Here is a 565310-nt window from a genome sequence, read left to right on the forward strand (position 1 = left end):
GTGAGCTAACGTGGGATTTTGGTTTTACTTTGATGAATGTTTAACATTTGCATGCTGGATGTAGGGGTGGAGGTCATTTATCTGCTTTTCATTTCCTTCTTGGTTATACTTAGTGACTTTCAGGTACGGTGTGGAAAGCCTGGTACAGGGTGAATTGCAGGCTGCAGTGTGGCGCGGTGGACGAGAGGCGTGGGCTGCAGTGTGCACAGTGGATGAGAGTGAAGCTATTTCCATCCTGGAGGGAAACACACAGGAAACAATTTAAAAAACTGATCATCTAGCTTGAATGAGGTCCAACAAATTCAGTTCGCAAAGTTTAACTTCCAAGTTAACTTAGTAACTTTTCCCCTAAGTCATTAATTTAGTAGCTTATGTTTATTGCCTAAAGCATAATAGTCATAAATTCTAAAATGAATGACTAAACATGTAATAATTTAGGCATACAGCACCTGAAGGGAAAACTGCCAGTATGCTAAAATATTGGATACAGATGCTCAAAAAATATAATGTAGCATTCTTACAATGCATGTGCTTTTAGCATGTAACTTGGTGAGTAGTTTTGAGCTATATTTGTAGGAATGTGTATCTTGAATACTTTAGGACACCACTGGAGATGTGTGCTTGAGAGGTATAAATACTGAATGTTCTTCTCCCTTCCTTTAAATGAAAAACATTAGCTCCCTTGATTTTTATTTTTATGTTTTGAAGTGGACTCTCACTCTTGTTGCCCAGGCTGGAGTGCAGTGACGCAGTCTCGGCCCACTGCAACTTCCGCCTCCAGGGTTGAAGTGATTCTCCTGCCTCAGCCTCCCCAGTAGTTGGGATTACAGGTACCCACCACCATGCCCCGCTAATTTTTGTATTTTTATTAGAGATGGGGTTTTGCCATAGTGTCCAGGCTGGTCTCAAACTTCTGACCTCAGGTGATCTGCCCACCTCGACCTCCCAAATTGCTGGGATTACAGGCGTGAGCCACTGCGCCTGGCCAGCTCCCTTCTATAATGATTTATACAGTTGTTTTTGCTTTTTGTTTTTTCGAGACGGTGTCTCACTCTGTCGCCCAAGCTGGAGTGCAGTGATGCAAATCTGGGCTGACTGCAGCCTTCACCTCCTGGGCTCAGGTGATCTTCCCACCTCAGCTTCCTGAGTTGCTGTGACTAGACACACGTCACCATGCCCAGCTTTATTATTATTATTATTATTGGTATTTTTAGTAGAGACAGGGTTTTGCCATGTTTTCCAGGCTGGTCTCGAGCTCCTGGGCTCAAGCAATCTCCTGGCCTCAACCTCCGAAACTGCTGGGATTACAGGCGTGAGCACCACATTTGGCCCATTTTTTTTTTTCTTCCAGGATTAGGAGTCGACTTTCAGAAAATCCTTCAACCTTGCAAGCTTAATTTTCCATAAAAGTATTCCTCTAGGATAAAAACAAGACACAAAGAAGTACGTGTGGACTGCAGTTAAAAATTTTCAAGAAAACTTAGCTTAGGAAAGTTGACATTTACAAAGAGCAGGAGGCCCGTTCAGTGCCTTCTAGGCACTGGGAATGGCGGTCTGTGGGCGACCCTAACATGTGCGGCGTCCTGAGACGTGATCGTGGTGTTCACGCTTTTACCGAGGGCTTCCCGGGAGTACCAGAGGCTGTTCTTCTGCAGTCGGCCAGCCAGGCAGCAGCTGCTGGAGAAGGAACAAATAGCAAAAGACAGATGTACACGGTGTTATTGTGGCAGAGAGGTTAAAACCAGGGTCACTTTGTTCTTACAGTTTTAAAAAACTAATAATGAAGTCCTTAAATATGTTTAGGATTTCAAAGTAGTTGTGGGTGTGTCTGTGTCTCTAGCTCCCGTTCGGGTGCTTCCTGCGAAGAGAGCTCAGAGACGCCACCTTTCCTTGATGAGGTGACAGGGCCTGGAGAGGTGTGAACCCCGTGGTGGGGGGATGACTGACCTGGGGTGAGTCTGGGTCAGTGTGGGGATCCAACCCCACTCCACATTCCTGTAGGGAATCCACAGTTCTAAGTCTTTATGATAGGGGTAAAAATAACCTGGAAGAGGTGTTATTTTTTAAGAAGTAAGTGCCATGCTCTTTTTTCCTCATACTTTTCCGTGTTTAAGCAGCATTGAAGGATAAGGCACTAGTAGCATGTTGTTTTGGAAACAATGTTGTTGGTTATTTTACGTTGAATATGGTACTAAGGTTGCCTGGTAACAGAAGTTTTCCTTAAACAACATGGAACTCTGTTGAATCTGTTGCCCCATTGGCTGAGCCGTCTGAAATCAGTGCAGTAGCAGCTGAAGAGGCCTCTTCCCCTTGGAGGAAGCCGCTGGATTGGCAGGAGGCACCGCTCTTGATTTGAGGGAGTGAGGCGCCTTTGCAGGGACCCCACGTGGCCCCTGCAGCTCTCTCCTGCCCCCTGCTGGTTGGCCAAGCAGCCTTGCGACAGTGTGCTCAGTGTGAATGTTCACTGGGGCAGGCCGAGGCTTTTGTTCCAGAAACACTGACTTCAGAAACGGCCGGCTGTGTGTGTTGAGCATGGCAAGAAAGACTTACGTGTGTCTTAAACCTCTTGAACAAAGCAAGTTGATGTTTCAAATGCATCTCAAAGGCTAATGACTTTGCTATGGTCAATATTCAGGAGAAAAGAGGGTTTGATGAAACAGAAAGACAGGAGTGGCAAGTGACGTGCTTGTGCCCCGTATGACTAAGCGATGTCCTGGCCGTTCCACACCACGGCCTCTGAGCAGCCAGCCTGCAGATACTGGGTCAATTTAGATATCCCTGATCTCTGCGGAGGTTTGATCAGGTAGCCCAAGAGCAGATAAACACAAACGCTGACTGGAAACCCTGGCACACGGAGACACTGGAAACAGCAAGCTGCTATTAACATCATAGTAAGAGACAGTCGCCTGCTCTCAGGGGTGTCAGTTTCTTTTGCTTCTAGACGTTCATCTGCGTTACAATACAGTTTTGCTCAGTTTATCCCCATTACTCCACTGTCTTCGCCGTTAAAGTCTCAGCCAGCACTTAGCTCTGACACTGCAGGAGTTTCACTGTGCGGCTGACCAGGCCTACCTGGCTTGGCTGTAAAGCAGGTGAGATTTTCCGGAAGGCAGTGACGAGAACCCGAGGCAGGAAAGAGCATTGCTGGTCTACATACGGCAGTGCACCTGCAGCAGAGCATGTACGTGCACGTTCAGGCTAAACAGGTGTAGGAGAGAAGAAAACCACCTACAATTAGTCACTTAAAATGCCACACACCCAACCCTTGAGACCCTAGCACATAGAGTAGTAGTGGTCTTGGAGATGGCAGGTGTGCTGAAGTCTGATTTTCTCACTTAGCTTTTCCAGCAGCGTGTTCCTCATCTCTAAGCTGGGCCTAACAACTGCCACGCGTAGATTTGTGCATGGAACCGTGCGTGTAAAGTGGGGTAGCCCCCAGGACCTAGGAAGGACTCGTGGTCAGTGTCGGTGGTCATGCGTGCTGTACGGGTCCCCCAGGAAGATGATTGCTACAGATAACTCCCTCCGTTCAATGTCACTGAATGTAAAAGGTGGGACATTGGCTTCTGATGTGTCTGGTTTGCTGCAGGCCACGCTGCACCCCGTGGTTCCTGAGCCCTGAGCTGAAGTACATCCTGCTGCATCGCCTGTGTCGCTTTTGCTGTGTCACTTAGAGCTCCTGCCCTGGGAAACTTCCTCGCGCCTGACGAGCACCACAGTTTGCAGCAAGACCTGTCCAAAGCGTGGACTGCGAGAGCCCCGCTGTGGTCCTGTCCTCTCCATGTTGGGAGCGACTTTGTGGGGTTTGTCGGCCCTTCTCTCAGGTGTCCTGTGTCTCATGGATCAGCCGAAGAGCCCCGTCTGGAGGAGCACTCTGCAAAACGCTGCCGGTCACCCAGATCTCCTAGCGCAGAGTGAGGCCACATCTGCAGACTTGACCGCACAGAGTCCCGAGGCATTCGGCAAGAAGGGGAGTGGGATGTGTGTGAGATCCCACTGCGGAAGCCGGCTCTGCTCCGTACTCTGCGTGCGGGGTGCCTGATGTTCAGACCTGCTGTGTCTATCGGGGGCCATGGCGGGGTGGTGGGAGTGGGGGCAGGGAGCAGCGCGGATGGATCCAGGAAAGGACTTAGTTGAATCCCAGCTGCCCACATACCTGTTGCTGGTCTTGGACAAGGTCCCTAGTTTCTCTGGGCTTTCGGTTTGATTGTAAGACTAGGACGCCGCCCCAGTCTGAAGATGTCGGTGTGTGCGGGAATGCCTGGCGCAGTCACCATGGGTTTTCCTTCAGCTTCCTCCGTGCCCCTCCCTGGGTCAATCAGTATCCATGCGTGCCACAAGTAAATTACAGTCCCTCCGAAAAACCAGTTGACCCGAGTTTTATGGTCGAGCATGGTGAGTGTCCTTGCCAGGAAATGCCACTAGATGTCTTGGGCCTGCTCCTCTACCTCCACAGCAATCCCCGGAACAGGCTGGTTCAGGACGTGGGAGGTGGGAGTCGGTGTTGTACCTAGGACAGGCTGAAGTCAAAGGCTCATTTGCTCTGTGAGGGGTGATCAGGATGACACATCAAGTGGAGCCCCATGGCTGACCCTGGAGGTGGACGGTCGGGTCGGATTGGCCGCCCTCCAGCACGTGTTTCGAGTGATGCCTTCCCTGGGTTACGCAGCCCTGATCTGTAGCGCACAACTTCCCAGCTCCAGCCAATCTGGACTTGCCGTCTCCTTCCAAGAAGGTAGGTGCGGCGCAGTTGCCTTTAAGCGGCTCCTTCTGGACACCGCAGGGCGGCAGCAAGCAAGTATGGGCGACTTTTTTCTTACGTTGACCAAAATACGCAGGGCCAGCTTTGCACGATCCCATTCAGCATCACACGTGTGCATCGGCCACTCACCTGTCCATCTGATATAGACAGGCTTGGACAGGTCCAATGAGTGGCCTTTACGGCAAAGAGCCTAAAGGGCTCACAGGAAACCTGGACCCAGCGCAATGGTAACAGCGCAGCAATATCTGTCATTGATCAAGGGGTATTCTGGGCCCGACATGGTGTTAAGTGATCCAGTTCGGTTAGCACTCTTAGAATTAACCCCCTTTTGCCTATCAGGAAATCGAAGACGGAGGACATTAACGCCAGGGAGCAGGGAGTAAGGGGACACACAGAGGGCCTGAGGGGCTGGGCACTCTGAGCCCACGGATCTGCCCACAGGCCCCGGCTGCACGGGCACCACAGCTGCTGCTCTGGAGGGGATGAGGAGCTCTGGGGAAAAAATGGAGCCTGACGTGGGTAAGATTTGGATATTTTCAGAAGAGATTTTCAGCCTGGAATGAGGGTGTAAGTGACTGAATTGGAGTGATGAGCCAGATAGCCCGGCTGCGGGAGCTCCCCTGTGGGGTGAGGGAGGAAGGCCTTGGGGGCGCGTGGCTGAGCAGAGGCGCTGGGTTGCCAGGAGCCGCCGCGGGTTTGGAAAGGGGGAGAAACGCAGCGCCCTGCACTGCAAGGGCACCGAGACGTGGTTGTGGTTCTTCCTGACCGTGACAGGCACAAATGGTGCTGATGGTGGAATGCACGGAGTCTGCCTTCAGAGAACTCCTGCTGTCTTTTAAAACCTGGGCCTCTTATTTAAACTTGGTGGCCTCAAGTGAATGGTCAGAAACAGTTTCTGATGAGGTTGCAGAGATTGTGCATGGCCTCTGATTGTGCACAGCCTGTGATTGTGTATAGTCTCTGATTGTGGCCTCTGATTGTGTGGGTCTCTGTGTGTGGTCTCTGTGCAGCCTCTGATTGTGTGTGGTCTCTGATTGTGCTCAGTCTCAGATTGTGCGCGGTCTCTGATTGTGTGCGGCCTCTGATTGTGGGTTGTGTGAGTTTCCCGGGAGTAAGTAGATGAGCCTCGTGCTGGGGCAGGTGTGCCTTGTGTTGGGCATGTGGATAAAGAAGTTTAACCCATCCCCTCTTTGAGAATGGCAGGGCAGTAACAAAGGCGGTTGATTTATACATGGCCATCCTCGTGAGGTGAGGACCTGAAAGGTTTACTGCTTTCCCGGAAAGCTGCTCTGGGCGTCACCATCACTGATCATGGACAGCAGCTCAGAAGCCCCCTTAAGGTGCATAGAGGGACCGGCGCTGGTCCTGTCTGTGCCCAGGCTGCTGGTCACCCTGACGGCCAGGCGATGGCTGCCTGTGCACGAAACTGGGGTCAGAGTGAATTTGGGCAGTGTCGGCTTTGATTTAGGTCAAGACTGATCAGTCTTCCTAAAATACTAGCCATGAAAGCTTTCATAGATTGTAGTTCTTTGGGAGATTTATATGTGGTTTTTAAAGCACAGGGCCCATGGCCAGTGTTGAATTACATTTTGTTCAGTATAACTGACAGGACACTGGACCTGAGTCTCAGGCCTGCCACAGGGTTCAGGGAGCTTCAGAGAGGGAGTTTTCGCAGATGGGATGGGACATGGGCATGGGGCTGGAATGCTCTAACCTTCAATCTTCAGTCATCGGTATCACCTGTGCACACGCATATCGTTTTCAAAGATGGACGAGCTTTTGGGAAATATCTGAAGACTTTTCCAGTTTTGAAAGAAGCCGGGATGACACTGGAAACGGCAGGTGTCTTGGCTGCTGATCAGGTCCATCACCACGCACATGGTCCCTAACCTGGCCCACCTCTGATCATGCACAGCGGGTGACGAGGTCCATAACCTCACACTTCTGTGCACAGCAGGTGACCAGGTCCCTAACCTCAAAAGCTTCTGATTGGGTGCAGCTGGTGACCAGGTCTGCAACTTCGCATGGCTCTGATTGTGCAGAGCTGGTGACCAGGTCACTAACCACCCACACCTCTATTCATACCCAGCGGGTGACCGGGTCCATCACCTCACACCTCTGATTGTGCATAGTGGGTGACCAGGTCTGGAACCTTGCACACCTCTGATCGTGCACAACGGGTGACTAGGTCCATGACCTCACGCCTCTCTGCACAGTTGGTGACCAGGTCCATAACCTCACACCTCTGATCGTGCACAGCTGGTGGGCACAGGACCCACTTCAGTGAGGGGCTGACTTCCCAGGTGTGAAGGGGGAATGCTGTGTGGCTCGCTAAGCCCCTCCATGCTTTGGGGGCTCCAGGCTGTGGCCGGCAAGTAGGACGTTGTCCCAGGAGGCTGCTGTGTGTTGGGGATGGGAGGCAGCTGCAGGGTGGAAGTACGATGTTGTCGTAGGGGGCCACTGTGGGGGGGTGGGACGGGAGGCAACTGCAAGTTGGAAGTAGGATGTTGTCCCAGGAGGCTGCTGTGTGTGGGGGAGGGAGGAGGCAACTGCAGGGTGGTGTGGTGGTCCCCGTGCCACTGATTTCAGTTTAAAATAGAATGTGGACCTCTTTTTACCATAGTTTTTAATGACTCCGCTAGTTTGTGTTGCTGTCTCTTGCTATGAAGTCCACAGTCTGATGTCTCTGTGGTCCCCATGTTTCCCTTCTGCTTGTGTTACCCGATCCTGTGGGTCAGCTGTGAGGAAACCACTCTCCACTCCTCATCTGGAGTGGCCTCGAGCTGGGTGTGCTGGTCTCCTTGTGGGCTAAAGTGTTCCTCTGTTACTGTTTTCTCTGTTTTTTGACCAAATTTAGCAGACTTGTGTATGATGCAAACACTTCAAAAAATGTCTTTTGCCTTTATGAAAAAAACACTTGCATTGCTTTAAAATGAACCTTTCCTGTGTCTCCATCCTTCCTCACAGATTGCTCTGTGTTAGAAACTCGGTGGTGTGTGTGCTTCATGGCCTCATTCCATCAAGCACTGTAACCTCTGATTGCAAAAGTGACTACACTCAAGGCAAAAAACTTTGCAAATGTTGAAAAGAATGAACAAAAACAATATATTGTTCTCTTGTCATCCTGAAATGGCTACTCTTAATATTTTGATGTAGTTCTTTCAATTCTTTTTAAGTAAAGTTGCTTCTAACACAAGCACTTTGATTATATTCATCAAATTATATTCAGGAAATAAGGAGAAAGTAAAAAGAATATCCAGTTTGGGGCAAAAAGGAAGACGACATAGAAAGAGGCTGTAAAACTCCCTGCAACTTGAAAAGCTGGGTTGTGGTGGCTGTGGTTTTGTTTTTACTGTGAGAGACCGCAGGATTCTTCTTGGCACTGAAGGGCGGGCAATAAGATAATACCCTGTGTGTGTGCTGGTGGCTGTATAAACCGAGCCGCATGTCCTCTTTCGAAGCAGAGAAAGCATGAGGTTTGAGGTAGTGGTTTGGTAACTTTTGGAAAGTCTGTTTGTAGGACTGCACTGCAGAGATTAGGTCAGTCTGAATTAGATTCGAATGATCTGTTCAGGCCTTGGGAGCTTTCTACACCGGGTGTACGCCTGTTCTGGATGTGGTGTAGAAGGAACAGGATTGGGAGGGTTTCTTGCTTCCCAGTCATAGAAATGCCTGCAATTATCACTGTTTGTTGTCTCTCGGGAAGCTATTTCAGGAAGGAAGTGTACGTTCCAAGGCTGCTGGTTGGCCTGTCGTCACCCTGGGGGTCTTGGTGTGGGTCACGGGAGCTGTGACTGCTCACGCATGGAGCTCTGTCTGTCTCGCTGCCGTGCCGGTAGACAGCTGGTCACCAACAAAGTGTGTGTCCCAGTGGCCTTTGAGAATAATTCTCTGCATCATTTTTATACAAGGTCCTTTTTCCTTTCAATGTCAACCTCGTGTCTTCTAGCCAAGCGATATGTTCTTGCAGAAACAGGAAGTGTGGCCCAAGTGAGAAATGAGGGAATTGATCTATAACTGCTATCAGTTTTTATACAGTTGAGCCATTGTAATTTATACATAAACATGTTAAATCTTTGGAAGTGAGTCATGGTGCCAGACCCTCACAAATGCCGAATGTCCACGTGGGACCTCTCTTCTGTCGTGTCCACATCACAAGAAGAAAAGTCGCTCAAATGCAGCACGGAGTGGACGTGAATCTCCGAAAACTCCATGAATCAGAGCGACTGCTTTCCCAATTGCCGGTCTCCCCATTTGAGGTTGTGAGATTCCCGTTCTGAAGCTCCTTCAATTTCCCAGCACCCATTTCACTCCTTCGTGGAGATAACAGACTCACACTGTTACCTTGTTCTCAGATTTTCTAATTAGAAAAAGCACATATTTCACAAGAATTGTCCGGCTAACTCACTCCTTAGCCTGGGTAACCCACATACCACTTTTCTCTTTAAAATACTCGCCTTTCAGAACTCTTGGTAAATTATTTAAGAATAGGAAGGTACCATGACTTTGGCCACAAGCAGTATTATGTATAATGTGCAAGTGAGTGCCTTGAGAGCCATGGTTGCTAAAGACAAATTTTCTCAGAAGAGAAAAATGTAAGCGGTTCTTTACATGATCATTAATTTTGTTTTGCCTAAATAACATCTTGTCTTTGTACAGGGATACAGGACGTTGCTGAGTATTGACGGGGGCGAGTGGGTCCCGCTGCCCCACAGTGTGATCCTGAATATCGACAGGGGTGAGTGGGTCCTGCTGCCCCACTGTGTGTGACAAGCCCTTTGTTTCTGGCCTGGAAATGTCCCGGCTCCGTCAGTGCATTGGGCTGGTGCTGGCTCCCTTTGTTAGTTTGCATGCGAGGCAAAATCTCACGTCTTTCACTCTTGTTGACATACAGATGCCAAAGCTTTGAACAAATTCTTACTAAATCAAACCCAGAAATATGTAAAAGGGATATAAGAATACCATGAACACTTAGAGTTTGTTCTCGTGATCTGTAGTTTTGCATTGTACATTTTGGCTTATCATTCAAAAATCAATGTAGTTCACCATATTAACAAAAAATAAAGCAGAAAACCCATTTATTTTATCCTCTCGGTAGACACTGAAAAACATCTGTTGAAATTTAATAGTCCTTATACGAATTTCCTACCACATCAGGAACAGAAGGGAACTTTCTCCATTTGATAAAGGCCACTCCTGAAAAACCAGAGCTGACCCCCCTCCTCGGTGGTGGCAGCCGGGGGAGCTCTGCCCATAGTCAGGGGTGTCGGGAGAATGGCCATTCTCAGTGGTTCAGGTTCGCATGGTGCGCACTGGGGCCCTCGTCCGTGAAGTGAGTCAGGAGAACTAAAAGGCATAAAGACTTGGAAGCAGGGAGATGCTCGATGTACAGAAGACATAGGGCCTTATTTAGAATATTTTAGGAAATGTACAAACAACCAGAAATGGTGTGAATTTTGCAAGCATGCAAGATGGACACTTCGCAACAGATGTATACAGATGCCCAGTGGCCCGTGAAAGGTGCTCACCAGGGAGTCATTGGGTAAGTACAACTTAAACCCACAAGGTTCCCCTTCACAAGACTGGAGAAGGGAGGACAGTAGCAGCTGCTGGTGAAGATAAGACAGACTGGATCTCAGACTGATGGAGACTTAAAATGGCACAGCCACTTCAGCAAACTGTGGCAGTTTCTTTAAAATATGTACACTTACCATATGGCCCAGCAGGTACGCTGTAGACGTTCACCAAGGAGAGCTGAAAATGTGTGTCCTTGTAAAAGAATGCACATTATCTCCAGAGTAAATTGTCAGAGCCAAGAACTGGAAACAACATAAATCTCTCTCATCTGGAGAAACATGAGCAAATTCTGATATATTCATACATTGTCCTAGTTCCCATCAGGAAAAACGTACAAAATACTGAAACCAAAACAGACAACGGGGATGAGTTCCAGGAGCCTTGAATTGAGCAGAGAGTGAACACCACGCCGTGGAGTCCATGTGACGATGGAGAATCTATGCGAGTCTCGGGCGACGGAAGAGCACCAAGAACACTCCTCGAGAATGAACAGTGGCTGTCTCTTGAGGGCTGGGAGGGGACTTGTGGGAACTTTGACGCGAAAGATTTGATTCGGGTAATAAATTTCCATTTATCGTAATGCGCCAAGTGTACTCAAGATCTGAACATTTCACTGTGTATACTTTGTACTCTCTCCCTTCCAAAAAAACAATGAAAAAATAATTACAAATGAGCACTGAACTCGATAGATTTTTCACAGTGGTATTAGATAGCAATTCTGAAAGCATTTCTGTATCTCCAGGCTTAAGCAAATAAGTTTAATAAATCAGTGAATATATTGAGTGTTACAGGACCCAGGTTTCTTTCTTGGTAAGAGGTAGAAATAAGAAAAGGCCAAAGCCTGGAATGGATCACGTGGGATTCGGTTGCAGCAGGAGGTACCAGTATAAGCTGGTGGCTCCCGACAGATGTAGACAGGGATAGAAGTGCCTGTGGATGGGTGTGGGTGCATATGCGTGTACATGCGTGTTGTGTGTTCTACTTGCTGGCAATGCCCAGCAGCACCCGGTGCCCACTCTTAACTTCCAAACACGGTTCTTCACTAGAAGGAGCCCTGGTCTAAGGGCTGGGGAATCCGGTGTCAAATCTGGGACCAGTTGAGCAACAGAACAAACCATTGTAACTATGAATCATCACCCACCAAGCCAGACTCCATGAGTACATATGGACATAGGTAAATGAATGCTGAAAGATAGAATAATTATTTTTCAGTGAATATGGAAGATCTAATGATTTAGAAGGAATGACAGGAAATCAGTGGATGCTAAAACTAGTAGTGAAGAATTGATGGAAAACAGAATATGCACATAGTGTCAGGGTGTCTCCTCCCAAATCTTAATTTCAACGCGAGAAGTAGCATCTTTGCTTTGGAGGCACGTAAGCACCACCTTCACTGAGTTGCCGATGTTAACAGTGCCACACAGGACAGACGTCTGCGGTGTCCCTGCTATAAAATGCATACTCTTGAGTCTAGTCCGGAAGTTACCAAAATAAAGGACAAGCTGTAAAATAACTGACCTGTATCCTTTAACATTTCCAATTTCAAGAAACACAAAAGCTGAGAAACTTGGATTCTGGACGGGTAAAAATCACATGACAAATCAATTCATGATCCTGGATTGGATCTTCAAATAGGAGGACAAAGTAAAAAAATTATGGAGACAGTTGACACCATTTGAAAGTGAACTTTGTATATGACAGTTAAATTTCCCGATCTTGAGGAAAATGAATGTGAGAGCATATCCTTGTGTTGAGGAAATACGTTGAAACATTTAGGTATGGAAGGACATAGTATCTGAAATTTATTTTCATTTGACTTAGAAAATTCATGGGGGAGGGGGGAAAGCAGTGATGTAAGATAGGAGCATTTGGGCCTAAGTTGAGCCTGGTAAGTTATGTGGGAATTCGCTACGCTGTTTCTTGCAGATTTTCTGTGTGTTTGAAATTACATCCAAAAAGTTTAAAAGGGAGAATATGCAAAACAAAAAGCGATTTGTGGAAGTGAGTGGACTGTCACTTCATTGATGCCTTCAGTTTTTGGCCATGAGCCAAGTCAGTCACATAGTGGTTTTTGACCTGGGAATTAGAAATAGTGGCCAGATGACCAGGCTCTTTAGTTAGGGAGAGAAGTGTGCACAAAGGCTGACCAAGACCAAGCAGTGTGATGAGCTGCTTGTGGGCGTGATGCTGAGGGTCTGGGTCCTGTCTCAGGTGGCAGCTTGGGGGGTTTAAGCCAGAAAGCCACGTCCGATTCCCTTTCATGGGATTATTCTCGCAGCTTCAGAGAAAACTGCCCCAACCCGTCTTCACTCACGCTGGCCATTTTTGGTGGTGTTTTTATTCTGCTAACACCGTTCTCACTGACAATTTAGGGCCTTTGAGCGGGTTTTTGCCTGTATCTCAAAGATTCTCATCTTGACAGCCGGTATGTTTCATTCCCGTTGTTCTGATTCTGTGTTAAGAGGGTTCTTCCCTGGCTTCACAGTTTGGAGTTGCCGCTGCATCTGTCTCTGCTTTAATTCTCTAGCCCATGTATCACTTGTCTCGTCCCTTAAGAAGTGGCCTGCGTGAGATGCCATGAGACTGTCTGCCTTATCACCACTGCGTCCCCAGCCCGTAGGGACTTACAGAGAAGGCATTCAGTGAATGTGTGGAATTAATGTAATGGGTTAATAGCCACAAAATGTGTTAATGGTTGTTTTAGTCTCTTTTCACGCTGCTGATAAAGACATGCCCGGGACTGGGAAGAAAAAGATTTAGTTGGCCTTGCAGTTCCGCATAGTGGGGAGGCCTCAGAATCATGGTGGGAAGCGAAAGGCACTTCTTACATGTCAGCAGCAAGAGAAAACGAGGTAGAAGCAAAAGCGGAAACCCCTGATAAACCATGAGATCTCATGAGACTTATTCACTATCACAAGAATAGCACAGGAAAGATGGGCCCCAGTGATTCAATTACCTCTCCCTAGGTCGCTCCCACAACACATGGGAATTCTGGGAGGTACAATTCAAGTTGAAATTTCGGTGGGGACACAGCCATACCTTATCCATAGCCAACACAGTCCTGGCCCATGGCTGGTATTGAGCTGAGCTGCGACTGTGGCTGTGTGAGTTGGGGTGCGAGGCGTGTGCACGCCTCTCAGTGGTACAGTGAAAGGATTTGGAGGCTCACACGTGTGACCTACAAAGAATCTCCAAAGATCAAGGTCCATTCAGCCTAAAAAGAAAAATCTCAGCGCAGTTTACAGCCAGTGTTTGCTTGTGGACATGGATTCTGCAGTAATAAAATGAATAATTAAAAGTCTGTGAATAAATTTTAATGTCTTTACTGGAATTGTAAACACTGATTTTCTTTCCTCACCTACCCATCTGTTGGTGAGTTTGAGAAGGTGGATGAACCGTGCTGCGGGGACAGAGAGGAGGGTACAGCTTGGCCACCGGGACCTCAGCTGAGCCCTGAGTGATTGAGCTCTCTCCGTTTCAGACGTCCACACGGAAGCTGTCCAGGGAGCTCTGGCCAAACACAAAGAGTGGAAGATGGCGGTGCCTATGCCTTCCAAACGCAGGTCCCTGGTCGTGCAGACCTCCATGGATGCCTACACCCCTCCAGGTAAGGGACACGCTCCTTGACACTGCCTCCTGAACATGCTGGGCGCCTCAGAATTGACCACTGGCTCAGCATTCGGGTTTTTGCCTTCAAAATCATGGTGCAGAAATGCAGATTTTGTGAACCAGAATTCCAAAAACAGTGTATGAGTTAAACGTGGAAGGAAAAGTAACATTATGTATCTGTATAAATACACGTTTTTAACTTTTCATCAAGACTCGTGCATATGATACATACCAGTAAAATCTCACACAGTTTTATTTATTTAATTCCTTGTATGGAAAAGGGAAGAGTTTGTTGTAGCCCTCTGGGTGGAATTGGACTTTTCTTCTGATTAGGCTGGTGCATGCGTGTTCTCAAATCTTCAGATAAGTGTGCTGTATTGTTGGATTGTTTTAGAACAAGCGAATTGGACAGTTTAAGCAGCTACCCGAATCAGGTCATAAACTTTGCCTGCAAGGTGCCAGCTGGTATTTTAGTTCCTGCAGGCCATAAGGTCTCTTACAACCACTTAACTCTGGCCTCAGCCATGGGTGATAGCAAGTGCCTATGGCTGAGTACCAATAAAACTATATTTACAAGCACAGTGAACCAGATTTGATGCACAGACCTGCCAACCCCTGATCTAAATTACTAAAGGTAATAGCCAATTTGTATTTCTGCTATATAATACTGCTTTTCTTTAATCTTGAATTTTACATAACTACCCAAATTCTCTATTTTCTCTACCCAAATAATTATAAACTACATTTCATGATCTTCACACCCAAGGAAAGCAGAAAGTTTAGTTATCCGGATACTTGTTAAAGACACAGATTGAACCTACGTTATTTGATGTTTAGTTTCTGTGATTTTTATTCCAACATTATTCATGTCATTGTTACAAGCTTGTCTTCTCAAAGGACTTGAATCACCTTACATCCCACTTTGAAGCTACATATCACTTTAAATGACACCGTGTTTTTCCTCCAATACAAGAGAAACTTAAGGTACAATATGAATAGTTGAAAATGTACAACATTTTGGGGAGTATTTTTACTTTTGAAGTTTAGCTTAGACTTGGGAAGCAGTGAGACAGAAGGATGTGCTTCAGATCAGAGCTGAGATCAAGCATATGTCCACATTACAGCAAGCAGCTCCTGAGTTTCACCTTTATGTACCTTTACAAATGAAGGTAGTGGAATTTATAGGACAGAACTTACAGTACATCATTTTGGGTTTTCGTTGCTTTTTGTTTTGAGACAATGTCTTGCTCTCTCACCAAGGTTGGAATTCAGCATCATGATGGCAGCTCTTGGCTCAATGCAGCTGTGACCACCTGGGCTCAAGCGGTCCTCCCACTTCAGCCTCAAGCAGCTGGGACCACAGGTGCTCACCACCACACCCAGCTAAGTTTTAAGTTTTTGTAGAGACAGGGTGTTCCTATGTTGTTCTTGTTTTTCATTTACACATAAAGTGTTCTTCATCTAAAGAGCGCAATGCCAGCAGGCAAGGGAGTGAATGCCGTGCTAGCAAGGTTGTTGGCAAAGGAGCCCTTTCTGCCTACGTGCTCCCTTGGACTCCTCCCTTTCTTTATTTTAATATTAAGTCACAGCACATGATTAAGGGCTGGGCACAGTAGCTCATGCCTATAACTCCAGCACTTTGGGAGTCCAGTGCAGGTGTATGGCTTGAGCCCAAGGGTTCAAGGCCAGCCTGGAAAACATGGCAAAATGTACAGAAATGCCTTTTGTACATCTTGTCTGCACCAAAAGTACAAAAAATTAGCTGAGCCTGGTGGTGTACACCTGTAGTCCCAGCTACTTGGGAGGCTGAGGTGGGAGAATCACTTGAGCCCGGGAGGCAGAGGTTGCTGTCAGCTGAGATGCCACCACTGCACTCCAGCCGGGGCAACAGAGCAAGACTCCCATCTCAATTAGAAAAATATAACAATAAGGCCGGGCGCGGTGGCTCAAGCCTGTAATCCTAGCACTTCGGGAGGCCGAGACGGGTGGATCACGAGGTCAGGAGATGGAGACCATCCTGGCTAACACGGTAAAACCCCGTCTCTACTAAAAAATACAAAAAACTAGCTGGACAAGGTGGCGGGCGCCTGTAGTTTTAGCTACACAGGAGGCTGAGGCAGGAGAATGGCGTAAACCCGGGAGGCGGAGCTTGCAGTGAGCTGAGATCCGGCCACTGCACTCCAACCCGAGCAACAGAGAGAGACTCCGTCTCAAAAAAAGAAAAGAAAAGAAAAATAAATAGAGACTCTTTAGAAAGGATTAGGCCAGGCGTGGTGGCTCATGCCTGTAACCTCAGCACTTTGGGAAGCCAAGGCAGGCAGATTGCTTGAGTCCTGGCGTTTGAGACTAGCCTGGGCAACATTCCAAAGCTCATCCCTACAAAAAATACAGAAATCAGCCGGGCATGGTGGTATGTGCCTGTGGTCCCAGCTGCTCAGGAGGCTGGGGTGGGAGAATCACCTGGGCCGGGGGAGGTTGAGGCTGCGGTGAGCCATGATCATGCCACTGCACTCCAGTCTGGGCAACAGAGCTAGACCCTATCTCAAAAAATAATATGCTTAATCCTGTTTCTTTAGTTTATGGTTATAATTTGCAAAAACTTATGGTAAAAAAATTGCATTTGTGTGTGTTCTTTGTGTAACTAACAACATGGACGTAAAAGGATAACCCACTTGAAATATTTTAAACCAAATTTTTGGCACTAACCAGTATGTAAGGCAACGGGCATTTTTCTTCACTTTTTATAAGAGAAATGACTTTGAAATGGAAGAAGCAGTGCGGTTATTTGCTTATTTCTCGTATTGAATCCAACCGCTAAGAAATGTTACTGGGTCATGCGTGATGAATAACCTCACTGTACAGATGTCTACAAAATATAAAAGAATATTATTTGAAATGTTATTTTTGTGAAATATTTGGATTTGACTAACATTTTTATATAAACCATAAAGCATCCTTTGTAAATTTCCATCAGGAGTCCTCTTGATATCACATGGGGCAGTTTTGTAAAATCATAAATGTCAATATCATAAAAATTTTTTACTCCCTCCTTATTTTGTGCTTAGCGATAGTTTGCATGTTTATTACCGTACTTACTCGATCAAAATCTTAGCTGCATTTCCTACCTACTTTTCTTAGTTGTTGGTAACAGTGGTAAGATCTTACTGAGTTTCATTGCCCTTCAGAGCATGTTCTTGAAGTTTATCTTCTATGAAATGACGGACTGCTGACCTGGATTATAGTTTCTGGAGAAACACTCATTAGGATTGTTGCAACACTAATATTCTTTGGGTGAAACTTGCCTTTAGTTTTCAAATGTAAAGATATAAGAATCATTTGCCAAAATTTCTAGCCATGATCAGAGAACAGGGACCCAAATCACACATCTGCCGTAAACAACTGTAAAACTGCACAAACCGAATGAGGTGGCTGTTTTTAGTCTGTGACAAGAGCTGTGGCAGCCAGAACCTGAGGGCGAGGGCAGGAGAATGAATGAGACGCACCCACAGTACACTTGCCCTCTGGAGAACACCTGCAGACTGTGGCGCCGAGAGCTCAGGTGTGGGTGGAGCAGGGCCATCCTATCAAGTCCAGAATGCAGAGCTCGGAAGGAGCTCAGGTGTGAGCGGAGCATGGCCACCCTACCACAGCCAGGAGGGGGAGATCGGAGTGGGTGCAGGATTGGAGCTCTCCACAGATCCACACCAGCAGCGAATCAATCCAAGCCTGCCCACGTCACAATGACCCAGCAGTGCCTGTGCTACCTACTAAAACAAGAGCTGGAAAGCTTCAGAGGAAGGTTAGGGATCCTGAGTGTGCTCAACATGTTACCTACAATGTGTAATACTCAGCAAATAATCACTGCATACACAGAGAAACAGGAGGTAGAATCGTGGTCAAGGAAAAGGCAGTAAAAAGTGCACACACATGCAGGATGGTCTCTGTCACTCACCACATGCGGCGGCTGAGCACATGAAGTGCGCCCGGTCTGAAGTGGATTTGCTGCGTGAAAGACATGCCAGTTAATATAAAAAATAGAAAATATTGTATTTGTATTTTTTTTTTTTTTTTTGAGATGGAGTCTCGCTCTGTTGCCCAGGCTAGAGTGCAGTGGCGCGATCTCGGCTCACTGCAATCTCTGCCTCCCGGGTTCATGCCATTCTCCTGCCTCAGCCTCCCAAGTAGCTGCCCGCTGCCACGTCTGGCTAATTTTTTGTATTTTTAGTAGAGACGGGGTTTCACCGTGTTAGCCAGGATGGTCTCGATCTCCTGATCTCGTGATCCACCCGCCTCAGCCTTCCAAAGTGCTGGGATTACAGATGTGAGCCATCTCACCCGGCCTATTTGTATTTCTTATTGAAAGTATAGTATGAGCATTTTGAGTTAAAAATATACTAGTAAAATTAATTGTACCTGTTTATATAATTTATATGAGGCTACAAGGAAGGTTTCAAGTTCTATAACAGGACTCTCATAATTCTGTTGGAAAGTGCCTGTCTAGATCCAGCAGAAGACCGAGTTTTTAAATCTACAATTATAAATATTTAGGGAATCAAATTACAATGTGTCAAAGAACGAAAATATTTTAATTCTTGGGCCAGAGGAAGGGAAGACACTTTTTACTATAATGGAGTTGGGGAATTTCAGGTTCCGTACACGATAATCTTGAGAATTGTCACTCCCTCCTCACAGGTAAAAAGCTGAGCAAACTGAAAAATCAGCTGCTCTTCTTAAACCTGCAAGAGACGTGAGGTCACAGGCAAGCCACTGTCCCCAGATTGGCTGGACAGGTAAAGCGGAGAATTACCATACACTGGAGCACAATGCTCCAAGGAACCCACGCTGGGATTGGAAAACCTGAACTGGAATTGACAAATTGCTGCAGTGAGGTGTGGCCACATCTGAGAGTTAAAACCTCCGGGAGGCCTGTGCATATGGGTCTCATGCTTTTGTGAGTTGTATCATCAGAAGCTCAACCAGGTTCTTGAAGTAAACATCAGAGAAAAATCCCCTCATACTTACTACAGGGGAAAGAGAATAGGAATCATTTTTCAATATGTAGGTGCACTCTTCACTAGGTCTACCTTCCAGAGAAGCTTGTTAACTAGAGACTAACCAGGTGGGATTTTATCAGAGCCTTCTGACCTGGTGGAAAGGGAAATACCCAACTCCAACCTCCAGAACTGAAAAGCAAAAAAGAACAGAGTATCCAAGCACTATGGGACTTCCACAGAGGCATAAAATATGCATAACGGTAATACAAGGGGGAAGAAAGAGGAACAGAAGAACTATTTGTAACAGTAATAGCTGAATTTCCTCAGATTAATGCCAGACACCAAACCATAGATCCAGGAAGCTCAAGAAACACCAAGAAGGATAAATGTAAAAACGACGACGACAAAAACAAAACAAAAATAAACTCTACTTGGGCATAAAATATTCCAACTATGGTGAATCAAAGATTAAAAAGCAAACCGGAGTAATCTCCTTCCCTATGGAAGATCAAAGATAAGAATTATATTCAACTTCCCCTCAAACACCATGAAAGCAAGAAGTGGAGTGAAGTATTTAAACTATTGAGAGGAAAAAAATTCCATTAACCTAGAAGTCTATACTCTGTGAAATTATCTTTCAAAAGTGAAGAAAAAGTAAAGACCTTCTCCGACAAAAATTGCAAAATTTGTTGCCAGTAGACCTGCCTTGCAAAAAATGGTCAAAGTTCTTTAGAGAAAATAGTAGAGGTCAGTAACTCAGCTGTACACAAAGAAAGGAAGGGCACAGTCTGTTTACAGGGCTCACACCTGTCATCCTAACACTCTGGGAGGCCAAGATGGGAGTACAGCTGGAGGCCGCTTAGTTGAGACCAGCCTGGGCAACGTAGTGAGACTCTGTCTCATTAAAAAAAAGCCAAACGTGGTGGCCAACACCTATAGTGCCAGCTACTTTGAGAGGCTGAGATGGGTCACTTCTTGAGCCCAGGATCCCGTTCAAGGCTGTGGTGAGCTATAATGATGCTGCTCCACTCCAGCCTGGGCAACAGAGAAAGACCTTGTCTGTTTAAAAAAAAATAAATAGAAAAACAAAAAGCATTAAAGAAGAAATAGTGAAGGTAGAAGAAAATCTTTCATTTTTCTTAATAGATCTAACATAACAGTTCATTCATAATAGTGACAGTAAATATGTCTTATACACACACTTAAATATAAGTGAAATGAACGAGAGCAGTGATACCCAAGGGATGGGACAGAGCAATTAGGAATTAGGATTATTTTGTTATTATAGTGTGCTTGCATTATCAAGAAACCAGTGTAGTGTCGTTTGAAAGTGGACTTGGGTTACTTGTAAATTTATATTGCAAATTCCAAGGCAGCCACTTTAAAAAAAAAAAGGAAAAAAAAAAAAAAAAGAACTGATATGCTAAGAAAGGAAAGAAAATAAATCATAGAAAATGCTCAATTAAGACCACAAGGAAATAAAAAGAGTGAAACACAAAAACAAAGAACAAGGGCAACAAATAGAAAATAGTAACAAATATGGTAGATGTTAATTCAACTGTATATCATTACTTTCAATGTCAGTCCAAATGCACCGAACTATATATTGTCTATAAGAAATCCACTTTAGATATAAAGACCTACATATAGATCAACAGTAAAGGGATAGAAAAAGATATAAATGTTAACACTAATTTTTTGGTGTGCAATGGCCTGATCTCATCTCACTGCAACCTCTGCCTCCCAGGTTCAAGTGATTCTCCCTCAGCCTCCCGAGTAGCTGGGATTACAGGCATTTGTCGTCATGCCCGGGTAATTTTTTTTTTTCTATTTTTGTACAGATGGGATTTCCCCATGTTGGCCAGGCCGGTCTTGAACTCCTGACCTCAGGTGATCATCCCGCCTTGGCCTCCTAAAGTGCTGGGATTACAGGCATGAGCCACCGTACCCGGCCAACACTCATTTTGAAAAATGGAAGTGGTGATATTAATTTCAGACAGAGTTGGCTTTACATCAAGGAAAGTTACCAGAGATGATTATTACGTAATAAAGGGGTCAATTCTCCAAGAAGATGTAACAATCCTGAAATGTATTTTTGCTAACAAAGCATCAGAATGCCAAAGCAAAAACTGATACACTTCAAGGAGAAGTAATTAACCCACTAGTATAGTTGGAGAGGTTAACACCCCTTTATCAGAAATGGACCAATTCAGTAGCCAGAAAATCAGGACAAAATTGAAATCGGCATCCTCAGTCAACTGTATATAACTGACGTTTATAGACTATTTCCTCCAACAACAACAGAATACAGAACATTCACCAAGACATACCATGTTGTGGTCCATAAAACACACCTTAACAAATTTAAAAGAATAGGAATCAAACAAGTGTGTTCTCAACCACAGTAAAGTAGAAATCAATAATAGATGACTGGAAAATATATTAGGATATTAAACAATACACTTATACATACTACATTGTTCAAGGAAGAAATCTGAAGATTTCTTCGAATTTTTGAAGTAAATGAAAATGAAAACTTGTTAAAATTTGTGAGCTGCAATGACAGTAATGTTTATAGGGAAATTTATAGATTTAAATGCATACGTTAAAAAAAACAAGATCTAAAATCAATCAGCTTCCACCTTCGAAAACGAGAAAAACATCATCAAATTAAATTCTAAGCAGGAGACAAATAATGAAAGAGCAGAAATCAATACATTGAAAACAGAATATCAGTAGAGAAAAATCAATGAAACCAAAAGCTGGTTCTTTGAGAGAAAATCTGTAAGCCTCTAACAAGAAAAAGAAATACAGCAGATAAATTACCAATATCAGAAATGAAATAAGGAACATAACTACAGATCCCATGGACATTAAAAGGACAATAAATATTATGAACAACTCTATGGCCACAAATTTGATAACGTGGATGAAATGAACCAATTTCTTTAAAGACAGAATCTGCCAAAATTTGAACAAGAAGAAACGATCTGTATGCACCTGTATCTGTTAAATTGAATCAGTGGTTAATAACCTTTCAAAACAGGAAGTGCCAGGCCCAGGTGGGTTCACTGGTGAATTCTACCAAACATCTAAGAAGAAATTATACCAATTATCTACAATCTCTTTCAGAACATAGAGGCTGAGGAATACTTCTTAACTCATTCTATAGAGCCAGCATCATTTTAATACCAAATACCATTTTAATAACAAAATATTACAAGAAAACTACAGAACATCTCTCATGAACATAGATGCAGTAATCTTCAATAAAATATTAGCAAATTAAATCTAACAAAAATTGTGCACTAAAACCACATGGAATTTCACATATCCAAAGCTGGTTTAACATTGAAAAGCCAATTAACGTAATTCATCACATTAATGGGTCAAAGACTAACAGATGCCTCATCTAAGAAGATATAGAGATGGCAAATCGATGTATGAAATCATGCTTCACATCATGTGTCATAGAGAAATGCAGATGAAAGCAACAGTAAGATATCACTACACCAGAATCCAGAACACTATCAACACCAAAGCCTGTGAAGATGTGGAGCTGTGGGAATTCTCTCTCATTCATTGCGGGTCTTAATGCAAAATAGAACAGCCTTTAGGAAGACAGATTGGTGGTTTCTTACAAAACTAAATATACTCTTACCATATGATAAAGCAATTACACTCCTTGGCATTTGCTCAAAGGAGTTGAAAACTTATGTCTACACAAAAAGCCTGCAAGTAGATATTTAGAGCAGCCTTATTCATAGTTGTCAAAACTTGGAAGCAACCAAAATGCCCCTCAGCAGGTGAATGTATAAGTGAGCTGTGGTACATCCAGACAATGGGATATTATATGAGGCTGAAAATGAATGAGCTATCCATAAAAAGACACGGAGGAAACTTAAAAGGGCATATTGCTAAGTGAAAGAAGCAATCTGAAAAGGTTGTTGTATGATTCCAGCTTTACAACATCGTAGAAAAGGCAAGACTATGGAGACTGTAAAGAAGATCAGTGGTTGCCAGGGGCCGGGGGGAGGCAGGGATGAATAGGCAGAGCAGGAGAATTTTTAGTATCATGTGATCTCTGTATGATACTGTAATGGTGGATACATGTTATACATTTGTCCAGACCCATATATTGTACAACACCAAGAATGAACCCTGATGTGAATGATGGAGTTGGAGTGGTAATGATGTTTTGCTGTAGAAGTATCAGTTGTGACAAATGTACCAGTCTGGTAGGCAATATCGATGACAGGAGATGCTGTGCATATATAGGGTATACATGAGACATCACTATAAAGCTGGAAAATATGACACTGAGATGAAATTGCGCTGATAGGCTTAACAGGTTGGAGAAGGAAGATGAAGTCTGTGGGCTCGAAGGCAGATGAAAAGGAATTAACCAAAGTGAAGCCCAGAGAAACAAAATGAAAGAAAAGCCAACAGAACCTCAAGATCCTGTGATATGTCAATATACTTGTAATACAAGAAGGAAAAGAGAGAGAAGAGCAGGGACCTTTGAAAAAAGGAGTCAGAGTTTTCTCAGATTGATGTCCAACACCTGTGTCCGGCCCCGAGAAGTTCAGTGAATTCCAAGCAGAACAAGTATGACAAGAATCACATCCAAGTTCATGATAGCCAAAGTACTGAAATCCCAAGATTAAGAGGAGATCCTGAAAGGACTCAGAAGAAAAAGACAAGTTACACACCAGAGAAGCATTTGAACAACGCGTGACTTCTGTGAAGATACAGTGGAGACCAGAAGACCATGGAAAGACATTTTTTAAAGCACTAAAAGCAGGAGAAAGGCCTGTCAACTCATATCCAGGGAAAATCTCCTTTATAAACAGGGGTGAAACAACACATTCCCAAATATGAAAGCTGAGAGAATGTGTTATCAGCAGAAATACACTATAAACGTGCTAAAGAATGTACTTGGCTGATTGCAAAGGATATCAGATGAAAGGTTAGCTCTACGAAAAAGAACCCTAGAAATCATAACAGTGCACTCTAAATTTTCTAGAAAATAATATCATAGAATATTTTACTCTATGATTTTATGGTTTTTGGTTTTTTTATGATCTTATAATTTTATGATATAAAATCATACAATGTACACAATTCTCTATGCCTCCTTTACCTGTTTTGAAGTCCTTGCTGTACCATGTACCAGTAGTTTATTCCTTATTATTTATTTATATTCTATTTGATAGATATGACATTCTGTTTATTCATTTACCAGTTGGTTGTTTCCAGTATTAAGCTGCCGTCGACATTTATGTATATATCTTTGTGTATGCATATAATTTCCTTTATCTTAAGTGGATGCCAAGTAGCATGATTGACTCTTATTGTAAGTTTAGGTTTAGCTTTTTAAAAACTGCCAAATTATTTACAAAATAACTGCACCATTTCACACTTCCACCAGCAGCATATGTGCATTCCAGTTTCTCCACATCACCAGCAATAGTTACTGTTATTTTTATTTCTGCCATTCTAAATGATGTGAAATGGTATATCATTGTGTATTTACTTTGCAACAATGAATGATGCTAAGCATTTTTAACGTGCTTATTAGCCTTTAATGTGCTAATTCCTATTCATAGCCATTTGTATATGTTGGCAAAATGTTCAGATTTTTTGCTCAGGTTTTAAATGGGTTGGTTGTCATCTTATGGGTTACAGGTGCCTTATGTAATCTGAATATAAGAGTTTTACAGATGTAACGTGTCTCAGTGAAAGAACAATCTATTATGTAGCAGACAGAACAAAGCCCTTCCCCCAAGATAACCAGGTCCTATTCCTCAGAACTTATGAACCTGTTGTCTGAAGTGGTTAAAAGGGATTTTGCAGCTGATTAATTAGATTAATTTAAGATCTTGAGATGGGACTTTTATCCTGGTTTAAGTAGGTAGACCCACTGTAATCAAGAAGGTCCTTACAAGAGAAAAGAACTGGAGACTGGAGTGATGCACTTTAAAGATGAAGAGGGGCCAGGAGTCAGGGACACATGTGGCCTCTAGAAGTTGGGAAAGGTAAAGAAATGGATTCTCATTTGAAGCCTCCAGAAGGAATGTAGTTCTGCTGACACTTAGATTTTACACTTCTGACTTCTCCATCAATAGGATAATAGATTCGTGTCTTGTTATAAGCCACTAAGATCAAAGTAATTTGTTACATTAGCTATAGGGAGATAATCATCTTTTAAAACTTACTAGTTTTCTATTTTAATGAAGTCTATTTCACTAATTTCTATGGATTGTGTTTTGGGAAGTTTTAGTAGTCTCATGGTCTTACTGTTCTTTCATTTAGGTCTGTGACTCATTTGGAGTTAATTTTTGTGTGTGCAGTAGGGATCTAAGTGGGATTTTTGTTTGTTTTGGTTTGGTTTGGGGGACTTTTTCCCCCACGGTTTTTCTTTTTGGTGTGTGGGTACTCAGTTGCCACAGCAACATTTGTTGAAAAAACAAACTACCTTTCTCTTACTGAATTGTCTGGAGACCTTTGTCAAAAATAAATTAACCATAAATACAAGGCTTTATTTCTCAATTTAATTCTGTTCCTTTGATGTATGTGTCTATTTTTGTGCTAATACCACTGCCTTAAAAACTATGACTTTATGTAAAGTTTTGAAATCAGATAGTGAAGTCTTCCAACATTGTTTCCCTTTTTTAAATTTATTTTGGCTATTGTAGGTCCTTTGAATTTCCAGATAAAATTGAGAATAAGCTTTCCATTTCACACACAGCCTTCTGGGATTTTATTAGGCAGTGCCTTGAATTAATGGATCCATACAGCAGCACTGTGTGCAACAGGAGCTTAGAAAGTACCACTGCATCAATGCCTCCACAGGTGAGGCCGGGGGCAGAAGCCAACCTCAAGCAGTTACGGTCCTCCGTGGGGCTGGCATCCAGGCAGGAAGGCGGCTCAGCGGCTCTCCTCTCACTGTGGAACTTCCTAGGTCCCCACATGAACAGAACCTAAATAACACGCAACGAACAACAGGAACGAGAACACGACCAACAGCTTCTGAGATGAGCAAGCTGGGCTGATCATGAGACACCTGACGGGGACGGTGCCAGAGCCCCTCCCGGTAACCTGTGAGGACAGCGCTGCCAGCATCTCCCTAAAACCAGCCCAAGTCAAGTTAGACTTGAGGCTTTCCAGGAGTGGGTAGATCCCTTCAATCCCACAGTCTGAACCTTCCAGGCCGTGTCTCATGGACCTCATCTCACATATGGGAACCCGGACGCTGCACCATAGACGTGGCCCCAAGCCCTCGTTCCTTCTTCAACACCACACACCAGTACAGTGAACACTTAGGATCTGGGCATTCACATAAAATACTGCTTAACTAAAACTTCTGATTTAGAACATGTTTAATTCCTACTCACAGAGCTGAAAGTGTTCTGTCCTAGGAGGCGGTAGCTGTAACTAAGCATGAGAGAAGAAGGGATCAGAGTGGTGCCAAGTATTAAATATTCCTCTAAATCTATTCACCAGGTTGCCATGCTATTGTCACCTGCTTCATTTTCTGTCCTTAAAAGACATAATAGTTACTTTTCAAAATAGACAACCTGTTTTACTGATGCTTAGCTATAAAGTAGCGAGCTACGTATCCAAAAGGGAGATATGGGAAAACAGAAAATGTCCACAAGCGATCGGGGTTGGGGGGCAGTTGCAGCAGCACCTGGCTCTGTTGCGTTGTGAGCCAGCCACGTGGGCTGGACAGCTCACTTAGCCACTGAAATTACATCATCTAAGATTTTGTTTCAGTTACTTTGATAAATTCTCCCTCTTGCTATGAAGAGTAAGGTTTGTTTTTTTTGTTTTTGTTTTTTTTTTTGACTTGGAGTCTCACTGTGTCACCCAGTCCAGAGTACAGTATTACAACCATGGCTCATCGCGGCCTTGACCTTATGGCTCAAGCAATCCTCCCGCCTCAACCTTCCAAGTAGTTGGGACCCAAAGGCGAGTTTGATTTCTTTACTAACGAATTCCTAATTCACCTCGCAGTGGGCCTGTCAAGGCCATATGCCCGGACATCCACCTTGCCGACCGTCCATGTGGTCTCTAAGGTGGATGCACTCCGGTTGCCTGGGCTCTGCACGCGATACTGAGTCTCCAAGTCTGCCGCTGTACAAGGGACTGACAGCCCCAAGCGTCTCGACGCGCCACCTTGAGCCGGGCTTTATTCCACAGGGCGACTCTGCTTCCCGTGATGAGATGCAGCACGTGAGCACAGATCAAAGGGTATCAGCAACTAACCCATTCCCCTGGTACTAAGCAGAGGACCAAGAGTTTAGTTCCTTACTTATTTGCTACGGGCTTGACTCAAAACAGCTTTCTGGAATCCTGGGGACAAACATCTCTAACTGCTGAGGATTCTGGCTTTAGTAACGGAAGAATCACCTAAAGCCCATTTTGTAACTGCTGTTCTCATCAGAATTTGAGGCCAAAGGGAAAAATAAAAGGGGGGCTAAGATCGTGACACCCCAGTTTGCACAAGGCCAACCAGCCTGCTTGAGGGGGTAAAAGGAATAGGATTTTTAAACTGCTGAGTTTTAAAAACATGGCTGTAGGCTGGGCGCACTGGCTCACGTCTATAAGCCCAGCACTTTGGGAGGCCGAGGTGGGAAGATTGCTTGAGGCCAGGAGTTCAAGACTGGCTTGAGTAACACAGCAATACCCTATCTCTTTAAAAAGAAAAAAAAAAGGTTATTAAAATAGTAATAAAGGTTAATACAATAAACTACTATGTCAACATGGCACCCCCTGCTGTCAGACGAGGTGCAGTCTCTGTGGCTGTGAGGTCCGGAGAGAAATGTAACCGGCATCATAGGGAAGGTGGACCCCAAAGCCCCACAACATTACTCCTGTACAGTGTGTTAACCAGCATGAAGTCTCCTCCACAATCAGAAGCCTGGTGTAGAGGAACGCTGCCCACTGGACCTGGGTGGACTCCAGATGCCGGTCGACCAGACAGCCCCACCCTGGGACCCTGCCGGCAGCCCCGACTGGACAGAATGGCCTCATGAGTGTCCTTTCCTGCCACAGGCTGCAGACCCTGAGCCAGTCCTGGCTGTGACTGAGGCTGCGCATAAACGTCTGCGCCCAACAGCTCACCTTTGTACATGACACGCCCAGTCCACCTCATTTCAAATGTTACACTTGCCCCAAGGCGAACACGGATGTTACAGGTTAACTCACTGCATGTGTGCTAGACTTTCCCTGTAAGTGTTCAGACATTGCACGAACCGGATGAACAAACCCCACTTTCCCTGTAAACGTTCAGACATTCCTTGAGCCCGATGAACACACACAGCCAACAAACCCCGGAACGTGTAATGCCGCGGCCTCCTCCCCTCCTGAGGGGCGTGTGCTTACAGCTCCCCCAAGACCACATTTCCCAAAGCACAGAGTGTTACTCTGAAAATAAAACCTCCTTTTTCCTTCCTCTGTACATCTCGTGGTCGTGTTAACAACTATTGCTACAAATGCAGAGAAACGGGGTATCATCCGTGCTGGTCACCGAATTCCTAGCACCAAAGCTTCAAGGCCCCCCAGTCTGAAGGAAGCTTCTATCACCCTAAAGCCAACTCTGGAGACGAAGGCCAAGCTGGGGAAACACTGTGTCTCTGCAAATCCACGCCACGGGGCCCTCTGCAGTTGTGTGTAAGGAACTCTTGGTCTGTCCTGGGGTTTGGGGAAATCAGGATGCAAGCAGATACCGTACGCTCTGCCACGGGACCGTGAAGTCTGCGGAACCTCAGAGGAACACGGAGACAAATGGCTGCACGACTCCCACAGGCCGAGCCTCGATGGGCGCCCGTGTCAAGAACACAGACACGCCGGGAGGGGCAGCCGATGCAGGCAACGCCTGCAACTCCAGCAAGCAACAGCGTCTGAGTGTGGGGGTCTCTGGCCAGGCTCCACCACAACTGCCATATTCTGTGACAAAATGTTAAAAATAGGTTTTAACTAGTTATAACTCTAACTTGTTTTACACATAAACAGAACACAGGGTACCAACAGGCTCCAAAATACTTTGCCTAGAACCAAGTCTAGAATGCAGATGGATGCTGCTCCGAGTGTGAGGAGTCCCCTTGTAGTGTCATAAATCCTAGATCTAGGTGACTAAGTGCTCTTCCTAAACCAGACAACACCATGAGGCTCTGAGGGCACCCTCTGTCCCCAGGCCAGTCCATCAGCCCCTGCAGAAGCTTCTAGAGTAAGAGCCTGTGGATTTGTATTGGACGGATGTAAACCAGGCAAAGTCACAGGGGCTCGTCCTGGAAGCCTATCCATTTACCCACTCATGCCATGGAGAGCCCTGCCCCCAACTCCACACCCGCAATCACGCTCAACCACAAGAACTGGCTTCTAGGCCCTCAAGCTACTCCCTCTCGACCCCGGACAGACGCTTCTCAAACCATGAGGCCCAGAGTAGTCTTAACAGGTGGTCCCAGCAGAACTGGCCACTGCATGAATTGATATTTTGTGTGTGGGGGGGTGGTGGTTCTTCTGCCACTCAGGCACAGTGCACCATAAGTACAGTGGTGCTATCATGGTTCACTGCAGCCTCCACCTGCCAGGCTTGGGTCATCCTCCAGCCTTAGCTTCCCGAGTAGCTGGGACCACAGGTGTACATCACCTGTCCTATTTAATTTTTTGTAGAGTCAGGGTCTTGCTATGTTGCCCAGGCTGGTCTTGAATTCCTGGGCTCAAAAGTGAACTGCCCAACTCAGCCTCCCAAGGTGTTGGGATGACAGGTGTGAGCCACTATGCCCAGCCTAGAATTGGTTTTTCTTAAACCTGAGTTTGACACATGAACCCCACTTACATAGATATCAGCACACTCTCACAGCTCGAGAGTTTTCCTGAATCTCGATTCTGTCCGTTCAAGGTCAATATCTAAGAAAGGGTCAGAACTGACCCTCCCTCCGTGAAGCCTAAGAGCAAATGCAGCAGCATCTCAGTGTATGAGGAGACAAAGTAAGATGGGTGGAAAATACACACTGAAATTCTAGTGCTAGAATCATAATCACCAACACTTTAAGAGGGAATCTGCTTTCCAAAATATGTAGCTGCTGGATTAACTTCAAAGTCACCAGATTCCACAGGCAGTAGCTCACAGGGGCACAGCTTTCTTTTTTTTTTTTTTTTTTTTTTTTTTTTTTTTTTTTTTTTGAGACAGAGTCTTGCTCTGTCGCCCAGGCTGGAGTGCAGTGGCCGGATCTCAGCTCACTGCAAGCTCCGCCTCCCGGGTTCCCGCCATTCTCCTGCCTCAGCCTCCCAAGTAGCTGGGACTACAGGCGCCCGCCACCTCGCCCGGCTAGTTTTTTGTATTTTTGTTTTTTAGTAGAGACGGGGTTTCACCGTGTTAGCCAGGATGGTCTCGATCTCCTGACCTCCTGATCCGCCCGTCTCGGCCTCCCAAAGTGCTGGGATTACAGGCTTGAGCCACCGCGCCCGGCCAGGGGCACAGCTTTCTAAGGCCGCACAGCCCGGGACAGCGTAACAGCCTCAGGGCAAAGCAAACTAAACAAAGGCTTGGTTCTCTCAAGGACGAAGGTGCTCAAGTGTTTCCAGATATTCTTCTTCTTCTAAGTAAGTTAGATGCCTCCTACAACACTGTTTAGAGTGCCAGTGTATTCAGAAACATGAAGTTGAAAATACATCTCAGGACCCCAAAATCACTAAGGTAAAGGGACGTCAAGGTGAGGAAGAGCTTAGACCAAACCTGCCTCCCATGCTCTTCCTAACAGAGACAGCTACTGGGGGTGGGGGGAAAAGCCACGTACCTCCCTCACAACCGATCCACAAGGAAATTCCTCATGGACAGAGGACAGAACTCAAAGTCACCATCTGCACACGGAGATAAATGCGGATCTGACTGCTTCCTCTGGAAAGATGCACCAGAAATGCATTTGTCTGATCTACCTGTGACCTGGAAATCCCTCCCCGCTTCGAGCCGTCCATCCTTCCTAGACTGAACCAACGTACGTCTCACATGTATTGATGTCTCACGTCTCCCTAAAATGTGTAAGACCAAGTTGTGCCCCAAACACCTTGGACACATGTCCAGGACCTCCTGAGGCTGCCGCAGTGTGTCCTCAACCCCTCCTAAGGCTGTGTCTATAACCTTGGGAAAATGAACTCTCTATGGATCGAGGACTGTCGCAGAGATCCTTCTGGTTTACAGGAAGCATTCTCTCCTGCGAGTATATCAATGAAATCATGTGGAATTACAAAATGCCACTTTAGTAAAAGCCAAAGGAATTAGGGTTCTATGTGCTTCAAAAAAAAAAAAAAGTAACGTTCTATTTGTCAATGGACCATGAAAGCCCACACCCCCTTTTGCAGTGAAGATGTCAAATGGGATGAGAGGCCCCTCCTGAGGATGCTACCCTCTGACCCCACTTCCCAGAGTCCAGTTTCCTGCTGCTCAGGGAACAGCAACCCCAGCTTCACGGGGCTCAGGCCTCCAAACCCAACTCCCACCCATGCTGGAGAATCACCCCAGGGACTAGCTAAGTGGCAGGTGCAACTCTCACCTCACCCCCTTAAAGGGGAAAAGGCACCTTCCCGCTCCTCTTCCTGCTGGTGGGAACAGGGGCAGGAGCTGGAGGGTCAGGAGTCGGGCGGCAGAACGGAAGCAGCCTGGGTCCCTGCTAGTCAGAGTTGGCAAATGCCAACCATCCCCGACATTCACTTTGCAAATAAATCCTTCTCTTTTGTCAGGTCCCTGGTTATAAGTTTGCACCCATAACTTAAAAAGAAAAAAAAAACTCAGATTAAAAAATCGGTGTTTGGCTGACAATATTTCAATTATCTTGGGGCCTTGGGTCAAATGATGGCAAAACAGGAAACTGAACGCTGTTATTCAGGAAACTACCTTCCAGCGCCGTCTACCCTCCCAGGCTGTCACCTTATGGTTGTTTGTCTGCTAGATGATTAACAAAACTGTTCTGAAAACCTAGGTGTACAGAACAGACAAGAAGTCAGCTTGGGTTGAGGGGAAGCAGGATAAGACCCCCTTCCCCGCAGGATGGTGGAAGAGGAGGAACCTTCAGCACCTGGGTTTTCAGGATGCTGGATCTCTGAGAGCATCTCTCACAGCTCAAGTACAGCCAGACCCTCCTCTGACACAGCCTGTTCAGGCGAAGGTGGGCACCTGCCCTAGAGACCCACAGCCCTGTGCGGGGCTCAGCTGGAGCTGAACTTGCCTCCCTTGGTAAGAGTCAGGGCCAGGGGTGGGGAGAGGAGAGAAGCAGCAGGCCTGAGGGCCACTGTGGAAACTCCATGCCACGCTAACTCTCGTCTGATGTGCTCCGGCCAAAGCCACGCTTCTCGGAGGGAGTTTCCCTTCACACATCCGGAAATCATCAACATCTAGTCTCCCCACAGAACAGATCCTTCCCTAGGAGGCAGACGCTTGGCTGTAACACGGGGTAATGAGGGGCGCGCCTTCGTGCCCACTCTGTAGTGTTTCCTGTTACCTATTTTACCTTAAGCTACAAATGATTCCCGTTTACACGGGACACAGTGACACAGACAGCAAAACACATGAGATTCAGTGTGATCCCACACCCGTCACTGCTGACCTCAAGTGCTTTGTTCGTTTTGCTTCTAGAGTTTGTACTCTCTCCCGGGGTTCCAGGCCTGTGGATTCAACCAACCATAGATCAACATATTTTTTAATGTGTTTGTACTAAGCATTCAGACTTTATTATTCTTTAAACAACTACTCGCATGGAATGTCCATGGTATAGCTGTTACGAGCAACCCTGACATGACTGTCTGCAGGAGGATGTGCATATGTCATATGCAAACACGATGCCATTTTATTGCAGGGACCTCAACGCCCAAAGACTTTGGATTCCATAGGCAGTCCTGCAGCCCACCCCCATGGGCACTGTGGAATGGCTATAATAGAAAATATGGAGGTTTTAAACAGTTATGTACTAAATCTAATCTTTTGTTAAGAAATTAATGTGTATCACTTGTATTATTTGGAAGTCCTTCCTGGCCCAGAGACTTGACATGTTCTTATCTTTTTGTCCACGGATCTAGCCATTCCAGTAAGCTTGTTGAACACAAATCAATTTTACAATGAAATTCTTACAAGAATCACACTCAATCTGTAAGCTGCTTTGGTTTTTAAAGTGAAATAACCAATAGTTTTGCCAACCTGCTATATCATAGAATAACAGGATAAAGCAGCCCCATGGCATGCAAAAACATGGGGTTTCAAAGCTAACCAGTATAAAACACGTTACAAACCCCTAAATATGAAAACGTTTTACACCAAAACAGATATTCCAGAAAAAAACAAGATGTTCAAAAAAGCCCTTTGCAGAACAGCACTTTCCCCTTCATTTTTCACACGGTTTCCTGAAGCTTGTGTTTGGTGATGACCATGAACCAGAAGTAGCGTCCGCTGCAACTACTGTTACAGCAACACAGAATATTAAGGGAAAAAAAAAAAAAAGGCCGGGCGCGGTGGCTCAAACCTGTAATCCCAGCACTTTGGGGGGCCAAGACGGGCGGATCACGAGGTCAGGAGATCGAGACCATCCTGGCTAACACGGTGAAACCCCATCTCTACTAAAAAATACGAAAAAAAAAAAAAAAAAAAAACCTAACCGGGCGAGGTGGCGGGCGCCTGTAGTCCCAGCTACTCGGGAGGCTGAGGCAGGAGAATGGCGTAAATCCAGGAGGCGGAGCTTGCAGTGAGCTGAGATCCGGCCACTGCACCCCAGCCTGGGCGACAGAGCGAGACTCCCTCTCAAAAAAAAAAAAAAAAAAAAGGACACAGCATATTTCCTATTGATGAGAACAGGTAGAGTGTTATAAAATGAGTGTGTCCTAAAGTCAACAATGTTCAAATTCTAGGTCTCCCACAGACACTAGACGGTAACCGCCAAAGCTTATGTACCTGGCAACGTTCAAGGGGACCAAGTTCAGAGCTGTCACAATGCAGCACCATCCTCACGCGATTATCTCAGGCAGGTTTGAGGGCAAGTGCCCCCGTCACAGTGGGAAAGCTGCCCAGCCCAGCACTTCCTGAGATCACAGACCTTCGCCTTCCCACGTCTTCAATAGTTCCTTTACACCGGGAACCACACAACAAAACCTAAAACACTTCCTCAAATCTCAAGACAGTCTTTAGAGCTCTTTTCCTTGCCCCTTCTCTTACTGAAAAAGCTTATTTTGTAAGCAACCTGTAGTGCTTACCAGAGCTGGGGCGGGAGGAGAGCTAGTGTTTGGTAGACCGAGTTTCAAGCGTGGGGAGACCAGAAAGTACTGGAGATGGATGGCGGTGATCGCAGCACGACAGTGTGAACACACTTAATGCCACAAAACCATACACTTAAAAATAGAGTGCTGTGTAACTTTACCACAATCAAAAAACTGAGAAAAGTCATCTATAATTACTGTCTCCAATATCTTCCATCCTGTAAGTTACATTTGCTTTCGGCAATCCTCAGAGCAATCATGAAAAACTAATACCCTGTCGTCTCTGAAACGCAAAGTCGTTCAAGGGCTTTGGTTATAGGAAAGTAGCTGGAAAGCAAAGCGTCCGTTAGGCACAGCAGCCGTGATAGGACAAACACACGGTAGGAAGGTGGTGGTCATGCTACACACAGATGGGAAGGGTGTGGGGAGCCACAACACCTGATGCTTGGGAGGCACCTGGGCAGGAGCTGAGAATGTACCAAACACGTTCGATCATGCAACATTCACGGACCCCGAGTCCAGCCACCACCGCTGACATCCACTGTGGCTGGGGTGTCCTCCCAGCCTGTGATGGCTCGCTCCTTCGGTTAACTGCCTTGAATCTACTGGTTCCTCTCCTCATGGGCCTCTTTCCTGTCGTCTTCCTGTCATTTTTCTGTCAGCAAACACATTTCCTGTCATTTTCCTGAACTGACATGACATTTCCTGTCATTTTCCTGAACTGACATGACATTTCCTGTCATTTTCCTGAACTGACATGTCATTTCCTGTCATTTTCCTGTCAGCAAGCACATGCGTCCAGCCTGACCTTGCTGATGTGCTCCAGCGGCCCTGGACTCGAGCCGCACTGTTCCATCAGTGTGGCATTCGCGAGTTACCTCCTGGGAAATGCCAGGTGATGGTAACATCAACCAGGAGGCACAGCTGAGAAGCAGAACGCATGGTGCAGTGCCCAGAACGTCACGTCCTTGAACAGACGCTCCGTATCTTCTCCTCTCCTGCCAGAGCTTCACTGTAGGAAGGCGGCCATTCTTCCAGTGCTGCTACTTCCAACACCGGGGAAAGCAAGCTTCAGAAATGAACGGTGTCAAAGAGGGAGGACCCACCAGCAGGGCTACCGGCAGCCAGACAACCGCAGCCCCAGCATTCCCCAGCCACCATGACTGACAGCCCAGGCTCCAGAAATGCACGGCTTCAACCTTAGGAGTAAAAACCCTCCCAATCCAACTATTATTTTCAACAATGGGATTGAGGAATGAGGTGTTCTAACCCTGCCTCTCTCGACAGCACAGATCATCAGATCCCAGTTCTTATAGGATTGGGGAGTGGGGTGGGGTGGGGTGGTTCCTAACCCTGCCCGCCTTCATAGAAAAGAACTTGGATATGATGACCTGTGCTAGATTAGCACTTTGCTTCTGCCATATGCAGTCATCCTCAGCACCAGGAAAAGTCAGAATCGTTGAGTGATGACACCAATACCAACACACGCCGTTCTGCGGCTCTGGTAACTGGCTGCACAGATACAACCCGATAGTGGTGAGGTCTAAAGACATCACCAGTCTTCCCAAGGATTGTGTTCCTGAATATTTTGCGTTTGGAATAACGGTCTTCTTTGCCAGGGCTGAGCCATGCTTCCCTCTCGCCTGTCCTCTGCCTTCACCAGCTTCGTGTGCGCTTCCGGACAAGTGTTTGTGCAGGTGCTAGCACTTATTTCCACAGCGAGAATATACACAGACACCACACAGAAATGGGCAACCCCGTTAGGAGCTGTGCAGGGAGATCTAACTCATCCCATGTGCCAAATTCCTGTTGCCATGGAAATTAAACTAACTAAACTAACGTTGCTATGATCTCATCTCTTACTGTACCACTAAAGATCATCCGGGTAAGAGGAATGTGCCTCTGCATAGCATTCAGCTCACATTTACATGTCGGTTTTTCCTGAATATGGTTATGTGAGATAGAAATCAGTAAGATGGGGTGTAACATACAGTATAGGATCGTTGTGTCTCCTAGCCTCAAACACTTCAAGATCCTCAGAAAATGAAGTTTAACTCTGGGGACGTGAGTTACATAGTAACTTGTTTTGGATACTATCATATCAACACCAAATAACTTCTTGAATTCCTTTTTAAATTGAAAAGCAATTTACAAAGCACAAAAAGCCCCAATATTAAAGAATACAATTCAGTCTTTTTAGCATATTCTAAAAGCTGCACATCAACCACTAGTATGTAATTCCGGGACTTTTTCACCACAGGCCAAAGAAACCTTGAACCCATTAAGAGTCAGCACCTGGCTCCTTCCTTCTACCAGCCCCTGGCAATCACCAGCCAACTTCCTTTTCTCTGGATTTGCCCATTCTGGACACCTGTTGTGAGGAGAATCGTACAGTGCATGACCTTTGGTGTGACCTTCGGTGCTGACATCTTTCACGTCTAAGGTGAGTGGAATCTCAGTGAGTGACCGGTTGACAGACACCTGGACTGTTTCTACTACTATGAATAATGCTGCTGTGAAGATTCAGGCATGACATACTTTTTGGAAAAAATGTTTTCAGTTTTCTTGAGCATATGGCTAGGAGTGAAATTGCTGGGTCGTACGGTGATTTCATGCTTTTCTGAGGAACTGTCGGACTTTTCCAAATCAACTGCACCATTTTACTTCCCCTCCCACTAGCAATATATCAAGATTTCAGTTTTCCCCAATTCACCAACATGTCACTGTCCAATACTGGGGTTTTACCCACCCATCACGGTGGTTGTGAAGTGTTATTTCACGGTGGTTTTGATTTCCATTTCTAAGATGACGAATTCTGCTAAACATCTCATGTGCTTTTTAAGGCATTGATATGTCTTTCTTTGGAGAGTGTCTATTCAAATCCTTTGTCCATTTTTAAATTGGATTTTTATTAAGAGTTTTTGAATATATTCTTGATATCAGGTCCTTATCGTGATCATGTATCCTGTTCTGTGGGTTGTCATTTTACTTTAATAGTATCCTCTGAATTGAACATTTTTAATTTTGATACCGTCTTTTTCCCTTCAGTTGCTTGTTATAGCTTTAGACGTCTCAGCCAAGGAAACATTGCCTAATCCAACCTAACAGTTTCTCCAGGATTCTCCCCTAAAGGTGTTATGAGCTGAACTGTCCCCCTCCCCCAAGATTCCATGTTAAAGTCACAACCCCAGAAACCCAAAATGTCACTGTATTTACATACAGGGCCTTTAACTTGGCAATTTAGGTCCCATAAGATCTTAAAAGTAGGGCCTGATCCAGTATGACTGGTGTTCTTTTAAGAGAATTTAGACACAGTCCTCAGTGCTGCATACACGTGAGAGAAACCTGTGAGGACACAGAGAAGAAGCTGTCTACACAGCATGGGGTGAGGCCCCAGAGAATCCAACCCTGCCCCCCTCACCTTGATCCCAGGCTTCCAGTCTCCAGTAAAAAGGAAATAAGATGCTATTGTCTAAGTCGCACGGTCTGTGGTGTCCGTTATGGTACCCAGCAGACTGACAGAATGGGTCTCAGTCAGCTCCTTACATTGGAACCATGTTGAGCTTTGCGTGTAGGGTGAGGAAGGGTCCAGTCCATCCTTTTCTATGTGGATACCCCAGTTGTCCCAGCACCATTGAGTTGTGAAAGGAAAAAAGTAAAGCAACCCTTGCTGTCCTCTCTCCATCAACAGATTAGAAGATACACTGAAGAATCATGGACAATTTTGTCGGTTTAAGCCAGTGGTTTTCAAACTTTTGGGTCTCAGGAACCCTTTGCACTTTATTAAAGAGCACAAAAAAGCTTTCTCATCAGGCCGGGAGTGGTGGCTGCTCATGCCTGTAATCCCAGCACTTTGGGAGGCAGAGACAGGTGGATCACTTGAGGTCAGGAGTTCGAGACCAGCCTGGCCAACATGGTGAAACACCGTCTCTACTAAAATACAAAAATTAGCCTGGCATGGTGCTGAACACCTGTAGTACCGGCTACTAGGGAGGCTGAGGCAGGAGAATCGCTTGAACTCAGGAGGCAGAGGTTGAAGTGAGCTGAGGTCACACCACCGCACTCCGGCCTGCGTGGCAGAGCAAGACTCCGTCTCAAAAAAAAAAAAAAAAAAAAAAGAACATAATTTAGTTTCTTTTACAAGGATAAAGTCATTACATCTTAACACAGTCTTAAAGAAGAAACCATTTTCCAAAATAAGCAGCAGCGTGGCAACAGTTTGTGCTGCTGTGAAAACACCTAACATCTCTGCACCTCAGACAGCAGGATTCTCATGCCTGCATCTGCGTTCAGTGGGCTGCAGAGCCATGGCTGAAGTTTATGAAGAAAGTCCGACCCCATACTGATATACAATTAGGAAGCAGTATTTTCATTGTGTTTTCAGATCATTTTAGGTATTCTCTGCTGCCAAATGTAACAAGTGGCACTTCCGTACAGGCCGTCTGCAACACAGAGTCTGTGTTCTGGTCGACGGGCCTTTCTGCCCCAATTCCTTCTAAGTCGACTGGTCCGTCTTGCACTTGAATGGCTTTTACCAGCACACGATTTTGTAATCACACATTGGTTAGAAAATACTGGTTCAGAGTTATGAGCGGCTTCCACATTTCATTATATGTCCAAAAAAAAAAAAAAAAAAAAACCCCACATCAGTATCACCATTGATCACATGAGAAAGTGGTGGACACAAGATTTTTATGTTTTAATATTCGCTGGAAAGCTCAAATGTCTATCATTGGGAAAAATGTACGGTACTTTCCTTGAGATGAAAGTCATTTTGTTCATTTTTCAGGCCACACCTGCAAATACCTCCATCTGAAGTGGCATCTTTTGTAAGTCATTCTTTATATAAAGGCGGCCGTTAGTGGAAGAAGTGGTTCTGCAGGTTCATAGTTCAGAGGCACCAGTGCTCTCCCAAGATAACCATAAAATCCGCAGAAGACGCACCTGTGCGCACTTCCTGTTTCTCACTCAGAACATTCCAGAAGGAACCCTGAATCCCAATGCCACAGCGGGACTGAAGTTTGCTCTCACCCACACAATAAACCCAGGGAGCTCCCCCAGCCCCCACCCCGAGGCCACAGCCTTGGTCCTCTATCTGGTCTAGGGGGGCTCCTGCAGCTCCAGCCTAACAGGGAACAGAAGGCACCCACATGTCACAAAGCCCTCCCAAGGCCCAGCGAGCACTTCTGCTTATGTGCCAGTCAAGTGCGTTTGACAATTCTACAGCCAGCTGTACGGCAGGTAGCGAGGTACCCAGCAAATACTCAGGGCTCACGTTACTAAGGAAGGTGCACAGCGAGGTACCCAGCAAGTACTCAAGGCTCACGTTATGGAGGAGGAAACCAGGCAGATAGTGAGGTACCCAGCAGGGTTCACGTTACCCAGGAGGAAAGGAGGGTAGAGACAAGGGGGCTGGAACAGTCTATCATCAGCTTTAGCATTTACAAGGCTCGCTGAAGATTATCTGATTTGATCGTCACAACAGCTCACAAGATAGGCAGAGGCAAGACTATTTTCACTTCATAAAAAGAGATCCCGAGAACTGATGACGACCACGTGCTCTTCCCATAGGCTCCCAGAAATCCTCCTCAAATCATCTCTCAGTTGTATACATGTGATAATATCTCAGTCACGTCCCCTCTCTGCAGGGGAATTTTACTGCCGCCCTGCTGTTCCTTCGCACCCCTGCCCTCTCCTGCATTTCAGCCATGCCCACCATCCATGGGGAGTCTGCACCGCACCACCCCACCCCCGCTGCTGCTGATGGCTTGGGTCACGCTTACCTTTCATTTCCACCTACAGGGACCTGTTCTTCCTTCAAATGCAGCTCAAACTCACTCATTGTGTGAAGCCTTTCTGTCATGTGTAAAATCAGTCTGTGGAATGCTTCATTTAGGAGGTGCTTATGTTGCCTCATTGGCTGTGATCAGGACCAAATTCTGAGCAAACCAGGTGGTCCCCTCTCCCCATCTCTGCTCCAGTGCACTTAAAACAAGGATTCCTGGAAGCATCTTTTTAGTCCAATTCATGCATGAGTCTGCCCCACACACTGCAGAAAAGCCCTGGTGGTCGGTGGTCAGGGCTCAGGGCCCCCCAGGTAGGTAAGGAGAGCTTAGTGCCCTCTCTGGAGTTGTCGCTCAGAGACCCACGGCTGGAAGGGAAGAAACTTGCATCCTGTGAAACATCTAGGCCCCGAGACCCACTCAGGAGTGGAAAACGGGGAAGGAGCCTTGAACAGACCCTCGGGAGGGCAGACAGTGGGAGCCATGGAGGCCACCAGGAAGGAGGGAGGCAGGCAGTGAGGCCACAGGTGATGTGGCCGGGAGGGAGGTGTTGTGACCAGAGGTGAGGTGGTGGGCGGATGACACGGCGTGGTGTGGGGAGGAGATGTGGCCAGGGCAATGTGGCCAGGGAAGAAGACACAGCTGGAAGGAAGTGACAAGAGGGGTCTCCAGGCCCCAGACTGTGCCTGATTTATAGATGACATTTTACTTAAGATGTTATATCTAACTTTAAAGAAAAGTAGCAATTTCGACCATTGTGTACATTTAAAGCACGGTACAAATTGAGCACATTTCCCAAACCAAAGAACAGGGCATTGAAGAAAAAATTCATTTAAGATCAGAAATAAAGAGATCCTACAGCTCTTCCAGTCCAATCCCCACCCTAACGTGAATGGGGGGAAAAGGAAGTAGATCCTAGTCAGTCAGAATTAAAGGCAAAACCGATCCACTTTACTTTCTAGACAGAAAACAAGAAGCTCATCAAGGAATCCCTACAAACAGTACCTTTAGTAGTTCCCGAAATGCAAAATTCACCTACAAATTAAATCAACTGCTAAGTGTGTATAGAGTAATTTTTTTCATTATTGCCTTCCTCATCTGCAGGGGTTTTTTAGACCTTGTTTCCCCTTAATTGCCTCCAACACCCAGGAAATTTAAACCCCACAAGTAAACTGTGTCTCGATTCATGCCCAGCGTCCTTTGGAGCAGACAGTCCGTTGCTCTAAGACGTTCTTGTCACCTAAGCACCGAGTACAGCCTGAGAACGCACAACACGCACTCACACAAACTCAGACAGTCAACAGGTGAGATACGGCACATGAGGAGGAAGACAAGATAAATGAGCTTCACTGACACCCCAGATCCGACAAGAAATGACACACGCAGCCTGCTCTGGTGCAGGTGACTCCTGGAAAACAGCCAAGGACAGCATTTGGAGAAGCAGCACCGCAGGCCAGGAGGGTCTGGGGGCTTAAGGGAGGGGCGCCCCAACCAGGTACTGGGGGATTCAGAAGGGAGGGGCTCCCCGACCAGGTGGCTGGGGGATTCAGAAGGGAGGGGTGCCCCGACCAGGTGCTGGGGCTTCAGAGGGGATTGGTGCCCCGATCACTTCCTGGGGGCTTCAGAGGCAAGGGGTACCCTGACCACGTGCTGGGACTTCAGACGAGAAGGCACCCCGACCGGGTCCTGGGGGCAGCAGGACAAGCCCAGGGTTCCGTCGTCACTTTTCACTCCCTACTCCCGAATCTCGCCCTGAAGTTGCAGCCAGTCCAGGTATTCATTTACCCATAAAATTAAGTATCTGTGAGTAACACAAGTCACTAATCCACACAGATCTGAGTCTACAGATACCTCCCAGAGACGCCACCATCCCTTCTGGTAGAAGAACAGCCCAGGGGCCCACGCTGCTAGGAAGGGAGACTGTCTCCAGCCTGACGCTGCAGAGTCCTCAACACAAAGTCTACCTTCTGGAACCATGCCGTCTCCTACAGAGGAAACTAGGGGCATGTAGGGTTTTTTAAAATCTTTTTTTTTTTCTTAAGACAGAGTATCCCTCTGTCACCCAGGCTGGAGTGCAGTGGCTCGATCTCGGCTTGCTGCAACCTCTGCCTCTTGAGTTCAAGTGATTCTTCTGCCTCGGCCTCCCGAGTAGCTGGAATTACAGGCGCCTGTCACCGCGCCTGACTATTTTATTTCTATTTTTAAGTACAGATGGGATTTCACCTTGTTGGCCAGGCTGGTCTTGAACACCTGACCTCACATGATCCACCCGCCTCGACCTCCCAAACTGCTGGGAATACACGCATGAGCCACGGTGTCCGGGCCATATAGTTATTTAAATTTGACTAAAATTAAATAAAATTAGAAGTTCTCATTTACACTTCAAGCATTCAGTTACCCACAGGCGGCCACTGACCAGAGGCTGGTAGAGATGTCACACTCCACACTGCAGAAGGATCTAGGGACGAAATGGCTCTAAGATCATCTCAGAATCTTTATGTTGAAGCTACTGAAGTTTTACTCTGATTATTATGGACATCAGCATTCTCCCACTTAAAAATGTCAGTGCTATTGCAGTGATCAGATCTGTGACTTCCCATCAGCTCTTCTCTTCCTGGATAGATAACTGTAGAGCATCTGCACTCTGCCTCCACACTAAGGGGTAGTAGAAGGCTCCGTGTAAAATCAGGGGGAGAAAAAAAAAATGAATCCCTAGTCTGCCTCCCCCCCTACGATTTTGTGAAACTCCTCTTAATATGCACAATAACTGCCAGAGTTGCAATAAAGAAGCATCCCTTCACCAGGAAGCAGCAGGGAAGCAAGAGGAGGGAGATGCAAAGACCCTCCGTTCCCTCTGGGACCCCAGGCCCAGCCAGGACTGAGAAGGGCCGCACAGCCCGGCAGACCCGCACACCTGATGCGAACCATACACACGGCTTCCCTGGGCCTCGGTCCCCTGCTCTGCCCTCACTGGCCACTGTGGCTCTGGGTAGAGGCAGCTCCCTGAGCCCCAACACCCACAGCCAGTCCCCTCCTTGCAGGTCTCAGCTGCGCTCTCACTGCCTCCCTGACGCTTCTCATCATCCGCGTACCGTGGCCACTCTACCCCACAGCCCTTGCTACCGCCCACCCCACCACGGAGCCTAGCACACAGCAGGTGCCCAAGACGCCCCAGTGGGCGGGCATGCCAGGGTAGGGCTTGGAGTTCCAAGGGCCTCGTCCCGCATCACACCACAAACGCCACGGAGGCTGTGGAAGGGGTCCAGGTTTCAGGCCTGTACTCAGCTTCTCCTGGCCCCCGAGGCCAAGAACCTAGCAAGGGAGCGCAGCCGGAAGCAGGGTCCCAAACCCCCTTCATGCTCCTCAAGAGGAAGGGGGCTTCGGGGCACAACCCCACGAGCGTCTTCCTCCTGCCAGGCTGCCTGTCACAGCCCCGACACCTTCACAGCAGGGAAACCCACTCCTGTGAGGAGAAAACCACCAAGTACAACAGGAGCCACGTCCCCCGCAGCGTCTGCTGAGCCCAATAGCGACAGCAGCAGCCGGGCCCCCACTCAGCACACACCGACTCCGAACCCGCCACGCACACCACAAGGCCGACCATCTTGAAGCTCAGCTTCCACTCGTCAGGGCCCTCTTCCAGGAGAGCTCGGCATGTCTATCTTCCCTGGGCTCACAGAAAGGAGTGGGACCCAACCCCGAGTGTGCACAAAGTTAAGCTCCCACTAGCTGTGCAGACAACCTCCCTAGCCCTGGACTGAGAAGGGGCCAAGCGCAAACAGCCATATTTTGCCCGCACAGGTACGGAATTCAGTCAGCTCTCTCAATGAAGTCGTGACAGGTCAACTCCAGGCTCCTCAGTGCTCTGGGGTTCACCTCGGGCCACTGCACCTTTGAAACGTGGCTGTGGACTCCTCTAGGGTGCTCACTTTCATGGCCCATTTCATTCAGACACTGCAGGCCCCTATCGTGGTGTCAATACCCAGGACACCCCTGCTGGCATCCTCTGAGATGCTGCTGCAGCTGCTGTGATCTGAGAACAGCCATGCACAGGCATCAAAGGGAGGACTTCTCAAGTCTCCTCCAGGGGCAGTGACTACAGCTTTGAAAGACGTTGCACTGAATCCTGGGTGAGCCTGGCTTGGTCCGCAATCTAATCCGGGTTCCTGGGGAGACACACTCTGTTGTAATTGACAGAGGCTGTGGGTGGCAGCTCTACCAAGACTGATAATTGCAACTAGTCTGAGATTTACTATCCATACTTTCTATTTGATGTTTCAAAGGAAAGCATCGTGAAGTTCCAGTAGCAAGGAATTTTCTACAATCTATCACATTAAGATACAGCAGAAATGTAGCTAAAATGTTCATAGGGTCTATGCAGAGGAAGAGATGGGTCTATTTCAGGAAAAGTGCTTGCTGGCTTTTTAGAAACATAGTGAAATCCCTGACAAGTAAAAGGTTGTTTATACTTTTTCTTTGGAACAGAGGGAAAGTTCTTTCTTATTATTTGAATACATTAACTATATTTAAGTGTTCTGGTAGACTGAGTATTAAATATTCAAAAGGAAGTAATTCTGTTCGGTCTATTTCATTCTTTAAATGTAGCTTTCAAAAACTGACAAATACCTGGCCGGGTGCAGTGGCTCACGCCTGTAATCCCAGCACTTTGGGAGGCCGAGGCTAGTGGATCACGAGGTCAGGAGATTGAGACCATCCTGGCTAACACGGTGAAGCCCTGACTCTACTAAAAACGCAAAAAATTAGCCTGGTGTGTTGGCGGACACCTGTGGCCCCAGCTACTCGAGAGACTGAGGCAGGAGAATGGCGTGAACCTGGGAGGTGGAGCTTGCACTGAGCCGAGATCACACCACTGCACTCCAGCCTGGGCGACAGAGCAAGACTCCATCTCAAAAAAGAAAAAATAAATAAAAAGTGGAAAACACCCCATATCTGCCCTGGCTCCAGCCATCTCCATGGAGTGGACAGAGCTTGAGAAAAGCTCACTGTGGAGGCGTAGAAGGCCAGGCCGGGCCGGGCCTTTGCTCAGCAGATGAGCAAGAGTGTCAGCCACCCTAGTGAAGAAGCCCATGTTTGCTATGTTACTGATGATACCCACATAAATTTCTATTTGCCTCCCACACAGACCTGGGATCTTTGTTTGAGCAAGCGACTCATACCAACAGTCCCTCCATGCCATCATTTCCCTGACCTCCCCCAGAAAAGCCAGGCCAGGCAGCGTCCCCACACGGGCACTGGGGCCCAGGAAGATCCTGGTCCTGCCCCTCTTCTCTCTCGTCCCTGCAGCACCCTGGCTTGCTGTGGAAGCCCAGCAGTGCTGGCTGAACCCACGTTCACCTGGGGCATTCAGAAGAAGCCTCCGTGCAGAAATCAACTGGGAAGGAGGGCTGTGTGTGCTGGTGCTGGCAGGTCACTCCAATGGATTTGCAGAACTCCGTTTTCAACACAGGTGCGCCACCAAGTCCCTCAAGCCCTTTGTGAGCCTAGAGCCACAGAGCCATTTGCGGCATTCTCACAATCTCTAACAACCCTGCACAGAGGCCCTGTTTTTCCAAAGGACCATAAAATTTTCCGTGTAGACAAAGTTTGACATAATGAAATAAAGTGAAGTCACCACTTCTATTTTCTATTAATCCATTCATTCAAACAAGTATCTCTTGAGTATGTGCATCGAATACTGTGGAATTAGGATTTAGTCCATGCCTTCAAGAAATATACATCACAGAAGAAAAGGTATAGCTTGTAACTCACAGTGCTGAACAGGCAAGAAATACACATCGCAGAAGAAACGGTATAGCTTGCAACTGTAACAGTGCTGAACAGGCAAGAAATAAACATCATAGAAGGAAAGGTAGAGCTTGTAACTAACGTCATAGAAGGAAAGGTGTAGCTTTTAACTAACAGTGGTGAACAGGACAGAATTTCACAGGCTCATCAGGAGCCACTGAGGAGGAAGCCATGATTCACATCCACCTGCAGTAGATAAATGTTTCCCGGATAAAGTAACTTTTCTACAGTGATATCTGCTCCTTATTGTTTAATCCTCCTCGATAGGGTATTAAATTAGCACTTTATGTGCTGCTTATATAAAATACATCTTTGTCAGGGGAGGTTATAAAATAATACTTCACACAAGCTTGGGCTGTGAATGGTGCGAGGCAATGGGACGATGTGTTCCCGTGTTCTCGAGACGCAGAAGGGGCAAGACCGTGCTTCCCTTCTCCTCCCCACCGCCCTGTTCCCAGATGAGGGGCGGAGGCAAGGCCGCCGGGCAGTCCTAGAGCTGGCTCCAGGGCCAGGACACCACGCCCAGACTCTCTGTGCCCCATGCAAAAAACACAGACTGTGGGACAATCACCAATTTACCTGGCAGTGGGGAGAGTCCTTCGTCAAAAGCCTGTGCTTCCAGGAGCCAGGACAAAGCAGGAGCCCCTAGGAAAACAGTTCCGGGTGCTCCTGAAACCTGGGCAGAGTCACAGTCTGGCAGGAAGCACCAGTGATGCAGGTGTGCCCAAGACTGGGAGGATGGCCAGATGCCTGGAGACCAGACCGGCCTGCAGGAGATGACCACCTCTCTCTGGTTCATTAGAGACAGACAGTCTGGGCTTCACTTTTGTATGTGGAGTCTCACAGTACAGAAATGTCACAAAGGGATTAGACTTCGTATACCCCAATTTTTTTAATTAAAAAAACACAATTATTTCAACTAATTCTAAATCCAACAAAGAAAAATAAATAAGTATATAAACGCATACCTCCAAAATGTAAACCACAATCTCTTTACCCATAGGAGACCCAAAATTTAGTTTACCTTTTCTTCAGTATTATCACTTTTTTTTTAAGCCATTACTGAGGTGTCTCCTCACCGCCCCATGAGGAGGTTCATGGGCTCTTCAGGGCTCTTTGCTGTTTCATCGTTTTTTAGATTTAAGGGCAGGATCATTTTCCCACACTTGCTTGCTTCCCTGATCACCAATTTTTCACAAGGACATCATTGTGCCTCAGAAAACCTAGTAACTGAACTTCATTAAAAGTGAAAACAATAAGGACGTGTTGGCTGCTATGACAGCATCCTCAGTCACCGAATCTCCCTGGGGGACCCGACACACCCCCAATCTCCTTGGAACCCCAGCATGCAGGTATCGCTGCGGCTGACAGGACTGACCTAACCTGGGGGGGCATGAAAGCAAAGAGAAGAGAAAGCAGGTGACTCATTTAGGAAACTTCGGTGATTCTCTCGAGTCACGTTTCTCAAGGTGTCAGGGGACAGCCACATGCAGGGAACCTCCTTGGCCTGGCAGGTGGCAGACTCCTGGGACCCTCCTCAGACACGTTAATCGGAGAATCTAAAGGCGGGTAGACTCTGAAAAGTATCTGTAAAGGAAGGACTTAGCTCTGCTGTGACCCTACTACACATGGGGTCACGCAGGATGCTGCTTCCGGCGTCCAGTCTCCATTTCACTCTCCTGGGAGGAACACCCGTCAAGTCACAGAGCACGGTCTTCAGCGAACACCTTCCTGCGCGAGCTCCACTGTCTCCCAGCCCTGCAGGAGTAGCCGCCGAGTAGGGGAAACAAGTCTTTGCTCCTGACCCGGCCACCTTGATGCTGGGCATAAAGACCAGCACTGCTACGTCTCTGGTGAAAGGAGCGGCCCTGGGCAGGAATGCACTTGGCAGCCCCGGGGAGTGGCCAGGTATGGACAACCAGGCCTCTGCCCGCAGACACGTCAGCACAGCATCCTGGAGCAGAACTTCCAGCCCAGCTGAGCCTACAGATGGCTGCAGCCCTGGACAGCATCTTCACAGTGACCCGGGGGACTGGGCCAGAGCCGCTCAGCAGGGCTGCCCTGAATTTCCAACCTGAAAAAGCTGTACAGTCGTACGGGTATGTTGCCTTAAGCCCCTAGGTTTTGGGGTCACTTGTCACACAGCGACAGACAGTGGATGTGCACGGACTCCCAAGGCCACGATGGCCTCTGCCGGCCTCACCCGGGCTGTCTCATCTGTTCCCGTGACATCACGTTTCTCAGAGCCAAAGGCTGCCAGGGCCCCCTCTTTTCTTCACGACGTCGTTACAAGCTCACGATACAAACTGAAAATACCCAATATGTAAAATACAACGTATGACGCAATACAGGGTGAACGCGCAGGCACATACACAGGCGAAACAGGCGCATGCGCGAAACAGGTGTATGAACACAGGAACAGGTGTACACGCATGAAAGAGGTGAACGTGTGAAGGTGTACACGCGTCAAACACGTGTGCATATACACATGAAAGCACCAGACATGAAGGGCTGTCTTTGGGAGCCTAGTTTTTAGACATCTCCCTCACCCTTTTACATCTGCACGATCACAAACACAGCACACCACAGTACTGAGGGGAAGCCCCAGCTTCTCATGGGGGCACATGAGGCTTTTTATTTATGCCACAGGTTGCATCACTACATCCTAGAACTGCAAGGCCCCCCACTGCCAGGACTGAGTCAGGTCCACCCTGTGCTCCAAGGACCAGGCCGCCTGCCAGCCCATACGGACCTGCCCCTCAGATGGTGCTGCTGCTTCTAAAACAGAGGCTCAGCCCCACCCAGAGACCTGCAGTACCTGTTATTAAATCAAGACTTGGCTGTGGGTAAACGTGAAGATTTTTATTAAACATGACTCTGGAACATTCAAAGGACCATAACTGAATGCTCCTTTCACAGCCACGGCGTGTCCAGACGCTCATGGAGAAGGCCAGGGAGTGGGAACCCACGGAGCCCCGACAAAGCAGACTCGGAGCTGAGTGGCGCAGTTAGCACCGATTTTGTTTGACACTTGCCTTTTATATTCAGATTAAAGTAAAAAACAACACGCAAAAGTAGCTCACATTCTATTTCAATTCTCTATTTTTGTAGTAACTGGGCCCCTTTCCCTCTGCTTTCCCAGCCAAGCGATAAATAGGCCCAGCTGGGATTTGTCAAAGTCTGGACCTCTGTTGTAGAGTAAGTGAGGAGGGTAGGGAGGGGAACAGAAGTGGTGAGGAGGATTGGGGGATAGGGAGGGACAGAGGAAAGGAGGGAGAGAGAGAGAAACCCCCGGAGGACTGGAGGCAGGAGGGATGCTCCCTGGCAGCCTCAGGTTCCCCATTCCAAGGTAACTGAACTGGCATCACGCACGCGGTACCGTCATATGACTTGGCTGACACACACCAGAATGACAACAAAATGCTTGAGGAGAAGACTAAGCACCAGCATCTTCAGATTAAGGTAGTGTCCCGGTTTCACGCTTGCCTTGTATGACATTGTATAAATTGTAAAGATAACACATTTTCTTACCAGCCACGCTGTTCCCCAAATACTAACTATAACAAAGATCAGACAGCATCTGAGTACTGAGCGTGTGTTAAGCCCCGTGAGGAAGGAATCATTTACTTTGCTAGAGAAAGAAACAGGCTCTGAGAGAAACTTCCTGAGGCCAGGCAGCTGTCTCCAAACCCACCTCGTGCCTCCTGACCCTGAAGGTGGAGGACCCAAGTCATTCACGTCAATAATTTACCTACATGCATGTCAGATTGAGATTCAGCCCCCAGATCTAATCATCTCTATGCAGGAATGTGTCAGGAAGGTATACAATTCTATGAGTTCGACCTGGGGGAACAAAGGCAGGCACCCTCGACACAGATGTAGGGCGGAGGTGGGCGCCCAGCACAGGAGCATGTCCAGCCCTGCCCAGTCACACAGCCACCCTGCCATGCCAGTGCAGGAGCCGCCACCGCGTCTCGGGGAAAAGCAGCTTCTCCTGCACAGGAATCTTCCCCTGAAAGTGTGTTCCTGAGAAGGTGTGGACCAACATCTCAGAAATTAGACACCGTGTAACACGCTTATCTATACAGGCTGCCTATGTCAGGGAATCACCAATAATTCCCATCTCGCCATCAATTATTTCTGGTAAATACTGGTTATTCTAAGTTAACTGAGGCAACACAAGAACAATATAATGGAAATGTCAGAGTCAATCAGCTCCATCTGCTGAAGAGCTGGGACTAATGATGAAACCTAAGGAATCCTGGAGAACGCAGCAGGATCCCAGACCCCGCGGACCACCCCAGCCTCCTTCCACAGGAGAGTTAGTCGTGGCGCCAAGGAACGGCTTTCCAAGGAATCTCAGAGGAACTCAAGGTCTTGAAAGTTTAATGGGAATTGAATATTTGCATCTGAGTCACACGAGCACATTAAAAGTAAAATTTCCTCTTTCCACTAGAATTATGAGCTTGCGGCGGCGACACTGGCTGTATCTCATGCTCGTGAGATGTTTGGGCACAGCCGTGCATCTCTGGTGAATCATTTATAATAATATGAAAGAAGTGCTTGGGCCCTCGATCCAGGACCACAGACCCTACCAACGAGGGTCTAAACAGGACAAGCCTCGGCCTGGAGAGGCTGGTGTCCGTGGGGGCTGGGAGGAGCACCAAGGAAACTCAGGGGCAAGCCCCACCCAAGCTCGGCATGTCCTACCCCACGCAGTCGACATCAGCCACAGGGATCTTTTGTTGTTTTTTTGTTCAGGAAGGAACATATTAAAAAGCCCGGGGCCCAGGGCCTGGACTCCTCAAAGCTCTCCACAGAGCCGGGTTAATTGGCACCTTCCGCCATGTTAAAATCAACTATATATGGCTGCTGAGGGCATCTCAGAGCAGGTGTAACGCTGAGCTTTCTTGCTGTCTGGGGAAAGCAGGAATTCCAGGCCTCTGCCTTCCTACCTCCCCAGAGGCTCTAGCCCAGATGAGCTCAACTTCTCCCAGGTAAGGAGCACAGAAAAGCTTCCCACATGCCCCTCAGGTCACACACGAGCGGTGCAGACCCTTGTACCTTGGCACGAGCCCTCCCAGAGGCAGAAGCCCAGCCCTGTGGCCCCGGCCTGGCAGGAGGCAGCTGCTGGGGCCCCTGCTCAGGGTTCAGCACAGCGAGGTCCAGCCACAGCAGGTGAGACATCCACCACCCGGCCATTCATCTTTAACCTAAAACAGACACAGGAATTTGGCAAGGGGTTCCTTCCCCTGACAAACCCATCCTTCCTGTTCTCATCTCTCCCTCCTGCCCCAGTACTGCGCCCAAGGCCACCCAGCACTGCGCCCAAGGCCTGACTCCCAGTTTCACAGGGAATCCAAGACAATTAAGATTTTGAGAAACTGGGAGCTACATAGAAAATGAGTCATTAAAGCCAGTGTCCACTGATCCTCCCCTCCCCACAGCGGAGAACAGTCCTCGGGATAAAACCCACGGGGCAGGGAAGACGCGATCAAGGTGGGCAGGACAGAGGAGCCACAAAGCAGGTGGTTCGGAGAACAAGGCCACGTGAACACAAAGCTAAAGTGCTCAGCGGCTGGAAGACAAAACACAGGAGACAGAAACACTGACCATTTACAAAGAAAAGAAAAAAAAAAGCCTCACTCTTAAGAGTCCATCAAGATTTAAGTTCTCAAGTCACAATGTATCAGCACAGACTTCTCATAATGCCTGAAACTTGGCGCAGTAAACACGTGAATCAGTTCTCCCAAGTCCATCGTTTTCTTTGATGAGCCTCTTGAGTCTCAGGCTGGTTTCAAAGTAAGCCCTTCTCTGTTTGTTGATGACTTAATAATTAACATACTTGAAAACACATTGACTTCCAAATTAATCTGCTAATAAAATATTAATTACCACACTGGCTGTCATCCACAGAAAAAAACACAATCACTTTCTGGTTTTAAAAACATTAGAATTCAAAGCCACTTTGCCCATCAGAACAGCCCCTGATTTTGACAAGGGCATTCCAAAGCTAATCTGAAAAACTAGTCCAGGCCATGATCGCTGGGGGGTCGGACTTGCCTCATCACCCCACCTCCCTTCTGGAATTAGACAGAACTTAGACGCTTAGTCTGATGGGAAACATTTACAATCTATTCTCTCCGAAGCTACCTGGAGGATTTCCTCCACATGACAAAGCCTTGGTCTCCACAACCCCTTATCTGACAACTCTCTTAACCAACTGTCAATCAGGAAATTTTCAAATCTACCTATGACCTGGACACCCCTGCTTCCAGTTGTCCCACCTTTCCAGACCAAACCCATGTACATCTTACATTTATTTGATTGATTGTCTTATGCCTCCCTAAAAGCTATAAAACCAGGCTGGGCTCTGACCACCGTGGGAATACGTTCTTAGGATCTCCTGAGGGCAGTATCAAGGGCCATGGTAACTCATTTGGCTCAGAATAAATCTCCAAATGCTTCACAGAGTTTGACTCTTTGCTGACACGGTACCTTTCATGGGTATTCATCGAGGGGACTCACAATCAACCGGAGGCATCAGTTGCCCACTGTGCAGAAGTCTCTGCAGGACTGAGCCTCTGGCACGGGGACTCCAACCCCTGAAGCAGCAGCTCTCCCACGTCCCACGGCCTGATAGACCTGCACCTCCCGGGCTTCTCATTTCAGAGTCTCAGCAACAAATCTACCAAACGTGATCAACATCACAGAATATTCCTCGGGGCTTTTGGCTGTTGTTTCTCCCCAAGTTTACTCTAGAACCAGAATGGCAACACTCGGAACAGGATGGTTCTCAGTCACCGACCCTCCTGGTAAATACACTGTCTCCAAGGCCCTTTCCCGCCAGTCACAGCTTCCTTCATGTCAGGCTCGAAGGCCACCTCCCCAAGAAGGAAACCTCTTCAATCCAGCAACCACAGCTCCTGTTCCCATCTAGAGCTTGTCTGCCAGGAAGGGAAGACTCTTCATTCCAGAGACAGCAGGTGCCACAAACTCAGGGTATTAGCCATTGCGAAGGCAAACACTCATGAAATTAATAGACTTTTTCCTCCTTGGATACTGACGTTTTCTCTTCTGGAGGTCAGCCAAGGCCATCTGCACGAGTCACGAGCGTGATGGCTCCAGCCCCTCCTTCAGTGTCAGGAGTGTGGCTCCACTCTGAGACCCTCCTACATCAGCCAGGCCATGCACCTGTTCCCACGACTGCTGTCAGCGGACTACAGCGATTCTAAGATAGTCAGCAAGCTGACGTTCCGAAGGAAGCATTTTAAAGAAAAATGTGTAAGTTTTATTGCATGAAATCAGCTACATCTTTTGCTACTCCAGAGGCTTGTTTTGCTTTCCTCAAGGTTCTCTACAATGATCCTGACAGTCAAGGTTCCCAGTTACAGGCAGAGGGTTGGGCAGGCCGCGTCTGATGTGTAACACACAGAGGATCCACGTCAAAGGATTTTCCCTGTTCACCAACATCATCAGGACAAACTTTAAACAGTAATAATCTGCCTGTCTGGAAAACTGAGCTCACTTGAGGACTAATGCAACAAATATATTTGACAAAGTTGCAGGTGGACGTTTTAGTGAATGAATCACTATTTCAAGGAGGATAAAGGCTCACTATTCAAAGGCATGTTTTTGTCAAGTTTTCTAATTTCAGCTTCATGCATTTAAATCATGAAGTGAGACTTGTACCTCATACATTACAGAATCTCTACAAAATAGACAAAATTCCAATTCTGTACCTTCACTCTCATTCTTTTCCATATGTGTACAGATGGTCGTAATTTAAGTTGGCATTCCAACAGGATTTCTAAATTAAACTGTCTTCTACTTTAAACACTACGTGTTAAACATTACACATTCCATTGTTCAACATTTATAGCAGGGTCTGTATGGCCCGTTTTAAAGATTTCTTCCTCACTAAAAACAAGTGTTTAAACAATAAATGGTCTAACTCTAAAATATTCTAGAGACAGAGATACATTTGGAGAGTGGACACACTTAACACAGAAGTCCGCAACATCAAACAGGCACAACCAGCAGTAAGGGTGGAAAGGGCGCCATGTGAGTGCCCCTAAAAACACACACAAGCCTGGCTGCTTAAAAGGAATGAATATAGCTCAACACTCCTATGTGAACATTGATGTGTCTACTGCCTTACAGAATCCTCCTAGCTGAGCTGCAGGAATCTTCTTTGGAACCTTTTCTCACCTACACTGCCTACAGGTGCCCACTGGGCTCCCTGGGCAGTATCATGTCTTTGTTTAGAATATCACACTATTTGGAGGCCTGTTTAATCCCAAGTCAGAGCCTTATCATAACTCAGACACCATCCCTCAGGGCTTGTGGGCCAACTTCGGCTAATGCAGGCTGCTCCACAGTGCCCTGCAGATGGGCTTGGTGCATCCACACGATTTTAAGATTTGGGGCTGCCGTTTTCTGCAGTCACAGATGCGGACTTACATATTCATCATGACTGAAGGCAGCACGTATTTTTATGTTCCTTCTGTAATGGTAATAATCATGGCAACATTTCCTCGATCCTTAGAAAAGCCTCCTAACAGCAGTTGCATTCCACCCCCTTCCTTAAAATTAATAGAATTTACCAAACTAGGTGAAATCAGTGTTCATGAGAAAGTGAGAAATCAGTGTTCACACAATGGCATAGTAGCTGGGCATAGAGTGTACGTCAACATCCCAAACTAAGCCCCCATCACAGTTATTCCCAACTCGCTGGAAAGCTAGAAAATTTAGAAGGCTTAAAACATAATTATAAATGAAAATAACAAGAAATCAAAGTTTTTGAGGAGCATTTGTTAGCCAAACAAGGAAAGCCATTAACCAGTGCTGATTACATTGCATTTGATTACAGCAGCCAAAGACGTGTCAAGAGGAAGAGACTTTTAAAGATTAGTCTTTCGGTAAGAATGGTTGCTTAACAAGTTCAGACTACTGGGGTACACCAATCATCAATTAAAAAGCAAGGTAAACTAGGGTGAGTCATTTTCCTTAATCCTTAATGCGTCAAAAATTACCACATTGGCCAAGCTGGTCTCCAACTCCTGACCTCAGGTGATCTGCCCGCCCCGGCCTCCCAAAGTGCTGGGATTACAGGCGTGAGCCACCACGCCTGGCTGAGAAGTGTTTGACAGAGGCTGAGGGGAGGCTCCTGTCCCTTCCAGGGACATCCACATCCCACCTAGTTTCCCATACCGACTGTGACACTCGAAGCATCACAGCAAGGGCAGCTGCATCCCCGCAGTTCTCTGCACTCATGCCACAGCTGCGTGAGCAGCCACCGCCCTGGAGCTGCCACTCAGCCTTATCGTGCTGGTACAAGCACAGCAGAAACTACCAAGCCCCCAAGAGGGAGGATTGGGGACCCAGGGGAGTGAACCAGGAGGGAGGAGTGGGGGCCCTGGGGAGTGAACTATGAGGGAGGCGTGGGGGCTCAGGGGAGTGAACAAGGAGGGAGGCGTGGGGGCCCAGGGCAGTGAACCAGGAGGGAGGAGGGTGGAGTTCGGCCCAGGGAGTGAACCAGGAGGGAGAAGTGTGGTCCAGGGGAGTGAGTCAGGAGGGAGGAGGGAGGAAAGCGGTCCAGGAAATGAAGCAGAAGGCTCTGGGGGTAGCAAGTTCACACACCACAAATACCTCCCAATCCATCCGCGTGCAGGGAGGGGATGGAAACCACACAGGACCTGCAGCGCTTTCTCCTCGCAGATGAGGAGTGAGGATACCGACTCATGCACAAAATCAGAGCTAAATTTCTACCACGGTGGGGAGACGCTTCATAGACCCAAATGGGTACAAAAAGAAACCAATCATACAAGATCAGTGGATGGAATGGGATCAGAAATTTAAGCCTGTAACGAGTTTTCAGAAAAAACTTCACTTGATCTGCAAGATGACTGCAGCTCTGCTTGATCATTTCTGCAAATGTCTAACTCGCGATGAGCCATCTCAGAGCCGTTCAAGAGGAGTAACAAAATCAAAACGCCACGGCATCCTCCGTATTTTAGATAGCCTGCAACAGTATGGAAATGAGCAGCGGTGCCAGAGCTTTCAAGTTTCTTTGAAGTAAATTCCAGCATCAGGGCAGCATCTTCCTGGCTGAAGCAATGAGGTAGGCTCCTGCTCACCGCATGGGAGACCAGCTTTCAGCTAAGCTGCTGTTAAGGGTCTGCAAACCATGATCCCCGACCGAGCTTTGGCCAGGGATTTTTACACGTTGAAGTTTTCACAAAAGAAATATATGCAGAGACTTCTGTGGCCCTCAAAGCATAACACGTTGCCTACTCTGCCCTTTACAGGAGCTTCTAGCTTTGCTGTCAGTTACAAAGTGTTTCTATAAAATAATGTCACTGATTCTCAAGCATGCCAGCAAAAGTCACACTTCACAACAACCCTCAATGGAGATGCACCATCCTGTGTTTCACACAGATTTTAGATTTTTAAAAGCCAAAATAAGGGAGGTAATTCAGCTAAGTATTATAGTAACACAATTTGAGATACTTAATGATGTGTGACAACAGAATACTTGGCATTCCTGTGAGGCAATAAACTAGCTCAAACACAAAATAGCAAATCAAAGCATGTTTTGGCCTCTCAAAGTGATCAGTGAAATTGGAAATAACATTCAGTTAAATGACACTAAAAAAAAAAAAAAAAAAAAAGCACAAACAAAACAAATACTACTACACCATCACTCCTTAAATTTATTTAACTACTGCTGCCAAATAAAATGGAGAGACTTCTTACTGCAGGGTAATAATCGGCCATTGTCATCATGAAATAGACCGCTGTGCAGGCTCAGGCCCTCCAGCCCACAAAGGCAGGGGGAGGGAGGAGAAACGATGGCCAGAAACAAAGGGACAGGGCAACCATGACCTAGTCAGCAATTGTACCCTCTCACCTTTCTTCTGGACTTACAATTTTGGAGCCATCTGGGTTTACCTTCCTATGTCCATAAGTCAGCAAGTTCTCGAAGCCAGAAATCTACAATGCTTCTGGCAGCCAAGTCCTCTCGGCCTTCCCCCCATGTTTTAGGGCCTCATCAGCTCACCCCTGGATAGTATCAATGGCCTCGGAGCTCCAGTCAACCTTGCACTCCACAGACTCAAGTATGCCAAGAGCCACTCCAGGCTGCCACTGCCATGACCAAAGGCTTTCAGAGACAGTCGCCAGCACTGCACAAATCCATGTGGCTTCACCAGGCGCAAAGCGGCTCCAGCATTCCATCCAGCCTGTCGCTGCTACCATAGCTGTGAGTCTAGGATGTGTCAGGAAGGGAAGGAAGACACCATGTACCTCATCTCATTTAAGCTTCAGTGTCACAAGGTGGATTTTGTCGTGCCCGTTTTATGGATCAGGAAAGTTTTAAGGAGGGCAAGCACAGGGCCCTGCTGACACAAGAGCAAGACCCGCAGAGGCCTGGGCATGACCCCCGTCCCACGCTCCCTGGGTCCTGATATCCACTCCTCCCCCGTGGGAGCCTGATCCTGGGTCTGCCTGAATTGCTACCATTCCTAAGACACGACTCACGTCTGTCCACCTCCTCCTTTATCTGTTTCCCGCAGCCCAGAGGCGTGTGTGCTCTTCCATCCAGACAGACATCACACTTCAGCACCTGCATCTGACATCACTTCAGCCAAAAGCTTCTCTCAAACCTCCCCCCACACCTGCCGGTCACACAGGTCTGCACCCATCACCTTTCTCACACGAATTCTCACATATTCCTGTGTAGCACCATCCAACTGATGATAGTCTGGGAGGAGGAAGCTTTGTAGATAAGTCCACGTTCTACTTTGCTCCCAGCCCTCCGTCTTGCGTCTTGCATGAGGCAACCGATTAACAGCAAATTCATTTCAGCACAACATTTCCATTTGAAGAAACGCAGAGCATAGGGCTCTGGTCATAATTAAAAGCTTGTTTCATTTGTCATTTGAAATTCCATGTACTGCTGCAACAGCAGCACCCCCTCCTCGCCAGGCTCTGCCATAAGGACATCTTTCTTCCAGTGCTCGATTCCCATCAGAATCCTGGCAGTGACAGCCCCGCAGGTTTCCCAGCGCCTCGGGCTGCGGCTTCCACGCTGGGCCGGCACTGACAGGACCGGAATGGTGCCCCCAACAACTACAGGATCGGAAGCTGGTCGACTGCTCTGTAGGATGGAGACATGTTAGTAATCCCCGACATTTCCACTGACAGGCTGCTCAGGTAAACTGGGAAAAATCCACAAACTAGAAAGAATCCATGGGGAGGAGTACTTCTGTCTCCAACCTGGCAGCAAATGGTGGCTGTGCAGACGATCTCTTCAGGAAAACTATCGACTGTATCTCAGGTCAACAACAGCCCCGCTGAGGGCCAAAAAATCAGCTCCCCCTGGCCCTCACTTCCTAAGGGTCAACCCTCCCAGGCCACCTCTCCTGGAAGATCAGCTCTGACGCACCCACGACGGTCAGGAACCGGCTCTGGGACACATTTCCCAGGCTCCTGCCCACCGCCCTCTCTCTTCTTCCTCCTCCATCTCCCTCTTCACTCCCATCCGCCCTCCCCCTTTCGCTTCCCTTCTCTCCTTTCCTCTCCCTCCCTCATTTCCTTTCAGCCCTCACCTTCCTCACTGCACTTCCCTATGCAACTCAGCGGACGCATTCTCAGGTCAGTAGAGTTTTCTTTCACTCTGTTTCTATGGCAATGATCATTCTTAATGAACAGAAACCTGTTTCGGACCATGTGGATGCCACCTCCTGACCAGCTGCTGCCCCGCGGCTCCGTGTCCACTCAGTGACCTCACGGCGCAGGTGCCCAGCAGTATGGCTGTGACCAGGGGTAGCAACATGGGACATGACAGAGGTATCCCAGCCAAGAGGCCCTGCAAAGCCTCCCCAGCAAACCGGAGCAAGGCCCAGGGCGGTAGGGAGAGCGCCGTGCTCACGATGTAGGCAGTTCAGCTTCCGCAAACTGTCCATCGACTGCAACTTACTTTGTTTCCATGGTTACAGAAGAACCATAAGCATTCTGAAATATGTTCTTGGTTTCATGTTTGCGAAATCTAAGCAACATTATAAGAAAAATCACTGAATTCTGCCCGAGGCTCTAGGGGTGTTTTCCTCTCTGAAAGGAGCCCCTTCCAGGACTTGGGATTGAGTGACAGCCTTCAAAATCACGGTTATCCTGGTGGTAACAGGGAACTCCTCAGCCCGCCGGGAGCTGGGGCCCTCGACAGCCCCCACGGTTCCAGACGCCAGTGTTCTAAGGATCACACATGTGCAGATAGCAAAGCTTGCTGCACACACGCCAGGTGCTAACAAGCCCCAAACGTCTCACTCATACTTGCTAACCACATCGCTTCTCTCAGCCTCCACGGCGTTTCACACTCTGCCTTTATATAGAGATGAACCATGCGTCCTGAGCGCTACAAAGATTCAACTCCTTCCGGGCAGAGGGGTGCATCTTTCCATCACGGGGTCCTCACTCCAGCTGGCACAGGATTTGCAGAGTGGGCGAGTCTAATGTTGATGACACTTTCTCAATATTCCCTTCACACCCCTCCAAAAACAAGAGTGCTGCCAGCTTCTTACCGACGTTGTAATGAGCAAAATATTTTTCTCTTATTTGTCACCTTTTAACGTAATACTAGTGAAGAATGTGACTCTGCATGTACACTGTAAGCACCCACACCGTGAACATTCTGCTCTCCTGTGACTGTATTCACAGGTCACAAGGACAAAACTTCTCCATAGTAGCATATATATATATATATATATATATATATATTTATATTTATATTTATATTTATATATATTTTTTTAACATGACTTCCACTCATCTGAAAGTCACAGATGTAGCTTTTCCTTCATAAAAAGATCCAAATGATACACAAACCAGGTTTAATAAACACATTGGTCCAGGTGGGAAAATGACCCCTCAGTCTCCCTCCCCTCAAAGACCAGGGCAGCCAGGAAACTGCGCTCTCCAGTAAATGACAGCCGGCAGGATTCCCTAAATAAGCAGCCGGAAGATTCCCATCTCGCAGAGCACACCTTTCAAGACTCAAGATGCCCCCGCTCCCTGAATATCCGACGAAGAACAGGGCTACCCAACGGAGGACTGAGGCAGTAAACAAACATGTATTTGGCCGGGGGCGGCGGCTTATGCTTGTAATCCCAGAACTTTGGGAGGAGGAGGCAGGCAGATCACAAGGTCAGGCGATCGAGACCATCCTGGCTAACACGATGAAACCCCCGTCTCTACCAAAAATACAAAAAATTAGCCAGGCGTGCTGGCGGGCACCTGTAGTCCCACGTACTCAGGAGGCTGAGGCAGGAGAATGGCGTGAAGCCAGGAGGCGGAGTTTGCAGAGAGCTAAGATCACACCACTGCACTCCAGCCTCGGCGACAGAGCAAGACTCCGTCTGAAAAAAATAAAATAAATAAAATTTTAAAAGTTTTCAGCAAATAGCATCATCGACCCACAAATGAGAGGTACCGTTTTCATTCTAGGAGGGAAACACTACAAAACACGTATACTTTAGCCCTGTAAGTGAATTCTTCGGGCATTCCTGTGTCCGCTATCAAATGCAGCACATCACCTCAAAAGGCAAAGTTCTATAAGTCACATCCAAGGAAGGGAAAAATCATTCTAAGTTTTAGCCATCCAGTAAGAACCTGATCCAGAGAAGCCTACTTGTTCCAGACTCTAAGCGGCAATATATTGCTACAATGTAATGAAAACAAAGGGATAATTAAGAAAATTTCAATGCTAATAAAAGGCAAAAACATAATTAGATTTATTCTACTCTAGACAGAGCAGCCGGGCAGTTCACCCATACGTTATGAACGTTGCTGTTTTTCAGACAGGGTCCCAACTCTGTCAAGGCTTGACAGCAGGGGCGTGATCTCCACTCACTGCAAGGTCCGCCTCCCAGGCTCAAGCGATTCTCTTCAGCCTCTGGAGTAGCCGGGACTACAGGTGTGCAGTCATCATGCCCAGCTAATTTGTGTGTTTTCCGTAGAGATGGGATTTCACCAGGTTGCCCAGGCTGGTTCCCTGGGTCTCGAGTTCCGAGGCTCAAGCAATCCGCCCGCCTCGGCCTCCCAAAGCGCTGGGATTACAGGCGTGAGCCATCACGCCTGGCCCTTTTTTTTTTCTTTCCTTTTTAAGCGATTAATGTGCTTCAGAGTCTTGTAGGCATTTAAAAAAAAAAAAAAGAAAAGAACAAGCAAATTCTGTAAGGGAAAGAAACCATTAACATGTTTTACACACCTCAAAACTCAAAACAGAAATACTAAGAATAAAATGTATTTTATTCACAGAGGCATTCTTAAAGTTCTGTAAAAGTGACACCATGGACACCACCACATCACAGACGAGTGTGGCAGGACTGCTCAGATTCAGAACACATTCTAAACAGTCCTCCTGCCACTTTCCTCAGTGGGAACACTTTATTCTGTCTTTTATTCAAATTAAGTATCTTGCAAGGGAGTTGAAGAAAACTGCAGAGCAGATTTTAAAACTTCAATGCTTTTCTCAATTTTCGTCACATTCTGATGCATTTTTACCTACTACACGGCCAATAAGTTTAAAGCTTTTTGCATCGATAAAGACAATGCTCCTTGTAGCAATAAGCTTTTTCTTTTCTATACAAAGATCTATAACTTAAGCTAGTAAACTGGGCATTTCACAAAGATTTTGCACAATTCCTAGCACAGATTTTAGCAAAATAAAACCATTATCTTTCCGCAATTAAATAACCAAACATAGGAAACTGCACAGTTAAAATAACCATTCCATTATTTTATATAAACACAAATGATAAAGGAGAGTATGCTTTGGAAAACAGTGTTTCCATAAGCTAATGATGAAGCAGAAGACAGTTCCTCAGCCTCATATGACATTTGACAACCGAAGTACTCTGGCCCAAGCCCAGCCCGGTTAAATGGAGGGGAAGTAAACATGTGACTGACCGTGGTGGGGCACTGTGATAGCCACAGTCCAGGAAAGAACAGCTGACATGTTTCTTCTTCATGGGAAAACTGAAACATACTCGAGACACCTTAATTCTTTAAAACACAGTCTGCCCCAGTACTAACCTTAAGCTCCCATTGATAAAGATTGCGATAACCAGAGGTGTTTATCCAGGCCCTCGAAAATCACGGACATGGTACGTACACAACATTTTCAAACACTCAATGCTGCCAGTATGTTAAATGCGCTGTGATACCGGAGGTCTTGTGCAGGACCAGAAACATCGCAGCCTGGTTACCTTCCTGGTGTTCAATGCTTTGTATGTGCAAAGTCTGCTGTTACAATTTACTGGGCTTAATGTCATTCAGTTTGTCACAGAAGAGAGCTATGACATTTACTTAATTCCACACACAGATTCTCAAGTTCATCTTCCACCAATGACTGTTCTGTCCACAAGACAGCGGAGGGAAGACCCAGGAAAGGCCTGGGAGATGCCAGGTGCTCACAAACTGGTATCAGTCTGCTGGTTCTGGCTTAAAGGAAAACAGACATAGAAGAAACTAAAAGGACTCACTACATCTAATATCACAATGTTCTCAACTTTACCTTAGCGAAAAATAAAAGCGGAAAAGCAAAACTACTCCAGGGCATGATTCCAGGGCTAATCTGAAACATGAAATATTTAGAAGACAAAGCTTATTGTGAGTGCAATTAATATACACATAAAACACTGGTTTCGCAAAACCCAGTCTTTGCGATTGCTTTTATAAAAAGTAAAATTCTCATGAGGATCACATACATTAACTGATTTTCAAATGAAGGGACTGGTAAACTTCAGGGCATATGATTTCTGCCACACACGAGGGGAGCAGTGAGAGAGAAGAGCTAGGATGGATGAAGTGTGCTGAAGCTGTCCTAGGACTGAAATTCAGTTTCTGCCAAAATAAAAACACAGGAGGCTGTCAACTTCGATAGCAAGCTCTGCTTGAGAGCGTCAAGATGTTAAAATTGCAAAGGGGATTCTCCCTGCTATAGGCACGCGTGATCCTTGCAAAAACATAGCTCAGCATCATCAAAAATCAGGAAAGAACACAAGCCTTCCAGACACGAAATCCAAGAGCAGAAGGGAGCAGAGTCCAAGCTTGCTCGGTAGAACTGTTCCCGGACAACAGCACAGAGGACGTCACAGGGAGGGCAGGGCAAGCAACAGCAGCTTCCGTGATGCCGCAAGCAGGGCCTGAGCCAGGGGAGCAGTCTCCTCCAACCTGACAAGGAGGCGCGAGGAGCCACAGAGAAGTCAATTCAGGGTCCTTTTCAGAAAGGGGCAACAATGAGAAAATCTGGTCTTACCCAACCACCCCCCACCCACGGTAACAGCTAAACTCGCACGTGCGTCTGTCACCTTCCCCACCCCCTCTTGCAGATGCTCTTCCTGCACCCGGGTGCCTGTCTCCGTGCTGCTCCTGAGGCCACACCTGTTGCCATCCAGTAGTGACCGGGAATTCACCTTTGTCCGGGCGAAGCAAACGCAGAGTTCACACACTCTTGTACAGGTTTGCTGGCCGAGAATCTAACCGAGCTGTCCAATTCCAGATGTGCTGGTACCAAGGAGAACGCTCAATGTCCGGCATTTATAAACGGTATCAGTGGGTTCTCCTGGGACTCCCAGGCAGCCGCACGAGGGAGGGAGCTGTTGCCCTGTTACCCCGAGCCAAAGCAGCGCTGCGAGGCAAACACCACAGGCCACATCACACTCGAGCACCGACTCTTGACAGTTGCTCGTTTGTGTGTTTAGAGTTCAGGGTACAGGCGACAGACAGGCCTGATCTCAGCCATGGGACAGCAGTGAGTGCCCACAAGTCCCGTATCTAAGCCCCGACTTGCCCATCGGCCTTCCTTCAGGAACAATGCCCACCTCACAGTGCTGCCATGAACGCTAAGTCAGCACGTATATACACAACCAGATTCATTGCAATTGTGCTTTCTACCCCAAGTTAATACAACCGGGTGCTATCATCGAGACTGAATAACCAATATTAGAACAGAAGGTCAGGCCAGCGATGGTGGCTCAGACCTGTAATCCCAGCACTTTGGGAAGCTGAGGTGGGTGGATCACTTGAGGTCAGGAGTTGCAGACCAGCCTGGCCAACATGGCAAAACCCCATCTCTACTAACAATAATTTATCCAGACATGGTGGCACACACCCTGTAACCCCAGCTACTAGGGAGGCTGAGGCATAAGAATCGCTTGAACCTGTGATGTAGAGGATGCAGCGAATGGAGATCGTACTCCTGGGCTCCACCCTTCCAGCCTGGGTGACAGAGCAAGATTCTAATAAAACAATAAAAGGTCAAGATGAGAACTGATTGCCAAGGTCCAACAGTCCATATACTTAAAACATAAAATTCATTAGCTAGTACTTGATCAAGTTGCTGCTTTCTTCATTACAATCTTGTATATCCTTCTAACACGGCTCAAAATGTTTACATTGGAACACACCTCGAGTATAACAAAAAATAAAGTGCCTGTATTTCATAAACGAGCAATTTCCAGTAAGGCTGCATCCTGCTGTAGTTAATCCTTTGACAATGTAAAACTGAGCCATCCTGACATAGCACTGACACATGGTACAAGAAGAATGACCTCCAATTAAATCGCTAGATTTAGAGAACACGTAAATACAGTTTATCACTAATTCACTAGCCATTAGCAAGATTTTAAAGGAAGAAAAATTATCAGGACTGTAACTAGGAATAAAGGCAAAAATAAACATGAAGAAATTAGTCATGTTTAAATCAATACCCTTTTTGTGAGGCTGTAACAAAGTATACACAGCACGGGCACAAACTGTCATGCTAAACTGTCACCAAGCTCTCTATGAAGGTGGTAAGAGCGTCCCAAGTCGCAGAGCCTCGTCTATCCTATTTAAACCCTAAACAGCCAACACCACTCAGCATGCAGTGAGAGCTCTGAAAGCTCAGAGGAATGCATGATGGGATGAAGGGCCCTAGCCCTGCCATCACCCTGCTGCTTATTAAAAATATAAAACAAACCCCTGCCTTCAAGGTGCCCAGATCTAACTAGTACAAGGTTTTGCTTTTAAAAAGTTAACTACGAATGATGAAGACTCTCAACAGCTGTGTGAAATGTAAGGCAAACTCATAAGAGGAACTTGGCTGAGACTAAACCCAGAGATGGTTTTTTAACCACAGAAGAGGAAAGAACTGAAGAACCTTACAGAAAGTTGACAGCAATTTCTATTTCTCTATGGTAGAACCTGGAATTTACCTTTGAGACAGACTGCCCTTCTGTTCTGAAAAATCAGATTATTCTTGCAATCCTCCATCAGGACTGAAATTCCCAAAGGCATGGAACACCAAGTACTAATTTTAACCCCCCCCCCAAAATAAAAACTACCTATGATCTTAGATGTGAGATTTAGTATTCTCAAATTTCAAATTTGGAAATATTTTGCACAAAGTCCTTATTTTCCCTGTTTACTTGAAAGCTCTCTATTCTTTTGTCCTAAACATCTTCCTTCTCATCCTTCCAAACAATATCTAAAGATGAACTTACATATCGTTTTCAGTGTTAACAAAGAAGATACTACATTTGTCATGAACTGTTTATATTCACAACTCTAGGAGGGATTTTGCTACATCGTGAGGAATAACACGAGGCAGTTAATACGGCACGAATAAAGAACAGTAGAAAGTGGACACATTTCCTGATGAGTGCCGATTTCTCATTGAGCTGCTGACAAAGTTACAATACAGAAAGCTAGACAGCTGCTATGTTAGTTCTACCTCACTTAAGTGACCGAGTCATTGTTGTTTCGGTTCCCTCTCTCGTCTGAGGATGAGACACACCTCAAAGAGCTGTTTATGATTTCAGGAACACACACATCAATGAAGTGACTGTTCCTAAATCGTTGCGAAGGGTAGAGTAACCTGCCAAATTTCAAATAGGTTGTAACAAACAACTGTTTTCATCCTACACGCTCCGGTGCCAGCGAGATGGTGCGTTCTTGGATCCCTGCGGGAGCCCTATTCCTGGTGCCATAGAGCACACACACATTTACATCCACATAGTGTACGTATATGGCACACTGTAACACGTGTACCTGCATAGAGCGTACACACATCCGAATACGTAGAGTGTACATAAGTGCACTATGTGCGTACAGAGTGCACACACATCCAGATCCATGTAGGGTACATGCATAGAGTGTACACACATCCAAATATATATAGTGTACAAACAAGTTCACTACGTGTGTACAAGCATAGAGCATACACACATCCATATAGCAAATGTACATAGGTATGCTAACATGTATGTACATGCAGAGCATGTACACACGTCTATATGCATACAGTGTACACAGGTATACTATAACCTGTATGTACATGCATATGGCATACACATGCACATCCGTATGTACACAGGTATGCTATTTGCTATATGTATACACATGCATATAACATACATTCTTATCCAATGTACGTAAGTGCACTACAGCATGCATACACATGCGCAGTGTACACATATGCACATGTATACAATGTACATCAGTACACTAACATATAAAACGTATACACATATGCAATAGTGTACATACATATGCAGCATGTATACGTATTATTGTGTACATATCCAGAAGTTTATTCAGTGTGCATAGTGTACATGCATGCTTGTGTGCACATATGTATATATACATCTGCAGAAATAATGTGCACATACCCACATGGTGCACGTACACAGGTATGTATATGGCATTAAATACATGCATGTATGTACACATGTAGAACAGATAGGTGTCCAACTAGTGTGCATATAATCATCCCCATACACACATATACACATGTACATGCATGCCTACAGCATGCACGTGTGTAGGACACAAATGTAGTGTACATACCTATACACTGTAAATACATGCACAGTGGAAATACACGTAGTATGTGTACACCACATACACACATGTACATTTATACAGTACACATATACCGAGACCAAGAACGGGTCATGAGTATTAACACGGCGCAAACGCTTCCAGTTCTACCTAAGTGAATTTTTTTCAAACTATAATAGAACTCATATAAAAAGGGTTTTAAGGAAATCAATACAGCTAGTGACAAAAACAGTGGGAAGGGCACAACCACTTTCCCTCAGAGTTCTGGGCCTGACCGTGGAAGTTCAGAGGTTTCCTAATGCAGTACACGTCAGAACTGACTCACAAGGAAGCACTCCTTAAAAATTAAAAATGTGTCCTCATGTTTTGGCCTTTGAGACAAAGCCTCTTAGTTAATCGATTTCTGACTGAATTTGACTCACAGTACTCTGGCAGATTCTTCATTTTCTGGTGAGACAGACGAATGTCCCAGGGTGAGGACAATGCCAGCCGTTTCAGGGTCAGCTTTTCGAGTAGCGATAACTGGCAGAACACAATCCAACAACATAGGAGGATCCCCCACCCAGCCACTTAGACGCTTTCTGGTACTTACTCTGTCTGCTTGTTTCCCTTTCTTGAATTCAGCTGGGGGGAGAAAAAAAACCAAAAAAATCAAAACCAAAAACAAACAGCCCATGTGTTTGTGTGTCTGAAAAGTTAATACATCCACATCTAACTTTCTAAATGATACACGGCAGGTGTGATGGTCACCAACCAGTGGCCACTGTTGACAAAATACAAAGTCATCTGCAAACTTGAACGAGTTTCTAGGAATACAAAAGTCAAGGGAATTTACTTCACATATTAAAGCTCTCAAGGGTGCTCATCAAAAATATATTTAGAGGTTTTCCTTTAAAGATATTTTTGAAGATTTTTAAGTTGCAATACTTAAAAGCCTCTGGGAAAAGAAAGGATACAGGTATCTGGAAGATTTATACTAAATGATTTTCATGTCTTTTTGATAAATAAGGTCAGCCTTGAAGTAATGGCTTCCACTACTCTGAGGCTGTGAATGGAATCCACACCACCACCAGACAATTGAATAAACAGCAAGGCTGCACACACAGGACACAGGCAGTGAGCCAGCCTGACTAGTTGTCAGCTTCTGGGTCAGTTCTACCCAGTTCTGGCCAGGCCCCACTGGAGATGAAAACCTGCCCTTTAGAAGCCTTCAAACCCCACCTTTCAAAATCTAATCCTCTTCAACTGAGGCCCAAGTCCAAAAATCTACTGACATCTTAGCCCGCGTTAGGCCAGCTGTCCCCCAGCCTTTTTGGCACCAGGGATGGGTTTCATGGAAGACAGTTTTTCTGGGGGGTGGTTTTGAATTGCAACTGTTCCACCTCAGGTCAGGCAGCGGATCCTCATAAGGAGCACCTCCGAGATCTCTCACAAGCAGTTTACGATAGGGTCCCAGCGCCTAGCAGAACACACAGCTAATGAAAGGGTCACAACACCTAGGAGAACATGCAGCTTATGATAGGGCTCCAGCACCTAGGGGAACAGACGGCTTAGGAGAGGGTCCCAGCACCTAGGAGAACAGGTATTAAAGGAGTTGGCAAAGCCAAAATCCACCGGATCTACCACTCCAAAGCAAACATACACCACTGCCCAATATTGATGTGAGCCAAAAACAGGGAAGTCCTGAGGGCCCACACTGACCACAGCCAGACACCACTTCTGCAAGAAGCAAGCACGCACCTAGAGATCACCAGTGATGACCCAGGAGAGCAGCTTTGAGCAGAGACAAAGGTGAAGGAGAGGCACATGGGCCAGGGTGCTGGGTGTTCCCGTCTTTGTGACCTCACTGAGATTGCTGACCTCTGGCCCTTGGTGTCCTTCCTGTGGAGGAGGTAGCCCCCGAATCCCTGCCTCCCTTCAGCACTGACTGAGGCGGCCATGAAATCTCCCCAGAGCTGAGACTGCTTCTAATTCCTGTTAACTGCACACCCACATGAAAAACAAAAAACAAAATATCAAGTATGCAGACAGGAAAATAAAAATACATGAATCCTCCCTTATTCAACAGGCATTTAAAAAGTAACAGGAAAATTGTGATAGTCTTTAAACAACCACCAGCTATCACGTCCTCTTGAAATGTTTTAGCTAATCAGGAACATCTTTACCAAGCACTTGCGTGTTCAGGAAATCAGTTGACAGGTCCCAAATAACCTCGGAGCCTGCGACCTGACCCCCACTCACGCGCATCACCTATCCAGAGAAACGTGTCCTGGACACCTGTCAAATGGTGAGGAACAGGAACAAGGGTAGCTTTCCCTCAACACCACAAAACAAGCTCGACCCCGAGGAGCCCGGAGAACAGCGACGTTTGTTTAGATGCTTTCCCACTGTCCTTGTCAGAGCAAACATTCCCATCCCACACCGCCCAGTGTTTAACTCTCCCTGGGATACCAGCAGCCGTCAACCCTCAACAAGCTGGAAACAGAGGCCAAGCTGATAGGAGGCCTCTCTCCATTCCTTACTGAATTCGCTCAGGACACGGATGTTCCCAAACACATATGGCCCCGAGTATTCCACACCTGGGGAACATTCAAACAGCAGACTCTGCAAAGACGTTCCCCTCAAGAGAAACTCAGTTTCTAACTTCCCTTAGGGAAAAACAGGAGACCCAGAACTTTCCAGAAAATCAAGTGTGAGAGGAAGCCACTCACCTCTGGCACTTCCTAAACCTGCCTTCCCGCGGGTGCTCAGGGATGTCCCCGCGACAGCCCCGTCCACCCAGGACGGCAGCAGGGCTCAGGCAGCCAGCACCTGGGCAGCTGGCGAAGCAACCCCAGGGTGAAAACGCCATCCCAGGCACCACTTCCCGGAGCCCCTCAGCAAGAAAAACAGAGGTGGGACAGAACCGAGGGCTGACTCGAGGCTGGGGAGCCACAGACCCGCACAGCTCAATCATCGGACATGCTCTTCTGTGGACAGAGCCCAGGGAGAGGCCAGCACAGAGACCCTCGTGCCGGCTCCACGAGCCAGCGTCCTCCAGGGCTGCAAGTTTGTGATCACAGCTTCAGAATTTGGTTCCAGAATCTTCCAGAATCAAAGACGCACCAAACTGTAAAGCTGCCAGGACAGCAGGGCCCAGGAGCAGGCTCAGGGGAGGACCACTTAGAAACCCCACACACAGCATACACGTGTGCATGCTTACTCCACACATGCCACCGCTTCACCCAATAGTATACACGCAAACGCATGTATGTACTCCATACACACCCTCAAATACACTCACCAAATATGATGCGTGTACACACTCCACACACACCCTCAAATACATACGACACACATGAACATGCTCACTCCACCCACACCTGCTAAATACACTCAACCACACATGCACAAACGTGACACACGTGCACACTCATTCCGGACGTCACACCCCTCACCAAGTACACAGGTGCACACACCTCCAAGTTCAGAACCTGTAGACTCCACAAGCTTTGGTTTCCCCCACTGTTTCTCTCATCACATGAGATCCACACACAGGTGTCATTTACTGACATCTAACACCCGGGGAGGCCCTTAGACAGAACTGCAGTCACAAGTCGGCTTCATTCAGGCATTCATCACCAGCCTCCTGAAGCCACCTCCTATCCCCACGGGGAGTGGGGGCCGAGACCGGAGACGTCACTGGGCTTACAGATCCCCAGGCTGGCAACCCAGCGAAATGAGGAGGGATGGGCCACGGCCCTGGAGGGAGACGGGTACTGGCTCAAGGATGCGGAACATGAGTCCTCATTTCCAGACAGTGTCACCTACGACAGCGTCAGGTGAAAGCCAGTGGTTTGGTATTCCTGGGATAGACAGTTCTGGAAATACAAGGGAAGCTTTTTACTCCTCCCCTCTGAACACATGAGGTCCATGGTCCCCTCACATCTAACACTGGGAATCAGAATCGGTGACTCCTTGTCCACCTGAGGACCACCCAAGAGGATCCACACACCTGCTACAACAGCAGCACCGCACCTGGTCTGCCGGGGAGCAAAGCAAATCCCACCTTTATGACTAAAACTGGATTACCCTGACACTGGCAGCCTGCAGTGTGTGTATCGTCAAGCCCCCACGTCTGTGCCACCTGCAAGAGGAACACAAGCCCTTAGTCCCAGGTTCTCAGGACGGCCTGTGAGGTAGATGCTGGCACCTTCCCATCTCCCAGGGGAGAGGAGAGAAGGCCACGGTCAGGGCTTGCATATCAGGAGGGTCGGGATTCAAACCCCATCTGCCTCACAAAGCAGCCCTTACCATTCAAGTGACTTCTATCGTCAGCCTTAAAATGTACCACAGTTACCAGCAATTCTGAGTGCTGTTCCTTGGGACATCATAAGCAAACATTTTGTTAGAAAGGTTTTGCCAAATCTGCTTTCAAAATCCTATGGTATGAAATGACTAATGAAAATTTGAGCTATGAAATAAAGCACATAGTTAAATGAATCCCAAAATGACTATCGCGAAGGAAGTTTTAACTTGAAGTGAAAAATATCCTCCAAATGACATCAGCCAGAATTATCTTCAATCATTACTGATCCCATATGCTTCAGGAATTATACAGCATCATCTCAGATATGAACTTAAAACCATTAGCTGAATGCACATTTCAGCACAACCAAAGTTCTGCTATAATAAGCAGCACAGGCGTCTCTGGAGAGGATTTTAATTGGGACTACAAACGATGTGCACGATCGTGGTAAGAGGTTTCATGCTGGCTGTTCTCCAAGGTGCGACACAGAGAAACACCACTAACCTCAAAGACACCTGCTGCTTTGTAATGAGATGAGAGACGATGTGGACGGACTACTGTAAATATTCGAAAAGGAGAAACAATGCAAGGAAAGAATCGTATCAGTTACCCTTTACATTCTTAGAAAAAAACGATTTTTCTTTTGGGATGATTTTAAAAGAAAATGACATTTCTGGATTTTTTTTAACTTTTCTTTCTGAGACAGGGTCTTGGCTCTGTCGCCAAGATTGGAGTACAGTGGAGCAATAGCAGCTCACTGTAGCCTTAAGTGATCTTCCCACCTCAGCCTCCAGAGTACCAGGGACCACAGGCACGCACCACCACACTCAGCTAACTTCTGTTATACAGATGGGGTCTTGCTATGATGTCCAGGCTGGTCTTCAACCCCTTGGCCTCAAGTGATCCTCCTGTCTTGACCTCACAAAGATTTAGCCTAAGCGACCATGTCTTATTGGAAAACAGACATTAGAGCAAATGCATTTCTGTAAGATTTTCTACCTCTTTTCACTGGAGAAAAAGGTAACTTGCCTCCAAGGGTCGGAGACAAAGACGTTACTGCAGACAAGAGCGCTGTGCATCCCGGGAACCGCTACACCACGAGGCACGGCCGTGCACACTGGACGCAGGAGTAACAAACGAGGCTAGCACAGGCCGATGCTGGCCCTCTCCAGAAGCAGGCCTATCCTTCCTCCTCTCCTCAGCCCCCTCTCCCTTCAGGCCTCAGTGGCTGCTGACAGCGGAGAGGTCACAACTAGAGGAGGCTCTCAACTCCACCAGGGACAGGAGTCCCGGATGCTGGGGACTCAACTGCTGTCCTCCGCATCCACCTCCTTCTGGTCCAGCCTTCTCAGGAGCCAGGCGTGGCCACTTTGACCCTCTTTTCCCTTCTGTGGCTCCTACAAAAAACCAGTTCACAGAGCCCAGGCTGCCTTGCACTCCAGGGATACCTGGCACAGGCCCCCTCCATGTCCTTATCCAAGCTCCTGGGGCCAGAAGGGTCTTGCAATATTTCACTTTCCAGTTGACCATCCCCAGCCTGAAATCCAGAGTGCTCTAAAGAGCATTTCCTTCGAGTGTCATGAGGAAGCTCAGAATGTTTCAGGTTTTGGAGCATTTTGGAGTGGGGACTCTCAGCCTTAATTTGAACCTCTTCAAGGAAGCCACACACTGAAGCCCCCGATGTCCACCCTACACAATCCCAGCACACCATCTGAAGTCCTCAACAACAGATTTTCTTTCTTCAAAAATAACCACAAGTCACAAACTCACACGCAATCACAGAAGGGGGTTGTGGACACCCACACAGATGATGAAATTTAACTGTCACATTTTTACCTAGGTAATTTAAAGTCATTCCTCAAAACACACCTGTTTTACTGAGTTGCATTTTAAGGTGAACACACACAAATCATTTCAGGGAAACAAACGTCACTTTGGGCTGCGTGTGGTTTCTTGACTCCCGTGAATAACTCAGCGTTCACCCTCACTTCTGGATAAGGGAGACGATGCAAAGAAAACTGTTAAAACAAAGACATGAAAACAAGTTTAAGAAGGGTTTGAAAGGTTCCTCCTGTCCTCCTGGAGGGGAGACGAGGATGCCTGGAAAGCTCACGGGGGACAGGAGCACAGCCTCCTCGGTGTGTCATGGACGCTGCCTCACCAAGGGGAGAGGATGATGCCTGGAAGGCTCACAGGGGTGGGAGCACAGCCTCCTCAGTGCTTTCTACAGTCAGCAGCTTCAGAAATTCCTGCAGAAGCAGAACACATCATGAGAACTGAGACTGGAACACCCCAAAGAAAGGGATGAGGGGTCAAAAAAAGCATTCAATCATTACCAAGGAGCGCGGGCATGAAGCCGCTTCAAAGACCGTGTGAGAAGTCACTCATAGGCGTTTCAGAAAATAAGGGTAGTGCGAGATTGCTCGATCAGCTCAAACAGGCTGCCGTCCCTCAGGCCATGAAGTCCCTGAGATGAGCCTGTCACTGAGCAGAAGTCACTCGTATCTCTGCCAGAGAAAGTACTACAAGCTGACACATAACCTCATGAAACCTGGGCTTCAGCCGGTCAACAGTGAGTCTGACATGGTACATCCCTCCAGGTAGTTAAAGACCCCAGGGGTTCATCAGACAACCTCGAAGGGCTGTGTCTGTCCAGCTCCTTTTCCGAGTTCTGGATGATTTTTCCTAATGCACTATAAGCAGCATGTTCCAATAGAGATGTAATTAACTGGATGGGTGTCCTCTTAATTTTGAAATTAGAAACACACTTGGCCAGGCACGGTGGCTCATGCCTGTGATCTCAGTACTTTGGGTGGCTGAGACAGCTGGACTGCTTAAGTCCAGGAGTTCAAGTCCAGCCTGGGCAACATTGCAAAACTCCATCTCTACAAAAAATACAAAACTAAGTCAGGCATGGGGACACATGGAACATGTGCCTGTGGGTCCTGGCTACTCAGGAGACTGAGGCAGGAAGATCACTTGAGCCTGGGAGGTTGAGGCTGTAGTAAGCTGTGCTCACACCACTGCCTGGGAAACAAAAAGGTTTTTTTGCCTGTCTCAAAAAAACCAAAGAGAAAAAGAATTATATACCTGACTAGGCCAAAATAAAAGAGGCCTTCGCTGCCTACATAAAGGGCTTTCAGAATTCACTTCCATCCTTAGGAAAGGCGGCCAACACCAGGCTGTGTCCCTTAAGATGCCCTGTCTCATATGGGAAAAAAAATCAAGAGAAATCAAATAAAGGCCATAAAATACATCAGTTTCAACACTAAAATTTGATAGTATGCTTTAAATTGAAGATGAGTTAAGTCACATTTCCAAACCTCTGAAAGCACGGTTACTGGGAGGGAATGGTTTGCAACACACAAACGCAGCTCTGTAAAAGTGCCCAGGCTGGATGAAGGCTCAAACGTCAGTGCAAGGAGAAAGTCTGAACAAACTCTCTCCTGCCCTGCTGCTGTCCTCTTCCAAAACACACTGTTTATCTGTCAGTTTAGAACAAGGCCTAGGGAGGTGGGAGGCAGGCCTGGGAGGGTCACCTAGCATCCAAGCTCCTCACCCACACAACTGCACGAGGCTGAGCTGAGCAGTACACACAAACACAACTGATTCTCCCCAAAAAGAAGACGGAAGGCAGCACACTGCCATGCCAGGCACCCTGCAGATGAGAAGATTGAGGGGAGCCAGAGGTACCTTTAATCTTGCTTGCATGGTGGAGGGAGAGGAATAATGCCACTCACTTGAGTGTTGCACAATTCTTTCTAGCACTGAGTGGCAGAAAACAAAAATTATAGATGCTTCCTCAGATAAATGTTTCTGAAGAACTGAACATAAATTACGTTCAGGAAATAGCATTATGAATGCCTCAAGTGCTTCTGTTTTCAATAATCCCAGAGTAATTCTATAAACCCAGGGAATCAGTCTCACCCAACTCCAGGATCACGGCCCAGGTGACGTGGGCACACATATCCTGAAGCTCCAATACTCAACTAAAGTGGGGCGAGTGAAAATGATCCTGGGTATAATTTACACGGACACAGGAAGGTGGCTGAGCCCCAAACCCCTAAACCAGGAAGACCAGTGTCCTTCAGGGGCCTCACCTCTGTCCTTTCGCAGCCTCTGGGAACCACCACTCTGCTCTCTACTGACACAAAGGCCCCTCCCAAGGTACAACACCAGGAAGATCATCATTCAAAACTGAGGAACGTGGCAGAACAAAGCTGTCAGGAGATTTTAATCACCAACACCACTTGTTACATGACCCAAAGATGATTAAAATCCCAGGCCCTTCAAGACTGAATGCTATCTATACTTAAATGCATTTCATCACCATATTGGGGGGTTATTCCTTTGTTTTGCTGCAAATATATCCAACTGCTGTAAAAGGAAAAGGCAATTTGTTAACGAAGCTTCTTGGAGTGTCTCAACAGGCCTCGAGGTAGCATAAAAGGCAGGACTTCCTGGCAGAAACGCTCAGCTCTGAGGTCAGGTGGAGTTCTTGAGCACCAACCAAGGCAAAATAAGGTCGAAGACCACACCACACTTTCCTCAATCACATCTTCATTCCACCTTTCCTTCTATTTCTCACGACTTCACTGGGAGAAATTGTGCTGAAAGAAAATGGAAACACAGACATACATAGGAGACCCTACAGATGCTGAGAATGGGTGCAGCCATCACAGTCCGAATGTCCTTTCAGGGCCATCTGACCTGTCTGGGATCCAAGTATCCAAGGGCAGGATTGTATGTCAGACCCGTGAAGCCAGGATTACAGCCACTGAACGGCAGTTTTCCATCCCACGGAAACCGGCCTTGCTAGGGGCTTCCTCGGGGACCACCGACCTCAAGCCACCACCCGTCAACTACTTCAACTAACCTACATCATGGCAGAGGCCTCCCTAGGCAGACCAGCCCTGTCCAAGTCCTGCTTCATGGCAAACCCTCCAGACAAACGTCCTTGGCCTCCTCCGGGAGGCTGTGCTCGGAAGGTGCCCTCATTTACTTCTGCGGCTCTGAGACATTTAACTAGAGCCCAACACATTTCTTCCTGTTCACATAGTATTGAGTTAAAAGACTTTTATGAGTAAACTTTCACTGGGAAAAATACCATTTCAGGAGCCCCAGTGACCACAATGAAAATGTTTTTACCTTCCCTTACGTGACATCGGCAACGCCAGGTCCAGGAAACGTTCTGGATCTCAGATAATGGCAAATCCACTCATAGTAAGTCTTGGTCTTGTTTCACAAGCTATCAAATGCTGCCCAGAAACAGGAAAAACCCCACAACGTGGCAAGGAGGGGCGACCAGCGTGAGTTCTAAGGCCAGACCACCCGGGTCTGCTGACAGCGTGGTGAGGGGCAAACAGTGCAGGGTCTAAGGCCAGACCGCCCGAGTCCCGCTGACAGTGTGGCTTCAGGAGTTTCCTAAACCCTCTGCTCTCCAAGTTTCATGTCAGAAAAATGCAGTGATAACCGTGTCCACCTCGTTAAAATATGTATATATATACACACACATATATATATACTCCAAACCTACAGCCCTATAAAGGTCATTAATCCTAGTTATCCTCAAGGCATTGAGCGATCAATAATGAGCCATCCCCCTGCTGCTGACCTGCCACAGCCCCAGCCTCCGGAAACCCCGCATCCACACCAGCCACACAGGATGAGGCCAGGGAAGGAGCAGGACTGTGTCTTGGGAACTTAAACTCTGGAAGCTGAGTTAAATCAGTGCCGCTCAAATCTTGTCACCAACTGTCTTGTTAAACTGGGAGATTCCATCTCTGGGGATCTTGAAGGAACCTGAGGCTCTACATTGAGTGAGGTGAGCACTCGTGCTGGAATGAGCCGGCAGGGAAAGCAACCGAATCTGGGGTCGCAGCTGCCTGAGGCTTGGGTCCCACCGGGAAAGTGGCACCAGGGCCCTCAGGACAGTGGCGGAGGTCCCAGGAGGCAAGTCCCGGTGCAGAGACTCATGGACCCAAAGATTGCTCCACGGCCAGGAGGGGCTGCTGCGCTGACAGCCACCAGGCAGGCAGCCTTCGAGCTCCTCCAGCTGCCATCCTGCAGGCAGGGAGGACAGTGCCCAGACCACCCTGGGGCTCCCCCCAGCCTGCCAGGCTGGTACTCTTACTCCAGCCACTGACAAGAGTCCCCATGTTGCAAGCTAGGTTGAAACAGTGCCTCAGGCCTCGGGGCACATGCACCCCCCTGCAGGGCCGGGATGGCTATTCCCACACATCCCCAACTCACAGCAAAACTTAAAAATGAAAGTCGGAAGATACACAGCCAGGAAACCAATACTCAAGAAGCAACTCCAGGGTGACTCTTCCTAGAGCTATTGCTATTGAACATCTTTAAAAACATTTCCAGGGTGACTTCCTAGAGCTATTGCTGTTGAAAATCTTTAAAATTCTTCATTTCAAAATTAGCTTTTATTACACTGTCTTCCCTATTCTACCAAGACTCTAGAAAACAAAACCATTACAATTTCCAATTCTATCTTATAGGAAGTTAGAAATACACGTTTCCTCAAAGGATTCTACGTGTTTCCTTGGCAATATCCTTTCCATGCCCCGTACTACTGCCCACAACAGAGAAGGCTTTTCCAACCCAACCCAACCCAACCCAACCCAACCCAACCCAACCCAACCCAATGGCCCTGAGACAGGCCCCTAACGAGTCGTCTACAAACTCTTGAGACAGGCTTGCCCTGACAAATCATCTGCAAACTCCATCTTCTATTAAAAACAGTACCGAAAATGAGCATATTACCACTTTTTAAAAATTACTGTAAAGTGGACAGTGTTCAGTTCTGTGAATTTCGGCACAAATATTCCCATAATCATCATCACACAAGCAGAACAGTCCAACAGCCCCAAACCCACTCACGGGGCCTCATAAGCATACCCTCCCATTCTCAGCAACCACCCTCTCCGTGTCCTCCCATGACTCAGGTCTATCTTTTGCGAGCGTTGTGGCAAAACACTCGCAAAATCACAATTTCCTGGGCATTGTGCTTGGAGGTGCACCCAGGGTGTCCTGTGATCAACAGCCAGGCCTCGGGGCTGCTGGGTATTTATTATTCCACATATGGCTGTGGCACATTGTAACCTGTTTTGGACAACTATAGACAGCGCTATTAACATCTGGGCACAGTTTTTCTTAAACATCAGATTCTGTTTCTCTAGGGTAAATACCCAGGATTGGGGTCACTGGGACCCACGTTTGTGTGAGTTCAGTTTTGTAAGAAACCGCCAAGCTGTCTGCACCGTGCTGAACCCCAGCATCGCACAGGAGTCCCGACTGCCTGTCCTCACCAGCACCTGGGGCTGTCGGAAGACCTTAGTCAGGCGCTCCAGCAGGGGTGTGAACAAATTCACTGCGGCTTCGGTGCACATCTCGGTGCAACCAGTCATGCTGAAGGTCATTTCAGATGCTTTCGGGCCATCCTCCCGTCCTTCTCAGCGAAGCATCTGTTCAGGTCTCTTCCGCTTTTAAGTCAGGTGGTTTGTTCTCTGTCATGAGCCGTGGGAGTCCTGTGCATTCTGGATACGAGTCCTTTGCCGGCTGCATGGTTTGTAGACATCTTCTCCCCGTCTATCGAAAATGTGTCTCTTCAATTCCCTAGGGGTGTCTTTTATATTAGAAGTTTAATTTTGATGAGTCTTACCTACTTGTTTTCTTCCTTGATTATGGATCATGGTATGGCTAAGAGCTCTCACCCTAGGTCTCCACAATTTCCCTTTCTTCTGCAGGTTTTGTAGTTTGGTATTTTACATTCAGGGCTATGGTGCACCTTAATTTTCATACAGAAATTTCTCCCTGTTTTCACTCTTTTGCATATGGCTGTCCCATAATTCCAGCACCATTTGTTGAAAAGACTCAAATTCCACTGAACTGCTTTTGCATCTTTGGATCTGTTCTGGACTCCACTCTGTCAGCTGACCCATGTGTGTGCATCCTGAGCATAATTTATGACTTTAGTGGCTGTCTCTGTGAAAAAAAGTAACTCTGTCTGGAAGCAAAAACTACATTAGAAGTGCTCTAAATAAGATTCTTCCTGTTGTCAGGAGAGCAAAGCCACTGCCCTAAGCAGAGGTGAGGCCTCAACAGCTTCCAGGCACAACCTTAACACACAATGGGGAAGGGAATTCATTTCAAGGGCCACAACATGAGACCAGCATAGCCATGAAAACTGCAATAATTTCACAACAGAATGAAATTCATAAAGAATTGCTCAGAAGCGTGTGATAAGTTACATAAATCACTGTTCCTTAAATTCTGACGGTTGACTAGAACAGATACAGCTTCACGGTACAGTTCAAACAGGAGAAAGGTAGGTAGGGGTGGTTTCCACACCACACAGGGCCTGCAGGAAAGGGACACTCTTCCTCTAAACGGGAGATCCCGGGAGTGATGTGATAAGCCATGGTGAGAGTCACAGAACTGTGCAAGCCGGAGTCGCGGCCTTTGCCCCACCACGGAACCTGTGTCCATGAACGACGAGGCTCAAATGTCAGGCCGGGGCAACCGAGGCAGTTATCAGGGGACAAGAAAACGAGCGCACGGTGGAGGCAAAGGTCTGAAATCGCGCGGCAACTTCGAGTCAAGTGGGACAAACTGACTCAAAATACAGGTTCCAAAAACCACCACAGAGAGCTGCTCCTCGGCTCTGGAAAGGCTAAGTGACTAATGCCCACACTGAGCATCTGCTCCCAGAGACGACCCTGGTGACCTAAGGCCCAGCTCCTCCGAACCCGCGCCGAACCTCAGTGAGGAACTTTGTTGGTATCTTACGGCACATTGACATGTTCCCTTAAAATCTGGTATTTCATCAACAATGCAGGCGCCAGCTTTGACTCATACACATTTCGATTAAACAAGATAATTTACACCCTGACTCTGCCAGGTAAGAGGTTTACTACAATCTTTAAACAGAGCCAGAGGCTACAGTCTGCTCCTACACAACACCATGTCTCTACAAGTTCCATGGGTTTTTACTTTCCATGTCTTCACTTGCCTAGTGCTAGAAAGCAGATTAAAAACAGAAGGAACCCAGAAACACTATTGAATGAGACTCAAATATCTTGCAGTCATCATCGTGATGAGATGTTTATTAAACAGAAATGTTCTCCCCTGTAGAAAGCAGCACACATCAACACGCACCGATAACTGTCGCCAGCATTCCAGATCATCTTCCCTTCCATGGCCACAGTGCAGGGCAATGGACCACGCACACCTGCAGACCCACGGACAGCGGGGTGACACGGCCGATTCTTGTAGCAAGCAGGCCAGGGTGCACTCAAAGTGCGTCTCTTTCCAGAGGTCTGCCATGGAAAGTTACACATTTATTCCACGAGTTAATGGCACTGCACCAAACATTTCTGTAAGATTCTCTAAGCAAGCATTTCCTTCTGCCTACAATGGCCCGACACAAACTGAAAAAGCTCTTGGAGCTGCCAAAGACTTCAATATCCCCTTAACTATTGTCATGCACGCCCGTGTGAAGAGACCACCAAACAGGGTTTGTGAGCGCAACATGGCTGTTTATTTCACCTGGGTGCAGGCGGGCTGAGTCCAAAGAGTCAGCGAAGGGAGCTAAGTGTGGGGCCGTTTTATAGGATTTGGATAGGTAAAGGAATATTACAGTCAAATGGGGGTTGTTCTCTGGCGGGCAGGAGTGGGGGTCACAAAGTGCTCAGTGGGGGAGCTTTTTGAGCCAGGATGAGCCAGGAAAAGGAATTTCACACACACACAAAAAATCATCGCTTAAGGCAAGGACCGGCCATTTTCACTTATTTCTGGTAGAATGTTATCAGTTAAGTCCAGGCAAGGCATTTGCACTTTTGTGATTCTTCAGTTACTTCAGGCCATCTGGGCGTATATACGTGCAAGTCACAGGCGACGCAATGGCTTTGCTTGGGCTCAGAGACCTAACAACCATAGTCTTTACTTTTAAGGTGTGGGGTAAGATCATATAATCCCCAACTAAGCTCCTGATGCTGTGTGTGGCATCTAGCAACAGCACGTTCCATTCCTGGATTACATTTCACTCAAGAGTCCACAGTGAGAACGATTTCTGGTGAATGAAACACCAGGCAGGAGGGTGATTCCGCTGGGCAGCTCTTCACACACAGCCCAGGAGCTGAGGGGAGAGGAAGAGTCCCACGAGCGTCCACCGTGCTCACGCCCCCTTGGAATGCGCCCCACTCCTAGAGACCCGGACCCAAGGGAAATCTGACCTGAAAATGGGCAAACCCTCACTTTGGCAGAGGGACAGGGACTCGGGCCACAACTTGACCTCAGAGCAACACAAGTGCAGACACAGCACCCCACGACACCCTCTCTACCCAAATTCAAGGAGGAAAACCAACGCCCCGCCCCCTTGCGGAAACCCCCGGCTGCTGGAGCAGACGCCTGCCGGCGTGTGCAGCCTCTCCTGTCCCACGTTCCGGGCTCAGCACCTGTGCCTCAGCCCTGGCACTGCTCGCCACACCCACAGGTGTGCCAGGAGGGGCAGGTCCTAAGGTCTCCACTGCACCAAAGCCTGCAAGGCAAAGGGGCAGCTCCCTCCAGCAGGAGTCCAGAAGCACACACTGCACCAGCGTCAAGGCGTGAGAATTCTCCCCTCGGTCTCCGAGTCTCCAGTCTGTTGCCCGCCACGGTCTTCTGCCAACGGTGAGGCCCAAGCTGAGCGGCACATTTGGTTCTCACCATTTCCCTTGTCAAATCAATACTGCAAACATATCCAATTCATCCTGTCACTAAAAATGAAATAATCCGCCATCTCCATCACAGATGATGCAATCAGGTTTTCATTACCGGGTTTTTGTTTTGTTTAGTTTTTTGGTTTTTTTTCTATTTTGAGATGGAGTTTCTGCTCTGTCGCCCAGGGTGGAGTGCAGTGGTGCGATCTTGGCTCCCTGCAACCTCTGCCTCCTGGGTACAAGTGATTCTCCTGCCTCAGCCTCCCAAGTAGCTGGGATTACAGGTGCCTGCCACCATGCCCGGCTAATTTTCATATTTTCAGTACAGACGGGGTTTCACCATGTTCACCAGGCTGGTCTCGAACTCCTAACCTCAGGGGATCCACCTGCCTCCTTCTCTCAAAGTGCTGGAATTACAGGCATAAGCCACCACTCCCGACCATTACTGGTGTAATTTCTAAGCCACTCTCTCTCACACCCACTCCCTTTTTTTTTTTTTTTTTTTTTTTTTTTTTTTTTTTTTAAAGAACCAGCTTTATGCCTATATTTTTTCCAAGAGAACCAGTTACCCCATTTCAAGTACAAATAAGACATGGTGTTTAAAAACCAAAAATGCCCATTTGCACAGAAGTCTCCAAATACCCAGTCGATTTAAGCCTTGAGAATAAGATCAAGCTGTTTGGCTGAATACAACTTCCCTTTCCATCTGTCTGCCTGTGAGTTAGACACAAGGACGAAGCCACGAGCTAGGGACATAAAGGCAGGAACCACCAAGGTAGCCGAGACTCCAAATAAAAGCTGGAAGGACCAACACAAATGCACCACACCCTGCATGCCCCTCCTCCTCTCCTTCCTTTTCAGAATTTCCAGAGGATGAAACAGGGACCTTCTCAGACGTCCCACGATGCAGGCGGCCACAGGGGAAGGCGGCGGCAGCCTGAATGAGGCGACCGGGAAATCACATTCCACAAACAAATTCTCCATGTGCTTTACATCCTCTGTCTCTGAAGAACTATGCCAGTCTAACAGTGGCTAGAAAACCGCATTCAAGTGTCATTTCCCATTTCAAGCAAAGAAAACAGTGGTGGGGCATGAGGGAAAAACATAGCCATGTGTTCTGGGCTATTAAATAAGGTTTTTCTGTTATAAACGTATAATTTTACATTCTCAGATTTCTGTATAATTGATATGCTTCCTAATTAGCAGACATAGTAATAAAAAGTGAATTCCAAGTGTAAGATCGGAGGAACCGTTCACATGGCTTCAGGTTCTGCTACTGGGTTTCAACTTAAGAAAATGGTTCTGTGTGTTGGTAACAAGGCCTGAGAGTCTGTGTGAGAGTCAGTGTGGCTGTAATCAGGGTTCGTGTTGGTTCCCTAGCAGAGGATGTTACACTGTTACATTATCTTCTACAAAAAATCCTGAAAAAAATGAAGGCTGAATAGACATACACACCCTCCCAAAATAATCCAAATGTCCACCGATATGAAAAACAGATGAATTACGGCTTCCATCGTGGAATATTCTTCAGCAGTGAAAACAAACTATAGCCACAGGTGCCAACTAGGATAAAGAAAACCTTTTAAACACGCTTAAAGTGAACCGACTAGGCAGAATTCCTCGATTACAGGCATCTGCTCCAAAAGGGTACTGTTATTAGTCCTGTGATGTAGAATGATAGTTAGCAACCCTGTTTCGGGGCACATCTAGAAAAAAGCAAAATAATGACTACACAATTTTAAATTCTTTGTAAATTATAACTATTACTATGAAAATTCTAAAAATGTGAAAATCTTCCCAACTGTTATTGGACACGCTTCAAAATAAATACCCTGGCATTGCTTGCCACACCCACAGTTGTGCCAAAATAAATGAAAATATAGCCCAAGGTAGTAGAATTGAAACCTGAAGATGTACGAGCCGTCCCTGCCTCGCTATCTATACATCGTGTAGAAATTTAAGAGCAGGTAGTGACACTGCAATGCAAGGCTCAAACCAACTGGGTATTTGGAAACTTCTATGCAAAGTGGCATTTTCGGTTTTTAAACACGGTGTTATTTGTACTTCAAACAGGTAACTGTTTGGTTCCCTTGGAAAAAATATAGCCATAAACCTGGTTTTTTTAAAAAAATACGGGAGTGGGTATGAGAGAGAGTAGCTTAGAAATTTTAAAAGTATCAGCAGGGAGCAGTGGCTCATCCCTGTCATTCCAGCACTTTCAGAGACAGGCCCAAGGGGCCTTTGAGGACACCGGTCTCCTCTGCTGCCTGCCTGCTGGACTGACCCCCCAGGACATTCACTGGGTTTCCACCCCTGTCTCATTTAACATCCCAAGGGTGGTCTTCATCCTCGTCTGGGGCTCAGCTCTGCCCCAATTTCCTAAATCTCTGCCTTCAGAGCCTGAAAACACCCACGCCCAGGGTCACCCTAAGTCCACGTTTACCCCAGAGAGTCCCCATTTTATGTTTTCCAGGCATCACCTTAGTGATAATTTATCCTGTAAATTCCAACTGCCTTCACACCTCACCCCTGCTGTCTCCCAGCAGACCCCACTCAGATGCACATGCCCCAGACCCACACCCAGGTCTGTACATGCTGCCCTGCTCTACCCATGTGGGGACCACCTCTCTTTCTTGAGGAATCAGCTGGCGATCATCTCCTTGTGGAGGGCTGCCCTGACTTCCAACTCTCTCCAGCAAAGGCAGAAGCCATCCTCAGTACTTCCCCAAAACTCAGGCCAAGTATGAAGATGGCGCAGATGCTAGCTGTGCCTGGGATGCCAAGGGCAGGGCCCACAGATGCTCTGCACATGGCCCGGGGCACCGCCTGAACACAGCAAGTGCTGAAGAAATAAAACTGACATGCGATGACCTCTGATAGGGCCTCCTTCACCATCCACATCTGTCTCCCCACTGGACAGTAAAATCCACAAGACAGGGAAGGCTTGTCTCACTCATCTTCAAACTCCCAGGGTCACCCTGGCAGGTAAAGGGGACTCAAATGTCTTCTGAAGGAAGCAGCTGGTTAGCTGCCGAGTTAAAGGGCCTCTGAAATTCAGAGCTCTGCATAGGAGTCCAGCACACTTTATTATGAATGACTCCAACCACGGCAGAAGTGGCCGTGGAACCAGTGCTAACCAATTCAGGGTTTGTTCACTGTTTCTCAGTTCATTATCACAACGCATTCTCACAGAGCAGCGGCGCACAGATCCTCAGACGTCTACACAGAGTGGGACGATGGCGCCAAGTCACGTCAACGTCCTGTTGCAGACTGGGAGACACCGGTCAGACACGGACCCAGGCAGAGCACAGACCTCGCGTTAAATCGGCTCCGTGTAAACAGCACTCCCTGCCAGGCCCTTTCCTATCTGCACAGCTTCTACAAATTCAACTCTCGCACCTGACACCTAAGAATACTGCACACCCCCATGTGAATCCCCTACTCACCTCCCAAAATGACCCGGCATGGCCGAGTACAAAAAATTTCAACATAAGGGAACTGGAGGGCATGTGGGGCTTTCTCGAGTCCCTGCTGCCTCCTGATGGGAGGGCCCAATGCTTCACACCCCTAGTGAAGGGCGGGTCTCTTCGGCCCCCAGGCTTTGACCTGGAGCTTAAATCAGCATTAACTAATTTCACTTTCCAGAACCAACTTCAAAGGCCTGCAAAGCCAGAGAAGGGAGAGGAGATGGAACACGCCCTCACCTCAGATCTGCTGCAAGCACACACTTCTCAGATGCGTCCCAAGGTGCACAGCGTGTCCGATGCCTGTTTCACATCCACCGACCTGCAGGTCTTCTATGTGGCATCAGCCTCCTGGGCACTGGGAACAAGAGGTATAATGGCAAGTCCCTTCTGCAGCAAAGCTGAGGCAAAGGGACCCAACACATTGGAACTGACCTTTTTCTGACAGTATCAAAACAGAAGGAAAATACTGTACAGTCAACTCCCCCTCACGCAGGTTTATTTACCTGTGACTCAGAGGCCATGACAGAGAACTTCAGGTTCTTACCGATTCCTATTTTCCCCATCCAGGAAGCCTTTGTTTTTAATATCGTACGAACTTGCCATTTTATAGGCCAAAAACAGCAAATATTGGCAGTTTCCTACAGTTCAACTGAATAAAATATGATCATGGCCTTTTGTGAAACCATGAAGAAAAGGTGGATATCTCAATATGTGTTTCCAGACTGGCTTTGTTCCTGAAGCGGTAACTCTGTTCACTCAGGATATTAGACACTGAAGAATAAACATCAATATCCCACCAAGAAAACCAAAGGAATGAAATAATTTTGCATCCACCTTGGAACCTTTTTAGGACAAGGCAGGACACAAACTTCTAAAAAGCTGCAATTGTCCCTCTGTATACACAAGGACATGGATTCCAGAACATGCCCGAGTTTACCCAAATCTACGTATCCACAGGACCCCACGGCCACCCTATGGAAGCACATGTAGGAAACGTCGGCCCTCCACAAAGCCAGGTTTTTTCAGTAAGGGTTTGGTTGGAAAAAAAATTAACATAAGTGATCCTTCGAAGCTCAAAACCCATGTTGTTCAGGGTCAGCTTCATTTATTACTTGTGTCATATCTGAGGCCTGAAAGCCATCATTCTCGATACCTTAATGTGACGGTTAACAAACTAACTGTTCCGATTAGAAAGAGGAAAAAGCTTATTTTTAAGCTGACAATGAGAGTGGATGCGGCTACGATGAACGGAGAACAGACCTAAGCAAGCACCAAGGCTGGGGTGACTGCCTGTGCTCAGACCCACCAGGGCCTGTTCTTCCATCTCCCTCTGCTGAAAGGGATAACCTCCTTCTCCCCCACGACTAAAGGGCCTTTTTAAAATATTCACACGAGAAGTGCTATGAAAAGCTGAAAGGTCACAGATAACATTTTTAAAAATAAACATTAACGTAAGCATTTAATTTTCGTATAAGGAGTAAGGAAAGGATCCAGTTTCAGCTTTCTACTTATGGCTAGCCAATTTTCCCAGCACCATTTATTAAATAGGGAATCCTTTCCCCATTTCTTGTTTCTCTCAGGTTTGTCAAAGATCAGATGGCTGTAGATGTGTGGTATTATTTCTGAGGACTCTGTTCTGTTCCATTGGTCTATATCTCTGTTTTGGTACCAGTACCATGCTGTTTTGGTTACTGTAGCCTTGTAGTATAGTTTGAAGTCAGGTAGCGTGATGCCTCCAGCTTTGTTCTTTTGACTTAGGATTGTCTTGGAGATGCGGGCTCTTTTTTGGTTCCATATGAACTTTAAAGCAGTTTTTTCATACGAAAATTAATTCAAGATGGATTAGAGACTTAAATGTTAGACCTAGTACCATAAAAATCCTAGAGGAAAACCTAGGTAGTACCATTCAGGACATAGGCATGGGCAAAGATTTCATGTCTAAAACACCAAAAGCAACGGCAGCAAAAGCCAAAATTGACAAATGGGATCTCATTAAACTAAAGAGCTTCTGCACAGCAAAAGAAACTACCATCAGAGTGAACAGGCAACCTACAGAATGGGAGAAAATTTTTGCAATCTACTCATCTGACAAAGGGCTAATATCCAGAACCTACAAAGAACTCAAACAAATTTACAAGAAAAAACAAACAACCCCATCAAAAAGTGGGCAAAGGATATGAACAGACATTTCTCAAAAGAAGACATTCATACAGCCAACAGACACATGAAAAAATGCTCATCATCACTGGCCATCAGAGAAATGCAAATCAAAACCACAATGAGATACCATCTCACACCAGTTAGAATGGCGATCATTAAAAAGTCAGGAAACAACAGGTGCTGGAGAGGATGTGGAGAAATAGGAACACTTTTATACTGTTGGTGGGATTGTAAACCAGTTCAACCATTATGGAAAACAGTATGGCGATTCCTCAAGGATCTAGAACTAGATGTACCATATGACCCAGCCATCCCATTACTGGGTATATACCCAAAGGATTATAAATTATGCTGCTATAAAGACACATGCACACGTATGTTTATTGCAGCACTATTCACAATAGCAAAGACTTGGAATCAACCCAAATGTCCATCAGTGACAGACTGGATTAAGAAAATGTGGCACATATACACCATGGAATACTATGCAGCCATCAAAAAGGATGAGTTTGTGTCCTTTGTAGGGACATGGATGCAGCTGGAAACCATCCTTCTTAGCAAACTATCACAAGAAGAGAAAACCAAACACCGCATGTTCTCACTCATAGGTGGGAACTGAACAATGAGATCACTTGGACTCGGGAAGGGGAACATCACACACCGGGGCCTATCATGGGGAGGGGGGAGGGGGGAGGGATTGCATTGGGAGTTATACCCGATGTAAATGACGAGTTGATGGGTGCTGACGAGTTGATGGGTGCAGCACACCAACAAGGCACACGTATACATATGTAACAAACCTGCACATTATGCACATGTACCCTAGAACTTAAAGTATAATAATAATAAATTTAAAAAAAAAAAAAAAAAAAAACGTAAGCATTTAACAAGCCCATTACGATTTAAAGGAAAAAAAAAAAAAAACGGTATTAAGTTCCTGGGTGCAGGGGCTCATGGCCGTAATCCCAGCACTTTGGGTGGCCGAGGTGGGCGCATCACCTGAGGTCAAGAGTTTAAGACCAGCCTGGCCAACATGGTGAAACCCCTTCTCTAACGAAAATACGAAAATTAGCCAGGCATGGTGGCGGAAGCCTGTAGCCCCAGTTACTTGGGAGGCTGAGGGAGGAGAATCACTTGAACCCGGGAGGGAGAGTTTGCAATGAGCCAAGATCGTGCCATTGCACGTCAGCCTGGGCGTTGAGTGTGAAACTCCATCCCAAAAAGAAAAAAATATATAAAGTTTTCCTTCCAATGAACCTATCATTCAGCCACCGAGGTATCCTATAGCTACTTATTCAGCCATGAGATACACCACAGGCGATATAGGCGAACAGGACACAGTTCTTCCCTGAAAGAAGGCTGCACCCTCAACAGAAGGGAGGCACATACTCCGAATGGAATCGGCATAGGGAACAGATGCTGCTGCAGGTGAAACTGGCTGCACAGAGCACCCACTCAAGTGTCTGAGAAACAAGGAGCCGTTGGTGCCATCACCTTCCATACTTGAGCTGGGGCAGTGGGGAGCCTGTCATCACCAAGGACAAAAAGCCCCAGAACCACACAACGAGCTTACAAACTCACCGAGGCGATGACTGAGCAATGTGTGTGGAGTGATGCGAACACACAGATGTCAGGGCCACGCGCGGCGTTGGTTTTGTGCATCAACCTGAGCGTGCCCGGGGTGCCCAGATGGCTGGTTCTGCATTATTTCTGTGTGAGATGCATGTTTGCCTCTGGACTGAGTGGAGACCCATCCTCGCCGGCGTGGGGGGCACCACCCTATCCACCCAGGGCCCGAGTAAAACAGCAAGGCGGGGAAAACTGGGTTCACTCCACCTGTCTGGCTGATGGGCCAGAGACATCTGTCTTCTGCAGCCCTTGCTTCTGGGTCTCAGCTCCTCAGACCACGGTGGGATCCGCACCCTCCGCTTCTCAAGTCTTCAAGCCACACCCTCCCAGGACTCTAGCTTGCAGCCTGTGGGTCCTGGGGCTTCTTGGACTCTGTAGCCCCTGCAGCAAGCCTCGCCCTGGAGACACACGCACACCCGGCTGGCTGTCTCTCTGGAAGCCCTGACTAAAAGCCGCCCCTAAAAGTGGTCTTCAGAATTTCTTTCTAGCCCTAAGATCCCAGCGCCCCTCCTACAATTCTAGGCGGAAAGGTGAACGGAGACCAATGGACAGAGGTGTGTGCGAGGACACGCCAGGCAGCAGCACTGGGCAGGAGGGCACTAACGCTCACTAAGCAAAGAATCAATATTGCTTGCCACAAAAATGAGAGCAGCAAAGATTTCTTCAAACAGAAATGAGTTTGTATCATGATTTGCTCTTAATACATAAGAAAGCATAAAAGTAGGCCTATTAACAATTACATAAGTCTTTAGAGGCCCTTGAACTACTTCTGCCCCGAGTCCTTCCCTTGCTATTGATGGAAATATGGGAGAAACCAGGAGGTCTGAGCGTGGACCTGGCCGTGCTCCCAGGGGCCGAGGAAAGCACCCATCTGTCCAGTCTTCCCTCCACCCCGCGGGGTTCCCTCTTACCCAGACTCTTGGGCTGACGCGGCTCATGCACTCAACAGCGCCATCATTAAACGTTTAGCTTCGCATCACGAGGGCCTCCTCTGGCCTCTTCTGACCACTCCTGAACCTCCAGTCAGCATTAGTCTGCAGGACACGCGTGGACAAAGTTGATGGATCACGGCCTCCAACGAGGAAGGTGCCAGGCAAGGAGTCGGAGAGCCGGGGATGGAGCAGCCCTCACCCAGGGAGGCGAAGGCCAACAGCGGCCACCACCGAGGACCTTCCTTCCCACCCTGAGGGCAGCTCACCCAGGGAAGCGAAGGCTGACGCTGGCCACCACTGAGGGCCTCGAGGGCTCTCCCCACCCCGAAGGCGGCTGCGATCACATTTTCCCATCGCACCAAGAGACCCCTGTATTGAGCACAAACCTTTCCAACCTTCGAATCAATAAGGAATCACAACACAGACATTCCCTCAATCCAAATGGCCAGCACACAAAACAGACATGCAATCATACACATTTCCTGTGGGAAAATCAGTCAGTCTCTGGGGCCTCGCGCCAGGGGTGGGGGAGCATCATGGGGAGACGCCCCAGCCCCAGCCTGGCTCCTCCCTCTATAGCTCCTTTTCCCTCCTCTTCCCCCCGCCCCTTCCCACCCCCTCCTAGCCTCAGAGGCTCCTTCCTCAAATTCTTTCCCCTTGATGAAGTCATTCATGCCCAAAATACAAGGCAAAGTCATGGGGGCTCAAGAGAAAATCCATACCGTGGCTCGCGTTTTAGATTCTCATAAGTTTGAGAATAACCAAGCAAGAATCTTTGGCATCTGAATGGTCTGAAGGATTCTGAGCTCAATGTCCTGCACTGGCCCGGAGTGGATCATGGGTGTCTCGGACATCTTCACAACTCTACACCAGTTATTTTGAAACACACCAGCAGAATAGAACCATGTGAATAGCTGCTTCTCAGTTAAAAGTAGGAAAAGACTCCAAAAGCTGCCCTCAAGGAACATCCTTCCCATGAGGAGTTTTCTGCATCGGGCCCTTCAGGCACAGGCAAGGCCCCTGGGCCCAACTCCCTCATCCCTGCGTCATCAAGCAGCAAAGACAGTGGGGAATAAAGCAAGTGAAGGAGTCAGTCCCGCACAAAACGGGCTCCAGAAGCCACAGCTACTCTCCCAGTGTGGGAGCCAAGTTCAGAGACCTGGAAACACCAGCATTCCCAGGGAGGAGGACAGAACAATGCCATTTCCCCCTAGTTTAGGGAGACACCACCCCACGTCCTCTGGCCTTAAAAGAGGAGAGACTTCACATACATGATTTCAATGACTCCACCACACACAGAAAGTGGGCTGAGGGCTAACACAACCATATAAATGCCTGGCAAAAACACACTAAATGAACACACAGATAAGCAAGGTTCTCCTGTTATCCACCAAATATTCAGAAACAAATCCAGTAAGCAATCTCTTTGCAATCAAAAGACCAATTCAGAGGTGCAGATTAAAAATAAACATACAACTGAACCCTTAATACACCAAGAACCAAATTCCACGGAAGTGTTATCACATCACCACCTCCCAGCTGAAGGAAGCAGCACTGGCCACTGACCAGCTGTTCACTCGTGGATCAGTGAACGAAAGGCAGTGCTGTCCAGGACAATGATGAGATGTTAACCTGAAAAGGGCAAAATTGCAGAGGCTGGAGGGACCTTCCAGGTAACCCGTCCCCCTCAGTGGACAGAGGACCCCCGTGGGACCACAGAGCCCAGAGCTCCAGTGTGTTCGGGGCAAGGACTCAACTGCAACCCTGATGATGTCCGAACGCCTTCTGCCCTTCTGTGTCTCTGCCCCACTAACAGGGAATCCGTGAATGCTAAGGAAATGTAACGCATTTTACAATACATGTAGATTTTTAGCAAATTAAAGATAAACAGTGACAAACTTTGAGAATTAACTAAAATATAGTTCAGTGAATGCCCAAACTCAAAGCTAGTCTCCAAGAGGTGATAAGCTGTGTGTGGTGGTTAACGCCTGTAAATCCCAGCAGTTGGGGAGGCTGACGCAGGAGAATCACTTGAGCCTAGAACGTTGGGGTTGCAGTGAGCTGTCATTGCACTACTGCACCCAGCCTGAGAAACAGAGTGAGACTGTCAAAAACAAACAAACAAAAACAAATTAAAGGAGTTCAAATGAACTCGCCCATACGCTTTAAATTTTCATTTGGGTACATGGGGTGATCTAGTTCCTTTTTCCCTTGCAATACATGAATAATCTAATAATTAAATATAATCTAACAATTACATGGGAAAATTTAATTATTTTCCCATTTCATTATTCCCTATCTCAGGGAAAAAGTTAAAAGTATTCCCTATTTCAGGGAAAAAGCTAAAAATCATTTTAAACCTTCCTTCCACAAAACAGTGTACTCAGTCATCTCTATCTGCTTGATCATGTGGAATTCAGCTTCATTAAACACATGGCAAGCTCGCCTTGGAGGCATTTTACTTTGCCTATGACAATGAAGCATTCTCATTGCACTGAATAGAGCACGCTTTCTTGTTCAGTGCCTCGTTGAAATAGGCATTTTGTACCTGTCTTACAGATTACATCAAGGCCCTAATACATTTAGACCCTTGTCTCAGGTACACACAAAGCAGCGGCATCTCTAGAACATGTTTTGGACCACGGGAGGAAACCAAATCGCAGCATTATCCATTGATGTTGCTTAAAGTGTATTTCCAAATGTGTCTCCCGAGCCCGGCCTGTGTTCACGGCTTCCGCTGACCACACGCCATCTGCTGGGCACTCTGTGCACTTTCTCTCACACCCGCCACGTCTGTGGTCCTGTGCCTATCCCGCCACACGTCCCCACGTGGCTAAATCTCCCACACTCACCACGCCTGTGGGCCTGTGCCTATCCCTCCAGGCGTCCGCACCTACCACGTGGCTAACGCACACTTCCTACAGGCGGCAAGTGCCTGAACATCCCCACGGCTGGAGGGGCTTTGGGTAGGTTCTACAGAACCCACAGACAGGCATGGCCACCCCGCCCACGGCCACCAGAGGCTTTGCTTTGTCTCTAGAGGTGCCCTTCGATGAGGCGACATGGCAGATGACCCAGTGTTAGGTAATTAAGACTCAGGAAATCACGGCCGTCTTACCTTTAGAACTCACCTCTCTCCCCAGCACTATATCGCGAAGGGTGGGTCGCCAGAGTTGGGGAAGAGATGCCCAAGGCTCCCTCCTGCCCTGACAAGCTGGGACACTGCTCCCCTCTGTTGGTTTCTCACCGCACCTCAATAAACTGAGCTCACAGCAAGAGGCAGGCATGGGCTGAGTAGAAACACACAGCAGACCCCGGGTGGGCAGGACAGAGGACGAGGGTGCTCGCGGAGACGAGGGTGTGCCCCAGGAAGAACGTGCACGCGGGGTAGAGGGTGCGCGCGGGGAAGAGGGTGCACAGGCCCCGAGAACCTGGTGGCAGCAAGGCCGGTCAAGGCTGAACTCCAACAGAGGCAGCAGCAACGGTGTTGGGCAAGTCACAGAGAAAGCACCACCCAGAGGGGCTGCATGAACCAGCAGCGACCCCAACCCAACGTGCTCATCGGACTGGGCACACGCACACGCTGTGGACACGTGTGAATATGTTCCACTTAACGTGATGTTACATAATAATCAACAATGTTAAACCCACGACTTCATTACATGGCATCTGGCACATTGAGACTTTTTATTCTGTCTCTCTTCCTATACAAAGAAGTGGAAAATAGGTCCAAGATCATTCACAACAAATTATTGCTAATTGAAACAAAAAAAAAAATTCCTACCCTCACCTTGGAGGATCTCAAGGCAACACCTCTTTCTTTGAGGTCATGGTTGGGACCCTCTCCGGACCCCTAGATGGGTCTGAAACTGCAAGGAATCCCCAAATGGGCAGTTTTGGGGCCAGCACAGATGCCAGCCACACATCCAGGCAGGTCTTGGCAGGTTGCTCCGTGACTTCGGCTGGGTCACTAACCTTTTCTTGCACTCAGAACCTGCCAGGAACGAGGGCACTGGCCCGCACGTCTCTGCTCCCAAGGATACATCCCCTATGTTCCGCTGCACTCTGGGTTCCATGCCTTAGATCCCAGGCACCTTAAAGTTGACGTTTCCCCACCAGCCCTCATGAAGTTGATACTCAGATAACGTCCTTCCTCTCCCACCTGGTCAGTACCCGGGGAGAAAGGAACCCGGGTCTCAGATTGATTTTCTGCCAGTCCATCGAAAAAACAACTGGCCAGCAGCACTGGTGCACAGCACTGCCAGGTTACCCGTGACGAAAACAAAGCAAAACGAGATATACTCAAGTCAGCTGCGGCAAGTGCTTCTACATCCCTGCTCCAACAAGGAAAGACAGGAGGCCAGGAGTGTGGCTCACGCCTCTTGTCCTTCCTTGTTGGGTCAGGGGTACAGAAGCATTTTGGGAGACTGAGGCAGGACAAATGCTTGAATTTGAGACCACCCTGGGCAACATAGCAAGACTCGTCTCTACAAAAAAAAAAAAAAAAAAATAGCCAGGTATGGTATCGTGCCTGTAGTCCCAGATACTCAGGGGGCTGAGGTGAGACGATCACCTGAGTCCAGGAGGCAGAGGTTGCAGGGAGCCAAGATTGCACCACTGCACTCCAGCCTGGGCATCAGGGTGAGACCCTGTATCAAAATAAAGAAAAAACAAAAAAAAAGATAAGAAATACAGGAGACCACTAATAATTCCAAATAGTGCCTGCTAATTTGAAATCTTTTCCAGATATGGTGAAGGAAATCATTTTTCTTCCTACGCCCATTCTAAGGAAACGTTTCTATTTTTCTGCTATACAATGTGGTAACCTGCCATTTCAGATCCTGGCCTCTTTAAGCAGGACTTGCTGGAGTGCCAACAAAGCAGCGCTCTGAAACCTCAGCATCCTCAGCATCACCCTGGAGGGCAGGTGAAGGATGCTGGGCCTCCATCTCCAAAAGTCACACTGGGGTGGGGCAGATCTGGGGTGAGGCAGGGTTTGCATTTCTAGTCTAGGGCCACACCACCCTAAACACGCCCATCTCATCTAACACATACCAGAGGGAGAAGCCACGTAGGGCAAGTCACAGAGCAAGCGTCCAGGCACCAGGTCACCAGTTGTCTATTTAAATGCAAACCCGTCAAACAGCTTAAGTCAAACAGGTTCACCCTCCTAACACATTGGCCAACACAGCTAGTGATAAATATCACTGCTGTTAGACCTTCTGCTCACTGATGACCAGAGCAATGGCCTGAAACATCAAAGCTGAAGGGTGTGTGCCACGGTCAGGGCTCTGAACACCCCCATCCCAGGCCATCTCACACGGGTGCCTTCACTGGCACCGGGGTCTCACAGACCAGCTCCACGCTCACACTTACTGGGACGCAACCACCCTTTCAGCCTTTCATGCATCTGTACCCTACAGCAGTGTTCAAGGGAGGCTAATTTAAGTAAGAAATGTAATACGGACATCTGTGAACTCTTCCTCCATATCCACTGAGTGGCCGTCCAGAAACAGAAATATTAAAAAGATAAAGAAGATTTAAGAGTCAAACACAGGGCCGGGTGCAGTGGCCCATGCCTGTAATCTCAGCACTTTGGGAGGCCAAGGCGGGTGGATCACATGGGGCCAACAGTTTAAGACCAGCCGACCAACATGGCAAAATCCTGTCTCTACTAAAAATACAAAAATCAGCCAGGCATGGTGGCACATGCCTGTAATCCCAGCTACTAGGGGGGCTGAGGCAAGAGAATTGCTCGAACTGAAAGGCAGAGGTTGCAGTGAGTGGAGGTTGCAGTGAGCCTAGATCATGACACTGCACTTCAATCTGGATGACAGAGCAAGACTCCGTCTCAAAAAAACAAAAACAGGCCAGGCACGGTGGCTCACGCCTGCAATCCCAGCACTTCAGGAGGCCAAGGCGGGTGGATCACAATGTCAGGAGATCGAGACCATCCTGGTTAACACTGTGAAACCTCGTCTCTACTAAAAATACAAAAAATTTAGCAGGGCGTGGTGTGGGCACCTGTAGTCCCAGCTACTCGGGAGGCTGAGGCAGGAGAATGGTGTGAACACGGGAGGTGGAGCTTTCAGTGAGCCTGGATCGCGCCACTGCACTCCAGCCTGAGTGACAGAGAGAGACTCCATCTCAAAAAAAATAACAACAACAACAACAACAAAAACAAAAACACAGAAACTCGTGGAACAAGCCCTTGCCCCACTCCATGTCAGCTGTGCTGTGCCACCCAGGAGCATGCCAAGCTCAAAGAGTCATCCACCTGCCTTGCGTAAACGATGTCAAAACTCAAATCACAGAGACTGAGATTCCCTAGCCCTCGCCATGTGCATGTCACTCACAAGCAGGCATGAGGACCCCCGCAATTCACAGGGAATCCCTCTGGCCATCTGATGACCATCCATTCATAAATAAAAAGCATTAATTCCAGCGGGGTTGCAGAGGTGTATACATCAATACTTGTTAGTGTTCACAAATGTTCCACTTGCGGATAGAGTGACGTTACAGAATTGGGAAGAACTTCACAGACATACGAGGGGTGCATTTAAGGAAAAAGTGTAAGGAAAAGGTGAGAAAATGGAATATGCTAACCTCTGTCTTTTCATCACCCTCTAAATCTTATGATTCCAGTTCTGTTCATTCTGCAGTGAAAAATAACAAGTGATTCACACTCAGACACAAGGTGGCTTAGGAAACTATGGCTGTTTTACAAAGATGAAACAATTTCGAAGATCAGGATTCCATGAACGTACTTACTTAAAGAGAGAAGAGACTGGGAGTTACACATCAACTTACCAAGGCTGTCCCGAAGTCCAGGAGCCCCTTAGGAGAACAGAGAATGTGCAGTCTCCACAGACCAATGCAGGTGGCTGGGCCCAAGAGTGGGGACGGGTAGGCTGCAGGAGGCTTGAAGAGGGAGCTGTACCACCAGCCTCTCGCAGAAATTCCTAATTAAACCCTGACAGCAACTCTGTTTAGTGAATTGTCTCCTGGTAACTAAGAAGAGTGAAGCTGTTGAAAGCCTACAGCCAACCCTCTGGATAACAGTTGAGATGTATTTTAGAGAAGGAAATGATCCTGTCACAATCCCAGTCCTGCCCACAGCTGCAAGCACGTCCTGGGAGTGCGGCTTCTTGCTCTGTCAGCACCAGAGCCCACTGTAGTGCCACACGGGTTCTGCCCGACCTTCCCACTTCAGGGAGTCTGGGCAGGTGCAGCTGAAACACCCAGGGGGCAACCCCCACCCTCACTTCTCAAAAGTACATGCAGAGGCAGACAGAATGAAACACGGCCCCCAAACCTCAGACGTACGGTTCAGCGGCACGGCCCACCATAGAGCCACATGGGATTTGCCCGACGCCCCCAATTCACAGAGTCTGGGCAGGTCCAGCTGAAACAGCACCTGGGGGGCAACCTCCAACCCCACTTCTCAAAAGTACATGCAGAGGCAGACAGAATAAAACACGGCCCTCGAGCCCCAGACATAAAGTTTGGCACGGGCATCTGTGAAACAAGAACAAAAGTCGCATGGGAAAGTGAGCACAAAAATGAAAAAAAATAACAGAATTACAGTGAAGATGGATGAGATGGGGAGGATTGCGAGGAAGTTGAGAAAGGGACTGAGGACCTGAAGGGGGACATAAGGGCTGGACATTCCCGACAAGGTAACAAACACACCTCTGGATGAGGTTGGACATCATCTTCATTATGGAAATAAAGGGGAAAAGCCTGAAAACATCAGTTTCCTACCAAGAAGCAAAAATCAAACTGGCTTCAGATTTCTCCTCTACAACACTGGGTTCCAAAAGATGAGGATGTGGCATCCGTGGGGTCTTGAGGGAGAGCTGGCACAAACGTCCCAGACCTGCCGTCTCCAGAAGCAGCTGAAACAGCCTCAGATCCAGCAAACTCTTGTCTTGAAAAATCTATCAGAGTACACCCCCTTATCAAAGGGACGCGTGGCTGCAGGGGTTGTGGTGTAAGGCAATTTAGAAATCTTACTCCGTGCAGACCCTAAACTTGGGAGGCTGCTGGTCACACCCTGGGAGGACCTCAGCCAGCGGGAAGCCCTGTGCCTCCTCTCTGCTCCATCTCTAATGCCAAGAAACATTTTATGCATAATATTACGTTATTTCCAATTTGTTAAATTGTATCTATTAAGTCCATAAAGAGACCAAGAAAATGTATAAAAACATTGATGACTTCACGGTGGTATTATAATTAATTTTTAAACAAAACATGTTGTCTAAATTTTCCAGACTGAAAAAATACTCTTTTTAGCAAGAAAGGTGCTTTTAAAGTCACCATAAACAATTATATATCCATCCTACGAACGTGGTCTTAAAACAAAAAGTGAAGAGCAAAAACAGCAGAAGGAAGTGCATGAATATGTTGATAACGTTTATCTCTGAATGGGGGCGCTGTTTTGCCTTCCATTTCCCTATGCTTGAAGTGTCACCTCTGTAATGTAATAATAGAGCAAACACCATAGTTGAGGAAACACTGCTGCCCACTAGGACATAAACCAAGTCTCCTCCACAATGCTGCGACCCCAACCTCTGATTTTATCTTTTAAATCAGCTAGGTTCTCTCCCCTAAAAAGAAGCATATTGTATCATTACTTTTTAAAGTTAGGTGACTTAACAGGCATACAGACTTAAACACCTTCTGGAAAGGTGATGTGTCAAGTTTAACTAAGATTTCTTTTGTTCTGAAAAGAGCAGGGGCACGTTCCCAGGTGAGGGGACTCCAGGAAACACTGGCTGTGTCCGATGGGCCCTCACCTGGAGAAACAAGCGCTCGACGCCTCCACTCTCCACCCGGACTCAGCAGGAAAGGGATGCAGAGCTGAAGACAGACTCATCTATAAAAACCCCAACGGCTGTTTCCAGGAGCTACTCACTGTCCCGTGCCGCTGCACCCTGCTCCCCTGTGCAGGTACCGGAGCTGCTGTCCAGGCTTCCCCAGACTCTCCACGCCTCCTTCCACCCCACGTCAACCTGCACCACCCAACTACCCACCGTCTCTTACTGACCACCGGCCTCAATTCCCGCATAGCCTGGAAACTGCAAAGCTGCCTGGCAGCAAGAGGGGACGGGCAGCGAACGCACCAGCCAGGTGGCACCTGCTCCCACCAGACTGCAGGGTCACAGCCCCTGCCTCATGGAGCCGTTGTTATGCACAACTACACTGGGAAATCAATGCAGCTTTAGCTTTCCTTTGGTGCTAAATTAACTTTATAACACTTGGTTATAACATACATTAATTTTTACAGCAATTACTAAAATAACAACTCATAATGCATTCATTTACCATATTCAGAAAAGCAACTGAAAAACCAAACACACAGCAGAATTTTATAGGACTGTAGTAGTTTTTGTTAGGTTGTCAAATTATTTTAAGCTCAAAATTAAAGTAATTAAATCTGTGACTCTCAACTGGGGGAGGTGGGCACACACAGAGAGGGGAAGTTAAAATCCTTTTTTTCTTCCAAACCTCACACAGACCCACTCGGCTGGTCATTCCCATTGCTGGAATTATGTCCTGTTCCTTAGGTTAAAAACAACTGCCTTCATGCCTATTAAAAATAATGTTTCTTCCTTTCCTGAGTGATTGTGAAATGAGCCATGGTGGCAAGGTAGGCACGAACCGAGGGAAACTGAGTCCATGCCCACATTTGATGGTGGGCAAGAACAGAAGGAAATTGGGTCCATACCCACATTTGATGGTGGGTGAGAACAGAAGGTAACTAGGTCCACATCTATATTTGATGGTGGGCAAGAACAGAGGGAAACTGAATCCGTGTCCACATTTGATGGTGGGCAAGAACAGAGGGAAAGTGTGTCCAAGTCCACATTTGATGGTTAGCAAGAACAGGGGGAAGCTGGGTCCACGTCCACATTTGATGGTGGGAAAGAACGGGGGAAACTGGGTCCACGTCCACGTTTGATGATGGGCGAGAACACGGGGAAACTGGGTCAAAGTCCACATTTGATGATGGGCGAGACCAGGGGGAAACTGAGTCCACATCCACATTTGATGGTGGGAGAGAACAGGGGAAAACTCGGTCCACGTCCACATTTGATGGTGGCTTTTAATGCACTGCAGCCTGTGTCCCCTTGACCTTCACGAATTTTCAGGTAGTAAGAAAGCAATTTTTCTTACTGGAAAGGAGAAAACTAAGTGGCTGCAAAGTAATATAATTTCCTTAAAGCAAAACAACAGAGAACCAACTTTGACTTTTTCCACATTACCCAGTAATTCTAAGACTAAGGGTTTTGTCATGTTACAGCAAATGCCGTTCATTAGGGGGAAATTGGAAGTCAGAACAGTGTGTGCTATTCAAATTCTCAATGAATAATTAACTCAAATGGGTTCAGAGTGCTACAAAATGAAATTAATTTGTTTTTAGTTTAACCCCAAATCCCCAATCCCTTGCCAAATGATCCGCTATGTATCCTACATAAAGGACAGGGTCTTTCTGGCAGAAAACCATTAACAGCTTTTATTTGCAGTAAGAGAAGCATGCCTTCTTATCAAACAGGTGCATGGCCCCCTTGCGGGGGGGTCACCCATCACCTGCATCCCCGTGTGTCACGGTGTTGCCGCACACCATTAACGCATCAAAATGGAAAAGGAAATGTAAGCAGTGTTTGCTGTCCAAAGTTCACGTCAACAACTCCTTATTATGAAGGCACTTCTGAGCCTTTCCTCCTGCATCTGGGAGCTGCCAGCAACCCAGTTCCAGGAGAGAAAATAGCTCGACACCTCCTGCAGCCCATGGAGTCCTCTTGTTGGGACAAGGTCCCCCCAGGAGAGAGGAGCCCCCAGCAGGGTCAACACTGGAGGTCCTGGGGGTGGGTGGTGCTGGGGAGGCCATGCGGGGAGGGCTGTTCCCTGTTCCCTTCCCCTCAGGAGACAGCTGGCCCAAGGTGACACAGGACCGGATGGGATTTCAGGGTCAGGGACCACGGAGCCCAGGGCTGTGGACCACACCAGCCCAAAGCCACTGCATGCCCCAGACCGGGGCTGTGGACCACACCAGCCCACGGCCACTGTATGCCCCAGACCAACACGAGAAGAGTGCAGACCAACAACATCTTCGTCTACGGTAGGTGTCACGGTTATCGTTCCTAAGAGAGTCCACGGCCACTTCTACCAGGTGCCCTCCACTCTTCCCCTGCCCCAGCTGGTCCCCCTGTGACAGCCGTGTCTTTGAGAACGGGGTGTGGAGCCAGGGGGAAAACACAAAATAAACCACCTGCTACTAGAAACAGCCTCGCTGTCCTCAGGGAGCCGGTCCTGGGGCCAGCCTCGCTGTCCTCAAGGAGTCGATCCCGGGGCCAGCCTCGCTGGACTCAGGGAGTCGGTTCCAGGACCCCATGGACACCAAATCCAGGCACATTCAAGCCCCACAGGTGGACCTGCCGAACCTGCGTGTACAAAGAGTCGGCCCTCCGACACGCGTTTCACATGGCAGGAACACTGTATTTTCTGCGTGTACAAAGAATCAGCCCTCCGACATGCGTTTCATGTGGCAGAACACTGTATTTTCTCCCTGAGTTTGGTTGAAAAAATCCACCTATAAGTTGACCCGCAAAGCTCAAGCTTGTGTTGGACAATAGTCAACTGTACGCAATTGACACTGATTCCTACCAACAATATCCAAATCTTACCATGACCAGCACGATAAAGAGAATGAGCAAAATTTAAAAACTAAAGCAGAGTTTTTTCCTGCTAGTTGGGGCACTGCGTATCCCCTGTGGGAAAGACAACACTGGCTGCTGACCAAACTCCATCGGCCTCTTCCTCCGTCCTGAGGGCATCTTCCTCCATCCTGACAGCAGCCTGGGCTTACCTCAGTCCCAGGGCGGGGGAGGAGGACGCACTGTGCACCCTCCCAGCTCTCCTCCGCCCCTTCCCTCAGGCTGGCCCAAGAGCAGCCTGAACAGTCAGGTGCTGGGAACACCGAGCTGCCCCTCCTCGGCCCACAACCTCAGGCCACCTGTCTCATTTGTGACGGAGAAACAGAGCTGCAGCTGCAGGCGGGAGGCGGGACACGCTGGGATCTACCCATGGCCAGGCCGAGCTACTCTGATCACTCAAGCTTCACTTTCATCACTTGCTCTACCAAATAAACTAGAATAAAATATGCCACTTCCTCCTTTGCACACACTCCCAAGCCTCCCATCCCACTTCCCGGCGCTGACCCCATAAGAACACTTTCTGTGCCTTTCCAGGTATTTTCTATCCTCCTCAAGCACAGAACCACATTCAGAGTGAATTTTTTTTTTTTTTTTTTTTTTTTTTTTTTTTTTTTTACAGAAATGGCACCAGGGCAGATGATTTTTTTTGTACCATTTCTTTGGTTTCTTGGGCATTTTCCGCACCAGGACAGATGGGCTCTGCTCTCCTTCCTCCCCACCGAAGGCTGCCTCACAGCAGCCACACACAGAGCCGTAAGCCCTCGCAAGACTGTGGGTGTCTCGGGGTGCCCCACGTCCCCAAAGACCAAGGGGTCACAGATCCACACTGTCCAACAACACTTCAGACATGGCCTCGAGCCTGGGAACCCTGCTGGCCAGCCCAGGCCAGCAACAGAATAGAGGTGTGAGAGGTAACATTTGCACTTCTTAAAAAAAAAAAAAAAAAAGGCAGATATTCAGTGCCACATTTAAAATGATCATGGCGGCCAGGCACAGTGGCTCATGTGTGTAATGTAAGCACTTTGGGAGGCCAAGGTTGGCAGATCCCTTGAGGTCAGGAGTTCAAGACCAGCCTGGCCAACACGGTGAGACCCCTGTCTCTACTAAAAATACAAAAATTAGCTGGGCATGGTGGCAGGCACATGTAATCCCAGCTACTTGGGAGGCTGAGACACAAGATTCTCTTGAACCCTGGAAGCAGAGGTTACAGTGAGCTGAGATTATGCCACTGCAATCCAGCCTGGGTGACAGAGCAAGACTCTGTCTCAAAAATAAAAATAATAAATAATAACAAAAGAAAAAATATATATGCATTCCTAGTCCCTTGGAGCTGCAGCAACAAAGCTGGTGATATATTTTGGGTGTTTCTAATCAATGTTTTCCATGAGCTACACTGCAAGTCTCAACCTTGACCCTGCTACAGTAATCATCTATTACAAATTAAAACAAGAGCCATAACTCTGTCTCCTACTAAAATATTCTAACTGAGACATGTTAACAGAATACATTTCTTTGGGTGAGAAAGTATCCACCAGGGTGGGGAACAGACGGCCCACCGATTGTGCTGTGGCCCTAACCACCAAGGACTCATGAATCATCCACAGCAAGGCTGGTGACTCAAAAAGAACACTAAATTGCTCTTTGACATCAATTCTTAAACCTTGAGAAACCAAAGTTCTCTTTGTAACAGACTTTAAAAAGGATGAAGTCAGAAGTAGCTCAGCAGAGATGCACCAACTCTTACCTGGGAGAGACACTCCTTGCTAATCACGTCTGGATTAACGGATGTGCTAAAAGCATCTCTTCCAACAGAGACACAAACTGAAAACAGGAATGCCATGAACACCTTCCCCAGATAACCCAGTCCTCACCCATCCACCCCTCAGGAGGTCCCCAGACAAGTCCAATAAGGAAATGACCCCACAGCAGATTCAGGTGCAGGCAGTGAGGGTAGTGGCGTCAGGGAATTCCGCCGTAAACCTTGGCAGCACGCAGGGAGGTGTACCCAGCTGGACAGGTGAAGTCAGAAGTGCAGGATGATCTGGCCATTCCAAATAAGCAGGGCATAACAATTTTGTTAAAATGAAACCCAGCCTTTGAAAAGGCCCGGACTTCCCACAATGTGTGGTATTTATAGTGTGGAGGGCACTGTAGAGAAGTTATCAGAGGGTTCACGACGGCAAGATCCACGGAGGCTCTGCCATGTGCCAGGCATGAGACAACAATTCACACAAAACACCTCATTTCACCCTACACAGAGTCCACAGACTGCTCCACAGTCTCCCAGGTAAGAGTTGGTGCATCTCTGCTGAGCTACTTCTGACTTCATCCTTTCTCAACTGCTTCATGTTTCACCCTACACAGAGTCCACAGACTGCTCCACATTTCACCCTACACAGAGTCCACAGACTGCTCCACATTTCACCCTACACAGAGTACAGAGACTGCTTCACAGAATACTACCAAAGGGGACCATCAAATGATCCCCAAGAAGTAATGAGCGCCTTAAAAGTAAGAAAGCCAACCTCCTCCCCCTCTATTAACTTCCTCTCCTCATTTCCGCAGAACCAAAGAAATATGAAGGGCCAGTGACGCCCCACTGAAGAACGCTCTCCTGGTGGTTACACTCTGTACATAGGGAGAACAACACTGCTCCGTGCTGCATGAGGCTACTATTCTATACTACACTAGTACGATCTGTTTGTTCTATTCTATACTATTCCATTCTCTATGATAGAATACTACAGCTTCACTCCATACTATAAAACGCTGTACTATCTGTTCTATTCTATTCTATTTTCTTCTATACAGAAAGGAGTTAGCCAGCTTGCTTTAGGCAGACAGTAAGGGAAGGGTCCCAGAGAGCCTCCAGCCCATGTTTTGTGCAGATAGGGGGACTTGCACGGGGGGGCCCTCCTAAACATGCTCACAGCAGACTAAAGGTCCCCATGCACATGAGGGAATGGGGTGGAACCACCAGATATTTGCTCCTTAGACAGCGAGACCAGCCCCATCAGCTTCTATATAAAAGCCCTTGTAGTCAACTGGGAAGGGGGCGACCAGCAATCTGCTCTCAGGACCCCTCTTTTTGCTGAGAGCTTAACTTTTAGCTTAACGAGTTCCACTGCACTCACTCTTCGATGTCCCCGTGCCTGTTTCTTCCTGGTCATTAGACAAGAACCTGGACCCAGCTGAGCTAAAGAGCAAAACTCCTGCATCAGTGCTACAGAACACTATCCTCTCTGTTCTGTGCCATGCGACTCTACTATTCCACACCACACTACGTAATATTAATACTATGCTGTGTGTTCTAATCTAGATTGTATTATGCTATGCAATACTACGTCATTAGTTCAACTGTATACTCTACAATACTATCCCACTTGTTCTATTCTAGACCATGTAATACGATTTTTCCTATTGTATACTATACTACATAATGTTACACTGTTTCTTCTGTTCTATGCTACCCTATATAACATTATGCTATTTGTTCTATTCTGCGCTACTCTATATAATTATATTCTGTTTGTTCCATTCTATACAACACCTTGCATCATTTTACCATGTTCTACGATACAAGAGTAGAGTCAGTTATACTTTCATAATCTTTTCCAAGCTCTTACCCAGTAAGAAATGTGATGTTTTACTATGCCTCACATAAATGCACATTTCATGATAATCAATGCCACTTCCTATGGTTGTAGAATTCTGTCTCTATGATTCTACTGATACGGCTTCTTTGGGCTTTTCTTTAAGTCCTTTGCAGTGTCTGGTTTCCTAGTGAAAAGATGACTAAGGTCCCGATAAGATCCTACAAAACCAGCATTCACACAGGCTCACCTGTGTGCACTCTGCTGGACTCCGTGTTGAAGGAGTGACAGGAAGACAGACGGCTGTCGGTGGATGGAAGGCAACAAGCACAGAGTAGATTCCAGAACTGAGACATGTACCAAGGCTCTGGCACAGCTGAGGGTCGATCCCAATTCTAGCCTCTCACAGAAAGGCAGAGGGGACTTAGCACAAAGAGCACGGAACTTTGCTTTAATAAAGCAAATGCTTACCATCCACTGTGAGGAGCTCAAGGAGAAATGGCAGTAGGCTCTACTAATGATACTGCTTTAAAAAATGGAAGGGAGAGGGTACATTTTCACATGGGCCATGTGGAAAGTTGGCTGGACCTGCCGCTGGACCTGACACTGGACCTGCTGCTGGACCTGCCCCTGGACCTGTCGCTGGACCTGCCGCTGAACCTGTTCCTGGACCTGATGCTGGACCTGCCGCTGGACCTGATGCTGGACCTGACGCTGGACCTGCCCCTGGACCTGCCACTCGGTCTGCTACTGGACTGCTAACAAATGCTGCAGATTTTTATGTAGAAAAAAGTACAATGCGTCTGAGAGCAGCTGTCCCAGCTCTGGATGAAGCCGGCAGAAAAAGGAAGCAGCAGAGACGCTGGTATCATTCAGTGGGCAGAGTCAATGACCCTCCTCTAAGTCCAGCAAAGCTCAACCTGCATGTCTGCAACTAGAAATACCAATCATAAGCCAGACCTCCTGGCAAATACCATTGACCTGCTGTAATTCTGTGTGGTGTATTATGTCCCATGTACAGGAAATCTTTCACAAAGCCTTTAACCAGGAAGTACTAACATGACTTTTAATGCAATATAACAGCTTTGCACCCATTTAACATATATTTAACCCCAGTGGTATATTTAAATATATATTTTATAGAACATCAGGCATGTTTACCTAATGGCTCGAACTTTCACAATGTCTCTCTCCCTGAGAGGACAGCGGAGGATCCCATGCACTGTCTCCAGGAACATGCCCCTCCCAGAGAGGATTCACAAATCAAATGTGCACATGCATGCATGCACAGACACATATCACACACACACACACACACATGGACACGCACACCTATATGCAATACATACATTCACACATGCACACACGTTCACATAATCACATAATACCACCACATAACAGACGCGTACACATACACACAACACTCAAACACACGCACACAAACATACAACACTCAAACACACACGCACAAGCATACACACAACACTCAAACACACATGCATATACATACACATTCTGACACACATACATACGTAAGTGTGTAGACATAACATGCACAAATATACATGTATAACTATATACACATGAGCATCCATGCATGCCTACTTGCACATATGTGCAGTCGTGCCTAAACACGTAACACATGCACACACATACATGCAACACAAATACACATGCACACATATACACATGCATGCACATGTACATTACACACAAAGGCACACATACATGCACAACACATATACATGCAATACACACTTTCATACACATAAATGCAAACACACATACATATATACATCCCTCAAAGACCCCATTATTCAATTCTAAACAAAGTGGTTTATCCCCCAAATGTACCTTCCCGTAATTAATAAGCTCTACTGCACATTTCTTGTTTCAAATAATGAGGTCTCACACACAGCACACACACATTTATACTCCAATACGTGTGAACATATAAATAGAAATAGGCACACGGGCACGAAGACCCTCTTCTGTAAAGGTATTCTCAAACTTGAACTGAACGAATTCTGCTAATTATAGTCAGAGTCAGCAAAGATATATATTTGACCTCGGAATGAATATACTCGTTCTTTTCGTTACCCCTGGCAACAGCAAGAATGTAAAACAGTTGTGCGATATCATGTCACTTATTCAATCCCACTTCCTGGGATCTGACCCACTTGGAATAGCGTTTCTGTCTGAGTGATTTCCTTCTGACTAAAATCATGAGACGATTCCTTCTCTTCCTGCTTTCTCTTTCCCAGGCCTTTTCACTGCCCTTTCATCATCTCAGAAATAAATCATACTTGTCAAAATGGAACGCAAAGAAACAGCCTTAGGAGAGAATCCCACAATGGAATGGACCCAAGAGAGGAAAAAATATTCTTTTTGAAAATGTACAAAAGGAAAAGTCAAGAGGCCTGGGTTCCCTCTCATGACAGAAACAGACGTCAGCATAGCAGGTCGCTCAGCACAGTTCAGCTCTGTGTATGAAACAGAGATTCTAGTCCTTGTCCCTGTTTCAAGCTCTGTGTATGAAATAGATTCTAGCCCTTGTCCCTGTTTCATGATGTTGCAGTGAAGGTAACAAAACAGACAAAGGGCACAGGCTGCAGAAAAGGATTTTAAAAGGATGACTTTTAAAATGTGAGCCTGCTTTTCAAGGGCACAATGAGGACATTTTCAAGTATATTAAAGCTGATTTATAAGAGATAGGTATAAAGACTCTACAAGGTCGTTAGACTTTAGACTTACAAAGAAAACAAATCACATTCTCCTAGCATCACCAGTCAGGTGTTCCACAAATACTAAGAATAGCCACTGCAACGGGGTCCACTATGAGGGGTCAAAACATAACCCATGAAGCATGGCCGAGAGCTCCTATAACCTGATTTCTAGGAATCTAATTTTAAACATCCTCACAGCTAGCACATCACAAAAATACAGAGCTCCAAATGCTGTAACACAAGTGCTAACAACACCTAGCCAAAAATATACGAGGCATTTCAGGCAAAAATCCCAGAATCAGAAGAACACAAGTTTTCTAAGTTCTTCAAAAGCCGGTGCTGGTTGAGGCTCCTCTGCAGACTTCAACAAAAGACACGCTAGAATTAGCCATTGACGGTAACCCTGAGTCAACACGCACAGTGTTCGGAAAAGCACAAGGCCTGCTCCGGCTTGAGACCCCTGGGAACTTTCTCTGGACCGCACCGAGTGGACGACTTTGAGAACTCAAAATAACCAACAACCAGTCCATGAACAGAGAAAGAAGACTGCAGCCTCCCTGGGGACCTGGCTCCATGCCTGCCCCCTTTCTTCCGGATACCTTTGCCCTTCCTGGCTCCCTCCTCCACCTGGAGATGCTCTGGGTTCAGGCCCCTCTCCAGTTGTGTCTCGGTCCACAGCTGGCTACCTGTGTGAAGCACCAGGCCTTGAAGGACCATCTCCACCTGCTTCCTGCACTTCCCACCCACTTCCACCATGACACCCAGGCTCTGGCTGCTCTCAGGGATCAGGGCCGCCAGGCTCCCCCACAGGCTCCAACTGGAGTCCTGCCCCCTGGTTTTCAGCAACACTTGGGACTTTCTCCTGGAAACTCTCGGCTCTGGGCTTTAGTGAACTGCGCCATCCAGCTCTTCTCTGGATTCTAAGCAGGGCCTTCTCTGGGTCTTCCAACCCTTCCTCCATTTCCAAATGTGGGCTTTCCTTTGGCCTCCTCTCTCCAGACATGCACGCCTCACACTCTGGCTACTTGACCTGCACTTCTACCTAAGAGGCTCCCAAATGCTCCCTGCTCCAGATTTTCCCCAAGCCTCCTCCTGTATTTCCAAACTTGCAGCTTGCAGTGGTGTCTCTAAGTATCTCTGAGTCAGGTCCACACTTGCTTCTCCTGATTTCCGGCAAAGCGCAACGGCGACCTCGGGGTGCAGACTCGCAGCTTCATCCGCCTTCCTGTACTCCCTCTTCCCCTCCTGACCGAGGCACCGAATTGCTCAGCTCACTGGCTGCCTTCTCTCCTCCTCCGGCCACGGCGAGTGCCCTGCATGAGCCTGCCCTGTCACCCCCCGGCTCCACGGCATGCCGCACATCAGAGACACGATTCTCTCCGAAACCCTCAGTGGTTCCCTAGTATCCCACAGGTAAGGACTTCCACATTCTGGCCCCAATCTAACTTTCTGGCCTCAGATATGCACATGCATATTTTATCTGTGCAAAGAGAGTACAGGCCTCACACCCGCTCTCATTCCTGGGCTCCTAGTTCCTCTTAAAGGTGCTGTATGAGGTACCTATGCACTTTCCAAACACTAACTGAATATGCGCTTGGAGAACACTTACTTGATAATTTTGTGGCATTGCCGGATAACGTGGACAAAGTGAGAACTACGCAGGTGTGTGGACGCTGCCTTGCCCAGACCTCACTTACCCAGACACTCCCAGATGCTCAAGGTGACCAGCCCTATTGGCGCACAGGCAGGCGCAGGCTGCACCCCCACAGCTGGGCCCCGCGAGCTGAACTATAATTACGAAGCAGTTGTTTGCTCCTAAATCTGTTTATGCTGGTGCATTTGTTACACATTACTGAAACCAACAAAGTATGACTCCAAAGAGAGAATAATTGTATGAAAACTAAGTTGGATGCCTTTCAAAGACTTAATATAGGGGAATTTTTTTTTCATTTTAATCTTTTTAAAATTGCTATCAAATTAGGTATGGGCAAAAAATATATACAATGTTTGAGGAAATAATTTTTAACGGTTTCATATCTAACATACCTTGCTTCTCTTGTGTTGCCTATTCTCTTCTAGAAGAATAAAAACTGTGGCAGGCCTGCGATGGCTGTGGTTGAGGAAAGAGGCCACAGCCACAGCCAGCAGAACCATGCTCAGCAGCAGCCTAGCCCCGCGTGGAAGAGGCGTGAACACTCTCGGGAGAGGTGGATGTGAACTAACGGTTCCCAGCTCTGACCTCTTTATCTGAATGCGGTGATTGGTTTTATCTGAATGTCAGACAAAAGGGTGTCTACGTCCAGGAAAGACTCTAAACACTCTGGACGCTGCTGCGGCAGATGGTGACCGTGACCCAGTGATACCACTCTCCAGTGGGCAGCCAACCCAGTCTCCTAACCGTAAAGGACATTCATAGCAACACTACGAAAAAGAAACACTACTGTTCTGACCCAGAAAAGTGAAATGTAAAACATAAAATACACAGGTTCTAACTAAGAGGCAGACAGACCGGGCACGGTGGCTCACGCCTGTAATCCCAACCCCTTGGAAGGCCAAGGCGGGTGGATCACTTGAGGTCACGAGTTTGAGACCAGCCTGGTCAACATGGTGAAACCCCATCTCTACTAAAAATGCAAAAATTACCCGGATGTGGTGGCGGGCACCTGTAATCCCAGCTACTTAGGAGGCTGAAGCAGGAGAATTGCTTAAACCTGGGAGGTGGAGGTTGCAGTGAGCCGAGATCACGCCACCGCACTCTAGCCTGGGCAACTCCTTCTCAAATAAAATAAAATAAAATAAAATAAAATAAAATAAAATAAAAGGCAGAGAAACAAAGGAGATTTCCTCTGATCTTAAAAACAGAAGTATTTGTTTCACAGCGTGGATAATTGAAGATCTGCATAGAAATCACCTAGGGTCCCGCCCTCCCTCACAACAGACTGGGATAGAGGGAAGGAGGGCAGGAGGTGGGCCCCTTGTCCACGAGAGCCTCCTCCCACCCCATCCCCTTCCTCAGGAGGGCGGCCTGCCCAGTGCAGGCTCCCTTCTCCCCAGGTAAGACCCTGGCGTCTCTACAGGAACACCCACCTCCCTTCCCTGCAATCCACTCCAGCTGCTCACGGCCAGTCAGGGGGGGCGCTCTTCAGAGAGGAGCAAACGGTTTGGAGGACAGCCTGAACTCCAACGTCCCAGGTGTGGCTTGCCAGGAAGCACAGAGGAAGGATGCAGGTCCCCAGAAGGAGGAGGCGCAGGAGGACGATGAGAGAGAAGAGAGAGAGACAAGAGAGGCAGACTGCCCAGCCGGGGGCTGAGCACAGGATCTGGCTGAGGCCCCCTGGGGAGGGGCAGAGGCAAACAGGCTGCTGCTTCTAGGCTGCTCGGGAAGATACAAGCTTGAAGGGGCTGCAAGGCAGGACTCACTGAGGAGCAGTCATGTGGATGCCACGCCTCTCACATGGCACACACTGACAACATGCAACTCACATGCAACACAACACAACACGCATGTACAATGGGCTTATACAACACTGACAACACACACTGCACACAAACACACACAACCTATACAACACATACCCAATACATGTGACTCACAACACAATGTGCATTTATAACACACTCATACGACACATAACCAATACATGCAACTCACAACACAACATGTGCGTACAACACACTCATACACACATACAGCACACGTAACTTACATACAACACAACACGCACGTACAATGCACTCATACAGCACACACAACACACAACTCACATACAACACGCACATGCAACACACTCATACAACACACAACACTCATACAACACACAACACACGTAACTCACAACACAACATGCACACACAACACTCATACAACATACATACAATACATGCAACTCACAACATACACACACAACACACTCATACAGCTCACGTACAACACATGCAACTCACGTTCAACACAACATGCACGTACAACACACACAACACACGCAACTCAACACAACATTCACGTACAACACACTCATGCAACACAACACTCATACAACGTACACACAATACATGCAACTCATAACACAACATACACATACAATACACTCATACAACACATACAACACATGCAACTCACGCATAACACAGCATGCACGTACAACACACTCATACAACATATAACACATACAACATGCACACAACACACGCAACTCAACACAAATACATGTACAATTCACTCACAACACACAACACTCATACAACACACAACACATGCAACCCATAAACACATGTACAACACACTCATACAACACACAACACTCATACATCACACACAATACATGCAACTCATATACGACATACACATACACACATACAACACACAACACTCATACAACATACAAAGCATGCAACTCACAAATACACGCACAACACACTCATACAACACACAACACTCAAACGTACAATAAGTGCAACTCAACACAATATGCACATACAACACACATACAACCCATGCAACTCACATACAACACAACACACTCATACAACACATTCATACAACACACACTATACAGATTCTAAGTATGAAATAGAAAACAGCACACTCACAGTTTCTAAATTTGATGAAAACTTTTTTCAAGAAAGTCGTCCAACATCCAAACTGGTACCATGTCCTCATTTTCAGTTGCTGTTCAGATTCAAGCATTTTTATCATCTACTCTATGAATTATAATAATACAGCATAAACCCATTTTTCATTTTACACCCACTTTGCTGTGGGGTGCTCCAAAACAGGGGCCAGGAGCCTCAGAGTCGTCCCTCGGAACAAAACACAACCGACACTCAGAGGCCAGGAAGGGAACTCGGGGGGTGACACACACTCTCTCATCTGCAGAGCTCTGCTTCAAATACTTTACACGTAACCAGGCTGGAACGGGTTGGTGAGGGTACAGACATGGCAAACTGAGAAGAAACTGGCAGGTGGAGAAAGATCAGTCAAAATCCAAGGAAAAATGCTGAACATTTTCCACAAATAGTTCACACAACAGACGATACTCAGGCTACTGAAAGTTTATTGAGAGGGGTCTTGCTCCAAAGAAAAAGTTCTCTCCCAAAGTTATCAAAGATTCACAGCAGGCACCTGCCCCCAACACACCATCTTCCGAGGGCCTAGGAGTCAAAAAGAAGGTAAGACAGTAGTAAGGGTACAGGGAGAGGAGAGCGGGAGGGGACCGAGAACTCGGAACCAAGAGATGGGCGGACACTGAATGCCTGACTCCAAGGTTATCACCCCAGAAAACAAGTCTGTTTAAGTCCGTAGTAACAGTGTTAGTACTTTCACTGAACCTGCACTCAACACTGGAGAACCTCCCTGTGTTATAAAGACGATCTGAAAAATAACATTAATTCACAATGTAGAGTGATGATTCAGCCACAGAAAATAAAACTGACATAATCCACTACAAGTCACACTATGTCTGTCTTTAAGACTGGTTTATGATGCAGAAAAGAGGCAGTTTGAGATCTAAAATACTTAAACTGGCAAACACCTTGTTTCCCTGAATTCTCACAACCGTGGCACCAGCTAGAGTAAGACAGAGTGGTTTTCAGAGCTTCCAGAACAGCAGAACAGATCAATCATAAATATGCAAAAGTGATCTGAAAACAGAATTAATTAATATTCCACGTTTTGGCTTAAACTAGTCATGTGATTTCCAATAAGTGGGAAACATTCACACCGATTTTTATAAGAAAGTTCAATGTGAACACATAGTACAGAACATTGCCTTTGTTTTGGAATTTATTTATTTAATATGATAATTTCATTTGTATTTAGTTATTCTTGATGTTGAATGCTCATCTTTATTAATGATGAGCTACCCATTTTCTGACTGAGGAAACAGAAAGTTGTCACTGCCTAACAGCAATACTCAAAACAGCCTGTATGAAAGGAAAAGGTATATCTGTGTGCACACAGATGCATACACATGCATACACGTACCTATACATGTACACACGCGTGTACATATGTGCATACACATACACACATACACATGTGTGCATGAGCACACATGCATGCACACATATACACATACATGCATACACACGCATATGCACATACACGTACACTCATATACACACGTACACATGCACACACATACATGCATATACACGTGCACATGGACACGTGGACACGCACATACACACGCATACACACATGCACACACATGCATGCGTACATGCATACGTAAGTATCATCTCAGGTACGTGGATTCAAAATTCTGATGCAAACAAGAATAATTACAAAACAAGGTAGGGTGTCAACAAGTGAGAATTGAGATGAAAGTTCTGATATGTTCCAGAGACGATACGGGAGGTCGTCACATCACATAAATATCTTACCCATTTTAAACGTGACAATTCCTGCCAACATCGGCCTGGATTAAGATGATTTCATTGACATAAGGAACAGAAAATATAGTATTTATTCTAATGAGATTCTGTAATCATTACATTATTTTCACAATTATAAGTAATCACTAAATAACTTCCTCCCAAGGGTCTAAAAATAAAAATAAGATAACAAAAGAAAGTCACAGTCCTGAGAGCTTTATCATGCAAATCACAACTGTGAAAATCAAGCATGTTTTTGAGACTATGCCCTCCTCAAATATCCTTCCTGGAATTTTGTACCAGTAATGGCTGGTAATTAATTGTTATACCAGCTGGAAAGTATATCATTGGGGGTACGTGAAGTAAACATGTAAAGAGAAATGAACACACACACTTGAACCCAGGCCTCATTTCACAACTGTTTCCTACTTTCGATTTGCTTAGTTTACCTCATGAGGTACCTCGAGGAGAGAAAGCAGAGCTGGGATCTGCCCCGAGGCTGCTTCGGGAAGAGCTGGGTGGGCACCAAGACCCTCAGACCGAGGGCTGAGCTGCGTGGCTATGACCCCATCACTGCAGCTCCCCAAGCGTGTGTCCCTGTGTGTCACGCAAACCCCTGCCACACAGGTGACACACGCCACACGCCTGACACAGGCTCAGCACACAGGGAGCGATCAGTAAGTGGTGACTAGAGAGAAGTGACGGCCTTCAGCGTGGATGGAGAAAACAGGCCACAGACTCACAGAGGAAACGCCACAGATCCACAGACGGAGAAAACACCACAGACGCACGGACGGAGGAAACACCACAGACGCATGGAGGGAAGAAAAGTGCCACAGACGCACGGAGGGAGGAAAAGTGCCACAGACGCAGGGACGAAAGAAACGCCACTGACGCACGGATGGAAGAAACGCCACAGACGCATGGACGGAGAAAACGTGCCACAGAGGCACTCACGGAGAAAACAGTCCACAGATGCACGAACAGAGGAAACGCCACAGACGCACGGACGGAGGAAACAGGGCAGAGACGCCTATACACCAGTGTGGAACGTCGGACAGGAACGTCCCGGCCATGCACTGTCCACTCCCCCTAGAGACTTCCCACCCCAGAGCACTCAGGATGGCTGTGGAGCGCCTGCCACGCACCCCAGAGGCGAAGCTGGGGAGCCAGAGATGAGCAGGTTCACGTCCATCAAATGCAGCTGCAATCCCTGTAATAACTGGAGGTCACTATTAAACAGAAGGGCACTTCACTTGGAATAAAAGCACTCTGCATAAAAGAACTAAAGATTGGCTGGAGACAGCTTAGAAACCGTCACCATTATTCTTGTTAGTGACAGCGAAGCTTCAAGAGTGGTCACTTTTCCTGTAGAAATCCCACAGAGGTGATTCCTGGAACTCATTTAGAATATTTCTTTCCCAGAAACCACACAACCAAGAACTTAATAGTGCCGTCTCTTGACCAGAAAGATTCAGATTTCTGATGAAACTAAACCCTGTCCAGCCTCCTGATTCTAGAAGATGCTGTACAGAAAAGCTAACTCAAAGGGGTCTCATTTCTTTTGTCATCCACGACACATAAAAAATTTTTTTAAATATACAAAAAATGTAGGAATCGTACAGTGAATACCCATGTGTCTACCCCCTGGATCACAGACTAGATTTAAATGTAAAGTTCTAAAGGTTCCCAGCTAAGGAAATGTGCAGTGTAAGCCTCTACCTGGTTAGAACCAAGGGGAATGGAATGAGCTTTCCCCAGCCTTGCTGCTCAGCTGGGAGGGGCTGCCACAGCTCAGCCACCCCACCCCAGAGCACCCAGGATGGCTGTGGAGTTCCTGCCACCCACCCCAGAGGTGAGGCTGGATCCCCATTCGCGGTGTTAAGAATGAGCCAGCCTTTAGAGGCCATGTGGTCTATACTTGAATAGAAAATGTTCCAGGAAACTAAAGATTCCAATGCGTGCACTGAATTCCTAACCATTTGAAACCCAGGCTCCTCATCTATACACGAAGAACAACGCTCTCTCCTGGGAAAGCATTTCAGAAGGACGAAAAAGGATCCACATGAGAGCAGCTGAAAACTACAAGGCATCATGCAATTATAAGCCTTTTTCTATATCTTTGTTTCAAGGAATGTCAGCATTCTAAATATTGCAGTTCATCCCACATCACCTTTCAGGAGCAAATCATAACGATCAAAAGTATCAGCAGAATCACTACCAGCTCAGTCGCCATGTGCTTCTTCTTCCTGCATGACAATTCCTGCAGAACGATGGGACCATCCAAGAATGGCTCCCTGCCATCATGTGCCCATTCTCCTTCCCCAGGGGGCTATTCCTGTACTCACGGGGCATGGGAAACCTGTATAACGCCACCAGAAAGTCCTTGTTTGACTTACACACTTCCCAGAAGGGCTGATTTTATCCAGAATCCTAACTGTGTCAAACACTAAACCTAAGAAATCATCAAGAAACCAAGGAAATGTAAGGCCATGTCCTGCCCCGGGTGCAGGGCTACTAGGGGAGAAATAGAAAATGAGACATGAAAGGAAACTTTTAAGATATTCAGACCATCACTGGATGATTCCAGGAACCCATTACAGATCATTGCTGTTCCTAATAACAGGAAAGAAATTCTAAAATCCCAACAGGCATGGTGAGTCCCTCACTTGCATGAAGTCAAAATAATAATCCATCACTCTCTTCAAAAGGACAAAAGAAAAACTCTACTTCCTCTTCATATTAATTTGTGTACAAGCGACTTAAGTGAGAAAATCTTAATGTCTGGACTGTGATATCAATAGCAAAATAATCCCAAGATTCCCAATTAAAAGATAGAGACGGCCTGAATGAATTTAAAACAAGAAAAACCGACTATATGCTGCCTACAAAAAACACAGTTCAGCTGCAAAGACACACATAGACTAAATGTGAAGGGATGGAAAAACACATTCCACATTAATGGAAATCAAAGGTAAGCAAGAGTAGCCATATTTATTTCAGATCAATCACAATTTAAGTCAAAAACTGTAAAAAGGAGAAAAAAAGGTAATTATATAATAAAGAGATCAAAATAGCAAAAGGATATAACAATTACGAGTATATGTGCACCCAACAACAAAGCACTCAGATATATAAAGCAAATATTAGTAGATCTAAATGGAGAGAGAGGTCGGGCGCGGTGCCTCACGCCCATAATCCCAGCATTTTGGGAGGGATGTGGAGGCAGGTGGATCACCTGAGGTCAGGAGTTTAAGACCAGCCTGGCCAATATGGTGAAACCCTGTCTCTACTAATACAAAAAATTAGCCCAGCATGGTGGCACATGCCTGTAATCCCAGCTACTTGGGAGGCTGAGGCAGGAGAATCACTTGAACTCAGGAGGTGGAGGTTGCAATGAGTTGAGATTGCACCTCTGCCCTCCAGCCTAGGCAACAAGAGCAAAACTCTGTCTCAAATAAATTTATATATACATATATATGTATAGAGAGAGACAGGGAGACACCAACACAACAATAGTAGGAGCTTCAAAATCCCACTGTCAGTACTGGAGGTCATCTAGACAAAAAATAACAACAAAACATCAAATTTAAAGTCCAGTGTAGACCAAATGGACCTAACAGACATTTACAGAACATTTCATCCAACAGATACAAAATGCACATTCTTCTCAGCACATGGAATATTCTCTAGAATCCACCACATGTTAGGCTACAAAAGAATTCTCAATACATTTTTTCTAAAATTGAAATAACATCTAGGATATTCTCAGACTCTAACAGAATAAAGCTATAAATCAACAACAAGGAACAGACACTTCTCAAAAGAAGACATTTATGCAGCCAATAGAGACATGAAAAAATGCTCATAATATAGAATGAGACCACCACTTCTCCTGTTGTCTTTCCCAGCTTTTCCCCGTCTCCCCTTTTCCCTAGTTTATAAGACAGGAGAAGGGGGAGAAAACAAAAAGTTAGAAAGAAACAGAAGGAAGATAAATAGCTAGAGGACCTTGGCACCACCACCTGGCCCTGGTGGTTAAAATAATAATAATAATATTAACCCCTGACCAAAACTACTAGTGTTATCTGTAAATTCCAGACATTGTTTGAGAAAGCAGTGTAAAACGTTTTGTTCTGTTAGCTGATACATGTAGCCTCCCATCATGTTTTGTCTGAGGCTAGTCCTGCTACAATAATCACTCGCCATCAGAGAAATGCAAATCAAAACCACAATGAGATACCATCTCACACCAGTTAGAATGGTGATCATTAAAAAGTCAGGAAACAACAGGTGCTGGAGAGGATGTGGAGAAATAGGAACACTTTTACACTGTTGGTGGGACGGTAAACTAGTTCAACCATTGTGGAAGACAGTGTGGTCATTCCTCAAGGATCTAGTACCAGAAATACCATTTGACCCAGCCATCCCAATACTGGGTATATACCCAAAGGATTATAAATCATGCTGCTATAAAGACACATGCACACGTATGTTTATTGCGGCACTATTCACAACAGCAAAGACTTGGAACTAACCCAAATGTCCATCAATGACAGACTGGATTAAGAAAATGTGGCACATATACACCATGGTATACTATGCAGCCATAAAAAAGGATGAGTTCATGTCCTTTGTAGGGACATGGATGCAGCTGGAAACCATCATTCTCAGCAAACTATCGCAAGGACAGAAAACTAAACACCGCATGTTCTCACTCATAGGTGGGAAATGAACAGTGAGATCACTTGGACACAGGAAAGGAAACATCACACACTGGGGCCTGTTGTGGGGAGGGGGGAGGAGGGAGGGGGGAGGGATAACATTAGGAGATATACCTAATGTAAATGATGAGTTAATGCGTGCAGCATACCAACTTGGCACGCGAATACATATGTAATAAACCCGCACATTGTGAACATGTACCCTAGAACACAAAGTTTAATTTTAAAAAAAATCAACAACGAGGAGAACTTTCAAAACTGTATGAATACATAGAAATTAAACAATATGCCCTTGAATAGCCAATGGGTCAATGAAGAAATGAAGAAGGAAATTTAAAAATTTCTGGAAATAAATGAAAACAGAAACACAACATATCAAAGTTTATGGTATACAGCAAAAGCAGTATTAAGAGGAAAGTTTATAACAATAAACTCCTACATTTAAAAAACAGATTTAAAATAAACAACCTAACAACGAACTGCAATGAGCTAGAAGAGCAAGAACAAATCAAATCCAAAAGTGGTAGAAGAAAAGACATAACAAAGATCAAAGAGGAACTAAATAAACTTGAAACTAACAAATATAAAAATGAAGAAAAAAATGTTGGTTTTTTGAAAAGATAAATAAAATAGACAAACCATTAGCTACACTAAGCAAACAAAAAGAAATCCGAAAGAAATAAAATTAGAAACAGAAAAGGAGAATGACAGTTGATACCACAGAAATACAAGGGATCATTACAGACTATTTTGAACAACTATATGTCAACAGATTGGAAAACCTAGAAGAAATGGATAAATTCCCGGACACGTACAACCTACCAAGATGGAACCAAGAAGAAACGGAAATCCTAAAACAGACCAATAATGAGTAACATGTATGACTAAGTAATAATAAAAAGTCTCCCAACAAAGAAAAGCCCAGAACTAGGTGACTTCGCAGCTGAATTCTACACATTTTTGTTTCAATTCTTCTCAAACTATTCCAAAAGTATTGAAGAGGAGGGAATCCTGCCAAGTTCATTCTTCAAGACCAGCATTACCCTGATACCAAAATAAGACAAGGACACAATAAAAAGAGAAAACTATAGGTCAATATCCCTGATGAACACAGATGCAAAAATCCTCAACAAAATACTAACAAACTGAATCCAACAGCAAATCAAAAAGATTATACACCATGATCAAGTGGGATTTATCCCAGGATGCAAGGATTGCTGAACAAACACAAATCAATAATCATGCTACATCACATCAACAGAATTAAGGACAAAAACCATAATATCATTTCGATAGATACAGAAAAAGCATTTGATAAAATTCAACGCTGCTTCATGATAGAAAGTCTCAACAAAAGAGGCACTGAAGGAAAAATACCTCAACACAATAAAGGCCATATGTGACAAACCCACAGCTAACATAATGGGGAATGGGGAAACACTAAGAGCTTTTTCTCTGAGATCTGTAACAAGACAAGGACGCCCACTTGTGCCACGCCTATTCAACACAGCACTGAACGTCCTAGTCAAGAGCAGTCAGGCAAGAGAAAGAAATCAAGGGCACCCAAAGTAGAAAGGAGGCACTCTAATTGTCTGTTTTCAGACAATGTGCTCTTATATATTAAAAAAAAAAAAAAAAAAAGACTCCAGCAAAAATCTCTTTGAACTGATAAACAAATTCAGTAAAGTTACAGAATACAAAATCAACATATAAAAATCAGTAGCATTTCTATAGACCAACAATGAGCCAGTGAAAAAAGAAATCAAGAAAGCAATCCCATTTAACTACAAAAATATAAAATAAAAATAAAAATACCTCAGAAGAAATCTAACCAAGAAGGTTAAAGATCTCTATGAGGAAAACGATATTCTACCCTCGGAAGGTAGAACAGTGGCTTCTAGAGACAGGAAAGGGCGGCGGGAAGGCAGAAAGGGAGAGGTTATCTAATGGATACAAAATTACATCTAGATAGTAAAAATAAGGGTTAGTGTGCTATAGCCTTGTAGGGTGACTATAGTTTACAATTTATTGTATATTTTCAAGCAGCTAGAAGAGAGGATTTTAAATATTCCCAGCATTAAGAAATGACAAATGTTTGAGATGATGGACATGCTAATTACCCTGAGTTGCTAATTACACACGAAAAACATGTATTGAAATATCATACTGTATCCCATGGATATGTACTATAATGTGTCCATTAAAAATAATAATTGTTAAAAACCCAAGGGTCATTTCTCATGTGTCCTATGTCAGTGTTGTGGTCCATTGGTGGAGACCCAGCCATTTGCAAGTAAGACTATAGTCACTTGAGCTGAAAGCAAATGAATCGTCACAAAAATTACCACTGGCACCGAGTCTTCTTTCCAGAATTTCCTGCCCACAGCACTGCCACAGTCACTGTGGGCAGGAAAGACACACTAGCACCCAAGTTTCAACCCCAGTACAGTTGATGCTTTTATTTCTCTGGTTTGGAATAGGTGTGTGTTCATAATTTACGTTTACTCCAACTGTCCCCTTGCTTAAATAGCTTCTTAAGGATAACTTCCTCTTACTAAATCCCAACAGCTTCTGAGCATCCGTTATATTCTCCAAAGTAAATAAAAAGAGAAAACGTGTTGAAAGCCTGATAATGTTCACTTAAGAATCCAGCATGATGTACAGCTTGAAATGGCTACTCCACCTTGTTCCTTTACATGACTTTTAAAGTAGCCCCAGTTATTATACATAATTGAGGTCATAATTTCTGCAATACCATTAGGTCCACGAACGGTAGGGCCAGAGGACTTCAAAGTCTGTCTCCGATTTTTTTTTTTAAAAAAGGGAAAGCTCATGAGAGTAGGTAATGAAAATAAATATTCACACAACTCGGAACAGGGGATGGTGAAACATAAAACTCCAGCCTGGCACAGGTGTCCAGCCAGTGAGGGTGGGGACACAGACTCATAGGGTCCCCACAATCCCTCAAAAATGCCACAGACAGGTGGGTGGCCTGAGACAGAGCCAGGCTCCGAATTCCGGGAGCTGTCTGGCTCATGTGCACCTCATGTGGTCCACACTGCACGAGGATGCCCAACGTCACCAGTCCCGGTGCAGAACACAAGAATGCCCCATGGCATGAGCCCCCGCTGCACAGCATAGCCCGAAGGTGCCAGCTCAGACTCCTACACACGCTGGTCACCAAGGCACTGCCCTCCAGGAAGGAGGACCCCAGAGGTCGTGGCAGGGTGAGGTTCTGCTCTTCATCATCCGCGAGCAGAGGGGAAAGTCCCAGCAGACATTTGGGGAGCCTCTACACGTGGTTCTGGGACTCTGAGTGGAGGTTCAAAGATGTCCCCAGGTACGCCAGACTCAAACCTAAAAAAGACCCATTCTTCCAGATATGCCCAGACTGGAACCTATATAGGCCATCCTTCCTAGCTTTTCTCTGGAAAAGCAGGCTTAAAAGAGTATCGACTAAAAGGGGCCACCAGGAAGACAGAAGTCCTATCTTTAAAAAAAGATTTTTTTTTTTTTTTTTTTTTTTTTTTTTTTAAAAAGAGGCACTGAGGCTCTGACCCATCTGAGCACAGAGTACATGCTCGGCAGCCTCTGTCAGAGCAGAGCAAGTACACACATGCTCTCCATGCCCTGTGCTCCCAGCACCCGTGCTCCCCGCACCCATGCTTCACACGCCCGTGCTCCCCGCACCCGTCCTCTCCACGCCCATGCTCCCTACACCTATCTGTGCTCCCCATGCCTATGCTCCCTGCAGCCGTGCTCCCCGCACTGTGCTCCCTTCGCCCATGTCTGCTCCTCGAGCTCTCTTCCACTGGTTTCCTCTGTACATCCCTCTTGATAGTCACTGTCACTGTCACCTCGAATCACCTGGCTAAATGGAGGTAAAGAAAAAGTCTAGAGTAGCACATTGGAGGACAGAGTGGAAGTGGCTATTTACCAAGCAGGGCTATGAGATGAGCGCATCTGATCCCCATTAATCCTGACGGTCAGTTGATTAGCCCTGTTCAACAGCTGGGGACACTGAGGTGTGGAAGGACGGGCTTGCTTACCCCAGACGATGCTGACAGTGTGGGCCCAGCCCAGTCCCACAGCCACCAGGAGGAGGCTCCTCACTGGGCAGGCGCGGATGTGCAGCCCAGAGAACGCTTGGGACCCTGGCACAGACTCCTCAGGAAGGAAACAGAGAAAGGCCCACAGAGACTCAAGCAGCACAGAAGAAGGTCACCCACAAGTTAAAAATAGATGTTTGTGCTTTACCGTCCCAGAGTGCTAAAAATCCAACCCACTCACACGCACAGCCTGACGTGAGCCTGGCCTCCTGCAGCACTGGGCTAAGCGAGAGACGTACCTGCCTCTCTCCCGACAATAGCAAACTTGGCAGCTATTCTTCAATGTACTTGACACGCTTCTGTGAGGATTAAGCGACACTCTGTCGACACTGGCTAAGGTTAATCCTGACACAGCCAACCATCTAGATCTGCAGTGAACAAACAACTTACTTTGGATGATTCTGCCACTAACAAAGACCCTGAATCTCCCACCAAAGCTTAGTGACACGACTTACCTTTCTGTTTTCATTTCAGGTACACTGGCCCACATGATCTAATTTACCTGCTGATAATGCCTTGGAAAGACCACCAGGGGGCCCCACACCATTTTCAGCTTTAGAGGGATGTGAATTTCCCTTTGATGAGAAAGGTGATGGGGAAATAAAACAAGGATCCAAAACAGATGCCTGTGTGTTTCCTGGGAGTGATAAAGTCAGGAACTGCCTCTGTGTGTCAGGCGAGGGAATAACAGAGACAATGGCACCAACTCCTGAGACAGAAGACCTGATGCATGGTGCAGCCACCGCCTGTGGCCAAGGAAATTCCAGGGAATGTAGACCCCAGTTGTATGGTACAGCCACCATGTGCGACCACAGAAATTCCAGGAATGCAGACCCTCAGTCACATGGTACAGCCACTATCTGCAGCCACAGAAATTCCAGAGAACGCAGACCCTCAGACACATGGTACAGCCACTATCTATGGCCATGGAAATTCCAAGGAATGCAGACCCTCAGTCACATGGTACAGCCACCATATATGGCCACGGAAATTCCGAGGAATGCATACCCCAGTCGCATGGTGCAGCCACAGCCTGCAGCCACAGAAATTCTGGAGAACGCAGACCCCAGTCGCATGGTACAGCCACTACCTATGGCCATGGAAATTCCAGAGAACAGAGACCCTCATTCCCATGGTACAGCCACCACCTATGGCCACGGAAATTCAGGGGAACGCAGACCCTCAGTTACATGGTACAGCTACCACCTGTGGTCACAGAAATCCTGGGGAACACAGACTCCAGTCGCATGGTGCAGCTACCACCTGTGGTCACAGAAATCCTGGGGAACACAGACTCCAGTCGCATGGTGCAGCCACCACCTGCAGTCACGGAAATTCCAGGGAATGCAGACCCCAGTCACATGGTACAGCCACCATCTATGGCCACGGAAATTCCAGGGAACATAGACACCAGTCGCATGGTGCGGCCACCACCTGTGGCCATGGAAATTCTGGGGAATGCAGGCCCCAGTCTCTAAAGTATGAACTTCACTGCAGTGAATGTGGAAGAGTTTCTCTCTGTGCAGAGCTCAGTATCCAGAAGGGGAGATGGCCCCAGGAATGCCTTCCTCCTCTTCAGAGCTCAGGGCCTAGGGCTGACACCCTTGGGAGGGGTCCTTGTTCAGCAATTGTGCCTGTGGAGGGTCCCCCAACACTCACCGTGCACCTCCTAGGAGCGGAGGCTACAAAAGGGAGCCAGAGACCAAGCTCTGCTCAGACAACAGTGAGCTGATGGCCTTCCACTCTAAGTTCAACAGGGACCCAGGGACCAAGCTCTGCTCAGACAACAGTGAGTTGATGGCCTTCCACTCTAAGTTCAACAGGGACCCAGGGACCAAGCTCTGCTCAGACAATAGTGAGCAGATGGCCTTCCACTCTAAGTTCAACAGGGACCCAGGGACAAAGTTCTGCTGAGACAACAGTGAACTGATGGCCTTCCACTCTAAGTTCCAACTGCATGGAATGTGTATTCCATGAATGCTTGTTAAATGAATGATTCATATAAGGTCATCTGTGCTGACCTTTGCTGGTCTGCTGAATGTGAGCTTCAGAGCATAGGCCTCATTCCTGGAGCAGCCAGCTCTTCCCAGAGCGACGGCCGCTGCAGGGCAAAGCCCAGAGCTTGTCCTGCAGCAACACACTCAGGACCCTGCGCTGGGCACGCTGGGGGCCTCTCCAGCAGAAGATCCCCAGCCCGGACCGTGCAATACCAGTGAACCCCAGGGGAGTCCCAAGTGCTCAAAATCATGTAAATGTCCATTGTGATTTAACATATCAATTTTAGAAGAAAGGGCATATTGCCACCTCTCTCCTCAAACTAGGGACTATAAATCGATCCATCACCCTAACTGAGACTCTGCCTTAAATTCTGCTAAAACTACCATCCAAACACTCAAATTTACATTAGCGTTAAGGGAAAAAAAAAAAAACTAAACCAAACACCTGTAAGAAACGGTCAAGTAACCTGTGATACATCAACCCAAAGATTAAACATGAAAACAATGAAGTAGCAAGATATTAAAAGAATATAAACTCTATGTACATCATGGTCCAAGGTTCTAAAATTACACAGAAACAAAGACTGGAATGGAAGGGGGATACGTTTACAGACACATTTTTTATTTTTTAATTTTTAATATTGCTTCTCTAATGTATGATTTGACTAACCAGATAATTCAGCAAAAAATAAAAAAATAAATTGTGCCTATAGATAAATATGTAAAGAATCCTTTTCTTTGATGCCAATGGAATTAGTTTGGGTCTGACCCACAGTCTTCAATCTTTTAATTAAGACACAAAAATCATCTTTCAAGCTGTTAGGAAAAAAAGAAGAAAAAGATTGAAAACCAGGAGCCCAGAAAAAAAGGACTCGCTATGTATCACAGCGTCTCTCCACGCCTCTCCACCAAGGACAGTGCTCCCTCTTTCCCCATTTTCATACCTACTGCACAAAACACTTAGTAAAGAACTATCTCAATTCATGAGTCACACAGCACAAAGGGCCAGTGTCTCTGCCAAACATACCCTGCAGCCCCAAAACGAAGAGGCAACTGGTTCCTTCCTTCCTCAGTGAAGGAAGAATGAGAGGCTGCTGGTTGTCATTTTAAATCTCACACCTCAATGTCTTAGCACTTTCCTGCTTTGTTGGTTTCCAGGGCTTATTAAAATTAACCACCCCCCCCCCCCCCGCGGATATTGAAGAAAGAAAGCAGGAAGGTTGTGCAGGCTTCCAAGAGGCAGAGCCCTGCTTCCGCAGCCACCTCTGTCTTTCTACCCACAGCAGCCGGGTTTACCAATTAGTCTCCCTTAAAGAGCAGTTTATGCTCATCGCGAACAAATGGATGCAATTGCTTCTTTTGAGATGCAGCAAGTTTTGGGCCCTCAGCAAAAAGAAAGAAAGAAAGAAAAGAAAGAAAGAAAAGAAAGAAAGAAAGAAAGAAAGAAAGAAAGAAAGAAAGAAAGAAAGAAAGAAAGAAAGAAAGAAAGAAAGAAAGAGCCGGGCGCGGTGGCTCAAGCCTGTAATCCCAGCACTTTGGGAGGCCGAGATGGGCGGATCACGAGGTCAGGAGATCGAGACCATCCTGGCTAACACGGTGAAACCCCGTCTCTACTAAAAAATACAAAAAATTAGCCGGGCGAGGTGGCGGGCGCCTGTAGTCCCAGCTACTCTGGAGGCTGAGGCCGGAGAATGGCGTGAACCCGGGAGGCGGAGCTTGCAGTGAGCTGAGATCCGGCCACTGCACTCCAGCCTGGGCTACAGAGTGAGACTCCGTCTCAAAAAAAAAAAAAGAAAGAAAGAAAGAAAGAAAGAAAGAAAGAAAGAAAGAAAGAAAGAAAGAAAGAAAGAGAGAAAGAGAGAGAAAGAAAGAGAGGGAAATAAAGAAAGAAAGAAAAAAGAAAAGAAAAGAAAAGAAAAGAAAAGAAAAGAAAGAAAGAAAGAAAGAAAGAAAGAGAGAAAGAGAGAGAAAGAAAGAGAGAGAAAGAAAGAAAGAAAGAAAAAAGAAAAGAAAAGAAAGAAAGAAAGAGAGAGAGAAAGAGAGAGAAAGAAAGAGAAAGAAAAAAGAAAAGAAAAGAAAAGAAAAGAAAGAAAGAAAGAAAGAAAGAAAGAAAGAAAGAAAGAAAGAAAGAAAGAAAGAAAGAAAGAAAGAAAGAAAGAAAGAAAGAAAAAACAGGGCACTGGCACAACAGTCATAACCTCTGCGTGGCACACACACAGAAGGAAAGTTAAAGCCCTGGAGGCGGAGGCGTTCGGAAAGGGAAGGTGGAAGTAGGAAGGACGCCCACGGGATAGAGTGGTCAGAAACAGACCACCTCACCAAAGGGCGCCTTAGACGTTCCAGAGGACAAAATGCTCCTCTTTCCAGGGTAAACACCCATTTGCCAAACTCAGCCAGTGACGGTAAGCAGGAGTTTGCTTTTTTTTTAAGGCGTCTGAGTAACGATGACAAGAGCAAGAAATGAGCTTAATAATGGGACTGACAGGGCCCTGGGCTGGTGACTCTGCTGATGTGCACAGCATCAAAACCCAGGTTCCTCAATGCGCTCCCTCTGCAGTTCAGGACAGCACTACAACTCACCCCATCAATCACTGCTTAAAAAATCAGTTCTAAAAAAAGACGACCCATTTGAAAGCAGCCGGAGGAGGAAGACAGAGAGTGTCTCACAGAATCCAACCGCTTGTAGCCTCGGAACCATAACAAGAATATGAAACTAGCGGGTCCAGTGTGAGGCAGAACAGAGACGCCGTCACGGCTCTCAGGAGGCTGAGCAGGAAGCGCATGGCTCAGGCCCTGCAACGCCCTAAGGGCGCCTGGAGCAGCCCACAGGCCTGTGTCCTTCGTGTGGGTTCACCTTCCTAGTTTCCTGGGTAAATTCAATGTACAGCATTTATTCGCCAAGAAAAGAACATTCAAATCAAACTACTGTCATAACTCTGAAGGGCTCTTAACACTCCAGTCCACACGTTCAAAAGCCCACAAATATCAGTGCTGCCACTGTGCAGGTAACAATGTTTTGGATGCATCATGCACGTAACCAGTAACGACGTTTTCATGTTTTCCGTAGCCATCTCATTCAGGATACTAAAATGATCTGTGACGACTTGATACTTAGTTATCTGTGATTTTCAGATAGATTTAACAAGGCTACCTGGCCAAGAAGGCCTCACCCTCCTGAACCTGGGCACCGGTGCCCCTACGTGCACCTGGGGCCTGGGGAGCGCAGTCTCCACCACCTCTCGCTCTTCAATGTTAAATGTCCTCCCGGAGCGCCTGCGTCGTGGGCCCAGGCTCGGCCCCTCCTGGAGAGCCCTTTCCACATTACAGGACAGGGGAAGCCCAGAGCCCGCGCTGCAGCGCCACTGACGTCCCGGAGTCCCCGATTCCTGCTCCTTCCCGTCCGCGGAGGCTGGCGGGGAGGGCCTGGGACCCATTTTAGTTTTCGGTTTTGTCACGAGCCGGAAGGCGACAGCACATGCGAGCGCAGGAAACCCTTTTTTAAAATCTTCCAACGGAAACGCGAGGGGCTGCCTGACTGCCTCGGAGACGCTAGGCGGGAACCCAGAGCACCCCTGCCGTTTCCCGCATTGCAGCAGCCGGGACCCCGCCCACGCCGCGGGGGGCCCGAGGCGACAGGAGGCCCGCCGGGATCCGGCCCTTTCTTCCTCGACAAGCTGGGGGGTGGCGTGGGGCGGAGTTGGGGGGCGGGGGCAACTTAAGAAGTGATCGCGCTGTACCCAGGATTCGGAGGGGAAGCCCGGCCCCATCCTACAGCTCAGAGGCAGAACGACCCCGGAAGGTGCTCCAGGCGACCCCCTCTACCAGGCTCAATTTAAAACATAAACCGGAGAGGGTGGAAAGCTCACTATTTTCCGAATGGAGGTTCCTATCGCCATGTTCCTTCCTCCTCCGCCCCACCCGGCATGGACCCCGGGGCTGCCTTGCCGGCTCCCGCCGCCCCGCAGGTACCCCTGCCGCTCCCGGGCACGGGCTTCTCCCCAGTTCTTCCCATCGCTTCCCCGCTCTTCTCCCCAGTTCTTCCCATCGCTTCCCCACCTTTCCCCGGGTCCTCCCATCGCTTCCCCCTCTTCTGCCCGGTTCCCCCATCCCCTTCGCCCTGTTCTCCCCTTCTCCCTCTTCTCCCCTTCTCCGTCCGTCCCTCCCTCGCCGCCCGGAGGGGGGCGCGCACCTTGAGCATGTCCCCCGCTGGTCAGCACGCCGATGGCCTTGCCGGCCCCGGAGAGCTGCTCCAGGAACTTCCGCAAGGAGCCCTTGGGGGCCCGGGAGTCTTCCGCGTCCAAGACGAGGAGGCCGAGGGCAGCCGCTAGTCCGGGTGCGCAGCAGGCAATGGAGACCCTGCCCGCGTGCGCCCGACTCGGAAACGCTGCCCCGCCCGCGCCCCCGCCCGGCCCTAGCGTCAAAGGGCCTTGACGGGCGGGGCCCAAGCGCACAGGAGGGGCTGCGGGGGTGGGGCGCGGCTAGGGGCAGGGGCAGGGGCAGGGAAAGGGGCAGAGAAAGGGGCAGGGGCTGGCCGGGGCCGGGTGTGAGCAGGAGGACCTACGCGGGGGTCGTCGTAGGTGGCTGCCGCGCTAGCGGTGGGTGAGGTCGCGGAGGCGGGGGTAACACCACAAGTGGGCGGAGTCCCTGGGGGTGGGGCCGCGTTGCCGGTGTGCTACCCTTGCGGGTGGGTTGGAGGACTCTGGTTGGGGCCTTTAGAGATGCCCGGAGCGCCACAGGTGGGGGCAGGGGCAGCGACCGGGGGAGGGGAGACCGCAAGGGGGCGGGGTCACATCGTTCGCTGGGCGGGCCAAGGCAGGGCGGAATAGAACGCCGGGAGCATCTCCCGGGGCGGGGAGGGGGGGGGGCAAGGGAGACCGTGAGTGGGCGCGAACGCCGGGGCCGGTGGAAACTCCGCACTTGCGGGGAGCGCCGATGGCGGGGTGGGGTGGAATTGGGGCGCGGAGACCCCACCTGGACGCGGAGGCTCGCGGCAGGCCCGGTAGATCCGGCTGTTGTCAGCGCCGAGCCCGGCCGCGCGCACAGCTTCTTGGTGGCGGCAGGATTCCTCCTGGGGCTGCGCTAGGAGCCTCTGCGCGCGGCTTCCTCGATCCCCGCCCCCACGTTTTCTCTGCAGCCTGAGGTCGGGAAGGACGCTCGGAGAGTGGATCCTCCAGGTGGTGGGAAAAGCTGAGCGCGGCGAGCTTAGCTATGACGAAGCAGCGATTTCCCGGGTCCACGGGGTCTGTGGCGCTCCCGGGCCCCCAGCTCGTCCCGTGGGGAGAAGAATCCTTGGGGTGGGGAAGAGTATCGGGGCGCTACACTCAGAGACGCATGGGCGCGCGAAAGTCAGAGTGGGATAGGAGGAGGCGCAACGGGACTGACCTGGCGGGGAGGCGGGACGACACTTCCTCCCTACGGACAGGCGCGCTGCTGTACGCTGTGCCGACCTCGGCTGACTTCACCGGCCAACTCCACGTGCTGAAATACGCACATTCAAAGCGCTGTGCCAGTTGCCCATCCACAGCTTAACAGCCTGGTGCCAGTTACCTGCGATGGGACAGGGAGCAGCCCCTACAAAAGCACGGGCTTATGGGATCCCGGTTCCTTCAGTGCTCACCCCACGAAGAAGGGCTCCCAAACGGCCCCACTCGAGGGCTTTCCGGAGGATGGTCCTGCGCAGTGGGTGTTTGTTGAACAGATAGGAAACAACAAAAGAGACTAAGAAGAGGTTTGTTCTATGAACCCGGGAAAGTGAAGCAATCGCAAAGGAGAGTCTCACCAAAGGGCAATCCTGGGGAAAAGATGGAGAGGCATGGATTTTTCTTGGATGTGTGCCTCATCCTGGGGCTCATCCCGCTGAGCATCAAATATTCATTGCAAAAGAGGAAAAAAAATATATGCTGCAGACAATGCTGGATGGTCTAATCTCTCCCTTGGCCAGAATTAACGGCGAAATTCCTAACCCCTCGTGGTCCTCAGAATCACCTGTCCTATGCACACCCCCATTAAACCACTGAAGTCCAGTTTCTGGGAGCTCAGCCAGGAAATGTGTAGTTTTAAACAAACCACCTAGGTTATCCTGATGAATGCAAAGTCAGAGAGCGCTGCTCTCATGCAGTGAACCTGAGCATTATTCTATTAATTAAAAGGGAGAGGCGAATCCTGGCTGTCTTAAGGTGGCAGTTGAGTGGCCTTTGCCTTCTGGCGGGCAGAAGAGCAGACCGAGGCTCTAAGCACCTGCACCCACAGTTGGGCTCAGGATCTGTGCTGGAGAATAGAAGGGCTAATTTAATTATTCATGCCTTTTTAGAGCACGTTACATGTGGAGAAGGTGGGCCACACTGAATTTTATTTTAGCCAAATACCCGTTATCTCCTTATACAATTGATATTTTTATATTGAACATTAGGGGATTGGTCATTTGTCATCAAATTGTCTGTAATACAGAAAATGATAGATACAACCTAACAGTTCAAACATGATGAGTTAAATAAATGATGGTAAAAATATGCGCTGCAATAATATTTAGTTGCTGTTACCGCTACAAAGATATGTGTCTACTGACATGGAAATATGTTCAGGACATACAAATAAGTGAAAAGGCAGGCCTAGACGCAGTGCGAGCCTGTGTGTGAGTGCGTGCGTGCGTGTGTGTGTGTGTGTGTGTGTGTGTGTGAGTCTGCATACATCTGTAAATGTTTCTGAGCATTTTATTTCCTTTCTTTTGCTTAGTATAGGCAATGCCATTTTTCTCTGCGATGAACAGGTATTGTTTAGGGAATAGAAATAGCTAATGAAAAACAATAAAATTTAGAGTGTCAAGACCCCCAAGGTTACGGATTATGTTCAAAAGTTTGTCTGTGTATAAGGGCTGGGGTCAGGGTGGTCACTGACGGTCCTCACACATCTGTTCTTATGAGTTTGGCCCCTTGCTCAGTCAGTCAGGGAATTAACATATATTAATATATACCTGTAGCAAAGATGGAAAAGAATAGCTATGGCTTTTTTTTTTTTTTTTTTGAAAGTCATGTATTTCAATGTTGCTACAACTAGAGGTTTTTTTTTTTTTTTTTTTTTTAACTTTGGCCTTAGCAATGAATCTTCTAATTCAAGAGGAAGATATTACATGCCGTGCTGACCGTACAGCTTCCACCCAGTAGGACCTGAGGTGTGTGCTTGTTCTTTATTGTCCCTTGACAGATTACTCCAAAGGCCCACACCAGCACACACTTATACCCCAGGAATGATTACTCCTTGGGCCAGGAGTTCAGGCAGGCTTCACTGGGCCCTCTGCCCCAGGGGCTCTCCAGGGCTGCAGCAGGTGTCTGCCTAGGGCTGCTGTGTCTTCTGAAGGCTCAGGCTCATCAGGGGAGGAGCTGCTTCCATGCTCACTTCTGTGTTGCTGGCAGGATTCTGTTGCTTGCAGGCTGTTGGACTGAAGGCCCCAGTCTCTCTGTGGCATCAGCTTCAGGTTGCCCTCTGCCCTGGGCGGGTGACTGGCTTTGCCAGAACTAGCACCTACCAAGAGCCAGGGGGAGAGTTCCAGTGGACAGAACCTCAGCTCCTCCCAATCCAATCTCAGGAGAGACCACCATCTCTTTTGCCTGGTTCTATTCATCAGAAGTGAGCCGCTGAGTCCAGCCCTCTTCTAGGGTCTGGCTGTGAACACTAGAGACAGCGGCCAAGGGGAGCCACTTGGGAGGGTGGTGCTGCCTGGGACCTGCCTAGGACAAGGTGAAGGAGAACATGCATAGGGACAGCTGCCCTTCCCACTTCCCCTCAGTGGTGAGCGCAGGAGTTGCCGATGTGCCCTAAAGGAGTTCTGGCATCCCAGGAGGGAAGCAGCTCCCAGCCATGAGGACACCATGACCCAGTGCCCCAGCATGTGGGGCTGCACATCCCAGGGCTACCTGAGCTGCAGCCTCTTCCCCTTCTCTGCTGTCTCGGCCTGTGCATGGAGTGGGCATCTCAAATCTGCAGGGGCCAAACTGAGCTCAGGCCTCTGCACCCCCCACACAACCCCCCATCGCTCAGTCTTCCTTACCTCAGCTCCTGGTGACTCCATCCTCCCAGGGGCTCAGGCTGAAGCCTTGCAGTGCTCTTCCACCCTGGCATCTAAGTCCCTCAGGAAAGTCCCCATTGGCTCTTCATTGCATCTGGAGCCACTAGGGCCAGGCCACCACCTTTGACCTGGACCGGAACAGGCTCCCTCCTCATCCCCTGCTCTGCCCCAACCTCCACCCCACCTCCATGTCTCGGGTGTCCTCAGCTTCAAAGTCAGGGTGCACCTATCAGGATGTAATTCAGGCATCTTCTCTGCTGACTCGGAGTCACAGACCCCACACAAGCCACACTGGCCTGTCCTCTGGTCCCTTCAGATCCTGGTGCTGCCCAGAGGCCCATGCAGGCACCCGACAACCTCAGGCCTAGCCTGCTCTTTCCTCAACCCAGGCCCTCCTCTCCGTACCGACTCTGCCCACTTTCCACAGGTCTGTCCTGCAAGGTCTCCTGCACGGTGAGGCCTCCCCAGATCACCCTCTTAGAAATTTTGGGCTCCATGCACACTCCTGTTCCCTCCCTGCTGCTCTTAAAACATCCTCGTCAGTGTCACACATGGGGCATTTCACCTATCTGCTGGGCTTCTCGAAAGGTCCCCTGGCTGAACTCTGAATGCCGTGGATTCAGAGATCTTTGACTCTTCCCTGCTGCAGTCCCAGGGCAACAGCAGAGCCCAGGACAGAGTGAACCTGTCATGGGTGCTGCTGAATGAATGAATGAAGGAGGGAGGGAGGGAGTGAGTGAGTGAGTGAAGGAGTAAATGAGTGAGTAAATGAGTGAATGGGTGAGTGAGTGTCAGTCAGTGAATGAGTGAGTGAGTGGATGAGGGAAGGAGAAATGAGTGAGTGAGTGGGTAAATGACTGAATGAGTGACCGTGAGTGAGTGAATGAATTGCCAAGGGAGTCAATGAGTGAATGAGTGAGTGAGTGAATGGGTGAGTGAATAAGTGAGTAAGTGAATGAATGAGCGTCTTAGTGAATGAGTGAGTGAATAAGCAAGTGAATAAGTGAGTGAATGAGTGAGTGACCGAGGGAATAAATGAGTGATGAGTGAGTGAGTGAGTGAATGAATGAGTGACTTAGTGAATGGGTGAGTGGGTGAATGAGTGAGTGAACAGATGAGTGGGTGAGTGAGTGAATGGGTGAGGGAAAGAGTGAGTGAATGAGTCAGTGAGCGAACAAGTGAATGAGGGAGTGAAGAATTGAGTGAGTGAATGAACGAGTGAGTGAATGAGTCAATAAATGAGTGAGTGTGTGAGTAAAGGATGAGTGAATGAGTGAGTGAAGAGGTGAATGAGTGAGTGAATGAGTGAATGATTTGAGTGAGTGAATGATTGAGTGAATGAATGAGGAAATGAGTGAGTGAGTGAATAAGTGAGTGAATGAGTGAGTGAATGAGTGAATGGGTGAGTGAGTGAAAGGGTGAGTTAGGGAATGACTGAGTGAGTGAATGGGTGAGTGAATGAGTGAGTGCGTGAGTGAATGGGTCAGTGAATGAGTGAGTGAATGAGTAAATGAATGAGCAAGTGAGTAAAAGGGTGAGTGAATGAGTGAGTGAGCGAGTGAAGGAGTGAATGAGTGAATGAGTGAGTGAGTGAATGAGTTAACGAGTGAATGAATGAGTGAGTGAATGAGTGAGTGGGTCGCTCAGAGGAGATGAGGACAGGAGTTGCCCTCTGACTGCTACAGTAGACAGGAGCTGAAGGAGTCTGAAGGGTGGGATGTGCTCACTCGGTACATACACCCTGCTCCACACATCCCCAGAGAAACCTAGTCTCACCAGAGTGGTCGCTTGAGAATTATTAGTAACAACCTTTTTCCCAATATTTCATATATGCAGGATGATTTCTTACTTTCCTTGAAAATGCCAATCGTTTTTTGGACTTGGAATTCTCCACTGCTGGTCCACGCCACTGTATTCTCCCATAGGGGTATCCCCCGAGTTGGAGAAAGAGTCATTCCCAGGAATGGATAAAAGCCAGAAGGGCATCATCAGGTGGGGCACCTTCTCCTATCATCCTCCCCTTCCTGTCTGGGTTACCCTGAGTGACTTGGTTTGGAGGTCTACAAAATGCGGACATATCAAATTTAGATAAAAGCCTAAGCAGTTTAAGAGGTTGCAGTGCTAGCAGGAAGGTCTTTGGCTCCCGGCACCCTCCTCCTGTCCAGTCTCTGCTGGACCCAGGACTCTGACTCCACCTTCGGCCTTGGGGGTTTCCTCCCTTCCTTCCCAGCCACTGAGCCGGCTTGGGCTAATCTGCAACCGCAGAGGTGCAGCCCTCCTCCTTTCCTCCTGCCTCTTCCTCTCTTCTCACTTTCCTTCTGCTTCTTTCAGGACTTTGGAAAGTCCAAGAATAAGCAAAACTGTAGACCAGAAAACGCTGCCTTGAGCCCATTCCCCTCCCAGCAGCTTCCCTTCAGACTCCTTGATCTTGAAAACTTATTTTGCTTCGTATCTAGATGCTAAACTTTATATAGAAAACAGGTGGGGTTGGTTTCTTGGCCGGGTACAGTGACTCACACCTATAACCCCAGTGCTTTAGAGGCCAAGGGGGAACGATTGCTTGAGGTCACATGTTTGAGACTAGCCTGGGCAACACAGGGAGACCTCGTCTCTACAAAAATTCAAAAAAAAAAAAAAATTACCTGGAGCGATGGCACATCTGTAGTCCCAGGTACTTGGGAGGTCGAGGCAGGAGGATCACTTGAACTCAGGAGTTTGAGATAACAGTGAGCTATGATTATATCACTGCACTCCAGCTTGAGTAAGAGAGTGAGACACTATCTCCTAAAAAAATAAAAATAAAAAGTGCTGGAGTCCAAGCCCACAGCCAATTGCGACATGTAGATCTTTCATTTTTACAATCCGCCTCTCTTGTCTAAGTGCCAAATGACACTTTCATTGTGTGCAACTACTTCCACTTTTGACTGGCTTCTCTTTCCTTATGTATTAAGAATCAGGTTGCATAGAGTTCTGAGAAAATAAACTAATAAATCAGCTGCGTGCCATGGCTCATGTCTATAATCTCAGCACTTTAGGAGGCTGACACAAGGATTGCTTGAGACCAGGAGTTTGAGACCCGCTTTGGCCACATAACGAGATCCTGTCTCTACAAAAAATAAAAAAATAAAAATAAAACGTTAGCAGGACATGGTGGCACACCTGCAGTCCCAGCTACTCAGGTGGTGGAGGCCTGAGGATTGGCTCGAGCCTGGGAGGTTGAGACTGCAGTGAGCCGTGATCATACCACTACACTTTGGCCTGAGTGACACAGTGAGACTCTATTTCTAAATAATATAATATAATATAATATAATATAATATAATATAATATAAAAACAGATGGAAGCTTCCCAAGACTTTGATGCAGAAACAGGTCGCCCTGAACCAATTAAAATTCATGTCCAAAAACCGGAGAGAGATGAAAGAAAGAAGTTGGATTATTTCTGTAAAGTATGAGGCCACTACAAGTTTTACTTTCTCTAGGACGTTTTCTCAGTGGTGTCAACTGAAGTCCACTTCACAGAATGACTTCATCTCCTGAGCACGTTGGAGAACGATGATTAAAGAGACTTCCTGGCACTCCCGATATTTTTAGTGTCACATGGAAGCAGCAAGAGTCATATGTGTGAAATAGGTGGTATTAAAGCGGAAGACACTGGTTTGTTCTTTCATGAACATCATCGGAACATTTCTCTAACGACTAGCGTTATGTCAGAAAATGGGGAGAGAGAGATGGTTGTTTATTGGCAAATAAGTTACATAAATTTCCCAGTTAGAAAAACAATCATGATTTTAGCCTTGTCAGATGAAGTCAGATATGCCCTATGCTTCAGTTATGGAATGCTACCTCTGTATATTGATTGACCAGTATCTTCCACAGACCTGTGATCTGTCGCTGTGTATAAGCTTGAATTCATAACTACCAGTCCTTGAAGCTCCCTTGCTTCCTGCGCTGAACTGAAGTGGCTCCCAACTGAGGCATTCAAGGGAAAACTCACTGAAATATTTGAAACCACCGCCATGAACAAGAATGCTCTTCCTGTATGCTAGGATGTACACCCAGAGCGTTATCTCATTAGTTGTATATGCCAGCATCCCGCAGGATCTTTTACCTTTTTTGGGTGTCAACTTCGAGATTCTGATGTAAGCTGCAGACCTCTTCCTCTTCCAGGCGGGCTGGAGGAGAAGGCTGGGCTGGAGAGGAAGGCTGGGCTGGAGGAAAAGAGTGGGCAGGAGGGAAGGATGGGCTGGAGGGGAAGGGTGGGCTGGAGGAAAATGGTGGGCAGGAGGGGAGAGAGGGAACCTGTGGTCTTCCTCAGGTTGCAAGAGAAAGAGAGCAGATGGGGAAGGATCAGTTACGTCTTCATCTCACATGCGGTAAATCAGTCCTCTACATAAGCCTTTATATAAGATAAGGTGAACATAGACCAGCTTCCTGTGGAGATGTAGCTATCTGTAACTATCTGCTTAGGAACAAAAGGAAAGGCAGTTTCTTGCATGATTCAGCTTCCAACTTAATGATTTTTTTCCGTTTTGGCTGTGAGTTGGGGTCTCAAGGCTTTATTTTTCCCTGTACACTATATTGTATGTGAAAATTGTTGTTTGGGACCTAAAGTTGTTTACTTACTCCACCTGCATCCGTTAGCTCCATTTCCATTTGGAGTGGCTTCTGGAAGGCTGGAATTGAAATCCACCAGTGCCCATTTCAAGGTATTCCCAACATTGCCTGGGAAAAAGGAGCCCGGATACGCTTCCCTGTGGATGCAGGTCAGTCATCATAACGCACAGAAACAGCGTTGACCTCAGCCTGGAGCCATCGTCCTGAAAGGGGATTCTTCTCAGCTCGGGCCCAAGACTGATCCCTGAGAAGCGGCCGCTCCATCCCTGAACCCTTCCTGCTTATGTCTCCTTACTTCCTAGTGATCACGACATTCAGGCTCAGAATGCCGCAGGCCTATCCCACTGGAAGCTGCCGAGGTGCCTCCTGCCACTCAGGACGCCCGGCACAGCAGCAGGATCAAGGGACCAGCAGGGAAGAGGCTGCAGTGATTTGGGGGAACAGCCCGAAAATCACCTGGAGCCTGGTGGCAGGTGGTCCCACCTCCTCCCCAATATTAGGTCCCAGAGAAAATGACAATATGAGCAGCTCACGTCACCATTATTAGCAGAGTCTTTTTATTCTTTCCTTAATTTTTTGCCATTAAATGGAGCTCTATAGGCCCATTTTCTTTTTTCTTTTTTTTTTTTTTTTTTTTAGACAGAGTCTTGTTCTGTTGCCCAGGCTGGAGTGCAGTGAAGCGATATCGGCTCACTACAAGCTCGGCCTCCCGGGTTCACGCCATTCTCCTGCCTCAGCCTCCCGAGTAGCTGGGACTACAGGGCCCCATCACCATGTATGGCTAATTTTTTGTATTTTTAGTAGAGACGGTGTTTCACTGTGTTAGCCAGGATGGTCTCGATCTCCTGACCTCGTGATCCACCTGCCTCAGACTCCCAAAGTGCTGGGATTACAGGCATGAGCCACCCCGCCAGGCCTATAGGCCCATTTTATGCTTTTAATGCCACCAATACATGAAATTCCAGAGCTGCTTCTGTGAAACATACTTTCATTTTCATTATTTTATTATTCATTACATTAATTCTAGTATTTTATTCTCTTTGTTTTTTTAAGAAGAACTTCAGCGAGAGAGGGGCTATCCCTGCTGCCTTGTGGCTGCAGAAGGAGAGAGAAGGAGCCTCTCCTAAAAAGGGTTTCATGAAAGCCCTGAGGCGAGATACTCACTTCAGAGGGTTCAGGACAAGGACACTCACTTTGTTCTGTGCGGTGTGGAGACACGGGTGAGCGTTCCTCAGTGACACCAACTGGTTCCCTCTTGTCCTCAGCTGCCAGTGCCCTGGGACGTGTCATTTGGACAAAACCATTTTCCATGTCCTGCCATCCATTCCACGGAGGCAGGAGAAAAGGGTCTGGAGGCAGGAACATAAGGCCGATTCACCTTGACTTCCGAGAACGAAATCAAATGGAAACTCTTGCGGTATGACAAGAAATATCCTCTCCATTTACACAGGGCTTACACCGAGTACATGACTTTGTAATTTTACTTCATCCTCTTCATTTACGTAGGGTACACACCAAGTAACCAATGGAAACCTCGAGAGGGGATTTAAGCCCTAGAAACTTCAGTAACGGGCCCCCTGTGCTCAGGCGCTCTCACCCTGTGGAGCGTGCTTTCATTTTCCGTAAATGTCTGCTTTGCTGCTTCATTCTTTCCTTGCTCCATTTTTGCATTGCGTCCAATTCTTGGTTCAAGGCACCAACAACCTGGACACTTTCAACCAGTAACATTATCTTAATATCTTGTTTTAAAACTGAATTCTGTTTTTCATCTGTTCACCTAGTTTTTAGAAAATAACAATGAAATACCAATTGGAGCTTACCACAGCTTAATAGGAGGGTCACTATGAGCTATACAACAGGTTTGATGTTTAAAAGTTTGCAACAATTTTTATTGCTCTTTCATTTACAAACTACAGTAAACATTTAGTTTTTTATGTTTAATTATGAAATATATGACACCTAAGAGTCTATAAAATTTGACTGGGCATGGTGGCTCATGTCTGTAAGCCCAGCACTTTCGGAGGCTGAGGCGGGTGGATCATTTGAGGTCAGGTGTTTAAGACCAGCCTGGCCAATGTGGTGAAACCCGTCTCTACTAAAAAAATACAAAAAGTTAGCTGAGCATCATGGCAGGCACCTGTGATCCCAGCTACTCGGGAGGCTGAGGTGGGAGAGTTGTTTGAACCCAGGAGATAGAAGTTGCAGCGAGCCGAGATCGTGCCATTACACTCTAGCCTGGGCTACATGAGCAAAACTCCGCCTCAAAAGCAAACAAACAAACAAACAAAACTGAATGCATAATCTGATAGATTAATAATTGCGCTGTTGTCATCATGCATTAGCATCGAGTGTCTTGAAAGGCTACAATGCGCCCTTCTTTCATCACCTGGGTCTCCCTTCTTCACCCAGACATAGGACTAATGTGTTAATGTTTGTCTTGCTTTTCATAAGTTATATCATTTCTCTGTATATTATTCAGCCATGTCATATGTTATAGTTTGTGAACTGTATGTGGAATAGCAGTGTATTTTTCAGTAATTTCCTTTGTTCACTGTAATTTTTCATTGCTGATGCTTCTAACGGCAGTTCATTTTCACAGCTGTATCATATTCCACAATGTGACTATGCCAGCTTTTTTCCTTGATAGAGATGTATTTGGGTGGCTTTCAAGTGTTTTCTATGTCTACAATCACTGCCTAAATATTCTTGCCCCGTATGTGTCTCTTGGAGAAGGCAGTGCAAAGGCATTTCTGGGGCAGACATGCCTGAGAAGGCAAGTGTGAGGCCACAGAGGGGCGTGTCTAGCTTTTTATGAAATACAGTCTCTTAACGGGAGCAACAGCAGTGGATACTTTGCCAGCAGTTGATCTTTTCCACATTTTGGATTTTTGTGACTCTGCTCAATTTGTTTCTTGAATTATTGGATGTATCCACAGTACTTTGTTTACTTATGTTTTGTAACTTTTTGCACGGGGACTTATCTTTCTTGGAATTTTAAGTGGGGAGATATTTTGAGGACAGGGTTGCATTGTTTCAGCAAAGATGTTCACTCACATGGGGTAGAGGTGAAGTTAGCAGCCGCCTGGTGCCACGTCGATTTGACCCATGCTCTCGAGGTCTTCCAGCATGAACTCCTGGAGGACTGTTTCTCATCGGTTCTCAGGGTCAGTGGTTTTCCCTCCACCCAGCACCAATGCAGGGACAGCTGCTCTCCTTGCTGCTCCTGCTCTGAGGTGGGCTTTTATTTTAAGTCTAAGATGTCAGATTTCTGACCTCATTTTGGAGAGACATCCGGTTTTGTTTCTGATGCCCCATCCTCTGTGCAACTGTCTAAACAGAAAAATAAATTCCACTTTGGTTCCCGCCAATTCCTTATCGACTGCTGTGGATTCCATCCTTCAATGCCAGCCCAGTAATGCACTTACAAAGATGCATTTTTGTAGGTTTTACCCAACATCTCAGTTGTTTTCGTTGGGAAAGCTATTTAGTGTCCCTTATGTTGAAAGTTGGAAGCGCCTGGCAGCACTATAGGTGAGAGAGCTGCTCTTCCCCCTTTTCATCATCTTCACGCTGGGTCCAGGCCTTCTTCACTCTGTGATTAAGATGCCACAATGGGCCGGGCATGGTGGCTCATGCCTGTAATCTTAGCACTTTAGGAGGCCAAGGTGGGTGAATCACCCGAGGCCAGGGGTTCAAGACCAACCTTGCCAACATGGTGAAACTCCGTCTCTACTAAGAGTACCAAAAATTAGCCCGGCATGGTGGTGGGTGCCTGTAATCCCAGCTACTCTGGAAGCTGAGGCAGGAGAATCGCTTGAACCAAGGAGGTGGAGGTTGCAGTGAGCTGAGATCACGCCATTGCACTCCAGCCTGGGCAACAGAGTGAGACTCCATCTCAAAATAAATAAATAAATAAACAAAAAAATAAATAGCTGCTATGGCCTCTGAGCTGCTTGCTCTGCCTCTGGCATCCATTCTCATGCCCCACATTAGCAGAGATGCACTCACACCCAGTGGGAAGGCAGGGCGACTGAAGGACTGTTATTATTAACAAGAAAGATAAAATAATTCTGAGGATAATGTATAATTCTGTTTCCTAGAAATATAAAAATGCTCTGATAAATTATTAGAATTAACAAAATTCAGTTTAGCACTCATGTTCCAAATGATCACCAACTTTAATATGCCAACAGTAGCAAGACTAAATAATAAGAGGGAGTGAGGGGGTTCACTCACAAGGGCCAGGCCTCTGCAGAGAGGGCAAGAAGGTCGACTCACTCTGCAGCTTCCTGGCCCATCATCGTTTTCCATGGTGAGAGGCTTATGGGGCCTGGCCCTCCCTCTCCTGCCTGGGGACTCCAGCTTATTCTCAGGGCTGGGCAAGGAATAAGCCCCATTTAGCTCATTTCCTCACTTGACCTTCTTCTGGACTGAAACGCATTTGCTTTCCGAGTGCTCATCAGGGAGCCGCACATAGAAGCCCTTGTTTTCTCCCCACTGCTGACTGATTCTGGGTTCGAAGATGCCCCCATTCCCCTGACTCCTTGGACACTGCATCTTTGGCTTTCACTCCAAGATTTTGACCTCAGTTAAGGGTTCAGAAACTCTCTTTTTAAACTTTATTCTCAGATTGGTTTTCTAAAAGTCAGGCCAAAAAAAAAAAAAAAAAAAAAGACACGTAAAGTGGGCAAGTCAAGTGTGAGTGTAAAGTTCCGCGGATGAAGCCGAGCATACACGAACCTCTGTGAGGGCGGCGTCTGTGCTCAGGAGTCATGTTCATCCCAGAGCTTCCCAGGACACAGACCTAAACAAAAGAAAAAAAAGGAGGATAACAGAAGTAAATGCTAAGATTCAACATAAAATCCCATTTTTTTGGTGAATGCCTTTTCCCCTTAATTTCTAGGCATTTGGCATCATGGAAATAGAACAGCAGCATCTTCTACCTGCATGGCCGAGCTTTTTCAGGTGGGCAGAATAAACCAGGACAGTATACAGATCAGAGGGCAGGTTGGCAGGTGTGGATGGCCACAGAGGATGTGGGATGATCCTAAGGGGCCTTTCTACCATGATGTGTATGGGATGCAGGGAGGAGACAGAGAAGCACGCAGGGAGACAGGGGGCGGGGGAGAGTGGGAGAGAGAGAGAGAGAGAAAGGGGGAGATAGAGAGGGAGAAAGGGAGGGAGGGAGAGACAGAGAGAGGGAGAGAGAGAGAAAGGGATGGATAGAGGGATGGAGGGAAGGACATAGAGAGGGAGAAAGAGAGAGAGGGAGAGAGAGAGGGAGAGAGGACCAATTCACCACTTTTGTCCAAAAAACCAGGCCAAATGTCTGGAGCCCAAGCATACCTCCTCTAAAGGGTTTTGGAGCATATTGTTTTTAATTCCCTTATTCCTGCAGCTCTTCTAGAATATGACCATCTTCTGACTGTTCTATTCTTTTCTTTCTTTTTTTCTTTTATTAAATACACTCCTATAATTTGAGCTTGTTTTCCTATCTTGTAAGCTATATCCTGGCAACATTCCAAGAATGAGTCTCATTTTATTGTTTTATTTATTTATTTAAACATTTTTCTTCTTCTTTAAGAATGATTCTAGAAGTGGAATTTCTTGCCCATGGATGCAATTGTGAGGACATTTGTAAAGCTCTTGTCCAATGCCAGTCCGGAAGACTGGTCCCAAGAAGGCTCCTTGAGCAAGAGGGGGTCTGCTGCACAGCTCCCGGTAGGCACCTGTGCCACTGATCTGGGTTGGCAGGATGCCAAGCACCACAGGTAGCCTCACAGCCTGGGACGTGGGTGTCCCAGAACAGCCCTGAGGTCCTATTTTGCCCCTCCTGCCATTGTTCCTTCTTCCCTGATGTCATTCTGCTTCTAGGAGGACTTCCTTTAGGTTCCTGTGACCTGGCCTTCTGTTTGATTCATACTGAGCTGTCTTAGTTCATTCAGGCTGCTATGACAAAGTGCCATAGACTGGGACGTTTATTTTAATTATTTATTATTTATTTATTTATTTATTTATTTATTTATTTATTTATTTTGAAATGGAGCCTTGCTCTGTTGCTCAGGCTGGAGAGCATGGTGCGATCTCGGTTCACTGCAAGCTCCACCTCCCGAGTTCAAGTGATTTTCCTGCCTCAGCCTCCTGAGTAGCTGGGACTACAGGTGCCCACCACCATACCTGGCATTTTCTTTTTTTTTTTTGTATTTTTAGTAGAGATTTGGTTTCATCATGTTGGCCAGGATGGTCTCGATTTTTTGACCTCTTGATCCACTTGGCTTAGCCTTCCAAAGTGCTGTGATTACAGGCGTGAGCCACTGTGCCTGACCTAGACTGAGTGATTTATGAACAACGGATACTAATTTCTCACAGTCTGGAGGCTGAGAGTCCAAGGTCAATGGAGAGGCAGACTTAGTGTCTGGCGAGGGCTGCTTTCTGCTTCATCAAAGGAACCATCTCACACCACCCTCCCACGGTTCAGGAGCAAGTCAGCTTTCCATGGTCCCTTTTACTAATCTCATTCTGGCTCCCAGAAGCCAGGGGGGCGGGCCAGGGGTGGCTGCCAAGGGCTCGAACGCAGGGGGTGCCTCACCCGCCGGTGATGGGGCTCCCAGAAGTAAGGGGGGCGGGCCGGAAGTGGCGGCGGAGAGCCCGATCGGGGGGCGTGCCTGCAACCCCAGCGATGGGGCTCCCAGAAGCCACGGCGGCGAGCCGGGGGTGGCGGCTGGGAGCTCGATCGCGGGGGGTGCCTGCACCCCTGGCGATGGGACTCCCAGAAGCCAGGGGGGGCCGGACGGGTTGGGAGCGGGGAACATCATCTGGATATTTGGAAGAGTATCACAAGGGGTTGTACAGTGTCTGTGATACGGAGAGTAATATCAGTCTCTCGGTGTTGGAATATTGAGAAGGATGAAACAGGGTGGATGTCCACCATGTGCCACATTGCGAGTAATATCAGTCTGTCCCCTCCATGGACATTAGGAACAATATCCCAGACTGGGTGTATGCCTCCAGCTGTACAGAGTGCAATATCATCCTTTCCTTTCCAGGATAGTAATAACAATATCACCGGGCGGGAGCACACAACCTGCGTATCATTATCATCCTCTCCCCTTCCGTATACTAGGAACAATATCTCAGAAGAGCTGTACCCTCTGTGCTATATTGGGATTAATAGCAGGCATCTCCCACGATCGGGCATGCAGTCGACACCCCTGGCCCGCCCCCCGGGCTCCTGGGAGCACCATCGCCGGGGGTGCAGGCACCCCCCGCGATCGGGCTCCCAGCTGCAACCCCCGGCCCGCCCCCCTGGCTTCTGGGAGCCCCATCGCCGGGGGTGCAGGCACCCCGCGCGATCGGGCTCCCAGCCGCCACCCCCGGCCCGCCCCCCTGGCTTCTGGGAGCCTTGTGGACCCCTAGCCTCTTTCTCATATTCTGAGTAATATCATCTCCCCATCGGAAAATTTTCAACTCCTTCTCAGACGATTGTACACCCCCAGTGTGCACACCCTCAGAGGGAGTAACCCCCTCTGTATTAGGAGTCACATCAGCCTCTTCCTCCCTGAATATTCAGAACAGTATCCCACCGTTGTTTCTACTTCCAGTGAAACTGATTGTCATATCCTCCTCTCCCAAGCAGAACTTGGAAACTCTGTCACGGGGGGTGTACACCGTTGTGATATCGAAATTAACATCGTCCTCTCCCGGGTTTACATCAGGAGCAAGTCTATTAATCATTAATATTAATAATTATATTAATATTAATAATAATTATTGATATTAATGATCACAATAAAGAGAGTAAAAATGAATACTGGTTTAAAAGGTTAACCATTTGTAATCATAATTATTACTAATATCACTATTAATAATAATATTATGATATTAGCAATTAATGTGACTTAAATCAATACCCAGTGATGCTGGGAATACAATAATGATTAGTATTAGGAACTAATAATATTATTTGATGACATTAATATTAATAATTAATTGAAAGCAGGCCTAATCATGTATTGAAAATCATTATCCATAATTAATAATGGTATCTTATGAATTTTTAGTATCATTGATAATTATTAAAATCGATCATTGATGATTAATAATCATATTATTATTCCTCATTCCACAGGAAGTGTAAACCTACTTGTGATGCTGTTCTTAATAACCAGGGTCGGAAAGCAGGACTTTAGTTTTAATATTGCAGCAGGTGTACACTCACCACGTGACACTGATCCTAATATGAACGGGGGTAGAGTATCACATGACTCCAATTATAGCAATGGATGGATAGCTACGCGGTAATATTGCTCCTAATATTCCCGGAAGAAGCCTTTGCTATTAGTCCGAATATGGCACTGAGGGGACAGTTTTTCTGAGATATACTTCCTAGTATACGGAGTTGGAGAGGATGATAATAATTCACTGGCTGTGTGCTCCCGCCCAGTGATATTGTAATTACTATCCTGGGAGGGAGAGGATGATATTGCACTCTGTACAGCAGGAGGCGTACACCCAGTCTGGGATATTGTTCCTAATATCCATGGAGGGGACAGGCTGATATTACTCGCAATGTGGCACAGGGTGGACATTCACCCTGTTTCATCCTTCTCAATATTCCAAGGCCGAGAGACAGATATTAATCTCAGTATCACAGACACTGGACAACCCCTTGTGATACTCTTCCAAATATCCAGATCAGGTTGCCAGGAGCCACCCCCGGACGGCCCCCCAGGCTTCTGGGAGCCCCATCGCGGGGGGGTCAGGCACCCCCCGCGATCGGGCTCCCAGCCGCCACCCCCGGCCCGCGCCCCTGGCTTCTGGGAGCCCCATCGCCGGGGGGTCAGGCACGCCCCCCGATCGGCCCGCCCCCCTGGCTTCTGGGAGCCCCATCGCCGGGGGTGCAGGCACCCCCCGCGATCGGGCTCCCAGCCGCCACCCCCGGCCCGCCCCCCTGGCTTCTGGGAGCCCCATCGCCGGGGGTGCAGGCACCCCCCGCGATCGGGCTCCCAGCCGCCACCCCCGGCCCGCCCCCCTGGCTTCTGGGAGCCCCATCGCCGGGGGTGCAGGCACCCCCCGCGATCGGGCTCCCAGCCGCCACCCCCGGCCCGCCCCCCTGGCTTCTGGGAGCCCCATCGCCGGGGGTGCAGGCATCCCCCGCGATCGGGCTCCCAGCCGCCACCCCCGGCCCGCCCCCCTGGCTTCTGGGAGCCCCATCGCCGGGGGTGCAGGCACCCCCCGCGATCGGGCTCCCAGCCGCCACCCCCGGCCCGCCCCCCTGGCTTCTGGGAGCCCCATCGCCGGGGGTGCAGGCACCCCCCGCGATCGGGCTCCCAGCCGCCACCCCCGGCCCGCCCCCCTGGCTTCTGGGAGCCCCATCGCCGGGGGTGCAGGCACCCCCCGCGATCGGGCTCCCAGCCGCCACCCCCGGCCCGCCCCCCTGGCTTCTGGGAGCCCCATCGCCGGGGGTGCAGGCACCCCCCGCGATCGGGCTCCCAGCCGCCACCCCCGGCCCGCCCCCCTGGCTTCTGGGAGCCCCATCGCCGGGGGTGCAGGCACCCCCCGCGATCGGGCTCCCAGCCGCCACCCCCGGCCCGCCCCCCTGGCTTCTGGGAGCCCCATCGCCGGGGGTGCAGGCACCCCCCGCGATCGGGCTCCCAGCCGCCACCCCCCGGCCCGCCCCCCTGGCTTCTGGGAGCCTTGTGGACCCCCTGCCTCTTTCTCATATTCTGAGTAATATCATCTCCCCATCGGAAAATTTTCAACTCCTTCTCAGACGATTGTACACCCCCAGTGTGCACTCCCTCAGAGGGAGTAACCCCCTGTGTATTAGGAGTCACATCAGCCTCTTCCTCCCTGAATATTCAGAACAGTATCCCACCGTTGTTTCTACTTCCAGTGAAACTGATTGTCATATCCTCCTCTCCCAAGCAGAACTTGGAAACTCTGTCACGGGGGGTGTACACCGTTGTGATATAGAAATTAACATCGTCCTCTCCCGGGTTTACATCAGGAGCAAGTCTATTAATCATTAATATTAATAATTATATTAATATTAATAATAATTATTGATATTAATGATCACAATAAAGAGAGTAAAAATGAATACTGGTTTAAAAGGTTAACCATTTGTAATCATAATTATTAGTAATATCACTATTAATAATAATATTATGATATTAGCAATTAATGTGACTTAAATCAATACCCAGTGATGCTGGGAATACAATAATGATTAGTATTAGGAACTAATAATATTATTTGATGACATTAATATTAATAATTAATTGAAAGCAGGCCTAATCATGTATTGAAAATCATTATCCATAATTAATAATGGTATCTTATGAATTTTTAGTATCATTGATAATTATTAAAATCGATCATTGATGATTAATAATCATATTATTATTCCTCATTCCACAGGAAGTGTAAACCTACTTGTGATGCTGTTCTTAATAACCAGGGTCGGAAAGCAGGACTTTAGTTTTAATATCGCAGCAGGTGTACACTCACCACGTGACACTGATCCTAATATGAACGGGGGTAAAGTATCACATGACTCCAATTATAGCAATGGATGGATAGCTACGCGGTAATATTGCTCCTAATATTCCCGGAAGAAGCCTTTGCTATTAGTCCGAATATGGCACTGAGGGGACAGTTTTTCTGAGATATAGTTCCTAGTATACGGAGTTGGAGAGGATGATAATAATTCACAGGCTGTGTGCTCCCGCCCAGTGATATTGTAATTACTATCCTGGGAGGGAGAGGATGATATTGCACTCTGTACAGCAGGAGGCGTACACCCAGTCTGGGATATTGTTCCTAATATCCATGGAGGGGACAGGCTGATATTACTCGCAATGTGGCACAGGGTGGACATTCACCCAGTTTCATCCTTCTCGTTATTCCAAGGCCGAGACAGATATTAATCTCAGTATCACAGACACTGGACAACCCCTTGTGATACTCTTCCAAATATCCAGATCAGGTTGCCAGGAGCCACCCCCGGACGGCACCCCTGGCTTCTGGGAGCCCCATCGCCGGGGGTGCAGGCACCCCCCGCGATCGGGCTCCCAGCCGCCACCCCCGGCCCGCCCCCCTGGCTTCTGGGAGCCCCATCGCCGGGGGTGCAGGCACCCCCCGCGATCGGGCTCCCAGCCGCCACCCCCGGCCCGCCCCCCTGGCTTCTGGGAGCCCCATCGCCGGGGGTGCAGGCACCCCCCGCGATCGGGCTCCCAGCCGCCACCCCCGGCCCGCCCCCCTGGCTTCTGGGAGCCTTGTGGACCCCCTGCCTCTTTCTCATATTCTGAGTAATATCATCTCCCCATCGGAAAATTTTCAACTCCTTCTCAGACGATTGTACACCCCCAGTGTGCACTCCCTCAGAGGGAGTAACCCCCTGTGTATTAGGAGTCACATCAGCCTCTTCCTCCCTGAATATTCAGAACAGTATCCCACCGTTGTTTCTACTTCCAGTGAAACTGATTGTCATATCCTCCTCTCCCAAGCAGAACTTGGAAACTCTGTCACGGGGGGTGTACACCGTTGTGATATAGAAATTAACATCGTCCTCTCCCGGGTTTACATCAGGAGCAAGTCTATTAATCATTAATATTAATAATTATATTAATATTAATAATAATTATTGATATGAATGATCACAATAAAGAGAGTAAAAATGAATACTGGTTTAAAAGGTTAACCATTTGTAATCATAATTATTAGTAATATCACTATTAATAATAATATTATGATATTAGCAATTAATGTGACTTAATACCCAGTGATGCTGGGAATACAATAATGATTAGTATTAGGAACTAATAATATTATTTGATGACATTAATATTAATAATTAATTGAAAGCAGGCCTAATCATGTATTGAAAATCATTATCCATAATTAATAATGGTATCTTATGAATTTTTAGTATCATTGATAATTATTAAAATCGATCATTGATGATTAATAATCATATTATTATTCCTCATTCCACAGGAAGTGTAAACCTACTTGTGATGCTGTTCTTAATAACCAGGGTCGGAAAGCAGGACTTTAGTTTTAATATCGCAGCAGGTGTACACTCACCACGTGACACTGATCCTAATATGAACGGGGGTAAAGTATCACATGACTCCAATTATAGCAATGGATGGATAGCTACGCGGTAATATTGCTCCTAATATTCCCGGAAGAAGCCTTTGCTATTAGTCCGAATATGGCACTGAGGGGACAGTTTTTCTGAGATATAGTTCCTAGTATACGGAGTTGGAGAGGATGATAATAATTCACAGGCTGTGTGCTCCCGCCCAGTGATATTGTAATTACTATCCTGGGAGGGAGAGGATGATATTGCACTCTGTACAGCAGGAGGCGTACACCCAGTCTGGGATATTGTTCCTAATATCCATGGAGGGGACAGGCTGATATTACTCGCAATGTGGCACAGGGTGGACATTCACCCAGTTTCATCCTTCTCGTTATTCCAAGGCCGAGACAGATATTAATCTCAGTATCACAGACACTGGACAACCCCTTGTGATACTCTTCCAAATATCCAGATCAGGTTGCCAGGAGCCACCCCCGGACGGCACCCCTGGCTTCTGGGAGTCCCATCGCGGGGGGGTCAGGCACCCCCCGCGATCGGGCTCCCAGCCGCCACCCCCGGCCCGCCCCCCTGGCTTCTGGGAGCCCCATCGCCGGGGGTGCAGGCACCCCCCGCGATCGGGCTCCCAGCCGCCACCCCCGGCCCGCCCCCCTGGCTTCTGGGAGCCCCATCGCCGGGGGGTCAGGCACGCCCCCCCGATCGGGCTCCCAGCCGCCACCCCCGGCCCGCCCCCCTGGCTTCTGGGAGCCCCATCGCCGGGGTGCAGGCACCCCCCGCGATCGGGCTCCCAGCCGCCACCCCCGGCCCGCCCCCCTGGCTTCTGGGAGCCCCATCGCCGGGGGTGCAGGCACCCCCCGCGATCGGGCTCCCAGCCGCCACCCCCGGCCCGCCCCCCTGGCTTCTGGGAGCCCCATCGCCGGGGGTGCAGGCACCCCCCGCGATCGGGCTCCCAGCCGCCACCCCCGGCCCGCCCCCCTGGCTTCTGGGAGCCCCATCGCCGGGGGTGCAGGCACCCCCCGCGATCGGGCTCCCAGCCGCCACCCCCGGCCCGCCCCCCTGGCTTCTGGGAGCCCCATCGCCGGGGGTGCAGGCACCCCCCGCGATCGGGCTCCCAGCCGCCACCCCCCCGGCCCGCCCCCCTGGCTTCTGGGAGCCCCATCGCCGGGGGTGCAGGCACCCCCCGCGATCGGGCTCCCAGCCGCCACCCCCGGCCGCCCCCCTGGCTTCTGGGAGCCCCATCGCCGGGGGTGCAGGCACCCCCCGCGATCGGGCTCCCAGCCGCCACCCCCGGCCCGCCCCCCTGGCTTCTGGGAGCCCCATCGCCGGGGGTGCAGGCACCCCCCGCGATCGGGCTCCCAGCCGCCACCCCCCGGCCCGCCCCCCTGGCTTCTGGGAGCCCCATCGCCGGGGGTGCAGGCACCCCCCGCGATCGGGCTCCCAGCCGCCACCCCCGGCCCGCCCCCCCTGGCTTCTGGGAGCCCCATCGCCGGGGGTGCAGGCACCCCCCCCGCGATCGGGCTCCCAGCCGCCACCCCCCGGCCCGCCCCCCTGGCTTCTGGGAGCCCCATCGCCGGGGGTGCAGGCACCCCCCGCGATCGGGCTCCCAGCCGCCACCCCCGGCCCGCCCCCCTGGCTTCTGGGAGCCCCATCGCCGGGGGTGCAGGCACCCCCCGCGATCGGGCTCCCAGCCGCCACCCCCCGGCCCGCCCCCCTGGCTTCTGGGAGCCCCATCGCCGGGGGTGCAGGCACCCCCCGCGATCGGGCTCCCAGCCGCCACCCCCCGGCCCGCCCCCCTGGCTTCTGGGAGCCCCATCGCCGGGGGTGCAGGCACCCCCCGCGATCGGGCTCCCAGCCGCCACCCCCGGCCCGCCCCCCTGGCTTCTGGGAGCCCCATCGCCGGGGGGTGCAGGCACCCCCCGCGATCGGGCTCCCAGCCGCCACCCCCGGCCCGCCCCCCTGGCTTCTGGGAGCCCCATCGCCGGGGGTGCAGGCACCCCCCGCGATCGGGCTCCCAGCCGCCACCCCCCGGCCCGCCCCCCTGGCTTCTGGGAGCCCCATCGCCGGGGGTGCAGGCACCCCCCGCGATCGGGCTCCCAGCCGCCACCCCCGGCCCGCCCCCCTGGCTTCTGGGAGCCCCATCGCCGGGGGTGCAGGCACCCCCCGCGATCGGGCTCCCAGCCGCCACCCCCCGGCCCGCCCCCCTGGCTTCTGGGAGCCCCATCGCCGGGGGTGCAGGCACCCCCCGCGATCGGGCTCCCAGCCGCCACCCCCGGCCCGCCCCCCTGGCTTCTGGGAGCCCCATCGCCGGGGGTGCAGGCACCCCCCGCGATCGGGCTCCCAGCCGCCACCCCCGGCCCGCCCCCCTGGCTTCTGGGAGCCCCATCGCCGGGGGTGCAGGCACCCCCCGCGATCGGGCTCCCAGCCGCCACCCCCGGCCCGCCCCCCTGGCTTCTGGGAGCCCCATCGCCGGGGGTGCAGGCACCCCCCGCGATCGGGCTCCCAGCCGCCACCCCCCGGCCCGCCCCCCTGGCTTCTGGGAGCCCCATCGCCGGGGGTGCAGGCACCCCCCGCGATCGGGCTCCCAGCCGCCACCCCCCGGCCCGCCCCCCCTGGCTTCTGGAGCCCCATCGCCGGGGGTGCAGGCACCCCCCGCGATCGGGCTCCCAGCCGCCACCACCCGGCCCGCCCCCCTGGCTTCTGGGAGCCCCATCGCCGGGGGTGCAGGCACCCCCCGCGATCGGGCTCCCAGCCGCCACCCCCGGCCCGCCCCCCTGGCTTCTGGGAGCCCCATCGCCGGGGGTGCAGGCACCCCCCCGCGATCGGGCTCCCAGCCGCCACCCCCGGCCCGCCCCCCTGGCTTCTGGGAGCCCCATCGCCGGGGGTGCAGGCACCCCCCGCGATCGGGCTCCCAGCCGCCACCCCCCGGCCCGCCCCCCTGGCTTCTGGGAGCCCCATCGCCGGGGGTGCAGGCACCCCCCCGCGATCGGGCTCCCAGCCGCCACCCCCGGCCCGCCCCCCTGGCTTCTGGGAGCCCCATCGCCGGGGGTGCAGGCACCCCCCGCGATCGGGCTCCCAGCCGCCACCCCCGGCCCCGCCCCCCTGGCTTCTGGGAGCCCCATCGCCGGGGGTGCAGGCACCCCCCGCGATCGGGCTCCCAGCCGCCACCCCCGGCCCGCCCCCCTGGCTTCTGGGAGCCCCATCGCCGGGGGTGCAGGCACCCCCCCGCGATCGGGCTCCCAGCCGCCACCCCCGGCCCGCCCCCCTGGCTTCTGGGAGCCCCATCGCCGGGGGTGCAGGCACCCCCCCGCGATCGGGCTCCCAGCCGCCACCCCCGGCCCGCCCCCCTGGCTTCTGGGAGCCCCATCGCCGGGGGTGCAGGCACCCCCCGCGATCGGGCTCCCAGCCGCCACCCCCGGCCCGCCCCCCTGGCTTCTGCGGAGCCCCCATCGCCGGGGGTGCAGGCACCCCCCGCGATCGGGCTCCCAGCCGCCACCCCCGGCCCGCCCCCCTGGCTTCTGGGAGCCCCATCGCCGGGGGTGCAGGCACCCCCCGCGATCGGGCTCCCAGCCGCCACCCCCGGCCCCGCCCCCCTGGCTTCTGGGAGCCCCATCGCCGGGGGTGCAGGCACCCCCCGCGATCGGGCTCCCAGCCGCCACCCCCGGCCCGCCCCCCTGGCTTCTGGGAGCCCCATCGCCGGGGGTGCAGGCACCCCCCGCGATCGGGCTCCCAGCCGCCACCCCCGGCCCGCCCCCCTGGCTTCTGGGAGCCCCATCGCCGGGGGTGCAGGCACCCCCCGCGATCGGGCTCCCAGCCGCCACCCCCGGCCCGCCCCCCTGGCTTCTGGGAGCCCCATCGCCGGGGGTGCAGGCACCCCCCGCGATCGGGCTCCCAGCCGCCACCCCCCGGCCCGCCCCCCTGGCTTCTGGGAGCCCCATCGCCGGGGGTGCAGGCACCCCCCGCGATCGGGCTCCCAGCCGCCACCCCCGGCCCGCCCCCCTGGCTTCTGGGAGCCCCATCGCCGGGGGTGCAGGCACCCCCCGCGATCGGGCTCCCAGCCGCCACCCCCGGCCCGCCCCCCTGGCTTCTGGGAGCCCCATCGCCGGGGGTGCAGGCACCCCCCGCGATCGGGCTCCCAGCCGCCACCCCCCGGCCCGCCCCCCTGGCTTCTGGGAGCCCCATCGCCGGGGGTGCAGGCACCCCCCGCGATCGGGCTCCCAGCCGCCACCCCCGGCCCGCCCCCCTGGCTTCTGGGAGCCCCATCGCCGGGGGTGCAGGCACCCCCCGCGATCGGGCTCCCAGCCGCCACCCCCGGCCCGCCCCCCTGGCTTCTGGGAGCCCCATCGCCGGGGGTGCAGGCACCCCCCGCGATCGGGCTCCCAGCCGCCCCCCCGGCCCGCCCCCCTGGCTTCTGGGAGCCCCATCGCCGGGGGTGCAGGCACCCCCCGCGATCGGGCTCCCAGCCGCCACCCCCCGGCCCGCCCCCCTGGCTTCTGGGAGCCTTGTGGACCCCCTGCCTCTTTCTCATATTCTGAGTAATATCATCTCCCCATCGGAAAATTTTCAACTCCTTCTCAGACGATTGTACACCCCCAGTGTGCACTCCCTCAGAGGGAGTAACCCCCTGTGTATTAGGAGTCACATCAGCCTCTTCCTCCCTGAATATTCAGAACAGTATCCCACCGTTGTTTCTACTTCCAGTGAAACTGATTGTCATATCCTCCTCTCCCAAGCAGAACTTGGAAACTCTGTCACGGGGGGTGTACACCGTTGTGATATAGAAATTAACATCGTCCTCTCCCGGGTTTACATCAGGAGCAAGTCTATTAATCATTAATATTAATAATTATATTAATATTAATAATAATTATTGATATGAATGATCACAATAAAGAGAGTAAAAATGAATACTGGTTTAAAAGGTTAACCATTTGTAATCATAATTATTAGTAATATCACTATTAATAATAATATTATGATATTAGCAATTAATGTGACTTAAATCAATACCCAGTGATGCTGGGAATACAATAATGATTAGTATTAGGAACTAATAATATTATTTGATGACATTAATATTAATAATTAATTGAAAGCAGGCATAATCATGTATTGAAAATCATTATCCATAATTAATAATGGTATCTTATGAATTTTTAGTATCATTGATAATTATTAAAATCGATCATTGATGATTAATAATCATATTATTATTCCTCATTCCACAGGAAGTGTAAACCTACTTGTGATGCTGTTCTTAATAACCAGGGTCGGAAAGCAGGACTTTAGTTTTAATATCGCAGCAGGTGTACACTCACCACGTGACACTGATCCTAATATGAACGGGGGTAAAGTATCACATGACTCCAATTATAGCAATGGATGGATAGCTACGCGGTAATATTGCTCCTAATATTCCCGGAAGAAGCCTTTGCTATTAGTCCGAATATGGCACTGAGGGGACAGTTTTTCTGAGATATAGTTCCTAGTATACGGAGTTGGAGAGGATGATAATAATTCACAGGCTGTGTGCTCCCGCCCAGTGATATTATAATTACTATCCTGGGAGGGAGAGGATGATATTGCACTCTGTACAGCAGGAGGCGTACACCCAGTCTGGGATATTGTTCCTAATATCCATGGAGGGGACAGGCTGATATTACTCGCAATGTGGCACAGGGTGGACATTCACCCAGTTTCATCCTTCTCGTTATTCCAAGGCCGAGACAGATATTAATCTCAGTATCACAGACACTGGACAACCCCTTGTGATACTCTTCCAAATATCCAGATCAGGTTGCCAGGAGCCACCCCCGGACGGCACCCCTGGCTTCTGGGAGTCCCATCGCGGGGGGGTCAGGCACCCCCCGCGAATCGGGCTCCCAGCCGCCACCCCCCGGCCCGCCCCCCTGGCTTCTGGGAGCCCCATCGCCGGGGGTGCAGGCACCCCCCGCGATCGGGCTCCCAGCCGCCACCCCCGGCCCGCCCCCCTGGCTTCTGGGAGCCCCATCGCCGGGGGTGCAGGCACCCCCCGCGATCGGGCTCCCAGCCGCCACCCCCGGCCCGCCCCCCTGGCTTCTGGGAGCCCCATCGCCGGGGGGTCAGGCACGCCCCCCGATCGGGCTCCCAGCCGCCACCCCCGGCCCGCCCCCCTGGCTTCTGGGAGCCCCATCGCCGGGGGGTCAGGCACGCCCCCCGATCGGGCTCCCAGCCGCCACCCCCGGCCCGCCCCCCTGGCTTCTGGGAGCCCCATCGCCGGGGGTGCAGGCACCCCCCGCGATCGGGCTCCCAGCCGCCACCCCCGGCCCGCCCCCCTGGCTTCTGGGAGCCCCATCGCCGGGGGTGCAGGCACCCCCCGCGATCGGGCTCCCAGCCGCCACCCCCGGCCCGCCCCCCTGGCTTCTGGGAGCCCCATCGCCGGGGGTGCAGGCACCCCCCCGCGATCGGGCTCCCAGCCGCCACCCCCGGCCCGCCCCCCTGGCTTCTGGGAGCCCCATCGCCGGGGGTGCAGGCACCCCCGGCGATCGGGCTCCCAGCCGCCACCCCCGGCCCGCCCCCCTGGCTTCTGGGAGCCCCATCGCCGGGGGTGCAGGCACCCCCCGCGATCGGGCTCCCAGCCGCCACCCCCCGGCCCGCCCCCCTGGCTTCTGGGAGCCCCATCGCCGGGGGTGCAGGCACCCCCCGCGATCGGGCTCCCAGCCGCCACCCCCGGCCCGCCCCCCTGGCTTCTGGGAGCCCCATCGCCGGGGGTGCAGGCACCCCCCGCGATCGGGCTCCCAGCCGCCACCCCCGGCCCGCCCCCCTGGCTTCTGGGAGCCCCATCGCCGGGGGTGCAGGCACCCCCCGCGATCGGGCTCCCAGCCGCCACCCCCGGCCCGCCCCCCTGGCTTCTGGGAGCCCCATCGCCGGGGGTGCAGGCACCCCCCGCGATCGGGCTCCCAGCCGCCACCCCCGGCCCGCCCCCCTGGCTTCTGGGAGCCCCATCGCCGGGGGTGCAGGCACCCCCCGCGATCGGGCTCCCAGCCGCCACCCCCGGCCCGCCCCCCTGGCTTCTGGGAGCCCCATCGCCGGGGGTGCAGGCACCCCCCGCGATCGGGCTCCCAGCCGCCACCCCCGGCCCGCCCCCCTGGCTTCTGGGAGCCCCATCGCCGGGGGTGCAGGCACCCCCCGCGATCGGGCTCCCAGCCGCCACCCCCCGGCCCGCCCCCCTGGCTTCTGGGAGCCCCATCGCCGGGGGTGCAGGCACCCCCCGCGATCGGGCTCCCAGCCGCCACCCCCGGCCCGCCCCCCTGGCTTCTGGGAGCCCCATCGCCGGGGGTGCAGGCACCCCCCGCGATCGGGCTCCCAGCCGCCACCCCCGGCCCGCCCCCCTGGCTTCTGGGAGCCCCATCGCCGGGGGTGCAGGCACCCCCCGCGATCGGGCTCCCAGCCGCCACCCCCCGGCCCGCCCCCCTGGCTTCTGGGAGCCCCATCGCCGGGGGTGCAGGCACCCCCCGCGATCGGGCTCCCAGCCGCCACCCCCGGCCCGCCCCCCCTGGCTTCTGGGAGCCCCATCGCCGGGGGTGCAGGCACCCCCCGCGATCGGGCTCCCAGCCGCCACCCCCGGCCCGCCCCCCTGGCTTCTGGGAGCCCCATCGCCGGGGGTGCAGGCACCCCCCGCGATCGGGCTCCCAGCCGCCACCCCCGGCCCGCCCCCCTGGCTTCTGGGAGCCCCATCGCCGGGGGTGCAGGCACCCCCCGCGATCGGGCTCCCAGCCGCCACCCCCGGCCCGCCCCCCTGGCTTCTGGGAGCCCCATCGCCGGGGGTGCAGGCACCCCCCGCGATCGGGCTCCCAGCCGCCACCCCCGGCCCGCCCCCCTGGCTTCTGGGAGCCCCATCGCCGGGGGTGCAGGCACCCCCCGCGATCGGGCTCCCAGCCGCCACCCCCGGCCCGCCCCCCTGGCTTCTGGGAGCCCCATCGCCGGGGGTGCAGGCACCCCCCGCGATCGGGCTCCCAGCCGCCACCCCCGGCCCGCCCCCCTGGCTTCTGGGAGCCCCATCGCCGGGGGTGCAGGCACCCCCCGCGATCGGGCTCCCAGCCGCCACCCTCGGCCCGCCCCCCTGGCTTCTGGGAGCCCCATCGCCGGGGGTGCAGGCACCCCCCGCGATCGGGCTCCCAGCCGCCACCCCCGGCCCGCCCCCCTGGCTTCTGGGAGCCCCATCGCCGGGGGTGCAGGCACCCCCCGCGATCGGGCTCCCAGCCGCCACCCCCGGCCCGCCCCCCTGGCTTCTGGGAGCCCCATCGCCGGGGGTGCAGGCACCCCCCGCGATCGGGCTCCCAGCCGCCACCCCCGGCCCGCCCCCCTGGCTTCTGGGAGCCCCATCGCCGGGGGTGCAGGCACCCCCCGCGATCGGGCTCCCAGCCGCCACCCCCGGCCCGCCCCCCTGGCTTCTGGGAGCCCCATCGCCGGGGGTGCAGGCACCCCCCGCGATCGGGCTCCCAGCCGCCACCCCCGGCCCGCCCCCCTGGCTTCTGGGAGCCCCATCGCCGGGGGTGCAGGCACCCCCCGCGATCGGGCTCCCAGCCGCCACCCCCGGCCCGCCCCCCTGGCTTCTGGGAGCCTTGTGGACCCCCTGCCTCTTTCTCATATTCTGAGTAATATCATCTCCCCATCGGAAAATTTTCAACTCCTTCTCAGACGATTGTACACCCCCAGTGTGCACTCCCTCAGAGGGAGTAACCCCCTGTGTATTAGGAGTCACATCAGCCTCTTCCTCCCTGAATATTCAGAACAGTATCCCACCGTTGTTTCTACTTCCAGTGAAACTGATTGTCATATCCTCCTCTCCCAAGCAGAACTTGGAAACTCTGTCACGGGGGGTGTACACCGTTGTGATATAGAAATTAACATCGTCCTCTCCCGGGTTTACATCAGGAGCAAGTCTATTAATCATTAATATTAATAATTATATTAATATTAATAATAATTATTGATATTAATGATCACAATAAAGAGAGTAAAAATGAATACTGGTTTAAAAGGTTAACCATTTGTAATCATAATTATTAGTAATATCACTATTAATAATAATATTATGATATTAGCAATTAATGTGACTTAAATCAATACCCAGTGATGCTGGGAATACAATAATGATTAGTATTAGGAACTAATAATATTATTTGATGACATTAATATTAATAATTAATTGAAAGCAGGCCTAATCATGTATTGAAAATCATTATCCATAATTAATAATGGTATCTTATGAATTTTTAGTATCATTGATAATTATTAAAATCGATCATTGATGATTAATAATCATATTATTATTCCTCATTCCACAGGAAGTGTAAACCTACTTGTGATGCTGTTCTTAATAACCAGGGTCGGAAAGCAGGACTTTAGTTTTAATATCGCAGCAGGTGTACACTCACCACGTGACACTGATCCTAATATGAACGGGGGTAAAGTATCACATGACTCCAATTATAGCAATGGATGGATAGCTACGCGGTAATATTGCTCCTAATATTCCCGGAAGAAGCCTTTGCTATTAGTCCGAATATGGCACTGAGGGGACAGTTTTTCTGAGATATAGTTCCTAGTATACGGAGTTGGAGAGGATGATAATAATTCACAGGCTGTGTGCTCCCGCCCAGTGATATTGTAATTACTATCCTGGGAGGGAGAGGATGATATTGCACTCTGTACAGCAGGAGGCGTACACCCAGTCTGGGATATTGTTCCTAATATCCATGGAGGGGACAGGCTGATATTACTCCCAATGTGGCACAGGGTGGACATTCACCCAGTTTCATCCTTCTCGTTATTCCAAGGCCGAGACAGATATTAATCTCAGTATCACAGACACTGGACAACCCCTTGTGATACTCTTCCAAATATCCAGATCAGGTTGCCAGGAGCCACCCCCGGACGGCACCCCTGGCTTCTGGGAGTCCCATCGCGGGGGGGTCAGGCACCCCCCGCGATCGGGCTCCCAGCCGCCACCCCCGGCCCGCCCCCCAGGCTTCTGGGAGCCCCATCGCCGGGGGGTCAGGCACCCCCCGCGATCGGGCTCCCAGCCGCCACCCCCGGCCCGCCCCCCTGGCTTCTGGGAGCCCCATCGCCGGGGGGTCAGGCACGCCCCCCGATCGGGCTCCCAGCCGCCACCCCCGGCCCGCCCCCCTGGCTTCTGGGAGCCCCATCGCCGGGGGGTCAGGCACGCCCCCCGATCGGGCTCCCAGCCGCCACCCCCCGGCCCGCCCCCCTGGCTTCTGGGAGCCCCATCGCCGGGGGGTCAGGCACGCCCCCCGATCGGGCTCCCAGCCGCCACCCCCGGCCCGCCCCCCTGGCTTCTGGGAGCCCCATCGCCGGGGGGTCAGGCACCCCCCCCGATCGGGCTCCCAGCCGCCACCCCCGGCCCGCCCCCCCTGGCTTCTGGGAGCCCCATCGCCGGGGGTGCAGGCACCCCCCGCGATCGGGCTCCCAGCCGCCACCCCCGGCCCGCCCCCCTGGCTTCTGGGAGCCCCATCGCCGGGGGTGCAGGCACCCCCCGCGATCGGGCTCCCAGCCGCCACCCCCGGCCCGCCCCCCTGGCTTCTGGGAGCCCCATCGCCGGGGGTGCAGGCACCCCCCGCGATCGGGCTCCCAGCCGCCACCCCCGGCCCGCCCCCCTGGCTTCTGGGAGCCCCATCGCCGGGGGTGCAGGCACCCCCCGCGATCGGGCTCCCAGCCGCCACCCCCGGCCCGCCCCCCTGGCTTCTGGGAGCCCCATCGCCGGGGGTGCAGGCACCCCCCCGCGATCGGGCTCCCAGCCGCCACCCCCGGCCCGCCCCCCTGGCTTCTGGGAGCCCCATCGCCGTGGGTGCAGGCACCCCCCGCGATCGGGCTCCCAGCCGCCACCCCCGGCCCGCCCCCCTGGCTTCTGGGAGCCCCATCGCCGGGGGTGCAGGCACCCCCCGCGATCGGGCTCCCAGCCGCCACCCCCCGGCCCGCCCCCCTGGCTTCTGGGAGCCCCATCGCCGGGGGTGCAGGCACCCCCCGCGATCGGGCTCCCAGCCGCCACCCCCGGCCCGCCCCCCTGGCTTCTGGGAGCCCCATCGCCGGGGGTGCAGGCACCCCCCGCGATCGGGCTCCCAGCCGCCTCCCCCGCCCCGCCCCCCTGGCCCCTGGGAGCCCCATCGCCCCGAAATGTCTACTAAAAATACAAAAAAAGAGAGAAAATGCCAGGTATGGTTGTGGGCACCTGTAGTCGCAGCTCCTCGGGAGGCTGAGGCAGGAAAATCACTTGAACTCGGGAGTTGGAACTTGCAGTGAACTGAGATCACAGCACTGCTCTCCTGCCTGGGCAACAGAGCAAGGCTCCATTTCAAAATAAATAAATAAATAAATAAATAAATAAATAATAAATAAAATAAACCTCCCAGTCTATGGCACTTTGTCATAGCAGCCTGAATGAACTAAGACTGCTCAGTAACGAATCAAACCGAAGGCCAGGTCACAGGAACCAAAAGGAAGTCCTCCTAGAAGCAGAATGACATCAGGGAAGAAGAAACAGTGGCAGGAGGGGCAAAGTAGGACCTCAGGGCTGTTCTAGGACACCCAGGTCCCAGGCTGTGAGGCCACCTGTGGAGCTTGGCATCCTGCCAACCCAGATCAATGGCACAGGTGCCTACCGGGAGCTGTGCAGCAGACCCCCTCTTTCTCAAGGAGCCTTCTCGGGACCAGCCTTCTGGACTGGCATTGGACAAGAGCTTCACAAATGTCCTCACAATTGCATCCATGGGCAAGAAATTCCACTTCTTGAATCTTTCTTAAAGAAAAAGCAAAATGTTTAAATAAATAAATAAAACAATAAAATTAGACTCATTCCTGGAATGTTGCCAGGATATAGCTTACAAGATAGGACAACAAGCTCAAATTATAGGAGTGTATTTACTAAAAGAAAAAAAGAAAGAAAAGAATAGAACAGTCAGAAGATGGTCATATTCTAGAAGAGCTGTAGGAATAAGGGAATTAAAAACAATATGCTCCAAAACCCTTTAGAGAAGGTACGCTCGGGCTCCAGACCTTTGGCCTGGTTTTTTGGACAAAAGTGGTGAATTGGTCCTCTCTCCCTCTCTCTCTCCCTCTCTCTTTTTCCCTCTCTATGTCCTTCCCTCCATCCCTCTATCCATCCCTTTCTCTCTCTCTCCCTCTCTCTGTCTCTCCCTCCCTCCCTTTCTCCCTCTCTATCTCCCCCTTTCTCTCTCTCTCTCTCTCTCTCTCTCCCACTCTCCCCCGCCCCCTGTCTCCCTGCCTGCTTCTCTGTCCCCTCCCTGCATCCCATACACATCATGGTAGAAAGGCCCCTTAGGATCATCCCACATCCTCTGTGGCCATCCACACCTGCCAACCTGCCCTCTGATCTGTATACTGTCCTGGTTTATTCTGCCCACCTGAAAAAGCTCGGCCATGCAGGTAGAAGATGCTGCTGTTCTATTTCCATGATGCCAAATGCCTAGAAATTAAGAGGAAAACCCATTCACCAAAAAAATGGGATTTTATGGAGAATCTTAGCATTTACTTCTGTTATCCTCCTTTTTTTTCTTTTGTTTAGGTCTGTGTCCTGGGAAGCTCTGGGATGAACATGACTCCTGAGCACAGACGCCACCCTCACAGAGGTTCGTGTATGCTCGGCTTCATCCGCGGAACTTTACACTCACACTTGACTCACCCACTTTATGTGTCTTTTTTTTTTTTTTTTTTGGCCTGACTTTTAGAAAACCAATCTGAGAATAAAGTTTAAAAAGAGAGTTTCTGAACCCTTAACTGAGGTCAAAATCTTGGAGTGAAAGCCAAAGATGCAGTGTCCAAGGAGTCAGGGGAATGGGGGCATCTTCGAACCCAGAATCAGTCAGCAGTGGGGAGAAAACAAGGGCTTCTATGTGCGGCTCCCTGATGAGCACTCGGAAAGCAAATGCGTTTCAGTCCAGAAGAAGGTCAAGTGAGGAAATGACCTAAATGGGGCTTATTCCTTGCCCAGCCCTGAGAATAAGCTGGAGTCCCCAGGCAGGAGAGGGAGGGCCAGGCCCCATAAGCCTCTCACCATGGAAAACGATGATGGGCCAGGAAGCTGCAGAGTGAGTCGACCTTCTTGCCCTCTCTGCAGAGGCCTGGCCCTTGTGAGTGAACCCCCTCACTCCCTCTTATTATTTAGTCTTGCTACTGTTGGCATATTAAAGTTGGTGATCATTTGGAACATGAGTGCTAAACTGAATTTTGTTAATTCTAATAATTTATCAGAGCATTTTTATATTTCTAGGAAACAGAATTATACATTATCCTCAGAATTATTTTATCTTTCTTGTTAATAATAACAGTCCTTCAGTCGCCCTGCCTTCCCACTGGGTGTGAGTGCATCTCTGCTAATGTGGGGCATGAGAATGGATGCCAGAGGCAGAGCAAGCAGCTCAGAGGCCATAGCAGCTATTTATTTTTTTGTTTATTTATTTATTTATTTTGAGATGGAGTCTCACTCTGTTGCCCAGGCTGGAGTGCAATGGCGTGATCTCAGCTCACTGCAACCTCCACCTCCTTGGTTCAAGCGATTCTCCTGCCTCAGCTTCCAGAGTAGCTGGGATTACAGGCACCCACCACCATGCCGGGCTAATTTTTGGTACTCTTAGTAGAGACGGAGTTTCACCATGTTGGCAAGGTTGGTCTTGAACCCCTGGCCTCGGGTGATTCACCCACCTTGGCCTCCTAAAGTGCTAAGATTACAGGCATGAGCCACCATGCCCGGCCCATTGTGGCATCTTAATCACAGAGTGAAGAAGGCCTGGACCCAGCGTGAAGATGATGAAAAGGGGGAAGAGCAGCTCTCTCACCTATAGTGCTGCCAGGCGCTTCCAACTTTCAACATAAGGGACACTAAATAGCTTTCCCAACGAAAACAACTGAGATGTTGGGTAAAACCTACAAAAATGCATCTTTGTAAGTGCATTACTGGGCTGGCATTGAAGGATGGAATCCACAGCAGTCGATAAGGAATTGGCGGGAACCAAAGTGGAATTTATTTTTCTGTTTAGACAGTTGCACAGAGGATGGGGCATCAGAAACAAAACCGGATGTCTCTCCAAAATGAGGTCAGAAATCTGACATCTTAGACTTAAAATAAAAGCCCACCTCAGAGCAGGAGCAGCAAGGAGAGCAGCTGTCCCTGCATTGGTGCTGGGTGGAGGGAAAACCACTGACCCTGAGAACCGATGAGAAACAGTCCTCCAGGAGTTCATGCTGGAAGACCTCGAGAGCATGGGTCAAATCGACGTGGCACCAGGCGGCTGCTAACTTCACCTCTACCCCATGTGAGTGAACATCTTTGCTGAAACAATGCAACCCTGTCCTCAAAATATCTCCCCACTTAAAATTCCAAGAAAGATAAGTCCCCGTGCAAAAAGTTACAAAACATAAGTAAACAAAGTACTGTGGATACATCCAATAATTCAAGAAACAAATTGAGCAGAGTCACAAAAATCCAAAATGTGGAAAAGATCAACTGCTGGCAAAGTATCCACTGCTGTTGCTCCCGTTAAGAGACTGTATTTCATAAAAAGCTAGACACGCCCCTCTGTGGCCTCACACTTGCCTTCTCAGGCATGTCTGCCCCAGAAATGCCTTTGCACTGCCTTCTCCAAGAGACACATACGGGGCAAGAATATTTAGGCAGTGATTGTAGACATAGAAAACACTTGAAAGCCACCCAAATACATCTCTATCAAGGAAAAAAGCTGGCATAGTCACATTGTGGAATATGATACAGCTGTGAAAATGAACTGCCGTTAGAAGCATCAGCAATGAAAAATTACAGTGAACAAAGGAAATTACTGAAAAATACACTGCTATTCCACATACAGTTCACAAACTATAACATATGACATGGCTGAATAATATACAGAGAAATGATATAACTTATGAAAAGCAAGACAAACATTAACACATTAGTCCTATGTCTGGGTGAAGAAGGGAGACCCAGGTGATGAAAGAAGGGCGCATTGTAGCCTTTCAAGACACTCGATGCTAATGCATGATGACAACAGCGCAATTATTAATCTATCAGATTATGCATTCAGTTTTGTTTGTTTGTTTGTTTGCTTTTGAGGCGGAGTTTTGCTCATGTAGCCCAGGCTAGAGTGTAATGGCACGATCTCGGCTCGCTGCAACTTCTATCTCCTGGGTTCAAACAACTCTCCCACCTCAGCCTCCCGAGTAGCTGGGATCACAGGTGCCTGCCATGATGCTCAGCTAACTTTTTGTATTTTTTTAGTAGAGACGGGTTTCACCACATTGGCCAGGCTGGTCTTAAACACCTGACCTCAAATGATCCACCCGCCTCAGCCTCCGAAAGTGCTGGGCTTACAGACATGAGCCACCATGCCCAGCCAAATTTTATAGACTCTTAGGTGTCATATATTTCATAATTAAACATAAAAAACTAAATGTTTACTGTAGTTTGTAAATGAAAGAGCAATAAAAATTGTTGCAAACTTTTAAACATCAAACCTGTTGTATAGCTCATAGTGACCCTCCTATTAAGCTGTGGTAAGCTCCAATTGGTATTTCATTGTTATTTTCTAAAAACTAGGTGAACAGATGAAAAACAGAATTCAGTTTTAAAACAAGATATTAAGATAATGTTACTGGTTGAAAGTGTCCAGGTTGTTGGTGCCTTGAACCAAGAATTGGACGCAATGCAAAAATGGAGCAAGGAAAGAATGAAGCAGCAAAGCAGACATTTACGGAAAATGAAAGCACGCTCCACAGGGTGAGAGCGCCTGAGCACAGGGGGCCCGTTACTGAAGTTTCTAGGGCTTAAATCCCCTCTCGAGGTTTCCATTGGTTACTTGGTGTGTACCCTACGTAAATGAAGAGGATGAAGTAAAATTACAAAGTCATGTACTCGGTGTAAGCCCTGTGTAAATGGAGAGGATATTTCTTGTCATACCGCAAGAGTTTCCATTTGATTTCGTTCTCGGAAGTCAAGGTGAATCGGCCTTATGTTCCTGCCTCCAGACCCTTTTCTCCTGCCTCCGTGGAATGGATGGCAGGACATGGAAAATGGTTTTGTCCAAATGACACGTCCCAGGGCACTGGCAGCTGAGGACAAGAGGGAACCAGTTGGTGTCACTGAGGAACGCTCACCCGTGTCTCCACACCGCACAGAACAAAGTGAGTGTCCTTGTCCTGAACCCTCTGAAGTGAGTATCTCGCCTCAGGGCTTTCATGAAACCCTTTTTAGGAGAGGCTCCTTCTCTCTCCTTCTGCAGCCACAAGGCAGCAGGGATAGCCCCTCTCTCGCTGAAGTTCTTCTTAAAAAAACAAAGAGAATAAAATACTAGAATTAATGTAATGAATAATAAAATAATGAAAATGAAAGTATGTTTCACAGAAGCAGCTCTGGAATTTCATGTATTGGTGGCATTAAAAGCATAAAATGGGCCTATAGGCCTGGTGGGGTGGCTCATGCCTGTAATCCCAGCACTTTGGGAGTCTGAGGCAGGTGGATCACGAGGTCAGGAGATCGAGACCATCCTGGCTAACACAGTGAAACACCGTCTCTACTAAAAATACAAAAAATTCGCCATACATGGTGATGGGGCCCTGTAGTCCCAGCTACTCGGGAGGCTGAGGCAGGAGAATGGCGTGAACCCGGGAGGCCGAGCTTGTAGTGAGCCGATATCGCTTCACTGCACTCCAGCCTGGGCAACAGAACAAGACTCTGTCTAAAAAAAAAAAAAAAAGAAAGAAAAAAGAAAATGGGCCTATAGAGCTCCATTTAATGGCAAAAAATTAAGGAAAGAATAAAAAGACTCTGCTAATAATGGTGACGTGAGCTGCTCATATTGTCATTTTCTCTGGGACCTAATATTGGGGAGGAGGTGGGACCACCTGCCACCAGGCTCCAGGTGATTTTCGGGCTGTTCCCCCAAATCACTGCAGCCTCTTCCCTGCTGGTCCCTTGATCCTGCTGCTGTGCCGGGCGTCCTGAGTGGCAGGAGGCACCTCGGCAGCTTCCAGTGGGATAGGCCTGCGGCATTCTGAGCCTGAATGTCGTGATCACTAGGAAGTAAGGAGACATAAGCAGGAAGGATTCAGGGATGGAGCGGCCGCTTCTCAGGGATCAGTCTCGGGCCCGAGCTGAGAAGAATCCCCTTTCAGGACGATGGCTCCAGGCTGAGGTCAACGCTGTTTCTGTGCGTTATGATGACTGACCTGCATCCACAGGGAAGCGTATCCGGGCTCCTTTTTCCCAGGCAATGTTGGGAATACCTTGAAATGGGCACTGGTGGATTTCAATTCCAGCCTTCCAGAAGCCACTCCAAATGGAAATGGAGCTAACGGATGCAGGTGGAGTAAGTAAACAACTTTAGGTCCCAAACAACAATTTTCACATACAATATAGTGTACAGGGAAAAATAAAGCCTTGGGACCCCAACTCACAGCCAAAACGGAAAAAAATCATTAAGTTGGAAGCTGAATCATGCAAGAAACTGCCTTTCCTTTTGTTCCTAAGCAGATAGTTACAGATAGCTACATCTCCACAGGAAGCTGGTCTATGTTCACCTTATCTTATATAAAGGCTTATGTAGAGGACTGATTTACCGCATGTGAGATGAAGACGTAACTGATCCTTCCCCATCTGCTCTCTTTCTCTTGCAACCTGAGGAAGACCACAGGTTCCCTCTCTCCCCTCCTGCCCACCATTTTCCTCCAGCCCACCCTTCCCCTCCAGCCCACCCTTCCCTCCTGCCCACTCTTTTCCTCCAGCCCAGCCTTCCTCTCCAGCCCAGCCTTCTCCTCCAGCCCGCCTGGAAGAGGAAGAGGTCTGCAGCTTACATCAGAATCTCGAAGTTGACACCCAAAAAAGGTAAAAGATCCTGCGGGATGCTGGCATATACAACTAATGAGATAACGCTCTGGGTGTACATCCTAGCATACAGGAAGAGCATTCTTGTTCATGGCGGTGGTTTCAAATATTTCAGTGAGTTTTCCCTTGAATGCCTCAGTTGGGAGCCACTTCAGTTCAGCGCAGGAAGCAAGGGAGCTTCAAGGACTGGTAGTTATGAATTCAAGCTTATACACAGCGACAGATCACAGGTCTGTGGAAGATACTGGTCAATCAATATACAGAGGTAGCATTCCATAACTGAAGCATAGGGCATATCTGACTTCATCTGACAAGGCTAAAATCATGATTGTTTTTCTAACTGGGAAATTTATGTAACTTATTTGCCAATAAACAACCATCTCTCTCTCCCCATTTTCTGACATAACGCTAGTCGTTAGAGAAATGTTCCGATGATGTTCATGAAAGAACAAACCAGTGTCTTCCGCTTTAATACCACCTATTTCACACATATGACTCTTGCTGCTTCCATGTGACACTAAAAATATCGGGAGTGCCAGGAAGTCTCTTTAATCATCGTTCTCCAACGTGCTCAGGAGATGAAGTCATTCTGTGAAGTGGACTTCAGTTGACACCACTGAGAAAACGTCCTAGAGAAAGTAAAACTTGTAGTGGCCTCATACTTTACAGAAATAATCCAACTTCTTTCTTTCATTTCTCTCCGGTTTTTGGACATGAATTTTAATTGGTTCAGGGCGACCTGTTTCTGCATCAAAGTCTTGGGAAGCTTCCATCTGTTTTTATATTATATTATATTATATTATATTATATTATATTATATTATTTAGAAATAGAGTCTCACTGTGTCACTCAGGCCAAAGTGTAGTGGTATGATCACGGCTCACTGCAGTCTCAACCTCCCAGGCTCGAGCCAATCCTCAGGCCTCCACCACCTGAGTAGCTGGGACTGCAGGTGTGCCACCATGTCCTGCTAACGTTTTATTTTTATTTTTTTATTTTTTGTAGAGACAGGATCTCGTTATGTGGCCAAAGCGGGTCTCAAACTCCTGGTCTCAAGCAATCCTTGTGTCAGCCTCCTAAAGTGCTGAGATTATAGACATGAGCCATGGCACGCAGCTGATTTATTAGTTTATTTTCTCAGAACTCTATGCAACCTGATTCTTAATACATAAGGAAAGAGAAGCCAGTCAAAAGTGGAAGTAGTTGCACACAATGAAAGTGTCATTTGGCACTTAGACAAGAGAGGCGGATTGTAAAAATGAAAGATCTACATGTCGCAATTGGCTGTGGGCTTGGACTCCAGCACTTTTTATTTTTATTTTTTTAGGAGATAGTGTCTCACTCTCTTACTCAAGCTGGAGTGCAGTGATATAATCATAGCTCACTGTTATCTCAAACTCCTGAGTTCAAGTGATCCTCCTGCCTCGACCTCCCAAGTACCTGGGACTACAGATGTGCCATCGCTCCAGGTAATTTTTTTTTTTTTTTGAATTTTTGTAGAGACGAGGTCTCCCTGTGTTGCCCAGGCTAGTCTCAAACATGTGACCTCAAGCAATCGTTCCCCCTTGGCCTCTAAAGCACTGGGGTTATAGGTGTGAGTCACTGTACCCGGCCAAGAAACCAACCCCACCTGTTTTCTATATAAAGTTTAGCATCTAGATACGAAGCAAAATAAGTTTTCAAGATCAAGGAGTCTGAAGGGAAGCTGCTGGGAGGGGAATGGGCTCAAGGCAGCGTTTTCTGGTCTACAGTTTTGCTTATTCTTGGACTTTCCAAAGTCCTGAAAGAAGCAGAAGGAAAGTGAGAAGAGAGGAAGAGGCAGGAGGAAAGGAGGAGGGCTGCACCTCTGCGGTTGCAGATTAGCCCAAGCCGGCTCAGTGGCTGGGAAGGAAGGGAGGAAACCCCCAAGGCCGAAGGTGGAGTCAGAGTCCTGGGTCCAGCAGAGACTGGACAGGAGGAGGGTGCCGGGAGCCAAAGACCTTCCTGCTAGCACTGCAACCTCTTAAACTGCTTAGGCTTTTATCTAAATTTGATATGTCCGCATTTTGTAGACCTCCAAACCAAGTCACTCAGGGTAACCCAGACAGGAAGGGGAGGATGATAGGAGAAGGTGCCCCACCTGATGATGCCCTTCTGGCTTTTATCCATTCCTGGGAATGACTCTTTCTCCAACTCGGGGGATACCCCTATGGGAGAATACAGTGGCGTGGACCAGCAGTGGAGAATTCCAAGTCCAAAAAACGATTGGCATTTTCAAGGAAAGTAAGAAATCATCCTGCATATATGAAATATTGGGAAAAAGGTTGTTACTAATAATTCTCAAGCGACCACTCTGGTGAGACTAGGTTTCTCTGGGGATGTGTGGAGCAGGGTGTATGTACCGAGTGAGCACATCCCACCCTTCAGACTCCTTCAGCTCCTGTCTACTGTAGCAGTCAGAGGGCAACTCCTGTCCTCATCTCCTCTGAGCGACCCACTCACTCATTCACTCACTCATTCATTCACTCGTTAACTCATTCACTCACTCACTCATTCACTCATTCACTCCTTCACTCGCTCACTCACTCATTCACTCACCCTTCTACTCACTTGCTCATTCATTTACTCATTCACTCACTCATTCACTGACCCATTCACTCACGCACTCACTCATTCACTCACCCATTCACTCACTCAGTCATTCCCTAACTCACCCTTTCACTCACTCACCCATTCACTCATTCACTCACTCATTCACTCACTTATTCACTCACTCACTCATTTCCTCATTCATTCACTCAATCATTCACTCACTCAAATCATTCACTCATTCACTCACTCATTCACCTCTTCACTCACTCATTCACTCATCCTTTACTCACACACTCACTCATTTATTGACTCATTCACTCACTCGTTCATTCACTCACTCAATTCTTCACTCCCTCATTCACTTGTTCGCTCACTGACTCATTCACTCACTCTTTCCCTCACCCATTCACTCACTCACCCACTCATCTGTTCACTCACTCATTCACCCACTCACCCATTCACTAAGTCACTCATTCATTCACTCACTCACTCACTCATCACTCATTTATTCCCTCGGTCACTCACTCATTCACTCACTTATTCACTTGCTTATTCACTCACTCATTCACTAAGACGCTCATTCATTCACTTACTCACTTATTCACTCACCCATTCACTCACTCACTCATTCACTCATTGACTCCCTTGGCAATTCATTCACTCACTCACGGTCACTCATTCAGTCATTTACCCACTCACTCACTCATTTCTCCTTCCCTCATCCACTCACTCACTCATTCACTGACTGACACTCACTCACCCATTCACTCATTTACTCACTCATTTACTCCTTCACTCACTCACTCACTCACTCCCTCCCTCCCTCCTTCATTCATTCATTCAGCAGCACCCATGACAGGTTCACTCTGTCCTGGGCTCTGCTGTTGCCCTGGGACTGCAGCAGGGAAGAGTCAAAGATCTCTGAATCCACGGCATTCAGAGTTCAGCCAGGGGACCTTTCGAGAAGCCCAGCAGATAGGTGAAATGCCCCATGTGTGACACTGACGAGGATGTTTTAAGAGCAGCAGGGAGGGAACAGGAGTGTGCATGGAGCCCAAAATTTCTAAGAGGGTGATCTGGGGAGGCCTCACCGTGCAGGAGACCTTGCAGGACAGACCTGTGGAAAGTGGGCAGAGTCGGTAGGGAGAGGAGGGCCTGGGTTGAGGAAAGAGCAGGCTAGGCCTGAGGTTGTCGGGTGCCTGCATGGGCCTCTGGGCAGCACCAGGATCTGAAGGGACCAGAGGACAGGCCAGTGTGGCTTGTGTGGGGTCTGTGACTCCGAGTCAGCAGAGAAGATGCCTGAATTACATCCTGATAGGTGCACCCTGACTTTGAAGCTGAGGACACCCGAGACATGGAGGTGGGGTGGAGGTTGGGGCAGAGCAGGGGATGAGGAGGGAGCCTGTTCCGGTCCAGGTCAAAGGTGGTGGCCTGGCCCTAGTGGCTCCAGATGCAATGAAGAGCCAATGGGGACTTTCCTGAGGGACTTAGATGCCAGGGTGGAAGAGCACTGCAAGGCTTCAGCCTGAGCCCCTGGGAGGATGGAGTCACCAGGAGCTGAGGTAAGGAAGACTGAGCGATGGGGGGTTGTGTGGGGGGTGCAGAGGCCTGAGCTCAGTTTGGCCCCTGCAGATTTGAGATGCCCACTCCATGCACAGGCCGAGACAGCAGAGAAGGGGAAGAGGCTGCAGCTCAGGTAGCCCTGGGATGTGCAGCCCCACATGCTGGGGCACTGGGTCATGGTGTCCTCATGGCTGGGAGCTGCTTCCCTCCTGGGATGCCAGAACTCCTTTAGGGCACATCGGCAACTCCTGCGCTCACCACTGAGGGGAAGTGGGAAGGGCAGCTGTCCCTATGCATGTTCTCCTTCACCTTGTCCTAGGCAGGTCCCAGGCAGCACCACCCTCCCAAGTGGCTCCCCTTGGCTGCTGTCTCTAGTGTTCACAGCCAGACCCTAGAAGAGGGCTGGACTCAGCGGCTCACTTCTGATGAATAGAACCAGGCAAAAGAGATGGTGGTCTCTCCTGAGATTGGATTGGGAGGAGCTGAGGTTCTGTCCACTGAAACTCTCCCCCTGGCTCTTGGTAGGTGCTAGTTCTGGCAAAGCCAGTCACCCGCCCAGGGCAGAGGGCAACCTGAAGCTGATGCCACAGAGAGACTGGGGCCTTCAGTCCAACAGCCTGCAAGCAACAGAATCCTGCCAGCAACACAGAAGTGAGCATGGAAGCAGCTCCTCCCCTGATGAGCCTGAGCCTTCAGAAGACACAGCAGCCCTAGGCAGACACCTGCTGCAGCCCTGGAGAGCCCCTGGGGCAGAGGGCCCAGTGAAGCCTGCCTGAACTCCTGGCCCAAGGAGTAATCATTCCTGGGGTATAAGTGTGTGCTGGTGTGGGCCTTTGGAGTAATCTGTCAAGGGACAATAAAGAACAAGCACACACCTCAGGTCCTACTGGGTGGAAGCTGTACGGTCAGCACGGCATGTAATATCTTCCTCTTGAATTAGAAGATTCATTGCTAAGGCCAAAGTTAAAAAAAAAAAAAAAAAAAAACCTCTAGTTGTAGCAACATTGAAATACATGACTTTCAAAAAAAAAAAAAAAAAGCCATAGCTATTCTTTTCCATCTTTGCTACAGGTATATATTAATATATGTTAATTCCCTGACTGACTGAGCAAGGGGCCAAACTCATAAGAACAGATGTGTGAGGACCGTCAGTGACCACCCTGACCCCAGCCCTTATACACAGACAAACTTTTGAACATAATCCGTAACCTTGGGGGTCTTGACACTCTAAATTTTATTGTTTTTCATTAGCTATTTCTATTCCCTAAACAATACCTGTTCATCGCAGAGAAAAATGGCATTGCCTATACTAAGCAAAAGAAAGGAAATAAAATGCTCAGAAACATTTACAGATGTATGCAGACTCACACACACACACACACACACACACACACGCACGCACGCACTCACACACAGGCTCGCACTGCGTCTAGGCCTGCCTTTTCACTTATTTGTATGTCCTGAACATATTTCCATGTCAGTAGACACATATCTTTGTAGCGGTAACAGCAACTAAATATTATTGCAGCGCATATTTTTACCATCATTTATTTAACTCATCATGTTTGAACTGTTAGGTTGTATCTATCATTTTCTGTATTACAGACAATTTGATGACAAATGACCAATCCCCTAATGTTCAATATAAAAATATCAATTGTATAAGGAGATAACGGGTATTTGGCTAAAATAAAATTCAGTGTGGCCCACCTTCTCCACATGTAACGTGCTCTAAAAAGGCATGAATAATTAAATTAGCCCTTCTATTCTCCAGCACAGATCCTGAGCCCAACTGTGGGTGCAGGTGCTTAGAGCCTCGGTCTGCTCTTCTGCCCGCCAGAAGGCAAAGGCCACTCAACTGCCACCTTAAGACAGCCAGGATTCGCCTCTCCCTTTTAATTAATAGAATAATGCTCAGGTTCACTGCATGAGAGCAGCGCTCTCTGACTTTGCATTCATCAGGATAACCTAGGTGGTTTGTTTAAAACTACACATTTCCTGGCTGAGCTCCCAGAAACTGGACTTCAGTGGTTTAATGGGGGTGTGCATAGGACAGGTGATTCTGAGGACCACGAGGGGTTAGGAATTTCGCCGTTAATTCTGGCCAAGGGAGAGATTAGACCATCCAGCATTGTCTGCAGCATATATTTTTTTTCCTCTTTTGCAATGAATATTTGATGCTCAGCGGGATGAGCCCCAGGATGAGGCACACATCCAAGAAAAATCCATGCCTCTCCATCTTTTCCCCAGGATTGCCCTTTGGTGAGACTCTCCTTTGCGATTGCTTCACTTTCCCGGGTTCATAGAACAAACCTCTTCTTAGTCTCTTTTGTTGTTTCCTATCTGTTCAACAAACACCCACTGCGCAGGACCATCCTCCGGAAAGCCCTCGAGTGGGGCCGTTTGGGAGCCCTTCTTCGTGGGGTGAGCACTGAAGGAACCGGGATCCCATAAGCCCGTGCTTTTGTAGGGGCTGCTCCCTGTCCCATCGCAGGTAACTGGCACCAGGCTGTTAAGCTGTGGATGGGCAACTGGCACAGCGCTTTGAATGTGCGTATTTCAGCACGTGGAGTTGGCCGGTGAAGTCAGCCGAGGTCGGCACAGCGTACAGCAGCGCGCCTGTCCGTAGGGAGGAAGTGTCGTCCCGCCTCCCCGCCAGGTCAGTCCCGTTGCGCCTCCTCCTATCCCACTCTGACTTTCGCGCGCCCATGCGTCTCTGAGTGTAGCGCCCCGATACTCTTCCCCACCCCAAGGATTCTTCTCCCCACGGGACGAGCTGGGGGCCCGGGAGCGCCACAGACCCCGTGGACCCAGGAAATCGCTGCTTCGTCATAGCTAAGCTCGCCGCGCTCAGCTTTTCCCACCACCTGGAGGATCCACTCTCCGTGCGTCCTTCCCGACCTCAGGCTGCAGAGAAAACGTGGGGGCGGGGATCGAGGAAGCCGCGCGCAGAGGCTCCTAGCGCAGCCCCAGGAGGAATCCTGCTGCCACCAAGAAGCTGTGCGCGCGGCCGGGCTCGGCGCTGACAACAGCCGGATCTACCGGGCCTGCCGCGAGCCTCCGCGTCCAGGTGGGGTCTCCGCGCCCCAATTCCACCCCACCCCGCCATCGGCGCTCCCCGCAAGTGCGGAGTTTCCACCGGCCCCGGCGTTCGCGCCCACTCACGGTCTCCCTTGCCCCCCCCCTCCCCGCCCCGGGAGATGCTCCCGGCGTTCTATTCCGCCCTGCCTTGGCCCGCCCAGCGAACGATGTGACCCCGCCCCCTTGCGGTCTCCCCTCCCCCGGTCGCTGCCCCTGCCCCCACCTGTGGCGCTCCGGGCATCTCTAAAGGCCCCAACCAGAGTCCTCCAACCCACCCGCAAGGGTAGCACACCGGCAACGCGGCCCCACCCCCAGGGACTCCGCCCACTTGTGGTGTTACCCCCGCCTCCGCGACCTCACCCACCGCTAGCGCGGCAGCCACCTACGACGACCCCCGCGTAGGTCCTCCTGCTCACACCCGGCCCCGGCCAGCCCCTGCCCCTTTCTCTGCCCCTTTCCCTGCCCCTGCCCCTGCCCCTAGCCGCGCCCCACCCCCGCAGCCCCTCCTGTGCGCTTGGGCCCCGCCCGTCAAGGCCCTTTGACGCTAGGGCCGGGCGGGGGCGCGGGCGGGGCAGCGTTTCCGAGTCGGGCGCACGCGGGCAGGGTCTCCATTGCCTGCTGCGCACCCGGACTAGCGGCTGCCCTCGGCCTCCTCGTCTTGGACGCGGAAGACTCCCGGGCCCCCAAGGGCTCCTTGCGGAAGTTCCTGGAGCAGCTCTCCGGGGCCGGCAAGGCCATCGGCGTGCTGACCAGCGGGGGACATGCTCAAGGTGCGCGCCCCCCTCCGGGCGGCGAGGGAGGGACGGACGGAGAAGGGGAGAAGAGGGAGAAGGGGAGAACAGGGCGAAGGGGATGGGGGAACCGGGCAGAAGAGGGGGAAGCGATGGGAGGACCCGGGGAAAGGTGGGGAAGCGATGGGAAGAACTGGGGAGAAGAGCGGGGAAGCGATGGGAAGAACTGGGGAGAAGCCCGTGCCCGGGAGCGGCAGGGGTACCTGCGGGGCGGCGGGAGCCGGCAAGGCAGCCCCGGGGTCCATGCCGGGTGGGGCGGAGGAGGAAGGAACATGGCGATAGGAACCTCCATTCGGAAAATAGTGAGCTTTCCACCCTCTCCGGTTTATGTTTTAAATTGAGCCTGGTAGAGGGGGTCGCCTGGAGCACCTTCCGGGGTCGTTCTGCCTCTGAGCTGTAGGATGGGGCCGGGCTTCCCCTCCGAATCCTGGGTACAGCGCGATCACTTCTTAAGTTGCCCCCGCCCCCCAACTCCGCCCCACGCCACCCCCCAGCTTGTCGAGGAAGAAAGGGCCGGATCCCGGCGGGCCTCCTGTCGCCTCGGGCCCCCCGCGGCGTGGGCGGGGTCCCGGCTGCTGCAATGCGGGAAACGGCAGGGGTGCTCTGGGTTCCCGCCTAGCGTCTCCGAGGCAGTCAGGCAGCCCCTCGCGTTTCCGTTGGAAGATTTTAAAAAAGGGTTTCCTGCGCTCGCATGTGCTGTCGCCTTCCGGCTCGTGACAAAACCGAAAACTAAAATGGGTCCCAGGCCCTCCCCGCCAGCCTCCGCGGACGGGAAGGAGCAGGAATCGGGGACTCCGGGACGTCAGTGGCGCTGCAGCGCGGGCTCTGGGCTTCCCCTGTCCTGTAATGTGGAAAGGGCTCTCCAGGAGGGGCCGAGCCTGGGCCCACGACGCAGGCGCTCCGGGAGGACATTTAACATTGAAGAGCGAGAGGTGGTGGAGACTGCGCTCCCCAGGCCCCAGGTGCACGTAGGGGCACCGGTGCCCAGGTTCAGGAGGGTGAGGCCTTCTTGGCCAGGTAGCCTTGTTAAATCTATCTGAAAATCACAGATAACTAAGTATCAAGTCGTCACAGATCATTTTAGTATCCTGAATGAGATGGCTACGGAAAACATGAAAACGTCGTTACTGGTTACGTGCATGATGCATCCAAAACATTGTTACCTGCACAGTGGCAGCACTGATATTTGTGGGCTTTTGAACGTGTGGACTGGAGTGTTAAGAGCCCTTCAGAGTTATGACAGTAGTTTGATTTGAATGTTCTTTTCTTGGCGAATAAATGCTGTACATTGAATTTACCCAGGAAACTAGGAAGGTGAACCCACACGAAGGACACAGGCCTGTGGGCTGCTCCAGGCGCCCTTAGGGCGTTGCAGGGCCTGAGCCATGCGCTTCCTGCTCAGCCTCCTGAGAGCCGTGACGGCGTCTCTGTTCTGCCTCACACTGGACCCGCTAGTTTCATATTCTTGTTATGGTTCCGAGGCTACAAGCGGTTGGATTCTGTGAGACACTCTCTGTCTTCCTCCTCCGGCTGCTTTCAAATGGGTCGTCTTTTTTTAGAACTGATTTTTTAAGCAGTGATTGATGGGGTGAGTTGTAGTGCTGTCCTGAACTGCAGAGGGAGCGCATTGAGGAACCTGGGTTTTGATGCTGTGCACATCAGCAGAGTCACCAGCCCAGGGCCCTGTCAGTCCCATTATTAAGCTCATTTCTTGCTCTTGTCATCGTTACTCAGACGCCTTAAAAAAAAAGCAAACTCCTGCTTACCGTCACTGGCTGAGTTTGGCAAATGGGTGTTTACCCTGGAAAGAGGAGCATTTTGTCCTCTGGAACGTCTAAGGCGCCCTTTGGTGAGGTGGTCTGTTTCTGACCACTCTATCCCGTGGGCGTCCTTCCTACTTCCACCTTCCCTTTCCGAACGCCTCCGCCTCCAGGGCTTTAACTTTCCTTCTGTGTGTGTGCCACGCAGAGGTTATGACTGTTGTGCCAGTGCCCTGTTTTTTCTTTCTTTCTTTCTTTCTTTCTTTCTTTCTTTCTTTCTTTCTTTCTTTCTTTCTTTTTTCTTTTCTTTTCTTTTTTCTTTCTTTCTTTCTTTCTCTCTCTTTCTTTCTCTCTCTTTCTCTCTTTCTTTCTTTCTTTCTTTTCTTTTCTTTTCTTTTCTTTTTTCTTTCTTTCTTTATTTCCCTCTCTTTCTTTCTCTCTCTTTCTCTCTTTCTCTCTTTCTTTCTTTCTTTCTTTCTTTCTTTCTTTCTTTCTTTTTTTTTTTTTTTTTTGAGACGGAGTCTCGCTCTGTAGCCCAGGCTGGAGTGCAGTGGCCGGATCTCAGCTCACTGCAAGCTCCGCCTCCCGGGTTCACGCCATTCTCCGGCCTCAGCCTCCAGAGTAGCTGGGACTACAGGCGCCCGCCACCTCGCCCGGCTAATTTTTTGTATTTTTTAGTAGAGACGGGGTTTCACCGTGTTAGCCAGGATGGTCTCGATCTCCTGACCTCGTGATCCGCCCATCTCGGCCTCCCAAAGTGCTGGGATTACAGGCTTGAGCCACCGCGCCCGGCCCTTTCTTTCTTTCTTTCTTTCTTTCTTTCTTTCTTTCTTTCTTTCTTTCTTTCTTTCTTTCTTTCTTTTCTTTCTTTTCTTTTCTTTTCTTTTCTTTTCTTTTCTTTTCTTTTCTTTTCTTTTCTTTTTGCTGAGGGCCCAAAACTTGCTGCATCTCAAAAGAAGCAATTGCATCCATTTGTTCGCGATGAGCATAAACTGCTCTTTAAGGGAGACTAATTGGTAAACCCGGCTGCTGTGGGTAGAAAGACAGAGGTGGCTGCGGAAGCAGGGCTCTGCCTCTTGGAAGCCTGCACAACCTTCCTGCTTTCTTTCTTCAATATCCGCGGGGGGGGGGGGGGTGGTGGTTAATTTTAATAAGCCCTGGAAACCAACAAAGCAGGAAAGTGCTAAGACATTGAGGTGTGAGATTTAAAATGACAACCAGCAGCCTCTCATTCTTCCTTCACTGAGGAAGGAAGGAACCAGTTGCCTCTTCGTTTTGGGGCTGCAGGGTATGTTTGGCAGAGACACTGGCCCTTTGTGCTGTGTGACTCATGAATTGAGATAGTTCTTTACTAAGTGTTTTGTGCAGTAGGTATGAAAATGGGGAAAGAGGGAGCACTGTCCTTGGTGGAGAGGCGTGGAGAGACGCTGTGATACATAGCGAGTCCTTTTTTTCTGGGCTCCTGGTTTTCAATCTTTTTCTTCTTTTTTTCCTAACAGCTTGAAAGATGATTTTTGTGTCTTAATTAAAAGATTGAAGACTGTGGGTCAGACCCAAACTAATTCCATTGGCATCAAAGAAAAGGATTCTTTACATATTTATCTATAGGCACAATTTATTTTTTTATTTTTTGCTGAATTATCTGGTTAGTCAAATCATACATTAGAGAAGCAATATTAAAAATTAAAAAATAAAAAATGTGTCTGTAAACGTATCCCCCTTCCATTCCAGTCTTTGTTTCTGTGTAATTTTAGAACCTTGGACCATGATGTACATAGAGTTTATATTCTTTTAATATCTTGCTACTTCATTGTTTTCATGTTTAATCTTTGGGTTGATGTATCACAGGTTACTTGACCGTTTCTTACAGGTGTTTGGTTTAGTTTTTTTTTTCCCTTAACGCTAATGTAAATTTGAGTGTTTGGATGGTAGTTTTAGCAGAATTTAAGGCAGAGTCTCAGTTAGGGTGATGGATCGATTTATAGTCCCTAGTTTGAGGAGAGAGGTGGCAATATGCCCTTTCTTCTAAAATTGATATGTTAAATCACAATGGACATTTACATGATTTTGAGCACTTGGGACTCCCCTGGGGTTCACTGGTATTGCACGGTCCGGGCTGGGGATCTTCTGCTGGAGAGGCCCCCAGCGTGCCCAGCGCAGGGTCCTGAGTGTGTTGCTGCAGGACAAGCTCTGGGCTTTGCCCTGCAGCGGCCGTCGCTCTGGGAAGAGCTGGCTGCTCCAGGAATGAGGCCTATGCTCTGAAGCTCACATTCAGCAGACCAGCAAAGGTCAGCACAGATGACCTTATATGAATCATTCATTTAACAAGCATTCATGGAATACACATTCCATGCAGTTGGAACTTAGAGTGGAAGGCCATCAGTTCACTGTTGTCTCAGCAGAACTTTGTCCCTGGGTCCCTGTTGAACTTAGAGTGGAAGGCCATCTGCTCACTATTGTCTGAGCAGAGCTTGGTCCCTGGGTCCCTGTTGAACTTAGAGTGGAAGGCCATCAACTCACTGTTGTCTGAGCAGAGCTTGGTCCCTGGGTCCCTGTTGAACTTAGAGTGGAAGGCCATCAGCTCACTGTTGTCTGAGCAGAGCTTGGTCTCTGGCTCCCTTTTGTAGCCTCCGCTCCTAGGAGGTGCACGGTGAGTGTTGGGGGACCCTCCACAGGCACAATTGCTGAACAAGGACCCCTCCCAAGGGTGTCAGCCCTAGGCCCTGAGCTCTGAAGAGGAGGAAGGCATTCCTGGGGCCATCTCCCCTTCTGGATACTGAGCTCTGCACAGAGAGAAACTCTTCCACATTCACTGCAGTGAAGTTCATACTTTAGAGACTGGGGCCTGCATTCCCCAGAATTTCCATGGCCACAGGTGGTGGCCGCACCATGCGACTGGTGTCTATGTTCCCTGGAATTTCCGTGGCCATAGATGGTGGCTGTACCATGTGACTGGGGTCTGCATTCCCTGGAATTTCCGTGACTGCAGGTGGTGGCTGCACCATGCGACTGGAGTCTGTGTTCCCCAGGATTTCTGTGACCACAGGTGGTAGCTGCACCATGCGACTGGAGTCTGTGTTCCCCAGGATTTCTGTGACCACAGGTGGTAGCTGTACCATGTAACTGAGGGTCTGCGTTCCCCTGAATTTCCGTGGCCATAGGTGGTGGCTGTACCATGGGAATGAGGGTCTCTGTTCTCTGGAATTTCCATGGCCATAGGTAGTGGCTGTACCATGCGACTGGGGTCTGCGTTCTCCAGAATTTCTGTGGCTGCAGGCTGTGGCTGCACCATGCGACTGGGGTATGCATTCCTCGGAATTTCCGTGGCCATATATGGTGGCTGTACCATGTGACTGAGGGTCTGCATTCCTTGGAATTTCCATGGCCATAGATAGTGGCTGTACCATGTGTCTGAGGGTCTGCGTTCTCTGGAATTTCTGTGGCTGCAGATAGTGGCTGTACCATGTGACTGAGGGTCTGCATTCCTGGAATTTCTGTGGTCGCACATGGTGGCTGTACCATACAACTGGGGTCTACATTCCCTGGAATTTCCTTGGCCACAGGCGGTGGCTGCACCATGCATCAGGTCTTCTGTCTCAGGAGTTGGTGCCATTGTCTCTGTTATTCCCTCGCCTGACACACAGAGGCAGTTCCTGACTTTATCACTCCCAGGAAACACACAGGCATCTGTTTTGGATCCTTGTTTTATTTCCCCATCACCTTTCTCATCAAAGGGAAATTCACATCCCTCTAAAGCTGAAAATGGTGTGGGGCCCCCTGGTGGTCTTTCCAAGGCATTATCAGCAGGTAAATTAGATCATGTGGGCCAGTGTACCTGAAATGAAAACAGAAAGGTAAGTCGTGTCACTAAGCTTTGGTGGGAGATTCAGGGTCTTTGTTAGTGGCAGAATCATCCAAAGTAAGTTGTTTGTTCACTGCAGATCTAGATGGTTGGCTGTGTCAGGATTAACCTTAGCCAGTGTCGACAGAGTGTCGCTTAATCCTCACAGAAGCGTGTCAAGTACATTGAAGAATAGCTGCCAAGTTTGCTATTGTCGGGAGAGAGGCAGGTACGTCTCTCGCTTAGCCCAGTGCTGCAGGAGGCCAGGCTCACGTCAGGCTGTGCGTGTGAGTGGGTTGGATTTTTAGCACTCTGGGACGGTAAAGCACAAACATCTATTTTTAACTTGTGGGTGACCTTCTTCTGTGCTGCTTGAGTCTCTGTGGGCCTTTCTCTGTTTCCTTCCTGAGGAGTCTGTGCCAGGGTCCCAAGCGTTCTCTGGGCTGCACATCCGCGCCTGCCCAGTGAGGAGCCTCCTCCTGGTGGCTGTGGGACTGGGCTGGGCCCACACTGTCAGCATCGTCTGGGGTAAGCAAGCCCGTCCTTCCACACCTCAGTGTCCCCAGCTGTTGAACAGGGCTAATCAACTGACCGTCAGGATTAATGGGGATCAGATGCGCTCATCTCATAGCCCTGCTTGGTAAATAGCCACTTCCACTCTGTCCTCCAATGTGCTACTCTAGACTTTTTCTTTACCTCCATTTAGCCAGGTGATTCGAGGTGACAGTGACAGTGACTATCAAGAGGGATGTACAGAGGAAACCAGTGGAAGAGAGCTCGAGGAGCAGACATGGGCGCAGGGAGCACAGTGCGGGGAGCACGGCTGCAGGGAGCATAGGCATGGGGAGCACAGATAGGTGTAGGGAGCATGGGCGTGGAGAGGACGGGTGCGGGGAGCACGGGCGTGTGAAGCATGGGTGCGGGGAGCACGGGTGCTGGGAGCACAGGGCATGGAGAGCATGTGTGTACTTGCTCTGCTCTGACAGAGGCTGCCGAGCACGTACTCTGTGCTCAGATGGGTCAGAGCCTCAGTGCCTCTTTTTAAAAAAAAAAAAAAAAAAAAAAAAATCTTTTTTTAAAGATAGGACTTCTGTCTTCCTGGTGGCCCCTTTTAGTCGATACTCTTTTAAGCCTGGTTTTCCAGAGAAAAGCTAGGAAGGATGGCCTATATAGGTTCCAGTCTGGGCATATCTGGAAGAATGGGTCTTTTTTAGGTTTGAGTCTGGCGTACCTGGGGACATCTTTGAACCTCCACTCAGAGTCCCAGAACCACGTGTAGAGGCTCCCCAAATGTCTGCTGGGACTTTCCCCTCTGCTCGCGGATGATGAAGAGCAGAACCTCACCCTGCCACGACCTCTGGGGTCCTCCTTCCTGGAGGGCAGTGCCTTGGTGACCAGCGTGTGTAGGAGTCTGAGCTGGCACCTTCGGGCTATGCTGTGCAGCGGGGGCTCATGCCATGGGGCATTCTTGTGTTCTGCACCGGGACTGGTGACGTTGGGCATCCTCGTGCAGTGTGGACCACATGAGGTGCACATGAGCCAGACAGCTCCCGGAATTCGGAGCCTGGCTCTGTCTCAGGCCACCCACCTGTCTGTGGCATTTTTGAGGGATTGTGGGGACCCTATGAGTCTGTGTCCCCACCCTCACTGGCTGGACACCTGTGCCAGGCTGGAGTTTTATGTTTCACCATCCCCTGTTCCGAGTTGTGTGAATATTTATTTTCATTACCTACTCTCATGAGCTTTCCCTTTTTTAAAAAAAAAAATCGGAGACAGACTTTGAAGTCCTCTGGCCCTACCGTTCGTGGACCTAATGGTATTGCAGAAATTATGACCTCAATTATGTATAATAACTGGGGCTACTTTAAAAGTCATGTAAAGGAACAAGGTGGAGTAGTCATTTCAAGCTGTACATCATGCTGGATTCTTAAGTGAACATTATCAGGCTTTCAACACGTTTTCTCTTTTTATTTACTTTGGAGAATATAACGGATGCTCAGAAGCTGTTGGGATTTAGTAAGAGGAAGTTATCCTTAAGAAGCTATTTAAGCAAGGGGACAGTTGGAGTAAACGTAAATTATGAACACACACCTATTCCAAACCAGAGAAATAAAAGCATCAACTGTACTGGGGTTGAAACTTGGGTGCTAGTGTGTCTTTCCTGCCCACAGTGACTGTGGCAGTGCTGTGGGCAGGAAATTCTGGAAAGAAGACTCGGTGCCAGTGGTAATTTTTGTGACGATTCATTTGCTTTCAGCTCAAGTGACTATAGTCTTACTTGCAAATGGCTGGGTCTCCACCAATGGACCACAACACTGACATAGGACACATGAGAAATGACCCTTGGGTTTTTAACAATTATTATTTTTAATGGACACATTATAGTACATATCCATGGGATACAGTATGATATTTCAATACATGTTTTTCGTGTGTAATTAGCAACTCAGGATAATTAGCATGTCCATCATCTCAAACATTTGTCATTTCTTAATGCTGGGAATATTTAAAATCCTCTCTTCTAGCTGCTTGAAAATATACAATAAATTGTAAACTATAGTCACCCTACAAGGCTATAGCACACTAACCCTTATTTTTACTATCTAGATGTAATTTTGTATCCATTAGATAACCTCTCCCTTTCTGCCTTCCCGCCGCCCTTTCCTGTCTCTAGAAGCCACTGTTCTACCTTCCGAGGGTAGAATATCGTTTTCCTCATAGAGATCTTTAACCTTCTTGGTTAGATTTCTTCTGAGGTATTTTTATTTTTATTTTATATTTTTGTAGTTAAATGGGATTGCTTTCTTGATTTCTTTTTTCACTGGCTCATTGTTGGTCTATAGAAATGCTACTGATTTTTATATGTTGATTTTGTATTCTGTAACTTTACTGAATTTGTTTATCAGTTCAAAGAGATTTTTGCTGGAGTCTTTTTTTTTTTTTTTTTTTTTTAATATATAAGAGCACATTGTCTGAAAACAGACAATTAGAGTGCCTCCTTTCTACTTTGGGTGCCCTTGATTTCTTTCTCTTGCCTGACTGCTCTTGACTAGGACGTTCAGTGCTGTGTTGAATAGGCGTGGCACAAGTGGGCGTCCTTGTCTTGTTACAGATCTCAGAGAAAAAGCTCTTAGTGTTTCCCCATTCCCCATTATGTTAGCTGTGGGTTTGTCACATATGGCCTTTATTGTGTTGAGGTATTTTTCCTTCAGTGCCTCTTTTGTTGAGACTTTCTATCATGAAGCAGCGTTGAATTTTATCAAATGCTTTTTCTGTATCTATCGAAATGATATTATGGTTTTTGTCCTTAATTCTGTTGATGTGATGTAGCATGATTATTGATTTGTGTTTGTTCAGCAATCCTTGCATCCTGGGATAAATCCCACTTGATCATGGTGTATAATCTTTTTGATTTGCTGTTGGATTCAGTTTGTTAGTATTTTGTTGAGGATTTTTGCATCTGTGTTCATCAGGGATATTGACCTATAGTTTTCTCTTTTTATTGTGTCCTTGTCTTATTTTGGTATCAGGGTAATGCTGGTCTTGAAGAATGAACTTGGCAGGATTCCCTCCTCTTCAATACTTTTGGAATAGTTTGAGAAGAATTGAAACAAAAATGTGTAGAATTCAGCTGCGAAGTCACCTAGTTCTGGGCTTTTCTTTGTTGGGAGACTTTTTATTATTACTTAGTCATACATGTTACTCATTATTGGTCTGTTTTAGGATTTCCGTTTCTTCTTGGTTCCATCTTGGTAGGTTGTACGTGTCCGGGAATTTATCCATTTCTTCTAGGTTTTCCAATCTGTTGACATATAGTTGTTCAAAATAGTCTGTAATGATCCCTTGTATTTCTGTGGTATCAACTGTCATTCTCCTTTTCTGTTTCTAATTTTATTTCTTTCGGATTTCTTTTTGTTTGCTTAGTGTAGCTAATGGTTTGTCTATTTTATTTATCTTTTCAAAAAACCAACATTTTTTTCTTCATTTTTATATTTGTTAGTTTCAAGTTTATTTAGTTCCTCTTTGATCTTTGTTATGTCTTTTCTTCTACCACTTTTGGATTTGATTTGTTCTTGCTCTTCTAGCTCATTGCAGTTCGTTGTTAGGTTGTTTATTTTAAATCTGTTTTTTAAATGTAGGAGTTTATTGTTATAAACTTTCCTCTTAATACTGCTTTTGCTGTATACCATAAACTTTGATATGTTGTGTTTCTGTTTTCATTTATTTCCAGAAATTTTTAAATTTCCTTCTTCATTTCTTCATTGACCCATTGGCTATTCAAGGGCATATTGTTTAATTTCTATGTATTCATACAGTTTTGAAAGTTCTCCTCGTTGTTGATTTTTTTTAAAATTAAACTTTGTGTTCTAGGGTACATGTTCACAATGTGCGGGTTTATTACATATGTATTCGCGTGCCAAGTTGGTATGCTGCACGCATTAACTCATCATTTACATTAGGTATATCTCCTAATGTTATCCCTCCCCCCTCCCTCCTCCCCCCTCCCCACAACAGGCCCCAGTGTGTGATGTTTCCTTTCCTGTGTCCAAGTGATCTCACTGTTCATTTCCCACCTATGAGTGAGAACATGCGGTGTTTAGTTTTCTGTCCTTGCGATAGTTTGCTGAGAATGATGGTTTCCAGCTGCATCCATGTCCCTACAAAGGACATGAACTCATCCTTTTTTATGGCTGCATAGTATACCATGGTGTATATGTGCCACATTTTCTTAATCCAGTCTGTCATTGATGGACATTTGGGTTAGTTCCAAGTCTTTGCTGTTGTGAATAGTGCCGCAATAAACATACGTGTGCATGTGTCTTTATAGCAGCATGATTTATAATCCTTTGGGTATATACCCAGTATTGGGATGGCTGGGTCAAATGGTATTTCTAGTACTAGATCCTTGAGGAATGACCACACTGTCTTCCACAATGGTTGAACTAGTTTACCGTCCCACCAACAGTGTAAAAGTGTTCCTATTTCTCCACATCCTCTCCAGCACCTGTTGTTTCCTGACTTTTTAATGATCACCATTCTAACTGGTGTGAGATGGTATCTCATTGTGGTTTTGATTTGCATTTCTCTGATGGCGAGTGATTATTGTAGCAGGACTAGCCTCAGACAAAACATGATGGGAGGCTACATGTATCAGCTAACAGAACAAAACGTTTTACACTGCTTTCTCAAACAATGTCTGGAATTTACAGATAACACTAGTAGTTTTGGTCAGGGGTTAATATTAGTATTATTATTTTAACCACCAGGGCCAGGTGGTGGTGCCAAGGTCCTCTAGCTATTTATCTTCCTTCTGTTTCTTTCTAACTTTTTGTTTTCTCCCCCTTCTCCTGTCTTATAAACTAGGGAAAAGGGGAGACGGGGAAAAGCTGGGAAAGACAACAGGAGAAGTGGTGGTCTCATTCTATATTATGAGCATTTTTTCATGTCTCTATTGGCTGCATAAATGTCTTCTTTTGAGAAGTGTCTGTTCCTTGTTGTTGATTTATAGCTTTATTCTGTTAGAGTCTGAGAATATCCTAGATGTTATTTCAATTTTAGAAAAAATGTATTGAGAATTCTTTTGTAGCCTAACATGTGGTGGATTCTAGAGAATATTCCATGTGCTGAGAAGAATGTGCATTTTGTATCTGTTGGATGAAATGTTCTGTAAATGTCTGTTAGGTCCATTTGGTCTACACTGGACTTTAAATTTGATGTTTTGTTGTTATTTTTTGTCTAGATGACCTCCAGTACTGACAGTGGGATTTTGAAGCTCCTACTATTGTTGTGTTGGTGTCTCCCTGTCTCTCTCTATACATATATATGTATATATAAATTTATTTGAGACAGAGTTTTGCTCTTGTTGCCTAGGCTGGAGGGCAGAGGTGCAATCTCAACTCATTGCAACCTCCACCTCCTGAGTTCAGGTGATTCTCCTGCCTCAGCCTCCCAAGTAGCTGGGATTACAGGCATGTGCCACCATGCTGGGCTAATTTTTTGTATTAGTAGAGACAGGGTTTCACCATATTGGCCAGGCTGGTCTTAAACTCCTGACCTCAGGTGATCCACCTGCCTCCACATCCCTCCCAAAATGCTGGGATTATGGGCGTGAGGCACCGCGCCCGACCTCTCTCTCCATTTAGATCTACTAATATTTGCTTTATATATCTGAGTGCTTTGTTGTTGGGTGCACATATACTCGTAATTGTTATATCCTTTTGCTATTTTGATCTCTTTATTATATAATTACCTTTTTTTCTCCTTTTTACAGTTTTTGACTTAAATTGTGATTGATCTGAAATAAATATGGCTACTCTTGCTTACCTTTGATTTCCATTAATGTGGAATGTGTTTTTCCATCCCTTCACATTTAGTCTATGTGTGTCTTTGCAGCTGAACTGTGTTTTTTGTAGGCAGCATATAGTCGGTTTTTCTTGTTTTAAATTCATTCAGGCCGTCTCTATCTTTTAATTGGGAATCTTGGGATTATTTTGCTATTGATATCACAGTCCAGACATTAAGATTTTCTCACTTAAGTCGCTTGTACACAAATTAATATGAAGAGGAAGTAGAGTTTTTCTTTTGTCCTTTTGAAGAGAGTGATGGATTATTATTTTGACTTCATGCAAGTGAGGGACTCACCATGCCTGTTGGGATTTTAGAATTTCTTTCCTGTTATTAGGAACAGCAATGATCTGTAATGGGTTCCTGGAATCATCCAGTGATGGTCTGAATATCTTAAAAGTTTCCTTTCATGTCTCATTTTCTATTTCTCCCCTAGTAGCCATGCACCCGGGGCAGGACATGGCCTTACATTTCCTTGGTTTCTTGATGATTTCTTAGGTTTAGTGTTTGACACAGTTAGGATTCTGGATAAAATCAGCCCTTCTGGGAAGTGTGTAAGTCAAACAAGGACTTTCTGGTGGCGTTATACAGGTTTCCCATGCCCCGTGAGTACAGGAATAGCCCCCTGGGGAAGGAGAATGGGCACATGATGGCAGGGAGCCATTCTTGGATGGTCCCATCGTTCTGCAGGAATTGTCATGCAGGAAGAAGAAGCACATGGCGACTGAGCTGGTAGTGATTCTGCTGATACTTTTGATCGTTATGATTTGCTCCTGAAAGGTGATGTGGGATGAACTGCAATATTTAGAATGCTGACATTCCTTGAAACAAAGATATAGAAAAAGGCTTATAATTGCATGATGCCTTGTAGTTTTCAGCTGCTCTCATGTGGATCCTTTTTCGTCCTTCTGAAATGCTTTCCCAGGAGAGAGCGTTGTTCTTCGTGTATAGATGAGGAGCCTGGGTTTCAAATGGTTAGGAATTCAGTGCACGCATTGGAATCTTTAGTTTCCTGGAACATTTTCTATTCAAGTATAGACCACATGGCCTCTAAAGGCTGGCTCATTCTTAACACCGCGAATGGGGATCCAGCCTCACCTCTGGGGTGGGTGGCAGGAACTCCACAGCCATCCTGGGTGCTCTGGGGTGGGGTGGCTGAGCTGTGGCAGCCCCTCCCAGCTGAGCAGCAAGGCTGGGGAAAGCTCATTCCATTCCCCTTGGTTCTAACCAGGTAGAGGCTTACACTGCACATTTCCTTAGCTGGGAACCTTTAGAACTTTACATTTAAATCTAGTCTGTGATCCAGGGGGTAGACACATGGGTATTCACTGTACGATTCCTACATTTTTTGTATATTTAAAAAAATTTTTTATGTGTCGTGGATGACAAAAGAAATGAGACCCCTTTGAGTTAGCTTTTCTGTACAGCATCTTCTAGAATCAGGAGGCTGGACAGGTTTTAGTTTCATCAGAAATCTGAATCTTTCTGGTCAAGAGACGGCACTATTAAGTTCTTGGTTGTGTGGTTTCTGGGAAAGAAATATTCTAAATGAGTTCCAGGAATCACCTCTGTGGGATTTCTACAGGAAAAGTGACCACTCTTGAAGCTTCGCTGTCACTAACAAGAATAATGGTGACGGTTTCTAAGCTGTCTCCAGCCAATCTTTAGTTCTTTTATGCAGAGTGCTTTTATTCCAAGTGAAGTGCCCTTCTGTTTAATAGTGACCTCCAGTTATTACAGGGATTGCAGCTGCATTTGATGGACGTGAACCTGCTCATCTCTGGCTCCCCAGCTTCGCCTCTGGGGTGCGTGGCAGGCGCTCCACAGCCATCCTGAGTGCTCTGGGGTGGGAAGTCTCTAGGGGGAGTGGACAGTGCATGGCCGGGACGTTCCTGTCCGACGTTCCACACTGGTGTATAGGCGTCTCTGCCCTGTTTCCTCCGTCCGTGCGTCTGTGGCGTTTCCTCTGTTCGTGCATCTGTGGACTGTTTTCTCCGTGAGTGCCTCTGTGGCACGTTTTCTCCGTCCATGCGTCTGTGGCGTTTCTTCCATCCGTGCGTCAGTGGCGTTTCTTTCGTCCCTGCGTCTGTGGCACTTTTCCTCCCTCCGTGCGTCTGTGGCACTTTTCTTCCCTCCATGCGTCTGTGGTGTTTCCTCCGTCCGTGCGTCTGTGGTGTTTTCTCCGTCTGTGGATCTGTGGCGTTTCCTCTGTGAGTCTGTGGCCTGTTTTCTCCATCCACGCTGAAGGCCGTCACTTCTCTCTAGTCACCACTTACTGATCGCTCCCTGTGTGCTGAGCCTGTGTCAGGCGTGTGGCGTGTGTCACCTGTGTGGCAGGGGTTTGCGTGACACACAGGGACACACGCTTGGGGAGCTGCAGTGATGGGGTCATAGCCACGCAGCTCAGCCCTCGGTCTGAGGGTCTTGGTGCCCACCCAGCTCTTCCCGAAGCAGCCTCGGGGCAGATCCCAGCTCTGCTTTCTCTCCTCGAGGTACCTCATGAGGTAAACTAAGCAAATCGAAAGTAGGAAACAGTTGTGAAATGAGGCCTGGGTTCAAGTGTGTGTGTTCATTTCTCTTTACATGTTTACTTCACGTACCCCCAATGATATACTTTCCAGCTGGTATAACAATTAATTACCAGCCATTACTGGTACAAAATTCCAGGAAGGATATTTGAGGAGGGCATAGTCTCAAAAACATGCTTGATTTTCACAGTTGTGATTTGCATGATAAAGCTCTCAGGACTGTGACTTTCTTTTGTTATCTTATTTTTATTTTTAGACCCTTGGGAGGAAGTTATTTAGTGATTACTTATAATTGTGAAAATAATGTAATGATTACAGAATCTCATTAGAATAAATACTATATTTTCTGTTCCTTATGTCAATGAAATCATCTTAATCCAGGCCGATGTTGGCAGGAATTGTCACGTTTAAAATGGGTAAGATATTTATGTGATGTGACGACCTCCCGTATCGTCTCTGGAACATATCAGAACTTTCATCTCAATTCTCACTTGTTGACACCCTACCTTGTTTTGTAATTATTCTTGTTTGCATCAGAATTTTGAATCCACGTACCTGAGATGATACTTACGTATGCATGTACGCATGCATGTGTGTGCATGTGTGTATGCGTGTGTATGTGCGTGTCCACGTGTCCATGTGCACGTGTATATGCATGTATGTGTGTGCATGTGTACGTGTGTATATGAGTGTACGTGTATGTGCATATGCGTGTGTATGCATGTATGTGTATATGTGTGCATGCATGTGTGCTCATGCACACATGTGTATGTGTGTATGTGTATGCACATATGTACACGCGTGTGTACATGTATAGGTACGTGTATGCATGTGTATGCATCTGTGTGCACACAGATATACCTTTTCCTTTCATACAGGCTGTTTTGAGTATTGCTGTTAGGCAGTGACAACTTTCTGTTTCCTCAGTCAGAAAATGGGTAGCTCATCATTAATAAAGATGAGCATTCAACATCAAGAATAACTAAATACAAATGAAATTATCATATTAAATAAATAAATTCCAAAACAAAGGCAATGTTCTGTACTATGTGTTCACATTGAACTTTCTTATAAAAATCGGTGTGAATGTTTCCCACTTATTGGAAATCACATGACTAGTTTAAGCCAAAACGTGGAATATTAATTAATTCTGTTTTCAGATCACTTTTGCATATTTATGATTGATCTGTTCTGCTGTTCTGGAAGCTCTGAAAACCACTCTGTCTTACTCTAGCTGGTGCCACGGTTGTGAGAATTCAGGGAAACAAGGTGTTTGCCAGTTTAAGTATTTTAGATCTCAAACTGCCTCTTTTCTGCATCATAAACCAGTCTTAAAGACAGACATAGTGTGACTTGTAGTGGATTATGTCAGTTTTATTTTCTGTGGCTGAATCATCACTCTACATTGTGAATTAATGTTATTTTTCAGATCGTCTTTATAACACAGGGAGGTTCTCCAGTGTTGAGTGCAGGTTCAGTGAAAGTACTAACACTGTTACTACGGACTTAAACAGACTTGTTTTCTGGGGTGATAACCTTGGAGTCAGGCATTCAGTGTCCGCCCATCTCTTGGTTCCGAGTTCTCGGTCCCCTCCCGCTCTCCTCTCCCTGTACCCTTACTACTGTCTTACCTTCTTTTTGACTCCTAGGCCCTCGGAAGATGGTGTGTTGGGGGCAGGTGCCTGCTGTGAATCTTTGATAACTTTGGGAGAGAACTTTTTCTTTGGAGCAAGACCCCTCTCAATAAACTTTCAGTAGCCTGAGTATCATCTGTTGTGTGAACTATTTGTGGAAAATGTTCAGCATTTTTCCTTGGATTTTGACTGATCTTTCTCCACCTGCCAGTTTCTTCTCAGTTTGCCATGTCTGTACCCTCACCAACCCGTTCCAGCCTGGTTACGTGTAAAGTATTTGAAGCAGAGCTCTGCAGATGAGAGAGTGTGTGTCACCCCCCGAGTTCCCTTCCTGGCCTCTGAGTGTCGGTTGTGTTTTGTTCCGAGGGACGACTCTGAGGCTCCTGGCCCCTGTTTTGGAGCACCCCACAGCAAAGTGGGTGTAAAATGAAAAATGGGTTTATGCTGTATTATTATAATTCATAGAGTAGATGATAAAAATGCTTGAATCTGAACAGCAACTGAAAATGAGGACATGGTACCAGTTTGGATGTTGGACGACTTTCTTGAAAAAAGTTTTCATCAAATTTAGAAACTGTGAGTGTGCTGTTTTCTATTTCATACTTAGAATCTGTATAGTGTGTGTTGTATGAATGTGTTGTATGAGTGTGTTGTGTTGTATGTGAGTTGCATGGGTTGTATGTGTGTTGTATGTGCATATTGTGTTGAGTTGCACTTATTGTACATTTGAGTGTTGTGTGTTGTATGAGTGTGTTGTGCGTGTATTTGTGAGTTGCATGCTTTGTATGTTGTATGAGTGTTGTGTGTTGTATGTGTGTATGTGTATGTCGTATATGAGTTGCATGTATTGTGTGTGATGTATGAGTGTTGTGTGTTGTATGAGTGTGTTGTACATGTGTTTATGGGTTGCATGTGTTGTGTGTTGTATGAGTGTTGTGTGTTGTGAGTGAATTGTACATGTATTTGTGTTGAGTTGCGTGTGTTGTGTGCATGTTGTATGTGTTATATGTTGTATGAGTGTGTTGTACGTGCATGCTGTGTTATGCGTGAGTTGCATGTGTTGTATGTGTTGTATGAGTGTATTGTATGTGTATGTTGTGTTATGAGTTGCATGTATTGTGTGTACGTTGTATGAGTGTTGTGTTGCATGAGTGTGTTGTACGTGAATGTTGTGTTGAGTTGCGTGTGTTGTGTGTGTTGTACGTGCATGTTGTGTTGAACGTGAGTTGCATGTGTTGTACGTGAGCTGTATGAGTGTGTTGTGTGTGTATGTTGTGAGTTGCATGTATTGTATGTATGTTGTATGAGTGTTGTGTGTGCATGTTGTGTTGTGAGTTACGTGTGTTGTGTGTTGTATGAGTGTTGTGTGTTGTATGAGTGTGTTGCATGTGCGTGTTGTATGTGAGTTGTGTGTTGTGTGTGCTGTATGAGTGCATTGTACGTGCGTGTTGTGTTGTATGTAAGTTACGTGTGCTGTATGTGTGTATGAGTGTGTTGTACGCACATGTTGTGTTGTGAGTTGCATGTATTGGTTATGTGTCGTATGAGTGTGTTATAAATGCACATTGTGTTGTGAGTCACATGTATTGGGTATGTGTTGTATAGGTTGTGTGTGTTTGTGTGCAGTGTGTGTTGTCAGTGTTGTATAAGCCCATTGTACATGCGTGTTGTGTTGTGTTGCATGTGAGTTGCATGTTGTCAGTGTGTGCCATGTGAGAGGCGTGGCATCCACATGACTGCTCCTCAGTGAGTCCTGCCTTGCAGCCCCTTCAAGCTTGTATCTTCCCGAGCAGCCTAGAAGCAGCAGCCTGTTTGCCTCTGCCCCTCCCCAGGGGGCCTCAGCCAGATCCTGTGCTCAGCCCCCGGCTGGGCAGTCTGCCTCTCTTGTCTCTCTCTCTTCTCTCTCATCGTCCTCCTGCGCCTCCTCCTTCTGGGGACCTGCATCCTTCCTCTGTGCTTCCTGGCAAGCCACACCTGGGACGTTGGAGTTCAGGCTGTCCTCCAAACCGTTTGCTCCTCTCTGAAGAGCGCCCCCCCTGACTGGCCGTGAGCAGCTGGAGTGGATTGCAGGGAAGGGAGGTGGGTGTTCCTGTAGAGACGCCAGGGTCTTACCTGGGGAGAAGGGAGCCTGCACTGGGCAGGCCGCCCTCCTGAGGAAGGGGATGGGGTGGGAGGAGGCTCTCGTGGACAAGGGGCCCACCTCCTGCCCTCCTTCCCTCTATCCCAGTCTGTTGTGAGGGAGGGCGGGACCCTAGGTGATTTCTATGCAGATCTTCAATTATCCACGCTGTGAAACAAATACTTCTGTTTTTAAGATCAGAGGAAATCTCCTTTTTTTCTCTGCCTTTTATTTTATTTTATTTTATTTTATTTTATTTTATTTTATTTTATTTTATTTGAGAAGGAGTTGCCCAGGCTAGAGTGCGGTGGCGTGATCTCGGCTCACTGCAACCTCCACCTCCCAGGTTTAAGCAATTCTCCTGCTTCAGCCTCCTAAGTAGCTGGGATTACAGGTGCCCGCCACCACATCCGGGTAATTTTTGCATTTTTAGTAGAGATGGGGTTTCACCATGTTGACCAGGCTGGTCTCAAACTCGTGACCTCAAGTGATCCACCCGCCTTGGCCTTCCAAGGGGTTGGGATTACAGGCGTGAGCCACCGTGCCCGGTCTGTCTGCCTCTTAGTTAGAACCTGTGTATTTTATGTTTTACATTTCACTTTTCTGGGTCAGAACAGTAGTGTTTCTTTTTCGTAGTGTTGCTATGAATGTCCTTTACGGTTAGGAGACTGGGTTGGCTGCCCACTGGAGAGTGGTATCACTGGGTCACGGTCACCATCTGCCGCAGCAGCGTCCAGAGTGTTTAGAGTCTTTCCTGGACGTAGACACCCTTTTGTCTGACATTCAGATAAAACCAATCACCGCATTCAGATAAAGAGGTCAGAGCTGGGAACCGTTAGTTCACATCCACCTCTCCCGAGAGTGTTCACGCCTCTTCCACGCGGGGCTAGGCTGCTGCTGAGCATGGTTCTGCTGGCTGTGGCTGTGGCCTCTTTCCTCAACCACAGCCATCGCAGGCCTGCCACAGTTTTTATTCTTCTAGAAGAGAATAGGCAACACAAGAGAAGCAAGGTATGTTAGATATGAAACCGTTAAAAATTATTTCCTCAAACATTGTATATATTTTTTGCCCATACCTAATTTGATAGCAATTTTAAAAAGATTAAAATGAAAAAAAAATTCCCCTATATTAAGTCTTTGAAAGGCATCCAACTTAGTTTTCATACAATTATTCTCTCTTTGGAGTCATACTTTGTTGGTTTCAGTAATGTGTAACAAATGCACCAGCATAAACAGATTTAGGAGCAAACAACTGCTTCGTAATTATAGTTCAGCTCGCGGGGCCCAGCTGTGGGGGTGCAGCCTGCGCCTGCCTGTGCGCCAATAGGGCTGGTCACCTTGAGCATCTGGGAGTGTCTGGGTAAGTGAGGTCTGGGCAAGGCAGCGTCCACACACCTGCGTAGTTCTCACTTTGTCCACGTTATCCGGCAATGCCACAAAATTATCAAGTAAGTGTTCTCCAAGCGCATATTCAGTTAGTGTTTGGAAAGTGCATAGGTACCTCATACAGCACCTTTAAGAGGAACTAGGAGCCCAGGAATGAGAGCGGGTGTGAGGCCTGTACTCTCTTTGCACAGATAAAATATGCATGTGCATATCTGAGGCCAGAAAGTTAGATTGGGGCCAGAATGTGGAAGTCCTTACCTGTGGGATACTAGGGAACCACTGAGGGTTTCGGAGAGAATCGTGTCTCTGATGTGCGGCATGCCGTGGAGCCGGGGGGTGACAGGGCAGGCTCATGCAGGGCACTCGCCGTGGCCGGAGGAGGAGAGAAGGCAGCCAGTGAGCTGAGCAATTCGGTGCCTCGGTCAGGAGGGGAAGAGGGAGTACAGGAAGGCGGATGAAGCTGCGAGTCTGCACCCCGAGGTCGCCGTTGCGCTTTGCCGGAAATCAGGAGAAGCAAGTGTGGACCTGACTCAGAGATACTTAGAGACACCACTGCAAGCTGCAAGTTTGGAAATACAGGAGGAGGCTTGGGGAAAATCTGGAGCAGGGAGCATTTGGGAGCCTCTTAGGTAGAAGTGCAGGTCAAGTAGCCAGAGTGTGAGGCGTGCATGTCTGGAGAGAGGAGGCCAAAGGAAAGCCCACATTTGGAAATGGAGGAAGGGTTGGAAGACCCAGAGAAGGCCCTGCTTAGAATCCAGAGAAGAGCTGGATGGCGCAGTTCACTAAAGCCCAGAGCCGAGAGTTTCCAGGAGAAAGTCCCAAGTGTTGCTGAAAACCAGGGGGCAGGACTCCAGTTGGAGCCTGTGGGGGAGCCTGGCGGCCCTGATCCCTGAGAGCAGCCAGAGCCTGGGTGTCATGGTGGAAGTGGGTGGGAAGTGCAGGAAGCAGGTGGAGATGGTCCTTCAAGGCCTGGTGCTTCACACAGGTAGCCAGCTGTGGACCGAGACACAACTGGAGAGGGGCCTGAACCCAGAGCATCTCCAGGTGGAGGAGGGAGCCAGGAAGGGCAAAGGTATCCGGAAGAAAGGGGGCAGGCATGGAGCCAGGTCCCCAGGGAGGCTGCAGTCTTCTTTCTCTGTTCATGGACTGGTTGTTGGTTATTTTGAGTTCTCAAAGTCGTCCACTCGGTGCGGTCCAGAGAAAGTTCCCAGGGGTCTCAAGCCGGAGCAGGCCTTGTGCTTTTCCGAACACTGTGCGTGTTGACTCAGGGTTACCGTCAATGGCTAATTCTAGCGTGTCTTTTGTTGAAGTCTGCAGAGGAGCCTCAACCAGCACCGGCTTTTGAAGAACTTAGAAAACTTGTGTTCTTCTGATTCTGGGATTTTTGCCTGAAATGCCTCGTATATTTTTGGCTAGGTGTTGTTAGCACTTGTGTTACAGCATTTGGAGCTCTGTATTTTTGTGATGTGCTAGCTGTGAGGATGTTTAAAATTAGATTCCTAGAAATCAGGTTATAGGAGCTCTCGGCCATGCTTCATGGGTTATGTTTTGACCCCTCACAGTGGACCCCGTTGCAGTGGCTATTCTTAGTATTTGTGGAACACCTGACTGGTGATGCTAGGAGAATGTGATTTGTTTTCTTTGTAAGTCTAAAGTCTAACGACCTTGTAGAGTCTTTATACCTATCTCTTATAAATCAGCTTTAATATACTTGAAAATGTCCTCATTGTGCCCTTGAAAAGCAGGCTCACATTTTAAAAGTCATCCTTTTAAAATCCTTTTCTGCAGCCTGTGCCCTTTGTCTGTTTTGTTACCTTCACTGCAACATCATGAAACAGGGACAAGGGCTAGAATCTATTTCATACACAGAGCTTGAAACAGGGACAAGGACTAGAATCTCTGTTTCATACACAGAGCTGAACTGTGCTGAGCGACCTGCTATGCTGACGTCTGTTTCTGTCATGAGAGGGAACCCAGGCCTCTTGACTTTTCCTTTTGTACATTTTCAAAAAGAATATTTTTTCCTCTCTTGGGTCCATTCCATTGTGGGATTCTCTCCTAAGGCTGTTTCTTTGCGTTCCATTTTGACAAGTATGATTTATTTCTGAGATGATGAAAGGGCAGTGAAAAGGCCTGGGAAAGAGAAAGCAGGAAGAGAAGGAATCGTCTCATGATTTTAGTCAGAAGGAAATCACTCAGACAGAAACGCTATTCCAAGTGGGTCAGATCCCAGGAAGTGGGATTGAATAAGTGACATGATATCGCACAAGTGTTTTACATTCTTGCTGTTGCCAGGGGTAACGAAAAGAACGAGTATATTCATTCCGAGGTCAAATATATATCTTTGCTGACTCTGACTATAATTAGCAGAATTCGTTCAGTTCAAGTTTGAGAATACCTTTACAGAAGAGGGTCTTCGTGCCCGTGTGCCTATTTCTATTTATATGTTCACACGTATTGGAGTATAAATGTGTGTGTGCTGTGTGTGAGACCTCATTATTTGAAACAAGAAATGTGCAGTAGAGCTTATTAATTACGGGAAGGTACATTTGGGGGATAAACCACTTTGTTTAGAATTGAATAATGGGGTCTTTGAGGGATGTATATATGTATGTGTGTTTGCATTTATGTGTATGAAAGTGTGTATTGCATGTATATGTGTTGTGCATGTATGTGTGCCTTTGTGTGTAATGTACATGTGCATGCATGTGTATATGTGTGCATGTGTATTTGTGTTGCATGTATGTGTGTGCATGTGTTACGTGTTTAGGCACGACTGCACATATGTGCAAGTAGGCATGCATGGATGCTCATGTGTATATAGTTATACATGTATATTTGTGCATGTTATGTCTACACACTTACGTATGTATGTGTGTCAGAATGTGTATGTATATGCATGTGTGTTTGAGTGTTGTGTGTATGCTTGTGCGTGTGTGTTTGAGTGTTGTATGTTTGTGTGCGTGTGTTTGAGTGTTGTGTGTATGTGTACGCGTCTGTTATGTGGTGGTATTATGTGATTATGTGAACGTGTGTGCATGTGTGAATGTATGTATTGCATATAGGTGTGCGTGTCCATGTGTGTGTGTGTGTGTGTGATATGTGTCTGTGCATGCATGCATGTGCACATTTGATTTGTGAATCCTCTCTGGGAGGGGCATGTTCCTGGAGACAGTGCATGGGATCCTCCGCTGTCCTCTCAGGGAGAGAGACATTGTGAAAGTTCGAGCCATTAGGTAAACATGCCTGATGTTCTATAAAATATATATTTAAATATACCACTGGGGTTAAATATATGTTAAATGGGTGCAAAGCTGTTATATTGCATTAAAAGTCATGTTAGTACTTCCTGGTTAAAGGCTTTGTGAAAGATTTCCTGTACATGGGACATAATACACCACACAGAATTACAGCAGGTCAATGGTATTTGCCAGGAGGTCTGGCTTATGATTGGTATTTCTAGTTGCAGACATGCAGGTTGAGCTTTGCTGGACTTAGAGGAGGGTCATTGACTCTGCCCACTGAATGATACCAGCGTCTCTGCTGCTTCCTTTTTCTGCCGGCTTCATCCAGAGCTGGGACAGCTGCTCTCAGACGCATTGTACTTTTTTCTACATAAAAATCTGCAGCATTTGTTAGCAGTCCAGTAGCAGACCGAGTGGCAGGTCCAGGGGCAGGTCCAGCGTCAGGTCCAGCATCAGGTCCAGCGGCAGGTCCAGCATCAGGTCCAGGAACAGGTTCAGCGGCAGGTCCAGCGACAGGTCCAGGGGCAGGTCCAGCAGCAGGTCCAGTGTCAGGTCCAGCGGCAGGTCCAGCCAACTTTCCACATGGCCCATGTGAAAATGTACCCTCTCCCTTCCATTTTTTAAAGCAGTATCATTAGTAGAGCCTACTGCCATTTCTCCTTGAGCTCCTCACAGTGGATGGTAAGCATTTGCTTTATTAAAGCAAAGTTCCGTGCTCTTTGTGCTAAGTCCCCTCTGCCTTTCTGTGAGAGGCTAGAATTGGGATCGACCCTCAGCTGTGCCAGAGCCTTGGTACATGTCTCAGTTCTGGAATCTACTCTGTGCTTGTTGCCTTCCATCCACCGACAGCCGTCTGTCTTCCTGTCACTCCTTCAACACGGAGTCCAGCAGAGTGCACACAGGTGAGCCTGTGTGAATGCTGGTTTTGTAGGATCTTATCGGGACCTTAGTCATCTTTTCACTAGGAAACCAGACACTGCAAAGGACTTAAAGAAAAGCCCAAAGAAGCCGTATCAGTAGAATCATAGAGACAGAATTCTACAACCATAGGAAGTGGCATTGATTATCATGAAATGTGCATTTATGTGAGGCATAGTAAAACATCACATTTCTTACTGGGTAAGAGCTTGGAAAAGATTATGAAAGTATAACTGACTCTACTCTTGTATCGTAGAACATGGTAAAATGATGCAAGGTGTTGTATAGAATGGAACAAACAGAATATAATTATATAGAGTAGCGCAGAATAGAACAAATAGCATAATGTTATATAGGGTAGCATAGAACAGAAGAAACAGTGTAACATTATGTAGTATAGTATACAATAGGAAAAATCGTATTACATGGTCTAGAATAGAACAAGTGGGATAGTATTGTAGAGTATACAGTTGAACTAATGACGTAGTATTGCATAGCATAATACAATCTAGATTAGAACACACAGCATAGTATTAATATTACGTAGTGTGGTGTGGAATAGTAGAGTCGCATGGCACAGAACAGAGAGGATAGTGTTCTGTAGCACTGATGCAGGAGTTTTGCTCTTTAGCTCAGCTGGGTCCAGGTTCTTGTCTAATGACCAGGAAGAAACAGGCACGGGGACATCGAAGAGTGAGTGCAGTGGAACTCGTTAAGCTAAAAGTTAAGCTCTCAGCGAAAAGAGGGGTCCTGAGAGCAGATTGCTGGTCGCCCCCTTCCCAGTTGACTACAAGGGCTTTTATATAGAAGCTGATGGGGCTGGTCTCGCTGTCTAAGGAGCAAATATCTGGTGGTTCCACCCCATTCCCTCGTGTGCATGGGGACCTTTAGTCTGCTGTGAGCATGTTTAGGAGGGCCCCCCCGTGCAAGTCCCCCTATCTGCACAAAACATGGGCTGGAGGCTCTCTGGGACCCTTCCCTTACTGTCTGCCTAAAGCAAGCTGGCTAACTCCTTTCTGTATAGAAGAAAATAGAATAGAATAGAACAGATAGTACAGCGTTTTATAGTATGGAGTGAAGCTGTAGTATTCTATCATAGAGAATGGAATAGTATAGAATAGAACAAACAGATCGTACTAGTGTAGTATAGAATAGTAGCCTCATGCAGCACGGAGCAGTGTTGTTCTCCCTATGTACAGAGTGTAACCACCAGGAGAGCGTTCTTCAGTGGGGCGTCACTGGCCCTTCATATTTCTTTGGTTCTGCGGAAATGAGGAGAGGAAGTTAATAGAGGGGGAGGAGGTTGGCTTTCTTACTTTTAAGGCGCTCATTACTTCTTGGGGATCATTTGATGGTCCCCTTTGGTAGTATTCTGTGAAGCAGTCTCTGTACTCTGTGTAGGGTGAAATGTGGAGCAGTCTGTGGACTCTGTGTAGGGTGAAATGTGGAGCAGTCTGTGGACTCTGTGTAGGGTGAAACATGAAGCAGTTGAGAAAGGATGAAGTCAGAAGTAGCTCAGCAGAGATGCACCAACTCTTACCTGGGAGACTGTGGAGCAGTCTGTGGACTCTGTGTAGGGTGAAATGAGGTGTTTTGTGTGAATTGTTGTCTCATGCCTGGCACATGGCAGAGCCTCCGTGGATCTTGCCGTCGTGAACCCTCTGATAACTTCTCTACAGTGCCCTCCACACTATAAATACCACACATTGTGGGAAGTCCGGGCCTTTTCAAAGGCTGGGTTTCATTTTAACAAAATTGTTATGCCCTGCTTATTTGGAATGGCCAGATCATCCTGCACTTCTGACTTCACCTGTCCAGCTGGGTACACCTCCCTGCGTGCTGCCAAGGTTTACGGCGGAATTCCCTGACGCCACTACCCTCACTGCCTGCACCTGAATCTGCTGTGGGGTCATTTCCTTATTGGACTTGTCTGGGGACCTCCTGAGGGGTGGATGGGTGAGGACTGGGTTATCTGGGGAAGGTGTTCATGGCATTCCTGTTTTCAGTTTGTGTCTCTGTTGGAAGAGATGCTTTTAGCACATCCGTTAATCCAGACGTGATTAGCAAGGAGTGTCTCTCCCAGGTAAGAGTTGGTGCATCTCTGCTGAGCTACTTCTGACTTCATCCTTTTTAAAGTCTGTTACAAAGAGAACTTTGGTTTCTCAAGGTTTAAGAATTGATGTCAAAGAGCAATTTAGTGTTCTTTTTGAGTCACCAGCCTTGCTGTGGATGATTCATGAGTCCTTGGTGGTTAGGGCCACAGCACAATCGGTGGGCCGTCTGTTCCCCACCCTGGTGGATACTTTCTCACCCAAAGAAATGTATTCTGTTAACATGTCTCAGTTAGAATATTTTAGTAGGAGACAGAGTTATGGCTCTTGTTTTAATTTGTAATAGATGATTACTGTAGCAGGGTCAAGGTTGAGACTTGCAGTGTAGCTCATGGAAAACATTGATTAGAAACACCCAAAATATATCACCAGCTTTGTTGCTGCAGCTCCAAGGGACTAGGAATGCATATATATTTTTTCTTTTGTTATTATTTATTATTTTTATTTTTGAGACAGAGTCTTGCTCTGTCACCCAGGCTGGATTGCAGTGGCATAATCTCAGCTCACTGTAACCTCTGCTTCCAGGGTTCAAGAGAATCTTGTGTCTCAGCCTCCCAAGTAGCTGGGATTACATGTGCCTGCCACCATGCCCAGCTAATTTTTGTATTTTTAGTAGAGACAGGGGTCTCACCGTGTTGGCCAGGCTGGTCTTGAACTCCTGACCTCAAGGGATCTGCCAACCTTGGCCTCCCAAAGTGCTTACATTACACACATGAGCCACTGTGCCTGGCCGCCATGATCATTTTAAATGTGGCACTGAATATCTGCCTTTTTTTTTTTTTTTAAGAAGTGCAAATGTTACCTCTCACACCTCTATTCTGTTGCTGGCCTGGGCTGGCCAGCAGGGTTCCCAGGCTCGAGGCCATGTCTGAAGTGTTGTTGGACAGTGTGGATCTGTGACCCCTTGGTCTTTGGGGACGTGGGGCACCCCGAGACACCCACAGTCTTGCGAGGGCTTACGGCTCTGTGTGTGGCTGCTGTGAGGCAGCCTTCGGTGGGGAGGAAGGAGAGCAGAACCCATCTGTCCTGGTGCGGAAAATGCCCAAGAAACCAAAGAAATGGTACAAAAAAAATCATCTGCCCTGGTGCCATTTCTGTAAAAAAAAAAAAAAAAAAAAAAAAAAAAAAAAAAAAAAATTCACTCTGAATGTGGTTCTGTGCTTGAGGAGGATAGAAAATACCTGGAAAGGCACAGAAAGTGTTCTTATGGGGTCAGCGCCGGGAAGTGGGATGGGAGGCTTGGGAGTGTGTGCAAAGGAGGAAGTGGCATATTTTATTCTAGTTTATTTGGTAGAGCAAGTGATGAAAGTGAAGCTTGAGTGATCAGAGTAGCTCGGCCTGGCCATGGGTAGATCCCAGCGTGTCCCGCCTCCCGCCTGCAGCTGCAGCTCTGTTTCTCCGTCACAAATGAGACAGGTGGCCTGAGGTTGTGGGCCGAGGAGGGGCAGCTCGGTGTTCCCAGCACCTGACTGTTCAGGCTGCTCTTGGGCCAGCCTGAGGGAAGGGGCGGAGGAGAGCTGGGAGGGTGCACAGTGCGTCCTCCTCCCCCGCCCTGGGACTGAGGTAAGCCCAGGCTGCTGTCAGGATGGAGGAAGATGCCCTCAGGACGGAGGAAGAGGCCGATGGAGTTTGGTCAGCGGCCAGTGTTGTCTTTCCCACAGGGGATACGCAGTGCCCCAACTAGCAGGAAAAAACTCTGCTTTAGTTTTTAAATTTTGCTCATTCTCTTTATCGTGCTGGTCATGGTAAGATTTGGATATTGTTGGTAGGAATCAGTGTCAATTGCGTACAGTTGACTATTGTCCAACACAAGCTTGAGCTTTGCGGGTCAACTTATAGGTGGATTTTTTCAACCAAACTCAGGGAGAAAATACAGTGTTCTGCCACGTGAAACGCATGTCGGAGGGCTGATTCTTTGTACACGCAGAAAATACAGTGTTCCTGCCATGTGAAACGCGTGTCGGAGGGCCGACTCTTTGTACACGCAGGTTCGGCAGGTCCACCTGTGGGGCTTGAATGTGCCTGGATTTGGTGTCCATGGGGTCCTGGAACCGACTCCCTGAGTCCAGCGAGGCTGGCCCCGGGATCGACTCCTTGAGGACAGCGAGGCTGGCCCCAGGACCGGCTCCCTGAGGACAGCGAGGCTGTTTCTAGTAGCAGGTGGTTTATTTTGTGTTTTCCCCCTGGCTCCACACCCCGTTCTCAAAGACACGGCTGTCACAGGGGGACCAGCTGGGGCAGGGGAAGAGTGGAGGGCACCTGGTAGAAGTGGCCGTGGACTCTCTTAGGAACGATAACCGTGACACCTACCGTAGACGAAGATGTTGTTGGTCTGCACTCTTCTCGTGTTGGTCTGGGGCATACAGTGGCCGTGGGCTGGTGTGGTCCACAGCCCCGGTCTGGGGCATGCAGTGGCTTTGGGCTGGTGTGGTCCACAGCCCCGGGCTCCGTGGTCCCTGACCCTGAAATCCCATCCGGTCCTGTGTCACCTTGGGCCAGCTGTCTCCTGAGGGGAAGGGAACAGGGAACAGCCCTCCCCGCATGGCCTCCCCAGCACCACCCACCCCCAGGACCTCCAGTGTTGACCCTGCTGGGGGCTCCTCTCTCCTGGGGGGACCTTGTCCCAACAAGAGGACTCCATGGGCTGCAGGAGGTGTCGAGCTATTTTCTCTCCTGGAACTGGGTTGCTGGCAGCTCCCAGATGCAGGAGGAAAGGCTCAGAAGTGCCTTCATAATAAGGAGTTGTTGACGTGAACTTTGGACAGCAAACACTGCTTACATTTCCTTTTCCATTTTGATGCGTTAATGGTGTGCGGCAACACCGTGACACACGGGGATGCAGGTGATGGGTGACCCCCCCGCAAGGGGGCCATGCACCTGTTTGATAAGAAGGCATGCTTCTCTTACTGCAAATAAAAGCTGTTAATGGTTTTCTGCCAGAAAGACCCTGTCCTTTATGTAGGATACATAGCGGATCATTTGGCAAGGGATTGGGGATTTGGGGTTAAACTAAAAACAAATTAATTTCATTTTGTAGCACTCTGAACCCATTTGAGTTAATTATTCATTGAGAATTTGAATAGCACACACTGTTCTGACTTCCAATTTCCCCCTAATGAACGGCATTTGCTGTAACATGACAAAACCCTTAGTCTTAGAATTACTGGGTAATGTGGAAAAAGTCAAAGTTGGTTCTCTGTTGTTTTGCTTTAAGGAAATTATATTACTTTGCAGCCACTTAGTTTTCTCCTTTCCAGTAAGAAAAATTGCTTTCTTACTACCTGAAAATTCGTGAAGGTCAAGGGGACACAGGCTGCAGTGCATTAAAAGCCACCATCAAATGTGGACGTGGACCGAGTTTTCCCCTGTTCTCTCCCACCATCAAATGTGGATGTGGACTCAGTTTCCCCCTGGTCTCGCCCATCATCAAATGTGGACTTTGACCCAGTTTCCCCGTGTTCTCGCCCATCATCAAACGTGGACGTGGACCCAGTTTCCCCCGTTCTTTCCCACCATCAAATGTGGACGTGGACCCAGCTTCCCCCTGTTCTTGCTAACCATCAAATGTGGACTTGGACACACTTTCCCTCTGTTCTTGCCCACCATCAAATGTGGACACGGATTCAGTTTCCCTCTGTTCTTGCCCACCATCAAATATAGATGTGGACCTAGTTACCTTCTGTTCTCACCCACCATCAAATGTGGGTATGGACCCAATTTCCTTCTGTTCTTGCCCACCATCAAATGTGGGCATGGACTCAGTTTCCCTCGGTTCGTGCCTACCTTGCCACCATGGCTCATTTCACAATCACTCAGGAAAGGAAGAAACATTATTTTTAATAGGCATGAAGGCAGTTGTTTTTAACCTAAGGAACAGGACATAATTCCAGCAATGGGAATGACCAGCCGAGTGGGTCTGTGTGAGGTTTGGAAGAAAAAAAGGATTTTAACTTCCCCTCTCTGTGTGTGCCCACCTCCCCCAGTTGAGAGTCACAGATTTAATTACTTTAATTTTGAGCTTAAAATAATTTGACAACCTAACAAAAACTACTACAGTCCTATAAAATTCTGCTGTGTGTTTGGTTTTTCAGTTGCTTTTCTGAATATGGTAAATGAATGCATTATGAGTTGTTATTTTAGTAATTGCTGTAAAAATTAATGTATGTTATAACCAAGTGTTATAAAGTTAATTTAGCACCAAAGGAAAGCTAAAGCTGCATTGATTTCCCAGTGTAGTTGTGCATAACAACGGCTCCATGAGGCAGGGGCTGTGACCCTGCAGTCTGGTGGGAGCAGGTGCCACCTGGCTGGTGCGTTCGCTGCCCGTCCCCTCTTGCTGCCAGGCAGCTTTGCAGTTTCCAGGCTATGCGGGAATTGAGGCCGGTGGTCAGTAAGAGACGGTGGGTAGTTGGGTGGTGCAGGTTGACGTGGGGTGGAAGGAGGCGTGGAGAGTCTGGGGAAGCCTGGACAGCAGCTCCGGTACCTGCACAGGGGAGCAGGGTGCAGCGGCACGGGACAGTGAGTAGCTCCTGGAAACAGCCGTTGGGGTTTTTATAGATGAGTCTGTCTTCAGCTCTGCATCCCTTTCCTGCTGAGTCCGGGTGGAGAGTGGAGGCGTCGAGCGCTTGTTTCTCCAGGTGAGGGCCCATCGGACACAGCCAGTGTTTCCTGGAGTCCCCTCACCTGGGAACGTGCCCCTGCTCTTTTCAGAACAAAAGAAATCTTAGTTAAACTTGACACATCACCTTTCCAGAAGGTGTTTAAGTCTGTATGCCTGTTAAGTCACCTAACTTTAAAAAGTAATGATACAATATGCTTCTTTTTAGGGGAGAGAACCTAGCTGATTTAAAAGATAAAATCAGAGGTTGGGGTCGCAGCATTGTGGAGGAGACTTGGTTTATGTCCTAGTGGGCAGCAGTGTTTCCTCAACTATGGTGTTTGCTCTATTATTACATTACAGAGGTGACACTTCAAGCATAGGGAAATGGAAGGCAAAACAGCGCCCCCATTCAGAGATAAACGTTATCAACATATTCATGCACTTCCTTCTGCTGTTTTTGCTCTTCACTTTTTGTTTTAAGACCACGTTCGTAGGATGGATATATAATTGTTTATGGTGACTTTAAAAGCACCTTTCTTGCTAAAAAGAGTATTTTTTCAGTCTGGAAAATTTAGACAACATGTTTTGTTTAAAAATTAATTATAATACCACCGTGAAGTCATCAATGTTTTTATACATTTTCTTGGTCTCTTTATGGACTTAATAGATACAATTTAACAAATTGGAAATAACGTAATATTATGCATAAAATGTTTCTTGGCATTAGAGATGGAGCAGAGAGGAGGCACAGGGCTTCCCGCTGGCTGAGGTCCTCCCAGGGTGTGACCAGCAGCCTCCCAAGTTTAGGGTCTGCACGGAGTAAGATTTCTAAATTGCCTTACACCACAACCCCTGCAGCCACGCGTCCCTTTGATAAGGGGGTGTACTCTGATAGATTTTTCAAGACAAGAGTTTGCTGGATCTGAGGCTGTTTCAGCTGCTTCTGGAGACGGCAGGTCTGGGACGTTTGTGCCAGCTCTCCCTCAAGACCCCACGGATGCCACATCCTCATCTTTTGGAACCCAGTGTTGTAGAGGAGAAATCTGAAGCCAGTTTGATTTTTGCTTCTTGGTAGGAAACTGATGTTTTCAGGCTTTTCCCCTTTATTTCCATAATGAAGATGATGTCCAACCTCATCCAGAGGTGTGTTTGTTACCTTGTCGGGAATGTCCAGCCCTTATGTCCCCCTTCAGGTCCTCAGTCCCTTTCTCAACTTCCTCGCAATCCTCCCCATCTCATCCATCTTCACTGTAATTCTGTTATTTTTTTTCATTTTTGTGCTCACTTTCCCATGCGACTTTTGTTCTTGTTTCACAGATGCCCGTGCCAAACTTTATGTCTGGGGCTCGAGGGCCGTGTTTTATTCTGTCTGCCTCTGCATGTACTTTTGAGAAGTGGGGTTGGAGGTTGCCCCCCAGGTGCTGTTTCAGCTGGACCTGCCCAGACTCTGTGAATTGGGGGCGTCGGGCAAATCCCATGTGGCTCTATGGTGGGCCGTGCCGCTGAACCGTACGTCTGAGGTTTGGGGGCCGTGTTTCATTCTGTCTGCCTCTGCATGTACTTTTGAGAAGTGAGGGTGGGGGTTGCCCCCTGGGTGTTTCAGCTGCACCTGCCCAGACTCCCTGAAGTGGGAAGGTCGGGCAGAACCCGTGTGGCACTACAGTGGGCTCTGGTGCTGACAGAGCAAGAAGCCGCACTCCCAGGACGTGCTTGCAGCTGTGGGCAGGACTGGGATTGTGACAGGATCATTTCCTTCTCTAAAATACATCTCAACTGTTATCCAGAGGGTTGGCTGTAGGCTTTCAACAGCTTCACTCTTCTTAGTTACCAGGAGACAATTCACTAAACAGAGTTGCTGTCAGGGTTTAATTAGGAATTTCTGCGAGAGGCTGGTGGTACAGCTCCCTCTTCAAGCCTCCTGCAGCCTACCCGTCCCCACTCTTGGGCCCAGCCACCTGCATTGGTCTGTGGAGACTGCACATTCTCTGTTCTCCTAAGGGGCTCCTGGACTTCGGGACAGCCTTGGTAAGTTGATGTGTAACTCCCAGTCTCTTCTCTCTTTAAGTAAGTACGTTCATGGAATCCTGATCTTCGAAATTGTTTCATCTTTGTAAAACAGCCATAGTTTCCTAAGCCACCTTGTGTCTGAGTGTGAATCACTTGTTATTTTTCACTGCAGAATGAACAGAACTGGAATCATAAGATTTAGAGGGTGATGAAAAGACAGAGGTTAGCATATTCCATTTTCTCACCTTTTCCTTACACTTTTTCCTTAAATGCACCCCTCGTATGTCTGTGAAGTTCTTCCCAATTCTGTAACGTCACTCTATCCGCAAGTGGAACATTTGTGAACACTAACAAGTATTGATGTATACACCTCTGCAACCCCGCTGGAATTAATGCTTTTTATTTATGAATGGATGGTCATCAGATGGCCAGAGGGATTCCCTGTGAATTGCGGGGGTCCTCATGCCTGCTTGTGAGTGACATGCACATGGCGAGGGCTAGGGAATCTCAGTCTCTGTGATTTGAGTTTTGACATCGTTTACGCAAGGCAGGTGGATGACTCTTTGAGCTTGGCATGCTCCTGGGTGGCACAGCACAGCTGACATGGAGTGGGGCAAGGGCTTGTTCCACGAGTTTCTGTGTTTTTGTTTTTGTTGTTGTTGTTGTTGTTATTTTTTTTGAGATGGAGTCTCTCTCTGTCACTCAGGCTGGAGTGCAGTGGCGCGATCCAGGCTCACTGAAAGCTCCACCTCCCGTGTTCACACCATTCTCCTGCCTCAGCCTCCCGAGTAGCTGGGACTACAGGTGCCCACACCACGCCCTGCTAAATTTTTTGTATTTTTAGTAGAGACGAGGTTTCACAGTGTTAACCAGGATGGTCTCGATCTCCTGACATTGTGATCCACCCGCCTTGGCCTCCTGAAGTGCTGGGATTGCAGGCGTGAGCCACCGTGCCTGGCCTGTTTTTGTTTTTTTGAGACGGAGTCTTGCTCTGTCATCCAGATTGAAGTGCAGTGTCATGATCTAGGCTCACTGCAACCTCCACTCACTGCAACCTCTGCCTTTCAGTTCGAGCAATTCTCTTGCCTCAGCCCCCCTAGTAGCTGGGATTACAGGCATGTGCCACCATGCCTGGCTGATTTTTGTATTTTTAGTAGAGACAGGATTTTGCCATGTTGGTCGGCTGGTCTTAAACTGTTGGCCCCATGTGATCCACCCGCCTTGGCCTCCCAAAGTGCTGAGATTACAGGCATGGGCCACTGCACCCGGCCCTGTGTTTGACTCTTAAATCTTCTTTTTCTTTTTAATATTTCTGTTTCTGGACGGCCACTCAGTGGATATGGAGGAAGAGTTCACAGATGTCCGTATTACATTTCTTACTTAAATTAGCCTCCCTTGAACACTGCTGTAGGGTACAGATGCATGAAAGGCTGAAAGGGTGGTTGCGTCCCAGTAAGTGTGAGCGTGGAGCTGGTCTGTGAGACCCCGGTGCCAGTGAAGGCACCCGTGTGAGATGGCCTGGGATGGGGGTGTTCAGAGCCCTGACCGTGGCACACACCCTTCAGCTTTGATGTTTCAGGCCATTGCTCTGGTCATCAGTGAGCAGAAGGTCTAACAGCAGTGATATTTATCACTAGCTGTGTTGGCCAATGTGTTAGGAGGGTGAACCTGTTTGACTTAAGCTGTTTGACGGGTTTGCATTTAAATAGACAACTGGTGACCTGGTGCCTGGACGCTTGCTCTGTGACTTGCCCTACGTGGCTTCTCCCTCTGGTATGCGTTAGATGAGATGGGCGTGTTTAGGGTGGTGTGGCCCTAGACTAGAAATGCAAACCCTGCCTCACCCCAGATCTGCCCCACCCCAGTGTGACTTTTGGAGATGGAGGCCCAGCATCCTTCACCTGCCCTCCAGGGTGATGCTGAGGATGCTGAGGTTTCAGAGCGCTGCTTTGTTGGCACTCCAGCAAGTCCTGCTTAAAGAGGCCAGGATCTGAAATGGCAGGTTACCACATTGTATAGCAGAAAAATAGAAACGTTTCCTTAGAATGGGCGTAGGAAGAAAAATGATTTCCTTCACCATATCTGGAAAAGATTTCAAATTAGCAGGCACTATTTGGAATTATTAGTGGTCTCCTGTATTTCTTATCTTTTTTTTTGTTTTTTCTTTATTTTGATACAGGGTCTCACCCTGATGCCCAGGCTGGAGTGCAGTGGTGCAATCTTGGCTCCCTGCAACCTCTGCCTCCTGGACTCAGGTGATCGTCTCACCTCAGCCCCCTGAGTATCTGGGACTACAGGCACGATACCATACCTGGCTATTTTTTTTTTTTTTTTTTTTTTTGTAGAGACGAGTCTTGCTATGTTGCCCAGGGTGGTCTCAAATTCAAGCATTTGTCCTGCCTCAGTCTCCCAAAATGCTTCTGTACCCCTGACCCAACAAGGAAGGACAAGAGGCGTGAGCCACACTCCTGGCCTCCTGTCTTTCCTTGTTGGAGCAGGGATGTAGAAGCACTTGCCGCAGCTGACTTGAGTATATCTCGTTTTGCTTTGTTTTCGTCACGGGTAACCTGGCAGTGCTGTGCACCAGTGCTGCTGGCCAGTTGTTTTTTCGATGGACTGGCAGAAAATCAATCTGAGACCCGGGTTCCTTTCTCCCCGGGTACTGACCAGGTGGGAGAGGAAGGACGTTATCTGAGTATCAACTTCATGAGGGCTGGTGGGGAAACGTCAACTTTAAGGTGCCTGGGATCTAAGGCATGGAACCCAGAGTGCAGCGGAACATAGGGGATGTATCCTTGGGAGCAGAGACGTGCGGGCCAGTGCCCTCGTTCCTGGCAGGTTCTGAGTGCAAGAAAAGGTTAGTGACCCAGCCGAAGTCACGGAGCAACCTGCCAAGACCTGCCTGGATGTGTGGCTGGCATCTGTGCTGGCCCCAAAACTGCCCATTTGGGGATTCCTTGCAGTTTCAGACCCATCTAGGGGTCCGGAGAGGGTCCCAACCATGACCTCAAAGAAAGAGGTGTTGCCTTGAGATCCTCCAAGGTGAGGGTAGGAATTTTTTTTTTGTTTCAATTAGCAATAATTTGTTGTGAATGATCTTGGACCTATTTTCCACTTCTTTGTATAGGAAGAGAGACAGAATAAAAAGTCTCAATGTGCCAGATGCCATGTAATGAAGTCGTGGGTTTAACATTGTTGATTATTATGTAACATCACGTTAAGTGGAACATATTCACACGTGTCCACAGCGTGTGCGTGTGCCCAGTCCGATGAGCACGTTGGGTTGGGGTCGCTGCTGGTTCATGCAGCCCCTCTGGGTGGTGCTTTCTCTGTGACTTGCCCAACACCGTTGCTGCTGCCTCTGTTGGAGTTCAGCCTTGACCGGCCTTGCTGCCACCAGGTTCTCGGGGCCTGTGCACCCTCTTCCCCGCGCGCACCCTCTACCCCGCGTGCACGTTCTTCCTGGGGCACACCCTCGTCTCCGCGAGCACCCTCGTCCTCTGTCCTGCCCACCCGGGGTCTGCTGTGTGTTTCTACTCAGCCCATGCCTGCCTCTTGCTGTGAGCTCAGTTTATTGAGGTGCGGTGAGAAACCAACAGAGGGGAGCAGTGTCCCAGCTTGTCAGGGCAGGAGGGAGCCTTGGGCATCTCTTCCCCAACTCTGGCGACCCACCCTTCGCGATATAGTGCTGGGGAGAGAGGTGAGTTCTAAAGGTAAGACGGCCGTGATTTCCTGAGTCTTAATTACCTAACACTGGGTCATCTGCCATGTCGCCTCATCGAAGGGCACCTCTAGAGACAAAGCAAAGCCTCTGGTGGCCGTGGGCGGGGTGGCCATGCCTGTCTGTGGGTTCTGTAGAACCTACCCAAAGCCCCTCCAGCCGTGGGGATGTTCAGGCACTTGCCGCCTGTAGGAAGTGTGCGTTAGCCACGTGGTAGGTGCGGACGCCTGGAGGGATAGGCACAGGCCCACAGGCGTGGTGAGTGTGGGAGATTTAGCCACGTGGGGACGTGTGGCGGGATAGGCACAGGACCACAGACGTGGCGGGTGTGAGAGAAAGTGCACAGAGTGCCCAGCAGATGGCGTGTGGTCAGCGGAAGCCGTGAACACAGGCCGGGCTCGGGAGACACATTTGGAAATACACTTTAAGCAACATCAATGGATAATGCTGCGATTTGGTTTCCTCCCGTGGTCCAAAACATGTTCTAGAGATGCCGCTGCTTTGTGTGTACCTGAGACAAGGGTCTAAATGTATTAGGGCCTTGATGTAATCTGTAAGACAGGTACAAAATGCCTATTTCAACGAGGCACTGAACAAGAAAGCGTGCTCTATTCAGTGCAATGAGAATGCTTCATTGTCATAGGCAAAGTAAAATGCCTCCAAGGCGAGCTTGCCATGTGTTTAATGACCTTGGACACGAGCCTCCTAAACCTGCCAGAAAGTGCTTCCAGCGTGGCTTCATGCAGTGGTTTCATGCAGTGGCTTCAGTGGAGAATGTGCATATGTGGCTGATACTGAGAGCTGCGCAGCACCCTCCTGACCTGACGCATGCCCATGTGTGGACCGTGAGCCGGGCAGCACCCTCCCGACCTGACGCATCCCCACGTGTGGGCCATGAGCCGGGCATCCTGACCTGACAGGTCCGCATGTGTGGACCATGAGCCGGGCAGCACCCTCTTGACCTGACGGGTCTCCTTGTGCCCATTGTGGGACCTCCGTCAGTCAAACAAGTGACACATGTCAAACTGAATGCAGGGAGGAGGGTCCAGGATTGCACGCAGGCTCCATGTCTCATCCTTCTGAGGCCTTCTGGGAAGCCAGGAGGGCAGTGGGGTCTTTTGCGTGTTTCCTCCTGGTGGCTATGAATTTGTACCAATGGCTTTTTGCAAAAGGGCCCGGAGGCGGAATCAGACCCTGTCTTAGAAAGGATGACGTCTTCACGGGCACCTCTTTCCGCCACTCTAGTGCTCCTGTGATTTTTCAATATGTGCACCCTGCAGACTTCAGCCTGTTGGTGTCTTGGGGGAATAGATACCAGGATTGTTCCAATGTGTGCAAACCTGAAACAGGAATTTCTCTGCGTTAAGTTGGTCACCAAAATGGGAGGTAAGGGGAGAGGGGAAGGAACTTCTTGGCCTCATCAGCCCTTTTCTTGAAACTCACAGTCAAACTTTGTCAAATTCTAGATGATGGTGCTTTAGTCGATGCATTTATGTATGTTATGTCTTGTTTTCTGAGTATGGTGCTTCGAGAATTTAAATATTAAGGTGAAATTGCCATGCACGGTTGAATTGGCACCATAATTTGACTCTCTGTAAAGCCTTTTGGTTTTCTGTTAGAGTGACTTACCATTTTTTGAGTTAACTGAAACAAACTCTGCTGTCAGCACGAAGGAACCACTGTCTAGTTAGGACATCCAATTAAATAGAATTCTCCTAAATAGAGCGTGCTCTTTTCATAAATTTTAAAAATTCATCTATTCATCAAACACATATTGAGTACTTATCACCCTGGTTGCTAGTCACTGTTCATATATATTTTTAAGGAATTACTTCCACCTAGCTCTGAAATAACATTGTATTTAGAATTTAGCCCAGAGGTGATTAAGCATGAACTTTTCTCAGCAGTCTTGTTTTCATTTTTACTTGATAACATGTTCTCAGACTCGGTGCCCAGCTGACGTTACTGTGCATTGCCCCAGGCACACACCTGGCCGGCGCTGTGTCTCTGGGGCTTTAGAGCAGGAAGGAAGGGCTGCCAGGTGTCTGGCCCTTCCATGTTTCCCTGGGGGAAGGATTAGGCCTTGGGCAGGAGTCTTGGCTTGTCTTACTGGATTAGCTGGTGTCATTCAGTCAGCTCTGCCTTGGTGTTAAGCTCTGGACTGACTCTGACCTCTGAGTGGCAGAGGAGAGGATGGCGTTTTAGAATCAGTCATGCAGACCGGGGCACCCAGCAGGTCTCGGATAAAAAGTGGTGGCAATTGATCACTTCCCTTTTTGGGAGAACTGTGTGGATTGACTCAGACCTCTTTCTTTTGATTTTATCTTGAGACTTTGCAGAAGCAAAAATGCCTTTAAAAAAAATTAAATGATGGGCTTTTGTAATGTTTGTGTCTCCCCAAGATTCACAAGTTGGAATCCTCACCCGCGAGGAGATAGTGCTAGGAGGGGGAGCTTTGGGCGGTGAGGAGGTCGTGAGGGTCTCATAAATGGGATTTGTGCCCTCAGAAAAGGGACTACAGAGAGCTCCCTCGCTCCTTCCATGGTGTGCGGACCCAGTGAGAAGCGCCGTCTATGAACCAGGAAGCCCTCACCAGGCAAACCTGTCAGGCCTTGACTATGGACTTCCCAGCCTGAGACTGAGACTGAGAGCTGTGAGAAATGAACTTGTGTCATTTGCCAGCCCCTGCCCAGCCTGTGGTGTGTTGTTAGAGCAGCCTGGGTGAACGAAGGCAGGTCGTGAATTTTCTGTCATGCTTTCTGGCTTCAGATACTTGCTAGGGAGATGTCACCATCTTACCCAGGTGGAAGTATCTGGAATCAGACGTTCCGTTATGATTTGACCTTGTTCTTGCCCCACGCCTGTGCCGTTCGCACCTCCAGGTGTCTCGGCTGCCCGCGGCCCCTCCAGACGTTTCTGATTCGGGGTGTGGTGCTGGTCGCGGCCGTGCCGTCAGTGACCAGGAGTAGGAGCTCGCGCCCCTCGTGAAGCAGCAGCCTCACCCGGAAGCTGCCGAGAAGCATTTGACAGAAGGTGATCGCGCCTCGAGACTGAAACTTCCTGTTTACAGGGAATGGAGGTGCATAGTAGGGAATTTCATGATGGCCCTAGAAACAGATGCCTCTGGGGTAGGGGATATTCTGCAGGACAATGCAATGATCTTCTCGAAAAGTGAAGATCACAGATAAAAGGGGTGCGAGGCTGTCCCTGACTAAGACGGGGAAGGAGAGTCACTCAGCACAGTGTGTGGCCCGGATAGAAAAGACGTTTTCGGAACGATTGTGCTACCTGAACATAACCTGGACAACGATGCTCTGAAATCATTCTTGTCTGCTGATGATGGTACTGCGGCTGCAGAGGGGCCTTTATTCCTAGGGAACGTGTGCCTGAGGACTCGGTGAGGCAGCAGGAGCCTCTCACCTTCAAGTGGCTCCAGAGAAGAAACAAATCTGTCTCTCTGTCTGATCTACAGAGAGAGTGAGAAAGCAAATCTAACGAAATGTTAGCAGTTGTTGGAGCTCCACGTGGAGAAAACTTGACCACTCGTTGTACTGTTCTTCCACTTTTTAAATATGTTTGAACATTTTCATAATGAAAATGTGGGAAAGTAAAAATAAATCTGGAAATTAGAACGGAAGTGAGCCCAGCCAAGTGCTCTTGGGTTCAGCCGGGAAGAGCCAACGGTCCGTTGGTGTTCTCTCGACTCGTCGTGGGGATTTCCTCCTCCTGGGTTCACCACCTAGTTTTCCTTGTGGTAGTTATTTTATACATAGCTATGAGCATAGGTGATACTGAAAACACACGTTTAGTGTGGTTTGTCATTAAGAATTTGGAGAACTGGCTAAATAAACCACTTGTACAGAGTTGAGATGAGCACTACCTGCCTCAGCGTCTGTGGTAACAGCTTCATTTGGGTGCAGAGCTTGGCAGAGGTTTGAGTGACTCTGTCTCGATGGTCCTCTGTCAGAGGACAAGGTTAAGCATCACCACCGAGGGCCCTGTTGAGCCTCTGGGCTGGAAGTAACCTCCCCCTGGCTGGTGAGGCAGCCTCTGAGGGCCTTTCCTGACAAAGCCCTTCACTGAGCTGCAGTTTGGCCATCTCTGCCCTCACCTCCCCGACTGCAGGGCCTCGAGGTCTCACCACCTCCAGCCTGAGCACCCAGTGCCCAGGGGCAATTTCCCACCTTCCCTGGGGGCTCAGGATTCTGGCTCCCGGGGCAGTGCCCGCAGCTGGGCCCCTCCTCCTGGGCTGGGGGTAAGGCTGGCCACGGCCTCCTGCTATGTCCCACTGGCCACTTCACCGCAGCTGCAGCCCTCACTGGGTGGCCCCTCCTGCTTCTGTTGGATGAGGAGATGCAGGCCTTCACCGAGGCTTCCTGGCCTCGCCCCTGCTGGCCCCAAGGCTGTGCCGCTTCCCCCTTCCCAGCCCCTGGTCTCTGTACAGTGTCTGTCCAGGATGTCTGTCCATCTGTCCTTGACATTCTGTCCAGAAGCAGCCACTGTCATCTTAGTTTGTGAGGGGCGAGCAGAGCCCAGGTGCGGTCGATGTGGAGATGCTCATGCACTTCAGTGTGCAGGGAAGTGAGTTCCTTCATATCTACAGCCTCTGCACAGCCAGCTGGGAGCTCACCCCATTCACAGGTGGATGTGCCTTGTTTTTTGGCCCAATCACCTGCATTAACTCAGAAGAATCACAGTTCCCTGCTTTTCTGTCTTTCGTGACCGTCCACCTCCCTCCTCTGCCTGGGGCTGAATGGTGGGGTCTGTCATGGGTTCGTGGGACCCTCTGTTCTTGTGCGGCCACCAGGAACTGTTATCCGGGCTGATTCCACAGGAGGAGTTTGGGGTGAGCTCCTGAGCGAGAGTTGGGAAGACTGACGTCTGTGTAAACCTTGCTTGTTCATGGTTATTCCTCTCAGTCTTCTTAAATTGTGAAAAATTGAGGACCATTTTGAAATATGGATTTAGGTATGGATTGGTGAGGAGAGAACGTTGATCTAATTGGGTTTACGTTTTGTGTGATAATTTTACACTATCCTTGGGAAAAACTGAAGATGTTGACAGGGTCATGAGAATCGTTTCTTTCTTTCTTTCTTTCTTTTCTTTTTTTTTTTTTTTTTTTTTTTTTTTTTTTTGAGATGGAGTCTCACTCTTGTTGCCCAGGCTGGAGTGCAATGGTGCAATCTCGGCTCACTGCAAACTCTGCCTCCTGGGTTCAAACAATTCTCCTGCCTCAGTCCCCCAGTAGCTGAGATTATAGGCGCTCACCACCACGTCCAGCTAATTTTTTGTATTTTTGGCAGAGATGGGGTTTTGCTCTTAAGGGCATTGTTCATTAAGTATTAATTGGTGGCCTGCCGTTGAAGTAATGTTAGTGTAGTGCTGACATCATCAGCCATGGCAGAAACTTACTTGGCATCCCTGGAAAAGAGGGCAGGGAAGCATAGTGCCCTGACACCACCTCATTCTCCAGTGCTACTTCCAACTCTGAGCTGATGGTCATTATGAGTGGATCTGCCCTGGACAATTAGTTTAGTGCAGCTGCCTTGGACAGTCAGGTTAAAAGTAACAAACCGTCACAAAACTCAGCTAATAAAATGTGAGGAGAGACATGGGACACCAGGAAGGGGTGAGGCCTGTCTCCCTGTGTGCCATCTGTGTGGAGCCTCAGTACCTAGGGGACAGCGTTTACACAGAGCCCCAGGTTTTTATTAGCATTTCCCTGAATAAAATGTCACTTGTGAGCTGCGGACTGGGAGGCTTTTTCTGATTATTAGGTTTCGTAATGTGGGATCATCAGTAGGCAAGGTGGGCCTGAGGGCCATAGGATCTGGAGACTGTCCAGGGCTGCTTTCTGGGGATGACAGGCTTGTCCCTTCAGCAGTCAAGACACCAAAGAGAGTCTTTCTGAGAATAAAAGAGAGAAGCTTTTAAGGAAAAAGGCAGTTTCTCTCTCTGTTTGGGAGTTGAGTGCATTTTCCTACATTTACTCGGAGATGTTCCTTGGTTCCCACCATGTGCCATCGCCCCGCTATGGGGTAGGGTCACCCCACCGCGTACCTAACCCAGGAAAACTCCTCTGCAGTTATTTCAGAGGCTGTGTGCATTTCTCTTGCCTCAACGGGTAGAGTGAGTTTTTCTTCCTACTGTTTTTAGTCAGTTTTCTTAATCTAGCCTGTTACTGGGATAAGTTCCAGAGACGAGCAGTTTTAAAAACAATCTTTGTACGTTGCGTAGAGAGCAGTCCACCTGTAACCAGTTTGTTCCTGGAGGTACCGCAGTGGCCTTGGTTACGCGAGGGCCCCGTGGCTCAGGATGGGCCGAGGAAGGAGTGCGTGAGCAGTGGGCACTGGCCGGAGGCAGGGGAGGCGTGGCCACCTGTGGCTCGAACTCCCCCCATCCACTCTACCGCACCGCTGGGACGTGAACATTCTCGCCCTGGACGTTTTGTCTGAATGTTCAGTGCCCAGGCTCTTGGGTACACAGGCGGCCCCGGGTTTTATTTCAAAAGGGTGTCGCGAACAGTGAAGTAACCCACGTGCCTAAGCTTTGATTGACATGAAGGAATGTAGAGGCTGCTGAAATCCTGGTCATTTTAGAACAAAGTATTTTATTAACAGTTTTCTAAAAGAAAGAAATCATTAAAAAATTGATCCCTGTTGAGGTAGAAGGATCTCGTCCTCATGCTCCTCAGTTCCTTCCAGAATCAGCTTCCAGTTCAGCTGCAGAACAGGTTCTGGTGGTGGCTGGAGCAGCCCAGGCACGTGCCGTCGGGTCTAAGTTCACACTGGTGCCCGTGTGGTCTCCAGTTACGGTGCGGGCCGTGGGGTCTGAGTTCACACCATTGCCCATGTGGTCTCCAGTTACGGTGCTGGCCATGGAGTCTGAGTTCACACTGGTGCCTGCGTGGTCTTCAGTTACAGTGCTGGCCATTTGTGCCTTTCTGGGAAGTTAGAAGGAGGATCATTTCATCACGTCTCTGTCCTCCCACACCTGATCTATGCTGGGCCACCGTGAATTCTTCCTTTTAACTGTTTCTCTCATCACGGGCAACACTGGTGTTCTGTGGTCAATGTTTGCCATTTCTGAAAACGGATTCTGTGTTTCTTTATATAATCACCTGGTCTCTTTTACGAATTTCGCTTTTCTTTAAGAAAATCATCGTGCTTTTATCTCTTCAATCTCAACTCTGTTCCCTGACACAGGCTCTTACCAGCTCGAAAATTAAAAGTAATCTTTGATTATACTTAATACTTTCTAAAGTTTTCAAAAGTTTATCAGCATGTGGGTTACTGAACATTGACTGTTTATTTAATGGAAAATTAGATTCTAAGTAGAGTATTAGAGTGAAAATGATCTTTTGATTTTATTAAAATATTCAGGTAAAAATATTAAAATGCCTTCGCCAAACTTCATGCCTGTGTAGCGTGAAAACATTAAGCTGCTCTCTGCTCCCGGGAATGCATGAGTAGAGTATGTGTTTGAAAGCGTCATTCCAGTCTTAAGTTTTAGGTATTCTTAAAGGGGTTGGCTGGAGAAGTGACATTTAGCATTGAGTGAACGTTTGACAAAGATTTGTCTCGATATAAAAATAGTTAAAAACAATCTTTAGTGTTTCCTTTCAGGGTTCACCCATTAAAGAATGGTCTTGTAAAAAACTCATCGAGAGTGTCGGCGCCCAGAGGTGCTACCTTGCCCACAGTTGTGTCATCTGCTGTCACCAGGCGACACGCCCAGCGTTTAGCTGCACGTCAGATGTGGCCACGGGGCCACAGGACATCCCTGCGGACGGATGTTCTTATGCAGATTAATGAGGATGGAGACCGCTGCAGAACTGTAAGCCCCCCAGGGGCTGACGGAAGCCTGGGAATACCCGAGACACCAGAGTCGCTGCTGCCCTGGGTGGAAGGAAACCTGCCCTGGAAGATGGGAAATGCAATAAGGAGAAAGTACCAGGGTACATGATGCTGTGAAAACGGAGATGTTTTAATTAAATTAACAATTAAAATCATTTTAATTATGTGAATTATTTGAATTCATGTTAGTTCTTTTTAGGAAATTAATACTTAAAGCAAGTTTGTTTTCTGAATTGTTTGATTTAATTGAGTCAGCACAAGAGTTAGCATTGATATCTGACCCTCTTCCAGGGTTGGGGCAGAGGAGATGGGGGCAGAGGAGACAGGCCTCCCACCCGCTTTCCCCTGGAGCTCAGCCAGAATTTCCCATTGAGGAGCCCTCAGCTCCCTGAGAGCCAGGAGCTCTTGCGGAGAAGCCGCTGTCGGCATGCCACCCGCTTTGATGGCCCTGCTCTGCCATCCCTGCGCTCCAAGGGCCGGACCCTGCCGCTGCCTGTGCCAGACGGGTCTCAGGGAGGTGCCAGCCAGGGGTTATGCATGGCGGGGCCTGGGCATCGCTGTCCAGATTCCGTGGCTGCCGGTTTCATTCTCTCGCTGTTTGTCCCCCTAGCAAGACTCATGAGGTTCCTTGAGGACAAGACCCCCTCCTGCCACCTGGTCTGTTTCCTGAACGTTCTCTGCACGAGTACAGCCCCGGGATGCAGCCCTCGGGAATCAGGGTGTCGGCCATAGTAGGGCGGGTCGCTCTGCTGGGCACCATGATGGATGTTAACCGCTGTGCTTCACTTCGGGGACGTGTTTAAGTACAAAAGTAATTTTAAAATTTCACCATTATTTCAAGACAGCTAAGAGCCTATTAGCACAGAATCCCTGGTCTGAATGAAATCAAACGGTTCTTATTAATTATTCATGATGCCACGAATATGTAGCCTTATTTTTTATAATTGCCAGTCTGTATAATTAACCTTTCATTTGGTTAAAGTACTTAACACTAAGTAGAGCTGTACTTTCAACTGTTTATAAAGCATATGGAAGAATGTTTAAATGTTTAATTAGAACCACTTTTTTTAGTTTCATAGAGAATTTTTTTTCTTGTCAACGAGGGTCTTTAATTATTTAAACCAAAAGAGAAAAACAGGCCAGAAAAGAAAAACAACTAGTAAAGCTCGGAACTGCGAAGGTGGCATCATTCCGTTAGTCTCGGATTTTGCTTCCTGGGTTTGTGACGTGGTCAGAGTCCTTGTCTTTGATTTCCTAACACAAGTTGTTAAAGTTGGAAGTGAGTGTGAAATTGAGTTAGTCTAGCTTTATTCTTTCACGGATGAGAAGTGAATTATCTTCAGCAAGGTGGGTGCAGGCGTGGTCCCCGGGGGTCACTGTGGTGAACAGGCCGCCCTTGTGGGGAGCCAAGTTCGTCATCACTGGGACAGAGCCCAGGACACTTCCCCAGCTGGCCAGCCTCTTCCTAGAACCTCACACATTGCAAAGGATGGAGTCCAGATCTATACCGTGAAGAAACGAGGGTGGTTACAGAAAGCACCACGATCTCAGCTGAGTGGCTCTGAGCACCCCAACGTTGGGGCACCTCAGCATCCTGTGTGGCTCAGGCTGTGCCCAGCAGGGAGGCCGGCCCGATGGAGCTGCGGTCTCCACCCTGAGAGTGAGGGCTCCTTCCCCCAGCGCGAGTTAAAGCATCATGTGTCCACCTGTGCAGTGGCTGGTCCCAGTGGCCCTGGAGGGCTGAAACCCTGGGTCCCGCCACTGGTCCGGGGCATCCGTTTCCCCTTCCTGCAGTTCCTGTGTCTGTGTGTCCAGGGGGCTCCGATCCCTGTCTTAGGACCATGGCTGAGGGGTCAAGTTCACCCGCTTTGGAGCTGGCCCGGATCTTGGTTCTGTGGATCCTCGCTGTGTGGCTCTGGAGCAGTTCTGTCCTCAGGAGATGGATCCTCACAGCCGCCTCTTGGGGCCATGAGGAGAATTAACAGGACAACCCCCGGGTAGCTGCTCAAAGCCCTGTGCGGGGCCAGCCCTGTGTCTCCACCAGTTCCTTTGCTCTGTGCTCCCCCCCCCACTGTCACATCGCCAGCCTTTATTTCCTTTTCCTTAGACCCAGACAGCGAATGCTCCGCTGGTCTTGGCAGCCCCTTCTCTAGTCTATCCTCAAATCACTTCCTGACGGACAGCCATGACTAGCCATCGGCGTGACCAAAACCCCACAAAATAGAACCCAACTTTCCTATTAAGCTGTACAGAGCTGTCCCAGCCCACTTCCCACAGGCTGGCCTCATTCACCATGGGATCCGTGGTTCTCACCTGGGGCTGGGGGTGCCCCTGGCATCTGGTGGGGAGTGTCAGGGATGTCCCTCCAGGCCCAGTACAGTCCCCCAGCCAGTGGCCGGCAGACAGCAGCACCCAACCTGATGTCCCTGTGGCTTCTGGTTCCCCGAGGCTGGCTGTGCTTTGCTGCCTCTACATGCTCTCAGACGTGTGCCCTCTCTCCACCTTCACTGGTTAGCAGTGTTCCATCCATTAGAGCTCAAAGCACTGCCTCCCGGCATTGCAGCCCCTTCTCCTGGCCTGCCGTCTGCCTGTGCCCCACGGTCTGTACCGTGTCCTCACGGACCGATCAGAGCGAGGCTTCCAGGGATGGAAAGGTTCCTGCTTGTGTCTGCTTGTGTCTCTGTCCCGCCTTCTCTGGACCTGGCACCGTGGCCTTTGCCGACAGAGGTCTTGGGTTGATTGTCAGCGAAGCAGACAATCTATATGGCTCTAAATGGCTGTGAACATGCTTGATTGGGTTATTTTAAAAATAGTTGTATATGTAAACATTTGAGTGTGACACAGGTGGATTTTTGGGCTAATGGTCTTGTTCTTCAGGGAGTAACCACAGGCCCATCCACAAGGACCATTTCCAGCTGATTTATGGAACGCTGTTCTACCTGGTTAATTTTCAACGTTATCTCAGCCTGAGAGGTAGGTCAGCATGTGACGAAGTTCACCGGTTTGAATCCTAATCTGCTCCTTAGGAGCTGCACCTTCCATGCCTTCGTTTCTTCCTTGGTTAGGTAGGGAAGGTATGAGCTACCTCAGAGTTGTGAGTGAGGCCTGCATCGAGTGACCGCATTAAAGTGACAAGGACTGCACCCGGAGTGTTGATATTTAAAGACCTTTAAACATCGCGATGCCGCATTTTGGTACCCAGGTAAAACAGCAAAGTTCTTTCAGATGCAGACACAGACCCTCGGTGAGGTGGGGGGCTGATGGCAGGAGGTGGACCACCGACCCTGTAACGAGGGCGTGGTCTGTTCGAGGCTGAACGAAGTGCACATCATTGCATGTACCACGGAAGTCCCTCTCGTGAAGTCCTGGAAGGGTCCATGTGGCTGAGCCGTGTGGTCTGTCCATGACGTCCGGCAGAAGCAGAGCTTTCAGGTGCAGCCTTGCTCTTGTGCGCACAGCCCTCAACGGTCTCAAAAGTCTGAGGCTTAAAGCAGGCTTGGGGTTTCCTTACACCTCCTGGACATCTAATTTGCCTGGCAAACATGTTTTTCTTGGGTGTAAAGGTGAAGGAATGGGTGATTCTGGTGAAAGTGTACTAATTACTGCACTTCTGGGTCAGTGGCGCTTGGTTGAAGACACTATCTGCCCTGGATGGACATCTCTGGGATGGTGAGAACCGGTGGCTGGATGTCGCAGGGTTGCCAAGAAGATGCCAATTTTTTCCTTTTTCCTGAGTAACAACACCCTACTTTGTTTAGGGAAGCAGCACACCCAGCTGAAAATCCAATTCTCTTGTACGGCGGAGCGGCTGGTGACACAGGTCCAGATGCTGGGATGCTGATGGGGGGTCCTGGAGTGGGAGGTGTCAGGAGGCTTTCCTGACCCACAGCAGCCCTGGGCCCTTGTCCGGCCTTCTTGCCCGGGGCATGACACCTGGAGGGAAAGCAGCTTCGGGGGCCCGAGGGCCAGAAGGCAGAGTCCTGGCGTGTGAGGCAGGCCTGGGCCAGGCTCCTCGGAGGATGTCACAGACCTGCTGCCCATGCAGGGACCACCCACCTCTGAGCCCCACGCAGATTTTCCTCCATAGCCGAGTGAAATCCTGGTACAGCCAGTGAGGCAGTCAGAGGCACCTTTTGTGGAAGGAGGACAAAGCTGGAGAGAAAGAGGTTTTCCTAAAGGCACAAGGCGCTGATTCTGCGTTAGGGATAATTCCTAGGAGTGTGGTTGCTGGTGGGTGGAAAACTAGCCAGAGAATAAGTGGGAGTGGCACTTGCTGGTATTTAACTGATTCGTTCACGAATGGTCCGAACAGTTCCAGTGAAAAGAACATTTCGGACACAGAAGTTTTCATCCTGCCTGACAATGAGCATGACCGTGGGCTGTTCCATCCTTCCTGGGCGACAGTGAGAGGGTCTCAGGCCCTTCCGGCCCTGTGCTGTGCCCCATCCCAGGGTGTGTGCCCCATCCCGAATAGGCTGGAATGCCTCTGGGTGCAGCTGAGCCTCTTGAAAAGGGAAGAGACATGTGATGTGCTCTGGCTGAACAGGAAAACGAGGGAGGACAGGGAGAGGGGCCTGGAGGTGAGGAGGATGGTGAGCAACACTGGGGACAGAGGAAGTAGGGTAACACCAGGGACAGGGGGACGGAGGGTAAGGCCGGGGACAGGGGCATGGAGGGTAACGCCGGGGACAGGGGATGGAGGGTAACACCACTTCTCCAGGTGCCTTTGGGGGATGCTGCCGCCTCTCGCACCCCAGAGTGAAGTCAACAGGTTTCTGTCCCGAGGAGCCCCAGAGCCTGGCAGCTGGGATTGTCGCAGTATGAACCACTGTTCACTAGCTCTGCACCCTGGGACAGGCTCCCTGGTGTTTCCACCCTGGTTTCCCATCTGGACAGTGGGACCCTGAGTGTCCCCGTCCCAGCTGCGCCCAGAGCCCTGGACTCCAGCGTGTCGTCGGCACTCATTAGCGTTTCTTTTGTTGTGGTCCGTGGACGAAGTGGCTCTCTCTTTGTGTGTTCACAGCCCTCCTGCTCACTTTACCTTCTGGCAACACTTTTTACATAGCTTCGTATGTGGGGAGGACTCGAGTGATTAATGGAATGTTTCATCAGGTGCAGTTCTTCTGTTTCCCAGTTTTGACACAACATTTGGTGAAATTTCCAGGGACTCCTGTGGTCAGCCTCACGGTTTCACTCTGTCACTTTCTAATGCAGTAGTCTTTGGGAGTCTTTTCAATTAAGCGCCATCATTTAAAAATAAGTTTTATAATATGCAGTTTCAGGTTAATTCTTTACCTTTGTGTCTCAGGCAGTACTACCTACCTGTGAGTAGTCACAAAGGTTCACGCAGTTTTCTCTAGCTGTCCCTAGCTCGTAGCTCAGCAGGTCCCTTCAGATGAGTCAGCCAGCTGTGTACCTGCATGTTCAGGATACTTGTCAGGGGCCTTCCTCAGAGCAAGACCGACGCTCACCTCTTCCTTGGGACTTTGGAGCCCGCCCTGGAGAGACTCCAGCCACGTCCAAAGGGGCCGTCCGGGTCCCACAGGCTGGTGGGAGTGACTTCTGAGCCACTCCAGACCACACTTTGTGTTCCTACACCCCACAAAGCCACTTAAAGTGCCATGTTCTGGTGCTGTGTGCCTCACCAGTGTGCCACACAAGCCTGCACGGGGATCTGAGCGGGCGCTGCCTTCCTCAGGCTATGCTGGAGTTTTGGGGCAACTGGAGCACTCGTGGCTGTCATTCTCGCCACTGTCTGGGCTTCCCTAGAGGGTCTCACCTGCAGCCTGAGGACCACATCGGCAGCCACTGAGGAGCCGCCAGGTGCAGCGTTGGTCCCACTCAGTCCTTCTCGACTTTGGTGAGAGAGTAGACAGCAAAACTTCAGCTGGGAGCCCCAGGCCTTCTCTGCTTGGGGCCCTGGGACTGACATAGCACAGATCCTGCCATCCACGTGCTGGGGGCCCCGCCGTGCGGCTCCCTCCTCTGGTCAGGGGCTGCACCCTTGGGCTGTGCAGCTCCTGGTTCTCACACTCAGGGGCCCAGGGAGGGTGGTGGATGAAGACAGAAGGAGAAGGGTGGCAGTTTGATCCCAATTGTGTTGGCTTCATCTTCCGCCTCTTGTCCCTAAGTACATTGGCAAAGTTTTCCAGGTGAAAACTCAGAAGGGATTTTTAATGACTGGAATCTGTGAATTCCATGGAAGCCAAGTCTGTCCACCTCTTTCACCCACCTCATTTCTCCCCGTTGGGGCTGATTTTGGCAGCGTTCATAGGGGCAGGGACGGAAGGGGTGGGGGCCAGCCGTCGGCCCTGTGTCCCTCCCTTCCTCCCCTCAGCGCCACAGCATTTCGGTGTCATCCCCTTCCGTGCACGCGTCCTCATGAAAACCAAGTGCGGCTGGAGGGAGATGCCTGCGCCCACTCCCGTGACCTTCCCGGCCGGCCTGGCTGCAGCGGCCCCTCGGCAGGCATCTTTCTGGTGCTGCCTCCGTGCCCCTCCCATCACCTGATGCTCGTGTTCCTGAATCTTCACGCGTGTGCTCTGTGCAGCCACCTCACGGGCTCCCTGGGAAGGAAGACAGTGTCTCACACCGGTCAGAATGCTCTTCTCTGTCCACTGAATAGTCCAACACAGAATCATTCCTCTGTGATTATTTGTGCTTTGTTATGTAGAACTGGAATAAAGAAAAAGTGAATTTAGACATTACAGCCATCAGGTTGAAGCTTAGTAATTGCACTAGGGAATTAAATGGAAGCATTTGAGCTTCTCGAGTTCTAATTCCACATCTTCGTATCCCCATCACCCCCCATACCCAGTGTCTAACAGAGCTCTTGGTCTAGGAGTTTCTTGATAAATGCTTACTGAATTGAACTGGACTGAGCTTAACATTCCCACCCAGAGTTAGAAGCCAGTCCCTGAATAAATTGCATTTAGAATATGAGTTTGATGTTACTGTGGTAAGGGGTATCCTACACGTCATAATTCCTAGTCAATATCGGGTATTTAGTCAAATAGACTCAAGTATAGAGAAGCATAGGCCCATCTGGCAAAAGGGCAAGGCACGCTGCTTTAGGTCCAGGTCCCCAATATCAACTATGAAAATAAAACGTCAACTCCAATGACAGCCCTGTCCTCAGCTGGTCACTGTTTATGCTAACAATTACAAACAGCTTGAACTTGCTGTCCTGAGAGGCAACACACCCTCCATTCTCTCTGCAGTGTAGCTGCCTTGGTGGATGGAACATGCCCCTCCTCCCTCCCTCTCCCTATCCCTCCCTCCCCCCTCCTCTCTCCCTCCCTCTCCCCTCCTCTCTCCCTCCTTCCCCTCTCCTTCTTCCTATCTTCTCTCACCTTTCTCCCCCCACCTTCTCTCCTGGACAAGGGGCAGAAGAGAGGAGATCTCCGGAATCTTCTGCTTCATCCAAGCAGCTTGGGGGCAGCATCAACAGCTGCAATTTGGCTGCCCCAGCAGGTGCCTCAGGGCAGCCTTTCTAATGGGAATCCTGGAATCATGTCTTTCCTTAATGTGTCCTAAAGGCTGGAGGACATGAAGTGAAACAATGCTCCATGCTCAGTCCTGTGATTTTGTGTAATTATTGGACTTACTTTGAAATTAAACTAAATGATACCCAAGGTAGAGCATGAAAAAAAAGAAAAAACAGGCTATGGTGTTTGAAAAACAAACAAAACCATTTGGTTTGTTGGTTTGTTCTTAGACCTTCACAGGCTCCTAGGTCACACGTTTCAGTTTCTTAGCAAGTGGCATTCTCTGCAGAAGCTGTGTCAGTCTCTGTTTGATGATGTCAGCCACAGCAGAAAGAAGCACTCCGTAGGCCCCGTGCTCAGCACCTTGGCGTGAGCTCCTGCCATCTTCTGTTCATGCTCATCACAGCTCTGTGCAGTGGGCATCCTCCTGATCCCTGTGGGAGGATGGAGGATGGAGGCGGAAGGGTGAGTAATGGCAGGATCACATGAGGGGTCTCTCCCGAGGTAGGGAGGGGAACTGGCCCAGGACCTTAGTGCCCATCGCATCCTTCTTCCTCCTCCTCTGCCTCTCTGTGACTGTTTGACTCAGGCTGCAGGGACAGACATGAGTATGTGCAGAGCCTGTGTGCACCCCTGGGAATGTGTGCTCATATTGGCAGGGAGGGATGTGAGTGTGTACAGAGCGTGTGTGCACACCTTGATGTGAGCGCGTATGGAATGTGTGTGCACACCTTGGGGATGTGTGCTGGCATTGGCAGGGACAGATGTGTACAGAGCGTGTGTGCACACCTCGGGGTGTATGTTGTCGTTGGCATGGACAGACGTGAGCGTGTACAGAGCGTGTGTGCACACCTGGGGGTGTGTGCTGGTGTTGATAGGGACAGATGTGTACAGAGCGTGTGTGCACACCTGGGGGTGTGTGCTTATGATGTTTTGTAACCGGCAAATACGTGGCCTGTTGCATCGGGCGGCCCTGCGCCCATGCTGAGCCCGTCAGTGGCCCTCGGGTTGGGGTCTCCATCTGCCCAGACAGCACTCGAGTGGCTTGAGGTTTCAGATTCTTCCTCTACGGATACTTGGGCTTCCTCAGGACCAAACATCAGAACCAGCCAACTGCAAACTACAAGAACGTTCAAATGCATCTTCAGTAGGAAAAACAAAAGCAATTGGAAAAATTTTCCAACGTGACCCCGTGGTTAAGCCGTTAGATACTCCAGCCAACAGATTGAGTCACTTTAAAATTCACACCAATTAAAATGGTTGTGAGAGTTGCAGAGCTTTACCGCTAAACCTTGAAATAATTGAAGCATTCTGCTCCACTTGCTTACAAACTAGAGTTGGGGATACCTTTCAGTCCAAAGTAGCAACCTTCTAAATCCAGTTTAGATGCGAGGCTCCCACTGACACAGGAAGAGACAGTGGCCCTTGATTATTCTCCTGTGTTCAGATACTGTGTCATTTCTTTTTTTTTTTTTTTTTTTTTTTTTTGTATCCTGATCATCACTTCTGCTTTTCCAATTCAAACTAAAGGAAGGGAGTTTAGTTCTGTTTTGGAGAAGCTGTGGTTAGTAGTTTCTTTTCATGGTTTGCTTAATCTCTTAAGTCTGGTGCTTACATTACCCAAACAGACTTTTCTTTAGTACGACAGTGCCATAACCCAGGGCTTCTCCCTCCATATCTGCTCCCCAGGGGGCTCCCTAGGAATGGGCGCTGGAGATCCAGCCCCCCTCCATGTGCCATTTTCTTTGAGTCCAAGGTAGCTTTGGCTCAGAGAAGAAAAGAGGCCTCCGGGTTAGGTGCCTCTGACTGCTTGCTTGTGAAATGTTTAATGATAAGGCGACTTCCAAACTAATTTACACATTGATAGTTGTAGCTTGAAGTATCACCGCAGTCATAAGAACAAGAAACACTCCCATAAAGTAGATAAGCAGAAAAAAGCCATAGAAGTTTAATAAAGCGCAAATAAAATGGTGTTGTAAGAATGTCCAGTGGGAAATGCTCTCAGTCCAGCCAGATCCAGCTGTGGCGTCAGTCCAGCTGTGGTGTCCTCCTGTAAAAACATTCAGCCACATGTGGCCCTGATCGCAATCACTACTCTGAATTGTGATCCAGAATGTTCTTGGGGGCCGATGCTGGGACTGTTCCAGCAGTTCAATCTGATTGGGCGTCACGGTGGTGATGTGCTTAGCGCGGCCAGCTGGGCTGAGTGGTGGCCACCCGTGCACTCGCCACGTGCAGCCGTTATTCTGGTGATGGGGTTGCATGCGCCCCGGCTTGTCCACCTGGGCTATTAAAGTACTGGGAACCCAACCGCGGGCGGTGCCTCCCGATATGGGAGCTGTCTTTTTTATCCAGGGCCCTGTGGCGCTGCAGAACCCTGCTGCCAGTCTGAGCTCACAAGGAGGTACCGGAGGGCTCTGCTGGGGCATGGAGGTCCCTGAGCAGGTGGTCACTTATTGCTTGTGGAGTGGTCCATGGCCTGTGAGTTTATTCTCGGGGTTTGTGTGGGCGAGGTTAACCAGTTCACAGCTGGGCACTTACCCCTTACACAGGTGACACTAGTTAAAGTGGAATCTATATTAGCTCACACGGGAGTGTGTGAGGAGCTGGGAGGGTGGGGAGGCTTGGCCTTAGCACTAGATTCCCGGGCTCCTGACATTTCTGCGTCTTCCAGTTGAGGGGCCGTCAGAGCCACTGTGGGTCCTGAAGACAGTGGGTGCCATATGGACCAGGGGATGCAGAAGCCTCTAGAGGCTGCGGGAGGCAAGGAGACGGTGGCTTCCCCAGAGCCAGCCCTGCCGCCACTTCGACGTTAGATGGTGGGACCTGTTTTGGACTCCAGCTTCCAGAAATGTGAGAAAATAAGTCAGAGTTTAGGGCGCTAAATTTGGGGTGATTTAGTGGAGAAATAGAAAACTAGCCCACAAATGTGCACGCATTGAAATGTGCTCTGTCCAGGTGTTCACAGTGGTGTGAGGGAGATGGCATCAGGGTTCTGGGAACTGTGCAGTTTTACTGAAGGAAGGGGGCTCGCCACGCCTTTCCTCATATAACTGAAGGTATGTATGCCTGCCACACTGCCCAGGAGACAGGGACTAGAATTCTGACTTTATTTCTTATGGGAACCAAGCCACAGTCAGAACACGGTGAGGGCCGAGACGAGCTTCCTACAGCCTGAACTGGGAAGAGGAATCGCAAGTAGTTTGTGTTTTTCTACACAGACCTGTCCTTTTCAAGTTTTGTTAAGTTTTGGAAAAAGGGAGAAGCCAGGCACACCTCGGCGAGGGACAGTGTTTCTGGAGGTGGTGCGGCTTCAGCCTGAACGTGGCCGTGTGGTTGGGAGGCTCAGAAACTGCCCTCCAAGGGCACTCATCTATTCCTTATTGCAGTAATACCTCGTTTACAGAAATCCACAGAAATTACAGTGCGGGAGGCTTCTGGTCTGGATGGGTTTGTGTGGACCGAGGTCACGGGGTGTTTTCCCAAGTGCTAATCCTGATCTGGCAGAGGCTCTGTTCCCAAATAATTATTCCACAGTTTCAGAGCCTATATCTGAGTGATAGTCTTTTAACTTTGTTGCATAAAAGGAAACAAAGTATGTCTCGAGGGTCTAAAAATCCATGTGGTAATCATGGCTGTAAACTCATACCTGGGGCTTTGGGATGGAGTGAAAACCACCGTCACCTGGCGTGGACGCTGCGTGGTATTTTTAGCATGGTGGCCTGCTCGTGCCTTGAACTCTATCTGCAGTGTGAGCAACAGCTGTGCATTTGAGAAATGTGGACAGGTCAGCTTGCTCCTCCAGGGGCCTGCAGGCATCCGGGTGAGGGGCCTGGGATGAGGCCACATCAGTGGGAAGGAGCTTGGTTGTGTCAGCAGATATGTCTGTCTCTACAGGCCCGCAAGCCAGCCAGAACCCAGTTTTCCTTAGGTCATCTAATGCCAGAAAAAACCTGTTTCTTAGAGATTCTCATAATTTATATTAATGAACCATTCGACCGTACATAAAATGTTATAAATGCATGAGGCTTTACAACTTGGCAGATGTGTAACTCACATGTCGTTGTACCAAACTGTTGAAGATATTTGTTTCACTTGAAGGTTGTTAGCATTTTATGTGCAAAGCAAATGCCAGTAGCATTTTGAAGGAGTATTTTGGAATTTTAAACACAGTGGGATAGTGCTGGGTCTCTGGGATACTGGTGAGGTGGACGTGACCTCAAGCTCTTGTAGCTTGCAAGCAGGATTGCTAAATTGTCACAACTGCAGTGCTGGAAAGTCAAAGTGGATTTCTGTAAATGAGGTATTAGTGCAATAAGGAACAGGTGAGTGCCCGTGGAGGGCAGTTTCTGAGCCTCCCAGACACCCCAGGAGGAAGCGGGGGACGGGGGCAGTTACCCACCAGAACCTGGACGGTGAAGCTGGGTTTGCTGGTGGCCCTGCTTGGCAGGTCATTACATGCAATAAGAAACAGGTGAGTGCCCTTGAGAGCGGTTTCTCGGCCCCCTTCAGAACCGCAAGTGGAAGACGCTCCAAGGTGGGGGGTGGGGGTTCGGTTAATCCACAGGGGCCTGGATGGTGGAGCTGGGTTTGCTGGTGGTCCTGCGTGGCAGGTCATTACATGCACTAAGGAACAGGTGACTGCCCTTGAGGGCGGTTTCTCGGCCTGCTTCGGAACTGCAAGTGGAAGACGCCCCAAAGTGAGGGGGGGCTGGTGGTCGGTTATCCAGTGGGGCCGGATTTGCTGGTGGCCGCTGCGTGGCAGGTCACGGCGTGGAGCGATGGGAGGTGAGTGGAGTGGGAATAGAGGATGCACCCTCCACAGCTACTGCTGGGAGTTGGCTCTGGTAGCAGAAGGGGCATAGATAGAGGGATTCCCATCAGGGGCAACACGACTGGGGTCCCACGTGTGGTGGATGCCGAGGTGTGGCTATATGTAATCTCAGTCTGCACAGCCGTCCTGGTGAGTGGGTTCAGTTAGCTTCCCATCTCACATTTGAGAAATCTCGGGGGCTCACATCACAGCTAGGTGGGTTGGAACTAATGTCTCAGGCAGGACGTTGGCCCCAGAGCCCAGATCTTACCCGCCCCCTCTCTTTTCAGTCCACCAAGCTTGTAGAGAGGGTTGTGTGGTGGTGGGTGGCGGCTGAGAAACCAACACAGTAGAAGGCGGGGAGGAACTAAACCAGGCAGGAGACACAGGCAGTGCTTGGGAGGTCTGCACGGGGTGTGGGTGTGGGAGACACCTCTGGGCCAGTGAACCCCGTTCTGTGCTCCTGGCTTGCCCAACCTTGGCCCTCAGCCACATGCTGCGTGCTTTAGGTGAAATCTCAGTCGCTCGTGTGGTGCGGGCATCTTTTCTCCCTGGCTTTGCCTCTCTTTAAATCACGGAGTCTCAGTGGGGATGGCGGGGCGGATGGTGGTCCATGGAATTTGCCCTCCACCTCCCCATCCTTGTCCTGTCCTGTCTGGCCTGTTACCTGAATCTGTGTCTCTTCAGAGCCTGCAAATGAGTGGAGGCCACGACAGCCTCTCGCTGACCGACCTCTCAAACTTTAATTCATCAGAATAGTGTTAAATGCCGATTCCTAGGCACCCCCATCGGACTCTACGCCTGCCTAGCATGGGTACTTTGGGGGAAGGTACAGAGGATTGCTGGGCTGTTCCAGGGGGGAATTTGCATTGTTGAATGTCTATTGTGTTCCTTCCAGCACTCTACTTTCCACGCACACGTGGCATTAAACCTGGAAGACCTCTGGGTGCTGTGCTGGTGAGGAAGCCCCGGCTGGACGAGGGGCTGCTGGGGCTCGGACTTGATTCCTGGGCTGGGGGCTGCGGGCTTATTCTCTTCAGTGGGTCTGCTGATGGGATGCCCTGAGAAGTCCTGCTGTGCACTCAGGGGAAGGTGCAGAGACAGGCTCAGAAAAGACAGACCATGGATTTAAAAATTCCTACTGGAAAATCTTTTATGAGCAAAGTAATTTGCATCTAACTGAAGACAATCATTGCTTGAATAATTGGTTTGTTTACAAAGTTGGTCCTATGAACAGATTAAAGTTTTCCTTCATGCCTTATCTACAATGTGAATAGGAGCTATTACCGCAACTTAAATTAGCTTTAAATTTCGTATCAGATTGCAGTCCAGATTACAAACGGCTGCTTGATAATCTAATTGATAAAACGGAGGAATTTAGTGCTTGGAACTCGGAGTGAAGGGAACAGAATTGCTTTGGTTTCTCAAAAGGGTGTTGACTGAGTGGTGACCTGGGGTGAAGAGAAGTGGCTAGAGTCATTACACTCGAGGAGATGATCTGCCCCCGCCTTTCTCAGCTGTCTTCTGGACAAAACAAAGGGTGATAAATGGAAAAAATTCAGCACTGAGTTCGTCTATGCCCTGAGCTTCTCATACAGTCATTAATGGGCTGTATCTGTGAAGCCTCCATACAGGCACAAAGGAATTAGGCTAGAGTAAGGCGGCCGGCGACCTCTGGCGTCTGGACCGCGTGTCACTTCCTAAAGCCCTTTTGGGTGAAATGACAGTGGCAATGTCGTTGTTCGGAGGAGTGTAATCTCACGTATGAGATGCAGATTTTAAATGATGCAGATTTTAAACACCAAAGTCAGGAAGCTTGGTGGGAGTGGCTGTCTTCCAAGTGGTTTTCTGTGCTGCCATGGATGAGGCGTGGATGTGTCATCTGTTGGTGAGATCCACTGGTGAAGGGGCTAAGGAAACCATGGAGGTCAGGGGTGTGAAGCTGCATCTCTTCTGGCATCCCAAGGAAATACATCTTGTAAAACGTGTGAATTTGACCCTGACCCTAACCCCAACCCTGAGTGTTGAAGTCTGGTGCAGTGTCTTGAGCCCTCTTCTGCATTGAGGGTGAGTGACTGTAAATGACCGATTCCTCAGTGGTGAAAGTTCAAATGTAGCTTCCCTGAGGAAGCCAGACCTCGGTCACCCGTATCTCCATTGTAAACACTGCGGCCCCTACGCGGGTGGCTGCAAGTTTCCAGGCCTTCCTTGGAGAAGCAGCCGTGAGGTGCTTGATGATTTGATAACATCAGCCACCTTCTGTCTTCTGTCTAATCACGGTACAAATGATTCTCCTACAAGGAAATGGATCTGGTTTCTTCCTGATCGTTGGAAGAAGCAGCCTGCCTAGGGACTCCACCGTCCTCTGCACTTTCACAGCGAAGCCTGTGTCTGTCTCCAAGGAGTGTCACGTGTGTCGTGGGAATCGCTTCCTTAATTCTTCCTGCTTTTGAGGGCTCCGGTAGCTCTGCCTGTTTCACCCGGGATGAGCAGCAGGTGGTCTCTGGCTACTGTGGGACTAGGGCTTGGGGGTGCATCATCACATCCGGTGGCCTGTCCAGGTGGGCATCATTGTCTTTTGCCTGTTGCCTGAGGCAGCTGTGATGCCATGGGGGTCATGCTTGTCAGGGCCAACCCAGTTCTTCCCGTGTACACCTCTCCTGCTGGAGTGCCTTTCCTTATGATGACTTGTTGAATTAACGTGGAGAATGCAGAGAGGCTCTGGGCCTCTCTCTCTCCCATTCTTACTCCCTGGAGCTGTGAAGCCCGACAAGGGAGCCCATAGCCAGAGGCTCCTTTAAATTGAATTAGAATAAAGATTTGATTACATAGCTAAACACATTTGAAAAGAACTTCACAGATTAAATTCCAGATTCAACCCTTCAGGCCCAGTGGCCACGTTTTGGGGCTCAGCAGCTGTAGGTGGCTGTTGTCTTTCTGTGTTGGCTGAGCAGATTGGGGCGTTTCCAGTTCAGCAGGCAACTCTCTTGCATGGCTCTGCCTGTGGTGAGGGCACCTAGGCTGGAGAGCCTCGTGGGGATCCCTTAGGCCTCCGGCTGCAGCCAGGCTGCACGGTTCCTGTGCCCCGGGTCCTCTGCAGGCCCAGATGGATCCCACCACAGAGCCAGCACTGCTAGACTTGGGTACTGTGTGCAGACAGCAGAGGGTCACGTCCGGGCCTTGCAGGGGCTGGGGTGACTGGCCTCCTTGGCCAGGCTTCTGTTTCCGAGTCTTCAGGGGAAATGCATCCACCATCCACCATCCACACCGTGCACCAGAGGAAAACTGCAGGCTTCTCTGTGGATGGTGAATTGAGATCATGCAGAGTGACTAGGTTTGGGCTCCTGAGCAGCGTGGAACCTGATACCTTTAGGTGGAACCTGACATGCCTCCATGTGTACATGGCAAAGAGAATGCAGCATTGTCAGCTTGAATCCAGATGTGCTCCCGTTTTGAGGTGGAAGGTTCTGGGAGTATTGGCCATTGGTGATTGTGCTGCCGTGGAGGACTTTGAATGCAGGCACTGGTTTGGGATAACCCTGGTTTCCTGGTCCTGTATGTGGGCATCCCTGAATATCCCGGACTGGAGGAAGGCAGGGCAGATGGGAGGGTGACAAGAGGTGTCAGGTGTTTCCAGCTTTGGGGACTGATGCCATCAGATGGCCGAGATCAGGATGGTGGTGGCCAGGGACCAAAGCAGGGGTGCGTGGAAATGCCATGTTCCTCGGAGCATGGGGAGGACCTCTTGAACTCTATTCCTGGGCAACAGTTCTTCCATTCTCAGGAATCTGTGCCATTGTAATTGAGTAGCAAATTCTGTAATTACTCTAATTACTTACTGTTAAGTCCCCATGCCAATTACCATAAATTAGCAACAGTGATAACAGTTTGCCTGGTCAAACCTTACCAAGAAAAACCAGTGGACCTAGTTTTAGTTGCCTCCAGTTCCCTCCAAATCAGATTCCTTAGCGGCTTGTGTCCCCACACTTGCTGCAGTTCCTCCTGGGCCTGGCAGGCACATTCCAGACATTCACATCTCAGCTCAGATGCAGGCGTGCACATTATTTATAGAAAATCGCACTGCGCTGTGATCGGCTTGAGCTGACGTTCTCTAGGTGGGAGGTGGAGGTTCAAAAGTTCTAATGGGATGAAATTAGAAATATGAATTTTAAAAATTCACGTGTTATGAACTCTGTTCAGTGATTTTCTCTGAAATGAGAGACTATTTGCAGATGAGGCAGTCAGCCTGCAGCTCTCCTTAAATCTGTCCTAGACCTCGATGCCGTCCTTCGGCCTCTTCCTGGGTGTGGGGTGCTCTGCTTGAAGCAAAACCAAAGGAAAGAACGTGGTCTGCATCACTACTGCAGCCAGCTCAACGCGCACACCCACTAGGAGGGGCGTTTGATCACTTAACATTTTAAATGCATTTAACATTCAACCAGCAAGTCAGCCAGTGCTTTCTGTAAGCAAGCTGCCTGGCTCATGGGAACCTGACACTTGACTTTTTGGAAGAGAGTACTTGCTTCTGTGGAGTCTCAATATTTGTCTCATTTCTTGAGACTCTGCTCAAAGTGATGAACGTGAGTAAATTAGGACTTTTTTTTTTTTTTTTTTTTTGTAAATTGGGCCACAGAGCTCTCTAGGCAGAGTCAGGGGAGTAAACGGCTGTGAAAGATGCCGCCTGATGTGAGCCACGGCCAGGCACTTTGGAACCTGGGATCCCATCTCCAGCCTTTCAAAGGACACAGACGAATATAAAATGCAGATGGGAGAGTTCATAATTTGGGCATCTCTGTTCTTTTGAAATCAAAGTGCAAAGAAAAAGTTTTGCCTTGAGGTCTTAACCCATACTTGTTTTTCTCCTGAGGTTTTAAGATTTTCTTAACTGCTTTTCTCTCCCCCAATCCTTGAGGAAGTTCTATCTTCATATCTTCTTAAAAGATATGGTTAAATTCAACACTGAAATATGAAAACATGCTTTCATGTTTTTCTTTAAACTGAGGTATCTGACATTGGTGAAGAACTAACTGGGAGTATTGGTTTATTTTTATTTTTTTGAGACAGTCTTGCTGTGTTGCCCAGGCTGGAATGCAGTGGCACGATCTTGGCTCACTGCAGCCTCACCTCTTGGTTCACGCCATTCTCCTGCCTCAGCCTCCTGAGTAGCTGGGATTATAAGTGCCTGCCACCATGGCTGGTTCATTTTTGTATTAGTAGAGACGGGGTTTCAACATGTTGGCCAGGCTGGTCTTGAACTCCTGACCTCAGGTGATTCGCTCACCTTGGCCTCCCAAAGTGCTGGGATTACAGGCACGAGCCACCACACTCGGCCTGGGATATTCTTGATTATAATTGTAACATATCCCTTTAATAAAAACAAAACAGAACAACAACAACAAAACAGCTGTCTGAAAAGTCTCGAAATTAAAGAGCTCACTTGGACAGGGATTTGGACACCAGTTGAATGGCCCAGCACACCATAGTTACATGGGCCACTCGGCCTGTTAGGTCCTTAGGGTATTTGAAGTCATATGGATATTTGCATTTCTGCCTCTGGATATCGTGTTAGTATTCGGCTAGTGTTTGAGGGCCAGGCTCAGATCCGGGAAAACAAGAGCCCCTGCCCTCACGGCACTTCTCTTCCATGTGTGTGTGTCAGGAAAATAGAAAGCATAAGATATTTTTTTCAATGAGCTGGGAAGATGGAAAAACAAGCTTAAGATGTTGACTTGTTCAGAAGAAGGGAAGTGCAAGGAACACTCAGCTTTGTTGCTGCTGAAGGAGGCCCCTGGTGGAGGCTGTTTCAGAGGTGGGGTTTCTCTGAGAAAGGTGGTAAGAGGCAAATAGGATGCCCCATCTGGTTTGCCAGAGATGGGGAAAGTTAGTATCCCCAAAACAGCTTCAGCATTCTGGCAAAGCTTTGGAAAACCAGCTACGGTGTAGGACCTTGTTGGCCGCTGGGTAGAAGGAAAACATTGCTGGTCCTGAGGACTGTACTGTTGTTCCACTGCTATAAAGAACTATCTGAGGCTGGGTAATAAGGAAAAAAAATGTTTAATCGGCATACAGTTCTGTGGGTTGTACAGGCTTCTACATCTGGGGAAACTGACAATCAGAGTGGAAGGTGAAGGGGAGGCCGGCATGTCTTCACATGGCTGGAAGGGGAGAGAGAGTGAAGGGGAAGGTGCCATGCACTTCCAAACAACCAGATCTCAGGAGAACGATCATGAGGACAGCACTTGGGGGATTGTGCTAAACCATTAGAAACCACCCCCATGAGTCAATCACCTCCCACCAGGGCTCACCTCCAACATAGGGTTAGAGTTCAGCATGAGATTTGGGTGGGGACACACAGCCACACCATGTCAGGCTTCCCATTCTTCTCCTGCACGTGCTTCGCAAATGGTTCTGTCATTGGTTTTTGTTTCTGTTGATACATAATATACGTACATATTTTCAGAGTGCATGTGATACCTTGATTCACCCCTATATTGATGAAATCTGTGTACTTGGGATGTCTTTCACTTTAAATAGTTTCTTTTCCTTGTGCTGGTTATGTTAAGTTATTCTCTCCTAGCTGTTTTGAAATACACAGTAGATGACCCACTGCCATCCCCCTGCTGATTTATCAATAGTAGGTCTCGTGTTCCCATTAGGCTGTGTGTTTGTGCACATTACCAGCCTCTGCCCATCCTGCTTATGAGTGGGCTCTGCTGGGCCCTGTTGACCACCTACTTTTGGCCTCCATGAGATCTGCTCTCAGCTCCTGCTTATGAGTGAGAACATGAGCCGTTTCCTTGCTTGACTCGTTTGCTTAACGTAATGTCCTCCAACTCCATCCATGCTGCCGCGGATGACAGGGCTCTCCGCTGTGTGGTGGAGTATTGCTCCTGTGTGTGTTCGGGCCACGTTCCCTTCATCCCCTGTTGACGGGCACTCAGGTGATTCCAGACCTTGGCTACTGTGGATGGAAGCTGAGAGCAGTCACTGGCTTTATACTCGGGGGACGTGAGCCACTTTGATGTTCTCAAGCAGCCTATCCCCAAAGCCCTCCGTAGAATGCCGCATTCGTTTGTACTCATGGCTTCTTCCACTAGGATGAACAGCTGGGAAGGGGCTTTGAGTGAATGCTTGGGTTTCTGTCTTTAATTGGTACCCAGCTACACTGGCCAAGTAGGGGTCCCAGTGACCCTGGACACTACCTCACATAAGGTCCAAAGATGCAGTTAGGTTCTTTTTTTAACTTAAAAAAAAAAATGCTTTTGACCTGGGTAAGCTATGGCATTATCAGTTAGAGTTTTTCATATTGGAAAGGTGTATATTTTATTTTCTAAGAAGGAAAGAAATCCTGTTAAATACTCTAACCACAGATTAAATCATGTCAAGGAAAGAGGTACTATTTTGGGGGAAAATTACCCCTTCATGTCAAAGATCAAGGAGATGACTTACATTGTTTAATTGAGTTAATTATGAAATCTTAAGTGGTTTTAAGAAGATGAGCTGTGGATCCTACAAGACATGAGACTGATACTGATTTAATGTTAGTCAGCCCTGACAGAATGTGGCTAATATTTAAAGCTTGCTCCAGTATTGCTTGATAGATTGTAAGTTAATGTAAAGATCTGTTTGACGCTTTTATTTTACAAAATATTATTGAGAAAAAGTTTGACAGCCAAGGAACGGCCTTCAACCAATTTCTTCCTAATTTCTGTCACCAGAAAATTTTGTCCTGTTAATTCCAGAATTTACTTTTGGAAAGTTCCCGTAAGGAGAGCAGAGGTATTGGTGGTTGAATGGTGACTTGAATTTAGGTGAAGATCGTTAAATATTTCATAGTCATGTTTGTCTTGGTGGTTTTAGCAATTTTATATTAAACTTAGAACTGTGAGTCAAACCAAATGTGTTCTTTTGCTTTTGTGATACTCCTTTGTATGACTATACTGGTAAAGAATGATAAAATGTGTATTGGGTATTTTTTCTGTGTAGATATTAGGATTTTTAGGGGAACAAATTAATCATTCTTCTAATATACACTGTGTGTTGGGTCCTTTGTATATTAGTTGAATCACTCTAATGAGGACCACTTGAAAGTCTGTTTCTATAGCAGATCTTTTATATGTTGACTTGTGTTATGCAAAATCCTTCATCCTCTAAGAAGACTAAGCAATGGGTTGGAGGAAAGATTTAATCACCCATTAGGTCTATTCCGAATGCCCAGAATTGAATGCAAGTACTAATTATGTTTTTGAAGTGGTGTGTGTGTGTATGGGTGTGTGTAGTGGACTCCTTTTTAGGTCATGGGAGGGAGGTAAAGCGAAGATGAGATTTGCTGATGAACATTTGTGCACATGCTAGTGGAGAAGTCATATGACTTGACTGCACCTGCGTACTCTGATTTTGGTTTCGTTAGTGTCCGTAGCCACAAGCCTCAACTGCCTCTGGGACCCACCCTGAGGGGCTGTGGTGAGGGTTATTATAGAGTCGTGCGTCTTAGTGAAGGGCACAAACGGCCTTGTGGGCCTACTTTGGCTTTGTTTGAACGTCTAGATTGTTAAACTAAGTTTAACATTTTGAGGATTATAAATTGTGATTCTTGTCTAAGAAGAGGTTTCTGTTGTCTCTGAAGACAGGAGCCCCAATACAGAGGGTCCCTGGCTCCCAATTGTTACATATCTGATTTTTTTTTTCAACCTTGTGATGGTGTGAACTAGTCACACTCAGTGCATTGTTTGGCCCAAGATGGGCTGCCTCTGGATGAACCCGTTGTAAGTTGAAACTATGATGTCAAATGCACTTTCTATTTAGGATATTTTCAGCTTACGCTGGGTTTATTGGAACAGTTTCATCCCATGGTAAGTCAGGGAGCATATGTGCTCATAAAAGTGGAGACGATCTCATAGATACCGTGAGATATAATGTCTCTGATGTTATAGAGATACGATGAAAACAATCAAGTGGGACTTGGAAGCCTTGGAGGGACTCACATGGGCGGCTCCTGGAATGCAATCTTGAGCGCCACTGGCTTCTGGATGTGACATCTGTACCTTCTGCTTAGCCCAGTGTGTTATCGGCTGCTCTCGAGGGCAGAGAGGTCCAGCGTTCCTGTGTTTAGGTATTTGAGCTGCCTTAAGAGGCTAGGTCAATTCTCACTGGTGTCTTCAGGGCTTTAGGCCTTCTGAACAAGCAGGAGGAAGCACGACTTTGTAGAGCTTTGGAAATCTCAACGGACTTCAGGGCCATCCCCTTTGGCAGGAGAGAGCCCCACTGGAGGCGAGCAGGGTGCCGTGCGGGCCTCTGCTGGGCCCAGGCATGTACGGACGTTGTGAGGGCCACAGGACACAGATCGGTCTTGGTTCACAACTGGCGTCGATGGCCACGCAGCATTTCTGCCAGGTACATGAGTGCGGGGACTTGGGTTTTGGGGTGTGCGTCCTGGTTGCCTAGTTGCTTGGAAGACCCCCATTCAGACCCCAGCCTGAGTCACCGTGACAGGCCTCCTGCTTCACACGCCACACGGAAGCCGTGGCGTCGGTCACTGACGTCCACCGGGTGTCAGATGTGCGTGTGTATCTTCCTTGGTCTCGGGATGTGTCTTGTTTTGAGGTTATAGTAAACGTTCTTTACAAGGGGTTTTGGATTTTTTATGTTGTTTGCAAGGAGGCAGCAGGGAGTGCTTGAGCAATGAGATCCCCTTTCCAACCAATACAATTTCAGATCCCAGCAGGTAATTAAGGCAGCGGAGCTGTGGGATCACCTTTGCAACCAATGAGAATTCAGATCCCAGGAGGTAATGACGGCAGCGGGGCGGGTGGCAGAACCCTGAACTGTGGCTGTTTCTGGTGTCTTGCCCCGCGGACAGAGCGTGCTGGGGCCTCCGTGGTCCTCTGTGGGGTGAGTGGAGCGCATGAGCTGGGTGCTGCTGGGCCCTGGCTGGCTCCCCAGCCCGGGGTTTATGCAGGACTCGTTAGACAACTTGGAACCCAGAAAGCAGCACGAGGAGAACGGGATTGTGCCTTTCTGGATCCTTGGTGCTTCCCAGTCTCAGACACTGAGTAGGCTCTGAGGGGTCTCTGCCGAGAAGACTTGCACAGTCGGCCCCCAGGATGGAGTGGGGCTGCAGCGGGTCTTGCAGGAGCTGGAAGTGGGGGTGAGTGTCTCGCAAGCGGGACCTTTCAAGTGGGCCCAGCAGGATGCATCTGTGGAAATGGTGCCACGTAACGCAGGGCTGCGGCCAGCAGGACCTGAAAGGCTACAGCGGGCTGTGTTTCTGCTCTCTCTCGAGTCTCTGCACGGTTTTCCTTGGTTTTTGTCTGTTTGGAGGACGCTTCCCCCTTTCTTGCGCTTACCTAGCCTTCTGAGCTTCTTTGTTGAGTATGACAAAGCCCTGAGAAGGCATTTTTATCGCATAATTGTGTTATCCTGGTGGCTGGATAAATGACCTGCAAATGTGGGTGACTCAGTAGCTCTGAGGGTGTTCAATATCCAAGACAGAGGTGGGAAGGAAATGTTCAGGCAGGCATCAGAGGATCTGTTCTCTGCTTTACACTGGGGCCCTGGTTTGCTGACAGTCTTCACACTCGATCCAAAATGGGGGATAATGAAGTCTCACGGATTCGGCTTCAGCTGAGAGCTGCCTCCAGCACAGTCTTGTGTGAGTAACAGTTTCTATGTTTGGTGCGAAGGGCGGGCGTCAGTCAGTTGATCTTATTTGTGGTGGTGCTTATGGTGGGTTTTCCGTAAGGAATGTAGACTTTATTAGCTTTGGCAAGGGAATCCTGAGTGATAAATTGGAAGAATGTCTCAGGAAATTCTGGAACCTGCAGTGAATCTGGAATCTGTATGAAATTGAGATTTGGATTCTCACGATTTCCTAATGCTACCCCGAAACCCAGTAGTTGAGACAGTCGTAGAGCTTCAGTTGTGCTGCCCCGGTTCCCCATTTTAAAAGGAACACGTTGCTTTCCTCTAGAATGTTCTGAGCTCTGAGTGCTGCCGGCAGAGTGACCAGCTCTCTGCATCAGAGGGGAAGCCAGGGCTGCGTTCACGGCGTCGCGGCAGCCGGGAGCTGACCCTGGACCTCAGGCACGTGTGATGCTGACCATTTTCTGTAAACTCCAAGGGTGTAGTGGTCTCCTTGGCCCTTTACAGTCTTCTGAAGCTTTTGATGTGTCTGCACTTTGTAGATTTTTCAGAAGTAGACAGCCTTTTCCCACACCCTTGGGCTGAGTTTCGTCAGAGGCTGGTGTGTGGGAAGCACCACACCCACATTCTGACAGGGAAGACTCTGGTGCCCAACTGAGGTCAGAGTGGAAATTTGTTCTTCCTTCCCTCCAGTCTGGTCCAGCTGCTCCCTGCTTGGCCAGAAGAAAATCATGCTTATTCAAGTCGTAGGCAAACCCCCAAAGTCAAACATTTGTCTTTTTTCTTTTTTTTTTTTGAGACGGAGTCTCGCTCTGTCACCCAGGCTGGAGTGCAGTGGCCGGATCTCAGCTCACTGCAAGCTCCGCCTCCCGGGTTTACGCCATTCTCCGGCCTCAGCCTCCCGAGTAGCTGGGACTACAGGCGCCCGCCACCTCGCCGGGCTAGTTTTTTGTATTTTTAATACAGACGGGGTTTCACCGTGTTAGCCAGGATGGTCTCGATCTCCTGACCTCGTGATCCGCCCGTCTCGGCCTCCCAAAGTGCTGGGATTACAGGCTTGAGCCACCGCGCCCGGCCTTGTCTTTTTTCTTTAATATGCCCATTTAGTTTATATGGAATGATAGCTAGAGAAATGCCTTTTAGGGGAAAATTAATTTCCTTAATTACAGAGAACTTTTTGGATAAAAATCAGGAGGCTATTTTGTAATAAGATCTAGTTAAATACTACAGTGGAAAGCTCCTTATATTTGATCTTACACTTGGGCCCTGTGTGCGTGTCCGCATGCTCGTGCTCATGACGCCAGGCGCAGATGTGAACTACGGGCACAGTACATACTTTCTGGTTGCTTCTTTGAACGTCTTATTGCTTGACCTCTCCGACTCAAATGTTGAGTTATGTTGATTCTGTTCAGAATGTTTATCCCTCCGTCTAGGGTCCAGTCGTCTTTCAGGGAGGAACCGTCTTCCTCATCTCTGTCTCCTACAGTATTGTATATTTAATAGTCAAATATTTATAGGTTACATGGGTGACTGATCTGTTCATTAGGAGGAAAACAATGCCAATTTTCACATCATTAGAATGGACTTGTTAAATGATTGTTAGTCTAATGAAGTTTCCATGGCAAAAGAGGCTTTGCAGATGTGAGTGTAACGGACAGTGAGATGGGAGAGGACCCTGGGTTGTCCAGGTGGGTCCAGTGTCTTCACATGTGCCTTTTGAGAAGGCAGTACGAGGGTCTGCCTCAGAGGAGGAGACCTGAGGACGAGATAGAGGCCAGAGGGCTGTGGGGGTGAGGGCGAGTGTGGGGCAGGGGCAGGGTCCGGAGGGGTGCAGGGCTGAGGCCGGGGCAGTGGTAGGAGGGGTGTGGGGCTGTGAGTCAAGCTGCATGGTGGCTTCTATGAATTGGGAGACTCCAGGCAGGAATACAAGCTACTGACCCCTTGACTTCAGCCCTGGGACTCCTGACTTCCAGGGCTGAGAGGAGGTTTGCATTTGTGGTAATTTGTTGCAGCAGCAATAGGAAGCTAATGCATTGTATCTGTTCTTCACCTCCAAACCTTTGAAAAGTGACCCTGTTGTATCGGCCTTTTGTGTGCCCTAAATTCTAATGAGATGGTTTGTAGGAAATAATGGACACAAACGATGGCAGAACACAAAGTTGGACAGAAGCAGTGTCTTCTGTGGTTCTGTAGTTTGGGTCTGGGAAGTTAGATTTCGGTCAGAGTGTGTGGTCTTGTTCAGCGTATACCTGGAGTACTTGTTCAGAGCTCCTGGGGGAGTGGTCTTTAACACTGTTAGGATTAAAACTCCAAGCACATCAGGGCCAGAGTTCCTGAGTCAGTGTTAGGCGACCTTTGAATAAGAGTTGGCATGTAGAGTCTGCCCACTTTACTAGTATGAAGCAGCAAAATCTTTTTTTTTTTATTTTTTGAGATGGAGTCTCGTTCTGTCACCCAGACTGGAGTACAGTGGCGAGGCCTCGGCTCACTGCAACCTCCGCCGCCTGTGCTCAAGTGAGTCTCCTGCTTCAGCCTCCAAATTGCATGATTTATTTTCCTGTTTTATATACTTAGTATGTGAAAACTCTGCAAACTTTATTAATACAAATGACATGCCAGAACTTAGGAGAATCTGGTATTTTCCCATGCAAATTAGTAGTGATGTGGAATTCCTGGGCTGATTTGGTTTTATAAGACATGGGGCAGATTCTTTGCCTTATTTCTGTGGAACTAACAATTGTTAATCACCCAGCACTCTTACCTCCCCCAACAGCTCAGGTGAGGGGGGTGTTACCCCCACTGTCGTGATGAGAGGCAGGAGACTGAGGCTTAGATGAGCAGGTGACACATTACTGTCCAGCCCCACCCACCCTGTAGTTTCCTGCCATGGCTCAGCTGTCTTCCTGCAAGAAAGGACAGACACCCTGGTGCTGGGTAGAATTCCTTGTGAACCCCTTTCCATCCTCCAGGGAGTTCTTGCTTTACGGTGGTGGCTCATGGGGAGTCCTCTGGCCCACTGAGAAAGTGACTCATGTTGTGACATTACTGTCTCTGTCCGGCTGCTGTCGATTGGGTGATTTGTAAAGAGACATTTATTGCTCACAGCTCTGGAAGCTGGAAAGTCCAAGGTCAAGGCAGTCCAAGGTCAAGGCACCTGCACATCTGGTGCCCCAGGGCCTGTGGCTCACAGACGGCAGCATCTCAACAGGTGTTGCGTGGCAGCGGTCGTCTCGTCAGAACTCACGTGGTGGAGGAGCAGGAGGGCTCCTCTAGGCCTCCCAACAAGGACACCAACCCCAGTCCTGAGAGCAGGACTTCCCAAAGGCCCCACCTCTTAATGTATCCCTTCGGAGATGGTTTCAGCATGAGGTTTTGGGGACATTCAGGCCAGAGCCATTGCTCTGCTGTGGTGTTAGGGCTGCATGGCATCATTACTGCAGCAGAGCCACAGCTTCTTATCTGCATTTGCTGCAGGAGGAAGACGCAGGTGCCTGTGCAAGTTGGGGTTCGGTGCAAGAAGTGGAGACTCTGGGAATCTTAGCAGGAGGAACTTAAGGGCTTTGAGAACTGACACTTTAGGACTGTAGTTTTCTTCAGACTGTAAAAACCTTGGTGTGTGACAATACTGAACATTGCCTGAGCCCTGTGATCCTGTAAAACAGTGATTGTTAAGACATTCCCCCTCCCCACAACTGCGCCCCCACTTTTACTGCAAGAAGCCCCTTCCCATGTGGCTTAGGCTGACTGGCGGATGACCGTTTACCGAGGACAAGACCAGATACAGGCCTTCAAACCCCCCTTCTCTGCCTTATAAGTGATTAGCTAAACTGCCTGTTCCCACTGATCAATCACTTCCCACCTTGAAATGGTTCTTCGTGGTGCAGTTGCGACTAGGGGGGTGGACTTGTCTTTGACTGTTGCCTTCCACAGAGGACAGTTAGGGTGGGCAGGAAAGAATTCTCTGCTACAGGTCTGCATTCCTGGCTGTTTCCAGAAGTGGGAATTCTGGTGCCGTGGAGTCTGCGAATGGATTTCTAGTGTCCCAGCTTCAGGTGGAGTTGAAATTGAGTGAGGCAACCCACCACACCCATCTGGAGCCAGGAACTAGAGCCATTTTTAAAGTGGCAGTTTCTCCATAAGATTACCCAAAAAATGCGCTCAGCACGTTTCTTTCTTTCTCATATGCATTTGGCCATCTAAAATGGGAATGGTGGTTTTTTGGAGCATGGATGTAGTTTTAAATTTTGAGTATTGTAAACCTTAATGTAGCTTCTTAAAATGTTTGCCTGATTATCTGGAGATTTACTAAACCTTTGGAGTGGTAATAATGAGTTGATCTATATGACTTTGCTTTCTATGATGCAATGAAAGTACTCTAATTAAAACCTCTGCAGTTGGGTCAGCAGGCGATTGGCCAAAACAAATTCTGCTTTTTGGGTTTCTTTAACCAAACAAGGGAGTAGAGTGTAGGCTGAAGTGGCAAATTCATTTCAGAGCACGCCAGAGCCCTCAATGATTCAGCAGCCTTCTCAGGTGAACGTGTAACGTGCCGTGAGTCTTGGCAAGCCTGGCTACTGAAGTGTGCACGTGACACCACAGAGCCACACCTAGGAAGATGTGGTTTCTGTAACAAGCTTTGGAAAACCAAAGTTCAACTAAATTATCCAACTTTGTTACAGAAAAAGCTTAGACCAGATGGCCAAAGACCTGATTGTTTCATGGTTGAGACATGGTTATAAAATCGCCCTTACTTGGTGCCAATCAGTGTTGGTCCACAGTGATACTCCTCCAACCTCACTGAATAGTTTGGAGACTGATATGAGACTGTGAAAATCTCCTTAAGGTGAAAAGGGCTCTGGGGCACCCGGGAATATCCGCACACCCGTGGCCATTCCCCTATAAGGTGGAGAGGACGGCTGGGTCACGCGGGAGCATCAGCACACCCGTGGCCATCCTCTTTAAGACGGAAAGGGCTGCTGGGGTGCCCCGCAATATCTGCACACCCGCGGCCATTGTGGCTGTCCCCCTTTCTGCTCAGTCACCTCTGTGTTCCCGCATTCAGGCTTTGGGACACTCATGAACAGCTCATCCCCTGGGCTGGTGAGGAAGGAGTGGGAGGTTGTTCTGAGGCTCTGTCACTGTCTGCCCTGTCATGAGCTGGGCAAGGCAGTGGCAGTGACCCTGGAGGAGTCTGGTCAGTGAGGGCTCCGGCAGGAAGTGCTGAGGCTTGAGGTGACTCTGCCAGTCGTAACCAAATGTCTTCCCTCTTATTTCCATGATTCCTTCTAGTTCTGCACCTTGCACTGCAGAGTCTCTGTGTATCTATAAATACACATGAGTTACGATACAGGTGTCTCTTTCCCCTCTGTCTGCGGCTGGGCCCAGGGAGTGAAGTGCAAGACCCCCTTACTGCTGGATGCCCACCAGCACGAGGCACTGCCTGCCCTGCTGACGAATGCCTACAGCGAGTCCTGGAAGCCGCCTCCTGAGCACCTGGCCTGTTGACGGTGTATACGGGAGACAACGGAGCTCCCCTTGCCCCACCCTGAGCAGAGACTGGGGAGGCGGCGGCAGCACTGCCCCCATGGTGCATCCTTGGTGCATGGAGGAAAGTCTGTTCATGCTTAAAACACAGCCCATCCTCTCAAAAGCAGGATGACAACCACATTTACTTCTGGAATCTTAAAAAAAGGGCCCGTCTCTTTGAGAGAAGAACATGGCATGTATGTGTGTACCTCCTTTGTTTTTTTTTTTTGAGACAGTTTCCCTCTGTCACCCAGGCTGGAGTGCGGTGGTGAGATCTCAGCTCACTGCAAGCTCTGGCTCCCGGGTTCATGCAATTCTCCAGCCTCAGCCTCCCAAGTAGCTGGGACTACAGGCCCCCGCCACCACGCCTGGCTAATTGTTTGTATTTTTAGTAGAGACGGGGTTTCACCGTGTTAGCCAGGATGGTCTCGGTTTCCTGACCTCGTGATCTGCCAACCTCGGCCTCCCAAAGTGCTGGGATTATAGGTGTGAGCCACCACGCCGGGCCGTATGTGTGTACCTCTTTACAAGTCTTGCCTGACCTTCGCATTTAAAAATTACTGGAAAACTTAAGGATGTAACTGACAAGAACTTTATAGGTTTCTCCAAGTAAAAATTTGGAAAAGTTAAGTGAACCCATAATGTGTTTTATTTCTATGAGTCCCACACTTGGATTTTTAAATGTGGGCAAAACATCTGTATGTTCTTCAGCCTGATTTCCGTGGAATCGTGAATGAAACGTGCTGAAGTTGCCGTGCGGATTTTGTTATGTGGCGGTGACAAGTGGGGCTGGTCATTAAACAACTGGAGGAACCCTGTCCTTTCTGTGCTCCTGTTGGACACTAGGCACGTGCTTGGGTGTTTTCTGTGTGTGTGGACAAGACGACGACAGAATTTCCAGATTCACACGGTGGTATCTTCTCCCTTTTCTGTTAAAACGTGTCTTCTGCTGCTTCTACATAGACCAAGTGTTTCTTTCTCTCGCCTGTCTACATAAACGCTGTTTAACAAAAACCGTATTGTAGACATGTGAAGCTGAATTCCACATGATCAAGCAGATAGAGATGACTGAGTACACTGTTTTGTGGAAGGAAGGTTTAAAATGATTTTTAGCTTTTTCCCTGAAATAGGGAATACTTTTAACTTTTTCCCTGAGATAGGGAATAATGAAATGGGAAAATAATTAAATTTTCCCATGTAATTGTTAGATTATATTTAATTATTAGATTATTCATGTATTGCAAGGGAAAAAGGAACTAGATCACCCCATGTACCCAAATGAAAATTTAAAGCGTATGGGCGAGTTCATTTGAACTCCTTTAATTTGTTTTTGTTTGTTTGTTTTTGACAGTCTCACTCTGTTTCTCAGGCTGGGTGCAGTAGTGCAATGACAGCTCACTGCAACCCCAACGTTCTAGGCTCAAGTGATTCTCCTGCGTCAGCCTCCCCAACTGCTGGGATTTACAGGCGTTAACCACCACACACAGCTTATCACCTCTTGGAGACTAGCTTTGAGTTTGGGCATTCACTGAACTATATTTTAGTTAATTCTCAAAGTTTGTCACTGTTTATCTTTAATTTGCTAAAAATCTACATGTATTGTAAAATGCGTTACATTTCCTTAGCATTCACGGATTCCCTGTTAGTGGGGCAGAGACACAGAAGGGCAGAAGGCGTTCGGACATCATCAGGGTTGCAGTTGAGTCCTTGCCCCGAACACACTGGAGCTCTGGGCTCTGTGGTCCCACGGGGGTCCTCTGTCCACTGAGGGGGACGGGTTACCTGGAAGGTCCCTCCAGCCTCTGCAATTTTGCCCTTTTCAGGTTAACATCTCATCATTGTCCTGGACAGCACTGCCTTTCGTTCACTGATCCACGAGTGAACAGCTGGTCAGTGGCCAGTGCTGCTTCCTTCAGCTGGGAGGTGGTGATGTGATAACACTTCCGTGGAATTTGGTTCTTGGTGTATTAAGGGTTCAGTTGTATGTTTATTTTTAATCTGCACCTCTGAATTGGTCTTTTGATTGCAAAGAGATTGCTTACTGGATTTGTTTCTGAATATTTGGTGGATAACAGGAGAACCTTGCTTATCTGTGTGTTCATTTAGTGTGTTTTTGCCAGGCATTTATATGGTTGTGTTAGCCCTCAGCCCACTTTCTGTGTGTGGTGGAGTCATTGAAATCATGTATGTGAAGTCTCTCCTCTTTTAAGGCCAGAGGACGTGGGGTGGTGTCTCCCTAAACTAGGGGGAAATGGCATTGTTCTGTCCTCCTCCCTGGGAATGCTGGTGTTTCCAGGTCTCTGAACTTGGCTCCCACACTGGGAGAGTAGCTGTGGCTTCTGGAGCCCGTTTTGTGCGGGACTGACTCCTTCACTTGCTTTATTCCCCACTGTCTTTGCTGCTTGATGACGCAGGGATGAGGGAGTTGGGCCCAGGGGCCTTGCCTGTGCCTGAAGGGCCCGATGCAGAAAACTCCTCATGGGAAGGATGTTCCTTGAGGGCAGCTTTTGGAGTCTTTTCCTACTTTTAACTGAGAAGCAGCTATTCACATGGTTCTATTCTGCTGGTGTGTTTCAAAATAACTGGTGTAGAGTTGTGAAGATGTCCGAGACACCCATGATCCACTCCGGGCCAGTGCAGGACATTGAGCTCAGAATCCTTCAGACCATTCAGATGCCAAAGATTCTTGCTTGGTTATTCTCAAACTTATGAGAATCTAAAACGCGAGCCACGGTATGGATTTTCTCTTGAGCCCCCATGACTTTGCCTTGTATTTTGGGCATGAATGACTTCATCAAGGGGAAAGAATTTGAGGAAGGAGCCTCTGAGGCTAGGAGGGGGTGGGAAGGGGCGGGGGGAAGAGGAGGGAAAAGGAGCTATAGAGGGAGGAGCCAGGCTGGGGCTGGGGCGTCTCCCCATGATGCTCCCCCACCCCTGGCGCGAGGCCCCAGAGACTGACTGATTTTCCCACAGGAAATGTGTATGATTGCATGTCTGTTTTGTGTGCTGGCCATTTGGATTGAGGGAATGTCTGTGTTGTGATTCCTTATTGATTCGAAGGTTGGAAAGGTTTGTGCTCAATACAGGGGTCTCTTGGTGCGATGGGAAAATGTGATCGCAGCCGCCTTCGGGGTGGGGAGAGCCCTCGAGGCCCTCAGTGGTGGCCAGCGTCAGCCTTCGCTTCCCTGGGTGAGCTGCCCTCAGGGTGGGAAGGAAGGTCCTCGGTGGTGGCCGCTGTTGGCCTTCGCCTCCCTGGGTGAGGGCTGCTCCATCCCCGGCTCTCCGACTCCTTGCCTGGCACCTTCCTCGTTGGAGGCCGTGATCCATCAACTTTGTCCACGCGTGTCCTGCAGACTAATGCTGACTGGAGGTTCAGGAGTGGTCAGAAGAGGCCAGAGGAGGCCCTCGTGATGCGAAGCTAAACGTTTAATGATGGCGCTGTTGAGTGCATGAGCCGCGTCAGCCCAAGAGTCTGGGTAAGAGGGAACCCCGCGGGGTGGAGGGAAGACTGGACAGATGGGTGCTTTCCTCGGCCCCTGGGAGCACGGCCAGGTCCACGCTCAGACCTCCTGGTTTCTCCCATATTTCCATCAATAGCAAGGGAAGGACTCGGGGCAGAAGTAGTTCAAGGGCCTCTAAAGACTTATGTAATTGTTAATAGGCCTACTTTTATGCTTTCTTATGTATTAAGAGCAAATCATGATACAAACTCATTTCTGTTTGAAGAAATCTTTGCTGCTCTCATTTTTGTGGCAAGCAACATTGATTCTTTGCTTAGTGAGCGTTAGTGCCCTCCTGCCCAGTGCTGCTGCCTGGCGTGTCCTCGCACACACCTCTGTCCATTGGTCTCCGTTCACCTTTCCGCCTAGAATTGTAGGAGGGGCGCTGGGATCTTAGGGCTAGAAAGAAATTCTGAAGACCACTTTTAGGGGCGGCTTTTAGTCAGGGCTTCCAGAGAGACAGCCAGCCGGGTGTGCGTGTGTCTCCAGGGCGAGGCTTGCTGCAGGGGCTACAGAGTCCAAGAAGCCCCAGGACCCACAGGCTGCAAGCTAGAGTCCTGGGAGGGTGTGGCTTGAAGACTTGAGAAGCGGAGGGTGCGGATCCCACCGTGGTCTGAGGAGCTGAGACCCAGAAGCACGGGCTGCAGAAGACAGATGTCACTGGCCCATCAGCCAGACAGGTGGAGTGAACCCAGTTTTCCCCGCCTTGCTGTTTTACTCGGGCCCTGGGTGGATAGGGTGGTGCCCCCCACGCCGGCGAGGATGGGTCTCCACTCAGTCCAGAGGCAAACATGCATCTCACACAGAAATAATGCAGAACCAGCCATCTGGGCACCCCGGGCACGCTCAGGTTGATGCACAAAACCAACGCCGCGCGTGGCCCTGACATCTGTGTGTTCGCATCACTCCACACACATTGCTCAGTCATCGCCTTGGTGAGTTTGTAAGCTCGTTGTGTGGTTCTGGGGCTTTTTGTCCTTGGTGATGACAGGCTCCCCACTGCCCCAGCTCAAGTATGGAAGGTGATGGCACCAACGGCTCCTTGTTTCTCAGACACTTGAGTGGGTGCTCTGTGCAGCCAGTTTCACCTGCAGCAGCATCTGTTCCCTATGCCGATTCCATTCGGAGTATGTGCCTCCCTTCTGTTGAGGGTGCAGCCTTCTTTCAGGGAAGAACTGTGTCCTGTTCGCCTATATCGCCTGTGGTGTATCTCATGGCTGAATAAGTAGCTATAGGATACCTCGGTGGCTGAATGATAGGTTCATTGGAAGGAAAACTTTATATATTTTTTTCTTTTTGGGATGGAGTTTCACACTCAACGCCCAGGCTGACGTGCAATGGCACGATCTTGGCTCATTGCAAACTCTCCCTCCCGGGTTCAAGTGATTCTCCTCCCTCAGCCTCCCAAGTAACTGGGGCTACAGGCTTCCGCCACCATGCCTGGCTAATTTTCGTATTTTCGTTAGAGAAGGGGTTTCACCATGTTGGCCAGGCTGGTCTTAAACTCTTGACCTCAGGTGATGCGCCCACCTCGGCCACCCAAAGTGCTGGGATTACGGCCATGAGCCCCTGCACCCAGGAACTTAATACCGTTTTTTTTTTTTTTCCTTTAAATCGTAATGGGCTTGTTAAATGCTTACGTTTTTTTTTTTTTTTTTTTTTAAATTTATTATTATTATACTTTAAGTTCTAGGGTACATGTGCATAATGTGCAGGTTTGTTACATATGTATACGTGTGCCTTGTTGGTGTGCTGCACCCATCAACTCGTCAGCACCCATCAACTCGTCATTTACATCGGGTATAACTCCCAATGCAATCCCTCCCCCCTCCCCCCTCCCCATGATAGGCCCCGGTGTGTGATGTTCCCCTTCCCGAGTCCAAGTGATCTCATTGTTCAGTTCCCACCTATGAGTGAGAACATGCGGTGTTTGGTTTTCTCTTCTTGTGATAGTTTGCTAAGAAGGATGGTTTCCAGCTGCATCCATGTCCCTACAAAGGACACAAACTCATCCTTTTTGATGGCTGCATAGTATTCCATGGTGTATATGTGCCACATTTTCTTAATCCAGTCTGTCACTGATGGACATTTGGGTTGATTCCAAGTCTTTGCTATTGTGAATAGTGCTGCAATAAACATACGTGTGCATGTGTCTTTATAGCAGCATAATTTATAATCCTTTGGGTATATACCCAGTAATGGGATGGCTGGGTCATATGGTACATCTAGTTCTAGATCCTTGAGGAATCGCCATACTGTTTTCCATAATGGTTGAACTGGTTTACAATCCCACCAACAGTATAAAAGTGTTCCTATTTCTCCACATCCTCTCCAGCACCTGTTGTTTCCTGACTTTTTAATGATCGCCATTCTAACTGGTGTGAGATGGTATCTCATTGTGGTTTTGATTTGCATTTCTCTGATGGCCAGTGATGATGAGCATTTTTTCATGTGTCTGTTGGCTGTATGAATGTCTTCTTTTGAGAAATGTCTGTTCATATCCTTTGCCCACTTTTTGATGGGGTTGTTTGTTTTTTTCTTGTAAATTTGTTTGAGTTCTTTGTAGGTTCTGGATATTAGCCCTTTGTCAGATGAGTAGATTGCAAAAATTTTCTCCCATTCTGTAGGTTGCCTGTTCACTCTGATGGTAGTTTCTTTTGCTGTGCAGAAGCTCTTTAGTTTAATGAGATCCCATTTGTCAATTTTGGCTTTTGCTGCCGTTGCTTTTGGTGTTTTAGACATGAAATCTTTGCCCATGCCTATGTCCTGAATGGTACTACCTAGGTTTTCCTCTAGGATTTTTATGGTACTAGGTCTAACATTTAAGTCTCTAATCCATCTTGAATTAATTTTCGTATGAAAAAACTGCTTTAAAGTTCATATGGAACCAAAAAAGAGCCCGCATCTCCAAGACAATCCTAAGTCAAAAGAACAAAGCTGGAGGCATCACGCTACCTGACTTCAAACTATACTACAAGGCTACAGTAACCAAAACAGCATGGTACTGGTACCAAAACAGAGATATAGACCAATGGAACAGAACAGAGTCCTCAGAAATAATACCACACATCTACAGCCATCTGATCTTTGACAAACCTGAGAGAAACAAGAAATGGGGAAAGGATTCCCTATTTAATAAATGGTGCTGGGAAAATTGGCTAGCCATAAGTAGAAAGCTGAAACTGGATCCTTTCCTTACTCCTTATACGAAAATTAAATGCTTACGTTAATGTTTATTTTTAAAAATGTTATCTGTGACCTTTCAGCTTTTCATAGCACTTCTCGTGTGAATATTTTAAAAAGGCCCTTTAGTCGTGGGGGAGAAGGAGGTTATCCCTTTCAGCAGAGGGAGATGGAAGAACAGGCCCTGGTGGGTCTGAGCACAGGCAGTCACCCCAGCCTTGGTGCTTGCTTAGGTCTGTTCTCCGTTCATCGTAGCCGCATCCACTCTCATTGTCAGCTTAAAAATAAGCTTTTTCCTCTTTCTAATCGGAACAGTTAGTTTGTTAACCGTCACATTAAGGTATCGAGAATGATGGCTTTCAGGCCTCAGATATGACACAAGTAATAAATGCAGCTGACCCTGAACAACATGGGTTTTGAGCTTCGAAGGATCACTTATGTTAATTTTTTTTCCAACCAAACCCTTACTGAAAAAACCTGGCTTTGTGGAGGGCCGACGTTTCCTACATGTGCTTCCATAGGGTGGCCGTGGGGTCCTGTGGATACGTAGATTTGGGTAAACTCGGGCATGTTCTGGAATCCATGTCCTTGTGTATACAGAGGGACAATTGCAGCTTTTTAGAAGTTTGTGTCCTGCCTTGTCCTAAAAAGGTTCCAAGGTGGATGCAAAATTATTTCATTCCTTTGGTTTTCTTGGTGGGATATTGATGTTTATTCTTCAGTGTCTAATATCCTGAGTGAACAGAGTTACCGCTTCAGGAACAAAGCCAGTCTGGAAACACATATTGAGATATCCACCTTTTCTTCATGGTTTCACAAAAGGCCATGATCATATTTTATTCAGTTGAACTGTAGGAAACTGCCAATATTTGCTGTTTTTGGCCTATAAAATGGCAAGTTCGTACGATATTAAAAACAAAGGCTTCCTGGATGGGGAAAATAGGAATCGGTAAGAACCTGAAGGTTCTCTGTCATGGCCTCTGAGTCACAGGTAAATAAACCTGCGTGAGGGGGAGTTGACTGTACAGTATTTTCCTTCTGTTTTGATACTGTCAGAAAAAGGTCAGTTCCAATGTGTTGGGTCCCTTTGCCTCAGCTTTGCTGCAGAAGGGACTTGCCATTATACCTCTTGTTCCCAGTGCCCAGGAGGCTGATGCCACATAGAAGACCTGCAGGTCGGTGGATGTGAAACAGGCATCGGACACGCTGTGCACCTTGGGACGCATCTGAGAAGTGTGTGCTTGCAGCAGATCTGAGGTGAGGGCGTGTTCCATCTCCTCTCCCTTCTCTGGCTTTGCAGGCCTTTGAAGTTGGTTCTGGAAAGTGAAATTAGTTAATGCTGATTTAAGCTCCAGGTCAAAGCCTGGGGGCCGAAGAGACCCGCCCTTCACTAGGGGTGTGAAGCATTGGGCCCTCCCATCAGGAGGCAGCAGGGACTCGAGAAAGCCCCACATGCCCTCCAGTTCCCTTATGTTGAAATTTTTTGTACTCGGCCATGCCGGGTCATTTTGGGAGGTGAGTAGGGGATTCACATGGGGGTGTGCAGTATTCTTAGGTGTCAGGTGCGAGAGTTGAATTTGTAGAAGCTGTGCAGATAGGAAAGGGCCTGGCAGGGAGTGCTGTTTACACGGAGCCGATTTAACGCGAGGTCTGTGCTCTGCCTGGGTCCGTGTCTGACCGGTGTCTCCCAGTCTGCAACAGGACGTTGACGTGACTTGGCGCCATCGTCCCACTCTGTGTAGACGTCTGAGGATCTGTGCGCCGCTGCTCTGTGAGAATGCGTTGTGATAATGAACTGAGAAACAGTGAACAAACCCTGAATTGGTTAGCACTGGTTCCACGGCCACTTCTGCCGTGGTTGGAGTCATTCATAATAAAGTGTGCTGGACTCCTATGCAGAGCTCTGAATTTCAGAGGCCCTTTAACTCGGCAGCTAACCAGCTGCTTCCTTCAGAAGACATTTGAGTCCTCTTTACCTGCCAGGGTGACCCTGGGAGTTTGAAGATGAGTGAGACAAGCCTTCCCTGTCTTGTGGATTTTACTGTCCAGTGGGGAGACAGATGTGGATGGTGAAGGAGGCCCTATCAGAGGTCATCGCATGTCAGTTTTATTTCTTCAGCACTTGCTGTGTTCAGGCGGTGCCCCGGGCCATGTGCAGAGCATCTGTGGGCCCTGCCCTTGGCATCCCAGGCACAGCTAGCATCTGCGCCATCTTCATACTTGGCCTGAGTTTTGGGGAAGTACTGAGGATGGCTTCTGCCTTTGCTGGAGAGAGTTGGAAGTCAGGGCAGCCCTCCACAAGGAGATGATCGCCAGCTGATTCCTCAAGAAAGAGAGGTGGTCCCCACATGGGTAGAGCAGGGCAGCATGTACAGACCTGGGTGTGGGTCTGGGGCATGTGCATCTGAGTGGGGTCTGCTGGGAGACAGCAGGGGTGAGGTGTGAAGGCAGTTGGAATTTACAGGATAAATTATCACTAAGGTGATGCCTGGAAAACATAAAATGGGGACTCTCTGGGGTAAACGTGGACTTAGGGTGACCCTGGGCGTGGGTGTTTTCAGGCTCTGAAGGCAGAGATTTAGGAAATTGGGGCAGAGCTGAGCCCCAGACGAGGATGAAGACCACCCTTGGGATGTTAAATGAGACAGGGGTGGAAACCCAGTGAATGTCCTGGGGGGTCAGTCCAGCAGGCAGGCAGCAGAGGAGACCGGTGTCCTCAAAGGCCCCTTGGGCCTGTCTCTGAAAGTGCTGGAATGACAGGCATGAGCCACTGCTCCCTGCTGATACTTTTAAAATTTCTAAGCTACTCTCTCTCATACCCACTCCCGTATTTTTTTAAAAAAACCAGGTTTATGGCTATATTTTTTCCAAGGGAACCAAACAGTTACCTGTTTGAAGTACAAATAACACCGTGTTTAAAAACCGAAAATGCCACTTTGCATAGAAGTTTCCAAATACCCAGTTGGTTTGAGCCTTGCATTGCAGTGTCACTACCTGCTCTTAAATTTCTACACGATGTATAGATAGCGAGGCAGGGACGGCTCGTACATCTTCAGGTTTCAATTCTACTACCTTGGGCTATATTTTCATTTATTTTGGCACAACTGTGGGTGTGGCAAGCAATGCCAGGGTATTTATTTTGAAGCGTGTCCAATAACAGTTGGGAAGATTTTCACATTTTTAGAATTTTCATAGTAATAGTTATAATTTACAAAGAATTTAAAATTGTGTAGTCATTATTTTGCTTTTTTCTAGATGTGCCCCGAAACAGGGTTGCTAACTATCATTCTACATCACAGGACTAATAACAGTACCCTTTTGGAGCAGATGCCTGTAATCGAGGAATTCTGCCTAGTCGGTTCACTTTAAGCGTGTTTAAAAGGTTTTCTTTATCCTAGTTGGCACCTGTGGCTATAGTTTGTTTTCACTGCTGAAGAATATTCCACGATGGAAGCCGTAATTCATCTGTTTTTCATATCGGTGGACATTTGGATTATTTTGGGAGGGTGTGTATGTCTATTCAGCCTTCATTTTTTTCAGGATTTTTTGTAGAAGATAATGTAACAGTGTAACATCCTCTGCTAGGGAACCAACACGAACCCTGATTACAGCCACACTGACTCTCACACATACTCTCAGGCCTTGTTACCAACACACAGAACCATTTTGTTAAGTTGAAACCCAGTAGCAGAACCTGAAGCCATGTGAACGGTTCCTCCGATCTTACACTTCGAATTCACTTTTTATTACTATGTCTGCTAATTAGGAAGCATATCAATTATACAGAAATCTGAGAATGTAAAATTATACGTTTATAACAGAAAAACCTTATTTAATAGCCCAGAACACATGGCTATGTTTTTCCCTCATGCCCCACCACTGTTTTCTTTGCTTGAAATGGGAAATGACACTTGAATGCGGTTTTCTAGCCACTGTTAGACTGGCATAGTTCTTCAGAGACAGAGGATGTAAAGCACATGGAGAATTTGTTTGTGGAATGTGATTTCCCGGTCGCCTCATTCAGGCTGCCGCCGCCTTCCCCTGTGGCCGCCTGCATCGTGGGACGTCTGAGAAGGTCCCTGTTTCATCCTCTGGAAATTCTGAAAAGGAAGGAGAGGAGGAGGGGCATGCAGGGTGTGGTGCATTTGTGTTGGTCCTTCCAGCTTTTATTTGGAGTCTCGGCTACCTTGGTGGTTCCTGCCTTTATGTCCCTAGCTCGTGGCTTCGTCCTTGTGTCTAACTCACAGGCAGACAGATGGAAAGGGAAGTTGTATTCAGCCAAACAGCTTGATCTTATTCTCAAGGCTTAAATCGACTGGGTATTTGGAGACTTCTGTGCAAATGGGCATTTTTGGTTTTTAAACACCATGTCTTATTTGTACTTGAAATGGGGTAACTGGTTCTCTTGGAAAAAATATAGGCATAAAGCTGGTTCTTTAAAAAAAAAAAAAAAAAAAAAAAAAAAAAAAAGGGAGTGGGTGTGAGAGAGAGTGGCTTAGAAATTACACCAGTAATGGTCGGGAGTGGTGGCTTATGCCTGTAATTCCAGCACTTTGAGAGAAGGAGGCAGGTGGATCCCCTGAGGTTAGGAGTTCGAGACCAGCCTGGTGAACATGGTGAAACCCCGTCTGTACTGAAAATATGAAAATTAGCCGGGCATGGTGGCAGGCACCTGTAATCCCAGCTACTTGGGAGGCTGAGGCAGGAGAATCACTTGTACCCAGGAGGCAGAGGTTGCAGGGAGCCAAGATCGCACCACTGCACTCCACCCTGGGCGACAGAGCAGAAACTCCATCTCAAAATAGAAAAACAAAAAACTAAACAAAACAAAAACCCGGTAATGAAAACCTGATTGCATCATCTGTGATGGAGATGGCGGATTATTTCATTTTTAGTGACAGGATGAATTGGATATGTTTGCAGTATTGATTTGACAAGGGAAATGGTGAGAACCAAATGTGCCGCTCAGCTTGGGCCTCACCGTTGGCAGAAGACCGTGGCGGGCAACAGACTGGAGACTCGGAGACCGAGGGGAGAATTCTCACGCCTTGACGCTGGTGCAGTGTGTGCTTCTGGACTCCTGCTGGAGGGAGCTGCCCCTTTGCCTTGCAGGCTTTGGTGCAGTGGAGACCTTAGGACCTGCCCCTCCTGGCACACCTGTGGGTGTGGCGAGCAGTGCCAGGGCTGAGGCACAGGTGCTGAGCCCGGAACGTGGGACAGGAGAGGCTGCACACGCCGGCAGGCGTCTGCTCCAGCAGCCGGGGGTTTCCGCAAGGGGGCGGGGCGTTGGTTTTCCTCCTTGAATTTGGGTAGAGAGGGTGTCGTGGGGTGCTGTGTCTGCACTTGTGTTGCTCTGAGGTCAAGTTGTGGCCCGAGTCCCTGTCCCTCTGCCAAAGTGAGGGTTTGCCCATTTTCAGGTCAGATTTCCCTTGGGTCCGGGTCTCTAGGAGTGGGGCGCATTCCAAGGGGGCGTGAGCACGGTGGACGCTCGTGGGACTCTTCCTCTCCCCTCAGCTCCTGGGCTGTGTGTGAAGAGCTGCCCAGCGGAATCACCCTCCTGCCTGGTGTTTCATTCACCAGAAATCGTTCTCACTGTGGACTCTTGAGTGAAATGTAATCCAGGAATGGAACGTGCTGTTGCTAGATGCCACACACAGCATCAGGAGCTTAGTTGGGGATTATATGATCTTACCCCACACCTTAAAAGTAAAGACTATGGTTGTTAGGTCTCTGAGCCCAAGCAAAGCCATTGCGTCGCCTGTGACTTGCACGTATATACGCCCAGATGGCCTGAAGTAACTGAAGAATCACAAAAGTGCAAATGCCTTGCCTGGACTTAACTGATAACATTCTACCAGAAATAAGTGAAAATGGCCGGTCCTTGCCTTAAGCGATGATTTTTTTTGTGTGTGTGAAATTCCTTTTCCTGGCTCATCCTGGCTCAAAAAGCTCCCCCACTGAGCACTTTGTGACCCCCACTCCTGCCCGCCAGAGAACAACCCCCATTTGACTGTAATATTCCTTTACCTATCCAAATCCTATAAAACGGCCCCACACTTAGCTCCCTTCGCTGACTCTTTGGACTCAGCCCGCCTGCACCCAGGTGAAATAAACAGCCATGTTGCGCTCACAAACCCTGTTTGGTGGTCTCTTCACACGGGCGTGCATGACAATAGTTAAGGGGATATTGAAGTCTTTGGCAGCTCCAAGAGCTTTTTCAGTTTGTGTCGGGCCATTGTAGGCAGAAGGAAATGCTTGCTTAGAGAATCTTACAGAAATGTTTGGTGCAGTGCCATTAACTCGTGGAATAAATGTGTAACTTTCCATGGCAGACCTCTGGAAAGAGACGCACTTTGAGTGCACCCTGGCCTGCTTGCTACAAGAATCGGCCGTGTCACCCCGCTGTCCGTGGGTCTGCAGGTGTGCGTGGTCCATTGCCCTGCACTGTGGCCATGGAAGGGAAGATGATCTGGAATGCTGGCGACAGTTATCGGTGCGTGTTGATGTGTGCTGCTTTCTACAGGGGAGAACATTTCTGTTTAATAAACATCTCATCACGATGATGACTGCAAGATATTTGAGTCTCATTCAATAGTGTTTCTGGGTTCCTTCTGTTTTTAATCTGCTTTCTAGCACTAGGCAAGTGAAGACATGGAAAGTAAAAACCCATGGAACTTGTAGAGACATGGTGTTGTGTAGGAGCAGACTGTAGCCTCTGGCTCTGTTTAAAGATTGTAGTAAACCTCTTACCTGGCAGAGTCAGGGTGTAAATTATCTTGTTTAATCGAAATGTGTATGAGTCAAAGCTGGCGCCTGCATTGTTGATGAAATACCAGATTTTAAGGGAACATGTCAATGTGCCGTAAGATACCAACAAAGTTCCTCACTGAGGTTCGGCGCGGGTTCGGAGGAGCTGGGCCTTAGGTCACCAGGGTCGTCTCTGGGAGCAGATGCTCAGTGTGGGCATTAGTCACTTAGCCTTTCCAGAGCCGAGGAGCAGCTCTCTGTGGTGGTTTTTGGAACCTGTATTTTGAGTCAGTTTGTCCCACTTGACTCGAAGTTGCCGCGCGATTTCAGACCTTTGCCTCCACCGTGCGCTCGTTTTCTTGTCCCCTGATAACTGCCTCGGTTGCCCCGGCCTGACATTTGAGCCTCGTCGTTCATGGACACAGGTTCCGTGGTGGGGCAAAGGCCGCGACTCCGGCTTGCACAGTTCTGTGACTCTCACCATGGCTTATCACATCACTCCCGGGATCTCCCGTTTAGAGGAAGAGTGTCCCTTTCCTGCAGGCCCTGTGTGGTGTGGAAACCACCCCTACCTACCTTTCTCCTGTTTGAACTGTACCGTGAAGCTGTATCTGTTCTAGTCAACCGTCAGAATTTAAGGAACAGTGATTTATGTAACTTATCACACGCTTCTGAGCAATTCTTTATGAATTTCATTCTGTTGTGAAATTATTGCAGTTTTCATGGCTATGCTGGTCTCATGTTGTGGCCCTTGAAATGAATTCCCTTCCCCATTGTGTGTTAAGGTTGTGCCTGGAAGCTGTTGAGGCCTCACCTCTGCTTAGGGCAGTGGCTTTGCTCTCCTGACAACAGGAAGAATCTTATTTAGAGCACTTCTAATGTAGTTTTTGCTTCCAGACAGAGTTACTTTTTTTCACAGAGACAGCCACTAAAGTCATAAATTATGCTGAGGATGCACACACATGGGTCAGCTGACAGAGTGGAGTCCAGAACAGATCCAAAGATGCAAAAGCAGTTCAGTGGAATTTGAGTCTTTTCAACAAATGGTGCTGGAATTATGGGACAGCCATATGCAAAAGAGTGAAAACAGGGAGAAATTTCTGTATGAAAATTAAGGTGCACCATAGCCCTGAATGTAAAATACCAAACTACAAAACCTGCAGAACAAAGGGAAATTGTGGAGACCTAGGGTGAGAGCTCTTAGCCATACCATGATCCATAATCAAGGAAGAAAACAAGTAGGTAAGACTCATCAAAATTAAACTTCTAATATAAAAGACACCCCTAGGGAATTGAAGAGACACATTTTCGATAGACGGGGAGAAGATGTCTACAAACCATGCAGCCGGCAAAGGACTCGTATCCAGAATGCACAGGACTCCCACGGCTCATGACAGAGAACAAACCACCTGACTTAAAAGCGGAAGAGACCTGAACAGATGCTTCGCTGAGAAGGACGGGAGGATGGCCCGAAAGCATCTGAAATGACCTTCAGCATGACTGGTTGCACCGAGATGTGCACCGAAGCCGCAGTGAATTTGTTCACACCCCTGCTGGAGCGCCTGACTAAGGTCTTCCGACAGCCCCAGGTGCTGGTGAGGACAGGCAGTCGGGACTCCTGTGCGATGCTGGGGTTCAGCACGGTGCAGACAGCTTGGCGGTTTCTTACAAAACTGAACTCACACAAACGTGGGTCCCAGTGACCCCAATCCTGGGTATTTACCCTAGAGAAACAGAATCTGATGTTTAAGAAAAACTGTGCCCAGATGTTAATAGCGCTGTCTATAGTTGTCCAAAACAGGTTACAATGTGCCACAGCCATATGTGGAATAATAAATACCCAGCAACCCCGAGGCCTGGCTGTTGATCACAGGACACCCTGGGTGCACCTCCAAGCACAATGCCCAGGAAATTGTGATTTTGCGAGTGTTTTGCCACAACGCTCGCAAAAGATAGACCTGAGTCATGGGAGGACACGGAGAGGGTGGTTGCTGAGAATGGGAGGGTATGCTTATGAGGCCCCGTGAGTGGGTTTGGGGCTGTTGGACTGTTCTGCTTGTGTGATGATGATTATGGGAATATTTGTGCCGAAATTCACAGAACTGAACACTGTCCACTTTACAGTAATTTTTAAAAAGTGGTAATATGCTCATTTTCGGTACTGTTTTTAATAGAAGATGGAGTTTGCAGATGATTTGTCAGGGCAAGCCTGTCTCAAGAGTTTGTAGACGACTCGTTAGGGGCCTGTCTCAGGGCCATTGGGTTGGGTTGGGTTGGGTTGGGTTGGGTTGGGTTGGAAAAGCCTTCTCTGTTGTGGGCAGTAGTACGGGGCATGGAAAGGATATTGCCAAGGAAACACGTAGAATCCTTTGAGGAAACGTGTATTTCTAACTTCCTATAAGATAGAATTGGAAATTGTAATGGTTTTGTTTTCTAGAGTCTTGGTAGAATAGGGAAGACAGTGTAATAAAAGCTAATTTTGAAATGAAGAATTTTAAAGATTTTCAACAGCAATAGCTCTAGGAAGTCACCCTGGAAATGTTTTTAAAGATGTTCAATAGCAATAGCTCTAGGAAGAGTCACCCTGGAGTTGCTTCTTGAGTATTGGTTTCCTGGCTGTGTATCTTCCGACTTTCATTTTTAAGTTTTGCTGTGAGTTGGGGATGTGTGGGAATAGCCATCCCGGCCCTGCAGGGGGGTGCATGTGCCCCGAGGCCTGAGGCACTGTTTCAACCTAGCTTGCAACATGGGGACTCTTGTCAGTGGCTGGAGTAAGAGTACCAGCCTGGCAGGCTGGGGGGAGCCCCAGGGTGGTCTGGGCACTGTCCTCCCTGCCTGCAGGATGGCAGCTGGAGGAGCTCGAAGGCTGCCTGCCTGGTGGCTGTCAGCGCAGCAGCCCCTCCTGGCCGTGGAGCAATCTTTGGGTCCATGAGTCTCTGCACCGGGACTTGCCTCCTGGGACCTCCGCCACTGTCCTGAGGGCCCTGGTGCCACTTTCCCGGTGGGACCCAAGCCTCAGGCAGCTGCGACCCCAGATTCGGTTGCTTTCCCTGCCGGCTCATTCCAGCACGAGTGCTCACCTCACTCAATGTAGAGCCTCAGGTTCCTTCAAGATCCCCAGAGATGGAATCTCCCAGTTTAACAAGACAGTTGGTGACAAGATTTGAGCGGCACTGATTTAACTCAGCTTCCAGAGTTTAAGTTCCCAAGACACAGTCCTGCTCCTTCCCTGGCCTCATCCTGTGTGGCTGGTGTCGATGCGGGGTTTCCGGAGGCTGGGGCTGTGGCAGGTCAGCAGCAGGGGGATGGCTCATTATTGATCGCTCAATGCCTTGAGGATAACTAGGATTAATGACCTTTATAGGGCTGTAGGTTTGGAGTATATATATATGTGTGTGTATATATATACATATTTTAACGAGGTGGACACGGTTATCACTGCATTTTTCTGACATGAAACTTGGAGAGCAGAGGGTTTAGGAAACTCCTGAAGCCACACTGTCAGCGGGACTCGGGCGGTCTGGCCTTAGACCCTGCACTGTTTGCCCCTCACCACGCTGTCAGCAGACCCGGGTGGTCTGGCCTTAGAACTCACGCTGGTCGCCCCTCCTTGCCACGTTGTGGGGTTTTTCCTGTTTCTGGGCAGCATTTGATAGCTTGTGAAACAAGACCAAGACTTACTATGAGTGGATTTGCCATTATCTGAGATCCAGAACGTTTCCTGGACCTGGCGTTGCCGATGTCACGTAAGGGAAGGTAAAAACATTTTCATTGTGGTCACTGGGGCTCCTGAAATGGTATTTTTCCCAGTGAAAGTTTACTCATAAAAGTCTTTTAACTCAATACTATGTGAACAGGAAGAAATGTGTTGGGCTCTAGTTAAATGTCTCAGAGCCGCAGAAGTAAATGAGGGCACCTTCCGAGCACAGCCTCCCGGAGGAGGCCAAGGACGTTTGTCTGGAGGGTTTGCCATGAAGCAGGACTTGGACAGGGCTGGTCTGCCTAGGGAGGCCTCTGCCATGATGTAGGTTAGTTGAAGTAGTTGACGGGTGGTGGCTTGAGGTCGGTGGTCCCCGAGGAAGCCCCTAGCAAGGCCGGTTTCCGTGGGATGGAAAACTGCCGTTCAGTGGCTGTAATCCTGGCTTCACGGGTCTGACATACAATCCTGCCCTTGGATACTTGGATCCCAGACAGGTCAGATGGCCCTGAAAGGACATTCGGACTGTGATGGCTGCACCCATTCTCAGCATCTGTAGGGTCTCCTATGTATGTCTGTGTTTCCATTTTCTTTCAGCACAATTTCTCCCAGTGAAGTCGTGAGAAATAGAAGGAAAGGTGGAATGAAGATGTGATTGAGGAAAGTGTGGTGTGGTCTTCGACCTTATTTTGCCTTGGTTGGTGCTCAAGAACTCCACCTGACCTCAGAGCTGAGCGTTTCTGCCAGGAAGTCCTGCCTTTTATGCTACCTCGAGGCCTGTTGAGACACTCCAAGAAGCTTCGTTAACAAATTGCCTTTTCCTTTTACAGCAGTTGGATATATTTGCAGCAAAACAAAGGAATAACCCCCCAATATGGTGATGAAATGCATTTAAGTATAGATAGCATTCAGTCTTGAAGGGCCTGGGATTTTAATCATCTTTGGGTCATGTAACAAGTGGTGTTGGTGATTAAAATCTCCTGACAGCTTTGTTCTGCCACGTTCCTCAGTTTTGAATGATGATCTTCCTGGTGTTGTACCTTGGGAGGGGCGTTTGTGTCAGTAGAGAGCAGAGTGGTGGTTCCCAGAGGCTGCGAAAGGACAGAGGTGAGGCCCCTGAAGGACACTGGTCTTCCTGGTTTAGGGGTTTGGGGCTCAGCCACCTTCCTGTGTCCGTGTAAATTATACCCAGGATCATTTTCACTCGCCCCACTTTAGTTGAGTATTGGAGCTTCAGGATATGTGTGCCCACGTCACCTGGGCCGTGATCCTGGAGTTGGGTGAGACTGATTCCCTGGGTTTATAGAATTACTCTGGGATTATTGAAAACAGAAGCACTTGAGGCATTCATAATGCTATTTCCTGAACGTAATTTATGTTCAGTTCTTCAGAAACATTTATCTGAGGAAGCATCTATAATTTTTGTTTTCTGCCACTCAGTGCTAGAAAGAATTGTGCAACACTCAAGTGAGTGGCATTATTCCTCTCCCTCCACCATGCAAGCAAGATTAAAGGTACCTCTGGCTCCCCTCAATCTTCTCATCTGCAGGGTGCCTGGCATGGCAGTGTGCTGCCTTCCGTCTTCTTTTTGGGGAGAATCAGTTGTGTTTGTGTGTACTGCTCAGCTCAGCCTCGTGCAGTTGTGTGGGTGAGGAGCTTGGATGCTAGGTGACCCTCCCAGGCCTGCCTCCCACCTCCCTAGGCCTTGTTCTAAACTGACAGATAAACAGTGTGTTTTGGAAGAGGACAGCAGCAGGGCAGGAGAGAGTTTGTTCAGACTTTCTCCTCGCACTGACGTTTGAGCCTTCATCCAGCCTGGGCACTTTTACAGAGCTGCGTTTGTGTGTTGCAAACCATTCCCTCCCAGTAACCGTGCTTTCAGAGGTTTGGAAATGTGACTTAACTCATCTTCAATTTAAAGCATACTATCAAATTTTAGTGTTGAAACTGATGTATTTTATGGCCTTTATTTGATTTCTCTTGATTTTTTTTCCCATATGAGACAGGGCATCTTAAGGGACACAGCCTGGTGTTGGCCGCCTTTCCTAAGGATGGAAGTGAATTCTGAAAGCCCTTTATGTAGGCAGCGAAGGCCTCTTTTATTTTGGCCTAGTCAGGTATATAATTCTTTTTCTCTTTGGTTTTTTTGAGACAGGCAAAAAAACCTTTTTGTTTCCCAGGCAGTGGTGTGAGCACAGCTTACTACAGCCTCAACCTCCCAGGCTCAAGTGATCTTCCTGCCTCAGTCTCCTGAGTAGCCAGGACCCACAGGCACATGTTCCATGTGTCCCCATGCCTGACTTAGTTTTGTATTTTTTGTAGAGATGGAGTTTTGCAATGTTGCCCAGGCTGGACTTGAACTCCTGGACTTAAGCAGTCCAGCTGTCTCAGCCACCCAAAGTACTGAGATCACAGGCATGAGCCACCGTGCCTGGCCAAGTGTGTTTCTAATTTCAAAATTAAGAGGACACCCATCCAGTTAATTACATCTCTATTGGAACATGCTGCTTATAGTGCATTAGGAAAAATCATCCAGAACTCGGAAAAGGAGCTGGACAGACACAGCCCTTCGAGGTTGTCTGATGAACCCCTGGGGTCTTTAACTACCTGGAGGGATGTACCATGTCAGACTCACTGTTGACCGGCTGAAGCCCAGGTTTCATGAGGTTATGTGTCAGCTTGTAGTACTTTCTCTGGCAGAGATACGAGTGACTTCTGCTCAGTGACAGGCTCATCTCAGGGACTTCATGGCCTGAGGGACGGCAGCCTGTTTGAGCTGATCGAGCAATCTCGCACTACCCTTATTTTCTGAAACGCCTATGAGTGACTTCTCACACGGTCTTTGAAGCGGCTTCATGCCCGCGCTCCTTGGTAATGATTGAATGCTTTTTTTGACCCCTCATCCCTTTCTTTGGGGTGTTCCAGTCTCAGTTCTCATGATGTGTTCTGCTTCTGCAGGAATTTCTGAAGCTGCTGAGTGTAGAAAGCACTGAGGAGGCTGTGCTCCCACCCCTGTGAGCCTTCCAGGCATCATCCTCTCCCCTTGGTGAGGCAGCGTCCATGACACACCGAGGAGGCTGTGCTCCTGTCCCCCGTGAGCTTTCCAGGCATCCTCGTCTCCCCTCCAGGAGGACAGGAGGAACCTTTCAAACCCTTCTTAAACTTGTTTTCATGTCTTTGTTTTAACAGTTTTCTTTGCATCGTCTCCCTTATCCAGAAGTGAGGGTGAACGCTGAGTTATTCACGGGAGTCAAGAAACCACACGCAGCCCAAAGTGACGTTTGTTTCCCTGAAATGATTTGTGTGTGTTCACCTTAAAATGCAACTCAGTAAAACAGGTGTGTTTTGAGGAATGACTTTAAATTACCTAGGTAAAAATGTGACAGTTAAATTTCATCATCTGTGTGGGTGTCCACAACCCCCTTCTGTGATTGCGTGTGAGTTTGTGACTTGTGGTTATTTTTGAAGAAAGAAAATCTGTTGTTGAGGACTTCAGATGGTGTGCTGGGATTGTGTAGGGTGGACATCGGGGGCTTCAGTGTGTGGCTTCCTTGAAGAGGTTCAAATTAAGGCTGAGAGTCCCCACTCCAAAATGCTCCAAAACCTGAAACATTCTGAGCTTCCTCATGACACTCGAAGGAAATGCTCTTTAGAGCACTCTGGATTTCAGGCTGGGGATGGTCAACTGGAAAGTGAAATATTGCAAGACCCTTCTGGCCCCAGGAGCTTGGATAAGGACATGGAGGGGGCCTGTGCCAGGTATCCCTGGAGTGCAAGGCAGCCTGGGCTCTGTGAACTGGTTTTTTGTAGGAGCCACAGAAGGGAAAAGAGGGTCAAAGTGGCCACGCCTGGCTCCTGAGAAGGCTGGACCAGAAGGAGGTGGATGCGGAGGACAGCAGTTGAGTCCCCAGCATCCGGGACTCCTGTCCCTGGTGGAGTTGAGAGCCTCCTCTAGTTGTGACCTCTCCGCTGTCAGCAGCCACTGAGGCCTGAAGGGAGAGGGGGCTGAGGAGAGGAGGAAGGATAGGCCTGCTTCTGGAGAGGGCCAGCATCGGCCTGTGCTAGCCTCGTTTGTTACTCCTGCGTCCAGTGTGCACGGCCGTGCCTCGTGGTGTAGCGGTTCCCGGGATGCACAGCGCTCTTGTCTGCAGTAACGTCTTTGTCTCCGACCCTTGGAGGCAAGTTACCTTTTTCTCCAGTGAAAAGAGGTAGAAAATCTTACAGAAATGCATTTGCTCTAATGTCTGTTTTCCAATAAGACATGGTCGCTTAGGCTAAATCTTTGTGAGGTCAAGACAGGAGGATCACTTGAGGCCAAGGGGTTGAAGACCAGCCTGGACATCATAGCAAGACCCCATCTGTATAACAGAAGTTAGCTGAGTGTGGTGGTGCGTGCCTGTGGTCCCTGGTACTCTGGAGGCTGAGGTGGGAAGATCACTTAAGGCTACAGTGAGCTGCTATTGCTCCACTGTACTCCAATCTTGGCGACAGAGCCAAGACCCTGTCTCAGAAAGAAAAGTTAAAAAAAATCCAGAAATGTCATTTTCTTTTAAAATCATCCCAAAAGAAAAATCGTTTTTTTCTAAGAATGTAAAGGGTAACTGATACGATTCTTTCCTTGCATTGTTTCTCCTTTTCGAATATTTACAGTAGTCCGTCCACATCGTCTCTCATCTCATTACAAAGCAGCAGGTGTCTTTGAGGTTAGTGGTGTTTCTCTGTGTCGCACCTTGGAGAACAGCCAGCATGAAACCTCTTACCACGATCGTGCACATCGTTTGTAGTCCCAATTAAAATCCTCTCCAGAGACGCCTGTGCTGCTTATTATAGCAGAACTTTGGTTGTGCTGAAATGTGCATTCAGCTAATGGTTTTAAGTTCATATCTGAGATGATGCTGTATAATTCCTGAAGCATATGGGATCAGTAATGATTGAAGATAATTCTGGCTGATGTCATTTGGAGGATATTTTTCACTTCAAGTTAAAACTTCCTTCGCGATAGTCATTTTGGGATTCATTTAACTATGTGCTTTATTTCATAGCTCAAATTTTCATTAGTCATTTCATACCATAGGATTTTGAAAGCAGATTTGGCAAAACCTTTCTAACAAAATGTTTGCTTATGATGTCCCAAGGAACAGCACTCAGAATTGCTGGTAACTGTGGTACATTTTAAGGCTGACGATAGAAGTCACTTGAATGGTAAGGGCTGCTTTGTGAGGCAGATGGGGTTTGAATCCCGACCCTCCTGATATGCAAGCCCTGACCGTGGCCTTCTCTCCTCTCCCCTGGGAGATGGGAAGGTGCCAGCATCTACCTCACAGGCCGTCCTGAGAACCTGGGACTAAGGGCTTGTGTTCCTCTTGCAGGTGGCACAGACGTGGGGGCTTGACGATACACACACTGCAGGCTGCCAGTGTCAGGGTAATCCAGTTTTAGTCATAAAGGTGGGATTTGCTTTGCTCCCCGGCAGACCAGGTGCGGTGCTGCTGTTGTAGCAGGTGTGTGGATCCTCTTGGGTGGTCCTCAGGTGGACAAGGAGTCACCGATTCTGATTCCCAGTGTTAGATGTGAGGGGACCATGGACCTCATGTGTTCAGAGGGGAGGAGTAAAAAGCTTCCCTTGTATTTCCAGAACTGTCTATCCCAGGAATACCAAACCACTGGCTTTCACCTGACGCTGTCGTAGGTGACACTGTCTGGAAATGAGGACTCATGTTCCGCATCCTTGAGCCAGTACCCGTCTCCCTCCAGGGCCGTGGCCCATCCCTCCTCATTTCGCTGGGTTGCCAGCCTGGGGATCTGTAAGCCCAGTGACGTCTCCGGTCTCGGCCCCCACTCCCCGTGGGGATAGGAGGTGGCTTCAGGAGGCTGGTGATGAATGCCTGAATGAAGCCGACTTGTGACTGCAGTTCTGTCTAAGGGCCTCCCCGGGTGTTAGATGTCAGTAAATGACACCTGTGTGTGGATCTCATGTGATGAGAGAAACAGTGGGGGAAACCAAAGCTTGTGGAGTCTACAGGTTCTGAACTTGGAGGTGTGTGCACCTGTGTACTTGGTGAGGGGTGTGACGTCCGGAATGAGTGTGCACGTGTGTCACGTTTGTGCATGTGTGGTTGAGTGTATTTAGCAGGTGTGGGTGGAGTGAGCATGTTCATGTGTGTCGTATGTATTTGAGGGTGTGTGTGGAGTGTGTACACGCATCATATTTGGTGAGTGTATTTGAGGGTGTGTATGGAGTACATACATGCGTTTGCGTGTATACTATTGGGTGAAGCGGTGGCATGTGTGGAGTAAGCATGCACACGTGTATGCTGTGTGTGGGGTTTCTAAGTGGTCCTCCCCTGAGCCTGCTCCTGGGCCCTGCTGTCCTGGCAGCTTTACAGTTTGGTGCGTCTTTGATTCTGGAAGATTCTGGAACCAAATTCTGAAGCTGTGATCACAAACTTGCAGCCCTGGAGGACGCTGGCTCGTGGAGCCGGCACGAGGGTCTCTGTGCTGGCCTCTCCCTGGGCTCTGTCCACAGAAGAGCATGTCCGATGATTGAGCTGTGCGGGTCTGTGGCTCCCCAGCCTCGAGTCAGCCCTCGGTTCTGTCCCACCTCTGTTTTTCTTGCTGAGGGGCTCCGGGAAGTGGTGCCTGGGATGGCGTTTTCACCCTGGGGTTGCTTCGCCAGCTGCCCAGGTGCTGGCTGCCTGAGCCCTGCTGCCGTCCTGGGTGGACGGGGCTGTCGCGGGGACATCCCTGAGCACCCGCGGGAAGGCAGGTTTAGGAAGTGCCAGAGGTGAGTGGCTTCCTCTCACACTTGATTTTCTGGAAAGTTCTGGGTCTCCTGTTTTTCCCTAAGGGAAGTTAGAAACTGAGTTTCTCTTGAGGGGAACGTCTTTGCAGAGTCTGCTGTTTGAATGTTCCCCAGGTGTGGAATACTCGGGGCCATATGTGTTTGGGAACATCCGTGTCCTGAGCGAATTCAGTAAGGAATGGAGAGAGGCCTCCTATCAGCTTGGCCTCTGTTTCCAGCTTGTTGAGGGTTGACGGCTGCTGGTATCCCAGGGAGAGTTAAACACTGGGCGGTGTGGGATGGGAATGTTTGCTCTGACAAGGACAGTGGGAAAGCATCTAAACAAACGTCGCTGTTCTCCGGGCTCCTCGGGGTCGAGCTTGTTTTGTGGTGTTGAGGGAAAGCTACCCTTGTTCCTGTTCCTCACCATTTGACAGGTGTCCAGGACACGTTTCTCTGGATAGGTGATGCGCGTGAGTGGGGGTCAGGTCGCAGGCTCCGAGGTTATTTGGGACCTGTCAACTGATTTCCTGAACACGCAAGTGCTTGGTAAAGATGTTCCTGATTAGCTAAAACATTTCAAGAGGACGTGATAGCTGGTGGTTGTTTAAAGACTATCACAATTTTCCTGTTACTTTTTAAATGCCTGTTGAATAAGGGAGGATTCACGTATTTTTATTTTCCTGTCTGCATACTTGATATTTTGTTTTTTGTTTTTCATGTGGGTGTGCAGTTAACAGGAATTAGAAGCAGTCTCAGCTCTGGGGAGATTTCATGGCCGCCTCAGTCAGTGCTGAAGGGAGGCAGGGATTCGGGGGCTACCTCCTCCACAGGAAGGACACCAAGGGCCAGAGGTCAGCAATCTCAGTGAGGTCACAAAGACGGGAACACCCAGCACCCTGGCCCATGTGCCTCTCCTTCACCTTTGTCTCTGCTCAAAGCTGCTCTCCTGGGTCATCACTGGTGATCTCTAGGTGCGTGCTTGCTTCTTGCAGAAGTGGTGTCTGGCTGTGGTCAGTGTGGGCCCTCAGGACTTCCCTGTTTTTGGCTCACATCAATATTGGGCAGTGGTGTATGTTTGCTTTGGAGTGGTAGATCCGGTGGATTTTGGCTTTGCCAACTCCTTTAATACCTGTTCTCCTAGGTGCTGGGACCCTCTCCTAAGCCGTCTGTTCTCCTAGGTGCTGGAGCCCTATCATAAGCTGCATGTTCTCCTAGGTGTTGTGACCCTTTCATTAGCTGTGTGTTCTGCTAGGCGCTGGGACCCTATCGTAAACTGCTTGTGAGAGATCTCGGAGGTGCTCCTTATGAGGATCCGCTGCCTGACCTGAGGTGGAACAGTTGCAATTCAAAACCACCCCCCAGAAAAACTGTCTTCCATGAAACCCATCCCTGGTGCCAAAAAGGCTGGGGGACAGCTGGCCTAACGCGGGCTAAGATGTCAGTAGATTTTTGGACTTGGGCCTCAGTTGAAGAGGATTAGATTTTGAAAGGTGGGGTTTGAAGGCTTCTAAAGGGCAGGTTTTCATCTCCAGTGGGGCCTGGCCAGAACTGGGTAGAACTGACCCAGAAGCTGACAACTAGTCAGGCTGGCTCACTGCCTGTGTCCTGTGTGTGCAGCCTTGCTGTTTATTCAATTGTCTGGTGGTGGTGTGGATTCCATTCACAGCCTCAGAGTAGTGGAAGCCATTACTTCAAGGCTGACCTTATTTATCAAAAAGACATGAAAATCATTTAGTATAAATCTTCCAGATACCTGTATCCTTTCTTTTCCCAGAGGCTTTTAAGTATTGCAACTTAAAAATCTTCAAAAATATCTTTAAAGGAAAACCTCTAAATATATTTTTGATGAGCACCCTTGAGAGCTTTAATATGTGAAGTAAATTCCCTTGACTTTTGTATTCCTAGAAACTCGTTCAAGTTTGCAGATGACTTTGTATTTTGTCAACAGTGGCCACTGGTTGGTGACCATCACACCTGCCGTGTATCATTTAGAAAGTTAGATGTGGATGTATTAACTTTTCAGACACACAAACACATGGGCTGTTTGTTTTTGGTTTTGATTTTTTTGGTTTTTTTTCTCCCCCCAGCTGAATTCAAGAAAGGGAAACAAGCAGACAGAGTAAGTACCAGAAAGCGTCTAAGTGGCTGGGTGGGGGATCCTCCTATGGTGTTGGATTGTGTTCTGCCAGTTATCGCTACTCGAAAAGCTGACCCTGAAACGGCTGGCATTGTCCTCACCCTGGGACATTCGTCTGTCTCACCAGAAAATGAAGAATCTGCCAGAGTACTGTGAGTCAAATTCAGTCAGAAATCGATTAACTAAGAGGCTTTGTCTCAAAGGCCAAAACATGAGGACACATTTTTAATTTTTAAGGAGTGCTTCCTTGTGAGTCAGTTCTGACGTGTACTGCATTAGGAAACCTCTGAACTTCCACGGTCAGGCCCAGAACTCTGAGGGAAAGTGGTTGTGCCCTTCCCACTGTTTTTGTCACTAGCTGTATTGATTTCCTTAAAACCCTTTTTATATGAGTTCTATTATAGTTTGAAAAAAATTCACTTAGGTAGAACTGGAAGCGTTTGCGCCGTGTTAATACTCATGACCCGTTCTTGGTCTCGGTATATGTGTACTGTATAAATGTACATGTGTGTATGTGGTGTACACATACTACGTGTATTTCCACTGTGCATGTATTTACAGTGTATAGGTATGTACACTACATTTGTGTCCTACACACGTGCATGCTGTAGGCATGCATGTACATGTGTATATGTGTGTATGGGGATGATTATATGCACACTAGTTGGACACCTATCTGTTCTACATGTGTACATACATGCATGTATTTAATGCCATATACATACCTGTGTACGTGCACCATGTGGGTATGTGCACATTATTTCTGCAGATGTATATATACATATGTGCACACAAGCATGCATGTACACTATGCACACTGAATAAACTTCTGGATATGTACACAATAATACGTATACATGCTGCATATGTATGTACACTATTGCATATGTGTATACGTTTTATATGTTAGTGTACTGATGTACATTGTATACATGTGCATATGTGTACACTGCGCATGTGTATGCATGCTGTAGTGCACTTACGTACATTGGATAAGAATGTATGTTATATGCATGTGTATACATATAGCAAATAGCATACCTGTGTACATACGGATGTGCATGTGTATGCCATATGCATGTACATACAGGTTATAGTATACCTGTGTACACTGTATGCATATAGACGTGTGTACATGCTCTGCATGTACATACATGTTAGCATACCTATGTACATTTGCTATATGGATGTGTGTATGCTCTATGCTTGTACACACGTAGTGAACTTGTTTGTACACTATATATATTTGGATGTGTGTACACTCTATGCATGTACCCTACATGGATCTGGATGTGTGTGCACTCTGTACGCACATAGTGCACTTATGTACACTCTACGTATTCGGATGTGTGTACGCTCTATGCAGGTACACGTGTTACAGTGTGCCATATACGTACACTATGTGGATGTAAATGTGTGTGTGCTCTATGGCACCAGGAATAGGGCTCCCGCAGGGATCCAAGAACGCACCATCTCGCTGGCACCGGAGCGTGTAGGATGAAAACAGTTGTTTGTTACAACCTATTTGAAATTTGGCAGGTTACTCTACCCTTCGCAACGATTTAGGAACAGTCACTTCATTGATGTGTGTGTTCCTGAAATCATAAACAGCTCTGTGAGGTGTGTCTCATCCTCAGACGAGAGAGGGAACCGAAACAACAATGACTCGGTCACTTAAGTGAGGTAGAACTAACATAGCAGCTGTCTAGCTTTCTGTATTGTAACTTTGTCAGCAGCTCAATGAGAAATCGGCACTCATCAGGAAATGTGTCCACTTTCTACTGTTCTTTATTCGTGGCGTATTAACTGCCTCGTGTTATTCCTCACGATGTAGCAAAATCCCTCCTAGAGTTGTGAATATAAACAGTTCATGACAAATGTAGTATCTTCTTTGTTAACACTGAAAACGATATGTAAGTTCATCTTTAGATATTGTTTGGAAGGATGAGAAGGAAGATGTTTAGGACAAAAGAATAGAGAGCTTTCAAGTAAACAGGGAAAATAAGGACTTTGTGCAAAATATTTCCAAATTTGAAATTTGAGAATACTAAATCTCACATCTAAGATCATAGGTAGTTTTTATTTTGGGGGGGGGTTAAAATTAGTACTTGGTGTTCCATGCCTTTGGGAATTTCAGTCCTGATGGAGGATTGCAAGAATAATCTGATTTTTCAGAACAGAAGGACAGTCTGTCTCAAAGGTAAATTCCAGGTTCTACCATAGAGAAATAGAAATTGCTGTCAACTTTCTGTAAGGTTCTTCAGTTCTTTCCTCTTCTGTGGTTAAAAAACCATCTCTGGGTTTAGTCTCAGCCAAGTTCCTCTTATGAGTTTGCCTTACATTTCACACAGCTGTTGAGAGTCTTCATCATTCGTAGTTAACTTTTTAAAAGCAAAACCTTGTACTAGTTAGATCTGGGCACCTTGAAGGCAGGGGTTTGTTTTATATTTTTAATAAGCAGCAGGGTGATGGCAGGGCTAGGGCCCTTCATCCCATCATGCATTCCTCTGAGCTTTCAGAGCTCTCACTGCATGCTGAGTGGTGTTGGCTGTTTAGGGTTTAAATAGGATAGACGAGGCTCTGCGACTTGGGACGCTCTTACCACCTTCATAGAGAGCTTGGTGACAGTTTAGCATGACAGTTTGTGCCCGTGCTGTGTATACTTTGTTACAGCCTCACAAAAAGGGTATTGATTTAAACATGACTAATTTCTTCATGTTTATTTTTGCCTTTATTCCTAGTTACAGTCCTGATAATTTTTCTTCCTTTAAAATCTTGCTAATGGCTAGTGAATTAGTGATAAACTGTATTTACGTGTTCTCTAAATCTAGCGATTTAATTGGAGGTCATTCTTCTTGTACCATGTGTCAGTGCTATGTCAGGATGGCTCAGTTTTACATTGTCAAAGGATTAACTACAGCAGGATGCAGCCTTACTGGAAATTGCTCGTTTATGAAATACAGGCACTTTATTTTTTGTTATACTCGAGGTGTGTTCCAATGTAAACATTTTGAGCCGTGTTAGAAGGATATACAAGATTGTAATGAAGAAAGCAGCAACTTGATCAAGTACTAGCTAATGAATTTTATGTTTTAAGTATATGGACTGTTGGACCTTGGCAATCAGTTCTCATCTTGACCTTTTATTGTTTTATTAGAATCTTGCTCTGTCACCCAGGCTGGAAGGGTGGAGCCCAGGAGTACGATCTCCATTCGCTGCATCCTCTACATCACAGGTTCAAGCGATTCTTATGCCTCAGCCTCCCTAGTAGCTGGGGTTACAGGGTGTGTGCCACCATGTCTGGATAAATTATTGTTAGTAGAGATGGGGTTTTGCCATGTTGGCCAGGCTGGTCTGCAACTCCTGACCTCAAGTGATCCACCCACCTCAGCTTCCCAAAGTGCTGGGATTACAGGTCTGAGCCACCATCGCTGGCCTGACCTTCTGTTCTAATATTGGTTATTCAGTCTCGATGATAGCACCCGGTTGTATTAACTTGGGGTAGAAAGCACAATTGCAATGAATCTGGTTGTGTATATACGTGCTGACTTAGCGTTCATGGCAGCACTGTGAGGTGGGCATTGTTCCTGAAGGAAGGCCGATGGGCAAGTCGGGGCTTAGATACGGGACTTGTGGGCACTCACTGCTGTCCCATGGCTGAGATCAGGCCTGTCTGTCGCCTGTACCCTGAACTCTAAACACACAAACGAGCAACTGTCAAGAGTCGGTGCTCGAGTGTGATGTGGCCTGTGGTGTTTGCCTCGCAGCGCTGCTTTGGCTCGGGGTAACAGGGCAACAGCTCCCTCCCTCGTGCGGCTGCCTGGGAGTCCCAGGAGAACCCACTGATACCGTTTATAAATGCCGGACATTGAGCGTTCTCCTTGGTACCAGCACATCTGGAATTGGACAGCTCGGTTAGATTCTCGGCCAGCAAACCTGTACAAGAGTGTGTGAACTCTGCGTTTGCTTCGCCCGGACAAAGGTGAATTCCCGGTCACTACTGGATGGCAACAGGTGTGGCCTCAGGAGCAGCACGGAGACAGGCACCCGGGTGCAGGAAGAGCATCTGCAAGAGGGGGTGGGGAAGGTGACAGACGCACGTGCGAGTTTAGCTGTTACCGTGGGTGGGGGGTGGTTGGGTAAGACCAGATTTTCTCATTGTTGCCCCTTTCTGAAAAGGACCCTGAATTGACTTCTCTGTGGCTCCTCGCGCCTCCTTGTCAGGTTGGAGGAGACTGCTCCCCTGGCTCAGGCCCTGCTTGCGGCATCACGGAAGCTGCTGTTGCTTGCCCTGCCCTCCCTGTGACGTCCTCTGTGCTGTTGTCCGGGAACAGTTCTACCGAGCAAGCTTGGACTCTGCTCCCTTCTGCTCTTGGATTTCGTGTCTGGAAGGCTTGTGTTCTTTCCTGATTTTTGATGATGCTGAGCTATGTTTTTGCAAGGATCACGCGTGCCTATAGCAGGGAGAATCCCCTTTGCAATTTTAACATCTTGACGCTCTCAAGCAGAGCTTGCTATCGAAGTTGACAGCCTCCTGTGTTTTTATTTTGGCAGAAACTGAATTTCAGTCCTAGGACAGCTTCAGCACACTTCATCCATCCTAGCTCTTCTCTCTCACTGCTCCCCTCGTGTGTGGCAGAAATCATATGCCCTGAAGTTTACCAGTCCCTTCATTTGAAAATCAGTTAATGTATGTGATCCTCATGAGAATTTTACTTTTTATAAAAGCAATCGCAAAGACTGGGTTTTGCGAAACCAGTGTTTTATGTGTATATTAATTGCACTCACAATAAGCTTTGTCTTCTAAATATTTCATGTTTCAGATTAGCCCTGGAATCATGCCCTGGAGTAGTTTTGCTTTTCCGCTTTTATTTTTCGCTAAGGTAAAGTTGAGAACATTGTGATATTAGATGTAGTGAGTCCTTTTAGTTTCTTCTATGTCTGTTTTCCTTTAAGCCAGAACCAGCAGACTGATACCAGTTTGTGAGCACCTGGCATCTCCCAGGCCTTTCCTGGGTCTTCCCTCCGCTGTCTTGTGGACAGAACAGTCATTGGTGGAAGATGAACTTGAGAATCTGTGTGTGGAATTAAGTAAATGTCATAGCTCTCTTCTGTGACAAACTGAATGACATTAAGCCCAGTAAATTGTAACAGCAGACTTTGCACATACAAAGCATTGAACACCAGGAAGGTAACCAGGCTGCGATGTTTCTGGTCCTGCACAAGACCTCCGGTATCACAGCGCATTTAACATACTGGCAGCATTGAGTGTTTGAAAATGTTGTGTATGTACCATGTCCGTGATTTTCGAGGGCCTGGATAAACACCTCTGGTTATCGCAATCTTTATCAATGGGAGCTTAAGGTTAGTACTGGGGCAGACTGTGTTTTAAAGAATTAAGGTGTCTCGAGTATGTTTCAGTTTTCCCATGAAGAAGAAACATGTCAGCTGTTCTTTCCTGGACTGTGGCTATCACAGTGCCCCACCACGGTCGGTCACATGTTTACTTCCCCTCCATTTAACCGGGCTGGGCTTGGGCCAGAGTACTTCGGTTGTCAAATGTCATATGAGGCTGAGGAACTGTCTTCTGCTTCATCATTAGCTTATGGAAACACTGTTTTCCAAAGCATACTCTCCTTTATCATTTGTGTTTATATAAAATAATGGAATGGTTATTTTAACTGTGCAGTTTCCTATGTTTGGTTATTTAATTGCAGAAAGATAATGGTTTTATTTTGCTAAAATCTGTGCTAGGAATTGTGCAAAATCTTTGTGAAATGCCCAGTTTACTAGCTTAAGTTATAGATCTTTGTATAGAAAAGAAAAAGCCTATTGCTACAAGGAGCATTGTCTTTATCGATGCAAAAAGCTTTAAACTTATTGGCCGTGTAGTAGGTAAAAATGCATCAGAATGTGACGAAAATTGAGAAAAGCATTGAAGTTTTAAAATCTGCTCTGCAGTTTTCTTCAACTCCCTTGCAAGATACTTAATTTGAATAAAAGACAGAATAAAGTGTTCCCACTGAGGAAAGTGGCAGGAGGACTGTTTAGACTGTGTTCTGAATCTGAGCAGTCCTGCCACACTCGTCTGTGATGTGGTGGTGTCCATGGTGTCACTTTTACAGAACTTTAAGAATGCCTCTGTGAATAAAATACATTTTATTCTTAGTATTTCTGTTTTGAGTTTTGAGGTGTGTAAAACATGTTAATGGTTTCTTTCCCTTACAGAATTTGCTTGTTCTTTTCTTTTTTTTTTTTTAAATGCCTACAAGACTCTGAAGCACATTAATCGCTTAAAAAGGAAAGAAAAAAAAATGGGCCAGGCGTGATGGCTCACGCCTGTAATCCCAGCGCTTTGGGAGGCCGAGGCGGGCGGATTGCTTGAGCCTCGGAACTCGAGACCCAGGGAACCAGCCTGGGCAACCTGGTGAAATCCCATCTCTACGGAAAACACACAAATTAGCTGGGCATGATGGCTGCACACCTGTAGTCCCGGCTACTCCAGAGGCTGAAGAGAATCGCTTGAGCCTGGGAGGCGGACCTTGCAGTGAGTGGAGATCACGCCCCTGCTGTCAAGCCTTGACAGAGTTGGGACCCTGTCTGAAAAACAGCAACGTTCATAACCTATGGGTGAACTGCCCGGCTGCTCTGTCTAGAGTAGAATAAATCTAATTATGTTTTTGCCTTTTATTAGCATTGAAATTTTCTTAATTATCCCTTTGTTTTCATTACATTGTAGCAATATATTGCCGCTTAGAGTCTGGAACAAGTAGGCTTCTCTGGATCAGGTTCTTACTGGATGGCTAAAACTTAGAATGATTTTTCCCTTCCTTGGATGTGACTTATAGAACTTTGCCTTTTGAGGTGATGTGCTGCATTTGATAGCGGACACAGGAATGCCCGAAGAATTCACTTACAGGGCTAAAGTATACGTGTTTTGTAGTGTTTCCCTCCTAGAATGAAAACGGTACCTCTCATTTGTGGGTCGATGATGCTATTTGCTGAAAACTTTTAAAATTTTATTTATTTTATTTTTTTCAGACGGAGTCTTGCTCTGTCGCCGAGGCTGGAGTGCAGTGGTGTGATCTTAGCTCTCTGCAAACTCCGCCTCCTGGCTTCACGCCATTCTCCTGCCTCAGCCTCCTGAGTACGTGGGACTACAGGTGCCCGCCAGCACGCCTGGCTAATTTTTTGTATTTTTGGTAGAGACGGGGGTTTCATCGTGTTAGCCAGGATGGTCTCGATCGCCTGATCTTGTGATCTGCCTGCCTCCTCCTCCCAAAGTTCTGGGATTACAAGCATAAGCCGCCGCCCCCGGCCAAATACATGTTTGTTTACTGCCTCAGTCCTCCGTTGGGTAGCCCTGTTCTTCGTCGGATATTCAGGGAGCGGGGGCATCTTGAGTCTTGAAAGGTGTGCTCTGCGAGATGGGAATCTTCCGGCTGCTTATTTAGGGAATCCTGCCGGCTGTCATTTACTGGAGAGCGCAGTTTCCTGGCTGCCCTGGTCTTTGAGGGGAGGGAGACTGAGGGGTCATTTTCCCACCTGGACCAATGTGTTTATTAAACCTGGTTTGTGTATCATTTGGATCTTTTTATGAAGGAAAAGCTACATCTGTGACTTTCAGATGAGTGGAAGTCATGTTAAAAAAATATATATAAATATAAATATAAATATAAATATAAATATATATATATATATATATATATATATATATATATATATGCTACTATGGAGAAGTTTTGTCCTTGTGACCTGTGAATACAGTCACAGGAGAGCAGAATGTTCACGGTGTGGGTGCTTACAGTGTACATGCAGAGTCACATTCTTCACTAGTATTACGTTAAAAGGTGACAAATAAGAGAAAAATATTTTGCTCATTACAACGTCGGTAAGAAGCTGGCAGCACTCTTGTTTTTGGAGGGGTGTGAAGGGAATATTGAGAAAGTGTCATCAACATTAGACTCGCCCACTCTGCAAATCCTGTGCCAGCTGGAGTGAGGACCCCGTGATGGAAAGATGCACCCCTCTGCCCGGAAGGAGTTGAATCTTTGTAGCGCTCAGGACGCATGGTTCATCTCTATATAAAGGCAGAGTGTGAAACGCCGTGGAGGCTGAGAGAAGCGATGTGGTTAGCAAGTATGAGTGAGACGTTTGGGGCTTGTTAGCACCTGGCGTGTGTGCAGCAAGCTTTGCTATCTGCACATGTGTGATCCTTAGAACACTGGCGTCTGGAACCGTGGGGGCTGTCGAGGGCCCCAGCTCCCGGCGGGCTGAGGAGTTCCCTGTTACCACCAGGATAACCGTGATTTTGAAGGCTGTCACTCAATCCCAAGTCCTGGAAGGGGCTCCTTTCAGAGAGGAAAACACCCCTAGAGCCTCGGGCAGAATTCAGTGATTTTTCTTATAATGTTGCTTAGATTTCGCAAACATGAAACCAAGAACATATTTCAGAATGCTTATGGTTCTTCTGTAACCATGGAAACAAAGTAAGTTGCAGTCGATGGACAGTTTGCGGAAGCTGAACTGCCTACATCGTGAGCACGGCGCTCTCCCTACCGCCCTGGGCCTTGCTCCGGTTTGCTGGGGAGGCTTTGCAGGGCCTCTTGGCTGGGATACCTCTGTCATGTCCCATGTTGCTACCCCTGGTCACAGCCATACTGCTGGGCACCTGCGCCGTGAGGTCACTGAGTGGACACGGAGCCGCGGGGCAGCAGCTGGTCAGGAGGTGGCATCCACATGGTCCGAAACAGGTTTCTGTTCATTAAGAATGATCATTGCCATAGAAACAGAGTGAAAGAAAACTCTACTGACCTGAGAATGCGTCCGCTGAGTTGCATAGGGAAGTGCAGTGAGGAAGGTGAGGGCTGAAAGGAAATGAGGGAGGGAGAGGAAAGGAGAGAAGGGAAGCGAAAGGGGGAGGGCGGATGGGAGTGAAGAGGGAGATGGAGGAGGAAGAAGAGAGAGGGCGGTGGGCAGGAGCCTGGGAAATGTGTCCCAGAGCCGGTTCCTGACCGTCGTGGGTGCGTCAGAGCTGATCTTCCAGGAGAGGTGGCCTGGGAGGGTTGACCCTTAGGAAGTGAGGGCCAGGGGGAGCTGATTTTTTGGCCCTCAGCGGGGCTGTTGTTGACCTGAGATACAGTCGATAGTTTTCCTGAAGAGATCGTCTGCACAGCCACCATTTGCTGCCAGGTTGGAGACAGAAGTACTCCTCCCCATGGATTCTTTCTAGTTTGTGGATTTTTCCCAGTTTACCTGAGCAGCCTGTCAGTGGAAATGTCGGGGATTACTAACATGTCTCCATCCTACAGAGCAGTCGACCAGCTTCCGATCCTGTAGTTGTTGGGGGCACCATTCCGGTCCTGTCAGTGCCGGCCCAGCGTGGAAGCCGCAGCCCGAGGCGCTGGGAAACCTGCGGGGCTGTCACTGCCAGGATTCTGATGGGAATCGAGCACTGGAAGAAAGATGTCCTTAGGGCAGAGCCTGGCGAGGAGGGGGTGCTGCTGTTGCAGCAGTACATGGAATTTCAAATGACAAATGAAACAAGCTTTTAATTATGACCAGAGCCCTATGCTCTGCGTTTCTTCAAATGGAAATGTTGTGCTGAAATGAATTTGCTGTTAATCGGTTGCCTCATGCAAGACGCAAGACGGAGGGCTGGGAGCAAAGTAGAACGTGGACTTATCTACAAAGCTTCCTCCTCCCAGACTATCATCAGTTGGATGGTGCTACACAGGAATATGTGAGAATTCGTGTGAGAAAGGTGATGGGTGCAGACCTGTGTGACCGGCAGGTGTGGGGGAGGTTTGAGAGAAGCTTTTGGCTGAAGTGATGTCAGATGCAGGTGCTGAAGTGTGATGTCTGTCTGGATGGAAGAGCACACACGCCTCTGGGCTGCGGGAAACAGATAAAGGAGGAGGTGGACAGACGTGAGTCGTGTCTTAGGAATGGTAGCAATTCAGGCAGACCCAGGATCAGGCTCCCACGGGGGAGGAGTGGATATCAGGACCCAGGGAGCGTGGGACGGGGGTCATGCCCAGGCCTCTGCGGGTCTTGCTCTTGTGTCAGCAGGGCCCTGTGCTTGCCCTCCTTAAAACTTTCCTGATCCATAAAACGGGCACGACAAAATCCACCTTGTGACACTGAAGCTTAAATGAGATGAGGTACATGGTGTCTTCCTTCCCTTCCTGACACATCCTAGACTCACAGCTATGGTAGCAGCGACAGGCTGGATGGAATGCTGGAGCCGCTTTGCGCCTGGTGAAGCCACATGGATTTGTGCAGTGCTGGCGACTGTCTCTGAAAGCCTTTGGTCATGGCAGTGGCAGCCTGGAGTGGCTCTTGGCATACTTGAGTCTGTGGAGTGCAAGGTTGACTGGAGCTCCGAGGCCATTGATACTATCCAGGGGTGAGCTGATGAGGCCCTAAAACATGGGGGGAAGGCCGAGAGGACTTGGCTGCCAGAAGCATTGTAGATTTCTGGCTTCGAGAACTTGCTGACTTATGGACATAGGAAGGTAAACCCAGATGGCTCCAAAATTGTAAGTCCAGAAGAAAGGTGAGAGGGTACAATTGCTGACTAGGTCATGGTTGCCCTGTCCCTTTGTTTCTGGCCATCGTTTCTCCTCCCTCCCCCTGCCTTTGTGGGCTGGAGGGCCTGAGCCTGCACAGCGGTCTATTTCATGATGACAATGGCCGATTATTACCCTGCAGTAAGAAGTCTCTCCATTTTATTTGGCAGCAGTAGTTAAATAAATTTAAGGAGTGATGGTGTAGTAGTATTTGTTTTGTTTGTGCTTTTTTTTTTTTTTTTTTTAGTGTCATTTAACTGAATGTTATTTCCAATTTCACTGATCACTTTGAGAGGCCAAAACATGCTTTGATTTGCTATTTTGTGTTTGAGCTAGTTTATTGCCTCACAGGAATGCCAAGTATTCTGTTGTCACACATCATTAAGTATCTCAAATTGTGTTACTATAATACTTAGCTGAATTACCTCCCTTATTTTGGCTTTTAAAAATCTAAAATCTGTGTGAAACACAGGATGGTGCATCTCCATTGAGGGTTGTTGTGAAGTGTGACTTTTGCTGGCATGCTTGAGAATCAGTGACATTATTTTATAGAAACACTTTGTAACTGACAGCAAAGCTAGAAGCTCCTGTAAAGGGCAGAGTAGGCAACGTGTTATGCTTTGAGGGCCACAGAAGTCTCTGCATATATTTCTTTTGTGAAAACTTCAACGTGTAAAAATCCCTGGCCAAAGCTCGGTCGGGGATCATGGTTTGCAGACCCTTAACAGCAGCTTAGCTGAAAGCTGGTCTCCCATGCGGTGAGCAGGAGCCTACCTCATTGCTTCAGCCAGGAAGATGCTGCCCTGATGCTGGAATTTACTTCAAACAAACTTGAAAGCTCTGGCACCGCTGCTCATTTCCATACTGTTGCAGGCTATCTAAAATACGGAGGATGCCGTGGCGTTTTGATTTTGTTACTCCTCTTGAACGGCTCTGAGATGGCTCATCGCGAGTTAGACATTTGCAGAAATGATCAAGCAGAGCTGCAGTCATCTTGCAGATCAAGTGAAGTTTTTTCTGAAAACTCGTTACAGGCTTAAATTTCTGATCCCATTCCATCCACTGATCTTGTATGATTGGTATCTTTTTGTACCCATTTGGGTCTATGAAGCGTCTCCCCACCGTGGTAGAAATTTAGCTCTGATTTTGTGCATGAGTCGGTATCCTCACTCCTCATCTGCGAGGAGAAAGCGCTGCAGGTCCTGTGTGGTTTCCATCCCCTCCCTGCACGCGGATGGATTGGGAGGTATTTGTGGTGTGTGAACTTGCTACCCCCAGAGCCTTCTGCTTCATTTCCTGGACCGCTTTCCTCCCTCCTCCCTCCTGACTCACTCCCCTGGACCACACTTCTCCCTCCTGGTTCACTCCCTGGGCCGAACTCCACCCTCCTCCCTCCTGGTTCACTGCCCTGGGCCCCCACGCCTCCCTCCTTGTTCACTCCCCTGAGCCCCCACGCCTCCCTCATAGTTCACTCCCCAGGGCCCCCACTCCTCCCTCCTGGTTCACTCCCCTGGGTCCCCAATCCTCCCTCTTGGGGGCTTGGTAGTTTCTGCTGTGCTTGTACCAGCACGATAAGGCTGAGTGGCAGCTCCAGGGCGGTGGCTGCTCACGCAGCTGTGGCATGAGTGCAGAGAACTGCGGGGATGCAGCTGCCCTTGCTGTGATGCTTCGAGTGTCACAGTCGGTATGGGAAACTAGGTGGGATGTGGATGTCCCTGGAAGGGACAGGAGCCTCCCCTCAGCCTCTGTCAAACACTTCTCAGCCAGGCGTGGTGGCTCACGCCTGTAATCCCAGCACTTTGGGAGGCCGGGGCGGGCAGATCACCTGAGGTCAGGAGTTGGAGACCAGCTTGGCCAATGTGGTAATTTTTGACGCATTAAGGATTAAGGAAAATGACTCACCCTAGTTTACCTTGCTTTTTAATTGATGATTGGTGTACCCCAGTAGTCTGAACTTGTTAAGCAACCATTCTTACCGAAAGACTAATCTTTAAAAGTCTCTTCCTCTTGACACGTCTTTGGCTGCTGTAATCAAATGCAATGTAATCAGCACTGGTTAATGGCTTTCCTTGTTTGGCTAACAAATGCTCCTCAAAAACTTTGATTTCTTGTTATTTTCATTTATAATTATGTTTTAAGCCTTCTAAATTTTCTAGCTTTCCAGCGAGTTGGGAATAACTGTGATGGGGGCTTAGTTTGGGATGTTGACGTACACTCTATGCCCAGCTACTATGCCATTGTGTGAACACTGATTTCTCACTTTCTCATGAACACTGATTTCACCTAGTTTGGTAAATTCTATTAATTTTAAGGAAGGGGGTGGAATGCAACTGCTGTTAGGAGGCTTTTCTAAGGATCGAGGAAATGTTGCCATGATTATTACCATTACAGAAGGAACATAAAAATACGTGCTGCCTTCAGTCATGATGAATATGTAAGTCCGCATCTGTGACTGCAGAAAACGGCAGCCCCAAATCTTAAAATCGTGTGGATGCACCAAGCCCATCTGCAGGGCACTGTGGAGCAGCCTGCATTAGCCGAAGTTGGCCCACAAGCCCTGAGGGATGGTGTCTGAGTTATGATAAGGCTCTGACTTGGGATTAAACAGGCCTCCAAATAGTGTGATATTCTAAACAAAGACATGATACTGCCCAGGGAGCCCAGTGGGCACCTGTAGGCAGTGTAGGTGAGAAAAGGTTCCAAAGAAGATTCCTGCAGCTCAGCTAGGAGGATTCTGTAAGGCAGTAGACACATCAATGTTCACATAGGAGTGTTGAGCTATATTCATTCCTTTTAAGCAGCCAGGCTTGTGTGTGTTTTTAGGGGCACTCACATGGCGCCCTTTCCACCCTTACTGCTGGTTGTGCCTGTTTGATGTTGCGGACTTCTGTGTTAAGTGTGTCCACTCTCCAAATGTATCTCTGTCTCTAGAATATTTTAGAGTTAGACCATTTATTGTTTAAACACTTGTTTTTAGTGAGGAAGAAATCTTTAAAACGGGCCATACAGACCCTGCTATAAATGTTGAACAATGGAATGTGTAATGTTTAACACGTAGTGTTTAAAGTAGAAGACAGTTTAATTTAGAAATCCTGTTGGAATGCCAACTTAAATTACGACCATCTGTACACATATGGAAAAGAATGAGAGTGAAGGTACAGAATTGGAATTTTGTCTATTTTGTAGAGATTCTGTAATGTATGAGGTACAAGTCTCACTTCATGATTTAAATGCATGAAGCTGAAATTAGAAAACTTGACAAAAACATGCCTTTGAATAGTGAGCCTTTATCCTCCTTGAAATAGTGATTCATTCACTAAAACGTCCACCTGCAACTTTGTCAAATATATTTGTTGCATTAGTCCTCAAGTGAGCTCAGTTTTCCAGACAGGCAGATTATTACTGTTTAAAGTTTGTCCTGATGATGTTGGTGAACAGGGAAAATCCTTTGACGTGGATCCTCTGTGTGTTACACATCAGACGCGGCCTGCCCAACCCTCTGCCTGTAACTGGGAACCTTGACTGTCAGGATCATTGTAGAGAACCTTGAGGAAAGCAAAACAAGCCTCTGGAGTAGCAAAAGATGTAGCTGATTTCATGCAATAAAACTTACACATTTTTCTTTAAAATGCTTCCTTCGGAACGTCAGCTTGCTGACTATCTTAGAATCGCTGTAGTCCGCTGACAGCAGTCGTGGGAACAGGTGCATGGCCTGGCTGATGTAGGAGGGTCTCAGAGTGGAGCCACACTCCTGACACTGAAGGAGGGGCTGGAGCCATCACGCTCGTGACTCGTGCAGATGGCCTTGGCTGACCTCCAGAAGAGAAAACGTCAGTATCCAAGGAGGAAAAAGTCTATTAATTTCATGAGTGTTTGCCTTCGCAATGGCTAATACCCTGAGTTTGTGGCACCTGCTGTCTCTGGAATGAAGAGTCTTCCCTTCCTGGCAGACAAGCTCTAGATGGGAACAGGAGCTGTGGTTGCTGGATTGAAGAGGTTTCCTTCTTGGGGAGGTGGCCTTCGAGCCTGACATGAAGGAAGCTGTGACTGGCGGGAAAGGGCCTTGGAGACAGTGTATTTACCAGGAGGGTCGGTGACTGAGAACCATCCTGTTCCGAGTGTTGCCATTCTGGTTCTAGAGTAAACTTGGGGAGAAACAACAGCCAAAAGCCCCGAGGAATATTCTGTGATGTTGATCACGTTTGGTAGATTTGTTGCTGAGACTCTGAAATGAGAAGCCCGGGAGGTGCAGGTCTATCAGGCCGTGGGACGTGGGAGAGCTGCTGCTTCAGGGGTTGGAGTCCCCGTGCCAGAGGCTCAGTCCTGCAGAGACTTCTGCACAGTGGGCAACTGATGCCTCCGGTTGATTGTGAGTCCCCTCGATGAATACCCATGAAAGGTACCGTGTCAGCAAAGAGTCAAACTCTGTGAAGCATTTGGAGATTTATTCTGAGCCAAATGAGTTACCATGGCCCTTGATACTGCCCTCAGGAGATCCTAAGAACGTATTCCCAAGGTGGTCAGAGCCCAGCCTGGTTTTATAGCTTTTAGGGAGGCATAAGACAATCAATCAAATAAATGTAAGATGTACATGGGTTTGGTCTGGAAAGGTGGGACAACTGGAAGCAGGGGTGTCCAGGTCATAGGTAGATTTGAAAATTTCCTGATTGACAGTTGGTTAAGAGAGTTGTCAGATAAGGGGTTGTGGAGACCAAGGCTTTGTCATGTGGAGGAAATCCTCCAGGTAGCTTCGGAGAGACTAGATTGTAAATGTTTCCCATCAGACTAAGCGTCTAAGTTCTGTCTAATTCCAGAAGGGAGGTGGGGTGATGAGGCAAGTCCGACCCCCCAGCGATCATGGCCTGGACTAGTTTTTCAGATTAGCTTTGGAATGCCCTTGTCAAAATCAGGGGCTGTTCTGATGGGCAAAGTGGCTTTGAATTCTAATGTTTTTAAAACCAGAAAGTGATTGTGTTTTTTTCTGTGGATGACAGCCAGTGTGGTAATTAATATTTTATTAGCAGATTAATTTGGAAGTCAATGTGTTTTCAAGTATGTTAATTATTAAGTCATCAACAAACAGAGAAGGGCTTACTTTGAAACCAGCCTGAGACTCAAGAGGCTCATCAAAGAAAACGATGGACTTGGGAGAACTGATTCACGTGTTTACTGCGCCAAGTTTCAGGCATTATGAGAAGTCTGTGCTGATACATTGTGACTTGAGAACTTAAATCTTGATGGACTCTTAAGAGTGAGGCTTTTTTTTTTCTTTTCTTTGTAAATGGTCAGTGTTTCTGTCTCCTGTGTTTTGTCTTCCAGCCGCTGAGCACTTTAGCTTTGTGTTCACGTGGCCTTGTTCTCCGAACCACCTGCTTTGTGGCTCCTCTGTCCTGCCCACCTTGATCGCGTCTTCCCTGCCCCGTGGGTTTTATCCCGAGGACTGTTCTCCGCTGTGGGGAGGGGAGGATCAGTGGACACTGGCTTTAATGACTCATTTTCTATGTAGCTCCCAGTTTCTCAAAATCTTAATTGTCTTGGATTCCCTGTGAAACTGGGAGTCAGGCCTTGGGCGCAGTGCTGGGTGGCCTTGGGCGCAGTACTGGGGCAGGAGGGAGAGATGAGAACAGGAAGGATGGGTTTGTCAGGGGAAGGAACCCCTTGCCAAATTCCTGTGTCTGTTTTAGGTTAAAGATGAATGGCCGGGTGGTGGATGTCTCACCTGCTGTGGCTGGACCTCGCTGTGCTGAACCCTGAGCAGGGGCCCCAGCAGCTGCCTCCTGCCAGGCCGGGGCCACAGGGCTGGGCTTCTGCCTCTGGGAGGGCTCGTGCCAAGGTACAAGGGTCTGCACCGCTCGTGTGTGACCTGAGGGGCATGTGGGAAGCTTTTCTGTGCTCCTTACCTGGGAGAAGTTGAGCTCATCTGGGCTAGAGCCTCTGGGGAGGTAGGAAGGCAGAGGCCTGGAATTCCTGCTTTCCCCAGACAGCAAGAAAGCTCAGCGTTACACCTGCTCTGAGATGCCCTCAGCAGCCATATATAGTTGATTTTAACATGGCGGAAGGTGCCAATTAACCCGGCTCTGTGGAGAGCTTTGAGGAGTCCAGGCCCTGGACCCCGGGCTTTTTAATATGTTCCTTCCTGAACAAAAAAACAACAAAAGATCCCTGTGGCTGATGTCGACTGCGTGGGGTAGGACATGCCGAGCTTGGGTGGGGCTTGCCCCTGAGTTTCCTTGGTGCTCCTCCCAGCCCCCACGGACACCAGCCTCTCCAGGCCGAGGCTTGTCCTGTTTAGACCCTCGTTGGTAGGGTCTGTGGTCCTGGATCGAGGGCCCAAGCACTTCTTTCATATTATTATAAATGATTCACCAGAGATGCACGGCTGTGCCCAAACATCTCACGAGCATGAGATACAGCCAGTGTCGCCGCCGCAAGCTCATAATTCTAGTGGAAAGAGGAAATTTTACTTTTAATGTGCTCGTGTGACTCAGATGCAAATATTCAATTCCCATTAAACTTTCAAGACCTTGAGTTCCTCTGAGATTCCTTGGAAAGCCGTTCCTTGGCGCCACGACTAACTCTCCTGTGGAAGGAGGCTGGGGTGGTCCGCGGGGTCTGGGATCCTGCTGCGTTCTCCAGGATTCCTTAGGTTTCATCATTAGTCCCAGCTCTTCAGCAGATGGAGCTGATTGACTCTGACATTTCCATTATATTGTTCTTGTGTTGCCTCAGTTAACTTAGAATAACCAGTATTTACCAGAAATAATTGATGGCGAGATGGGAATTATTGGTGATTCCCTGACATAGGCAGCCTGTATAGATAAGCGTGTTACACGGTGTCTAATTTCTGAGATGTTGGTCCACACCTTCTCAGGAACACACTTTCAGGGGAAGATTCCTGTGCAGGAGAAGCTGCTTTTCCCCGAGACGCGGTGGCGGCTCCTGCACTGGCATGGCAGGGTGGCTGTGTGACTGGGCAGGGCTGGACATGCTCCTGTGCTGGGCGCCCACCTCCGCCCTACATCTGTGTCGAGGGTGCCTGCCTTTGTTCCCCCAGGTCGAACTCATAGAATTGTATACCTTCCTGACACATTCCTGCATAGAGATGATTAGATCTGGGGGCTGAATCTCAATCTGACATGCATGTAGGTAAATTATTGACGTGAATGACTTGGGTCCTCCACCTTCAGGGTCAGGAGGCACGAGGTGGGTTTGGAGACAGCTGCCTGGCCTCAGGAAGTTTCTCTCAGAGCCTGTTTCTTTCTCTAGCAAAGTAAATGATGCCTTCCTCACGGGGCTTAACACACGCTCAGTACTCAGATGCTGTCTGATCTTTGTTATAGTTAGTATTTGGGGAACAGCGTGGCTGGTAAGAAAATGTGTTATCTTTACAATTTATACAATGTCATACAAGGCAAGCGTGAAACCGGGACACTACCTTAATCTGAAGATGCTGGTGCTTAGTCTTCTCCTCAAGCATTTTGTTGTCATTCTGGTGTGTGTCAGCCAAGTCATATGACGGTACCGCGTGCGTGATGCCAGCTCAGTTACCTTGGAATGGGGAACCTGAGGCTGCCAGGGAGCATCCCTCCTGCCTCCAGTCCTCCGGGGGTTTCTCTCTCTCTCCCTCCTTTCCTCTGTCCCTCCCTATCCCCCAATCCTCCTCACCACTTCTGTTCCCCTCCCTACCCTCCTCACTTACTCTACAACAGAGGTCCAGACTTTGACAAATCCCAGCTGGGCCTATTTATCGCTTGGCTGGGAAAGCAGAGGGAAAGGGGCCCAGTTACTACAAAAATAGAGAATTGAAATAGAATGTGAGCTACTTTTGCGTGTTGTTTTTTACTTTAATCTGAATATAAAAGGCAAGTGTCAAACAAAATCGGTGCTAACTGCGCCACTCAGCTCCGAGTCTGCTTTGTCGGGGCTCCGTGGGTTCCCACTCCCTGGCCTTCTCCATGAGCGTCTGGACACGCCGTGGCTGTGAAAGGAGCATTCAGTTATGGTCCTTTGAATGTTCCAGAGTCATGTTTAATAAAAATCTTCACGTTTACCCACAGCCAAGTCTTGATTTAATAACAGGTACTGCAGGTCTCTGGGTGGGGCTGAGCCTCTGTTTTAGAAGCAGCAGCACCATCTGAGGGGCAGGTCCGTATGGGCTGGCAGGCGGCCTGGTCCTTGGAGCACAGGGTGGACCTGACTCAGTCCTGGCAGTGGGGGGCCTTGCAGTTCTAGGATGTAGTGATGCAACCTGTGGCATAAATAAAAAGCCTCATGTGCCCCCATGAGAAGCTGGGGCTTCCCCTCAGTACTGTGGTGTGCTGTGTTTGTGATCGTGCAGATGTAAAAGGGTGAGGGAGATGTCTAAAAACTAGGCTCCCAAAGACAGCCCTTCATGTCTGGTGCTTTCATGTGTATATGCACACGTGTTTGACGCGTGTACACCTTCACACGTTCACCTCTTTCATGCGTGTACACCTGTTCCTGTGTTCATACACCTGTTTCGCGCATGCGCCTGTTTCGCCTGTGTATGTGCCTGCGCGTTCACCCTGTATTGCGTCATACGTTGTATTTTACATATTGGGTATTTTCAGTTTGTATCGTGAGCTTGTAACGACGTCGTGAAGAAAAGAGGGGGCCCTGGCAGCCTTTGGCTCTGAGAAACGTGATGTCACGGGAACAGATGAGACAGCCCGGGTGAGGCCGGCAGAGGCCATCGTGGCCTTGGGAGTCCGTGCACATCCACTGTCTGTCGCTGTGTGACAAGTGACCCCAAAACCTAGGGGCTTAAGGCAACATACACGTACGACTGTACAGCTTTTTCAGGTTGGAAATTCAGGGCAGCCCTGCTGAGCGGCTCTGGCCCAGTCCCCCGGGTCACTGTGAAGATGCTGTCCAGGGCTGCAGCCATCTGTAGGCTCAGCTGGGCTGGAAGTTCTGCTCCAGGATGCTGTGCTGACGTGTCTGCGGGCAGAGGCCTGGTTGTCCATACCTGGCCACTCCCCGGGGCTGCCAAGTGCATTCCTGCCCAGGGCCGCTCCTTTCCCCAGAGACGTAGCAGTGCTGGTCTTTATGCCCAGCATCAAGGTGGCCGGGTCAGGAGCAAAGACTTGTTTCCCCTACTCGGCGGCTACTCCTGCAGGGCTGGGAGACAGTGGAGCTCGCGCAGGAAGGTGTTCGCTGAAGACCGTGCTCTGTGACTTGACGGGTGTTCCTCCCAGGAGAGTGAAATGGAGACTGGACGCCGGAAGCAGCATCCTGCGTGACCCCATGTGTAGTAGGGTCACAGCAGAGCTAAGTCCTTCCTTTACAGATACTTTTCAGAGTCTACCCGCCTTTAGATTCTCCGATTAACGTGTCTGAGGAGGGTCCCAGGAGTCTGCCACCTGCCAGGCCAAGGAGGTTCCCTGCATGTGGCTGTCCCCTGACACCTTGAGAAACGTGACTCGAGAGAATCACCGAAGTTTCCTAAATGAGTCACCTGCTTTCTCTTCTCTTTGCTTTCATGCCCCCCCAGGGTAGGTCAGTCCTGTCAGCCGCAGCGATACCTGCATGCTGGGGTTCCAAGGAGATTGGGGGTGTGTCGGGTCCCCCAGGGAGATTCGGTGACTGAGGATGCTGTCATAGCAGCCAACACGTCCTTATTGTTTTCACTTTTAATGAAGTTCAGTTACTAGGTTTTCTGAGGCACAATGATGTCCTTGTGAAAAATTGGTGATCAGGGAAGCAAGCAAGTGTGGGAAAATGATCCTGCCCTTAAATCTAAAAAACGATGAAACAGCAAAGAGCCCTGAAGAGCCCATGAACCTCCTCATGGGGCGGTGAGGAGACACCTCAGTAATGGCTTAAAAAAAAAGTGATAATACTGAAGAAAAGGTAAACTAAATTTTGGGTCTCCTATGGGTAAAGAGATTGTGGTTTACATTTTGGAGGTATGCGTTTATATACTTATTTATTTTTCTTTGTTGGATTTAGAATTAGTTGAAATAATTGTGTTTTTTTAATTAAAAAAATTGGGGTATATGAAGTCTAATCCCTTTGTGACATTTCTGTACTGTGAGACTCCACATACAAAAGTGAAGCCCAGACTGTCTGTCTCTAATGAACCAGAGAGAGGTGGTCATCTCCTGCAGGCCGGTCTGGTCTCCAGGCATCTGGCCATCCTCCCAGTCTTGGGCACACCTGCATCACTGGTGCTTCCTGCCAGACTGTGACTCTGCCCAGGTTTCAGGAGCACCCGGAACTGTTTTCCTAGGGGCTCCTGCTTTGTCCTGGCTCCTGGAAGCACAGGCTTTTGACGAAGGACTCTCCCCACTGCCAGGTAAATTGGTGATTGTCCCACAGTCTGTGTTTTTTGCATGGGGCACAGAGAGTCTGGGCGTGGTGTCCTGGCCCTGGAGCCAGCTCTAGGACTGCCCGGCGGCCTTGCCTCCGCCCCTCATCTGGGAACAGGGCGGTGGGGAGGAGAAGGGAAGCAGGGTCTTGCCCCTTCTGCGTCTCGAGAACACGGGAACACATCGTCCCATTGCCTCGCACCATTCACAGCCCAAGCTTGTGTGAAGTATTATTTTATAACCTCCCCTGACAAAGATGTATTTTATATAAGCAGCACATAAAGTGCTAATTTAATACCCTATCGAGGAGGATTAAACAATAAGGAGCAGATATCACTGTAGAAAAGTTACTTTATCCGGGAAACATTTATCTACTGCAGGTGGATGTGAATCATGGCTTCCTCCTCAGTGGCTCCTGATGAGCCTGTGAAATTCTGTCCTGTTCACCACTGTTAGTTAAAAGCTACACCTTTCCTTCTATGACGTTAGTTACAAGCTCTACCTTTCCTTCTATGATGTTTATTTCTTGCCTGTTCAGCACTGTTACAGTTGCAAGCTATACCGTTTCTTCTGCGATGTGTATTTCTTGCCTGTTCAGCACTGTTAGTTACAAGCTATACCTTTTCTTCTGTGATGTATATTTCTTGAAGGCATGGACTAAATCCTAATTCCACAGTATTCGATGCACATACTCAAGAGATACTTGTTTGAATGAATGGATTAATAGAAAATAGAAGTGGTGACTTCACTTTATTTCATTATGTCAAACTTTGTCTACACGGAAAATTTTATGGTCCTTTGGAAAAACAGGGCCTCTGTGCAGGGTTGTTAGAGATTGTGAGAATGCCGCAAATGGCTCTGTGGCTCTAGGCTCACAAAGGGCTTGAGGGACTTGGTGGCGCACCTGTGTTGAAAACGGAGTTCTGCAAATCCATTGGAGTGACCTGCCAGCACCAGCACACACAGCCCTCCTTCCCAGTTGATTTCTGCACGGAGGCTTCTTCTGAATGCCCCAGGTGAACGTGGGTTCAGCCAGCACTGCTGGGCTTCCACAGCAAGCCAGGGTGCTGCAGGGACGAGAGAGAAGAGGGGCAGGACCAGGATCTTCCTGGGCCCCAGTGCCCGTGTGGGGACGCTGCCTGGCCTGGCTTTTCTGGGGGAGGTCAGGGAAATGATGGCATGGAGGGACTGTTGGTATGAGTCGCTTGCTCAAACAAAGATCCCAGGTCTGTGTGGGAGGCAAATAGAAATTTATGTGGGTATCATCAGTAACATAGCAAACATGGGCTTCTTCACTAGGGTGGCTGACCCTCTTGCTCATCTGCTGAGCAAAGGCCCGGCCCGGCCTGGCCTTCTACGCCTCCACAGTGAGCTTTTCTCAAGCTCTGTCCACTCCATGGAGATGGCTGGAGCCAGGGCAGATATGGGGTGTTTTCCACTTTTTATTTATTTTTTCTTTTTTGAGATGGAGTCTTGCTCTGTCGCCCAGGCTGGAGTGCAGTGGTGTGATCTCGGCTCAGTGCAAGCTCCACCTCCCAGGTTCACGCCATTCTCCTGCCTCAGTCTCTCGAGTAGCTGGGGCCACAGGTGTCCGCCAACACACCAGGCTAATTTTTTGCGTTTTTAGTAGAGTCAGGGCTTCACCGTGTTAGCCAGGATGGTCTCAATCTCCTGACCTCGTGATCCACTAGCCTCGGCCTCCCAAAGTGCTGGGATTACAGGCGTGAGCCACTGCACCCGGCCAGGTATTTGTCAGTTTTTGAAAGCTACATTTAAAGAATGAAATAGACCGAACAGAATTACTTCCTTTTGAATATTTAATACTCAGTCTACCAGAACACTTAAATATAGTTAATGTATTCAAATAATAAGAAAGAACTTTCCCTCTGTTCCAAAGAAAAAGTATAAACAACCTTTTACTTGTCAGGGATTTCACTATGTTTCTAAAAAGCCAGCAAGCACTTTTCCTGAAATAGACCCATCTCTTCCTCTGCATAGACCCTATGAACATTTTAGCTACATTTCTGCTGTATCTTAATGTGATAGATTGTAGAAAATTCCTTGCTACTGGAACTTCACGATGCTTTCCTTTGAAACATCAAATAGAAAGTATGGATAGTAAATCTCAGACTAGTTGCAATTATCAGTCTTGGTAGAGCTGCCACCCACAGCCTCTGTCAATTACAACAGAGTGTGTCTCCCCAGGAACCCGGATTAGATTGCGGACCAAGCCAGGCTCACCCAGGATTCAGTGCAACGTCTTTCAAAGCTGTAGTCACTGCCCCTGGAGGAGACTTGAGAAGTCCTCCCTTTGATGCCTGTGCATGGCTGTTCTCAGATCACAGCAGCTGCAGCAGCATCTCAGAGGATGCCAGCAGGGGTGTCCTGGGTATTGACACCACGATAGGGGCCTGCAGTGTCTGAATGAAATGGGCCATGAAAGTGAGCACCCTAGAGGAGTCCACAGCCACGTTTCAAAGGTGCAGTGGCCCGAGGTGAACCCCAGAGCACTGAGGAGCCTGGAGTTGACCTGTCACGACTTCATTGAGAGAGCTGACTGAATTCCGTACCTGTGCGGGCAAAATATGGCTGTTTGCGCTTGGCCCCTTCTCAGTCCAGGGCTAGGGAGGTTGTCTGCACAGCTAGTGGGAGCTTAACTTTGTGCACACTCGGGGTTGGGTCCCACTCCTTTCTGTGAGCCCAGGGAAGATAGACATGCCGAGCTCTCCTGGAAGAGGGCCCTGACGAGTGGAAGCTGAGCTTCAAGATGGTCGGCCTTGTGGTGTGCGTGGCGGGTTCGGAGTCGGTGTGTGCTGAGTGGGGGCCCGGCTGCTGCTGTCGCTATTGGGCTCAGCAGACGCTGCGGGGGACGTGGCTCCTGTTGTACTTGGTGGTTTTCTCCTCACAGGAGTGGGTTTCCCTGCTGTGAAGGTGTCGGGGCTGTGACAGGCAGCCTGGCAGGAGGAAGACGCTCGTGGGGTTGTGCCCCGAAGCCCCCTTCCTCTTGAGGAGCATGAAGGGGGTTTGGGACCCTGCTTCCGGCTGCGCTCCCTTGCTAGGTTCTTGGCCTCGGGGGCCAGGAGAAGCTGAGTACAGGCCTGAAACCTGGACCCCTTCCACAGCCTCCGTGGCGTTTGTGGTGTGATGCGGGACGAGGCCCTTGGAACTCCAAGCCCTACCCTGGCATGCCCGCCCACTGGGGCGTCTTGGGCACCTGCTGTGTGCTAGGCTCCGTGGTGGGGTGGGCGGTAGCAAGGGCTGTGGGGTAGAGTGGCCACGGTACGCGGATGATGAGAAGCGTCAGGGAGGCAGTGAGAGCGCAGCTGAGACCTGCAAGGAGGGGACTGGCTGTGGGTGTTGGGGCTCAGGGAGCTGCCTCTACCCAGAGCCACAGTGGCCAGTGAGGGCAGAGCAGGGGACCGAGGCCCAGGGAAGCCGTGTGTATGGTTCGCATCAGGTGTGCGGGTCTGCCGGGCTGTGCGGCCCTTCTCAGTCCTGGCTGGGCCTGGGGTCCCAGAGGGAACGGAGGGTCTTTGCATCTCCCTCCTCTTGCTTCCCTGCTGCTTCCTGGTGAAGGGATGCTTCTTTATTGCAACTCTGGCAGTTATTGTGCATATTAAGAGGAGTTTCACAAAATCGTAGGGGGGGAGGCAGACTAGGGATTCATTTTTTTTTTCTCCCCCTGATTTTACACGGAGCCTTCTACTACCCCTTAGTGTGGAGGCAGAGTGCAGATGCTCTACAGTTATCTATCCAGGAAGAGAAGAGCTGATGGGAAGTCACAGATCTGATCACTGCAATAGCACTGACATTTTTAAGTGGGAGAATGCTGATGTCCATAATAATCAGAGTAAAACTTCAGTAGCTTCAACATAAAGATTCTGAGATGATCTTAGAGCCATTTCGTCCCTAGATCCTTCTGCAGTGTGGAGTGTGACATCTCTACCAGCCTCTGGTCAGTGGCCGCCTGTGGGTAACTGAATGCTTGAAGTGTAAATGAGAACTTCTAATTTTATTTAATTTTAGTCAAATTTAAATAGCTATATGGCCCGGACACCGTGGCTCATGCGTGTATTCCCAGCAGTTTGGGAGGTCGAGGCGGGTGGATCATGTGAGGTCAGGTGTTCAAGACCAGCCTGGCCAACAAGGTGAAATCCCATCTGTACTTAAAAATAGAAATAAAATAGTCAGGCGCGGTGACAGGCGCCTGTAATTCCAGCTACTCGGGAGGCCGAGGCAGAAGAATCACTTGAACTCAAGAGGCAGAGGTTGCAGCAAGCCGAGATCGAGCCACTGCACTCCAGCCTGGGTGACAGAGGGATACTCTGTCTTAAGAAAAAAAAAAAGATTTTAAAAAACCCTACATGCCCCTAGTTTCCTCTGTAGGAGACGGCATGGTTCCAGAAGGTAGACTTTGTGTTGAGGACTCTGCAGCGTCAGGCTGGAGACAGTCTCCCTTCCTAGCAGCGTGGGCCCCTGGGCTGTTCTTCTACCAGAAGGGATGGTGGCGTCTCTGGGAGGTATCTGTAGACTCAGATCTGTGTGGATTAGTGACTTGTGTTACTCACAGATACTTAATTTTATGGGTAAATGAATACCTGGACTGGCTGCAACTTCAGGGCGAGATTCGGGAGTAGGGAGTGAAAAGTGACGACGGAACCCTGGGCTTGTCCTGCTGCCCCCAGGACCCGGTCGGGGTGCCTTCTCGTCTGAAGTCCCAGCACGTGGTCAGGGTACCCCTTGCCTCTGAAGCCCCCAGGAAGTGATCGGGGCACCAATCCCCTCTGAAGCCCCAGCACCTGGTCGGGGCACCCCTCCCTTCTGAATCCCCCAGCCACCTGGTCGGGGAGCCCCTCCCTTCTGAATCCCCCAGTACCTGGTTGGGGCGCCCCTCCCTTAAGCCCCCAGACCCTCCTGGCCTGCGGTGCTGCTTCTCCAAATGCTGTCCTTGGCTGTTTTCCAGGAGTCACCTGCACCAGAGCAGGCTGCGTGTGTCATTTCTTGTCGGATCTGGGGTGTCAGTGAAGCTCATTTATCTTGTCTTCCTCCTCATGTGCCGTATCTCACCTGTTGACTGTCTGAGTTTGTGTGAGTGCGTGTTGTGCGTTCTCAGGCTGTACTCGGTGCTTAGGTGACAAGAACGTCTTAGAGCAACGGACTGTCTGCTCCAAAGGACGCTGGGCATGAATCGAGACACAGTTTACTTGTGGGGTTTAAATTTCCTGGGTGTTGGAGGCAATTAAGGGGAAACAAGGTCTAAAAAACCCCTGCAGATGAGGAAGGCAATAATGAAAAAAATTACTCTATACACACTTAGCAGTTGATTTAATTTGTAGGTGAATTTTGCATTTCGGGAACTACTAAAGGTACTGTTTGTAGGGATTCCTTGATGAGCTTCTTGTTTTCTGTCTAGAAAGTAAAGTGGATCGGTTTTGCCTTTAATTCTGACTGACTAGGATCTACTTCCTTTTCCCCCCATTCACGTTAGGGTGGGGATTGGACTGGAAGAGCTGTAGGATCTCTTTATTTCTGATCTTAAATGAATTTTTTCTTCAATGCCCTGTTCTTTGGTTTGGGAAATGTGCTCAATTTGTACCGTGCTTTAAATGTACACAATGGTCGAAATTGCTACTTTTCTTTAAAGTTAGATATAACATCTTAAGTAAAATGTCATCTATAAATCAGGCACAGTCTGGGGCCTGGAGACCCCTCTTGTCACTTCCTTCCAGCTGTGTCTTCTTCCCTGGCCACATTGCCCTGGCCACATCTCCTCCCCACACCACGCCGTGTCATCCGCCCACCACCTCACCTCTGGTCACAACACCTCCCTCCCGGCCACATCACCTGTGGCCTCACTGCCTGCCTCCCTCCTTCCTGGTGGCCTCCATGGCTCCCACTGTCTGCCCTCCCGAGGGTCTGTTCAAGGCTCCTTCCCCGTTTTCCACTCCTGAGTGGGTCTCGGGGCCTAGATGTTTCACAGGATGCAAGTTTCTTCCCTTCCAGCCGTGGGTCTCTGAGCGACAACTCCAGAGAGGGCACTAAGCTCTCCTTACCTACCTGGGGGGCCCTGAGCCCTGACCACCGACCACCAGGGCTTTTCTGCAGTGTGTGGGGCAGACTCATGCATGAATTGGACTAAAAAGATGCTTCCAGGAATCCTTGTTTTAAGTGCACTGGAGCAGAGATGGGGAGAGGGGACCACCTGGTTTGCTCAGAATTTGGTCCTGATCACAGCCAATGAGGCAACATAAGCACCTCCTAAATGAAGCATTCCACAGACTGATTTTACACATGACAGAAAGGCTTCACACAATGAGTGAGTTTGAGCTGCATTTGAAGGAAGAACAGGTCCCTGTAGGTGGAAATGAAAGGTAAGCGTGACCCAAGCCATCAGCAGCAGCGGGGGTGGGGTGGTGCGGTGCAGACTCCCCATGGATGGTGGGCATGGCTGAAATGCAGGAGAGGGCAGGGGTGCGAAGGAACAGCAGGGCGGCAGTAAAATTCCCCTGCAGAGAGGGGACGTGACTGAGATATTATCACATGTATACAACTGAGAGATGATTTGAGGAGGATTTCTGGGAGCCTATGGGAAGAGCACGTGGTCGTCATCAGTTCTCGGGATCTCTTTTTATGAAGTGAAAATAGTCTTGCCTCTGCCTATCTTGTGAGCTGTTGTGACGATCAAATCAGATAATCTTCAGCGAGCCTTGTAAATGCTAAAGCTGATGATAGACTGTTCCAGCCCCCTTGTCTCTACCCTCCTTTCCTCCTGGGTAACGTGAACCCTGCTGGGTACCTCACTATCTGCCTGGTTTCCTCCTCCATAACGTGAGCCTTGAGTACTTGCTGGGTACCTCGCTGTGCACCTTCCTTAGTAACGTGAGCCCTGAGTATTTGCTGGGTACCTCGCTACCTGCCGTACAGCTGGCTGTAGAATTGTCAAACGCACTTGACTGGCACATAAGCAGAAGTGCTCGCTGGGCCTTGGGAGGGCTTTGTGACATGTGGGTGCCTTCTGTTCCCTGTTAGGCTGGAGCTGCAGGAGCCCCCCTAGACCAGATAGAGGACCAAGGCTGTGGCCTCGGGGTGGGGGCTGGGGGAGCTCCCTGGGTTTATTGTGTGGGTGAGAGCAAACTTCAGTCCCGCTGTGGCATTGGGATTCAGGGTTCCTTCTGGAATGTTCTGAGTGAGAAACAGGAAGTGCGCACAGGTGCGTCTTCTGCGGATTTTATGGTTATCTTGGGAGAGCACTGGTGCCTCTGAACTATGAACCTGCAGAACCACTTCTTCCACTAACGGCCGCCTTTATATAAAGAATGACTTACAAAAGATGCCACTTCAGATGGAGGTATTTGCAGGTGTGGCCTGAAAAATGAACAAAATGACTTTCATCTCAAGGAAAGTACCGTACATTTTTCCCAATGATAGACATTTGAGCTTTCCAGCGAATATTAAAACATAAAAATCTTGTGTCCACCACTTTCTCATGTGATCAATGGTGATACTGATGTGGGGTTTTTTTTTTTTTTTTTTTGGACATATAATGAAATGTGGAAGCCGCTCATAACTCTGAACCAGTATTTTCTAACCAATGTGTGATTACAAAATCGTGTGCTGGTAAAAGCCATTCAAGTGCAAGACGGACCAGTCGACTTAGAAGGAATTGGGGCAGAAAGGCCCGTCGACCAGAGCACAGACTCTGTGTTGCAGACGGCCTGTACGGAAGTGCCACTTGTTACATTTGGCAGCAGAGAATACCTAAAATGATCTGAAAACACAATGAAAATACTGCTTCCTAATTGTATATCAGTATGGGGTCGGACTTTCTTCATAAACTTCAGCCATGGCTCTGCAGCCCACTGAACGCAGATGCAGGCATGAGAATCCTGCTGTCTGAGGTGCAGAGATGTTAGGTGTTTTCACAGCAGCACAAACTGTTGCCACGCTGCTGCTTATTTTGGAAAATGGTTTCTTCTTTAAGACTGTGTTAAGATGTAATGACTTTATCCTTGTAAAAGAAACTAAATTATGTTCTTTTTTTTTTTTTTTTTTTGAGACGGAGTCTTGCTCTGCCACGCAGGCCGGAGTGCGGTGGTGTGACCTCAGCTCACTTCAACCTCTGCCTCCTGAGTTCAAGCGATTCTCCTGCCTCAGCCTCCCTAGTAGCCGGTACTACAGGTGTTCAGCACCATGCCAGGCTAATTTTTGTATTTTAGTAGAGACGGTGTTTCACCATGTTGGCCAGGCTGGTCTCGAACTCCTGACCTCAAGTGATCCACCTGTCTCTGCCTCCCAAAGTGCTGGGATTACAGGCATGAGCAGCCACCACTCCCGGCCTGATGAGAAAGCTTTTTTGTGCTCTTTAATAAAGTGCAAAGGGTTCCTGAGACCCAAAAGTTTGAAAACCACTGGCTTAAACCGACAAAATTGTCCATGATTCTTCAGTGTATCTTCTAATCTGTTGATGGAGAGAGGACAGCAAGGGTTGCTTTACTTTTTTCCTTTCACAACTCAATGGTGCTGGGACAACTGGGGTATCCACATAGAAAAGGATGGACTGGACCCTTCCTCACCCTACACGCAAAGCTCAACATGGTTCCAATGTAAGGAGCTGACTGAGACCCATTCTGTCAGTCTGCTGGGTACCATAACGGACACCACAGACCGTGCGACTTAGACAATAGCATCTTATTTCCTTTTTACTGGAGACTGGAAGCCTGGGATCAAGGTGAGGGGGGCAGGGTTGGATTCTCTGGGGCCTCACCCCATGCTGTGTAGACAGCTTCTTCTCTGTGTCCTCACAGGTTTCTCTCACGTGTATGCAGCACTGAGGACTGTGTCTAAATTCTCTTAAAAGAACACCAGTCATACTGGATCAGGCCCTACTTTTAAGATCTTATGGGACCTAAATTGCCAAGTTAAAGGCCCTGTATGTAAATACAGTGACATTTTGGGTTTCTGGGGTTGTGACTTTAACATGGAATCTTGGGGGAGGGGGACAGTTCAGCTCATAACACCTTTAGGGGAGAATCCTGGAGAAACTGTTAGGTTGGATTAGGCAATGTTTCCTTGGCTGAGACGTCTAAAGCTATAACAAGCAACTGAAGGGAAAAAGACGGTATCAAAATTAAAAATGTTCAATTCAGAGGATACTATTAAAGTAAAATGACAACCCACAGAACAGGATACATGATCACGATAAGGACCTGATATCAAGAATATATTCAAAAACTCTTAATAAAAATCCAATTTAAAAATGGACAAAGGATTTGAATAGACACTCTCCAAAGAAAGACATATCAATGCCTTAAAAAGCACATGAGATGTTTAGCAGAATTCGTCATCTTAGAAATGGAAATCAAAACCACCGTGAAATAACACTTCACAACCACCGTGATGGGTGGGTAAAACCCCAGTATTGGACAGTGACATGTTGGTGAATTGGGGAAAACTGAAATCTTGATATATTGCTAGTGGGAGGGGAAGTAAAATGGTGCAGTTGATTTGGAAAAGTCCGACAGTTCCTCAGAAAAGCATGAAATCACCGTACGACCCAGCAATTTCACTCCTAGCCATATGCTCAAGAAAACTGAAAACATTTTTTCCAAAAAGTATGTCATGCCTGAATCTTCACAGCAGCATTATTCATAGTAGTAGAAACAGTCCAGGTGTCTGTCAACCGGTCACTCACTGAGATTCCACTCACCTTAGACGTGAAAGATGTCAGCACCGAAGGTCACACCAAAGGTCATGCACTGTACGATTCTCCTCACAACAGGTGTCCAGAATGGGCAAATCCAGAGAAAAGGAAGTTGGCTGGTGATTGCCAGGGGCTGGTAGAAGGAAGGAGCCAGGTGCTGACTCTTAATGGGTTCAAGGTTTCTTTGGCCTGTGGTGAAAAAGTCCCGGAATTACATACTAGTGGTTGATGTGCAGCTTTTAGAATATGCTAAAAAGACTGAATTGTATTCTTTAATATTGGGGCTTTTTGTGCTTTGTAAATTGCTTTTCAATTTAAAAAGGAATTCAAGAAGTTATTTGGTGTTGATATGATAGTATCCAAAACAAGTTACTATGTAACTCACGTCCCCAGAGTTAAACTTCATTTTCTGAGGATCTTGAAGTGTTTGAGGCTAGGAGACACAACGATCCTATACTGTATGTTACACCCCATCTTACTGATTTCTATCTCACATAACCATATTCAGGAAAAACCGACATGTAAATGTGAGCTGAATGCTATGCAGAGGCACATTCCTCTTACCCGGATGATCTTTAGCGGTACAGTAAGAGATGAGATCATAGCAACGTTAGTTTAGTTAGTTTAATTTCCATGGCAACAGGAATTTGGCACATGGGATGAGTTAGATCTCCCTGCACAGCTCCTAACGGGGTTGCCCATTTCTGTGTGGTGTCTGTGTATATTCTCGCTGTGGAAATAAGTGCTAGCACCTGCACAAACACTTGTCCGGAAGCGCACACGAAGCTGGTGAAGGCAGAGGACAGGCGAGAGGGAAGCATGGCTCAGCCCTGGCAAAGAAGATCGTTATTCCAAACGCAAAATATTCAGGAACACAATCCTTGGGAAGACTGGTGATGTCTTTAGACCTCACCACTATCGGGTTGTATCTGTGCAGCCAGTTACCAGAGCCGCAGAACGGCGTGTGTTGGTATTGGTGTCATCACTCAACGATTCTGACTTTTCCTGGTGCTGAGGATGACTGCATATGGCAGAAGCAAAGTGCTAATCTAGCACAGGTCATCATATCCAAGTTCTTTTCTATGAAGGCGGGCAGGGTTAGGAACCACCCCACCCCACCCCACTCCCCAATCCTATAAGAACTGGGATCTGATGATCTGTGCTGTCGAGAGAGGCAGGGTTAGAACACCTCATTCCTCAATCCCATTGTTGAAAATAATAGTTGGATTGGGAGGGTTTTTACTCCTAAGGTTGAAGCCGTGCATTTCTGGAGCCTGGGCTGTCAGTCATGGTGGCTGGGGAATGCTGGGGCTGCGGTTGTCTGGCTGCCGGTAGCCCTGCTGGTGGGTCCTCCCTCTTTGACACCGTTCATTTCTGAAGCTTGCTTTCCCCGGTGTTGGAAGTAGCAGCACTGGAAGAATGGCCGCCTTCCTACAGTGAAGCTCTGGCAGGAGAGGAGAAGATACGGAGCGTCTGTTCAAGGACGTGACGTTCTGGGCACTGCACCATGCGTTCTGCTTCTCAGCTGTGCCTCCTGGTTGATGTTACCATCACCTGGCATTTCCCAGGAGGTAACTCGCGAATGCCACACTGATGGAACAGTGCGGCTCGAGTCCAGGGCCGCTGGAGCACATCAGCAAGGTCAGGCTGGACGCATGTGCTTGCTGACAGGAAAATGACAGGAAATGACATGTCAGTTCAGGAAAATGACAGGAAATGTCATGTCAGTTCAGGAAAATGACAGGAAATGTCATGTCAGTTCAGGAAAATGACAGGAAATGTGTTTGCTGACAGAAAAATGACAGGAAGACGACAGGAAAGAGGCCCATGAGGAGAGGAACCAGTAGATTCAAGGCAGTTAACCGAAGGAGCGAGCCATCACAGGCTGGGAGGACACCCCAGCCACAGTGGATGTCAGCGGTGGTGGCTGGACTCGGGGTCCGTGAATGTTGCATGATCGAACGTGTTTGGTACATTCTCAGCTCCTGCCCAGGTGCCTCCCAAGCATCAGGTGTTGTGGCTCCCCACACCCTTCCCATCTGTGTGTAGCATGACCACCACCTTCCTACCGTGTGTTTGTCCTATCACGGCTGCTGTGCCTAACGGACGCTTTGCTTTCCAGCTACTTTCCTATAACCAAAGCCCTTGAACGACTTTGCGTTTCAGAGACGACAGGGTATTAGTTTTTCATGATTGCTCTGAGGATTGCCGAAAGCAAATGTAACTTACAGGATGGAAGATATTGGAGACAGTAATTATAGATGACTTTTCTCAGTTTTTTGATTGTGGTAAAGTTACACAGCACTCTATTTTTAAGTGTATGGTTTTGTGGCATTAAGTGTGTTCACACTGTCGTGCTGCGATCACCGCCATCCATCTCCAGTACTTTCTGGTCTCCCCACGCTTGAAACTCGGTCTACCAAACACTAGCTCTCCTCCCGCCCCAGCTCTGGTAAGCACTACAGGTTGCTTACAAAATAAGCTTTTTCAGTAAGAGAAGGGGCAAGGAAAAGAGCTCTAAAGACTGTCTTGAGATTTGAGGAAGTGTTTTAGGTTTTGTTGTGTGGTTCCCGGTGTAAAGGAACTATTGAAGACGTGGGAAGGCGAAGGTCTGTGATCTCAGGAAGTGCTGGGCTGGGCAGCTTTCCCACTGTGACGGGGGCACTTGCCCTCAAACCTGCCTGAGATAATCGCGTGAGGATGGTGCTGCATTGTGACAGCTCTGAACTTGGTCCCCTTGAACGTTGCCAGGTACATAAGCTTTGGCGGTTACCGTCTAGTGTCTGTGGGAGACCTAGAATTTGAACATTGTTGACTTTAGGACACACTCATTTTATAACACTCTACCTGTTCTCATCAATAGGAAATATGCTGTGTCCTTTTTTTTTTTTTTTTTTTTTGAGAGGGAGTCTCGCTCTGTCGCCCAGGCTGGGGTGCAGTGGCCGGATCTCAGCTCACTGCAAGCTCCGCCTCCTGGATTTACGCCATTCTCCTGCCTCAGCCTCCCGAGTAGCTGGGACTACAGGCGCCCGCCACCTCGCCCGGTTAGGTTTTTTTTTTTTTTTTTTTCGTATTTTTTAGTAGAGATGGGGTTTCACCGTGTTAGCCAGGATGGTCTCGATCTCCTGACCTCGTGATCCGCCCGTCTTGGCCCCCCAAAGTGCTGGGATTACAGGTTTGAGCCACCGCGCCCGGCCTTTTTTTTTTTTTTCCCTTAATATTCTGTGTTGCTGTAACAGTAGTTGCAGCGGACGCTACTTCTGGTTCATGGTCATCACCAAACACAAGCTTCAGGAAACCGTGTGAAAAATGAAGGGGAAAGTGCTTTTCTGCAAAGGGCTTTTTTGAACATCTTGTTTTTTTCTGGAATATATGTTTTGGTGTAAAACGTTTTCATATTTAGGGGTTTGTAACGTGTTTTATACTGGTTAGCTTTGAAACCCCATGTTTTTGCATGCCATGGGGCTGCTTTATCCTGTTATTCTATGATATAGCAGGTTGGCAAAACTATTGGTTATTTCACTTTAAAAACCAAAGCAGCTTACAGATTGAGTGTGATTCTTGTAAGAATTTCATTGTAAAATTGATTTGTGTTCAACAAGCTTACTGGAATGGCTAGATCCGTGGACAAAAAGATAAGAACATGTCAAGTCTCTGGGCCAGGAAGGACTTCCAAATAATACAAGTGATACACATTAATTTCTTAACAAAAGATTAGATTTAGTACATAACTGTTTAAAACCTCCATATTTTCTATTATAGCCATTCCACAGTGCCCATGGGGGTGGGCTGCAGGACTGCCTATGGAATCCAAAGTCTTTGGGCGTTGAGGTCCCTGCAATAAAATGGCATCGTGTTTGCATATGACATATGCACATCCTCCTGCAGACAGTCATGTCAGGGTTGCTCGTAACAGCTATACCATGGACATTCCATGCGAGTAGTTGTTTAAAGAATAATAAAGTCTGAATGCTTAGTACAAACACATTAAAAAATATGTTGATCTATGGTTGGTTGAATCCACAGGCCTGGAACCCCGGGAGAGAGTACAAACTCTAGAAGCAAAACGAACAAAGCACTTGAGGTCAGCAGTGACGGGTGTGGGATCACACTGAATCTCATGTGTTTTGCTGTCTGTGTCACTGTGTCCCGTGTAAACGGGAATCATTTGTAGCTTAAGGTAAAATAGGTAACAGGAAACACTACAGAGTGGGCACGAAGGCGCGCCCCTCATTACCCCGTGTTACAGCCAAGCGTCTGCCTCCTAGGGAAGGATCTGTTCTGTGGGGAGACTAGATGTTGATGATTTCCGGATGTGTGAAGGGAAACTCCCTCCGAGAAGCGTGGCTTTGGCCGGAGCACATCAGACGAGAGTTAGCGTGGCATGGAGTTTCCACAGTGGCCCTCAGGCCTGCTGCTTCTCTCCTCTCCCCACCCCTGGCCCTGACTCTTACCAAGGGAGGCAAGTTCAGCTCCAGCTGAGCCCCGCACAGGGCTGTGGGTCTCTAGGGCAGGTGCCCACCTTCGCCTGAACAGGCTGTGTCAGAGGAGGGTCTGGCTGTACTTGAGCTGTGAGAGATGCTCTCAGAGATCCAGCATCCTGAAAACCCAGGTGCTGAAGGTTCCTCCTCTTCCACCATCCTGCGGGGAAGGGGGTCTTATCCTGCTTCCCCTCAACCCAAGCTGACTTCTTGTCTGTTCTGTACACCTAGGTTTTCAGAACAGTTTTGTTAATCATCTAGCAGACAAACAACCATAAGGTGACAGCCTGGGAGGGTAGACGGCGCTGGAAGGTAGTTTCCTGAATAACAGCGTTCAGTTTCCTGTTTTGCCATCATTTGACCCAAGGCCCCAAGATAATTGAAATATTGTCAGCCAAACACCGATTTTTTATCTGAGTTTTTTTTTTCTTTTTAAGTTATGGGTGCAAACTTATAACCAGGGACCTGACAAAAGAGAAGGATTTATTTGCAAAGTGAATGTCGGGGATGGTTGGCATTTGCCAACTCTGACTAGCAGGGACCCAGGCTGCTTCCGTTCTGCCGCCCGACTCCTGACCCTCCAGCTCCTGCCCCTGTTCCCACCAGCAGGAAGAGGAGCGGGAAGGTGCCTTTTCCCCTTTAAGGGGGTGAGGTGAGAGTTGCACCTGCCACTTAGCTAGTCCCTGGGGTGATTCTCCAGCATGCGTGGGAGTTGGGTTTGGAGGCCTGAGCCCCGTGAAGCTGGGGTTGCTGTTCCCTGAGCAGCAGGAAACTGGACTCTGGGAAGTGGGGTCAGAGGGTAGCATCCTCAGGAGGGGCCTCTCGTCCCATTTGACATCTTCAGTGCAAGAGGGGGTGTGGGCTTCATGGTCCATTGACAAATAGAACGTTACTTTTTTTTTTTTTTGAAGCACATAGAACCCTAATTCCTTTGGCTTTTACTAAAGTGGCATTTTGTAATTCCACATGATTTCATTGATATACTCGCAGGAGAGAATGCTTCCTGTAAACCAGAAGGATCTCTGCGACAGTCCTCGATCCATAGAGAGTTCATTTTCCCAAGGTTATAGACACAGCCTTAGGAGGGGTTGAGGACACACTGCGGCAGCCTCAGGAGGTCCTGGACATGTGTCCAAGGTGTTTGGGGCACAACTTGGTCTTACACATTTTAGGGAGACGTGAGACATCAATACATGTGAGACGTACGTTGGTTCAGTCTAGGAAGGATGGACGGCTCGAAGCGGGGAGGGATTTCCAGGTCACAGGTAGATCAGACAAATGCATTTCTGGTGCATCTTTCCAGAGGAAGCAGTCAGATCCGCATTTATCTCCGTGTGCAGATGGTGACTTTGAGTTCTGTCCTCTGTCCATGAGGAATTTCCTTGTGGATCGGTTGTGAGGGAGGTACGTGGCTTTTCCCCCCACCCCCAGTAGCTGTCTCTGTTAGGAAGAGCATGGGAGGCAGGTTTGGTCTAAGCTCTGCCTCACCTTGACGTCCCTTTACCTTAGTGATTTTGGGGTCCTGAGATGTATTATCAACTTCATGTTTCTGAACACACTGGCACTCTAAACAGTGTTGTAGGAGGCATCTAACTTACTTAGAAGAAGAAGAATATTTGGAAACACTTGAGCACCTTCGTCCTTCAGAGAACCAAGCCTTTGTTTAGTTTGCTTTGCCCTGAGGCTGTTACGCTGTCCCGGGCTGTGCGGCCTTAGAAAGCTGTGCCCCTGGCCGGGCGCGGTGGCTCAAGCCTGTAATCCCAGCACTTTGGGAGGCCGAGACGGGCGGATCAGGAGGTCAGGAGATCGAGACCATCCTGGCTAACACGGTGAAACCCCGTCTCTACTAAAAAACAAAAATACAAAAAACTAGCCGGGCGAGGTGGCGGGCGCCTGTAGTCCCAGCTACTTGGGAGGCTGAGGCAGGAGAATGGCGGGAACCCGGGAGGCGGAGCTTGCAGTGAGCTGAGATCCGGCCACTGCACTCCAGCCTGGGCGACAGAGCAAGACTCTGTCTCAAAAAAAAAAAAAAAAAAAAAAAAAAAAAAAAAGCTGTGCCCCTGTGAGCTACTGCCTGTGGAATCTGGTGACTTTGAAGTTAATCCAGCAGCTACATATTTTGGAAAGCAGATTCCCTCTTAAAGTGTTGGTGATTATGATTCTAGCACTAGAATTTCAGTGTGTATTTTCCACCCATCTTACTTTGTCTCCTCATACACTGAGATGCTGCTGCATTTGCTCTTAGGCTTCACGGAGGGAGGGTCAGTTCTGACCCTTTCTTAGATATTGACCTTGAACGGACAGAATCGAGATTCAGGAAAACTCTCGAGCTGTGAGAGTGTGCTGATATCTATGTAAGTGGGGTTCATGTGTCAAACTCAGGTTTAAGAAAAACCAATTCTAGGCTGGGCATAGTGGCTCACACCTGTCATCCCAACACCTTGGGAGGCTGAGTTGGGCAGTTCACTTTTGAGCCCAGGAATTCAAGACCAGCCTGGGCAACATAGCAAGACCCTGACTCTACAAAAAATTAAATAGGACAGGTGATGTACACCTGTGGTCCCAGCTACTCGGGAAGCTAAGGCTGGAGGATGACCCAAGCCTGGCAGGTGGAGGCTGCAGTGAACCATGATAGTACCACTGTACTTATGGTGCACTGTGCCTGAGTGGCAGAAGAACCACCACCCCCCCACACACAAAATATCAATTCATGCAGTGGCCAGTTCTGCTGGGACCACCTGTTAAGACTACTCTGGGCCTCATGGTTTGAGAAGCGTCTGTCCGGGGTCGAGAGGGAGTAGCTTGAGGGCCTAGAAGCCAGTTCTTGTGGTTGAGCGTGATTGCGTGTGTGGAGTTGGGGGCAGGGCTCTCCATGGCATGAGTGGGTAAATGGATAGGCTTCCAGGACGAGCCCCTGTGACTTTGCCTGGTTTACATCCGTCCAATACAAATCCACAGGCTCTTACTCTAGAAGCTTCTGCAGGGGCTGATGGACTGGCCTGGGGACAGAGGGTGCCCTCAGAGCCTCATGGTGTTGTCTGGTTTAGGAAGAGCACTTAGTCACCTAGATCTAGGATTTATGACACTACAAGGGGACTCCTCACACTCGGAGCAGCATCCATCTGCATTCTAGACTTGGTTCTAGGCAAAGTATTTTGGAGCCTGTTGGTACCCTGTGTTCTGTTTATGTGTAAAACAAGTTAGAGTTATAACTAGTTAAAACCTATTTTTAACATTTTGTCACAGAATATGGCAGTTGTGGTGGAGCCTGGCCAGAGACCCCCACACTCAGACGCTGTTGCTTGCTGGAGTTGCAGGCGTTGCCTGCATCGGCTGCCCCTCCCGGCGTGTCTGTGTTCTTGACACGGGCGCCCATCGAGGCTCGGCCTGTGGGAGTCGTGCAGCCATTTGTCTCCGTGTTCCTCTGAGGTTCCGCAGACTTCACGGTCCCGTGGCAGAGCGTACGGTATCTGCTTGCATCCTGATTTCCCCAAACCCCAGGACAGACCAAGAGTTCCTTACACACAACTGCAGAGGGCCCCGTGGCGTGGATTTGCAGAGACACAGTGTTTCCCCAGCTTGGCCTTCGTCTCCAGAGTTGGCTTTAGGGTGATAGAAGCTTCCTTCAGACTGGGGGGCCTTGAAGCTTTGGTGCTAGGAATTCGGTGACCAGCACGGATGATACCCCGTTTCTCTGCATTTGTAGCAATAGTTGTTAACACGACCACGAGATGTACAGAGGAAGGAAAAAGGAGGTTTTATTTTCAGAGTAACACTCTGTGCTTTGGGAAATGTGGTCTTGGGGGAGCTGTAAGCACACGCCCCTCAGGAGGGGAGGAGGCCGCGGCATTACACGTTCCGGGGTTTGTTGGCTGTGTGTGTTCATCGGGCTCAAGGAATGTCTGAACGTTTACAGGGAAAGTGGGGTTTGTTCATCCGGTTCGTGCAATGTCTGAACACTTACAGGGAAAGTCTAGCACACATGCAGTGAGTTAACCTGTAACATCCGTGTTCGCCTTGGGGCAAGTGTAACATTTGAAATGAGGTGGACTGGGCGTGTCATGTACAAAGGTGAGCTGTTGGGCGCAGACGTTTATGCGCAGCCTCAGTCACAGCCAGGACTGGCTCAGGGTCTGCAGCCTGTGGCAGGAAAGGACACTCATGAGGCCATTCTGTCCAGTCGGGGCTGCCGGCAGGGTCCCAGGGTGGGGCTGTCTGGTCGACCGGCATCTGGAGTCCACCCAGGTCCAGTGGGCAGCGTTCCTCTACACCAGGCTTCTGATTGTGGAGGAGACTTCATGCTGGTTAACACACTGTACAGGAGTAATGTTGTGGGGCTTTGGGGTCCACCTTCCCTATGATGCCGGTTACATTTCTCTCCGGACCTCACAGCCACAGAGACTGCACCTCGTCTGACAGCAGGGGGTGCCATGTTGACATAGTAGTTTATTGTATTAACCTTTATTACTATTTTAATAACCTTTTTTTTTCTTTTTAAAGAGATAGGGTATTGCTGTGTTACTCAAGCCAGTCTTGAACTCCTGGCCTCAAGCAATCTTCCCACCTCGGCCTCCCAAAGTGCTGGGCTTATAGACGTGAGCCAGTGCGCCCAGCCTACAGCCATGTTTTTAAAACTCAGCAGTTTAAAAATCCTATTCCTTTTACCCCCTCAAGCAGGCTGGTTGGCCTTGTGCAAACTGGGGTGTCACGATCTTAGCCCCCCTTTTATTTTTCCCTTTGGCCTCAAATTCTGATGAGAACAGCAGTTACAAAATGGGCTTTAGGTGATTCTTCCGTTACTAAAGCCAGAATCCTCAGCAGTTAGAGATGTTTGTCCCCAGGATTCCAGAAAGCTGTTTTGAGTCAAGCCCGTAGCAAATAAGTAAGGAACTAAACTCTTGGTCCTCTGCTTAGTACCAGGGGAATGGGTTAGTTGCTGATACCCTTTGATCTGTGCTCACGTGCTGCATCTCATCACGGGAAGCAGAGTCGCCCTGTGGAATAAAGCCCGGCTCAAGGTGGCGCGTCGAGACGCTTGGGGCTGTCAGTCCCTTGTACAGCGGCAGACTTGGAGACTCAGTATCGCGTGCAGAGCCCAGGCAACCGGAGTGCATCCACCTTAGAGACCACATGGACGGTCGGCAAGGTGGATGTCCGGGCATATGGCCTTGACAGGCCCACTGCGAGGTGAATTAGGAATTCGTTAGCAAAGAAATCAAACTCGCCTTTGGGTCCCAACTACTTGGAAGGTTGAGGCGGGAGGATTGCTTGAGCCAGAAGGTCAAGGCCGCGATGAGCCATGGTTGTAATACTGTACTCTGGACTGGGTGACACAGTGAGACTCCAAGTCAAAAAAAAAAACAAAAACAAAAAAAACAAACCTTACTCTTCATAGCAAGAGGGAGAATTTATCAAAGTAACTGAAACAAAATCTTAGATGATGTAATTTCAGTGGCTAAGTGAGCTGTCCAGCCCACGTGGCTGGCTCACAACGCAACAGAGCCAGGTGCTGCTGCAACTGCCCCCCAACCCCGATCGCTTGTGGACATTTTCTGTTTTCCCATATCTCCCTTTTGGATACGTAGCTCGCTACTTTATAGCTAAGCATCAGTAAAACAGGTTGTCTATTTTGAAAAGTAACTATTATGTCTTTTAAGGACAGAAAATGAAGCAGGTGACAATAGCATGGCAACCTGGTGAATAGATTTAGAGGAATATTTAATACTTGGCACCACTCTGATCCCTTCTTCTCTCATGCTTAGTTACAGCTACCGCCTCCTAGGACAGAACACTTTCAGCTCTGTGAGTAGGAATTAAACATGTTCTAAATCAGAAGTTTTAGTTAAGCAGTATTTTATGTGAATGCCCAGATCCTAAGTGTTCACTGTACTGGTGTGTGGTGTTGAAGAAGGAACGAGGGCTTGGGGCCACGTCTATGGTGCAGCGTCCGGGTTCCCATATGTGAGATGAGGTCCATGAGACACGGCCTGGAAGGTTCAGACTGTGGGATTGAAGGGATCTACCCACTCCTGGAAAGCCTCAAGTCTAACTTGACTTGGGCTGGTTTTAGGGAGATGCTGGCAGCGCTGTCCTCACAGGTTACCGGGAGGGGCTCTGGCACCGTCCCCGTCAGGTGTCTCATGATCAGCCCAGCTTGCTCATCTCAGAAGCTGTTGGTCGTGTTCTCGTTCCTGTTGTTCGTTGCGTGTTATTTAGGTTCTGTTCATGTGGGGACCTAGGAAGTTCCACAGTGAGAGGAGAGCCGCTGAGCCGCCTTCCTGCCTGGATGCCAGCCCCACGGAGGACCGTAACTGCTTGAGGTTGGCTTCTGCCCCCGGCCTCACCTGTGGACGCATTGATGCAGTGGTACTTTCTAAGCTCCTGTTGCACACAGTGCTGCTGTATGGATCCATTAATTCAAGGCACTGCCTAATAAAATCCCAGAAGGCTGTGTGTGAAATGGAAAGCTTATTCTCAATTTTATCTGGAAATTCAAAGGACCTACAATAGCCAAAATAAATTTTAAAAAGGGAAACAATGTTGGAAGACTTCACTATCTGATTTCAAAACTTTACATAAAGTCATAGTTTTTAAGGCAGTGGTATTAGCACAAAAATAGACACATACATCAAAGGAACAGAATTAAATTGAGAAATAAAGCCTTGTATTTATGGTTAATTTATTTTTGACAAAGGTCTCAAGACAATTCAGTAAGAGAAAGGTAGTTTGTTTTTTCAACAAATGTTGCTGTGGCAACTGAGTACCCACACACCAAAAAGAAAAACCGTGGGGGAAAAAGTCCCCCAAACCAAACCAAAACAAACAAAAATCCCACTTAGATCCCTACTGCACACACAAAAATTAACTCCAAATGAGTCACAGACCTAAATGAAAGAACAGTAAGACCATGAGACTACTAAAACTTCCCAAAACACAATCCATAGAAATTAGTGAAATAGACTTCATTAAAATAGAAAACTAGTAAGTTTTAAAAGATGATTATCTCCCTATAGCTAATGTAACAAATTACTTTGATCTTAGTGGCTTATAACAAGACACGAATCTATTATCCTATTGATGGAGAAGTCAGAAGTGTAAAATCTAAGTGTCAGCAGAACTACATTCCTTCTGGAGGCTTCAAATGAGAATCCATTTCTTTACCTTTCCCAACTTCTAGAGGCCACATGTGTCCCTGACTCCTGGCCCCTCTTCATCTTTAAAGTGCATCACTCCAGTCTCCAGTTCTTTTCTCTTGTAAGGACCTTCTTGATTACAGTGGGTCTACCTACTTAAACCAGGATAAAAGTCCCATCTCAAGATCTTAAATTAATCGAATTAATCAGCTGCAAAATCCCTTTTAACCACTTCAGACAACAGGTTCATAAGTTCTGAGGAATAGGACCTGGTTATCTTGGGGGAAGGGCTTTGTTCTGTCTGCTACATAATAGATTGTTCTTTCACTGAGACACGTTACATCTGTAAAACTCTTATATTCAGATTACATAAGGCACCTGTAACCCATAAGATGACAACCAACCCATTTAAAACCTGAGCAAAAAATCTGAACATTTTGCCAACATATACAAATGGCTATGAATAGGAATTAGCACATTAAAGGCTAATAAGCACGTTAAAAATGCTTAGCATCATTCATTGTTGCAAAGTAAATACACAATGATATACCATTTCACATCATTTAGAATGGCAGAAATAAAAATAACAGTAACTATTGCTGGTGATGTGGAGAAACTGGAATGCACATATGCTGCTGGTGGAAGTGTGAAATGGTGCAGTTATTTTGTAAATAATTTGGCAGTTTTTAAAAAGCTAAACCTAAACTTACAATAAGAGTCAATCATGCTACTTGGCATCCACTTAAGATAAAGGAAATTATATGCATACACAAAGATATATACATAAATGTCGACGGCAGCTTAATACTGGAAACAACCAACTGGTAAATGAATAAACAGAATGTCATATCTATCAAATAGAATATAAATAAATAATAAGGAATAAACTACTGGTACATGGTACAGCAAGGACTTCAAAACAGGTAAAGGAGGCATAGAGAATTGTGTACATTGTATGATTTTATATCATAAAATTATAAGATCATAAAAAAACCAAAAACCATAAAATCATAGAGTAAAATATTCTATGATATTATTTTCTAGAAAATTTAGAGTGCACTGTTATGATTTCTAGGGTTCTTTTTCGTAGAGCTAACCTTTCATCTGATATCCTTTGCAATCAGCCAAGTACATTCTTTAGCACGTTTATAGTGTATTTCTGCTGATAACACATTCTCTCAGCTTTCATATTTGGGAATGTGTTGTTTCACCCCTGTTTATAAAGGAGATTTTCCCTGGATATGAGTTGACAGGCCTTTCTCCTGCTTTTAGTGCTTTAAAAAATGTCTTTCCATGGTCTTCTGGTCTCCACTGTATCTTCACAGAAGTCACGCGTTGTTCAAATGCTTCTCTGGTGTGTAACTTGTCTTTTTCTTCTGAGTCCTTTCAGGATCTCCTCTTAATCTTGGGATTTCAGTACTTTGGCTATCATGAACTTGGATGTGATTCTTGTCATACTTGTTCTGCTTGGAATTCACTGAACTTCTCGGGGCCGGACACAGGTGTTGGACATCAATCTGAGAAAACTCTGACTCCTTTTTTCAAAGGTCCCTGCTCTTCTCTCTCTTTTCCTTCTTGTATTACAAGTATATTGACATATCACAGGATCTTGAGGTTCTGTTGGCTTTTCTTTCATTTTGTTTCTCTGGGCTTCACTTTGGTTAATTCCTTTTCATCTGCCTTCGAGCCCACAGACTTCATCTTCCTTCTCCAACCTGTTAAGCCTATCAGCGCAATTTCATCTCAGTGTCATATTTTCCAGCTTTATAGTGATGTCTCATGTATACCCTATATATGCACAGCATCTCCTGTCATCGATATTGCCTACCAGACTGGTACATTTGTCACAACTGATACTTCTACAGCAAAACATCATTACCACTCCAACTCCATCATTCACATCAGGGTTCATTCTTGGTGTTGTACAATATATGGGTCTGGACAAATGTATAACATGTATCCACCATTACAGTATCATACAGAGATCACATGATACTAAAAATTCTCCTGCTCTGCCTATTCATCCCTGCCTCCCCCCGGCCCCTGGCAACCACTGATCTTCTTTACAGTCTCCATAGTCTTGCCTTTTCTACGATGTTGTAAAGCTGGAATCATACAACAACCTTTTCAGATTGCTTCTTTCACTTAGCAATATGCCCTTTTAAGTTTCCTCCGTGTCTTTTTATGGATAGCTCATTCATTTTCAGCCTCATATAATATCCCATTGTCTGGATGTACCACAGCTCACTTGTACATTCACCTGCTGAGGGGCATTTTGGTTGCTTCCAAGTTTTGACAACTATGAATAAGGCTGCTCTAAATATCTACTTGCAGGCTTTTTGTGTAGACATAAGTTTTCAACTCCTTTGAGCAAATGCCAAGGAGTGTAATTGCTTTATCATATGGTAAGAGTATATTTAGTTTTGTAAGAAACCACCAATCTGTCTTCCTAAAGGCTGTTCTATTTTGCATTAAGACCCGCAATGAATGAGAGAGAATTCCCACAGCTCCACATCTTCACAGGCTTTGGTGTTGATAGTGTTCTGGATTCTGGTGTAGTGATATCTTACTGTTGCTTTCATCTGCATTTCTCTATGACACATGATGTGAAGCATGATTTCATACATCGATTTGCCATCTCTATATCTTCTTAGATGAGGCATCTGTTAGTCTTTGACCCATTAATGTGATGAATTACGTTAATTGGCTTTTCAATGTTAAACCAGCTTTGGATATGTGAAATTCCATGTGGTTTTAGTGCACAATTTTTGTTAGATTTAATTTGCTAATATTTTATTGAAGATTACTGCATCTATGTTCATGAGAGATGTTCTGTAGTTTTCTTGTAATATTTTGTTATTAAAATGGTATTTGGTATTAAAATGATGCTGGCTCTATAGAATGAGTTAAGAAGTATTCCTCAGCCTCTATGTTCTGAAAGAGATTGTAGATAATTGGTATAATTTCTTCTTAGATGTTTGGTAGAATTCACCAGTGAACCCACCTGGGCCTGGCACTTCCTGTTTTGAAAGGTTATTAACCACTGATTCAATTTAACAGATACAGGTGCATACAGATCGTTTCTTCTTGTTCAAATTTTGGCAGATTCTGTCTTTAAAGAAATTGGTTCATTTCATCCACGTTATCAAATTTGTGGCCATAGAGTTGTTCATAATATTTATTGTCCTTTTAATGTCCATGGGATCTGTAGTTATGTTCCTTATTTCATTTCTGATATTGGTAATTTATCTGCTGTATTTCTTTTTCTTGTTAGAGGCTTACAGATTTTCTCTCAAAGAACCAGCTTTTGGTTTCATTGATTTTTCTCTACTGATATTCTGTTTTCAATGTATTGATTTCTGCTCTTTCATTATTTGTCTCCTGCTTAGAATTTAATTTGATGATGTTTTTCTCGTTTTCGAAGGTGGAAGCTGATTGATTTTAGATCTTGTTTTTTTTAACGTATGCATTTAAATCTATAAATTTCCCTATAAACATTACTGTCATTGCAGCTCACAAATTTTAACAAGTTTTCATTTTCATTTACTTCAAAAATTCGAAGAAATCTTCAGATTTCTTCCTTGAACAATGTAGTATGTATAAGTGTATTGTTTAATATCCTAATATATTTTCCAGTCATCTATTATTGATTTCTACTTTACTGTGGTTGAGAACACACTTGTTTGATTCCTATTCTTTTAAATTTGTTAAGGTGTGTTTTATGGACCACAACATGGTATGTCTTGGTGAATGTTCTGTATTCTGTTGTTGTTGGAGGAAATAGTCTATAAACGTCAGTTATATACAGTTGACTGAGGATGCCGATTTCAATTTTGTCCTGATTTTCTGGCTACTGAATTGGTCCATTTCTGATAAAGGGGTGTTAACCTCTCCAACTATACTAGTGGGTTAATTACTTCTCCTTGAAGTGTATCAGTTTTTGCTTTGGCATTCTGATGCTTTGTTAGCAAAAATACATTTCAGGATTGTTACATCTTCTTGGAGAATTGACCCCTTTATTACGTAATAATCATCTCTGGTAACTTTCCTTGATGTAAAGCCAACTCTGTCTGAAATTAATATCACCACTTCCATTTTTCAAAATGAGTGTTGGCCGGGTACGGTGGCTCATGCCTGTAATCCCAGCACTTTAGGAGGCCAAGGCGGGATGATCACCTGAGGTCAGGAGTTCAAGACCGGCCTGGCCAACATGGGGAAATCCCATCTGTACAAAAATAGAAAAAAAAAATTACCCGGGCATGACGACAAATGCCTGTAATCCCAGCTACTCGGGAGGCTGAGGGAGAATCACTTGAACCTGGGAGGCAGAGGTTGCAGTGAGATGAGATCAGGCCATTGCACACCAAAAAATTAGTGTTAACATTTATATCTTTTTCTATCCCTTTACTGTTGATCTATATGTAGGTCTTTATATCTAAAGTGGATTTCTTATAGACAATATATAGTTCGGTGCATTTGGACTGACATTGAAAGTAATGATATACAGTTGAATTAACATCTACCATATTTGTTACTATTTTCTATTTGTTGCCCTTGTTCTTTGTTTTTGTGTTTCACTCTTTTTATTTCCTTGTGGTCTTAATTGAGCATTTTCTATGATTTATTTTCTTTCCTTTCTTAGCATATCAGTTCTTTTTTTTTTTTTTTTCCTTTTTTTTTTTTTAAAGTGGCTGCCTTGGAATTTGCAATATAAATTTACAAGTAACCCAAGTCCACTTTCAAACGACACTACACTGGTTTCTTGATAATGCAAGCACACTATAATAACAAAATAATCCTAATTCCTAATTGCTCTGTCCCATCCCTTGGGTATCACTGCTCTCGTTCATTTCACTTATATTTAAGTGTGTGTATAAGACATATTTACTGTCACTATTATGAATGAACTGTTATGTTAGATCTATTAAGAAAAATGAAAGATTTTCTTCTACCTTCACTATTTCTTCTTTAATGCTTTTTGTTTTTCTATTTATTTTTTTTTAAACAGACAAGGTCTTTCTCTGTTGCCCAGGCTGGAGTGGAGCAGCATCATTATAGCTCACCACAGCCTTGAACGGGATCCTGGGCTCAAGAAGTGACCCATCTCAGCCTCTCAAAGTAGCTGGCACTATAGGTGTTGGCCACCACGTTTGGCTTTTTTTTAATGAGACAGAGTCTCACTACGTTGCCCAGGCTGGTCTCAACTAAGCGGCCTCCAGCTGTACTCCCATCTTGGCCTCCCAGAGTGTTAGGATGACAGGTGTGAGCCCTGTAAACAGACTGTGCCCTTCCTTTCTTTGTGTACAGCTGAGTTACTGACCTCTACTATTTTCTCTAAAGAACTTTGACCATTTTTTGCAAGGCAGGTCTACTGGCAACAAATTTTGCAATTTTTGTCGGAGAAGGTCTTTACTTTTTCTTCACTTTTGAAAGATAATTTCACAGAGTATAGACTTCTAGGTTAATGGAATTTTTTTCCTCTCAATAGTTTAAATACTTCACTCCACTTCTTGCTTTCATGGTGTTTGAGGGGAAGTTGAATATAATTCTTATCTTTGATCTTCCATAGGGAAGGAGATTACTCCGGTTTGCTTTTTAATCTTTGATTCACCATAGTTGGAATATTTTATGCCCAAGTAGAGTTTATTTTTGTTTTGTTTTTGTCGTCGTCGTTTTTACATTTATCCTTCTTGGTGTTTCTTGAGCTTCCTGGATCTATGGTTTGGTGTCTGGCATTAATCTGAGGAAATTCAGCTATTACTGTTACAAATAGTTCTTCTGTTCCTCTTTCTTCCCCCTTGTATTACCGTTATGCATATTTTATGCCTCTGTGGAAGTCCCATAGTGCTTGGATACTCTGTTCTTTTTTGCTTTTCAGTTCTGGAGGTTGGAGTTGGGTATTTCCCTTTCCACCAGGTCAGAAGGCTCTGATAAAATCCCACCTGGTTAGTCTCTAGTTAACAAGCTTCTCTGGAAGGTAGACCTAGTGAAGAGTGCACCTACATATTGAAAAATGATTCCTATTCTCTTTCCCCTGTAGTAAGTATGAGGGGATTTTTCTCTGATGTTTACTTCAAGAACCTGGTTGAGCTTCTGATGATACAACTCACAAAAGCATGAGACCCATATGCACAGGCCTCCCGGAGGTTTTAACTCTCAGATGTGGCCACACCTCACTGCAGCAATTTGTCAATTCCAGTTCAGGTTTTCCAATCCCAGCGTGGGTTCCTTGGAGCATTGTGCTCCAGTGTATGGTAATTCTCCGCTTTACCTGTCCAGCCAATCTGGGGACAGTGGCTTGCCTGTGACCTCACGTCTCTTGCAGGTTTAAGAAGAGCAGCTGATTTTTCAGTTTGCTCAGCTTTTTACCTGTGAGGAGGGAGTGACAATTCTCAAGATTATCGTGTACGGAACCTGAAATTCCCCAACTCCATTATAGTAAAAAGTGTCTTCCCTTCCTCTGGCCCAAGAATTAAAATATTTTCGTTCTTTGACACATTGTAATTTGATTCCCTAAATATTTATAATTGTAGATTTAAAAACTCGGTCTTCTGCTGGATCTAGACAGGCACTTTCCAACAGAATTATGAGAGTCCTGTTATAGAACTTGAAACCTTCCTTGTAGCCTCATATAAATTATATAAACAGGTACAATTAATTTTACTAGTATATTTTTAACTCAAAATGCTCATACTATACTTTCAATAAGAAATACAAATAGGCCGGGTGAGATGGCTCACATCTGTAATCCCAGCACTTTGGAAGGCTGAGGCGGGTGGATCACGAGATCAGGAGATCGAGACCATCCTGGCTAACACGGTGAAACCCCGTCTCTACTAAAAATACAAAAAATTAGCCAGACGTGGCAGCGGGCAGCTACTTGGGAGGCTGAGGCAGGAGAATGGCATGAACCCGGGAGGCAGAGATTGCAGTGAGCCGAGATCGCGCCACTGCACTCTAGCCTGGGCAACAGAGCGAGACTCCATCTCAAAAAAAAAAAAAAAAAATACAAATACAATATTTTCTATTTTTTATATTAACTGGCATGTCTTTCACGCAGCAAATCCACTTCAGACCGGGCGCACTTCATGTGCTCAGCCGCCGCATGTGGTGAGTGACAGAGACCATCCTGCATGTGTGTGCACTTTTTACTGCCTTTTCCTTGACCACGATTCTACCTCCTGTTTCTCTGTGTATGCAGTGATTATTTGCTGAGTATTACACATTGTAGGTAACATGTTGAGCACACTCAGGATCCCTAACCTTCCTCTGAAGCTTTCCAGCTCTTGTTTTAGTAGGTAGCACAGGCACTGCTGGGTCATTGTGACGTGGGCAGGCTTGGATTGATTCGCTGCTGGTGTGGATCTGTGGAGAGCTCCAATCCTGCACCCACTCCGATCTCCCCCTCCTGGCTGTGGTAGGGTGGCCATGCTCCGCTCACACCTGAGCTCCTTCCGAGCTCTGCATTCTGGACTTGATAGGATGGCCCTGCTCCACCCACACCTGAGCTCTCGGCGCCACAGTCTGCAGGTGTTCTCCAGAGGGCAAGTGTACTGTGGGTGCGTCTCATTCATTCTCCTGCCCTCGCCCTCAGGTTCTGGCTGCCACAGCTCTTGTCACAGACTAAAAACAGCCACCTCATTCGGTTTGTGCAGTTTTACAGTTGTTTACGGCAGATGTGTGATTTGGGTCCCTGTTCTCTGATCATGGCTAGAAATTTTGGCAAATGATTCTTATATCTTTACATTTGAAAACTAAAGGCAAGTTTCACCCAAAGAATATTAGTGTTGCAACAATCCTAATGAGTGTTTCTCCAGAAACTATAATCCAGGTCAGCAGTCCGTCATTTCATAGAAGATAAACTTCAAGAACATGCTCTGAAGGGCAATGAAACTCAGTAAGATCTTACCACTGTTACCAACAACTAAGAAAAGTAGGTAGGAAATGCAGCTAAGATTTTGATCGAGTAAGTACGGTAATAAACATGCAAACTATCGCTAAGCACAAAATAAGGAGGGAGTAAAAAATTTTTATGATATTGACATTTATGATTTTACAAAACTGCCCCATGTGATATCAAGAGGACTCCTGATGGAAATTTACAAAGGATGCTTTATGGTTTATATAAAAATGTTAGTCAAATCCAAATATTTCACAAAAATAACATTTCAAATAATATTCTTTTATATTTTGTAGACATCTGTACAGTGAGGTTATTCATCACGCATGACCCAGTAACATTTCTTAGCGGTTGGATTCAATACGAGAAATAAGCAAATAACCGCACTGCTTCTTCCATTTCAAAGTCATTTCTCTTATAAAAAGTGAAGAAAAATGCCCGTTGCCTTACATACTGGTTAGTGCCAAAAATTTGGTTTAAAATATTTCAAGTGGGTTATCCTTTTACGTCCATGTTGTTAGTTACACAAAGAACACACACAAATGCAATTTTTTTACCATAAGTTTTTGCAAATTATAACCATAAACTAAAGAAACAGGATTAAGCATATTATTTTTTGAGATAGGGTCTAGCTCTGTTGCCCAGGCTGGAGTGCAGTGGCATGATCATGGCTCACCGCAGCCTCAACCTCCCCCGGCCCAGGTGATTCTCCCACCCCAGCCTCCTGAGCAGCTGGGACCACAGGCACATACCACCATGCCCGGCTGATTTCTGTATTTTTTGTAGGGATGAGCTTTGGAATGTTGCCCAGGCTAGTCTCAAACGCCAGGACTCAAGCAATCTGCCTGCCTTGGCTTCCCAAAGTGCTGAGGTTACAGGCATGAGCCACCACGCCTGGCCTAATCCTTTCTAAAGAGTCTCTATTTATTTTTTTTTCTTTTCTTTTCTTTTTTTGAGACGGAGTCTCTCTCTGTTGCTCGGGTTGGAGTGCAGTGGCCGGATCTCAGCTCACTGCAAGCTCCGCCTCCCGGGTTTACGCCATTCTCCTGCCTCAGCCTCCTGTGTAGCTAAAACTACAGGCGCCCGCCACCTTGTCCAGCTAGTTTTTTGTATTTTTTAGTAGAGACGGGGTTTTACCGTGTTAGCCAGGATGGTCTCCATCTCCTGACCTCGTGATCCACCCGTCTCGGCCTCCCGAAGTGCTAGGATTACAGGCTTGAGCCACCGCGCCCGGCCTTATTGTTATATTTTTCTAATTGAGATGGGAGTCTTGCTCTGTTGCCCCGGCTGGAGTGCAGTGGTGGCATCTCAGCTGACAGCAACCTCTGCCTCCCGGGCTCAAGTGATTCTCCCACCTCAGCCTCCCAAGTAGCTGGGACTACAGGTGTACACCACCAGGCTCAGCTAATTTTTTGTACTTTTGGTGCAGACAAGATGTACAAAAGGCATTTCTGTACATTTTGCCATGTTTTCCAGGCTGGCCTTGAACCCTTGGGCTCAAGCCATACACCTGCACTGGACTCCCAAAGTGCTGGAGTTATAGGCATGAGCTACTGTGCCCAGCCCTTAATCACGTGCTGTGACTTAATATTAAAATAAAGAAAGGGAGGAGTCCAAGGGAGCACGTAGGCAGAAAGGGCTCCTTTGCCAACAACCTTGCTAGCACAGCATTCACTCCCTTGCCTGCTGGCATTGCGCTCTTTAGATGAAGAACACTTTATGTGTAAATGAAAAACAAGAACAACATAGGAACACCCTGTCTCTACAAAAACTTAAAACTTAGCTGGGTGTGGTGGTGAGCACCTGTGGTCCCAGCTGCTTGAGGCTGAAGTGGGAGGACCGCTTGAGCCCAGGTGGTCACAGCTGCATTGAGCCAAGAGCTGCCATCATGATGCTGAATTCCAACCTTGGTGAGAGAGCAAGACATTGTCTCAAAACAAAAAGCAACGAAAACCCAAAATGATGTACTGTAAGTTCTGTCCTATAAATTCCACTACCTTCATTTGTAAAGGTACATAAAGGTGAAACTCAGGAGCTGCTTGCTGTAATGTGGACATATGCTTGATCTCAGCTCTGATCTGAAGCACATCCTTCTGTCTCACTGCTTCCCAAGTCTAAGCTAAACTTCAGAAGTAAAAATACTCCCCAAAATGTTGTACATTTTCAACTATTCATATTGTACCTTAAGTTTCTCTTGTATTGGAGGAAAAACACGGTGTCATTTAAAGTGATATGTAGCTTCAAAGTGGGATGTAAGGTGATTCAAGTCCTTTGAGAAGACAAGCTTGTAACAATGACATGAATAATGTTGGAATAAAAATCACAGAAACTAAACATCAAATAACGTAGGTTCAATCTGTGTCTTTAACAAGTATCCGGATAACTAAACTTTCTGCTTTCCTTGGGTGTGAAGATCATGAAATGTAGTTTATAATTATTTGGGTAGAGAAAATAGAGAATTTGGGTAGTTATGTAAAATTCAAGATTAAAGAAAAGCAGTATTATGTAGCAGAAATACAAATTGGCTATTACCTTTAGTAATTTAGATCAGGGGTTGGCAGGTCTGTGCATCAAATCTGGTTCACTGTGCTTGTAAATATAGTTTTATTGGTACTCAGCCATAGGCACTTGCTATCACCCATGGCTGAGGCCAGAGTTAAGTGGTTGTAAGAGACCTTATGGCCTGCAGGAACTAAAATACCAGCTGGCACCTTGCAGGCAAAGTTTATGACCTGATTCGGGTAGCTGCTTAAACTGTCCAATTCGCTTGTTCTAAAACAATCCAACAATACAGCACACTTATCTGAAGATTTGAGAACACGCATGCACCAGCCTAATCAGAAGAAAAGTCCAATTCCACCCAGAGGGCTACAACAAACTCTTCCCTTTTCCATACAAGGAATTAAATGAATAAAACTGTGTGAGATTTTACTGGTATGTATCATACGCACGAGTCTTGATGAAAAGTTAAAAACGTGTATTTATACAGATACATAATGTTACTTTTCCTTCCACGTTTAACTCATACACTGTTTTTGGAATTCTGGTTCACAAAATCTGCATTTCTGCACCAAGATTTTGAAGGCAAAAACCCGAATGCTGAGCCAGTGGTCAATTCTGAGGCGCCCAGCATGTTCAGGAGGCAGTGTCAAGGAGCGTGTCCCTTACCTGGAGGGGTGTAGGCATCCATGGAGGTCTGCACGACCAGGGACCTGCGTTTGGAAGGCATAGGCACCGCCATCTTCCACTCTTTGTGTTTGGCCAGAGCTGCCTGGACAGCTTCCGTGTGGACGTCTGAAACGGAGAGAGCTCAATCACTCAGGGCTCAGCTGAGGTCCCAGTGGCCAAGCTGTACCCTCCTCTCTGTCCCCGCAGCACGGTTCATCCACCTTCTCAAACTCACCAACAGATGGGTAGGTGAGGAAAGAAAATCAGTGTTTACAATTCCAGTAAAGACATTAAAATTTATTCACAGACTTTTAATTATTCATTTTATTACTGCAGAATCCATGTCCACAAGCAAACACTGGCTGTAAACTGCGCTGAGATTTTTCTTTTTAGGGTGAATGGACCTTGATCTTTGGAGATTCTTTGTAGGTCACACGTGTGAGCCTCCAAATCCTTTCACTGTACCACTGAGAGGCGTGCACACGCCTCGCACCCCAACTCACACAGCCACAGTCGCAGCTCAGCTCAATACCAGCCATGGGCCAGGACTGTGTTGGCTATGGATAAGGTATGGCTGTGTCCCCACCCAAATTTCAACTTGAATTGTACCTCCCAGAATTCCCATGTGTTGTGGGAGCGACCTAGGGAGAGGTAATTGAATCACTGGGGCCCATCTTTCCTGTGCTATTCTTGTGATAGTGAATAAGTCTCATGAGATCTCATGGTTTATCAGGGGTTTCCGCTTTTGCTTCTACCTCGTTTTCTCTTGCTGCTGACATGTAAGAAGTGCCTTTCGCTTCCCACCATGATTCTGAGGCCTCCCCACTATGCGGAACTGCAAGGCCAACTAAATCTTTTTCTTCCCAGTCCCGGGCATGTCTTTATCAGCAGCGTGAAAAGAGACTAAAACAACCATTAACACATTTTGTGGCTATTAACCCATTACATTAATTCCACACATTCACTGAATGCCTTCTCTGTAAGTCCCTACGGGCTGGGGACGCAGTGGTGATAAGGCAGACAGTCTCATGGCATCTCACGCAGGCCACTTCTTAAGGGACGAGACAAGTGATACATGGGCTAGAGAATTAGAGCAGAGACAGATGCAGCGGCAACTCCAAACTGTGAAGCCAGGGAAGAACCCTCTTAACACAGAATCAGAACAACGGGAATGAAACATACCGGCTGTCAAGATGAGAATCTTTGAGACACAGGCAAAAACCCGCTCAAAGGCCCTAAATTGTCAGTGAGAACGGTGTTAGCAGAATAAAAACACCACCAAAAATGGCCAGCGTGAGTGAAGACGGGTTGGGGCAGTTTTCTCTGAAGCTGCGAGAATAATCCCATGAAAGGGAATCGGACGTGGCTTTCTGGCTTAAACCCCCCAAGCTGCCACCTGAGACAGGACCCAGACCCTCAGCATCACGCCCACAAGCAGCTCATCACACTGCTTGGTCTTGGTCAGCCTTTGTGCACACTTCTCTCCCTAACTAAAGAGCCTGGTCATCTGGCCACTATTTCTAATTCCCAGGTCAAAAACCACTATGTGACTGACTTGGCTCATGGCCAAAAACTGAAGGCATCAATGAAGTGACAGTCCACTCACTTCCACAAATCGCTTTTTGTTTTGCATATTCTCCCTTTTAAACTTTTTGGATGTAATTTCAAACACACAGAAAATCTGCAAGAAACAGCGTAGCGAATTCCCACATAACTTACCAGGCTCAACTTAGGCCCAAATGCTCCTATCTTACATCACTGCTTTCCCCCCTCCCCCATGAATTTTCTAAGTCAAATGAAAATAAATTTCAGATACTATGTCCTTCCATACCTAAATGTTTCAACGTATTTCCTCAACACAAGGATATGCTCTCACATTCATTTTCCTCAAGATCGGGAAATTTAACTGTCATATACAAAGTTCACTTTCAAATGGTGTCAACTGTCTCCATAATTTTTTTACTTTGTCCTCCTATTTGAAGATCCAATCCAGGATCATGAATTGATTTGTCATGTGATTTTTACCCGTCCAGAATCCAAGTTTCTCAGCTTTTGTGTTTCTTGAAATTGGAAATGTTAAAGGATACAGGTCAGTTATTTTACAGCTTGTCCTTTATTTTGGTAACTTCCGGACTAGACTCAAGAGTATGCATTTTATAGCAGGGACACCGCAGACGTCTGTCCTGTGTGGCAATGTTAACATCGGCAACTCAGTGAAGGTGGTGCTTACGTGCCTCCAAAGCAAAGATGCTACTTCTCGCGTTGAAATTAAGATTTGGGAGGAGACACCCTGACACTATGTGCATATTCTGTTTTCCATCAATTCTTCACTACTAGTTTTAGCATCCACTGATTTCCTGTCATTCCTTCTAAATCATTAGATCCTCCATATTCACTGAAAAATAATTATTCTATCTTTCAGCATTCATTTACCTATGTCCATATGTACTCATGGAGTCTGGCTTGGTGGGTGATGATTCATAGTTACAATGGTTTGTTCTGTTGCTCAACTGGTCCCAGATTTGACACCGGATTCCCCAGCCCTTAGACCAGGGCTCCTTCTAGTGAAGAACCGTGTTTGGAAGTTAAGAGTGGGCACCGGGTGCTGCTGGGCATTGCCAGCAAGTAGAACACACAACACGCATGTACACGCATATGCACCCACACCCATCCACAGGCACTTCTATCCCTGTCTACATCTGTCGGGAGCCACCAGCTTATACTGATACCTCCTGCTGCAACCGAATCCCACGTGATCCATTCCAGGCTTTGGCCTTTTCTTATTTCTACCTCTTACCAAGAAAGAAACCTGGGTCCTGTAACACTCAATATATTCACTGATTTATTAAACTTATTTGCTTAAGCCTGGAGATACAGAAATGCTTTCAGAATTGCTATCTAATACCACTGTGAAAAATCTATCGAGTTCAGTGCTCATTTGTAATTATTTTTTCATTGTTTTGGAAGGGAGAGAGTACAAAGTATACACAGTGAAATGTTCAGATCTTGAGTACACTTGGCGCATTACGATAAATGGAAATTTATTACCCGAATCAAATCTTTCGCGTCAAAGTTCCCACAAGTCCCCTCCCAGCCCTCAAGAGACAGTCACTGTTCATTCTCGAGGAGTGTTCTTGGTGCTCTTCCGTCGCCCGAGACTCGCATAGATTCTCCATCGTCACATGGACTCCACGGCGTGGTGTTCACTCTCTGCTCAATTCAAGGCTCCTGGAACTCATCCCCGTTGTCTGTTTTGGTTTCAGTATTTTGTACGTTTTTCCTGATGGGAACTAGGACAATGTATGAATATATCAGAATTTGCTCATGTTTCTCCAGATGAGAGAGATTTATGTTGTTTCCAGTTCTTGGCTCTGACAATTTACTCTGGAGATAATGTGCATTCTTTTACAAGGACACACATTTTCAGCTCTCCTTGGTGAACGTCTACAGCGTACCTGCTGGGCCATATGGTAAGTGTACATATTTTAAAGAAACTGCCACAGTTTGCTGAAGTGGCTGTGCCATTTTAAGTCTCCATCAGTCTGAGATCCAGTCTGTCTTATCTTCACCAGCAGCTGCTACTGTCCTCCCTTCTCCAGTCTTGTGAAGGGGAACCTTGTGGGTTTAAGTTGTACTTACCCAATGACTCCCTGGTGAGCACCTTTCACGGGCCACTGGGCATCTGTATACATCTGTTGCGAAGTGTCCATCTTGCATGCTTGCAAAATTCACACCATTTCTGGTTGTTTGTACATTTCCTAAAATATTCTAAATAAGGCCCTATGTCTTCTGTACATCGAGCATCTCCCTGCTTCCAAGTCTTTATGCCTTTTAGTTCTCCTGACTCACTTCACGGACGAGGGCCCCAGTGCGCACCATGCGAACCTGAACCACTGAGAATGGCCATGCTCCCGACACCCCTGACTATGGGCTGAGCTCCCCCGGCTGCCACCACCGAGGAGGGGGGTCAGCTCTGGTTTTTCAGGAGTGGCCTTTATCAAATGGAGAAAGTTCCCTTCTGTTCCTGATGTGGTAGGAAATTCGTATAAGGACTATTAAATTTCAACAGATGTTTTTCAGTGTCTACCGAGAGGATAAAATAAATGGGTTTTCTGCTTTATTTTTTGTTAATATGGTGAACTACATTGATTTTTGAATGATAAGCCAAAATGTACAATGCAAAACTACAGATCACGAGAACAAACTCTAAGTGTTCATGGTATTCTTATATCCCTTTTACATATTTCTGGGTTTGATTTAGTAAGAATTTGTTCAAAGCTTTGGCATCTGTATGTCAACAAGAGTGAAAGACGTGAGATTTTGCCTCGCATGCAAACTAACAAAGGGAGCCAGCACCAGCCCAATGCACTGACGGAGCCGGGACATTTCCGGGCCAGAAACAAAGGGCTTGTCACACACAGTGGGGCAGCAGGACCCACTCACCCCTGTCGATATTCAGGATCACACTGTGGGGCAGCGGGACCCACTCGCCCCCGTCAATACTCAGCAACGTCCTGTATCCCTGTACAAAGACAAGATGTTATTTAGGCAAAACAAAATTAATGATCATGTAAAGAACCGCTTACATTTTTCTCTTCTGAGAAAATTTGTCTTTAGCAACCATGGCTCTCAAGGCACTCACTTGCACATTATACATAATACTGCTTGTGGCCAAAGTCATGGTACCTTCCTATTCTTAAATAATTTACCAAGAGTTCTGAAAGGCGAGTATTTTAAAGAGAAAAGTGGTATGTGGGTTACCCAGGCTAAGGAGTGAGTTAGCCGGACAATTCTTGTGAAATATGTGCTTTTTCTAATTAGAAAATCTGAGAACAAGGTAACAGTGTGAGTCTGTTATCTCCACGAAGGAGTGAAATGGGTGCTGGGAAATTGAAGGAGCTTCAGAACGGGAATCTCACAACCTCAAATGGGGAGACCGGCAATTGGGAAAGCAGTCGCTCTGATTCATGGAGTTTTCGGAGATTCACGTCCACTCCGTGCTGCATTTGAGCGACTTTTCTTCTTGTGATGTGGACACGACAGAAGAGAGGTCCCACGTGGACATTCGGCATTTGTGAGGGTCTGGCACCATGACTCACTTCCATAGATTTAACATGTTTATGTATAAATTACAATGGCTCAACTGTATAAAAACTGATAGCAGTTATAGATCAATTCCCTCATTTCTCACTTGGGCCACACTTCCTGTTTCTGCAAGAACATATCGCTTGGCTAGAAGACACGAGGTTGACATTGAAAGGAAAAAGGACCTTGTATAAAAATGATGCAGAGAATTCTTCTCAAAGGCCACTGGGACACACACTTTGTTGGTGACCAGCTGTCTACCGGCACGGCAGCGAGACAGACAGAGCTCCATGCGTGAGCAGTCACAGCTCCCGTGACCCACACCAAGACCCCCAGGGTGACGACAGGCCAACCAGCAGCCTTGGAACGTACACTTCCTTCCTGAAATAGCTTCCCGAGAGACAACAAACAGTGATAATTGCAGGCATTTCTATGACTGGGAAGCAAGAAACCCTCCCAATCCTGTTCCTTCTACACCACATCCAGAACAGGCGTACACCCGGTGTAGAAAGCTCCCAAGGCCTGAACAGATCATTCGAATCTAATTCAGACTGACCTAATCTCTGCAGTGCAGTCCTACAAACAGACTTTCCAAAAGTTACCAAACCACTACCTCAAACCTCATGCTTTCTCTGCTTCGAAAGAGGACATGCGGCTCGGTTTATACAGCCACCAGCACACACACAGGGTATTATCTTATTGCCCGCCCTTCAGTGCCAAGAAGAATCCTGCGGTCTCTCACAGTAAAAACAAAACCACAGCCACCACAACCCAGCTTTTCAAGTTGCAGGGAGTTTTACAGCCTCTTTCTATGTCGTCTTCCTTTTTGCCCCAAACTGGATATTCTTTTTACTTTCTCCTTATTTCCTGAATATAATTTGATGAATATAATCAAAGTGCTTGTGTTAGAAGCAACTTTACTTAAAAAGAATTGAAAGAACTACATCAAAATATTAAGAGTAGCCATTTCAGGATGACAAGAGAACAATATATTGTTTTTGTTCATTATTTTCAACATTTGCAAAGTTTTTTGCCTTGAGTGTAGTCACTTTTGCAATCAGAGGTTACAGTGCTTGATGGAATGAGGCCATGAAGCACACACACCACCGAGTTTCTAACACAGAGCAATCTGTGAGGAAGGATGGAGACACAGGAAAGGTTCATTTTAAAGCAATGCAGGTGTTTTCTTTATAAAGGCAAAAGTCATTTTTTAAAGTGTTTGCATCATACACAAGTCTGCTAAATTTGGTCAAAAAACAGAGAAAACAGTAACAGAAGAACAGTTTAGCCCACAAGGAGACCAGCACACCCAGCTTGAGGCCACTCCAGATGAGGAGTGGAGAGTGGTTTCCTCACAGCTGACCCACAGGATCGGGTAACACAAGCAGAAGGGAAACATGGGGACCACAGAGACATCAGACTGTGGACTTCATAGCAAGAGACAGCAACACAAACTAGCGGAGTCATTAAAAACTATGGTAAAAAGAGGTCCACATTCTATTTTAACCTGAAATCAGTGGCACGGGGACCACCACACCACCCTGCAGTTGCCTCCTCCCTCCCCCACACACAGCAGCCTCCTGGGACAACATCCTACTTCCAACTTGCAGTTGCCTCCCATCCCACCCCCCCACAGTGGCCCCCTACAACATCATCCTACTTCCACCCTGCAGCTGCCTCCCATCCCCAACACACAGCATCCTCCTGGGACAACCTCCTACTTGCTGCCCACAGCCTGGAGCCCCCAAAGCATGGAGGGGCTTAGCGAGCCACACAGCATTCCCCCTTCACACCTGGGAAGTCAGCCCCTCACTGAAGTGGGTCCTGCGCCCACCAGCTGTGCACGATCAGAAGTGTGAGGTTACGGACCTGGTAACCAACTGTGCAGAGAGGCGTGAGGTCATGGACCTAGTCGCCCGTTGTGCACGATCAGAGGTGTGCAAGGTTCCAGACCTGGTCACCCACTATGCACAATCAGAGGTGTGAGGTGATGGACCCGGTCACTCGCTGGGTATGAATAGAGGTGTGGGTGGTTAGTGACCTGGTCACCAGCTCTACACAATCAGAGCCATGCGAAGTTGCAGACCTGGTCACCAGCTGCACCCAATCAGAAGCTTTTGAGGTTAGGGACCTGGTCACCTGCTGTGCACAGAAGTGTGAGGTTATGGACCTCGTCACCCGCTGTGCATGATCAGAGGTGGGCCAGGTTAGGGACCATGTGCGTGGTGATGGACCTGATCAGCAGCCAAGACACCTGACGTTTCCAGTGTCATCCCGGCTTCTTTCAAAACTGGAAAAGTCTTCAGATATTTCCCAAAAGCTCGTCCATCTTTGAAAACGATATGCGTGTGCACAGGTGATACCGATGACTGAAGATTGAAGGTTAGAGCATTCCAGCCCCATGCCCATGTCCCATCCCATCTGCGAAAACTCCCTCTCTGAAGCTCCCTGAACCCTGTGGCAGGCCTGAGACTCAGGTCCAGTGTCCTGTCAGTTATACTGAACAAAATGTAATTCAACACTGGCCATGGGCCCTGTGCTTTAAAAACCACATATAAATCTCCCAAAGAACTACAATCTATGAAAGCTTTCATGGCTAGTATTTTAGGAAGACTGATCAGTCTTGACCTAAATCAAAGCCGACACTGCCCAAATTCACTCTGATCCCAGTTTCGTGCACAGGCAGCCATCGCCTGGCCGTCAGGGTGACCAGCAGCCTGGGCACAGACAGGACCAGCGCCGGTCCCTCTATGCACCTTAAGGGGGCTTCTGAGCTGCTGTCCATGATCAGTGATGGTGACGCCCAGAGCAGCTTTCCGGGAAAGCAGTAAACCTTTCAGGTCCTCACCTCACGAGGATGGCCATGTATAAATCAACCGCCTTTGTTACTGCCCTGCCATTCTCAAAGAGGGGATGGGTTAAACTTCTTTATCCACATGCCCAACACAAGGCACACCTGCCCCAGCACGAGGCTCATCTACTTACTCCCGGGAAACTCACACAACCCACAATCAGAGGCCGCACACAATCAGAGACCGCGCACAATCTGAGACTGAGCACAATCAGAGACCACACACAATCAGAGGCTGCACAGAGACCACACACAGAGACCCACACAATCAGAGGCCACAATCAGAGACTATACACAATCACAGGCTGTGCACAATCAGAGGCCATGCACAATCTCTGCAACCTCATCAGAAACTGTTTCTGACCATTCACTTGAGGCCACCAAGTTTAAATAAGAGGCCCAGGTTTTAAAAGACAGCAGGAGTTCTCTGAAGGCAGACTCCGTGCATTCCACCATCAGCACCATTTGTGCCTGTCACGGTCAGGAAGAACCACAACCACGTCTCGGTGCCCTTGCAGTGCAGGGCGCTGCGTTTCTCCCCCTTTCCAAACCCGCGGCGGCTCCTGGCAACCCAGCGCCTCTGCTCAGCCACGCGCCCCCAAGGCCTTCCTCCCTCACCCCACAGGGGAGCTCCCGCAGCCGGGCTATCTGGCTCATCACTCCAATTCAGTCACTTACACCCTCATTCCAGGCTGAAAATCTCTTCTGAAAATATCCAAATCTTACCCACGTCAGGCTCCATTTTTTCCCCAGAGCTCCTCATCCCCTCCAGAGCAGCAGCTGTGGTGCCCGTGCAGCCGGGGCCTGTGGGCAGATCCGTGGGCTCAGAGTGCCCAGCCCCTCAGGCCCTCTGTGTGTCCCCTTACTCCCTGCTCCCTGGCGTTAATGTCCTCCGTCTTCGATTTCCTGATAGGCAAAAGGGGGTTAATTCTAAGAGTGCTAACCGAACTGGATCACTTAACACCATGTCGGGCCCAGAATACCCCTTGATCAATGACAGATATTGCTGCGCTGTTACCATTGCGCTGGGTCCAGGTTTCCTGTGAGCCCTTTAGGCTCTTTGCCGTAAAGGCCACTCATTGGACCTGTCCAAGCCTGTCTATATCAGATGGACAGGTGAGTGGCCGATGCACACGTGTGATGCTGAATGGGATCGTGCAAAGCTGGCCCTGCGTATTTTGGTCAACGTAAGAAAAAAGTCGCCCATACTTGCTTGCTGCCGCCCTGCGGTGTCCAGAAGGAGCCGCTTAAAGGCAACTGCGCCGCACCTACCTTCTTGGAAGGAGACGGCAAGTCCAGATTGGCTGGAGCTGGGAAGTTGTGCGCTACAGATCAGGGCTGCGTAACCCAGGGAAGGCATCACTCGAAACACGTGCTGGAGGGCGGCCAATCCGACCCGACCGTCCACCTCCAGGGTCAGCCATGGGGCTCCACTTGATGTGTCATCCTGATCACCCCTCACAGAGCAAATGAGCCTTTGACTTCAGCCTGTCCTAGGTACAACACCGACTCCCACCTCCCACGTCCTGAACCAGCCTGTTCCGGGGATTGCTGTGGAGGTAGAGGAGCAGGCCCAAGACATCTAGTGGCATTTCCTGGCAAGGACACTCACCATGCTCGACCATAAAACTCGGGTCAACTGGTTTTTCGGAGGGACTGTAATTTACTTGTGGCACGCATGGATACTGATTGACCCAGGGAGGGGCATGGAGGAAGCTGAAGGAAAACCCATGGTGACTGCGCCAGGCATTCCCGCACACACCGACATCTTCAGACTGGGGCGGCGTCCTAGTCTTACAATCAAACCGAAAGCCCAGAGAAACTAGGGACCTTGTCCAAGACCAGCAACAGGTATGTGGGCAGCTGGGATTCAACTAAGTCCTTTCCTGGATCCATCCGCGCTGCTCCCTGCCCCCACTCCCACCACCCCGCCATGGCCCCCGATAGACACAGCAGGTCTGAACATCAGGCACCCCGCACGCAGAGTACGGAGCAGAGCCGGCTTCCGCAGTGGGATCTCACACACATCCCACTCCCCTTCTTGCCGAATGCCTCGGGACTCTGTGCGGTCAAGTCTGCAGATGTGGCCTCACTCTGCGCTAGGAGATCTGGGTGGCCGGCAGCGTTTTGCAGAGTGCTCCTCCAGACGGGGCTCTTCGGCTGATCCATGAGACACAGGACACCTGAGAGAAGGGCTGACAAACCCCACAAAGTCGCTCCCAACATGGAGAGGACAGGACCACAGCGGGGCTCTCGCAGTCCACGCTTTGGACAGGTCTTGCTGCAAACTGTGGTGCTCGTCAGGCGCGAGGAAGTTTCCCAGGGCAGGAGCTCTAAGTGACACAGCAAAAGCGACACAGGCGATGCAGCAGGATGTACTTCAGCTCAGGGCTCAGGAACCACGGGGTGCAGCGTGGCCTGCAGCAAACCAGACACATCAGAAGCCAATGTCCCACCTTTTACATTCAGTGACATTGAACGGAGGGAGTTATCTGTAGCAATCATCTTCCTGGGGGACCCGTACAGCACGCATGACCACCGACACTGACCACGAGTCCTTCCTAGGTCCTGGGGGCTACCCCACTTTACACGCACGGTTCCATGCACAAATCTACGCGTGGCAGTTGTTAGGCCCAGCTTAGAGATGAGGAAAACGCTGCTGGAAAAGCTAAGTGAGAAAATCAGACTTCAGCACACCTGCCATCTCCAAGACCACTACTACTCTATGTGCTAGGGTCTCAAGGGTTGGGTGTGTGGCATTTTAAGTGACTAATTGTAGGTGGTTTTCTTCTCTCCTACACCTGTTTAGCCTGAACGTGCACGTACATGCTCTGCTGCAGGTGCACTGCCGTATGTAGACCAGCAATGCTCTTTCCTGCCTCGGGTTCTCGTCACTGCCTTCCGGAAAATCTCACCTGCTTTACAGCCAAGCCAGGTAGGCCTGGTCAGCCGCACAGTGAAACTCCTGCAGTGTCAGAGCTAAGTGCTGGCTGAGACTTTAACGGCGAAGACAGTGGAGTAATGGGGATAAACTGAGCAAAACTGTATTGTAACGCAGATGAACGTCTAGAAGCAAAAGAAACTGACACCCCTGAGAGCAGGCGACTGTCTCTTACTATGATGTTAATAGCAGCTTGCTGTTTCCAGTGTCTCCGTGTGCCAGGGTTTCCAGTCAGCGTTTGTGTTTATCTGCTCTTGGGCTACCTGATCAAACCTCCGCAGAGATCAGGGATATCTAAATTGACCCAGTATCTGCAGGCTGGCTGCTCAGAGGCCGTGGTGTGGAACGGCCAGGACATCGCTTAGTCATACGGGGCACAAGCACGTCACTTGCCACTCCTGTCTTTCTGTTTCATCAAACCCTCTTTTCTCCTGAATATTGACCATAGCAAAGTCATTAGCCTTTGAGATGCATTTGAAACATCAACTTGCTTTGTTCAAGAGGTTTAAGACACACGTAAGTCTTTCTTGCCATGCTCAACACACACAGCCGGCCGTTTCTGAAGTCAGTGTTTCTGGAACAAAAGCCTCGGCCTGCCCCAGTGAACATTCACACTGAGCACACTGTCGCAAGGCTGCTTGGCCAACCAGCAGGGGGCAGGAGAGAGCTGCAGGGGCCACGTGGGGTCCCTGCAAAGGCGCCTCACTCCCTCAGTCAAGCGCGGTGCCTCCTGCCAATCCAGCGGCTTCCTCCAAGGGGAAGAGGCCTCTTCAGCTGCTACTGCACTGATTTCAGACGGCTCAGCCAATGGGGCAACAGATTCAACAGAGTTCCATGTTGTTTAAGGAAAACTTCTGTTACCAGGCAACCTTAGTACCATATTCAACGTAAAATAACCAACAACATTGTTTCCAAAACAACGTGCTACTAGTGCCTTATCCTTCAATGCTGCTTAAACACGGAAAAGTATGAGGAAAAAAGAGCATGGCACTTACTTCTTTAAAAATAACACCTCTTCCAGGTTCATTTTACCCCTATCATAAAGACTTAGAACTGTGGATTCCCTACAGGAATGTGGAGTGGGGTTGGATCCCCACACTGACCCAGACTCACCCCAGGTCAGTCATCCCCCCACCACGGGGTTCACACCTCTCCAGGCCCTGTCACCTCATCAAGGAAAGGTGGCGTCTCTGAGCTCTCTTCGCAGGAAGCACCCGAACGGGAGCTAGAGACACAGACACACCCACAACTACTTTGAAATCCTAAACATATTTAAGGACTTCATTATTAGTTTTTTAAAACTGTAAGAACAAAGTGACCCTGGTTTTAACCTCTCTGCCACAATAACACCGTGTACATCTGTCTTTTGCTATTTGTTCCTTCTCCAGCAGCTGCTGCCTGGCTGGCCGACTGCAGAAGAACAGCCTCTGGTACTCCCGGGAAGCCCTCGGTAAAAGCGTGAACACCACGATCACGTCTCAGGACGCCGCACATGTTAGGGTCGCCCACAGACCGCCATTCCCAGTGCCTAGAAGGCACTGAACGGGCCTCCTGCTCTTTGTAAATGTCAACTTTCCTAAGCTAAGTTTTCTTGAAAATTTTTAACTGCAGTCCACACGTACTTCTTTGTGTCTTGTTTTTATCCTAGAGGAATACTTTTATGGAAAATTAAGCTTGCAAGGTTGAAGGATTTTCTGAAAGTCGACTCCTAATCCTGGAAGAAAAAAAAAAATGGGCCAAATGTGGTGCTCACGCCTGTAATCCCAGCAGTTTCGGAGGTTGAGGCCAGGAGATTGCTTGAGCCCAGGAGCTCGAGACCAGCCTGGAAAACATGGCAAAACCCTGTCTCTACTAAAAATACCAATAATAATAATAATAATAAAGCTGGGCATGGTGACGTGTGTCTAGTCACAGCAACTCAGGAAGCTGAGGTGGGAAGATCACCTGAGCCCAGGAGGTGAAGGCTGCAGTCAGCCCAGATTTGCATCACTGCACTCCAGCTTGGGCGACAGAGTGAGACACCGTCTCGAAAAAACAAAAAGCAAAAACAACTGTATAAATCATTATAGAAGGGAGCTGGCCAGGCGCAGTGGCTCACGCCTGTAATCCCAGCAATTTGGGAGGTCGAGGTGGGCAGATCACCTGAGGTCAGAAGTTTGAGACCAGCCTGGACACTATGGCAAAACCCCATCTCTAATAAAAATACAAAAATTAGCGGGGCATGGTGGTGGGTACCTGTAATCCCAACTACTGGGGAGGCTGAGGCAGGAGAATCACTTCAACCCTGGAGGCGGAAGTTGCAGTGGGCCGAGACTGCGTCACTGCACTCCAGCCTGGGCAACAAGAGTGAGAGTCCACTTCAAAACATAAAAATAAAAATCAAGGGAGCTAATGTTTTTCATTTAAAGGAAGGGAGAAGAACATTCAGTATTTATACCTCTCAAGCACACATCTCCAGTGGTGTCCTAAAGTATTCAAGATACACATTCCTACAAATATAGCTCAAAACTACTCACCAAGTTACATGCTAAAAGCACATGCATTGTAAGAATGCTACATTATATTTTTTGAGCATCTGTATCCAATATTTTAGCATACTGGCAGTTTTCCCTTCAGGTGCTGTATGCCTAAATTATTACATGTTTAGTCATTCATTTTAGAATTTATGACTATTATGCTTTAGGCAATAAACATAAGCTACTAAATTAATGACTTAGGGGAAAAGTTACTAAGTTAACTTGGAAGTTAAACTTTGCAAACTGAATTTGTTGGACCTCATTCAAGCTAGATGATCAGTTTTTTAAATTGTTTCCTGTGTGTTTCCCTCCAGGATGGAAATAGCTTCACTCTCATCCACTGTGCACACTGCAGCCCACGCCTCTCGTCCACCGCGCCACACTGCAGCCTGCAATTCACCCTGTACCAGGCTTTCCACACCGTACCTGAAAGTCACTAAGTATAACCAAGAAGGAAATGAAAAGCAGATAAATGACCTCCACCCCTACATCCAGCATGCAAATGTTAAACATTCATCAAAGTAAAACCAAAATCCCACGTTAGCTCACGATTGTAACTGGTAGAGTTATGTGCATGGCAATTTAAAAAGTCTAGTTAAGTAAAAACCTAATTGAGACTCTCAAGAAAGACATCTGCAAAGATTGACAGTGAGGAGAGGACTTCACTCTGCATCCAGCCTGTTCTGGAAGCCACGGCCAAATGCCAGGTTGTATAGATCCGAAAAGCAGGAAAAAACAAGTGTTGAAAGGTGTACAGTCTCAGCAATGTACAAATTCGATGTAGGATGCTCAGAAACCTTGAATTTCCAATCAGGAAACAGCAACATGAACAAGTTTCCCAGCAGTGCCCACTTTCTACCTACGGCACGGGTAACAGTTACGCTGGCCACCTCCGGGGGGACAGAGGCTTCCTGGTCACATTCGCTCTGGCAGCCACACAGCTGGCCCCGCCAAACACCTGTCTAATACTGAGGAACCACTCTCTCCCTGGGCTTTGCTCACTCTAGCCAGGAGAGCATATTTACAGAGTACTTTACTGAGTCCTCGTTCAATGCGTCAAGCTTGTTGAAGGCAGGGCAACCCCATTCCTGGCCCAATTAAGTGAACTGAGCAGAGCAAATGCCTCCAGTTGGACGGCACTCAGTCACAACAGCAGTGGCCCCTGTTCACAGGGCGCTGGCTTCGTGCCGAGAACAGTTACAAGCGTCTTCTCTCTGTCCGAGGAATGTGCACTGCAACCCTGTGGGGCCGTTTGCAACGTCCACCAGAGTTCTGAGGCAGCCAAGTCCAGGCTGTCCGTGGGCCTTGCCACGTGGCCGTCCACGTCCCCTGCAGATCAGACCTCACTGCAGGGACCACGGGTTCCAGGGCTGCCTTGAGGCACATGCTCCCTTCACCACCTCCTCCTGGCCCCTGACATCAACCCTCACCACTGCTGCCAACACTTGATTTTCTCATGGCTCCTGAGGGGCCTGTTCTGCCCTTCCCTGCTCCCTGCGTCCGGCTTGGAGGGTACCCACATCAACGCCAACGCTCACGTAATCACCAACCTTTCCACGGGGCTTGATGCCTAGGAGTCTCAATATCAGAAAGTCAGATTCCTGTGCTTGTTGGAGAATTTCTTCCCATTGTACAAGTGAAGGAGATAAAATTCTAGGTGCCTGCAATAACCTCATTTCCACAACGAAGCAACTTCAGTAGTAGCACAAAAAAAAAAAAAAAAAAAAAAGCTTTTTTTTTTTAAACTTCTTTTATACAAGCTAAATACAATTTAATTTTTACATCCACGTTCTCATCAGCTCCCACCTGGTGAGCAGGCAAATAGTAATTTTCAAAGAAACAAATTGTTGCATAATTTTAACACTTAGCATTATCACTATTAAGCAAGAAGTATCCCAAAAATACATGATGATCTTGTTCTCACGTTCAAAAATTGATTGTCACACAGTGAAATAACACTTAATGCAAAGGAAAGTTTCTTTTCAGGTATCTGTTCTGGAAAAGAAAAAAAAAAGATTTCTGGCAAAGAGATAAACATTAATTATGTAACAATCCAAAATGCCTCTGGGAAAAATGATGTCATCCAATTAGTTCTTTGAAGTGTTACAAATGCAGCTGAGTTTTAATAGTAATTTCTCCATAATTATCAAAAGAGTCTTTAAAAATCTTAGTGCTGAAATAACTATAAATGGATATAATACGCAAAGCAGAAGAGTTAACATTTGGGGTAGATTTTGGCCCATATTTTTAACATATGCATAGTTATTCACCTAGTTGAAGCTTATCCCTCTCCTCCTAGGCTCTTCAAGACTGATTTTCAAACATAGACTGGCTTTTGGTACATGAAGGCAGCTTTAAAAGATGTCAGGATCAGGCCGGGCACAGTGGCTCAAGCCTGTAATCCCAGTATTTTAGGAGGGCAAGGTGGGCCGATCATTTGAGGCAAGGAGTTCGAGACCAGCCTGACCAATATGGCAAAACCCAGCCTATATTAAATATTTTTGTAATTAGCCAAGCGTGGTGGCACACACCTATAATCCCAGCTACTTGGGAGGCTGAGGCAGGGAGAACTGCTTGAAGCCAGGAGGTGGAGGTTGCAGTGAGCCAAGATCGCACCACTGCACTGCAGCTTGGGCGACAAAGAGAGACGGTCTCAAACTAGAACTTAGCCCTCAGGAAAAGCATTGAGCACCCCCCACCCAAACCAACCCAAGGAATCACATGGCGATGGTTATCATCTGATTTCGACAAATAAAGTTCTGTTCTCCCCTCTGAACACAATGGTAAACACCTGCCATCAGCCCACAGAAACTCCCAGGACCCAGTAACACTGGACTAGCAAGATCAATGGGCCACGTATGCAGGGTTCAGCAGCAGAAAGTCATGGCACCGAGAATGGTGTGTGCTCAAACCAGATTCCTTGCTGTCGGGGTGAAGGGGCTTCCCGGGAAAATCTAGTCCAGTGGGATGGTTTCCACGTCCACCATGAGGAGGAAATGGGGGGTTTCCTGAGGGCACTGACAGGACCTGGGTCTCTGCCCCTTTGTCCTCTGTCCTGTTATGGGATGAGGGTGGGCTGAAGGCAGGTTTCCCCTACATCTTCCGGGCAGGAGAGATGGAGCTGACAAGTGGACGACGCTTTTTCCAAAACATTCCCATGTTTATAACCTGTTATCAACCTGTTTTCCCTGGAGATCAGTGAAGCAGCATCATTGATTCTCTTCCATTAGGGACAACCCGGTGTTACGGGAGGCAGGAGACGACATGCGAGCTGGTCTGAGTCAGTCACTTGTGTCTGGTCCCCAGCGTGCTCATCTATCAAATGGGCGGCCCCACAGACCAGTGACTTTGAACCAGAGTTCCATGGAGGTTGCCCAAGGACAGGGAGGGGGAAGAGGGGGAAGAGGGGGAAGAGGAGGGAGGAGGAAAGGGAGGAAGGAAGGAAGAAGGGGAGAGGAAGGAAGGAAGAAGGGGAGAGGAAGGAAGGAAGAAGGGGAGAGGAAGGAAGGAAGAAGGGGAGAGGAAGGAAGGAAGAAGGGGAGAGGAAGGAAGGAAGAAGGGGAGAGGAAGGAAGGAAGAAGGGAAGGGGAAGGAAGAAGGGGAGGGGGCGGAAGAGGAGTGTGGAGGGAGGAGTGTGGAGGGAGGAGTGTGGAGGGAGGAGTGTGGAGGGAGCACTGTGGAGGGAGCACTGTGGAGGGAGCACTGTGGAGGGAGCACTGTGGAAGGAGGAGCAGAAGGGGGGTTCTCTGAGGAGGAGGGCCAAGTTTTTGAGGTGTCTTGGAGTCAGAGGTGGCAGTGGCTTGGGCTCTAGGCCCTCTGTTGTATAGTTTTAGGCTTTAACTATTTATATTTGTGGACTCTTTAAAAGATTTAATTTGAAGGAAACCGGAGTTGGGGATACCTTGCTTCTAAAACACAATTTCTCAAGCCTGAGACTAAGTGCTAGGCATTGCTCATTCTGTTACAATCATTTCCTCCTATTTAAAATCAGCCACACACCCCCAATCTCCCTTCAGGGCAAACACCTTTTCCGAGGATCTCAAACAGCAGAGCGAGCGGCCCGTGACCCCAGCCGTGGGCACGAGGAGCGAAGAGGAGACGTGTGGAGAGGGCTGCTGATGACATGAGAGGTAGAGGCCCGGCACCTCCCTGCAGGGGTTGTGCTCCTCCAGGCCTAAAGGACATCCTCGCCTCTGGGGTGAACAAGCAGCACAAGCTATCAACACTTATTCCAAAAGAACAGGAAGAAAATTCAAACGAAGTTAATACAGTTACCCCAACACAACACTGCAGCAGCCCAGAAACAGGAGGGCCACTGAGCTTGAGGTGGGCGGTTCTAATAGCAGGACAGCGACGTTGGCATTAGGGCTTTTCGGCAAAGAAAAAAAAAAAAAAAAGACACAAAAGGTAACATGGGCCACCCATTATTTCCTGCCAGTGGAAAGACACCCACAGGCCCCCAGATGCCAACGGCCCCTTGGGAACGAGCTCACGCAGCACTTCAGGTCTTCGCACGAGCAGGCACGTGGTGTCCTCAGTACCCCCGCCTATGACACACACACCACACTTGACTCCCATACCTGAGGGTCCAGGGGAATGGCGGGAAGTTCTCGGGGGACCGGGCATCCTGTGAGGGCGCTGCATGACTATGTACCTCAGAGGGGTCCCCGGGCAGCTGCTCTCTCTCTCCAAAGGATGAACTGGATCCTGACCACACCCAGATTGTGCTGGCCTCCAAGCCGAGCGCCAACATCTCACATCCAAAGGGATGCACAGATGTCTGCTGCACGTGGAGCCCAAGTCCCTCGCAGAGCTCAGGACGAACCCAGTGTCCAGGCCTGGGGCCATCACCAGCCAGGAGAGGTGTCCGGGGCACTTCCCAGCGATGGCCACAAGAAGAAACAACTCAGGACAAAGCCAGTGTCCAGGCCCAGGGCCGTCACCAGCCAGGAGAGGCGTCCGGGGCATTTCCCAGCGATGGCCATGGGAAGTAACAACTCAGGCCCATCAGGGCTTCCTCACTATGCGGGTGTTAGAAGTAGAGACAGAGGTCCAGGTCTAGTGGCACAAACAGCGACGGATCCATGGAAATGCGGGCGTGGCCCCTCCATCCCAACAGCCTGCATGGCTACTCCATTCTGCTCCCATCACACACATCCCCACACAGCCAAGCCCCTTCTCCTTTCCCCCACTGGATTCATCAAATCAAACCTCGCTGTCCTTGGAAAATGTACTATTAATTTACTTACTGCTCAGTAAAAAAGCACACTTCCAGTTAACATGACACCCCCGCTACGATAGAACAGCCTTAATTCAGACATGACGCAGAGGAACAGAGGGAGGAGGGGTCGAGGGCCATCCTGGAAACGGCAGCTGTTTTCTGGGGAAAGTCTCCCTCCCACCCGAGCCCGACACTCGAGCCACACTATCCCCATGGTGTCTGAAAACTCCATGAAGACAGGGTCACTCTGACCCCTTCACACCCACAACGCCAAAGAGGAGCAGGTGTTCAGGAAAAGTCTCCTGCTAGTGCTGAAGACAGGAATAATCCCTCGTGGTGCCCAGAATGTCAGGAGAAAACAAGGCACCATGTGGACGCCTTCCAGGTGAATTCTGGAATGACTCTGCCGAATGCCAGTCATCCTTTTACAGAACAAAACCAATACCGGAAAACATGTGTCGCCAGCAGAGAGATGGTCCTTTTGACGGCTTACAAACACACCTACGTTACGCTGAATTTATCTCAAGCCACCCTCTCTGTGCTAATGTAAAAAGTCTCCTTTATTAACCAGTAGCCTTTTTCATCTGGTGCTTTATTAACAAGCAAGACGGTCCTGTAACACTCAGGCATTGTTGAAAACGTCAAATGGAAGCCTAGAATCCTCTTCCGTGCAGCTTCACTGCAAAGTATTTTGACGTGAGCCAAATCATGCTATTCCTACATCTCCACAGGAAACTCAAGGCTTCATCAAGGAAACGCAGCATCATTTCTGCTAGTTACAGAAATTGGTGGGGTGGGCATGGGGTTGAGGGAACATTACATAGAAAGCACAACGCGATAATCACCTGCCTGAGAGCCACACTGGCCGGCAAGCCCCGGTCGGCTCGGTCTCTACACAGTCACAGACGTGAGGCCTGGAGGGCAGACACCTGGCACTGCTGACTACCCCAAGGTCGTGGCCTCTGCCCCTTCTCTGCTGCTCATCAGCTCCAAGCTTCTGGCAACACCGCCTGCTGCCCCCACTGCCTCATCGACTCTTCGTGAAAAGCAAATGTTGCCAGGATAGCTTATGAGTACATTTGCCAGGAAAGCAGCTCCGATTGATGCTGAAACCCCGTTCTCACACCCCTGGCAGCTCCCTTGCCCCCGATGTGCACATGCTTGCAGCTCTGACCTTGCTCAGTGTCCACACAGGCTCTGTCCACTGGAGAGCCAAAGGCAGACTCAATGTTGAGTCAGAAATACACAAAGAGGGTGACGGTTACAAACTGCCTGCCTGCCCCTCAAAACACAGGTTGAAATCCTCAGCCTCAATGTGATGCTGTCAGGTGGTCTTTGGGAGGTAATGAGTTCCCGAGGCTGGAGACGACCCTTGAATGGGATGTGTGCCTCAGAAAGGGGCCCAGCAAATCCCTCACCCTCCCATTGTGTCAGGGCCAGAGAGAAGGTGTGTGCCAACCAGGAAAGAGCCCACACCAGAATTCACCCGTGCGGCACCCTGATCCTGCCTTCCAGCCGCTAGAACTGTGAGAAACAAATTCCTGTTGTTCATAAGCCGCTCAGTCAATGGTGTTTCGTTACAGCAGCCTGAGCTGCCTGAGATGACGATGCTCACCGCCCTACAGAAACGGCTACTCCCCTCTCCCAGAAAGAGGGGTTTAATTAAAATCCCTGTCTCTCCTCGCGGCCACCACAGATCTCACTCCCCCACCCTGTAAGCCAGCAATTGTTAGGATTAAAGGAAAATGAGGATCGTTTTAGACCAGCCCCTCCATATCGGTCTGAAGCCTGTAACTTTGCCCACTTCCACGGTGGCCGTGTCACTGCATTGCCCATGTCAGCTCTGTGTCTGCACTGGGTCCCAGGCTCTGCACAGACTCCTCTAGCTGCCCATCAGCACAGCCATTTCCCCTTCTGCTTTGCAGGTTGTCCTTCAATATCCAACCCCCACCCCTCTGCAACCCAAGGCCTTCCGATCCAGGCATTCGGGGTGGGCTCAGCCATGTACTGCCGTCCTTGACTCAAGTAAACCAGGCCCAAGGCGTTGGCACCAATGATCTACTGGCTGTGGGGTCTGCACAGCTACTAGCTGCCCCAGCCACACCAGGGCCCGGGAGGGGAGGCAGAGGAACCTGTGAAGTTGCCAACAGCCATATGGGAACAGGGGCCCCTGGGATGAGGAGGATGCCATGGAAGGAAATTCAGAGAAAGAAAGAGCCCCAAGGCTGGACGGGTCATGCCCAAAGCCTACACTGCTGAATTTTCCAGGTTTCTGAACTCAATCGCTGACCCACACAGCACATGTTTCCTGAGTGCTGACCCCGCGTGGCATTGGATACGGCAATAAAGTAGGACCCGCACCTCCCCCTTCCCCGACACATACACAGGGCCTCCGTCCTGGCGGGAATTCAGGCCTGGGGGCCCAGTTGGCACCGCGAGCCAGGGAAGGGGGCCATTTCAGACGGATAGTGGGTGCAGCCTTGCCAAAGCCCAGCAGTCACCTGCACTGCCACAGCCAGGCTGAGTCCAGATCAGCCGCACAGAAACCTGACCCTCTCAAGGGCACGCCTGAGCTCATTAGGGACAGACACCGTCTCCTGCTGATCTCCAACACTTTCTCTGCATGTCTAGTTACATACGGACGACGCAGTCTCGGAAGCACAGCTGTGACTCTGGAGACAGATCCCAGGCCTCCCCCTGCTCCTCTCCGTGGTGCCATTGATGGGGAGGGGCCGGCATGGCCGCGAGGTCCCATACCCACAGCCACCCTGCCACGGAGACGCAGGCCTTCGACGATTATTTCTGCCAAAGAACCCTGCTGCGTCTTGGAGCACACCATGGTGGGCGGGAAGCTCCACCCGGAGAAACAGCGATGCTTCTCCCCAGAGCCAACGGAGGGCACCCCCCACCCTGCATTCAGCAGATTACTTACATTCTGGAAAACATCTGGGTTAATGGGGAACAGTAAAATGAAAAGGACACACTAGAAAGGTTAGAAGGCTGTGTGAAGTCTCAGGAGGTCCAAAGGTTTCTTAACCAAGACTGCTGCGGTCAACGAGCTTACAGGGAAAGTTTCCACACGGGCCTTCAACAAGCAACGCTCAGCAGGGAGGAGCCACGTTCTGGGCAGAACCTCAGAACAAGAACATCGGACACCACAAAGTCACATCAGAGCCAACAGCAACTGAAATACAGCGCTCTCCTAAGATGTGTGCGTCACCTGCAGAAAGTCACCACACATTAAGATGGAGGAAGAAAAGGATAAGGTTAGAAACAAATTTGAAGTAATTTCTGCATACGTAAAATTTCTACATCCACTGGTTTTCTTTCTGGGAGTAACAACTTTTACATGAGACGCACATCCCCGTTGGAAGGAGTTTGGGTTTTCCGTGGGCAGAGTCAAGGGCTCTCCAAGAAATGTGAACCTTTTCTCACTCACTGAGCCGCGTGCCCTGAGGCCGTCCTGGCCTGTCTGAGCCCCTCCCTGGCTCTGCCTCCAGCCAGCTCCTTCCAGCACTCACCCCGCTGCTCCCAGAGCCTGCACTGGCCCAGGATCTCCTCTTCTGCTGCTGTCAATCTTCCACTTTAGGGTAAATAAGTTGGAAACTAGAAAGTTATAAGACCCCTTAGCTTTTTAAAAATTTGTCTTCTCAGAAAACAATACGAATTCTACTTCCATGGTTTAATATGTTGCCCCCATCTGCATGTTCATGGATATGTGTTTTTATATATTTTTTAATCAGTACTTATAAAAGCATGCACTGTTGCTACATTCAGTTCAATTACATTTGATGTAAGAAGTTTTAATTTCAGTGAATTCAGGCACTCAAAATTTAAGCCCTCTGACATCTATTAATCAAATGGGAAAATGACAGGTAGATATTACAAAAATCAAGAGAAGTGTTTAATGTAAATCCTGCACTTTCAAATATTTCCACAAATGTAATGTATACATTAGTACATAACCTTGAGCATTTTCACAACTCTTTGCACTCAAATTCCATTCTTAACTTTTATAGATAAATCGACATCCGTATGTGATTTTAAGCAGCTCAAACATCAGCTCTTAAAAACAATCAGAAATGTTGCGGGCAAATCCCACCGAGCAGCAAATAACGGAACTGTACCCAACAACCCAGGTATCTCCCCTGAGGCATCTGGAACTTGAGCATTACAAGCAGCCTTTGGTTTCTGAGGCACCCGAGAGTGGGGACTCCCAACTCCCCAAGTCTAAGAAGGCCTCAGCGATAAGGAAAACTGGTCAAAAAGTCATCCCTGCCGGCTCCCTGCGCCACGGGCTCCTCCCTGCCTGCCCTCAGCCACGTGCTTACAAGATCTCACTTCCTCTCTGTCCCGCAAAGCCTGACTCCTGATTCCAGCCCTGCCGCTTACCGGGATGTGGCCATGGACGTCAACTGCACCTGTAAGGGGAGAAGCTGGTCAGGATACAGGATCCTGGCCATCCTGGCAGTGCCCAAGCTGATACTGTAACTTTGTAGTGAGTTACTTAATGCAAAGGTTTAACTTTGAAAAATTTAGATACGTGTATTCTAAAAGGGAAATTCTGAACGTAGAACACAGGCCACACCCTCACACTGATGTTGTCTGGCCAGCACTTTTTTGTTTGCCTTTTCAATAGACGTTTTTAAAAGCAGTTTTCGGTTCATAGCAAAATCAAGAGGAAAGTACAGAGAGTCCTCACATATCCTTTCCCAGCACAGGCACAGCCTCCATCATTCTCCTGCCCTCACCAGACCAGCATGTCTGTACGACCGACAGACCCGCATCAACACGGCACCACCACCCACAGTCCACAGCTCACACGAGGACTCGGCCTGCTGCTGCTCACTCTGTGGGTTTCACAGACGTGGAACGGCATGGATCCCCCCATGAAAGCCCCACCTGGAGTTGCTGCCCCACCCTACACACCCCCTATGCTCCTCCCATTCATCTCTCCCCTCCCCAACCCCCTGACAGCCGCTGATTGTTTTAGTTTCCACAGCTTTGCCTTTTCCAGACTGTGCTGTGGTTGGACTCAGACAGCAGGCAGCCTTACCAGATTGGAGTCTCACTTAGCAACATGCGTTTATGATCCTTCTGTGTCTTTTCATGGCTTAGGGGTCCAGTTCTTTTTAGTGCTGAATAATATCCCAGTATCTGACATACCACAGTTTATCCATTCACCTACTGAAGGGCATCTTGGTTGCTTTCTAGTTTTGGCAATTATAAAGCTGCTGTCAATGTCTGTGTGCACATTTCCGCATGGAAGTAAACTTTCAGCTCCTCCGAGTAAACGTCCAGGACTGTGATTGCTTCTGTGGTCGGAGAGCTTAGTTCCACGGAAAACCGCCATGCTGCCTCCCACAGGAGCTGCCCCACTTCCCCCAGCGATGAGTGAGGGTCCTGATGCCCACACACCCACCAGCACGTGGTGGTGTCGGAGTTCAGGTTTTGGCCAGGCCGATGGGTGCACAGTGACGCCTCGCCCTATGACATAAGACGCGGGCCATCTTTCCACGTGTAGATTTGCCATCTGTGTATCTTCTTTGTTGGGGTATCTGTCCAGGTCTTTGGTCCATTTTTAATCAGGTTGTTCATTTTCTTGTTGAGTTTTGAGAGTTCCTTGCACGGTTTGGATAACAGCCTTTCTCAGATGAGTCTTTTACAGATGCGTTCTCCCCGTCTGTGGCCTCCCCTCTCATGCTTCTGAGACACTGTTTTTTATTTTAAAAAACACTTCAGACAAAAGATGGACCTCCCAGCCCACCACGGTTCTCAGTTTGGCCGTGGTCACCACCCTCCCAGCCATGGTTCCCACCTTTTCACGATCTGCTGGTCCTATGGGCATCAACCCATACCAAGTCCCTAACATATCTCCAATGATTGCAACGTCAAAGCCGGCAGTTTGCAGGCAGGAAGGAGCTGATGGAGGCCGGAGCAGAATGTGAAGGCCAGCGGATTCATCCCTCGGGGACTGGCAGGCCTCTCAAATATCCCCCTGGGTCACCTCCCAAATGAAGTACCTGCTTTGGCCGTGAGCAGGAAGCGGGACCTGGCCCAGATCTCAGCATATTTGACCTGGCACGGCATTTACAGGTGAGCCTCCATAACCGGAAACTCGACTCTCTGGGGAGAATGCATTTTCATTATCAAGGCTTTTAGGCTTTTAATTAAGAAACCAAAGAGCAGTGACTGGAGTGAGGATGCAGGGACTCTGGGTGACCCACACGCTCGTTTCCACCTGGCACGAAGGACCCTGGAGTGAGGGTGCAGTGCCTGCTCTGAGTCACCAGCACACTCATCATTTCTACATAAAGAACCCTGTGAGCCTGTCCCAGGACTTTTTAGCCTAGACCTAAAAATTCAGAGCTCAGGAAACCTTCATCATTTTAGGAACCTGAGGGGTGGGCCAGGAGGATCTCACAGAGTGTGGTGCTGTCTATGGGGTCAGCAAAGTACAGCTGGGGCTTCCCGCAAGCACTTCAGGGAGGCCGTGCACTGGCCCAAGGCTGGTTCCGCCTCCTAACCTCGGTTCTCATGCCCAACCGTGAGGGGAGCCCCCCGCTTCAGGAGCGGTCCCTGGCTCCAGGCCCTAACGTGCATGTCCAGGCCCCTGGTAGGGCAGCTTCTACCCCAGGGAGGCTGGGACTGGAGACAGCCTGGAGCTCTAGGCAATCCTGGCAACCACATGTTTCCCGAAGTGGCTGCAGACAAACTCCTGCTTCCAAAACCTGGCACGGGCTGTGTGAGGCCTGGAACGCGGGAGGCGCGTTTCGCAGGGTCCCTGCTCACATACAAAAGCAAGGCTAAGAGCAGATAAATTATTTAATTACCCTCTCATGGTTATCAAGTCAAGTCATAGTCTCTTAGACTTATGTGTGACTAGAAGTATACACATTATGGAAGTGTATATAAATGTGAATACAGATATGCTTATTTTCCTTTTATATACCTTACATGTATGTGTATACGTGCATATGTATAAAACATGGAAGAAAAAACCATACTTAAGATTTCAAATCTCAGTCACAAAGATCTCAGAAGCAAATTATTATTCTTTAACAAAGATGTAACATTTTACATTCTTACAAACAAAATGTTCTCTATTAGCATTTTATTTTAAAAACTAAGAATGCATTGCACTCTCTCAGTTTCAATTTTTAACTCAGCTCACAAAGGTCCCTGTACAAAGACCTCCGTGCCACGGCAAGGATGGCGGTGGTCACACCTGTGTCCATTTATCCTCTCTACATCTAGCTCTTCTCCCTGAGGCAACAGCACCTCCGAAGTCACAGCCTGGCCTCCCATCTCTCCCCCGTCCCGGGCTTTTTGGCATGTTGCTCTGCTGCACACACCTCAGCAAATACTGCTGATTAGCCAGAATCGCCCAGAAATCTCTTAACCTTGATTCTGGCTGCTTTTGTAATTTGTAATATATGTACTTCTGGTGTGATTTGAGAAACAACAAATTTTAAAATTAGAGAAGATGTGGTTCTTATTCTCTCCTTTCTACTTGCAACCTTGAAAATTCAAGTAGCAGCAAGGGATTGTTGAAAGTAACTTCCACCAAATAGAACCTATTACAAAGGTACTACAGAGTGTCAAATAACCACATAGATGTAAAATAGACATGCAGACACAGATATAAAATCCAATGGTTAAACCAAATTGAGAAATGCTTGCCAGTTTGATAGGACTTCTAAAACTTGACATAAATGTTGGCTGAGGGATACAAGATGTTATGAGATGAGTGAGATGCTTGGCCTAGAACCACAGGCTCTCTCCTCTTTACAGCAGAAAATCCATAAGGAAGTCAAATCTGAAAGAACCAGGTACCATTGAATGGCACACTCAGCCATCCTTCCCCATTCCTGGGCCAGGTGCGGTGAGTGCAGCCAGTCGTTCACCAACATCCATCATCCATCCTCCAGGCCATGGCTACACTTTACTCCCAGGCTCCCTGCCATTATGTAACTTAGGTAAATCACGGCCACTCTCACCTTAAGCCTCCCCTGCCAGCATGGCAATCACCCAGTCCCAACCACAGCAAGGACAGCCATGTCCCTGGGAATGCAGAGCAGGGGTCGGGAAGAAACCTGGATCTCTGAATACCTCATGGAGCAGTCACCAGCCTGGAACATCCTCCCTGACGGCTTTGCAAGAGAGAAGAACTCCTTGGTTCCTCAAGCTACAATACTGCAGAGTCTCAGGTCACAGCATCCTTACCTACCCTCGTCAGGAACCGTTCATGCTCATCAAGATATGAGAACAAAACTGCAGTGGCACAGTCACACTCGACACAGACCACCTGCTGCTCACATTCATCGTATTAACACCAAAAGGCCACCTTGGTGGATATCCTGGATGTGGACACTTGGCGGCTTTTTGCTGGAGACGCGCTTTGTGCATTTATCGCACGACCATCTTGGCCTCAGGAGGGGCTGTGCAGATGGCAGCTGTGCACGTCACAGGGAGTCTCACTTGCTGGACTCTCAGCCAGCTCCCACTATCAGTGCCCGCAGAGTCCTCTCCTCCGGGAGCACGTGCTTGGACGCCACAGTGGCCTGTGGATCCACACAACAGCACTGTGTGCCCCAGGAGCTTAGAAAGTACCACTGCATCAATGCCTCCACAGGTGAGGCCGGGGGCAGAAGCCAACCTCAAGCAGTTACGGTCCTCCGTGGGGCTGGCGTCCAGGCAGGAAGGCGGCTCAGCGGCTCTCCTCTCACTGTGAAACTTCCTAGGTCCCCACATGAACAGAACCCTAAATAACACGCAACAAACAACAGGAACGAGAACACGACCAACAGCTTCTGAGATGAGCAAGCTGGCTGATCATGAGACACCTGATGGGGACGGTGCCAGAGCCCCTCCCGGTAACCTGTGAGGACAGCGCTGCCAGCATCTCCCTAAAACCAGCCCAAGTCAAGTTAGACTTGAGGCTTTCCAGGAGTGGGTAGATCCATTCAATCCCACAGTCTGAACCTTCCAGGCCGTGTCTCATGGCCCTCATCTCACATATGGGAACCCGGACGCTGCACCATAAACGCAGCCCCAAGCCCTCGTTCCTTCTTCAACACCACACACCAGTACAGTGAACACTTAGGATCTGGGCATTCACGTAAAATACTGCTTAACTAAAACTTCTGATTTAGAATATGTTTAATTCCTACTCACAGAGCTGAAAGTGTTTTGTCATAGAAGGCGGTAGCTGTAACTAAGCATGAGAGAAGAAGGGATCAGAGTGGTGCCAAGTATTAAATATTCCTCTAAATCTATTCACCAGGTTGCCATGCTATTGTCACCTGCTTCATTTTCTGTCCTTAAAAGACATAATAGTTACTTTTCAAAATAGACAACCTGTTTTACTGATGCTTAGCTATAAAGTAGCGAGCTATGTATCCAAAAGGGAGATATGGGGAAACAGAAAATGTCCACAAGCGATCGGGTGGGGAGGGGCGCAGTTGCAGCAGCACCTGGCTCTGTTGCGTTGTGAGACAGCCACGTGGGATGGACAGCTCACTTAGCCACTGAAATTATATCATCTAAGATTTTGTTGCAGTTACTTTGACAAATTCTCCCTCCTGCTATGAAGAGTAAGGTTTGAGGGGTTTTTTTGTGTTTTTTTTTTTTGACTTGGAGTCTCGCTATGTCACCCAGGCCGGAGTGCAGTATTACAATCATGGCTCATCGCGGCCTTGACCTTCTGGCTCAAGCAATCCTCCCGCCTCAGCCTTCCAAGCAGCTGGGACCCAAAGGCGAGTTTGATTTCTTTGCTAACGAATTCCTAATTCACCTCGCAGTGGGCCTGTCAAGGCCATATGCCCGGACATCCACCTTGCCGACCGTCCATGTGGTCTCTAAGGTGGATGCACTCCGGTTGCCTGGGCTCTGCACGCGATACTGAGTCTCCAAGTCTGCCGCTGTATAAGGGACTGACAGCCCCAAGCGTCTCGACGCACCACCTTGAGCCGAGCTTTATTCCACAGGGCGACTCTGCTTCCCGTGATGAGATGCAGCACGTGAGCACAGATCAAAGGGTATCAGCAACTAACCCATTCCCCTGGTACTAAGCAGAGGACCAAGAGTTTAGTTCCTTACTTATTTACTACGGGCTTGATTCAAAGCAGCTTTCTGGGATCCTGGGGACAAACATCTCCAACTGGTGAGAATTCTGGCTTTAGTAACAGAAGAATCACCTAATGCCCATTTTGTAACTGCTGTTCTCATCAGAACTTGAAGCCAAAGCGAAAAATAAAAGGGGAGGCTAAGATCGTGACACCCCAGTTTGCACAAGGCCAACCAGCCTGCTTGAGGGGGTGAAAGGAGTGGGATTTTTAAACTGCTGAGTTTTAAAAACATGGCGGTAGGCTGGGTGCACTGGCTCACGTCTATAAGCCCAGCACTTTGGGAGGCCGAGGTGGGAGGATTGCTTGAGGCCAGGAGTTCAAGACTGGCTTGAGTAACACAGCAATACCCTATATCTCTTGAAAAAGAAAAAAAAGGTTATTAAAATAGTAATAAAAAGTTTAATGCAATAAATTACTATATCAACACGGCACCCCCAGCTGTCAGACGAGGTACAATCTCTGTGGCTATGATGAGATCTGGAGAGAAATGTAACTGGCATCATAGGGAAGGTCAACCCCAAAGCCCCACGGCACTACTCCTGTACAGTGTGTTAACCAGCATGAAGTCTCCTCCACAATCAGAAGCCTGGTTTAGAGGAACGCTGTCCACGGGACCTGGGTGGACTCCAGACGCTGGCTGACCAGACAAACCCCCCGCCCCGGGACCCTGCCGGCAGCCCTAACTGGACAGAATGACCTCGTGAATGTCCTTTCCCGCCACAAGCTGCAGACCCTGAGCCAGTCCTGGCTGTGACTGAGGCTGCGCATAAACGTCTGCGCCCAACAGCTCACCTTTGTACATGACACGCCCAGTCCACCTCATTTCAAATGTTACGCTCGCCCCAAGGCGAACATGGATGTTACAGGTTAACTCACTGCATGTGTGCTAGACTTTCCCTGTAAGTGTTCAGACATTGCACGAACCGGATGAACAAACCCCACTTTCCCTGTAAACGTTCACACATTCCTTGAGCCCGATGAACACACACAGCCAACAAACCCCGGAACGTGTAACGCCGCGGCCTCCTCCCCTCCTGAGGGGCGTGTGCTTACAGCTCCCCCAAGACCACATTTCCCAAAGCACAGAGTGTTACTCTGAAAATAAAACCTCCTTTTTCCTTCCTCTGTACATCTCGTGGTCGTGTTAACAACTATTGCTACAAATGCAGAGAAATGGGGTATCATCCGTGCTGGTCACCGAATTCCTAGCACCAAAGCTTCAGGGCCCCCCAGTCTGAAGGAAGCTTCTATCACCCTAAAGCCAACTCTGGAGACGAAGGCCGAGCTGGGGAAAGGCTGTGTCACCGCAAATCCACACCACGGGGCCCTCTGCAGTTGTGTGTAAGGAACTCTTGGCCTGTCCTGGGGTTTGGGGAAATCAGGATGCAAGCAGATACCGTACGCTCTGCCATGGGACCGTGAAGTCTGCGGAACCTCAGAGGAACACGGAGACAAACGGTGGCACGATTCTCACAGGCCGAGCCTCGATGGGCGCCCGTGTCAAGAACACAGACACGCTGGGAGGGACAGCCGATGCAGTCAACGCCTGCAGCCCCAGCACACGGCAGCGTCTGAGTGTGGGGGTCTCTGGCCAGGCTCCACCACAATTGCCATATTCTGTGGCAAAATTTTAAAAATAGGTTTTAACTAGTTATAACTCTAACTTGTTTTACACATAAACAGAACACAGGGTACCAACAGGCTCCAAAATACTTCACCTAGAACCAAGTCTAGAATGCAGATGGATGCTGCTCCGAGTGTGACGAGTCCCCTTGTCGTGTCATAAATCCTAGATCTAGGTGACTAAGTGCTCGTCCTAAACCAGACAGCACCCTGAGGCTCTGAGGGCACCCTCTGTCCCCAGGCCAGTCCATCAGCCCCGGCAGAAGCTTCTAGAGTAAGAGCCTGTGGATTTGTATTGGACGGATGCAAACCAGGCAAAGTCACAGGGGCTCGTTCTGGAAGCCCATCCGTTTACCCACTCATGCCGTGGAGAGCCGTTCCCCCAACTCCACACCCGCAGTCATGCTGAACCACAGCAACTGGCTTTTAGGCCTTCAAGCCACTCCTTCTCACCGCTGGACAGACCCTTCTCACACCGTGAGGCCCAGAGTAGCCTTAACAGGTGGTCCCAGCAGAACTGGCCACTGCATGAATTGATACTTTGTGTGTGGGGGGGTGGTTGTTCTTCTGTCACTCAGGCACAGTGCACCATAAGTACAGTGGTGCTATCATGGTTCACTGCAGCCTCAACCTGCCAGGCTTGGGTGAACCTCCAGCCTCAGCTTCCCAGTAGCTGGGCCCACAGGTATACATCACCACTCCTATTTAATTTTTTGTAGAGTCAAGGTCTTGCTATGTTCCCCAGGCTGGTCTCGAATTCCTGGGCTCAAAAGTGAACTGTCCACCTCAGCCTCCCAAGGTGCTGGGATGACAGGTGTGAGCCACTATGCCCAGCCTAGAATTGGTTTTTCTTAAACCTGAGTTTGACACATGAACCCCACTTACATAGATATCAGCACACTCAAGCTCGAGAGTTTTTCTGAATCTCGATTCTGTCCGTTCAAGGTCAATATCTAAGAAAGGGTCAGAACTGACCCTCCCTCCGTGAAGCCTAAGAGCAAATGCAGCAGTATCTCAGTGTATGAGGAGACAAAGTAAGAAGGTGGAAAATACACACTGAAATTCTAGTGCTAGAATCATAATCACCAACACTTTAAGAGACAATCTGCTTTCCAAAACATGTAGCTGCTGGATTAACTTCAAAGTCACCAGATTCCACAGGCAGTAGCTCACAGGGGCACAGCTTTCTAAGGCTGCACAGCCCGGGGCAGCGTAACAGCCTCGGGGCAAAGCAAACTAAACAAAGGCTTGGTTCTCTCAAGGAGGAATGTGCTCAAGTCCTTCCAAATAGATTCTTCTTCTAAGTAAGTTAGATACCTCCTACAATACTGTTTCGAGTGCCAGTGTGTTCAGAAACATGAAGTTGAAACTACATCTCAGGACCCCAAAATCACTACGCTAAAGCGACGTCAAGGTGAGGCAGAGCTTAGACCAAACCTGCCTCCCATGCTCTTCCGAACAGAGACAGCTACTGGGGGGAGGGGAAAAAAAAGCCACGTACCTCCCTCACAACGGATGCACAAGGAAATTCCTCATGGACAGAGGAGAGAATTCAAAGTCCCCATCTGCACACGGAGATAAATGCGGATCTGGCTGCTTCCTCTGGAAAGGTACACCAGAAACGCATTTGTCTGATCTACCTGTGACCTGGAAATCCCTCCCCGCTTGGAGCCGAGCCTCCCTTCCTGGACCGAACCAACGTACATCTCATATATATTGATGTCTCACGTCTCCCTAAAATGTGTAAGACCAAGTTGTGTCCCAAACACCTTGGACACATGTCCAGGACTTCCTGAGGCTGTTGCAGTGTGTCCTCAACCCCGCCTGAGGCTGTGTCTTTAACCTTGGGAAAATGAACTCTCTATGGGCCGAGAACCGTCTCAGAGATCCTTCTGGTTTACAGGAAGCATTCTCTCCTGCGAGTATATCAATGAAATCATGTGGAATTACAAAATGCCACTTTAGTAAAGGCCAAAGGAATTAGGATTCGATGTGCTTAAAAAACAACACAAAAATAACGTTCTATTTGTCAATGGACCATGAAGCCCACACCCCCTTTTGCACTGAAGATGTCAAATGGGACGAGAGGCCCCTCCTGAGGATGCTACCCTCTGACCCCACTTCCCAGAGTCCAGTTTCCTGCTGCTCAGGGAACAGCAACCCCAGCTTCACGGGGCTCAGGCCTCCAAACCCAACTCCCACCCATGCTGGAGAATCACCCCAGGGACTAGCAAACTGGCAGGTGCAACTCTCACCTCATCCCCTTAAAGGGGAAAAGGCACCTTCCCGCTCCTCTTCCTGCTGGTGGGAACAGAGGCAGGAGCTGGAGGGTCAGGAGTCGGGCGGCAGAACGGAAGCAGCCTGGGTCCCTGCTAGTCAGAGTTGGCAAATGCCAACCATCCCCGACATTCACTTTGCAAATAAATCCTTCTCTTTTGTCAGGTCCCTGGTTATAAGTTTGCACCCATAACTTAAAAAGAAAAAAAAAAAAAAACCTCAGGTAAAAAATCGGTGTTTGGCTGACGGTATTTCAATTATCTTGGGGCCTTGGGTCAAATGACGGCAAAACAGGAAACTGAACGCTGTTATTCAGAAAACTACCTTCCAGCGCCGTCTACCCTCCCAGGCTGTCACCTTATGGTTGTTTGTCTGCTAGATGATTAACAATAACTGCTCTGAAAACCTAGGTGTACAGAACAGACAAGAAGTCAGCTTGGGTTGAGGGGAAGCAGGATAAGACCCCCTTCCCCGCAGGATGGTGGAAGAGGAGGAACCTTCAGCACCTGGGTTTTCAGGATGCTGGATCTCTGAGAGCATCTCTCACAGCTCAAGTACAGCCAGACCCTCCTCTGACACACCCTGTTCAGGCAAAGGTGGCACCTGCCCTAGAGACCCACAGCCCTGTGCGGGGCTCAGCTGGAGCTGAACTTTCCTCCCTTGGTAAGAGTCAGGGCCAGGGGTGGGGAGAGGAGAGAAGCAGCAGGCCTGAGGGGCACTGTGGAAACTCCATGCCGCGCTAACTCTCGTCTGATGTGCTCCGGCCAAAGCCACGCTTCTCGGAGGGAGTTTCCCTTCACACATCCGGAAATCATCAACATCTAGTCTCCCCACAGAACAGATCCTTCCCCAGGAGGCAGATGCTTGGCTGTAACACGGGGTAATGGGGGGCGCGCCTTCGTGCCCATTCTGTAGTGTTTCCTGTTACCTATTTTACCTTAAGCTACAAATGATTCCCGTTTACACGGGACACAGTGACACAGACAGCAAAACACATGAGATTCAGTGTGATCCCACACCCGTCACTGCTGACCTCAAGTGCTTTGTTCGTTTTGCTTCTAGAGTTTGTACTCTCTCCCGGGGTTCCAGGCCTGTGGATTCAACCAACCATAGATCAAGATTTTTTTTAATGTGTTTGTACTAAGCATTCAGACTTTATTATTCATTAAACAACTACTCGCATGGCATGTGCATGGTATAGCTGTTACGAGCAACCCTGACATGACTGTCTGCAGGAGGATGTGCATATGTCATATGCAAACACGATGCCATTTTATTGCAGGGACCTGAGTGCCCACAGACCTTGGATTCCATAGGGAGTCCTGCAGCCCACCCCCATGGGCACGTGGAATGGCTATAATAGAAAATATAGAGGTTTTAACCAGTTATATACTAAATCTAATTGTTTGTTAAGAAATTAATGTGTATCACTTGTATTATTTGGAAGTCCTTCCTGGCCCAGAGACTTGACATGTTCTTATCTTTTTGTCCACGGATCTAGCCAATCCAGTAAGCTTATTGAACACAAATCAATTTTATAATTAAATTCTTACAGGAATCACACTCAATCTGTAAGCTGCTTTGGTTTTTAAAGTGAAATAACCAATAGTTTTGCCAACCAGCTATATCATAGAATAGGATAAAGCAGCCCCATGACATGCAAAAACATGGGGTTTCAAAGCTAACCAGTATAAAACACGTTACAAACCCCTAAATATGAAAACGTTTTACACCACAACAGATATTCCAGAAAAAAAACAGGATGTTCAAAAAAGCCCTTTGCAGAAAAGCACTTTCCCCTTCATTTTTCACACGGTTTCCAGAAGCTTGTGTTTGGCGATGACCATGAACCAGAAGTAGCCTCCGCTGCAACTACTGCCACCGCAACACAGAATATTAAGGCATTTAAAAAAAAGGACACAGCATATTTCCTATTGTTGAGAACAGGTAGAGTGTTATAAAAATGAGAGTGTTCTAAAGTCAACAATGTTCAAATTCTAGGTCTCCCGCAGATACTAGACGGTAACCGCCAAAGCTTATGTACTTGGCAACGTTCAAGGAGATCAAGTTCAGAGCTGTCACAATGCAGCACCATCCTCACGCGATTATCTCAGGCGGGTTTGAGGGCAAGTGCCCCCGTCACAGTGGGAAAGCTGCCCAGCCCAGCACTTCCTGAGATCACAGACCTTCACCTTCCCACATCTTCAATAGTTCCTTTACACCGGGAACCAGACAATAAAACCTAAAACACTTCCTCAAATCTCAAGACAGTCTTTAGAGCTCCTTTCCTTGCCCCTTCTCTTACTGAAAAAGCCTATTTTGTAAGCAACCTGTAGTGCTTCCCAGAGCTGGGGCGGAAGGAGAGCTGGTGTTGGGTAGACCGAGTTTCAAGCGTGGGGAGACCAGGAAGTTCTGGAGATGGATGCCGGTGATCGTGGCACCACAGTGTGAACACACTTAATGCCTCCAAACCATACACTTAAAAATAGAGTGCTATGTAATTTTACCGCAATCAACACACTGAGAAAACTCATCTATAATTACTGTCATTTCCAATATCTTGCACCCTGTAAGTTGCATTTGCTTTTGGAAATCCTCAGAGCAATCTTGAAAGACTAATACCCTAATCATCTCTGAAACGCAGGCAAAGTCGTTCAAGGGTTTGGTTATAGGAAAGTAGCTGGAAAGCAAAGCGCCCGTTAGACATGGCAGCCGTGGTAGCACAAACACATGGTAGGAAGATGGTGGTCATGCTACACACAGATGGGAAGGGTGTGGGGAGCCACAGCACCGGATACTCGGGAGGCACCTGGGCAGGAGCTGAGAATGTACCAAACGCGTTCGATCATGCAACGTTCACGGACCGTGAGTCCAGCCACCGCCACTGACATCCACTGTGGCCGGGGTGTCCTCTGCCACAGAGATACACACCCTGCCAAGGATAGTGTACAGATTAAACGTCAAAGCACAGACATGCTCAGGTCCCGCTGTTCACATAGAAGCAAACACAACACATTTCCCAGACCCCAGCAGCATGACTCTCCACTTGACTGCAACCCGGTCCCATTTATTCTCGAACCCATCTCTCCCGGACCCCACAGCATGACTCTCCACCTGACTGCACCCCATCCTGTGCATCCTTGCATCTGTGTCTCGGCCCTCACTCACTCCCTCACTTCCTCGTTGGGTCAGGAACCAAAAGTCCACTGTGTCCCTGGTGCACTGAGCTTTGTCAGGGGCCTCTGGGCCGCATGCTGGGACACGCAACTAGGAACTCCCAGTGCACACGTTGGTCTCCTGCAAGACGCTTGCCTCTTATGTGCGGGAGCCGGGAGCCGGCACCCACCCCTACAATTGACTGCACTCTTAGAAAAGTCACAGAAGGCCCCTCACCAACCCAGCAGCACCCTGAGGCTACATCCCACTTGCCTGCTGGCTCCTGAGCCTCCCACCCTGTGATGACTCGCTCCTTCAGTTCCCCACCTTGAATCCACTGGTTGCTCTCCTCATGGGCCTCTTTCCTGTCGTCTTCCTGTCATTTTCCTGTCAGCAAGCACATTTCCTGTCATTTCCCTGAAATGACATATTTCCTGTCATTTTCCTGTCAGCAAGCACATGTATCCAGCCTGACCTTGCTGATGTGCTCCAGCTGGCCCTGGACGTGAACCGCGCTGCTGCGGCTTTCCATCAGTGTGACATCTGCGAGTTACCTCCTGGGAAATGCCAGGTGATGGTAACATCAACCAAGAGGCAACGCTGAGAAGCAGAATGCATGGTGCGGTGCCCAGAACGTCACGTCCTTGAACAGACGCTCCGTGTCTTCTCCTCTTCTGCCAGAGCTTCACTGTAGGAAGGCGGCCATTCTTCCAGTGCTGCTACTTCCAACACCGGGGAAAGCAAGCTTCAGAAATGAACGGTGTCAAAGAGGCAGGACCCACCAGCGGCCGGACGACCGCAGCCCCAGCATTCCCCAGCCACCATGGCTGACAGCCCAGGCTCCAGAAATGCACAGCTTCAACCTTAGGAGAAAAAACCCTCCCAAGCCAACTATTATTTTCAACAATGGGATTGGGGAGTGGGGCGTTCTAACCCTGCCTCTATCAACAGCACAGATCATCAGATCCCAGTTCTTATAGGATTGGGGAGTGTGTGGGGGGGGGGGTGGTTCTAATCCTGCCCCCCTTCATAAAAAAGAACTGGGATCTGATGATCTGTGCTAGGTCAGTACTTTGCTTCCGCCACATGCAGTCATCCTCAGCACCAGGAAAAGTCAGAAGCATTGAGTGATGATACCAATACCAACACGTGCGGTTCTGACAGCTCCGGTAACTCGCTGCACAGATACAACACAACAGCAGTGAGATCCACGGACATCAGCAGTCTTCCCAACGACTGTGTTCCTGAATCTTCTGCGTTCGGAATAACGGTCTTCTTTGCCAGGGCTGAGCCATGCTTCCCTGTTGCCTGTCCTCTGCCTGCACCAGCTTCGTGCACGTTTCCGGGCAAGTGTTTGTGCAGGTGCTATCACTTATTTCCACAGCGAGAATATACACAGACACCATACAGAAATGGGCAACCCCATTAGGAGCTGTGCAGAGAGATCTAACTCATCAGATGTGCCAAATTTCTGTTGCCATAGAAATTTAACTAAACTAACGTTGCTATGACCTCATCTCTTACTGTGCCACTAAAGATCACCCGGGTTAGAGGAGTGTGCCTCTGCATAGCATTCAGCTCACGTTTACATGTCGGTTTTCCCTGAATATGGTTATGTGAGATAGAAATCAGTAAGATGGGGTGTAACATCTAGTGTAGGATCGTTGTGTCTCCTAGGCTCACACGCTTCCTTTAAGATCCTCAGAATATGAAGTTTAACTCTGTCGACGTGAGTTACATAGTAACTTGTTTTGGATACTGTCTCTTTCACCATCTAAATATCAACACCAAAGAAGTTCTTGAGTTCCTTTTTAAATTGAAAGGAATTTACAAACCATAAAAGCCCCAATATTAAAGGATACAATTCAGTCTTTTTAGCACATTCTCAAAGCTGCACATCAACCACTAGTATGTAATTCTGGGACTTTTTCACCATGGGCCAAAGAAACCTTGAACCCATTAAGAGTCAGCACCTGCTCCTTCCTTCCGCCAGCACCTGGCAATCGCCAGCCGACTTCCGTTTCTCTGGATTTGCCCATTCTGGACATCTGTTGTGAGAAGAATCGTACAGTGCATGACCTTTGGCGTGACCTTCGGTGCTGACATCTTTCACGTCCAAGGTGAGTGGAATCTCACAGTGAGTGACCTGTTGACAGACACCTGGACTGTTTCTACTACTACAAATAATGCCGCTATGAAGATTCTTGCATAAGATTTTTTTTTTTTTTTGTAAAAATGTTTTCAATTTTCTTGGGCATATGCCTAGGAGTGAAATTCCTGGGTCGTATGGTGATTTCATGCATAACTTTTCTGAGGAACTGCCAGACTTTTCCAAATCAACTGTACCATTTTACTTCCCTTCCCACTAGCAATATATCAAGATTTCAGTTTTCCCAAATTCACCACCAAGTCACTGTCCAATACTGGGATTTTACCCATCCAGTGGTTGTGAAGTGGTATCTCAGTGGTTTTGATTTCCATTTCTAAGATGACGAATTCTGCTAAACATCTCACGTGCTTTTTAAGGCATTTATATGTCTTTCTCTGGAGAATGTCTATTCAAATCCTTTTTCCATTTTTAAATTGGATTTTTATTAAGAGCTTTAAAATATATTCTTGATATCACGTCCTTATCGTGATAATGTATCCTGTTCTGTGGGTTGTCTTTTTACTTTAATAGTATTCTCTGAAATGAACATTTTTAATTTTGATACCATCTTTTTCCCTTCAGTTGCTTGTTATAGCTTTAGACGTCTCAGCCAAGGAAACATTGCCTAATCCAACCTAACAGTTTCTCAAGGATTCTCCCCTGAAGGTGTCATGGGCTGAACTGTCCCATTCCCCGCCCCCCAAGATTCCCATGTTAAAGTCACAACCCCAGAAACTTAAAATGTCACTGTATTTAGATACAGGGCCTTAGCTTGGTAATTTAGGTCCCATAAGATCTTAAAAGTAGGGCCTGATCCAGTATGACTGGTGTTCTTTTAAGATAATTTAGACACAGTCCTTAGTGCTCCATGCACATAAGAGAAACCTGTGAAGACACAGAGAAGACGCCATCTACACAGCATGGGGTGAGGCCCCAGAGAATCCAACCTTGCCCGCACCTTGATCCCAGGCTTCCAGTCTCCAGGAAAAAGGAAATAAGATGCTATTGTCTAAGTCGCACGGTCTGTGGTGTCCGTTATGGTACCCAGCAGACTGACAGAATGGGTCTCAGTCAGCTCCTTACGTTGGATTCATGTTGAGCTTTGCTTGTACGGTGAGGAAGGGTCCAGTCCATCCTTTTCCATGTGGATACCCAAGTTGTCCCGGCACCACTGAGTTGTGAAAGGCAAAAAGTAAAGCATCCCTTACCGTCCTTTCTCCATCAACAGATTAGAAGATACACTGAAGAATCGTGGACAATTTTGTCAGTTTAAGCCAGTGGTTTTCAAACTTTTGGGTCTCAGGAACCCTTTGCACTTTATTAAAGAGCACAAAAAAGCTTTCTCATCAAGCCGGGGGTGGTGGCTGCTCATGCCTGTAATCCCAGCACTTTGGGAGGCAGAGGCAGGTGGATCACTTGAGGTCAGGAGTTCGAGACCGGCCTGGCCAACATGGTGTAACACCGTCTCTACTAAAAATACAAAAATTAGCCTGGCATGGTGCCGAACACCTGTAGTACCAGCTACTATGGAGGCTGAGGCAGGAGAATCGTTTGAACTCAGGAGGCAGAGGTTGAAGTGAGCTGAGGTCACACCACCGCACTCCGGCCTGCGTGGCAGAGCAAGACTCCGTCTCAAAAAAAAAAAAAAAAAAAAAAAAAAAGTAACAATTTAGTTTATTTTACAAGGATAAAGTCATTACATCTTAACACAGTCTTAAAGAAGAAACCATTTTCCAAAATAAGCAGCAGCGTGGCAACAGTTTGTGGTGCTGTGAAAACACCTAACATCTCTGCACCTCAGACAGCAGGATTCTCATGCCTGCATCTGCGTTCACTGGGCTGCAGAACCGTGACTGAAGTTTATGAAGAAAGTCCAACCCCATACTGATATACAATTAGGAAGTGGTATTTTCACTGTGTTTTCAGATCACTTTAGTTATTCTCTGCTGCCAAATGTAACAAGTGGCACTTCCGTACAGGCTGTCTGCAACACGGTCTGTGCTCTGCTCGTTGGACCTTTCTGCCCCAATTCCTTCTAAGTCGACTGGTCCGTCTTGCACTTGAATGGCTTTTACCAACACACGATTTTGTAATCACACATTGGTTAGATAACAGTGATTCAGAGTTATGAGCAGCTTCCACATTTCGTTATATGTAAAAAACAAAACAAAACCAAACCAAACCAAAGCAAACCGCATCAATATCATTAATCACATGAGAAAGTGGTAGACACAAGATTTTTATATTTTAATATTCGCTGGAAAGCTCAAATGTCTATCATTGGGAATAATGTAAGGTACTTTCCTTGAGATGAAAGTCATTCTGTTCATTTTTCAGGCCACACCTGCAAATACCTCCATCTGAAGTGGCATCTTTTGTAAGTCATTCTTTATATAAAGGCGGCCGTTAGTGGAAGAAGTGGTTCTGCAGGTTCATAGTTCAGAGGCACCAGTGCTCTCCCAAGAGATAACCATAAAATCCGCAGAAGACGCACCTGTGCACACTTCCTGTTTCTCACTCAGAACATTCCAGAAGGAACCCTGAATCCCAATGCCACAGCGGGACTGAAGTTTGCTCTCACCCACACAATACACCCAGGGAGATCCCCCAGCCCCCACCCCGAGGCCCCAGCCTTGGTCCTCTGTCTGGTCTAGGAGGGCTCCTGCAGCTCCAGCCTAACAGGGAACAGAAGGCACCCACATGTGAGAAAGCCCTCCCAAGGCCTGGCGAGCACTTCTGTTTATGTGCCAGTCAAGTGCGTTTGACAATTCTACAGCCAGCTGTATGGCAGGCAGCGAGGTATCCAGCAAATCCTCAGGGCTCACGTTACTGAGGAAGGAAGGTGGACAGCGAGGTACCCAGCAAGTACTCAAGGCTCACGTTATGGAGGAGAAAGCCAGGCAGATAGTGAGGTACCCAGCAGGGTTCACGTTACCGAATAGGAAAGGAGGGTGGAGACAAGCGGGCTGGAACAGTCTGTCATAACCTTTAGCATTTACAAGGCTCGCTGAAGATTATCTGATTTGATCTTAACAGCTCACAAGATAGGCAGAGGCATGACTGTCTTCACTTCATAAGAAGAGATCCCGAGAACTGATGATGACCACGTGCTCTTCCCATAGGCTCCCAGAAATCATCCTCAGATCATCTCTCAGTTGTATACATGTGGTAATAGCTCAGTCACGTCCCCTCTCTGCAGGGGAATTTTACTGCCGCCCTGCTGTTCCTTCGCACCCCTGCCCTCTCCTGCATTTCAGCCATGCCCACCATCCATGGGGAGTCTGCACCACCCCACCCCCGCTGCTGCTGATGGCTTGGGTCACGCTTACCTTTCATTTCCACCTACAGGGACCTGTTCTTCCTTCAAATGCAGCTCAAACTCACTCATTGTGTGAAGCCTTTCTGTCATGTGTAAAATCAGTGTGTGGAATGCTTCATTTAGGAGGTGCTTATGTTGCCTCATTGGCTGTGAGCAGGGCCCAATTCTGAGCAAACCAGGTGGTCCCCTCTCCCCATCTCTGCTCCAGTGCACTTAAAACAAGGATTCCTAGAAGCACCTTTTTTGTCCAATTCACGCATGAGTCTGCCCCACACCCTGCAGAAAAGCCCTGGTGGTCGGCGGTCAGGGCTCGGGACCTCGAGGTGGGTAAGGAGAGCTTAGTGCCCTCTCTGGACTTGTCGCTCAGAGACCCGCGGATGGAAGGGAAGAAACTTGCATCCTGTGAAACATCCAGGCCCTGAGACCCACTCAGGAGTGGAAAACGGGGAAGGAGCCTTGAACAGACCCACGGGAGGGTAGACAGCAGGAGTCACAGAGGCTACCAGGGAGAGAGGGAGGCAGGCAGTGAGGCCAGAGGTGATGTGGCCAGGAGGGAGTTGATGTGACCAGAGGTGACGTGGTGGGGGGATGACACGGCGTGGTGGGGGGAGGAAATGTGGCCAGGGGCAACGTGGCCAGAGAAGGAGACACGGCTGGAAGGAAGTGACAAGAGGGGTCTCCAGACCTCAGACTGTGCCTCAATTATGGATGACATTTCAATTAAGATGTTGTATCTAACTTTAACGAAAAGTAGCAATTTAGAACCATTGTGTACATTTAAAGCACGGTACAAATAGAGCCCGTTTTCCAAACCAAAGAACAGTGCATTGAAGGAAAAAGTAATAGCTCACCGAAAACAAAACAAAACAAAACAAACAAAAAAACTAATTAAAGAAAAAATTCATTGAAGATCAGAAATAAAGAGATCCTACAGCTCTTCTAGTCCAATCTCCACCCTAACGTGAATGGGGGGAAAAAGGAAGTAGATTCTAGTCAGTCAGAATTAAAGGCAAAACCGATCCACTTTACTTTCTACTTGACAGAAAACAAGAAGCTCATCAAGGAATCCCTACAAACAATAGCTTTAGTAGTTCCCAAAATGCAAAATTCACCTACAAATTAAACCAACTGCTAAGTGTGTATAGAGTAATTTCTTTCATTATTGCCTTCCTCATCCCCAGGGGCTTTTTTAGACCTTGTTTCCCCCTAATTGCCTCCAACACCCAGGAAATTTAAACCCCACAAGTAAACCGTGTCTCGATTCATTCACAGCGTCCTTTGGAGCAGGCAGTCCCTTGCTCTAAGACGTTCTTGTCACCTAAGCACCAAGCACAGCCTGAGAACGCACAACACGCACTCACACAAACTCAGACAGACAACAGGTGAGATATGGCACGTGAGGAGGAAGACAAGATAAATGAGCTTCACCGTCACCCCAGATCCGACAAGAAGTGACACACGCAGCCTGTTCGGGTACAGGTGATTCCTAGAAAACAGCCAAGGGCAGAATTTGGAGAAGCAGCACCGCAGGCCAGGAAGGTCTGGGGGCTTTAGAAGGGAGGGGCTCGCCGACCATGTGCTGGGGGATTCAGAAGGGAGGGGTGCCCCGACCAGGTACTGGGGCTTCAGAGAGGGTTGGTGCCCCGATCACTTCCGGGGGGGTTCAGAGGGGAGGGGTACCCTGACCACGTGCTGGGACTTCAGACGAGAAGGCGCCCCGACCGGTTCCTGGGGATGGCAGGACAAGCCCAGGGTTCCGTCGTCACTTTTCACTCCCTACTCCCGAATCTCGCCCTGAAGTTGCAGCCAGTCCAGGTATTCATTTACCCATAAAATTAAGTATCTGTGAGTAACACAAGTCACTAATCCACACAGATCTGAGTCCACAAATACCTCCCAGAGACGCCACCATCCCTTCTGGTAGAAGAGCAGCCCAGCGGCCCACGCTGCTAGGAAGGGAGACTGTCTCCAGCCTGACGCTGCAGAGTCCTCAACACAAAGTCTACCTTCTGGAACCATGCCGTCTCCTATAGAAGCAACTAGGGGCATGTAGGGTTTTTTAAAATCTTTTTTTTTTCTTAAGACAGAGTCTCCCTCTGTCACCCAGGCTGGAGTGCAGTGGCTCGATCTCGGCTTGCTGTAACCTCTGCCTCTCGAGTTCAAGTGATTCTTCTGCCTCGGCCTCCCGAGTAGCTGGGATTACAGGCGCCTGTCACCACGCCCAACTAATTTTTTATATATTTAAGTACAGATGGGATTTCACCTTGTTGGTCAGGCTGGTCTTGAACACCTGACTTCACATGATCCACCCTCCTCGACCTCCCAAACTGCTGGGAACACACGCATGAGCCACGGTGCCCGGCCCGTATAGCTATTTAAATTTGACTAAAATTAAATAAAATTAGAAGTTCTCATTTGCACTTCAAGCATTCAGTTACCCCCAGGCAGCCACTGACCAGTGGCTGGTAGAGATGTCACACTCCACACTGCAGAAGGATCTAGGGACGAAATGGCTCTAAGATCATCTCGACATCTTTATGTTGAAGCTACTGAAGTTTTAGTCTGATTATTATAGACATCAGCATTTTCCCACTTTAAAATGTCAGAGCTATTGCAATGATCAGCTCTGTGGCTTCCCAGCAGCTCTTCTCTTCCTGGACAGAGAACTGTAGAGCATCTGCACTCTGCCTCCACACTAAGGGATAGTAGAAGCCTCCGTATAAAATCAGGGGGAGAAAAAAAAATGAATCCCTAGTCCGCCTCTCCCCCTATGATTTTGTGAAACTCCTCTTAATATGCAGAATAACTGCCAGAGTTGCAATAAAGAAGCATCCCTTCACCAGGAAGCAGCAGGGAAGCAAGAGGAGGGAGATGCGAAGACCCTCCGTTCCCTCTGGGACCCCAGGCCCAGCCAGGACTGAGAAGGGCCGCACAGCCCGGCAGACCCGCACACCTGATGCGAACCATACACACGGCTTCCCTGGGCCTCGGTCCCCTGCTCTGCCCTCACTGGCCACTGTGGCTCTGGGTAGAGGCAGCTTCCTGAGCCCCAACACCCACAGCCAGTCCCCTCCTTGCAAGTCTCAGCTGTGCTTTGACTGCCTCCCTGATGCTTCTCATCATCATCTGCGTACCGTGTCCCCTCTACCCCACAGTCCTTGCTACCGCCCACCCCACCAGGGAGCCTAGCACACAGCAGGTGCCCGAGACGCCCCAACGGGCGGGCATGCCAGGGTAGGGCTTGGAGTTCCAAGGGCCATGTCCCGCATACCACAAGTGCCGCGGAGGCTGTGGAAGGGGTCCAGGTTTCAGCCCTGCACTCAGCTTCTCCTGGCCCCCGAGGCCAAGAACCTAGCAAGGGAGCGCAGCGGGAAGCTGGGTCCCAAACCCACTTCCTGCTCCTCAAGAAGAAGGGGGCCTCGGGGCACAACCCCACGAGCACCTTTCCTCCTGCCAGGCTGCCTGTCACAGCACCAACACCTTCACCGCAGGGAAACCCACCTCTGTGAGGAGAAAACCAAGTACCACAGGAGCCACGTCCCCCGCAGCGTCTGCTGAGCCCAATAGCGACAGCAGCAGCCGGGTCCCCACTCAGCACACACCGACTCGGAACCCGCCACGCACACCACAACACCGACCATCTTGAAGCTCAGCTTCGACTCATCAGGTCTCTCTTCCATGAAAGCTAGGCATGTCTATCTTCCCTGGGCTCACAGAAAGAAGAGTGACTCAGCCCCGAGTGTGAACAGAGTCAAGCTCCCACTAGCTGTACAGACAACCTCCCTTGCCCTGTCCTGGGGAGGAGCCAAGCGCAAATAGCCATCTTTTGCCCACATAGGTACGGAATTCAGTCAGTTCTCTCAATGGAGTTGTGACAGGTCAACTCCAGGCTCCTCAGTGCTCTGGAGTTCACCTCGGGCCACTGCACCTTTGAAACGTGGCTGTGGACTCCTCTAGGGTGCACAGTGTCACGGCCATTTCATTCAGATACTGCAGACCCCTGCCGTGGAGTCAGTACGCAGGACACCCCTGCCGGCATCCTCCGAGATGCTGCTGCAGCTGCTGTGATCTGAGAACAGCCATGCACAGGCATCAAAGGGAGGGCTTCTCAAATCTTTTCCAGGAGCAGTGGCTACAGCTTTGGAAGACGTTGCACTGAATCCTGGGTGATCGTGGCTTGGTCTGCAATCTAAACCTAGTTGCTGGGGAGACACACTCTGTTGTAATTGACAGAGGCTGTTGGTGGCAGCTCTACCAAGACCAAGAATGGCAACTAATCTGAGATTTACTATCCATACTTTCTATTTGATGTTTAAAAGGAAAGCATCGTGAAGTTCCAGTAGCAAGGAATTTTCTATAATCTATCACACATCAAGATATAGCAGAAATGTAGCTAAAATGTTCATAGGGTCTATGCAGAGGAAGAGACGGGTCTATTTCAGGAAAAGTGCTTGCTGGCTTTTAAGAAACATAGTGAAATCCCTGCCAAGTAAAAGATTGTTTATACTTTTGCTTTGGAAACGGAGGGAAAGTTCTTTCTTATTATTTGAATACATTAACTGTATTTAAGTGTTCTGGTAGATTAAGTATTAAACATTCAAAAGGAAGTAATTCTGTTCAGTCTATTTCATTCTTTAAATGAAGCTTTCAAAAACCGACAAATACCTGGCCGGGTGTGGTGGCTCATGCCTGTAATCCCAGCACTTTGGCAGGCCGAGGCGGGTGGATCACAAGGTCAGGAGATTGAGACCATCCTGGCTAAAACGGTGAAGCCTCGTCTCTACTAAAAACGCAAAAACCTAGCCTGGTGTGGTGGCAGACACCTGTGGTCCCAGCTACTCGAGAGGGTGAGGCAGGAGAATGGCGTGACCTGGGAGGCGGAGCTTGCACTGAGCCGAGATCACACCACTGTACTCCAGCCTGGGCAACAGAGCAAGACTCCGTCTCGAAAAAGAAAACAAAAAGTGGCAAACACCCCATTGTCTGCCCTGGCTGCGGCCATCTCCACGGAGTGGACAGAGCTTGGGAAAAGCTCACTGTGGAGGCCCAGAAGGCCGGGCCTGGCCTTTGCTCAGCAGATGAGCAAGAGGGTCAGCCACCCTAGGGAAGAAGCCCATATTTGCTATGTTACTGATGATATCCACATTAATTTCTATTTTGCCTCTCACACAGAACTGGGATCTATGTTTGAGCAAGCAGCTCATGCCAACAGTCCCTCCATGCCATCATTTCCCTGACCTCCCACAGAAGAGCCAGGCCAGGCAGCGTCCCCACACGGGGACTGGGTCCCAGGAAGATCCTGGTCCTACCCCTCTTCTCTCTCGTCCCTGCAGCACCCTGGCTTGCTGTGGAAGCCCAGCAGTGCTGGCTAAACCCACGTTCACCTGGGGCATTCAGGAGAAGCCTCTGTGCAGAAATCAATTGGGAAGTAGGATTGTGTGTGCTGGCAGGTCACTCGAATGGATTTGCAGAACTCAGTTTTCAACACAGGTGCGCCACCAAGTCCCTGAAGACCTTTGTGGGCCTAGAGCCACAGAGCCATTTGAGGCACTCTCACAATCTCTAACAACCCTGCACAGAGGCCCTGTTTATCCAAAGGACCATAAAATTTTCCATGTAAACAAAGTTTGACATAATGAATTAAAAGTGAAGTCACCACTTCTATTTTCCATTAATCCATTCATTCAAACAAGTATCTCTTGAGCGTGTTCATCAAATACTGTGGAATTAGGATTTAGTCCATGCCTTCAAGAAATATACAGCACAGAAGAAAAGGTATAGCTTGTAACTAACAGTGGTGAATAAGCAAGAAATACACATCGCAGAAGGAAAAGTATAGCTTATAACTGCAACAGTGGTGAACAGGCAAGAAATAAACATCATAGAAGGAAAGGTAGAGCTTGTAACTAACATCATAGAAGGAAAGGTGTAGCTTATAACTAACAGTGGCGAACAGGACAGAATCTCATAGGCTCGTCAGGAGCCACCGAGGAGGAAGCCATGATTCGCATCCACCTGCAGTAGATAAATGTTTCCCGGATAAAGTAACTTTTCTACAGTGATATCTGCTCCTTATTGTTTAATCCTCCTCGATAGGGTATTAAATTACCACTTTATGTGCTGCTTATATAAAATACATCATTGTCAGGGGAGGTTATAAAATAATACTTCACACAAGCTTGGGCTGTGAATGGTGCGAGGCAATGGGACGATGTGTTCCCGTGTTCTCGAGACGCAGAAGGGGCAAGACCGTGCTTCCCTTCTCCTCCCCACCGCCCTGTTCCCAGATGAGGGGCGGAGGCAAGGCCGCCGGGCAGTCCTTGAGCTGGCTCCAGGGCCACGACACCACGCCCAGACTCTCTGTGCCCCATGCAGAAAACACAGACTGTGGGGCAATCACCAATTTACCTAGCAGTGGGGAGAGTCCTTCATCAAAAGCCTGTGCTTCCAGGAGCCAGGACAAAGCATGAGCCCCTAGGAAAACAGTTCCGGGTGCTCCTGAAACCTGGGCAGAGTCACAGTCTGGCAGGAAGCACCAGTGATGCAGGTGTGCCCAAGACTGGGAGGATGGCCAGATGCCTGGAGACCAGACCGGCCTGCAGGAGATGACCACCTCTCTCTGGTTCATTAGAGACAGACAGTCTGGGCTTCACTTTTGTATGTGGAGTCTCACAGTACAGAAATGTCACAAAGGGATTAGACTTCGTATACCCCAATTTTTTAAATTAAAAAAACACAATTATTTCAACTAATTCTAAATCCAACAAAGAAAAATAAATAAGTATATAAACGCATACATCCAAAATGTAAACCACAATCTCTTTACCCATAGGAGACCCAAAATTTAGTTTACCTTTTCTTCAGTATTATCACTTTTTTTTTAAGCCATTACTGAGGTGTCTCCTCACCGCCCCATGAGGAGGTTCATGGGCTCTTCAGGGCTCTTTGCTGTTTCATCGTTTTTTAGATTTAAGGGCAGGATCATTTTCCCACACTTGCTTGCTTCCCTGATCACCAATTTTTCACAAGGACATCATTGTGCCTCAGAAAACCTAGTAACTGAACTTCATTAAAAGTGAAAACAATAAGGACATGTTGGCTGCTATGACAGCATCCTCAGTCACCGAATCTCCCTGGGGGACCACACACACCCCCAATCTCCTTGGAACTCCAGCATGCCGGTATCGCTGTGGCGGACAGGACTGACCTACCCTGGGGGGGCATGAAAGCAAAGAGAAGAGAAAGCAGGTGACTCATTTAGGAAACTTCGGTGATTCTCTCGAGTCACGTTTCTCAAGGTGTCAGGGGAGAGCCACATGCAGGGAACCTCCTTGGCCTGGCAGGTGGCAGACTCCTGGGACCCTCCTCAGACACGTTAATCAGAGAATCTAAAGGCGGGTAGACTCTGAAAAGTATCTGTAAAGGAAGGACTTAGCTCTGCTGTGACCCCACTACACATGGGGTCACGCAGGATGCTGCTTCCGGCGTCCAGTCTCCATTTCACTCTCCTGGGAGGAACACCCGTCAAGTCACAGAGCACGGTCTTCAGCGAACACCTTCCTGCGCGAGCTCCACTGTCTCCCAGCCCTGCAGGAGTAGCCGCCGAGTAGGGGAAACAAGTCTTTGCTCCTGACCCGGCCACCTTGACGCTGGGCATAAGACCAGCACTGCTACGTCTCTGGGGAAAGGAGCGGCTCTGGGCAGGAATGCACTTGGCAGCCCCGGGGAGTGGCCAGGCGTGGACGACCAGGCCTCTGCCCGCAGACACGTCAGCACGGCATCCTGGAGCAGAACTTCCAGCCCAGCTGAGCCTACAGATGGCTGCAGCCCTGGACAGCATCTTCACAGTGACCCGGGGGACTGGGCCAGAGCCGCTCAGCAGGGCTGCCCTGAATTTCCAACCTGAAAAAGCTGCACAGTCGTACGTGTATGTTGCCTTAAGCCCCTAGGTTTTGGGGTCACTTGTCACACAGCGACAGACAGTGGATGTGCACGGACTCCCAAGGCCACGATGGCCTCTGCCGGCCTCACCCGGGCTGTCTCATCTGTTCCCGTGACATCACGTTTCTCAGAGCCAAAGGCTGCCAGGGCCCCCTCTTTTCTTCACGACGTCGTTACAAGCTCACGATACAAACTGAAAATACCCAATATGTAAAATACAACGTATGACGCAATACAGGGTGAACGCGCAGGCACATACACAGGAGAAACAGGCGCATGCGCGAAACAGGTGTATGAACACAGGAACAGGTGTACACGCATGAAAGAGGTGAACGTGTGAAGGTGTACACGCGTCAAACACGTGTGCATATACACATGAAAGCACCAGACATGAAGGGCTGTCTTTGGGAGCCTGGTTTTTAGACATCTCCCTCACCCTTTTACATCTGCACGATCACAAACACAGCACACCACAGTACTGAGGGGGAAGCCCCAGCTTCTCATGGGGGCACATGAGGCTTTTTATTTATGCCACAGGTTGCATCACTACATCCTAGAACTGAGAGGCCCCCCACTGCCAGGACTGAGTCAGGTCCACCCTGTGCTCCAAGGACCAGGCCGCCTGCCAGCCCATACGGACCTGCCCCTCAGATGGTGCAGCTGCTTCTAAAACAGAGGCTCAGCCCCACCCAGAGACCTGCAGTACCTGTTATTAAATCAAGACTTGGCTGTGGGTAAACGTGAAGATTTTTATTAAACATGACTCTGGAACATTCAAAGGACCATAACTGAATGCTCCTTTCACAGCCACGGCGTGTCCAGACGCTCATGGAGAAGGCCACGGCGTGGGAACCCACGGAGCCCCGACAAAGCAGACTCGGAGCTGAGTGGCGCAGTTAGCACCGATTTTGTTTGACACTTGCCTTTTATATTCAGATTAAAATAAAAAACAAGACGCAAAAGTAGCTCACATTCTATTTCAATTCTCTATTTTTGTAGTAACTGGGCCCCTTTCCCTCTGCTTTCCCAGCCAAGCGATAAATAGGCCCAGCTGGGATTTGTCAAAGTCTGGACCTCTGTTGTAGAGTAAGTGAGGAGGGTAGGGAGGGGAGCAGGAGTGGTGAGGAGGATTGGGGGATAGGGAGGGACAGAGGAAAGGAGAGAGAGAGAGAAACCCCCGAGGACTGGAGGCAGGAGGGATGCTCCCTGGCAGCCTCAGGTTCCCCATTCCAAGGTAACTGAGCTGGCATCACGCACGCCGTACCGTCATATGACTTGGCCGACACACGCCAGAATGACAACAAAATGCTTGAGGAGAAGACTAAGCACCAGCATCTTCAGATTAAGGTAGTGTCCCGGTTTCACGCTTGCCTTGTATGACATTGTATAAATTGTAGAGATAACACATTTTCTTACCAGCCACGCTGTTCCCCAAATACTAACTATAACAAAGATCAGACAGCATCTGAGTACTGAGCGTGTGTTAAGCCCGGTGAGGTAGGCATCATTTACTTTGCTAGAGAAAGAAACAGGCTCTGAGAGAAACTTCCTGAGGCCAGGCAGCTGTCTCCAAACCCACCTCGTGCCTCCTGACCCTGAAGGTGGAGGACCCAAGTCATTCACGTCAATAATTTACCTACATGCATGTCAGATTGAGATTCAGCCCCCAGATCTAATCATCTCTATGCAGGAATGTGTCAGGAAGGTATACAATTCTATGAGTTCGACCTGGGGGAACAAAGGCAGGCACCCTCGACACAGACGTAGGGCGGAGGTGGGCGCCCAGCGCAGGAGCATGTCCAGCCCTGCCCAGTCACACAGCCACCCTGCCATGCCAGTGCAGGAGCCGCCACCGCGTCTCGGGGAAAAGCAGCTTCTCCTGCACAGGAATCTACCCCTGAAAGTGTGTTCCTGAGAAGGTGTGGACCAACATCTCAGAAATTAGACACCGTGTAACACGCTTATCTATACAGGCTGCCTATGTCAGGGAATCACCAATAATTCCCATCTCGCCATCAATTATTTCTGGTAAATACTGGTTATTCTAAGTTAACTGAGGCAACACAAGAACAATATAATGGAAATGTCAGAGTCAATCAGCTCCACCTGCTGAAGAGCTGGGACTAATGATGAAACCTAAGGAATCCTGGAGAACGCAGCAGGATCCCAGACCCCGCGGACCACCCCAGCCTCCTTCCACAGGAGAGTTAGTCGTGGGGCCAAGGAACGGCTTTCCAAGGAATCTCAGAGGATCTCAAGGTCTTGAAAGTTTAATGGGAATTGAATATTTGCATCTGAGTCACACGAGCACATTAAAAGTAAAATTTCCTCTTTCCACTAGAATTATGAGCTTGCGGCGGCGACACTGGCTGTATCTCATGCTCGTGAGATGTTTGGGCACAGCCGTGCATCTCTGGTGAATCATTTATAATAATATGAAAGAAGTGCTTGGGCCCTCGATCCAGGACCACAGACCCCACCAACGAGGGTCTAAACAGGACAAGCCTCGGCCTGGAGAGGCTGGTGTCCGTGGGGGCTGGGAGGAGCACCAAGGAAACTCAGGGGCAAGCCCCACCCAAGCTCGGCATGTCCTACCCCACGCAGTCGACATCAGCCACAGGGATCTTTTGTTGTTTTTTGTTCAGGAAGGAACATATTAAAAAGCCCGGGGCCCAGGGCCTGGACTCCTCAAAGCTCTCCACAGAGCCGGGTTAATTGGCACCTTCCGTCATGTTAAAATCAACTATATATGGCTGCTGAGGGCATCTCAGAGCAGGTGCAACGCTGAGCTTTCTTGCTGTCTGGGGAAAGCAGGAATTCCAGGCCTCTGCCTTCCTACCTCCCCAGAGGCTCTAGCCCAGATGAGCTCAACTTCTCCCAGGTGAGGAGCACAGAAAAGCTTCCCACATGCCCCTCAGGTCACACACGAGCGGTGCAGACCCTTGCACCTTGGCACGAGCCCTCCCAGAGGCAGAAGCCCAGCCCTGTGGCCCCGGCCTGGCAGGAGGCAGCTGCTGGGGCCCCTGCTCAGGGTTCAGCACAGCGAGGTCCAGCCACAGCAGGTGAGACATCCACCATCCGGCCATTCATCTTTAACCTAAAACAGACACAGGAATTTGGCAAGGGGTTCCTTCCCCTGACAAACCCATCCTTCCTGTTCTCATCTCTCCCTCCTGCCCCAGTACTGCGCCCAAGGCCACCCAGCACTGCGCCCAAGGCCTGACTCCCAGTTTCACAGGGAATCCAAGACAATTAAGATTTTGAGAAACTGGGAGCTACACAGAAAATGAGGCGGTAAAGCCAGTGTCCACTGATCCTCCCCTCCCCACAGCGGAGAACAGTCCTCGGGATAAAACCCACGGGGCAGGGAAGACGCGATCAAGGTGGGCAGGACAGAGGAGCCACAAAGCAGGTGGTTCGGAGAACAAGGCCACGTGAACACAAAGCTAAAGTGCTCAGCGGCTGGAAGACAAAACACAGGAGACAGAAACACTGACCATTTACAAAGAAAAGAAAAAAAAAGCCTCACTCTTAAGAGTCCATCAAGATTTAAGTTCTCAAGTCACAATGTATCAGCACAGACTTCTCATAATGCCTGAAACTTGGCACAGTAAACACGTGAATCAGTTCTCCCAAGTCCAACGTTTTCTTTGATGAGCCTCTTGAGTCTCAGGCTGGTTTCAAAGTAAGCCCTTCTCTGTTTGTTGATGACTTAATAATTAACATACTTGAAAACACATTGACTTCCAAATTAATCTGCTAATAAAATATTAATTACTACACTGGCTGTCATCCACAGAAAAAAACACAATCACTTTCTGGTTTTAAAAACATTAGAATTCGAAGCCCCTTTGGCCATCTGAACAGCCCCTGCTTTTGACAAGGGCATTCCAAAGGTAATCTGAAAAACTAGTCCAGGCCATGATCGCTGGGGGGTCGGACTTGCCTCATCACCCCACCTCCCTTCTGGAATTAGACAGAACTTAGACGCTTAGTCTGATGGGAAACATTTACAATCTAGTCTCTCCAAAGCTACCTGGAGGATTTCCTCCACATGACAAAGCCTTGGTCTCCACAACCCCTTATCTGACAACTCTCTTAACCAACTGTCAATCAGGAAATTTTCGAATCTACCTATGACCTGGACACCCCTGCTTCCAGTTGTCCCACCTTTCCAGACCAAACCCATGTACATCTTACATTTATTTGATTGATTGTCTTATGCCTCCCTAAAAGCTATAAAACCAGGCTGGGCTCTGACCACCTTGGGAATACGTTCTTAGGATCTCCTGAGGGCAGTATCAAGGGCCATGGTAACTCATTTGGCTCAGAATAAATCTCCAAATGCTTCACAGAGTTTGACTCTTTGCTGACACGGTACCTTTCATGGGTATTCATCTGGGGGACTCACAATCAACCGGAGGCATCAGTTGCCCACTGTGCAGAAGTCTCTGCAGGACTGAGCCTCTGGCACGGGGACTCCAACCCCTGAAGCAGCAGCTGTCTCACGTCCCACGGCCTGATAGACCTGCACCTCCCGGGCTTCTCATTTCAGAGTCTCAGCAACAAATCTACCAGACGTGATCAACATCACAGAATATTCCTCGGGGCTTTTGGCTGTTGTCTCTCCCCAAGTTTACTCTAGAACCAGAATGGCAACACTCGGAACAGGATGGTTCTCAGTCACCGACCCTCCTGGTAAATACACTGTCTCCAAGGCCCTTTCCCGCCAGTCACAGCTTCCTTCATGTCAGGCTCGAAGGCCACCTCCCCAAGAAGGAAATCTCTTCAATCCAGCAATCACAGCTCCTGTTCCCATCTAGAGCTTGTCTGCCAGGAAGGGAAGACTCCTCATTCCAGAGACAGCAGGTGCCACAAACTCAGGGTATTAGCCATTGCGAAGGCAAACACTCATGAAATTAATAGACTTTTTCCTCCTTGGATACTGACGTTTTCTCTTCTGGAGGTCAGCCAAGGCCATCTGCACGAGTCACGAGCGTGATGGCTCCAGCCCCTCCTTCAGTGTCAGGAGTGTGGCTCCACTCTGAGACCCTCCTGCATCAGCCAGGCCATGCACCTGTTCCCACGACTGCTGTCAGCGGACTACAGCGATTCTAAGATAGTCAGCAAGCTGACGTTCCGAAGGAAGCATTTTAAAGAAAAATGTGTAAGTTTTATTGCATGAAATCAGCTACATCTTTTGCTACTCCAGAGGCTTGTTTTGCTTTCCTCAAGGTTCTCTACAATGATCCTGACAGTCAAGGTTCCCAGTTACAGGCAGAGGGTTGGGCAGGCCGCGTCTGATGTGTAACACACACAGAGGATCCACGTCAAAGGATTTTCCCTGTTCACCAACATCATCAGGACAAACCTTAAACAGTAATAATCTGCCTGTCTGGAAAACTGAGCTCACTTGAGGACTAATGCAACAAATGTATTTGACAAAGTTGCAGGTGGACGTTTTAGTGAATGAGTCACTATTTCAAGGAGGATAAAGGCTCACTATTCAAAGGCATGTTTTTGTCAAGTTTTCTAATTTCAGCTTCATGCATTTAAATCATGAAGTGAGACTTGTACCTGATACGTTACAGAATCTCTACAAAATAGACAAAATTCCAATTCTGTACCTTCACTCTCATTCTTTTCCATATGTGTACAGATGGTCGTAATTTAAGTTGGCATTCCAACAGGATTTCTAAATTAAACTGTCTTCTACTTTAAACACTACGTGTTAAACATTACACGTGCCATTGTTCAACATTTATAGCAGGGTCTGTATGGCCCATTTTAAAGATTTCTTCCTCACTAAAAACAAGCGTTTAAACAATAAATGGTTTACTCTAAAATATTCTAGAGACAGAGATACATTTGGAGAGTGGACACACTTAACACAGAAGTCCGCAACATCAAACAGGCACAACCAGCAGTGAGGGTGGAAAGGGCGCCATGTGAGTGCCCCTAAAAACACACACAAGCCTGGCTGCTTAAAAGGAATGAATATAGCTCAACACTCCTATGTGAACATTGATGTGTCTACTGCCTTACAGAATCCTCCTAGCTGAGCTGCAGGAATCTTCTTTGGAACCTTTTCTCACCTACACTGCCTACAGGTGCCCACTGGGCTCCCTGGGCAGTATCATGTTTTTGTTTAGAATATCACACTATTTGGAGGCCTGTTTAATCCCAAGTCAGAGCCTTATCATAACTCAGACACCATCCCTCAGGGCTTGTGGGCTAACTTCGGCTAATGCAGGCTGCTCCACAGTGCCCTGCAGATGGGCTTGGTGCATCCACACGATTTTAGGATTTGGGGCTGCCGTTTTCTGCAGTCACAGATGCGGACTTACATATTCATCATGACTGAAGGCAGCACGCATTTTTATGTTCCTTCTGTAATGGTAATAATCATGGCAACATTTCCTCGATCCTTAGAAAAGCCTCCTAACAGCAGTTGCATTCCACCCCCTTCCTTAAAATTAATAGAATTTACCAAACTAGGTGAAATCAGTGTTCATGAGAAAGTGAGAAATCAGTGTTCACACAATGGCATAGTAGCTGGGCATAGAGTGTACGTCAACATCCCAAACTAAGCACCCATCACAGTTATTCCCAACTCGCAGGAAAGCTAGAAAATTTAGAAGGCTTAAAACATAATTATAAATGGAAATAACAAGAAATCAAAGTTTTTGAGGAGCAATTGTTAGCCAAGCAAGGAAAGCCATTAACCAGTGCTGATTACATTGCATTTGATTACAGCAGCCAAAGACGTGTCCAGAGGAAGAGACTTTTAAAGATTAGTCTTTCGGTAAGAATGGTTGCTTAACAAGTTCAGACTACTGGGGTACACCAATTATCAATTAAAAAGCAAGGCAAACTAGTGTGAGTCATTTTCCTTAATCCTTAATGCGTCAAAAATTACCACATTGGCCAAGCTGGTCTCCAACTCCTGACCTCAGGGGATCTGCCCGCCCCGGCCTCCCAAAGTGCTGGGATTACAGGCGTGAGCCACCACGCCTGGCTGAGAACTGTTTGACAGAGGCTGAGGGGAGGCTCCTGTCCCTTCCTGGGACATCCACGTCCCACCCAGTTTCCCATATCGACTATGACACTCGAAGCATCACAGCAAGGGCAGCTGCATCCCCGCAGTTCTCTGCACTCATGCCACAGCTGCGTGAGCAGCCGCAGCCCTGGAGCTGCCACTCAGCCTTATCGTGCTGGCACAAGCACATCAGAAACTACCAAGCCCCCAAGAGGGAGGATTGGGGACCCAGGGGAGTGAACCAGGAGGGAGGAATGTGGCCCAGGAGAGTAGGGAGGAGTGGGGGCCCTGGGGAGTGAACTATGAGGGAGGCGTGGGGGCTCAGGGGAGTGAACAAGGAGGGAGGCGTGGGGGCCCAGGGCAGTGAACCAGGAGGGAGGAGGGTGGAGTTCGGCCCAAGGAGTGAACCAGGAGGGAGAAGTGTGGTCCAGGGGAGTGAGTCAGGAGGGAGGAGGGAGGAAAGCGGTCCAGGGAATGAAGCAGAAGGCTCTGGGGGTAGCAAGTTCACACACCACAAATACCTCCCAATCCATCCGCGTGCAGGGAGGGGATGGAAACCACACAGGACCTGCAGCACTTTCGCCTCGCAGATGAGGAGTGAGGATACCGACTCATGCACAAAATCAGAGCTAAATTTCTACCACGGTGGGGAGACGCTTCATAGACCCAAATGGGTACAAAAAGAAACCAATCATACAAGATCAGTGGATGGAATGGGATCAGAAATTTAAGCCTGTAACGAGTTTTCAGAAAAAAACTTCACTTTATCTGCAAGATGACTGCAGCTCTGCTTGATCATTTCTGCAAATGTCTAACTCGCGATGAGCCATCTCAGAGCCGTTCAAGAGGAGTAACAAAATCAAAACGCCACGGCATCCTCCGTATTTTAGATAGCCTGCAACAGTATGGAAATGAGCAGCGGTGCCAGAGCTTTCAAGTTTCTTTGAAGTAAATTCCAGCATCAGGGCAGCATCTTCCTGGCTGAAGCAATGAGGTAGGCTCCTGCTCACCGCATGGGAGACCAGCTTTCAGCTAAGCTGCTGTTAAGGGTCTGCAAACCATGATCCCCGACCGAGCCTTGGCCAGGGATTTTTACACGTTGAAGTTTTCACAAAAGAAATATATGCAGAGACTTCTGTGGCCCTCAAAGCATAACACGTTGCCTACTCTGCCCTTTACAGGAGCTTCTAGCTTTGCTGTCAGTTACAAAGTGTTTCTATAAAATAATGTCACTGATTCTCAAGCATGCCAGCAAAAGTCACACTTCTCAACAATCCTCAGTGGAGATGCACCATCCTGTGTTTCACACAGATTTTAGATTTTTAAAAGCCAAAATAAGGGAGGTAATTCAGCTAAGTATTATAGTAACACAATTTGAGATACTTACTGATGTGTGACAACAGAATACTTGGCATTCCTGTGAGGCAATAAACTAGCTCAAACACAAAATAACAAATCAAAGCATGTTTTGGCCTCTCAAAGTGATCAGTGAAATTGGAAATAACATTCAGTTAAATGACACTAAAAAAAAAAAAAAAAGCACAAACAAAACAAATACTACTACACCATCACTCCTTAAATTTATTTAACTACTGCTGCCAAATAAAATGGAGAGACTTCTTACTGCAGGGTAATAATCGGCCATTGTCATCATGAAATAGACCGCTGTGCAGGCTCAGGCCCTCCAGCCCACAAAGGCAGGGGGAGGGAGGAGAAACGATGGCCAGAAACAAAGGGACAGGGCAACCATGACCTAGTCAGCAATTGTACCCTCCCACCTTTCTTCTGGACTTACAATTTTGGAGCCATCTGGGTTTACCTTCCTATGTCCATAAGTCAGCCAGTTCTCGAAGCCAGAAATCTACAATGCTTCTGGCAGCCAAGTCCTCTCGGCCTTCCCCCCATGTTTTAGGGCCTCATCAGCTCACCCCTGGATAGTATCAATGGCCTCGGAGCTCCAGTCAACCTTGCACTCCACAGACTCAAGTATGCCAAGAGCCACTCCAGGCTGCCACTGCCATGACCAAAGGCTTTCAGAGACAGTCGCCAGCACTGCACAAATCCATGTGGCTTCACCAGGCGCAAAGCGGCTCCAGCATTCCATCCAGCCTGTCGCTGCTACCATAGCTGTGAGTCTAGGATGTGTCAGGAAGGGAAGGAAGACACCATGTACCTCATCTCATTTAAGCTTCAGTGTCACAAGGTGGATTTTGTCATGCCCGTTTTATGGATCAGGAGTTTTAAGGAGGGCAAGCACAGGGCCCTGCTGACACAAGAGCAAGACCCGCAGAGGCCTGGGCATGACCCCCGTCCCACGCTCCCTGGGTCCTGATATCCACTCCTCCCCCGTGGGAGCCTGATCCTGGGTCTGCCTGAATTGCTACCATTCCTAAGACACGACTCACGTCTGTCCACCTCCTCCTTTATCTGTTTCCCGCAGCCCAGAGGCGTGTGTGCTCTTCCATCCAGACAGACATCACACTTCAGCACCTGCATCTGACATCACTTCAGCCAAAAGCTTCTCTCAAACCTCCCCCACACCTGCCGGTCACACAGGTCTGCACCCATCACCTTTCTCACACGAATTCTCACATATTCCTGTGTAGCACCATCCAACTGATGATAGTCTGGGAGGAGGAAGCTTTGTAGATAAGTCCACGTTCTACTTTGCTCCCAGCCCTCCGTCTTGCGTCTTGCATGAGGCAACCGATTAACAGCAATTTCATTTCAGCACAACATTTCCATTTGAAGAAACGCAGAGCATAGGGCTCTGGTCATAATTAAAAGCTTGTTTCATTTGTCATTTGAAATTCCATGTACTGCTGCAACAGCAGCACCCCCTCCTCGCCAGGCTCTGCCCTAAGGACATCTTTCTTCCAGCGCTCGATTCCCATCAGAACCCTGGCAGTGAGAGCCCCGCAGGTTTCCCAGCGCCTCGGGCTGCGGCTTCCACGCTGGGCCGGCACTGACAAGACCGGAATGGTGCCCCCAACAATTACAGGATCGGAAGCTGGTCGACTGCTCTGTAGGATGGAGACATGTTAGTAATCCCCGACATTTCCACTGACAGGCTGCTCAGGTAAACTGGGAAAAATCCACAAACTAGAAAGAATCCATGGGGAGGAGCACTTCTGTCTCCAACCTGGCAGCAAACGGTGGCTGTGCAGACGATCTCTTCAGGAAAACTATCGACTGTATCTCAGGTCAACAACAGCCCCGCTGAGGGCCAAAAAATCAGCTCCCCCTGGCCCTCACTTCCTAAGGGTCAACCCTCCCAGGCCACCTCTCCTGGAAGATCAGCTCTGACGCACCCACGACGGTCAGGAACCGGCTCTGGGACACATTTCCCAGGCTCCTGCCCACCGCCCTCTCTCTTCTTCCTCCTCCATCTCCCTGTTCACTCCCATCCGCCCTCCCCCTTTTGCTTCCCTTCTCTCCTTTCCTCTCCCTCCCTCATTTCAGCCCTCACCTTCCTCACTGCACTTCCCTATGCAACTCAGCGGACGCATTCTCAGGTCAGTAGAGTTTTCTTTCACTCTGTTTCTATTGCAATGATCATTCTTAATGAACAGAAACCTGTTTCGGACCATGTGGATGCCACCTCCTGACCAACTGCTGCCCCGCGGCTCCGTGTCCACTCAGTGACCTCACGGCGCAGGTGCCCAGCAGTATGGCTGTGACCAGGGGTAGCAACATGGGACATGACAGAGGTATCCCAGCCAAGAGGCCCTGCAAAGCCTCCCCAGCAAACCGGAGCAAGGCCCAGGGCGGTAGGGAGAGCGCCGTGCTCACGATGTAGGCAGTTCAGCTTCCGCAAACTGTCCATCGACTGCAAATTACTTTGTTTCCATGGTTACAGAAGAACCATAAGCATTCTGAAATATGTTCTTGGTTTCATGTTTGCGAAATCTAAGCAACATTTTAAGAAAAATCACTGAATTCTGCCCGAGGCTCTAGGGGTGTTTTCCTCTCTGAAAGGAGCCCCTTCCAGGACTTGAGATTGAGTGACAGCCTTCAAAATCACGGTTATCCTGGTGGTAACAGGGAACTCCTCAGCCCGCCGGGAGCTGGGGCCCTCGACAGCCCCCACGGTTCCAGACGCCAGTGTTCTAAGAATCACACATGTGCAGATAGCAAAGCTTGCTGCACACACGCCAGGTGCTAACAAGCCCCAAACGTCTCACTCATACTTGCTAACCACATCGCTTCTCTCAGCCTCCACGGCGCTTCACACTCTGCCTTTATATAGAGATGAACCATGCGTCCTGAGCGCTACAAAGATTCAACTCCTTCCGGGCAGAGGGGTGCATCTTTCCATCACGGGGTCCTCACTCCAGCTGGCACAGGATTTGCAGAGTGGGCGAGTCTAATGTTGATGACACTTTCTCAATATTCCCTTCACACCCCTCCAAAAACAAGAGTGCTGCCAGCTTCTTACCGACGTTGTAATGAGCAAAATATTTTTCTCTTATTTGTCACTTTTTAACGTTATACTAGTGAAGAATGTGACTCTGCATGTACACTGTAAGCACCCACACCGTGAACATTCTGCCCTCCTGTGACTGTATTCACAGGTCACAAGGACAAAACTTCTCCATAGTAGCCAGAATATATATATATATATATATATATATATATATAAAAACATGACTTCCACTCATCTTAAAGTCACAGATGTGGCTTTTCCTTCATAAAAAGATCCAAATGATACACAAGCCAGGTTTAATAAACACATTGGTCCAGGTGGGAAAATGACCCCTCAGTCTCCCTCCCCTCAAAGACCAGGGCAGCCAGGAAACTGCGCTCTACAGTAAATGACAACCGGCAGGATTCCCTAAATAAGCAGCCGGAAGATTCCCATCTCACAGAGAGCGCCTTTCAAGACTCAAGATGTCCCCGCTCCCTGAATGTCTTACAAAGAACAGACTACCCAACTGAGGACTGAGGCAGTAAAGAAACATGTTTTCAGCCGGGTGCGGCGGCTCACGCTTGCAATCCCAGCACTTTGGGAGGACAAGGCAGGTGGATCACAAGGTCAGGAGATCGAGACCATTCTGGCTAACACGGTGAAACCCCCTTCTCTACCAAAAATAAAAAAATTAGCCAGGCATGGTAGCGGGCACCTGTATTCCTACGTTCTCGGGAGGCTGAGGCAGGAGAATGGCGTGAAGCTGGGAGGTGGAGTTTGCTGTGAGCCGAGATCGTGCCACTGCACTCCAGCCTGGGCGACAGAGCAAGACTCTGTCTCAAAAAATTAAAATAAATAAAATTTAAAATGTTTTCAGCAAATAGCATCATCGACCCACAAATGAGGTACCGTTTTCATTCTAGGAGGGAAACACTACAAAGTACGTACATTTTAGCCCCGTAAGTGAATTCTTTGGGCGTTCCTGTGTCCGCTATCAAATGCAACACATCACCCCAAAAGGCAAAGTTCTATAACTCACATCCAAAGAGGGGAAAAATCATTCTAAGTTTTAGCAATCCAGTCAGAACCTGATCCAGAGAAGCCTACTTGTTCCAGACTCTAAGCAGCAATATATTGCTACAATGTAATGAAAACAAAGGGATGATTAAGAAAATTTCAATGCTAATAAAAGACAAAAACGTAATTGGATTTATTCTACTCTAGACAGAGCAGCCGGGCAGTTCACCCATACGTTATGAACGTTGCTGTTTATCAGCCAGGGTCCAAACTCTGTCAACAAGGCTTGACAGTAAGGGCGTGATCTCCACTCACTGCAAGGTCCACCTCCCAGGCTCAAGCGATTCTCTTCAGCCTCTGGAGTAGCCAGGACTACAGGTGTGCAGTCATCACGCCCAACTAATTTGTGTGTTTTCAGTAGACACGGGATTTCACCAGGTTGCCCAGGCCGGTTCCTCAAGCTCCCAGGCTCAAGCAATCCACCCGCCTCGGCCTCCCAAAGGGCTGGGATTACAGACGTGAGCCATCACGCCCGGCCCTTTTTTGTTTTGTTTTCTTTTTAAGTGACTAATGTGCTTCACAGTCTTGTAGGCATTTAAAAAAAAAAAAAAAAAGAACAAGCAAATTCTGTAAGGGAAAGAAACCATTAACACTTTTTACACACTTCTCAAAACTCAAAACTGAAATGCTAAGAATAAATGTATTTTATTCACAGAAGCAGCATTCTTAAAGTTCTGTAAAAGTGACACCATGGACACCACCACATCACAGATGAGCGTGGCAGGACTGCTCAGGTTCAGAACACATTCTCAACAGTCCTCTTGCCCCTTTCCTCAATGGGAACACTTTATTCTGTCTTTTATTCAAATTAAGTGTCTTGCGAGGGAGTTGAAGAAAACTGCAGAGGAGATTTTAAAACTTCAATGCTTTTCTCAATGTTCGCCACATTCTAATGCATTTTACTGACTACACGGCCAATAAGCCTAAAGCTTTTTGCATCGGTAAAGACAATGCTCCTTGTAGCAATAGGCTTTTTCTTTTCTATACAAAGATCTATAACTTAAGCTAGTAAAATGGGCATTTCACAAAGATTTTGCACAATTCCTAGCACAGATTTTAGCAAAATAAAACCATTATCTTTCCGCAATTAAATAAGCAAGCATAGGAAACTGCACAGTTAAAATAACCATTCCATTATTTTATATAAACACAAATGAGAGAGTAGAGTATGCCTTGAAAAACAGTATTTCCATATGCCAACGATGAAGCAGAAGACAGTTCCTCAGCCTCATATGACATTTGACAACCGAAGTACTCTGGCCCAAGCCCAGCCCGGTTAAATGAAAATGAAGTAAACGTGTGAGTGACCATGGTGGGGCACTCTGATAGCCACAGTCCAGGAAAGAACAGCTAACATCTTTCTTCTTCATGGGAAAACCGAAACATACTCGAGAGACCTTGATTCTTTAAAACACAGTCTGCCCCAGTACTAACCTTAAGCTCCCAACGATCAAGATTGCTATAACCACAGAGGTGTTTTTCCAGGCCCTCGAAAATCACGGACATGGTACATACACAACGTTTTCAAACACTCAATGCAGCCAATTTGTTAAATGTGCTGTGATACCGGAGGTCTTGTGCAGGACCAGAAGGGTCGTAGCCTGGTTACCTGTCCTGGTGTTCAATGCTTTGCATGTGCAAAACCTGCTGTTACAATTTACTGGGCTAAATGTGATTCCGTTCGTCACAGAAGAGAGCTATGACATTTACTTAATTCCACGCACAAATTCTCAGGTTCACGTTCCACGAGTGACTGCTCTGTCCACGAGACAGCTGAGGGAAGACCCAGGAAAGGCCTGGGAGATGCCAGGTGCTCACAAACTGGTATCCGTCTGCTGGTTCTGGCTTAAAGGAAAACAGACATAGAAGAAACTAAAAGGGCTCACTACACCTAATATCACAATGTTCTCAACTTTACCTTAGCCAAAAATAAAAGCGGAAAAGTAAAACTACTCCAGGGCATGATTCCAGGGCTAATCTGAAACATGAAATATTTAGAAGACAAAGCTCATTGTGAGTGCAAGTAATATACACATAAAACACTGGTTTCACAAAACCCAGTCTTTGCGATTGCTTTAATAAAAAGTAAAATTCTCATGAGGATAGCATACATTAACTGATTTTCAAATGAAGGGACTGGTAAACTTCAGGGCATATGATTTCTGCCACACACGAGGGGAGCAGTGAGAGAGAAGAGCTAGGATCAAGTGTGCTGAAGCTGTCCTAGGACTGAAATTCAGTTTCTGCCAAAACAAAAACACAGGAGGCTGTCAACTTCGATAGCAAGCTCTGCTTGAGAGCGTCAAGATGCTAAAGTTGCAAAGGAGCTTCTCCCTGTATGGGCACGTGTGATCCTTGCGAAAACATAGCTCAGCATTATCAAAAATCAGGAAAGAACACAAGCCTTCCAGACATGAAATTCAAGAGCAGAAGGGAGCAGAGTGCAAGCTTGCTCGGCAGAACTGTTCCCGGACAACAGCACAGACGACGTCACAGGGAGGGCAGGGCAAGCAACAGCAGCTTCCGTCTCGCCGCAAGCAGGGCCTGAGCCAGGGGAGCAGTCTCCTCCAACCTGACAAGGAGGCGCGAGGAGCCACAGAGAAGTCAATTCAGGGCCCTTTTCAGAAAGGGGCAACAATGAGAAAATCTGGTCTCACCCACCCCCCACCTGCCACGGTAACAGCTAAACTCGCACGTGCGTCTGTCACGTTCCCCACCCCCTCTTGCAGGTGCTCTTCCTGCACCCGGGTGCCTGTCTCCGTGCTGCTCCTGAGGCCACACCTGTTGTCATCCACTAGTGACCGGGAATTCACCTTTGTCCGGGAGAAGCAAACGCAGAGTTCACACACTCCTGTACAGGTTTGCTGGCCGAGAATCTAACTGCACTGTCCGATTCCAGATGTGCTGGTACCAAGGAGAACGTTCGATGCCCGGCATTTATAAACGGTTATCAGTGGGTTCTCCTGGGACTCCCAGACGGCCGCATAAGGGACCGAGCTGTTGCCCTGCTACCCCGAGCCAAAGCAAGGCTGAGAGGCACACACCACAGGCCACATCACACTCGAGCACCGACTCTTGACCGTTGCTCGTTCGTGTGTTAAGAGTTCGGGGAGCCGGGCGCGGTGGCTCAAGCCTGTAATCCCAGCACTTTGGGAGGCCGAGACGGGTGGATCACGAGGTCAGGAGATCGAGACCATCCTGGCTAACACAGGTGAAACCCCGTCTCTACTAAAAAATACAAAAAACTAGCCGGGTGAGTTGGCGGGCGCCTGTAGTCCCAGCTACTCGGGAGACTGAGGCAGGAGAATGGCGTAAACCCGGGAGGCGGAGCTTGCAGTGAACTGAGATCCGGCCACTGCACTCCAGCCTGGGCGACACAGCGAGACTCCGTCTCAAAAAAAAAAAAAAAGACTTCAGGGTACAGGCGACAGGCCTGATCTCAGCCATGGGAAAACAGTGACTGCCCACAAGTCCCGTATCTAAGCCCCGACTTGCCCATCCATCCTTCCTTCAGGAACAATGCCCACCTCACAGTGCTGCCATGAACGCTAAGTCAGCACGTACATACACAACCAAATTCATTGCAATTGTGCTTTCTACAACAAGTTAATACAACCAGGCGCTATCATTGAGACTGAATAACCAATATTAGAACAGAAGATCAGGCCAGGGATGGTGGCTCAGACCTGTAATCCTATCACTTTGGGAAGCTGAGGTGGGTGGATCACTTGAGGTCAGGAGTTGCAGACCAGCTTGGTCAACATGACAAAACCCCATCTCTACTAAAAATAAATTATCCAGACATGGTGGCACACACCCTGTAACCCCAGCTACTAGGGAGGCTGAGGCATAAGAATCACTTGAACCTGGGAAGTAGAGGTTGCAGTGAACGGACATCGTACTACTGTGCTCCACACTTCCAGCCTGGGCGACAGACCAAGATTCTAGTAAAAAAATAAAAGGTCAAGATGAAAACTGATTGCCAAGGTCCATGTTCCATATACTTCAAACAAAGTTCATTAGCTGGTACTTGATCAAGTTGTTGATTTCTTCATTACAATCTTGTATATCCTTCTAACACGGCTCAAAATGTTTACATTTGAGCACACCTCGAGTATAACGAAAAATAAAGTGCCTATATTTCATAAATGAGCAAGTTCCAGTAAGACTGCATCCTGCTCTAGTTAATCCTTTGACAATGTAAAACTGAACCATCCTGACACAGCACTGACACATGGTGCAAGAAAAATGACCTCCAATTAAATCGCTAGATTTAGAGAACACATAAATATAGTTTATCACTAATTCACCAGCGATTAACAAGATTTTAAAGGAAGAAAAAGTATCGGGACTGTAACTAGGAATAAAGGCAAAAATAAACTAGAGAAATTAGTCACGTTTAAATCAATACCCTTTCTGTGGGGCCGTAATAAAGTATACACAACAGGTGTGCAAGCTGTCATGCTAAACTGTCACCAAGCTCTCTATGAAGGTAGTAAGAGCGTCCCAAGTCACAGAGCCTCATATTCCTATTTAAATGCTACACAGCCAACACCACACTCGGCACGCAGTGAGAACTCTGAAAGCTCTGAGGAACGCATGATGGGATGAAGGGCCCCAGTCCTGCCATCACCCTGCTGCTTATTAAAAATATAAAACAAAGCCCTGCCTTCAAGGTGCTCAGATCTAACTAGTACAAAGTTTTGCTTTTGACAAGTTAACTACGAATGATGAAGACACTCAACAGCTGTGCGAAATGTAACGCAACCTAATAAGAGGAACTTGGCTGAGACTAAACCCAGAGATGGTTTTTTAACCACAGAAGAGGAAAGAACTGAAGAACCTTACAGAAAGTTGACAGCAATTTCTGTTTCTCTATGGTACAACCTGGAATTTACCTTTGAGACAGACTGTCCTTCTGTTCTGAAAAATCAGATTATTCTTGCAATCCTCCATCAGGACTGAAATTCCCAAAGACATGGAAAACCAAGTACTAATTTTAAAACCCCCCAAAAAAACTACCCATGATCTTAGATGTGAGATTTAATATTCTCAAATTCCAAATTTGGAAATATTTTGCACAAAGTCCTTATTTTCCCTGTTTACTTGAAAGCTCTCTATTCTTTTGTCCTAAACATCTTCTTTCTCATCCTTCCAAACAGTATCTGAAGATGAACTTACATATCGTTTTCAATGTTAACAAAGAAGATACTACATTTGTCATGAACTGTTTATATTCACAACTCTAGGAGAGATTTTGCTACATCGTGAGGAATAACACGAGGCAGTAAATACGCCACGAATAAAGAACAGTAGAAAGTGGACACATTTCCTGATGAGTGCCGATTTCTCATTGAGCTGCTGACAAAGTTATAATACAGAAAGCTAGACAGCTGCTATATTAGTTCTACCTCACTTAAGTGACCGAGTCATTGTTGTTTCGGTTCCCTTTCTCGTCTGGGGATGAGACACACCTCACAGAGCTGTTTATGATTTCAGGAACACACACATCAATGAAGTGACTGTTCATAAATCGTTGCAAAGGATATAGCAACCTGTCAAATTTCAACTAGGTTGCAACAAACAACTGTTTTCATCCTACACTCTCCGGTGCCAGCGAGATGGTGTGTTCTTGGATCCCTGCGGGAGCCCTATTCCTGGTGCCATAGAGCACACACACATTTACATCCACATAGTGTACGTATATGGTACACTGTAACACGTGTACCTGCATAGAGCGTACACACATCCGAATATGTAGAGTGTACATAAGTGCACTACATGCGTACAGAGTGCACACACATCCAGATCCATGTGGTGTACATGCATAGAGTGTACACACATCCAAATATAGTGTACAAACAAGTTCACTACGTGTGTAAAAGCATAGAGCATACACACATCCATATAGCAAATGTACATAAGCTAACACGTATGCGCATGCATAGCACGTACACCTATATGCAGTGTACACAGGTATACTATACCTGTATGTACATGCATATGGCATACACATGCACATCCGTACGTACATAGGTATGCTATTTGCTATATGTATACACGTGCGTATAGCATACACTCTTATCCAAATGTACGTAGGTGCACTACAGCATGCATACACATGTGCAGTGTACACATATGCACATGTATACAATGTACATCAGTACACTAACGTATAAAGCGTATACACGTATGCAATAGTGTACATACATATGCAGCATATGTATTAGTGTGTACATATCCAGAAGTTTATTCAGTGTGCATAGTGTACATGCATGCTTGTGTGCACATATGTATATATACTCTGCAGAAATGTGCACATACCCACATGATGTACGTACACAGGCATGTATATGGCATTAAATACATGCATGTATGTACACATGCAGAACAGATAGGTGTCCAAGTGCGCATATAACCATAGTGACCATAGATACACATACACGTGTACATGCATGCCTACAGCATGCACGTATGTAGGACACAAATGTAGTGTACATACCTATACATTGTAAATACATGCACAGTGGAAATACACGTAGTATGCGTACACCACATACACACATGTACATTTATAGAGTACACATATACCGAGACCCAGAACGGGTCATGAGTATTAATACTGCGGAAACGCTTCCAGTTCTACCTAAGTGAATTTTTTTTCAAACTATAATAGAACTCATACAAAAAGGGTTTTAAGGAAATGAATAAAGCTAGTGACAAAAATCAGTGGGAAGGGCACAACCACTTTCCCTCAGAGTTCTGGGCCTGACTGTGGAAGTTCAGAGGTTTCCTAATGCAGTACAAGTCAGAACTGACTCACGATAAAGCGCTCCTTAAAAATTAAAAATGTGTCCTCATGTTTTGGCCTTTGAGACAAAGCCTCTTAGTTAATTGAGTTCTGACTGAATTTTACTCACACTACTCTGGCAGATTCTTCATTTTCTGGTGAGACAGACGAATGTCCCAGGGTGAGGGCAATGCCAGCCCTTTCAGGGTCAGCTTTTCGAGGAGCGATGTCTGGCAGAACACAATCCAATACCATAGTAGGATTCCCCACCCAGCCACTTAGACACTTTCGGGGACTTACTCTGCTTGTTTCCCTTTCTTGAATTCAGCTGGGGGGGGGGAAACCCAAAAAAATCAAAACCAAAAACAAACAGCCCATGTGTTTGTGTGTCTGAAAAGTGAATACATCCACATCCAACTTTCTAAATGAGACACGGCAGGTATGATGGTCACTGAACAGTGGCCACTGTTGACAAAATACAAAGTCTTCTGCAAACATGAACGAGTTTCTAGGAATACAAAAGTCAAGGGAATTTACTTCACATATTAAAGCTGTCAAGGGTGCTCACCAAAAATGTACTTAGAGGTTTTCCTTTTAAGTTATTTTTTAAGATTTTTAAGTTGCAATACTTAAAAAGCCTCTGGGAAAAGAAAGGATACAGGTATCTGGAAGATTTATACTAAATGATTTTCATGTCTTTTTGATAAAGTTAAATAAGGTCAGCCTTGAAGTAATGGTTTCCACTACTCTGAGGCTGTGGATGGAATCCACAACACCAGACAATTGAATAAACAGCAAGGCTGCACACACAGGACACAGGCAGTGAGCCAGCCTGACTAGTTGTCAGCTTCTGGGTCAGTTCTACCCAGTTCTGGCCAGGCCCCACTGGAGATGAAAACCTGCCCTTTAGAAGCCCTTCAAAGCCCACCTTTCAAAATCTAACCCTCTTCAACTGAGGCCCAAGTCCAAAAATCTACTGACATCTTAGCACCTGTTAGGCCAGCTGTCGCCTAGCCTTTTTGGCACCAGGGATGGGTTTCATGGAAGACAATTTTTCTGGGGGGTGGTTTTGAATTGCAACTGTTCCACCACAGGTCAGGCATCGGATCCTCATAAGGAGCACCTCCGAGATCCCTCACATGCAGTTTACGATAGGGTCCCAGCGCCTAGGAGAACACACAGGTTATGAGAGTGTCCCAGCGCCTAGGAGAACACACAGCTTAAGATAGGGTCCCAGAACCCAGGAGAACATGCGGCTTACGAGAGGGTCCCCGCGCCTAGGAGAACAGGTATTAAATGAGTTGGCAAAGCCAAAATCCACCGGATCTACTCCTCCAAAACAAACATACACCACTGCCCAATATTGATGTGAGCCAAAAACATGGAAGTCCTGAGGGCCCACACTGACCACAGCCAGATGCCACTTCTGAAAGAACCAAGCACGTGCCTAAAGATCACCCGTGATGACCCAGGAGAGCAGCTTTGAGCAGAGACAAAGGTGAAGGAGAGGCACATGGGCCAGGGTGCTGGGTGTGCCCGTCTTTGTGACCTCACTGAGATTGCTGACCTCTGGCCCTTGGTGTCCGTCCTATGGAGGAGGTAGGCCCCCAAATCCCTGCCTCCCTTCAGCACTGACTGAGGCGGTCCTGAAGTCTCCCCAGGGCTGAGACTGCTTCTAATTCCTGTTAGCTGCACACCCACATAAAAAACAAAAAACAAAATATCAAGTATGCAGACAGGAAAAGAAAAATATGTGAATCTTCCCTTATTCAACAGGCATTTAAAGAGTAACTGGAAAATTGTGATAGTCTTTAAACAACCACCAGCTATCACGTCGTGTTGAAATGTTTTAGCTAATCAGGAACCTGTGTGTTCAGGAAATCAGTTGACAGGTCCCAAATAACCTCGGAGCTTATGACCTGACCCCCACTCACGCGCATCACCTCTCCAGAGGAACGTGTCCTGGACACCTTTCAAATGGTGAGGAAGAGGAAGAAAGGTAGCTTTCCCTCAACCCCACAAAACAAGCTCGACCCCGAGGAGCCCGGAGAACAGCAACGTTTGTTTAGATGCTTTCCCACTGACCTTGTCAGAGCAAACGTTCCCATCCCACACCGCCCGGTGTTTAACTCTCCCTGGGATACCAGCAGCCGCCAACCCTCAACAAGCTGGAAACAGAGGCCAAGCTGACAGGAGGCCTCTCTCCATTCCCTACTGAATTCGCTCAGGACACGGATGTTCCCAAACACATACGGCCCCGAGTATTCCACACTTGGAGAACATTCAAACAGCAGACGCTGCGAAGACGTTCCCCTAAAGAGAAACTCAGTTTCTAACTTCCCTTAGGGAAAAATATGAGACCCAGAACTTTCCAGAAAATCAAGTGTGGGAGGAAGCCACTCACCTCTGGCACTTCCTAAACCTGCCTTCCCGCGGGTGCTCAGGGATGTCCCCGCGCCAGCCCCGTCCACCCAGGACGGCAGCAGGTCTCAGGCAGCCAGCACCTGGGCAGCTGGCAAAGCAACCCCAGGGTGAAAACGCCATCCCAGGCACCACTTCCCGGAGCCCCTCAGCAAGAAAAACAGAGGTGGGACAGAACCGAGGGCTGATTCGAGGCTGGGGAGCCACAGACCCGCACAGCTCAATCATCGGACATGCTCTTCTGTGGACAGAGCCCAGGGAGAGGCCAGCACAGAGACCCTCGTGCCGGCTCCACGGGCCAGCGTCCTCCAGGGCTGCAAGTTTGTGATCACAGCTTCAGAATTTGGTTCCAGAATCTTCCGGAATCAAACAGGCACCAAACTGTAAAGCTGCCAGGACAGCAGGGCCCAGGAGCAGGCTCAGGGGAGGACCACGTAGAAACCCCACACACAGCATACACGTGTGCATGTTTACTCCACACATGCCACCCCTTCACCCAATACTATGCACGCAAACGCATGTATGCACTCCATACACACCCTCAAATACACTCACTAAATATGATGCGCGTACACACTCCACACACACTGACAAATACATGCAACACACATGAACATGCTCACTGCAGCCACACCTGCTAAATACACTCACCACACACGCACAAACGTGACACACCTGCACACTCATTCCAGACATCACACCCCTCACCAAGTACACAGGTACACACACCCCCAAGTCGAGAACCTGCAGACTCCACAAGCTTTGGTTTCCCCCACTGTTTCTCTCATCACATGAGATCCACACACAGGTGTCATTTACTGACATCTAACACCCGGGGAGGCCCTTAGACAGAACTGCAGTCACAATTCGGCTTCATTCAGGCATTCTTCACCAGATTCCTGAAGCCACCTTCTGTCCCCCCACGGGGAGGGAGGCCGAGACCGGAGACGTCACTGGGCTTACAGATCCCCAGGCTGGCAACCCAACGAAATGAGGAGGGCTTGGCCACGGCCCTGGAGGGAGATGGGTACTGGGCTCAGGTATGCGGAACGTGAGTCCTCATTTCCATACCGTGTCACCTACGACTGCGTCAGGTGAAAGCCAGTGGTTTGGCATTCCTGGGATAGACAGTCCTGGAATTACAAGCAAAACTTTTTATTCCTCCCCTCTGAACACATGAGGTCCATGGTCCCCCCACATCTAACACTGGGAATCCGAATCGGTGACTCCTTGTCCACCTGAGGACCACCCAAGAGGATCCACACACCTGCTACAACAGCAGCACCGCACCTGGTCTGCAGGGGAGCAAAACAAATCCCCCCTTTATGAATAAAACTGGATTACCCCGACACTGGCAGCCTGCAGTGTGTATATCGTCCAGCCCCCACATCTGCGCCACCTGCAAGAGGAAAACAAGCCCTTAGTCCAGGGCTCTCAGGACAGCCTGTGAGGAGGATGCTGGCACCCTTCTCATCTCCCAGTGGAGAGGAGAGAAGGCCAGGCTCAGGACTGGTGTATCAGGAGGGTTGGGGTTCAAACCCCATCTGCCTCACAAAGCAGCCCTTCCCGTTCAAGTGACTTCTATCATCAGCCTTAAAATGTACCACAGTTACCAGCAATTCTGAGTGCTGTTCCTTGGGACGTCATAAGCAAACATTTTGTTAGAAAGATTTTGCCAAATCTGCTTTCAAAATCCTATGCTATGAAATGACTAATGAAAATTTGAGCTATGAAATAAAGCACATAGTTAAATGAATCCCAAAATGACTATCACGAAGGAAGCTTTAACTTGAAGTGAAAAATATCCTCTAAATGACATCAGCCAGAATTATCTTCAATCATTACTGATCCCATAACGCTTCAGGAATTACACAGCATCATCTCAGATATGAGCTTAAAACCATTAGCTGAATGCACATTTCAGCACAACCAAAGTTCTGCTATAATAAGCAGCACAGGTGTCTCTGGAGAGGATTTTAATTGGGACTACAAACGATGTGCACGATCGTGGTAAGAGGTTTCATGCTGGCTGTTCTCCAAGGTGCGACACAGAGAAACACCACTAACCTCAAAGACACCTGCTGCTTTGTAATGAGATGAGAGATGATGTGGACAGACTACTGTAAATATTTGAAAAGGAAAAACAATGCAAGGAAAGAATCGTATCAGTTTCCCTTTACATTCTTAGAAAAAAACGATTTTTCTTTTGGGATAATTTAAAAACAAAATGACATTTCTGGATTTTTTTTTTTTTTTTTTTTTTTTTACTTTTCTTTCTGAGACTGGGTCTCGGCTCTGTTGCCAAGATTGGAGTAGAGTGGAGCAATAGCAGCTCACTGTAGCCTTAAGTGATCTTCCCACCTCAGCCTCCAGAGTAGCAGGCACCACAGGCACGCACCACCACACTCAGCTAACTTTTCTGTTATACAGAGGGGGTCTTGCTATGTTGTCCAGGCTGGTCTTGAACCCCTTGGCCTCAAGTGATCCTCCTGCCTTGACCTCCCAAAGATGTAGCCTAAGCGACCATGTCTTATCGGAAAATAGACATTAGAGCAAATGCATTTGTGTAAGATTTTCTACCTCTTTTCACTGGGGAAAAAGGTAACTTGCCTCCAAGGGTCGGAGACAAAGCTGTTACTGCAGACAAGAGCACTGTGCATCCCGGGAACCGCTACACCACGAGGCATGGCCGTGCACCCTGGATGCAGGAGTAACACACGAGGCTAGCACAGGCAGATGCTGGCCCTCTCCAGAAGTAGGCCTATCCTTCCTCCTTCTCCTCAGCCCCCTCTCCCTTCAGGCCTCAGTGGCTGCTGACAGGGGAGAGGCCACAACTAGAGGAGGCTCTCAACTCCACCAGGGACAGGAGCCCCGGATGCTGGGGACTCTACTGCTGCCCTCTGCGCCCACCTCCTTCTGGTCCAGCCTTCTCAGGAGCCAGGCGTGGCCACTTTGACCCTCTTTCCCTTCTGTGGCTCCTACAAAAACCAGTTCAGCGAGCCCAGGCTGCCTCACACTCCAGGGACACCCGGCACAGGCCCCCTCCATGACCTTATCCAAGCTCCTGGGGCCAGAAGGGTCTTGCAATATTTCACTTTCCAGTTGACCATCCCCAGCCTGAAATCCAAAGTGCACCGAAGAGCATTTCCTTCGAGTGTCATGAGGAAGCTCGGAATGTTTCAGGTTTCGGAGCATTTTGGAGTAGGGACTCTCAGCCTTAATTTGAACCTCTTCAAGGAAGCCACATACTGAAGCCCCCGATGTCCACCCTACACAATCCCAGCACACCATCTGAAGTCCTCAGCAACAGATTTTCTTTCTTCAAAAATAACCACAAGTCACAAACTCACACGCAATCACAGAAGGGGGTTGTGGACACCCACACAGATGATTAAATTTAACTGTCACATTTTCACCTGAGTAATTTAAAGTCATTCCTCAAAACACACCTGTTTTACTGATTGCATTTTAAGGTGAACACACACAAATCATTTCAGGGAAACAAACGTCACTTTGGGCTGCGTGTGGTTTCTTGACTCCCGTGAATAACTCAGCGTTCACCCTCACTTCTGGATAAGGGAGACGATGCAAAGAAAACTGTTAAAACAAAGACATGAAAACAAGTTTAAGAAGGGTTTGAAAGGTTCCTCCTGTCCCCCTGGAGGGGAGACGAGGACACTTGGAAAGTTCACGGGGGACAGGAGCACAGCCTCCTCGGTGTGCCATGGACGCCGCCTCGCCAAGGGGAGAGGATGATGCCTGGAAGACTCACAGGGGTGGGAGCACAGCCTCCTCAGTGCTTTCTACACTCAGCAGCTTCAGAAATTCCTGCAGAAGCAGAACACATCATGAGAACTGAGACTGGAACACCCCAAAGAAAGGGGACGAGGGGTCAAAAAAAGCATTCGATCATTACCAAGGAGGGCGGGCATGAAGCCGCTTCAAAGACCGTGTGAGAAGTCACTCATAGGCGTTTCAGAAAATAAGGGTAGCGCGAGATTGCTGGATCAGCTCAAACAGGCTGCCGTCCCTCAGGCCATGAAGTCCCTGAGATGAGCCTCTCACTGAGCAGAAGTCACTCGCATCTCTGCCAGAGAAAGTACTACAAGCTGACACAAAGCCTCACGAAACCTGGGCTTCAGCCGGTCGACAATAGTGAGTCTGACATGGTACATCCCTCCACATGGTTAAAGACCCCAGGGGTTCATCGGACAACCTCAAAGGGCTGTGTCTGTCCAGCCCCTTTTCCAAGTTCTGGATGATTTTTCCTAATGTACTATAAGCAGCATGTTCCAGTAGAGACGTCATTAACTGACTCTGGGTCCTCTTAATTTTGAAATTACAAACACACTTGGCCAGGCACGGTGGCTCATGCCTGTGATCTCAGTACTTTGGGAGGCTGAGGCAGCTGGACTGCTTAAGTCCAGGAGTTCGAGTCTAGCCTGGGCAACATTGCAAAACTCCATCTCTACAAAAAATACAAAAATAAGTCAGGCATGGGGACACGTGGAATATGTGCCTGTGGGTCCTGGCTACTCAGGAGACTGAGGCAGGAGGATCGCTTGAGCCTGGGAGGTTGAGGCTGTAGTAAGCTGTGCTCACACTACTGCCTGGGCAACAAAAAGGTTTTTGTTTTTTTTGTTTTTTTTTTTTTTGTTTTTTTTTTGCCTGTCTCAAAAAAACCAGAGAATAAGAATTATATACCTGACTAGCCCAAAATAAAAGAGGCCTTGTGGAATGACCTGAAACACAGCTGCAAATTCTGGCAGGGCCTCCCCTGGCTTGATTTGTGGTGAGTGCAGGACCGCTCTGAAGGATAGGACCCCAGGCACCTTCCGAGACTAGACCTTACAGTACAACTTCCCTTCGCTGGACGGAACACTGGCCTTGGAGCCTGGGACACCCTGGGGCAGTGCCACCATCCCGAGGCCGCCATGGCACAAGAAGGCCCTACTATCATGAAGCCTGGGACACCCTGGGGCAGTGCCACCAACCCGAGGCCACTGTGACACAAGGGGGCCCTGGTGCCACTGAGAGGCTGCACAGCAGGTCCAAGCCCAGGCCAGGAGTGAAGAGGCTCCACATCCTTTCGATCCCTCCAGCTGAGTCCACAGATGTCTTCGAGCAGAAATGCATCACCCTCAATGTCCACGGGTAAGCTTTTGGACACAGAATCTGGAATAAAAGATGGTTCTGGGCTGGTTGGTTGCCGGCTCGGATCTCTCCTCTTTCCACACAAAACCTGGCTCACACCAAACAGCATCTAAGTCCTGGAAGATCTGCTAAACACAAGTGCAGTTACAAAGCGGAGAAACTGGAGGGGGCTGGGCTGTGCTCCAGTGGCACCAGCGTTTCTCAGGAAGACCCCGGGCATTACAGGGTCCAGGGCAAGGGCTTCCTGGGATCCAGGACATGGAACAAGAACCCATTTCCCGGTCCTGTTGAATATGAATCGTCTAAGGGCCGATTCCCTCGGAGGACTGAGCACCGCCCCACAACACCTTGGTATGGGTATGTTATTACATACGTTGGTATGGGTATGTTATTACATACGTTGGTATGGGTATGTTATTACCCATACCAAGGTAATAACAAGCCCGTTACCAGCAGGAGGCTGGTGATGAAGACCTGAGGACCAGATGAGCACGAGGGATCCTGACAGATCATCCCTGGCACCGAGCAAGGGGCGGACAGTACCCACTGTTCCTGATGCATCAGCCCTGGCACTGAGCGAGGGATGGCAGCACGGCCTGTGCCCCTGCAGATGCAGAGGGATGTGAGGGCGGCGCAGGCTGGGCTTGGAGGCTAACTCAACCACCTGCGCTTGCACTTCCGTTCCTCATGGCAGGGAGGTGAGGCACAGGCAGCATTAGGGCTCACCTTGGACCCGGGCTGCACTTTTTTCTGCTTATGAGTCGTGCTCGCTTTACATGGACAGACATAGCTATAATAATGGTTCCCTGATTATTTCGCTGCCTACATAAAGGGCTTTCAGAATTCACTTCCATCCTTAGGAAAGGCGGCCAACACCAGGCTGTGTCCCTTAAGATGCCACGTCTCATATGGGGGAAAAAAAATCAAGAGAAATCAAATAAAGGCCATAAAATACATCAGTTTTAACACTAAAATTTAATAGTACGCTTTAAATTGAAGATGAGTTAAGTCACATTTCCAAACCTCTGAAAGCACGGTTACTGGGAGGGAATGGTTTGCAACACACAAACGCAGCTTTGTAGAAGTGCCCAGGCTGGATGAAGGCTCAAACGTCAGTGCGAGGAGAAAGTCTGAACAAACTCTCTCCTGCCCTGCTGCTGTCCTCTTCCAAAACACACTGTTTATCTGTCAGTTTAGAACAAGGCCTAGGGAGGTGGGAGGCAGGCCTGGGAGGGTCACCTAGCATCCAAGCTCCTCACTCACACAACCGCACCAGGCTGAGCTGAGCAGTACACACAAACACGACTAATTCTCCCCAAAAAGACGGAAGGCAGCACACTGCCACGCCAGGCACCCTGCAGACGAGAAGATTGAGGGGAGCCAGAGGTACCATTAATCTTGCTTGCATGGTGGAGGGAGAGGAATAATGCCACTCACTTGAGTGTTGCACAATTCTTTCTAGCACTGAGTGACAGAAAACAAAAATTATAGATGCTTCCTCAGATAAATGTTTCTGAAGAACTGAACATAAATTACGTTCAGGAAATAGCATTATGAATGCCTCAAGTGCTTCTGTTTTCAATAATCCCAGAGTAATTCTATAAACCCGGGAATCAGTCTCACCCAACTCCAGGATCACGGCCCAGGTGACGTGGGCACACATATCCTGAAGCTCCAATGCTCAACTAAAGTGGCGCGAGTGAAAATGATCCTGGGTATAATTTACACGGACACAGGAAGGTGGCTGAGCCCCAAACCCCTAAACCAGGAAGACCAGTGTCCTTCAGGGGCCTCACCTCTGTCCTTTCGCAGCCTCTGGGAACCACCACTCTGCTCTCTACTGACACAAACGCCCCTCCCAAGGTACAACACCAGGAAGATCATCATTCAAAACTGAGGAACGTGGCAGAACAAAGCTGTCAGGAGATTTTAATCACCAACACCACTTGTTACATGACCCAAAGATGATTAAAATCCCAGGCCCTTCAAGATTGAATGCTATCTATACTTAAATGCATTTCATCACCATATTGGGGGGTTATTCCTTTGTTTTGCTGCAAATATATCCAACTGCTGTAAAAGGAAAAGGCAATTTGTTAACGAAGCTTCTTGGAGTGTCTCAACAGGCCTCGAGGTAGCATAAAAGGCAGGACTTCCTGGCAGAAACGCTCAGCTCTGAGGTCAGGTGGAGTTCTTGAGCACCAACCAAGGCAAAATAAGGTCGAAGACCACACCACACTTTCCTCAATCACATCTTCATTCCACCTTTCCTTCTATTTCTCACGACTTCACTGGGAGAAATTGTGCTGAAAGAAAATGGAAACACAGACATACATAGGAGACCCTACAGATGCTGAGAATGGGTGCAGCCATCACAGTCCGAATGTCCTTTCAGGGCCATCTGACCTGGCTGGGATCCAAGTATCCAAGTGCAGGATTGTATGTCAGACCCGTGAAGCCAGGATTACAGCCACTGAATGGCAGTTTTGCATCCCACGGAAACCGGCCTTGCTAGGGGCTTCCTCGGGGACCACCGACCTCACGCCACCACCCGTCAACTACTTCACCTAACCTACATCATGGCAGAGGCCTCTCCAGGCAGACCAGCCCTGCCCAAGTCCTGCTTCATGGCAAACCCTCCAGACAAACGTCCTTGGCCTCCTCCAGGAGGCTGTGCTCGGATGGTGCCCTCATTTACTTCTGTGGCTCTGAGACATTTAACTAGAGCCCAACACATTTCTTCCTGTTCACATAGTATTGAGTTAACAGATTTTTATGGTAAACTTTCACTGGGAAAAATACCATTTCAGGAGCCCCAGTGACCACAATGAAAATGTTTTTACCTTCCCTTACGTGACATCGGCAACGCCAGGTCCAGGAAACGATCTGGATCTCAGATAATGGCATATCCACTCATAGTAAGTCTTGATCTTGTTTCACAAGCTATCAAATGCTGCCCTGAAGCAAAAAATCCCCACAACGTGGCAGGGAGGGGCGACCAGCGTGAGTTCTAAGGCCAGACCACCCGGGTCTGCTGACAGCGTGGTGAGGGGCAAACAGTGCAGGGTCTAAGGCCAGACCGCCCGGGTCCCGCTGACAGTGTGGCTTCAGGAGTTTCCTAAACCCTCTGCTCTCCAAGTTTCATGTCAGAAAAATGCAGTGATAACCGTGTCCACCTTGGTTAAATATATATATATACACACACACACACATATATACACACATACACACACACACACGCACATATATATACTCCAAAACTACAGCCCTATAAAGGTCATTAATCCTAGTTATCCTCAAGGCATTGAGCGATCAATAATGAGCCATCCCCCTGCTGCTGACCTGCCTCAGCCCCACCCTCTGGAAACCCCGCATCCACACCAGCCACACAGGATGAGGCCGAGGAAGGAGCAGGACTGTGTCTTGGGAACTTAAACTCTGGAAGCTGAGTTAAATCAGTGCCGCTCAAATCTTGTCACCAACTGTCTTGTTAAATTGGGAGATTCCATCTCTGGGGATCTTGAAGGAACCTGAGGCTCTACATTGAGTGAGGTGAGCACTCGTGCTGCAATGAGCCGGCAGGGAAAGCAACCGAATCTGGGGTCGTAGCTGCCTGAGGCTTGGGTCCCACCGGGAAAGTGGCACCAGGGCCCTCAGGACAATGGCGGAGGTCCCAGGAGGCAAGTCCTGGCACAGAGACTCATGGACCCAAAGATTGCTCCAGGGCCAAGAGGAGCTGCTGCGCTGACAGCCATGAGGCAGGCAGCCTTCGAGCTCCTACAGCTGCCATCCTGCAGGCAGGGAGGACAGTGCCCAGACCACCCCGGGGCTCCCCCAGCCTGCCAGGCTGGTACTCTTACTCTGACAAGAGTCCCCATGTTCCAAGCTAGGTTGAAACAGTGCCTCAGGCCTCGGGGCACATGCACCCCCGTGCAGGGCGACTCCTACCCAACACCTGGGGATGGCTATTCCCACACATCCCCAACTCACAGCAAAACTTAAAAATGAAAGTCGGAAGATACAGCCAGGAAACCAATGCTCAAGAAGCAACTCCAGGGTGACTCTTCCTAGAGCTATTGCTACTGAACATCTTTAAAAACATTTCCAGGGTGACTTCCTAGAGCAATTGCTGTTGAAAATCTTTAAAATTCTTCATTTCAAAATTAGCTTTTATTACACTGTCTTCCCTATTCTACCAAGACTCTAGAAAACAAAGCCATTACAATTTCCAATTCTATCTTATAGCAAGTTAGAAATACACATGCTTCCTCAAAGGATTCCACGTGTTTCCTTGGCAATATCCTTTCCATGCCCCATGCTACTGCCCCCAACAGAGAAGGCTTTTCCAACCCAACCCAACCGCTCTGAGACAGGCCCCTAAAGAATCGTCTACAAACTCTTGAGACAGGCTTGCCCTGACAAATCATCTGCAAACTCCATCTTCCATTAAAAACAGTACCGAAAATGAGCATATTACCACTTTTTAAAAATTACTGTAAAGTGGACAGTGTTCAGTTCTGTGAATTTCGGCACAAATATTCCCATAATCGTCATCACACAAGCAGAACAGTCCAACAGCCCCAAACCCACTCACGGGGCCTCATAAGCATACCCTCCCATTCTCAGCAACCACCCTCTCCGTGTCCTCCCATCCCCCGGGTCTGTCTTTTGCGAGTGTTGTCGCAAAACACTGGCAAAATCACGATTTCCTGGGCATCGTGCTTGGAGGTGCACCTGGGGTGTCCTGTGATCAAGAGCCAGGCCCCGGGGCTGCTGGGTATTTATTATTCCACATATGGCTGTGGCACATTGTAACCTGTTTTGGGCAACTATACACAGCGCTATTAACATCTGGGCACAGTTTTTCTTAAACATCAGATTCTGTTTCTCTAGGGTAAATACCCAGGATTGGGGTCACCATGCCCCACGTTTGTGTGAGTTCAGTTTTGTAAGAAATCGCCAAGCTGTCTACACCGTGCTGAACCCCAGCATCGCACAGGAGTCCCGACTGCCTGTCCTCACCAGCACCTGGGGCTGTCGGAAGACCTTAGTCAGGCGCTCCAGCAGGGGTGTGAACAAATTCACTGCGGCTTCGGTGCACATCTCAGTGCAACCAGTCACACTGAAGGTCATTTCAGATGCTTTCGGGCCATCCCCTAGTCCTTCTCAGCAAAGCATCTGTTCAGGTCTCTTCCGCCTTTAAGTCAGGTGGTTTGTTCTCTGTCATGAGCCATGGGAGTCCTGTGCATTCTGGATACGAGTCCTTTGCCGGCTGCATGGTTCATAGACATCTTCTCCCCATCTATCGAAAATGTGTCTCTTCAATTCCCTAGGGGTGTCTTTTATATTAGAAGTTTAATTTTGATGAGTCTTACCTACTTGTTTTCTTCCTTGATTATGGATCATGGTATGGCTAAGAGCTCTCACCCTAGGTCTCCACAATTTCCCTTTCTTCTGCAGGTTTTGTAGTTTGGTATTTTACATTCAGGGCTATGGTGCACCTTAATTTTCATACAGGAATTTCTCCCTGTTTTCACTCTTTTGCATACGGCTGTCCCATAATTCCAGCACCATTTGTTGAAAAGACTCAAATTCCACTGAACTGCTTTTGTGTCTTTGGATCCGTTCTGGACTCCACTCTGTCAGCTGACCCGTGTGTGTGCATCCTCAGCATAATTTATGACTTTAGTGGCTGTCTCTGTGAAAAAAAGTAACTCTGTCTGGAAGCAAAAACCACATTAGAAATGCTCTAAATAAGATTCTTCCTGTTGTCAGGAGAGCAAAGCCACTGCCCTAAGCAGAGGTGAGGCCTCAATAGCTCCCAGGCACAACCTTAACACACAATGGGGAAGGGAATTCATTTCAAGGGCCACAACATGAGACCAGCATAGCCATGAAAACTGCAATAATTTCAAAACAGAATGAAATTCATGAAGAACTGCTGAGAAGCGTGTGATAAGTTACATAAATCACTGTTCCTTAAATTCTGACGGTTGACTAGAACAGAAATAGCTTCACGGTACAGTTCAAACAGGAGAAAGGTAGGTAGGGGTGGTTTCCACACCACACAGGACCTGCAGGAAAGGGACACTCTTCCTCTAAACGGGAGATCCCGGGAGTGATGTGATAAACCATGCTGAGAGGCACAGAACTGTGCAAGCCGGAGTCGTGGCCTTTGCCCCACCACGGAGCCTCTGTCCATGAACGACAAGGCTCAAATGTCAGGCCGGGGCAACCGAGGCAGTTATCAGGGGACAAGAAAACGAGCGCAAGGTGGAGGCAAAAGTCTGAAATCGCGCGGCAACTTCGAGTCAAGTGGGACAAACTGACTCAAAATACAGGTTCCAAAAACCACCACAGAGAGCTGCTCCTCGGCTCTGGAAAGGCTAAGTGACTAATGCCCACACTGAGCATCTGCTCCCAGAGACGACCCTGGTGACCTAAGGCCCAGCTGCTCCGAACCCGCGCCGAAGCTCAGTGAGGAACTTTGTTGGTATCTTACAGCACATTGACATGTTCCCTTAAAATCTGGTATTTCATCAACAATGCAGGCTCATCAACAATACATGACTCATACACATTTCGATTAAACAAGATAATTTACACCCTGACTATGCCAAGTAAGAGGTTTACTACAATCTTTAAACAGAGCCAGAGGCTACAGTCTGCTCCTTCACAACACCATGTCTCTACAAGTTCGATTGGTTTTTACTTTCCATGTCTTCACTTGCCTAGTGCTAGAAAGCAGATTAAAAACAGAAGGAACCCAGAAACACTATTGAATGAGACTGAAATATCTTGCAGTCATCATCGAGATGAGATGCTTATTAAACAGAAATGTTCTCCCCTGTAGAAAGCAGCACACATCAACACGCACTGATAACTGTCGCCAGCATTCCAGATCATCTTCCCTTCCATGGCCACAGTGCAGGGCAATAGACCACGCACACCTGCAGACCTACGGAAAGCGGGGTGACACGGCCGATTCTTGTAGCGAGCAGGCCAGGGTGCACTCAAACTGCGTCTCTTTCCAGAGGTCTGCCATGGAAAGTTACACATTTATTCCACGAGTTAATGGCACTGCACCGAACATTTCTGTAAGATTCTCTAAGCAAGCTTTTCCTTCTGCCTAAAATGTCCTGACACAAACTGAAAAAGCTCTTGGAGCTGCCAAAAACTTCAGTATCCCCTTAACTATTGTCATGCACATCCATGTGAAGAAACCACCAAACAGGCTTTGTGAGCGCAACATGGCTGTTCATTTCACCAGGGTGCAGGCGGGCTAAGTCCAAAGAGTCAGCGAAGAGAGGTAAGTGTTGGGCCGTTTTATAGGATTTGGATAGGTAAAGGAATATTACAGTCAAATGGGGGTTGTTCTCTGGCGGGCAGGAGTGGGGGTCACAAGGTGCTCAGTGGGGGAGCTTTTTGAGCCAGGATGAGCCTGGAAAAAGAATTTCACACACACACAAAAAAATCATCGCTTAAGGCAAGGACTGGCCATTTTCACTTATTTCTGGTAGAATGTTATCAGTTAAGTCCAGGCAGGGCATTTGCACTTTTGTGATTCTTCAGTTACTTCAGGCCATCTGGGCGTATATACGTGCAAGTCACAGGGGATGCGATGGCTTGGCTTGGGCTCAGACACCTGACAACTATAGTCTTTACTTTTAAGGTGTGGGGTAAGACCATATAATCCCCAACTAGGCTCCTGACGCTGTTTGTGGCATCCAGCAACAGCACGTTCCATTCCTGGATTACATTTGACTCAAGAGTCCACAGTGAGAACGATTTCTGGTGAATGAAACACCAGGCAGGAGGGTGATTCCGCTGGGCAGCTCTTCACACACAACCCAGGAGCTGAGGGGAGAGGAAGAGGCCCACGGGCGTCCACCGTGCTCATGCCCCCTTCGACTGCCCCCCACTCCTAGAGACCCGGACCCAAGGGAAATCTGACCTGAAAATGGGCAAAACCTCACTTTGGCAGGGGGACAGGGACTCGGGGCCACAACTTGACCTCAGAGCAACACAAGTGCAGACACAGCACCCCACGACACCCTCCCCACCCAAATTCAAGGAGGAAAACCAACGCCCCGCCCCCTTGTAGAAACCCCCAGCTGCTGGAGCAGACGCCTGACGGCGTGTGCAACCTCTCCTGTCCCACGTTCTGGGCTCAACACCTGTGCCTCAGCCCTGGCACTGCTCGCCACACCCACAGGTGTACCAGGAGGGGCAGGTCCTAAGGTCTCCACTGCACCAAAGCCTGCAAGGCAAAGGGGCAGCTCCCTCCAGCAGGAGTCCAGAAGCACACACTGCACCAGCGTCACAGCGTGAGAATTCTCCCCTCGGTCTCCGAGTCTCCAGTCTGTTGCCCGCCAGGTGTTCTGCCAAAGGCGAGGCCCAAGCTGGGCGGCACATTTGGTTCTCACTATTTCCTTTATCAAATCAATACTGCAAACATATCCAATTCATCCTGTCACTAAAAATGAAATAATCCGCCATCTCCATCACAGATGATGCAATCAGGTTTTCATTACTGGGTTTTTGTTTTGTTTTGTTTTTTGTGTTTTTCTATTTTGAGATGGAGTTTCTGCTCTGTCGCCCAGGGTGGAGTGCAGTGGTGCGATCTCGGCTCACTGCAACCTCTGCCTCCCGGGTACAAGTGATTCTCCTGCCTCAGCCTCCCAAGTAGCTGGGATTACAGGTGCCTGCCACCATGCCCGGCTAATTTTCATCTTTTCAGTACAGACGGGGTTTCACCATGTTGACCAGGCTGGTCTGGAACTCCTAACCTCAGGGGATCCACCTGCTTCCTCCTCTCAAAGTGCTGGAATTACAGGCATAAGCCACCACTCCCGACCATTACTGGTGTAATTTCTAAGCCACTCTCTCACACCCACTCCCTTTTTTTTTTTTTTTTTTTTTTAAAGAACCAGCTTTATGCCTATATTTTTTCCAAGAGAACCAGTTTCCCATTTGAAGTACAAATAAGACACCATGTTTAAAAACCAAAAATGTCCACTTGCACAGAAGTCTCCAAATACCCAGTCGATTTGAGCCTTGAGAATAAGATCAAGCTGTTGGCTGAATACAACTTCCCTTTCCATCTGTCTGCCTGTGAGTTAGACACAAGGACGAAGCCACGACCTAGGGACATAAAGGCAGGAACCACCAAGGTAGCCGAGACTCCAAATAAAAGCTGGAAGGACCAACACAAATGCACCACACCCTGCACGCACTCCTCTCCTTCCTTTTCAGAATTTCCAGAGGATGAAACAGGGACCTTCTCAGACATCCCACGGTGCAGGCGGCCAGAGGGGAAGGCGGTGGTAACCTGAATGAGGCGACCGGGAAATCACATTCCACAAACAGAAATTCTCCATGTGCTTTACATCCTCTGTCTCTGAACAACTATGCCAGTCTAACAGTGGCTAGAAAACCGCATTCAAGTGTCATTTCCCATTTCAAGCAAAGAAAACAGTGGTGGGGCATGAGGGAAAAACATAGCCATGTGTTCTGGGCTATTAAATAAGGTTTTTTCTGTTATAAACGTATAATTTTACATTCTCAGATTTCTGTATAATTGATATGCTTCCTAATTAGCAGACATAGCAATAAAAAGTGAATTCCAAGTGTAAGATCGGAGGAACCGTTCACATGGCTTCAGGTTCTGCTACTGTGTTTCAACTTAAGAAAATGGTTCTGTGTGTTGGTAACAAGGCCTGAGAGTCTGTGTGAGAGTCAGTGTGGCTGTAATCAGGGTTCGTGTTGGTTCCCTAGCAGAGGATGTTACACTGTTACATTATCTTCTACAAAATATCCTGAAAAAATGAAGGCTGAATAGACATACACACCCTCCCAAAACAATCCAAATGTCCACCGATATGAAAAACAGATGAATTACGGCTTCCATCGTGGAATATTCTTCAGCAATGAAAACCAACTATAGCCACAGGTGCCAACTAGGATAAAGAAAACCTTTTAAACACGCTTAAAGTGAACCGACTAGGCAGAATTCCTCGATTACAGGCATCTGCTCCAGAAGGGTACTGTTCTGAATCCTCTGATGTAGAATGATAGTTAGCAACCCTGTTTCGGGGCACATCTAGAAAAAAAGCAAAATAATGACTACACAATTTAAAATTCTTTGTAAATTATAACTATTACTATGAAAATTCTAAAAATGTGAAAATCTTCCCAGCTGTTATTGGACAAGATTCAAAATAAATACCCTGGCATTGCTTGCCACACCCACAGGTATGCCAAAATAAATGAAAATATAGCCCAAGTAAGTAGAATCGAAACCTGAAGATGTACGAGCCGTCCCTGCCTCGCTATCTATACATCGTGTAGAAATTTAAGAGCAGGTAGTGACACTGCAATGCAAGGCTCAAACCAACTGGGTATTTGGAAACTTCTATGCAAATTGGCATTTTTGATTTTTAAACACGGTGTTATTTGTACTTCAAACAGGTAACTTTTTGATTCCCTTGGAAAAAATATAGCCATAAACCTGGTCTTAAAAAAAAAAAAAATACGGGAGTGGGTATGAGAGAGAGTAGCTTAGAAATTTTAAAAGTATCAGCAGGGAGCAGTGGCTCATGCCTGTAATCCCAGCACTTTCAGAGACAGGCCCAAGGGGCCTTTGAGGACACCGGTCTCCTCTGCTGCCTTCCTGCTGGACTGACCCCCCATGACATTCACTGGGTTTCCACCCCTGTCTCATTTAACATCCCAAGGGTGGTCTTCATCCTCGTCTGGGGCTCAGCTCTGCCCCAATTTCCTAAATCTCTGCCTTCAGAGCCTGAAAACACCCACGCCCAGGGTCACCCTAAGTCCACGTTTACCCCAGAGAGTCCCAATTTTATGTTTTCCCAGCATCGCCTTAGTGATAATTTATCCTGTAAATTCCAACTGCCTTCACACCTCGCCCTTGCTGTCTCCCAGCAGACCCCACTCAGATGCACATGCCCCAGACCCCACACACAGGTCTGTACATGCTGCCCTGCTCTACCCATGTGGGGACCACCTCTCTTTCTTGAGGAATCAGCTGGCGATCATCTCCTTGTGGAGGGCTGCCCTGACTTCCAACTCTCTCCAGCAAAGGCAGAAGCCGTCCTCGGTACTTCCCCAAAACTCAGGCCAAGTATGAAGATGGCGCAGATGCTAGCTGTGCCTGGGATGCCATGGGCAGGGTCCCCAGATGCTCTGCACATGGCCCGGGGCAACGCCTGAACATAGCAAGTGCTGAAGAAACAAACCTGACGTGCGCTGACCTCTGATAGGGCCTCCTTCACCATCCACATCTGTCTTCCCTCTGGACAGTAAAATCGACAAGACACAGAGGGCTTGTCTCACTCATCTTCAAACTCCCAGGGTCACCCTGGTAGGTAAAGGGGACTCAAATGTCTTCTGAAGGAAGCAGCTGGTTAGCTGCCGAGTTAAAGGGCCTCTGAAATTCAGAGCTCTGCATAGGAGTCCAGCACACTTTATTATGAATGACTCCAACCACGGCAGAAGTGGCCGTGGAACCAGTGCTAACCAATTCAGGGTTTGTTCACTGTTTCTCAGTTCATTATCACAACGCATTCTCACAGAGCAGCGGCGCACAGATCCTCAGACGTCTACACAGAGTGGGACGATGGCGCCAAGTCACGTCAACGTCCTGTTGCAGACTGGGAGACACCGGTCAGACACGGACCCAGGCAGAGCACAGACCTCGCGTTAAATCGGCTCCGTGTAAACAGTACTCCCTGCCAGGCCCTTTCCTATCTGCACAGCTTCTACAAATTCAACTCTCGCACCTGACACCTAAGAATACTGCACACCCCCATGTGAATCCCCTGCTCACCTCCCAAAATGACCCGGCATGGCCGAGTACAAAACCTTTCAACATAAGGGAACTGGAGGGCATGTGGGGCTTTCTCGAGTCCCTGCTGCCTTCTGATGGGAAGACCCAATGCTTCACACCCCTAGTGAAGGGCGGGTCTCTTCGGCCCCCAGACTTTGACCTGGAGCTTAAATCAGTATTAACTAATTTCATTTTCCAAGACCAACTTCAAAGGCCTGCAAAGCCAGAGAAGGGAGAGGAGATGGAACACGTCCTCCCCTCAGACCTGCCGCAAGCACGAACTTCTCAGATGCGTCCCAAGGTGCACAGCGTGTCCGATGCCTGTTTCACATCCACCGACCTGCAGGTCTTCTATGTGGCATCAGCCTCCTGGGCACTGGGAACAAGAGGTATAATGGCAAGTCCCCTATGCAGCAAAGGTGAGGCAAAGGGACCCAACGCAATGGAACTGACCTTTTTCTGACAGTCTCAAAACAGAAGGAAAATACTGTACAGTCAACTCCCCCTCACGCAGGTTTATTTACCTGTGACTCAGAGGCCATGACAGAGAACTTCAGGTTCTTACCGATTCCTATTTTCCCCATCCAGGAAGCCTTTGTTTTTAATATCGTACGAACTTGCCATTTTGTAGGCCAAAACCAGCAAATATTGGCAGTTTCCTACGGTTCAACTGAATAAAATATGATCATGGCCTTTTGTGAAACCATGAAGAGAAGGTGGATATCTCAATATGTGTTTCCAGACTGGCTTTGTTCCTGAAGCGGTAACTCTGTTCACACAGGATTTTAGACACTGAAGAATAAACATCAATATCCCACCAAGAAAACCAAAGGAATGAAATAATTTTGCATCCACCTTGGAACCTTTTTAGGACAAGGCAGGACACAAACTTCTAAAAAGCTGCAATTGTCCCTCTGTATACACAGGGACATGGATTCCAGAACATGCCCGAGTTTACCCAAATCTACGTATCCACAGGACCCCACGGCCACCCTATGGAACCACATGTAGGAAACGTCGGCCCTCCACAAAGCCAGGTTTTTTCAGTAAGGGTTTGGTTGGAAAAAAAAATTAACATAAGTGATCCTTCGAAGCTCAAAACCCACGTTGTTCAGGGTCAGCTGCATTTATTACTTGTGTCATATCTGAGGCCTGAAAGCCATCATTCTCGATACCTTAATGTGACGGTTAACAAACTAACTGTTCTGATTAGAAAGAGGAAAAAGCTTATTTTTAAGCTGACAATGAGAGTTGAGGCGGCTACGGTGAACGGAGAACAGACCTAAGCATGCACCAAGGCTGGGGTGACTGCCTGTGCTCAGACCCACCAGGGCCTGTTCTTCCACCTCCCTCTGCTGAAAGGGATAACCTCCTTCTCCCCCACGACTAAAGGGCCTTTTTTAAATACTCACACGAGAAGTGCTATGAAAAGCTGAAAGGTCACAGATAACATTTTTAAAAATAAACATTAACATAAGCATTTAACAAGCCCATTATGATTTAAAGGAAAAAAAAACGGTATTAAGTTCCTGGGTGCAGGGGCTCATGGCCGTAATCCCAGCACTTTGGGTGGCCGAGGTGGGTGCATCACCTGAGATCAAGAGTTTAAGACCAGCCTGGCCAACATGGTGAAACCCTGTCTCTAATGAAAATACGAAAATTAGCCAGGCATGGTGGCAGACGCCTGTAACCCCAGTTACTTGGGAGGCTGAGGGAAGAGAATCACTTGAACCCGGGAGGGAGAGTTTGCAATGAGCCAAGATCGTGCCATTGCACTTCAGCCTGGGCGTTGAGTATGAAACTCCGTCCCAAAAAGAAAAAAAAAGTATAAAGTTTTCCTTCCAATGAACCTATCATTCAGCCACCGAGGTATCCTATAGCTACTTATTCAGCCATGAGATACACCACAGGAGACATAGGCGAACAGGACACAGTTCTTCCCTGAAAGAAGGCTGCACCCTCAACAGAAGGGAGGCACACACTCCAAATGGAATCGGCATAGGGAACAGATGCTGCTGCAGGTGGAACTGGCTGCACAGAGCTCCCGCTCAAGTGTCTGAGAAATAAGGAGCGGTTGGTGGCATCACCTTCCGTACCTGAGCTGGGCGGTGGGGAGCCTGTCACCACCACCACCACCACCACCACCACCACCCGGGACAAAGGCCCCCAGAACCACACAACGAACTTACAAACTCACCGAGGCGATGACCGAGCAACGTGCGTGGAGTGATGCGAACACGCAGACGTCAGGGCCACGCGCGGCATTGGTTTTATGCATCGACTTGAGCGTGCCCGGGGTGCCCAGATGGCTGGTTCTGCATTATTTCTGTGTGAGATGCATGTTTGCCTCTGGACTGAGTGGAGACCCATCCTCGCCGGCGTGGGGGGCACCACCCTATCCACCCAGGGCCCGAGTAAAACAGCAAGGCGGGGAAAACTGGGTTCACTCCACCTGTCTGGCTGATGGGCCAGTGACATCCGTCTTCTGCAGCCCGTGCTCCTGGGTTTCAGCTCCTCAGACCCGGGTGGAATCTGCACCCTCCCCTTCTCAAGTCTTCAAGCCACACCATCCCAGGACTCTAGCTTGCAGGCTGTGGGTCCTGTGGCTTCCTGGACTCTGTAGCCCCTGCAGCAAGCCTCGCCCTGGAGACACACGCACACCCGGCTGGCTGTCTCTGTGGAGATCCCTGACTAAAAGCCACCCCTGAAAGTGGTCTTCAGAGTTTCTTTCTAGCCCTAAGATCCCAGCGCCCCTCCTACAATTCTAGGTGGAAAGGTGAACGGAGACCAATGGACAGAGGTGCGTGCGACGACACGCCAGGCAACGGCACTGGGCAGGAGGGTACTAATGCTCACTAAGCAAAGAATGTTGCTTGCCACAAAAATGCGGACAGTAAAGACTTCTTCAAACAGAAATGAGTTTGTTTCATGATTTGCTCTTAATACATAAGAAATCATAAAAGTAGGCCTATTAACAATTACATAAGTCTTTAGAGGCCCTTGAACTACTTCTGTCCCTTTGTGTTTTTATACAAAATAAGCCTAAGGTTAAAGAGAATAACGTCACTGGCCACACTGGGGCCACATGAGGACACAGCTTATACCCCTGAGGTCCCTGGGTGCCCCGAGTCCTTCCCTTGCTATTTATGGAAATATGGGAGAAACCAGGAGGTCTGAGCGTGGACCTGGCCATGCTCCCGGAGGCCGAGGAAAGCACCCATCTGTCCAGTCTTCCCTCCACCCCGCGGTTCCCTCCTACCCAGACTCTTGGCCTGACGCGACTCATGCACTCAGCAGCGCCATCATTAAACGTTTAGCTTCGCATCACGAGGGCCTCCTCTGGCCTCCTCTGACCACTGCTGAACCTGCAGTCAGCACTAGTCTGCAGGACACGCGTGGACAAAGTTGATGGATCACGGCTTCCAATGAGGAAGGTGCAGGCAAGGAGTCGGAGAGCCGGGGATGGAGCAGCCCTCACCCAGGGAGGCGAAGGCCAGCAGCGGCCACCACCGAGGACCTCCCTTCCCACCCTGAGGGCAGCTGACCCAGGGAGGTGAAGGACGACACCGGCCACCACTGAGGGCCTCAAGGGCTCTCCCCACCCTGAAGGCGGCTGCGATCACATTTTCCCATCGCACCAAGAGACCCCTGTATTGAGCACAAACCTTTCCAACCTTCGAATCAATAAGGAATCACAACAGACATTCCCTCAATCCAAATGGCCAGCCCACAAAACAGACACGCAATCATACACATTTCCTGTGGGAAAATCAGTCAGTCCCTGGGGCCTCGCGCCAGGGGTAGGGGAGCATCATGGGGAGATGCCCCAGCCCCAGTCTGGCTCTTCTCTCTACAGCTCCTTTTCCCTTCTCTTCCCACCGCCCCTTCCCACCCCCTCCTAGCCTCAGAGGCTCCTTCCTCAAATTCTTTCCCCTTGATGAAGTCATTCATGCCCAAAATACAAGGCAAAGTCATGGGGGCTCAAGAGAAAATCCATACCGTGGCTCGCGTTTTAGATTCTCATAAGTTTGAGAATAACCAAGCAAGAATCTTTGGCATGTGAATGTGGTCTGAAGGCATCTGAGCACAATGCCCGGCACTTGCCCGGAGTGGATCATGGGTGTCTCGGACATCTTCGCAACTCTACACCAATTATTTTGAAACACACCAGCAGAATAGAACCATGTGAATAGCTGCTTCTCAGTTAAAAGTAGGAAAAGACTCCAAAAGCTGCCCTCAAGGAACATCCTTCCCATGAGGAGTTTTCTGCATCGGGCCCTTCAGGCACAGGCAAGGCCCCCGGGCGCAACTCCCTCATCCCTGCGTCATAAAGCAGCAAAGACGATGGGGAATAAAGCAAGTGAAGGAGTCAGTCCCGCACAAAACGGGCTCCAGAAGCCACAGCCACTCTCCCAGTGTGGGAGCCAAGTTCAGAGACCTGGAAACACCAGCATTCCCAGGGAGGAGGGCAGAACAATGCCATTTCCCCCTAGTTTAGGGAGACACCACCCCACGTCCTCTGGCCTTAATAGAAGAGAGACTTCACATAAATGATTTCAATGACTCCACCACACACAGAAAGTGGGCTAAGGGCTAACACACCCATATAAATGCCTGGCAAAAACACATTAAATGAACACACAGATAAGCAAGGTTCTCCTGTTATCCACCAAATATTCAGAAACAAATCCAGTAAGCAATCTCTTTGCAATCAAAAGACCAATTCAGAGGTGCAGATTAAAAATAAACATACAACTGAACCCTTAATATACCAAGAACCAAATTCCACGGAAGTGTTATCACATCACCACCTCCCAGCTGAAGGAAGCAGCACTGGCCACTGACCAGCTGTTCACTCGTGGATCAGTGAACGAAAGGCAGTGCTGTCCAGGACAACGATGAGATGTTAACCTGAAAAGGGCAAAATTGCAGAGGCTGGAGGGACCTTCCAGGTAACCCGGCCCCCTCGGTGGACAGAGGACCCCCGTGGGGCCACAGAGCCCAGAGCTCCAGTGTGTTCAGGGCAAGCACTCAACTGCAACCCTGATGATGTCCGAACGCCTTCTGCCCTTCTGTGTCTCTGCCCCACTAACAGGGAATCCGTGAATGCTAAGGAAATGTAACGCATTTTACAATACATGTAGATTTTTAGCAAATTAAAGATAAACAGTGACAAACTTTGAGAATTAACCAAAATATAGTTCAGTGAATGCCCAAACTCAAAGCTAGTCTCCAAGAGGTGATAAGCTGTGTGTGGTGGTTAACGCCTGTGAATCCCAGCAGTTGGGGAGGCTGAGGCAGGAGAATCACTTGAGCCTAGAACGTTGGGGTTGCAGTGAGCTGTCATTGTACTACTGCACCCAGCCTGAGAAACAGAGTGAGACTGTCAAAAACAAACAAACAAAAACAAATTAAAGGAGTTCAAATGAATTCGCCCATACCCTTTAAATTTTCAGTTGGGTACATGGGGTGATCTAGTTCCTTTTTCCCTTGCAATACATGAATAATCTAATAATTAAATATAATCTAACAATTACATGGGAAAATTTAATTATTTTCCCATTTCATTATTCCCTATCTCAAGGAAAAAGTTAAAAGTATTCCCTATTTCAGGGAAAAAGCTAAAAATCATTTTAAACCTTCCTTCCACAAAACAGTATACTCAGTCATCTCTATCTGCTTGATCATGTGGAATTCAGCTTCACATGTCTACAATACGGTTTTTGTTAAACAGCGTTTATGTAGACAGGCAAGAGAAAAACACTTGGTCTATGTAGAAGCAGCAGAAGACACATTTTAACAGAAAAGGGAGAAGATACCACCGTGTGAATCTGGAAATTCTGTTCTCATCTTGTCCACACACACAGAAAACACCCAAGCACGTGCCTAGTGTCCAGAAGAAGCATAGAAAGGACAGGGATCCCTCCAGTTGTTTAATGACCAACCCCACTTGTCACCGCCACATAACAAAATCCGCACGACAACTTCAGCACGTTTCATTCATGATTCCACGGAAATCAGGCTGAAGAACATATAGATGTTTTGCCCACATTTAAAAATCCAAGTGTGGGACTCATAGAAATAAAACACATTCTGGGTTCACTTAAGTTTTCCAAATTTTTACTTGGAGAAACCTATAAAGTTCTTGTCAGTTACATCCTTAAGTTTTTCCATAATTTTTCAATGCAAAGGTTGGGCAAGACTTGTAAAGAGGTACACACATACGGCCCGGCGAGGTGGCTCACACCTATAATCTCAGCACTTTGGGAGGCCGAGGTGGGCAGATCACGAGGTCAGGAAACCGAGACCATCCTGGCTAACACGGTGAAACCCTGTCTCTACTAAAAATACAAACAATTAGTCAGGCGTGGTGGCGGGTGCCTGTAGTCCCAGCTACTCGGGAGGCTGAGGCTGGAGAATGGCATGAACCCGGGAGGCGGAGCTTGCAGTGAGATCGCACCACGCACTCCAGCCTGGGTGACAGAGGGAAACTGTCTCAAAAACAACAAAGGAGGTACACACATACATGGCACGTTCTTCTCTCAAAGAGACGGGCCCTTTTTTAAGATTCCAGAAGTAAATGTGGTTGTCACCCTGCTTTTGAGAGGATGGGCTGTGTTTTAAGCATGAACACACTTTCCTCCATGCACCAAGGATGCACCATGGGGGCAGTGCTGCCGCCGCCTCCCCAGTCTCTGCTCAGGGTGGGACTATACACCGTTAACAGGCCAGGTGCTCAGAAGGAGGCTTCCAGGACTCGCTGTAGGCATTCATTAGCAGGGCAGGCAGTGCCTCGTGCTGGTGGGCATCCAGCAGTAAGGGGGTCTTGCACTTCACTCCCTGGACCCAGCCCCAGACAGAGGGGAAAGAGACACCTGTATCGTAACTCATGTGTATTTATAGATACACAGAGACTCTGAAGTGCAAGGTGCAGAACTAGAAGGAATCATGGAAATAAGAGGGAAGACATTTGGTTACGACTGGCAGAGCCACCTCAAGCCTCAGCACTTCCTGCCGGAGCCCTCACTGACCAGACTCCTCCAGGGTCACTGCCACTGCCTTGCCCAGCTCATGACAGGGCAGTGACAGTGACAGAACCTCAGAACAACCTCCCACTCCTTCCTCACCAGCCCAGGGGATGAGCTGTTCATGAGTGTCCCAAAGCCTGAATGTGGGAACACAGAGGTGACTGAGCAGAAAGGCGGACAGCCACAATGGCCGCGGGTGTGCAGATATTGCGGGGCACCCCAGCAGCCCTTTCCGTCTTAAAGAGGACTGCCACGGGTGTGCGGATGCTCCCGCGTGACCCAGCCGTCCTTTCCACCTTATAGGGGAATGGCCACTGGTGTGCGGATATTCCCGGGTGCCCCAGAGCCCTTTTCACCTTAAGGAGATTTTCACAGTCTCATATCAGTCTCCAAACTATTCAGTGAGGTTGGAGGAGTATCACTGTGGACCAACACCGATTGGCACCAAGTAAGGGCAATTTTATAACCATGTCTCAACCATGAAACAATCAGGTCTTTGGCCATCTGGTCTAAGCTTTTTCTGTAACAAAGTTGGATAATTAAGTTGAACTTTGGTTTTCCAAAGCTTGTTACAGAAACCACATCTTCCTAGGTGTGGCTCTGTGGTGTCACGTGCACACATCAGTAGCCAGGCTTGCCAAGACTCACGGCACGTTACATGTTCACCTGAGAAGGCTGCTCAATCACTGAGGGCTCTGGCGTGCTCTGAAATGAATTTGCCACTTCAGCCTACACTCTACTCCCTTGTTTGGTTAAAGAAACCCAAAAAGCAGAATTTGTTTTGGCCAATCGCCTGCTGACCCAACTGCAGAGGTTTTAATTAGAGTACTTTCATTGCATCATAGAAAGCAAAGTCGTATAGATCAACTCATTATTACCACTCCAAAGGTTTAGTAAATCTCCAGATACTCAGGCAAACATTTTAAGAAGCTACATTAAGGTTTACGATACTCAAAATTTAAAACTACATCCATGCTTCAAAAAACCACCATTCCCATTTTAGATGGCCAAATGCATATGAGAAAGAAAGAAACATGCTGAGCGCATTTTCTGGGTAATCTTATGGAGAAACTGCCACTTTAAAAATGGCTCTAGTTCCTGGCTCCAGATGGGTGTGGTGGGTTGCCTCACTCAATTTCAACTCCACCTGAAGCTGGGACACTAGAAATCCATTCCCAGACTCCAGGGCACCAGAATTCCCACTTCTGGAAACAGCCTGGAATGCAGACCTGTAGCAGAGAATTGTTTCCTGCCCACCCTAACCGTCCTCTGTGGAAGGCAACAGTCAGATACAAGTCCACCCCCCTAGGCACAACTGCACCACGAAGAACCATTTCAAGGTGGGAGGTGATTGATTAGTGGGAACAGGCAGTTTAGCTAATCACTTATAAGGCAGAGAAGGGGGGTTTGAAGGCCTGTGTCTGGCCTTGTCCTCGGTAAACGGTCATCCGCCAGTCAGCCTAAGCCACATGGGAAGGGGCTTCTTGCAGTAAAAGTGGGGGCGCCGTTGTGGGGAGGGGGAATGTCTTAACCACCACTGTTTTACAGGATCACAGGGCTCAGGAAATGTTCAGTATTATCACACACCAAGGTTTTTACAGTCTGAAGAAAACTACAGTCCTAAGGTATCAGTTCTCAAAGCCTTAAGTTCCTCCTGCTAAGATTCCTAGAGGGTCTCGACTTCTTGCACTGAACCCCAACTTGCACAGGCACCTGCGTCTTCCTCCTGCAGCACATGCAGATGAGAAGGCTGTGGCTCTGCTGCAGTAATGATGCCATGCAGCCCTAACACCACAGCAGAGCAATGGCTTTGGCCTGAATGTCCCCAAAACCTCATGCTGAAACCATCTCCGATGGGATACATTAAGAGGTGGGGCCTTTGGGAGGTCCTGCTCTCAGGACTGGGGTTGGTGTCCTTGTTGGGAGGCCTGGAGGAGCCCTCCTGCTCCTCCACCATGTGAGTCCCGATGAGACGCCTGCTGCCACGCATGACCCCGTGAGATGCTGCCGTCTGTAAGCCACAGGCCCTGGGACATCAGATGTGCAGGTGCCTTGACCTTGGACTGCCTTGACCTTGGACTTTCCAGCTTCCAGAGCTGTAAGCAATAAATGTCTCTTTACAAATCACCCAATCGACAGCAGCCGGACAGAGACACAGTAATGTTACAACTTGAGTGACTTTCTCAGTGGGCCAGAGGCCTCCCCATGAGCCACCACCGTAAAGCAAGAACTCCCTGGAGGATGGAAAGGGGTTCACAAGGAATTCTACCCAGCACCAGGGTGTCTCTCCTTTCTTGCAGGAAGACAGCTGAGCCATGGCAGGAAACTACAGGGTGGGTGGGGCTGGACAGTAATGTGTCACCTGCTCATCTAAGCCTCAGTCTCCTGCCTCTCATCACGACAGTGGGAGTAACAACCCCCTCACCTGAGCTGTTGAGCGAGGTAAGAGTGCTGGGTGATTAAAAATTGTTGGTTCCACAGAAATTAGGCAAAGAATCCATCCCATGTCTTATAAAACCAAACCAGCCCAGGAATTCCACATCACTACTAATTTGCATGGGAAAATGCTGGATTCTCCTAAGTTCTGGCATGTCATTTGTATTAATAAAGTTTGCAGAGTTTTCACATACTAAGTATATAAAACAGGAAAATAAATCATGCAATTTGGAGGCTGAAGCAGGAGAATCACTTGAGCACAGGCGGCGGAGGTTGCAGTGAGCCGAGGCCTCGCCACTGTACTCCAGACTGGGAGACAGAACGAGACTCCATCTCAAAAAAAAAAAAAAAAAAAAGACTTTGCTGCTTCATACCAGTAAAGTGGGCAGATTCTACACGCCAACTCTTATTCCAAGGTCGCCTAACACTGACTCAGGAACTCTGGCCCTGATGTGCTTGGAGTTTTAATCCTAACAGTGTTAAAGACCACTCCCCCAGGAGCTCTGAACAAGTACTCCAGGTACACGCTGAACAAGACCACACACTCTGACCGAAATCTAACTTCCGAGACCTAAACTACAGAACCACAGAAGACACTGCTTCTGTCCAACTTTGTGTTCTGCCATCGTTTGTGTCCATTATTTCCTACAAACCATCTCATTAGAATTTAGGGCACACAAAACGCCAATACAACGGGGTTACTTTTCAAAGGTTTGGAGGTGAAGAACAGATACAATGCATTAACTTCCTATTGCTGCTGCAACAAATTACCACAAATGCAAACCTTCTCTCAGCCCTGGAAGTCAGGAGTCCCAGGGCTGAAGTCAAGGGGTCAGTAGCTTGTATTCCTGCCTGGAGTCTCCCAATTCATAGAGGCCACCATGGAGCTTGGCTCACAGCCCCATACACCTCCTACCACTGCCCCGGCCTCAGCCCTGCATCCCTCCGGCCCCATGCCCCACCCTTGCCCTCAGCCCCACAGCCCTCTGGCCTCTATCTCATCCTCAGGTCTCCTCCTCTGAGATGGACGACTGGACCCTAGACGGAGGGATGAACATTCTGAACAGAATCAACGTAACTCAACATTTGAGTCAGAGAGGCCAAGCAATAAGACGTTCAAAAAAGCAACCAGAAAGTATGTACTGTGCCGGTAGTTCACAGCTGAGCGTGGCGTCATGAGTACGAGTGTGCGGCCACGCATACCAGGCCCAAGTTTAAGATCAAATATAAGGAGCTTTCCACTGTAGTATTTAACTAGATCTTATTACAAAATAGCCTCCTGATTGCAGTTTTTATCCAAAAAGTTCTCTGTAATTAAGGAAATTAATTTTCCCCTAAAAGACATTTCTCTATTTATCATCCCATATAAACTAAATGGGCATATTAAAGAAAAAAGACAAATGTTTGATTTAGGGGGTTTGCCTACGACTTGGATAAGCATGATTTTCTTCTCTGGCCAAGCAGGGAGCAGCTGGACCAGACTGGAGGGAAGGAAGAACAAATTTCCACTCTGACCTCAGTTGGGCACCAGAGTCTTCCCTGTCAGATGTGGGTGTGGGGCTTCCCACACACCAGTCTCTGATGAAACTCAGCCCAAGGGTATGGGAAAAGGCCATCTACTTCTGAAAAATTTATAAAGTGCAGACACGTCAAAAGCTTCAGAAGACTGTAAAGCGCCAAGGAGACCACTACACCCTTGGAGTTTACAGAAAATGGTCAGCATCACACGTGCCTGAGGTCCAGGGTCAGCTCCCGGCTGCCGCGACACCGTGAACGCAGCCCTGGCTTCCCCTCTGATGCAGAGAGCTGGTCACTCTGCTGGCAGCACTTAGAGCTCCGAACATTCTAGATGAAAGCAACGTGTTCCTTTTAAAATGTGGAACTGGGGCAGCGCAACTGAAGCTCTACGACTATGTCAACTGCTGGGTTTCAGGGTAGCATTAGGAAATCGTGAGAATCCAAATCTCAATTTCATACAGATTCCAGATTCACTGCAGGTTCCAGAATTTCCTGAAACATTCTTCCAATTTATCACTCAGGATTCCCTTGCCAAAGCTAATAAAGTCTACATTCCTTACGGAAAACCCACCTTAAGCACCACCACAAATAAGATCAACTGACGCCTGCCCTTTGCACCAAACCTATAAACTGTAACTCACACAAGACTGTGCTGGAGGCAGCTCTCAGCTGAAGCCGAATCCGTGAGACTTCATTATCCCCATTTTGGATCAAGTGTGAAGACTGTCAGCAAACCAGGGCCCCAGTGTGAAGCAGAGAACAGATCCTCTGATGCCTGCCTGAACATTTCCTTCCCACCTCTGGCTTGCATATTGGACACCCTCAGAGCTACTGAGTCACCCACAATTGCAGGTCATTTATCCAGCCACCAGGATAACATAATTATGCGATAAAAATGCCTTCTCAGGGCTTTGTCCTATGCAACAAGGCAGCTCAGAAGGCTAGGTAAGCCCAAGAAAGGGGGAAGCGTCCTCCAAATAGACAAAGACCAAGGAAAACCATGCAGAAACTCTTTCAAGAGAGAGCAGAGACAGAGCCTGCTGTAGCCCTTCAGGCCCTGCTGGCTGCAGCCCTGCGTTAGGTGGCACCATTTCCACGGATGCATCCTGCTGGGCCCATTTGAAAGGTCCCGCTTGCGAGACACTCACCCCCACTTCCAGCTCCTGCAAGACCCGCTGCAGCCCCACTCCATCCTGGGGACCGACTGTGCAAGTCTTCCTGGCAAGACCCCTCAGAGCCTGCTCAGTGTCTGAGACTGGGAAGCACCAACGATCCAGAAAGGCACAATCCCGTTCTCCTCGTGCTGCTTTCTGGGTTCCAAGTTGTCTTAAGAACCAGTCCTGCATAAACCCCTGGATGGGGAGCCAGCCACAGCTCAGCAGCACCCAGCTCATGTGCTCCACTCACCCCACAGAGGACCACGGAGGACCCAGCATGCTCTGTCCGCGAGGCAAGACACCAGAAACAGCCACAGTTCAGGGTTCTGCCACCCGCCCCCTGCCGTCATTACCTCCTGGGATCTGAATTCTCATTGGTTGGGTAGGTGATCCCACAGCTCCGCTGCCCTAATTACCTGCTGTGATCTGAAATTGCATTGGTTGGAAAGGGGATCTCACTGCTCAAGCACTCCCTGCTGCCTCCTTGCAAACAACATAAAAAAATCCAAAACCCCTCGTAAAGAACATTTACTATAACCTCAAAACAAGACCCATCACGAGACCAGGGAAGATACACACGCACATCTGACAGCCGGTGGGCGTCAGTGACCGATGCCACGGCTTCCGTGTGGCGTGTGAAGCGGGAGGCCTGTCACAGTGACTCAGGCTGGGGTCTGAATAGGGGTCTTCCAAGCAACTAGGCAACCAGGACGCACACCCCAAAACCCAAGTCCCCGCACTCATGTACCTGGCAGAAATGCTGCGTGGCCATCGACACCAGTTGTGAACCAAGACCGATCTGTGTCCTGTGGCCCTCACAACGTCCGTACATGCCTGGGCCCAGCACAGGCACGCAGGGCACCCTGCTCGCCTCCAGTGGGGTTCTCTCCTGCCAAGGGGGATGGCCCTGAAGTCCGTTGAGATTTCCAAAGCTCTACAAAGTCGTGCTTCCTCCTGCTTGTTCAGAAAGCCTAAAGCCCTGAAGACACCAGTGAGAATTGACCTAGCCTCTTAAGGCAGCTCAAACACCTAAACACAGGAACGCTGGACCTCTCTGCCCTCGAGAGCAGCCGATAACACACTGGGCTAAGCAGAAGGCACAGATGTCACATCCAGAAGCCAGTGGAGCTCAAGATTGCATTCCAGGAGCTGCCCATGTGAGTCCCTCCAAGGCTTCCAAGTCCCACTTGATTGTTTTCATCGTATCTCTATAACATCAGAGACATTATATCTCACGGTATCTATGAGATCGTCTCTACTTTTATGAGCACATATGCTCCCTGACTTACCATGGGATGAAACTGTTCCAATAAACCCAGCGTAAGCTGAAAATATCCTAAATAGAAAGTGCATTTGACCTCATAGTTTCAACTTACAACGGGTTCATCCAGAGGCAGCCCATCTTGGGCCAAACAATGCACTGAGTGTGACTAGTTCACACCATCACAAGGTTGAAAAAAAAATCACAAATGTAACCATTGGGAGCCAGGGACCATCTGTATTGGGGCTCCTGTCTTCAGAGACAACAGAAACCTCTTCTTAGACAAGAATCACAATTTATAATCCTCAAAATGTTAAACTTAGTTTAACAATCTAGAGGTTCAAACAAAGCCAAAGTAGGCCCACAAGGCCGTTTGTGCCATTCACTAAGACGCACGACTCTGTAATAACCCTCACCACAGCCCCTCAGGGTGGGTCCCAGAGGCAGTTGAGGCTTGTGGCTACGGACACTAACGAAACCAAAATCAGAGTACGCAGGTGCAGTCAAGTCATATGACTTCTCCACTAGCATGTGCACAAATGTTCATCAGCAAATCTCATCTTCGCTTTACCTCCCTCCCATGACCTAAAAAGGAGTCCACCACACACACCCATACACACACACACCACTTCAAAAACATAATTAGTACTTGCATTCAATTCTGGGCATTCGGAATAGACCTAATGGGTGATTAAATCTCTCCTCCAACCCATTGCTTAGTCTTCTTAGAGGATGAAGGATTTTGCATAACACAAGTCAACATATAAAAGATCTGCTATAGAAACAGACTTTCAAGTGGTCCTCATTAGAGTGATTCAACTAATATACAAAGGACCCAACACACAGCACAGTGTATATTAGAATAATTTGTTCCCCTAAAAATCCTAATATCTACACAGAAAAAATACCCAATACACATTTTATCATTCTTTACCAGCATAGTCATACAAAGGAGTATCACAAAAGCAAAAGAACACATTTGGTTTGACTCACAGTTCTAAGTTTAATATAAAATTGCTAAAACCACCAAGACAAACATGACTATGAAATATTTAACAATCTTCACCTAAATTCAAGTCACCATTCAACCACCAATACCTCTGCTCTCCTTACGGGAACTTTCCAAAAGTAAATTCTGGAATTAACAGGACAAAATTTTCTGGTAATAGAAATTAGGAAGAAATTGGTTGAAGGCGGTTCCTTGGCTGTCAAACTTTTTCTCAATAATATTTTGTAAAATAAAAGCATCAAACAGATCTTTACATTAACTTATAATCTATCAAGCAATACTGGAGCAAGCTTTAAATATTAGCCACATTCTGTCAGGGCTGACTAACATTAAATCAGTATCAGTCTCATGTCTTGCAACATCCACAGCTCATCTTCTTAAAACCACTTAAGATTTCATAATTAACTCAATTAAACAATGTAAGTCATCTCCTTGATCTTTGACATGAAGGGGTAATTTTCCCCCAAAATAGTACCTCTTTCCTTGACATGATTTAATCTGTGGTTAGAGTATTTAACAGGATTTCTTCCCTTCTTAGAAAATAAAATATACACCTTTCCAATATGAAAAACTCTAACTAATAACGCTATAGCTTAACCAGGTCAAAAGCTTTTTTTTTTAAGTTAAAAAAAGAACCTAACTGCATCTTTGGACCTTATGTGAGGTAGTGTCCAGGGTCACTGGGACCCCTGCTTGGCCAGTGTAGCTGGGTACCAATTAAAGACAGAAACCCAAGCATTCACTCAAAGCCCCTTCCCAGCTGTTCATCCTAGTGGAAGAAGCCATGGGTACAAACGAATGCGGCATTCTACGGAGGGCTTTGGGGATAGGCTGCTTGAGAACATCAAAGTGGCTCACGTCCCCCAAGTATAAAGCCAGTGACTGCTCTCAGCTTCCATCCACAGTAGCCAAGGTCTGGAATCACCTGAGTGCCCGTCAACAGTGGATGAAGGGAACGTGGCCTGAACATACACAGGAGCAATACTCCACCACACAGCGGAGAGCCCTGTCATCCGCGGCAGCATGGATGGAGTTGGAGGACATTACGTTAAGCAAACGAGTCAAGCAAGGAAACGGCTCATGTTCTCACTCATAAGCAGGAGCTGAGAGCAGATCTCATGGAGGCCAAAAGTAGGTGGTCAACAGGGCCCAGCAGAGCCCACTCATAAGTAGGATGGGCAGAGGCTGGTAATGTGCACAAACACACAGCCTAATGGGAACACGAGACCTACTATTGATAAATCAGCAGGGGGATGGCAGTGGGTCATCTACTGTGTATTTCAAAACAGCTAGGAGAGAACAACTTAACATAACCAGCACAAGGAAAAGAAACTATTTAAAGTGAAAGACATCCCAAGTACACAGATTTCATCAATATAGGGGTGAATCAAGGTATCACATGCACTCTGAAAATATGTACGTATATTATGTATCAACAGAAACAAAAACCAATGACAGAACCATTTGCGAAGCACGTGCAGGAGAAGAATGGGAAGCCTGACATGGTGTGGCTGTGTGTCCCCACCCAAATCTCATGCTGAACTCTAACCCTATGTTGGAGGTGAGCCCTGGTGGGAGGTGATTGACTCATGGGGGTGGTTTCTAATGGTTTAGCATAATCCCCCAAGTGCTGTCCTCATGATCGTTCTCCTGAGATCTGGTTGTTTGGAAGTGCATGGCCCCTTCCCCTTCACTCTGTCTCCCCTTCCAGCCATATGAAGACATACCTGCCTCCCCTTCACCTTCCACTCTGATTGTCAGTTTCCCCAGATGTAGAAGCCTGTACAACCCACAGAACTGTATGCCGATTAAACATTTTTTTCCTTATTACCCAGCCTCAGATAGTTCTTTATAGCAGCGGAACAACAGTACAGCCCTCAGGACCAGCAATGTTTTCCTTCTACCCAGCGGCCAACAAGGTCCTACACCGTAGCTGGTTTTCCAAAGCTTTGCCAGAATGCTGAAGCTGTTTTGGGGATACTAACTTTCCCCATCTCTGGCAAACCAGATGGGGCATCCTATTTGCCTCTTACCACCTTTCTCAGAGAAACCCCACCTCTGAAACAGCCTCCACCAGGGGCCTCCTTCAGCAGCAGCAAAGCTGAGTGTTCCTTGCACTTCCCTTCTTCTGAACAAGTAAACATCTTAAGCTTGTTTTTCCATCTTCCCAGCTCATTGAAAAAAATATCTTATGCTTTCTATTTTCCTAACACACACACATGGAAGAGAAGTGCCGTGAGGGCAGGGGCTCTTGTTTTCCCGGATCTGAGCCTGGCCCTCAAACACTAGCCGAATACTAACACGATATCCAGAGGCAGAAATGCAAATATCCATATGACTTCAAATACCCTAAGGACCTAACAGGCCGAGTGGCCCATGTAACTATGGTGTGCTGGGCCATTCAACTGGTGTCCAAATCCCCGTCCAAGTGAGCTCTTTAATTTCGAGACTTTTCAGACAGCTGTTTTGTTGTTGTTGTTGTTCTGTTTTGTTTTTATTAAAGGGATATTTTACGGTAATAATCAAGAATATCCCAGGCCGAGTATGGTGGCTCATGCCTGTAATCCCAGCACTTTGGGAGGCCAAGGTGAGCGAATCACCTGAGGTCAGGAGTTCAAGACCAGCCTGGCCAACATGTGGAAACCCCGTCTCTACTAACACAAAAATGAACCAGCCATGGTGGCAGGCACTTATAATCCCAGCTACTCAGGAGGCTGAGGCAGGAGAATGGCGTGAACCAAGAGGTGAGGCTGCAGTGAGCCAAGATCGTGCCACTGCATTCCAGCCTGGGCAACACAGCAAGACTGTCTCAAAAAACTAAAAATAAACCAATACTCCCAGTTAGTTCTTCACCAATGTCAGATACCTCAGTTTAAAGAAAAATATGAAAGCATGTTTTTATATTTCAGTGTTGAATTTAACCATATCTTTTAAGAAGATATGAAGATAGAACTTCCTCAAGGATTGGGGGAGAAAAAAGCAGTTAAGAAAATCTTAAAACCTCAGGAGAAAAACAAGTATGGGTTAAGACCTCAAGGCAAAACTTTTTCTTTGCACTTGGATTTCAAAAGATGAGAGATGCCCAAATTATGAACTCTCCCATCTGCATTTTATATTCGTCTGTGTCCTTTGAAAGGCTGGAGATGGGATCCCAGGTTCCAAAGTGCCTGGCCGTGGCTCACATCAGGCGGCATCTTTCACAGCCGTTTACTCCCCTGACTCTGCCTAGAGAGCTCTGTGGCCCAATTTACAAAAAAAAAAAAAAAAAAATCCTAATTTACTCACGTTCATCACTTTGAGCAGTCTCAAGAAATGAGACAAATATTGAGACTCCACAGAAGCAAGTACTCTCTTCCAAAAAGTCAAGTGTCAGGTTCCCATGAGCCAGGCAGCTTGCTTACAGAAAGCACTGGCTGACTTGCTGGTTGAATGTTAAATGCATTTAAAATGTTAAGTGATCAAACGCCCCTCCTAGTGGGTGTGCGCGTTGAGCTGGCTGCAGTAGTGATGCAGACCACGTTCTTTCCTTTGGTTTTGCTTCAAGCAGAGCACCCCACACCCAGGAAGAGGCCGAAGGATGGCATCGAGGTCTAGGACAGATTTAAGGAGAGCTGCAGGCTGACTGCCTCATCTGCAAATAGTCTCTCATTTCAGAGAAAATCACTGAACAGAGTTCATAACACGTGAATTTTTAAAATTCATATTTCTAATTTCATCCCATTAGAACTTTTGAACCTCCACCTCCCACCTAGAGAACGTCAGCTCAAGCCGATCACAGCGCAGTGCGATTTTCTATAAATAATGTGCACGCCTGCATCTGAGCTGAGATGTGAATGTCTGGAATGTGCCTGCCAGGCCCAGGAGGAACTGCAGCAAGTGTGGGGACACAAGCCGCTAAGGAATCTGATTTGGAGGGAACTGGAGGCAACTAAAACTAGGTCCACTGGTTTTTCTTGGTAAGGTTTGACCAGGCAAACTGTTATCACTGTTGCTAATTTATGGTAATTGGCATGGGGACTTAACAGTAAGTAATTAGAGCAATTACAGAATTTGCTACTCAATTACAATGGCACAGATTCCTGAGAATGGAAGAACTGTTGCCCAGGAATAGAGTTCAAGAGGTCCTCCCCATGCTCCGAGGAACATGGCATTTCCACGCACCCCTGCTTTGGTCCCTGGCCACCACCATCCTGATCTCGGCCATCTGATGGCATCAGTCCCCAAAGCTGGAAACACCTGACACCTCTTGTCACCCTCCCATCTGCCCTGCCTTCCTCCAGTCCGAGATATTCAGGGATGCCCACATACAGGACCAGGAAACCAGGGTTATCCCAAACCAGTGCCTGCATTCAAAGTCCTCCACGGCAGCACAATCACCAATGGCCAATACTCCCAGAACCTTCCACCTCAAAACGGGAGCACATCTGGATTCAAGCTGACAATGCTGCATTCTCTTTGCCATGTACACATGGAGGCATGTCAGGTTCCACCTAAAGGTATCAGGTTCCACGCTGCTCAGGAGCCCAAACCTAGTCACTCTGCATGATCTCAATTCACCATCCACAGAGAAGCCTGCAGTTTTCCTCTGGTGCACGGTGTGGACGATGGATGGTGGATGCATTTCCCCTGAAGACTCGGAAACAGGAGCCTGGCCAAGGAGGCCAGTCACCCCATCCCCTGCAAGGCCCGGACGTGACCCTCTGCTGTCTGCACACAGTACCCAATTCTAGCAGTGCTGGCTCTGTGGTGGGATACATCTGGGCCTGCAGAGGACCCAGGGCACAGGAACCGTGCAGCCTGGCTGCAGCCGGAGGCCTAAGGGATCCCCACGAGGCTCTCCAGCCTAGGTGCCCTCACCACAGGCAGAGCCATGCAAGACAGTTGCCTGCTGAACTGGAAACGCCCCAATCTGCTCAGCCAACACAGAAAGACAACAGCCACCTACAGCTGCTGAGCCCCGAAACGTGGCCACTGGGCCTGAAGGGTTGAATCTGGAATTTAATCTGTGAAGTTCTTTTCAAATGTGTTTAGCTATGTAATCAAATCTTTATTCTAATTAAATTTAAAGGAGCCTCTGGCTATGGGCTCCCTTGTCGGGCTTCACAGCTCCAGGGAGTAAGAATGGGAGAGAGAGGCCCAGAGCCTCTCTGCATTCTCCACGCTAATTCAACAAGTCATCATAAGGAAAGGCACTCCAGCAGGAGAGGTGTACACGGGAAGAACTGGATTGGCCCTGACAAGCATGACCCACATGGCATCACAGCTGCCTCAGGCAACAAACAAAAGACAATGATGTCCACCTAGACAGGCCACCGGATGTGATGATGCACCCCCAAGCCCTAGTCCCACAGCAGCCAGAGACCACCAGCTGCTCATCCCGGGTGAAACAGGCAGAGCTACCGGAGCCCTCAAAAGCAGGAAGAATTAAGGAAGCGATTCCCACGACACACGTGACACTCCTTGGAGACAGACACAGGCTTCGCTGTGAAAGTGCAGAGGACAGTGGAGTCCCTAGGCAGGCTGCTTCTTCCAATGATCAGGAAGAAACCAGATCCATTTCCTTGTAGGAGAATCATTTGTACCGTGATTAGACAGAAGACAGAAGGTGGCTGATATCAAATAATCAAGCATCTCACGGCTGCTTCTCCAAGGAAGGCCTGGAAATTTGCAGCCACCCGCGTAGGGGCCGCAGTGTTTACAATGGAGATAAGGGTGACTGAGCTCTGGCTTCCTCAGGGAAGCTAAATTTGAACTTTCACCACTGAGGAATCGGTCATTTACAGTCACTCACCCTCAATGCAGAAGAGGGCTCAAGACACTGCACCAGACTTCAACACTCAGGGTTAGGGTTAGGGTCAGGGTCAAATTCACAAGTTTTACAAGATGTATTTCCTTGGGATGCCAGAAGAGATGCAGCTTCACACCCCCGACCTCCATGGTTTGCTTAGCCCCTTCACCAGTGGATCTCACCAACAGATGACACATCCACACCTCATCCATGGCAGCACAGAAAACCACTTGGAAGACAGCCACTCCCACCAAGCTTCCTGGCTTTGGTGTTTAAAATCTCCATCGTTTAAAATCTGTATCTCATACGTGAGATTACACTCCTCTGAACAAGACATTGCGACTGTCATTTCACCCAAAAGGGCTTTAGGAAATGACACGCGGTCCAGAGGCCAGAGGTCGCCGGCTGCCTTACTCTAGCCTAATTCCTTTGTGCCTGTATGGAGGCTTCATAGATACAGCCCATTAATGACTGTATGAGAAGCTCAGGGCATAGACGAACTCAGTGCTGAATTTTTTCCATTTATCACCCTTTGTTTTGTCCAGAAGACAGCTGAGAAAGGCGGGGGCAGATCATCTCCTCCAGTGTAATGACTCTAGCCACTTCTCTTCACCCCAGGTCACCACTCAGTCAACACGCTCTTGAGAAACCAAAGCAATTCTGTTCCCTTCACTCTGAGTTCCAAGCACTAAATTCCTCCATTTTATCAATTAGATTATCAAGCAGCCATTTGTAATCTGGACTGCAATCTGATACGAAATTTAAAGCTAATTTAAGTTGCGGTAATAGCTCCTATTTACATTATAGATAAGGCATGAATGAAAACTTTAATGTTCATAGGACCAACTTTCTAAACAAACCAATTATTCAAGCAATGATTGTCTTCAGTTAGATGCAAATTACTTTGCTCATAAAAGATTTTCCAGTAGGAATTTTTAAATCCATGGTCTGTCTTTTCTGAGCCTGTCTCTGCACCTTCCCCTGAGTGCACAGCAGGACTTCTCAGGGCATCCCATCAGCAGACCCACTGAAGAGAATAAGCCCGCAGCCCCCAGCCCCCAGCCCAGGAATCAAGTCCGAGCCCCAGCAGCCCCTTGTCCAGCCGGGGCTTCCTCACCAGCACAGCACCCAGAGGTCTTCCAGGTTTAATGCCACGTGTGCGTGGAAAGTAGAGTGCTGGAAGGAACACAATAGACATTCAACAATGCAAATTCCCCCCTGGAACAGCCCAGCAACCCTCTGTACCTTCCCCAAAGTACCCATGCCAGGCAGGCGTAGAGTCCAATGGGGGTGCCTAGGAATCGGCATTTAACACTATTCTGATGAATAAAAGTTTGAGAGGTCGGTCAGCGAGAGGCTGTCGTGGCCTCCACTCATTTGCAGGCTCTGAAGAGACAGATTCAGGTAACAGGCCAGACAGGGCAGGACAAGGATGGGGAGGTGTAGGGCAAATTCCATGGACCACCAACCGCCCCGCCATCCCCACTGAGACTCCGTGATTTAAAGAGAGGCAAAGCCAGGGAGAAAAGATGCCCGCACCACACAAGCGACTGAGATTTCACCTAAAGCACGCAGCATGTGGCTGAGGGCCAAGGTTGGGCAAGTCAGGAGCATAGAACGGGGTTCACTGGCCCAGAGGTGTCTCCCACACCCACACCCCGTGCAGACCTCCCAAGCACTGCCTGTGTCTCCTGCCTGGTTTAGTTCCTCCCCGCCTTCTACTGTGTTGGTTTCTCAGCCGCCATCCACCACCACACAACCCTCTCTACAAGCTTGGTGGACTGAAAAGAGCGGGTAAGATCTGGGCTCTGGGGCCAACGTCCTGCCTGAGACATTAGTTGCAACCCACCTAGCTGTGATGTGAGCCCCCGAGATTTCTCAAATGTGAGATGGGAAGCTAACTGAACCCACTCACCAGGACGGCTGTGCAGACTGAGATTACATATAGCCACACCTCGGCATCCACCACACGTGGGACCCCAGTCGTGTTGCCCCTGATGGGAATCCCTCTATCTATGCCCCTTCTGCTACCAGAGCCAACTCCCAGCAGTAGCTGTGGAGGGTGCATCCTCTATTCCCACTCCACTCACCTCCCATCGCTCCACGCAGTGACCTGCCACGCAGCGGCCACCAGCAAATCCGGCCCCACTGGATAACCAACCACCAGCTCCCCCTCACTTTGGGGCGTCTTCCACTTGCAGTTCCGAAGCAGGCCGAGAAACCGCCCTCAAGGGCAGTCACCTGTTCCTTAGTGCATGTAATGACCTGCCACGCAGGACCACCAGCAAACCCAGCTCCACCATCCAGGCTCCTGTGGATAACCGAACCCCCACCCCCCACCTTGGAGTGTCTTCCACTTGCGGTTCTGAAGGGGGCCGAGAAACCGCTCTTAAGGGCACTCACCTGTTTCTTATTGCACGTAATGACCTGCCAAGCAGGGCCACCAGCAAACCCAGCTTCACCGTCCAGGTTCTGGTGGGTAACTGCCCCCGTCCCCCGCTTCCCCCTGGGGTGTCTGGGAGGCTCAGAAACTGCCCTCCAAGAGCACTCATCTGTTCCTTATTGCACTAATACCTCATTTACAGAAATCCACTTTGACTTTCCAGCACTGCAGTTGTGACAATTTAGCAATCCTGCTTGCAAGCTACAAGAGCTTGAGGTCACGTCCACCTCACCAGTATCCCAGAGACCCAGCACTATCCCACTGTGTTTAAAATTACAAAATACTCCTTCAAAATGCTACTGGCATTTGCTTTGCACATAAAATGCTAAAAACCTTCAAGTGAAACAAATATCTTCAACAGTTTGATACAACAACATGTGAGTTACACATCTGCCAAGTTGTAAAGCCTCATGCATTTATAACATTTTATGTACGGTCAAATGGTTCATTAATATAAATTATGACAATCTCTAAGAAACAGGTTTTTTCTGGCATTAGATGACCAAAGGAAAACTGGGTTCTGGCTGGCTTGCGGGCCTGTAGAGGCAGACATATTTGCTGACACCAAGCTCCTTCCCACTGATGTGGCCTCATCCCAGGCCCCTCACCCGGATGCCTGCAGGCCCCTGGAGGAGCAAGCTGACCTGTCCACATTTCTCAAATGCACAGCTGTTGCTCACACTGCAGATAGAGTTCAAGGCACGAGCAGGCCACCACGCTAAAAATACCACGCAGCGTCCACGCCAGGTGACGGTGGTTTTCACTCCATCCCAAAGCCCCAGGTATGAGTTTACAGCCATGATTACCACATGGATTTTTGGACCCTCAAGACATACTTTGTTTCCTTTTATGCAACAAAGTTAAAAGACTATCACTCAGATATAGGCTCTGAAACTGTGGAATAATTATTTGGGAACAGAGCCTCTGCCAGATCAGGATTAGCACTTGGGACAACACCCCGTGACCTCAGTCCACACAAACCCATCCAGACCAGAAGCCTCCCGCACTGTAATTTCTGTGGATTTCTGTAAACGAGGTATTACTGCAATAAGGAATAGATGAGTGCCCTTGGAGGGCAGTTTCTGAGCCTCCCAACCACACGGCCACGTTCAGGCTGAAGCCGCACCACCTCCAGAAACACTGTCCCTCGCCGAGGTGTGCCTGGCTTCTCCCTTTTTCCAAAACTTAACAAAACCTGAAAAGGACAGGTCTATGTAGAAAAACACAAACTACTTGCGATTCCTCTTCCCAGTTCAGGCTGTAGGAAGCTCGTCTCGGCCCTCACCGTGTTCTGACTGTGGCTTGGTTCCCATAAGAAATAAAGTCAGAATTCTAGTCCCTGTCTCCTGGGCAGTGTGGCAGGCATACATACCTTCAGTTATATGAGGAAAGGCGTGGCGAGCCCCCTTCCTTCAGTAAAACTGCACAGTTCCCAGAACCCTGATGCCATCTCCCTCACACCACTGTGAACACCTGGACAGAGCACATTTCAATGCGTGCACCTTTGTGGGCTAGTTTTCTATTTCTCCACTAAATCACCCCAAATTTAGCACCCTAAACACTGACTTATTTTCTCACATTTCTGGAAGCTGGAGTCCAAAACAGGTCCCACCATCTAACGTCGAAGTGGCGGCAGGGCTGGCTCTGGGGAAGCGACCGTCTCCTTGCCTCCCGCAGCCTCTAGAGGCTTCCGCATCCCCTGGTCCATATGGCACCCACTGTCTTCAGGACCCACAGCAGCTCTGACGGCCCCTGAACTGGAAGACGCAGAAACGTCAGGGGACCGGGATCTAGTGCTACGGCCAAGCCTCCCCACCCTCCCAGCTCCTCCCACACTCCCGTGTGAGCTAATATAGATTCCACTTTAACTAGTGTCACCTGTGTAAGGGGTAAGTGCCCAGCTGTGAACTGGTTAACCTCGCCCACACAAACCCCGAGAATAAACTCACAGGCCATGGACCACTCCACAAGCAATAAGTGACCACCTGCTCAGGGACCTCCATGCCCCAGCAGAGCCCTCCGGTACCTCCTTGTGAGCTCAGACTGGCGGCAGGGGTCTGCAGCGCCACAGGGCCCTGGATAAAAAAGACAGCTCCCATGTCGGGAGGCACCCGCCCGCGGTTGGGTTCTCAGTACTTTAATTGCCCAGGTGGACAAGCCGCTCCGCATGCAACCCCATCACCAGAATAACGGCTGCACGTGGCGAGTGCACGGGTGGCCACCACTCAGCCCAGCTGGCCGCGCTAAGCACTTCACCACCGTGACGCCCAATCAGACTCAACTGCTGGAACAGTCCCGGCATCGGCCCCCACAACATTCTGGATCACAATTCAGAGTAGTGATTGCGATCAGGGCCACACGTGGCTGAATGTTTTTACAGGAGGATGCCACAGCTGGACTGACGCCACAGCTGGATCTGGCTGGACTGAGAGCATTTCCCACTGGACATTCTTATAACACCATTTTATTTGCGCTTTATTAAACTTCTATGGCTTTTTTCTGCTTGTCTACTTTATGGGAGTGTTTCTTGTTCTTATGACTGCGGTGATACTTCAAGCTACAACTATCAATGTGTAAATTAGTTTGGAAGTCGCCTTATCATTAAACATTTCACAAGCAAGCAGTCAGAGGCACCTAACCCGGAGGCCTCTTTTCTTCTTTGAGCCAAAGCTACCTTGGACTCAAAGAAAACGGCACATGGAGAGGGGCTGGATCTCCAGCACCCATTCCTAGGGAGCCCCCTGGGGAGCAGATATGGAGGGAGAAGCCCTGGGTTAAGGCACTGTCGTACTAAAGAAAAGTCTATTTGGGTAAAGTAAGCACCAGACTTAAGAGATTAAGCAAACCATGAAAAGAAACCACTAACCACAGCTTCTCCAAAACAGAACTAAACTCCCTTTAGTTTGAATTGGAAAAGCAGAAGTGATGATCAGGATACAAAAAAAAAAAAAAAAGAAATGACACAGTATCTGAACACAGGAGAATAATCAAGGGCCACTGTCTCTTCCTGTGTCAGTGGGAGCCTCGCATCTAAGCTGGATTTAGAAGGTTGCTACTTTGGACTGAAAGGTATCCCCAACTCTAGTTTGTAAGCAAGTGGAGCAGAATGCTTCAATTATTTCAAGGTTTAGCGGTAAAGCTCTGCAACTCTCACAACCATTTTAATTGGTGTGAATTTTAAAGTGACTCAATCTGTTGGCTGGAGTATCTAACGGCTTAACCACGGGGTCACGTTGGAAAATTTTTCCAATTGCTTTTGTTTTTCCTACTGAAGATGCATTTGAACGTTCTTGTAGTTTGCAGTTGGCTGGTTCTGATGTTTGGTCCTGAGGAGGCCCAAGTATCCGTAGAGGAAGAATCTGAAACCTCAAGCCACTCGAGTGCTGTCTGGGCAGATGGAGACCCCAACCCGAGGGCCACTGACGGACTCAGCATGGGCACAGGGCCGCCCGACGCAATGGGCCACGTATTTGCTGCTTACAAAACAACATAAGCACACACCCCCAGGTGTGCACACACGCTCTGTACACATCTGTCCCTATCAACACCAGCACACACCCCCACGTGTGCACACATGCTCTGTACATGCTCACGTCTGTCCATGCCAACAACAGCACACACCCCGAGGTGTGCACACACGCTCTGTACACATCTGTCCCTGCCAATGCCAGCACACATCCCCAAGGTGTGCACACACATTCCATACGCGCTCACATCTGTCCCTGCCAATGCCAGCATACACCGCCAAGGTGTGCACACACGCTCTGTACACACTCACATCCCTCCCTGCCAATATGAGCACACATTCCCAGGGGTGCACACAGGCTCTGCACGTACTCATGTCTGTCCCTGCAGCCTGAGTCAAACAGTCACAGAGAGGCAGAGGAGGAGGAAGAAGGATGTGATGGGCACTAAGGTCCTGGGCCGGTTCCCCTCTCTACCTCGGGAGAGACCCCTCATGTGATCCTGCCATCACTCACCCTTCCGCCTCCATCCTCCATCCTCCCACAGGGATCAGGAGGATGCCCACTGCACAGAGCTGTGATGAGCATGAACAGAAGATGGCAGGAGCTCACGCCAAGGTGCTGAGCACGGGGCCTACGGAGTGCTTCTTTCTGCTGTGACTGACATCATCAAACAAGAGACTGACACAGCTTCTGCAGAGAATGTCACTTGCTGAGAAACTGAAACGTGTGACCTAGGAGCCTGTGAAGGTCTAAGAACAAACCAACAAACCAAACGGTTTTGTTTGTTTTTCAAACACCATAGCCTGTTTTTTCTTTTTTTTTCATGCTCTACCTTGGGTATCATTTAGTGAAACTGAAACGTGTGACCTAGGAGCCTGTGAAGGTCTAAGAACAAACCAACAAACCAAACGGTTTTGTTTGTTTTTCAAACACCATAACCTGTTTTTTCTTTTTTTTTCATGCTCTACCTTGGGTATCATTTAGTTAAATTTCAAAGTAAGTCCAATAAATACACAAAATCACAGGACTGAGCATGGAGCATTGTTTCACTTCATGTCCTCCAGCCTTTAGGACACATTAAGGAAAGACATGATTCCAGGATTCCCATTAGAAAGGCTGCCCTGAGGCACCTGCTGGGGCAGCCAAATTGCAGCTGTTGATGCTGCCCCCAAGCTGCTTGGATGAAGCAGAAGATTCCGGAGGTCTCCTCTCTTCTGCCCCTTGTCCAGGAGAGAAGGTGGGGGGAGAAAAGTGAGAGAAGATAGGAAGAAGGAGGGGGAAAGGAGGGAGAGAGGAGGGGGGAGGGAGGGATGGGGAGAGGGAGGGAGGAGGGGCATGTTCCATCCACCAAGGCAGCTACACTGCAGAGAGAATGGAGGGTGTGTTGCCTCTCAGGACAGCAAGTTCAAGCTGTTTATAATTGTTAGCGTAAACAGTGACCAGCTGAGGACAGGGCTGTCATTGGAGTTGACGTTTTATTTTCATAGTTGATATTGGGGACCTGGACCTAAAGCACCGTGCCTTGCCCTTTTGCCAGATGGGCCTATGCTTCTCTATACTTGAGTCTATTTGACTAAATACCCGATATTGACTAGGAATTATGACGTGTAGGATACCCCTTACCACAGTAACGTCAAACTCATGTTCTAAATGCAATTTATTCAGGGACTGGCTTCTAACTCTGGGTGGGAATGTTGAGCTCAGTCCAGTTCAATTCAGTAAGCATTTATCAAGAAACTCCTAGACCAAGAGCTCTGTTAGACACTGGGTATGGGGTGATGGGGATACGAAGATGTGGAATTAGAACTCGAGAAGCTCAAATGCTTCCATTTAATTCCCTAATGCAATTACTAAGCTTCAACCTGATGGCTGTAATGTCTAAATTCACTTTTTCTTTATTCTAGTTCTACATAACAAAGCGTAAATAATCACAGAGGAATGATTCTGTGTTGGACCATTCAGTGGACAGAGAAGAGCATTCTGACCAGTGTGAGACACTGTCTCCGTTCCCAGGGAGCCCGTGAGGTGGCTGCACAGAGCACACGCGTGAAGATTCAGGAGCACGAGCGTCAGGTGATGGGAGGGGCACGGAGGCAGCACCACAAAGATGCCTGCCGAGGGGCCGCTGCAGCCAGCCTGGCCGGGAAGGTCACAGGAGTGGGCACAGGCATCTCCCTCCAGCCGCACTTGGTTTTCAAGAGGACACATGCAGGGAAGGGGATGACACCGAAATGCTGTGGCGCTGAGGGAAGGAGAGGAGGGACACAGGGCCAAGGGCTGGCCACCATCCCTTGCATCCCTGCCTCTATGATCGCTGCCAAAATCAGCCCCAACGGGGAGAAGTGAGATGGGTGAAAGAGGTGGACAGACTTGGCTTCCATGGAATTCACAGATTCCAGTCATTAAAAATCCCTTCTGAGTTTTCATCTGGAAAACTTTGCAAATGTATTTAGCGACAAGAGGCAGAAGATGAAGCCAACACAATTGGGCTCAAACCGCCGCCCTTCTCCTTCTCTCTGCATCCAGGACCCACCCTGAGCCCCTGAGTGTGAGGACCCGGAGCTGCCCAGCCCAAGGGAGCGGCCCCTGACCAGAGGAGGGAGCCACACAGCGGGGCCCCCAGCACGTGGATGGCAGGATCTGTGCTATGTCAGTCCCAGGGCCCCAAGCAGAGAAGGCCTGGGGCTCCCAGCTGAAGTTTTGCTGTCTCCTCTGTCACCAAAGTCGAGAAGGACTGAGTGAGACCAACGTCGGACCTGCTGGCTCCTCGGTGGCTGCCGATGTGGCCCTCAGGCTGCGGGTGAAACCGTCTAGGGAAGCCGAGACAGTGGCTAGAATCACAGCCACGAGTGTTCCTGGGGCCCTAAAACACAAGCGCAGCCTGAGGAAGGCAGCGCCCGCTCAGATCCCCGTCCAGGCTTGTGTGCCACACTCGAGAGGCACACGGCACCAGAACATGGCGCTTTAAGTGACTTTGTGGGGTGTAGGAACACAAAGTGGGGCCTCGAGTGGCTCAGAAGTCACTCTCACTAGCCCGCGGGGACCCGGGCGGCCCCTCTGGATGTGGCTGGCGTCTCTCCAGGGCGGGCTCCAAAGTCCTATGGAGGAGGTGAGTGTCGGTCTTGCTCTGAGGAAGGACCCTGACAAGTATCCTGAACACGCGGGCACACAGCTGGCTGACTCATCTGAAGGGACCTGTTGAGCCACTAGCCAGGGAAGGCTGGAAAGAACTCGACTAACACACGATCCCTGCCCAGGCGCCCACCTGGGCCGCCCACGAGAAAACTAGGGAAGCTGTGAAGACGGAGGTGTGCACGGGGCTGGGAGAACCCTGGGAAAAGCCTCACTGGGGACAGGGAGGGACGGAGGGCTGGGCCCCACAAGCAAACGAGGGAGGCGCTCAGTGCCATGAAGACCCCGCTGCACCCACAGCTGCAGGCCTGGCTGGCAGCATGACCGTGGCTTCAGGCACGGGCCCAGGAGCACGTGTGTTTGGCAGGAGCTGCCCTCCTGGAGCCGCACTACGGGTACCGTCATTTTAGAGGCAGGTACCTGATATCAAGGATGACAATCCACCATGCCACCCTGAATTACAGCCATGTCCTCAGCGGGTCACTATTTACGCTGACAATTACAAAGAGTTTGAACTCGCTGTCCCAAGAGGCAACAAGCCCTTCATTATCACGGCCGCAAGCCTCTGTGCGGCCCTCCTCCCCCTCCGCTTCCCGTCGGGGCAACCTGAAGTCCCATGACAGTGACTCAGAGCCAGCCCAGTAGCTTCAGTGCAGGAAAAATCACAAAAACTCAAACACATCCTAAACATGGGCAGTTGGTAGGAGCTGATTCCTAAATTAAACCTGTTCGGAGGCTTTCTGGGCTAGCACAGCTGTGATAACAGGCTTGCGCTTTTTGCTCCCCCTGAAGGGCGGCGAGGAGGCCGGACTCTGCCATTCTGCAGGCTCCAATACATGGAGCCTGCCCTGTGGCATCGGTGGCATGTGCCAGACAGTGTGACCGTCGCCCGCAGTGAACACTCGGCACAGCAGAGCAGGCTTGGGGAAGAACAGAAAGTGACCTCTAAGCCTGTAGAAGACACTAAGCCACACACGGCCTCACGTGCACTGCGTGTCAATCACGGCCGAAGCAGGAGTGAGCTCTTAATAGTTCCAGTAAATGCAAAGGCCGCCCTGGAAAACTGCGTGAACCTTTCTGACAACTCACAGGTAGGTGGCTACTGCCTGAGACACGAAGGTAAAGAATTCACCTGAAACTGCATATTATAAAACTTATTTTTAAATGATGGCACTTAATTTGAAAGACTCCCAAAGAATACTGCATTAGAAAGTGACACAGTGAAACCGTGAAGCTGACCACAGGAGTCCCTGGAAATTTCACCAAATGTTGTGTCAAAACTGGGAAACAGAAGAACCGCACCTGATGAAACATTCGATTAATCACTCGAGTCCTCCCCACATACGAAGCTATGTTAAAAAGTGTTCCAAAGGTGGAGAGGATGATATTTCTTCCAATTTCGCAGGGGATGTACACCACCCCTGCAATATGGTTCCTAACATCCAGGGGGCGAGAGGATGATATTAGTCTCAATATTGCAGGAGGTGTACACTCCCTAGTGATATTGTTCCTAATATCCAGGGAAGTAGAGGAAGATATCACTCCCAATAGAGCAGGGAGTGTACACCCCTTCTGTGACATTGCTCCTAATAGCCAGCGGGGGAGAGGAAGATATTACTCCCAGTATTGCAGGGGATGCACACCCCCTTGTGATATTGTTCCCTATATCCTGGGAGGGAGACGATGATACTCGTGGCAATATCGCAGGGGGTGTACATATCCACTGAGATATTGTTCCGAATATCCAGAGGGAGAGAAAATGATGTGACTCCCAATATCACAGGGTGTGTACATCCTCCTGTGATATTGTTTCTTATATTCAGGGAGAGAGGATGATATTACTCCCAATATCGCAGTGGTTATACACACCTCCTGCGATATTGTTCCTAATATCCCGAAAGGGAGAGCAACATATTTCTCTCAATATGGCAGGGGGTGTACACCTCCTTTGTAATATTGTTCTTAATATCCATGATGGGAGAGGATGATATGACTCCCAATATCGCAAGAAGTGTACAGTAGCCTGTGATACAGTTCCTAACGTCTAGGTGGGGAGAGGATGACATTACTGCTCATATCGCATGTGTTGTAAAACTCCTTTGATATTTTGCCTACAATCCTGAGGGGAGAGGGTGATATTGCTCCCAATATCGAAGAAGGCGTACACCCCCCCGTGACACTACACCCAATATCCACGTTGGAAGACGAAGACATTACGCCCAATATCGCAGGGCATGTACACCCACCCTGGGATATTGTTCCTTATATTGAGAGGGGGAGAAGATGCTATTGCTCCCAATAACGCAGGGGCTGTGGCGGTACACCCTTCCTGTGATATTGTTCTTAATATTCTAGGGAAGCGAGGATGATACTACACCCAGTATCGCAGGGGGTGTACACCCACCCAGTGATATTGTTCTTAATGTACTCCACCTCCCACCACCAGGGATATCGGTCCTAATATCCAGGGGAAGAGAGGATAACATTATGCCCTATATCACAGGGGAGTGTACACACCCTCTGTGATGTTGTTCCTAGTATCCAAAGGTAGAGACGATAATATTACTGGCCATATCGCAGGGGGTGTACACCCTTCTGTGATACTGTTTTTGACATTCAGTAGGGGAGAGGACAACATTAATCCTAATATCACAGAAGGTGTACAGACCCCTGTGATGTAGACCCTAATGTACAGGGGAAAGAGAAGACTATTGCTCTCAATATCACAGGGGCTGTAACCACCCTGCCCCCTGTATATTGTTCCTAATATGCAGAGGGGTGGAGGCTCATAGTACTCCCAATATACGAGAAGGTGCACACACACCTGTGATAGAGTTCCTACTATCCAGCGGGAAAGAGGCTGATTTTACTTTCGATATCGCAGTGGGTGTACACAGCCCCCAACCCTAGGATATCGTTCCTAATATCCAGGCGGGAAGAAGATGACATGGCTGACAATATCGAAGTGGGTGGACACTTCTTCAGTGATATGGTTCCTCTTATTCAGAGGGTGAGTGGATAATACTACTCCCAATAAAGTAGGAACCATACAGCCACCTTGGGATTTTGTCCTTAATAACCACAGGGGAGAGGTGATATTACTACCAGTATTGCAAGGGGTGTACACCCCTCCTGTGATACTGTTTCTTATATCCAGGAAAGGAGAAGATGGTGTTAGTACCAATATTGAAGGGATGGACAGCTGCCATGGGATATTGTTCTAAAGATACAGGTTGAAAGAAAATGAGATTCCATCCAATATAACAAGGGGTGTATACCCCGCCTGTGATATGAATCCTAAAACCTAAAAGAAGAGAGAATGACATTGCTTCCAAAAACACACAGGGTGTACACCCACCCTCTGATATTGTTCCTGTCATCTAAAGGAAGAGATGATGATACTACTCCCACTACCGCCAACCAACTAGCACTTCTTTAAGCATCTTGACAACTTTTTGCAGGGAAAACAAGTACACAACCAGCAGGATGCAGAAAATGCTTTTCAAGAGTTCATCCAACCCTGAAAGCACAGAATAAACAAGTTTATTTCTCATTGGCAAAAATGTATTCATTGTAATGGTTTCTTTTCTTTTTCCTTTTTTTTTTTTTTTTCACAGAGTCTCACTCTGTCACCCAGGCCAGAGTGCGAAGGTGCAATCTCGGCTCACCGCAACCTCTGCCTCCTGGGTTCAAGAGATTCTCCTGCCTCAGCCTCTTGAGTAGCTGGGATTACAGACACATGCCACCACTCCCGGCTACTTTTTGTCTTTTTAGTAGAGACGGGATTTCACCATGTTGGTCAGGCTGGTCTCAAACTCCTGACCTCCTGATCCGCCTGCCTCAGCCTCCCAAAGTGCTGGGATTACAGGCGTGAGCCACTGTGCCCAGCCCATTGTAATGGGTTCTATTTTGATTAATAAAGATGTGTTGCAGCCTAGTTATACAAATTTAAAATTCATGGTCCAAAACCATAATTACTTTTGCACCAACCTAATACTTTAAGAATTAAAAGAAGCCTTTATATTAGAGAGCCCATGGATGATAAAATCATAAAGAATATTACAATCTCCATAACCCACAAACTTGGTAACTTAGACCAACTGGATGAATTAAAAGACACAATCTATTAATACTAAAACACAGGAGAAATAGGTAATCTATATATATTGATATCTATTAATAAAATGGAATCAATACCTAATAACCTTACAGAAAACTTATATATTCCATAAATCTGACATTCTGTCATGTTATTCTAACTGGTGGGATTCAGGGATTTCCATTTTGATAAGAACATAGGTGAGTCTCACACACTTAATTTTAGTGCTCATTGGTCAGAAAAGCCATGTCCATTATAGGATACTGCGGAGCAATGCGTTATGGAGAATTTAGGCAAGATAATATGATTTTCAGAGTTAAAGGAAGACAACCTGATTTATGTACAGTAATTCCTCATAATATCATAGGGGATACCATATTTAAACTTTGGGGTATCCCGAGGTATAATTCTTATTTGAGCCACCTGTGAATTTCAGACACGGAGGCTTCCCAACTTTGGTGGCTTTCAATAAATGTGGAAGTTAACTCACAACCTATTTTGTGGAGGCATAAAATTCAATGAGCACTCATTTAACCTTTTATTTTAAATATTATTTTTGTAAACTTGCATTTCCAATTAGTTGAAATTTTTAACCTGTTTCAGTTCTTATCCACTTTCCCCCCCCCCCCCGAGACGGAGTCTTGCCCTGTCACCTAGGCTGGAGTGCAGTGGCATTGTCTCGACTCACTGTAACCTCCGCCTCCCAGGTTCAAGCGATTCTCCTGCCTCAGCCTCCCGAGTAGCTGGGATTACAGGTGCCTGCCACCACGCCCAGCTAATTTTTGTATTTTTAGTAGAGATGGCCCTTCCCCATGTTAGTCAGGCTGGTCTTGAACCCCTGACCTTGTGATCTGCCCACCTCGGCCTCCCAAAGTGCTCGGATTACAGGCCTGAGCCACCGCACCCGGCCTCTCCACTCTTTTTAGGTGGAGGGGAGTAAGGGTTTCTTGGAATTAGGAGGAACTCCCATGTACCCAACCCATTTGGGTAAATTTCTTCCTTCAGAGTTTTTCAAATCAGCATCACCATTGTTAAAGGCCTCCCACATGGTAATAATTGTGCTATAGGGTTTTATAAACATGAAGTTCATGTTTGGCTGAATGAACCTCCTTGCTGTGGCACAAGGGGGCCATAGGTGTTTTCACCAATTATGAAGCGGGTTCACTGTGCAATGGCTACCAACTTTTCTGAGCACAATGAGGCCAAATACATTCATAGATAAATTCCATGAAGTGAATTTATTACTTACAAATAGCAAACAAAAGACAACAGAAGTCTAGGATTCAATATGAACCACTACCACAAGATCAGGAAGGCTACCCAGAGCAGATGGATGGAGTTTTGACTATAAATGCTTCACTTGCACTACAACTGAGGGACCCCAGAAATAAGCCCACATTGGGTTTTCTCCCAGGATGTGGTTTGCTGGACACAAGCGTTAAAGGCAATTCCGTTTCAAGCAGGGCCTATAACAGAGGCTGGGCTGTTCTGACCAATGTCACTTGATTATCAGGATATTGCCTTCCCAGCATACCATACAGTTATCTTGAGAACTACCAGTAAGAAAGGGAAGAAAATGGCCCTGCACCCTTAAAACTGAAGGATCAGGATATTTGCTGTGACAGAGGCACAGACAGTAGCGACAGAGTGTTCTTGTGAGCCATCTACTAGTTCTCTTAACTGGAGCGTGGCACCAGACTGCTTTTCTATTTCCTTTCAATGGAAACTATTTCAGAATATTTTGAATTTCTACATCTATAGAGTTGTGGCACATGATCACTGGCAATGTAGACTCTCTGCATGGTTAAAGGAAAGAGTTCAGAAGCCCATCAACCCACATTGGAGGAGACCACCTAATCCTCCAGAGAGTGTCACTCCATCTTCCTGGGGTTAGCTCCACATGCAGTAAGGCCACTATAACTAAGGCCGTCAAGACTTGCAGTCCGAAGATGAGACTTTTGACATGCTGATAAGCAGCAGTGATAAGAAAAGCCCACACACTGGTCAGGAATTTTTCAATGAAAGCAGCTGAGACGCTTCTTCATATGCTTCGGTAGGGGCTAATATCAAACTATTTCTTCCCATTTTCTTTACTCAGCAGTGCCTGAACCATGAGACACCATAGATGTACACCTCATCAGGAGGGTGTATGGTACAGCAGCAAGGGGAGCAGCAGCACAAGAAACAAACAAGGCCACTACTTCTGCTTACATAATAACTATTGTCTTGGAGTGTAAAATAATTAATAATGTTCACATGGCTGCCCTAAGCACACAGAGATGGTGACCAGAGCAGATGCAGGGACTACAGACATACAGCCTGATTCTTTCTAATGAGGACTTATGTGTTGGCTTACGTGCTGTGCTTTTGTGCATTCATAAGCCAGGGCCTCAAAACTGCCTGCTAAGCACAGGCCAAAGGTCATGCTGGGGTGCAGTTAAACATTGATGTCTAGGAGATGAGAGCATTTTAGTGTGGAAGAAGATGACAATACCTGAAGACCACAAAACACTGTGCAGACCAAAGGGAACGCCCATCGTCAGCTCACGGTTCTGACCCAGGTGACTGCTGATGTGTTACGGAACAGTCAGCCCACAGCAGGTAGGTCAAGTTGAGCTGGTGTCCTGCATGAGGGCTGGTCCATTCCATTCGTGTTGCCAATTGTTTCAATAGCGTCTCATGCACCCCACTGGTGAGGAAGGAATTAGCACCCTACGTTTACTGGCACCGTTAAACATATAACATCTATTACTAAACAGATAAGCCAGATATCAGTTATTAATTACATACAGGAGGATGGTGTAAGCTCTCAGAGGCCCAAACAGGGATTAACTTGAGCGTAGAGAGTGGTATAGCATTTAAAAAGTGAGGATATTCCTTTTTTTTTTTTTTTTTTTGACACAGAATCTCGCTCTGTCACCCTTGCTGGAATGCGGTGGTGTGATCTCGGCGCACTGCAAGCTCCGTCTCCTGGGTAAACTGTATGTACTTAGGAATTAATACCAACTCATTATTAGCAAAAAATAAATACCTTTACATCAAGAGTAGTTTTTCATTTAATAAAAATAGGTGGGATGTGTATAATGGACAAGGGATAATCAAAATTTGCCAAATGAGGCTAGTAAGACAATCCCAAGAATTCACAATCATTATTCACTGGTCCATTAATCACAGGACAATACATACAAATGAAACTTACCTGACCGGGCGCAGTGGCTCATGCCTGTAATCCCAGCACTTTGGGAGGCCGAGGCGGGCAAATCATGAGGTCAGGAGTTCAAGACCAGCCTAGCCAACATGGTGAAACCCTGTCTCTACTAAAAATACAAAGAATTAGCTGGATGTAGTGGCGTTCACCTGTAGTCCCAGCTACTCGGAAGGCTAAGGCAGGAGAATCGCTTAAACCCAGGGGGCGGAGGTTGCAGTGAGCCGAGATCGAACCACTGCACTCCAGCCTGGGCAACAGAGTGAGGTTCCATCTCAAAAAGAAATAATAATGAAATAAAAAAATTAAACTTACCTACATATTAGAAAAACATCCAAATTCAACCATGAATCCAGCACATTATCAAATGAATAGACAAAAATTCTACCAACAAACTGAAGAAAATATCATCTATGAAATTCAAGTACTACTGCTTAAAGAACATTTACAGAACTCTCACCTCAAGGTTTCCCCGCAAAATAAGGTGAAATGCATACTCAAGACTCTTTAAGAATGGGCCACTGATAAAAACAATATACTTGTAACTTGTGTAACATTTCATAGATTTTTTTCAAGCACTGCACGATAATTAATTTGCATCAGGCTTTCCAAATTAGAAAAGCTTCACTTATAGAACTTCTTTCCTGTGGGAGTTTTCACACGACTTTTCAAGTAAATGTTAAAACTGAAAATATTCTTGCAGTTTCTAAACTATTAGAGTTTTAATCCTGTGTACGTTCTTGTATTTACAAGGTCCAGCCAGCTACAGCGTGCATTTTCATATGTCCTTGAGTGGGTATGAGAGAAATGAAACACTCAAACATTCTGGACATTCATAGGGTTTTTCTCAGGAATGAGCTGATGTCTTCAAATGGAACTAATACAACCGAAGGCCTTACCATAAATTTAAATTCAAAACCTTTTCTCCACTCTGACCCCTCCCAAATCTTCAGGAAAATCTGAAGTCTTGACCACATTTCCTACATTCTTTAGGTTTCTCTGCAGTGTGAGCTCTTTCATGTTTATGAGGGAATGGGAAAGAGTAAATGTTTTACCACATTTCTTACATTCAAGGGGCTTTATTTATTTATTTATTTTGGAGATGGAGTCTCACTCTGTCGCCAGGCTGGAGTGCAGTGGCACCATCTCAGCTCCCTGCAACCTCCGCCTCCTGGGTTCAAGTGATTCTCCTGCCTCAGCCTCCTGAGTAGCTGGGATTACAAGCATATGCTACCACACCCAGCTATTTTTGTATTTTTAGTAGAGACGAGGTTTCACCATGTTGGCCAGGATGGTCTCGATCTCCTGACCTCGTGATCCGCATGCACAGGGCTTCCCCCCAAGCCCCTGTGGCCTTTTATGTCCTTGAAAAAGAACTAAGGCAACTGAAATGTGCCACCATGCCCAGCTAATTATTTTCTTTGTTTTTCTTTTGAGACGGAGTCTGCTTCTGTCGCCCAAGCTGGAGCGCAGTGGTGCGATCTCGGCTCACTGCAAGCTCCGCCTCCCAGGTTCACGCCATTCTCCTGCCTCAGCCTCCCGAGTAGCTGGCATGAGCCACCGGGCCCGGCTTTATTTTATTTTTTGTAGAGACAGGGTTTCATCACGATGCCCAGGTTGTTTCACATTGTTTTAATCCAGGCTGGTTATGAACTCCTGGGCTCAAGCAATACACACACCTTGGCCTCCCAAAGTGCTGGGATTATAGGCTGAGTCACTACACCCAACCTCTATATCATGACTTCTTTAGTGGCGCATAAGGTAACTGGAACGAGTGTAGGCTTTACCGCATCTCTTACATTCATAGGGTTTTTCTCCAGTATGAATTCTTTCGTGGAGGTGAAGGGAACTGAGGCGACTGAAGGCTTGGTCACATTGTTTACATTCATAGGGTTTCTCTCCAGTATGAGTACTTCTATGGTTACAAAGGGAACTCAAACAACTAAAGGCTTTGCCACATTGTTTACATTCATAGGGTCTCTCTCCAGTATGAATGCTTCCATGGTCATGAAGGGAAGTGGAACAGCTGAAGGCTTTATCACATTTGGTACATCTCTCTCCAGTGTGAGTCCTTTCATGCATCTTAAAACAAGAAAATCTGAGTGTTTTCCCACATTCCTTACATTCGTAGGGTTTCTCTCCAGTGTGAGTTCGTCCATGTATTAGACAAGAACCGGAAACAGTGAACGCTTTACCACATTGTTTACATTTATAGGGTTTTTCTCCTGTGTGAGTTCTCTGATGTCTTTCAACTGAATTGAGAAAATGAAAAGCTTTCCCACATATCGTACATTTATAAGCTGGATTTCCACTGTGCATTATCCTGTGTCTTCTAACACCTGGAACAGAAACAAAGAGTTTCCCACACTTCACATTTATATTGCTTCTCTCCATATGGTTTGTATCCTGAGTGAGCTAGGATGTGCCTATTAAGGAGGGAATGATGTACAAAGACTTTTCCACAAATACTGCATTCACATTGTTTTAATCCAGTAGAAATGTTCTCATTCCGATCAAGATTTGGAATGTGGCTGACAGCTTGTATCTACTGACTACCTTCTTTGCTTTCACACAGTCTCTGTACCATATGATTTCTGTAAAAAAAATGACAAGCACATTACTATTGGTTGGTTTAATAACTTTCTACTCATTCATAGGTCTTCAACTTACACTGCTACCAATACTAGGGAAAATGCATTTTTGTTTTGTTTTGTTTTTTTTTGTTTTTGTGCCATGACTGAATTATTTGAAAGTAAATGGGCTACTACTGAAAACACAGCTACCACCTACATGGCTATGACCAAAATAGTAACATTCATATATACAATTTTGTAGTACTATTTTCAAGTAAACTGTTTTCCAAACACTGACTGCTACACTGACGTATGTTACATTTTGGGTGAAATTTTTCTAAAAGGAAATGAATTTCAAGTGACTCTTATTTGCTTTGATTGCTTGTTTTTAAATTCATGACATGCTAAGATTCCTTCAGAGGACTTTATTTCCTCTTCTCGGTGCAAATTATCTTCTATCTTTCCCGTTTTTTGAAGTGATCTTCAATATTCTGGTCTTTCCATTTTTTCCTAAAATGCAGATGCACAAAATTATCATGAATTATTTCAAACTATAGAAACATTACTAGATTTCATGTTCATTGTACACAGTGCCCATGCCTGATTTATTCACCAAATCATTCCCTTGCCCCATTCCAAATCACAAATAGCACTGATGATATGGAAATACTTCTGTAATTAAGTGAAATGTGTTGTCATTCTTAGCTACAGAAGCCAGGTTCCTGCAGGTTTCCTGCATCACTTCTCTGTAGAGATTCTTCTGAGAAGAATCTAGCAAAGCCCATTCCTGCAGGGTAAAGTTCACAGCCACATCCTCAAAAGCCATGGAGTCCTAAAACATTCCACATATGTGGATAGAAGGATGAGTGAGACTGAGAGCACTGGGAATGTATACTCAATTCATAAGCTGTTTACATGATTCTAAAATTTCCAAGCATTTATTCTATGACTTGATTGTCACAACTCTTACTCTGTTCACACATACTCCCTCCCACACAGCAGTACTAATGCTAGAATTGAACTATTCAAAAAGGCAACAGCAAAGTAGAAACACCCATCTCATTAGAGAATCCAGGGAGTGAGATTACGATATGCTGCTAGGAGTTACCTTTTAACTTCACTTTGTACATTTCTAGTACCTGTCATACTAAAGTCCTACCTGATGTGCATAAGTGAGTTAATATTATCAGTCCTGAGACTACTTATTCTTAAAAATACCTGCTCGCAAAGTTCAATCTTTGTTTGTATTAGGAACTTACATTTTGAGAGGGATTCCACCAACCCAAGTAATAAGAATGACTCACTGCATCTAAATGGCTTATGCAGTATATTTTCCAAAACTTCTTCTGCTGAAAGTCTATTATTTTGTGTCACTGCAGTGGTGCTTAGGGAACCAGACACAAAAACACAGTCTGAACACTAAGTGTTCAATGAATTTCCCTGGTAGACAATATTTTACATGTGCTGTCACTTGTTAACTGTGGAAGTGAACCCATTCCACGTGATTACACCAAGAGAGAATAGGCTTATTAAATTTAATTGAGTAGTAAATAAAACCAATAATTGATATTTAACAATACTAATACAACAATTTTTCAAATTTCTATTGCACAATATCAAGGCAGAAAGGAATAAGAGGAAATAGGACACATGCTTTTTAAAATGACATTAATGTCACCACTTCCAGATGCTATTCCTATGAAACCACATAAATTCCCAAATCAGGTGGTTTTAGGCAAGAAAAGCTACTCTTTCATATGCAGTAAAAATGACCAATGTCTAATCATTTTTAGTCATCTAAAAAAAGAGTGATGGCTTGTCTAACATACTTCTAAGATTTTCAAGCAAAAATATTCAGGACAGCACAGTGTTAGCAAAGAGATGAGCAAGCAGACCAAAGGAAAAAAAAAGTCTTAATGACCCAGCATCTATATGGAAAGTTGAGGAATGATAGAGTAGGCACTATAGAATAGAAAAAGAAATTACATGCACTTTAAAATATGAGGCAAACCAGGCTGGCATCTACTTGGGAAAATGCATTGCATTCTTCTCTATTCCATGAACAATAATCATCTTATTATATATTCAAATACAAAAGATAAAACCAGAATACTTTCAGAAGTCACAGGAAGATTTTTTTTTAATGAAGGATTAGGCAGAATTTTTTTTATGTAAGAAAAAAGTGATAAAGGAACAGACAAACTCAAACATATTAAAATTTAGGGGATAAAAGGAAAATAGAGTGGGCCAGGCGTCGTGGCTCACGCCTGTAATCCCAGCACCTTGGGAGGCTGAGGCAGGGAATCACCTGAGGTTAGGAGGTTGAGACCAGTCTGGCCAACATGGCAAAAATCCCGTCTTTTTGTTGTTTGTTTATTTGTTTTTGAGACGGAGTCTCGCATTGTCCCTTGGGCTGGGGTGCAGTGGCAAGATCTTGGCTCACTGCAACCTCCATCTCCTGGGTTCAAGCAATTCTCTTGCCTCAGCCTCCCGAGTAGCTGGGATTACAGGTGCCTGCCACCACGCTCAGCTAATTTTTTCGTATTTTTAGTAGAGACAGGGTTTCACCATGTTGGCCAGGCTGCTCTGGAACTCCTGACCTCGTGATCCAACCACCTTGGCCTCCCAAAGGACTGGGATTACAGGCAGAAGCCACCGTGCCAGGCCTAAAACCCTGTGTTTACTAAAAATATGAAAATTAGCTGGGTGTGGTGGTGGGTGCCTATAATCCCAGTTCCTCGGGAGGCTGACACAGGAGAATCACTTGAACTCGGGAGGCGGAGGTTGCAGTAAGCAGAGATGGCGCCACTGCACTCTAGCCAGGCTACAGAGCAAGACAGCATTTCCAAAAAACAAAAAACAACACTCAGACACCCAGATAAGAGGATACACATGTGTCCACTGTCATAAATTCTTCACCAAGCTACAAGAGGGGAACTGACATTTTGGTGAATCTTTATAAATCATCAATTTATCTAACACACTTTTATTTCACCAGTAGCATTTACAAAGCTAAGTCCTACAATTCCATTTGAAATTACCCTTAAAAAGAACAGAACTTTAAAACTTACTACACTCACTCTGGGGAAGAAATAAATACGAATTTTTAGCAAATGAAATACATCATTTTACCCTACCTCTTTGGAAATAGTATTTTTATCTTTCAAGCTGTACTGACAAAATGTATCTTACAGTCAGTGAAAACCTGAAACTCAAATAAGAGGACAAGCCTTTTCAAGGTAACAAACTCAGGGAGAGGCAGTACTGACTCCAACGCAGACCTTTCTAAGTGTCACGGCAGGCCATTCTATCCCTTAGGACACCCATCCTGTTCAGTAAAGTACTCAATGACCACCTACGAGGCACTGGCAGTGCTCTTTGTCCTCCTGTGTGCCTTAAGTGCATTTTAATATTCAGGTTCTTGCACATCCTCTCTGGGGTGGGTTTTCCTTGTCCTTTGGGACGGTTTTTCTCTCTTCACAGGTCTGAGACAAGCTAGAGAGCAGAAATCATTTCTGCCTTTTCCTCTCAATATCAGCATCCAATTGGCAAACCATCAATGTGTCTTCGAGGAATAAAAACTCGGGCCGGAGGAATAATTTTAATGACCTAACTTTCATGACATTACATTGTATTGTCCATTAATTTTAATGTCCTAAAATTTTAATGACCCTAAGAGGTCACCATTTTAGATGAAACTATACCAGGAGATTCCTCTAAGGCCAAGAGCATCCAGCTGCTCCCCTGAGAGACTCTACCCCATACCTCAGGCTGTCCTTGGGGATGAGATGACCCCGGGGGCTGATACTCACTAGACCCTCCAATAGACATGGCCACTGTGGGTATCCTGGGTCATCCCCAGACAGTTCTAAAATGCCAGGACTAGGAAAAGACAGGAGAGTGGCTGAGGACACAACACCCTGTCAAGTTTTCACGGGGGGACCTCAACCTAAAGACATTTTGGTAATATGTACACTTAGGAAAGATGAAAAGAAGAGAGGTACAAAGATTTTTTTTACAGTAGAGTGTCAGATGATTTATTCTCCGCTTTCCTCTCATGTAAAATGTTTGGAAACAGAAAAATATTTTGGCCAAGGTGCCTCACGGCGCTTTAGGAGGCCGAGGAGGGTGATCAATTAAGGTCAGGAGTTTGAAACCAAACTAGCCAACATGGCGAAACCCTGTCTCTACTAAACATACAAAAATTAGCTGGACGTGGTGGTGGCGCCTATAAGCCCAGCTACTTGGGAGGCTGAGGCCGGAGAATCGCTTGAACCCAGGAGTCAGAGGTTGCAGTGAGCTGAGACTGCATCATTGCACTCCAGCCTGGCGACAGGGTGAGACTCCGTCTCAAAAAAAAAGAAGAAGAAAAAAAAATATATATATATATATGTGTGTGTATATATGTATATATATGTGTGTGTGTATATATGTATGGTTTGCTTCCTCATTCACCTTATCAAAGCCTCTCATTTACGCCCCTCCCGTGGACCCCAAACCACAAACCATGACTGCGGTACCCGTTTATGAATCGCGTTTGCTCAAACGCGCCGTTTAACGTTTTAACAAAGCCTCAGGTTAATTTTAGGGGGAGAAAGGTGGGACTGGAAGCTCCATGAACCACAGCTCCTCCCACGCTGGAACCCCGCACACCGAGTCGGGGCTCTCCCGGATCACCCTCCCGTGGTCACCGCACTACCTGGGTGGGGGAGGCGCGGGGTTCCCGAGAGGGCTCCGGCCGGCGGAAGTGGCGCCCGCAGGTACAGACAGGACGCAGGGGTCCCGCTGCCCGCGCCGCCCGGCCCTGCACAGAAGGGGACTGAGGCCCGGCTGCGCCCGGCGACTCGGTCCGCAGGTTCCGCAGCCCATGGCTGGTTCCAGCAGGTTTCACCCAGCCCTTTTACCCACTTCGGGAAGCCAGGCGCAGTCCACTCACCGTTCCCCGGCTTCCCGGGTGTCCTGGCGTCAGCTAGGGATGTCCCAATACCCGCAGGTCACAGGGTGGCCGAGGCTGCTGCAGAGCCACGGGGCCTCCCAGAGCCAGGAAGTAGCAGCGGAGACTAAAAGGAAGAGCCTACGGTGGCGAAGGCGAGACAAACCGCCCGCCAGCCGGATCCCGGAAGCCGCCCTCTCCTTTCCGGCGGCGCGCCTGATTGACGGGTCCCCACCCCAGCGCCCCTGATTGTATGGGGCTTCAGGCCCCGCCCCCTCAGGCCCTGAGTGACAGGAGATTGCGATCTCACGTGAGGCTGGATGTGGCCAGAATGACCATTTTGGCCTAGTGGTTTATAGGGGGTGCGTCCTTCCTGCGCTGGGATCTGACCACGCAAGGAGCACATTCGCATTTAACCTTGTATACAAGATTATAGCTATTTTGCGTAATAAGATATAAAATTGCAAGCAATATAATGGCAATTCTGTAACTGCCCAGTGGGTTCACCTTGCCCGCTACCTAGACAGAGCCGATTTCTCAAGACGGGGGGAATAGCAATAGAGAAGGAGTAATTCACGCAGAGTCAGCTGTGCGGGAGACAGGAGATTTTATTTTATCTTATCTTTTTTATTTTATTTTATTTTATTTTATTTTATTATTTCTGAAACAGAGTCTTGCTCTGTCGCCCAGGTTGGAGTGCAGCCTCGGAGTTTTATGATTATTCAAATCAGTCTCCCTGAGCACTTGGGGATAAGAGTATTTAGAAAGTTTATTTTGCCAAGATTGGGGGTGCTTGTGCATGACACAGCCTCAGGATGTCCTGATGACAGTTGCCTAAGGTGGTCAGAGCACAGCTTGGTTTTGTTGGAGATAAATGCTCAGTGATGCAAAGTGAAACCAGCACTTAAGCAAAAGTTTTCTCAGCAACGCAATTTACCTCTGCGGAAGCGTGCTGCTCGCATCAATCACAATCGCAAAAGCACACGGAACAAAGGAAAGCAGGGGTTTTTATTCCTAATGCAATCCCTACCTCTGGCATGGGCTGGGGCCAGACCTCAAGATCTAAACTGACCCCGTTGGCTATTTGTGAATACTTTCCCAAATAAGGAAGGGGGAAGGGAGTCGTGAGTTACAACGGTGGGACGTGTGGTTTGGAAGGGAGAAATGAGTGCAGAGCAGGTAACCAAGGGAACAGATGTGAGTTATTGATTAGAACTGACGGGGGAAGGTTGTTTACAGTAACTAAGGGCAAGGAGGCATGGAGAACAAGAAAGTTGAGTTCGAGAACAAAACACAAGGACGTTGACATGCCAAACCTTGGAAGAGAAACTGACTGTATCTGACAGTTTTACACATTTTAGGGAGACAGGAGACATCAATCAACATATGTAAGATGAACACTGGTTTGATTCGGTACATCCTGAAGCAAAAGTGGGTCAACTCGAAGCAAGGAGGGGGCTTCCAGGTCACAGGTAGGTGAGAGAGGAACGGTTGCATTCTTCTGAGTTTCTGATAAGCCTTTCCAAAGGAGGCAATAAGATATGCATTCTTCTCAGCAAGCAGCGGATGACTTTGAATAGAATGGGAGGCAGGTTTGCCCTAAGCAGTTCCCAGATTGATTTTTCCCTTTATCTTAGTGATTTGCGGGGCCCAAAATATTTTCCTTTCCAATTTCCCCCTTTTGTTTTAAAAATATTTTGGAGAAAGCATTTGAGAAGAAAATCAGTCTCTGGTGGCAGGTTTTGTCTGACTTCTCATGGAGTAGCTGAGATTACAGGCGAGCGACACCACACCTAGCTAATTTTTTTTTTTTTTTTTTTTTTTTTTTTTTTGGTAGAAACGGAGGTCTCCCTCGGTTGCCCAGGCTGTCTCTGGTGCCCAACGCAGGGCTCCCCGTAATCTCTACAAATAATCCAGTAAAGGAACATCAGAGCGTGGAAAGCTGAGTACGACCGACAAAGGACTCCCGAGTAGGTTTTCACTTCAAGATCTAGGGTAAGGAGGGCGCTCGGGGAATTCCAGGGAAACCTTGGGAAAATATGGGTGGAGCTGAGAGTAAATTCGCTTATTACTTAAGCCTTGTGCAGCAGTTACTGCGCCGCGGAGGGGTAATTGTCAGTACCCAAAATCTCACATCTTTGTTCCGCCTGGTAGACAAGTATTCTCCTTGGTTCCCGGAATATGGAATCATGAATGTAGAAGATTGGGACAAGGTGGGATCAGACTTAAAACGAGCACAACAAGAGGGCCGCGATATTCCCGTCTCTGCTTGGTCTGTGTGGTCTGCAATTAAAACAGCCCTGGAGCCCTTCCACACTGAGGAGGAGAAGGAGGATTTTCAGGATGACATAGCAAAGTTGAATAATCAGGAGTCTAATTATCAGCTAAGTGAATCATGACAGTCTCGTTTAAAAAAGGGCGAGAAACGGGAAGGTATGTATGCTAATCTCCAAAAACTTATAAAAGAAACTGTGCCACCTACTGCACCTCTAGGAGAAGGTCTGGAATGGCCACCCCCAGGCCAGCCTCGTGAATATTTGGAAGGGGAGACCGAGACCTGCTCCTTGTCGCTCCCATTGTTGCAGGCACCACCAGTAACTATGGCGAAGGGAAGCTTCAGGCTTGTCCAACAGCCAATTAGGATGAGGGAATGATCTAGGCTTGCCCACCTGTTAATTATGGTAGAGGAGTGCTGCGAGCGGGTCCAAATACAAATTATGGCACAGGGACAATCCAGGCATCCATTCGCCAGGCACAAGAAATGGGGGATTTGAATGCTTGGCAGTTTCTGGTAATTATTTCACCAGCTGAGGAGGCCAGAGAACTTACTCAAGCATGCTGGGAGCCATTTCCTTTTAAAATATTAAAAGACTTAAAGCAAGCAGTTGGACAATATGGGCCAAATTCCCCCTATGTTCATTCCTTGTTACAATGTGTGGCTTATAACAGATGTTGAATACGTATGGATTGGGAAGCATTAGCCCGATCCACCCTGTCCCCCTCTGAATTTCTCCAGTTGAAAACCTGGTGGACGGATGAAGCAACAAATCAGGCAGAAATGCTCAAGCCCAACGTCCTGTTAATATCACACCTGATCAATTGCTTGGAATCGGACAGGCATGGGGTACTCTAAATCAACAGATGGTAATGGGTGATGAGGCTGTTGATCAGCTCAGAACTACATGCCTAAGAGCCTGGGAAAAAATTCACGACCCTGCTACTGCTTATCCTTCTTTTCACACATTTCAACAGGGTCCAAGGGAGCCTTATCCTGATTCTATTGCCCGTTTGCAGGATGCGGCTCAAAAGGCTATTTCCGATTCTCATGCCAAGAAAGTGATCGTTCAGCTGCTTGCTCATGAAAATACTAATACAGAATGTCAGGCAGCAATTAGAACTATTAAGAGAATGGCAGATCTAAATGAGGTAAAAACTTTAAGTGAATACATTAAAGCCTGCGATGGCATTGGGGGGCACTTATATAAGGGCAGCCTCCTTATATAAGGTCAGGGGGAGAGGGGGGGATGCTATTACTCCCCATATCATGGGGGGTGCCTCACCCCCCTGCGATGAGGATCGTTTAACAGTGAGGGGGAGAGAGAGGATCGCTATTACTCCCCTTTACGATGTGGATCTTAATAATTATTCCCCCCTGAAATGTGTGTTCATTATTAGCAGTCTCTTTTGTTCACGATATTAGGAACAATTTCACAGGTTATGTGTACACAGCCTGCGATGGGAGAAAGATTACCATCCTCTGCACCTCCCGATATTAGGAACCATATCACACAATGGGTGTACGCTTTTTCAGAGATTTGGGGTAATGTCTTCCTATTTTTCCCTGAATATTCGGAGACATATCACAGGGTGACTGTACACCCACTACTCTCTTGGCAGGAACATCATACTTTACCTACTGGAAATTAGGAGCAATATCACAGACTGGGTGTAAAGCCACTGTCATACTGGAAGTAATATCATGCTCTCCCCCCAAGTTATGAGGAACAATATCACAGGGGGGTGTGTACCTTCTCCGGTAGGGGGAGTAGAAACATCATCTCTTCCTTTAGATGACAGGAACAATATCACAGGGTGGGTGTACACCCCGTGTGTTTTTGGAAGCAATGTCATTCTCTCTTCTTCTAGGTTTTCGGATTCATATCACAGGCAGGGTGTACACCCCTTGTTGTATTGGAGGGAGTCTCATCTTCTTTCAACCTGCATCTTTAGAACAATATCCCATGGGGACTGTCCATCCCTTCAATATTGGTACTAATACCATCTTCTCCTTTCCTGGATATAAGAAACAATATCACAGGAGGGGTGTACACCCCTTGCAATATTGGTAGTAATATTACCTCTCCCTTGTGGTTATTAAGGACAAAATCCCAGGGTGACTGAACGGTTCCTACTTTATTGGGAATAATATCCACTCACCTCCTGGATATCAGGAACCATATCACTGAAGAAGTGTCCACCCACTTCGATATTGTCAGCATGTCATCTTCTTCCCGCCTGGATATTAGGAACGATACCCCGGGTTTGGGGGCGCTGTACACCCACTGCAATATCAAAAGTAAAATCAGCCTCTTTCCCGCTGGATATTAGGAACTATATCACAGGTGTATGCAATTTCTGGGATATTGGCAGTACTATGAGCCTCCACCTCGCTGCATATTATGAACAATATACGGGGGGCAGGGTGATTACAGCCCCTGCGATATTGAGAGCAATATTCTTCTCTTTCCCCTGTACATTAGGGTCTACATCACAGGGGTCTGTACACCTTCTGTGATATTGGGATTAATGTTGTCCTCTCCCCTACTGAATGTCAAAAACAGTATCATAGAAGGGTGTACACCCCCTGTGATACGGCCAGTAATATCATCGTCTCTACCTTTGGATACTAGGAACATCACAGAGAGTGTGTACACTCTCCTGCGATATTGGGCATAATGTTATCCTCTCTTCCCCTGGATATTAGGACTGATATCCTTGGTGGTGGGAGGTGGAGTACATTAAGAACATTATCACTGGGTGGGTGTACACCCTGCAATATTGGGTGGAGTATCCTCCTCTCTTCCCTACGATATTAAGAATAATATCACAGGAGGGGTGTAGCTCCACAGCCCCTGTGTTATTGGGAGCAATGGCATCTTCTCCCCCTCTCAATATAAGGAACAATATCCCAAGGTGGGTGTACATCCCCTGCGATATTGGGCATAATGTCTTAATCTTCCAACGTGGATATTGGGCATACTGTCACAGGGGGTGTAAGTCTTCTTCGATATTGGGAGTAATATCATCCTCTCCCCTCAGGATTGTAGGCAAAATATTGAAGTGGTTTTACAACTCGTGCGATATGGGCAGTAATATCATCCTCTCCCCACCTAGATGTTAGGAACTATATCACAGGCAGCTGTACACTTCTTTTTTTTTTTTTTTTTTTTTTTTTCTGAGACGGAGTCTCGCTCTGTCACCCAGGCTGGAGTGCAGTGGCCGGATCTCAGCTCACTGCAAGCTCCGCCTCCCGGGTTTACGCCATTCTCCTGCCTCAGCCTCCTGAGTAGCTGGGACTACAGGCGCCCGCCACCTCACCCAGCTAGTTTTTTGTATTTTTTAGTAGAGACGCGGTTTCACCATGTTAGCCAGGATGGTCTCGATCTCCTGACCTCGTGATCCACCCGTCTCGGCTTCCCAAAGTGCTGGGATTACAGGCTTGAGCCACCGCGCCCGGCCTCGGCTGTACACTTCTTGTGATATTAGGAGTCCTATCCTCTCCCACCATGGATATGCAGAACAATATTACAAAGGAGGTGTACACCTCCTGCCATATTGAGAGTAATATTATGCTCTCCCCTTCGGGATATTAAGAACAATACCGCAGGAGGCGTGTACAACCCCTGTGATATTGAGAGTAATATCATTCTCTCCCCCTGAATATAAGAAACAATATCACAGGAGGATGTACACCTCCTGTGATATTGGGAGTCATATCATTTTCTCTTTCTCTGGATATTCGGAGCAATATCACAGTGGGTGTGTACAGCCCCTGCGATATTGCCACTAGTATCATCATCTCCCTTCCAGGATATAAGATATACACCCCCTTGTGATATTGGGGGTAATATCTTCCTCTCCCCCGCTGGCTATTAGGAACAATGTCACAGAAGGGGTGTACACCCCCTGCGCTATTGGGAGTGATATAGTCCTCTCCGTCCCTGGATATTAAGAACAATATCACTAGGGAGTGTACATCTCCTGCAATATTGAAACTAATGTCATCCTCTCGCCTCCTGGATATTAGGAACCATATCACAGGGGTGGTGTACACCCCCTGCGAAATCGGAAGAAATGTCATCCTTTCCACCTTTGGATGTTAGGGACAATATCACGGGGGAGGTCTACGCCCCCTGCGATATTTGGAGTCCTATCATCCTCTCCCACCCAGGATATAAGGAACAAGATGACCAAAGGGTTGTACACCCACTGCGATAGTTTCAATAATGTCATCCTCTACCCCCTGGCTATTAGGAATAACATCATAGAGGGGTATACACTTTCTTCGATATTGGGAGTAATATCCTCTCCCCGCCGGATATCAGGAACAAGTCTATTAATTATTAATATTAATAAATATAAGAAAAATTAAGAGTAATAATCGATGTTAATAATCACAATAAAGATAGTAAAAATTAATACTGGTTAAAAATGTTAATGATTAGTATTAATAATTAATAGTAATATCACTGTTAATAATAAAATAAAGATATCAGCAATTAATGTTACTTAAATCAATACTAAGTGATGCTGGTAATAAAATAATAATTAATATTAAGAACTAATAATATTGTTAAACGTGATTAATGTTAATAATTAATTTTAAGTGTGCATAATCATATATTTAAAATAATTATCCATAATTAATAAATGGATTCCTATTAATTAATAGTATCATTGATAATTATTAAAATTGATCATTGATGTTTAATAATTAATTATATTATTACTCCTAATACCGCAGGGGGTGTACACCTACCTGTGATGCTGTTCCTAATATCCAGGGACGGAGAGCATGATTTTAGTTTTAATATCGCAGCAGGTGTACACTCACCACGTGACACTGATCCTAATATAAACGGGGGTAGAGTATGACATGACTCCAAACATAGCGATGAATGGACAGCCACCCGGTGATACTGCTCCTAATATTCATGGAAAGTGTGTATTATATTACTCCCAATATCACAGGGAGGGTACAGCTCTTCTGCGATATTGTTCCTAGTATCCAGAGGGGGAGAGGATGATAATAATTCGCAGGCTGTGTTCACCCGCCCAGTGATATTGTAATTAATATCCTGGGAGGGAGAGGATGATATTACTCCCCGTCGAGCAGGAGGCATACACCCAGCCTGGGATATTGTTCCAAACATCCATGGAGGGGAACGGTTGATATTACTCCAAATATGGCAGGGGATGTACATCCACCCTGTGACATTCTTCTCAATATCTCAAGGCCGAGAGGCTGATATTACTCCCAGTATCGCAGACACTGTACACCCCTGTGTGATAGTCTTCCTGATATCCCGAAGGGGAGAAGACGGTATTAATCCCCATTTTGCAGGAGGTGAACACCCACTCTGTGATATCTTTCAGAATTTGCAGGGGTAGAGAGGATAATATTCCCAATATTGCAGAAGATGTACACGTCCCTTCCCTCTGTGATATTATCCTGAATATTCCAAGGCACAGAAGATGATGTTGCTCCCAATATCGCAGAAATGTACACCCCCCAGGTATGTTGTTCCCATGATCCAAGAGGGGAGAGGATGATATTACTTTCAATATCGCAGGGGTGTACACGCCCCCAGTGATGCTGTTCCTAATTTCCACCTGGGAGAGGATGATATTACTCCCAATATCACAGGGGTCATAAACACTCCTTTGATATTGTTCCTAATATCCAGGCGGGGAGTGGATGATATTCCTCCCTATATTGCAGAGGGTGTACACCCGTCTTTGATACTGTTCGTAATGTCTAGAGGGGGAGATGATATTACTCTCAGAATCGTAAACACGCTGTGTGTCCACCGTGGATCCTAATATCCAGGGAGGGAAATTACTCCCCAAGACGTGGGTGGTGTCCACCCCGCCTGTCACATTGTTTCTTATACCCAGGGAGGAGAGGATGATATCGCTACCAATATCGAAGAAATGTTCACGCCCCCTGTGATATGGTTCCTAATATCTTCGTTGGAAGAGGATGATATTACTCTCAATATCACAGGGGTTGTCCATCCTGCCTGAGATATTGTTCCTACTATCCAGAATAAGAGAGAATGATATTACTTCCAATAGTGCACGGCGTGTCCCCAGCCATGTGATATTGTTCTCAAGAGCTAAAGGAAGAGAAGAGAATATTATTCTTTGTACTGCAGGGGGTGTACAACCAACTGCGATATTGTGAGGCACCCCTTGTGAAAACAAGAAAGACTGGAATTTGATGAGACTCCAGTACCACCTGGGCAGCTCTGCCTTCCCCACAGTCTCTCCAGCTCCCTTTTCTGTCCCGTGGGTGTAGGAGAACAGCTCTCTGCAGCAGGGTCCCACCCAGGGCTTCAGAGGACTTGATGGATTCACTCTTTCCTTCTGTTAGCAACACCAGGCACGGCTCTCTGCTGCGGATACTAACAAAACATTTTCTCTGTTTAATTTCTGAAAGGAATTTCTCTGGGATTTCCTGAACCATCAGGAGGGTCCCCGCATAAAAGATCATTTAAGCCATGGGGAGATCAACTTACATGAATTTTCAAAAGAAACAACTAATCAGTTGCTTGCATTTTCTGTTGTACTGTTACTCAGATCTGTTGATGAAGGTCTACTATCAGTTTTTAAGGTAATTTACAGGAAGAAAATCATTAATTACATTAACTCATTTAGCTATGAAAGGATATAGTTTATTTTTCAAATGTAATTAACTATTAATCATCTTTTAGTATATCTGAGTTACAGTATCCTCCATCAGAAAAAAAAAGTGACTGGATTACACATAAGTTTATATTCTCTATCACAGATAAATCAATATTAATCTTAGCTAAAATAATTTAACCTGTTTCTTAAAAACACATTTGCTTTTGTATGTAACAGCAGCTAAGTATTGAAAATCAAAGAGCAAATTATAAAACAGGATTAACCAAATATTAGGAAATTTTTACAGATGTTTGCTGCATCGATAGGGTAGGATATTTGCATCATCAATAAGCTAATTCTTTTATTATTTCAAAGTAAATAATTTAGGTTAAAATATTTGTTATTGACATTTTAATCTTTTTTCAGATTATACATTTGACAGTTATTTTAAAAATGTTTAAATGTTCAAAGAAAAATTACTAGAAATAGAAAAACTAATGTGAAAAGTAACAGCCCTCAAGAATTCCATCTTCCAGAAATAACTACTGTTAATAATTAGGTAGTGTTGCTACCATATTTTTGCTATGAGTGTACCAAAATGAGTTCGTAGGAAGGTACGTTGTGTTTTATAGCTAGCATTTTTCATTAACAGTGTGTTTTTGGCATCTTTGTTCTGCCTTATTCTTTTTGTCAGCTGTTTGATATTCCATTTTATCAATATGTTATTATTTACCTAAGCAGTCTTTCATTGATGGATGAGTTGTAATGTTCCTGATGTAGAAAATTCCTAATTATTATGCTGAAGTGAACATCTTTGTTCATTTGGGCACTTATGTAAATACTCTTAAAAAGTAAAGTTCTAAGACAAAAGATATCAATAAGGTTTTTAAAATTCTTTTCTTTTATTTATTTATTTATTTTTCATGAGACAGGGTCTCGCTTTGTCACCCAGGCTAGAGTGCAGTGGTGCAGTCATGGCTTATGATAGCCTCAGCCTCCTGGGCTCAAGCCATCCTCTTGCCTCAGCCTCCCGAGTAGCTAGGACCACAGGCGCGAGCCATCATATCCAACCAAGATTATGTTTTTATTTTCATTCTTTTTTTATGTTTACTACATGTTTATAATTATTTCATTAATTGCCTATTAATGTATTTCTCCATTTATTTCAGTTTCATTTTTCCCACTGGTTCATTAGCCTTATTTGTGTACATATTGTTTTGTTATTTGTTCATAGGTTTTGATTTTTGTTTTCTCTGGCTTCACATTTGGAGTCATTCTGAAAAGAATCTTTGCTTTTCAAAATTAAAAATATAGGTATACATTTTCTCTGGTACTTCTATTTTTTCTTTTTTTTTCTTTTTTTTTTTTTTTTTTTTTTTTTTTTTTTTTTTTTTTTGAGACAAAGTCTCACTCTGTCACCCAGGCTGGAGTGCAGTAGCACAATCTCAGCTCACTGCAACCTCTGCCTCCTGGGTTCGAGCAGTTCTCTGCCTCAGCCTCCTGAGTAGCTGGGATTATAGGTGCGTGCCACCACGCCCGGCTAGTTTTTTTGTATTTTTAATAGAGGCGGGGTATCATCATATTGGTCAGACTGGTCTTGAACTCCTGACCTTATGTTCCACCCGCCTCAGCCTCCCAAAGTGCTGGGATTACAGGCATGAGCCAACGTGCCCTACCTATTTTTCTTTATTTTCCATTTATGTCTTTGGATCCAACTGGAATTTATTTCATCTTGAGAGTAAGGTACAGTCTAGCTTTACTTTAAAAAAAAATAATAGTTATTATTCTATGTAAACTTGGACAAACATAAAACCCCAAAAACAAATAAGAACACCTCATGGATTGAGTTAGGGATAATTGACATTTTTCACAATATTGAAGCTTATTCAGGGACACAATGTCTCCCCATCTTCATTCCTCAAGTCCTCCCATCTACGTGGCACCTCCAGCCTCCCAGGTGGCTGCTCAGGTTGGAAGCCTCAGATTCCTCTCCTCTCTTCATACTCCGTCCTTGCAACAGGTTTTAGAAATATGTTCCACAGTCCGGGCACGGTGGCTCATGCCTGTAATCCCAGCACTTTGGGAGGTCAAGGCAGGTGGATCACCTGAGGTCAGAAGTTCGAGACCAGCCTGGCCAACATGGTGAAACCCCGTCTCTAATAAAAATACAAAAACTAGCTGGGCTTGGTGGTGGGTGCCTGTAGTCCTGAGAATAGCTTGAACACGGAAGGTAGATGTTATAGTGAACCGAGACTGTGCCACTGCTTTCCAGCCTGAATGACAGAGCAAGACTCCGTCTCAAAAAAAGAAAAAGAAAAAAGAAAGAAATATGTTCCACATCTGCTTCTTCCTGTCCCTCCTGTGCCACCACCTGGCCATACCGCCTTGGTCCTTCCCTGGAATGTCGCTGGCACTGACTGGTCTGCCCACTGACTTCTTCGAGCCCTTCCCCTTGTCATAACACAGCAGCCAGACTGATCCTTCCCCAACATGTCATCCTCTCCTCAGAAGCCCTCAGATGGGTTCACATCTTGGAACAGAAGCCAGGTGCTCTGCAGTGGCACACATACGCCGCTCTGCAGTGGGATATATACGCTGCTCTGCAGTGGCACATATACGCTGCTCTGCAGTGGCACACATACGCCGCTCTGCAGTGGGATATATACGCTGCTCTGCAGTGGCACACATACGCCGCTCTGCAGTGGGATATATATGCTGCTCTGCAGTGGCACACATACGCCGCTCTGCAGTGGGATATATACACTGCTCTGCAGTGGCACACATACACTGCTCTGCAGTGGGATATATACGCTGCTCTGCAGTGGCACACATACACTGCTCTGCAGTGGGATATATACACGGCTCTGCAGTGGCACACATACACTGCTCTGCAGTGGGATATGTACACTGCTCTGCAGTGACACACATACACTGCTCTGCAGTGGGATATGTAGGCTGCTCGACAGTGGCACACATATGCCACTCTGCAGTGGGATACATACGCTGCTCTGCAGTGGCACACATATGCTGCATGTGGGTCTGCCTTGTGGGGACATCACCCGTGCAGGCACATGTGTGTGCCTCCCGTGTTTCACCCAGCACACTCCCTGGTGCACTCCAGGCTCTCACACATCGGAGTGAAGGGAAGGCCAGCACATTTCTTCTGTAGTTAACATCTAGGTACTTGAGTTGTTTGTTTTGTGCTTTTAAGAATTGTAGGTAGCGGGCCGGGTGCAGTGGCTAACACCTGTAATCCCAGCACTTTGGGAGGCCGAGGCAGGTGGTTCACCTGAGGTAAGGAGTACAAGACCAGTGTGGCCAAACGTGGTGAAAACCCGTCTCTAATAAAAATACAAAAAAATTAGCCAGACGTGGTGGTGGGTGCCTGTAATCCCAGCTACTCAGGAGGCTGAAGCTGGAGAATCACTTGAACCTGGGAGGCAGAGGTTGCAGTGAGCTGAGATCGCACCAGTGCACTCCAGCCTGGGCAAAAAGAGTAAGACTCTGTCTCAAAAAAAAAAAGAAAAAAGAAAAGAAAAAAGAATTGTAGGTAGTTACAGATTTTTAATTTGTCAACTATCAATTCACTGACTTTGTTTCTCATAGGTTTCAGTTGACTGACTTGGATTTTTAAGTTATGTGGTTATATCAGCTTCAAATGATGTAATTTTTATGCTTGTAAAAATATGTATGTGCTTAGCAATTAAATGATTATGTGATTTTTTTTAGTTGTGTTGTTTTTTAGTGTTTAAGTAACTATTTCCTAGTTAAATTTCCAATTGTTTGGAATCCTTTTTTTCTTATTCATCTCCAGTTTTGTGCACAGAGGGTGGGTGTGGCATTTGTGATCTATTATTGTTAATGGCCTCCATTTAAAATCATTTTATTGGCTGTGATTTCCTTGCCATGTGAAACCTATTTTAGTGAAGCGTTTGCTTTTCTAGCTGCAAAAAATTGTTTGAAGAAAGATAATGAGAAATGGGGACTCTAATTGGCCTACAGCTCGATAGAAAAAAACTAAGTCTACCCAAACACGATAGTAACCACTGTTTTCTCTAAACTAGGAAAAAGCAGGAGTAGAATTGTTGATTAGTCTTGCAGGAGGCTGTAGTTCGCTGCCATCCGGTTTTTCAGCCTAAAAAACAGGTATGCCGAATGCAGGGTGCTGGGAGGGGTGTGTACGACTCTGAAACCACCTGTCTTTTGGAGAGATGCTGGAAGGGTGCAGTTTGCCTGCTGAGTCAGACTTTGAGTTGGGCAGATCCAGCTTTCTAGCCAGTGTGGTGCTTGCTGTGGCCCTAGCCTGGTTGCTCAGTCTTCTGAGCCTCAAGTTCCGTGTCTCGCAGTTGAAAGTAATGCAGTGCTGATGGCACTGAGGTTTTTAGTGTTAAATGGATGAGCACTGGGAAGTGCTTTTGCTGGCAGGCTTTTATTGCTGTAGGTAGTAACGCAGAGCTGGGAGCAGTTTTTATTTGTCAGTGGTGAGTACTGTCAGCTTTTCTTCTCCTACACGGACTAGCTTTTGTTAACTTACTGAAACAAACAATTTTTTCAGCATTTCTGCCAGGAAGTTCCAATTTGGCAATCAGCGAAGGTGCTTTATTCTACATATGGGAGGATACAAGGGTAGTGCAAAGGGATGAAAAAGACAGTCCCCAAGAATATAAGCATCGTGACAGCTGTGCAGGTGAAAATTCCTAAATGAGACTACCTCTAAAAGGAAGCTGTAAAATCAACACACCGCGGGTCAGGAGAGATTTGCAAAGGCACTTTAAAGAAATGGTGCCTTGAGAAGTCGGAGGCCTCCTTGAAAATGCCTTAAGGAAAATACTGTCAGAAGGGGGTTGTCAGCAGTGAAGTTGGGAAAACAGCCTCCTGGAGGTGTGGCTTGGAGGCAGAGCATTGGGCTGCACTGGTCGGATGCCATTCCCCGTTGGCGCCACAGACCAGCTTTACCAGTGGGGATTGCCGTGCTTTCCAAGCGCAAGCCCTTAGGAAGGTAGAGGTGGGCAGGTAGGGAGGAGGGAAGATTTAGGAAGGAAGAGGAGCTTCAAGAAGGCAGCCTTTGTCTTCCAACCAGAGCTGCTGAGGCTCCAGACCATCCTCTCCTGCGCCCCACGGGGGCTATTTGGGTCCTTACCACTTCCTGTCCCCCTCCTGGCATCTCACAGGTATTCAGGCAGCTTTACATCCTGGGCTTCGGTTATTCCTGCTGTTGAGACCACTCACGCTCCGTGGTGTCAGCAGCCACCATTTGACTTGCTCATATGCTAGTGGGTTAGAAATGGGGAGCATCTGCTGAGGGATCTGTCCTGTGGCCTGGCCTGAGTGTGGACGGCGGTGGTCTCCCAGGGCTTCTTGGGTGTCGCGTCTGAGAAGACTGGAAGTTGGCCAGAGGCCTCATGGGGTTCCTGCAGGGACAGTCTCAAGGTGACAGCAGATGCACCCCGAGCACGGCCTGCACTGGAGAGGCACCTGCGCCTCTGACACGGCTTTGCATAACGTGCAGCATCTTCACACCTGCTGTGTTCTGCTGGTTCCAGGCCAGTCGCCAGAGCTCGTGCAGATTTGGTAGGGTCCTCCCTCTCAATGGCAGGTGTCGAAAGAACCTCTGGACATGGTCATAGCCATCCCAGACGTTCACTCCCTACCAATCCCCTGGTGGTTTCCCCAGCCTTCCCCCATCTGTACTGAAGAACTGACACCTGCCCTCTGGTTTTAAAATGTTTAGAATTTGTAATAATTTTATAGATACGTATTTTCTAGAGAGTGATGTAACATCCATAACAATCTAAAAACAGATTTTCTAGGAAGTTACCGTGAAATCTACCAAGTCAATAAAACATTTCATCCCAGGTGCTGAGCTTTGAGGAGAGTATCAGGGTTTGGGATCTGCTGCCTTTCCCCGAAGAACTCACTTGGGAAGCAGTCAGGTACGTGGCATCCTGGGGCCTGGCTGACCTCAAGCTTGTCTGGTACTGTTAGTTTCAGCAGCATTTCTTCTTTAGCGAGGCTGTTGGAAGATAAAAGGGGAAGGAGGAATTTCTGGGCCTTGGTGGCTGTGAGGAGCTGCAAGTGATGCTGAATGCGATCTTCCAGCTGGCCTGAGGCCCTGGTGGAGACTGAACATGGAACGAGAGGCAGGTTTTGTGGGTAGACAATGGCGTCCCTGAGAACTACTGAGTAGGCAGAAAGAAAGATGGGTCTGAAGCTCAGGAGAGAAGTGGGGATGGAGGCATGCATTCTGGAATCGTAGGCAACAGCAGACATACTTGTTCAGCAGGAGGAATATGCAGGTGGTTCATCGTCTCGTCATCAGTCATCATTGGACTTTGCTTTTGGCATAGGGCATCATTTCTTTCTCCACTGTCCCGTGATGGTGGCTTTTTACATTTTATATTTGGGGAAACTAAGATTCACAGTCAGGTTGCTGCTCAGTGAACCATTAACCATTATTGTGCGTGGGCACTAATGTGGGCATTTTAATTGTCATGTATCTTTAAATATTTTCTATTTTTCAGATTACAAGATAATTCTGAAACAAATGCCAGCCACTCTTTAATTACAAAAATGACGGATGAGCTGTATCACCATGTGCCTGAGAATCATTGTGTTTTAAAGGACTTGGATCATCTTCCTACAGAGATGTAAGTTCCAGGACATCCTGACAACTGTTGAAACATTGTTTCTGCAGATTAGCATAGCAAACTTAGATATTTTCTGTTTTAGATTTTATAAAGTAGTCTTAGAATCCCACTGTTACTACTCCAAGAGGAATTATAAGATCAGTTTTGACAATCTCTGTGCAAGCGTGGCACATCTGATGAGGCTGTGAATGTCACATTCTGTTTGCCACAATTCAGTGTATTTAATTAACACTTGCCGCATGTCACGGTTGTCCCCGCAGACCCACCAGTGATACGCAGCTAGCCCTGGCTCCCAGAAAGCCGCAGCCTTGCAGGTACAGAAGGAGAGTGAGGTACAGGTGAGGATCACAATGCCTGCTCCAAGTCTGGCTCTGTTTGCAGGTGGCCCCAGCTGCTCCGTGAGCTCTGCAGCACACGCTTTCCTACCCTCTTCTGCCCCAGGATTGCGCTGGAAGTGCTGGTTGTGCTCCAAAGCATCAGCAAGCAGTGCTACCATGTGTCTGGCCAGGTCACCATTGCCTCGGAGCTGAGACACAGGCAGTGGGTGGAGAGAATGCTGCGGTCTCGCCAGCGGCAGAACTACCTGCGTATATGGAGTAGGTGTGCGCTCACTTTCCTGTTTTGGAGGGGCACTGTGGGGCAGGAAGTTGTCACAGATGCAGCTCCAGTCCCCACTGAAGACACACACAGTAGGCCCCTCACTGAACCCATCGACAGGTGTTGATATACTTGGAGTTCACAACTGATAGTATGAAACCAACGTATCTGAGACAGGTCTCAATCCTTTTAGAGAGTTTACTTTCCCAGGGTTAAGGATGTGCTGTGACAGCCTCAGGAGATCCTGACAGCATGTGCCCCAGGTACTTGGGGTGCAGCTTGCTTTTATACATTTTTATACATTTTTAGGAGACATAAGACATCAGTCAGTAGGTGTAAGGTGTACATTGGTTCCATCTGGAAAGGCAGGAAAACACAAAGGTGGGGGCCTTCCAGGTTATAGGTGGACAAGAGACAAAGGATTGCATTGTGTTGAGTCTTTCATAAGCCTTTCGGTGAATACACAATTGACTTGTGAGTGGGGGTAGAGGAATAGTGACTTACACTGTAGTGTGGATCAGTGAAGCTGCATTTTACACAGGGCAGAGGAAGCAATCATATAGGTATTTGTCTCAGGTGAGCTGAGGGATGACGCCCTGTCCCACCCCTAACCCTAACCCTAACCATAACCCTAACCCTAAACCAAACCCTAACCATAACCCTAACCCTAAACCAAACCCTAACCCTAACCCAAACCCTAACCCTAACCTCTAACCCTAACCAACCCTAACCCTAACGTTAACACCTAACCCTAACCCTAAACCATGACCCTCACCCTGACCCTCACCCTGACCCTAACCCCTAGCCCCTAACTGTGACCCTAACCCCAACCCCTAACCCTAACCCTAACCCTAACCCTAACCACTAACCCCTAACTCAACCCTAACCCTAACCCCATCCCTAAAACTAACCCATAACCCTAACCCTTAACCCTAACCCTTAACCCTAACCCTCTAACCCTAACCCTAACCCCCAACCCTAACCCTAAAACCCTAACCCTAACTGCTAACCATAATCCTAACCCTAACCCTAAACCCTAAACCCTAACGCTAACCCCCCTAACCCTAACCCTCTAACCCTAACCCCTAACCCTAACCCTAACTCTATCCCTATCCCTACCAACAAACCCTAACCCTAACCCCTAACCCTTACGCCTAACCCTAACCCCTCAACCTCACCCTCACCCTGAACCTCACCATCGCCCTCACGCTCAAACTCACCCTCAACCTGACCCTGACCCTAACGCTAACCCTAACCCCTAACACTAACCCCTAACCTAACTCTAACCCCAACCCCTAACCCCAACCCCAAGACCAACCCCAACCCTAAACCCTAACCCCTAAACCAAACCCCTAACCCTAACCCTAACCATAAACCTAACCCTCTAACCCTAACCCTAACACTAACCCTAACCCTAACCCTAAAACCCTAAAACCCTAAACCTGACACTGACCCTGACCCTAACCCCCAACACTAACCCTAACACTAACCTGACCCTCACCCTCACCCTGAACCTGACCCTAACCCCTAGCCCCTAACCTAACCCCTAACCCCTAACCCTAGACCCTAACCCCTAACCACTAACCCCTAACCCAACCCTAACCCTAACCCATCCATAAAACTAACCCATAAACCTAACACTAACCCTTAACCCTAACCCTTAACCCTAACCCTCTAACCCTAACCCTAACCCCCTAACCCTAACCCTAAAACCCTAACCCTAACCGCTAACCCTAACCCTAACCCTAACCCTAAACCCTAATCCTAACCACCGTAACCCTAACCCTCTAACCCTAACCCCCAACCTTAACCCTAACTCTACCCCATCCCTAACCCTAACCCCTAACACTACCCCTCACCCTCACCCTCACCCTCAACCTCACCCTCACCCTGAACCTCACCATCACCCTCACGCTCAAACTGACCCTCACCCTGGCCCTGACCCTGACCCTGACCCTAACGCTAACCCTAACCCCTAACACTAACCCCTAACCCTAACTCTAACCCCAACCCCTAACCCCAACCCCAAGACCAACCCCAAACCTAAACCCTAACCCCTAACCACTAACCCTAACCATAAACCTAACCCTCTAACCCTAACACTAATCCTAACCCTAACCCATAAAACCCTAAAACCCTAACGCTGACACTGACCCTGACCCTAACCCCCATCCCTAAACCTAATACTAACCTAACCCTCACCCTCACCCTAAACCCAACCCCTAACCCTAACCTAACCATAACCCTAACCCTCTAACCTTCTAACCCTCACCCTCACCCTCCCCTTAACCTAACCCTAACCCTACCCTAACCCTAACCCTAAAACCCTAACTCTAACCCTAAACCCTGACACTAACCCTAAACCCTAACCCTAAACCCTAACCCTAACCCTAAAACCCTAACCCTACCCTAACCCTAACCCTAAAGCCTAACCCTAACACCCTAACCCTAACCCCTAACCGTAACCCCTAACCCTAACCCTAACGCTAAAACCCTAACCCCTAATCTAACCCTAACCCCAACCCTAACCCCTAACCGGAACCCTAACCCTAGCCCTAACCCTAAAACCCTAACCCTTGGGTGGAGAGAACCTCTGTTCGCAGGATTCAGAGGGGATTTCGGTATCCCGTTTTCCACTCTGAACCATTCTAAGTAGTCTCTGACCTTCGTTATTCAGGGCTAGAAACAGGAAGCATTTTATTCACTGTGGATGCGGCCCCGAGTTGTCGCAAAGCGAGGCGGCGCCGCCAACTTGTGTGCTGAGGAGAACGCAGCTCCGCCCTCGCGGTGCTCCCCACGCCAGGGTCTGGGCTGAGTAGAACGCTGCTCCGCCTTCACGGTACCCCCAAGGTCTGTGCAGAGGAGAATACAGCTCCGCCCTCGCGATGCTCTCAGTGTCTGGGCTGAGGAGAATGCAGCTCCGCCCTCACAAAGGTACAACGCTGGCGCAGAGTCGCAGGCCGGCGCGTCGGATGTGCAGACGCGCAGGCGCAGGTGCAGAGTCGCAGGCCGGCGCGGCGCAGGCGCAGAGTCGCACACCCACGCGGTGGGGGGGAGGGTCTCGGCGCAGGCGCAGAGACGCAGGCCGCGTGGGCCTGAAGGGTCGCGGTGCAGGCGCAGAGACGCACGTGGCCAGGGGAGCGGTGCAGAGACGGGGGAACATCAGTAATCTGAAAAGCCAGGCTCGGGTGCTCCCTGCTTGCAGCCGCGCACTACAGGGCCCTTTTGCTCACGGTGCTGTGCCTGTGCGCCCCCTGCTGGCGACTACAGCAACTGCAGGGCCCTCTTTCTTACAGTGGTGGCCAGCGCCCCCTGCTGGCGCCGGGGCACTGCAGGGCCCTCTTGCTCGCAGTATAATGAGGGCGCACCCCTGCTGGCACTTGGGGACATTGCAGGGCTCTCTGGGTCACAGTGTAGTGGCAGCACTCCCGATGCTGGCAGCTGGGGACACTGCCCGGCCCTCTTGCTTGCCTTGTAGTGGGGGCACGCCCCCTTCTGGCCGCTGGGGGCTCTACGGGATCCTCTTGCTCACAGTGTGGTGGCAGCACGCCCCCTGCTGCCAACCAGGACACTGCAGGGTACTCCTGCTCATGGTGTGGTGCCCGTGCGCCACCTGCTGGCAGCTAAGGACACTGCAGGGTCCTCTTGCTCACAGTGTAGTCGTGGTACACCCCCTGCTGGCAGCTGGGGACACTGCCCGGCCCTCTTGCTGGCAATGTCATCGCAGCACAACACCTGCAGGCACATGGGGACTGTGCAGGGCCCTCTTGCTCCAGGTGTGACGGCTGGCGCCCCCTAAAGGCCGCCTCCTGCACCACTTAAAGTCGGAGTGCCAGTTATTAAGCCATCAGTTCTGGAAATTGATGTCCCAGTTCTTGTCTAACTTGGAAGAAAGATTTTCACCAAGGGGCAATACAAAGATGGCAGATAACTTCATTGAAAAAAATACAGTGTGAAGAGCTTATTGTAGAAAAATAGGAGTAGGCTGATAGTGCAGGAAAGCAGCGTAAGAGTCCTGTGCAGGGAATTTTATTTTGGACTTCTTCACATTCCTGCCTCTGTCTCAAGTCTCCACCAGTTTTCTTTGTCTGATTTTCCTGCTACTGCCTTAGGTCCCCAACTTGCCCCACTTAGGCTTCTGGGACGTCCTCACTGTTGGTTGAGGCACATGTGTGATGATCGATCCGAAGCCATTCTGGTACCAGACTCCTTCCCGCCATCCCAGGCAGGCTGACAGCGGTCACATTTGGACCTACTGCGTTTATCTCTTTTCAATGTGCTTCTCCGCCCTAATCTGTACTTATGGTGCCAGGTTTCTTTTAAGAATGTCCCCTTTGTCCTTATCAGCATGTAGCTACCAATATTGTGACATTATTACTGCAGAGTGAATGATGACTGGGGCATCTTAAGAGGATTTCTAGGGTGTTTCTTTCTGCATAGGTACCTCTTCTCCCTCCTACCCACAACTGACAAGTGCCCATCCACTCCAGCATTACAGATGCCACTAAATGTGAATTTTTGTGGTCCCTCCAGGTGAGCCTTCCCAGACTTTCCCTTTTCCAGGAGCTCCCCCTCCTGTTCATGTCTAGCTATCTATCTGCTCTAACAGAGCCCACTATCCTGTGTCTTTCCCAAAAATAGTGAGGGGACGATTATTGGAAACCATAGGAAATGATATGCATGTACATGAAAACTTTACAACTTACACAAATAATCACTCAAAATCATCCTTACACTAAAAATGCAAAACTATACAATTTTTAGAAGAAACTATGGAAGAAAAGCTATGTGCCTTTGGGTTTGGTAATGAATTTTAACAAATGACACAAAAGGTTGATATACGCAGAAGAAATCACAATGTGGATTTCTTAATATTTACAGTTTATACTCTGGAAAAGACCTTGTTAATGGAACAAAAAGACAAGCCACATATTGAAAAAAAATTTGCAAAATACAGGTCTGAGAATTTGTATTCAAAATATATACAAAATTCTTAAAACTAAGCAATAAGTTAAACAGCTCAATTTAAAATGCACCCAGTTCTGAACAGACACCTCACCAAAGACAATCTACAGGTGGCAAGTGAACATACAAAAAGATGCTCAACATACTAGAGAACTGAAAACCACAATGAGATAGCACAGCTGGTCTATATCTGTTAGAACTGCTAAACTCTAAAAAAATGACAAATTGCTGGAGGAAAAACAAGAACTCTTTTCATTGCTGGTGGAAGACAGTGTGTAAGACCAGAATATGCCACCCCAAAATATGATGGTAGGAAACCAGAATATGCCACCCCAAAATATGGCCCTTTGGCATAAGAACTATTCTGAGCTGATGACTCTGAAAAAATGCTAAAAAAGGAAGTTCTGAAAACAGAGTAGAAGTTACCCATGTGTAAGGAAAGTTTACATCTATAAACGAAATCCCCATTTAAAAGACCTCTCTCTCTCTCTCTCTCTCTCTCTCTCTCTCTCTCTCTCTCTCTCTCGGCACCAACCAAGAAGAGAAGGATGACTAAATCACTAAAGAGTCTTATCAACAGAGAACACACGGAGTTAAGTCTGTATAAGAAAACTTACCCTTGTCTACTGTGCTTTTGCTTGTTACCTCCCCACTACTGAGCCTCAACTCTTCTTTCTTTAAGTTGAAGATAGCATTTACACTTGAATTGAAAGCCACCTGTTGGGGATTTACTCGTTTTTCCCTGAATATCTCCCATGTATCCATAAGGTATACATGTTTTTAAACTTGTCTACTTTTTTCTCATTTTAATCTGTAATTTGTTACAGAGGGTCCCATCTAAGAATTCCATAAAGGTAGAGAGAAAATTATTTTTCCTCCCCTGTTACAAGTTGGGCAGTTTTTCCCAAATCTAAACAAGTCTCACCTTACAATCCAAAAATCACATTCATAAGTATTTGACAGCTACTTTGATGTTATTTCCAAACAAAAGCTACCATGCAATTATGTACAGAAGCCCTATTCATAATGACCAAAGGAAAAAAAGGAATCAGAAAGTCTTACAACAGATGACTGTGTGGGAACCCACTCAGACATCAAGAGTTGTCATAGGGACCAGGCACAGTGGCTAATACCTGTAATCCCAGCACTTTGGGAGGCCAAGGCAGGTGTATCATGAGGTCAGGAGATCGAGACCATACTGGCTGACATGGTGAAACCTCGTCTCTACTAAAAAAAATACAAAAAAAATTAGCCGGGTGTGGTGGCGAGCACCTGTAGTCCCAGCTACTTGGGAGGCTGAGGCAGGAGAATCACATAAACCTGGGAGGCGGAGCTTGCAGTGAGCCAAGATCGTGCCACTGCACTCCAGCCTGGGTAACACAGCAAGACTCTGTCTCAAAAAAAAAAAAAAAAGTTGTTATAAAGATTATTTAAATGAAAACATTTGAGATACCGAAGATGAAGAAAGAAATCTTACCAGAACTTACTTTATCTAATTAAAGCAGAGCTCCCAGAAAATACAGCTGCCATTAACCCCATCCAAAGAGTTTCTTTCAAATTCAGCTGCCAAGAAGATAGCCTACTCATTCCCATTAGCACTGAAAAATGGAAATGAAATCCTAAGTTCCTAACTGACTGAACAGACCCACTCTTGGCTGAGGGGATCCCAGAGTGACTTTCAAAACTGAGTTCTCAGATTTACAGAGGGTTCCATCTTAGAATTCCATAAAGGTAGAGAGAAAATTATTTTTCCTCCCCTATTACAAGTTGGGCACGATAAGATGACAGGGGTCAGATACACCTCATTATATCCCCTCCTTTGCTAACCATGATGAGGCTTTCTTCCCTAAGGATTTAACAGAAACAAGCCTTTCAAAAGACTCCACCACTGATTTCAACCAACTGCGTGAAGCTGCCTCTCCTCTCTTGCCTAATAAGAGACCACCCATGATGGAGAGGTTCTGGACAGCGTACACAGGATGCACAGAGCGAGTTTTCATATCCTCTGCTTCAACTTTTAATGTCAGAGGGCTGAAAACTCCACCCTGGGATCATGTTAACACTGCCATTTTTTTGTACATTGGACCCATGAAGGAGCAAGAAACTCAATTGCACATGCATGCATTTCTCCTTTCAGAAATATGCATGACTCCTCCTAGAGCTTATTAAATATGTGTATTTGGCCATGCCACTCAGTATAAATTACTATTTCCTTTACCTCTCTCTTGAAATGTCTGTTTCTGACTTCTGGCTGGAGGTTATGCTTCCTAGCCTGTCAGGACTATCCTGCAGGCTGCAACCCTTTACAGGAAATAAATCTCTCACTGGGTGCAGTGGCTCATGCCTATAATCAAAGCACTTTGGGAAGCCGAGGCGGATGGATCACCTGAGACCAAGAGATTAAGACCATCCTGGCCAACATGGTGAAACCCCGTCTCTACTAAAAATACAAAAATTAGCTGGGCATGGTGGCGCATGCCTGTAGTCCCAGCTACTTGGGAGGATGAGGCAGGATAATCGCTTGAACCTGGGAGGTGCAGCTTGCAGTGAGCCAAGATCACTCCACTGCACTCCAGCCTTGGCAACAAGAGTGAAACTCCGACTCAAAAAAACAAAAACATAATGAAATCTCTCCTTTCCGAATTTATGAAGCTCATCATTCTTCAGTTGACAGCATTAAAAAGTTCAAAAAGACCTTCCATACTCTCCCACAGAAGCCCTAGAAATCTCCATTTTGTTAATCATTTTGGATGCCTGAGAACTTGTAATACAATGAGTAGAAATGTTGGTACCCCATTTATAGCTGTCATCCTGCCAGTTCTCAGGAGTTTGTATAAGTCTAAATCTGCAAGGGTCTCATCCCATAAGGACCCTTGTCTCTTTCTCTGTTGCCTTTGCCCACTGGCTCTGGCAACTGGGGTCTTTCTTTCTCCTTGGCTATCTTTGGATATGGGGGCTCCATCTTCTGTGCCACCTTAGGAAATGCCTGTTGCATGCATGGCTAAGTCATTAAAAAGCCTACAGTTTGAGTAACATTTTGAGTGAGTACTCTCTGAAGCTGAGTTGGAATCTCAGGCTTCTTTGTCTGAAAGGTAACGCTTGGGCTAGAATTTTCTTATCCTAGCTTTGGTTTTGAGGCCTCTCTGTTCTCCTCTTGGGTTGGCAGTTATTCCTGGCTTTTTGTTTCATGGTGTGTCTGTGATCTTGGTCTTGCTCCTTTCAGAGGAACTTCTCAGTTGACTAAATTCTCCCTTCTCAAACCTCTGCTGACTGTGTGTTCTACCAATATGGAACTAATTCTGTCTACTTCCTTTCCTGTTTGCATGACTTTACCAAGAATTATTTAGAACTTTAATAGTTCTTTTGTGGCCGGGCGCGGTGGCTCAAGCCTGTAATCCCAGCACTTTGGGAGGCCGAGGCGGGTGGATCATGAGGTCAGGAGATGGAGACTATCCTGGCTAACATGGTGAAACCCCGTCTCTACTAAAAATACAAAAAACTAGCCGGGCGTGGTGGCGGGCGCCTGTAGTCTCAGCTACTTGGGAGGCTGAGGCGGGAGAATGGCGTGAACCCGGGAGGCGGAGCTTACAGTGAGCCGAGATCACGCCACTGCACTCCAGCCTGGGAGACACAGCGAGACTCCGTCTCAAAAAAAAAAAAAAAAAAAAAAAAAATAGTTCTTTTGAGAAAATTTTGATCTTCCAAATTGCTTCCTTTAGACCTTTCCTTTCCTAATTGAGTCTCTCAACTCCCTATAATCACTGAAACTTTAGGCACCCCACTCCATGCCTTGGAGGCTCTCAATATGCTCAAGGATCTGCAAAAGCAAACACCTAAGGCTGAAAAATAAAATAGAAAAAATAAAACAAAATTTAATTCTCAGCTTTATACGATTATATGTCAAAAGAAAATCTTGAAAATCTTTAAAATCTCCAAAAACATTGGTGGAAAAAAGCTTTAGCCCTCATATGAAGAAGATAAAAACTTGTTCCATTTTCCAGAAACACAGTTATAATACAAACATAAAGGGTAAAGACAAAAACCAAGTCTTCTATATAAACTAGTGAATTTTGTATTTTGTATTATTGTCATCACATTAGTCAGGGTTCCCCAGAAAGGCACAATACGTAGGATATATGTAGATAGACAGATGAGAGAAGGTTCACATAATTATGAAGGCTGAGAAAATCCACGATAGGCTGTCTCCAAGTTGGGGAACCAGGAAAGCTGGTAGCATTGCTCAGTCCATGTCCAAAGGGCTCAGAATCAGTTAAGCCAATGGTGTAACTCTCATTCTGAAGCCAAAGGCCTGAGACCCTGAAGTTCTGATGTCAAAGGCAAGAGAAGGATGTTTCAGTTTCAGAAGGAGATAATTCACCTTTCCTCTTCCTTTTTGTCCTATCTGGGCTCTCAAGCAATTGGATGGTGCCTGTATTAGTCTATTTTTATACTGCTATGAAGAAGTACCTGACTCTGAGCAATTTATAAAGAACAAAGAGGTTTAATGGGCTGACAGTTCCACATGGCTGGAGGGGCCTCACAATCATGACGGAAGGGGAAGCAAAGATGTCTTTCTTCACATGGCAGCAGCAAGAAGTGCTAAGCCAAAGGGGAAAAGCCCCTTATAAAACCATCAGATCATGAGAACAGCATGGCAGTAACCACCACCATGATGCAATAGTCCCCCACCGGGTCCCTCCCACAACATGTAGGGATCATAGGAACTACAATTCAAGATGAGATCTGGGTGGGGACACAGTGAAACTGTATCAGTGCCCATCCACATTGGGTCAGAGTGGATCTTCCTTATCTCAGTGTCTTCCAGAAACACCCTCACACTTATGCCCAGAAACTGTGCCTTACCAGCTATGTTAGTATCTCTTAATTCAATCAAGCAGAGATCTAAAATTAACCATCAGAATATTTATGCCTGATTCATGGCTAAAATTTCAGATGAAAGCTATGAGATCTCTATTTGTGTTTGTATGTCTATTAATGTATGTTCTGTATATGTCATTTTTCTTAACTCTGGATAGCACTGCAAAATTCATTTATAAAATCCTCTAAAAGTGTTCTATTCTAACTTGGCTTGGAAAAAAAATCATTGATAAATAAATATTCCCCAAACTCCTAGAAATATAGGAACCGATCCAAATGTTTTTCAAGTTAACATGGTTTGGATACAACTTAGTTAAATAAGATAAATTTAATATTTTTTGTGTAATAAAACAACTATGTCTTCAGAGTTACCACTATTAAATATAAAACAAACAAGTTTCTTTCTTTTTTTTTTTTTTTTTTTTTTTTTTTTTGAGATGTAGTCTCTCTCTGTCACCCAGGCTGGGGTACAGTGGTGCGATCTCAGCTCACTGCAAGTTCCGCCTCCTGGGTTCAGGCCATTCTCCTGCCTCAGCCTCCCAAGTAACCAGGACTACAGGCACCTGCCACCACGCCCAGCTAATTTTTTTTTGTATTTTTAGTAGAGACAGGGTTCCACAGTGTTAGCCAGGATGGTCTTGATCCCCTGACTTCGTGATCCGCCCTCCTCAGCCTCCCAAAGTGCTGGGATTATAGGTGTGAGTCTCCGTGCCCAGCCAACAAACAAGTTTCTATTCTGCTTGAGTGCTTACAAGAAGCTAATATTATACTTACTAGATAATTAGAATCAAATCTATAAGCTTAAAGATTTTAAGTTGTCATTCTTATGAAAAACATTATTTCCTCTTTTTTCATGGTGAAAAGATATACATCTATTTAGAATCAGCCAGCTGGACTCAGTTTAGATGATCCCAAGTTTGTTGGCAACATCCAAAGCATCGTAATCAGGAGTCAGTCGAACATATGCCTTCTTCTCTCCATCAGGCCGAATCAGGATGTTGACCGTGGCCACATCCACGTCCCAGAGCTTCTTCACAGTCTGTTTGATCCGGTACTTGTTGGCTTTAACATGGACAGTGAACACAAGTTCTGCATGGCTGACTCAGTGATCAGTGGAAACTTGATGATAGCATGGTGGTCAAGCTTGTTTCTCCGGGGGACGCTCTTCCCAGGATATCTGGGCTGCCTCCAGAGTTGCAGTGTCTGGGGATGCTGGAAGGTGGATGAGGTGCAGATCTTCTTTTTTAGGGGGGCTGTGGATACATTTCAACACTGCTTTCTTGGCCTTTAAAGCCTTTGCTTTGGCTTCGGCTTTAGGAGGGGCAGGAGCTTCCTTCTTTTTTGGTGCTATCTTGTGAAAAGCGAAAAACATTATTTCAATAATAAGTTTTTTTACAGTAAATCTGCCTAATAGTAGTTTCCAAGATACTTTTGGTAATTTTTAACCTTAAAGTTAAGCTAAGTAAAATATTTCCATTAAATATCTACATCATTTATAAATAAGATATAATACTAAAACATTAATTACTGAACATAAGTAACTCAAGTTTGTATACTTTTGGCTTCTTGTTTTTACAGAGAAAGTAGATATTTTGGCCTGTTAATAAACACGTTTTTGCCCACCACATTGAGAAATTGAGACGGAGCGACACTCAGTCTCCAGAAAAAAGAAAAAAAAGAAATCTCTTTCTCTTAAGTTAACTCTTGTTTTTTTGAGATGGAGTCTCGCTCTGTCACCCAGGCTGGAGGGCTCACTGCAAGCTCCGCCTCCTGGGTTCACACCATTCTCATGCCTCAGCCTCCCGAGTAGCTGGGACTACAGGCGCCCGCCACCACGCCAGCTAATTTCTTTTATTTTTTAGTAGAGACGGGGTTTCATCATGTTAGCCAGGATGGTCTTGATCTCCTGACATTGTGATCCGCCCATCTCGGACTCCCAAAGTGCTGGGATTACAGGCGTGAGCCACCTCACCTGGCCACTCTTAAGCTAACTCTAACTCACAACAATTTTAGTAGATTATGCTTTTGTAAACAGAAATGGAGCATTTATCTTTTTTTCCCCACCTGATTTCTCTAGAATTTTGAAATTCTTACTGAATACTCTTACTTTCATGACAATATAGTTGTTAGCAAAAGTCCAGTAAGAATATGTTCACCTTGTAACAGGACATAATTGGAAACTTTGTCTATATTATCAAGGCTTTTACTGAAATATCATATTTAGGAAGTGTACCTCAGACTAGTTATGACTAGCAATTGTAAGGAACTAAGGTTGACTTTTATGGAGTTAATGCTTACAAAGCACTCTGAGAAAAGCCAGTCTGATACCTAGATTATGGGGTTCACAGCCTTACAGATTAGTAAGGAAGATCATTTCCTTGTAGGCCCAGGAATTTGGGGCTAATTTGAGGGCCTCAAGCAGAGAGGAAGTCACACGAAGCTATAAGGACTGCAGCTGAAATTTGATAGTATGTTCTTGGCTTGGCTTTTAGCCTCAATAAGGCCTTTAAAAGTCCAATCTGAGATTCTGTAGGAAAATTTGCAGCAAGGAACTTGAAAGCACCTATGTGGTCAACTCTTGTTCTTGCTGCACTAACATAAATGATCAGGCAAAATCTAACAAGGCTAGACTTATTTTTGAAACAAGAATAATCTTACTTTGATTATCTATGATCAAAAATGATGGTTACTATGGAGATAAATTTTATGTTTCAATGGAAAACTATAAGTCGGATGGGTGTGGGGGCACATGCCTATAATTCCAGCACTTTGGGAGGCCAGGAGTTCAAGACCAGCCTGGGCAACATGGTGAAACCTCATGTCTACTAAAAATGGAAAAATTAGATGGGCATGATGGCATGTGCCTGTAGTCCCAGCTAATCAGGAGGCTGAGGAGGGAGGATCACTTGCACCCAGGAGGTAGAGGTTGCAGTGAGCTGAGATTGCACCTTTGCACTCCAGCCTGGGAGACAGAGCCAGACCCTGTCTCAAAAAAACCTTTTTTGAGGAAAACTATACGTAACGTAAATGATGAGTAGACAGGTGCAGCAAACCAACATGGCATATGTATACCTACGTAGCAAACCTGCACATTGTGCACATGTACCCTAGAACTTAAAGTATAATTTAAAATTTTTAATAAATAAAAGGAAATCTATAGCCTTTGTGGGTTATCAGATTCTAGTCTAGTTTCTTGTCTTTGGGCTATTTTTACCTGTTTGTAAACTGGATCCTGTCATCTGATGAATTTTGTCCTACAATGATACTTGTGGAATAAGAAGCCAAATATTGTCTCTCCTGTTAATGTATCTATTGTCAGTTAATTTGAAGGTCTCCAACCCTGGAACAAAATTAGAAGAGGAAGGTTTTTCTCCCCAAATGCATAACCAAATTGTGGTACATTCATGCAATGGAATACTATTTAGCTGTAGAAAGGAACAAGCTACCAACTCACACAAAGACATTAGTGAATCTTGCATGCACATTACTAAGTGGAAGAAGACAGTCTGAGGAGAATGCACACAGTGTGACTTCATTTAATGAGATTCTGGAGAAGGCAAACTACACAGATGGGAAGCCATTGGCTCCATGGGGTGGGGGTTTGAAACATTCCATATGATACTTTAATAGTGGATACCTGCCACTACGCATTTGTCAAAACACACAGAATTTTACAGCCAAATGGGTAAGCCAAACTCTATTCAAATTAAATAAAATTATTCAGGATATGGAGTATCCCAACACAGAATACATCATGTGAAAAAGAAATTAACTATGCTACAAATTACTATGGTTTGGATGTGGTTTGTCCCTGCAAAAACTCGTGTTGAAATTTGACCCCCAGTGTGGCAGTGTGGGGTGGTGGAGCCCAGTGGAAGGTGTTTGGGTCTTGAGGATGGATTCCTCATGAATAGGTTAATGTCCTCCATGGGGATGAGTGAGTTCTGCTCTCACAGGAATGGATTAATTCCTGCAGGAGTAGGAGTTAACAAGAGTCTGGGTTCCTTGGCTTCCCTCCTGCTGTCGCTCTTGCTATATGATCTCTGGTGCACCCCTTGTTCCCCTTCCACTTTCCACCATGAGGTGAAAAAGACTGAGGCCCCACCAGATGCAGCTGCCTAATCTCGGACATTTCAGCCACCAGTATTGTGAGCCAAATGGACCTTTTTAACTTATAAATTACCCAGCCTCAGGTATTCTGTTATAGAAGCACAAAGTGGACTAAGACACAAATGTAGGAAAAAACTCAATGAAGGTGTAGGGAAAATGGTGTTGACCTAAGTCACTTCAAAAATGAATAGATTCTGTAGGCTGAAGGCAAATGAACTACACTTCATCACTGGATTCTATTTTATAAAGTTCTTTCCAACAGGAGTAATTGTGAACAATTGTAAAACCACAGTATCTCTATCCGGAATAAAACAATGACTTACATAAGTTGCAGATGGTAGGAACCAGGTCTCTCACTGTTGAAGTGGGAGGTTACAAATTAGCAAGGGTAGAAGGCTAGAATGATTCATGTGATAGTAGATCAGAGGTGGAGACATCAACATAAACTTACATTTTGTTTAGTGTAGATACAAACAGTTCCACATAGAAACCTTTATAATTAGGGGTGTATAGGTCTGTTAGATGCACACATATACTTCCTAGCATTGCTAAGGACAGACAAGATATAATGTGCTCATTCAGCAGTCAGATGTAAGTTTTCCTACCATTCTCAAAGGAATCAGGCTCTTTGAAGAAATGTCTGGTACTAGAACTGGGACAGTAAATATATGAGCCAGGATAATCTTGAAGTATCAGAAAGTAAGTATGTATGAAAAAAAATTAAAATATGTAATAAAAATAAATAAAAATTAATTCTTTTATTGAAAGAAAAACAGGAGCCAATAAAAAGAGCTACCCATGACCAACACAGGAATGAATTGTGCAACATAATGCTGTAGTGCTGAATAGTAACTAAAGCTTTAAGTAATTATCTAGGTGTCTGTGTTTGTATACATAGGTGAATAAGCAAATGGAGTTGAATAGAAATCTCCTTTGCAAAAGAATTCCAAATAATTGAGGTAGACAGTCAGCCATCAAGAAGGTGGAGCTCCTCACTCTGTAAGTGTGGGCTCCACATAGTGACTTGCTCCGAAAGAACACGGGCAGTATGGACAAGGAGGAAAAATAACGTCACAGTGGAGAAACCTGACAAACTAGCTCCACCGAACAATCCAAGTGAACATCAAAGGCGACAGTTCACCTTGAGAAAATGAAGTGAGAAGAGTAGCACTTCACCTCTGTGATCTACTTCTTCCAGACCCATAACCCCAGTCTAATTATAAGAAAAATTCCATGTTTAATCACAATGGGGGACATTCTACAAAATTCCTGACCAATCCTCCTCAGTACTGTCAAGGTCATCATGAGATGGAAAGCTGGACACACTGTCACATCCAGGAGCCGCCTATGTGATGACTACATGTCATGCGGGATCCTGGATGGGTCAGGGTAAGATGGAACTAAGGGAATCCAAATGAAATATGAATTTTAGTTAATAATCTATCAGTATTTGTTCATTAACTGTGACACATTATGTAAGATATTAATAAACCATGTGAGACACACTGACAGAAGATGTTAATAAGAGAGGAAAGTAGGTTGAAGCTACAAGGGAAATCTCTGCAACTTTTCTTTTTTGCAATTTCTGTGTAAGTCAAAAACTGCTATAAAAAATATAACTGTATTTGAAACATTGTTATATTTTTCGAACACTTCCTTTTTTAATTATTTATACCATGAATTGCTAGTAATTGACACTGTTAACTAGCCCTGTTTTTTAAATAAGAGCATTTATGACACAAAAAAATTAAACAATGCAGACTGATATATAAATCAAAATAAATGTTCTTCACATGTTTTCTGTTACAGTGGTAACACATATGTGTAAACTTACTTATCATATTTTTTTCTTGTGCTGTGGTTGTGTCCTGGGTTCATTCTCTAAAATGCTGTTCACCTTAGACCAGGAAAAAAAATAACCTACCAGACTCTGTTTCAATTCATGACTAAATATTTTCAAAAGAGTGACTTTGTAAAAATATGTTCCAATGGCAAATTGATTCATTGTGACTGGATCACTTCTTCCAAAGACTTCTTGTCTTTGTTTTGTTCCATGCCTACCTTTTAGCCTAATACAACAGAATCAAATATTGGCCACTGGGAAAAAAATATTCAAAGAAAGAAAGAATGTGAACAGAACTTGTGACCATGAAGATTCAATGTTTTACCACAAAGCTTTCTAAAACAGAAGAGTATAAAAAGATATTAAAAGTCAATTTCCTCAATAGGCTTTGCAGAAAATGGGAAAACTAGAGAAAAAAAATGGCAGGACATTCTACGGGTGATTTTAGATGTTCCTATGCTTTACAGAAAAAAAATACTTTACCTTTTAAAGAATCACAAAGAAGTATTAGAAACCAAAACTCTGGAATGTTTCCAAATTTAGTTGAACCTCTATGTTGTTATGTCTATAGAGCTAGTCATGAAGTTGATGATTTTTTTTTAAATCCGTGCCTTGTGTAATAAAATACCCAGTGAATACTTAGTGCTCATAGGAAAACATAGTAGACCTTGTGAAAGGAAAATCAACCTTGGGGACCCAAAATCACTAAGCTAAAGGGAAAAGTCAAGCTGGGGCTGCTGAGGGCAAACCCGCCTCCCATTCTGTCCAAAGTCACCCGTCTGCTCACCCAGAGAAATGTGTATCTGAGTGCCTCATCGGGAGAGGGTAATCGGCAACGCAAAAGAATGAAACCATTTGTGTCTTACCTACCTATGACCTGGAAGCTCCCTGTCTGACCTTCTCTTCAAGTTGTCTCACCTTTCTGGACTGAACCAGGGTGTATCTTTCACATATTGATCGATGTCTCACGTCTCCCTAAAGTGTGTAAAACCAAGCTGGGCCCTGACCACCTTGGGCCCGTGTTGTCGGGACCTCCTGCAGAGGCATCAGGGGCGCATCCTCAAACTTGGCGAAATAAACTTTCTAAAAAATCTGAGACCTGTCTCAGATTTTCAGGGTTCACACATATAATGTAGGGTATCAATGTTTATAAAACAGACATTATTCTATCTACTATTAAAATATGCTGCCAATTAACCTTAGACTTTCTCAACAAAATAAAAAATGTTGATGAGGTAGAAATAATATATTTAAACTTAAATAATGTTACAAGTTTTAATATGCCTACTTTTCAATTTTTCAATACCATTTTTACTACTTTAACACTGTAAGAAAAATGAGTAATGAAAACATGAATAAAAGTGTTTACAGAGGGTGCACATGTTTCCTTCAGCCTCTGCCCATCCCCAGCTTTCATCCCAACTGTCCTGATAGTGGCTCTAAGCATTGCTCCTTTCTCTGTACCAAGATCTCCCCGCTGAAGCAAACCCAAATCTTACCATATGTTATGACACGCTGTGATGATGAGCAACCAAAGTCTCGAGGAAGGGATGCTTTTGTAAAACAAGACTTGCAGGATATAACGTGTGAAGTAAAGCCCATGGCAGAGCTCCCTTTAGCACCCAGGGAGCAGACAGGAAGCTTTTGCCTCACCTTCCTCACTGGCCCGCAGCCACGTCTCCCCAGGTCAGTCTTGAGGACAATGAAACTCTAGTCTTCACTGTGGACACACTACCAGGTGCTCCAAAGCCATGGCCTCTTCTCTTGTGGGTCCTGAGGAGAACAAATCTCTGGTTCCAATCCTAACCCCAATCCTGTCTCTAGACTTTGACCCTGACCCTAAACCCTGATCCCTACCCTGGTCCCTAATTCTGACCCTGACTTTGACCCTGACTCTGATCTTGACCCTGACCATGACCCCACCTCTAACCATACTTCCGGCCCTGGCTCTGACCCAGGCCCTAATCCTAACCCTAACCGTACTATTATGTTAAAATCTATCTCTAATCTTATCCCCTACTGCTAAATAGCTGTACCCAAAAGCACTTTTTAAATTATTTAACTTCTTTTCCTTGAATTATCTAAGGACATCCTAAAGGAGATGTCATTATGTATTTTGCAGTCCCTCTGAGTGGTATGGCTTCAGATAGGAAGTTCTAATACTTTGCAAGACATAAAAAGTTTGGAGAGTAACAGCATGGGTTTGTCAGGGATGCATGTTGGCATTCATGATAGTCATTGGTGCTGTTCTCCAAATATTTTCAGTTCAGTTTTCATGAATGCATTCTGACTATTCCAAACCACCTACTTAAATTTTTGCATGACAACATAGCTTTTTTTTTTTTTTTTTTTTTTTTTTTGGCCAATGGAGGTGAGAAGAAATAACATGTGACTTTTTCAGGAGAAATCTCTAAGAACAGAGTTCTATTCAGCATGCTTTTTTCTCTTTTCTATAGCAATGATTTTAGCAACATTAATAGCTTCAAAAACTAACTTAGCTATTAGGTTTTTTAAAATGTCTTTTGTCTTCCAGTTTGTAAGCCACACTTATCAGGACTACAGAGTTGAATTATTAGAAGTGATAAAGGAAAGATAATGCTTATCTTTCAAAAACATGAATTGCCTGTTTAATAGGCACAAACAAGTTTTGTTCTATTCATCAGGTAATACACAAAACTTTACACAAAAAGTGAGGGTCAAGGAATGCAGAGAACACACAACTGACTTCATGGCAGGAAGATTCTGAGTGCTAATTCAATGTTACTTCTCATTAGCTGCAAAATATAATTGTATTTGAAATTTTCATCATGGACACTAACCATCATTATGGACACAGGATGGCCATTGACCAATGAGAAAAGATGGTGGTCATAACAACCAGCAGTGCCCATGGCACATCCGCCAGTGTGCAGTGACTGTCAGCTCTGACTGATCTGGATGTCTTAACGGCTTCATCTGTGAGTGACAGGATTGCCTGGTGTCAATGGCTCTCAAACCTGGGTGCTTGCTTGAATCTCTTAAAGAACTTTCAAAAATATGCTCATCGCTAATTCACAATTATACTGTTTAGGAATTATGAATCTGGGTGCTCCTGTATTGGGTGCATATGTATTTAGGATAGTTAGCTCTTCTTGTTAAATTGATCCCTTTACCATTATGTAATGGCCTTCTTTGTCTCTTTTGATCTTTGTTGGTTTAAAGTCTGTTTTGTCAGAGACTAGGATTGCAAACCCTGCCTTTTTTTGTTTTCCATTAGCTTGGTAGATCTTCCTTCATCCCTTTATTTTGAACCTATGTGTGTCTCTGCATGTGAGATGGGACTCCTGAATACAGCACACTAATGGGTCTTGACTCTTTATCCAATTTGCCAGTCTGTGTCTTTTAATTGGAGCATTTAGCCCATTTACATTTAAGGTTGATATTGTTATATGTGAATTTGATCCTGTCATTATAATGTTAGCTGGTTATTTTGCTTGTTAGTTGATGCAGTTTCTTCCTAGCATCGATGGTCTTTACATTTTGGCATGTTTTTGCAGTGGCTGGTACCGGTTGTTCCTTTCCACGTTTAGTGCTTCCTTCAGGAGCTCTTGTAGGGCAGGCCTGGTGATGACAAAATCTCTCAGCATTTGCTTGTCTGTAAAGAATTTTATTTCTCCTTCACTTATGATGCTTAGTTTGGCTGGATATGAAATTCTGGGTTGAAAATTCTTTTCTTTAAGAATGTTGAATATTGGCCCCCACTCTCTTCTGGCTTGTAGTGTTTCTGCCAAGAGATCTACTGTTAGTGTGATGTGCTTCCCTTGGTGGGTAACTCGACCTTTCTCTGGCTGCCCTTAACATTTTTTCCTTCATTTCAACTTTGATGAATCTGACAATTATGTGTCTTGGAGTTGCTCTTCTTGAGGAATATCTTTGTGGCGTCCTTTGTATTTCCTGAATTTGAATGTTGTTGTGCCTTGCTAGGTTGGGGAAGTTCTCCTGGATAATATCTTGAAGAGTGTTTTCCAACTTGGTTCCATTCTCCCCATCACTTTCAGGTATACCAATCAGATGTAGATTTGGTCTTTTCATGTAGTCCCATATTTCTTAGAGGCTTTGTTCATTTCTTTTTACTCTTTTTTCTCTGAACTTCTCTTCTCACTTCATTTCATTCATTTGATCTTTAATCACTGATATGCTTTCTTCCAGTTGATCAAATCAGTTACTGAAGCTTGTGCATTTGTCACATAGTTCTCATGCCATGGTTTTTAGCTCTATCAGGTCATTTAAGGACATCTCTACACTGGTTATTCTAGTTAGCCATTTGTCTAATCTTTTTTCAAGGCTTTTAGCTTCTTTGTGATGGGTTCGAACTTCCTCCTTTAGCTCGGAGAAGTTTGATCGTCTGAAGCCTTCTTCTCTCAACTCATCAAAGTCATTCTCCACCCAGCTTTGTTCCGTTGGTTTTTAGAATTTTCAGTTTTTCTGCTGTGTTTTTTCTGCATCTTTGTGGTTTTATCTACCTTTGGTCTTTGATGATGGTGACGTACAGATAGGGTTTTAGTGTGGATTCCTTTTTGTTTGTTATTTTTCCTTCTAACAGTCAGGACCCTCAGCTGCAGGTCTGTTGGAGTTTGCTTGAGGTCCACTCCAGACCCTGTTTGTCTGGGTATCAGGAGTGGAGGCTGCAGAAGAATGAATATGGCTGAACAGCAAATGTTGCTGCCTGATCATTCCTCTGTAAGCTTCGTCTCAGAGGGGTACCCGACCATGTGAGGTGTCAGTCTCCCCATACTGGGGGGTGCCTCCCGGTTAGGCTGCTGAGGGGTCAGGGACCCACTTGAGGAGGCAGTCTGTCCGTTCTCAGATCTCAAACTTTGTGCTGGGAGAACCACTCCTCTCTTCAAAGCTGTCAGACAGGGACATTTACATCTGCAGAGGTTTCTGCTGCCTTTTATTTGGCTATGCCCTGTCCCCAGAGGTGGAGTCTATAGAGGCAGGCAGGCCTCCTTGAGTTGCAGTGGGCTCCACCCAGTTCGAGCTTCCTGGCTGCTTTGTTTTACCTACTCAAGCCTCAGCAATGGTGGGCACCCCTCCCCCAGCCTCGCTTCTGCCTTGCACTTAGATCTCAGACTGTTGTGCTAGCAATGAGGGAGGTCCCATGGGTGTGAGACCTTCTGAATCAGGCGTGGAATGTAATCTCCTGGTGTGCTGTTTGCTAAGACCCTTGGAAAAGCACAGTATTAGGGCGGGAGTCACCCGATTTTCCAGGTGCTGTGTGTCACAGTTTCCCTTGGCTAGGAAAGGGAATTCCCTCACCCCTTGCACTTCCTGGGTGAGGTGATGCCTTGCCCTGCTTCAGCTCTCACTTGATAGGCTGCACTCACTGTTCTGCACCCACTGTCTGACACGCCCCAGTGAGATGACTCGGTACCTCAGGTGGAAATGCAGAATTCACCCGTCTTCTGTGTCTGTTATGCTGGGAGCTGTAGCCTGGAGCTGTTCTTATTCTGCCATCTTGGAACTGCTCCCATCCCCTTTTTTTTTTTTTGAGATGGAATCTTGCTCTGTTCCCCAGGCTGGAGTGTAGTGGCATGATCTCAGCTCACTGCAAGCTCCGCCTCCCAGGTTCACGCCATTCTCCTGCCTCAGCCTCCCGAGCAGCTGGGGCTACAGGCATCTGCCACCATGCCTGGCTAATTTTTTGTATTTTTAATAGAGATGTGGTTTTGTCGTGTTAGCTAGGATGGTCTCGACCTCCTGACCTCATGATCTGCCCTCCTCGGCCTCCCAAAGTGCTGGGATTACAGGTGTGAGCCACTGCCAAGATTTTTAAACAAGGTCAGAGTCTGACCCAGAGGCAGGTCATGCAGAGGGTCTGGCATGGGTAGTCAAGCGCTGCTTTGTGCCAGGCACCAGGCACCTCCTTCTCAACTCTTGTGATCCCAATTTACAGATGAGGGGACTGCGGCTCAGGGAAGATGTCACAGCCCAGCCTGCCACTGAGGCAACTGCTCAAAGCATTGAATACACAGGATGGTAGCCAGAGGGAAGAGCAGGCTCTGCATTGAAGAAGGAACCTGGGTTCAAATCAGGCTTCACCATTCCTTTGCTGTGTGGGCCTAGGAAAGTCACTCAGCCTCTCTGAACATCAATTCCTTTGTTTATAAGGAAGGTTGTAAGGTTTAGAGATCATGAGTAAAAAGCCTTTGGCACTTAATATATGTTCAATAAGTGGCCACGCCCATCCTCTCATCCTCAGAAGGGCAGGTGGGGCTTAGAGGACAGAAGTGGCCATCAGATGACTCCAGCCACCAGTCAGAAACCTGGCAAAGAGTTCCTGGTACCAGCAACCTTGCGTGTAAGTCATTGGGTGCAAGGAAGAGCCCCCAAGCCCCAACAAGCTCACAGGTAAGTTATCGTTGGCCATGAGATAGGCTGCCATCCTCTAGAGGAGCCCCCTACCTCCAGGGGCAGTGGCTCATGGCGGCCCAAGTCATGGGCATCAACACCTTGTCCTCTTGGTCATCAATGAGCACTTAGATGGGTCTTCAGGTCGTCAGTGCCAACAGCAGAGGGGACACTCCCCTCTTCTAAAGCTTCCTCGTATTTGGCTCCCCAGTGTGGGTCACTGGCTCTGACCTCCTCTGCTGCCAGAGTGGCCCAGGACTCACCTCAGCCCTGCTGGTCTCCAGTCCTGCAGACCAGGTGGGATATCCCTCCTGAAAGGCCCACACTCTGGCTCCAGGACTGGCCAGCCCCTCCATGGACTCCTCCTCCTGTTACCCTCCAATGAGACATTGAGGCTTGTTTTATATATATATATATATATATATATATATATATATATATATATATATATATATTTTATAGAATGCACATCAGGCCAGGCACAGTGGCTCATGCCTGTAATTGCAACACTTTGGGAGGCGGAGGTGAAAGGATTGCTTGAGGCCAGGAGTTCAAGACCAGCTTGGGCAACATAATGAGACCCTGTCTCTTCAAAAATATAAAAATAAAATTATCCAGCCATGGTGGCATGCACCTGTAGTTTTAGCTATTTGGGAGGCTGAGAAGGAAAAATCACTTGGACCCAGGAGGTCGAGATTGCAGTGAGCCATGATTGTGCCACTGCACTCCAGCCTGGGCAACAGAGCAAGACCCTGTCTCTTAAAAAAGAAAGGAAAAGAAAAGAAAAGAATGCACACCAGACTTCATCAGACCAGCACAGAGAAATGCACAGATGCAGAAGAAGCTGCTCAGTGCCGTAGAGCTAGGGCCACTGATACATGCAGGATCACGCAGTATGAGCACAGGACCAGGCTACTTCTGAGTGGCAGGAACAGAATCCCAACCCAGAGAGGCCTAAACAATGAGGAACTGGGTGCCACATCCCACATAATGGAAAGGCTGGAGGCACAGCACCCCCAGACTGAGTAATTCAGCAGCTCCACCCCAGTCGGGGCCCAAGTCGGCCTCTCTGTTATTTCTATGGCTTTTCACTCATCTTCCCACAGAGGCTGTGGCAGCTCCAAGCATCATATATTTACACAACAAGGCCCAAGGACATAGAAAAGCCACATCCCAGAAGCAGCCTTCTCTTGTGTAAGGTCTAAAACTAATATTATTAATGAAATTATGCGCTGCCTTGACATCTGGTGAAACCGGGAAGGCTTCGAATGGCCTAACCACAAGTTCCCCTCTGCACGCCTCTACCCTCCTTCTCAAGGGGGCCAGTCACAGTTCCTGTTTGTCCCTGCATTTCCATTCCCTATCGGCCCACAGAATTATTCAAACAAGCCAATCACATCACCAGAGAGAAACTAGGGTCACCCCATTCTCTTAATACTGCAAAGTCTGCCTCCCTCAGCCCCTGCCAGGTCCCTCTGCTTCCACCACAGCTCCCATGGGCCCTGTGTCCTCCTCTCCTAGCCTGTGGGCATACGAGCCTCGTAAACTTTTGTCCGTGCCATCTGTCCATTGTGTCAACATTGTGTGTTGGGCCATCCCCATAACCCTGGAATGAGAATCCCTCCCTCAACAGCAGGGTGAGTGGGAGGCGATGAGAACACCCTGACCCACAGCAGAGCTCTCTCCCTAGGGCAGAGGCTCCCCGAGGAAGGGACGTTGTTCTATCCCGTGTGAATTCCCTGTTCGCACAGTAGTGCCTAGAAAAGAGCAGGTGCTTGATGCCAGTAGAGTAAATGTGAGAGTGGAAACCGAACAGTTCAGCTCTGTCATTGGCAGGGGCTGTGGAGCATGCCCACACCTGAGCCAACAATGGCAGGGAGACTGGCATCACCTGGACTGGCCTCAACCTGGGCTCCTTCTCCGGTGTGCAGGGGTGGGCAGGTCCAGGGTGCTGAGGTGCTGCTTTCTCGGGCCTGGAAGAGGCCTCTGCCACCTGAGCCAGTTGTAATAAAATTGTATGTATATACTGTCTTGATCCAGTTTTGAGGCCCTGGTTAGATGCCACTTAGTTTACTTTCCTGAGCAGTTAAGTCTACATTCTAACCACTTCCCTTAAGGGGCTGCCACTATGACCATCTCTCCAGACCGCCATGCCCCCTGCCCTAGCTGCCTGGTGTCAAGTTCCAGACAACCCAGGATGGCTCCCAGCCTCCTGAGCCTGAAAAATTGTGTCAATGAATCAATTCCCAGGGAGCCCATGAAGCCCATCTAAGCCCACCCCACTTGCCATGTATGAGCTGCTCAGATAGCCCCGGCGTGCTGGCCCGTCGTCCCGGGTGAGCCCCCTGAGTGGCCCTGCCTGGCAGCCAGCTCTCCTTTGGAGCTGTAAGGAATCAAAAGCTCCGCCTTTCATCTCTTCCAGAGTGTTTGTGTTGTGTCCACCGTCAAAAGAACATTGAAATCTTACAAAACAAACGGCATTGTGAGCAGGATGGCGTGGCCGTGACGCTGGCGCTTGGACAGCTTCGTCAGGGACTGCCCTTGGCTTGTCGTTTTCTCCCAGGCCACTTCGAGAGGGTTTGGGGCAGAACTCGAGCCTGCACTTCAGCCCAGTTGCCTGCTGCTGCGTCTGCCAGGGATTGCCGAGTCTCTCCCCACCCAAATGTCCTCAGTGTGGGACTATTCAAAGTGGACAGAGCTGACTGACTAAACTCCAGGACTGGACACCAGCCCAGGAGGCTCACGTTAGGGCGAGGGGAGTGAGGAGAACCACAGCAGCTCTTCTCTTCCTGGGGGAGGCGTTCCTGTGTGTGTGGTAGAGGCCTGTCCTAGGGCTCATTAGCTCTACAGCATCAGTGTTTACTCTTATTTGGGGCAGAATCCTGGCTTGTGTGTGTCTTTCAAGCAACTCCTGTGAAGGAAGGTGTTGCCGGACTCCCCCCCGCACAGAAGTGGAACCCTGGCCTCAGTGCTGACGCTGCCCAGGTGGGGGCTGCAGCCTACCTGTCTCCTTCGTGCTACACACCTTGCTGCGGTCACCAGCAAACTTCACTCTCCCGACCCCGCCACCACTCCCATTGGTGCACTCAGAGACTCCTCCCCCCACCACCACTCCCATTGGTGCACTCAGAGACTCCTCCCCCTGCCACCACTCCCATTGGTGCACTCGGAGACTCCTCCCCCGCCACCACTCCCATTGATGCACTAGGAGACTCCTCCCCTGCAGATTCTTTGGCAGCCTCCTCCAGCCTCCCAGAGTCTCCGGACCCCCAATGCAGCCATGAGTTGCCCTGTGGGCTTCTGTTGAGAAAAAACTGCCCTCCTTGGCTCCACGCTGTACACCTTAGAGAAAACATTGCTGGCCACATACTGGGATCTCCTGAAAATAGAGGCTTTCTGAGCCCCTGAGCCCGTGGGCCTCCCTACAGTTGCCCATTATTCTTTGGATCATGACAACAGCCCCCCACAGCTTGGCACAGCTACCAAGGCCTCCCTGATGTTAGATGGAGCCAAGCCTGCAGCCACTGGTCCATTTCACCAGCGTGAAGGGTGGTCTCCCATGTCCTCAGTCCCTTGTGAGGTCACCCTCCCCAGACCCCTTGGCTATCTGGAAGCCTCTTGGATTAACTGAGTGAGGCCATCTCTAGACACGAGCTCTTGGGCCAGGGCTTGCAAGATTTTCGGTGACTGCTCACCAGACTTGCTTCTAGTTTCCCATGCAGGAAGAACGTGATGACCACGCAGACCACGGTGAAATGGAAGTGATTCATCAACACAGGAACAAAGCCATCCACAAAAGAAAGCAGTAAATCTCTCTAAGGCTGTATTCGTCAATACGAGTGCAGGAGCAGCTGGAAACGATGAGAAACTCATGGTAACAATGCTTGTGATATCGAGGCCTTTCTCAAAATTGCAGAAATGGTAACTGTGTGTGTGCACACACTCCTGTATGTGCAGGTGTGCAGGCTCAGAAGCTAGATGCAGCTTGCCAGACAGATTTCTTAGGGAAATATTGAACTGGGGCCTTAGAAAACTCTGGTACCAAACTTCTCATTTATGAATATCAAACTTAACCAGGCTCAGAAAGTCCCTGAGGACTCTCTTCATTTGTCCACAAGTTATTCAGAAAGTCCAGGAAGCCACTGACCTTTGTTAAGAACCACCACCAGGGCCAGGTGCGGTGGCTCATGCCTGTAATCCCAGCACTTTGGGACGCCGAGGTGGGTGGATCGCTTGAAATAAGGAGTTCAAGACCAGCCTGGCCAACTGTGAAACCCTGTCTCTATCAAAAATACAAACATTAAACGGGCGTGGTGGTGCGTGCCTGTAATCCCAGCTACTGAGACTGAGGCAGGAGAATCACTTGAACCCCGGAGGTAGAGGTTACAGTAAGCAGAGATCACGTCACTGTACTCCAGCCTAGGCAACAGAGAAAGACTCTGTCCCAAAAAAAAGAAAAAGCCTAGGAGTTTGAGACCAGCCTGGGCAACATAGTAAAACACTGTCTCTACAGAAAAAAATACAAAAATTAGACAGGTGTAGTGGTGCACACCTGTACTCCTCACCCCTTCCTCCCCAACACAGAAAAAGCAGAAAGGACCAAGTCCCCAAATTAGTGCAGGGGGTCCAGATGCATGGGTGGGACTTCTGTGAACTACATTCGCTTCCTAGCTCTGAAACGGAGCCTCTGAGCTTTAAGCCATCCCTCAGGACCCTTGAACCAGGCCCGACCCCACGCAGAACCTGCCAGTGGTAAACCTGTCCTGTCATACTTCTGAGCTGGACGGGCTCCAGCCCTCCCTCACAGGCCCGAGAGGCCACCGGAGGTAGAACCTTCAGAGCCAGCTCAGCAGGTGACTAAGGGCTAACGAGGCCCCGTCCGTGCACCAGGTGGTACAGTGAGCCGTGGAGGGAGTGAGCCCATGAGAGCTGGGTTCCCACGAAGGCTGGGCTTCCACTGGGACTGAGAGACTTTATTTGCTGATGACAGCTCCGGGAGCTTTTTGAATTTGCTTTCCTTCCCTAGCGTTGCAAGGCCACAGCGGCCCCTTGTAAGAGCTCACAGTGAGGCACTCACATTGTGTCAGCCTTGGGTTTCGCTGGAGGCTCAGCTGTCAGCTGTGGGGTTGGCTCACGTAGCCGTCCCATCTTCTGCTGTATAGGAATTCACAGTGCAGTGGCTCCTGCGGTGACCAGAACAAGAACTGCCACTTGCTAGAAGGGTAGGTACAGAAATAGCCTTAGGCCTGGGAGGTGACAGCCTGGAGATGAGGTGGGGATCTGGGTGTGTGTGTGAGAACCAGAATGTTCCCTAATAGAAGCTGCACTCAAATAGGGGAGAAAAATTTTCTCCTGAGAGTGAAGCTCTGAGACAGGGCATGGCACGTACAGGACGGCGAAGAATCCTGGGGAAGCCCAGGTAGCCTCCATTTATGTCAACACCAGCTGTCATGTCCTGGGTGTTACCTCATGCCTGGTACTTCCAAGGACGCTCACACACATTATCTCGTTTAATCCACAGATAGCCCTGGGAGAGAGATTAGCATCACTATTGTGTGGACAAGGAAACCGAGGCACCGAGAAGTCAAGTAATTTGTCTACAGTTGCACAGCAAGGAAATAGCAGAAGGGAGACTTTGTTTGTTTGTTTGGTTGGTTGGTTGGTTGGTTTTTGAGACAGAGTCACTCTGTAGCCCAGGCTAGAGTGCAGTAGCACAATCTTGGCTCACTACAGCCTCCGCCTCCCAGGCTCAAGTCATCCTAGAAGGGAGATTTTTAACCCAGGACCTGAGGTCACTCTAATCTGAGTGCTCTCTGAGGTCTCCCAGAAGGGAGGAATTCTGTGGTACATTCATGATGTGACCAGAGAGAGGATGGCGCCTATGAAGAAGACAGAGGTACCACACTGACCCTGCGTGCAGCCGTCTCTGGGGAAGGCAGTATGCAGAAGAGAAAGCCAGAGGCCCCAGGTCAGAAGTGTCAGGCACGGAAACAGGCAACCCTTTCTTGGGCAGGAAGGCTAAGGCACAGGGCAGTGAGGCCAGCACGGAGGGGCCGCTCACCAGCCCCGGGCCTCCAGGGATAGCAAACACGCAGCCATCTCTGCCCAGCCCTGCCTGTGAAGCGACCTCCACAGATCCGCAGGCTGGAGCCAAGGCGTGCATTCCTTGAGTGGGGTTTCAGCTGCAAATTCTACACCCTTTGTCCACTGTTTAACGAAAATGTGACATGTCTTGCCCTCAGTCCAGCGCTTTCTCACCCCCAATACCATCCTACCATCCTCAAAGGGAGCCGTTGTGAGGAGCCCAGTTTCTGTCCATCCAGGTGTACATTTACCTCTGTGTCTGCAGACACATTCTATTAGAAGCAAACAATGGATTACGCTTTAACGACGGCTCTGCCACTTCTTTTACTTCGAAAGAGCGCTGTCCCGGCGTCCTCCAGTGTCAGTACATGGACCCCTACTGTCCCTTTTCCACCCACAGCAGGGTGTCATCCCACAGCCTGGACACAGGCCTCCTACGCCAAGCGGATTAAACACCTCGTGAGAAGGGACTGCACTTTCCCACGTAAAGAGCAAGTGATCGGGCCTGGAGCTGGTGGGGAGGGACTGTCATGTCTCAGAGGACTGGGTAGCGCCAAGATTCTGACCTCTCTGATTTTTTTTTTTTTTTTTTTGAGACGGAGTCTCGCTCTGTCACCCAGGCTGGAGTGCAGTGGCCGGATCTCAGCTCACTGCAAGCTCCGCCTCCCGGGTTCACGCCATTCTCCTGCCTCAGCCTCCCGAGTAGCTGGGACTACAGGCGCCTGCCACCTCGCCCGGCTAAGTTTTTGTATTTTTTTTTTTTAGTAGAGACGGGGTTTCACTGCGTTAGCCAGGATGGTCTCGATCTCCTGACCTCGTGATCCGCCTGTCTCGGCCTCCCAAAGTGCTGGGATTACAGGCTTGAGCCACCGCGCCCGGCCTGACCTCTCTGATTTTTTAAGGGGTTTGGGGGAGGCGATGGATCTGAGAGGTGATGGGGTCTGGCAAGTGATAGTTTGGAAAGATGGTGGGGTCTGGAAAGAGATGGGCCTGGGGGTTGGGGTCTGGGAGGTGAGGCAGAGGGGATGGGTCTGAATACTCCTCGGGATGCAATGCCTAGTCCTGCACGGTCAGGGTGGCTCCCAAACAAGCCGGGCTGGTCAGATGCGGGCAACCCTCCCCTCCACAGCTGTGGTTGCCCTCTGCTCCTCAGCCTCTGGTTTCCTACACACCTCTGAGGTGCACCTCTCTGGGCGCCTCCTCATCTCTCATCCAGGTGGGACGGTGGCAAGTCCCCTCCCTTCTTTCCAAGGCTTAGCAGCTCTGAATCATAGACCAAGACCTGGGGCGGCCAAGAGCTTTTCCTTCCTCTTCCTTTAGGCCCTACTGCTTGAAAAACAGGTCTGTTGCCACAACAGGAACCAATGCACCCAAAGGACACACTTTGTGTCATGGGCTGCAAGTTTAGGAAACCAACAGGACAGACCCTGTGGGGTCTGAGGGTTCTTTGGCTTTCGAGATGCCTGCCTGTGAGCTCGTTTTTCCCGCCCTTTCTCCCTGTCCTTCAATAAGCACTCATGGCCTTGCCCATGGGCCAGGCACTGCGCTAAGCACTGGGCACTGAGACGTGAAGTAACAATTTCTTACTACCCTCCATGCAAACATTCCATTCTTCTTTAGCAGCAGGTTTTTGCATTCTACTTTGTTGAGGTTTTATGGTTTTGATGTGTTTCTTGATCTCATGCTGTCCCTGATCTCCAAGTCCCCTGGGCCAACTCAGAGACATCTGGGCTGGTCCCTGTGCCCTGTTTCTTCTGGCTGTGCTCCAAGTGCTTGGCCCTGGCCAAGCATTCCAGGGACAGGAGAAACAGTAACCCTCACTGGACCCTGCTTTCTTCCCCTAGAGGAGAACCCACATTGGCCTTGTGAAAGGTCTTGATGGCCCCACCCTGGAGTGCCTGCCCCTCGCAGGCTCCCACGTGCACCTCCCTGTCCAGCCTGGCTCCCTGTGCTCACACAGCCTGGGTGTGACACTAGGGGAGTGTGTTTGAGGCTGAATGAATGGACAAGTCACCAGCTGGAAAGAGAAGCTCAGAGAGGGAATGAGTTCACCTCTCCATGAGTTCTAAAAGATCACGTGCACAAATGAGAATAGTTGCCTTGATTTGGAAGAATCGGGGGCATTAGGACAATGCTGTTTTCCTCTGTTTTCTAAGTAAGGGTGTATTTTTTCCAAGAGAAAATAGTAATGCTAAGAAGAAGGGTATCTAGCACTTGAGCCCCCACTGCCACAGTCTCTCTCCTTGACTGTAGGGCAAGGCAGCTTCTCCAGAAGGTGGATTCCTGGTCATCCACGAGGGAGTGACAAAGGCGGGTGAAGGAAGCCCCAGGTGGAAGTATAAGTTTGAGCAGAAAGGCCTGGGGCCAGGGTCCTTGCAGGATGCATCTGCTAAATTCTGTTATTTACTTAACAACCACTCCAGAGTCTAAGAAGGCAGGTGGCGGCTATCTGAGGGATGCTGTGAGTGAAACCTGAAGGAAGATGCGTTGCACTGGAGCAAACCAACCTAGCCCCAAACATGCTGGGACTGCATTCCAGAGACCCACTGGCCCAGCCCTGTGGCTCTGATGTTTCGGGCAAGTTGGGCCAAATTCCTGGTGCAGCTTGCTGGGCAGGTTGTGAGCTCTCGTGGGGAGGTGCAGGGTCCGGTCTCTCTCTGGGGCAGAGAAGGCGGGCTCCAAACAGGGAAGAAGAGGGATCTTACTCCTGGAGTTGAACAGAGGGAATGGACTAAGTTCAAGGTATGCGGCATACCCTTTACATTTTGCCTGAGCCCAGGCTGCCCTTGGCCTTTCTGGGTCTGACCAGGAGCCGCCTTCTCACACAGGTCAGAGGCCTCCCCAGCCCCAGGGCTCACCTGCACTGTCCCCTTGGCCTGGCACCCTCCCTCCCTCTTCCTGCACATCCACATTCCATGCAGCCTCACAGGCCTTCCTCAAGCTCCACTGCAGCATCAGTTCTGTTCTCCTCCCCTTCCAGAACTTGCCCCCAATGCCTGTTCCTTCTGCCCTGGACTCCTGTGGCTGTTTATATTCTGCCTCCTCCCTGCTCCATCGCTTTCCTCAGACTCTCACTGTTGATCTCTCTATGTGCGCTTGAAGCCCGCAATGTGTGGTGCAGTGCCAGACCCTCCTCCAGGAGATGGCATGAGGCCTGGTGTGTGCTGCTCTTGTGTCGGGAAGGCTCTCTCCCTTCACCTGGTAACCACTGCCCACCAGTCCAAAGGGCACTTCCTCCCACAAGCTTCCCTATAGACCAGGCTGAGCCAGTGGTGTACCTGGGCTCCCTGAGCCTCATGATAAGCTTCAAAGAGGCAGGGGCCCCTCCTCCATGGCGTCCCCATTGCCCAGCGCTTACTGAACGTGGGCTGGAGACAGGAGGCTCTATTGAGTTTACTGTTACATCCACAGGGTGGGCACAGGGGTACTACCCAAAAGGTATTCAGAAACAGGGCCCCACCGTGCAGCCTGCCCCCACCCCAACTTTGTTCTAGAACGGTTGGTCCATGTGCTCCCTGCCATGATCTGAATGTCTGTGTCCCCTCCCCAAATTCCTATGTTGAAATCCTAACCCCCCAAGATGATGGTGTCAGGGCTGAGACCTTCGGGAGGTGATCAGGTCATAAAGATGGAGCCCTCTTGAATGGTATCAGTGTCCTTAGAAAAGAGGCCCCAGAGAGACCCTTCACCTCCTCCAACGTGTGAGGACACCACAAGAAGGTGCCGTCTGTGAGCCAGAAAGCAGACCCTCAACACACGCGGAGTCTGCAACACCTTGATCTAGGACTTCCAACCTCCAGAACAGTGAGAAACAGGCTCCTGCTGTTGACAAGCCTCCTGGTCTACCGTAGTTCATTACAGCAGCCCGAACAGACCGAGACACGGTCTCTGAGCACTTTGCCTGCAGTCACGGGCAAAGGGTGCCCAGCATAAGCCCTGGCCAGGTGCCTCTCAGCCTCACTTGCTGTCCCTCTTGAAAAGAGCTCTCCTAGGGAGCAGGGACTCTGTCTTTCCTACTCACATACCCTCTACCCTCCATCCCCATCCACAAGACACCCAGACAATGCCAGCCTGTTGTGCCACATCTCCCTGGTTCTAGAAAACATGATCCTACAAGAGGGTGGGGAAAAGAGCTCATGCAGATCATTGTCCCTGGAGGCAGTGGGCACACGGAGCCCGTGGCCCGTCAGAGGACAGTGCCCTGGTGAGCAGCCACCACTTCTGATTTTCCAGTTTGTGGATTTGTGCAGTAGACACAGAGCCTGCCTGCTGGAATCAAGAGGCCTGGTCACCAGCCATGTGGTCTGGGCACATTAACTCCCATTGCTAGCCTGTATGGTGGGTGACACCTGCAGGCAAGGCTCTGTGGGATTAAATGAGGCCATGCAGGCAAAGTGCCTGTGGCAGTGCTGGGACTTAGCAGGCCCTTAGTAACAGATTCCCCTCCTGCACTGAGGCCAAGGCAGCTGCGGCTGCCATTCCCCCATCCACCAGCAGGTGCCCTCACTGCTTCACGCCTTCGATGGAACCCAGGGCTGTGGGTGACTGTGTCTGTGAGACAAATAAAATCCCTAGGGATAAGTGTGGGTTCAGGGTAGCTCTCTGAACTCATGTCTGCACCCAGCCTCGGCATCCATAAATGGGGATGACGACCCCCACTACCTTCTGTTCCCAGAGGTGAAGGTCCCAAGCCCTGTCCACCAGGGCAGGTGCCCAGGGCCACGCCTGAGATGACCATGAAGACTGGATTTGGGAGGCTGCCGATGTCTGCATGGAACTGGCATTTGAATGGCAATTGCTAATCTTGAGCAGGGTTTTCATCGAGGGTTCGAAGCTTTAGAGGTGCAGTGTCACTCAGGTTCAAGGTGCTCAGCAGTTCTGTGTCCTTGGGCAGCTACTTAACACTTCTGAGCCTCTGTTACCTCATCAGTAAAATGGGAGTCATCTTACCTACCTCAAAAACCAATGCACCTGCTATTATGAATGGGCAACTCCTGCCCCATTAATCTTTCCCTAAACACATCCCTCTCCCCACAATCTCCTCCCTCCCCCTGAACACACACAAGCTGGAGGTAACCTCTTCCTTCCCCAGGCTGGCTCTGCAATGGCAACTTTCCAATTCCTACTTTGTGGAAACCTGCCCAAGGCCAAGTTAATATTTGACAGAAGCCCCAGATCCACCCTCTTATTCACACCCACTGGGAAGACTGAGGACACTCACTGAGTTACTACTGGCTGAAGTTATTTTTTCATATCCTGCTGGAAACCAAAATATGGTCCTGGGCTTCTGATAAGTATCAACCACCACATTGATCAGCAGGTGGCCCAGAGCACTTGGGGAAGCTGTGCTGGGAAATGAAGACAGGCCCATCTTTACTCACCAATGCCTCTCTCTTACCAATGTCTCTCTCTCTCTCTCTCTCTCTCTCTCTCTCTCTCTCTCTCTCTCTCACCAATGCCTTTCGTTCATCAGCAGGTGACCTAGAGCACCTGGGGAAGCCTACCAATGCCTCTCTCTCACCAATGCCTCTCTCTTACCAATGCCTCTCTACTTACCAAAGCCTCTCTATTACCAGTGCCTCACTCCTTACCAGTGCTTCTTACATCCAAACAGGGCACTTACATGTCCTCCTCTGGTGGTCAAGCACAGACAAGGCTAGAGCCATCCAGCATCGAGCACTCACCAGAGGTTGGGTTCGGCTTGGGGCTGAGGATATGCTAGGGTGGGGAAGGAGAGAGGCAGATGGGGGTGGTTGGAGGACGCCCTGCTGAGGGTAGAGTCTAGTCATGAAGATGAACATCAGGCGGAGAACTCCAGTGGAAGGAAGGAGTCACAGAGATAGGGACAAACTCGCTTGACCCTGGCCGGGCTGCCCTCCTCATCCTCTGAAGCCTCTTTCAGAGATTGCCGCCCCTCTGCCTTATCAAAGGAGGGCTGGGACTGCTGAGCTCGACTGAGCTGCCCCTGGAGTGAGCTTTCCCCAAAGGCTCAGGCCCAAGTGGGAAGAGTTAGCAACAGAGGCGTGAAAGAAGTAGCAAAATACCAAACCAAACTACAGACAAAACCCCTCCAGACCAGGCAAGGACATTATTAGGAGTTGATAGGATCTTCTTGTTTTTAATTAGTGTGTGCTGATGGGAAATTTCCAAGCTGCTTTCGCTGGACTGCCCGAGGGTCATCTCACCCCCCACTGCAGGCTGCGGCTTCCTGTAGCCACCTTGCTTTAAGGCTTGTTCCCAGGACGGTCTCCTGGGGAGGAAGAAGATGTCCTCTCAGAGGCCAGCAGGTCCAACTAGCGAGCTATGAGATGCCCACGGTGGGTGAGGACCTGGGCTTCTGAAGTCCCACAGCCCATTGTGCCCAGAGAGATGCTGCCCTGGGGACCCGACACAGTGAACTTGGTTGCAGCCATCCGAGCTAGCAGCTCTCAGAGGCACATCGAGGTTTTCTCATTTCAAATGCCTGGCCCCTTTCCAGAGGCGCTTTAGAATGGCCAGCTGATGGGAGCGCTACTTTTCTTTGGAAAATGCGTCCACGAATGTACTTCTCTCCCTAGGGACTGGGAAGGAGGAAGAATTGTGCAGCAGGGAGAGATGAGGGCCCCACTGGAGAGAGGGGAGCCCCTTGTCCTGCCTGCAGCAGCTGCCAGTGAAAAGAAAGAAGGGTTGGGAGTCTGAGCTGGAGGCTGCGGGGACAATTCCCTCTTGGCAGGAGAGAATCCGGACGGGGGCGGATTTCAGGCTTCAGTGTTTGTAGGAGGAAACACAGCAATCCACTATTAATAGTAAATTAAAATAAATAGGCAACTGCTGTATAGTAATACTTGTTTTGTTTTTTTTTTTTTTTTTAAGGCAAAAAGTAATAGATAGTGAAACAGAGAAACAAAACAGGAAACACTGGCAGTCAACAGGCAGCAAAGAACATGCGGGTGGAGGTAGCAGCGGTCCCACCCTCCAAAGGCCCGGGCTGCCCAGACCAAGAGAAAGAGATGAATCTCTTCTGGTAACGTCCCTTCCTGTCCCATGGAACCAAGGCAGACCTGCCCCAGCACCACCACCAGCAGCCTTCTGCTGGGGCCGGCACGGCTGGGGAGCAACCTCCTACCCTCAGGCAGGCGCGCAGCGCCAAGTACAGAGGCCCCGGTGCACGTTCCCAGCGCCGAACCAGCGCCGGCTCGGGGTACGCGGAACGGGCCGGCGGCCGGGGCTGGTCCCAGCCCCCACTGCAGACCCCCAGGCTGTGGCGGCGGTCCCGTTCCGCCAGGAAACCGCCGCCTGGAGCTGTGGGTCGCGCACATTAACGCATCCAGCGGCAAAATGAAGGAGACCCAAATTCAAAGTTAGAGCAATGGTGACCCGAGGGGTGCCTTGGTGGGTTTGGGGTCCCGGTTACTGATGGTTAACATTCTTAGGAGATACTGGTCACCTACGAAGCGAGAAAGGTATGAGGAGCCCCTGACCAAAGTGGTTTTGCCCTGCTTCCCACAAGAGGTGCCACCCACGGCTGGAACGCAGGAGTCAGGTCCACCGTCCCCAGCTCTGCACGCCCGCAGCGGGCCCTCGAGGAGGTTCAGGGCGGTGCCCGCGGCGCTCGGGCCGGGTCTCCCGGGGCGTGGGGCTGGGGGCGGAGCTGGGCGGCGGCCTGGGCTCCTCCCTCCTCTGCTCCGGCTCCCCTGCTCTTAACCCGCGCGCGGGGGCGCCCAGGCCACTGGGCTCCGCGGAGCAAGCGAGAGGTCTGCGCGCAGTCTGAGCGGCGCGCGTCCAGTCCCGAGGCCCACGCCAGCACGCCCTCATGGCCCCCGCAGCGGCGTCGGGGGGCAGCACCCTGCCCAGTGGCTTCTCGGTCTTCACCACCTTCCCCGACTTGCTCTTCATCTTTGAGTTTGTGAGTGACTCCTGGCCAGGGAAGGGACTGGGGGATGCTGAGCCGTGCGCTCTCTCGGGCGCCCAGCACAGCTCTCGGACTGGATCCGCTAGCTCCGCAGGTCCCGGGAGCATCGGGGCAGCAGGGACAGGGCGGGGACTAAGCCAGGGAAGCCCCCTCCCACCTCCGGTCGTTTGTCCCCTTCTAGACCAACGGAATGAGGGAAACAGTCTACAGGACTATGGAGGAAAAACCGGGTTCCCAACCGGGGTCGGATGTTGGCAGCGGGTCAGGCGGGGACGGCTCTTGGTGCGCTGGTCCCAGAGCTGCGCGCGGGGCCCTCCAGACGCGCCCGGCGCCGCCGAAGCTCACGCCGCGCTTTGCGCGGTTGGGTAGAAGTGCGCAGCGTTTTGAAGGGAGATAGTGTCGGAAAAAAAAAAAAATCAGCAAAAGAAACGTTAGTGTTACCAACCGAGATCTGGAGATGAGAGGGAGTTGAATCCGGTTTATTTTCTTCTGGGCTTTTACAGTTTCTGGCGAGGGGACGTATTTGCGACCAATTCGATCTGGAAATGAGGCCCTAGTTTGCGCGGCCGCAGTCCTTCTGCCCCGTGTGTGGGGTGGGAGTGGAGGAGACGGGGGTTGGGGGGGCGGCGAGAGCTATCCGCGTGCCCTGGCTGACCTTGGGCAGCCCCGGGGCCTCTGCACCTGCGGTCGGTCCCGCCTTGCGCGCACGGTCTCTGCCTGAGGCTGCGGGAAAGCGCTTCCTACTGAGAACTCCTGATAAGCGCTCAAGGCGTCGCGAAGCCGAAGTGACCTCCCTCAGCCTCAACTCCCCGGGGCCCGCTGGCCCTCACCTGGGAGGGGTGTGCCCTGTATATTCTGTGGGTGCGGTCCGTCGCCGCCTCAGGGACACCTTTTCCGGCACCCCACCCTCAGAAGCACAGGCGTGGAGAGTTGGAGGGGAAAGAAAATGTCGGAGCCTGGCTGTTTAAAAATTGGACCCCAGGTTGTTATTGCCTGATTGGAGGGGGAGGGTCAGTTCGTCCAAGGAGGGCTTGGGGGCAGGGGCTAGGCAGGGGCCGCTGCGGCGGCCTGGGAGCAGGACTATCATTGAACTTGGGGTGAAAGTCGAGTCGAACCCCAACCTGGGTGGAACCGGTGACTTTAAATCCTAGGGATAGGCGGAATCAAAGCAGTTACATTTAGAGGAAACCCGGGACGCCAATGAACGCAGCCCCACCATTCACAGAGAGCCAGCCCCGCGCTGGTCTTCAACATACAAGAGGGAGTGCCCCTGAGAGTAGGAACAGTCCAGTGAGACGGGGCGATCTCATCTGCGGGAAAGGTGACCGGAGGCTCCCACCCAACCCACCAATGCTGCAGAGACTACAGGGGTGTGGGAAACCTTGGAACCGTCTACTACTGGCAGCTTGCTCCGACAGCGCCAGCGTGGCTCTGTGGCCTGCCCATACGGGGCTTCCAGAACAAACAACTCCCCCTCGCCCAGAACGCTTCTCTCAGCTGACTTAGAAAGTCACTTCTCCACCTCACCCCTGTTCCCCACCTCCCTTCCTCACTTCCCAGGAGACCCGCAACGCACAGTCACCTCCAGGCGTCTTCCTCATGCTCTAGATTAGGGGTGGGCTAGCAGGTGCCTGGGAGAGAAGAGGAGAAAGCTGGCCCCAAGCCTCTCAGTTCTCCTCTGTGTGGACTGTAAATATGAAGCTGTATATATTTGATGTGTGGAAGGAATGCGGAATTAAACGGCCTGAGAAGGCGCTGGCCACCCCGGGGGAGGTATTTTTTTTAATTATGGAATATTACAACTTAACAAAAAGACAACCCAATTAGAAAATGAGCAACGGACTTGAACAGAGGTTTCTACAAAGAAGATATACAAATGGCCAATATGGACATAAAAAGATGCTTAACATCATCAGGCATTAGGAAAACAAAATTGAAACCACAATGAGGCCAGGTGCGGTGGCTCACGCCTGTAATCCCAGCACTTTGGGAGGCTGAGGTGGGTGGATCGCCTGAGGTCAGGAGTTCGAGACCAGACTGACCGATGTCTCTACTAAAAATAAAAAAATTTTTTAAAAAAACTTAGCCAGGCGTGGTGGCTCATGCCTGTAGTCCCAGCTACTCAGCAGGCTGAGGCATGAGCATCGCTTGAACCTGGGAGGCAGAGGTTGCAATAAGATCACGCTGCTGCACTCCAGCCTGGGCAACAGAGTGAGACTTGGTCTTAAAAAATACATAAATAAGTAAATAAATTAAATAAATAAATAGAAAGAAAGAAATCACAATGAGATACCACTTCACACCCATTAGGCTGGCTAGCATCCAAAAAATGGAAAACGTCAAGTATTGGGTGTGGAGAAATTGGAACCCTTGTATGTCGCTGGTGGGAATGTGAATGGTTCAGTCACTGTGGAAAACAGTTTGGTGTTCCCTCAGAAAATGACCCTCTGACCCAGCAATTCCACTCCTGGGTATATAACCAAAGGATTCAAAGCAGGGACTTTAGTATTGGCACATCCATGTTCATAGCAGCACTCTTCACAATAACACACAGCCCAGTGGCCATCAGCAATGAACTAAATAACAAAGTGCGACACACCCAAATGATGGATACGACCTGGCCATAGCAAGGAACGAAGTACTGATACGTGCTACAAAGTTGATAAACCTTGAAAACTCTATGCTAAGCGAAAGATACCAGGCACAAAAGGTCATATAGTGTATGATTCCATTTATATAAAATATCTGGAATAGATAAATCTGTAGAGACAGAACACAAACCCTGGTGGTTAACCAGGCACCGAGGGGAGCAATTGTTTAATGGCTATGGGGTTTCCTTTTGGGGGGTAATGCAAATGCTTTGGAATTAGATTGAGTTGGTGGGTGCACAATACCATGAATGCACTAAATGCCACTGAACTGTCAACTTAAAATGATTGGTTTGATGATATGTTAATTTCGCTCAAGTTTAAAAAACAAAAATAGAAATATTTCAAATATCACAGAATATATATAATACTTTAACAGACACCTATATAATTATTGCCCAACTTTGTCAAATCTTAATATTTTGCCTTGTTTGCTTTTATGTATTAAGGAAATGAAGCTTTCAGATGGCATCTAAGCCCCCTAGACATCCTTCTGTTATCTTATTCTCTCTCTCCCTCCATCCTCAAGGCCACCTGTAAGCTGAATGTGGTGTTCACTTCCAAGCACAGTCTAGACTTTCACTGCACACATATGACCTACACATGGCATTGTTTTACGTTTTCACACTTTATGAAAATGCCAGCGTACCGTACATATCCTTCTGCAACATGCTTTCCAGGCAACATTATGTTCTGAGATTTATACATGTTGACTTTGTTTATCCAGTCTTCTGTTAATAGACACTTGGGATAGTTCCAATTTGCTGCCTTTAGCTACTGCAGACAGCATTGCCAAGAACATTCTCATATTTGCCTCTGTAGTTACCTGTTGGAAATTTCTCCCATAAACACGTGGAGGATGTGACTTGTTGGGTCACAGGGGATATGCACATTGTCATTTTCCCAGATGTTACCACATTGCCATCCAAAAGAGTAATTCCAATTTACACACCCCAGGAGCAGATTTACTGGGAAGCCGATGATGTTTAACTAAGTTCAAGACCCCTCCTTACTCATGCCCCTTCCAAGACTCTGCCTAATTTTGTATTCTTTTGTAAAGATAGTCCCCCCAATTGTTTAAGCTTCAGGCTAAACCTGGACCTTCCCCGGCCCCCACCAGCAGCACATGAAAGTCGCCATTGTTCCTCATCACTTGGTAGCGTCAGACTTTATAATTTTCTGCTAATCCGATGGGTGTGAAATGCTTGATTATTTTTTAAATCTGTAGTCCACTGAGTTGTTGATGACTCATAGTTCAGATTCCCATGCCTGACCTCCCAACAGCCTGGGAGGCGCAGATGTCCAAGGCGATCAGGGTGGAGCACCACTTCCATGGTGAGGGGACTGCCCACTGGAGCAAGTGAGGGTGGCAGCTCAGGGTGGGGCATAGCCATCTCTCCTTGGCCCTGCAGCCCTATCCCAGACCTCCTGACCTCTGAAATCTGCAGAGTCCTCACAGGAAGAGGAAGGCAGGCCCAACTAGGAAGTGAGACTGCCTTTCCAAATACCTCCAAAGTCACAGAGGCTGTGCCCCTATTGCAGGTGGTGGGTCATCAGCGCAGCCCTGTATAGGCCACGGGTGAAATGGCCAGTGTTCTCTCCTCCTCCAACAAAACCCAGGGCTTTGCCTCTGGTCTGCTCCCCTGCAAAAGTCCCACCCAGTGAGGAACTTTTCCTTTTGGAGCCACTCTCTGTCTCCTCCTTCTCCATTCTAAGCCAGGGGCTTCATGACACTGAGCCACCGTTCAGGAAACAGAAGATGTGCAGGGAAGGCTTTCTGTCTCAGCTATGGCCCCCAGACGCAAGGTCTCCCACAGAGAGACCCCTGTGCCAGGAGAGACCCCTACCCTTTCAGGACTTGTGAAGGAAGTGGCTGAAGAGGGCTGTGAGATCATCTACTCAGCCTCCCCTCCCCAGGCCACAAAGAAGGCAGGGTTGCGAGTGAGAGCCTGAGGAATGCCACCAGCCCTCCAGGGGCACGCCCTCCTCCTCTGTGCCTCAGAAGCACCAAGAGAAGTGCAGTCACATCACGGGTTGGGGTTGGGGTGGGGAGACACCTGAAATCAGTTTGCAGTTTTGACAGTTTCAGTGAACTGGACAGAGTAATGACTAAAATGACACCTTTTCTGTGGCCCAAAGCGACCGGACTTTTATTAAGAGTGACCAGAGAAGTCTAGGGACCTACGCTAGATTTCTACCTGGCTGGGGAAGAGCCAGCCTGACAGAGCCGGGACTGGGCCACGGGCCGGTGATCCAAGCTGTGGCTGCATTGAGAAGGTGGCGTGGGAGCTCCTAGGAGACCAGAGATGTAGAATCACAGAAACCTCACTTTCAGACAGAGAGCAGCTTGCCTGGGTCACGGGGTCTCCAGGGTCCAGCGAGCACTTCTAGCAGTGAGCAGGTCATGCCCAGCCTTCTCCATTCACCTAAACAGCCACGCGAGATTTTGCTTGCACTAGAAGGCACCCTGGGATCCTGAGTAGGCAGCCCTGCCCACCTGGCAGCCCTGGGCAAGGCTGGGGTCCCTTCTCTCCCCCCCTACATAATGAAGGGACAGCTCAGGACCACTGGGACGCTCTCACCTTCTCTGGGTCTCCTTGTCAAAAACACACTCTGCAGGTTCTGAGTCACGAGGTCCAAGGCAGGTTGAAGAACACACATTGCACTGCACACCCTCCACTGACTCTCTGAGACTTGGCGCGGGCGACTGGAGGCCAAGCCACCCTCTTGATATTTTTAAGGGGAACAGAATAGTGGGAACAGTTCTCAGGGAGAGGCTGGGGCAAGCAGTCAGGTGCTCTGAGGTTCTCGCAAGTTAGTCCAGGGACCTCCTCTCTTCCTGGAGCAAGTTCCCTGCTGCTCTAGCTAGGAACGTCTCCTACAGGCACCAGGGAGTGGAGCAGACCCTGCTTGGCCAGCACAGGATGGTGTCTGAGCTGGCCTTCCCTGACTGTGTTCACTGGCTTCCGGCTTTGTCCCCTCTCTGTAACTATTTAGGGAGGGCTACTGCCTGATCGGCCCTGTTTTCTCCTCTCTTCCTCTCTAAAGGGAGGAGAAGTGTTCCAGACAGAGGTTCCACAGGGGTTTGGTGGAGAAGTGACTTTTCCAGTTTTTCGGGACCAGAGGCCAGCTTTGGTGAGGACTCAGTGACTCTGAGCTGCTCCCTGGAAACTGCTGAGCGATGACGGGGCTCAGATCCACAGGACTGTCGGACGTGTCATCACACCTGAGCTACATTTTAAAAGATTGGCTGTTAGCTTTTCATACATCACTCCCCCACCTCACGGGGATGGGGCAATGCCAGGACTGGTGCGAAGGCACCCGTTCTGTCCCAGTGCTTTCAGAAGTGAGTAGGAAGCCCCAAGATGCTGCTGCCAGCAGGGCTTACCCTCAGGTCGGCCAGGGACAAGGGCTGAATTTTGTACCTGTACTCGCCACACCGGCAGGCGAAGGGCAGAGCACATTGTGCCACCAGCGCAGACTTGCTCTGCACAGACTCAGTAGTGGCTTGGCTTTGCCCTGAGCCCAGACACATTCTCCAGAGAACGGGCTGGGAGTAGGGACTGGACCACCTGGGACCTGCCTTGACACAGGACAGAGCCAACCAGACTTGAACTAGAAGGGGCTGGGGGCTGACTTAAGCCACTCTGGGACTTCCTCCCGGCCCCTCTAGTCTCAGTCCCTGGACACGGTGACTTGGAGCAGCAGACCTCAGGGGCAGCTGCTGATAGGATACCCCAGCAGGTGTTCCCTCCTGGTGCTGACGGGTGTGAGGACAGTGGGGGATAGTGCTCCTTGTCCTTGAAGGAGGAATGTTCTGGGGTGTGTGGCCAGCTCCTTCTCACAGCTTTCAGATTGTTCCCAAGGGTGTGGAGCATGGCGCAGGTCCCTCATGGTCTCTCATCGATTTGGAAGGCTCCAGATTGCCTTTGACCCCCTGGTGAAAGGCTTGGTTCCCAGTGAGCTCCTGGCTGGGCACGAGCAGCGTAGTCATTTCCCTTCTTGGGGTCATGAATGTGCCACACTCTGATTGTCTGCAGCACATCTCCCCAGGCTCTCTGCCACTCCTACCGCATTCATAGCTAGTGTTCTACCCTAGTATTGGGCGAATCATTTCAATGTACCCAAGCCCTGGGTCCTGAAAAACATATGTAGGAAATCGAAGGAAAGCCTGTCACCAGCCACAGCCAGCCTCACTGACCGGCAGGTCCTGGCCAGAGCCTCCAGTCCCTGTGAGAATGCAGTGGGCTGGGAGGGGAGGGGCTGGAAGGGCAGGGGGAGGAGGCAGAAAGTGAAAGTCCCAGAACCAACTTGGAGGGAGGGGGCCCAGGAGGTGGGCACTCCAGGAATAAGGCCATGGGGAAGAACATAGGTCATAGGTCCCCTGACCTACGAGTGGAGTGGGGAGGGGTGGGGTCTGCATGGCAGCCCCTCCCTCTTCTTCAGACTGAACTGCAGGCCCACGTCTGCCCAAGAGGGAGCGGGATCCTTTGGCGTTTCATCTTGTGCTGCATGCGTCTTCAACACAAACCTTGCTGTTGTTTTCCTCTGAAGGAACAGAGGCTATTGAGACTCATTGTTTCAGTGGCAGGCTGGGGAGGGAAAAGCCGGCTGGGAGTGGCCTGACGACTAATTGGTTACTCTCCCTCCTCCATGTTAACACGTCTGTAATCCTGGCACTCTGGGAGGTCAAGGTGAGAGGGTCACTTGAGGTCAGGAGTTTGAGATCAGCCTCGGCAACATGGAAAGACCCCATTTCTACAAAAACTATAAAAAATTAGCCAACCATGGTGGCTTGCACCCATAGTCCCAGCTACTCAGGAGGCTGGGGTGGGAGGATCACTTAAGCCTGGAGGTCAAGGCTGTAGTGAGCTGTGATTGCATCTCTGCCCTCTGGTGTGGGTGACAGAGTGAGAAACTGTCACCAAAACAAAAATCCATGGCCATTTCCAAAGCTGACCCTAGACACAGGAGGTAACTGTCACACTCATGGGGTCTGCATCTGGGCCTCAGCCAGCTCATCAGAGCAGCACCCGGCAGCTGTGGGAACGTGGGTAGGTAACTGTGCCTCAGTTTCTGCATCAGTAAAATGGGGACATAGCAGCACCTGCCTCACGTAGCTACTGCCCCATAGCTATCAAGTGCTGTTATTACTAGTTGACTAATAATTTAAACATCTGCTCTGAAACCAACTGGACGACCCGTACCCACCGCGGGGTCCACAAGGCCCGCCCCCATCACCTTTGCCGTAGGTGCCTTCTGTTCCATTCTCAGGCAGGTGCTGCATGAGGATTGGGATTGGGCCAGGCTGTGGAGGGCACACTTGACTTTTCCCTGGGGTCACCAAGTCCTGCCCAGACACCACCTTCCTGGGGCCTTCCCAGTGGCTCTCCTCTCACCAAGAAGGAACAACTGAGGTCAGAGGTCAGTGTGTCCTCGGCTGGGACCTTGATGGGGACAGCCAGGAGGTGGAGGACAGGGTGGCAGCCCCAGCCTGCCTTCTGCCCAGGGAGCAGGCTGCTTTCTAAGCCTCTCTGCATCACCTGCCAGCCGGGTGCCAGGATGGGCAGGGAGAGCTTTTTGGGTTCTGAGTGATGCATAGCTACATCTGCCCACAGGCATAGGAACGAGTTACCAGTGGGTTCAGATTAAAGCTTTCAAAGGTGATTTGTCATCAGTGTCAGTGTGTCGGCTGTATGCAAGGGCATCGGTTCAGGGAGGGGGCAGCCTCTGGCAAAAACCTGTGCCCTCACCTCCCCCAACCTCCATCCTGGCCCCAGCTGCTTGGCAGGTGGGCAGAGTTGGATTGAGGGGCCTGGCAGGAAAGGAATCACCCAGCTTGTGGGTCTCAGGACTCTTTCTAAAACCAGCCACAGACCTCCTTCATCTCCATGTGTGATCGGGGTGGGGGCGGCAGTGGGAATGCTTCTTTGTTGGAGGTGGCCCTTCAGGCCCGAGCTAACCCGTCACCTCCACCGGGAAGCCCACCTTCCTAGCACCCTTTCCTGGCACTCAGAGCACATCCTGCAGACCTTTGTTTTTTGTCTGTCTCGTGCCTACACCCCGAGCCTGCCCACATCCCTGGCCCAGATCAAGAACTCGGAGACATTTGTTCTCAGCAAGCATCGGTAGGGAAAGGGCTCAGGTCTCCACTCTCACCTACCCAACACTGATGAATCATAAGATGAGTCCTTGACCTCAAAGGCGGACAGAGGGTGAAACTGACAAAGGCCGCCAATCCCCAAGAGACTCTGGGAGTTCCAGTTCCCTTGGACCCTCCCAGACCCGGGGCAGGCTGCCTCCTCTCGCCTCTCTCTTGCAGTTGTACACCTGTTTTGTGGGTTTGTTCACATTACTAACCTACCTGATGACTCCCATAAATCCCTTTTGTTTTTCTTGCATTTAAGCCACTCCTGTCTGGTCTAGCATTTCCACGGATTTTGCCTTTTCCAGGTGGCTTACGCTGTATTTTCATGGAACCTCTCGGTTTCTGTTTATCCTGCTGGGTAAGGCCACCGGTGTAGACGTGGTAGGCAGAATTTTCCGTTCAAATGAAGACATGCCTATCAGAAAACCCCTAGATTTGTGGATCTGAGTGGAGTTTTCATTCACGCAGGAACTAGTGACCGACCGTCCTCTAGCTCGTGAGGGAGGCAGGTATGAAGTCAGCAGTCACTTGGTCCTGCTGGCTGCGTGTGCTGTGGAAGAGAAGGCTTCCCTGGGGCTGAAGGCGGGTGAGATTGCAAGCCTGAACAGGGGGCTCTTCCCAGTCCAACTTACCTTGTTAATATAAACTATGGCCCTGAACTCAGCTCTTAGACTTTTTTTTTTTTTTTTGAGACAGAGTCTCGCTGTGTCGCCCAGGCTGGAGTGCAGTGGTGCGATCTCAGCTCACTGCAACCTCCGCCTCCTGGGCTCACTTCATTCTCCTGCCTTAGCCTTCAGAATAGCTGGGACTATAGGCGCCCGCCAACACGCCTGGCTAATATTTTGTATTCTTTAGTAGAGACGGGGTTTCACCGTGTTAGCCAGGATGGTCTCAAACCCCTGACCTCGTGATCTGCCCACCTCGGCCTCCCAAAGTGTTGGGATTACAGGCATGAGCCACCGCGCCTGGCAGCAGCTCTTAGAGCTTTTAATCCCAAATCTCTATCCTCTTCTTCACAAACTGATCCAAACCCCCTGAGTCATGCTCTTGCCTTGAGATTAGATAAGGAGCACGGTCTAAGGCCAGCTGGGGGTGAGGATGGCATGAGGGGTCCCTCTGGGAGGAAGAAGCCAGGAGGGGAGAGTGACTGCTGTAGGTAAACCAAGTCAGGTCCCAGCCCCGCTCCCAGGGTTCTCTTTTGTAGCAGCCCCAGGGGTCAGACTCCCAATACTCTGCCTTTTCAGTTGATGCAGGGAGAGGGTCACCACCCAGAGAATCTCAGACCTCTCCCCCGATCGCTCCCCATGGGCTCAGATGGGCATCTTGTGCCAACTACCGGGCTCTGTCCCTGTCCCGTGTGGCGTTCGTATCTGGTCACCGTTGCTCAGACACTGACACTTTCACCAGGGCCTGAATCCACCCTTGGTGGACCCAGAGCTGCTCCAGTGGGGACTGTCGCAAGACTGCATGAGAGAGGAGAGAAAGGGAGAGGTGGGCTCCGTTCATTAAAGTGTGTCTTCGAATGAGATCCATTTCACTGGGTGAGCCTGCCTCAGTGCTGACCATGCCACTCCCAGCATCTGTTAAATGCGTGAGTGAATGAATGACCAAGTGAGTGAGTCAGCGAGTAAGAGAGTGAGTGACTGAGTGACTGAGTGAGTGACTGACTGAGTGAGTGACTGAGTGACTGAGTGACTGACTGAGTGACTGACTGAGTGAGTGAGTGACTGACTGACTGAGTGACTGAGTGACTGACTGAGTGAGTGAGTGACTGAGTGACTGAGTGACTGACTGACTGACTGACTGACTGAGTGGTGACTGAGTGACTGACTGAGTAACTGACAGAGTGAGTGAGTGACTGACTGGATGAGTGACTGAGTGAGTGAGTGACTGAGTGAGTGGGTGAGTGACTGAGTGGGTGAGTGAGTGACTGAGTGAATGAGTGGGTGAGTGAGTGAGTGGGTGAGTGAGTGAGTGGGTGAGTGAGTGAGTGGGTGAGTGACTGAGTGGGTGAGTGAGTGACTGAGTGAATGAGTGGGTGAGTGAGTGAGTGGGTGAGTGAGTGAGTGAGTGAGTGAGTCAGTGAGTGACTGAGTGGGTGAGTGAGTGAGTGACTAAGTGGATGAGTGACTGAGTGAGTGGGTGGGTGAGTGAGTGAGCGAATGAGTGGGTGAGTGAGTGAGTGAGTGAGTGACTGAGTGAATAACTGAGTGAGTGAGTGAGTGACTGAGTGAGTGGGTGAGTGAGTGACTGAGTGAGGAGTGAGTGACGGAGTGGGTGAGTGAGTGAGTGAGTGACTGAGTGAGTGAGTGACTGAGTGAATAACTGAATGAGTGAGTGAGTGACTAAGTGGATGACTGACTGAGTGAGTGGGTGAGTGAGTGAGTGAGCGAATGAGTGGGTGAGTGGCTGAATGAGTGACTGAGCGAGTGAGGGAAACTTCTCTGGCTTGCTGGGACTGAGTTCCTTCGTACCGGGAGGTAGGTAGGCTGACAAAAGGAAGGAAGCCAAGCCGTGTTTGCTCGTTGCCTCTCGGAACTGGAGCAGAGTCCCCTGCCCTGCCTCTCAGATGCGTCGTCTTAGGGGAAGAGCTGCGGGACTCTGGGGAAGCCTTCAGCATTAGGGGTCTTGGGTCTTCCCCTGAGCTCCTGCTCTGTGCATATTCATTCTCCCACCACCTGGTGCACGGGGCCCTCTTTACTTCATCCTGGCATCAAAGCCTGTTGTGCCATTTACCTGCTCTACAGTAGCTCATCCTTAACCCGGCTCTACCTACACACACACACACACACACACACACACGTGCACTCACATGCACTCATATGCATGCATGTGCACACACATATACACAAGCATACACAGGCACATGCACACATACAAATACACATGCATATGCGGCACCATACACATACATACATGTGCACAGACATACACGCATACACACCTGCACACAAACACATACACATATATACAGAGAAGTACATGTGCGTGCATGCATACACATACATGTAGGCACATACATGCACCTATACACAAGCATACATGTACACACACACACATACATACATGCGCACAGAAAAATGCTTCCTACCCTCTGTCTCACTGCTGGAATGATTAGCTTTAAACCAATCATCCCATAGAGCTGGGCAAAGACTGCTGAGCCTCTCCTGAACCTCACAGGTGTTTTTCTGGTCAGATCACCTGCACAAAATGTCCTCCTGGCATTGAAATAAGCCTTGGCTGCTAAAACGACTCAGTGAGTGAGTAGATTGCCAGCAACATGAGTTGGGGGTGCTTCTCGTGGCGGCCTTGGGAGGACACAGAAGGGCTGGGAGCTTCCTGCAGTCCTCCCAGCACACGGGGATGAATCCGCATGCCTCCCTCGTCCGGCGAGGACATCTCTTCTTTTCCTTCCTGGGGAGATGACCTAAGTGGCAGGGGAGCTCAGCAGTGGTGCTCAGCCTCTCTTCTGTGGCCGGTTTCCTTTACTTCTCAGGAATTCGAGGCACAAACTGTTGTTCACATGTGCCTTTAAAGGCACACACCACGTGCTCTGTGCTGTTGGGCTCTGGGGACCACACGCCCAGGTGTGTAGATGGAAAGCCTTGCCTAGGAAGACCTCTTTGGTTCACGTCTTCATGTGTCCTTGGAAGAATTTCCGCTTGTGGAGGCCCTAACAGGGTGAAATGGAGCCCCAGAAAAATATCCAGAGAATTTGAGCAAGCCCTCTGCACTGCCTCGGTTACCCAGCCCTGCAGCAGAAACACTGGGGACTGTGGATGAAGAGTTCTTTCAGCCCCAGGGAATGGAAACTCCAGACAAATCTCAAGAATTTGCCAGAGAATGCGTCTTCCCGTCCTCCATGACCAGGCCCGTTGTTGGAGGCAAGGCTGGCTCATAGCTTAGTGCCCTTTGTGCTTCCTTGTGCGGGGCAGGCACATTTTTCTCAACTTTGGGTTTCTGGAGGCCGTCGGTTTTCCCTTTTTGATTCTCTTGAGGTTATTTAAATATTCTGGCTCTCTTTGGACAAGTTTGGGAGTAGATGATTGTGCGTATTGAGATCATATTCAGACTGCTGGGATTTTGGATTTTTCACATAGTTACAAAAGAGGCTGCTTCATCTAAAGACCGTCGTGACAGCAAGAGCTTAGTGGCAGCCAGGTGCCAGCCCCCTGCAGATATAACCTGAGTCACAACTACGGTTATCACTGCTTTTCAGATGAGGGACAGAGAGATTCAATAACTTGCCCAGGGACAGCAGGTCACCCAGCTACCAACAGAGCTCACTTCAAACTCATCAACCCTGGCTCCAAAGTGCATACCCTTAACCACCCCTTAAGCACCCTGGCTGCTTCCCGTGGATTAATTTGGAAAGAAAACATGAGAAGCTTCTCCGATTTCACACGAGAGCTCCCAGGAAGACAATTCCTGACAGAATTTTTTTTCACAAACATCATTTCGTTGGGTAGACCGTGGATGTGAACTCTTTGGAAACTTTTTTGTCCCGTTTTGTACATTATCCCATGTTCTTAGAGAAGTTCAACTCTGCTCAGCACCCCCAACTGGCCTGAATTAAAGGTGGGTGGTTTCCAGCTCTGTCATACCAGCGTTGGGAGGGGCCTCCAAACGTGCATGCACCCCCTCGGTCCCCATCCTCAGACAGTGAGGCTGCATCTCAGAGTTCAGAGGACACCCAAGGTCGAGCTAGTCTCATGTTCCAGGCGAGACAGGGACCCAAGCTCGAGGAGAGGACAGGAGGGGAGAGGAGAGGAAACGCTATGGTGACATTTTGCACTGAGAGGTGGGGCAGGACCTGGACGGGGACAGTGGACTGGCATCGCTGGAAGGCAGGCAGGGCCCTGAGACAGGAGCCATTTCCTCTTCTGTCTTACAGGAGTTACAGAGCATCGCCCACGGCCGTACGTTACGGCAACACAACATGAGGCGTTGGCCAAGAGTGCGGGGCGTCTGTCCCATCACTCTGCTTCTTTCCTGGGAATCAGACGCTGGGCATGAGTCCTGGGCTTTGGTGTTTTTTTTAAAGGCAGCCCAGGTGACTTAACGTATAGTCAGGGCTGAGGACGATAGTGTTTGCCGAGGCCCCACCCCCATCTTCTAACTCAAGGCCCTGGGACTCAGAGCACTCAACCCTTGTCCCTCTGCAGCCACCCAACTGGAGACCTTTGTCTGAGATCACCCAGCTAGCTGTACCATCTCTATTTTGATGGACAGTGATGGGGTGCAGCTGCGAGGTTGGGGGAAGTCTGGCCTGTTGGCAGAAACAAAGGGGATACAGACCGTGCCTCCGGGGTGCCAATAATGTTTTCAAAATAATCGCCTCTGTGCATTGCCGCCTGGAGACTGGGAGCCACCTGGAGTTTCCTTGATGAAAGGAAATCCTTGAACCCTCACCTACTCCCTCGCTCTGGACAAATATTTGGCCAGTGGGGTCCTGAGGCCAGACTGGAACAGACTGCGCCATGCCCAGGAGTGCCTTATCTCCCTGGTGTGGGTGCCTTTCCTGCCCTGCTTGCTCTCTGTACATTTAGTAGGTGGAGCAGGGCAGGAACCAGCTTTGACTCATGGTTTACACCAAATCTCAGCTTTGCACACAGCGGGGCTGGAGGCTCACCCTGCTCCAGCCCCACCTTCTGCTACTCCTTGACCCATGCCCAGCTGCCCAGCCTTCAGCCTCCGAAGCCCTCACAGCCGCTTCAGCATCCTCTGACCTTGGCATGTGCCCCTTCCACCCCCTGGCACTCTCCTGGCTCGGCTGCACCTTTCCCGTCTCCTCCTCTTCTTCTCAGGGTTGTCTGCACCCTCCTCCGCCCCGCCCCCAGATAGCCCCTGTGACCCCGGGCTCTGCAGTCCTCCCTGGGCACCTCCTGGGCAGTGCTGAGAAGAACTCTCCCAGTTCTCTGGCCTGGTTAACCAGTTAAATCCACCTCTCTCTCCAAGGCTTGACTGACCCTATGCACCCGTCCAGGCTGCTCTGCCCACTCAGGGCTGATTGTCCACCTGCATCTTAAGTGGCTGCTTATGTGTCTGTTTCCACGGAGCCGTCAGTCTCCTGCATGAACGACGTCTTTTTTTGTTTGTTTGTTTTTGTTTTTTTTTTGTTTTTTTTTTTTTTTTTGAGACAGAGTCTCGCTCTGCCGCCCAGGCTGGAGTGCAGTGGCCGGATCTCAGCTCACTGCAAGCTCCGCCTCCCGGGTTCCCGCCATTCTCCTGTCTCAGCCTCCCGAGTAGCTGGGACTACAGGTGCCGCCACCACGCCCGGCTAGTTTTTTGTATTTTTTAGTAGAGACGGGGTTTCACCGTGTTAGCCAGGATGGTCTCGATCTCCTGACCTTGTGATCCGCCCGTCTCGGCCTCCCAAAGTGCTGGGATTACAGGCTTGAGCCACCGCGCCCGGCCTGAACGACGTCTTATTCCCAGGTATTGGTAGTGCTGGGCTCAGTGCCAGAAGCTTCACACTCACATCCGTAGTTTCAGCCAGTTCACACCAGCCCACAGTGTGGGGAGACGGCTGCGAGTTGCCATTTGCAGAGAGGAGACCGAGGCCAAGAGGCAGAATCACTTGCTGCAGCGTCCTGCAGACTTCAGAGGACAGCTCCTGTGAGAACGGGAGTCCCCTGCCACCGGGAGGGAGCCAGCAGGGCACCTCTGCAGAGGAGACCGCAGCAAAGGTCTGTGCTCCGAAGGGAAGGGGCCGTGACTCAGCTGAGGCAGCAGCTGTTTCTGTTCCACAGACACCTGGCCGGGAATGAACTCTCTCCCGGCTCGGCTGCGCCTTTCCCATCTCCTCCTCTTCTTCTCAGGGTTGCTCTGCACCCTCCTCTGCCCTGCGCCCCCCAGATAGCCCCTGTGACCCCGGGCTCTGCAGTCCTCCCTGGGCACCTCCTGGGCAGTGCTGAGGGGAAGGCCCACCGCCCCACTGCTCATCTCCTGGGAGCAAACCACCGGCTGTTGTGATGTCATCTGTGCTGAGACATCTGTCACTAGCTGCACCTTCACATGCTTCTGGGACAGGCAAGGGCTGGTGTAAGAGCGTCCCTAGGAATGCCGTTCCTCAGATGCTCCTGTGTTGGAGGCTCCAGAGAGATGAGACACACTCACCCAGGACCCCTGAATGGTGGGGTCCAAACGGGCCACTGTGCGGCTTCGACGGCGGAGATATTCTGTATCCGTCCCCTTGAGAGAGAATTTCTCACCTGAACACATTGTACTAAATGAAAGAAGTGAGTCACAAAAGTCCATATACTGAATGATTCCATTCATATGAAAGTTCCAAATATGGGAATTTATAGAGATAGAAAGTAGATTCGTGGTTGCTTGGAATGGGGGCAGGGAAGCCACAGCTCATGGGATTTCTTTCCAAGGTGATGACAATGTTTCAAGATTGACTGTGGTGATGGACGAGCATATCTGTGAATATTCTGAAAACCAGGGAATCATACCGTTTCAATGGGGGAATTGTATGGGCTGTGAATTATAGCTCATAAAGCTGTTTAAGGAAAGAAAAAGATAATCTCTCCCCACCATCTCACTCTGAAACAGACCGCTCTACATATACCACGCAAAGGAAAAAAGTCGGCCTCATTTTTTGAAGGACACCCTTGCAAGGTGATGCCCTCAGAGGCTGGGTGGGGTCCTGAGATGTGTCAGGGGACAGGGGCTGGGGTTAAACCCACAGTAGACTTTGTTCTATGGACAACTGTGGACAGGGTTCCCACTACAGACAGCAGGAATCTGCGTGCCAGTGTGGGCAGCATGGACTTTCCCAGGGAGCTGGAAAATAGTCTTCATCAGGTTGGTCAAAGCACACACTGGAACAGGGCAGAGGTCTGGCCTGAGCTTGAGGCCCTCTGCGCAGCTGCTGGAAGCTCAGAGCCCAGGCTGTGGCTGTGCCCAGCAAGATGCACACAGGAGGCTGTGGCCAGCCCTCCACGTACTGACTTCCCCTCACTTTTCCTGCCCTTGATTCCTCATATCAGTCACGTCTCAAGCCACACGAGAAGAATGGAGTGGAGATGACTCTGCAGACAGGAGCTGAGGGCCACCTTCTCAGATTTGCCATTTCCAGGTGCCACCTGTGCATTAATTCACTTCGTATGTATTTTACAGTTAATTTTCCCAAAATAATGACATTGCGACCATAAGCATAGAAACAACGTCACTATCCAGTTTACCGTTGCCTATCCGCGCTATTAGAGAACTCCAGACACCTGGCTCCACCCTGAGCCCTTCCTGCCTTCATCAGAAAAACCAGAGAGAGTAAAGGAGGGGGAAATCGTTTCCTCACTGTGAAATTCAGTGTTCTTCGATAGCATGCGTATTGGTCACCCATAAGCGCCTCTGGCCCACGGGGTCCCACTGGGATTCCTCAACGGAGTCTCTTCCCCACCATGTGCAACCCAAGCTGCTCCTTTGGGATTTGGTTCGTAAGTGGCTCCAGTTTAGCCACACCCGGGTACCAGGAGACCAAAGTCCCGCTAGCTGACTTGGACACGGACGCATGGCTGGATAGGTCTTCTCCGGGTCCCCACCAGGGAGGCAGCTGTGAGCAAGGCAGACCTCAAGCCCACCATCACCGGGTCAGGGAAAGCCCCAAGTTATCCCTAACCCAATACACCTGTGTTTGTGCCGAGCGCTGCAGAGAAGGCGTGCAGGACTCCCCGAGACTGTGTGAACAAGGAAGCAACTTAAATTGATCCTCCTGGGAGCGTCACGTAGCCGCCAGGCAAAGGGCGCTTAGGAGAGGGGTTCCCAGGCCGGGGCCTCCCTCTGCCCACTGGATGTGCCCGCTGGATCTTCCCATTTCTCCACGCCACCCTCACATGCCTCCTGAATCCAAGCCCTGCCTACACCGATGTGCTCCTGTCCCTCCATCAGTGCCCATTATGGAAAAGGCCGCATAATCTGTTGGATCTGAAACTCAACTGTGGATGAAATCTACACACACACATCTTATCCCATGGCGGTCTGGGCATTTTTATTTAATTGATTTTGCTCCCAGTGCATCCCACCGGCCCTGCCACGTGCCTTCAGGCGGCCTAAGATTCATCAGCAGAGGACGCTTTCTGGTCAGAGATGCCCACATCTGATTCCTTCGGGACAACTTGGTTTTAATAAATCCAAAGTCTTCATTGCACTGATTTTTCTACCTAAATGCAATTCTCTCCTGATTGCTTCTCAGCCAAGCAGCTCAGAGAAGCCTGTGAAGACAATGGTAGCTCTAACCCAGCAGGTGGTCAGCGGGTTCAGGGAGGTGGGGGGTCAAGGGGCTATGTGAATTCAAACCACAGGGGACACAGGCCTGGGAGGGCAGCCCCATCCTCAGCCCCCTAGATGCATCTGTAGTACCTTGGAGGCTTTTGGCTGCAAAGGAATCTCCACATAGGCCTAGAGTGCTCCGAGCCCCGTCCTCATCCAAGTGCGGAACATGTGGATGAGGCTGAGCTGATTCTTTCTGGGGGTGGGAGCGGGGGGCGGGGGCGGCGCAGGGGGAGATGAGGAGAAGGGAAAGAGAAGTGCAGAAAGTCTCCGCGGGGGTTTGTACGCGCCTGTCCACAGTGAGGAGCAGGGTTTGCACGTACCCATCCGCGGTGGGGAGCGGTTTTGTACGTGTCCAGCCACAGCGAGGAGCGGGGCTGGGCTACTGAGGGGCGCTGCTGGCCCCCGTGTCTGCTCCTCTTTGACTGTGTGGAGCTCACTGACCCTGGCGACCTCAGCTGGGGTGTATTCTGGATAACCACAGGACTGTACTTCCCTCACTGTACGCGCATCCTCAGCCATCCAAGGAGACAAGGCTGGCCTGGGTTACTCCATTCAAACTCCAAATCTGGTCGTCAGAACACTTTCTGGACTTGGGAATATAAGGGGTTGAATCCAGAAAAAGAAACAATGAGCAAGAGAAAGAGAGAGTTGGTGGGGAGAGAGACAGACAGAGAGAGAGAGAGAGAGAAAGGGAGGGAGGGAGGGAGGGGAGGGGAGGGGAAGAAGAAAGGAAGGAAAGAGAGAGAGAGGGAAACAAAGGAAGGGAGGCCAGAGGGCTATTGACAGTGTGGCTAATCTGTTTTGCCAAATAAAGACCAAAAAGATATGCTGGTCACTACCATTGCATAAAAAAAAAAAAGGACATTTTAATATCAAAGCAAGTAGGAAGGCTAGAATATCAGAAGAAATAGCAGCCCTTCTCATGACAATACCAAATGGCATAAGTACTTTCCTGGAATGATGAGTTACTTAACTTCCACCTACCTCAGTTTCCTCATCTGGCAAACGGGTCAGCATTACTCATAGGGTTGCTGTATCACTGAGCTATTATTTGTAAAGTGCGTAGGATAGTGCCTGGAATACAGGTCTGATATGTTTGTTCAGTAAAAAATTAAATCCATATTTAAAAAGTTAATTAGGCCGGGCGCGGTGGCTCACGCCTGTAATCCCAGCACTTTGGGAGGCCGAGGAGGGCGGATCACCTGAGGTCAGAAGTTCCAGACCAGCCTGGCCAACCTGGCGAAACCCCGTCTCTACTAAAAACAGAAAAATTAGCCGGGCGTGGTGGCTCACACCTGTAATCCCAGCTACTCAGGAAGCTGAGGCATGAGAATCGCTTGAACCCGGGAGGCAGAGGTTGCAGTGAGCCGAGATCACGCCCCTGTACTCATGCCTGGGTGACAGAGCAAGACTCTGTCTCAAGAAAAAAAATGTTTAAAAAGTTACTCAGAGCAGGCATGCTGGGGATTGGGATTGAGATCCAGCACAAGGCCTTGCGGGGACAACAGATGCATTTTTGGACAGGAAAATGCCTGCCCTGTCCTCTTTGCCTGCTTCCTGTGTTTTTTGCAGACCAGTCACCCCATGTGACCGCTGGTCGGGGGCCCTTCCTGGGCTGGGGCTCTCCTCTGGGCTGAAACTCACCCCTTCTCCTCCCCCACAGATCTTCGGGGGCCTGGTGTGGATCCTGGTGGCCTCCTCCCTGGTGCCCTGGCCCCTGGTCCAGGGCTGGGTGATGTTCGTGTCTGTGTTCTGCTTCGTGGCCACCACCACCTTGATCATCCTGTACCTAATTGGAGCCCACGGTGGAGAGACTTCCTGGGTCACCTTGGTGAGTGCAGCCCAGGGCGACTGCTGGCTGTAGTGGGGGGCGGGGCGGCAGTAGTACTGGCCCCTGGCCCGGTAGGGTGGGCTTTCCCAGTGCCAGGTGAGACTTCTCCATAGACGTCACCCCACCATGTTCCAAGGCTGAGCCTGCCCAGGGCTCCCGGCGCCGAATCAGGAGAGGCAGGGGCAGAGGCAAGGTCTCCACTGCCAACCCTCATTGGACCTGTTCTGTTCTCCCGCATGACTGCCTTTCCATGGATAACCAGCTGCCCAGCCCCCACACCACCTGTACCCACCAGGTGCCTGCCTGCCCCTCCCATCACCCGCGAGGGCGGTTTTCATCTCAGGGGAGCGGGGCCCTGGAGGCTGACCGAGGTGTTGGGCTCCGGAAACTGGCTCTGAGGGTCAGGCCATGGTTACTGTCCAGCTCCAAGCAGGGCTGCCACAGAGCACAGGGAAACAGAAGTGGCCTTTGGTCGTTATTCTGTATAAATTCTGCCTTGAGGGCCACGAAAAGGTAACTTTTACATGTAGGACACTTGTCCCTTACCTGCTGTAGGGGTGGTGGGGCCGTTTGGCCAAGCCAGTCTCAAAAGTTCTGCTACTTAGACTTTCGAAATCACTTCCAAATCACAACTACATAAAACCCTGTTTTAGTACCTTTTTGCTTTCATTTATTTCTTTATTTTGAGTTGGGGGTCTCATTCTGTCACCCAGGCTGGAGTGCAGTGGCACAATCTCATCTCACTGCAGCCTCAACCTCCCAGGCTCAAGTGATGGTCCTGCCACAGCCTCCTGAGTAGCTGGGACCGCAGGCATGTGCCACCACACCCAGCTAAGATTTCTTGTTTTGTGTAGAAATGGGGATCTAACTATGTTTCCCAGGCTGGTCTCAAGTCCTGGCCTCAAGAGATCCTCCTGCACCAACCTCCCAAAGCTCTAGGATTACAGTCGTGAGCCACCACGCCGAGCCCTTTTTTGCTTTTAAATATACCAGGAGCCAAAAATAAGCAATGAAACAAAACAAAACAATAGCAACAGCATGGTCCTGCCTCATCCTGCACTGGTCAGTGAGGCCACACCCACGCTGGACTGTGGCCATGCACGACACTTCTCGGATCCAGGACGAGCTTTTCCCTGGGACACCCCAAGCTGCTGGCCCCTCCTCCACCTCTCCCTTGACCCTTCCTCAGGGGAGACCCGTGTCCCATCCGAAGTGCTTGCTCTGGCCCCACGGCAGTGAAGTGAGATTCAGTGCAGCAGGGCAGGCATGGGACCTCCGTGACAAGGTTGGGAGGGGTGGGATTCAAAGGAAGTAGGGGGAGAGGCAAGGGACGGGGGTGGAGGGGACCTCAGCTCTGCATCCGGGCCCCGTCTCTCTCTCCCCATCCCTCTGACACTCCGTCTGCCCCGCAGGACGCAGCCTACCACTGTACTGCTGCCCTCTTTTACCTCAGCGCCTCGGTCCTGGAGGCCCTGGCCACCATCACGATGCAAGACGGCTTCACCTACAGGCACTACCACGAAAACATTGCTGCTGTGGTGAGTCTGGGCACCCGGGGCTGTGTCCACAGCGGGCGGCTCCGCGGCTGGCAGGGTGTGTGTGGAGGCTGCCCAGGCCCTCTGTTTTCAGCTCAGTAACTTTGGAGTGAGGTCAAACCTTGCCTTCATCCCTGGAGCAGGAAAGCCCCAGAGAAAGGGGGTGTCGTGTCATGCCCAAGGCTCTGCTTAGTCGTCCGGCCAGGGCTGCATGCCCTAGGCCTGGGTGGGCTTTGCAGAGGGCAGACGTGTGAGGGGATGCAGCTGCCCAACGCCTTACCCAGGTGCTCTGTGAACAATCTTATTCAACATCCACGGCAACCCTACAGCCCAGGATTATGACACCCATCTCACAGGTGAAGTGGGCCAGAGAGTGTGGGTGACGGGCCCAAGATCACCAGGCATCGTAGGGCCCAGCATCAAGGCCGGGGGCCCAGTCCCCACACCCTCAGCACCGGTCTGGGGCCGTGAGTCTGGCCACATGGGTCTCCTGACGCTCCCCACGCGGCCGTCCATTGGAGCATTCAGCCAGGGGTGGGGACACTGGAGCCAGGTGGATTGTAGTCTTAATGGACTGGATCAGAATGACAGGGTAACAGAATACAGTGTTTCATCACGTGGTTTTCAGAGCTGAGCATGTGTGCCCTTGCACCAGTCTACGATATAAAACACGCTTCTGACTGTGGGTATTGTTAAAAAGTAAGAAGTTTCAGAAAGAGCATTCGTCAGATATCTAGAACTTGACCTATGAATTATGCAAATCCCAAGGTAGAATGTAGTGATGTCCCGCGTTGTCCCATCTCCCAACACGGCTGGTTTCCAAGCAGCAGCACGGCCAGGTGGCTCCTGACTGATCTTCCTTCCTGGGGAGGCTGGTGACCCACCCTCCATCTTTTTCACGCAATTCCCTCTCATCTCCCTCTCCCAAGGCCGCTTCATACCTCCCCCATCCCAACCAAGCCTTCTCTTTTAACAAACATCAGCAAAGTGTCTGATAATAATTTCCATAAAACTGTGGTGGGCAAGGGTTGCGAAATGCAGATGGGATGTGGTCAGTGGGTCAGCACTTGATGGAAAAACCCAGCTAGGGGAACGAACGCCCCTTCCTGCTGCGCGGGTCTCTAGTTGGGAACCACTAGGCTCTACTGCCTTCCGACTTTTCTCTTTTACCTTTTATCAAAGGCAGCACACAGCCAGAGAGGCGTGCAGTTACAAGCCCACAGCTCAACAGATTTCATACAGCGAACTCCCTGTGTGGCTGGTGTCTGGACTAAGAATTAGGGCCTGATAAACCACTCCCAGAAATCCCCTCAAGTCCTGTCCCCATCACTGTGCCCCACTACCACCCAATTCTGATTTCTGGCACCTGTTCAGTCTCGCCTGCCTTTGAACTTCATATAAGTGGAATTATACAGTGGGGACTCATGTGGCTTCTTTCTCTCACCCTTATGTTTGTGAGATTCACTCAAGCGACAAGTGTGTAGATGTGGGTTGTTTGTTCTTATTACTGTGTAGTATTCCCTTGTAGGAATAGACCAACAGCTACTTATCCATCCCATGATTGACCATGTTCCCATTTTTGTAGTTGAGATGGATAGACACGAATATGCTCATGCAGACAGGAGGGTTACAATTGAGAACCGAGTGTTCTCAGCTGGCAGATGCACCCAAATAAAACCACCAAGGGGAAATCTGCACGGTGTTCGATGTAAAGTCACGCCTTTCAACTCACAGTATCAACTGCATCTGACTGTGAGAGAGAAAGAAGTTCGTTACTCAGGATTCAATCCCAGACCCGCCCAACCGCAGCATGTCCAGTCCAGGGGATACTGGGGTGCAAGGAGGCACCTCACACCCTCTCTCACACAGCCTGGTTTTGGAAGCAGCCAGCCTGCCTCACCTCCACTCTGTGGCTACTAATCAGGGCCTGTTCCAAGCTGAGCTCCTCCCTCTGTCCTTTGTGGGTGGCAGAGCTGCTTTGCCAAAGGGACCCCGGGGATTGGTGGAAGTTGACTGGGACGAGATGGAAATTTCTGGAGAAATCTGGAGGTTTCTAGATTATACAATGGTAGGCGGCGATGGCTGCAGTTTAGGGAGAGAGTTTTCTGAAGCCAAAATTTGCCCATTCGTGCCCAGCTCTGCGTGTTCCCAGTGGGCCATTTCTTGACTCCACTTGGAAAATGAGTCTCCACCGCTCTTCCTGCTGGGGACTTCCAAGATGCTTCTGCCAAAGGCCCTCGTTGGTCTGGAACGCCCACCGTCTGCGGAGGGCTGCCCACTGGGGTCTGACTGCCTGCCCCAGATACGCTCTCTTAAATGTGTTATTCAATCATTCGGCTTCCTTGCCGCCTGCGGGCAATGAGGGAAAGGGCTTGCCCGGGTGTAGAGGCAGGAGAGCAGGCGCCCTGAGGGCTGGGGTGGATGGGCATTTTCAGGAGTCACAGAGGCGTAGCCGCCCTCAATGGATGTTATGCCCAAGCTGGAAACTCTTGACCTCCACCCAAGGTCACAAAACCAGGTGCAGAGATTGGGCTCGGCAGCAGGCAGGCCTCAGGGAGTGGGGCGATGGGAGCAGACAGTGCTCAGGAGGACACAGCAAGGCCCCAGCGAGCAGGGCCATCGCTCCCGGGGCCACAGTGGCTGATTGGATGGTCCCAACAGCAAGGCCCCTCCTTTCGACAAAAGCTCAAACTCTCTCCTCCCCTTCGCTGTCCCTCACTCCCTATGAAGTCTGGCTCCCTCAGCCACACCTGTGACATTAAGAACCCAAAACAAAATAATGATCGGGCGAGGATGTCCAGGCAGCACGGAGACTTTCACCAGGGCCAGCAAACCCAGGTATTTACAATCTCTCAACCAAGCCACCAGGACCACAGCTGGAGGGTGCTGGTCTCACTGCTGGGGGAGGATGTTGTCCCTCGAAAGTTACCTGCCGGAGATGCTTTCATTGGAGGGGCCTTTGAGGACTCCATCTCAGGTCAGCCGAGACCTCAGGCTGAGACCAGTGTGATGCTGGGCGATAGTGGAGAGTCTGACCTTGCACACCAGGTCCAGGCGGTTGTTAGGTCACACGGAGCTCTGTACTGAGAGGATGTGGTGGGCGCCTGGGCTCAGCAGGGAGGGCGTCCATGTGAGGGGTGAGAAGCAGTGGCAGCCCAAGCTCTCTGGGTCTGGCGCCCCTGCGCCCTGTGAGGCTGGATGCAGTGCAGACGCTGTGCCTCGCCCTCCTGCGCAAACCCATTAACGGCCATTTCTCTTGGTTCCAGGTGTTCTCCTACGTAGCCACTCTGCTCTACGTGGTCCATGCCGTGTTCTCTCTAATCAGATGGAAGTCTTCATAAAGCCGCACAGAACTTGAGCTGAAAACCCAGATGGTGTTAACTGGCCGCTCCACCTTCCGGTATAACTTTTTAGAGAACAGAAATGCCCTGGATGGTGGAAAAAAGAAAACAACCCCTCACCCCCACCCCCAACAACAACAACAAAAGCCCTGCCCTATTGCTTGTGGGTGCTGCGTTTACTCTCCCGTGTGCCTTCGCGTCCGGGGCGGGAGCTCGCTGTGTCTAACCTCTGACTGCTGCGCTGTCTGCTAGGGTCACCTCCTGTCTGTGAAAGGGGAACTTCTTGTTTTGGGGGTGGGAGGTGGGGACCTGACCTGAGAAGGAAACACAGATCCCCTGCTGACCCCTGGACCAGCTCTCGAGAACTACCTGCTGGAATTTTCCACAGGCTCTCCTGAGCGTCCCCTCCTGTGGCATGTTTTAAGTCTTCACGGACGTTCTGTGTGTCATGGGGACTAAAACTCACCCCACAGATCTTTCCAGAGGTCCAAGGTGGAAGATGGTAACCCTGTGAAATACTTTATAAAGTGTCTTTATGTTCAATACATTTGTTGGGTGTTTTTTGGGCTTGGGTTAAATTCCTCAGCATCAGGAATGCCATCGTTTCAGCTTTCTTTCTGAGGAATCCTTTGACTTAATCCGAATCTCAAGAGACAGCATCAGGTGGCAGTTGAGATGACAGACACTGTGTGTGCTCGGCCACTGCACTCTCAGAGCTCGGTGCTGGGGAGCCCACCCTCCCAGCCACCTGCCCAGATGGCTTTCCCCTCTCTCTGGAAACAGGCCAAGTGCCAGCCGGGGGCAGCTTCTCCTTCCTACAAGACGCAACAGTCTGTGCCCCGCTAGAACCTCCTTCCATTGTGACACTCATCAGCATGTTCCTGGGCAGTCTGCTCTGTTCCCATTATGTGGATAATACATTATTTTAGAATTTCCTCGGGCCACTCCATAGGACAGAAAGGAGAGGAGATTACAGAGTGAAAGGAAGTACAGTGACAAGGGTGAATGCCACGTTTTGGGTCTGAGATGTCTGGGTTGAAAGGAGATGGGATGATTAGGAAGCAGGCACTGCGTTAGGGATCTGGAAAGCCCAGCTCTGTTATGAAACGCTCCTTTATCCCTTGGCTCCGAGCAGTTAGTGCCATTCCAGAGATGGGATGTTGGAACAGGTGCTGGAAGACCTGTGAGCTTCCTGCCATGGAGGCGTGTGGCAGAGCATCTGCGACCTCTTGCTGGCAGCCATGGAGGCAAAGATTCAAGCTTCAGGCCGGGAACGGTGTCACATACCTGTGGTCCCAGGTACTCAGGAGGCGGAGGCGGGAGCGTCACTTGAGCGCAGGAGCTCGAGGTTGCAGTGAGCTGTGATGGTGTCACTGCACTCCAGCCTGGGCAGCAGAGCAAGACCCTGTCTCTAAAATAAAATACAATAAAATAAATAAAATTCAAGCCTCAAGTGGTGAGTTCAGTTGACATTTTACTCCTCTTCAACTTGGAGATTCTACAACTAAATTGGTCTATTCAGGAGGTCCTTTGTTAACCCAGGATAACTGGTACCAGAAACCGGCCACTCTTAGTAAGTACACTTCAAACACCCAACGTTTCATAGTACATCATGAGCAAAAGGTTTGATTGGGGCTTTACCTTGAAAAAATTAAACTACAAATGAGAAGTAATCGGAAGTTTGTTACGTGTTTAACAAAATTTCCAGCAAGTGTTGATTGAGGGAAGTCCCATTTTTCAGCAAAACCGTCCACAGGAAGCCAGCAACATGTTAATGAAGCTCACTTTTTACCCTCATCAAAAAGAAAAAGAACAATAAAGAAGGAGGAGGAGAGGAAGAAGGAGAAGGAGAAGGAGAAGGAGAAATGGAAGGCTTAGTTTCCCAAGGGCTTCTCAATGTTTTGACATTTTAATCATTCTCTTTTTAAAAAAACTTTCATATACTCTTTCTCTATTTTTTCTTCAGCCAAAGGCTTTGCCAGTGGTTCTCTGGCACCACTTTCTGATTTCTTCTAGCCCTGGGCATATTTTAAATCTGCAGTTTCATTTCACATTTGACTTGCATCCTGTTCACATTGGATGTAAATTGGATGGGCAAGGTTTCATTTCCAGCCTCAAAAATGCCCCCTCCTGGTCTTGCTCTTCCTCCTCACCCCCCACGCTCACCCCCCATCCCCTGTCGGGTTTCTTTGCTCCCACATGTCTGTTCCCAACTCTGTCCCTGTCCGGCTGTTTTGTGCTTGCAGGTGCACATGTGTGCTGGCGGCAGCCCTGCCAGCCATGGGTGCTGCTCCCCTGGGAGCCCACGATGCCTGGGTAGGAAGGGTTGGGAACGGGGACATTAGAGAAGGCTGCTGGGTGAAGCAAGATGCAGAGCAGGGGCACCGACTGAGCACCTTCCGTGTGCTGGGACCACTGGGGGGATGGTGTCTAGCCCCCAAAGCTGCTTCTTGCTGGCACGCCTCACCTCTCTGCCTCTGGGTGTTACACAGGAGGGGACCTCACCTCCTTTAGGGCAGAGCCTGGTGCCACCCAAGACACTCAGAGACTGCCTGCTTGGTGGCCCTCACTTGGATCAAATGCAACTGCCCAGAAGATCCAAATTCATTCCTGTGTTACCATCTTCCTGCCATTCTGGGGGCTCCTGCCTTGTGCCAGGCACTGTGTAAGCACTTTCCATATAAAGCTTTCCGTTACTCTCCCAGTGGCCACGTCATCCTACAGGCAGGGAAACTGAGGTTGGTGCAGGTGGTGAGAAGTGCAGCTGGACTGAGGGCTGCCTCCCTCTGGCCCTGGAGCCCTGGGCTTGATATGACCTCAAGGCACCCAGACCCGTCCTCGTTGCCGGTTGTCCTCCCACCTCCCAGGAAGTGGCGGTGAGATTTAGTGGTTGACATGATGCTAGTCGGCAGGGGCCTTCACAGAGTGATGAAGCCAGGCACTTAGGATAGCCCCAGACCACCATTCCCGACCACCACCCCAGACCACCACCCCAGACCACCACCCCAGACCACCCCCCAGACCACCCCCCAGACCACCCCCCCAGACCACTCCCCCAGACCACCACCCCTGACCACCCCCCAGACCACTCCCCCAGACCACCCCCCCAGACCACTCCCCCAGACCAACCCCCAGACCACTCCCCCAGACCAACCCCCAGACCACTCCCCCAGACCACCCCCCCGACCACCCCCCCCAGACCACCCCCCAGACCATCCCGCCAGACCACTCCCCCAGACCACCACCCCTGACCACCCCCCAGACCAACCCCCAGACCACCCCCCCAGACCACCCCCCTGACCACCCCCCCAGACCACCACCCCAGACCACACCCCCGACCACCCCCCAGACCACTCCCCCAGACCGCCCCCCCAGACCACCCCCCCGACTACCCCCCCAGACCACTCCCCCAGACCACCCCCCAGACCAACCCCCAGACCACTCACCCAGACCAACCCCCCGACCACCGCCCCAGACCACTCCCCAGACCACCCCCCAGACCACCCCCCAGACCACCCCCCGAGACCACCACCCCAGACCACCACCCCAGACCACCCCCCAGACCACCCCCCAGACCACTCACCCAGACCACCCCCCAGACCACCACCCCTGACCAACCCCCAGACCACCCCCCCAGACCACCCCCCAGACCACTCCCCCAGACCGCCCCCCCAGACCACCCCCCCGACTGCCCCCCCAGTCCACTCCCCCAGACCACTCCCCAGACCACCCCCCAGACCACTCACCCAGACCACCCCCCAGACCACTCACCCAGACCACTCCCCAGACCACCACCCCAGACCACCCCCCAGACCACCCCCCAGACCACTCACCCAGACCAACCCCCCGACCACCGCCCCAGACCACTCCCCAGACCACCCCCCAGACCACCCCCCAGACCACCCCCCGAGACCACCGCCCCAGACCACCCCAGACCACCACTCCCAATCACCACCCCAGACCACCCCCCAGACCACCCCCCGAGACCACCACCCCAGACCACCGCCCCAGACCACCCCAGACCACCACTCCCAATCACCACCCCAGACCACCATCCCCAATCACCACCCCAGACCACCGCCCCAGACCAACCCCACAGACCAGCACCCCAGACCACCTCCTCCGACCACCCCCCCAACCACCGCCCCCGACCACCGCCCCAGACCACCGCCCCAGACCCCCCCCAGACCACCGCCCCAGACCACCGCCCCCGACCACCGCCCCAGACTACCACCCCCAATCACCACCCCAGACTGCCTCAGACCACCCCCCAGACCACCACTCCAGACCACCACCCCCGATCACCGCCCCAGACCACCGCCCTGACCGCCACCCCCGACCGCCTCCCCAGACCGCCACCCCCGACTGCCACCCCCGACTGCCACCCCAGACCACCCCCCAGACCGCCGCTCCCGACCGCCGCCCCCGACCGCCGCCCCAGACCGCCCCCCCAGACCGACCCCCAGACCGCCACCCCAGACCAACACCCCAGACCACCACCTCAGACCACCTCCCCCGACCACCACCTCAGACCGCCCCCCCAGACCGCCACCCCAGACCACCTCCTCAGACCACCCCCCAGACCACCACCCCGACTACCTCCCCAGACCACCACCCCGACTACCTCCCCAGACCACCCCCCCCAGACCACCAGCCCAGACCGCCAACAGGGCCTGTAGCAGGCCACGGCCACAGCCAGGCCCTGGACTCAGCGTCTGCTGGAGAGGAGCTGGTGCTCAGAGCTGCAGCCACGGCCACGCCAGCTCAGGTAGCTGCTGGGTCCACTTTGCAGCCCCCACAGAGCCAAAGGCAACAGTCTGGCTGATACTTTGCAAAGGTGAGGAACTGGGTATTTTTAAGCTCACAGAATAAAGAGAAAATTCTATCCACAAGCCTGAGAAAGGATTAGGAAGTGGCCAATGTGTATGCTGTGACTCAAAGCCAAAGCTTGCAGAATAGGCGGGACCATAGTCAGTCACCCCACTGTCGTCCCCACCAAGTCATGGGCCCAGCAGAGAAGAGGACTGGGGGCTTTGGACCAACTGGGCCTCATGGGTCACTGCTAAGGGCTTCCCCCTTCCCTGACTGTCCCTGTGGCTCGTGTGCTGTCCATGGACCCAGGAACATGCAGCGCCCGGCCAGGCGCCAGGAGGGACACAGGGCCAGTGCTCAGTAAACACGACCGCATGAGTGAGCAGGCCCAGCGCCCCAGGGCGGCTCCAGCTGACCTGTGCTCAGGCATGTCTGTCCTCTGGCCTCTCAGGAAATGACAGAGTGGTGAGATGCCAGGTGAAAGGGTGTTTCTGACGGGGTGCGGCGAGGCTTTGGGACAGTGGCTGGGAACGCTCTGGCGCAGCTTTGACTGGACAGTGATCTGATCAGTGCGTTCCCTCCTGCCTTCCATGGCCCTCGAGCAGCTCCATGGGGCTTGTGGTTCATTATGGACATGTGTGTGGGGAGGGGGCACATCACCAGAGGGCAATCAGCAAACGGTAGCTACCAGCCAAATCCAACCAGGACATTTTGGAGGCTATGGCCTGTGACTTCCCAGGCTGTGGCTCCCTTGCTTCAGGGGGTGATCCTGGAGGTATCCTCCTGGTGGCCTTCCCCGTGCAGGGCAGGGGGGCCTGGGAGGTGTCCCAGGAAGCAAAGCTCCTGCCCCCCACTCTGCCCAGGACAGATCCCCATCGATCTTCCCTTCTTGAGAAGACACAGCTTATGGGAGCCGGGCCTCTTCAACGTTCAAGGGCTGAATTCTAAAAAGCGTCTCGTACCCCCACCCCCGCAGGTTGTAGGACTATTTTTGCAAAGCAACCCGAATGGAAGACTGAAGGCTGCTTCACGCTGACCCTAAAGAGGCAGCAAAGGGTTTGCACTGCCAGCCGTGGGCTGGAGCGAGCCTGCCTTCGGCGCCCACACAAGGGCCTGTTGTTCTGGGTATCAATTGGGGCCGGTGTGGGGTTACAATGAGGCCTTTCAAAGAGACAAAGCGCCTCTGGACAGGCTGAGTGTCCCTGCACACGTGGGCATCCGCCCAGGGCATTTAAAATAACGCGATTTGAAAAAACAGATTTGAAGTGATGTTTCCCACTCCGCGCTGTTCGGCGGCCTTTGTTCTGTCTGCATCACACCCGGCGACGGCAGCTTCTAAGAGCTGGGCGCCGGAGCGGACACGGGGTTCCCAGCTGCGGCTGCTCTCTGCCTTCCCAGGTAACGAGATCATCGCACTGCCAGGCTCTCTGGAGGGTACCCAGAGAGGCTGGATCCACACAGAGTGCTCGGCCGCCAGAACTTCCTTCAGCCAGAGGCAGGCACCCAGGACATACCGCATGAGGTGACTTCCCAGCGCCGCTGGGTGCCAGGTGCTGCTTGAAGTGCTTTACTTCTTCACGTAATCCTGTGACAACCTTATGTGGTGGATACAATTTAGATGAGGACTCTGAGGCACAGAGAGGTTAAGTGACTTACCCAAGGTCACACAGCAAGTAGGCGTGGATCCTGGTTCCAGCAGAGTGGCTCCTGGGCCCCTGAGGCTAAGCGTCATGCTTCATGTCTCACCGTGACAGGGTCCTTGTCCCTCTGGGAGCAGGGGGCACATGCTAAGAAGTCCGTCACACCCATACTGCTGACTTTACCAATACTGAAAACTCCAAACGGTGCTTGAGGAGTGTCAGGAAAACCCAGCCAGGAGCCCAAGCTGCCAGGGAGGGGTGTCTGAGATGAGGGAGACAAAGAAGGCACAAAGGGCTTCCCGGGGTAGAACAAGGGTGATCCGGACCAGGTGCGTGTCAAAGGCTGGGGGGGTGAGGGGTGCCTTAGGAGGCTGCGAGGGCCCGGGCTGGTCCTGGAGGCAGAGCCGAGCTTGGCTTTCACCCACGGGGCAAGCCCAGTGGGGGTATCTGTTGGGCAGTGGCAGCCGTCCAGCCGAGAGACGCTGTGGGTGTGGGCGGGCAGGCTGGACCGGGGAGATGGGAGAGGCTTGGCCGGATTTTGGTGAACTGAGAGCAGCCAAAGGGAGTGGCCGAGGGCATGGAACCCTGAGCCAGCCCAAGTGTGTGGCCCCCTCAGCCTCAGCTTCCTGTCTGCAGAATGGGAATATTATTTCCACCTCACAGGCAGCTGGGAGGATTTGAGGACTCGGTGCAGATGAGTCCCTGGGACCGAGGACATCTCGGGAAGTCCCGGCCGCTGTTATCATTGTGAGAATGAAGAAAAAGAAGGTCTAGAATGATCCTGAAGTTTCCAGCCTGGGCAGACGATGGCTATTCACATTATGCTTATTCATTAACCACGTTGTTGGCATTCTGTCGTGAACTTGGGCTGGTACTTTTGCTTTTTCCCACAGGACTGAACGTTTAATCAGCCATGACAGAGTTTAAAATAGTCCCACTTAGGAAAACAAGCTCCAGTGCTTCGGGGAGAGGCCGTTCCTGCCACAGCCCCTGACAGTGAGGGAGGGACTCCCAGAGGGCCTGAGAAGGTCACAGTCACCGGGCGGGCCTCTCCACTCCCTCCCTCGGGCAGGAGCAGCCAAGCCAGAGAAGCCTCAGCCACAGGCAGGTGCAGCGGCACTGGGAGGAGCCGGGAATGTACAGATGAAGAGCCCAGGCCCCAGGAGGGTGGGAGTCTGGGCCAGGGCACCAGACAAGTCAGCGCCAGGGTGGCCTCGGCCCCGCCTCCCAGGCTGCCTCCCCTGTGAGCCCCTGCTGCCCGCCTCTCCTATGGTACCTCATCGCTTCCCACACTGAGGCAGAGGGAGAGACGGGGGCTGGTGAGAACAGGGAGTAACCCACGATAAAGACGGGGCAAGGGCGCGAAAAGGGCCCGGGGAGGCTCGCCGAAGGCAACCTCCAGGTCTGTTGCCCACTGGGAGTCTGGCCCCGCGGCCTCCACCTTCTAGGGTGAGAGCTGGTGACACCTGTGGGTCATGCAGGACATGCCTCCACCGGTGGCTGGAAGGAGGGGCACGGCTGCCCCTCGCGTCATGTACACAATCCCCCAGCACAGTCCAGGCGGGTTGTACCATGGGTGTTAGGTGGCATGATGGTGGTGACGAGGATGTAATCCACTGGCTTAAACCCTGCCCAGCTCACACACCCCCTCCTCCAGGGCGCTACACCTGTCCCACTCCTGCTCCTGGGCACCCAGGCTCCCCACACCCCACCCACTGTCCTTAAGCCTACAGGGCCCCACCTTCCAGACCCCACTCCCAGGACTCCACTGCCTCCCAGACACCACGCCTGGGTCTCTGCTGATGCTCCCCCATAGCCTCCCTCAACAGGCTAGCAGGACTGAGGGGCCCCACGCAGCCCCCCAGGACAGGTGGTGACCGAGGGAAAAGGAAAAGAGTTGACCCTGAGGGCCCCACCCGTGGTTCATCCCTTCCACTGAGCCAGGAGATGGTGGCCTGCAGGGGAAGTGCAGGTGGACGGACAACATATTCTCATGGACTACTCACTTCTACAATCAATCGGGGTTGCGGCCTCCAATCTAGGCCTGTGCCCCACCTCGGACAAACAGTCACAGGAATGTGACCGAGATGGCGTGCCCAGCCAAGCCAGTCTGGCCGGCCAGATGCTGGGATAGGGCCTGCCCTGCCCTTCACCCCACTTTCTGAGGTGGGCAGTTTTCTGGCTCCGGTGCTGACAGGCAAAGGGGAAAGACGCCCAGTCCTCTGGTGGCTGTCCCCACAGAGTGTGCCCTCGGCCCCCACAGAGTGTGCCCTCGGACACTGGCACTGTCCCTGCTGCAGTGGCTGCCCCCACAGAGTGTGCCCTCGGACACTGGCACTGTCCCTGCTGGAACGGAAGGGGCAGGGTGTGTGGACTCACTTGGCGGGAACGTGGGTAGAAAGAGGTTACGGAGGGACAGAGAAAGCTGGCCACGTGGTCAGTCTTGCGCCCCATCCCACCTGCTCCATCTGCCGAATGTCGTCACTTCCTGTATGAAACACGAGGCCCCGCAGTGGCTGGTGTGCATTCTCCGTGTGACTGGAACTAAGAGCTCCACACGCATTCTCCACCATCACCTCGAGACAGTCCTCCTACAGAGACGCTACGATCATTTCCACTGTGCAGATGAGGAAGTGGGTTCTCCGAGGCTGACTCGTGCCTGGCTAACGCCACACACACATAAAGCCAGGCAGAGGCATCACTTGGACTTCTGCATCCTCAATGTTCCCTGCCTCCCTCTGAGTCTGTCTTCCCTTGAGCACTCTTCCCACCGTAGTCCCATACGCAGACTGCGCTGGATGCACGCTCTCTGCTGTCCCGGCTTCCCTCTGGGGCTTAAAAGGGCTACTGTTCCCAAAGACGCCTGCACTTTGGCCCGGGACCCTTGAAAATCCACAAAGAAGGTGCTCCTGGTGGTGCACGGGGCACCAGAATGGGGACTATTTGGGGATTTGGAAAGCAAAAAACCAACGTTTTACAGTAAAACTTACTGGTGGGGTGCAGTGGCTCATGCCTGTAATCCCAGTACTTTGGTGGGAGGTTTGCTTGAGGTCAGGAGTTTGAGACCAGCCTAGGCAACCCAGGGAGACCCGGCTTCTACAAAAAAAAAATTAATTATCTGAGCATGGTGGTGTGCACCTGTGGTTCCAGCTATTCAGGAGGCTGAGGTGGGAGGATCACCTGAACCCAGGAGGCTGAGACTGTAGGGAGCTATGATTGGGCCACTGCACTCCAGCCTGGGTGACAGAGCAAGATCTTGTCTCCAAAAAAAAGAAAAAGGTGTTTATTATACACCCCAAATAGGGATGGTGCAAATCTTTTGACCTAACAGGACTCGGATGAGACTTTTGTAAAGAAGGCAGTCACCTGGCCTTGTTTTGTTTCAGGGGAATAGAATGCAAGCATTTCCCACTCCAGACAGGCAGGTCCTCTGGCCCCCGCTGTGGCCTGGTCCCGACACAGGGTCCAGGTTTGGGAAGAGGCTGGCTGTTCAGGTCCACTCACTCCTTCCAGGTCTGAGTCCTCTGTCTTGCTGAGCATGTGCTTCCGCAGGGGCAAGAGGACAAACCCACAGGAGCATACCCTCCACCCAGCTTTTGAGGCGCTGTAAGCAAGCCCCAGCAGACTCAAGCAAGCTCCGATCGAGTTACTTCCCAGACAGCTGTGAGAGAGAACAGGCTGCAGAAGCCACCTGAGGTCTACAGCAAGCGGCTGGGGACAGAGAGAGCTTCAAGGGACAGGCATGGATGAAAGCGCCCCTTCCTTGGGCACCCGCACACTGACAGCCGAGGGTCTGGCTTTGGCTCCTCAGGGTCTCCACATCCACACGCAGACCCCTGTGAGGTGCAAAGTCGCGCTCCGGCCACCTGCCCGGATGGTGGGCACCAGGGAGCCTTCCTTCCTCCCCAGCCACAGAGACACAGCCCTCTCCCTTCCTGCCCTCCTGCCCTCCCGCCCGGGGTGCTGAGAACGGTCTGTGGCTTCACAGAATGGATGCACCCTTGCCTCCTACCCAAGCAGGGCCTCAGCCAGCCACTGGAGCGCCCTGTGGAACTCACTCACCCCTCAAGCCCCTAGTGGTCACTCCCTTTGGCACAGGGAGTAACTTCACCTCCTACTTCTAAAAATAGAAATTTTTTAATTAAAAAAAAAAAAAAGAAGAAGCTTCCCTATTAGAGGAAGGGACCCTTCCTGGACCCCTTCTTCCTGCACATCCCTCCCCCTCTACAAATCCACCTCCATCCTCCCGGTCACATCCACCCCCCGACTGCCAGACCTCGGGCCTCCTTCCAACACCGCTGTCTCCCCCGTCTTCAGTGGCCGTTCTGCTCCCTGCGGGGTCGCCCACACAGCATCCAGTCCAATCGCTGCGTCCTTCAAGGCAACAGCACCACCAACACAACCAAAACCAGATGAATGCATAAGCAAAAATGAAAAGGCAAAAAACTCACAACACCCAAATCACACCAGAGCCAAGAAAACCGCCAATCCCGCTCCTCTTCTCCTCTGCCCAGCCCGACTCCTTGAAAGTCAGCCTGCAGCTCTGCCCGTTTCTCCACCTCCAGTGTGCTCTCTTTGTTTGTGTTAGTAATCCTGACATTTTTATTTCTACCAAGCATAGATGTGAACATGGTTTGAAGGCTCAAATGGTTCACAAAAACTCCCGATACCGCCCTGCACTCCTGCCCTCCGGCACCCTCCTCTTCCCCCAGAGGCAGAGGCAGCCGCTTCCACCTCTTACTCTAATCATGTTGGCATTTGTTTGCTCTGTGCGTAAATAAGAGTGAGGTTTTATTGCTGGGCGTGGTGGTTCACACCTGTAATCCCAGCGCTTAGGGAGGCAGAGATAGGAGAATTGTTTGAGCACGGACCTGCCTGGGCAACATAGCCAGGCCCCATTCTCCACAAAAAGGGAAAAAAAAAAAAAAAGTAGATTTACAGATTCTTCACTTTGGATGATGAGAATTGAGCTCTTGTCCTTCTCCGTCCCCCACCTCCCGCATTCAGTTCCCCTCCCTCCACCCTCCTGTGCGGCTGGCTGCGTGGGAATCTTGTGGAGGTCAGAATTCATCCTTCGTAGCGCCGTATGTCATGCTCTTCAGAGACAAGCCATTTAGGGCACCAGAACCACTTCTCCTTTCTTTTGTTTCCCATGAAGCTAGTAATTGCCTGCAGTTTGGGGTTTTGTGGAGTTTTTTGTGTTTGTTTTTTTGTTTCTGTTTTTCAAGAGAAGGGGCTTTTCTTCTTCTATTTACTTGTCATTAATTCAACTCAAATCTGGTGACAATTTTTTTTTTTTTTTTTGAGACAGAGTCTCGCTCTGTTGTCCAAGCTGGAGTGTGGTGGCGGAATCACAGCTCACTGCAACCTCAATCTCCCAGGCTCAAGCCGTCCTCCTCTCTTAGTCTCCTGAGTAGCTAGGACTATAGATGTGCACCCACAGGCTTGGCTGATATTTTCTTTGTAGAGACGAGGTCTCGCTGTGTTGCCCAGGCTGGTCCAAACTCCTGGGCTGTGACAATTTTTTGAGTCTCCCTCAAGATCATCAGACACATCAGGTATTCCATCAGCTTCCTCTTCCTGGGGGGTCTCTCCCAGAGCCTTCCCACCTGCACGGGGTGCCCTCAAGGCCTGGGGCCCACGGTCCCTGCCTCGTCTTCCTGGGTGCCCCTCCTCGTCCCTGTGCCCCTCTCCCCTTTCCTGCTGTGTGCACAGCTCTCGCTCCTGTCAGGTTCGTTCATGCGGGGACACGTTCTCCAGTGACCGCCTACGAAACTAACTAATAGGAGTTGGTATGGCTGGGTTTTAGACTGTTACTGTTGGACAACATTTTATTCTGCTTCCACCCTTGATTAATAGTTAAGCTGAGAATAAAATTGGGGTTAAAAGTAATTTTCTTTCAAAATGTGGGAGGCATAGTTCTGTTGTATTCAAGCTTCCAGAGTTACTATTTCTTCCATGATTTCCTGCGCTATTTTTCTGTCCTGTTTAGGACTTTCTATTATTTGTGTATCCAGTTTTCTGAACTGGCTCTCTAAGTTTCTTTATTTTACTGTCTTTTTTTTTTTTTCGAGACAGAGTCTCACTCTGTTGCCCAGGCTGGAGTGCAATAGCGCGATCTCGGTTCGCTGCAACCTCCGCCTCCCTGATTCAAGTGATTCTCCTGCCTCAGCCTCCTGAGTAGCTGGGATTACAGGTGCGTGTCACCACGCCCGGCTAATTTTTGTATTTTTAGTAGAGACGGGGTTTCATCATGTTGGTCAGGCTGGTCTCGAACTCCTGACCTCATGATCCACCCGCCTCGGTCTCCCGAAGCGCTGGGATTACAGGCGTGAGCCCCCGTGCCCGGCTATTTTACTGTCTTCTATCTCTTTGTCATTTTGCTCTACTTTCTGGGAAGTTCCTCAAATTTGTCTTCCTATCCTTCTACTGAGTTTTTAATTTTTTTTTTCTTTTTTTTTTTTTTTTGTTTTTTTTGTTGTTGTTGTTGAGACAGAGTCTCCCTGTGTCGCCCAGACTGGAGTGCAGTGGCCGGATCTCAGCTCACTGCAAGCTCCGCCTCCCGGGTTCACGCCATTCTCCTGCCTCAGCCTCCCGAGTAGCTGGGACTACAGGCGTCCGCCACCTCGCCCGGCTAGTTTTTGTATTTTTTAGTAGAGACGGGGTTTCACCGTGTTAGCCAGGATGGGAGTTTTTAATTTTTATTGTTAATTTTTAAAAACGTATTTCTAAGAGATTTCTTCTGTGCTCTGATTTTCCTTTTCAAAGTCATCCTTCTTTGCTTCACGGATCTGTTATATTTTCTTTTTTCCCCTCCTAGGATATTAGTAATCGTATGGATGTTTTATTCTCCCTTATACTCACTTTTTGTTTGTTTTGATTTCCCTGTTTTATATTAAAGGCATTCCTGGGATTTCTGGTAATCTTTGTTTTAATAGTTTATATTTTAAAAAACAACCTTATTGGGGCTTGGCGCGGTGGCTCACGCCTATAACCCCAGCACTGTGGGAGGCCAAGGCGGGTGGGTCACCTGAGGCCAGGAGTTTGAGACCAGCCTGGTCAACATGGTGAAACCTCATCTCTACTAAAAATACAAAACTTTGCCTGGCATGGTGCTGCACACGTCTGTAGTCCCAGCTACTCGGGAGACTGAGGCAGGAGAATCGCTTGAGCCCAGGAGGTTACAGTGAGCCAAGATCATGTCACTGCACTCCAGCCTGGGTGACAGAGCGAGACTCTGTCTCAAAAATAATAATTAATTAAAACAACCTTATTGAGGCACAATTTGCATTTAATAAAAGACAACTGTTTTCCACATACATTTTGATAAGTTTGGCACATACATGCATGCATGTGACAACCATGAGAATCAAAAGAAAGAACATTTCCATCACGTAAGATAGTTCCTGTGCCTTTCCCAGTCAATCCCCACCATCCTCACCCCTCAGTCCCAGGCAACCACTAATCTACTTTCTTTACTATGGAGTAGATTTGTCATTTCTAGCGTTTTATATAAATAAAATCTTACATGGTATGTTCATCCACGGTGTACATGGTGCCCGCATTCTTTTGTCCAGCATGATGTGCATGAAATTCATTCATGTTTTGAGCACTTCAGAGTTCATTTCTTCTTATTGCTGTTTTCCCCCAGTAACCCATTGCATGAATATGTCTTTATTTATTCATCCATCTGCCAATGGACATTTGGCTTGGTTCAGTTTTAGTTATTATGACTAAAGCTGCTAGGAATATTCACGTAAAAGTCTCTGTGTGGGCATATCTAGTTGTAGAGTGGCAAAGTCAAATTGTCAGTGAATCTTAGGTTTATAGGAAACCATCAAAATGGTTTCCGAAATGGTCGTACCGTTTTCCATTCCCACCAAAAATGTATGAGAGTTCCAGTTTCTCCACATCTTCTATTATCAATCTTTTAAGATTTTAGCCATTCTTATGGGTACGTAGTGGTAGCCCTTTGAGGTTTTAATACGCATTTCCCCAACAATTAATGACGTTGGACAATTTTTTGTGTCATTATTCGCTATTTGTATAGCTTCTTTTGTGAAGTGTGCATTCAAATAATTTTTCATATTTTCTATTAGATGATGACAGATAGACTCAATTCTTGTTAATCACAGGAGTTACGTTCTATAAACTCACCACAAACACTGAATTAGGGAATACCGAACTGCTGCTCGCAGGATAAATAGAGGATGAGGTTCTTATGAGCCTATGGCCACAAATTTTTTTTTTTTTTTTTTTTTTTTTTTTTTTTTGAGACGGAGTCTCGCTCTGTCGCCCAGGCTGGAGTGCAGTGGCGCGATCTCGGCTCACTGCAAGCTCCGCCTCCCGGGTTCACGCCATTCTCCTGCCTCAGCCTCCCGAGTAGCTGGGACTACAGGCGCCCACAACTGCGCCCGGCTAATTTTTTGTATTTTTTTTTTTTAGTAGAGACGGGGTTTCACCGTGGTCTCGATCTCCTGACCTTGTGATCCGCCCGCCTCGGCCTCCCAAAGTGCTGGGATTACAGGCGTGAGCCACCGCGCCCGGCGGCCACAATATTTTTGTCATCTGAGAAATACGTAATCTTGTTTTATGTGAATTTCTGTTTAGAGACACCCTTATTTAACGTATGTCATTTGTTCATTAACGCTGAAATAACAGCCAACAGCACTGTAACTCACGCCTGAACAAAGCTGGTCGAACACGTGTATTTTCTCCACAAGGCACATGGAAGCACTCTCGAGCATCCGACAGCACGTCAGCACTGTGCTTGAGGGTCACTGGACACAAAGCACCAAATGCGAACAAAGGGGCACTAAGTGGGCAACACAAAGACTTGTTTACAGTGTGAGCTCACACCGTTGGGTTTAACCACGGCTGCTTGGATATGATACCAAAAGCACAGGCAACAAAAGAAAAAGTAGGCAAATTGGACTTCATAAATATTTAAAAGTTTTGTGCACCAAAAGGCAACATCAACAGAGCAAAACACAACCAGCAGAATGGGAGAACATATTTGCAAATCATGCATCTGATAAGAGATTAATATACAGAATATATGGAGAACTCCTGAAACTCAGCAACATGAAAAGAACGAACCTGGCTGGACGCGGTGGCTCACACCTGTAATCCCAGCACTTCGGGAGGCCGAGTCGCACTCTCAGAGCCCGCCTGTGGATTGCAGCCAAACCCTTCTGTGTCCACCTGCGGGGCCACATGAGCCGCCAGTTCTGGAGTCCAGGACATTTAGGCTCAGGAGAAACTGCACCTTGAAAGAGAGATGACCAGAGAGGAGCAGCCTTTTAACTGGCCTCCATCTGTTGGTGTCTCAAAACTTCATCTGTCAGATACCAAAGGAATCAAAGAAAAGCTTCACCCAGAAAAGGGAATAATTCTTATTTCAGAAGGTTCCACCACAGGACTACTGTAATGTTCTATAGATGTGCCATAATTTTTTTGGGATTTTCACCTTTGGATGCATCCATGGAATTGACATGCCATTTTGTTTTGTGTGTTGCCTGGACTTGGGAGCTTTAAAAAATACAGCCCAGGACCCAAGCCTTGGAAATCCGGATCCAGTTGCCAGGTAACGGATGTTGAAATCTGCTTTTTTTTTGTTTGTTTTTTTGTTTTTTTTGAGACAGGGTCTCTCTCTCTCTGTTGCCAAGGCTGGAGTGCAGTGGTACAATCACAGATAACTGCAGCCTTGAACTCTTGGGCTTAAGCATCCTCCCACCTCAGCCTCCTAAGTAGCTGGGACTACAGGTGCATGCCACCATGCCCAGTTACTTTTTATTTTTTGTAGAGACACAGTCTCACGATGTTGCCCAGGCTGGCCACAAACTCCTGGCTTTAAGCAGTCTCCCTGCCTCGGCCTCTGAAAACGCTGGGATTCCAGGGGTAAGCCACTGCACCTGGCCAGAAATCTGCATTTTTAAAGAGCTTTTTCAGAAGGTTCATTTATGGTCAGCCAGGTTTGAAAACCACTGACTGAGAAGGTACTGGAAGGTCCTGGCCTCAGCCTCATCATCAACGAGATCAAGGGGCTCCTGGAAGGTCTCAGAGATGGCATGGTCACATGCCAATTCTAGCCCACGTGAAGCAGGAATGTGTGTGTGGGTGCACGCTGCTGAGTCCGGCTCTCACTGGGGACTCAAGGGGACTCTAAACCTGTGGCTTCCATCCTGAGGGCCCTGGGAACTAGCTCTGCACATTCACCTGCAGTCCAAGCCCCTTATAACCTCGTGTTGTTTTTCAAAATGTATACCTGTGCTCATGGTGCCTGCGTTAAAAACACCGCTGACCTCAGAGCGGCGTTTTACAAACCTCTATCTCCATAGACAGCTACTAGAAGTGTACCTACTATTAACATGTGTCTTGGGTAGAGGACCAATGTGCGAATTTAAAATATATATATATTAAACAGAGATCTTTGAGCATGGACAGGCTGGGAAGTCCTGGGGAGAGGGCCTCCCTGGAGCCAGAGGCCGCCTCTGAGTTAATGAGCAGCTGGGTAGCTGCTGCCCTGACCGCTGGGCAGGCAGTCACCCCACTCCCACCCCACTCGGGTGACAGCTGGCCCGGGTGCGGTCCAGGACTTGAGTCATCCCAGTCTGTGACAGGGAGGGCAACGTTAGAGAGGAGGGCCTGGGACAGAGTGAGCCTTTTGACCATGGAACTGCCTGGGGTGAGGGTGAGGGCACCGTGGCGGCCATCCTAGTGAAGCCCCACCCCACCCCACACTTCAGGCTGACTCTTAAGATTCTTAGAAGAGTTCTCAGCCTGCCCAACATTGAGTGGAAGGGTCTGGGTGTTGATGGCCTCAAAGGCACCTGTCAGGCCCACAAAGACACCATGAACAAGCCCACAGTACCTGACCAGCAGCATGGCTGACCCCACGGTCCTTCCCTAGGCGTAGGCAGGGGCTATGGAGGGTCAGCTGGCCAGCGTCTGATTCATAGGCTCAAATCAAAACGGCCGCTGAAGCTCACATGGCTTCCTGTGGGGAGGAAAGGAGATTTTACTCCTGCACAGCCCAAGGGCACAAGAAGCCCTGGCCATACGGCCATCTGGAGAGGAGAGCACACCAGGCACCTGAGGCTATGTGAGGTGGGTGAAGGCCAGCAGTCTCCGAATGCTCTCAGATGCCCCTGTGCTCAACAGCACATTCCCCACGCCCCAGACGCCCAGCTGGGAAATTCTGCGTGGTCCATGGTAAATGCCCTTTCTGAGAAGCAACCACGACCTTCTCAAGAACACTTCAGAGGCACTTTTCCTTCTTCTCCACCAACCGACATCCTATTTTGTTGGAACTCACCAGGCAGAGCGCACCCAGCTCTGCTCCTGCACCTTCCCTCAGAGCTTTGACAGCTGTTTCCAGGCTGCCTCTTTCTTTGGAAACTGCTGCACAGCGGTAACAACGAGCAACAACTCGGGACGCGTTCTTGTTAACGGAAGAGAGGGCCAGGTGGAACCGCCAAGGGGGCCATTTCTGGCTCTGCTGGAGTCTGTCAGCTTCTGGTGGGAGCCACAGCCTGAGGGCAGCCAGGATGGCTCTGCTGGGAGGGAGACCCTGGGAGCAGGTGACGAAGGCTCCTGGAGGCAGGGTTATAGCCCGGGGTCCCAGAGGCAGGAACAAAGCCCCCAGGGCAGGCGGGTGAAGGCTGCTGGGGGTCGGAGGGGAAGCCTTGCTGCCTAGGAGCTCAGGCCGGACTGAGAAGGGCAATGCCACAGAACCGCTGAAAGGAGCAGGACAGCAGTCAGAGTTCCGGACGAGACTGCAGAGGGCGGGGGAGCCAAGCACCACGGGGACGTCAGGAAGGGCCGTGAGCCCTCCTCTGAAGGCCACTGTGGCACCCGCATTCGTGAAGGGCTTGAATGACTCCTCTTTTAACGGACAGGCATCCAAGGGCTTCCTGAAAGCCACAGAAAGCCTGGCAGTAGGTTGTTCCTTACCTTCTAGGAATGATCTTGGTCATGCTGGTGGTGAATCCCCCTCCCTTTGGTGACCTTCCCCCCCCCGCCCCCGACATCTGCCCCAAGCGACTTCTCCAGGGCCAGCCTTAGGAGGCAGAGAGAGCCACTCTGGCCTGCTGTCCCAGACCTTGAGGGTGCCATGGGTTACATGTGTGCTCACATGAGTCTATGAGTTGAATCCCCATAGGCCTGGGGGCAGCACCATGTCTGAAGCAGCAGCTGCACTTGTAAGATGAAGATCTGAGCCAGTTTTTCAGTTGTATCTGCAGCGTTTATCAAGAAAGGGCCTGAGGTTTGTGTTTACTGGACATGAATTGAGCTGCTCTCCAGGGATAAGAAAAAAATATAGCAGCCCTGCTATGTGGGCACCCCATGGCAGCCCCCGGGGTTAAGGGGCAGCTTTCTTTCCAAGGAATCCCATTGCCAAAGATGAACCTTCAGGTGAGGGCTCAGAGCTGCTTGCTTGGGCAGATACTTATGGCATGGCAGCATGGTTCCCAGGGAGGTGAGTCCATCGCCCCACAGAGGAATCTGTGCTCAGGCGCTGTGCCCAGGGAATATCAAGATCCGCACCCGGGAAGCCTAAGGCTGTAGCCTCAGCCCCAGTTAAGGATCATGCAGTCTGGTCTGTCCCTTAGTTTTACAGATGGGGAAACTGAGGACCCAGAGGAAGCAAGAGCAGCCCCAGGCCACACAACCCCCTTTTTATTATTCATTCACTGACTACACTGCAGAGGCTGGACCCCTATCTCATCATCTGAATAGTAAATTGTTTTCTCTTCCTGACCCTTAGTCTGTGGGGGGTCTCATTGCACCATGCATCCAAGAAGGAACTTTCTGAAGCTTTCCAATGCCACCCAATCCCTGCATCCTACTCTATGCTTGAAAGTGAAGCTCGTGGGTTTTTTTCCACTTCAGGTTGTTTTTAAAACCACAATCGGCCGGGAGCGGTGGCTCACTCCTGTAATCCCAGCACTTTGGTGGGAGACTGAGGCCGGTGGATCACCTGAGGTCAGGAGTTCGAGACTAGCCTGGCCAACATGGTGAAACCCCGTCTCTACTAAAAATACAAAAATGGGCCGGGCGTGGTGGCAGGCCCCGGTAATCCCAGCTACTCGGGAGGCTGAGGCAGGAGGATCGCTTGAATCCAGGAGGCGGAGGTTGCGGTGAGCCGAGACTGCGCCCTTGCACTCCAGCCTGGGGGTCAAGAGCGGAAAACCGCCTCAAAAATCAAAAACAATAACAAAAAACCCACAATCAGTGCTGAGTGCTGAGCGCCCCCGCCAGCAGCACCGCCCTCCCTCCCCCGCCACCCTCAGGCCGGCCCTGCCCCCGAGGTCACCCCTGGCAGGGGGCGCCTCCCGGGTGCAGCTCCCCTGACGGGACTGGCGCCTCCCGGGTGCAGCTCTCCGGGTGCAGCTCCCCGGGTGCAGCTCCCCCGGCGGGACTGGCGCCCCGGCCCTCTCGGGAAACGCCAGCGCCCAGCCCAGTTCGGGCCAGCAAGGGGCGTTCGCGGAGCAAACACCGAGCGGGGCTTGCTGACTCGCGCCCTCCAGAAGGCGCCTTGTTCAGGCGGGGGCGTCTGGACCCGCGCAGACCCCTCCTCGAACCAGCAGCAGCTAAGAGGTGGGACCGCCGGGGACCGGGAACGAAGGCTCCCTCCGGCGGCCGAGCGCGCCGCAGCCCGAGGGGGGGTCAGGGGACGCTCCCAGGTCCCAGCAGGCGCCACCAGCGTCCCAAACGCCCGCGCACCCCGCCCGCTCCTCCCACAGCGCCTGGCGGAACGGAGGGGTTCTCCGGCCACTACCCTGGCGGGGCGCCCCCCACCTGCAGGGACCCCACCAAGGTTCAGCAGCCCGCTGGGCAGAGCTGTGGGGATCGCAGAGCCCCAGGACTACGGCGGGGCGTCCCACACACCCTACGGGGCCTGTGCAGCTGCCGGGGTCCTCTCCCTTCCCCCTCCCCACGAGCCTCCGCAACCACTATGTCTCCCGGTGTATACAGCACCCTTGACATAACCAACTCCGCCTTAGAAAAAGACTGCATCTTACACACCGTAGGACACTGTGCTAACAGGGACCAGATATTTGCCTGGTCAATAAAGACTGCATCCAGCCGGACAAGGGCATAACCAAGCACGCTCCTCCACTCAGTCCTCATCAGAGGACACCGTGGCCATAAGAGCAGGACTTCAGCAGCCGCAAATGGCCGTCTGAACAGACCCAGTCTTACAGCCACTGGTGATCAGCACCTGACATCTGCCCACATCAAAGACGCTTCCTACAAGTACTGAAGGTTGCACCAGCCCACACCGAGAGATTTCTTTTTCTCTGTTACTCTCCTTGGACTGGTTTGTTAACCTTTTTCCTACCGCCCTTCTCTTCATGTTAAATGTTACTGCGTGTTGTGGAATGTTTAATCTATAACATCTATATATTGATTAAGTATATGACTCTGCATGGCTTGTAATGCTGACTGGCTGGTGGAGTGGCTGGAGCATGTGTGCTCTGACTGGGGAAGTGAACAGGAAGTACTAAGGAGAACTGCCCCCTGAGGAACTCCATGGCACTCATGGCCCCTGTGATTGAAATAACATCAATCAGAGTCAGACACTGTGGAAAGACAAAACACGCACGGACCTGGTTATCGCTGAATTGTGTGCACCGCTCAGGACAGAGGGCTCGGGACTCACGTGGCTCCCACACACAATCCAGCTTCAGCTCTGAACTAGCCAAGCTCCACCACGCCACAGTCCCTTCACCCTCTACCCAGTGTGTGCACGCACACGCACTCACACACCTCCTACTGTCCCTCATGACCCTACGCAAAAATCCTTTCACTCCTCAGTGCTCCTTGAGCTTTCCTTCAAAGGCCTTTGAAACCCTTGCTTCTCCTCCACTCTCTGAGCTATTTCCAGGTAAGGGAACTTGTCCAGCCTCACTGGGGCAGCCTGGTCTTAGGAGCTGGGCACTGGGCCTGCCTGCCTGGGTGTCAACCCTGGCCTCACCTCTTACCAGCTATGTGTTGAGCAAGTTTTTTAATTTGGGGATCTAAGTGCTCAAGGTTATTAATTTAAATATGTAAGTGGATTACAACACTGTCAAGCACAGGTCAAGTGTTCAATAAATGTCAGCACATTGGAAAAAAAACACCTAAACAGGACACTAATACTCACCAAACAATATTCTAGGTAAGCATGAGGAGATCAACCAACATCAAAGTAATGAGCAAATCTCTGAGGGTCCAGAATCACTGATTTGAGTGCTAAGAAAAAGGCTGAGGTGCTTCTGCCTGTCGCAGGCTGTAGAGCTGTGGCAGCCAGTGACAGTGCTGTGCAGCGTAGACACTCATTGCTTCTGCCTGCACCTACAGCTCGGTTCTCATTTGCTGGCCTCTTTCTAAAAATAAATGAGCCTCTGGCTGGGCACAGTCACTCACACCTGTAATCCCAGCAGTTCGGGAGGCTGAGGCGGGAAGATTGCTTCAGCACAGGAGTTCAAGACCAGCCTAGGCAAGAAAGCGAGATGCTGTCTCTACAAAAAGAAAAAAAAATTACTGGGTGTGGTGGCATGTGCCTGTGGCCAGTTACCTGGGAGGCTGAAGTACAGGATCGCTTTATCCCAGGAAGTTGAGGCTGCAGTGAGCTGTTTACACCACTACACTCCAGCCTGGGCAACAGAGCGAGACTCTGTCCCTAAAAAAACCAAAAATTTAAAAAAAAAAAAAAAAAAAAAGAGCCTTTTAGAAGTAGCGGCACTGGGCTGTTGAGAGGATGGCTCCAACTCACACGCCTCAGGTCTAGGAGGAGCTCAGAAGGCTCCACTCCCTGAGCTGCTGTTTGTCCCCTGCAGCCCATCAGCCACCGATGACACCCAGCATGATGCTTTCCTCTCCACCCGTGCTACGCTGGCCGACGGTGTGGATCTTACATAACGCTCACGCGGTGGAGAGCTCATTACTTTCAGAAAGCTAAGATGGTGGTGGAGGGTGCTGGGGTCGGACCGAAGACTTAAGCAACACGACTGACGTCACACAGCAAGTTGATGAATTTTCAAGGGGCAGTCCCCAGATCCGGTGTGCGTCCTGCCTTTGCCCCACAACCCTGACCCTGACTTACACTTTAGGCTAGTGATAAACTGCAGTGCGAATGCATGATCCGCAGCTGAAAGGTGTTTGAAAACCGCTCAGGAGAGGAAGAGAAGCAAATGCGATTCTTTCAAGGTAGTCTTTGTCATGCAAATCTGGAAGCTTAACTTTAATCATGTTGCTAGCGGGTACTCACACCCCTTGAAGATCCCACATCTAGCATTTCAAACAGAAGTGATTATCTCTGTAGAACACAAGCATTTTTCTTTTCTTTCTTTTGCTTTTTTTTTTTTTTTTTTTTGAGATGGAGTCTTGCTCTGTCGCCCAGGCTGGAGTGCAATGGTGCAATCTTGGCTCACCGCAACCTCCGACTCCCTGGTTCAAGCGATTCTCCTGCCTCAGTCTCCCGAGAAGCTGGGATTACAGGCATGTGCCACCACGCCCAGCTAGTTTTTGTATTTTTGGTAGAGACGGGGTTTCATCACGTTGGCCAGGATGGTCTGGATCTCCTGACCTCGTGATCTGCCTGCCTCAGCCTCCCAAAGGGCTGGGATTACAGGTGTGAGCCACCGCACCTGGCCCGGACACAAGCATGTCTAACTGCAAACTATTTCACTGAAAGGAGAGAGAGGTTTCTACTAGAATCATCAGTGTCTACATTGCGCATTCAGTAAACAGGGACTAATATATTTGGGAAGCTCTTCCTACCCCCTGGTGGTTGTAAAGATGTTTAGCATAAACTGCACACTAAAGAGTGTACTCTTGGCCGGGCGCGGAGGCTCAGCCTGTAATCCCAGCACTTTGGGAGGCTAAGGCGGGAGGATCAGGAGGTCAGGAGATCGAGACCATCCTGGTGGACACGGTGAAACCCTGTCTCTACTAAAAATACAAAAAATTAGGCAGGCATGGTGGTGGCGCCTATAGTCCCAGCTACTCGAGAGACTGAGGCAGGAGAATGGCGGGAACCCGGGAGGCGGAGCTTGCAGTGAGCCAAGATCATGCCACTGCGCTCCAGCCTGGGCAACAGAGCAAGACTCTGTCTCAAAAAAAAAAAAAGTATACTCTTGGGTAAGTTTTGATATATACATACACTGTGAAACCATCACCACAACCAATTTGTTGAACATATCTGTCACCCGTAAAAGTTGCTTCATGCCCCTTTGTAATCCCTCCCTCACACCCATCTTACCCCCACCCAGCCCCAGGCAACTGCTGATCCACTTTCTGTTATTGTAGACTAGTTTGCACTTCCTAGAATTTTATAGAAATGAAATCATACAGCATGTGCTCACTTTTTGGTCTTACTTCTTACACTCAATGCATTTTGAGACCCATCTGTATTGCACATCAATAGTCCTTTTTTTTATTGGCCAGGTGTGGTGGCTCACACCTGTAATCCCAGCACTTTGGGAGACCAAGGTGGGCAGATCACTTGTCAGGAGTTCAAGACCAGCCTGGCCAACATGGTGAAACCCCGTCTGTACTAAAAATACAAAAATTAGCCAGGCATGGTGGTGCACGCCTGTAATCCTAGCTACTGGGGAGGCTGAGGCACGAGAACCCAAGGAGGTGGAGGTTGCAGTGAGCCAAGATCGTGCCACTGCACTCCACTCCAGTCTCGGCAACAGAGCAAGACTCCATCTCAAAAACACAAAAACAAAAACAAAACCTATGCTACCTGCAAGGCCATTTGCACAACGCATGAGTCAGATGACTCCATTCTTTGAATGGCCAAGGCGACAGCATTGTTTCAAAGAACTTCTGACTAGAGAGTATCATGAATGTGCAATATTTCACATAAAGAAATAGTTTTTAAAACATATTGAAAACTAGAGGAAAAAACATCCTACCTATAGAGAGTAAAAATAGAATTACATCCAACTTCTCCCCAAAACCACGCAAGCAAGAGTGGAGTGAAATATTTAAAGTGGTAAGAGAGAAAAAATCACCCCACTACCTAGAATTCTGTATCCTGTGAAATTATCCTTCAAAAGCACAGGAGAATAAAGATTTTCTCAGACAACAGGGAATTTGATGCCTTGTGAGAAATGTTAAAAGTTCTTTAGAGAGAAGATAATGACATAAGTCAGAAACTGGTTCTACACAAAGGAAGAGCATCAAAGGAGGAACAGGTGAAAGGAAAATAAAAACTTTTCATTTTTCTTGGTTGATCTAACGGATAACAGTTTGTTCAAAACGGTAATAGCAACAATGTACTTGATGAGTATAGTTTATATAAGTAAAATGAATGACAGCAACGGACAAGAGGGAGGAATTAGGAATAGTTTATTAATGCAAGGTACTCGCACTACCCAAGAAGCAATATACTGTTATTTGAAATTGGCCTTGGATTAGTTGCAAATGTGTACTGCAAGATCTAGGGTAAACACTAAGGAAAGTTTAAAAAAAAAAAAAAAAAAAGGGTGTATGCCAAGAAAGGAGAGAATATGGAATCAAAAGGCAGGAAAAGTGGGAAACAAAAATAGGAACAAAGAGCGAGGGCAGCAAAGAACAATAATGTTATGGCAGACAGTAATTCAATTCTACCAAGAATTACTGTAAATGTCAAAGTCCTAAATACACAGATGGAAAGACAGATTGTCAGAAGGGATATTTTGATTCTTGATCAAAAATCAAGAATCAAGTATATACTGTCTACAATAAACCCACTTTAAATATAAAAATGCATGTAGATTAAAAGTAACGGAATGGAGAAAGACATATCATGCTAACACGAATCAAAAGAAAGTAGCTATATTAATTTCAGACAGAGCTGACTTCAGAGCAAGGAAAATCAGCAAGCATATGGGAAGACGACATGATGATAAGGGGTCGATTTTCCTAGAAGACATATCCTTGTTTTGAGGGGTATAAACATGGCTCATTACAGCCTCAACTTCCCAGGCTCAAACAGTCCTCCTGCCTAAGCTTCCCTGTAGCTGAGACTACAGGCACGCACCACCATGCCTGGCTAATTTTGTAATTTTTTGTAGAGATGAGGTCTCACCATGTTGCCTAGGTTGGATTACAATCTTTAATGAACAACAGAGCGTCAAAAAATACGTGAGGCAAAAACTGATAGAACTGCAAGGAGAAATAGAGGGATCCAGTATTACAGGTTAGAGACATCAACACCCCCTCTCAGAAACAGATCTAGCAGGAGGAACATCAGTAAGGACACAGGTGAAAGCAACACCACCATCAACCGACTGGTTACAATGGACACATTTAGACCATCTACACTTTAGGTGATTATGACATGGCTGGGTTTAAATCTACTATCTTGCATCTTTTCTATTTATTTCACCAGTTCCTTGTTCCTCTTTTCCTGCCTTCTTTTAGAATACAATCTTAAAACTTCTTCATAAAAATGTTTTAAGATTGCTTTTGTATCCTCTTTGTTGGCTTAATAGCTGTAACTGTGTTACTTCAGTGATTCCTTTAGGGCAAATTTTTAGTGCACATCTTTAACTTAAACCAATCTACCTTCATATGATACTACACGACTTCCAATATGTAAGAACCGCATGACTATGTATTTCCATTTCTTCCCTCTGCCTTTGGGCTATTACCATAGATTTCACATCTGCACGTTGGAAACCACAATACATGATTATTTTTGCTTTAAGTGGTCAATTAGGTGTTAAAGATACCTAAATAAAAGGATATATGAAATATTTTATGCATATAATAACCTAGTCATCATTTCTAGTGTTCATTTATCTGCATAGAAGGGATGTTACTATCTTTCTTCTGCATGAAGAACCTCCTTTAACAACTCTTGTAACGCAGGGCTGCTGATTCTTTCAGATTTTATGTCTGGAAAACCCTCCATTTGTCCTTCATTTTTGAAAGAAATTTTCATTAGGTAAAGAATTCCAGGTTGGTAATGTCTCTTTTCATACTTTAAAGCTGTGTTTCCCTGTCTCGTACCTTTCGTTGTTTCCTACAAGCAAGCTGCTGTCATCTTTACCTTTGTTCCTCTGTACCTAATCTTCTCTCCCTTCCTCACTTCTAAAATTTCCTCCTTATTGCTAGTTGAAATTTGATTGATACAGTTATTGTATTCATTGGGTCTCAGTAGTTGCCATCAACTCAGCTATTATTTCTTCGAAAAAAAAAAATTTTTTTTGAGACGGAGTCTCGCTCTGTTGCCCAGGCTGGAGTGCAGCGGCGTGGTCTCGGCTCACTACAACCTCCGTCTCCTGGGTTCAAGTGATTCTCCTGCCTCAGCCTCTGCAGTAGCTGGGGTTACAGGTGCCTGCCACCATGGCTGGCTAATTTTTGTATTTTTAGTAGAGATGGAGTTTCACCACGTTGGCCAGGCTGGTCGCGAACATATGACCTCGTGATTCAGCCGCCTCGGCCTCCCAAAGTGCTGGGGTTACAGGCGTGAGCCACTGTGCCCAGCCATAGTTCTTCAAAAATCTTTTTATACCTCCCTTCTCCAGGGACTCCAATTACACACACATTTGTCTCCCGAAGTTGTCCCATAGTTCTCTAATGCCCAATTTCTCCTACCAACTCTTCTTCAGTCGTTTTCCTGTTTAAGTTGCTGTCTTCAAATTCTTTCATATCTTTTTCTAAGATGTCCAATCTGCTGTCAGCCCCATTCAGTGTTTTTCATCAGATATTGCAGTTTTCATCACTAGAGGTTCAACTTGGTGTTTTGTATCTTCCACGCCTCTACTTAGTATGTTTCTCTCTCTAGCTTTTTGAACATATGGAACACAGTCATAATACCTGCTTTAATGTCCTTGTCTACTGATTGTGCCATTCCTGGGTGAGTTTTGATGGACTGATTTTTCCCTTCATTATGAGCTTACGTTCTTGTTTCTTTGCATACCTAGTGATTTTTTTTTTTTTTTTTTTTTTTTTTGAGACAGAGTTTCACTGTTGTTGCTCAGGCTGGAGTGCAATGGCATGATCTTGGCTCACCACAACCTCCACCTCCCTGATTCAAGCGATTCTCCCGCCTTTGGCCTCCCAAGTAGCTGGAATTACAGGCATGTGCCACCACGCCTGGCTAATTATTTTGTATTTTTAGTGGAGACAGGGTTTCTCCATGTGGGTCAGGCTGGTCTCAAACTCCCGACCTCAGCTGGTCCGCCCGCCTCAGCCTCCCAAAGTGCTGGGATTACAGGCGTGAGCCACCACGCCTGGCTGCCTAGTGATTTATTCGATGCCGAGTATTGTATATTTTACTTTATTGGGTATATTTTTGGTATTCCTATATTCTTCAGCTTTGTTCTGGAACACAATGAAGTTACTTGGAAACAGCTGTGTTCCAGTTTGGTCTTGTTTTTAAGCTTTCTGAGTTGGGACCAGGGGTAGTTTTTATATATAGTTAATTTTTCTACTCGTAGGGCATCTTAGTTCTCTTCCAATGCCACCTAGATTACAAGGTTTTCCACCGTGGCTGCTGACACTATATTCTGCTCCAAACACTGTTCCTTCTAATTCTTTTGGATGAGTTTCCTCACAGGCATGCACTGTTAGTGTGTAACTAAATATTTAATGGAAACTCTGCAGATCTTAGTTCTGCTGTGCAACTCTCTCCTCCAAGGCATTCTCCCCGTGAACTCTAGCCATTTTGGCTGCCCAACTGCACCTCAACTCCAGGAGACCGCCAGGTCCTGATGGGGTAACGCTTCCTAGAGCCACAGACTTTCTGCAGATAGTAAGGACGAGTAATTTTGTTTCCCCTCTCCAAAGGATCATTGTCCTTTATTGCTTAAAGTTCATTGTCTTGATATTTGTTAGGTATTTAAGGAAAGAAGGTAAACTAACAAGACAGGTAACTTTCAGGAAATAACTACCTTACTCTAGCAAAATGCCACAGGAAAAAAAAGGGACCTCACCCTCACCAGATAATGTCACAGGCTGAAAACTTTCACCATCCAGCCTAACATGGACTTCTCCCTATCCCATGTCATCAGGGCGCTCCTCCTACTTCCAGCAAAAAGGCATCAGCAGAGGTCCCGAGGACAGCGGCAGTAGGAAACCTGGATCTCCATCCTCACCAGGCAGTAAGGAGCCAGGGCCCCATCCCACACCAGCACCGT

At 48.5% G+C, this 565310-nt stretch overlaps 3 protein-coding genes, 11 long non-coding RNA genes and 3 pseudogenes across 64 annotated transcripts; 9 read left to right on the forward strand and 8 right to left on the reverse strand.

Moving 5' to 3' along the window:
• Positions 1-1017: 1017 nt before the first annotated feature.
• On the reverse strand, positions 1018-135926 carry LOC135966737 (uncharacterized). Of its 3 annotated transcripts, none has more exons than XR_012421829.1 (5): positions 135793-135926; positions 130471-130566; positions 129278-130376; positions 3073-3198; positions 1018-1674 (listed from the first exon to the last, which is right to left on the reverse strand). It is a non-coding gene; the product is annotated as an uncharacterized lncRNA (long non-coding RNA). The 3 variants fall into 3 exon arrangements; XR_010580267.2 differs by having other exon boundaries at positions 1018-1677; XR_010580271.2 differs by having other exon boundaries at positions 1018-3198.
• Positions 4070-53607, forward strand: LOC135966736 (uncharacterized). 6 transcript variants are annotated; one of them, XR_012421827.1, is made up of 6 exons: positions 4070-5281; positions 9422-9500; positions 13821-13946; positions 34974-35394; positions 36449-36631; positions 38978-53607. It is a non-coding gene; the product is annotated as an uncharacterized lncRNA (long non-coding RNA). The 6 variants fall into 6 exon arrangements; XR_010580266.2 differs by lacking the exon at positions 34974-35394 and having other exon boundaries at positions 38978-39017; positions 41805-53607; XR_010580264.2 differs by lacking the exon at positions 34974-35394 and having other exon boundaries at positions 38978-39017; positions 44577-53607.
• On the reverse strand, positions 35507-39251 carry LOC141408288 (uncharacterized). The gene is made up of 2 exons (XR_012421831.1): positions 38732-39251; positions 35507-38465 (listed from the first exon to the last, which is right to left on the reverse strand). It is a non-coding gene; the product is annotated as an uncharacterized lncRNA (long non-coding RNA).
• On the forward strand, positions 100639-110134 carry LOC135966735 (uncharacterized; annotated as a pseudogene).
• Positions 135927-174445: 38519 nt separating the features above from the next.
• On the forward strand, positions 174446-220006 carry LOC141408391 (uncharacterized). The gene is made up of 5 exons (XM_074012524.1): positions 174446-174522; positions 174804-174967; positions 175294-175376; positions 175460-175748; positions 219597-220006. Exons 1-5 carry the CDS (start codon positions 174446-174448, stop codon positions 219947-219949), a joined length of 966 nt encoding a protein of 321 aa, XP_073868625.1. The 3' UTR covers positions 219950-220006.
• Positions 181759-192451, forward strand: LOC135966747 (uncharacterized). The gene is made up of 3 exons (XR_010580283.1): positions 181759-181898; positions 190625-190659; positions 191893-192451. It is a non-coding gene; the product is annotated as an uncharacterized lncRNA (long non-coding RNA).
• Positions 194676-204297, reverse strand: LOC135966744 (uncharacterized; annotated as a pseudogene).
• A 54-nt stretch (positions 220007-220060) lies between the features above and the next one.
• Positions 220061-428759, reverse strand: LOC135966743 (disco-interacting protein 2 homolog C-like). 40 transcript variants are annotated; one of them, XM_065526563.2, is made up of 6 exons: positions 428473-428759; positions 327640-327765; positions 326275-326377; positions 304964-305146; positions 302583-302622; positions 295989-297023 (listed from the first exon to the last, which is right to left on the reverse strand). In XM_065526563.2, exons 1-4 carry the CDS (start codon positions 428554-428556, stop codon positions 304965-304967), a joined length of 495 nt encoding a protein of 164 aa, XP_065382635.1. In that variant the 5' UTR covers positions 428557-428759; the 3' UTR covers positions 295989-297023; positions 302583-302622; position 304964. The 40 variants fall into 40 exon arrangements, 31 of the variants coding, with proteins under 31 accessions (XP_073867041.1, XP_065382636.1, XP_073867024.1 ...); XM_065526561.2 differs by lacking the exon at positions 295989-297023 and adding an exon at positions 297065-299795; XR_012421833.1 differs by lacking the exons at positions 302583-302622; positions 326275-326377; positions 428473-428759 and adding exons at positions 332083-332161; positions 336302-336559 and having other exon boundaries at positions 292750-297023.
• LOC135966745 (uncharacterized) lies at positions 229936-315788 on the forward strand. 4 transcript variants are annotated; one of them, XR_012421843.1, is made up of 4 exons: positions 229936-230180; positions 230286-230386; positions 256130-256247; positions 259914-261124. It is a non-coding gene; the product is annotated as an uncharacterized lncRNA (long non-coding RNA). The 4 variants fall into 4 exon arrangements; XR_012421844.1 differs by lacking the exons at positions 256130-256247; positions 259914-261124 and adding an exon at positions 315655-315788; XR_012421845.1 differs by lacking the exons at positions 256130-256247; positions 259914-261124 and adding an exon at positions 266032-267210.
• On the forward strand, positions 302726-307871 carry LOC141408290 (uncharacterized). The gene is made up of 2 exons (XR_012421847.1): positions 302726-302866; positions 303133-307871. It is a non-coding gene; the product is annotated as an uncharacterized lncRNA (long non-coding RNA).
• LOC135966746 (uncharacterized) lies at positions 338378-340134 on the forward strand. The gene is made up of 2 exons (XR_012421848.1): positions 338378-338510; positions 339908-340134. It is a non-coding gene; the product is annotated as an uncharacterized lncRNA (long non-coding RNA).
• LOC135966748 (uncharacterized) lies at positions 349390-351547 on the forward strand. The gene is made up of 2 exons (XR_010580284.2): positions 349390-349519; positions 350273-351547. It is a non-coding gene; the product is annotated as an uncharacterized lncRNA (long non-coding RNA).
• On the reverse strand, positions 379107-380519 carry LOC141408291 (uncharacterized). The gene is made up of 2 exons (XR_012421849.1): positions 380378-380519; positions 379107-379945 (listed from the first exon to the last, which is right to left on the reverse strand). It is a non-coding gene; the product is annotated as an uncharacterized lncRNA (long non-coding RNA).
• Positions 399889-403758, reverse strand: LOC135966742 (uncharacterized). 2 transcript variants are annotated; one of them, XR_012421842.1, is made up of 5 exons: positions 403578-403758; positions 402500-402670; positions 402356-402411; positions 402033-402180; positions 399889-399982 (listed from the first exon to the last, which is right to left on the reverse strand). It is a non-coding gene; the product is annotated as an uncharacterized lncRNA (long non-coding RNA). The 2 variants fall into 2 exon arrangements; XR_010580275.2 differs by lacking the exon at positions 399889-399982 and having other exon boundaries at positions 400824-402180.
• A 21375-nt stretch (positions 428760-450134) lies between the features above and the next one.
• LOC141408392 (uncharacterized) lies at positions 450135-459174 on the reverse strand (annotated as a pseudogene).
• Positions 459175-511765: 52591 nt separating this feature from the next.
• Positions 511766-537274, forward strand: MAL (mal, T cell differentiation protein (MAL blood group)). Its single transcript, XM_045368845.2, has 4 exons — positions 511766-511943; positions 531688-531855; positions 533268-533393; positions 536657-537274. The coding sequence occupies exons 1-4, from the start codon at positions 511851-511853 to the stop codon at positions 536729-536731; spliced, it is 462 nt and encodes a 153-aa protein (XP_045224780.1). The 5' UTR covers positions 511766-511850; the 3' UTR covers positions 536732-537274.
• Positions 537275-552112: 14838 nt separating this feature from the next.
• Positions 552113-555031, reverse strand: LOC141408293 (uncharacterized). The gene is made up of 2 exons (XR_012421856.1): positions 554057-555031; positions 552113-552451 (listed from the first exon to the last, which is right to left on the reverse strand). It is a non-coding gene; the product is annotated as an uncharacterized lncRNA (long non-coding RNA).
• Between the last annotated feature and the right edge of the window lie 10279 nt (positions 555032-565310).

The sequence above is a fragment of the Macaca fascicularis genome, chromosome 13 (genome assembly GCF_037993035.2).
Source record: "Macaca fascicularis isolate 582-1 chromosome 13, T2T-MFA8v1.1".
NCBI classification, from domain to species: domain Eukaryota; kingdom Metazoa; phylum Chordata; class Mammalia; order Primates; family Cercopithecidae; genus Macaca; species Macaca fascicularis.

What these genes read in the sequence shown, in the direction of transcription:
- LOC141408391 (XM_074012524.1), top strand. Translation starts at nt 174,446, where the DNA reads ATGTGCGTATTTCAGCACGTGGAGTTGGCCGGTGAAGTCAGCCGAGGT. An exon ending in CCACCTACGACGACCCCCGC is followed by an intron (nt 175,377 to 175,459) that starts GTAGGTCCTCCT and finishes CCCTGCCCCTAG; the next exon opens with CCGCGCCCCACCCCCGCAGC. An exon ending in CAGCGGGGGACATGCTCAAG is followed by an intron (nt 175,749 to 219,596) that starts GTGCGCGCCCCC and finishes AACAATCTTTAG; the next exon opens with TGTTTCCTTTCAGGGTTCAC.
- LOC135966743 (XM_065526564.2), bottom strand. Translation starts at nt 428,556, where the DNA reads ATGTACGGACGTTGTGAGGGCCACAGGACACAGATCGGTCTTGGTTCA. An exon ending in CCACGCAGCATTTCTGCCAG is followed by an intron (nt 327,766 to 428,472) that starts GTACATGAGTGC and finishes TCTCCGTTTCAG; the next exon opens with ACGTCCACACGGAAGCTGTC. An exon ending in GGATGCCTACACCCCTCCAG is followed by an intron (nt 326,378 to 327,639) that starts GTAAGGGACACG and finishes TCTCTCACCAAG; the next exon opens with GTTGGAATTCAGCATCATGA.
- MAL (XM_045368845.2), top strand. Translation starts at nt 511,851, where the DNA reads ATGGCCCCCGCAGCGGCGTCGGGGGGCAGCACCCTGCCCAGTGGCTTC. An exon ending in TGCTCTTCATCTTTGAGTTT is followed by an intron (nt 511,944 to 531,687) that starts GTGAGTGACTCC and finishes CCTCCCCCACAG; the next exon opens with ATCTTCGGGGGCCTGGTGTG. An exon ending in AGACTTCCTGGGTCACCTTG is followed by an intron (nt 531,856 to 533,267) that starts GTGAGTGCAGCC and finishes TCTGCCCCGCAG; the next exon opens with GACGCAGCCTACCACTGTAC.